The sequence below is a fragment of the Hemiscyllium ocellatum genome, chromosome 6 (genome assembly GCF_020745735.1).
Source record: "Hemiscyllium ocellatum isolate sHemOce1 chromosome 6, sHemOce1.pat.X.cur, whole genome shotgun sequence".
NCBI lineage: Eukaryota > Metazoa > Chordata > Chondrichthyes > Orectolobiformes > Hemiscylliidae > Hemiscyllium > Hemiscyllium ocellatum.
In genome coordinates, this window is record NC_083406.1 from 121,267,076 (window position 1) to 121,821,329 (window position 554,254).

The following is a 554,254-nucleotide window of genomic DNA, read 5'->3' on the forward strand; positions in this document are numbered from 1 at the left end:
TCCACTTTGTCAAATCCCTTTAGTATCTTATCACCATAATTAGAGTTGAGAAGAATGAGAGGGAATCTAGTGAGTATTGGTCTTAAATGTTCAACCTCTGTTTATAAGACAAACCTCTCAATTTTGGTCACACCCTGTAACAAAATTGTAGGTTTAATGAGAACACCTTGCATTCTTTGAAACCTTTGACTCTACACTTCAATGCTGAAGTGTGTTGGGTTAATACTTCAGCTTGTTCATTCGTTTGACCATTTTCATTCGTTCTCTGTGATTAAACTATTGGTGAAACCTGTTCAAGACTCCTTGATGTGATATCTATTATTGTCATTGAGGATTCTTCTTTGGAAGGTAGGGAGGTAAATATTTGAAATGTCCCTTCAAACTTAGCTCAATATCTGATGTGTGACTTGAATTTTTCATAATGGACTCAGTGCACAGTAAATGCAACCCAGCCAACAATGAGCATTGCTGACTGGCCCAATATTTATTGCCAGTCCATAGATACCCTTTGAGACGGTGGGGGTGAGCTGCCTTCTTGAACGGCTGCATGTGTTGTTGGTAGACCCACAGTGCTACAAGAAATCTCAAGAGGTTTGACCCAGTGACACTGAAGGAACTGTGATAGATTTCCAGGTCAGGATGAGGAGTGGCTTGGAGGTGGTCCTCATGTATTTTTGTCCCTCTGGATGGTGGTCATGAGTTTTAAAAGTGCTGTCTAAGGAGCCTTGTGCATTTCAGGGGTGCGTCCTGCGGATCGTACACTCTGCTGACATCAGTGCTGGAGGGATTGGATGCCTATGGATGTGATACCAATCAAATGGGTTACTTTTCACTGGATGGTGTTAAGCTTCTTGAGTATTGTTGGAGTTGCACCCATCCAGGGGCAAATGGGGAGTATTCCATCACACTCCTGACTTGGGCCTTGTAGATGGTGGGACAGGCTTTGGGGAGTCAGGAGGTGAGTTATTTGCTGCAGGATTGCTGGTCTCTGACCTGGTCTTGCGCATAGTATTTATGTGGCAAGTCCAGTTCAGTAGTGATCAATGGTCAGTTACACTTGGCACTAGTGAGATCATGTGGAGTACTACATACATTCTTGGTCATCTTATTGAAGGAAGGGCAAAAATCCATTGGAAGCAGTTCAGGGAAAGTTTACCAGAATAAAACCTGGAATAGACAGGATGTCTTATGAGCAAACATTGGACAGTGAAGGCTTGTATTCACGGGAGTTTAGAGAATGAGAAACAACTTGATTGAAATATATAAAATCCTGAGGGCACTTAACAGAACGGATATGAAAAAGATGCATCCTCTTGTGGGAGAATCTAGCACTTGGGATTGTTGTTTAAAAATTAAGGGGTCACCCATTGAGTCAGGGATGAGGAGCGACCCTTTTCTCAAAGAGTTAAGAGTCTTTAGATTAGACTTAGACTTACAGTGTGGAAACAGGCCCTTCGGCCCAACAAGTCCACACCGACCCGCCGAAGCGCAACCCACCCATACCGCTACATTTACCCCTTACCTAACACTACGGGCAATTTAGCATGGCCAATTCACCTGACCCGCACATCTTTGTGACTGTGGGAGGAAACCGGAGCACCCGGAGGAAACCCACGCAGACACGGGGAGAACATGCAAACTCCACACAGTCAGTCACCTGAGTCGGGAATTGAACCCGGGTCTACAGGCGCTGTGAGGCAGCAGTGCTAACCACTGCCAACTCCCCTCCCCAGCAGGTGGTGGAAATAGTGTCTAAATATTTTGAAAGTAGAGATGGATAGATTCTTGACAAGCAAGGGGATGAAAGCTTACTGGGAGCGGGCAGGAATGTGGAATTGAGGGTGCAATCAGATCAGCCATCATCTCATTAAATTGTGAAGCAGGCTTGAGGGGCCAAATGGCCTACTCCAGCTCCTAACCCGAATGTTCATGTTTACCTAACATGGGAGGTCAACTACCTTGTTGAATTCAATGGAGCCAGTGGGACATAGAATCTCGGAGGTCAACAGTTCAGAAATTTGGTGTGTGCTGGTCAAAAACAACCACCTAACTATTCTAACCTAACTTCCCAACACTTGGTTCATAGCCTTGTCAGATTGAGTCAGTCCAACTGGATTGGATTAGAAAGGAAATTAACACGTCTGGTGTACTGACAAAATGTGTGTGGGGTAGGATTAGCTCAGTTGGCTGGATGGCTGGCTTCTGATGTAGACAAAACCACAAAGGACTTTCCTTTCCAACCTCTCCCCTCGCCAGAGGTGTGGTGACCCTCAGGTTAAACCACCACCAGTCATCTCTCTCTAATAAGAGAGCATGGTCAGATTAAGGCAACTGCACTTTATTTTTACCAATATCTCTCTATTAAATATATCAAGAACGATGGACAAGGGAAGATTGGTTGGACTGGGCAAGTATCCACAGGAAGAAAGTGAGGACTGCAGATGCTGGAGATCAGAGTTGAAAGTGTGGCGCTAGAAAAGCACAGCAGGTTACGAACTCCTGCTGAAGGGCTAATGCCCAAAACATTGACTCTCCTGCTCCTCAGATGCTGCCTGACCGGCTGTGCTTTACCAGCACCACACTTTTCAACATGTATCCACTGGAGTTTAGAAGGACGAGAGGGGTATAATGATTGAAATGTATCAAAGTCCAACATGTTGTGAAACTGGAAACGGTACAGAAAAGATTAACAAGGATGTTGCCAGGGTTAGAGGGTTTGAGCTAAGAGAGAGGCTGAATAAGCTGGGCTTTTTTTCCCTGGAGTGTCAGAGGCTGAGGGGTGACCTTATAAAATCATGAGGGGCATGGAAGGGGTAACTAGGCAAGGTCTTTTCCCTGGGGTTGGGGAATAACCAGAGGGTATAGGTTGAAGGTAAGAGGGGAAAAATTTAAAAGGGACCTAAGTGGTAATTTTTTCATGCACAAGATGGTGTGTGTGAGGAATGAGCTGTCAGAGGAAGAGGTAGAAGCAGGTACAATTATAACATTTAAAAGCCATCTGGATGGGCATATGAATAGGAAGAGTTTAAAGGGATATGGGGCAAGTGCTGGCAAATGGGACTAGATTAATTTAGGATATCAGGTGGGCATGGGTGAGTTGGACTGAAGGTTCTGTTTCCTTGTTGTACATCTAGATATCGGGAGGATGTTCCTGGTGAACAGGGCAGAACCAGAGGACATAGACTAAGAATATGGGGTAGACCTTTTCAGGACTGAGATGAGGAAACAATTTTTCACCCGGAGTCGGCGCACCTGTGAAATATCCAGAAGCTAAAGGCATCAAGGGGTTTGAGGATGGAATGGGAATATGGCAGTGAAGATAGTGGATCAGACATGAACACGTTGAAAGGCAGAGCAGTTTCAATGGCCTGAATGGCTACTCCTGCTCCCATTTCCTATGCTTCTGGTTTGAACCTGGTCAAGACCAGAACAGACTGGAACGAGAACCAAACAAAGCCAGTGAGTTTTGATAAGTGCAGTGGGAGTCTGAGCCAGAGTGTATGGTAGTGGTCAAGATTGGGAGAACTGAAACTCAGGCAAGGGCTTCAGTATCTAGTGAGCCGAGGCAGAGACAAAGTCAGGTGAAGTTACAGAGATGGCTATCCTTGTGAGTGAGACCATGTGGGGGCCTGGCAATCACCTCGGGGTCAAATCTAACGCCTGTTCAGGCTGACACAGGGAGATCAATGGATCAGTCATAAGGGATCATGATTGGGAGCATTATCTGAAAACAATGGCTTTCAGTCTTCTCAATATTTAATTTTGGGAAATCACTGCTCATCTATTCTGGAATGGCAGGTAAGAAATCGGAAAATTTAGCGACAGCAGAGGAGATGGGAGAGGCTGTGATTTATGAAATCCTGGAGCAGAAACACGTGACCCTGAGAGACATCATTCCCAGATTACAGGACAGCCAACAGTGCCCTGTGCAGTCCAATTAGGTCAGGCATTAAAGGGCCTTTTTATGCATTCATGGAATGAAAACATTGCTGGCCAGGCCACTATTACCCATCCCTAGTTGCCCCTTGAAAAGGCGGTGGTGAGCTGCCTTCTTGAACCACTGAAGAAAAAGTGCTGAAGGCAGACCCTCACTGCTGTTTGTAGGATTCCTACAGTGTGGAAACAGGCCCTTTGACCCAACAAGTTCACACCGACCCTCCAAAGAATATCCTACACAGGCCCATTCCCCTACTTTATTACTCTACATTTACCTCTATCGGGCCTAACCTGAACACCATGGGCACAGCCAGTTCACCTGACCTGCACATATTTGGACTGTGGGAAGAAATCAGAGCATCCAGAGGAAACCTACGCTGACACAGGGAGAATGTGCAAACTCCACACAGACAGTCACCCGAGGCTGGGATCGAACCCGGGTCCCTGGAACTATGAAGCAGCAATGCTAACCACTGTGCCACTCACTGTTAGGGAGGGAGTTCCAGGATTTTGACCGAGCAACACTGAAGGAATGGCAATATATTTCCAGTCCAAAGATAGGTAGGTTGGCCATGGGAAATTGCCTTGTAGTGTCCTGCAATGTGGGGTTCAGGGGATAGAGCAGGTGGCTCAGTCTGGGTGAAATGCTCTTTAGAGGGTCAGTACAGACTCAATGGTCCAAAAGGTCTCTACCTGCAGGGATTCAATGATTATATGTAGTCAGGCTGGCGAGTGGTTTGGAGGGGAACTTGCAGGGGCTGGGGTTCCCATGTATCTGCTGCCTTCGATCTTCTAGATGGAAGTGGCTGTGGGTTTGGAATGTGCTAAGGAATCTTGGTGAATTTCTGCAGTGCATCTTGTAGTTGGTCCACACTGCTGCTAGTGGGCACTGGTGATGGAGGGAGTAAATGTTGTAGGTGGGAGAGACAGAATTCCAGAATCCTCAGCAGTAGTATGGAATGGAGATATTGTCCAGTGTCAGACTAATCCAATCATTCATCACAGATATTTAAAGCTGCATTCTTGGGAATTCAAAGCATAGAAATGGGGACAGCCAAGGGGAATAATTCAGCTATTCTGGAAACAGCACAGAATGTCTAAGAGAAATACTGCTACCCTTAACATAGTAGGAGTGAAATCATCAGGAGAGAAAGGGAAGGTTGAAACTTCAAGAGGACCAAAGTTTTGGATTTAAAGGAATGAGTATCTGGATAGTGATCATGAAGAACAGACTGTCTCACCATTGAGAAGTGACACACAATTATTTATTTAATAAAAATACAGAATCTATGACTGTTAATTTTAAAAGTATAACTGAAGTATCTTTGCAAGAATTCTTCACAATCTTTAAAAATGTAAACATTACATTGGTTTAGTAGGTTTTAAGATAAGGAGATACTGCGTGCGATTAAACCTTCACCCTCAGCAAGTCTCCTGCTTTGGAACAGAGCACAAACCATAAGCTGGAGGTGGAAGGTGAGGTTTAAATTAGGTACATTAGCTAGAAGTATGAAGGAATATGGGGCCTCAGTGAGTATATGGAGTTAGGATAGCAGATCAGTGACAATCTCATTGATTTGACAGAGCAAGCATGAGGGGCTGAATGGCCTGCTGCAGTGCTTATGTTTCTCAAATCCCGTTACTTCTGAAGCTTTGTTAAAATCCCCCATTCACCATTCTGCTGCAATATGGACTGGAGCAGAGAACGCTCGGAAGCGAAGGTATCTCTGGATCAATCGAATGCAGTAATGTTGGGGTGGGGAGGCTTTGGAGACCAGGAGGAAGCCTGTAGGGTTTCCCCCCTATCCCAGCAATCAAACAACCCCAGTGCTACAAACACAAATACTTTCTCTACTTGTTTCCTGGCTGCACTAGAACCTGGAGTTGTACTAACTTCGACTTTTGCATGACAGTAGTATTGCTGAAATGCTCGAATCATAGAATCCCTACAGTGGGGAAGCAGGCCATTTGACCCATTGAGTCCACATCGACCCTCCGAAAGACATCCCACCCAGACCTACCCTATACCCATAAACCTGCATTCCCACTCCGGCTAACCCACCGAGCCTGCACATCCCTGAACACTAAGGGCAATTTCCCAAGGCCAATCCACCAAATCTGCACATCTTTGGATTCTGGGAGGAAACCAGAGCACCCAGAAGAAACCTTCGCAGACACTGGGGAGAATGTGCAAACTCCACACAGACAGTCACTCAAGACTGGAATCGAACCCAGATCCCTGGCGCTGTGAGGCAGCAGTGTTAACCACTGAACCACCACGCCTCTGAAAGCTGTTGAAATGTTTAATTTTACACTCATTAACAGGATCGAATCACAAGAATGCCAAAATTCAAAGGGAACAACATCTTGTCTAATATGAGAAAAGGGTGCTTTTGGTTGGCAAGTTGAGACTTTGCCCCTGGGGAATAGTGAGCCACTGGCGATCTTGTTTAATTGAGAAAGATGCAAAGCCAGGGCATGTTTGCTCTCTTAGTAGAGGAGTACAAAGTTAAAAATCACACGACACCAGGTTTAATTGGAAGCACACTAGCTTTTGGAGCGTCGTTCCTTCATCAGGCGATAGTCATGCAGGAGCAGCGCTCCGAAAGCTAGCGTGTTTCCAATTAAACCTGTTGGACTATAACCTGGTGTTGTGTGATTTTTAACTTTGTACACCCCAGTCCAACACTGGCATCTCCAAATATTGGTAGAGGAGGCAACTATGTTCATAAATAAAAGTCAAACGTTGATTTTACTGCTCCTCGGTTGCTGCCTGAACTGCTGTGCTCTTCCAGCACCACTAATCCAGAAATAAATAAAAGTCAGGTCATGCAAACATCAAGTGGGCCCAACTGACAATATTCAATCGAAGCATACACAGTCAATTTTCAAACCAATCACAACCCTTTTCCCCAGCAGTGCAATTTATTCTTCCCCCTTCAAATGTAGTCTGAAGTCACACGATACCAGGTTATAGACCGACAGATTTATTTGAAATCACAAACTTCTGGAGCCCTGCTCCTGGTGAAGTCACTTCACCTGCTGAAGGGGCAGCGCTCAGAAAGCTTATGATTTCAAATAAACCTGGTGAACTATAACCTGGTAATATGTGAATTCTGACTTCATACACTCCAGTCCAACAGCGGCATCTCTACAGAGTTGAAATCAGTATTCTTGTATCTCTCCCGAGTACAAGATGGCTTTTCCACTCCCTGTAATATCTAAATAAATTCTGTACCACCAAGTGACTGTTTATTACAAGAGTCAGTAGAGGCAGGTAATCTTCCATCAATATTTGTATCAATGAGAGTGTGACTGAAACAGACTCCAGGTGAGCACTGATGTGCAAGATAGAAGAGGCATAGTGAGACTTTGAAAGATATATCCACATATTGGCATTCATTTCACAATAGCGGTTCACAATTCAATTCAAAGAAGAACGAAAAACTTTCATTTTTCACAAATACTCAATGTCTCAAAGTGTTTTCCAGTCAAAGCAGCACTTCATGTAGTGTACTCACTGTCATGATAGAGGAAACTGAACTGCCAATTTGTATACAGAAAGATCCCACAACCAGCTGTGTCATAATGTCCATATAATCTTTGTTTTTCGGTGATGTTGATCATGGAATAAATATAAAGCTGGACCTCAAGAATATCTCCTTTGCCTTTCTTTGAAATAAAATCAAGGAATCTTATATATCCACCCAGAAGTCTAATGGGGCTTTGGTTTAACGTTTTCATTGAAAAGACAGCATCTCCAACAGCCTAGCACTCACGCCACACCGCTATGCAATATCAACATTGGGTCCTGGATTGGGGCTTGAAATTTTGAACCAGAGGAAATAGAGCAGAAGTAGACCATTCAGCCCTCTGGCCCCGCTCCTCCTTTCCTTATGGTTGTGGCTGATCAGCCAACTCAGTCCCCTGTTCCTGTTTTCTCCCCAAAACCCTTTGATTACCTTTAGCCCTGAAATCTTTCTTGAAAACATTCAATGTTTTGGTCTCAACCACTTCCTGTGGTAGAGAATTCCCCAGACTCCCCACTCTCTGGGTGAAGACATTTCTCCTCATCCCTGTCCTAAATGGCCGACACCATATCCTTACACTGTGACCCTTGGATCTGAACTCCCTAATCATCAGAAACATCCTTCCTGTGTCGATCCTGTGCAGTCCCATTAGAATTTTATAGGTTTCTATGAGATCTGTCCATTCTTCGAGTGAATATCTTCCTAAACGATTCAGTCTCCCTTTATACGCAAGTCCTGCCACTCTAGGAACCTCGAACCTACAGGTTCAGAGGGAAGGGTGCTGCCTGCTCAGCCATTGCTAACACATCAAGCCTGGACAATGGAGACATAGGAGATGCCAAGATCATTGAGAGAAGGGAACCTTTTCAGGGTTCCCAGTGAATGTGGAGAAGTTGGGTTTGGTCACCTCAGAGAGGAGACATTTAAGTGGAATTTTAATGGAGCTGTTGCAAATCATGAAGGGCAACAGTCTAGTGGTAATGTCACTACACTAGCAATCGAGAATCCCAGGCCATTGTCCTGGAGAGATGGGTTTGATTTTCACTGTGGCAAAGGGTGAAATCTGAACTCAATAAAGAGCTGGGCCATTGATGAACTCCCAGCCATTGTCTATTGTTGCTTAGACAAAGACATCAAAGGCAGGTGGGCCGAATGACAGAACAGAGTCCTAGAATGTTTACAACCTTGCCTTTGACTGAGGGTTCCAATCACTCTCATCCACATCCTTTTTCTCCACAAAACTGTTGCGCCTCAGAATGAGGGCATTCAGTCCGTCCTGTTTCACTGGCTCTCCAACTGAGTGGCTCTCCAAGTGCCATTCACACCCACCTTCCCCCCTGTTATCTTGCACATTGTCCCTTTTGAAGTAACCACCTATTTCCCGTATGAGTGCCTTTCACAGCCTAACCACTCGCTGTGAGAAAAACAAATCTCCTCATATCGCTTTTGCTAATTATTTTAAATCTGTACCCTCTCTCATTCTTAATCCCTTCAGCAGTGGAAAGTGTTACTCCCTGTGTTGACTCTGTCTCCAACCCTCAGGAGTTTTGAAAACCTCGATCAAATCTCTCAGCCCTCTCCTCTCTGAGGGATACAATTCCAAGGTCTACAATCTGTCTTTGGAGTTACGCATCCCTGAAACCATTCTCAAACAAAGTTCTGCAAATTCTTTCATCTCAAGCATTTGACCCGTTCCCTTGAGAAAGTTCCTATTAAATCTGCTTCTACCCCTTTTCAGGCAACGTGTCCAAGATTGCAACAGCTTGCTACTTAAAAACGTTCCACACAAGAACATCAAAAATAGGAACAGGAGTAGGCCATTTGGCCCCTCAGGTCTGCTCTGCTATTCAATATGATCAAAGCTGATCTGATTTGTGGTCTCATCACCACGTTCCCAGTTGCTCTGCAAAACCTTTAACTCCATGGTCGAACATAAAATCTATCCAATTCAGCCCTGAATATATTCAATGGCCCAGTCTCCATTCCTTTCAGAAATGGAGAAATCTGAAGACTATCAACTCTCTTTAAGATGACCTAACCATCAAACCATGATGCTCAATGGCGTTCCCGTCACTGAAAACCCCACAATCGTCATGGAAACACCACTCCCCGCTCATGTTCCCCTCCAAGCCATATACCATCCTGAAATATTTTGTTGTTCCTTCAGTGTCATTGGGTCAAAATCCTGGAATTCCCTCCCTAAGGGAATTGTGGTTCAACGTCCAACACATGGAGTACTCTCAAGTACAGTAACAGTTCAAAAAGGCAGTTCACCCTCACCCTCTCAAGGGGTAACTAGGGACAGGCAAGAAGTGCTGACCCAGGCAGCGACACCCACATCCTGTGAAAGAATTTTTAAAATTCCAATAATTTAAAAGGTATTTCCTTTCCCTAAAAGTTATTTTGTGTCCAATAAACAATGATAAAAATGTGTTTAGTGTCCATGGGACTTTAAATAAAACAAGAAAGTCTATATTCCTAGTTAATCTTAACCATAGCAACTGACTCAATCCCTTCCGACTCAGACAAATGTCTAGTTGTGGGTTGGTCAATCAAAAAAAACACTCTTCTGTTGAGTCCCTTTTCTCCACAGATGCATCCTGACTCGTTGCGTTTCCAGAATGTTCTGTTTGTATTGCACGCCTTTGTCCCTGCAATCTAATGACCTTGTGTCCCTTCCTGTAACTTGCTGCACAGCTGCAGTCAAGATTTGTTGAGAAAAGTATTCCAAGCTGATTCCCTTGTTATCCCACACCCCATCCCACCCCACCGACTTCCAACAGAAACCCTGACATGGGGGGAATGGGTTAGAAGTCAATCTCATCCTGGGGTCCCTGGCATCCTTTGTTGATGTGAATTTCCCTCTCCCTGTGAGGTGAGAGACACTTACAGGAGGTAACTTGGCCTCCTCCTGTTCGCTAAGCCTTTTGTGTAGTATTTATATTCACCAACCACCGCCTTCCAACTCCCGGTTTCTTGAATATTGTGTGTGTGTGTGTTTGTGTGTGTCTTCCTGCCTGCATGGGTGCGAGAGAGAGTATGTGTGTGTATACATGCGTGTGTTTGTGTGTCTTTGTCTGGGTGTGTGTATGCATGGGTGTGAGAGTGTGTGCGTGTTTGTGTCTGTGTGGGAGAGTTGCAGTAAGGATAGAGGTTGGTTATTGGCAGGACCTTCCGCCTGTGTAGGATGTTAAATCTCTATAACCCGTGCTCTTGACACTTTCCCTTCAGATCGAATGGTGGTCATGTGATGATGGAAGTGGTGGCCATTTGGAGTCACCGCTGCGTGGCCGGGTCAGCAGTCAGTCCAGAGACTGGCCAATCTTGATCGATCCACACTCACCACATACTCTCCAGATAAGGACCAGGAAACTGCATTGATGGAGGATCTGGAGAGAGAGAGAAAAACGTTTCATTCCTTAAGAAGTCAAATATGGTTTTGATGCGCTGCAAGGCAGGGAGATGGAGTGCATGTGGGTAATGAGCCATCATTTTGGAATGTTCAATGGACGGAGACGAAGAGAGATTGGTGAACAGAGGCTGGGCCAAGGGTGGGGTGGGGTGGAAGCAGGAAAGTTGCTCATTGTGAAAGTATCCAAGCCAACCTCTATTGACCCTGGGAAAACATCTCTCAAAAATATCAACAGGTTCAGGAAAAGTGATTGCAGAAGCATGTTTCCCACTAACAGGATGCTGCTTTTAGTCCAAAAAGATGCACAACTGAGCAACTTCATGTGCGCCTTTCAAGGCCATGAGTGATCAGCTGATCAAATCCAGCATGTTCCTTCAGTTCTTCACGGGACCAAATTCAACATGCACCCCCATCCCCCCTTACAAAATCCAACACAAAACACCCACCATTAGGTGCAATTCTCCAATTGAGTAACAGTGACTGAACAATCCCGGGTGTGCTCCTAGAGTCACCAAAACCAAGTTATGATAACCAGTTAAGCTGCTAATGTGGCTCAGCTGGGCAGCACAGTGGTTAGCACTGCTCCCTCACAACACCAGAGACTCTCATTCGATTCCAGTCTTGAGTGACTGTCCCTCAACCAAGATAATTGTAACAAAGGGGCACAGTGGTGAGGGGATAACATCACTGGACTAACAATCTAGAGACTAAAGTTCTGGGAAGATAGTCAAAGGAATTCACGTTTAATGAACAAAATCTGGAATCGAAACTTCGTCTGTGTGATGGTAACCATATAATGTTACCAGAGTCTGACCAGATCATAGATCACTCATTTGAGATTTACTTCCATCTACATACATACACGTACGGGTTTTCTTGACTATTGGATAGTGAGACAACATTGAGAGAGACCATTGGTGGTTGTTTAACCTGAGGGTCACCACACTTCAGGTGAGGGAGACATTGGGAAGGTGGGACCTCCAGGGCAACTACAGCCTTAAACTCCTTTCTTTCAGGGTTTCCTGCGTTAAAGACACATATGAATGGCAGTTGTTGTTCTGGAACTCTGCGGAGGAAGGGGGAGCTCACAATTAATTTGACTCTCTGAACTCTCCCAAGTTGTGACTCAGGAGGTTGCAACTCAGAACAACGACACCACAGACTCTTTTCACATACTTGTGTTGTCCAACCAAAGAAGTCTCCAGTTTCCCAGCGAGAGTGTCCCAGATGTAGAGAACTCCATCAGATGATCCCACCACAGCATAGCTCCCATCGGGGCTAAAGGAACAGGAAAAGACAAGTACATTAAAACTACATAGAACAAACAGTGCCCAGGAGATTTAAAATATTTGTTCAAAAACTTTGATTCACATTCGCCTCTCTTTGCAGCCTCCTTCACATTTATGGACACTTAGGATCAATAAATCAAGGAACTAAATTCCAGACCAGAGAACTGAGGCTCATATTCCATACTGCTACTCCCAGCTCCGAGGGAGTGCTGCACTGTCGGAGGATCAGCACCGGGGTAGTGCCGCACTGTCTGCGGGTCAGCGCCGGGGGAGTGCCGCACAGTCCGCGGGTCAGCGCCGGGGGAGTGCTGCACAGTCCGCGGGTCAGCGCCGGGGGAGTGCCGCACAGTCCGCGGGTCAGCGCCGGGGGAGTGCCGCACTGTCCGAGGGTCAGCGCCGGGGGAGTGCCGCACTGTCCGAGGGTCAGCGCCGGGGAAGTGCCGCACTGTCGGAGAGATCGTCTTTCAGGCGAGAAAAACCTGGTACCCAACATAAAAAGCATTTCCTAAAGTCTAGTATTGGAGTTTAAAGAGTAAGTCAGTGGCTAGGAGAGGACAAAGACCCATCAGAGACCTGAAGACTGTTTACACATGGAGGAAGGGGCATGGTCAAGGTATTAAATGGTTTAATTTGTAGTTGCCTTTACAGAAGAGGAATATATTGGTGTGGCCACAGGAACAGAGGAGGAAGCTCAGTCACTAGAAAGGTTTAAAACTGGCGGAGAACTGGCTTTGGGTAGATAATTGGGATGTAACAGTGAAACAACACCAGGACCAGATGAGCTGCATCGAAGGATATTGAAGTGAGGGTGGAAGTTGCAGGTCCCTAACAAGAACCTTCCAGTTTTCTCTCTGGGTGGGGGTGGTGTTAGAAGACATGAGAATTGCAAACACGATTACCTTCATCAGGAAAGGTTGTAAGGACAATTCCAGCAATCACAGACCAATCAGTTTAACTTCAATGATGTGGAGGTTTTGAGAGTCAATTATCCAGGATAGAGTTTGTAATCACATGGAAACATCTGGGTTGATTAGAAAGCAGAAATTGTGTTTAACTAACTTTCTGGGGTTTTTTGAAAAGGTAATATAGAGGGTTGTTGAGGGTAATGTGGTGAACGTGGATTTCCAGAAGATGTTTAAAAAGGTGCCACACGACAGACTTGTGAAGAAAGTTAGAGGTCATGCTATAAAGGGACAGTAACAATGTGATACAAAACCAGGTGAGTGATGGGAAACAGAGAGTCACGGTCGGTGGTTACTTTCCCGATGGAGGAGGGATTGTAGTGGAGGTTCCCAGAGGTCAGTATAGGAACCCTCGTTTCTCCTGATAATATATTCATAACTTGGATCTTGCTGTGCAGGGAACTATTTCAATGTCTGCATATGGTACTGAAGTTGGAAGAATTATAAACTGTGAGAAGGACAGTGTCAGATCCAGAAGGTGACATGGGTGGATTGGTGGCAGATGGGGCTCCATTTCAACACACATACCCCCACCCCCACCCTCACCCTCACCCCTCTGCAAACAAAGGATAGGATTACCTTCTGAACCACCTTATCAATCTATCCCGCTACCCTTAAGGATTCCGTGAACATTCACTCCAGTGTCCCTCAATACCTCTGCACCTCTCAATACTCTCCCATTAATGGCATATTCCTTCACCTCATGTGACTTTCTCAAAAACATCACCTGGTCATTTGTGTGGGTTGAAGTCTATCTGCCACCTATTCACTCAGCTGACCAGTCCTTTTGAAAGGGACCCCTTACCCGGTCTAACATACACCTGACTCCAGATGGAGGCTGGCACTACGTCCCAATGCTACGGTGCAAGTACAAGCATGGATGGGCCAAATGGCCTCCTACCCAACCGCAACACTTCTATGGTTCTGTGAAGACCCATGGCTATGTGGTGCACTCTCAACTGCCTTCTGATCTGACCCGAGACACTCAGATCAATTCGAGGAGAGCAACAAACACTTGCCTTGACATCCAAGGAGGAAAAGTTAAATAAATTTCCAATTTCACTATTTTTAGGACAGGTTTGGAGGGAGTTAGAAAAACTCAGTCAAAGAAGACTTTGCAAAGGAGTAAAGTGTCTCCAAATGGCAGTGGCGGGGGGTTTGGAACAGTGAGAAACAGAGTGGCTCAGAGCTGGGAAATGATAGATCATCAAGTTCATCCATTGTTTCACCTCAGGGAGCAAGAGGATGCACCAAATGGATAGAGTCTGGCTGGTTGCCATTGTTGTAAATGGTGAATTAAACACTAAAACCCAAATCTGATTTCTACTGATCTATTGAGAGGTGGCTTTTAAATAAGAATGGTTACCACGGTAACAGAAACGGCACTTTGCCAAGCTTGTGCATGTGTGAACTGATCACAATTACGATCAGTCATAACTCAGGTTTCAAAAGCCACAAAAAGGTCCCTAAAGCCTGTCCACTATCTACAAGGCACATGTCAGGAGTGTGATGGGCTACTTGCCACTTGCCTGGATGACAGCAGTGCAAAACAAAACTTGAGAAACTCAACACCAGCCAGGACAAAGTAGCCCACCGGACTGGCACCACATTCAGTACCCTAGCTCTGATGCATAGTGGCAGCAATGTGTTCCATCGACAGAAACACTGCAGCTACTCACTAATGCTCCTCTGATGTCATCTCCAGGCTCCCAGATAGGAGATATATTACCGTTCCGTCAGTGTCGCTGGGTCAAAACCCTGGAACTCCCTGCCTAAGGGCATTGTGGGTCTACCTACAGTACATGGACTACAGTGGCTCAAGAAGGCAGCTCACCACCTTCTCAAGGGCAATCTCTTCAACAGTATAAGGGGGGCAGGGGAATTCTCAAGAAGGAAATCAGGAGGTCTAAAAGGAGCTACAAGATAACTTTGACAAATACATTCAGGATAATCCAAGAGGTTCTACAAGTACATGAAGAGCAAAACAGCAACTAGGGAGAGAATAGGGCCCCTTAAAGATCAACGAGTTGTCTACATGTAGAACAACAGGAGATGGGAGAGACACTCAATGAATATTTCACGTCAGTATTTACTGTGGGAGAAAGACATGGAGGCCAGAGAACTCAAGGAAATAATATTGATGCCTTGAAAACACTCCATATTACAGAAGAGGAAGTCTTAGAATACATAAAGACGGATAAATCTCTGGGACCTGATGGTGTATACCAGGATGCTGTGGGAAGGTAAGGAAGAAATGTTGGGCCCACCCAGCAGGGATATTTGTACCATCCATAGCCAGGGGTGAGGTGCCAGAGGCCTGGAGGGTGACTAATGTTGCGCCTTTCTTTAGGAAAGGCCGTAAGGAGAAGCCTGGGAACTACAGATCTCAGAGTCTGATGTCATTAGCGGATAAGTCATTGGAGGGAATTCTGAGAGATAGGATTTAAGAACAAAGAACGTTACAGCACTAGGAATAGGCCCTTCAGCCCTCCAAGCTTGTACTGATCCAGATCCTCTACCTAAACCTGTCTATTTTCGAAGGATCTGCTCCCTGCCCATTCATGAATCTGTCCAGATACATCTTAAAATAACACTGTCGTTCCCGCCCCTACCACCTCCGCTGGCAACACATTCCAGGCCCCAACCACCCTCTGCAAAAAGAACCTTCCACATATATTTCCCCCAAATTTTTCCCCTCTCCCTTTGAACACATGACTCCTAGTAATTGAGTCCCCCGCTCTGGGAAGATGTTTCTTGCTATCCACCCTCTCTACACCTCTCCTGATTTTGTAGGCCTCAATCAGGGCCCCCCCTCAACCTCCATCTTTCCAATGAAAATAATCATAATCTACTCAACCTCTCCTCATAGCTAGCGCCCTCCATACCAGGCAACATCCTGGTGAACCTTCTCTGCACCCTCTCCAAAGCATCCACATCCTTTCGGTAATGTGGTGACCAGAACTTTACACAGTATTCCAAATGCGGCCGAACAAAGGTCTTAGGAGAAAGTGAGGACTGCAGATGCTGGTGATCAGAGCTGAAAATGTGTTGCTGGAAAAGCGCAGCAGGTCAGGCAGCATCCAAGGAACAAGGGAATTGACGTTTCAGGTGTAAGCCCTTCTTCAGGAGGGCTGAAGAAGGGCTTATGCCCAAAACGTCGAATTTCCTGCTCCTTGGATGCTGCCTGACCTGCTGCACTTTTCCAGCAACACATTTTTCAAACCAAGGTCTTATACAACTGGAACATGACATACCAACTCTTGTATTCAAAACCCCGTCCGATGAAGGAAAGCATGCTGTATGCCTTCTTGACCATTCTACTGACCTGCGTTCCCACCTTCAGGAACAATGGACCTGAACATCCAGATCTCTCTGTACATCAATTTTCCCAGGACTTTTCCATTTACCAAGAGGTGCGAGGGAGGAGTGAAGGACTTCTGGGAAGTCATATATTTGTGTGGTTGCGTTACCCGACACACTACTCGGTTAGTGTCTCCCACCCATCCCCCTCCTCTAACCCAAAATAAAGGACCTGTGCGCCAGATTGGTAAGGTAATGAGTTTTTTTTATTCCTTATTTTTCAACAGTCTCTTTTGAGAATTTAGAATAGTGTGAATGGAGGTGAGTGCAGTTGAATGTCCCTCCTGCAGAATGTGGGAGGTAAGGGTCACCACTAGTGTCCCTGCTGACTACATCTGAGATGTACAGGAAAGGATAGCAAAGATGATTCTGGATAGGAGTGAGAGAGACAGGGTAGTTGTTATGGGGGACTTCAACTATCCAAATATTGACTGGGATCACTACAGTACGAGTACTATAAATGGGTCAGTTTTTGTCCAGTGTGTGCAGGAAGGCTTCCTGACACAGTATGTAGACAGGCCAACAAGGGGCAAAGCCACTTTAGATTTGGTACTGGGTAATGAGCCCAGGCAGGTGTTAGACTTGGAAGTAGGTGAGCACTTTCGTGATAGCAATCACAATTCTGTTATGTTTACTTTAGTGATAGAAAGGGATAGGTGTATACCACTGGACAAGAGTTACAGCTGGGGGAAAAGGCAATTACGATGCGACTAGGCAAGATTTAGGAAGCATAGGATGGGGAAGGAAACTGCAGGGGATGGGCACATTAAAAACGTGGAGCTTATTCAAGGAAAAGCTCCAGTGTGTCCTAGATAAGTATGTACCTGTCAGGCAGGGGGGAAGCAGTAGAGCGTGGGAGCCGTGGTTTACAAAAGAAGTGCAATTTCTGGTTAAGAGGAAGAAGGCTTACATTAGGATGAGATGTGAAGGCTCAGTTAGGGCTCTTGAGGGTTACAAGGTAGCCAGGAAAGACCTAAAGAGAGAGCTCAGAAGAGCCAGGAGGAGACATGAGAAGTTGTTGGCAGATAGGATCAGGGTTAACCCTAAGGCTTTCTGTAGGTATTTAAGGAATAAAAGAATTCAAGAGTAAGATTAGGGCCAATCAAGGATAATAGTCGGAAGTTGTGTGTGGAGTCAGAGGAGATAGGGGAAGCACTAAATGAATATTTTTTGACATAATTCACTCTATAAAATGACAATCTTGTTGAGGGGAATACTGAGATACAGGCTACTAGACTAGGTGGGATTGAGGTTCACAAGGAAGAGGTATTAGAAATCATGCAGAGTGTGAAAATAGATAAGTCCCCTGGGCCGGATGGGATTTATCCTAGGATCATCTGGGAAGCCAGGGAGGAGATTGCCAAGCCTTTGACATTGATCTTTAAATCGTCATTGTCTAGAGGAATAGTGCCAGAAGACTGGAGGATAGCAAATGTGGTTCCCCTGTTCAAGAAGGGGAATAGAGACAACCCTGGTAATTATAGACCAGTGAGTCTCACTTCAGTTGTTGGTAAAGTGTTGGAAAAGGTTATAAGAGATAGGATTTATAATCATCTAGAAAAGAATAATTTGATTAGGGATAGTCAGCATGGTTTTATGAAGGGTAGGCCGTGCCTCATAAACCTGATTGAGTTCTTTGAGAAAGTGACCAAACAGGTAGATGAGAGTAAACCGGTTGATGTGGTGTATATGGATTTCAGCAAGGTGTTCGATAAGGTTCCCCACAGTAGGCTATTGTACAAAATGCGGAGGAATGGGATTATGGGAGATATAGCAGTTTGGATCAGAAATTGGCTTGCTGAAAGAAGACAAGAGGGTGGTGGTTGATGGGAAATGTTCATCCTGGAGTCCAGTTACCAGTGGTGTACCGCAAGGGTCGGTGTTGGGTCCACTGCTGTTCGTCATTTTTATAAATGACCTGGATGAGGGTGTAAAGGGTGGGTTAGTAAATTTGCAGACGACCCTAAGGTCAGTGGAGTTGTGGATAGTGACAACGGATGTTGTAGGTTACAGAGGGACATAGATAAGCTGCAGAGCTGGGCTGAGAGGTGGCAAATGGAGTTTAATGCGGACAAGTGTGAGGTGATTCACTTTGGTCGGAGTAACCAGAATGCAAAGTACTGGGCTAATGGTAAGATTCTTGGGAGTGCAGATGAGCAGAGAGATCTCGGTGTCCAGGTACACAGATCCTTGAAAGTTGCCACCCAGGTTGACAGGGTTGTTAAGAAGGCATATGGTGTTTTAGCTTTTATTAATAGAGGGATTGAGTTCCGGAACCATGAGGTCAGGCTGCAGCTGTACAAAACTCTGGTGCGGCCGCACTTGGAGTATTGTGTACAGTTCTGGTCACTGCATTATAAGAAGGATGTGGAAGCTTTGGAAAGGGTGCAGAGGAGATTTACCAGAATGTTGCCTGGTATGGAGGGGAGGTCTTACGAGGAAAGGCTGAGGGACTTGAGGCTGTTTTCATTAGAGAGAAGAAGGTTGAGAGGTGACTTAATAGAGACATATAAGATAATCAGAGGGTTAGATAGGGTGGACAGGGAGAGCCTTTTTCCAAGTATGGGGACGGCGAGCACGAGGGGGCATAGTTTTAAATTGAGGGGTGATAGATATAGAACAGATGTCAGAGGTAGTTTCTTTACTCTGAGAGTAGTAAGGGTATGGAATGCTTTGCCTGCAACGGTAGTAGATTCGCCAACTTTAAGTACATTTAAGTCGTCATTGGACAAGCAAATGGACGTACATGGAATAGTGTAGGTTAGATGGGCTTCAGATTGGTATTGAAAAATGTGGTGCTGGAAAAACACAGCAGGCCAGGCAGCATTCGAGGAGCAGGAGAATCGACGTTTCAGGCATAAGCCCTTCTTCAGGAATGAGGCTGGTGTGCCAAGCGGGCTGAGATAAAGGATGGGGGGAGGGGCGCTGGGAATACGATAGGTGGAAGGAGGTGAGGGTGAGGGTGATAGGCCGGAGAGGGGGTGGGGGCGGAGAGGTCAGGATGAAGATTGCAGGTCAAGGGGGCGGTGCTGAATACAGGGGTTGGGATTAAGATAAGGTGCGGGGAGGGGAAATGAGGAAGCTGGAGAAATCTACATTCATCCCGTGTGGTTGGAAGGTTCCTAGGCGGAAGATGAGGTGCTCTTCCTCCGGGCGTCGTGTGGTCAGGCGATGGAGGAGGCCAAGGACCTGCATGTCCTTGGAAGAGTGGGAGGGGGAGTTAAAGTGTTCAGGCATGGGAGTGGTTGGGTTGTTTGGTTCAGATTGGTATGACTGTTCGGCGCAACGTCAAGGGCCGAAGGGTCTGTACTGCGCTGTAATGTTCGATGTTCGATGTTCTATGTTCTATTTACTGTATAGTTCGCTCTGGTATTGCATCTTCCCAAGTGCATCATCTTGCATTTGTCTGGATTGAAGTCCATCTGCCATTTCTTTGCCCAACTCTCCAATCTACCTATATTCTGCTATATCCCTGGTGAGGTAAGGACTCAGTAGGGATAGTCAGCATGACCTTGTGTGTGGGAAATTGTCTCTCACTAACTTGATTGAGCTTTGTTTTGGGGACATAACCAAAAACAGTGATGAGGGCAAAGCCGTGGATGTAGTCTACACGGACTTTAGTAAAGCCTTTGACAAGACTCCACATGTTAGACTAATTGGTAAAGTTAGATCACATGAGGTTTAGGGAGAGCCTGTCATTTGGATACAAAAGTGGTTTGATGGTCGGAAACAGAGGGTGATGGAGTAGTGTTTGTCAGACCACAGGGATCGCAGCTGGGTCCACGTTTCTTTGTCATTTTCATAAATGATTTGGATGCAAATATAGAAGGTCTGGTTAGTAACTTTGCCGATGAAACCAAAATTGGTGGCATTATAGACAGTGAAGAAGGTTTTCTAAGATTACAAAACGATTAGGCCAATGGGCTGAGGAGTTGCAGATAAGAGTTTAGTTTGGATAAATGCAAGGAACTGCATTGTGTAAAGTGAACAAGGGCAGGATTTACACCGTTAATGCTAAGGCCCTGGGTAGTGTTGTTGAACAGAGAGACCTAGGGGTTCAAGTCCGTAGCTCATTGAAAGTTGCAGCACAGGTAGACGGAGTGGTTAAGAAGATGTTTAGCATGCTTGCCCTCATTGCTCAAACATTTGAGTATAGGAGTTGGGGTGTGATGTTGAGATTGTACAGGACATTGGTGAGGCCTCTTCTGGAATACAGAGTTCAGTTCTATTTGTCCTGCTTTAGGAAGGATCTTGTTAAACTGGAGCGGGTTCAGAAGAGATTTTAGATTCGATTAGATTAGATTCCCTACAGTATGGAAACAGGCCCCGCGGCCCAACAAGTCCACACCGACCCTCCGAACATTAACCCACCCAGACCCATTCTGCTACCCTATATGCACCCCTGACTAATGCACCTAACACGATGGACAATTTAGCATGGCCAAGTCACCTGACCTGCACATCTTTGGACTGTGGGAGGAAACCAGATCACCCAGACACAGGGAGAATGTGCAAACTCCACAGAGACAGTCACCCAAGGTTGGAATCGAACCCGGGTCCCTGGTGCTGTGAGGCAGCAGTGCTAACCACTGAGCCACCGTGCCGTCCCGGGATGTTGCCAGGACTAGATGGTTGAGTTATAATGAGAGATTGTGTCGGCTATAACTTTTTTCACTGGAACGTGGGTGGTTTATAAAATTATGAAGGGTATAGATAGAGTAAATAGCAGGTGTCGTTTCCCTCAGGTAGGGAGTTCAAAACCAGGGGGCATATTTTGAAGGTGACAGAGGAGAAACATTTAAGAGGCACCTGAGGGCAACTTTTTCACACAGAGGGTGGTTCACGTGGAATGAACTGCCAGAGGAAGTGATGGATGCAGGTACAGTTGGGACAAGTACATGAATAGGAAAGGTTTAGAGGGATTCGGGCTGAATGCAGGCAAGTGAGACTAGATTTAGTTTGGTTAGTACAAACAAGTTGGATCAAATGGCCTGCGTCTGTGCTGTTTGACTCTATGACTCTATAATTAGAGGTAGGCAATAAAAGTTTTTGAGGTTCTGTAAAATGATGGATAAAACAGTAGGGTCCATTTGTGAGCAAGAGCCAAACTAAGGAGCTATAATCTGAGAGGAACACAAATGAATCCAATGGAGATTGACTCAGAGCGTGTGCAGAATATGCAATGTAATGGCAGATGGGATTTTTGATAAAAATAGTGGAGGTACATGAAGGGAAGCTAGATGAACACAGGAGGGACAAGGAATATTTTCATGGGCTGAGATAAAGAGGGTCAGAAGGAAGGAGGTTTGAAAAGGAGTGACCTCAAAGGCAAGGGTTGAGCTTAAGTACAAGGCTCCAAGCTGACCCAAGTAGTGAGGTACCCAGGGTGCACTGCACCATTGGAGATGACATCTGTCAGATGAGGCAGCAAACTGAGGCCCCCATTGCCCAGGTTTCACAGACCCCAAATGGCTCTAAAACAGATGAACGAGTCATTATCACATTGCCCTTTGTGGAATCTTGCTGTGTACATGTTTCCTGCAGTACCTCAGTGACTATGCTTCAAAAAAGGTTTTCATGTGGTTGAAAGTGCTTTGAGACACCATGTGGTTATAAATGGTGCGACATAAAGGCAATCCATTCATCATCATCCTTCAAGCCGAGACAGTTCAATTTAGGAGCAAGTTGCTGCAGATGATGGAACCTGTACTGAAAACAAAGGCTGGAGATCACAGTGGGTCAGAGCTCCAATGAAGAGCCATCGAGACTCTAACCGTTAGCTTGCTCTCTCCCCATGTATGCTGCCTGACCTTCTGCGATCTCCAGCATTTGCGGTTTCCAGACAGCTCTATGTTCTCTGCTCTGTGCCCTGACAAAGCTGATAATGGACAGGGAAAACTAACTATTGCTCTAACAAGACCACAGTGGCTAGCACTGCTGCCTCACAGCGCCAGGGAGCCAAGTTTGACTCCGCCCTCGGGCAACTGTCTGTGTGGAGTTTGCACATTCTCCCCGTGTCTGTGTGGCTTTCCTCCCACAGTTCAAAGATGTGCAGGTTAGGGTGGATTGGCCATGGGAAATGCAGCAGTAGTGGGGTGGGTCTGGATGAGATGCTGTTCGCAGGGTCGGTGTAGACTCAATGGGCTGAATGGCCTGCATCCACACTTTAGGGATTTTATGAAGACCAGTCTGATGGCTTTGCAAAAACACCTCCACATGAACTTTCAAAATCATGTTGGAAACACAGCAACAAGACTGACTGACTCACCTGAAAATTGCCTTGGTCCAGTCAGCTCCACACTTAAACCCTTCAGCTCTAGAAAGAAAGGCAAAATGAGGAAAACAATAAGAGACCCCCTCATTATTTTTTTCATGGGACTAAGACGCATGTTTATCACTCAAAAGAAAATAAAATAAAACAGAGCCAGACATGTAGGAGGCAGTGAGAAGGATCTTAACACAATTAGCCAGAGGCTGGGAATCCTGCAGTGAGTAACTCATCTCCTGACTCCCCAAAGACTGTCCACCATCTCCAAGGCACAGGTCAGGAATATTCCCCACTTGCCTGGATGGGTGCAGTTCCAACACCACTCAACAAGCTTGGCCAACATTTATTGTCCATTGCAGTTAAGAGACAACTACATTGCTGTGGGTCTGGAGTCATGTGTAGGCCAGACCAGTGAAGGATAGCAGATTTCCTTTCTTGAAGGAGATTAGTGCACCAGATGGATTTTTCTTGACAATTGTTTCATGGGCTTCAACTAGACTCGTAATTCCAGATTTTATTGAATTCAAATTCCGCCATCTGCCAAAGCCCCAGAACATTACAGATGCTGGAGATTAGAGTCAAGATTAGAGTGGTGCTGGAAAAGCACAGCAGGTCAGGCAGCATCCGAGGAGCAGGAGAATCAATGTTTCATGCAAAAGCCCTTCATCAGGAAGGGCTCCTGACTCAAATTCCAGATGAAGGGCTTTTGCCTGAAACCTTGATTCTCCTGCTCCTCTCTGGGTTTATTGTCTTGCGATAACACAAGTAGGCCATCACTTCCCCATCACTGCAGATCTAATTCCCTCAATGACTTCTAACACAAACACCAACAATAAAGCTGGTTTGAGCCCCATGGCTTGCTGCCTCAGGTGTACCTGAGCTCCTGCCTGGTCTCATTCATCCGCAGATCCACCACCTTCAACAGATCATCGCGTGAACAGCTCAGTAACTGGGTCCGTTCGGCGTTAATGTCTAAAGATGTCACCTTTCCCTGCAGTGGGATCTCATCAGTTTTTGTGCCCGACCTACAGTGAACAATAACAATGACGGTTAGGACTCCAGTTAGTAATAATAATGATTGATAAGGCATATCCAAGAATGAACTCTGGCTGAAGAGGACTCAGGTTTTAAATTTTGCAGTTCATTTCTGTGGTGGTTAGTCACTGCAACATGTTCACAAGAGGATGCAAGTGTTCTTTAGGAACAGAGTATAAGCTTATAAGGCAAACGAAACAAAACAAACATTCAGCAGGCAGTGAGAGAGATCTAAACACAAGAGCAGGTCAGAAGCTGGGAATCCTGCATGAAATAATCCACCTCCTGACTCGCCAAAGACTGTCTACCTTCTACAAGTCAGGAGTGAGATGGAATACTCTCCACTTGCCTGATAGGTACAGATTCAACAACACTCAAGAAATTTAACACTATCCAGGACTAAGCAGTCCACAACATCCACAAGCATCCACTCCCTTCACCACAACGTTCAGTAGCAGCAGTGTGTACTGTCGACAAGATGCACTGCAGAAAGTCACTAAAGCTCTCGAGACAGAACCATCCAAACACATGACCATTTCCCTCTCGAAGGACAAAGGTAGCAGATACATGGGAACACCACCCCTTGCAAGTTCCCCTCCAAACTACTCACCATCCTGACTAAGAATTATATCGCTGTTCCTTCATTTTCACTGGGTCAAAATCCTGGAAGTCCTTCTCTTAGGGTGATTCAAGAAGGCAGCTCACCACCACCTTCTCAAGGGGGCAACTAGGGATGGGCAATAAATGCTGGTCCAGACAGCAATGCTCACATCCCATAAGTAAACATTTTAATAGGGGATTGGGCAAGGAGTCTGCAAGGACAGAATACAAAGAGCAGAACTGACATTGAGCTGTGGCTCACAGAGACAGACAGAAGTGTATTTAAATTTCACTTCAGAACTTTGAGCATCTAATCCAGACTGACACCCTCTGTTAAGTATTGGAAACACCAAAATGTCAGAGGTTGCTATGCCCGGGTCCAAGGGAGCACCGCGCTGTCAGAGGGTCAGTACTGAGGGAGCGCCGCACTGTCGGAGGGTCAGTACTGAGGGAGCACCACACTGTTGCAGGGTCAGTGCTGAGGGAGCGCGGCACTGTCGCAGGGTCAGTGCTGAGGGAGCATCGCACTGTCACAGGGTCAGTGCTGAGGGAGCACCGCACTGTCGGAGGATCAGTGCTGAGGGAGTGCTGCACTGTCGGAGGGTCAGTGCTGAGGGAGTGCCGCACTGTCTCTGAGATGAGACATTAAGGCAAGGTTCCATCTAATCTTTGAAATAGATTTACAAAATTCCCTGGTGGATCCCGATGACCAACTTGAAGAGAAGGATGGCAATTCTCTCCACTTTCCTGCAGCCAATACATAACCTTCAATCAGCATCACTAACAAAGACACATCACACTGCTGTTCATCAGAGCTGGCTCTGCACAAATTGGTTCTCACATATTCAATGCTGCAAGTGAAAAACCTCAAAAAGCACTTAGTGGCACATCCATCCCTATTCTTTAAGGAGATCTGAGTGACACTTGCAAAGCAAATCTATAATTGCCCATGAACTGAGTGTCAAATCCATAATTTATTACAAATCCCAGGTTTCCCATGAACTGCTTGGATTAGAATGGTGCTGGAAAAGCACAGCAGTCCAGGCAGCATCCGAGGACAGTAAAATCGACGTTTCGAGCAAAAGCCCTTCATCAGGGAGACAGGCAGAGAGCCTGAAGGGTGGAGAGATAAATGAAGAGTCATGAACTGCTTGGACCATTTCAGAGGGCAAGTAAGAGTCAACTACATCACCGTTGGTCTGGAGTCACATGTCAGCCAGACCAGGTAAGGACAGCAGATTTCTTGGAAAGGGTGGACGCTAGGAAATTGCTTCCCTCAGACACTAGGGCTCGTGGACACAACCTTAGAATTAGAGGGGGTAAATTCAGAACAGAAATGCGGAGACATTTCTTCAGCCAGAGAGTGGTGGGCCTGTGGAATTCATTGCCGCAGAGTGCAGTGGAGGCCGGGACACTAAATGTCTTCAAGGCAGAGATTGATAAATTCTTGATGTCACGAGGAATTAAGGGCTACGGGGAGAATGCGGGTAAGTTGAGTTGAAATGCCCATCAGCCATGATTGAATGGCGGAGTGGACTCGATGGGCTGAATGGCCTTACTTCCACTCCTATGTCTTATGGTCTTATTTCCTTCCCTGAACAGCATTAGTGTGAGAGTTGCATGGTCACCATTACTGAGACTAGTTTCCAGTTACTGTGGTGGGGTTTGAACCCATCTTCCCAGAATATTAGCCTGGGGTCTGAGGAGTGACAGTACCGCTTTTTCACCAACTCCCCAATGCCTTATTGAAATTTATGTTAACTCTGTTTGCAAAGGGGCTGGATTTTTATGGGATTGAGAGAGTCCCTCACTCACTGAGAGCCCATTGCAAATTGCCTTTACCTTGTGTCCCACAGGCGAACCTTCTCATCAAAGTGACCACTTATGATGAGGTAATCTGAGCAAACGATGTCACTGCAGCGAGACGGGAGAGGGATCGAACTGACACCTGGAACAACAATAGCAGGGAAGAGAAACAGACTGATGAGAAAAACCTACATCTTCAACTCAATCGTTACCTCAAATACACTCAAGTCCTGAAGGGTTTTAATTGCTCCTGAACCGTTGTCAGCTCTGAGACTGAAACCTTCCATCTCGATCCCACGAAATATAAATGGCTTTCCTGGGAATGTCAGGATCTCATTATCACTTCCCCACTTTAGAGTAATGGATGCTGAGATTATGATTAAACTGCAGGCTGCAATCTTATGGGAAATGCTCAGATGATTTATGTATGAGATAATGGATTCCAGACAACTTGCTCCGTGCTTGGATCTATGTGACTGGGAAAAGGTGTTGGATTATTCATTTACAATTTCAATAAAAGTCATGGCCATCTGTGAGTGAGGCGGGGGTGGGGTAGTTGGATGTAGTGCAGAACTAACCCTTGCAAGCTAATGGGTTAGGGGGAACGTGGCCAGTAAGTTCTAGTTATTTTTAACCAACCTGTACAGGGATGTTATAACACACTTTTGGAGCAGGTGGGACTTGAATCCATGGGACTTTCTGGTCCAGAGGTAGGGACAATACGAAAGGCACCACAAGAATCCAAAAAAAAAGTTGGTCAGTGAACCTGTCTAGAAATACACAGCTTTTCAGAGACATTTGTTACATACCTCTGGAGTAAGTAGGTCTTTTTCACCCAGAGAGTGGGTGTGGGAGGGTGGGGGGATGGTGTTAGCTGGAACTCACTGCCTGTAAGGGTGGTTACCTTCATAACAATTGAAGAAGTATTTTGTGTGCACTTGCACTACCAAAGCATGCAAGGCTGTAGGCCAACTGTTGGAAAATGGGATTGGAATAGATAGGGGGTTAGTTTTGACTGACGCAAACTCGATGGGCAGAAAGGACTTTTGTCTGTGCTGTAGATCTCTACGTTTCTATGACTTGACCCCGGCCCCCTGACTGAACATTCGGGACATTACCACTGCACCACAAGATCTCCTCGTTTTCACACTGGTATCTGATTGGTTAACAGTGAACAATGAGTCTCACAAAGAGGAGGTACCAGGCTTAACAATAAGATATTGTTTGATAGCAGCTGGTACAATTTACATTCTCTGTTTTGACACGATGATAAAGACAAGGAGCCAGGAAAGGCACATCCAACCCCTTCAGATAGACTACCCCTTTCTCCACTCGGAATTAGGGATAAAGGACATTAAGGATAAAGTGATAACTGGTCCATTTTTGGTCTGGTCCATAACATAAGGGATGTAGATGAGGGCAATGCTTTTGCTGTAATCTAATTAGACTTCAGCAAGGCTTTTGAGAAAATCCCACATGTGAGATTGGTAGCTAAATTAAAAGAGTCTATAAGATTCAAGGAAATTTTGCAAATTGGATCCAGAAACGGCTGAGTGGGGGAAGCTGGGAGGGATGGTTGAGGAGTGTTTTTCCGATTACAAGTCTGTGTCTGGCGGTGTCCCACAAAGGTCAGCCCTTACTAATTAAATAAATGATTTAGACTTGAATGTAGGAGGGTTGATCAGGAAGTTTGCAAATTATACAAAAATTGGTGCATGGTAAGTTGTGAAGAGGATTGCCTGGGATTACAGAAAGATGTAAATTGGGTTGGTCAGATGGGCAGGATGAACAAGGCAAGGGAATATATGATGAATAGCAGAACCTTGGGCAAGCACTGAAGATCAGAGGTTCCTTGATGTGCATGTAGACCAGCCCCTTAGGTATCAGGACAAGAGGATTTGGTGGTTAAGAAGGAATGTGATATTTGTTTTTATTAGGTGAGGCAGAGATTTTAAAGAACAGGGTTGTTATGCTGGTACTGTACAAAACATTGGTTAGTTCGCAGGTGGAGTATTATGTGCAGCTCTGGAATCCACATTATAGGAGGATGTGGAGAGGGTGCAGAGAAGGGTTTCAGTTATGAAGAGAGTCAGAATCAGAGTCATAGAGATGTACAGCACGGAAACAGACCCTTCAGTCCAACCCGTCCATCCCAACCAGATATCCCAACCCAATCTAGTCCCACCTGCCAGCACCCGGCCCATATCCCTCCAAACCCTTCCTATTCATATACCCATCCAAACGCCTCTTAAATGTTGCAATTGTACCAGCCTCCACCACTTCCTCTGGCAGCTCATTCCATACACGTACCACCCTCTGTGTGAAAAAGTTGACCCTTAGGTCTTTTTACATCTTTCCCCTTTCACCCTAAACCTATGCCCTCTAGTTCTGAATTCCCCACCCCAGGGAATAGACTTTGTCTATTTATCCTATCCATGCCCCTTATGAATCATAAACACACAGATAGACATAAAGGCACACACAGACACAGATGTACACACAGGTATACATACATAGACATACTGTCACACACAGGCACAGACACACACACACATAAACAGGCATACAGACACACACAGACAGAGGCATAAAAAATAGACAGAGACACAAATAGAGTCACACACACACACACACACACACACACACACACACACACACACACACACACACAGTCAAATTAAAATATTGTCATGGGTCAGAGTCATACAGCATGGAAACAGATGCTTCGCTCCATCTCGTCCATGCCGACCAGTTTTCCGAAACTAATCTAGTCCCAGTTGCCAGCACTTGGCCCATATCCCTCTAAACCCTTCCTATTCATATACACATCCAGATGCCTTTAAATGTTGTAATTGTACCAGCCTCCACCACTTCCTCCAGCAGCTCATTCCATACACGTACCACCCTCTGTGTGAAAAAGTTTCCCTTTAGGTTCCTTTTAAATATTCCCCACCTCATCTTAAACCTATGCCCTCCAGTTTTGGACATCCCTGCTCTGGGAAAAAGACCTATCCATGCCCCTCATGATTTTATAAACCTCTATGAGGTCATCCCTCAGCCTACGACGCTCCAGGGAAAATAGCCCCAGCCTGTTCAGCCTCTCCCTGTAGCTCAAATCCCCCAACCCTGGCAACATCCTTGTAAATCTTTTCTAAACCCTTTCAGGTTTCACCAGACGTTGTGGAGGTCTCCGTACACTGCCATTTCTCCTTGGCCAGCCCTTGAACAGCAAAGCAGGCTCGAAGGGCCGAATGGCCTACTCCTGCTCCTATTTGTTTTTCTCTCTGTCTCCTATCCATCTCTTCCTGTTTCCTTCTCTCCTCCCATTCTTCCACTGCTCCTGACCGCCAAAGCACTGGGATCATAAAAATGAAATCAAAGATGTCAGCTTTGGACAGAGGAAAGGGTTTGAGTCAGAAATAAAAAGGAGAGGAAATGGGGATGAGAGAAGGAACAAGATGAGAAGAGACTTGTAGTGATTGAAGCAAAGTTGGCCAGGTGAATCTCATTGAATATGAGATCCCCAACTGGGGATGTTAACTTGGACCAATCATGGAGTCCTGGCTAGCAGATTTAAGCAGAAGTGGGGTTGCGGGGGCATCTAGTGGTACAGAGACAGTGTCCCTATCTCTGGACCAGGTTCAAGTCCTCCAGAGGTGTGTATTAATACCTCTGAAAAAATTGATTACAAAAATAGATTATAAACAGGAGTGTCAGTGGTTCTGTTCATTTGAGGGGCTGTTTGGATAAGCGTCATGTACTATTCTCGTGTAAATAAAGGGTGACTTGGTGATGGGATACTCCATGGAGTTACTTCAGTGGAGAAATGGGAAGAGACCGAGCAAGGAGAAACAGGAAGAGAATAGGTAAGGAGACAGGGAAGGCAGCATTGAAACAGGGGAAGGGGAGTGAATGAGGGACAAAGGAAAAGGTGGAAGAGAAAAAGATAGAGAAGTAGCAGGGGAGAGAGAAGCAAGGAAGGTAGGAGCGAAAGAGGAAGAAACAGGTAAAGGGAAGGAGAGAAGAAAGAGATTAACAAAAAGTGGGGAAGCGATAGAGAGGGAAAGAACTATGAAATGGGAAGACGAGAAGGGTAGAGACAGGGAGAAGATGGGAGAGAGAGGGAGCAGTGGAAGAAGGGGAGGAGAGAAGGAATGAGAAGAGATGGATGGGAGACATAGAAAAAAATTAGGAGGAGTAGGAAATTCTGTCTACCATTCTGTGCCTGCTTTGCTGTTCAATATGATCTTAGCTGGTCATCCAACTACCCAGTTCTGCTCTCTCCCTCATACCCTTCCATCCCTTTAGCTCCAAGAACTACAGCTAAGTCCTCGAGAGAGTAAGAATGAGAGAGTTAACTGTATCAACTCTTGCTCTGTACATCAGATGGAGGGCATCAGCTAGACGGTTACTTGAACACATGTAAAGGGATAATGTGAAGACCAGGAGTGGGATATGTAGTTGAGGGGGAGTGGGGGTCAAAGAGACAGGGTCATACCTCAAGTACGTGAAGAAAGGGCCACAGACAAATCAGAGAGCAGGTGAGTAAAGTGAGACAGTGCTTTGTAAAAGCAGGAATGAAGTGAACTTACTCACAGGCAGCTTTGCTCAAGTCCCAGACTTTGATTGTTCTGTCGTGGCTCCCTGTGACAGCTTCTCGGCAGTAAAACTTGAACTTTGCCGCTGTGACCTTTGCACTGTGACCTGACAAAGTGTGCTGGGGAGAAAATGTGAAGCAGAACAATAAAAAAAGTGTAAAATACCAAAACTTAGAAAGAGACTAAAACTCAGAAAAAAAAAGACACACTAAAAGAAAACTCATTAAAGATTGCATAGATTTAATAAGACCATAAACTGTGGGAGCTGGAGGAGGCCGCTCAGCCCATTGAGTCTGCTCCACCTTTCAATAAGATGGTGGCTGGATCTGATAATCCTCAACTCCACGCTTCCTTCTTTATCTAACAGGAAGTCTGTTTCATGAGGGAAGTGGGTGCATTAGCACAGGCTCAAGTAAATGTCCGAGAGATGCAGATCCAAATCCCACCATGGCTGCTGGTAGAGGAATTTAATTGTACTCATTCAACAAGTACAAACACAATGGGCTGAATGGCCTCCTCATTCTTAGCTCGAACAGTTCAGAGATCAGTTTTCTGTAACTAGTGGACGTTGTTATTACTGCAATGTTAAATTGACTGAAGCATCTCAGATACCTCTCCCTAAAGAGCCCAACACTTGCCCCTGATAGGTCCAGTTATCAGCCCCACCTTTTACTCAGTGATCACATGCCCACCTCTCAAAGGCTAATTCCCAGGATGTAGGTGTTGCTGGCTGAGCCAGCATTGATTGCCCGTCCCTAGTTGCCCCTTGAGAAGGTGGGAGTGGGCTGTCTTCTTGAACAGCTGCAGTCCACGTGCTGCAGGGATACCCACGGGACGCTCAGACTTTGCAGTGAGTCATACAAATGGAGTACCTCACTCAACCATTTCAGAGACACTCATCACGATGAACCTGGACCAGACCAGACCAGGACAGAGGTTTCCTTCCTTAAAGGACATTTCGTCAAGACGACCGTGGTAGGATGGATATCAAACAATGATGAGTCAGAATACGGGAAGGAGATAGAGGGCTTGGTCATGTGGTGCAATGAGAACAATCTCATTCTCAGTGTCAGCAAAACTAAAGAACTGATCGTTGACTTCAGAAAAAAAAAAGGAGGAAGACACACCCCTATCCACGTCAACGGAGTGGAAGTTGACGGGGTGGAGAGGGTCAAGTTCCTCGGAGGGACGATAACTGACAACCTGTCCTGGCCCTCCCATGTAGATGTGGCACAATAACGCCTCTCCTTCCTCAGGCGGTACAGGAAATTCAGCATGTCCATAAGGACCCTCACCAACTTCTACAGATGCATATTTCTAGGTTTAACTGGCTTCCTTCCCTAAAGAACATGGATGGAGAGGATGGCTTTGTGTTTACAACAATTGACACCAGTTTCACAGTCGCCCTTAATCTGGCTCTTAATTCCATTGATCAATGACTGTTGTCATGGTTACCATTACTAAGAATGGCTTTCAATTCCAGAGTTTATGCACTGAATTGATGTTTCACAAGCTGATGGTGTGTCCCCATAACTCTGTCCAGTAACAATGCTGCTACACTACATTACACATTTAATAAGGTAAGGTTCATTCTAAACTTCCTCTATTGAATATAAGTTTGTTCTTAATTTTACAGCAACTTGAAGTAAGCTTTCTACTTTAGTACTGAGTGGGTATTCAGATAAGTCGGGTATGGATGCTAGGGCAGTTGCTTGCTCCTCCTGCAGAATGTGGCAGGTGGAAGACATGGCACACGTCTCCGCTGGCTACATTTGAGGGAAGTGCACCCAACTCCAGCTCCGTGTTAGGGAATTGGGGCTGGAGCTGGATGAACTACGGATCATTCGGGAGGCTGAAGGGTAATTGAGAGGAGTTACCGGGAGTCGGTCACTCCTAAGGCTCAGGACAAGGAGAGATGGGTTACAGTTAGGGGGAGGAAAGGGGACAGACAGACAGTGCAGAGATCCCCTGGGGACATTCCCCTCAGCAATAAGTATACCGTTTTGGATACTGCTGGGGGGGGAATGACCTACCAGAGGAAAGCCATAGCAGTCAGTTCTCTGGCACTGAGCCTGACACTGCGGCAAAGAAGGGAAGGGGGCAGAATAGAAAAGTACTCGTGGTAGGGGACTCGATAGTTAGGGGAAACGACAGGAGATTTTGTGGTCAGGATCGGGATTCCCGGAAGGTATGTTGCCTCCCTGGTGCTAGGGTCCGGGATGTCTCCGATCGGGTGTATAAGGTTCTAAAAGGGGAGGGCGAACAGCCAGAAATCGTGTTACATATTGACACTAATGATCTAGCCAGGAAAAGGATTGAGGATATAAACAGTGATTTCAGGGAGTTAGGGTGGAAGCTGCAAAGCAGGACGAACAGAGTAGTGTTCTCTAGTTTACTACCGGTGCCACGAGATAGAGAGGCGAGGAACAGGGAGCAGGCGCAGCTTAACACGTGGCTGTGCAGCTGGTGTAGGAGGGAGGGCTTCAGATATGTAGATAATTGGGATGCCTTCTGGGGAAGGTGGAACCTGTACATGAAGGACGGGTTGCATCTGAACTGGAAGGGGACCAATGTCCTGGGTGGAAGGTTTGCTCGAGTAGTTCGAGAGGGTTTTAACAAGTATGGCTGGGGTTGGGAGGGGGGGGAACCTGAGCTGTATACCGGAGGTGAGAGTTGATGCAGATGATGCAACAGCAAGATGTCGACCAGCTAGTGGGAAGGATTTTCCTGGAAAGGAACCAAGGGATCAGTTAAAGTGTTTGCTTTAATGCAAGGAGTATCAGGAATAAAAGTGACGAACTTAGAGTATGGATCAGTACCTGGTGCTATGATGTTGTGGCCATAACAGAGACATGGGTTTCTCAGGGGCAGGATTGGTTGCTGGATGTTACAGGGTTTAGAGCATTTAAAAAGAATAGGGAGGGGGGAAAAACGAGGAGGGGGTGTAGCACTACTAATCAGAGAGGGTATCACAGCTACAGAAGCTTCCATTGTCGAGGAAGATCTGCCGACCGAGTCAGTATGGATTGAAATTAGGAACAGCAAGGGGAGCAGTCACCTCGTTAGGGGTTTACTACAGGCCCCCCAATAGCAGCAGGGAGATGGCAGAAAGCATAGGTCAGTAGATTTTGGAAACGTGTGGACATAGTAGGGTTGTTGTAATGGGTGACTTTAACTTTCCAATATTGATTGGAACCTCCTTCGAGCAGAAGATTTGAATGGAGCTGTTTTTGTAAGATGTGTTCAGGAGGGTTTCCTAACTCAGTACATTGACATGCAATGAGGGGAGAGGCCATTCTAGACTTGGGGGCTCGGAAACGAGCCGGGGCAGGTATCAGATCTTGTGGTGGGAGAGCATTTTGGTGATAGTGACCACAACTGCCTCACATTCTACATAGCTATGGAGAAGGAGAGGATTAGGCAAAATGGGAGGATATTTAATTGGGAAGAGGAAACTATGATGCAATTAGACATGAGTTAGGAAGCATGGATTGGGAGAATTGTTTCATGGTAAAGGCACTACAGACATGTGGAGACTGTTTAAGGAACAGGTGTTGCAAGCGATGAATAAATAGGTCCCTCTGAGATAGGTAAGAAGTGGTAAGATAAAGGAACCTTGGATGACGAGAGCGGTGGAGCTTCTCGTCAAAAGGAAGAAGGTAGTTTACATAAGGTGGAGGAAGCTAGGGTCAAGCTCAGCTCTACAGGATTACAGGCAGGCGAGGAAGGAGCTTAAAAATGGTCTGTGGAGAGCCAGGAGGGGGCACGAGAAGGCTTGGCAGAATGGATTAGGGAGAACATAAAGGCATTTTACACTTATGTGAGGAATAAGAGAATGGTCAAAGAGAGAGTAGGGCCGATCAGGGATAGCATAGGGAATTTGTGTGTGGAGTCTGAGGAGGTAGGGGAAGCCCTAAATGAGTTTTTTGCTTCTGTCTTTACGAAAGAAACGAACTTTGTAGTGAATGAAACCTTTGAAGAGCAGGTGTGCATGCTGAAATGGATAGAGATAGAGGAAGCTGATGTGCTGAAAACTTTGCTAAAGATTAGGATTGACAATTCGCCAGGCCCGGACCAGATTTGTCCTCGGTTGCTTTGGGAAACGAAAAATGCAACTGCTTTGTCACTTTCGATATCTTTGCATCCTTGCTCACCACTGGAGTCGTACCTGAGGACTGGAGCGAGGCAAACATAATTCCTCTCTTCAAGAAAGGAAATAGGGAAATCCCCGGCAATTACAGACCAGTAGGTCTCATGTCTATCGTCTGAAAGGTGTTAGAAAGGATTCTGAGGGATAGGATTTATGACCATCTGGAAGAGCATGGCTTGATTAAATGCAGTCAACACGGCTTTGTGAGGGGCAGGTCATGCCTCACAAACCTTATCAAGTTCTTTGAGAATGTGACTAGAAAGGTTGATAAGGGTCGAGCTGTGGATATGGTGTATATGGACTTCAGCAAGGCATTTGATAAGGTTCCCCATGGTAGGCTCATTCAGAAGATCAGGAGGAATGGGATACAGGGGAACTCAGCTGCCTGGATACAGAATTGGCTGGCCAACAGAAGACAGCGAGTGGTAGTAGAAGGAAGTTATTCTGCCTGGAAGTCAGTGGTGAGTGGTGTTCCCCAGGGCTCTGTCCTTGGGCCTCTACTGTTTGTAATTTTTATTAATGACTTGGATGAGGGGATTGAAGGATGGGTCGGCAAGTTTGCAGATGACACAAAGGATGGAGGTGTCGTAGACAATATAGAGGGCTGTTGTAGGCTGCAGCGGGACATTGACAGGATGCAGAGATGGGCTGAGAGGTGGCAGATGGAGTTCAACCTGGATAAATGTGAGGTGATGCATTTTGGAAGATCGAATTTGAAAGCTGAGTACAGGATTAAGGATAAGATCCTTGGCAGTGTGGAGGAACAGAGGGATCTTGGTGTGCAGGTACATAGATCCCTTAAAATGGCCACCCATGTGGACAGGGTTGTTAAGAAAGCATGTGGTGTTTTGGCTTTCATTGACAGGAGCATTGAGTTTAAGAGTCGTGAGATCTTGTTGCAGCTCTATAAAACTTTGGTTAGACCGCACTTGGAATACTGCGTCCAGTTCTGGTCGCCCTATTATAGGAAAGATGTGGATGCTTTGGAGAGGGTTCAGAGGAGGTTTACCAGGATGCTGCCTGGACTGGAGGGCTTATCTTATGAGGAGAGGTTGACTGAGCTCGGACTTTTGTCATTGGAGAAAAGGAGGAGGAGAGGGGACCTAATTGAGGTATACAAGATAATGAAAGGCATTGATAGAGTCGATAGCCAGAGACTATTTCCCAGGGCAGAAATGACTAAGACGAGGGGTCATAGTTTTAAGCTGGTTGGAGGAAAGTATAGAGGGGATGTCAGAGGTGGGTTCTTTACACAGAGAGTTGTGAGAGCATGGAGTGTATTGCCAGCAGCAGTTGTGGAGGCAGGGTCATTGGGGACATTTAAGAGACTGCTGGACATGCATATGGTCACAGACATTTGAGGGTGCATTCATGAGGATCAGTGATCGGCACAACATCGTGGGCTGAAGGGCCTGTTCTGTGCTGTACTGTTCTATGTTCTATTTATAGAGTTTTTAAAAAAAAATCTTGTTTAGGGATGTTACCACACACCTCTGCAGGAGGTGGGACTGCTAGCTGCAAGGTAGGGACACTGAGCCACAGAAGACCTCAGATACATTTATGTACAAACCGAGGACATGATTGAATTGAAACCCATCGGTTTGTGATTTTCACTTTTCATTGATAGGGGATTAATGTTATTCAAGTGATCAACAATGACCGGTGTGTGTTTTAAAATGTTTGTTCATTGGAGATGAGATCAACCCTCATCGTGTTCAATGTTGCAGCAGACTCAAGGGGCTGAAGGGTCTGCTGCTGATCCTAGTCCTTATCTTCATGGACTCCCTACAGTGTGGAAGCAGGCCATTCAATCCACACTGACACTCCAAAAAGCAACCCACCCAGACCTACCCTATAACCCAGCATTTCCCATGGCTAACCCACCTAACCTGCACATCCCTGGACACTATGGACAATTATCCATGGTTAATCCACCCTAAACTGCACATCTTTGGACAGTGTGTGGGAACCGGAGCACCCGGACACCCATGCAGTCACGGGGAGAATGTGCAAACTCCACCCAGACAGTCGCCCAAGGCTGGAATCAAACCCGTGTCCCTGATGCTGAGAGGCAGCAGTGCTAACAACCAAGCCACCATGCCATCCATCTTTTGTGGGCAAGTCTGACTGGGACCTCATCCCTAATTGCCCCAGGTAACTCTCTGCAGTCCTTGTAGCGTAGGGACACAGAGGGCAGTCATTATTCGGGTTGCGATTTTAAAGTGTAGCTCAACAGAACTGGGTTGAGAATTTTATAATTCTGTACCTTTACCAGCATCATCAGTATCCTATTCAAGTCTGACCCCTTGTACAAATTCCCACATCACAGGGGCTCAGAAAACTCTGCAATGAACCACAATTTCAAAAACGTGGAGAGAGTCTGCTCAGACATACCTTCAGTTCACAATCCTTCAGACTCCATAGGCGGGCAGTGTTGTCATATGATCCTGCTAAGAGATGTAGACCCTATTAGGAAGAGGAGAAAATGGTATTAATCAGCCATTTGGACTGAAATCTTATCTCTAGTATGTTAGAAATACTGTGGATACGAGAGCAGATCTGATGCTACGTAGAATGATAGCAAATAGGAGTGGGAGTAGGCCATTCAGCCCATTGTACCTGCTCTACCATTCAAGAGGGTCATGTCTGATCACCCAACTATGCACCACGTTCCCACTTTCTCCCAGTGCCCTTTAATCCATTTAGCCCCAAAGTGCAATATCTAACTCCTGGAAAATAGGGTGTGGGTTTGGGTGGGAAGCTTTTCGGAGGGGGGGGTCAGTTTGGACTCGGTGGGCTGAATGGCCTGCTTCCAAACTATAGGGATTCTATGAATTAAGAACTAGTATCAGCAGCAGACCATTCATCCTCTAGAGTCTGCTGCACCACTCAACCTCTTCCTGTGGCAGAGAATTCCCCAGGCTCCCCACTCTCTGGGTGAAGACATTTCTCCCCATCTCAGTTCCAAATGGCCTACCCCATATCCTGAGACTGTGACCCCTGGTTCTGGATTCCCTGGTCATTAGGAACATCCTTCCTGCAGTTACCGCGTCTGATCCGGTGAGTATTTTACAGGTTTCTATGAGATCCCCCTCACTTTTCTACACTCCAGTGAATATAATCCTAACCAATTCAACCTCTCCTCATGTATCGGTCCTGCCATCCCAAGCATTAGTCTGATAAACCTTTGCTGCACTCCCTCAGTAGCCAGAACAGGCATTAAGGAGACCAAAACTGCTCAAAATGTTCCAGGTGTGGTCTCACCAAGGCCCTGTATAATTGCTGCAAGATATCCCTGCTCCTGAACATGAATCCTCTCGAATGAAGGTCAACATCCCATTTACCTTCTTCACCTCCTGCGGCACCTGCAATGTTCCTGTCAGTAACTGGTCTACAAGGACACCCAGATCTCAGTGCACACCCCAATTCACCTCATTCAGATAAAACGCTGATATCATGTGTTTGCTATCAAAGTGGGTAACAACACATTTATCCCCATTGTACTTCATCTTAACTTAGAAAATAAATTATAAAGAAAATTGATGGGGAGGCATTGATGAGATCATAGGAAGAGGCAGGAAGAAGTGGGGACAGATTTGTTAGCTCTTTCAAACAGGACAAGATGGGGCTGAACGGCCTACTTCTCTGCTGTGTATCTATGAGAAGGGATTAGTTTGGGCAGTGACGAGCAGGGTCGGGGATTGTGGGGGTTGGAATGCCACAGAGAGATTCCCTCACCCCGACCCTCCTGACAAACACCAATCCTTCCAAGGTCCTACGCCCACTCCTGGCATTATGAACCCTCAGTCCTGTCCCCAGATTCGAGGGCTCCCTTCACTCACCGAGGGATCAAACTCAATGCTGGTCACTCCATCGTTACTCCCCTCCAGAATTTTCACCAGCTGGAGCATTCCTGTTGGGCAGAAGTGGGCAGACACAGTTAGCCAAAATCAAAACCTTCCCCCCTCCCCCCAACTCTGCTACTAGAATCAACAAGCCACTGTCCACTCCAACAACAATATAACAACTGGCCATTACATACAGAGTGAAATCAAGCATTGCTGTGGGAGAAAGGAGCCTTTTGACTTCTACCTATCAGGACAACTCACAGAAATATGAAAGTAAATGATCATAAGACATAGGAGCAGCAGTAGGTCATTCACCCCTTCAATAAGATCATATCTGATCAGATAATCCTCAACTTTCCTGACTTTTCACCATAACTCATGATTCTCTGACCGATTAAAAATCTCTCTATCTCAGCCTTGAATATACTTAATGACTCAGCCTCCTGTGGTAAAGAATTTCACAGATTCACTCCCCTCAGGGAGAAGAAATTCCTCCTCATCTTGGTCATAAACGTGGGACCCCGTATTGTGAGATGATGCCCTCTGGTCCTAGACTCTCCCACAGGGGAAGACAACCTTCCCTCATCTACCCTGTCAAGTCCCCTATGTTTCAGTAAGGTCATCTCTCATTCTTCTAAACTCTAATGAGTACAGGCACAATCCACTCAACCTCGCCTCAAATAATCCCTCCGTACCCAGTATCAGCCGAGTGGATTACCTTCAATGTCAGTCTATCCTTCCTTAGGTATGAGCTAAAGTGAAGAGTAAGAAGAGGCAACAACATTTATACTGTATGAGAGTAGAGTGGTGATTGGTTTACAAAAGGACTAAGATAGACATTGCTGTGGAGAATGTACCAGGTTGATGATGATTGACAGTTAATTGCCAGATTTTGCTTAAATGTTGAGCCACTTGGGTTGACTCTGATTGTATTTCCTGGAGGATTGAACCGGAGAACACCTGTCAACAGTTTTGTTGAGTTAAAGAACATGTACGCACACACTGCATTCGTTTCAACAAAACGTAATGCTGAATTGAGCGCAGAGATGTTAGAGCAAGAGGTCAAATATTTGCTCAAAGAGATTTGCTCTTAAAGATCATCGTAAAGGAAGAGAGAGAGAGAGAGGCAGAGGGGTTCAGGTTGTTCAGAGAATGTTTAGGGGAATGCTGGACGTAGCATAAATGAAGGGTGCTTGTGTCTGGGATGTAGACAACACAAAGGTCATACAGAGCGAACTGAATCTGTCAGGCATCTGCTCTGGTTTCTGTGTCGGGATTTCTTAACGTTGAGCCTGTTTGTAAGATAGGAGACTAAATATTTAAGAGTTGAGTTGGGCCGTTAACAAGGTGTCTAACAAGTGATACCAGCCCTGAACTGGTCACTCACTGCTGTCCAATGAGATGAATGCCATTCTGCTCCATAACAAGCAAAACAAAACGGACTGAGATGCTGCCAAAATCGAGGTGGGCCTCAGCAGACTTCATGCATCTTGCTGTAGCGCAAGTCACTCAGATCCTGATAAGATTTCACATGTGCAAAGAAAAATTTGTTTTAACCCCTGACTGCTGTAATGTTCGGGGGCAGATATGTGACAAGTTTCCTTGTGAGGTTTAAAGGAAAGATAAATACTTAGTGCTTAATGTAAACAATTGGACTTCCTTGCACACACAAACATGTACACACACTCACTCACACTTATGCAGACACACACACATCCCCATGCAGACACACACCGATACACACACACCCCCATGCAGACACACATACACTCACTCATTCACACCCATGCAGACACACACATACATACACACTCACACCCATGCAGACACACGCAGAAACACACACTCACACCCATGCAGACACACACACACATGCAGACACACACACACGCAGACACACACACACTCACCCATGCACACACACACACCCATGCAGACACACACACACCCATGCAGACACACACACACACTCAACCATGCACACACACACACTCTAACCCATGCAGACAAACACACACACTCACCCATGCAGACACACACATACACTCACCCATGCAGACACACACACACACTCACCCATGCAGACAAACACACACACTCACCCATGCAGACACACACACATACACACTCACCCATGCAGACACACACACACACTCACCCATGCATGCAGACAAACACACACACTCACCCATGCAGACACATACATACAGACTCATTTATACATATGAACATGCACACACATGCATTCACACACATACTCATACATAGATGCAAGGTAAAAACAATGACTGCAGATGCACCAACCAACCACCCTCCCACTCTGCCGAGGACATGGAGGTCCTGGGCCTCCTTCACCGCCGCTCCCTCACCACCAGACGCCTGGGGGAAGAACGCCTTATCTTCTGCCTCAGAACGCTTCAACCCCAGGGCATCAATGTGGACTTCACCAGTTTCCTCATTTCCCCTTCCCCCAGCACACCGTAGTTCCAAACTTCCAGCTCAGCACTATCCCCATGACTTGTCAGGACTTGTCCTACCTGCCTATCTTCTTTTCCACCTATCCACTCCACCCTCCTCCCTGACCTATCACCTTCATCTCCTCCCCCACTCACCTATTGTACTCTATGCTACTTTCTCCTAATCCCCAGCCTCCTCTCACTTATCTCTCCACCCTTCAGGCTCTCTGCCTGTATTCCTGATGAAGGAATTTTGCCCCAAATATCGATTTTCCTGCTCCTCGGATGCTGCCTGAACTGCTGTGCTTTTCTAGCACCACTCTAATCTAGACTCATACATAGATGCAGACACACCCACACTGGTACACACTCATACAGACACACACACACGCAATCACATACACTCGAGAGTGTGTAATTATAAAGGTAGATTTAAAGTATCATGCACAAGAAGCAAGCATGATGTGAGAATTTATTTTCACACAGTCAGCAGATAGAGTCTGAAACACATTGCCTGGAAATGGGGCAGGGGTGCGTTCAATTGAGACATTCAAGAGGGGCATTTGATGTTAAGAAACACCCGTGCAGGGATATGGGGAAATGCAGGAGTTAGGCAGAAGATGATTGAAAAGATGCATTGGGCCGAATGGCCTCCGCCTGCACTGTGATAACTCTGTGATGCTGGGCTTAGGAGTTCAAGAACTCTGTTGCATTTGTTTTTCCCTGGGGTGTAGACTTGAAACAATTGAGGCCTGTAATTACTTTGTCCAAAGAGAGAAAAGCCCTGGCAGTTTGAGTTATGCAGATTTCCCTTATTCCTGTTCAGTCAGAGTGGAAGAGCGAAACCTCATAGGGAAGCCTTGCTACAGTTCCTTGGGTATAGAGCTTAAAGATGACCTGAGTGACTTGTTCATGGAATATGGGGATCCCTGGTTGGGCCCAGCATTTACTGTCCATCCATAGTTGCCCCTTGAGAAGGTGGGGGTGAGCTGCCTTCTTGAACCGCTGCTGTCCACGTGCTGTGGGTAGACCCACAATGTCCTTAGGGAGGGAATTCCAGGATTTTGACCCAGCGACACTGAAGGAACGGTGATATATTTCCAAGTCAGGATGGTGAGTGGCTTGGAGGGGAACTTGCAGGGGGTGGTGTTCCCACGTGAGCGGCACGGTGGCACAGTGGTTAGCACTGCTGCCTCACAGCGCTGGGGCCCGGGTTCAATTCCTGCCTCAGGCGACTGACTGTGTGGAGTTTGCACATTCTCCCCGTGTCTGTGTGGGTTTCCTCCGGGTGCTCCGGTTTCCTCCCACAGTCACAAAGATGTGCAGGTCACATGTGCACCTCACTCAGGTGAGTTGGTCATGCTAAATTGTCCATAGTGTTAGGTATAGGTGTATGGGTGGGTTGCGCTTCGGAGGGTCGGTGTGGACTTGTTGGGCCGAAGGGCCTGTTTCCACACTGTAAGTAATCTTGTCCTTCTAGATATAGCTGTGGTGGGTTTGGAAGGTGCTGTCTGAGGATCTTTGGTGAATTTCTGCAGTGCATCTTGTAGATAATACACATTGCTGCTACTGAACATTGGTGGTGGAGGGAGTGGATTTTTGTGGATGTGGAGCCAATCAAGTGGGGGCTGCTTCAATCCTGGATGGTGTCGAGCTTCTTGAGTACTGCTGGAGCTGCCCCCATCCAGGGTAAGAGGGGAGTATTCCATTACACTCCTGACTTGTGCCTTTTAGTCAGTACCACCTTCTAACCTGCAATCCTGACCTCTCCGCCCCCACCCCCACTCTGGCCTATCACTCTCACCTTAACCCCCTTCCACCTATCGCATTTCCAATGCCCCTCCCCTAAGTCCCTCCTCCCGACCTTTTATCCTATCCTGCTTGGCACACCTTCCTCATTCCTGAAGATGGGCTCATGCCCGAAACGTCGATTCTCCTGCTCCTTGGATGCTGCCTGACCTGCTGCGCTTTTCCAGCAACACATTTTCACCTTTTAGATGGTGGACAGGCTTTGGGGAGTCAGGAGGTGAGTTACTCACCACAGTGTTCCTCACCGGCAACTGTAACCAAAGTGTTTATGTGGCTGATCGAGCTGAATCAGGTGACTGATCAGTGTTAACCTCCAGGATGTTGACAGGTGTCCACTGATGGTAATGCGATTGAATGTCAAGGGACAATGGTTGGATTCTCTTGTTGGAGATGGTCGTTGGAGATGGTGCAATTGTCCTTGCCACCCGTCAGCCCAAGCCTGGATATTGCCTGGGTCTCTGTGTAATGGTGACTAAAAATAAATAACCGCAGATGCTGGAATTCCGAAACTAAAGCAGACAGTGCAGGGATAACTCGGCACGTCTGACAGCATCTGCAGAGCCAGGAACAGTTTCAAGTTCATGGGGCTTTGTCAAGGGTCACTGATCTTGAAATATTTACTGTATTTCTCTCTCCACAAATGCTGCCAGACCTGCTGAGTTTCTGCAGCACTGTCTGCTTTCGTCCTGTCTAGCAGACATCCTTAGCTGGGGTCCTACCCCTTCATTGGTCAAAAGGTTTCTGACCCTTCCTGATCAGAAGGTATCTCATTGAGAAAAACTCATAAAACATTCCGTTTCGATCATGGGAACACACCAACTCTATCCACTGTGCTCAGGGGTAATTGCTGATGGTCAGGCCATTTGCAGACAACAGTCTGGGTATCACTCATTCACACAATATCTTCATAAAGTAAAGCCACTCTCTGGATTTCATGTTTGGAGACAAAAGGTCTGCAGCAGTGTTGTGCAATCGTTTTTTAAAATTAACCACAGCCAGAACAGGTCATGTACTTTAATTACTTTGTTAAGACTTATCCCAGACAGGGAATTAGCTCAGAGATCTCTGTTGTACACTTTTACAGAAAATGGCACTTAACCCCTTGACTCCATTGTTTCACAGAAGGTGCCTTTGTTTTAATTCATTCACATGATGTGGGTGTCACTGGCTGGGCCAGCATTTACTACCCAAGTCCAATTACCCATAGCGCGGTCAAGAATCACCCATATTACCATGGGTCTGGAGTCACATGTAGGCCAGAACAGGAAAGGATGGCAGTTTCCTTCCCAATAGGACATTGTGAATCAGATGGGTTTTCCAACAATTGACAATAGTTTTCATTATCATGACTGGACCCTTAACTTCAAATTTTATTCAGTTCGTAGAGTCAGATGTACAGCACGGAAACAGACCCTTCAGTGCAACTCATCCATGCCGACCAGATATCCTAATTAACCTAGTCCCACCTGCCATATCCCGGCCCATATCCCTCCAAACTCTTCCTATTCATATACCCATCCAGATGCTTTTTAAATGTTGCAATTGTACCAGCCTCCACCACTTCCTCTGGCAGCTCATTCCATACACGCACCACCCTCTGCGTGAAAGGTCCCTTTTAAATCTTTCCCCTCTCACCCTAAACCTATGCCCTCTAAGTTTGGACTCCCCCACCCTGGCGAAAAGACATTGACTATTTTTTTCTATTCATGCCCCTCATGATTTTATAGATCTCTATAAAGTCTCCCCTCAGCTTCCAAAGCTCCAGGGAAAACAGCCCCAGCCTACTCTGCCTCTCCCTATAGCTCAAACCATCCAACCCTGGCAACATCTTTGTAAATCTTTTTAGAACCCTTTCAAGTTTCACAGCATCCTTCCTGTACCAGGGAGAACAGAATTGTACGCAATATCCCAATAGTGGCCTAATCAATGTTCTGTGCAGCCCCAATATAACCTTCCAACTCCCATAGTCAATGTACGGACCGATAAAGGGAAGCATACCAAATGCCATCTTCACTATCCTATTCAAGTCCCACCATCTGCTCTGGAATGTTACGAAGTGTCCAGAACATTTCCTTGCGCTCTGGATTAATAGTCTGGCGATAATACCACTGTTTTGGAATTATTGGGCCTATTTTGGGTTTATACTTCAAAAGTTCATATTTGTAGCTCATAAGTTCATAGTGCAGAAGGCCATCAAGAGCTGGTTGGTACTGGATTAGGAAAAACCTCAGCTTCCTGCTTCAGTGTTATTGGAGCTGCCCCCATCCAGGCAAGTGGGGAGTATTCCATTACACTCCTGCCCTGTGCCTTGGGCAGGTGTTGAGGAGGAGTCAGGGGGTGAGTTCCTTGCTGCGGCCTCTGACCTGCTGTTGTAGCCACTCTGTTTATGAGGGGAGTCCAGTTGAGTTTATGGTCAGTGGCAACCCCAGGGTGTTGATGGTAATGCCACTAAATATCAAGGGGTTGTTACAACTCTTGCTGAGCTATTGTTTTCAGTGCTGTTTAAGAACAAGCCCCAGATAACCCATGAAAGCATGTAGATCTGTTACTGTGCTGTCAGTACTTTGGCCTGAGGTTCAACGTTGAGTCCAAAGTGAACAGTTTAGAAAACTCACAAATCTGTGAACCCCATTTGGAAGAATTAGCCCATACTGGTGGCATTATGTTTATGAGGAAGGATTTTTTGGGGGGGGGGGGGGTTGGTGCTGTGGATGTTAATTAGGGTCAGGAATTTGTCCTCCAGAGAGTTCAGAGGCAGTCACAGGGTTATCTCAGTGCGGACGGGCTTGGGAAAGGCCAGCCTCGATGATTTGGGACCTTTACCCAGCTGTTTAAAACAAAACAGAAAGCAGCCCCTCCAACACCTCACACCGCCCCCCCCCCCTCACCTTCCTTATGTCTCACACTTGACCCCTCACACCCAGGATCCAGCCCCACCTTGCTCACAGATCCTTTGTGCTAACCTGTGTCCCTCTACACACTCGAGTATCCAGTAACAATTAACAAGGTCGCTGAGAGTGCAATAGGTGGATGGAGGTGGGGTGAAAGTGATAGGTCAAAGAGAGGGTGGAGTAGATAGGTGGGAAGGAAGGTGGACATGAGGATGGTGTAAAGTCAACTCACCCCATGCTCCCACATCACCAATATTGCCCTTCTACCTTCCATTCCATCTGCCCTACTATCCACCATGGCCAGATTCAATATCTGCTACATAAAAAAGTCTCACTGATAAAACCCATTCACTGCATTTACCTCCCTTCAGTTATTTAATCCCTTCTTTAAAAAAAAAGTGTTTATACACCCACTTTAAAAGATTTTATCAGCACTTGCAGCTGTCGATCAAACGGAGGACAGACAGGCACACCACTGTGATAATGTTAGGTTGTAAAATCAGCATAATCGTGGCAAGCAGCACAAATCCTAAAAGATAAGCTTGGCCTTTCCTCGACAGACAATGAGAAAGCAAGTGCCTTTGGTTTTTTTAAAGTTAAGCTCCAGTTTTTCTTCACAAAATTTCAAGGCAAGGAGATTTAAATCCATGACAAAAAGCTCAGGTGGCACAGTGGTTAGCACTGCTGCCTCACAGTGCCAGGGACCCAGGTTCAATTCCTGCCTAGGGTGACTGTGTGGAGTTTGCACATTCTCCCAGTGTCTGCAGTTTCCTCCCACAGTCCAAAGCCCAGTGTGCAGGTCAGGGTGAACTGGCCATACTAAATTATCCATAGTGTCAGAGGGAAATGGGTCTGGGTGGGTTACTCTTTGGAGGGTTGGTTATAGACTTGCTGGGCTAAAGGGCCGGTTTCCACACTGTAGGTGAGCAGCACTGCTGCCTCACAGCGCCAGAGACCCAGGTTCGATTCCAGCCTCAGGGTGACTGTCTGTGTGGAGTTTGCACATTCTCTGCGTGGATTTCCTCTGGATGCTCCAGTTTCCTCCCACAGTCCAGAAACAAATATGCAGGTTAGATGAATTGGCCATGCTAAATTGCCCGTAGTGTTAGGCGAAGGGGTAAATGTAGGGGAATGGGTCTGGGTGGGTTACACTTCAGCAGGTTGGTGTGGACTTGTTGGGCTGAAGGGCCTATTTCCACACTAAGTAAGTAATCTAATCTAAACTTGACAGCTCCAATGGCTTTATCCACTTTTTACATATACTTGGATCTAAAGTTTAGCAATTCCAAAGAGCTTTTGACCTCTAACCGAAAGGTACACCAAAGATGTCGCTGGACATATCCCTCAGATACCAGATCTCTTCAAAGGGGATTGAAAGCGCTCTGGCATTTTAGACATTCTCCTGAAAGGTCTGAAGACTATAAGCCATGTTTTGGACATGCCACTAACAAAACATGGATGTGCTTGAGCTGAAAATGTGTTGCTGGTTAAAGCACAGCAGGTCAGGCAGCATCCAAGGAACAGGAAATTCGATGTTTTGGGCATAAGCCCTTCATCAGGAATGAGGAGAGTGTGCCAAGCAGGCTAAGATAAAAGGTAGGGAGGAGGGACTTGGGGGAGGGGTGATGGAGATGTGATAGGTGGAAGGAGGTCAAGGTGAGGGTGATAGGCCGGAGTGAGCGTGGCTGAAGAGTTTCTGTGCGGAGGAGAGGACCTGGGGGCTGCAGTGAGAGAGAGACTCACTGAAATCCTTGTAGAGGGAGGAAGAGAGCTTCTTCAAGGAAGGCATCCTTGCAAGAGGATTCGCAGTAGGTTAAAATCTTCGGGTAAAAAATGAGGTCTGTAGATGCTGGAGATCAGAGCTGAAAATGTGTTGCTGGTTAAAGCACAGCAGGTTAGGCAGCATCCAAGGAACAGGAGATTCGATGTTTCGGGCATAAGCCCTTCATCAGGAATGAGGAGAGTGTGCCAAACACACTTCAATTATCCTCCTCCCCTCTCCTCCTCCCCCCCACCCCCCCCAACTCCGCCAAGGACAAGCAGGTCCTGGGCCTCCTCCATCGCCACTCCCTAACCATCTGATGCCTGGAGAAAGAATGCCTCATCTTCTGTCTCAGGACCCTCCACCCCCAAGGCATCAATGTGGATTTCACCAGTTTCCTCATTTCCCCTCCCCCCCCACCTTATCCTAGATCTAACCCTCCAGCTCTGCACCACCCTCATGAACTGTCCGACCTGTCCATAAAATGACCTTTAACCCTGCTAAAAGCTGAACTAACCATAATCTGTCTGAACAAAGATTAGCAGACAATGCTTCCTTTACAGCATAGGAATAACTAGACTAGATAAGACATTACTAGCCAGCCTAACTGACCTTGCAAGTACAGAAGCAGAGACTACGTTCGTCAGATAGGAGTACTTGGGTGTTGGAAAACAAGGTTTGTTCCCAGGAAATATCATAGGGCTAAGTTGCTGTCATTAAAATTGATTGGTAATTGTCTGATTGTGCTCTGTGATTCTGGCCTCAAACAAAGTATAAAAATGTCTTTGTCTTAAGCCACGTGTGCAGTTTCTCAGAGAAACATGGAAGTGTTTAGCCTCCGTTACTGGACGAGATTGAATAAAAAGTGTGAAATTTTACAGAAGCAGCCCAAATTGCTAGTGTTTACTAACAGATCGCGGAACCGAGAGACATCCCCCACCCCGTCCCCCGGTCCAGATCTTCATCTGGTGCTGTGAGTCGGATTTGGCATGGACGGACTGGGGGCAGTGATGTAAGAACCTTGAGTCCACTATAGAGTTTAGAGGAATCAGCCGGCCAGATGGGAATATTTTATATCTGTTTGGGTTTCCTCTCATTCAAGGCGGCACGGTGGCACAGTGGTTAGCACTGCTGCCTCACAGCACCAGGGACCTGGGTTCAATTCCCACCTCAGGCGACTGACTGTGTGGAGTTTACACGTTCTCCCCGTGTCTGTGTGGGTTTCCTCTGGGTGCTCCGGTTTCCTCCCACAGTCCAAAGATGTGCGGGTCAGGTGAATTGGCCATGCTAAATTGCCCGTAGTGTTAGGTAAGGGGTATATGTAGGGGTATGGGTGGGTTGCGCTTCGGCGGGTCAATGTGGACTTGTTGGGCCGAAGGGCCTGTTTCCACACTGTGAGTAATCTAATCTAAAAAAAAGTCGTGGTTGATTCAACCCCTCCCTGCTTCTCATCTCAGTCCAGCCCGAGTAAGAACTTACTCTAAAAAGAGAGGGGTTGGGGACGTCAGGGAGTCAGAGACTCCCACTAACAGGTCGGGGACCTGTGGATAGAGTCAGGGACACTGACTCAGTAGGATTGGAGCTGTCTGAAGTGACTCCTAAACTGTTCTGTGAAAGACAAAACAAAGAAGATATTTTAAAGTGAAACTGTCAGAGTTTTAGAATGTCGACAATGTTTTGCAGAAATCATAAGTCTTGTTGTTTGTTGTCAGGTTAGTCATAGAGTCATAGAGATGTACAGCATGGAAACAGACCCTTCGGTCCAACTCGTCCATGCTGACCAGATATCCCAACCCAATCTAGTCCCACCTGCTAGCACCCGGCCCATATCCCTCCAAACCCTTCCTATTCATATACTCATCCAAATGCCTCTTAAATGTTGCATTTGTACCAGCCTCCACCACATGCTCAGGCAGCTCATTCCATACACATACCACCCTCTGCGTGAAAACATTGCCCCGTAGGTCTCTTTTATATCTTTCCCCTCTCACCCTAAAACTATGCCCTCTAGTTCTGGACTCCCCTACTCCAGGGAAAAGACTTTGTCTATTTATCCTATCCATGCCCCTCATGATTTTGTAAAACTCTATAATTCACCCCTCAGCCTCCGATGTTCCAGGGTAAACAACCCCAGCCTGTTCAGCCTCTCCCTGTAGCTCAAATCCTCCAACCCTGGCAACATCCTTGTAAATCTTTTCTGAACCCTTTCAAGTTTCACAACGTCTTTCTGATAGGAAGGAGATAAGAATTGCACACAACATTCCAAGAGTTGTCTAACCAATGTCCTGTGCAGCCGCAACATGACCACCCAACACCTGTACTCAATATTCTGATCAATAAAAGAAAGCATACCACACGCCTTCTTCACTATCCTATCTACCTACGACTCCACTTTCAAAGAGAGAGAGAAGAGAGGAGAGACAGAGAAAGCTCGAGATCCGGGATGGTTTTGAATTTGATTTGCATTTTAGGAATTTCACATGATTTCTTTTAAGGTTAAGGATCCATCAGTGACTATGAAATGAAATATTAACCCCTGTTCTTCTTACAAGCCATGACTGCCCTCCTGTCAGTTTCTAACCAATCAGTTTCATGCTTACATGAAAGCCAATCTTATTTAATTTCAAATCAGTTTAATACGGAGGAAAACGACATTATAATCTATTTTTTAAAAATGTCTTCTCCTTCGATTCTGCACCATTTAACATCAGTATAAACTCGCTCTCAAATTCCTGTGTTGTAGATGTGACTCCAGACCCACAGCAACGTGGCCGACTCTAACATGCTGCTGGCAATGATGCTCTAGTCAGTGACACCCAATTCGCACAAACAAATTAAAACACATCTCAGATGGCGAACCAAGCACAAATTCAGAAATAAACATATAAGAGCTCCATTTTAAGGTCAATATTTTTCAATCAACGTGCTCAGAGATGTCATTATACACCTCGGGGGTAGGTGCGATTTGAACCCAGGCTTCTTGTCTCAAGAGTAGACACACTCTCACTACGTCACACGAGCCCCCATGTACATTTATGTACAAAATAACAACATGATTGAATTGAAACCCATCAGTTTGTAATTGCCACTTTTCATTGATAGGTTGTATACGTTATTCAAGTGTTCAACATCTGTTAGTGTGCTGTTATAAGCTAATATTTGCTTACAGGAGGGGAGATCAGCCATGATCGTCTTGAAGAGTGGAAAGATTTGAGGGGCTGAATAGCCGACTCCCAGTTGTTATGCGACATGGGAGCCTCAACATGTACCTATATTATTCAACTCCACTCCACCACACCTCAAAGAAATACAAGTCCAGCTGTAGGAAAACAACACATACAGACCAAATATTGAACTACAGAAGCAACCATCCCAACATCCACAAACGAAGCTGCATCAGAACATTATTTCAATGAGCCAACACACACTGCAGCACAGAGGAGCTATGAAGAGCAGAGAAAAATCACCCATACAGTGTATTCAAAAAGAACGGGTACCCAATGAACACAGTCCGCAGATTTTTCAGCAACAAACCCAAACAAGCTGACAAAACACGGTCAGAAACCCCAGCCACTCTCCCCTACATCAAAGACATCTCAGAAATGACTGCCAGACTACTCAGGCCCCTTGGTGTCATGGTAGCCCACAAACCCACCAACCCACTGAAACAGCAGCTAATGAACTTGAAAGACCCCACACAGACAATGAGCAAAACTAATGTCATTTATGAAATACTGTGCAAGGACTGGAACAAACACTACATTGGACAAACAGGCAGAAAACTAGCCACCAGGATACATGAACACCAACTAGCCACAAAACGACATGACCCTCTCTCACTAATATCCTCACATACGGATGAGGAAGGACACCACTTCGACTGAAACAACACATCCATCCGAGGACAAGCCAAACAGAAACACGCACGAGAATTCTGAGAAGCATGGCATTCTAATCAGAACTCTATCAACAAACACATTGACTTGGATCCCATTTACCACCCCCTGAGAAAAAGAACAGGAAATGACATCACCAACCCAAGGAAACCTAAACATATAAATAGAAAGCAGGAAACACCAGCAGTGCTTCTTCGTCCGGAGGCCCACTGAAGATGTTACCTAGTATGGTGACGAAATGTCTGGAAATGAACCTTCCCACTCAGCGAGCAAACCTACATCCAGAACCTCAACCTGAGCTACAAATCTTCTCAAAACTTACCATTTACACTTTCCCTCTGTCTTTCTCTTTCTCTCCCATGTTTACCCTCTCCATCTCTCTCTCCCTCTATCTTTCACACATTAACACCTGCCCTCTCTTTCACATTTACAAACATGCCCTTTCCCTCACACACTGAGCCTGTCTCATTCCTAATCCTAAATTATCAGACCGCTGATCTGTGATTCTTCTTGGCTGTAACTAAAGCTAATTTGAGGACAGTTCAGTCTATGCCATATTCGGATCAGAGTGACGTTCAACAACACTCACCTCCAACAATGTCCCATAGCTTCACTTTCCTGTCACTGCCTCCAGTCGCCAGGATCTTGGAGTTTGGAGAGAACTTGACAGCATTGACCTCACCATCGTGGGCTTCCTGCTTAAAAGAGCAAAAATACATACGCACGTACTCAGAGGCGATTTAACATGTTTCATTTTCAACTTGATTTGATTTGACTTCAGGGTGACAGTTCCACTTACTTTCCTGTTAATGATTCTATCCTTTCCTGGATCTGGTTGCAATGAAGCTCAACACAGACTGGAGGAACATCCCATTCTCCAATTAGTGCTTTACAGTCTCGGGGTCTCCAAACGGAATTTCAGAACTCCAGAGCGTGACCTCTTCCTCTGTTTTTCTTATACCATTTCCCCCTGCCCCCACCTCCCCTATCTTGTTTGTGTTTTGTTGACTTTGTTCTTTTGGTAGCGAGCAGACCCTTTGCTCCTTTTTGCACTTTCATTGACACCCATTTTACATCTCAATCGCTCCTTCACCACCATTAGCGCTCACTTTTCCTTTGCTCTGGACACTCTCTGTTCATCTGTTCCACTCGCTCTTCCTCCTCCTCTGTCAACAGCTTCAGATCTCTCTAGGTCAGAGGCTGGGAATTCTGCAGTGAGTAACTCACCTCCTGACTCCCCAAAGCCTGGCCACCAGCTACCAGGCACAAGTCAAGTGTGTGAAGGAATACTTCCCATTTGCCTGGATGGGTGCAGCTCTAACAACACTCAGGTGTGCGCATCATTTCACATTAAACACAGCAGTACTCTCTCCCACTGACTGTCCTCCAGATTACAAACACATAACACCGTGACAGTCACTCACCAAACTGAATCGAACTCTGGCTGGAATTCTTGCAACCGAACAGAAGTTTGTTGGACTACAATCCACGCCGATGAAAGATGTATTCGCCCGCTTTCTGTTCGGGGAAGAAAAAATACACGTTCACAAACATACACACACACAGGGAGGCATGCACACAATATGCACACGAAAACGTGTACAGACATGAGAAACAAACTCATACACAGACACAAACATATAGACACAGAGAGACACAGACAGAGACACACAAACACACAAACATACAGACACAGAGAGACACAGACACAGAGACATACAAACAGACACACAAACATACAGACAAACATACAGACACAGAGACAGACAAAGACACAGACACACAAACATACAGACATAGAGAGACACACAGACAGAGACACAGACATAGAGACACACAGACAGAGACACAAACACAAACATACAGACGCATATAGGCACAGAGACAGACACATACAGGCACAGAGACACACAAATGTACAGACACAGAGACATACAAACATACAGACACAGAGACACAGACATACAGACACAGAGAAACACAAACGTACAGACACAGAGACATACAAACATACAGAGACATACAAACATACAGACACAGACATACAGACACAGAGACAGAGACACACAAACATACAGACACAGACATACAGACACAGAGACAGAGACACACAAACATACAGATACAGAGACACACAAACATACAGACACAGAGACATACAAACAGCGACATAAATATACAGATACAGTAGCACACACAAATAAACAGGGTCACAGGGAGAGACATTCATATATACAGATGTAAGAAAAATTGAATTCAGCTTGTCTCATTTGTGGGTAGAATTATATAAAAGAGACACAGAGTTTAACTAAGACAGGGAAGTGAGGGCATAAGCAACTAGAGCAGATAATACATTAATAAATAAGTAAGATTGACGAATGAGCCCAGTCAGAAACATATAATTTCCTTTGAAATGACAAATAAATTCACTTTCAGTAATATAGAGAGTGACACACAATGTTGTTCAGTCACAGAGTGTGCTGTGAGTGTAAACAATGTCATGTTGAATGAGAAAACACAACAGGAATTGTTGGAATGTTTGTACTTTGAGTCCTCAGCCTTCTCAGAGAATTCCCTTTCTAAACCTCTCCACCTCTCACCTTCAAGACATTTCTTAAGGAGAAAGAGTTGTATTTATATAGCACTTTTCACAACCATTGGACATCTCAATGTGCATTACAGGCAATGGCATTCAGTAAGAAATTATTTGGATTCAGAGAATATTCTAATCAATTGGAAAAACATTAATGTGACACCCCTAAAACCATATGAAATAGAAACAGGAGTAGGCCATTCGGCCCCTTGGACCTGCTCTGACATTCCTCACGTCCACTTTCCTGCCCTTTTCCCGTGTCCCTTGAATCAGTGACTGCTAAAGAATCTCTCTCAGCCTTAAATATCCACACGGACCCTGCCCCCACAGCTCTCTCTGTGACAAGGAGTTCCAAAGACTCACAACCCTCTGAGAGAAGAAATTCCTCCCCATCTCAGTCTGAAAGTGGTGACCCTTTATTCTGAGACTGTGCCCTCTGGTCCTAGACCCTCCCATGAGGGGAAACATCCTCTCAGCATTGACCCTGTCAAACCCCCTTGAAAATCCTGGATGTTTCAAAGAGATCACCTCTCATTCTTCTAGACTCCAGGGAATAGGATCCCACCCTGTTCAGCCTTTGTTCATAAGACAATCCATCCCATCCCAGGGACCATCCTAGTGAACCACCTCCAATAAGGAATGTTCAAGAAGCGAAGGAGATAGAAAGCAGAAAACTGTAAGCCAATTCAGTGTTTTTCTCAGAGTTCATTGTGAAGGAGGAAAAAAGGTGTTTAGAAAAAATAATGTAATTAAACAGAGGCAACAGAGGTTTTGTGAAAATGAAACCATGTTGACTAATTTATTCAAGTTTTTTTGAGGTTAGAAGCAGCACAATTGATAAAGGGGAACCGATAGGCATCATGTGTTTGGATTTCCAGAAGGATATGTAGAAGGTGCCAAATAAAAGGTTATTGTTCAGATGAAGAGCTCACAGTTGTGAGGGTGACATATGAACATAGATTGAGGATTAAGTTAAGACACAGAAGTTAGAGTCAGAATTTTTCAGGTTGAAAATATGCAATAAATGGAGTCCTACAAAGATGAGTTGCAAAACCTCAGACATTTACCATCTCTATGAGCTGAAGGAGGGGACACAGGCAAAATTTGCATCAAATTCTCCAATTATACAAAAATAGGGAGAATATGCTGTGATAAGGACGTAAGGAATCTCTAAAGGGATGTAGATACATTGAGTGAATGGGCAAAATCTTGTCAGATGGAGATTAGTGTAGAAAAATGTGAGTTTTGTTGGGAGAATTAAATGGAAAACTATTGTTTAAATGGAAAGAGACTTTTTAAAAATGCAGCACGGGAGATGTGGGCGATCTCATGCATGAAACATTAATAAGTTAGCATGCAGGTGCAGCAAGTAATTCAGAACACAATTGGAAATGTGGCCTTATGACTAGGGGTTAGAGTTTAAAAATAGAGAAGTCTTGTTACAACTGTACAAGGTGTTAGTGAGACTACACTTGGACTACCACAGATTACAACAGGATCTGGACCAGATGGGCCAATGGGCTGAGAAGTGGCAGATGGAGTTTAATTCAAATAAATGTGAGGTGCTGCATTTTGGGAAAGCAAATCTTAGCAGGACTTATACACTTAATGGTAAGGTCCTGGGGAGTGTTGCTGAACAAAGGGACCTTGGAGTGCAGGTTCATAGCTCCTTGAAAGTGGAGTCACAGGTAGATAGGATAGTGAAGAATGCATTTGGTATGCTTTCCTTTATTGGTCAGAATATTGAGTACAGGAGTTGGGAGGTCATATTGCGGCTGTACAGGACATTGGTTAGGCCACTGTTGGAATATTGCATGCAATTCTGGTCTCCTTCCTATCAGAAAGATCTTGTGAAACTTGAAAGGTGTCAGAAAAGATTTGCAAGGATGTTGCCAGGGTTGGAGGATTTGAGCTACAGGGAGAGGCTGAACAGGCTGGGGCTGTTTTCCCTGGAGCATCGGAGGCTGAGGGGTGACCTTATAGCAGTTTACAAAATTATGAGGGGCATGGATAGGATAAATAGACAAAGTCTTTTCCCTGGAGTCAGGGAGTCCAAAACTAGAGGGCATAGGTTCAGGGTGAGAGGGGTAAGATATAAATGATACTTAAGGGGCAACTTTTTCACACAGAGGGTGATACGTGTATGGAATGAGCTGCCAAAGGATGTGGTGGAGGCTGGTACAATTGCAACATTTAAGAGGCACTTGGATGGGTATATGAATAGGAAGGGTTTGGAGGGATATGGGCCGGGTGCTGGCAGGTGGGACTAGATTGGGTTGGGATATCTGGCCCGCATGGACGGGTTGGACCGAAGGGTCTGTTTCTGTGCTGTACATCTCTATGACTTTATGAGTACTGTGTACAGTCTTGGTACTGATAATTAAGAAAGTCAGAAGTCACATGACACCAGGTTATAGTCCAACAGGTTTATTTGATGGTGAATTGTACTGAAGTCACTTGACAAAAAAGCAGCGCTTCAAAAACTTGTGATTTTAAATAAACTTATTGGGCTATAACCTGGTGTCGTGTGACTCCTGACTTCGTCCACTCCAGTCCAACACTGGTAACTCCACATCATGTTTAAGAAAGAACACGCTGGCATTGGAGGCTGCTCAAAAAATATTCCCTCGGGCTGATCCCTGGGAGGAAGTGAGGACTGCAGATGCTGGAGATCAGAGCTGAAAATGTGTTGCTGGAAAAGCGCAGCAGGTCAGGCAGCATCCAAGGAGCAGGAGAATCAATATTTCGGGCATGAGCCCTTCTTCAGGAATGAGGAGGGTGGGCCAAGCAGGCTAAGATAAAAGGTAGGGAGGAGGGACTTTGAGGAGGGACAATAGGTGGAAGGAGGTCAAGGTGAGGGGGATAGGCCGGAGAGGGGGTGGGGGCGGAGAGGTCAGGAAGAAGATTGCAGGTTAGGAGGGCGGTGCTGAGTTGAGGGAACCGACTGAGACAAGGTGGGGGGAGGGGAAATGAGGAAACTGGAGAAATCTGAGTTCATTCCTTGTGGTTGGAGGGTTCCTAAGCGGAAGATGAGGCGCTCTTGCTCCAACCGTCGTGTTGCTATGGTCTGGAGATGGAGGAGGCCAAGGACCTGCATGTCCTTGGTGGAGTGGGAGGGGGAGTTAAAGTGTTGAGCCACGGGGTGGTTGGGATGGTTGGTCCGGGTGTCCCAGAGGTGTTCTCTGAAATGTTCTGCAAGTAGGCGGCCTGTCTCCCCAACGTAGAGGAGGCCACGTCGGGTGCAGTGGATGCAGTAAATGATGTGTGTGGAGGTGCAGGTGAATTTGTGGCGGATATGGAAGGATCCCTTGGGGCCTTGGAGGGAAGTGAGGGGGAGGTGTGGGCACAAGTTTTGCATTTCTTGCGGTTGCAGGGGAAGGTGCAGGGAGTGGAGATTGGGTTGGTGGGGGGTGTGGACCTGACGAGGGAGTCATGGAGGGAGTGGTCTTTCCGGAATGCTGATAGGGGAGGGGAGGGAAATATATCCCTGGTGGTGGGGTCCGTGGGATGAAAGGATTGATTGAATGACCATTCGACATTTAGATTGGCAAAGGTAACAATGAGTAAGAGTGTATTCTGGACAATCTCCGAGAAAGAACAGTTGTCAGCCCGGTGAGTGGGGATAAGGTATCCTTGTTCAGCTTGGCAATCTGTAATCAGTGGGGTTCCACAAGGATCAGCGTTGGGATCACAATTGCTTACAATAAACATTAATGACTTGGAGGAGCCACATTTATAGACGACACACAAATAAATGGACAAGCAAGTGGTGAGAGGGATGCAAACAATTTACAGACAGACATTAAGTAAATGGGCAAAAAAAAAATCAGCAAACGGAGTATAATATGGGAAAATATGAAGTTGTTGATTTTGGAACAGAGAACAAAAGAACAGTATTATTTAAATGGAGAAAAAAAACTGCAGAAAAATGCAACACAGGGGGACTTGAGGGGATATTTGCATAAACCACAGAAAGCTAGCACACTGGGGCAGGAGGGAAGTGGAAAGGGTAATGGAACATTGCCCCTTACTTTAAGGGGGTCGGAATATAAGAGTGGAGAAGTCTTACTGCATTTGTACAAGCTGCTGGACAGGTCACATCGGGAGCACTGCGAGCAGTTTTGGCCCCCTTATTTATCATTCCATCGGGGGCAGTTCAGAGAAGGTTCACGAGGGTGACGCCTGGAATGGATGATGTGGAGGAGCCAGTGTTGGACTGGGATGGACAAGGTTAAATATGGCACAACACCAGGTTATAGTCCAACAGGTTTGCTTGGAAGTACAGGCTTTCAGAGCACTGCTCCGTCACCAGGTAGCTGTGGAGCAGGATTTATAAGACACAGAATTTATAGCAAAAGATCACAGTGTTATGCAACTGATATATATTGTGCAAACCATAGATTGCGGTTAAGTCTTTCATCTTTGAGAACAGGTTGCATGTTTCGTTTCAGTAATGCATAAATCCCAGAACTTATTTCAAGTCACATTCCTGAGATAACTTAAGATTTTATAAAAAAAAGTGACATCTTAGCTCAGACAATGCAATCAAGGTGTGAGGTTAGAGTCTGTCTGTATTCCAATCTTGAGTCAGATTGAACCATATTAATGAATTGAAACCTGCAACCCATTCTAAAAGATGAAATACTTAACAGCAATCTCGGTTTGTTCAATATCTCATATCAGTTGCATGACACTGTGCTTTAAATTCTGATCCGAAACTCACTAGTGACTTGATGACAGAGCGGTGCTGTGAAAGCTAGTACCTTCAAATAAACCTGTTGGACTATAACCTGGAGTTGTGTGAGTTTTAACCCTGGGATGGGGAGGGATTGTCTTACGAGTAAAGGTTAAACAGGTTGGGATTCTACTCCCTGGAATTTAGAAGAATGAGAGGGGATCTCACCAAAACACACGGGATTCTTAAAATGGCTTTAAGACGGAGATAGGATGGAATTTCTTCTCTCAGAGGGTTAAGTGTCTTTGGAACTCCTTGTCACAGAGAGCTGTGGGGGCAGAGTGCTTGTGGATATTTAAGATTCTTGATCGGTCATGGAATCAAGGGTTATGGGGAAAGGGCAAGAAAGTGGACGTAGGAATATTGGATCATCCATGATCCTATTGAATAACGGACCAGACTTGAGGGGCCGAATGGCCTACACCTGTTCCTATTTCTTATGGATCCAACCAGCGATGAGACTATTTTGAACCTGGTTGTTGTGAAATGAAGCAGGTTTATTAAGTGATTGCAGCAACAGCGATGGCCCAGTGGAATTAAATCGCTGGATGATAAATCCAGTGACTCAGGTAATATTTTGACAACCTGGGTTCAAATCCCACCATGTCAGATGGTGCAATTTGAATTCAACTAAAATCTGGAATTTTGAGTCTAATGATGACTGTGACACCAGTGCCAACTGTGGGGAGAAACATCTCTGGTTGACTAATGTTCTTTAGTGAAGGAAATCAGCTGTCCTTTGTGGGCGGCACGGTGGCACAGTGGTTAGCACTGCTGCCTCACAGCGCCTGTAGACCCGGGTTCAATTCCCGCCTCAGGCGACTGACTGTGTGGAGTTTGCACGTTCTCCCCGTGTCTGTGTGGGTTTCCTCCGGGTGCTCCGGTTTCCTCCCACAGTCACAAAGATGTGCGGGTCAGGTGAATTGGCCAAGCTAAATTGCCCATAGTGTTAGGTAAGGGGTAAATGTGGGGGTATGGGTGGGTTGCGCTTCAGCGGGTCGGTGTGGACTTGTTGGGCCGAAGGGCCTGTTTCCACACTAAGTCTAATCTAATCTAAAAAACAAATCTAATCTTAGCTGGTCTGGCCCACGTGAGACAGCATAACCAAAGAAATGTGACCTCCTTTGGGCAATAAATGCTCACTTATCCAGCAGATCTTTTTAAAAACTACAGAGATAGTGCATGCACTGGTAGATATTTTTAAAACTGCCTTTACTTTAAAAGAGGAGTCATTGGGGACATTTAAGTGACTGCTGAACATGCACATGGATAGCAGTGCGTTAAGAGGTGCGTCGGCTAAGTTATTATATTTTTTAGGATTAAATCTCAGCACTACTTGGTGGGCCAAAGGGCCTGTTCTGTACTGTACTTTTCTATGTTCTGTGTTCTAAAAGGCCAGTTAACGTCGTAACTTGAAAGGGTTCAGAAAAGGTTAACAAGGATGTTGCCAAGGTTGGAGGATTTGAGCTACAGGGAGAGGCTGAACAGGCTGGGGCTGTTTTCCCTGGAGCATCAGAAACTGAGGGGTGACCTTACACAGGTTTAAAAAATCATGAGGGGCACGGATAGAGTGAATTCTTTTTCCCAGGGTAGGGGAGTCCAAAACTAGAAGGCATAGGCTGAAGGTGAGAGGGAAAAGATTTAAAAGGGACCTAAAATATTTTCACACAGAGGGTGGTACGTGTATGGAATGAGCTGCCAGAGGAAGTGGGGGCGGCTGGTATAATTACAATATTTAAAAGGCATCTGGATGGGGACAGGAATAGGAAGGGTTCAGAACCATATGGACCAAGTGCTGACAAATGGGACTAGGTCAGATTAGGATGTCTAATCGACATTGACAAGTGGGACAAAACGATCTGCTTCTGTGCTGTGTGGATTCGACCCTATGTCTGTTAATGGGAAAAAATGTTAAGTTAATCAGTTAAAAAGGTTATAACAGCAGAGCATTTAAATATACATAATACGATCAAGCAGAGGCTTCATGAAAGGGAAATGATGGCTTATCAAACAGTTCCAATAAATTTAGGATTAACAAGCAGGGTAGAGAAAAGGAAACAGCAGTTGGGATTTAGCTGTTGTGTATGAGTCAGTTTCACAGCCGTTATAATTTAAGTTAACCCCCAGGAGCTGGTCAGCACACTTCGAGGCAGGTTCCTGCCTGGACAAGCAACAAAACAAAAACAGGCACTTCCAGGCAGTGAGACATCCCAAGACAATTTTCTCTGGGCGTTTATCAAAGAATAATAATTTGACACTGAGTTACATAAGGAGCTACTAGGGCATTGGGCCAATAGCAAGATTGCAAACCCTGTCTGGGCTACGTGCTGTCTTTGCTGGTCTGAGCAAGTGGCTTTATTGAATGATGACAGCAACAGAAAAAGTCCATTTGGCCCCTCATGCCCATGCTAGCCCATTGAAATGACTTCTGAAATGTTTTCCAATATTTTTCCTTCAAACGTTTTCCTTAAATGTATTCATTCTCCGGCCAGGTGTCCCTGGCTAGCCCATCCATTCTTGCCCATCCTGAATTATCCTGCGGAAAGTGGACCGTAAGCATCACATCTCGAAGGTGGCTTTTGAAACTTGTGATTGAATCTGCTTCCATTGCCCATTCAGGCCTGGAGTTCCAGATCACAATCCACTGCAGAACCCTCTGCTGACCCCCACTTCTTTGGTCAAACACCTGTCTCCTCCTCCACTCCCCCTCCCCTAATCCTGGATTTCCACCACCAAAGCTCTTCATGATTTTAAAAACTGACAATGCCACCTTAACTGTCTTCTTCTACAAGAGCAATCTCCAGTCTATAGATTTATTGTTTTTACATCAGTTCAGAGATGTGATGACAAACCTCTGCAGTAGGTGGGAGTCAAACCCAGGTCTTCCCAGCCAGAGGCTGGGACACTACCCATTGTGCCACAAGAACTCCTCATCCATATCACAGATCCTTTTCCCCTCTCCCCAAAATCATAAATCTCTTCTGCATCTTCTCCAAGTCTTTGGCTGTTAATTATAACATTGCTGGCATTGTTGAGATAGACAATTGAATGGCATCGTTTCATTAATTGTTTGCAAAGATAGAAGGGACACTTGTTGTACGGTGGTAGTCTCCCTATCTGTGAGCTAGGACGATGAGGTTCAAGCCCACCTACTCCAAAGATGTGTCATAAGATCTGCAAACAGAGAGAGAGAGAGAGAGAGAGAGAGAGAGAGAGAGAGACAGAGAGACAGAGAGACAGAGACAGAGGGAGACAGAGAGACTGCTGGATGGCCAGAGAGCAAGGGAAACTGGAAGGAATGGATGTAGTTACACATATTGCTGCATTCTGTCACTAACTATAGTATCAAGAAAAGTGTCAGTATCTAGTTTCAGACTCAAGCAGATCGTAATCAAAATTATATGGTTATCTTTCTTCGAATGTGGTACACAGAATTGGACTCAGTATTCAGATTGGAATTGAACCACTAATACATAAAGTGTTAGAATATGCTACACCTCTACATAGAAAAAAGGAGGAGTAGGCCATTCGGCCCTTTGAGCCTGCTCTGACATTCAATATGGTCATGGCTGATCATCCAACTCAGTCCCCCGTTCCCACATTTGTCCCATACCCTATGATCCTTGTAGCCCTAAAATCTATACCTAACGCCTTCTTGAAAATGGCTCAGTGGTTAATACTGCTGCCTCATTGCACCAAGGACCCGGGTTCGATTCCAGCCTCTGTTGGTGTGGAGTTTGCGCATTCTCCCCGTGTCTGTGAGAGTTTCCTCTGGGTGCTCTGGTTTCCTCCCACAATCCAAAAGATGTGCAGGTCAGGGTGGATTGGCCATGCTAAATTGCCCTTAGTGTCCAGAGATGTGCAGGCCACATTGGTTAGACACAGTAAATGCAGGGTTATAGGATGGGGGGGGGGAAGATGCTCTTCAGAGGGTTGGTGTAGACTCGATGGGTCAAATGGCCTGTTTCCACACTGTCGGGATTCTAGAGAAAACATTCAATGTTTTGGCCTCAACTATTTTCTGTGGTAGAGAATTCCAAAACCTTCCTCCGTGCAGAAATGTCTCCTCAAAATGAAGCCCAGGACACTGTCTGTATTTTTAAACATCCTTCCCCAGGTTGATCTTCCAGCTTTGAGCACATGTACCAGACCTCCACTCTGTCTGTCTGTCTGTTTGTCTCTGTCTCTCTCAATAGTACCATTGTAACTCGGACTGCCTCTACTCCTCCTTGCCACCAAAGTGCATCATTTTATTCCAGAGACAGCAGCGTGAACAGTCTCCTTCAGAGAGAGAGATGGGAATGATGCATTAATTCCACACGGATTTCCATTCCAGACGTTGACCCTTTTGGAAGTTGTGTTTGGGTAGGAATTCGATGCGGGTTGGGTTGGGTTTGTCCATCAGGCCCCTGGCGTCAAATAGCAGAACTGACAGACTGCCCACCGGTCAAGGGAACAGACGTCAGCTGTGGAATTAAAGACCAACGGGGATTTCTAAAGGGGTCACACTCGACCAGTGTTTGTGTTACCTCTTTGAGGAAATCAATGAGCATTGAGAAGGGTGACATAGTAGAAGTAATATACTTAGATTTTCAAAAGGCCATCGATAATGGGACGGTATAACAGATACATGGCAAAGGTAAGAAACGTGGTTGCATGAAACAAGCATCAGAATTGGATAATAAGTTGATTACAAACCAGAAAAGAAAATGTGTTGCTGAAAAAGCACAGCAGGTCAGGCAGCATCCAAGGAACAGAAGAATCAACATTTCGGGCATAAGCCCTTCTTCAGAAATGAGGAAAGTGTGTCCAGCAGGCTAAGATAAAAGGTAGGGAGGAGGGACTTGGGGACACAGCATCAGGGTCACAATTCCAGGCAACAGAACTGCAAAATAGAGAGGCTGAATTTGTACAAAATCTTTGCCAGACAACAGTTGGAGTAACGTGCACAACCTTGTAGTCTTCAAATCACCAAAAAGATATACAGACACTGGAGAAGATACAAAAGTGATTTAGAAATTTGCCAGAACGGAGAGGTTCCAAGCATCAGGAAAGATAGAACAAGAAGTGGTTTTAGTCTCTTCAAAAAGAGATGGATGTCTTCAAGACTGTGAAGGGTTTGATCAGATAGATAGTCAGAGGAGAGTCAGAAACTAGGCGTGCTGAAAATCAGACAGTCACTGATAGATCCAAGAGAAGTTGCTTTGCTCGGAGAGTGGTGACAACGTGGAGCTCACTGTTATAGGGAATGTTTGAGTTGAATAGTGGAGATATATTTGAGGGGAAATTAAATATGTACACAGCAGAGAAAGGAGGAGAAGGAAATGGTAATGGAATGAGATGAAGAAGGTAGAAGGATCATAACCAGCAGAACATCTGGTTCAGACCACTTGGCCAAATGGCCATTTATGAGGTGTAAATGCTGTGTGAATAAAAAGTCAAATCTTTATACAGACACTTGAGGATGACACTTTAGGGTGGCATGGTGCCCAGTTAGCACTCTGCCTAACAGCACCAGGTTTGATTCCAACCTCGGGTGACTGTCTGTGTGGAGTTTGCGCATCCCCCTGTGTCTGTGTGCAGGTTAGGTGGATTGGCCATGGGAAATGCAGGGTTACAGAGATGGGGTTGGGTTTAGGTGGGATACTCTTCAGAGGTTGGTGTGGACTTGATGGGCTGAATGGCCGAATTCCACAATGATTCTAAGGTTTTGTACCTTTATTCCTGAGACGGTACCAGATTGGCTACTTTTCACAGTACTCCTGTACTTGAGTAAACATGACAATAAACCCAGTCCTAATTCTAATGATTCTATGATGGAGAGAGTTTCACAAGTTGCAGTGGAAGATGGTTTAAAACTTGGAGTTAGATGGATTAACATCATGAACAACTTCACAACTGCGCTCACACCCAGTTCCAAGTGTCCCAGTTATCGCAGACACAGTTCAACAACTGCCACCTGCCCTTGTGTTCCACCCTGACCCACAAAGCAGATGGTGCAGTAAGCAGAACAGAGCGACAGATAGATTAGAAAACTAGGAGCCAGCTGCCCAGGAACTTTCAATACGGCAAACACACAACTTACCTGAATAGCTCTTTAAAGGACTGGAAGAGTCTGGGGTGGGGTGGGAGGCTTAAAGAGCTTGACCTAAATAAAAACAAAACAAAAGGAAAGTTTGCAGCCGATGGTTGGCGGTTTTAGTGATGGAGGCTCAAGCTTTGAAGAGGATGAACAGTCAAATTCATCCAGCAAGGAGTTCCACCTGGCAACCAGTCACATGGCTCAATATCAAGGACAGCTTTCCCGCACCAAGGTCACATGACCCAACGTCAAGGACAACGTTCCTGCACCGAGGTCCCATGACCCAATGTCAAGGACAACATTCCTGTTCCGAGGTCACATGATCCAACGTCAAGGACAAAATTCCTGCACCAAGGTCACATGATCCAGTGTCAAGGACAATGTTCCTGCACCAAGGTCACATGATCGAACATCAAGGTCACATTTCCTATACAGAGGTCACATGACCCAACCTCGGACAATGTTCCTGTACTGAGGTCACATGACCCAATGTCAAAGACTACTTTCCCCTACGTGATCACATGACCTAACTCAAGCAATACACGAGTAATGTATTAGGCCAATGCTTCTTGAATTTAACAGCAGGTTCCAGATTCCACTGCAGAGGTCGACACATTTCTTAGGGCTGCTTGTGAATATTAACATCCAGCAACTACCTCCCACAGGGGAAACATTCCCTCCAATTACCATTAACACCCTTTCGGGCATCACTTGTCACAGCATTGACATATTGCTGGAAGCGCACTCTGCAAATGCTGAAAAACAGAAAACTGGAACAGGAGTAGGCCATTCAGCCCATCGAGCCTGCTCCGCCATTCAATATGATCATCCGACCCAGTCTCCCGTTCCACCTGTTTCCTCCCTAAACCCTTTGGTCCCTTTAGTACAAGAGTCAGTTGACCTCAGTTGAAGTTTAGCCACCTCAGAGCTGTTCTCCTCTACTTTCAGACCAGTTTCGTTTCTACCAGTCACTAACGGTGACAAATATATATTGAGTCTCTGAGTAGGTGATCAATCCAAAGCCCTTTGTGCCCATACCAGATCCCTCCAACCAGATTCCAATCCAAATTTACCAACACGTGTCATTGAATCGTACACTGCAGAAAAGGCCATTGGCCCATTGAGTCTACACTGCCATAACTACCACTAATGGTACATTAATCCCAATTTCCTACACTTGTCCCTTGAACGTTATCAAGTTTGAAGTGCTCATCCAAATATTTTTTTTGAAGATTGTAAATTTTACGGCATTCCCGATTCCCACCGTCTGCTGAGTGAAACATTTTTTTTCTCCAAATCCCCTGAATCTCGTGCCCCTTTCCTTGTGATTGACCCCTCAGCCAAAGGGAATAGCCGCTCTCTATTCACAATCATATTCGCACACACCTCCATTAGGTCCCCCCCCCCCTCAGCTTCTCTGTGTCCCCATCATGTCTCTCCCTCAGCCTCTAATGCCTCACCTCAGCTCTACAATCCACAATATGCCTTTAAATCTACACACAAAAAAAATCCACTGAAGTCACTCTGGAAAGCCCTAATCAATCACCAGCTGGTTGGTGGGGAATCTAGTTTCAGATTCCCACCAGCCTTTGACTGAAGGATTGCTTCCTGCCATTACTCCTGAACAGTCTGGCTGCAATTTGGAGGTTTTGACCCCCATTCCCACCCCCACCCCCCATCCTGGATTCCACTACCCCCTCCTCACCCTAAGCCTTGCCTTGAGCAAGCCATTTCTTTCTTTCCTATCCCTTCAAAACCTACAAATCAACTTAAACTCTTTGACCTCGGCACTCTTTGACGTTCTAAACTCAAAGGTGCGTGAAATACCTGTACAGAGGCCTGTAATCTGACACCAGGCCATCCTGTATTTACATGTGCACAGGTACACAGGCTCTGACCAGCCAGCTCAGAGCCAGTCCCTAAAATGGGGAGACTCTCTGAGTCTCCTGTTGATTTTTTTTCTCTCCTGTCACCAAGTCACCCTTTATGTATACGAGCACAGTAAGTGTACTTTGACCAGCTAGCTCAGAGCCAAATGAGGGGAATTCCTGAGACTCCTGTTAATTTCTTTTTGTTAAACCCCCACACTACGGCCTAACTGTGGTAGTGCTTATTATTCCCCAGCACCCATGCTGTGTGTGTGCAGGTGTGAGACACAGTGAGACTCCTTTTTTTTAGTGGATGGATTTATTATATTAAATGTTGTATCTGTTGTAATTCAGTTTGTTCAGTTTATTTATTTCAAGATCAACTCAAAAATCTAGGTATCTTTATTAATCTACATATGTATGTGGACTCCTGTTTATTTTCTGTCTGCCTGGGCTCCCTGATTGGCCCAGGTTAACAACTTCGAGGAGAAAGTGAGGTCTGCAGATGCTGGAGATCAGAGCTGAAAATGTGTTGCTGGAAAAGCGCAGCAGGTCAGGCAGCATCCAAGGAACAGGAGATTCGACGTTTCGGGCATAAGCCCTTCTTCAGGGCTTATGCCCGAAACGTCGAATCTCCTGTTCCTTGGATGCTGCCTGACCTGCTGCGCTTTTCCAGCAACACATTTTCAGCCCAGGTTAACAACCCCAATCAAGGACCTCATAATCAAAGAGGTCCAGTTGACCCTCATTCCAATCACTGCAGTGTGCAAACTAAGCTTCTACCATATGTTTCCTGATAAAGGTGGGAAACAGAAATCCATGGCAACATACCTCCTGCTTGATATTCATCAACTGAGTGCAGCTTTGGCAGCACAGACATGGTGGGCTGGAGGACCACTATATGACTCGATGGTTCTCAATGAGCAGTTAGGAGTATTGCTGGTCCTATCTCGGAGCTAAAGGGATCCATTCAAGGGATGCAGGTGTCACTGGCTGGACTGGCATTTATTGCCCATCACTAATTGCCCCAGAGGGCAGTTAAGAGTCTACCATATTGCTGTGGGTCTGGGGTCAGATCTAGGCCAGACATTTATTGTGAAAATAGCTACTAGGCTCTGCTTCAGGAGCTACACTTGCTAATGTCAGATCACATGGAACTGGGAGTAGAGTAGACAGTCCCAGTGATGAAGGGCTTATGCCTAAATTGTTGATTCCCCTCCTCCTCGGATGCTGCCTGACCTGCTGTGCTTTTCCAGCACCACCCTCTCAACTCTGATCTCCAGCATCTGCAGTCCACATTTTCTCTTAGAGTTCCTGTGATCTTTGTTCTCTCTTTCCCTTTGAAGAGAAGTCTCCATGTTCACTGAAAAGGAAGTGAACTGTCTTCCATCAACAACCTGGACGTGATCTTATCATCTGGCCCACATCTTGGCAAAAGACATAAAAATATCAAGAACCTCACTTAAGAGGTCTCCATCACACCAATCTCCGTCACACCCAGTCAGGATATCATACCCCTAACTTTCACCATACGGACTTCAGGTAAAGATGGACACTCAGAAATGGACGTCAAAAAATGATACCCAGTTGGCCACTGAGAGTGAAGTGTTGCACAGAAACACAACTCACGCATGTCTAAACCTGGACCTGGTCCATCCCAGTCCAACACCAGCACCTCAGAACATAAGCCTGTGGTTCTGGATTACTAATCCAGTACCATTCCACTAACCAGGAAGATGAGAAAGTCAAGGTTTAGGTAGAGGATCCACTTGAGATGCTGAACAGAGCTGCAAGACCAAGTGCCTTTCTCCAGCTCCTCCTCAGCATTTTCTTACATTGGAAGCTAGAAATCAAATCCCCTCCATTTCTCCCCAACCCTCCATCACCAGAACTCAATGAGATCCAGCTGGGATCATCGCCTTAATCAACACCAAGCCAGAGCACTCTCCGGACCCCAGCCTCAGACTGGATTGGATGAAAACCGCAGAGGAAGATCCCGACCTTACCTAGAACTCCGAAACGGTTTGAAGATCTTGATCTCCTGGTGCTTGGCTGTCTCGGGGGGCACTTTCTGCACTGGTTGAAAGACATCTCTGAAATTCAAAGGAGAGTTTGTTACGTGACCTAATCAGGAACAACACACAGCCAATTAATCGTGCATTGTCAACAGGGGCAGTGTTATTGGGAAGAAAATGGCAAATGTATCATGGAAAGATTGTTGAACCAGAGTGATGACATTAGGCACCCATTCAGACCAGGATGTCAAGGTCCAGTGTGTGAATGAGTCAAATCTAGCACATAAAAACATAGTGTGAGCCCCGATGTGTACAGTGGTTTCTAGCGTAGGTGCAAACACAGCACCTGTATCATTGTGAAAGAGACTGCCAAACCGGGTCACATTCCGCTTGGCAACACTCTGACCAATCAGCATCCACTGAGCTCAGGCTTCATGATCAGCCATGATGGCATGAATGGAGGAGCAGGCTTGAGGGGCCGAATCGCCTACTTCTGCTCCTATTTCTTATAGTAGATTATCAAATCCCTATAGTGTGAAAGCGGGCCATTCAGCCCATCGAGTCTGCACTGATCCTCCAAAGAGCATACCATCTAGACCCACCACCTCCCTACCCTATCCCTGCATTTCCCATCGCATTCCCACCCAGCCTGCACATCCCTGAACACTATGGACAATTTAGCATGGCCAATCCACTTAACCTGCACATCCTTCGATGGAGGGGGGAAACCGGAGCACCCGGAGGAAACCCACATAAACATGGGAAGAAGGTGCAAACTTCACACAGACATCACTCATTGCTGGAATTGAACTTGGGTCCCTGGCGCTATGAGGAAGCCGTGCTAACCACTGAGCCACCATGCTAGCCTCAGATGATGAAATTCAAATTCAGAAAAAAATGTGGAATAAATAAAAAATTGACTCATACCAACTATTTGCAATTGTCCAACCCACCTGGCTCACTAATGTCCTTCAGGGAAGGAAATCAGCCATCCCGTACCTGGTCTGGACTACACTTAACTCCGGACCTTGTAGAAATGTGGTTGACTCTTAACTGCTCTCTGGGCAATTAGGGATGGGCAATAAATGCTGGTTTAGCCAGCGATGCCCAATCCCATGAAGAATAATCAGCCATTCCAATCCATCTACAGTGTAATAGGTACGACCTGGTGCCTGCAGTACTTAATGGGGCCTGTTGGTGATGCTGCTGAGCAAGAGTCACACAGTGGGGTTCAGTCCAAACGAGGCTGATCTATCCTTTGTCTGTCCAAGATGAATAATCTCACATTTACTTACAGTTTTACCCTTCACCAGGACTCATAGCATTGAAACAGACCCTTCGGTCCAACCCATCCATGCCAACCAGATATCCCAAATTAATCCAGTTCCATTTTCCAGCACTTGGCCCATATCCCTCCAAACCCTTCCTACTCATATACCCATCCAGATGCCTTTTATATGTTGTAACTGTACCGGCCTCCACCACTTCCTCTGGCAGCTCATTCCATACACGTACCACCCTCTGTGTAAACAAAAAATACCCCTTAGGTTCCTTTTAAATCTTTCAACACTAACCCTAAACCTATGCCCTCTAGTTTTGGACTCCTCAACCCCAGGGAAAAGTACCTTAACTATTCAACTGTCATGATTTTATAGCTGCTGACACCCCAGGGAAAATAGCTACACATCCCTTTATTTTCATAGAATCTCTACAGTGTGAAAACAGGCCCTCCACAGAGTAACCCATCCACATCCATTACCCCTACCCTATATTTAGCCCTGACTAATGTACCTAACCCACACATCCCTGGGCAATTCACCTGACCTGCACATCTTTGGACTGTGAGAGGAAACTGAGAACCCAGAGGAAGCCCACACAGACATGGGGAGAATGTGCAAACTCCACACAGACAGTTGCCCAAGGCTGGAATCGAACCTGGGTCCCTGGTGCTGTGAGGCAGCAGTGCTAACCACTGAGCCACCGTGCCACCCGAAATTTTACAAATTAATGCTATCATCAACACTGTCTACAATACTGTCGAATCTTGTGTCATCAGTAAATTTGGATACATGACTTTCTCTACTTATTAACGATATGGATAATGGCAATGTGAATAACTGTGACCCTAACACATACAAAATAGACTCATACCAATGACTGGCGATTGTCCAACCCACCTGGCTCACTAATGTCCTTCAGGGAAGGAAATCAGCCATCCCTTCCCTTTTTAACACACCCTATCCCTGAGAGATATCACAGATCACAAGGTGCCAATTGGAGGAACCACCTTTCTGAAAGTTATTGGAAAGGGAAATAAAACAAAGTTGGAAGGAAAGAGCAGGGAATCAGAGAACAGTTCAGAATAGCAGTCACAGGTATGATGGGCCGAATGGCCATCTCTGTATTACAGCCTAATCAGAGATGTCGAGCACAATAATAGCCGTGTGGTGGATGGAGGAGCATGCAGTCTTTCTTCAATAAAACAGGCCTCACTCACGTGTCCATCGAGATGGGAACCCGGGAAACAACAGCCAGGTCTTTCTCCAAGTTCTTCGCCTGGACCCTGAGAAAGATAGACAGAACACTCACCAGCCCCAGCACTACACAGTGATCTTTTACAAGGAAACCATACAAACACACTTGATTTTTCAAAAGACACAATATCATGCAGGGGAACAATGTTTGATTTTGGTGGGGGGGGAGCAGTGTAGAAGGGCCCTTACACTGTATCTAACCCCATGCTGTCCCTCTCCTGAGTGGTAGATGGGGACAGTGTAGAGAGAGCTTTACTCTGAATCTAACCCCATTGTGTCCCCATCCTGGGAGTGGTAGATGGGGACAGTGTAGAGGGAGCTTTACTCTGTATCTAACCTCATGCTGTCCCCATCCTGGGAGTGGTAGATGGGGACAGTGTAGAGGGAGCTTTACTCTGTATCTAACCCCGTGCTGTCCCCATTCTGGGAGTGGTAGATGGGGACAGTGTAGAGGGAGCTTTACTCTGTATCTAACCTCGTGCTGTCCCCATTCTGGGAGTGGTAGATGGGGACAGTGTAGAGGGAGCTTTACTCTGTATCTAACCCCGTGCTGTCCCCATTCTGGGAGTGGTAGATGGGGACAGTGTAGAGGGAGCTTTACTCTGTATCTAACCCCGTGCTGTCCCCATTCTGGGAGTGGTAGATGGGGACAGTGTAGAGGGAGCTTTACTCTGTATCTCACCATGTGCCGTGTAGACAGCTGCCAGTGGGTAACAATGGAATGAATGTTATGTTTGCCTGTTTTCTGAGCGAGTCAGTAGTTCAGCTCCGTTACCTCTTTGGCTTCTCGTTCCGATAATTCAGGTCTCTCGCTGCTTGAACCTTGATGTCGATCATGCTCTGGATCAGTTCTGTTCCCTCCACCTCCCGCTTCAGGAGTTGCTCCCACTGCGAACGGTAAAGCTGCTGAAGGTTATCATAATCCTCCTTCACCCTGGCATTGGCTTTCTCCAATTCCTCGAATCGCTGCAGTAATCGCTCCCGCTCTCCCTCCAGCTCAGACAGCTTCACCTCCAACTCCACCAACCTAGACACAGTGTGGACAGTTACCGCAGGGAACATCAGAATGGCACGCCCTACACCCAGGGAGTGAAATATCCCTCTGTAGGAAAGGGAGAAAGAGACAGGAAGGAAAAGAGGGAAAGTGGATAGAGAGGAAGAGAGAAGGCAGGAGATGTGAGAGAAAGAGAGAGAGAGAGAGAGAGAGAGAAAGAGAGAGAAATTATATATTTGGAGAGAGATACAGAGAGAGAGAGAGATCACAGAAGGACAGGGAGAGAGAGAGAGAGAGAGAGATAAGAGAGACAGACAGAGAGAGAGAGAGAGATACACAGAGAGAAAGAGAGAGAGAAATTATATATTTGGAGAGAGATACAGAGAGAGAGAGAGATCACAGAAAGACAGGGAGAGAGAGAGAGAGAGAGAGAGAGATAAGAGAGACAGAGAGAGAGAGAAAGAGAGAGAGAGAGAGAGAGAGAGAGAGATACACAGGGAGAAAGAAAGAGACACAGAGAGAGAGAGGCAGAGGCAGAGAGAGATACAAGGAGCAAGAGAGAGGAAGCGAGAGGTAGAGAGCAAGCAGTAGGGAGAGAGATAGAGAGACTAAAATAAAATGGAGACAGTGAGGTTTGCAGATGCTGGAGATCAGAGTTGAGACTGGTGTTGCTGGAAAAGCACAGCAGGTCAGGCGGCATCCAAAGAGCAGGAGAATCAATGTTTCGGGCAAAAGCATTTCATCAGGAATGCGCTGACTTCCTGATGAAGGGCTCCAGCCCAAAACATAGATTTTCCTGCTCCTCAGATGCTGCCTGACCTGCTGTGCTTTTCCAGCAACACACTCTCAAGACTAAGATAAAAGACAGGGAGTAAAAAGGGACAGGGAGAGAAAGGGAGAGATGGGGAAGTGAGAGACACGAGAGAGAGTAAGAAAGATAAAAGACAGGAAGCAAAATGGGACAGAGGGAGAGAAATATGAAAGAAACAACAAAGGAAGAGAAAATACATTTAGCAATCAGGGAGAAGGGGAGAAAGAGAGAGAGGACTAGAGAGAAAGGGACTGGGACAAAGAATCACTGGGAAAGAGAAACAGAGAAAAAGAGATGGAGACGTCAAATGAGCAAATTGGGGGGAACAAACAGAGATAGAACATAGAAAAGTACAGCACAGAACAGACCCTTTGGCCCACGATGTTGTGCCGTGGTTTAATCCTAACGTAAAATATAGTAACTTAACTTACGCACCCCTCAACTCACTGCTATCTATGCACTTGTCCAGCAGTCGCTTAAATGTCCCCAATGACTCTGCTTCCACCACCACAGCTGGCAATACATTCCATACATTCACAACTCTATGTGTAAACCTTCTTTCAAACCCTCTCCAAAGCCTCTGTATCTTTCCTATAGTAGGGTGACCAGAACTGAACACATTATTCCAAGATGGAGAGAGTAAAAGCAAGAGACAGAGATACAAAGCAGAGAGAGAAAGAGAGAGAGAGAGAGAGAGAGAGAGAGAGATGGAGAGGAAGAGGAGAAACAAAGTGTGGAGGGAAATGGAGAAAGAGAAAGAATAAACAAGAGAGAAAGAATTTGTGTCGCACATTTCACAACAGTGCATTAAAACAAAGATGTCCTTTTCTAACAGGGTATTAATGTAAGGGCGTAGGAGATACAAGAGTTAATATGCACATGAAGCATGTGATCATCTTTGCCATAACGGTGAACAAACGCGAGGTGGAAGGGGGGCTGCTCTGCTCCATGCTGTTGTAAACACAGTGAGACAGGGGCCTGTACTCTCACTGTGAACCAGCTGACTGCACATATGGAGGGACCAACAGGCCTCAACTGGCCAAGTGTCAGACAGCAAACCATTTCCTCATCAAACTAAACCAGTCTCAAGCAGTTAACAAGCTAAACTTTACTGGATGTTTAGCAATCTGTTAAGTAACTCTGAATTAATAAACATCGTTACAGAGACAATGACCAGGACCTGATATCAAGCTAAATCCTTCCAGATACCAAATCTTTTGTTCACATGATACTGTGTGGTGCTTAAGGCACTCTGCGATATTAAGCCTTCCTCTCCAACAGTCCAGTACTCCCTCCGCACTGACCCTCCGACAGTGCGGCACTCCCTCAGCACTGACCCTCCGACAGTGTCGCACTCCCTCCGCACTGACCCTCCGACAGTGCGGCACTCCCTCAGCACTGACTCTGCGACAGTGCGGCACTCCCTCAGCACTGACCCTCCGACAGTGTCGCACTCCCTCAGCACTGACCCTCCGACAGTGCAGCACACCCTCAGCACTGACCCTGTGACAGTGCAGCACACCCTCAGCACTGAACCTGTGACAGTGCGGGACCCCTTCAAGTGCTTCACTGGGAGAGTCAGCCTGGATTGTGTGGACATGGCCTATAAGGGAGATTCGATCCTGTAATGTTCCTTTTCTCTGTGTTAGTGTCCCACGCCCCAGCTGCCCTGTCTGATTGCAGCATGGTTTACAGCATCGTCACACACGTGCAGATATCCCCCACAGAAACGTGGAAACCCAGTGACTGTTCTCACCTGCTGTGACTGACCTGGAGTTCCACTTCTCTGTGTTGGTGCTGTTTGCTCAGACTGAAGACCTCCTGTGCGAGCTGAGGGGGTGGGGTGTTGGGAGGGAGCATAAAAAAATGAAGAGTGAAACAGAAAACTGTGGAGAGGGGGAGTGATCCCCTGTCTTGTCGATCCTACCCTGCTGCCGAAGGAGCAGGAGAACTCCATCCTCAACTGGACTGCTCATCGATGCATGAGGCGTAGGCTATTCAGCCCATCAAGTCTGCTCCCCCATTCAATGACATTGTCACTGATCTGATAATCCTCAACTCCTCTTTCTTGCCTTTTCCCCATAACCCTTGATTCCCTTCCTGATTAACGATCTCTCTCTCTGAGCCTTGAATATCCTCAGTGACCCAGCCTCGACAGCCCTCCGTGGTAAAGGATTCCGCAGATTCACTCCCCTTGGAGAGAGGAAATTCCTCCTCTTTTCTGTCTTTAAAAAGGTGACTCCTTATTCTGAGTTGATGCCCTCTGGTGCTAGACTCTCCCACCAGGACAAACAACCGCTCCACATCTGCCCCTATCAAGTCCCTGGAGAATCTCAGCAGGTCTGGCAGCACGTGTGGGGAGAGTTCAGAGCCCGTTGGCCCTTGATCAGAGGTGATAGCAGCTCTTAAAAAGGTACATGTGCCCAAGACAGGGGCTGTGGAACCAAGGAGTGAGAAGATAAGGAGAGATGGAGCCCCGAGAGAGAGGATGACAAATCAACAGATGATAGTTAGCCAGAGAGAAAAAAAAGCTGATAACAGAGATAATGAGTGAAAACAGACAGGACAGGGCCTGAGGGGTGGGGTGGGTAAAGGACATGGAAGGAGGTGAAGATCTGAAGATTAATGACCTCGATATCCAGTCCTGAAAACTGCAGGGTCCCCAAGCAGAAAATGAAATGCTGTTCTTAACTCTGCTTTCTCTCCACAGATGCTACCAGACCTGCTGAGTTTCTCCAGCGATTTCTGCTTGTGTTTCAGATTTCCGGCATCCGTAATTCTTTGTTTTAGGTACAAAAGTTTTGATGTGTTTAAATAAGGTCGCCTCTCACTCTTCTATATTCCAAAAGGATATACATTCTGGATGTTAAAAAATACACATGCACACACCTGGGGAGTGTGTTCAGAAACTCACTTCCACAATGTAAAATAAAAAGTTCGACTCGAGTGAGCCAAGCTTCTCTCTGCGACTTCGCAGTGTTAACACGAATAGGGGCCACGAATGAGAAGATTGAAACTGAAAAAGGGGGAGGCAGGTTTGAATCCCAACATGGCAGACTGTTGAGTTTGAACTTAATAAGAATCTGGAATTAAAAGTCTAATGATGACCATGAATTCAATGGACAGTACGGTGCTGGCTCAGTGGTTAGCACTGGGTTCAATTCCAGCCTCGGGCGACCGTCTGTGTGGAGTTTGCACATTCTCCCCGTGTCTATGCAGGTTTCCTCCAAGTGCTCCCACAATCTAAAGATGTGCAGGTTAGGGTGGATTGACCGTGCTAAATTGCTTCTAGTACCCAGGGATGTGTAGGCCAGATTGATTGTGTGGGGCAGGTCTCAGGGGGGATGCTCTTCAGAGGGTTGGTGTGAACTCAATGGGCCAAATGGCCTACTCCCACACAGTAGGGATTTGTGTGATCTCATTCACGAATCCCTTTAAGTGAAGGGAATCTGCTATCCTCACCTAATCCGGCCTACACGTGACTCCATACACACAGCAATAAAAACAAATTGCTGGCCTAGCAAGTGACACCAGCATCTCATGAATGAACTAAAACAAGAAAAAAAGGTTGCTAAGTAGAGATAGAGGGTGGCACGGTGGCTCAGTGGTTAGCACTGCTGCCCCACAGCACCAGGGTCCCAGGTTCAATTCCAGCCTCGGGTGACTGTCTGTGTGGAGTTTGCACATCCTCCCTGTGTCTGCGTGGGTTTCCTCTGGGTGCTCCAGTTTCCTCCCACAGTCCAAAGATGTGCAGGTCAGGTGAATTGGCCAGGATAAATCGTCCCATAGTGTGAGGTGCATTAGTCAGAGGGAAATGGGTCTCTTTGGTTACTCTTTGGAGGGTCGGTTTGGACTTGCTGGACCGAAGGGCCTGTTCCCACACTTTAGGGAATCTAATCTAATCATAACACCTGAACAAGGCTCTTCTGAAGACTGTCCCAGGCAGGATGGGCTGAATGTCCTTCCCCTGTGGTGGATATTGTAACAAGCAACACTGAAGAAGCACATCACTGAGCAGTATCGTTGGAGAATGAGGAACTGAGTGGACATTAAAGGACAATTCAGTCCTTAAGTTAAGGAAGTGTAGCTTTGAAAGCTGTCCCACAACTTTGGAAATTGCTTCATAAAACATTCAGATAGCAGAAGTGGAACTGAGATAGACTCTGTTTGTCTTATATGCAACAAACATAACTTCCTATTCTGTCAGAAAACCTACAAGAGCAGCCTTAGAATGTGCCAGAGGGAGATGTCAGTGTGCAAGTTCGTTTGTTAAAGGGAGGTGGGTCATTCAGAGAATAAACTCTTGACTCATCTGTTGACAGATATCTGGTGATGGTGCAGTGGTATTACTAATGGAGCAGCAACACAGAAGCTCAGGCTAATGACCGGGCAACACAAGTTCAAATCCCACCCACGGGAGATGGTGGAATTTAAACTCAATTCATAAAACCTGGAATTGAGATGGTGACCATGAAAGTATCATCGAAACCCATCTGGTTCACTCAGGGAATCTGTTGTCCTTGCCTGGTCAGGCCTGTGCGTAACTCCAGCCCCACAGTCAATTCTGAACTGCCCTCTGAAACGGCTGAGCAAGGCACTCAGATCAGGGGAAGTTAAGGATGGCAATGAGTCCTGCACTTGCCAGCATTGCCCACATCCTGTGATCTTAAAATATAGGAGCAGAATTAGGCCATTCAACCCATCGATTCTGCTCCGTTATTCCATCATGGCTGATATGTTTCTCAACCTCATTCTCCTGCCTTCTCCCTGTGACCCTTGACCCCTTACTAATCAGGAACCTACCTATCTTTGTTTTAAATACACTCAGTGACTTGGCCTCCACAGCCCTCTGTCGTAATGAGTTCCAGTTTTACCACCCTCTGGCTGAAGAAATCCCTCCTCATCTCAGTTCTAAAGGGTGTTAGCTCTGTCTGAATTAGAAAATGGGGGAATATCTATCCAGAAAGAGAACTTTTCCTACAGAAACAACAGGAGGCGAAAGGATGATCTTAATTAGAGGGCTTTACATTATGAAGCTTCTGACAGGGAAAACTTTAGAAAAGGTGTCAGAACCAGAGATCACAAACAGAAGACATTCAGTACCAATGGAAAAGGAAATTCATAAGAAAGGACAAAAGTGTGAGAAGAGAGAGAGAGTATGCTGAAAGTGGGGTGGGGGGGGGAGAAGAGAGAGACAGAGAGAGAGAGAGAGAGAGACAGACAGACAGACAGACAGACAGAAAGAAAGAGAGAGAGAATGTCGAGAGAGAGAGGGGAGGGAGAGAGGGAATGTCAAGAGAGTGTGAATGTTGAGAGAGAGAGACAGGCAGGCAGAGAGAGAGAGAGACAGACATACACAAAGAGAGACAGAGAGAGAGAAAGAGAGACACAGAGAGACAGAGAGTGAGAGACAGAGACAGAGACAGAGAGAGAGAGAGAGAGACAGAGGGAGAGAGAGAGATCAATGGAACCGAAAAGCAGGCCAGTGAGATACAGAAACAAGGGTGGACCGCATGAGAAAGAGCAGGTACATACGAGAGTGAGAGACAGAGAAATTACAAAGAAATTCATAGAGTCTATGTGACAGAGAAAGCAAAGAAGCATAAGGGGGAACAGAGAGTGGAAAAGAATTCAAAAGAGAATCTGCACGAGTGAGCGTTGTCCTGATCCCTGCTGATGGTAACAGTAATTGGAACGCACTGGGTCAATGGATCTCATTGATGATGAGATTCTTGATTCAGGTTATTAACCTGGGCCAGTCAGGCAGCTCTGTCTGACAGACTCCATGGACTGGCTTTGAGCTGGCTGGTCAGAGTTCATGTACCGTGCAAATGAAAATAAAGGATGACTTGGTGACGGAATACCGGCCTGAATCATTTCAAGACAGATTCCACAGTGAGACTTGGTTTGATTGACCTCAAATTTTATTTTTGCTAATTGTTTACCGCCGCAGTCAGTCATTGAGCTGTACAGCACAGAGACGGACCCTTCGGTACAACTCGTCCATGCCGACCAGATATCCCAACCTGATCTAGTCCCATTTGCCAGCACCCAGCCCATATCCCTCTGTCTCCTTCTTATTCATATACCCACTGAGATGCCTCTTAAATGTTGCAATTTTAACAGCCTCCACCACTTCCTCTGGCAGCTCATTCCATACACGCACCACCCTCTGTGCGAAAAAGTTGCCCCTTAGGTCTCTTTTATATCTTTCCCTTCTCACCCTAAACCTGTGTCCTCGAGTTCTGGACTCCCCCACCCCAGGGAAAAGACTTTCTCTATTTATCCTATCCATGCCCCTCTTAATTTTATAAACCTTCACAAAAGGTCACCCCTCAGCCTCTGACACTCCAGGAAAAAAAGCCCCAGCCTATTCAGTCTCTCCTTATAGCTCAAATCCTCCAACAATGGCAACATAGAACATTCCAGTACAGTACAGGCCCTTCGGCCCTCGATGTTGCACCGACCTGTGGAACCAATCTGAAGCCATCTAATCTACACTTCCATTTTCATCCATATGTTTATCCAATGACCATTTAAATGTCCTTAAAATTGGCAAGTCTACCACTGTTGCAGGCAGGGCATTCCATGCCCCTACTACTCTCTGGGTAAAGAACTCATCTCTGACATCTATCCTATATCTATCACCCCTCAATTTATAGCTATGTCCCCTCATGCTAGCCATCATCATCCAAGGAAAAAGGCTCTCCGTATGTTTCTATTAAGTCACCTCTTAACCTTCTTCTCTCTAATGAAAACAGCTTCAAATCCTTCAACCTTTCCTCATAAGACCTTCCTTCCACACCAGGCAACATCCTAGTAAATCACCTCTGCACTCTTTCCAAAGCTCCCACATCCTTCCTATAATGCAGCACAGAAATGTCCACAGTACTCCAACTGCGGCCACAACAGAGTTTTGTCCAGCTGCAGCATGACCTCATGGTTCCGAAACTCAATCCCTCTACCAATAAAAGCTAACACACCGTATGCCTTCTTAACAACCCTATCAACCTGGGTGGCAACTTTCAGGGATCTATGAACATGGACACCGAGATCTCTCTGCTCATCCACACTACCAAGAATCTTACCATCAGCCCAGTACTCTGTGTTCCTTTTGCTCCTTCCAAAGTGAATTACCTCACACTTTTCCACGTTAAACTGCATTTGCCACCTCTCAGCCCAGCTATGCAATTTATCTATGTCCCTCTGTAACCTGCAACATTCTCCCAAACTGTCCACACCTCCACCGATTTTAGTGTCATCTGTAAATTTACTAACCCATCCTTCCATGCCCTCATCCAGATCATTTACAAAAATGACAAACAGCAGTGGCCCCAAAACAGATCCTTGCAGTACACCACTAGTAACTGAACTCCAGGATGAACATTTCCCATCATCCACCACCCTGCACCATCCCAGTAGCCATGTGTTCAACTCCTCTCTCTCTCTCTCTCCCTATTCCTCGCCTCATGAGCACATGACATGGGTAACAAACCAGAGATAACAACTCTGTTTGTTCTAGCTGTCAGCTTCCACCCTAGCTCCCTGAATTTCTGCCTTACATCCCCATCCTGCTTCCTACCTATATCGTTGGTGCCTATGTGCACCACGACTTGGGGCTGCTCCCCCTACCCCTTTAAGATCCCAAAAACACAATCTGAGACATCACGAACCCTGGCACCTGGGAGGCAACACACCAACCGTGAGTCTCTGTCATTCCCACAGAACCTCCTATCTGTCCCAATAACTATGGAGTCCTCAATGACTAAAGCTCTGCTCATCTCCCCCCTTCCCTTCTGAGCAACAGGGACAGACTCTGTGCCAGAGACCTGTACCCCATGGCTTATCCCGGTAAATCACTCTACAAACAGTATCCAAAATGATATACTTGTTATTGAGGGCAACATCCTTTTAAGACTTTTCTGAACCCTTTCAAGCTTCATAACATCCTTTCAATATCAGGGAGACCAGAATTGAATGCAGTATTCCAAAAGTGGCCGAACCAATGTCCTGTACAGCCGTAACATGACCTCCCAACTCCTATACTCAATGCACTGACCAATAAAGGAAAGCATACCAAACTAACTCACCTCTCCATTTGCCTGATACATTTCGATCAGTTCCTTTCGATGTCTGCTCTGTAAGCTTACCACATTCTGGGGTTCGGGAGATAGGCTGAAAAATAAATAACAACAAAAAGAAAATTCCTGAAATCCTGTCATGACTGTTTCAAGAGTCATACTGGACTGAAAACATTAACGCTGTCTCTTTCTCTCCACAGATGCTGCAAGGCCTACTGAGTTTCTCCAGCAATTTCTACATTAATTTCAAGTTTTGCTTTATTTAATGGTATTCCCATTGACTGGCGATGGAGCCTGAATCTTTAATTTAGGACCCATCTTCTTGTCAAAGTTTATCTTAGCCAGCTCTTCTCCACCTCTGTTTGATGCCCCATTTCCCCCAGATTTGGGTAAATGAGATGAAATCTCTCCTCAACCTTCTCTGGTCTAGGAGGAGAATCCCAGTTTCACCAAAGCCCTCACAAGGCCATGAAATCCATCTGGCCTTGTACTTTTCCAGTGAATCTCCTGTGCACCTTCTCTAAGGGCTCAGAGTCATAGAGTCACACGGTACAGAAGAGGCCATTCAGCCCATCTGGTCTGTGCCACCAAACTACCTACAACTAGCCCCACTTTTGGTGACTTGGCCCATCACTTTGAATGTTTTGACATTTCAAGTACCTTTTAAAGATTGTGAGGTTTCCTGCCTCAACTATCCTCCTAGAAGTAGGTTCCAGATTACCAACACCCTCTGATGAAAAAATTAATCAATTCCCTATAAACCTCTTGCCTTTCACTTTAAAAGTAACCCCCCTCCCCATCTTTGTCATTGACCCTTCACCTAAGAGGAACAGCTGCTTCCTACCCCCTGTCCATCACCTCTCACAATCTTATACCCCTCGATCAGATCCCCCTCAGTATTCCCTGCTGAAAAGAAAACATCCCGAGTTTATCCAGTCTCCCTCCATCACTGAAATGCTCCATCCCAGACAGCATCCCGGGCAATCCCCTCTGCAGCCCCTCCAGTACAATCCCATCCTTCCTATAATGCAGGGACCAGAACCACACACAGCTCTCCAGCTTGGGCCTCACCAAAGACCTGCCCAGCTCCAACACAACCTTCCTGCTCTTCGAACCTGGGCCTCAACTGATAAAGATTCCTGAAGAAAGGCTCATGCCCGAAACGTCGATTCTCCTGCTCCTTGGATGCTGCCTGACCTGCTGCGCTTTTCCAGCAACACATGTTCAGCTCTGATCTCCAGCATCTGCAGTCCTCACTTTCTCCTCAACTGATAAAGGCAAGTAACACTTTTTCCTTCTTAACTTGCCGATTGACCCGTCCTATCACCTTCAGGGATCTGTGGACAACTCCCCAAGATCCCTCTGAGCTTCATTGTGCCCTGCCTTTCTCTGAGTACTCCCTCGTCTTGCTAATTCTTCCAAAGTGCCTCACCTCACAATTATCAAGATTAAATCCCGTCCGCCACTGATCTGTCCATCTGACCAACCCTCCTGTAACCTAACACCTTCCTCCAAACAGCCAGCCACCCAGATAATCTTTGTATCAGCCACAAACTTAATTATCATTCCACCAACAAATTTTAGTTGACATCCTTTACGAATATCACAAACAGAAAGGAGCCCTGTGGTACACCACTGCACACATACAGTGTTCTCCCACCACCCTCTGTCTTCTGTCTAGGAAGCTAGTCTCAGTGATGGTGACCATGCAACTATTGTCAATTTTTGTAAAAACTCATTTGATTCATAATGCCCCTTAGGGAAGGAAATCTGCCCTCCTTACCGGGTCTGACCTACATTTGACTCCAGACCCACAGCAATGTGGATGAGCCAGAAATGGGTCCAGCAAGCCTCTCACTTCAAACATGAAAGAATTAACTTTATGAAATGCAATTGGATGGCGGGATGGGGTGAGTTGAGTTCTCCTGTTGCTACATCCTTAAATGCCCAGAACACTGCGCCATTCCGTTTGGGATGAAAGGCAGTAGAGGCTGGGTATGGGGAAGGTATCATTGCGGAGTTACTAACAAGCTCAAAATGTCAGTCTTCAGTCAGAACCTACCCTCATCAGAAATAAAATGGCAATGTTTACCTGGGAGTTGCCGCTAAGTGCTGGTCTCTCCAGAGTTGAACAATGTTGGACTTCATCAGGAGCTGGTTGTCTGCAAGAGCAAATGAAAGCCAATAGCATCAGTTCTGAAATTACATCAATGACACAGAGGTACCGCCTGCCCTCTCCGTCTGCCAAAGATCCCACAACAACCTCTGATGTGAAGAGGAGGATGAGGGGAGGTCTCCCTGACGATCTCTTTCTCACGCCGATGTCAGAGGTTTGGAGATGCCGGTGTTGGACTGGGGTGTACAGAGTTAACAATCACACAACATCAGGTTACAGTCCAACACATTTATTTGGAAGCACTAGCTTTCGGAGCGACACTCCTACTTCAGGTGGTTGTGAAGCAGCGCTCCGAAAGCTAGTGCTTCCAATTAAACCTGTTGAAAATGTGTTGCTGGTCAAAGCACAGCAGGCCAGGCAGCATCTCAGGAATAGGGAATTCGACATTTCGAGCATAAGCCCTTTCCTGATGAAGGGCTTATGCTCGAAACGTCGAATTCCCTATTCCTGAGATGCTGCCTGGCCTGCTGTGCTTTGACCAGCAACACATTTGCAGCTGTGATCTCCAGCATCTGCAGACCTCATTTTTTACTCGAAGAATTAAACCTGTTGGATTATAATCTGGTGTGTGATTTTTAACAATGTCAGAGGAACTGACTACCGTTCATTCTCACATTTCTATGAACCTGCTGTGAACTACGGGCTGCAATAATTCCTACATGGTAACAGTGAACACAAGAAATAGCAATAGCAGCAGGCTATTCAGCCCATCGAGCCTGCTCCATCATTCTGTGTGATCGTGGCCGATTTTGGGTTTCAACTCTACTCTCTCGCCCACTTCTCATATTCCTCAATTCCCTGAGAAACCAAAAACCTAACTCGGCACTCACGTACAATCAATGATGGAGATTCCACAACCCTCTGGGGTACGGAATTCCAAAGATTTACAAACCTGGGAGTGAACAGTGATTACATTAATTAGATTGTTTGGATGGATTTGTCTGTCAGGACAATCTCAGGTTGCAAAAAGCTCAAATTACAAATGCAGAAGTTTCTTTTGTTCTCCACTTTCTCAAAAGCTGTTTGTGCTTGAAAAATGAAACAAAACAAAACATACTGGCACTGGAACGTGTCCAGCGGAGATTCACACGGATGATCCCTGGAATGGTTGGTCTAACATATGAGGAACGGCTGAGGATCCTGGGATTATATTCATTGGAGTTTAGAAGATTAAGGGGAGATCTAATAGAAACTTACAAGATAATACATGGCTTGGAAAGGGTGGACGCTAGGAAATTGTTTCCATTAGGCGAGGAGACTAGGACCCGTGGACACAGCCTTAAAATTAGAGGGGGTCAATTCAGAACAGAAATGCGGAGACATTTCTTCAGCCAGAGGGTGGTGGGCCTGTGCAATTCATTGCCGCAGAGTGCCGTGGAGGCCGGGACGCTAAATGTCTTCAAGGCAGAGATTGATAGATTCTTGTTGTCTTGAGGAATTAAGGGCTACGGGGAGTATACTGGTAAGTGGAGTTGAAATGCCCATCAGCCACGATTGAATGGCGGAGTGGACTCGATGGGCCGAATGGCCTTACTTCCACTCCTATCTCTTATGGTCTTAAAATTACTTTGTTAAATATTCAGAGGACAGAAACAGGTCATTCAGCCCAAAAGCTTCATGCTGGTATATCATAGAATCCATACAGTGCAGCAGTAGGCCATTCAGCCCATCAAGCCTGCACCGACCCTCCAAATTGGAGTTTAATTCAGATAAATGTGAGGTGCTGCATTTTGGGAAAGCAAATCTTAGCAGTACTTATACACTTAATGGTAAGGTCCTAGGGAGTGTTGCTGAACAAAGAGACCTTGGAGTGCAGGTTCATAGCTCCTTGAAAGTGGAGTGGCAGGTAGATAGAATAGTGAGTAAAAAATGAGGTCTGCAGATGCTGGAGATCACAGCTGCAAATGTGTTGCTGGTCAAAGCACAGCAGGCCAGGTAGCATCTCAGGAATAGAGAATTCGACGTTCCTGATGAAGGGCTTATGCTCGAAACGTCGAATTCTCTATTCCTGAGATGCTGCCTGGCCTGCTGTGCTTTGACCAGATAGAATAGTGAAGAAGGCGTTTGGTATGCTTTCCTTTATTGGTCAGAGTATTGAGTACAGGAGTTGGGAGGTCATGTTGCGGCTGTACAGGACATTGGTTAGGCCACTGTTGGAACATTGCTTGCAATTCTGGTCTCCTTCCTATCGGAAAGATGTTGTGAAACTTGAAAGGGTTCAGAGAAGATTTACAAGATGTTGCCAGGGTTGGAGGGTTTGAGCTACAGGGAGAGGTTGAATAGATGGAGGCTGGTACAATTGCAACATTTAAGAGGCATTTGGATGGGTATATGAACAGAAAGGGTTTGAAGGAATATGGGCCGGGTGCTGGCAAGTGGGTCTAATTGGGTTGGGATATCTGGTTGGCGTGGTCAGGTTGGACCGAAGGGTGTATGTCTGTGCTGCACAGCTCTATGACTCTATAAGTAGTATCCCACCCAGACCCAAGCTTTACCTATTAATCTACATTTCTCCTGGCTAACCCACCAAGCCTGCACATCCCTGGACACTATGGGCAATTTAGCATGGTCAGTCCACCCTAACCTGTACGTCTTTGGACTGTGGGAGGAAACCAGAGCACCTAGAGTAGACCCACGTAGACATGTGACCAAGGCTGGAATCAAACCCGGGTCCCTGGCACCGCAAGGTAATAGTGCTAACCACTAAACCATCCAGTATTTATGCTTCACACTTACCTGCTTCCACCCTTGCTGTCAAAACCATATCTGTCCATATCTTTCTCATATTGATTCAGTTCACTGCTCAATGCATCTAATACTGTCCAACACCTCCCGTCCCAAAGCCCATTCCAGGGATCAGCTTAGTGAACTTTCTCTAAACTGCTTCTGGGGCAGTTACATCCTTCGTTACACAAGGAGAGCAAAACCGTACGCAGTGCTCCAGACGTGGTCTCACCAGTGCCCTGTACCACTGTGGCAAAACCGTACGCAGTACTCCAGACGTGGTCTCACCAGTGCCCTGTACCACTGTGGCAAAACCTCTCTGTTATTGTACCCCAGTCCCCTTCTCATAACCAACTTCCCACACACAAGGTTCCCTGTGTGTGAATAACATCCCCATCGATAATCATGTGCCACAAATATTACTTAACAGAGCCCAAGCCAGCAAGCTGTCAAGGTGTTCCTACAGACTGTGAATGGAACTTAAAGTCTTGAGGTTGTAATAGGCACTTTACAAACGTAAATACAAGATGAGGATGTTTTCGGGTATGGAAGGTTTGAGTTATAAAGAAAGGGCTGGATAGGCTGGGACCTTTCTGACTGGAACGGAGGAGGTTGGGAGGCGACCTGATAGAAGGTTATAAAATAATGAGGGCTATAGATAGGAAAAAGATAATTACCATTAGCCTAAGTTGGGGGATTTCAAGACTAGGGGGCACATGTTTAAGGTGAGAGGAGAGAGAGTTAAAAAAGATATGAGGGGCAAATCTTTTACACAGAGGGTGGTTCATGTGTGGAATGAACTGCCAGATGAAATCATGGATGTGCGTATAGTTAGAATGTTTAAAAGACATTTGGATAAGGACATGAATAGGAAAGGTTTGGAGAGGGCACGGTGGCTCAGTGGTTAGCACTGCTGCCTCACAGTGCCAGGGACCAGGGTTCGATTCCAGCCTCGGGTGACTGTCTGTGTGGAGTTTGCACATTCTCCCCATGTCTGTGTGGGTTTCCTCCGGGTGCTCCAGTTTCCTCCCACAGTCCAAAGAAGTGCAAGTTAGGGGAATTGGTCATGCTAAATTGCCTGTAGTGTTAGCTGCATCAGTCAGAGGGAAATGGGTCTCGGTGAGTTACTCTTTGGAGGGTCAGTATGGAAGGGCACACTGTAGGGAATCTAATCTAATCAGATATGGGCCAGGAGCAGGCAGCTGGGACTAGTCTAGTTTGGGATTATGGTCAGCACGGACTGGTTGGGCTGAAGGGTCTGTTTCTGCACTGCCTGAATCGACGAGTACTTATATATTCCATGGAAAAAATCCTGTGCCACGTGACAAGGGAAATAGTGATCATAATAAAACAAAAAATAAAAAGGGCGTATGACATTTGTCACATGAATTCTCCAAGTAAGAAGAAGGCTCACCTACATTGTGTTGGAAAGGAGGTGAAGACAGAAGTGAGACATAAGGAGAGAGAAATAAAGAGTGAGGATGAGACTAGATCACGAACTAACATCAGAAGGAACTCAAACATATACCAACGTGTAAGTAGCAGAGAGATAAACAATCCAGGGACAAAGATATTTTTCTAATCAAGCTGGTCAATGATGGTATTATACAGCTCTGGAGCAAAGGTATGGTAGGGACATTACCACTGCCCCACTAATAGGACATTGTGTGCTTAGAGATCAATGTATTACACAGCAAACCTAAAATACTTACTGAATATCTTATGTCAATGTTTACTAAGGAAGGGGAGTCTGAGAAAATCAGTCGACGTAGAGATGGTGAAGGCAATGGATTTAGTGAAAATAGAAAGGGAGAAGGTACCAGAACGTTTTACTTTGCTCACGTTGCTCTCAGGTATCAGGCCAGAGTCATAGAACAACAGCCCTGTTACAGTGCAGGAGGTGGGCATTTGATCTATCATGTCTGCACCAGCTCTCTGAACATTTTGAATTTGCTCCAATCTCCTGCCTCTTTCCCGGAATTCAGACAGACTCTTTCTATTTACAAAATGCCCCTCTTGAATTCTTCAGCTGTACCTGCCTCCCCCACATTTCCAGGCAGGGCATTCCAGATCCTAACTACTCACTGAGTGAAAAGTCTTTTCCCACACCTTTCTTGCTTCATTGACACTTCATTTTACATCTACACCCGGTTCCTTTTACAGCTGAGAGCAGCTTCTCCCTGTCTACTCCGTCCAGCCTGCTCAAGGTTCAGAAAACCTCTAGCAGACCTCCTCTCAGCCAATCTCTCTCCAAGGAGAACAGTCCCAATATCTTCAATCTCTCCTCATCACTGAGGTTTCTCATCCTTTAACTACTCTGGTAAATTGTTTCTGTGCTCTCTCCCAGTGCATTTCCTGATGGGGATGGATGGGATAGGAATGTAAACCCCACACCTGTATACAATCCTCCAGCTGAGGTCTATAACAAGTGTCTTATTCAAGTTCAACATCTCCGCCTTGGATTCTATGCTCTTGTTAATGACGTTGAGAATACTCTATGCTTTATTAACTGCTCTGTCCACCTATCCTGCTACCTTTAATTACCTCTGTCTTTCTCCTCCACCCCCCCCCTTTGTTTCATACTGTCTCTCTATGTTCATTTCACCAAAACGTATCACCACAAACATTTCTGCACTGAACCCTGTCTGCCCATCTGTCAGTCCACTCCAACCAACTTGGCAACGTCCCTCTGCAGTTCCACACTGTCCTCCTTCAAGTCTTGAATCATCTGCAAGCTTTGAAACTGTCCCCTGCACAAAATCCAGATCATTAATATCGATTAGGAAAAGCAAGACCCAAATACTGAGTCCTAGAGAACTCCACTACAACCCTTCCTCCATCACAACAATGCCCACTGACCGAGACTCTCTGTTTCCTATCATTCAAACAGTTCTGTATCCAGATTCTGGATCAGTGGTGCTGGAAGAGCACAGCAGTTCAGGCAGCATCCAACGAGCAGCGAAATCGACGTTTTGGGCAAAGGCCCTTCATCAGGAATAAAGGCAGAGAGCCTGAAGCCTGGAGAGCTAAGCTAGAGGAGGGTGGGGGTGGGGAGAAAGTAGCACAGAGTACATTGGGTGAGTGGGGGAAGGAGATGAAGGTGATAGGTCAGGGAGGAGAGGGTGGAGTGGATAGGTGGGAAAGGAGATAGGCAGGTCGGACAAGTCCGGACAAGTCACGGGGACAGTGCTGAGCTGGAAGTTTGGAACTAGGGTGAGGTGGGGGAAGGGGAAATGAGGAAACTGTTGAAGTCCACATTGATGCCCTGGGGTTGAAGTTTCCGAGGCGGAAGATGAGGCGTTCTTCCTCCAGGCGTCTGGTGGTAAGGGAGCGGCGGTGAAGGAGGCCCAGGACCTCCATGTCCTCGGCAGAGTGGGAGAGGGAGTTGAAATGTTGGGCCACGGGGCGGTGATTTTACCCAGTTCTGTATCCAGTTTGTTCCTGTCTCTCTTATACCATTAGCTCTAATTTTCCTCAAACAGCTGTGTGGCACTGTATCATACACTTCTCGATAGTCTGTGAGCATTCTCATCAACCCTCTCGGATACCTCTACAAAGAAGCATTTATTTTTGCACTTATGGAATGTGGGCATTAATGGCTGGGCCAGCATTTATTGCCTGTCCCTCGTTGCCCTGGAGAAGGTGGGAGTGAGCTGCTTTTTTGAACAACTCCTGTCCATTTGATGTAGGTACATCTACACAATGTCCTTAGGGAGGGAATTCCAGTTATTCTGACCCAGTTATTGTTGTCTCCATAGTCTCACCAGACCAAAGGGGCTGCTCTCTCATTAGAGAGAGAAGCGACTGGTGATGTTTTAACCCAAGGGCCACCAGGCCTCAGGTTAGGGAAGAGGTTGAGAAGGCTGACCCAGTGACACTGAAGGAACGATGATATATTTCCAAGTCAGGATGGTGAGGGGCTTGGAGGGAAAATTGCAGGGGGTGGTGTTCCCACGCATCTGCTGCCCTTGTCCTTCTAGATGGAAGTGTTTATGGGTTTGGAAGGTTCTGTCTGAGGATCATTGAGGATAATACATACTGTCTGCTACTGAGCATCGGTGGTGGAGGAAGGGGGTGTTTATTGATGCGTTGTCAATCACATTGCTTCATCTTGGATAGTGTCAAACTTCGGGTCATATAACCCCTACAGTGTGGGAACAGTCCATTCGGCAATTTGAGCCCACATAGACCCTCCAAAGAGATTCCCACCCAGACCCACCTCCTTACGTTATTCCCTGTAACATGGCATTTTCCATGGCTAATCCACCTAACCTGCACATCCATGGACACTGAGGGGCAATTTAGCATGGCCAATCCACCCAAACCTGCATATCGTTGAAGCTGTTTGAGTGTTGTTGGAGCTGCACTCATCCAGGCAATTGGAAATATTCCATCACACTGCTGACTTGTGCCTTGTAAATGGTTGAACAGGCTTTGGTGGGCTCACGAGGTGAATTACTTCAGTAAATTAGTCAGAGATGATTTTCCCCTCAACAAATTCCATGCTGGTTCTTCTGAATTAATCCACCTTTATCAATGTGATTCTTAATTGTCCGAAATAATTGCTTCTCACAATTTCTCCAGTACTGAAGTTAAACTGACCAGTCTATAATTGCTTACTCTATCTTTACAACATATTTTTTACAAATTTCCAGCTCTCAGGCTATATGAAAGATTGTGGAAAGTGCCTCTGTAATTTCTACTCTCACTTCCTTCAATATCTTCGATGCATCTCATATACTCCCAGTGCCTTCTCAACTTTTCATTATCCACAGCTTATTCAGTACCTCTTCCTGAAAAAAACCTTCGAGTGACTCAGCTTCCTTCTCTGTCATCATGGTGTAGTGTTAGGCTTAAAAATGACACCTTCAAACTAGACCATTAACGGTTAATTATTGCTCATGGCATTGAGCAATTGAAGCAAAGTGGGAAACAGATACAAAAATAGGTCTGGTGTTAAAATAAGTGCCTATTTTGGGCTGGGAGGGAACGATATCAGCTTGATTGTCCATGGGAACCCATTCTTTTCTGTAGTTAACACGAAGCCACCTGGAAAGGTTTTCAATTCGTTTTCTGAAAAATGGAATGTCTGGAGGAGGTGAAATGTTTGCAAAAACAGTTCCATGGAATTTGAGAGAGATCTCCAAAAGGCACCATCATCAAAGCCCCCAGTGGTTGGAAGGCAGTGTAAGATACACTTGTTTCTATGCATAGCTATGGAATGTAGTTTCAGCTAATAGACTCACTCATTAAGATGAGCACGGTGGCTCAGTGGTTAGCACTGCTGCCTCACCTGGGTTGGATTCCAGCCTCAGGTGACTGTCTGTGTGGAGTTTGCTCATTCTCTCAGTCTCTGCGTAGGTTTCCTCCGGGTGCTCCAGTTTCCTCCCACAATCCAAAGATGTGCAGGTTAGGGTGGATTGGCCATGCTAAATTGCCCGTAGTGTAAAGGGATGTGTAGGTTAGGAGCATTAGTCAGGAACAAATATAGAGTAATGGGTTTGGGAGTGAGACTCTTCGCAGGGTCGGTATGGACTCGTTGGGCCGAAGCGCCTGTTTCCACATTGTAGGGATTCTAAGATTAGTTTGCACATGTCTCTGAGATACGTTAACTGGATGGAGATAATAAATTTGCTTCACATTGAAGTGTACATGTCTTCTTGTATTCATTTGGATCAGACATTCAGCCCAACAGAACACACAACCTTGGCAGCACTTCCCTCACAGGTAAACACAGAAGCAAAGTATTCATTTAACCGCGGTCATGTCTCTTGCCCCGATGCGTTTGGTTCCTAAATTGGCCCCGCTCCACCTTCTACCTTGCCTTTACTACGTCTGAACCAACAGAAAGGATGTTGTTTACGCTAGCTGCCGGTATTTCTCATTATCCCTCTTTGCATTTTGTATAGAGCCATCCGGCACAGAAAGAGAACGCTTCGGCCCAACCAGCCCATGCCAACCATAATCTCAAACCAAACTAGTCCCAGCTGCCTGCCCCTGGCCCAGATCCCTCCAAACCCTTTCCTATTCATGTACTGATCTAAGCGTGTTGTAAACGTTCTAACCGTACCCACACCCACCACTTCCTCAGGAAGTTTCTTCAACACACAAAACATTCTCTGTGTAAAAAAGTTGCCCCTTTTTAAAATCTCTCTCCTCTCACCTTAAAGATATGCTCCCTAGTCTTGAAATCCCCACCCTGGGGAAAAGACACCTTATTTATATACCCCTCATGATTTTATAAACCTCTATATGGCCACCTCTCAACCTCATAGGCTCCAATGAAAAAAATCCCAGCCTCTCCTTATAACTCTAACCCTCCAGTCCCAGCAAGACCCTGGTAAATCTCTTCTGAACCCTCTCTAGCTTAATAATATCCTTCCTATTACAGGGAGACCAGAACTGGACATAGTACTCCAGAAGAGGCCTCACCAGTGTCCTGTACATAACGTCCCAACTGCTATACTCAAAGGTCTGAGTTATGAATGGTTTTCCACCTTTCTGTATTCATCTTGGTTCTCCATTATATTCTCTACCTGACACCTGTCAGAAAAACAGCTTTCTTTTTTAACATAATTTCTACCTCTTTTGTCTTTCATACAGTTTGGGATTATTTGTCCTAACTCTCCTTTTGGAGGAAGTACCCAATTGTACCCTATGAATCTTGTCTTTGAAAGGAGCCCATTGATCAGCAACCATCTCTCCCGCTATTTTTGGTTTCAGTCTATCGGACCCAACTCTCCCACTGAGCTCAGTTCTCTGTCAATTGAATTGACCAATGTCACCCTGCAACATCATCCTAAACCTTACAGTTCATAGGTCACTGTCAACTAAAAATTTCCCCATTGACATTTGACCCACTTGGCCCATTTCATCACCTTAATTGTTTTTATACTTCTAAATAAAAGTAGGGGATTTCAACTTCCCCGGTATTAATTGGGATCTACAAAATGTGAAAGACTTAGAGGAAGTTGAATTCTTGAAAAGTGTCCAGGAGAGTTTTCTAAGCAGCACGTAGAAAGCCCTATAAGAAACAGGCAGAATTGAGAGTGTGGTGCTGGAAAAGCACAGCAGGTCAGGCAGCATCTGCGGAGCAGGAGAATCAACGTTTTGGGCATAAGCTCTTCATCAGGAAGGGATTTTTTTTCTTTCTGTAGTCCTCACTTTCTCCAAGAAACAGGCAGTGCTGGACGTTACAATTTGGAGAAAAAAATCTGGACACCCAAAAGATTGAAGTGTCAGTAGGGGAGCATTGAGGTGATAGTGACCTCAACTTATTGTCGCAGAGAGCTGTGAAGGCCAAGTCACTGAGTGTATTTAAGCCAGCGATAGATTGGTTCTTGATTAGTAAGGGGATACAGGGAGAAGACAGGAGAATGAGGTTAAGAAACAGATCAGTCATGATCAAATGGTGGAGCAGACTCGATGGGCCGAATGGCGTAATTCCACTCCCATATCTTATGCTCCAATTAAGATTTAATGCGGTCGTGGAAATGCTGGACTAGAAATAATTGGCTGATCTATTTGCATCCCCAATTCCTATTCACATCCACCTTGATATCCTTCAATTCCTCTGTCTGACCAGAATCACCTCACCTCCATCTTATAAATATTCAATGACCTCCCTCCCTACCCCATCTGAGGTGGAGATTTCCAAACTCACAAGAGTCTTTGAGAGAAAGGATTCTCATCATCTCTGTCAGTGCCTCATTTCTAAACTGTCTCCCCTCGTTCTAGGATTATAGAATCCCTACAGTGTGGAAACAGGCCCTTCAGCTGAACATGTCCACATCGACCCTCTGAAGCGTAACCTACCCAGACCCATTCTCTTACCCTATTCATCTATATTTACCCCTGACTAATGCACCTAACCGACACATCCCTGAACACTATGGGCAATTTCCCACAGCCAATTCACCTCACCTGCACAACGTTGGATTGTGGGAAGAAACTGGAGCACCCAGAGAAAACCCACACCCACACCCACACAGGGAGACTGTACAAACTCCACCCAGACAGTCATTGATGCTGGAATCGAACCAGTGTCCTTGGCGCTATGAGGCAGCAGTGCTAACCACTGAGCTACCGTGCCGTCCATTCTGGACTCAGTTTTCCAAGTGCTTCCCACATCCCTTCAATTCCTGGAGAGACCAGAATTCTGTCCATGCCAGCAATGGCCATCCACAGCCCTCTGGGGCTGACAATTTCAAAGACTTACAAGTGCCTGAGTGAAGTCACTTTTCCACATCTCATTCTGAAGCGATCGCCCTTCCATTCTGAGAATGTAACCTCCTGTATTTCAGATTCTCCAACCGGGAAAACAATCTTTCAGTATCTGCCCTGTCCAACCCTTTCTAAACTCCACAGAATTTGCCTCAGTTTACTCAGTCTCTCATTGTGGAACAAACCCCTCATCCCAGGGATTAATCCAGTGAAACTTTGCAAGCAGATAAATCCCAGGACCTGATCACATGTACCTTAGAACTCTTTGGGAAGCTAGAGAAGTGATTGCTGGGCTCCTTACTGAGATATTTGTATCATCGATAGTCACAGGTGAGGTGCTGGAAGACTGGACGTTGGCTAATGCGGTGCCACTTTTTAAGAAGGGTGGTAAGGACAAACCAGGGAACGATAGGCCATTGAGCATGACATTGGTGGTGGGTAAGTTGTTGGAAGGGATCCTGAGGGGCAGGATTTACATGTATTTGGAAAGGCAAGGACTGATTAGGGATAGTCAACATGGCTTTGTGCATGGGAAATCATGTCTCACAAACTTGATTGAAGCAGTAACAAAAAGGATTGATGAGGGTAGATCAGTGGGTGTGATCTACATGAACGTTAGTAAGGTGTTAAACAAGGTTCCGCATGATAGACTGGTTAGCAAGGTTAGATCATACGGAATACAGGGAGAACTAGCTATCTAGATACAGAACTGGCTCAGAGATGGAAGACAGAGAGTAGTGGTAGAGGGTTGCTTTTCAGACTGGAGGCCTGTGACCAGTGGAGTGCCACAAGGATCGGTGCTGGGTCCATTGTTTTTTGTAATTTTATATAAATAATTTGGATGCGAGCATAAGAGGTACAGTTAGTAAGTTTGAAGATGACACTAAAATTGGAGGTGTAGTGGACAGTGAAGAGGGTTACCTCAGATTACAACAGGATCTGGACCAGATGGGCCAATGGGCTGAGTAGTGGCAGATGGAGTTTAATTTAGGTAAATGTGAGGTGCTGCATTTTGGACAGGCAAATCACTGCAGGACTCATACACTTAATGGTCAGGTGCTGGGGGGGCTGTTGCTGAACACAGAGACCTTGGAGTGCAGGTTCATAGCTCCTTGAAAGTGGAGTCGCAGGTAGATAGGATAGTGAAGAAGGCGTTTGGTTTGCTTGACTTTATTGATCAGAGCATTGAGTGTTAGAGTTGGGCGGTTATATTGCGGCTGTACAGGACATTGATTCAGCCACTTTTGGAATATTGCGCGCGATTCTGGTCTCCCTCCTGTCGGAAGCATGTTGTGAAACCTCAAATGGTTCAGAAAAGATTTACACAGATGTTAACAGGGTTGGAGGATTTGAGCTACAGGGAGAGGCTGAACAGGTTGGGGCTGTTTTCCCTGGAGCGTCAGAGGCTGAGGGGTGACTTTATAGAGGTTTACAAAATTATGAGGGGCATGGATAGGATAAATAGGCAAAGTCTTTTCCCTGGGGTTGGGGAGTCCAGAACTAGAGGGGCATAGGTTTAGGGTGAGAGGGGAAAGATATAAAACGGACCTAAGGGGCAACTTTTTCACGCAGAGGGTGGTACGTGTATGGAATGAGCTGCCAGAGGAAGTGGTGGAAGCTAGTACAATTACAGCATTTAAAAGGCATCTGGACGGGTATATGAATACAAAAGGTACAGAGGGATATGGACCAAATGCTGGCAAACGGGACTAAACTTATATAGGGTATCTGGTCAGCATGGACAATTGGACCAAAGGGTCTGTTTCTGTGCTGTACATCTCTATGACTCTACATATATCCTTCCTTAAATATAAAAATCAAACTTGCACCCAATACTCCAGATGTGGTCGGGTCAAGACCCTGCGAATTTACAGTTGGACTTGTTTATTCCTATCCTCCAATCCTCTTGCAATCTTACCAACTTTTACAGATGCAGCATAGAAAGCTTCACGGCATTGTATGGCAACTGCCCTGCCCAAGACCACAAGAAATTACAGAGAGTTGTGAATGCAGCCCAGTCCCCCACGCAAACCAGATTCTGGATCAGTGGTGCTGGAGGAGCACAGCAGTTCAGGCAGCATCCAACGAGCAGCGAAATCGACGTTTCGGGCAAAAGCCCTTCATCAGGAATAAAGGCAGTGAGCTGGAAGCATGGAGAGATAAGTGAGAGGGGGGTAGGGGTGGGTAGAGAGTAGCATAGAGTACAATGGGTGAGTGGGGGAGGGGATGAAGGTGATAGGTCAGGGAGGAGAGGGTGGAGTGGATAGGTGGAAAAGGAGCTAGGCAGGTCGGACAAGTCCCGACAAGTCATGGGGACAGTGCTGAGCTGGAAGTTTGAAACTAGGATGAGGTGGGGGAAGGGGAAATTAGGAAGCTGTTGAAGTCCACATTTTGACTCCCCCTCCCACTCTGCTGAGGACATGGAGGTCCTGGGCCTCCTTCACCGCCGCTCCCTCACCACCAGACGCCTGGAGGAAGAATACCTCATCTTCCGCCTCGGAACACTTCAACCCCAGGGCATCAATGTGGACTTCAACAGTTTCCTCATTTCCCCTTCCTCCACCTCATCCTAGTTTCAAACTTCCAGCTCAGCACTGTCCCCATGACTTCTCCGGATTTGCCCTACCTGCCTACCTCCTTTCCCACCTATCCACTCCACCCTCTCCTCCCTGACCTATCACCATCATCCCCTCCCCCACACACCCATTGTACTCTATGCTACTTTCTCCCCACCCCCACCCTCCTCTCACTTATCTCCCCACCCTTCAGGCTCACTGCCTTTATTCCTGATGAAGGGCTTTTGCCCGAAACATCGATTTCGCTGCTCCTCGGATGCTGCCTGAACTGCTGTGCTCTTCCAGCACCACTGATCCAGAATCTGGTTTCCAGCATCTGCAGCCATTGTTTTTACCCCAAGTAAACCAGCCTTCCATCCAGCCACTCTATCTATACTCCCTGCTGCCTTTGGAAAGCACCCGACAAGACCCCTCCCACCCAGTTATACCCTCTTCCACATCCTTCCATCGGGCAGAAGATATAAAAGTTCGAAAACGTGTACAAAAGTTCAAGATCAGCTTCTTCCCTGCTGTTATCAGACTTATGAATGGACCTCTGATATATTAGAGCAGATCTTTCTCTGCACGTTCTCTGGAGCTTTAATACTATATTCTGCATTCTGTTCCATTACCCTGATGTACTGATGTACAATATGATTTGTCTGGTTAGCACATAAACAATACTTTTCACTGTATCTCAGTACATGTGACAATAATAAATCAAATCAAACCAAATATTTGGAATTTAAATATTCTGCAATACTACTTAATGGGAACATTTATACACCACAGCTGTTGTGCTGAAAGCAAGGATTACTGCTTCTGGCTACAGCTCTTTCAAACAATCCTGATGAGGTTGTAAAACTGACAACCTCTAACTCTGTGGAATGGCTCTTGCAAGAAGAATTTGACACAGAGGCTTGGAATGCTTCAGCCAGCTTGATGCTCTCAGAAAAGCACACGCTGTGGTGTGACCGACCTCAGGAGCTGCCTGTAGGGGGTAGGGGGAGGTTTAAATGGGCAGTACAGACCCTTACTCCTTGGGTAGCCTGCTCTTACAACAAACTGTGAGCCTTGAAGCCACTCCCTTTTGCAAGAAGGTTAATCTCAATTAGTCGAAGGACTTGCGTGACATTTTGTGTTGTGCTTAAAGTGGACAGGTGCACCTTACTGTCTGTAAAGAGTTAAATTTCTATAGCGACAATCTCAGGGCATCACTTGACAGCTCATTAGATCAATGAGTTAGGAGCAGGGCAGGCAGTTCAGCCCCTCAAGCCTCCTCCTCCCTCTTTCAGCAAAGTCATGGCTATTCTGATTACAGCTCACTGCCACCTTCCTCGTTATTATATTCATTCATCCCTCTGGCTCGGATTTGTTGCCCATCCCCAAATGCCCCTCAACCACATTGCTGTGGGTCTGGAGTCACGTGTGGGCCAGACCGGGTATGGATGGCAGATTTCCCTTCCCTGAAGGATATGAGTGAACCAAGTGGGTTTTTTAAGACAATGAAAAAAGTCACCATTAGACTAGCTTTTCAAATTCCAGATTTTCAAATCGGAATTCAAATTTCACCATTAGCTGCCGTGGGGTTTGATCCCACAACTCCAGAGCATTCGTGGCCAGACTGGGATTGCTATTCCAGTGACATTGCTACTATAAAATGGTCCCACTTACTGGCAAACTTCTAAACTGTAATCAGAGAACCTTCTAGTCAGAGTAGGCCCTTTAGCCTGCTCCATCATTCAATATGATCTCAGCTGATCCTCTGTCTCAAGGCGATATTCCCACTTTTTCCTCATTCTGCCTTCACTATCAAATAACTTTTCTCTCTCCTCCTTGCATATATTCAGTGACTGGTCTGTGTGACAGCAAATTCCACAGGTCCAGGTCCAGGTCCACCCCCCAAAAGAAGGAATCTGTCCTCATTTCAGTCCTAAATGGTCTACCCCATATCATGAGGCTGTGTCCCAGGACTCTGGACTCACCCAACCAAGGGCAAAGGTGAGGACTGCAGATGCTGGAAATCAGAGCAAAGGCCTGATTCCTGATGAAGGGCTTTTGCCCAAAACGTCGATTTTCCTGCTCCTTGAATGCTGCCTGACCTGCTGTGCTTTTCCAGCACCACTCTAATCTAGACTCACCCAAACACGGGCAACACCCTTCTTGTGTCTCGTCTGTCCAGCCCAGTTAGAATTTTATACATTTCTATCCAATCCCCTCTCATCTCTTTTAAACTCTGGTGAATGCAGACCTAGTCAAACTAATCACAGCCCATGGGAGAGTCCTACCATCCCTGATGTCAGCCCAGTGAACTCCGCCACACTCCCTCTAAGGCAAGCATGTCCTTTCTTAGGGAGGGAGATCAAAAGTGCACAAAAATTGACATGAAGATTAGCCAAGAGAAAGTGAAGACTGCAGATGATCAGAGTCGAAACGTTGACTCTCCTGCTCTTCGGATGCTACATGACCAGTGTGCTTTTCCAGCACCATACTTTTCAATGAAGATCTTTGGTTACAGGAGGATAGACACAGATTGGTCAGGGGGCAAATGGAATTTAACCCTGATAAATGTAAGGTGGTGAAATTTAGAAGTAACAAGACAAGGGAGTACTCAATAATTGGCAGGAAACTCAAAATAAGTACAGGAGTAGGCCATTCAGCCCCTCAGGCCTGTTCCCCCATTCAATGAGATCATGGCTGATCTGTGACCTAGCCTCATATACAGTCAGTTTGTCTATAATGTGACGACTGCGTTCTTGTGTAATCCCACATTACTGAAAAATCGTGCTTTAGAAGCAGCACTTAAAGTGTTAGTGATGTAATCACATTACAGCCAGTCTTTTCCTTGAAAGCTTTGATCAGATCACCCCTTAACCTTCTAAATTCCACAGTATTTTTGTGGATTTGTATAATCTCTCCTCACAACTGAGCTCCTGAAGTCCAAGTATTCTGTTGTAAACCTACTCCGAATCCAATCCATCCTCCCAAAGGTATGGTGCCCAGATTTGCTCACAGTACTCCAAGTGGGCTCTAACCAGGGCTTTGGATAACTGCAGCATAAGTTCTGCATCCTTACACTGCAATCCTCTAGATATATAGCTCAGTGGAGCAGGGGGATTTTGCATTGCTTGTCCATAGATCCCTGACTGCTGCAAGACAGGTGAATAGGGTGGGAGAAAGTGAGGACTGCAGATGTTGGAGAGCAGAGTTGAGAGTGTGGTGCTGGAAAAACACAGCAGGTCAGGAGCAGCATTCGAGGAGCAGGATTTTCCAGCACCGCACTCGAGGTTAATAGTGTAGTTAAGATGACATATTGGACACTTGCCTTGATTAGTCATAGATCAGATTAGGAGAACAGGAATGTGTCCAGGACTTGGGTGAGGCCACTGCTGGTGCATTGTGAGCAGTTCTGGCTACCACACTGTAGAAGGGACATGATTGTACCAGACAGGGTGCAGAGGAGATCCACCAGGATGGTGTCTGGGAGGGAGCATTTCAGTGATGGAGAGAGACTGGATACGCTCAGGGTGTTTTCTTCAGAGCAGAGAGAGGGAACCAGGCAGAGGTACAGAAGGTTGAGGAGTGAATAGAAAGCAGCTGTTCCCCTTAATTCAAGGGTCAATAACAATGGGGACATAAACTTCCTGCCTTTTGCTTCAAAGTTAAGGGGGATCTGAGGAACATTGTCTCACCCAGAGGGAGGTGGGAGTCTGGGAGGGGAGTTGAGACAGGAAACCTCACGACCTTTAAAAAGTACTTGGCTGAGCTCTAGAAGTGTCATAACATTCAAGGGTATGGATCCAGTGCTGGAAAGTGGGAGAACTATCGAGTTAGAGTAATGTTGGAAACACAAACTTGATGGCCAAAGGGTCTCTTCGGTGCTGTGTGATTCTGTGAAATTATGCGCAGCACGCTCTTAGCCAAGGACCCGTGTAACTGCTGGGTGCCATTGCTACTTCTGAACTCAAGTCCTCAAATAGTCACTGTTGTAAAGTAGGAAACTTGGTGCACAGCAAGTTCTCACAATAGCAGATCCACTGGCTCAGAGATGCTGTTTGCATGAATATTGTCCCACGTCACAAAGGAGAGCCAATGTTCTTTGAAATAGTGCCTTGGAATTTGTTTTCTGTCTCCCTGAATTTTAACATCTCATCGGAAAGACCATAAAACTATCAGACACAGGAACAGGATTGGGCCATTCAGCCCATCAAATCTGCTTCGCCATTCAGTGGCATCATGACTGCTCCAATTATACTGAGCTCCACTATCCTGCCTTTACCCTGTAATTCTCACCTTTAACAGCACACTATTTCTTCAGGACTGTCAACCTAGACTTTGAGCCAGATTTTCTGAAATGAGATCTTGAACTCACAGTCATCACATCATTAACAACATCGCCTGAGTTTCAACTGACGAGAGTAGCTAAAGCATGGATCACCGTTACCTCAGTCAAATCAAGGTTCCTGACTTGAAAACATATTGCTGTTCCTTCAGTGTCACTGAGTTAGAATCCAGGAATTCCCTCCATAAGGGCATTGTGGGTCAGCACACAGCACATGGACTGCAGCAGTTCAAGAAGACAGCTCACCATCACCTTCTCAAGGGGCAACTAGGGACGGGGAATAAATGCTGGCCCAGCCCAGCACCATGAATAACTCACCTCCTTACTCTTCACACCTGTCCCAGGCCCAGGTCAGGAGTGTGATGGAACACTCCCCACTTGCCTGGATGGGTACAACTCCAACAACACCCTGCAGGACAAAGCAGCCCCTGCTCGATTGGCACAAATCTTGTCCAAACTTGCTGATTGGCACCATGTCCACAAACATCCACTCCCTCCAATTCTGACGCACAGTAGCAGCAGTGTGTACCATCTACAAGAGGTACTGCAGAAACTCACCAAAGATCCTTAGGCAGCACTTTCAAAACCCACAACCTCTCACTTCCATCTGGAAAGACAAGGGGCAGCAGATACATGGGAACACCACCCCCTGCAAGTTCCCCTCCGAGCCCCTCACCATCCTGACTTGGAAATATAAGGCAGTTCCTGCACTGTCACTGGATCACAATCCTGGAATACCCTCCCTAAGGGTCTACCCACAGCACATGGACTGCAGGGGTTCAAGAAGGCAGCTCACCCCCACCTTCTCAAGGGGGCAACTAGGGACGGGCAATAAACACTGGCCTAAGCCCAGGCTCCAACAAAAATAAACAAAGAAAATAAGGGAGCAGGGGTCCTTCGGGTGACAGAGACAAGCTCAGAATGTGAGGTGTTGTCCAGTAATGCCAGCCCGACCCTGGGACTCTATAAGAATCGGCGAGCAAAGCGGGTGGGCGGGATTCGGAGCACCAGCTCATGGTCTATTTTTTCCACCAGGTATAACAAAGGCGATGGCGAAGATCTTTTTTATATTATAAGAAAAATACAATCAGCGGATGTTGCAACGGTGTGGAGAATCTCTTTTGCTATTTTACTAACCCCCCTCCCCAATTCCAACCCCCAGCGCAACCGGACAAGAGGGGGAAAGGCTCACAGGAGTGGATGAGATCCTCGAAGTGTAGTTTCTGGCGTCGATCTCGGTGTTGGAGCTGCCGGACGATGTGTTTCCTCCAGTCCCTCCCGGAGCTGGGAGTCTCCATGGCTGAAACTGACAGCAGATACAGGCGACAGTGCAATGTAACAAGCGCGGTGACGTCACCGGGCCCAGGGGAATCCCCGGGCCAAGGGCAGATTCTCAGGGGGGAGGGGGCTGGGGCTTCTCATTCCCCCCCCCCCTCGGGGGGGTGACCCACTTTAGGGAACGGACCGTTTCAACCCGCCCACCGAAGGCTCGTCTTCATCCGCTTTGCAAACCGAAAGTTGCTCGGGTTAACCCTTTGGGGGCCGCGATGTGGGAGGGGTCGGTGTCCGACTGGGCTGGACGGTGTTAGAAATCACACAACGCCCCGCTGGTAGTGAAGGAGCAGCGGGCGTCGGAAGCGAGTGGACCATTACCTGGTGCTGTGTGTGTTAACTTTAACCCTTTGGTGCTCATCGTGAACATTACAGAACATAGGACGGCCCACGATGTTGGTCCAGCATTTATCTTAATCTAATCAACCTAACCTACACACCCCTCATTTACTGCTGTCCATCTGCTTGTCCAGCAGTCACTTACATATCCCTCATGTCTCTGAGTCTACTGCCACCGCTGGCAGTGCATTCCACACACCCACCACCCTCTGCATAAAGAAACTTCCTCTGACATCTCACCCACACCTTCCTCCCATCACCTTAAAATTATGACTCCTTGCCACAGCCATTTCTGCCCTGGGAAACTTCCTCTGATATCTCCCCACACCTTCCTCCCATCACCTTAAAATTGTGACCCATTGCGACAGCCATTTCTGCCCTGAGGGAAAAATCTCTGGCTCTCTACTCTATTACTTTCATTACCTTGTACACCTCGATCAAGTCACCTCTCTGCCTCCTTCCCTCCAGTGTGAAAAGCCTGGGCTCACTGAACCTCTCTTCATAAGACAAGCCCTCCAGTCCAGGCAGCATCCTGGTAAATCTCCTCTGCACCCTCTCTAAAGCATCTACATCCTTCCTATAGTGAGGCGACCAGAACTGGACACAATATTCCAAGTGTGGTGTAACCAGGGTTTTATAGAGCTGCAGCAAAACCTCGCGGCTCTTAACATTTCCACACAAAATCTTCCACAAGTTTATCCCTACTCTGCTATCTGCTGAAAAATGTGTTACTGGAAAAGCGCAGCAGGTCAGGCAGCATCCAAGGAGCAGGAGAATCGACGTTTCGGGCATAAAACCGAAACGTCGAGTCCCCTGCTCCTTGGATGCTGCCTGACCTGCTGCGCTTTTCCAGCAACACATTTTTCAGCTCTGATCTCCAGCTTCTGCAGTCCTCACTTTCTCCCTCTGTGCTATCTGCCCCTTAGTTCCAGATCTGACAGGACATCAGAGACAGGGAATGATCTTACACATAATTCATGTCATGGGATTGGGTGTTTACACTTTTCTATCGACCTGTTGGTACCTAGTTATGGATTAGAGTGGTGCTGGAAAAGCACAGCAGTTCAGGCAGCATCCGAGGTGCAGGAAAATCGATGTTTCGGGCAAAAGCCCTTCATGAGGAATACAGGGTGACACAACTCCGGTTAGGTTGGACTCCATCAGCACAGAGCCACTGGACGCTCCAGGATTGAAGGCTAAACCAGTCTGACCCTAGTTACCCCGAGAGAAGGTGTTGGGGATCTGCCTTCTTTTTTTTATAGATGTTTTTATTAAAAATTTAACATATTTTTACAAATTTACAAAATATAAAAAACACCCAAGTATCAACATTGATATACAATTAAATCTTAAATAAATAATAACCAAAATTTAACAAAAGAAAAATACCAAGAAAAAAAACAAAAGATTAGATTACTTACAGTGTGGAAACAGGCCCTTCGGGCCAACAAGTCCACACCGACCCGCCATCCACCCATACGCATACCTCTTACCTAATACTACGGGCAATTTAGCATGGCCAATTCACCTGACCCACACATCTTTGGACTGTGGGAGGAAACCGGAGCACACCCACGCAGACACGGGGAGAACGTGCAAACTCCATACAGTCAGTCGCCTGAGGCGGGAATTGAACCCAGGTCCCTGGCGCTGTGAGGCAGCAGTGCTAACCACTGTGCCACTGTTAACTGACTACTAATCTAACCTACAACTAACCAGAGTGTATAATTAAGTCTCTTATATTATTCAAATAAGATAAAAAAAACTGACGGATAACATAGAAATTGGGTAGTGAGATACATGCTCGGAATGTGTTAACATCAAATCGTAATAAAACCTGGGATTCCTCTCCAAAGGGGCCCCGGACCAGCCAGGTTTGCCATATCAATTAAATAAAAGCCCTTGTTAGGATGGCCGAAATTTCTGTATTTATGTAATTCAAGAAGGGCTGCCATATTTTATAGAATAATTCGGTCTTTTGGTGCACCATATTTGTAAGGAAGTCAAGGGGAATACATTCCATGATTAATCTGTGCCAATTTGAAAGTCCAGGGGGGCCCTCAGCCACCCAGTTTACCAAAATATTTTTCCTTGCACAGAAAGAGAGAATAGAAAATAATCTCTTCCTGTGCATATCCAGGGAGGGTAAGTTCGAAAAGCCCAAAAGGAGAGATACAGGGTCCACTCTAATTTCCGTTCCTAAGATTTCTGTCAAAGCACTTGCTACTTTAGTCCAATATCTATGGATATTATGACAGGTCCATAAGCAATGTACAAGAGTGCCCACCTCTATTTTACATTTGGGACACATTGGAAATGCTCCTGCCTTAAATTTTGCCAATCGATCCGGTGCTATATGGGCCCTATGAAGTATCTTCAGCTGGATAGCCTGGGTTCTGTTACAGATAGTAATTCTTCTAGCGTTTTCCCAAATGTCATTCCACGTTTCTATAGAGATTTTTAGTCCCAAATCCTGATCCCATGTTTTAAGCGGATTGTCCATATCTCCTGATACTTCATCATGTAGTAAATGATAAATAGTACTGACGGAAGATACCCCCATTGATTGTAGCACTCTACATTCTCTATCTGATTTATAAAGACTATCTAATAACGTAGTCTTCTTCTGTATATAATCTCGAATTTGGAAGTATCGAAAGAGGTCTCCATTAGGTAATCCAAATTTCTGACGCAGCTGTTCAAAAGACATCAGGACCCCATCTTTAAACAGATCCCCTAAACATGAGATATCCCTGGATCTCCAGAGTTTGAAAGTGGCATCTGTAAACCCCGGTTGAAATCCCCATGCTCCCACTATCGGAGCATAGGGGGATGTTTTATGTGAGTTGCCCTCATTTTGCCACATTATATTCCAAGCCTTAATTGTGTTTAGTATTGTAGGGTTTTTACAGTGATCCGTAGTGATTTTCCCCTTGTCTGAAAATAAAAGGTTAATAAGTGGGCATTTTACTTGAGAAGCCTCGATGTCCAGCCAGATTGGGTCTTGTCTGACCTGCAATCAATCAGCTATGTAACTTCATAGGGAACTTAACTGATATTTCCTAAAATCTGGGAAGTCCAATCCTCCCCTTGCCTGTGGAAGCTGTAACTTCTTCAGTTTAATGAGGGGCCGTCTATGATTCCAGATAAAGGAACCTAACCAGCCATGTAATTTACGCACTGGCAGCCTTGGCAGCATCACCGGAAGTATTCTCATAGGGTGTAGGAGACAGGGCAGGACATTCATTTTAATTAGTGCTATTCTGCCCAGCCAGGAAATTGGAAGGTCTCCCCATCGCTGGATAACTGACTAAATACTGGGGTAATAAAAATGCCTAAATATAAGAAACCCTCCAGGGACCACCTGGAAAATGGGATCCGTCCACTAAGTGGGATATACTAGCAAGGCCACCCATTGGCAAAGCTTCCGATTTTGAGAAGTTAATTTTGTCGCCTGAAAATGCACTAAATATATTAATAACTTGGATTAAATGAGGCACGGATATCAGGGGATTACTGAGGAATAGGAGAACATCATCTGCATAGAGGGTAATTTTATGTTTACCTGTACCAATCCTCGGGGCTGTTATATTAGGATCAGCCCATATAGCTTCTGCTAGTGGTTCAATTATTAGCATAAATAACAATGGCGAGAGAGGACATCCCTGACGGCAGCCCCTACCCACACTGAAGCTATCTGAACCTAATCCATTGGTAACCACAACTGCTTTGGGATCACTATACAATGTTGAGACCCATTTGGTAAACACCTTTCCAACGCCAAACCTTTCCAATGTGTAAAACAGATATGACCATTCAACCCTATCGAATGCCTTTTCCGCGTCTAATGAGACTACTACTCCTGGTATCTTTCCCTGATGGCAGGCTTGAATCATATTCAAAACCCTTCTAACATTATTGGATGATCTACGGCCCTTAATAAACCCCGTCTGATCCTCCTTTATGATATGTGGCAATACCCTTTCTAGCCTCAATACTAACATTTTAGAGAGGATTTTAAAATCTACATTTAGCAAGGATATTGGTCTGTATGATGTACAATCTTCTGGGTCCTTTCCTTTTTTAAGGATAAAAGAGATATTTGCCTCTTTCAGCGAAGGCGGGAGTCAGCCCTGACTGTATGCATAGTTATACATGTCCATAAGTGGGCCAGCCAATATTCCTGTAAATTTTTTATAGAATTCAGCTTGAAAGCCATCTGGGTCAGGTGCCTTACCACTCTGAAGTTGCCTGATTGTGTCAATTTTTTCTTGGATTGTTAGGGCAATATTCAGGACCGATTACCTGTTCCGGAGTTAGGTTCGGAACGGTCACGTGTTTAAAAAATGACTGCATCCTCCCAGTCCTGTCTTCGCAATCCTGCGATTTATATAAATCAGAATAAAATTTTCTAAAGATTGCATTAATCATTTTATGAGTCAGAATACCCGTACTTTCCGTGACAGGTGTGATAGTTCGAGGGGCCTTCTTTTTCTTTGCGAGAAATGCTAAGTACCTATCAAGTTTATCGCCAAATTCATATAACCTTTGTTTTGCAAGTAATATTTTCCTCTTAGCCATTTGGGTAAGCGTGGTGTTTTGAGTTGTCCTAAGGGCCGTAATCCTTTGTAATTTGATAATAGAAGGTCTATCAGTGTATGCTGTTTCAGCCGCTTTTAAGCGAGCTTCGAGCAGACACTGTTGTTCTCCCTTTAATTTTTCCTGGGTCACTGAGTAAGAGATGATCAAACCTCGCGTGTAAGCTTTGACGATCTCTCACATCATTGATGGGTGCTACCTGTACCTGAATTAATTTCTAAAAAAGTTTTAAATTCTTGACAGAAATACTTTACAAATTTACTATCTTTCATCAGGAAGGGGTCCATACGCCAATACCAGGGGGATATCTCATTGTTCCTCGCCTTGATTTCCATATATACAGCAGCGTAGTCGGAAATTGCTATACTGCCTATTTTACAGGATGATATCGAATTTAAAAAAATCAAGGGGGCAAAAAACATTTCGATTCTGATGTGACATTTATGTGGATTGGAGTAAAAAGAAAAATCTCTACCCTGTGGGTGAAGGCATCTCCACACATCTACTAATCCTAATTCTTTGTTCAAATCCACCAATTGTCTGAATCTGGGGGATACTCCTGCAGTACTCTTGGGAATCCTATCTATTTCCGGATCCATAATACAATTAAAGTCTCCCCCTATAATGTATGACGGGCACCAAGAGCCATCAATTTTGAGAAGGCTTCTGTTATAAATTTAAAGGATGTACCGGGGGGCAATACAAATTTAAAATCCCATATTCCTCTCCATTTATAATGGCTTTACTCAGAATAAATCGTCCAAATTCGTCTTTTACCTGATTTAGGATCTTGAAAGGGAAATTCTTCCGAATAAGAATAACAACTCCCCTACTTTTTGAGCTAAAAAAGGCCTGATAAAATCCACCCTGTCGTAATTTCAAGTGTTCTTTATCCAACAAATGTGTCTCCTGTAGGAGAGCTATATCAACCCTTTCTTTCTTGAGGTTTGATAATATTTTCTTACTTTTGACTGGCAAATTACTCCCCTTGACATTCCAGGTGCACCACTTAACCGACTGATCAACCATAATCGTCCAGGCAAATCCGAGACCCCTCGGGAGGGGAAACCCTATCCAGAACATCCTGAGCAGAGAGCATATAAAATTCACAAAAACAAAGGCTCTCTAATACACTCACAACAGTATAATAAAAAACAATTTTGACATAAAAAAACGTATTTAAATGGAGATTTTCCCCCTTGTTCCCAGGGGTATCACTTCCTTTCCAAAAGTCCATCGTATCCTCTCCCAACCAGTGCCCCACCCTTGACCTACACGCTCATCAATAGGATGAGGAGAATTCAGATATACTACAGAGCTAGAGTTAACAGTGAGCACCCTACCCCACCACCCACACCAACACCTGGATATATTTGGTAATGTTAATACCATGTATAAACATGTATAACTATAAAATTACAGCCTCAACAAGTAATAATTAGATATAATAATACAAAATAGCAAGGGAAAAACAACCCCGCTCCTCGAGACAGAGATAAAACATACGAGGAACGGCTGAGGATCCTGGGATTGTATTCATTGGAGTTTAGAAGATTAAGGGGAGATCTAATAGAAACTTACAAGATAATACATGGCTTGGAAAGGGTGGACACTAGGAAATTGTTTCCGTTAGGCGAGGAAACTTGCACCCATGGACACAGCCTTAGAATTAGAGGGGATCAATTCAGAACAGAAATGCAGAGACATTTCTTCAGCCAGAGAGTGGTGGGCCTGTGGAATTCATTGCCGCAGAGTGCAGTGGAGGCCGGGACGCTAAATGTCTTCAAGGCAGAGATTGATAGATTCTTGATGTCTCAAGGAATTAAGGGCTACGGGGAGAATGCGGGTAAGTGGAGTTAAAATACCCATCAGCCATGATTGATTGGCGGAGGGGACTCGATGGGCCGAATGGCCTTACTTCCACTCTTATGTCTTAAAATAGGATAAGGTAACCACCTCCCCCCACCAACATTTACTAACCCCCCCGGCCTATATGTATATATATGTATAGAATTAAAACAAGGGGAAAAATTGTTAAATAGAGAACAAATAAATAAATCCCTCTCCCCACTCCCCAAGATAATATTAAATAGTAAGGTTAAAAAAAAGGGGATTAATATATTTTTAAAAAAAGGGGATGTACATCTGAGTGGGGGGGGAAAGCAAACCAACATCAACTATCTCTTACAATTTATCTAAGAGAGTCCAAAACTTCCTCAACCTTTTCCGACGATCTGAAGTTATACATGGATCCTTCATGGTTAAAGCATAGCGTCGCTGTGTAGCATAAGGAGTACTAAATATTTAAGTCCCTTAAACACTTCTTCATTTCATCGAATGCCTTCCTCTTTCAGACCAGAGCTGGAGAAAAGTCCTGGAATAACATGATCATGGATCCTTTATAGATCATGGCTTGGGGATCTTTTCCAAAATTTCTGGAGGTTTCTAGGAGTATCTGCCTCTCCTTATAGCTCTGCAGCCGGAACAGTTCCGGGCATGGGCGCTGGTTCAAGCCGGGCCCGCGTACCGCAACCCAGTAGGCCCATCCCACCCTTACCTGGCCTGATCCAGCCTCCAGATTTAACAGCTGTGGAAGCCACTGTTCAAGGAACGTTATAAACTGGCCTTCCTCTTCCCGTTCGGGAAGGCCCAGCAAACCAATGTTTTTTCGACGACCTCGATTCTCGAGGTCATCAATGTGATTCTCTAAGGTCCGGTCTCGCTGTTCGAGCATCCGGACCCGCTCCACGGCCAATTGTGCGGTAGTTTCGGAGGTCGCGGCCTTTAGCTCCGCTCCTCCGACTTGGCGCTCAATTTCCTTGATGTCTCGGTCGTGCTTTTGCAGTGCAGCCGAGAGTGAGTCCCATCGGCTCCGGGACTCTTCGATGAAGGCGTCGATCTTCGCACCGAGTTTGGAGATGATTTCCACGAGGCTTGCCACCGTCGGTAAGTCCCCCGGGGCGGCTGCGGACGCCTCTGCTGCAGCTGAAGAGGGCGGGGGAGGGGTTCCTGCCTGCTGAGAGTTGTGGGCTCCCTTCCCTTTGGTAATTTTTACTGGAGATTAAATTGTTTAAATTCAATACTAAACAACTAATTACATTAAGTAAAAACTATTTTAAATGATTTGGTGAGTGTGGTGGGGGCGGGTGACCCACTTTGCCCAAGTCTTGGGAGGAGCACTGTAGACTCAGACTTGCTGGGTCGCCGCCATCTTGGATCCCCGGTGAGCTGCCTTCTTGAACCACTGCAGTCCATGTGTTGAAGATAGACTCACAATGCTACAAGAAACCTCAAGGTGTTTGACCTAGTGACACTGTAGGAATGGCGATATTTTTCCAAGTCAGGATGGGGAGTGGCTTGGAGGAGAACTTGCAGGGGGTGGCGTTCCCAGGCATCTGCTGCCCTTGTTCTTCTAAATGGAAATGGTTGTGGGATTGGAAGGTGCTTTCTAAGGGTCTTTGGTGAATTTCTGCAGTGTATCTTGTTGATAGTACACACTGCAGCTACTGAGTGTCAGTAGAGGAGGGAGTGGATTTTTTTTTCTTTACAAAGTGCACAAATCATTATCTAATTTCCACCACCAGGAAGATAGGAAAACACCCGAGTGGCCTGTGACAAGCAGTGCCCTTCACATCAAAGGGCAATGCTGTGCGATCAAAACAGTGAAGGGAAGGGCAGGGACTAAATCAAAATAGCGTTGGAGGGGGAAATGATGCACTCCACTCCCTGCGGCACCCACCTCTCCCTGAACAGCTCCAGGGTGTTGGAGGGAGTGGATGTTGAAGGTGGTGGATGGAATGCCATTGGTGCATTGGAAGGAAGGATTTGGGTTATAATTGTTTTTAAAAATGGGGTTTCTAAAATGTTCTTAAATAGAGCAGTGATTTCTCGGGAGGATTTGAGCATCATGGTTGATTTTTGAAAGGTAGTTTCCAGCAGTCAGTGAATGTATACAATCTGACAGAGTACGGGGAGGCCATTCAGCCCATTAGACAGATGTAGGTCCTTTGAAAGCGTAATCCAATCTTCCACAGACCTGCTCTCTTTGTAGCTCTACAAGGTTGCCCCCTCGAGAGGTATAACTCACCTATTTCCCCCTCATTCATGTCTCCTTCTACAGCTTTGTACCTTTTACCCTCTCTAAACATGAGTTTATCCAAAACCCATCTCCAATATCCTAGCCAACACCTAGTCCCATGCTTTAACCCTCTCCCTGCTTTGTGCTTTTCCACACTGGGTCAATTTTTTTCCACATTACTTCCATTTTAATTTTTTTAATCTTGGTTTCAAATTTCTCCCAGTCTTTGTGACCTCCTCCAACCTCACTAATATCTGAGATCTGAGTGCTCCTCTAATTCTGGCTTTCTCAACATCCCTCACAGCAGGGCAGGACGCCAGCTACCTGGGGCTCAAAGCTCTGGCCCTCCCTCGGTAAACCTCACCTCCTTGGTTTTTTCCCACGCCAGTAAGACACTTGCCCAGCATCTGCTTAAGAGGCTTGGTATCGAAAGTTGTCTGAGGGGCTTTTGTAGTGCAGTGGGTTGTGCTCCTACCTCTGATCTGGGAGGCTCAAGTTCAAGTCCCACCTGCTGTGATTGAGTTATTGTTGTCACATGTACCGGGATACAGTGAAAAGTGTGGTTTTGCATGCTAACTAGGCAGGTCCTACCATAAGGGGTGCATCAGGGTAGCAGAACAGAGTGTAGAATACTGTGTTACAGCTGCAGAGAAGGTACTGAGAGAGAGAGAGAGATCAACGCTAACAGTTGAGGGGTCCATTAAAAGTTGCTTACAGCGGGGAAGAAGCCATTCTTGAATCTATCCATCCATGTATTCAAACTTTTATATCTCCTGCCCAATGGCAGAGGGTAGGAGATCATAATCATTGTGGCAGGGGCCTAAAAGTATGTCTGCCTCCCTGAGGGAGAAGCAAGTCCAAATGGAGTCAATGGATGCAAGGTTTGTGTGACGGACTGGGCTATGTTCACAACACTCTGCAGTTTCTTGGGGAGAGCAGTTGCCGTACTGTGCTGTGATACATCGATAGGATGCTTTCTATGGTGCATCTATAAACATTGGTAAGAGTCCGTGTAGACATGCTGAATTTCCTTAGCCTCCCAAGGAAGTGGAGACATTACTGTGCCTTCTTGTTGTTCTCCAGAGGTCTGCAATAACATCTCTGAACTGTTAATTAGGAAAATATTCCAAAGGTTGTCTGATTACACGTTAATGAAGAGCTTTGGGATATTTCCGTATGAACAAGGTGATGAGGGGGGCATTGGTGTGGAGTGTCCGGGGAATATGCATCCTACTGGTCTACGTCCTGGAGCTTTTGGGGGATACGATCTCTGTTGTTCCTCTTTAAAAACTCTCTGAATGGTGACTACAGGAGCTCTCCCTGACAGAAGAAAGTGAGACTGATGCAGAGCTTATGTCCGAAACGTCGACTCTCCTGCTACTCGGATTCTGCCTGACTGGCTGTGCTTTTCCAGAGCCACACGTTTTGACTCAGTTCTCCCTCACGGGCTGTGTCACCCACCTCTCCCCCTTCCTGTGTCACCCACCTCTCCCCCTTCCTGTGTCACCCACCTCTCCCCCTTCCTGTGTCACTCACCTCTCCCCCTTCCTGTGTCACTCACCTCTCCCCTTCCTGTGTCACTCACCTCTCCCCTTCCTGTGTCACTCACCTCTCCCCCTTCCTGTGTTCCCACCTCTCCCCCTTCCTGTGTCACTCACCTCTCCCCCTTCCTGTGTCACCCACCTCTCCCCCTTCCTGTGTCACTCACCTCTCCCCCTTCCTGTGTTACTCACCTCTCCCCCTTCCCCAACTCTGGGTGTGCATGCAGCCACTTTCTTCCTTGGTCTGCTGTCAATTTCTAGCACAATAGGCAGTGATATTGAGTGCTCCTCCAATGGTTCCTCACCTGAGCCTGACAGTGTCACTGAGTCCCTGGAATATCCACATCCCCTTCCCGACTGCCCATGCAGTCTACTCCAACAGGGACCACACTTGCCCAAGATGTGCACCCGATTCCTCTTGCCTACAGCTGCCTCCCCTTTCCACCTGGACCTAGGCTGATGAGATGGACACCCCTTCCCTCATTACACCCTTCCCACCCACACAGTACAGTCTAATCCCCTTCAAAAGCCTGCTTCCCCTCCACCTTCACAATATACCACACTTGGGCCCAGAGCCTGGAGTCCCCAGTCCTGAAGGCAGAGGTTCAGTGTCATGGTTATGTGCTCCCTGACACCCCCCACCCCAACTCCCCACTTAGTTTCTGAGGACCGACCTGATGGGCTAACTGTGGCCCACTCCCTGGGCCACGTGACTTGAGAACTCCAGGTACTGCTGCCTGTATGTCTCCCCGACTGGATTAATCTCTAACACACCAACAGGTTGACCGTAGCCCAGTTCTGGGATGAGAGAGGCACAGACTCCCTCACGCCCTCCCTCCCTGACTGGAGGACCACTCCCTGGATGTGGGACGGGACGTTGTCCTGACGAGCTGGATCGATGGCAGCCTGCTGGCTGGCCGTGCCGATGTGTTTTCCAAGAAGCTGCGGTGAGATTGACGTAACACACACCACCGAACAGCGAATGCATGGCCTCCTGGGCCGAGGATTCCTGCCCAGCTGACCCACTGTGTGAGTTTGCTAATTAGCACAGTATGGCATGACAGGTCAAGTCAAAGCAGGCACAGCTCAGCAGGGATGCTCTAAGCAGTTTGATCTAGACAGTTTGGGAGAGTGGTCCAGGAAATGACTGATGGAATTCAACGTGAGCAAGTGTGAGGTCTTGCACTTTGGCAAAAAGAATAAAAGTATAGACTACTTTCTAAATGGTGAGAAAATTAGTAAAGTCAAAGTACAAAGGGATCTGGGAGTGCTAGTCGAGGATTCTCTAAAGGTAAACATGCAGGTTGAGTCCGTGATTAAGAAAGCGAATGCAATGTTGTCACTTATCTCAAGAGGGTTGGAATATAAAAGCAGCGTTGTGCTACTGAGGCTTTATAAAGCTCTGGTTAGGCCCCATTTGGAGTACTGTGTCCAGTTTTGGTCCCCACACCTCAGGAAGGACATACTGGCACTGGAACGTGTCCAGCGGAGATTCACACGGATGATCCCTGGAATGGTAGGTCTAACATACGAGGAACGGCTGAGGATCCTGGGATTGTATTCATTGGAGTTTAGAAGATTAAGGGGAGACTTAATAGAGACGTACAAGGTAATACATGGCTTGGAAAGGGTGGACGCTAGGAAATTGTTTCCGTTAGGCGAGGAGACTAGGACCCGTGGACACAGCCTTAGGATTAGAGGGGGTCAATTCAGAACCGAAATGCAGAGACATTTCTTCAGCCAGAGAGTGGTGGAATTCATTGCCACGGAGTGCAGTGGAGGCTGGGACGCTAAATGTCTCCGAGGCAGAGATTGATAGATTCTTGTTGTCTCGAGGAATTAAGGACTACGGGGAGAACGCTGGTAAGTGGAGTTGAAATGCCCATCAGCCATGATTGAATGGCGGAGTGGACTCGATGGGCCGAATGGCCTTACTTCCACTCCTATGTCTTATGGTCTTATGGTCTTAAGCAAGCACGTGGGCGTTAAGTGAGTAAACGCTAAGAGAGCAAGAGAGCAGCGCTGAGCTGTAGCTGAGGGTTGGGTGTCTGTGCCTGGGTGCAAAATGTACTCCTTTCAATGCAGCCTGCAGTGCAACTCCCTGCCTCCAGAGGGCACTGCCAGTGAGTAGTAAAAGTGACCGGCTGATCAAAATAGACACACAAACATAGAAACCAGGAGCAGAAGTGGGCCATTCGGCCCTTCAAGCCTACTGTGATATGATCATGGCTGATTCTCTGTGTCAATGCCATGTCCCTATTTCTCTCCATACCCCTTCAAGACTTTAGTATCTAAATACTAAGGCTTGGAGGTGCCGGTGTTGGACTGGGGTGGACAAAGTTAAAAATCACACAACACCAGGTTATAGTTCAACAGGTTTATTTGGAAGAACTAGCTTTCGGAGCAATGATCCTGATCAGCGCTCCGAAAGCTACTGCTTCCAAATAAACCTGTTGGACTATAACCTGATGTTGTGTGATTTTTAACTGACTATTTAGAGTCATAGAGGTCTACAGCATGAAAGCAGACCCTTTGGCCCAACCTGCACATCCCACCCAGTTTTCACAGTTTCAACTAGTCACATTTGCCTGGATTTGGACCATATCCCTCCACATCTATCTCACCCATCTACCTGCTAACTGTTGCTTAAATGACAAAATTGTACTAGTTTCCACCACTCCCACTGGCACCCTGTCCTAGACACTCACCACTCTCTGCGTGGAAAGAATTGCCCCACTGGAACCTTTTGTATCCCTCCCCTCTCACCTTAAACCTATGCCCTGTAGTTAGACATTTAATCAATTTCTTTCTTGAATACAGAACATGGAACAATACAGCGCAGAACAGGCCCTTCGGCCCTCGATGTTGCACCGTCCTGTGAACTATTCTCAGCTCGTTCCCCCTACACTATCCCATCATCATCCATGTGCTTATCTAAGGATTGTTTAAATCTCCCTAATGTGGCTGAGTTAATTACATTAGCAGGCAGGGCATTCCACACCCTTACCACTCTCTGAGTAAAGAACTTGCCTCTAATATGTCTTAAATCTATCACCCCTCAATTTGTAGCTATGCCCCTCGTACACGCTGACATCATCATCCTAGGAAAAAGACTCTCACTGTCCACCCTATCTAATCCTCTGATCAGCTTCTATGTCTCTATGAAATCCCCCCTTAGCCTCCTTTTCTCCAATGAGAACAGACCCAAGTCCCTCAGCCTTTCCTCATAAGACCTTCCCTCCAGACCAGGCAACATCCTCGTCTACACCTTTTCCAATGCTTCCACACCCTTCCCGAAATATGCGGACCAGAACTGTGCACAATATTCCAACTGTGGCCGCACTAGCGTTGTGTATAGTTGCAGCATGATATTGTGGCTCCAGAACTCAATCTCTCTACGAGTGAAACCTAACACACCATATGCCTTCTTCACAGCATTATCAACCTGGGTGGCAACTTTCAGGGATATACAGTAAAGTCCCTGTTATCCCAATCCCAAGCATCCAGAATTCCCGTGCATACGGCATCTGCTTGGGATCCGGAAAACAGGGATGTTCCTGATTTTAGTTATTGGAGGGGAATAATGGGTCCGAGGTTTTATTAAGGCTGGTTCAGGACTGACCCCATTGATAAATCCAGAACGATCTATAGCCTGCCTTGTATACTGGGATTTACGGCTGGCTGCTTGGTTTTAAATCTCATGTTGTGTTAGCAACAAATTAGCGTATCACATGCCACTCGCAGGTTCAGCTGACTGACTCTCCCCTCCCCGCCCCCACCCCCACCCCCGCCCCCATCCAACCCCGCCCCCCACACACATTTCAGAGACAGGAAAGATGACTATATGCACTGACCAACCTCCACAGCCTTCCACAAGCGCAGATTCCACGGGTTCACTATCCTCTGAGTTAAGAAAATCTTTCCTCATCTCAGTCTTAAATGGCCGACCCTGTATCCTGAGACTGTGCCCTGATTCTAGACCCCCCACCCAGGGGAAAACCTCCTCCCTGCTCCTGGTCCATGTTCCCCTTACTGGGGCAGCACACTGAAAATCAAACTCTGCTATCCCCAGAGTTATCAGGAAAATTAAAGATGTTTTTTCATCCACACAATTTGGGTGTCGTCGTCTATTTATTGTCCATCCCTAATCTGGGCAATTAGGGATAGGCAATCAATACTGGGCTGGAAAGAGGCCAATTAAGAGTCAACCACATTGTTGTGGGTCTGCAGTCAGACCAGGGAAGGACAGCAATTTCCTTCCCTAGAGGTCATTAGTGAACCTAATGCATTTATTCCAACAATTGAGATGGTCAACATTAGATTCTTAACCCCTGGTTTTGATTGGATTTGTATTCCACCATCTGCCATGGCAGGATTGAAACCTGGGTCCCCAATACTTTGCAGGGTCCCTGGATTAATACTCTAGTAATAATACCACTAGACCATCGCCTCACCTTCCACACAAAATTCCCCTGGTTACCTGATTTTCAGGCCAAGGTTGGTGTAAAACACGAACCAGGATTCTGTACGGAACAGGAATCACTATTTATTACAATATTTAGGGCGGCACGGTGGCACAGTGGTTAGCACTGCTGCCTCACAGCGCCAGGAGCTGGGTTCAATTCCCGCCTCAGGCGACTGACTGTGTGGAGTTTGCACGTTCTCCCTGTGTCTGTGTGGGTTTCCTCCCGGTGCTCCGGTTTCCTCCCACAGTCACAAATGATGTGCGGGTCAGGTGAATTGGCCATGCTAAATTGCCCGTAGTGTTAAGTAAGGGGTAAATGTAGGGGTAGGGGTATGGGTGGGTTGCGCTTCAGCGGGTTGGTGTGGACTTGTTGGGCCGAAGGGCCTGTTTCCACACTGTAAGTAATCTAATCTAATCTAAAATTAGGCTCTAGCTAGAAATAAACTCATAAAAAAGCATCAGCATAAACACTACAAATTTAAATTCTAACCCCCTTATAAAGTCCCCAGTCACACATGTGTGCGGGCACACACAGGGAAGAAATAGGTTATGGCAGAGGAAGATTTATTGGATTAGTTAAAATGAAATGAGAGAGAAAAGGAAACTGAAGTCTAGTGACAACTCAATGAATTGGAAAGTCACTGGTTTTAATGTGTTTCATGTTTGTCTGAAGGATTGAGGATGTGTGTTTAAGTGTTTTACCTCAGCAGTAACGAATTGAACTATCAGAGAAACTCTGAAAGACTGGATGAAAGTGAGGACTGCAGATCCTGGAGATCAGAGTCAAGATTAGAGTGGTGCTGGAAGAGCACGTGTGTGGAGTTTGTACATTCTCCCCGTGACTGTGTGGGTTTCCTCCGGGTGCTCCAGTTTCCTCCCACAGTCCAATGATGTGCAGGTCAGGTGAATTGGCCATGCTAAGTTGTCCGTAGTGTTAGGTGTATTAGTCAGAGGAAGGTGGGTCTGGGAGTTTGCTCTTTGGAGGGTCGGTGTGGACTGGTTGGGCCGAAGGGCCTGTTTCCACACTGTAGGGAATCTAAAAGAAAATCTAAAAGCAGATCAGGCAGCATCCGAGGAGCAGGAAAATCGATGTTTCGGGCAAAAGCCCGATTCCTGATGAAGGGCTTGTGCCCGAAACGTCGAATTTCCTGTTCCTTGGTTGCTGCCTGACCTGCTGCGCTTTAACCAGCAACACATTTTCAGCTCTGATCTCCAGCATCTGCAGACCTCACTTTTTACTTAATGAGTTAATGGATTAAACCAGCCTTGGAGAATGTGATAGGTTTGTGATGTTTGCCAATTCTCAATCTGATCATTTGCTGGAGACTGAATTGTGTCAAGAGTTTGAATGGTCTGTTTGACACTATGGAAAAAGAGGAGACAGAATGTTTACCTTAGAGCATGGAGAACAAGCCTGGGAGGTTACTGGAGGTTAAGATGGAGTTGGAGCTGCTGATCATCTATTTAAATCTGATCCCCATAACACTTTGGCAAGATAAGTGCAGCAACTGAGTATTATTTACACCAGAAAGAAGATAGAAAGCTGTAGAACAGAGGGATTTGCAACTTGTTGACCCATGAATCACAGCATCCAAGTTCAGTGGGTAATAGGGAAGGCAAGTGGAACGTTAGCCTTTAATTCAATGGGAATGGAGTCTAAACATAGGGAGGTTTTCTAAAGATATACATGACACTTATCAGACTTCAGCAAGAATACTGTGGACAGTTTAGTGACCCTTATCTAAGGAGAGATACAATGCCCTTGGAGACAGCAGCTGAGTGAACCCTCTCTGGACCATGTATGAGGAAAGGCTCTGTAGGTTGGGGAACATACAACATTCTTGACAGGGTAGGTGCTGAAAGGTGGTTTCTGTCAAGTTGTTACCCATTTGCTTACCTGTCTATACTCCTCTGCAGATTCTGTGTGTCGTCCTCACTACTTGTCTTCTGGCTTATTTTTGTGTCATCCACAAACCTGGCGACAGAACTTTTACTTTCCTCATCCAAGTCATTAATTATATTGGAAAGAATTGTGGCCCCAGCACTAATCCCTGTAGCACAAAATTAGTTATAGTTTGTCAGTCTGAAAATGTCCCCCTTATCCCAAGTCTCTGTTTTCTGTTGGTTAGCCAGTCCTCTCTCCATGCTGATACACTACCTCCAACACCATGGGGCTGTTATCTTATTGAGAAGCCCAATGTGTGGTACTTTATCAAATGCCTTTTGCAAAATCCAGATATGTTGAATCCATGACTTCTCCTTGATCTATCTTGCTTGTTTCCTCCTCAACAAATTCTAGTATGTTTGTCAGCCATGACTAGCTAATACAGTCCACTGGGAGCAAGAGTAGGCTATTCAGCCCTTCGAATCTGCTTCACAATAGGATTGTGGCTGATCCACGATCTCAGCACAATACACCTGCTACCTCCCCATAACCCTTGATGTCTTTAAGATCTAAAATTGGATCAATCACTTACTCTGTGTTAAGTAACATCCCATTACAAAACTCACAGAGTATTGAAGAGGATTAGTGCCCCCTTGACTTTTTTCATTCATGTGACCACTTCTGTCTGATTGAAAAATACTGCCAAATAAGGCAAAATGGCTGACAGAAGTGTCAACTCATCCATTTGGGTTAAGGAAGAATAATTGAACTGATTGGACGTTGGAGGGAACCATGAGAATGATTGACCAATTGGGAGAAGTTGCAGAGGGTGGGGAAGTGTCAGAGGTATGACATGTGACAGAGATTCCAGGAATCCCTCCAATCAGAGTGGACAACGAGGGGTTGTGATCCACTTTTGCAAAGAGACGATCCCTCTATTCTCAGTCTTGGAAATGAAACTAAGGATGTACAGAACACAAAAACAGAATTTATTCAGAAACATAAATGTTCGTTTTTCTCTATGTACAATAACCAGACACCTCAGGAGTACTCAAGTAGTTAAGAATGGGTGATATGTAGACAGGTTTTCAACAAATAACATACAGCAAATTGCCCTTGTTAATCAGTTATGAAACATTTTGTACTGATTGACGTAACAACGTCACCTGCATACTGTGTGCTTAAGACCCTCATTCTGTTGTTCATTTCCTGGCCATGACAGGTCAGGGAGAGTGGAGTAACAAGGGGAAATGCAGGATATGGGAGTAAGGTGGTGAATAAATGAAGTGGGCAGGTTGAGAATTCACAACCTGTTGTAGAATTCGGAGAAGAGGGTGTGTGTTATAACCCCTTCTCACTGCTAATATGACAGGAACAGAAATTTACAAATGTCAAATTTGGGAGAAGTTCATAATGACTCAAACCATGTCTCCATCATGAGCTCAAACCATGTTCCACAATGAGTCACTCCGGTCAATATCCAAATTCGTTCACCAGAGGGTATCTACAACACTCTGTGGAATTCACCCGTCGTTTAACAGAACTCTTTCAAAAGTGAGATTTATCCATGGGCAACACTGTCCCCCACCAAACACTCCCAGGACAGGGATAGCCCGGAGTTAGATACAAAGTAAACATTCTTCTACACTGTCACCATGAAACACTCCCGGGACAGGGACAGCACGGGGTTAGATACAGAGCAAAGCTCACTCCACACTGTCCCCCATCAAACACTCCCAGGACAGGGATAGCATGGGGTTCGATACAGAGTAAAGCTCACTCCACACTGTCCCCCATCAAACAGTCCCAGGACAGGGATAGCATGGGGTTCGATACAGAGTAAAGCTCTCTCTACACTGCCCTTATTAAACATTCCCAGGACAGGGACAGTACAGGGTTAGATACAGAGTAAAGCTCTCTCTACACTGCCCTTATTAAACATTCCCAGGACAGGAACAGCACGGGGTTAGATACAGAGTAAAGCTCACTCTACACTGTCCCCATCAAACACTCCCAGGACAGGGATAGCACTGGGTTAGATACAGAGTAAATCTTCCTGTACACATGATTTGGAGATGCCGGTGTTGGACTGGGGTGTACAAAGTTATAAATCACACAACACTAGGTTATAGCCCAACAGGTCTAATTGGAAGCACGAGCTTTCGGAGCGCTGCTCCTCCATCAGGTAGTTGTAGAGTACAATGTATACTCCACAACTACCTGAAGGAGCAACACTCTGAAAGCTATTGCTCCAAATAAACCTGGCAAAAGTGAGGACTGCAGATGCTGGAGATCACAGTCTAGATTAGAGTGGTGCTGGAAAAGCGCAGCAGGTCAGGCAGCATCTGAGGAGCAGGAGAATCGACATTTGTCTCTTACAAATAAACCTGTTGGACTATAACCTGGTGTTATGTGATTTTTAACTTCCTGTACACAGTTCTCATCAAACAGTTCCAGGACAGGTATGGCACAAGGTCTTATACAAATTAAAGCTCCCTCTACACTGTACCCATCAAATATTCCCAGGACAGAGACAGCACAGGTTTAGATACAGAGTAAAGCTCTCTCTACACTGTCCCCATCAAACACTCCCACGACAGGGACAGCATGGGGTCAGATACAGAGTAAACCTCTCTCTGTGCTGTCCTCTATCCACCACTCCTAGGACAGGGTTAGATATAGAGTAAAGCTGCCTCTGCACTGTCCCTATCAAACACTCCCAGGACAGGGACAGCACTGGGTTAGATCTTGAGTGAAGCTTCCTTCTCATCAGTTCCCTCTCTGCGTGTTTCGATTTGTCAGCAGTGTGTTTGATCAAGCTACCTGTACAGTGTGGAGGTAAGTCCCAGTCTCATTGAGACCCTCATTCTATAAGCCAACCTGGACAGAAGTGATGGAGAGGGAGATAAAGCTAGAGGGTGCACAATGGAGTGAACAGGGTATTTCCAACAATGGTCCAAGAATCATTGCCAGCCGTGTAGAGTGATGGTCTGAGCTTCAGAGTAAGTCATATTGATTGCATAAAGGAACAATAAATGACAGTTAGTAGCTGGCCAATTCAACCCCTGGAACATGAACTGAAATCAGTTCTATAAATGATGTAGAATTCTTTACATTCACTCAGGAGCAGTTTTCCTTTCATATATGCCTTAAGGCAAACAAGAGATGGACTGGTCATAGTGATCTCAACTCAAGTTCCAGGTAATCACAGCAAGGAGAAAGTGAGGACTGCAGAAGCTGGGGATCAGAGCTTAAAAATTTGTTGCTGGAAAAGCGCAGCAGGTCAGGCAGCATCAAAGGAGCAGGAGAATCGACATTTCAGGCATAAGCCCTTCTTCAGGAATGACTGAATTCCTGAAGAAGGGCTCATGCCAAAACCTCGATTCTCCTGCTCCTTGGATGCTGCCTGACCTGCTGCGCTTTTCCAGCAACACATTTTTAATCACAGGAAGGTGAAAGAGAGAGCACAAGAGAAACATCTCAAGTGGGAAAGGCCAATTTTATCAAAATGAGGACATCATTTAGCAAACGTGGACTACATGGAGGTGAATTGGTGTCAGACTGAGGGAGCTATTCGAGGGGGTAATGGGACCATTACGTACTCATAAAGAGAAAGGGAGGGACTTCCAAGTCTGGAATGCTGGGTGTGTTCAGAAGTGTGCAGAGAAGGATTACCAAAAAGAAAAGTTTGTGTGGGATAACACAAAATTGGAAAGGAAATTAGGAATGCACATCCACAGACGCACAGGCCAAGTAGGTCAGGTGGTTAAGGAGCTGTGTGTGATTGGCTGAGGCCAAGAGTAAAATAGCAGGGACATTGTGGCAAAAACTTCAGTCAGATCACAGCTGGAGGACTACATACATCTCTGACCAGCACTTTACAGGAAGAATGAGATTGCACGAGAAAGGAAATTTATCAGCATTTTGCCAGGAGCATGGGGAGTTCCAATGATGAGGAAAGACTGCACAGGCGTGGGATGGTTTCCATGGAAACACAGGGGAGGCTGAATGGAGATCTATCTTCAATGTATAAAATTACACAGGGACAAGATTGAGTGATTCGGATGGTCCAGTTCTCTTCAGCAGAGAGGTCAGTAGCACAGATCTACATAAAATAGTTGTTAGAATTAGATGGGGGTGTGTTAAATGGAGGCTGTGTGGGTGTGGAACTCACTGAGAGGGTGACGGGGGGGAGATTAAAAGTATGTGTGAAGGGGGAACACCGTATGAAAAACAGGAACGGGAATTCACCCGGATATTGCCTCTGTGACCAGCACAAAGACGATGGGTTGATTGGCCTCTGTTGCTGCTCTGCATTTGCAACTGTAGATGCTGGTGGTGATTGGGTAATGAGTTTTTTAATGCGTACAATTGTGGGTGTGGCACTGACCACTCTTGCTCTCACTGTCCTTGGTTGGAATGGGACACCAACATTTAATGGAGTGTCCAACTGTAGGTTCTTGGGTGGGACAAGGAACCAACGAGTTCGAATACACTTTCTCCCCCCACCCCATTAAAGTCAACCATGCTGCCCATTTGTGGGGTAGTGCCCAGACCTGATGTGGAACACACACTGTTACCCCCCACTGCTCCCAGACCAACCCTGACTGCATTCCTACATTGGAGCTGAATGATCAGCTGAGACCTCAGGGTGTGACAGAGGGAGGTGGCTACTGGAGTGGTGCTGGGAGGGGGAGGTGATGGGGGTGCAGAGGGGTCAGGGGGTGAGTGTTTGGGCGACCTTCTGACCTGACTGTTTTCCAAATGTTTTCCCGGCCTGTCTCCCAGGAGCTGCCACCTCCTGGCTGAACTAGCACTGCACTCACCCATGGCCATGAGCCTGAGGTTGGATCCTGGTCTGTGTTTTCACATCCATCCATGGCTTCACCTCCCTCCTGCTATCGATTCTCTCCAACACCCTCCAGTGTCTGCGATGCCCCCCACCCAGGCATCACCCCCCCACCCAAACTCCTCTAACTCTGCCCGCTTCCATGTGCCCCATTCCCATCGCTCCATTGCGGGCCTCTCACCCATTCCAAGTTTTGGAATTCCTTCCTCCAACCTCTCCATTTACCTTTTGTCATGAGGTGCACACCAATGCCAACACCTGTCTGATAACACGTCAGTGAACAATCTCGCAAGGCGGTACATACACGATCTTAAGGATGCTATATCAATGCAACTGTTTGATTCTGTCAAGTGCAAACATCAGGAGAAAAAAAAACATGAGTGAGAAAGAAGTGCTGAAAAGTAACCACTCAGTTAATATTCAGACCTATAAAAAATAAATAAATTTAAAAGATGCCAATTTCTGCTGTTGTCAGTCGCTTCCTTGATTTTTTTTTGTTGTATTTTGTTTCTATTCTTTTAAACCGCAATAAAAATAATCATTGTTCAGATGTGGGTTCAGATGTGGGTTCCGGGGTGTTAGGGCTGCTGCTATCAGTCACTGTCGAAGGGGATGATGAGAATACTCCATCTGCCACATCCTCATCTAAAAAGTCCAGGGAGTTGTCACTCGGTAGCCCAGTCATGGTGAATTTTGGAGCAACTTTCACCCAATGGTCTCGGTTTGCCTTCACGATCTGGTACAGAATTGCTGCCTTCGGCATGAGGACTTTCAGGAGCCTTCCAAGAAAGAGAGAGAGAGAGATGAAACAACATAAAAGCCAGGAGGGTCAGTGCTGAGGGAGTGCCACACTGTCACAGGGTCAGTGTTGAGGGAGGGCCGCACTGTCAGAGGGTCAGTGCTGAGGGAGGGCCGCACACTACGAGAGTCAGTGCTGAGGGAGGGCCGCACTGTCGGAGGATCAGTGCTGAGGGAGTGCCGCACCGTCGGAGTGTAAGCGCTGAGGGAGTGCCGCAATGTTGGAGGGTCAGTGCGGAGGGATGCCGCACTGTCAGAGAGTCAGTGGTGAGGGAGAGCCACATTGTCAGAGGGTCAGTGCAGAGGGAGCGCCGCACTGTTGGAGGGTCAGTGCTGAGGGAGCGCCGCACTGTTGGAGGGTCAGTGCTGAGGGGGTGCTGCACTGTTGGAGGGTCAGTGCTGAGGAAGCGATGAGGTGTCAGAGAGTCAGTGCTGAGGGAGTGCTGCACTGTCATAGGGTCAGTGCTAAGAAAGCGTCACACTGTCGGAGGGTCAATTCTGAGGGAGCGCCACACTGTCGGAGGGTCAGTGCTGAGGGAGTGCCGCACTCTCAGAGGGTCAGTGCTGAGAGAGCGCCCCACACTACGAGGGTCACTGCTGAGGGAGTGCTGCACTGTCAGAGGGTCAGCGCTGAGGGAGTAGCGCACTGTCACTCAGAGGGTCCGACAGTGCGGCGGTCCCTCAGCACTGACTCTCCGACAGTGCGGCACTCCCTCAGCACTGACCCTGTGACAGTGCAAAACTCCCTCAGCACTGACCTTCCGACAGTGCGGCACACCCTCAGAAATGTTCCTCTGAGAGTACAGCGCTCCCTCAGCACTGACACTCCGACAGTGTGGCGCTCCCTCACTGTTGGAGGGTCAGTGCTGAGTGGGTGCCACACTGTCAGAGGGCCAGTGCTGAGGGAGTGCCGCACTGTCGGAAGGTCAGTGCTGAGGGATTTCCGCACTGTGAGAGGGTCAATGCTGAGAAAGCGTCGCACTGTCAGAGGGTCAGCGCTGAGGGATTGCCGCACTGTGGGAGGGTCAGTGCTGAGAGAGCGCCGCATTGTCACAGGATCAGTGCTGTGAGAGCGCTGAACACCAGGAGGGTCAGTGCTGAGGGGGGACCGCACTTTTGGAGGGACAGTGCTAAGGGAGTGCCGCACTGTCAGAGAGTCAGTGGTGAGGGAGGGCCACACTGTCAGTCAGTGCTGAGGGAGTGCCGCACTGTCGGAGGGTCAGTGCTGAGGGAGTGCCGCACTGTCGGAGGGTCAGTGCTGAGGGAGTGCCGCACTGTCACAAGGTCACTGCTGAGGGAGTGCCGCACTGTCACAGGGTCAGTGTTCAGGGTACGCCCCACTGTTGGAGGGTCAGTACTGAGGGAGCACTGCATTTGTCAGAGGGTCAATGCTAAGTGCAAGCCTCACTTTCTTTGGGTCCCTTACTGACGGTGTGCTGCACTGTCAGAGGGTCAGTGCTGAGGGAGTGCCGCACTGTCGGAGGGTCAGTGCTGAGGGAGTGCCGCACCGTCGGAGGGTCAGTGCTGAGGGAGTGCCGCACCGTCGGAGGGTCAGTGCTGAGGGAGTGCCGCACCGTCGGAGGGTCAGTGCTGAGGGAGTGCCGCACCGTCAGAGGGTCAGTGCTGAGGGAGTGCCGCACTGTCAGAGGGTCAGTGCTGAGGGAGTGCCGCACTGTCACAGGATCAATGCTGAGGGAGCACTGCACTTGTCAGAGGGTCAATGCTGAAGGAGTGCCGCACAGTCAGGGGGTCAGTGCTGAGAGACCGCTGCACTGTCGTAGGGTCAGTACTGAGAGACCGCCGTACTGTCGGAGGGTCAGTGCTGAGAAAGCATCGCACTGTCGGAGGGTCAGTGCTGAGGGAGTGCCGCACTGTCGGAGGGTCAGTGCTGAGGGAGTGCCGCACTGTCGGAGGGTCAGTGCTGAGGGAGTGCCGCACTGTCGGAGGGTCAGTGCTGAGGTAGTGCCGCACTGTCGGAGGGTCAGTGCTGAGGGAGTACCGCACCGTCAGAGGGTCAGTGCTGAGGGATTGTTGCACTGTGGGAGGATCAGTGCTGAGAGAGTGCCGCATTGTCACAGGTCAGTGCTAAGCGAGCGATGCACTTTCGGAGGGCTAGTGCTGAGGGAGTGCCGCACTGTAACAGGGTCAGTGCTGAGGGACTGCCGCACTGTAACAGGGTCAGTGCTGAGGGACTGCCGCACTGTTGGACAGTCAGTGCTGAGGGAGTGCCGCACTGTCGGAGGGTCAGTGCTGAGGGAGTGCCGCACCGTCAGAGGGTCAGTGCTGAGGGAGTGCCGCACCGTCAGAGGGTCAGTGCTGAGGGAGTGCCGCACTGTCAGAGGGTCAGTGCTGAGGGAGTGCCGCACTGTCACAGGATCAATGCTGAGGGAGCATTGCACTTGTCAGAGGGTCAATGCTGAAGGAGTGCCGCACAGTCAGGGGGTCAGTGCTGAGAGACCACTGCACTGTCGTAGGGTCAGTACTGAGAGACCGCCGTACTGTCGGAGGGTCAGTGCTGAGAAAGCATCGCACTGTCGGAGGGTCAGTGCTGAGGGAGTGCCGCACTGTCGGAGGGTCAGTGCTGAGGGAGTGCCGCACTGTCGGAGGGTCAGTGCTGAGGGAGTGCCGCACTGTCGGAGGGTCAGTGCTGAGGTAGTGCCGCACTGTCGGAGGGTCAGTGCTGCGGGAGTGCCGCACCGTCAGAGGGTCAGTGCTGAGGGAGTGCCGCACTGTCAGAGGGTCAGTGCTGAGAGACCGCTGCACTGTCGTAGGGTCAGTACTGAGAGACCGCCGTACTGTCGGAGGGTCAGTGCTGAGAAAGCATCGCACTGTCGGAGGGTCAGTGCTGAGGGAGTAGCGCACTGTTAGAGGGTCAGCGCTGAGGGATTGTTGCACTGTGAGAGGATCAGTGCTGAGAGAGTGCCGCATTGTCACAGGTCAGTGCTAAGCGAGCGATGCACTTTCGGAGGGCTAGTGCTGAGGGAGTGCCGCACTGTAACAGGGTCAGTGCTGAGGGACTGCCGCACTGTAACAGGGTCAGTGCTGAGGGACTGCCGCACTGTTGGACAGTCAGTGCTGAGGGAGTGCCGCACTGTCAGAGGGTCAGTGCTGAGAGACCGCCGCACTGTCAGGGGGTCAGTGCTGAGGGAGTAGTGCACTGTTAGAGTGTCAGCGCTGAGGGATTGCCGCACTGTCGGAGGGTCAGTGCTGAGAAAGCATCGCACTGTCGGAGGGTCAGTGCTGAGGGAGTGCCGCACTGTCGGAGGGTCAGTGCTGAGGGAGTGCCGCACTGTCGGAGGGTCAGTGCTGAGGGAGTGCCGCACTGTCGGAGGGTCAGTGCTGAGGTAGTGCCGCACTGTCGGAGGGTCAGTGCTGCGGGAGTGCCGCACCGTCAGAGGGTCAGTGCTGAGGGAGTGCCGCACTGTCAGAGGGTCAGTGCTGAGAGACCGCTGCACTGTCGTAGGGTCAGTACTGAGAGACCGCCGTACTGTCGGAGGGTCAGTGCTGAGAAAGCATCGCACTGTCGGAGGGTCAGTGCTGAGGGAGTAGCGCACTGTTAGAGGGTCAGCGCTGAGGGATTGTTGCACTGTGAGAGGATCAGTGCTGAGAGAGTGCCGCATTGTCACAGGTCAGTGCTAAGCGAGCGATGCACTTTCGGAGGGCTAGTGCTGAGGGAGTGCCGCACTGTAACAGGGTCAGTGCTGAGGGACTGCCGCACTGTAACAGGGTCAGTGCTGAGGGACTGCCGCACTGTTGGACAGTCAGTGCTGAGGGAGTGCCGCACTGTCAGAGGGTCAGTGCTGAGAGACCGCCGCACTGTCAGGGGGTCAGTGCTGAGGGAGTAGTGCACTGTTAGAGTGTCAGCGCTGAGGGATTGCCGCACTGTGGGAGGGTCAGTGCTGAGAGAGTGCCGCATTGTCACAGGATCAGTGCTGTGGGAATGCTGAACACTAGGAGGGTCAGTGCTGAGGGAGGGCCGCACTGTCGGAGTGTCAGTGCTGAGGGAGTGCCGCACTGTCGGAGGATCATTGCTGAGGGATAGCCGCACTGTCAGAGGGTCAGTGCTGAGGGACTGCCGCACTGTCCTAAGGTCAGTGTTGAGAGTGTGCTGCACCGTCGCAGGGTCAGTGCTGTGGGAGTGCCGCACTGTCGGAGGGTCAGTGCTGAGGGAATGCCGCACTGTCGGAGGGTCAGTACTGAGGGAGCACTGCACCGTTGGAGGATCATTGCTGAGGGATAGCCGCACTGTCAGAGGGTCAGTGCTGAGGGAGTGCCGCACTGTCACAGGGTCAGTGCTGAGGGAGTGCCGCACTGTCGGAGGGTCAGTGCTGAGGGAGTGCCGCACTGTCGGAGGGTCAGTGCTGAGGGAGTGCCGCACCGTCGGACGGTCAGTGCTGAGGTAGTGCCGCACCGTCGTAGGGTCAGTGCTGAGGGAGTGCCGCACCGTCAGAGGGTCAGTGCTGAGGGAGTGCCGCACTGTCACAGGATCAATGCTGAGGGAGCACTGCACTTGTCAGAGGGTCAATGCTGAAGGAGTGCCGCACAGTCAGGGGGTCAGTGCTGAGAGACCGCTGCACTGTCGTAGGGTCAGTACTGAGAGACCGCCGTACTGTCGGAGGGTCAGTGCTGAGAAAGCATCGCACTGTCGGAGGGTCAGTGCTGAGGGAGTAGCGCACTGTTAGAGGGTCAGCGCTGAGGGATTGTTGCACTGTGGGAGGATCAGTGCTGAGAGAGTGCCGCATTGTCACAGGTCAGTGCTAAGCGAGCGATGCACTTTCGGAGGGCTAGTGCTGAGGGAGTGCCGCACTGTAACAGGGTCAGTGCTGAGGGACTGCCGCACTGTAACAGGGTCAGTGCTGAGGGACTGCCGCACTGTTGGACAGTCAGTGCTGAGGGAGTGCCGCACTGTCAGAGGGTCAGTGCTGAGAGACCGCCGCACTGTCAGGGGGTCAGTGCTGAGGGAGTAGTGCACTGTTAGAGTGTCAGCGCTGAGGGATTGCCGCACTGTGGGAGGGTCAGTGCTGAGAGAGTGCCGCATTGTCACAGGATCAGTGCTGTGGGAGTGCTGAACACTAGGAGGGTCTGTGCTGAGGGAGGGCCGCACTGTCGGAGTGTCAGTGCTGAGGGAGTGCCGCACTGTCGGAGGATCATTGCTGAGGGATAGCCGCACTGTCCTAAGGTCAGTGTTGAGGGTGTGCTGCACCGTCGCAGGGTCAGTGCTGAGGGAGTGCCGCACTGTCAGAGGGTCAGTGCTGAGGGAATGCCGCACTGTCGGAGGGTCAGTACTGAGGGAGCACTGCACCGTTGGAGGATCATTGCTGAGGGATAGCCGCACTGTCAGAGGGTCAGTGCTGAGGGAGTGCCGCACTGTCACAGGGTCAGTGCTGAGGGAGTTGTGCACTGTTGAAGTGTCAGTGCTGAGGGACCGCCGCACTGTCGGACCCTCTGAGTAACAGTGCGCTACTCCCTCAGCACTGACCCTGTGACAGTGAGGTACTCCCTCAGCACTGACCCTCCGACACTGCGGCCCTCCCTCAGCACTGACCCTCTGGCAGTGAGGCCCTCCCTCAGCACTGACCCTAGGACAGTGCTGCACTCCCTCAATGTTGGAGGGTCAGTGCTGAGTGGGTGCTACTCTGTCAGAGGGTCAGTGCTGAGAGAGCTCCGCACACTACGAGGGTCAGTGCTGAGGGATTGCCGCACTGTCGTAGGGTCAGTGCTGAGAGATCGCCACATTGTCGGTGGGTCAGTGCTGACGCAGTGCCCCACTGTCGGAGGGTCAGTCCTGGAGGAGCACTGCACTTGTCACAGGGTCAATGTTGAGTGCGTGCCTCACTGTCGTAGGGTCATAGCTGAGGGAGCACTGCACTGTCAGAGGGTCAGTGCTGAAGGAGTGCCGCACTGTCGGAGGGTCAATGCTAAGGGAGTGCCGCACTGTTGCATGCCTCACTGTCATAGAGTCATAGCTGAGGGAGCACTGCACTGTCAGAGGGTCAGTGCTGAGGGAGTGCCACACTGTTGCAGGGTCAGCGCTGAGGGAGTGCCGCTCTGTCACAGGGTCAGTACTGAGGGAGCACTGCACCGTCAGCGGGTCAGTGCTGAGGGAGCGCAGCATGTCGGAGGGTCGGTGATGAGGGATTACTGCACTGTCAGAGGGTCAGTACAGAGGGAGTGCCGCACTGTCGGAGGGTCAGAACTGAGGGAGGGCCACACTGTCGGAGGGTCAGTGCTGAGGGAGTGCCGCACTGTCGGAGGGTCAGTGCTGAGGGACTGCCGCACTGTCGGAGGGTCAGTGCTGAGGGACTGCCGCACTGTCGGAGGGTCAGTGCTGAGGGACTGCCGCACTGTCGGAGGGTCAGTGCTGAGGGAGTGCCGCACTGTCGGAGGGTCAGTGCTGAGGGAGGACCACACTGTCACAGGATCAGTGCTGAGGGACTGCCGCACTGTCGGAGGGTCAGTGATGAGGGAGTGCCGCACTCTCGGAGGGTCAGTGCTGAGGGATGCCGCACTGTCGGAGGGTCAGTACTGATGGAGTGCCGCACTATCAGAGGGTCAGTGCTGAGGGAGTGCTGTACGGTCGGTGGGTCAGTACTGATGGAGTGCCGCACTGTCAGAGGGTCAGTGCTGAGGGAGTGCCGCACTGTCGGACGGTCAGTGCTGAGGGAGTGCCGCACTATTGGAGGGTCAATGCTGAGGGAGTGCTGCACTGTTGGAGGGTCAGTGCTGAGGGAGTTGTGCACTGTCGAAGTGTCAGTGCTGAGGGAGTGCCGCACTGTCGGAGGGTCAGTGCTGAGGGAGGGCCACACTGTCGGAGGGTCAGTGCTGAGGGAGTGCCGCACTGTCGGAGGGTCAGTGCTGAGGGACTGCCGCACTGTCGGAGGGTCAGTGCTGAGGGACTGCCGCACTGTCGGAGGGTCAGTGCTGAGGGACTGCCGCACTGTCGGAGGGTCAGTGCTGAGGGACTGCCGCACTGTCGGAGGGTCAGTGCTGAGGGAGGACCACACTGTCACAGGATCAGTGCTGAGGGACTGCCGCACTGTCGGAGGGTCAGTGATGAGGGAGTGCCGCACTCTCGGAGGGTCAGTGCTGAGGGATGCCGCACTGTCGGAGGGTCAGTACTGATGGAGTGCCGCACTGTCAGAGGGTCAGTGCTGAGGGAGTGCCGCACTGTCGGACGGTCAGTGCTGAGGGAGTGCCGCACTATTGGAGGGTCAATGCTGAGGGAGTGCTGCACTGTTGGAGGGTCAGTGCTGAGGGAGTTGTGCACTGTCGAAGTGTCAGTGCTGAGGGAGTGCCGCACTGTCGGAGGGTCAGTGCTGAGGGAGTGCCGCACTGTCGGAGGGTCAGTGCTGAGGGAGTGCCGCACTGTCGGTGGGTCAGTGTTAAGGGAATACTGCACTGTCACAATACCTTAAGGAGGGAATTCCAGCATTTGAACCCAAAGACACTGAAGGAACAGTGATATGCATTTCCAAGTCAGGATGGTAAGTGTCTTGGAGGGGAACCTGCAGCGGGGAGGTATGACACAGTCGTGCCTATCATGCATCCTTCAGACCCCTCTTTGGGGAAAAACAGACACCCCCCACTCGCCGACTCACCAATCACTGCCGATTGCTGCTACCCCCTGATTGGCCAGTGTTTGGCAAATTCTCCTGACCTTTCAACTTACTTGTACGTTGGCATGGCAATATGCTCCATGAAGCTGATCTGAAGTTCTGGAATATAGGCCTTTTCTCTGTCCATCATCTCAAGGGGATGGTTCCCCATTGCCTTTTCCTGCAAGAGATTAGGGAAACAAAGTGGAAAGGTCAAAGAGCTGGTTAGGAGGTAACCACTGTGGAATGTGTCACGACCTCCTGGCCTGGAGCCTGTCAAAGATCTCACCACCACATCGGACCCCAAGATGAAGGGCTAACTCCATATTCATTCCAACTGTGTGAATATGGTTATGATCCCCAGCTGATGACATTCCAGGAGAAATCAGATCCGAGAAAAAAATCTGGCTTGATTGATCATATTTTTCTTAAGTTAGTAAACAGGGTGACCAGCCACGGGAACATTGTCACACATTAGCAAAAAAAAACAGAAGTTTATTACACAAAAGGGTAAAACCAAACAAAAAAATAGTTGAGGTATAAAAGAAGGTTAGAAAAAGATCCGAAAACACACAGCAAAAGCTTCAACCTTTTCCCCAACACCATCAGAGAAAGCAGAGACGTTAGTCCCATCTCCCACACCATTAAGTTCGATGAAGCTAAATATCAGCAGGTTTTTCCTGGGAACTGTGAAGTCTAACACAAACACTCAGAAAAATGAGACCTAAAACTTTCTCAGCTTTTAAATAATCAGCAGATTTCTAGCCAGACATCCAGGTCTGTAAGTTGTATCGATTAAACTCGTTGACCAAGGTAACTGCATTCCCTGAAATATACTCCTTTTTTTAAGGAGTGAAACTAAATATAATTCTCACACCAGTTCAGTATCTTCTGAATGACTCTCAGAGCTATCTACCTCCGAATTTATTTTTAAAACAAACACCAATCCTTGATTATCATAAACCAAAAATAAGCCAATAGCCTTCAAAACCTTGTGAAGCAGTACAGGACATCAACATTTCAGGGGTGCATGTTCTCTCTGGGATATGAGAGTGTGGTGCTGGAAAAGCACAGGTCAGGCAGCATCCAAGGAACAGGACAATCGATGTTTCGGGCATAAGCCCTTCATCAGGAATGATTTGTGATGATGGGCTTTTGCCTGAAGCATCGATTTTTCTGCTCCTCAGGTGCTGCCTGACCTGCTGTGTTTTTCCAGCACCTCACTCTCAACTCTAATCTCCAGCATCTGCAGTCCTCACTTTCACCTACATTCTCGATGTATCACTCTTCCAGAACATTGTAGTGAGTCATCCTCTTGAATAAAACAAAATCACTGATGACCCTGCAATTGTTTTAGGATCTAGGTTCTTGATTTTCTTCTCTAAACCTGTCTGCAGTGGCTCAGTGGTTAGCACTGCTGCGTCAGCGCCAGAAACGCGGGTTCGATTCCAGCCTCGGGCGACTGTCTGTGTGGAGTTTGCACGTTCTCCCCCTGTCTGCGTGGGCTTCCCCCGGGTGCTCCGGTTTCCTCCCACAGATGTGCAGATTTAGATGGGTTGGCCATGCTAAATTACCGACAGCGTTCAGGGATGTGCAGGCTAGACGGGTTAGCCATGGAGAATGCAGGAATGTGGTGGGCCTGTGTGGGATGCTGTCTGGAGGGTTGATGTGGACTCACTGGGCCAAATGGCCTGCTTCCACACTGTCAGGATTCTATTCTCCCTCTCTCTCCCTTTCTGTTCTTTAAGACCCCTATTAATACCTTGGCCAAGTTTTTAACAATTGAACCTGATGTCTCCTAATATGGATTCATGCCAAGTCTTGAAAAAGCCTCCAGAAGAGTTACGGCCATTGTAGTGGATTAAAGGTGCTATACAAATGCAAGTTGCTGTTGATTTATAATTAATGTTCCTATTACTTGATAGAACTGTCTTGAGTCCACAGACAGTCAATGACTTTTGGAAGTGAAAGTCTAGATCATTTCCATTTCTCCAAGGTATCGTAGAAAATTTATAACAGTATGGTGTACCCCAAAGGAACAGTTAACACATTCAAGTACTGACTTACCAGATCTCCTTGTGAAAAGAATTCTTTATATATCAGTTCCTGGTGGTGAGAAACAAGAGAGATGTCTGAGTAATGGATTCTCTGCAGAAGACAGCTAGTGAGTGACAATCATATTGACAGTGGGATGGGATGACCAGTCAGACACAGAAACACACAATAATGTAAAAACAAAGAATTGTTGCAACACAAAAGGAGGCCATTCAGCCCATTGAGAGCTTGCACCAGCTTTTCAAATGAGCATCACTCCCCAGTACCAAATTCCTGCCTTTTCCCCATCTCCATTTCGATCCAAATGACCATCCAATGTCCCTCTTGAATGCTTCGATAGAACCTGCCCCCACCACGTTTGCAGATTGTGCATCCCAGACCCGAACTACTCACTGAGTGAGGAAGCTTTCACTCACATCACCCTTCGCTCCTTCTGTATCTCCCTTTAAATCGTCTTGTTCCTTTTCACCAGTGGGAACACGTGACTTGTGTGCAGGCGAAGATCATGCAGCACCTTTGGTCTTTTCCACCATTCAACAAGATCCGTGTGTAGCCTCAAATCCACCTTCCTGCCTGCCCCCAATAACCTTCGACCTCTGGGTCATCATCACAATCTACGCCAACAATAATGCCTTGGCAACTCAGGCAAAGTGTGTCCAGAACACGGAAAACAGGCTGAACTATTGTCTCTGGGTTGGGCTTTAAACACTGTAGACCCCACCCACCCCCAAAATCTCACCTTCCATGGAATACCAGGGTACCACAATTTGTCTCGGAGTCCAGACAACTGGAGGAAAGCCTGGGATAGACAAAATACACACACACACACACACACACACACACACACACACACACACACACACACACACCTCTGAAATAATATCATCTACTCTGAGCCAACATCTCTACAACCAAGGTCCAATCAGGGTTGACCAGATGGAATTCATTCTAGAGAAATGTTAGGGACAAACAAGGCAAGTCACCATAGTCCTATCAGACCCACAGATGCTCTCTCACTAGAGACAGAAAGACAGTGAGAGAAAGAGAGATCGAGATAGATAGAGAGAGAGAGACAGAGACCATAAGACCCCATCTACCACCCCTGAAAAAAAACAGGAAATGACTCCACCACAGGAAATGACATCACCAACCCAAAGAAACCCAAACATATAAATAGAAAGCAGGAATTATCAGTAGTGCTCCACCCGGAGGCCCACTGAAGATGTTACCTAGTATGGTGATGAAACGTCTGGAAATGAACCTTCCAGCTCAGTGAGCAAACCTACAAGAACCTCAACCTGAGCTACAAATCTTCTCAAAACTTGCCATCTTATATGTCTCAATTAAGTCACCTCTCAATCCTCTTCTCTCTAGTGAAAACAGCCTCATGTCCCTCAGCCTTTCCTCATAAGACCTTCCTTCCATACCAGGCAGCATCCTGGTAAATCTCCCTTTCCAAAGCTTCCACATCCTTCCTATAATGCGGTGACTAGAACTGTCCACGATACTCCAAGTGCGGCCACACCAGAGTTTTGTACAGCTGCTGCCTGACCTCATGGCTCCGAAACTCAATCCCTCTCCCAATAAAAGCTAACAGCTGTACACCTTCTTAACAACCCTGTCAGTCTGGGTGGCAACTTTCAGGGATCTATGTACATGGACACCAAGATCTCTCTGTTCTTCTACACTACCAAGAATCTTACATTAGCCAAGTACTTTGTATTCCTTTTCCTCCTTCCAAAGTAATCAACTGACACTTTTCCGCATTAAACTCCATTTGCCATCTCTAGGCCCAGCTCTGCAACTTATCTATGTTCCTCTATAACCTGTAACTTCCTTCAGCGCTGTCCACAACTCACTGACTTTAGTGTCATCTGCAAACTTATTAACCCATCCTTCTACGCCCTCACAAGGTTATGGATAAAAATGACAAACAGCAGTGGCCCCAAAACAGATCCTCGCAGTACGCCACTAGTAACTGAACTCCAGGATGAACATTTCCCATCAGCCACCACCCTCTGACTTCTTTCAGCTAGCCCATTTCTGATCCAAACCACCAAATCACCCTCAATCCCATGCCTCTGTATTTTGTGCAATTGCCTACCGTGGGGAACCTCTCAAATGCCTTCCTGAAATCCATATACACCACATCAACTGCTTTACCCTCATCCACCTGATTGGTCACTACCTCCAAGAACTCAATAAGGTTTGTGAGACATGACCTACCCTTCCTAAGATCGTGCTGACTATCCCTAATCAACTTATTCCTTTCTAGGTGATTATAAATCCTATCTCTTATAACCTTTTCCAACACTTTACCCACAACCGAAGTAAGGCTCACTGGTCTATAATTACCAGGGTTGTCTCTACTCCCCTTCTTGAACCAGAGGACAATATTTTCTACCCTCCAGTCTTCTGACACTACTCCTGTAGACAACGATAGTATAAAGATCAAAGCCAAAGGCTCTGCAATCTCCTCCCTGGCTTCCAATCTGGCCCAGGGACTTATCTATTTTTATACTTTCCAGAATTGCTAACACCTCCTCCCTGTGAATCTCAGTCCTGTCTAGACTAGTAGCCTGTATCTCTGTATTTTCCTCGACAACATTGTCTTTTTCCAGTGAGAATATGACAAAAAGTATTCATGTAGCGCTTCCCCTATCTCCTTGGACTCCACGCACAACTTCCCACTACTATCCTAGATTGGCCCTAATCTTTCCCTTGTCATTCTTTTATTCCCGATATACCTATAGGAAGCTTTCGGGTTTTCCTTGATTCTATCTGCCAATAACTGCTCTTGTCTCCTCCTGACTCTTTAGGTCTTTCCTGGCTAACCTGTAATTCTCAAGCACCCTAACTGAGCCTTTACATCTCATCCCAACACAAGCCTTCTTCTTCCTCTTGACAAGAGATTCAACTTCCTTAGTAAATCATGGCTCCCTCACTTGATCACTTCCACCCTGCCTGACACGCAGCAGCTGTTCCTTGAACAAGCTCCACATTTCAATTTTGCCCATCCCCTGCAGTTTCCTTCCCTAGCCTATACATCCTAATTCTGCTTAATCGCATCCCCCAGCTATAACTCTTGCCTTGCGGTATATACCTATTCCTTTCCATCACTAAAGTAAACATAACTGAATTTTGTGATCACTATCACCGAAGTGCTCACCAACCTCCAAATCTAACCCCTGGCCTGGTACATTACCCAGTACCAAATCTAATGTGATCTTGCCCTTTGTGGGCCTGTCTACATACTGTGTCAGGAAGCCCTCCACACACTGGACAAAAACTGGCTCATCTAAAATACTCGAACTATCGTATTCCCGGTCAATATTTGGAAAGTTGAAGTCCCCCATAATGACTACCTTGTTACACTTGCTCCTATCCATCTTTGGAGCAGAGTAGGTTAACAGGGAGATGATTAAGATGTGTAAAAGTATGAAGGATCCATTAATTCAACTGACATTTGTACTACACCACCGCCTCACCCTTATTATACAAGGCCCTCCTGAAGACCTGAATTAAAGCTGCCTCTCCCACACTCTCAGGCATTGTACTGCAGACCTGAGCCGCGTTCCACCAGCTGTCCAGCTGGTCTGGACCATACTCTCTGGTCTGCCTTTCCCCTGCACTTCCCTATATCTCCTCTTGTTCCTTTGAGGGTCTCCACAAGTCTCAAACTCTGACCAGGCTTTCTGGTCACTACCCTTAAAATCTCCTATCTTTGTTACCTTGGGGCAGTTTTAAATTCAGTAGCAGCCCCCTACCAACGCCCAAGTCTGAACGCACACCCATTCTGATTCTCCCCTCCCTCATTGTATTTAATAAGACCCCTGTTGGTAAAACGACCAATTCTCACTGTGGGATCTCACATGTCACCGAGGCCTCTCCCCATTCGTACTGACGTGACCTCCTGTACCTCTCTGAGCCTTCAGAATCCCAGGTCAAACTAGGGGTTGAGCTGCCTAGCTCTTATGGAGTGTAATGTTACTGTGCTCCAACAAGCCCAGGCTTTTAACTCTAGGGGCACGGGTTCGAATCCCACCAGGACAGCTGGTCCTGGTCAAAGTCAAATTCAATTTAAAAAGTTAGTTTCAGCGATGAGGACGATTAAATGATCATTGGTTGGTGTAGATGCACTTACAAAGAAAGAGCAAGAGTAGGCCATTCAGCCCTGCTGTAGCATTCATTATGGTCATTCAACTCAGTGCCCTGTTCCCTGACTTTTCCCAATTTTTTTTACCTCTAAGATCTATATCTAATTTCTTCTTGAAAACTTTCAATGTTTTTAGCTCAACCTCTTTCTGTGACAGAGAATTCCCCAGGCTCCCCACTCTCTGGGTGAAGACATTTCTCCCCCATCTCAGTCCGAAATGGTCTACTCCATATCCTGAGACTGTGACCCCTGGTTCCCCTGTGACTATGACCCATCCAGTTCACTAATATCTTTTGGGGAAGGAAATCTACTGTCCTTACCCAGTCTGGGCCTGCATGTGACTCCAGACCCACCGGTTGGCTCTTAACTGTTATCTGAAATGGCCAGGTGAGACTGTCCATTGAAGAGGAATCAGGAGATAGGTAGTGAATGTTGGCCTTCCCAGTGATGCCTATGTCCAATGAAAGAACATAAACCACTCCACAATTCTCCTCCATGACCCCACCTCAGTTTCTCTACTTCACCATGATCTACAAAAGTAGCTTCTTGACCATGTTTCTAATCAAGATACCTTCAAACATGGCCCAGTTGTTCTTTGCTATTGCAGTAAGGCCCCTGCAGTCTTTCTCATGGACTGGTGGTCTTCGAGGTGCTACAGAAATTCTGCCTGTCAATGGTATTGAGCTGGGGGAAAGTGAGGACAGCAGATGCTGGAGACACCACCCACGCCCTCCACCTCCTCCAAGACTTCCATTTCCCTGGCTTCCAATGCCTCATCTTCAACCATGGATATCCAATCCCTCTACACCTCCATCCGCCATGACCAGGGCCTCCAAGCCCTCTGTTTTTTCATCTCCCGACGTCCCCACCAGTACCCTTCCACCGACACTCTTATTCGTTTGGCCGAACTGGTCCTCACCATTAACAATTTCTCCTTCGAATCCTCCCACTTCCTCCAGACCAAAGGGGTAGCCATGGGCACACGTATGGGCCCCAGCTATGCCTGTCTCTTTGTTGGCTACGTAGAACAGTCGATCTTCAGTAATTACACCGGCACCACTCCCCACCTCTTCCTCCGCTACATTGATGACTGCATTGGCACCACCTCGTGCTCCCGCGAGGAGGTTGAGTAATTCATCAACTTCACCAACACCTTCCACCCTGACCTTAAATTTATCTGGACCATCTCTGACACCTCCCTCGCCTTCCTGGACCTCTCCATCTCCATTAATGACGACCGACTTGACGCTGACATTTTTTACAAACCCACCGACTCCCACAGCTACCTGGATTACACCTCTTCCCACCCTACCTCCTGCAAAAATGCCATCCTGTATTCCCAATTCCTCCGCCTCTGCCATATCTGCTCCCAGGAGGACCAGTTCCACCATAGAACACACCAGATGGCCTCCTTCTTTAGAGACCGCAATTTCCCTTCCCACGTGGTTAAAGATGCCCTCCAATGCATCTCGTCCACATCCCGCACCTCCGCCCTCAGACCCCACCCCTCCAACTGTAACAAGGACAGAACGCCCCTGGTGCTCACCTTCCACCCTACCAACCTTCGTGTAAACTAAGTCATCCGCCGACATTTCCGCCACCTCCAAAAAGACCCCACTACCAGGGATATATTTCCCTCCCCACCCCTTTCCGCCTTCCGCAAAGACCGTTCCCTCTGTGACTACCTGGTCAGGTCCACGCCCCCCTACAATCCACCCTCCCATCCTGGCACTTTCCCCTGCCACCGCAGGAACTGTAAAACCTGCGCCCACACCTCCTCCCTCACCTCCATCCAAGGTCCTAAAGGAGCCTTCCACATCCATCAAAGTTTTACCTGCACATCCACTAATATCATTTATTGTATCCGTTGCTCCCGATGCGGTCTCCTCTACATTGGGGAGACTGGACGCCTCCGAGCAGAGCGCTTTAGGGAACATCTCTGGGACACCCGCACCAATCAACCACACCGCCCCGTGGCCCAACATTTCAACTCCCCCTCCCACTCTGCCGAGGACGTGGAGGTCCTGGGCCTCCTTCACCGCCGCTCCCTCACCACCAGATGCCTGGAGGAAGAACGCCTCATCTTCCGCCTCGGAACACTTCAACCCCAGGGCATCAATGTGGACTTCAGCAGCTTCCTCATTTCCCCTTCCCCCACCTCAGCCTAGTTCCAAACCTCCAGCTCAGCACTGTCCCCATGTCTTGTCCGGACTTGTCCTACCTGCCTATCGTCTTTTCACCTATCCACTCCACTCTCCCCCCTGACCTATCACCTTCATCCCCTCCCCCATTCACCTTTTGTACTCTATGCTACTTTCTCCCCAGCCCCCACCCCCCCCCCCCCCCCCTCACTTATCTCTCCACCCTTCAGGCACTCTGTCTGTATTCCTAATGAAGGGCTTTTGCCCAAAACGTCGATTTTTCCCGTTCCTCGGATGCTGCCTGACCTGCTGTGCTTTTCCAACACCACTCTGATCCAGAATCTGGAGAATCAGAGTGAAAAACTGTGGCGCTGGAAAGGCACAGCCGGTCAGGCAGCATCCGAGGAGCAGGAGAGTTGGCGTTTCCAGCATCAGGAAGCCATTGCATTTTCCCCAGCACACACCACCACCCCACCCCCCACCCCTCCACACACACACGCACACAACACACCCGCCTCTCACCGCTATCTTTGTTGTTGTCTTCCAGCCTTTGGTTTGGTCATTGAGGTCACAGGCTGTCATCAGCAGGCACAACAACAGCGAGTGGTGCTTGGGGTTGGAATTGTTGTACGCTACGGGAGGAGATAAAGGAGGTTAACAGGAATGTCAGGAAAACACCTCCGGCTGGGGAGTGGGGTTTAGGGGAGCTCGGGAGGAGAGGGATAGTGTGAGGGAGACCCCCTACCATTCGCCAGCCACACCTCACCTCAAACCAAAATCAAAAGACTGAGCTCACTAAAACGAAAATGTTCACCACAAGTTTGCAAGAAGCAAGAAAGAAACAGAAACACCTGCATTTATGTAGCACCTTTCGCAACCTCAGGGATGCCCTGATGGTCTTTTATGACCAATGAAGAGCCTCAACCAATGAAAAGCCTTTGAAGTGTTATCGCTGTTCCAATGTAGGAAATGTCTCCTCATCTCCATTGTAAATGGCCTGCCCTATACCCTTACAAATTCCATATATGGGCAATAGTCCAGGTCCAAACACTGTCCCCTGCAATATCCCACTCACTGTGTTGGAAAAAGGCCCATTCCTACCCACTGTTTGTTTCCTGTCTGCCAACCAGTTCTCTCTCCATATCAGTAAACTACACCCAATCCCATGCACTTTAACTTTCCATGCTAAGTTCACCATTCTTTATTAAATTAAACAAGTCCACAGCCGAACGTCAACAAGCCTGTACCTGCTCTTCAGGAAAGCTCTTCAATTAGTTCCACTTAACCCTGTCCTTACCATTTAACCCTCCCCTTACACCTTAACCCTGCCATTCCCCTTGTTCCTGTTCCTGTTATTAGTGGGAAGTTTGACTCTGTCTAACATACACATGATTTTGAAAACATTTCCCGAATTGTGCCAAGGGGTGTTTATGAGGATTGTTGCAAGTATTTGGAACAGCATCGTTAATTTGGGATGATCTGTTGGGTTTGGGGAGAGGTTAAGGTATTCGGTATTCTGTTCTCTTTTGGTTGTGTTTCATTCGGTAATCTTGGAAACAAATTCTGTTTTGTTTAAAACTAACTGCATCCCTCCTGGAATATCCGCTTAATACCTGCTTAAAACACCGAGCAAAGTTAGGGTTTGGGCTACATTCTTGAAATGTTTTGAGGGGGTCTGGCCTGGTGCATTACACTATAGTGTGGTAACGGGCCCTTTGGTCTATACCAACCCTGTGAAGAGCATCCCACCCTCCTAACCCTATCCCTGTCACCCTGTATTTCCCATGTCCAATCCACCCTAATCTGCACATTTTTGGACTGTGGGAGGAAACCGGAGCACCCGGAGGAAACCCACGCAGACACGGGGAGAATGTGTAAACTCCACACAGACAGTCGCCCGAGGGTGGAATCGAACCCAGGTCCCTGGCACTGTGAGGCAGCAGTGCTAACCACTGTGCCACCGTGCTGCCCGTGTAATTAGTGGAAAACAAGTCACCCTGCATAATTCTCTCACTATGTGAAGGAACAAGATGTGGTACCTTTAACCATTTCTTGCAGCTGTGGGAAAATACGTAGGTGATGGGCCACGTCAGTTGCTAGAATAATGTCACGCATCATGTCCAGCATTCTCTGGTAATCCTGTGGAGAATAATGAATAAAGTGTGAATTTTACATTGAAACCTGTCTATGATAGGGACACTGGCACAAGGCAGTTATCATAAACACTGGAGGCTTGTCGCTTGCGTTCTCCTCTTTGGACTGAAGAAGAGTCGTATTGTACATGAAACATTAATTCTGTCTCTCTCTCCGCAGATGCTGACAGACCTGTTGAGTTTCTCCAGTACTCTTGATGTTTGTTTCAGATTTCCAGTATTTTGGTTTTTATTCTCCTCTAAAGTACCATATCATCGTCCTGAGGGTTATGTTGGTCATACACTCGATAGGACAAACCCACATAAACGCAGTGGCTACAAGAGCAGCTCAGAGACTAGGAACACTGCTGCAAGTAACTCACCTCCTGACTCCCCAAAGCCTGTCCACCATCTACAAAGCACCAGTCAGGAGGGTGATGGAATACTCCCCACTTGCCTCCAACAACATTCAAGAAGCTTGACAATATCCAGCAATATTGATTGATACCACATTCACAAACACCCACTCCCTCTCCCACCAGTGCCCAGGAGCAGCAGTGTGTACCATCTACAAGAGGCACCACAGAAACTCACCAAAAATCCTCAGGCAGCACCTTCCAAACCCACGACCACTTCCATCTAGAATGACAAGGGCAGCAGATACATAGGAACACCGCCCCTTCCAACTTCCAGGTTGCACCTGGACTATTCCAGCCAATTTGAGTTCCTTTACTTCAGGAGGGATGTACTTGCTGTGGATGCAGTTCAGAGGAGGTTTACTAGATTGATTCCAGAGAATTGTCTTATGTGAGAGATTGAGCAGTTTAAGCCTATAGTCTACAGTTTAGAAGAATGAGAGAAGATCTAATTGAGGTCTTTGAGCTTCTAAGGGGATTGACAAAGTAGACACAGATGTTTCATCACGGAGGGCATTGAGAACAAGAGGTCACAGTTTTCAGATAAGAGGCGACAGATTTAAAACAGAGAGATGAGGAGAAATGACTTCTCCCAAAGGATCATGAATCTGTGGAATTCACTCCCCCAAAGTGTGGTAGACGCTGGGACGCTGAGTAAACTTAAGGAGGAATAGACAGGTTTTTTAATAGTACTGGGTTGAAGGGTTATGGGAAATGGGCAGGAGAATTGAATTAAGGACAAGATGAGATTAGCCCTGATTGTATTGAATGGCAGGGCAGGCACGAGGGGCTGAATGGCCTAATCCAGCTTATAGTCTCATTCAAGGAGTCAGTTAATGTTTCAAGAGTGTGTTGCTGGAAAAGCACAGCAGGTCAGGCAGCATCCGAGGAGCAGGAGAATCAACTTCATCAGGAAGGGCTTCTTGCCCGAAACGTCAATTTTCCTGCTCCTCGGATGCTGCCTCATCTGCTGTGCGTGTCCACTCTCTCAACTCTCGCTCCAGAATCTGCAGTCCTCACTTTCTCCTGGTTAGTAAATGTTTGTGTGTGTGTGTGTGTGTGTGTATACAAGTGTGCGAAAGAGAGAGACAGTGAGTATGTGTGTGCGTGTGTGCAAGTGTGCGAGAGAATTTGAATGTGTATGAGAGTTTGTGTGTCTGACAATGTGAGAAATAGAGTGTGTGAGTGTGCATGTGTGAGAGTGTGTGTATGTGTGAGAGAGAAAGTGTATGTGTGAGTGATAGAGAGAGTGTGCACGTGTGTGCTTGTGGATGTGTGTATGTGCGTGAGACTGAGAGAGGGAAAGTGTGTGTGTGCGTGATAGAGTGTGTGTGTGTGTGTGTGTGTGTGTGTGTGTGTGTGTGTGTGTGTGTGTGTGTGTGTGTGTGTGTGTGTGAATGTGAGAGAGAGAGTGTATGTGATTGAGTGAGTGTGTGTGTGGGGGGGTGGAGGGGTGGGGTGGGAGAGAGAATTTGTGTGTATGAGAGTTTGTGTGTGTGTCTGAGAATGTGAGAAAGAGAATGTGAGAGTGTGTGTATGTGTGAGAGAGAGAAAAAGTGTGTGCGCGACAGAGAGTGTATGTGTGTGTGTGTGTGAACGTGTGAGAGAGAGAGAGAGAGAGAGTGTTTGTGTGTGTGTGTGTGTGAGAGAGACACACACACTGAGAAAGAGAGACAGAGAAAGAGACCCTTTACACTATGATTATCTCAATTAACGTTAGCTAATCCTTAATCAATGTCAGTACAGTCCAACCTATCCTATGTGCTTTATTTTTATGAACTAACCTCTTTAGGGGACTTTATCAAAAGACTTCTGAATATCCATTGACAACCCTTCAGCAGTAAGGTGGGGTCGTTGGAAAAGCACAAAGTTACTGTCAGATTGGTATTGCCATGGTTTATGGTATGTATATATGGTATGTATATATGGTATGTTATGTATGGTGTGTATGGTATGTATGCTGTGCACTGTTGGTACGTACGGTATGGTACGTATGGTATGGTATGTATGGTGTGGTATGTATGGTACGGTGTGGTGTGTATGGTACAGTGTGGTGTAGTATGTATGGTATGGTATGGTGTAGTATGTATGGTATAGTGTGGTGTGGTGTGGTGTGGTATGTATGGTGTAGTGTGGTATGTATGGTATGTATGGTATAGTGTGGTGTGGTGTGGTATGTATGGTGTAGTGTGGTATGTATGGTGTGGTGTGGTATGTATGGTATGTATGGTATGGTGTGGTGTGTATGGTACGGTGTGGTGTGGTGTGGTATGTATGATGTGGTACGGTGTGGTATGTATGGTATGGTGTGGTATGTATGGTGTGGTGTGGTATGTATGGTATGGTGTGGTATGTATGGTGTGGTGTGGTATGTATGGTATGGTGTGGTATGTATGGTATGGTGTGGTATGTATGGTGTGGTGTGGTATGTATGGTATGGTGTGGTATGTATGGTGTGGTGTGGTATGTATGGTACGGTGTGGTGTGGTGTGGTATGTATGATGTGGTACGGTGTGGTATGTATGGTGTGGTGTGGTATGTATGGTGTGGTGTGAGCTTCTCCTTGACGATTGTCAGAGTCATACAGCTGGACAGCATGGAAACAATCTTTTGAGAAACTGCAGCCTGTCTCTCCCAAAGAGTGACTGTAACGATATTCTGGCAGGATCCTGTTACAACTCCTTTCATTCACTCGACTACAGAGAGGTAGTCTCTCTCTCTCTCACACAGGCTCCTGTCTCCATCACGTCCAGCACATGATTGCTATTCCACCGTCACATCATCACTACTTTCTTCAATACAACTGCGAGACCAGTGGGATACAGGAACGGTGGGATAGAGGGAGCATTGGGATCAGGGGTGATTGAAATATGCGGGACACTGGGCTCAGGGTCTAGTAGCATGGTGGGATACAGGGAGGACTCAATATGTGGAACATTGCAGCGTGGGGTACACTGTGATCTGTGGGGTACACTGTGATCTGTGGGGTATACTGGGATCTGTGGGGTACACTGTGATCTGTGGGGTATACTGGGATCTGTGGGGTATACTGTGATCTGTGGGGTACACTGGGATCTGTGGGGTATACTGTGATCTGTGGGGTACACTGGGATCTGTGGGGTATACTGTGATCTGTGGGGTACACTGGGATCTGTGGGGTACACTGTGATCTGTGGGGTATACTGTGATTTGTGGGGTACACTGGGATCTGTGGGGTATACTGTGATCTGTGGGGTATACTGGGATCTGTGGGGTACACTGTGATCTGTGGGGTACACTGTGATCTGTGGGGTATACTGGGATCTGTGGGGTACACTGTGATCTGTGGGGTACACTGGGATCTGTGGGGTACACTGTGATCTGTGGGGTACACTGGGATCTGTGGGGTATACTGTGATCTGTGGGGTACACTGTGATCTGTGGGGTACACTGGGATCTGTGGGGTACACTGGGATCTGTGGGGTATACTGGGATCTGTGGGGTGCACTGGGATCTGTGGGGTATACTGTGATCTGTGGGGTACACTGGGATCTGTGGGGTACACTGTGATCTGTGGGGTACACTGGGATCTGTGGGGTACACTGTGATCTGTGGGGTATACTGGGATCTGTGGGGTACACTGGGATCTGTGGGGTATACTGGGATCTGTGGGGTACACTGTGATCTGTGGGGTACACTGTGATCTGTGGGGTATACTGGGATCTGTGGGGTACACTGTGATCTGTGGGGTACACTGGGATCTGTGGGGTACACTGTGATCTGTGGGGTACACTGGGATCTGTGGGGTATACTGTGATCTGTGGGGTACACTGGGATCTGTGGGGTACACTGGGATCTGTGGGGTATACTGGGATCTGTGGGGTGCACTGGGATCTGTGGGGAATACTGTGATCTGTGGGGTACACTGGGATCTGTGGGGTACACTGTGATCTGTGGGGTACACTGGGATCTGTGGGGTACACTGTGATCTGTGGGGTACACTGGGATCTGTGGGGTATACTGTGATCTGTGGGGTATACTGGGATCTGTGGGGTACACTGGAATCTGTGGGGTACACTGTGATCTGTGGGGTATACTGGGATCTGTGGGGTATACTGGGATCTGTGGGGTACACTGGAATCTGTGGGGTACACTGTGATCTGTGGGGTATACTGTGATCTGTGGGGTACACTGTGATCTGTGGGGTACACTGGGATCTGTGGGGTACACTGTGATCTGTGGGGTATACTGGGATCTGTGGGGTACACTGGAATCTGTGGGGTACACTGTGATCTGTGGGGTATACTGGGATCTGTGGGGTACACTGGAATCTGTGGGGTATACTGTGATCTGTGGGGTATACTGGGATCTGTGGGGTACACTGGAATCTGTGGGGTACACTGTGATCTGTGGGGTACGCTGGGATCTGTGGGGTACACTGTGATCTGTGGGGTACACTGTGATCTGTGGGGTACGCTGGGATCTGTGGGGTACACTGGGATCTGTGGGGTACACTGGGATCTGTGGGGTATACTGGGATCTGTGGGGTATACTGGGATCTGTGGGGTACACTGGGATCTGTGGGGTATACTGGGATCTGTGGGGTACACTGGGATCTGTGGGGTATACTGGGATCTGTGGGGTACACTGGGATCTGTGGGGTATACTGGGATCTGTGGGGTACACTGGGATCTGTGGGGTATACTGGGATAAGAGTGGGGTGCGATTCCCAAAATGAAACAGATCGGAGTGAAATTGACACGAGCATGAAGTCCCAAATCCTCCTCCCATTAATGGCTGACAAAGCTATAAAGTCTCCATTTCCCCACCCAACACCCACTCCCCCCCTCCTCCTCTCCCCCCACCTCTCCCGTACCGACACATTCCAGCTGATCCATAATCCATCCCGCCCTGCCCCGAACACTGTGGGCTCAGGCATTTACCTTTCGAGAGAAGTATTCATAGATGTTACACCCCTCGGAATTCAAGATGGCAATGGCTTGTGCAAAGTGATGTCTCTGCGAGAGAGAAGGAGGCAGTTAGAATCTGTTTGCGATATTGGCGTTCAGAGGATTCAACCATCACAATCCCGGTAACCTTGCTTCAACCCAGAACCCAACCAACAGCCCTACCCCATCCCCAACAAAACCCCTGACACCACCCCGTTCACTACCATTCGCCCCCCCCCCAAGCACAGACCCCGACCCACTCCTGCCCCTGGTGCACCCTCCACTGCTGTTTCCCCAGTTACTCAAGGCTCCTTGTCAGCTGCAAGTCTACAGTGTTGCCTCAGAGTCAGAAGGTTTCGGATTCAAGTTCCACTCTGGAGTGTTACCAGGACAACAAATGAGGGAGACCCAGTGGATGGAGTGTATTTTGTAAAGTCCTTGTCTTTATGCTTCTGAGCTTTTTGGAATGTGGACTGTACTGTCTGAAACACACAGGGTAAAAACAATGACTGCAGATGCTGGAAACCAGATTCTGGATCAGTGGTGCTGGAAGAGCACAGCAGTTCAGGCAGCATCCAAAGTGCAGCAAAATCGACATTTCGGGCAAAAGCCCTTCATCAGGAATAAAGGCAGTGAGCCTGAAGCGTGGAGAGATAAGCTAGAGGAGTCTCCACACTTCAGGCTCACTGCCTTTGTTCCTGATGAAGGGCTTTTGCCCGAAACGTTGATTTCGCTGCTCGTTGGATGCTGCCTGAACTGCTGTGCTCTTCCAGCACCACTGATCCAGATGTCTTAAACACAAAGCCCAGCTGTATGTTTCGAAGGAAGGAGTTTGATCCTGTCACTGAACCCTCTGGGTGTGGTTTGGGCTCCAGCAACATGCAGATGAACTGGAGCCGAGGACGGTTTATAAGTGAAGCTGATTGGCTCATCAACTGGGGGCCAATAATTAATGACAGTTTCCCTGCCTGCCAACAACTATGTGATTGGTTGTCAAGGAGAGAAATACGCAGGTCTGCCCCAGCAAAAAAACATAGGAATGTAAGAACTAGGAGCAGGAGGAGGCCATCACACCCCAGCACCACCATTCGGTAAGGTCATGGCTGACCTTCCTGTGGGCTCAGCTCCAGTTACCCACCCACTCACCGTATCCCTCAATTCCTTTAGTGTTCAAAAATCTTTAAAAACATTCCATGAGGAAGCCTCAGCTGTTTCACTGGGCAGGGAATTCCTCAGATTCACAACCCTCTGGGTGAAGAGGTTCCTCCTCAACTCAGTCTGAAATCTGCTCCCCTTTATTTTGAGGCTGTACCCCCTCGTCCTAGTTTCACCTCCCAGTGGGAACAGCCTCCCTGCTTCTATCTTATCTATTCCCTTCATCATTTATATGTTTCTATAAGGTCCCCCCTCATTCTCTAAATCCCAGTCAGTATCATCCCAATCTACTCAGACTCTCTTCATAAACCAACCCCCTCTACTCTGGGATTAACCTGGTGAACCTCCCCTGCACCCCCTCCAGTGCCAGTGGATCCTTTCCCAAGTAAGGAGACCCGCAGTCCTCCCGGTGTGGCCTCACCAGCACCCTATACAGCTGCAACATAACCTCTCTGCTTTTAATCCCTTTATTAACAAAGGGCAAGGTTCTATTTGTCTTTTTAATTACCTGTTGCATTTGCAGACCAACAGGTTGTGATTCCTGGGCAGACACTCTCTCTCTTTCTCTCTCTCTCACTCTCTCTCTATCTCTCTCTCTCTCTCTATTAGTTTTCCACATTGAACCACTTTAACGGAAACCCGTTTATCTTTTCTTCAGTAGATGGTGCACGTTGTGACCGTGAATTGGATGTTCATCAGTAAATCAGCCACCCTCTGCCCCCCATAAACATTTGGAAAAGGAAACTTGAGGAAAAACCTTTGGAAAACCTGCAAGAAACCCTGCCCTTTAGGAATGGACAATAAAATGATGACCAGTCGCTGGTGCACATGTTCCTTTAAAACAAAACCAGCAGGAACTAACCCAACAGATTTGGTGAACAGAATGTGGAACTGTTTCCTCAGGTTTTCCTCCATCCATGTGCTGCTTCTTCCCTGTTTAGGTTGTGTGTGTGTGTGTGTGTGTGTGTGTGTGTGTGTGTTTGTTTCTGTGAGAGTGTGCACATTTCTGTGTTGTATTTTTGTGACCATGTGAGACTGTGTGTGCTCGTGTGTGTTTGTAAGTGTGTGTGGGAGTGCCTGAGTGTGTGAGACTGTGTGTGAGACTGTGTGTGTGTGTGTGTGTGTGTGTGTGTGTGTGTGTGTACGCATGGCATGTGTGTGTGCACATGTGATGTGCGTGTGCATGTGCATGCATGAGAGGAAGTTTATAAGTGGTGTCGAGGTTTAATTTGTAGAGTTTACCTAATTTAATTTAATGTTTTATCTGCAGCCAAGACGCTAATGACCCTGCAGTAAATAGTGATTCCTGTGTATAGAAATATGGTGTGTGCTTTTTCATCACCTCCTGTTTAAACATCATGTAGTTTGGAGATTTTATGCATTTCTTTTAAAAGATTTAACTTTTGTATCAACCTTGGGAACAGTGGGACTTAATTTCCAGCACCCTCTCCCAGCGAGTGATGATGATCTGGATTTTCAGACCTTTTGATAAAGCCTCATAGAAGAAGCTAGTGGGGAAGACTGAAGCACACGGGACTGGTGATCATATCCTGACATGGATTCGGATGTTAGCAGGCAGGAGACAGAGTGTGGGAATAAACGGGTTATTCTGAGAGTCAGTGCTTGGACCCCCAAGTATTCACAATTTGTCTGAGGGAATCGAGTGTAATATTTCCACACTTGCTGACAACAAAAAAACCAAGTGGGGGTGTGAGTGGTGAGGAGGATGTAAAGAGGCTTCTTGGTGATTTAGACAAGTTGAGTGAGTGGGCTAATGTATGGGAGACGCAGTAAGATGTGAATAAATGTGAAAATGTCCACTTTGGTTGCATTAACAGCACGGAAGATTTTTACTTAAATGGCGATGGATTGGGAAACATTGATATAAAAAGGGGTCTGAATGTCCTTGTACCCCAGTCACTCATAGAATCATACAGTAAGCAGGGTGATGGTGGTATAGTGGTGAGCATAGGTGCCTTCCAAGCAGTTGATTTGGGTTCGATTCCCGGCCATCGCAGTGTTGTGGTTTGTAAACAGCCCTTTAAAGGAAAGGCACTGGGATAAATCGAGGAAATAAATTGTGGGCGGCATGGTGGCACAGTGGTTAGCACTGCTGCCTCACAGCGCCTGAGACCCGGGTTCAGTTCCCGCCTCAGGCGACTGACTGTGTGGAGTTTGCACGTTCTCCCCGTGTCTGCGTGGGTGTGCTCCGGTTTCCTCCCACAGTCCAAAGATGTGCAGGTCAGGGTGGATTGGCCATGCTAAATTGCCCGTAGTGTTAGGTAAGGGGTAGATGTAGGGGTAGGGGTAGGGGTGTGGGTGGGTCGCGCTTCGGCGGGTCGGTGTGGACTTGTTGGGCCGAAGGGCCTGTTTCCACACTGTAAGTAATCTAATCTAATCTAATGAAGAGGCCCTTCAGTCCATTAAGTCTGTACTATCATAAATATGCTACTGCCTACATTGGTCCCACTTTCCTGCAGTAAATTGATGGCTTTGACTGATTTAATGTTTCAAATGTTCAACCAAGTGCTCAATTAAACCTGAGTCAAGATTAGAGTGATGCTGGAAAAGCACAGCAGGTCAGGCAGCATCCGAGGAGCAGGAGAATCAACATTTCAGGCAAAAGCACTTCATCAGGGATTTCTGATGAAGGGCTTTTACCCAAAATGTCGATTTTCCTGCTCTTCAGATGCTGCCTGACCTGCTGTGCTTTTCCAGCACCACTCTAATCTTGACTCTGATCTCCACCATCTGCAGTCCTCATGTTCGCTCAATCAAACCTGTCAGGGCAGGAGAGAAATAAACAGCAGCAAAAGATTATTTCTCTCTCTTAGTTCTCTGCAGTCAGCCACTTTAAACCTGAACAAAACCAGCATTATCTGCTCTTCAGCAACTTTTAATAACATTGTGAGGGGTCCAACCTCAACTCCCCTCCCAGGTTGTGCAATCCACATCCCCACCACCCTCTGAGCGAAAAAGGTTTCCCTCAAGTTCCCTCCCTTTCACAACCACCACCCTCCCCATCTGTGAGGGTAGCGTCAGCTGCCTGTCTCGATCACATGTGGCCAGACAAAGCCACAGGATGGAGGGTAATTCTAACTGAGGAGCTGTTGGGTGCCCCGGTCAGGGGCAATTCTTTAACTGGCTCAGTCCAGCGAGAATTCAGTGGGAGCCGTTTGGGACTTGATCAGCAGCTGTTCCTCTGAGTAGACTCAGCTGTGCTCGCGTGAGTCAGAACCAAGTGGCAACAAAATGCCAAGGATGCTGCAAATCTGAAATAGAAACAGAAAGTGCTGGGGGGAGGGTGGTAATGAGGAGGTTTCTGTGAAGACTGGAGCAGAGTTTACACTTCGGGTCAGGTCTGAATCTTGTTCAGAGGTGAAAATGTGTTGCTGGAAAAGCGCAGCAGGTCAGGCAGCATCCAAGGAACAGGAAACTCGACGTTTCGGGCATAAGTCCTTCATCAGAGGTGTAAGGGACAGGAAAACAGTGTTCTTTTTACGCTGTAGATCGATGTGGGGAGGAGCAAGTGGAACAGGGGCCCAGAGCAAAAGGCAGAGGAGGTGATAATATTAGTGGAGGAGAGATACATAAATGAAAAATAGGTGTTAATGGTAGACGTTAATAATGGAAGATAGGTCAACACTGTTCAGAGCACATTCACACGAACAAGGTACTGGGAGGTGGGTGGGATGCATTTGTGCACAGCATGATCCCACAGACAGCAAAGTGATAACAACAGGATAATCTGCTCCATATTCCATGGTGTGTCACTCCAGCTTCCTCTCAAGGTTTTGGGGTCATCCCTAACTCCAGGGCTCGAGACCCAAAACTAAGGGGGGGTTGGGGGGGGGGGGGGGGAGACTGGGGAACTGCTGTTGCGTTGGACAGGCCTGGTTTTCAGAGACTGTGACAGCACCATTCACCATTTGGAGTTTGGAATCTTGTGCAGTGATTGGTCTATTCCTGGGACCAACAAGACCTAGTCGGCCTGACATATTCTGTTAACGTGGGTGTGCCCTTCGTTGTGACCAGAGGTAAAGATGAAATGAAGTCACATACCTCCATGACTGATCCTTCCGAACTATACAGTGCAGCCAACACAGACTTCTGTAAATACAAGACAAGTTTCATGTCATTACAAAGGGTTCGTCTCTTCCATGTAGGAAGGGTTTTCAGGAGCCGAATAACAACCTCATTAACACTTAAGACTAAAAGACACAGGAGGTAGGCCATTCAGCCCATCCAGTCTGCTCAGCAATGAGATCGTGGCTCAACACCACTTCCCTTTCTTTTCCCCATCACCCTCAATTCCCTTAAGAGTCTTGTCTATCTCAGCCTCGAATATACTGAATGACCCAGCCCTCTGTGAAACTTCAGTGAAACATCAAGAAATGCATTTGTATAGCAACTTTCATATCAATGCATTAGAGGTAGTGCGGGGTAAGTTCACCTGGCTGACAGCTGGGAGGAGGGGTTATCCTATGCAGAAAGCTTGGGCTTATAGCCATTGGAAAAATGGAGAGGTCACCATTGTCCTGTCGGACCACAGACTGTTCTCTCTCGGTGAGGGTTTAACCTGAGGGTCACCAAGACTCGGGTGAGGGGTGAGATTGAGAAACCACAGCCAGTGCGGGAAATGAACCCACTCTGTTGGTATCACACTGCATTACAAACCAGCCATCCAGCCCACTGAGCTAACCAAACCCAGAAAAGAACACAAGGTAATCCAACTGAAGCATTTAAGATTCTGAGGAAATGGTGGAGGAGTCCAGAACTAGAGGGCATAGGTTTAGGGTGAGAGGGGAAAGATATAAAAGAGACCTAAGGGGCAACGTTTTCACACAGAGGGTGGTACGTGTATGGAATGAGCTGCCAGAGGATGTGGTGGAGGCTGGTACAATTGCAACATTTAAGAGGCATCTGGATGAGTATATGGATAGGAAGGGTTTGGAGGGATATGGGCCGGGTGCTGGCAGGTGGGACTAGATTGGGTTGGGATATCTGGTCGGCATGGACGGGTTGGACTGAAGGTCTGTTTCCATGCTGTATAACTCTATGACTCTATGTGGCAGGATAAATGCTGATAGGATGTTTCACATTTCAACAAACGGGGGACACAGTTTAAAAACAGGCGACGTCCCTTTGAAGATGGTGATGAGGAGAATTTCCGTCCTCTCCAGCAGGGTCATGTTTCTGAGGAACTCGCTTGCTCAGACAGCAGTGGGGGCAGGGCTGTTAAATATTTTTAAGGTGAAGGGGAATGGATTCTCCTGAGCTGAGGGAGTCGAAGGGTTACTAGGGTTTGACAGGAGTAAGGAGTTGCAGACATATTTGGTTCTGCTGTGATCCTACCGAATGGTGGGGCAGCATAGTGGGGCCGAATGGTCTCCCGATTCCCATGCTCAGGGATCACTGGACACCTCAGAGTGCTTCACAGCCAATGAAGTCCTTTGTTGTAGTGTGTCACTACTGTTGGACTGTGGGATAGGGGACAGCCTATCTGCACATAGCGAGGTCCCACAGCCAGCCATGTGATGGCAAGCAGAGAATCTCCTTCATGCTCCACAGTGCAGACCCTCACCGCATCGCGAGATTCTGAGGCTGAGTCCCAATCCAGGGTCAGAGCCCCAAACCCAAGGCCGGTGCTCCAGTGCAGGACTCAGGGAGTGCTGCTCTGTTGGAGGCACCATCTTTAGTATGGGATCCTTCTCCATTGGACCGTGGCTCAGTTTTGGAGGCCTCCTTAGTGGTCTGGCCAATCGCTATCTCTCAATCGGCCTCACAAAGGAACAGGTGATCCAGTCACTACCCCATTGCTGTTGGTGGGCTCCTGCTGCACATCGATTAGCTCCTCTGCAAGTTGGGACATCGGGTCAGCATGGACATGTTGGACCGAAGGGTCTGTTTCCGTGCTGTATGACCAATCCCTCACCCTGGGTTGGGATTTGAATCCAGGTCCCCAGAGTATTCCCTGGGTGTCAGAATTAATAGCCAGGGATAACACGGCCAGGCCAGCGCCTGTGCTGAGTGCTTAAGGCTTCATTGACCACAAGCTTCTCAGTGACTCCTGGTGTTCAAGGAGGTCTCTACAGAAACCAACTGAGGTATTCACGCTGCTACCAGGCCTGACTGAAGTTGAGGGAGCCGCGTACAGGCTATGGAGCTGTTGGAGTTACGTGCTACTGCCCACCTGTGGCAGTTCAGGTCCATGACAGGAATCCTCCACCCTCTCCCCTGCACAGCCCCCAGAGGTCCCAGCACTCACCGACGCCACCTGAAACGAGTTTGTGGTCCCTCGATGGTCGAGGTCATGGCACATACATGACACAAACAAAGCCAAAATCTCCATGTCCCTGCCAACCCAAACAAGGAAGAAAACCACATGTCAGTCCCATCGTGTGGAATCAGGTCCTCCCCAGAGTGAGCAAGCTGTGGTGTCAGGGAGGGGGGTGTTGTTAGCTCTGTCCACATCTTGCACCATCAGCTTGACAGGTTTCCCAGGAGAAAGCAACCTTTTTCAATCCCGACTTCCAGAATCCCAACAATTAAATCCCATCCCATTCATTCCGACTGAGTATATTCCCAATAAACCCAATACCTTCCCATTTATTTCCATTATAGAGATTGCAAACCCTTTCCTAATCACTCCCGCTGGATCCTAAGGGATTAAACCCTTTCCCAATCCCTCCCATTCAATCCCAATGGAACAAACCCTTTCCCAATCCCTCCCACTCAATCCCAATGGAACAAACCCTTTCCCAATCCCTCCCACTCAATCCCCATTGAACAGACCCTTTTCTAATCATTCCCACTCAATCCCACTGGATCAAATCCTTTCCCAATTCCCCCACTCAATCCCACTGGACCAAGCCTGTTCCCAATCACTCCCACTCAATCCCAACTGAACAAACGCTTCCCAAGTCACTCCAACTGAATCCCACTGGAACGCACCCTTTACCATTCAGAGCTGAAAATGTGTTGCTGGAAGAGCGCAGCAGGTCAGGCAGCATCCAAGGAACAGGAGAATCGACGTTTTGGGCATGAGCCCTTCTTCAGGAATCTCTGATCTCCAGCATCTGCAGTCCTCACTTTCTCCTTTATCATTCATTCCCATTTAATCCAACAGAGGGAACAATTCCTATTCAATAATCCCACTGGGAAAAGCTGAGACTCAATGATCCAATCGTTTGCAATAATTGCTGCATCACGGACCTTACACACTCCAATGTATGAAATCCTAATCTCTTGCTATTGATTCATAATCCACAGAATTTCAGAGACTCTATGCCATCCCCCTTCTTCCTCATTTCTCATTGTGAAATTTCCATGGAACCTTAATTTCTCTCTCTCTCTCTCTCCCTCCTCCACTCTCTCTCTCTCTCTCTCTCTGTCTCTCTCTCTCCATCCAGTTTATTTCTCTCTCTCATCACTCGAATGAAAGGACAGGGAGCTAATGCTTCAGCTGCACCGTGCTCTGTTCAGAACAACTCCAGGAGTCACTGAGTTCACTCCTGGACTCTGTACCTCATGAAGGAGACACTAGTCTTGGAGAGTGAACAGCGCAGATCAGCTGCAATGATCCCAGGAGAACGATGAGTAAATTATAAAGGTCGGAATACACAACTTACAGGGGTCAATGATTTCAAAACATTCAGAGAAAACTGACAGGCTGGAGTAGAGCTGTTCCCTGCTGGGTTAGATTCCGGTATGAGGGGCCATTGGACACAGGGATGGAGAGGTGGTCAGAGAGTGGAAGACTCCTCTGTAAATGGCTAGACCAAATCTTGTCCCATTTTCAAGTTGGGATTGCTACGTTTTTGGAGGAGAAAGTGAGGTCTGCAGATGCTGGAGTATCAGAGCTGAAAATTCCTGATGAGGGGCTTATGCCCGAAACATCGAATCTCCTGCTCCTTGGATGCTGCCTGACCTGCTGCGCTTTTCCAGCAACACATCTTCAGCATTGCTATGTTTTTGTTCATCAGAGATACCCAGTGAAGTTAGATGCTAAATCAGCCATCATCTCACTGAGTGGGGAAATACTTTCAATAGCCACATCCCATGCCCTCACACACCCAGAGCAACTCAGTGGTTGGCACTGCTGCCTCACAGCGCCAGGGTCCCGGGTTCGATTCCAGCCTCGGGTGACTGTCTGTGATGGGTTTGCACATTCTCCCCATGTCCGCCTGGTCTAAAGGTGTGTAGGTTAGAGTGGATTAGCCATGGGAAATGCAGGGATCAGTTATGGGAATGCATCTGGGTAGGATGCTCTTCCGAGGGGTGGTGTGAGTTGGCTGCCCTAATGTCTTCTTCCTGCACTGTTGGGACTCGAGCATACAATTAGGCCATTCAGCCCCTCGATTGTGCCTTGCCATTCTGTAAGGTCACAGCTGATCGGATTACTCCACATCCTTGCTTTCCCCAGCTCAGATCGGGAATGTGAGGACGGACAACGTTTAAACAGGCCACAATGAGGCAAAAAAATCACTCAGTGACAAAGACCTCTCACCAAAACCTGCTGAGATGTTTCTCTCTCCTCTCCCCCTTCACACGGGTCTGTGTTAACACACGGGCTCCTGGTGACTGACTGAGACTGAACCACTGGAGGGAGCCAGAGACCACTCGCTGATCCCTCTCGCCCTCATCCTGCTCCCTCCCTCCCTCCCTCCCTCCCTCCAACACTCACAACGTTTCTCCTTCACTCACTTCCTAACTCTCCTCCGGGTTCCTCCCTCTTTCCTTTTCACCTGCAGCTTGGCACACCCTCGATCTCCTCCTCCCACCCTCGATCTCCTCCTCCCACCCTCGATCTCCCTCCCTCCATCCCCCTCACACTCCCTCCCTCCCCCTCCCCTTCCCTCCATCCTCCTCACCCTTCCCCATCCCCCTCGCCCTCCCTCCATCCCCCTCACACTCCCTCCCTCCCCCTCCCCTTCCCTCCATCCTCCTCACCCTTCCCCATCCCCCTCGCCCTCCCTCCATCCCCCTCACACTCCCTCCCACCCACTCACTCTCCCCCATCTCCCTCGCCTTCCCTCCATCCCTCTCGCCCTCCCTCCATCCACCCTCACCCTCCCTCCCTCCCCCTCGCCTTCCCTCCATCCCCCTCGCCCTCCCTCCATCCACCCTCACCCTCCCTCCCTCCCCCTCGCCTTCCCTCCATCCCCCTCGCCTTCCCTCCCTCTCCCTCACCTTCCCTCCCTCCCCCTCGCCTTCCCTCCATCCCCCTCGCCTTCCCTCCCTCTCCCTCGCCTTCCCTCCCTCCCCATCGCCCTCCCTTCATCTCCCTCGCTTTCCCTCCATTCCCTTGCCTTCCCTCCATCCCGCTCGCTTTCCCTCCCTCCCCTCACCTTCCCTCCCTCCCCCTTGTCTTCCCTCCCACCATCCCCCTTGCCCTCCCTCCCTCCCCCTCGCCCCCATCTCCCTCCCCCTCGCCCCCCTTCATCTCCCTCCCCCTCGCCCTCCCTCCATCCCCCTCGCTTTCCCTCCCTCCTCCTCACCTTCCCTCCATCCCCCTCGCTTTCCCTCCCTCCCCCTCACCTTCCCTCCCTCCCACTCGCCTTCCCTCCATTCCCCACGCCCTCCCTCCATCTCCCTCGCCCTCCCTCTGTACCCCTCGCCCTCCCTCTGTACCCCTCGCCCTCCCTCCCTCTCGCTTTCCCTCCCTCCCGCTCGCCCTCCCTCCATCCCCCTCCCCTTCCCTCCATCCCCCTCACCCTCCCTCCATTGCCCTCACCCTCCCTCACAATCTCTCCCAGCCCCTCTCATTCCAGGCTCCCAGGTCAACTTCCTTCCCTTCCCTAGGTCCCCTGCCTGCCCCTATCCCTGGGACCGGCCCCTCACACACCCCCGTGACTCCTGCCCACCCCGTACTCACTGGAGGTAGTCAGGCAGCGGTAGGTTTTTGAAGAGGAGGTAACAGAAGTGAGTGACTGAGAAGGCGTGCATCCAGTTGTGGTAAGGCAGGTCCCTGTACCCACGCCGAACCATCATACAGAACCTGGGGAGACACAATCAGGCAGCACCCTCCCAGTCACAACCAGCGTTCCAGAACATTCTCTCCCAGCAAGGACCACCCTCCAGCCCACCCCCAACCCCTCGAGTGCCCCCCTCCCCGGTCTGGAGGTGAGGGAGGGTTTTCGGAATGCTGGGTGGGGGAGTAACTGGGACACTGATTGCTTCGCAGGAAGGTGGATGCTAGAAGCAGGCCATTCGGTCTATCGAGCCCGGTCTGTCCGGTGGCTGACCCACTTCCCCTGCCTTCCCCCCAGCTCCTGACACCCTGGACCTACCCCCCACCCCCACACCTACCTCTGTCCTGAAGAATACTCAAAGACCCTCCTTTGCAGGAGGGAAGCGGCAAAGACTCGGAAACTATCTCCAGGTCTCTGTTCCAATTGGGCAACACCTTCTTTCCAAACACAGAAGGGGGCCACTCAGCCCACCAGGTCTGTGCTGGCCCTTTGATAAATATGCAGCATTTAAACCACCCACCCAGCTTCCGCAGCAGAACGGAGGGACTGGGTCCCCATCTGCCCAGGCCCCATTCCCGGTTGGAGGTTGGTGAGGAACCAGAGTCCGACTCCCTCCCTGGTGGGGAGGAGGAGGCAGACCCTCACTCACACGGAGGGAAATTATTGAGGGTCCCCTCGCACCAGACAGTTGAGGTGCTCAGTCAGTGCACACCCACGGGGACACTTCATCAAAGCCGTAATCAGTCAGGGCTCGGCCTCTGTCAGCTCCATCAGCCTCCCAGCAGCAACCTCACCCACCTCACTATCGTCACACAACACACCTCACTATCCCCACACCACACACCTCACTATCCCCACACCACACACCTCACTATCCCCACACCACACACCTCACTAGCCTCACACCACGCACCTCACTATCCCCACACCACACACCTCACTATCCCCACACCACACACCCCACTATCCCCACACCACACACCTCACTAGCCTCACACCACACACCTCACTATCCTCACACCACACACCTCATTATCCTCACACCACACACCTCACTATCCCCACACCACACACCTCATTATCCTCACACCACACACCTCACTATCCCCACACCACACACCTCACTATCCCCACACCACACACCTCACTATCCCCACACCACACACCTCACTATCCCCACACCACACACCCCACTATCCCCACACCACACACCTCACTAGCCTCACACCACACACCTCACTATCCTCACACCACACACCTCACTAGCCTCACACCACACACCTCACTATCCTCACACCACACACCTCATTATCCTCACACCACACACCCCACTATCCCCACACCACACACCTCACTAGCCTCACACCACACACCTCACTATCCCCACACCACACACCTCACTATCCCCACACCACACACCTCACTATCCTCACACCACACACCTCACTATCCCCACACCACACACCTCACTATCGTCACACAACACACCTCACTATCCCCACACCACACACCTCACTATCGTCACACCACACACCTCACTATCCCCACACCACACACCTCACTATCCCCACACCACACACCTCACTATCGTCACACAACACACCTCACTATCCCCACACCACACACCTCACTATCGTCACACAACACACCTCACTATCCCCACACCACACACCTCACTATCGTCACACAACACACCTCACTATCCCCACACCACACACCTCACTATCGTCACACAACACACCTCACTATCCCCACACCACACACCTCACTAGCCTCACACCACACACCTCACTATCCCCACACCACGCACCTCACTATCCCCACACCACACACCTCACTATCCTCACACCACACACCTCATTATCCCCACGCCACACACCTCACTATCCCCACACCACACACAAATCACTATCCTCACACCACACACCTCACTATCCTCACACCACACACCTCACTATCCCCACACCACACACCTCACTATCCCCACACCACACACCTCATTATCCTCACACCACACACCTCACTATCCCCACACCACACACCTCACTGTCCCCACACTACACACCTCATTATCCTCACACCACACACCTCACTATCCCCACACCACACACCTCATTATCCTCACACCACACACCTCACTATCCCCACACACACCTCACAATCCCCACACCACACACCTCACTATCCCCACACCACACACCTCACTATCCCCACACACACCTCACTATCCCCACACCACACACAAATCACTATCCTCACACCACACACCTCACTATCCTCACACCACACACCTCACTATCCCCACACCACACACCTCACTATCCCCACACCACACACCTCATTATCCTCACACCACACACCTCACTATCCCCACACCACACACCTCACTGTCCCCACACTACACACCTCATTATCCTCACACCACACACCTCACTATCCCCACACCACACACCTCATTATCCTCACACCACACACCTCACTATCCCCACACACACCTCACTATCCCCACACCACACACCTCACTATCCCCACACCACACACCTCACTATCCCCACACACACCTCACTATACTCACACCACACACCTCACTATCCTCACACCACACACCTCACTATCCCCACACCACACACCTCACTATCCCCACACCACACACCTCACTATCCTCACACCACACACCTCACTATCCCCACACCACACACCTCACTATCCCCACACCACACACCTCACTATCCCCACACCACACACCTCATTATCCCCACACCACACACCTCACTATACTCACACCACACACCTCACTATCCTCACACCACACACCTCATTATCCCCACGCCACACACCTCACTATCCCCACACCACACACAAATCACTATCCTCACACCACACACCTCACTATCCTCACACCACACACCTCACTATCGTCACACCACACACCTCACTATCACCACACCACACACCTCACTATACTCACACCACACACCTCACTATCCTCATACCACACACCTCACTATCCTCACACCACACACCTCACTGTCCTCACACCACACACCTCACTGTCCTCACACCACACACCTCACTATCCTCACACCACACACCTCACTATCCTCACACCACACACCTCACTATCCCCACACCACACACCTCACTATCCCCACACCACACACCTCACTATCCTCACACCACACACCTCACTATCCTCACACCACACACCTCATTATCCCCACGCCACACACCTCACTATCCCCACACCACACACCTCACTATCCCCACACCACACACCTCACTATCCTCACACCACACACCTCACTATCGTCACACAACACACCTCACTATCCCCACACCACACACCTCACTATCCTCACACCACACACCTCACTGTCCCCACACCACACACCTCACTATCCCCACACCACACACCTCACTATCCTCACACCACACACCTCACTGTCCTCACACCACACACCTCACTATCCCCACACCACACAACTCACTGTCCTCACACCACACACCTCACTATCCTCACACCACACACCTCACTATCCCCACACCACACACCTCACTATCCTCACACCACACACCTCACTGTCCTCACACCACACACCTCACTATCCCCAGACCACACACCTCACTATCCCCACACCACACACCTCACTATCCCCACACCACACACCTCACTATCCCCACACCACACACCCCACTATCCCCACACCTCACACCTCACTATCCTCACACCACACACCTCACTATCCTCACACCACACACCTCACTATCCTCACACCACACACCTCACTATCCTCACACAACACACCTCACTATCCCCACACCACACACCTCACTATCCTCACACCACACACCTCACTGTCCCCACACCACACACCTCACTATCCCCACACCACACACCTCACTATCCCCACACCACACACCTCACTATCCCCACACCACACACCCCACTATCCCCACACCTCACACCTCACTATCCTCACACCACACACCTCACTATCCTCACACCACACACCTCACTATCCTCACACCACACACCTCACTATCGTCACACAACACACCTCACTATCCCCACACCACACACCTCACTATCCTCACACCACACACCTCACTGTCCTCACACCACACACCTCACTATCCCCACACCACACACCTCACTATCCTCACACCACACACCTCACTATCCTCACACCACACACCTCACTGTCCCCACACCACACACCTCACTATCCCCACACCACACACCTCACTATCCCCACACCACACACCTCACTATCCTCACACCACACACCTCACTGTCCCCACACCACACACCTCACTATCCCCACACCACACACCTCACTATCCTCACACCACACACCTCACTATCCTCACACCACACACCTCACTATCCTCACACACACACCTCACTATCCCTACACCACACACCTCACTATCCCTACACCACACACCTCACTATCCTCACACCACACACCTCACTATCCTCACACCACACACCTCACTATCCTCACACCACACACCTCACTATCCCCACACCACACACCTCACTATCCTCACACCACACACCTCACTATCCTCACACCACACACCTCACTATCCTCACACCACACACCTCACTATCCTCACACACACACCTCACTATCCCTACACCACACACCTCACTATCCCCACACCACACACCTCACTATCCTCACACCACACACCTCACTATCCTCACACCACACACCTCACTATCCCCACATCACACACCTCACTATCCTCACACCACACACCTCACTATCCCCACACCACACACCTCACTATCCTCACACCACACACCTCACTATCCTCACACCACACACCTCACTATCCTCACACCACACACCTCACTATCCCCACATCACACACCTCACTATCCTCACACCACACACCTCACTGTCCTCACACCACACACCTCACTATCCCCACATCACACACCTCACTGTCCCCACACCACACACCTCACTGTCCCCACACCACACATCTCACTACCCTCTGCTCTGGCCTTTAATGATTTATGGAGGGAAATGTAAACTGTTTGAGGTGAATTCTCCGTTGACCTTCTCGCACAGTCTGACAGGTAGAAGGTAGAGTATTCAATTCCCTTAACCCATGGTCCACTAACACGGATTGTGTACCTTTTCCTCAGAGGCTGTCAGAAATAGGGTCCATTCGGCCTCTTTGACCTGACACAACCACTTGCCCTTTAGTGGAATTGTCAGTGTCCTCCCCTTCATCGATTCATTGACACCTGGGACAGTTGAGTCCCCAGCTTTCAACGTCCTGGGGCACCTCAACAGTCACGGAGTGTCAACCTAAAAATACGCCCCCGCTCTGCCCTGTCTCTGCCTCCTGGCTGGACCCCCCCTACTGTCCATGGTATTATGTCACTTCCATCTCCACGCACCCCCACAATGAAACAAAGGATTGCTGATTGCTGCAGATCTGAAACAGCAACCAAAGAAATTGCTGGTGAAACTCAGCAGGTCTGGCAGCATTTGTCTGAAGAAAGTTTTGAGACCAGTGACTCTTCATCAGGGACGTTGTTTCTCCAGCAGTTTCTGGTTAGGCTCCATCAGGCCTTAAATTATCTACTGACCCTTTGTGCGACCCCTGGTTGAACATCTTTTGGAAATCCAGGTCTGCTCCATCTACTTGTTCCCCCTCATCTATCTGTCAGGAATAGTCCTGATGAAGGGCTTATGCCCAAAAGGTCGACTCGCCTGCTCCTCGGATGCTGCCTGACCTGCTGCGCTTTTCCAGCAACACACTCTCAACTCCGATCTCCAGCATCTGCCGTCCACACTTTCTCCCCCGTGTCTGAGTCTGGATTGGAATCCTACCTTGTTAAAGTCCTCACGTCGATCTTGTAGGTGGTTGTGAATTTCATATCTTCCGCCATACTCAGTATCGCCTGCAATCAGGAGCAGAAACAATCCCGATTAGTAAACGAGAACATCAGAAAGACAGTTGACCACACGGCACACACTCAGCACCAGCATGAAGACTTCCCGTGGAAGCTGGGATGAGGAATCTGTGAGGAGTGCCATGGATTAGCGAGCGGAGAGAATGTGGGAATCACACTCATGTCAGGGAGTGCAGGTCAGCGCACAGATTTCATACAGTAACCAGTTTTTCAGCCTTAGCTAACGAATGATAGACTGGTGTTGGAAGCAGTCCAGAGAATGCTGGGTTTTATTTCAAAGGCAGGAGAGTATACAGGGCTTGTTAAAACTTTTCAAGGGACTAGTCCAACCACAGAAGGAATACTGGGAACAGTTTTGGCTTCCTCAACCTTTTTTTAAGATTCCCTCCAGTGTGAAAACAGGCCCTTTGGCCCAACCAGTCCACACCGACCCTCCAAAGAGTAACCCACCCAGACCCATTTCCCTCTGACTAATGCACCTCACACTATGGGCAATTTAGTATGGCCAATTCACCTGGCCTGCATATTTATGGACTGTGGGAGGAAACCCACGCAGACACAGGGACAATGTGCAAACTCCACACCGACAGTCACCCAAGGCCGGAATCGAACCTGGGAGCCTGGTGCTGTGAGGCAGCCGTGCTAACCACTGAGCCACCTAGCCACCGTGCCGCCATTCAAAGACAGAGAAACTGGCACTGGGGACAATCCAGAGAAAACTCACACAGGTCAGGTGTGTGTGTGCATGCGCGTGTGAGAGTGAGCCTCTGTGTGTGTGTATGAGAGAGAGAGACACCGTGTGTGTGAGTGAGAGTTACAGTGTGTGTGAGAGAGAGAGTTACAGTATATGTGTGTGTGAAAGAGAGTTACAGTATATGTGTGTGTGAGAGTTACAGTATGTGTGTGAGAGAGTTAGTGTGTGCGTGTGAGAGAGTTACAATATGTGTGTGTGAGAGAGTGTGTGTGTGTGAGTTACAGTACATGCGTGAGAGAGAGATACAGTATATATGTGTGTGAGAATTACAGTGTATGTGAGAGAGAGTGTTACAGTGTGTGTGTGTGAGAGAGAGTTACAGTATGTGTGTGTGAGAGAGTTATTGTGTGTGTGTGAGAGAGAGTTACAGTGTGTGTGAGAGATAGTTACAGTATGTGTGTGTAAGAGAGAGTTACAGTATATGTGTGTGTGTGAGAGAGTTACAATATGTGTATGTGAGAGTTACAGTATATGTGTATGTGAGAGAGAGTTACAGTATGTGTTTGTGTGTGAGAGAGTTACTCTGTGTGTGTGAGAGTGACAGTATAAGTGTGAGAGTTACAGTATGTGTGTGTGTGAGAGAGTGACACTGAGTGTGAGACAGTTACAGTGTGTGTGTGTGAGAGAGAGTTCCAGTGCGTGTGTGAGAGAGATTTACAGTGTGTGTATGTGAGAGAGTCACTGTGTGTGTTAAAGAGAGATTTACAGTATGTGTGTGTGAGAGAGTTACTGTGTGTGTGTGTGAAACAGTTACAGTGCGTGTTAGAGAGAGATTTAGTGTGTGTGTGAGAGAGTGTTACAGTATGTGTGTGTGGGAGAGAGTTACAGTGTGTGTGTGGGAGAGAGTTAGTGTGTGTGTGAGAGAGCTACAGTATGTGTGTGAGAGTTACAGTATGTGTGTGTGTGAGTTACAGTGCGTGTGTGAGAGAGTTACAGTGTGTGTGTGAGTGTTACACTATGTGTGTGTGAGAGTGAGTTACAGTGTGTGAGAGAGTTAGTGTGTGTGAGAGAGAGTTACAGTGTATGTGAGAGAGTTACTGTGTGTGTGTGTGTGAGAGAGATTTACAGTATGTGTGAGTGTGAGAGTTACAGTATGTGTGTGTGTGATATAGAGTTACAGTATGTGTGTGTGAGAGAGTTAGTGTGTGTGTGTGTGTGTGTGTATAAGCTTAGCATCAGTATTAAGTTTACACCAAATGAATGATTTAATTGTTCATTAAAGAAATTGGCAAATTTGCATGTCAGTTAATTTAAACTGATTATTAACCTATAAAATTGGCTTCATCAGGAGCCGGGTCTGAGATTTTTTTAATGTCTGTTGTGGGATGACATCCAGACAGGGATTCCTCCCACCTCCGACATAATGAGCTGTAAGTGGATCATCTCGGATGATGTTGGAAGATTGGCAACGTGAGGGTGAGTTGAAGTTATTTCATTACAGTGAATTTTATTGAGACTTTCCGAAACTTCGAATCGATGCCCATGAGTTGGGAGGTTCTGGGTTGGTGAAAGGTGCAGTTTTTCTCTCCTGAGTGAGGCATGCCTTCAGTTGCCGTGGTCCGAGGCTCTGGAAATGCCTGTCTCAGACCCTCCGTCCACCTCCCTGTCACCCTCACCCTCCCGCTCCCATCAAGCTCTCAATTCCACTGCTCCATGTGAGTCGGTGCCAAACATCATCTCATTCCACTAACAACAACTTATATTTACATAGCACCTTTCCACTGTCCTAAGGTGCCTCAGCTGCAGCTGCAGTGAAACAAGAGATGGGTTGGTCATCAATGAGTCAGTCAAAGAGTTCGCTGTCACATGGACAAATCAGATCCAAATTTAATGCTCGAATCAGTCACAATTTTTCAACACTTGCTTCCACCTTCAAGATGAAGGGCTGATGTTACACTAGCTGCTGGATTTATATCTAGTTTCATGGAATAAAACTCAAGAATGAAAGAAATAGGAGCAGGAGGAGGCCTTTCAGCCCATCTGCCATTAGATAGTATCCAAGGTGTTTTCAATTCCATTTTCGAGTCTGTGTTTCGAAGAGTGAGAGGTGATTTCATTGGAACGTCCCGGATTCTTAAGGGGCTTGACAGGGTCATTGTTGGGAGGATGTTCCCCTCATGGGAGGGTCTAGGACCAGAGGACAGTCTCAGAATAAAGGGGCACCAGTTTCAGACTGAGATGGGGAAGAATTTCCTCCCTCTGAGGGGAGTGAATCTGTGGAATTCTTTACCACAGAGGGCCGTCGAGGCTGGGGCATTGAGTCTGGTCAAGGCTGAGAGAGAGGGATTGTTAATCAGGATCGGGAACCCAGGGTTATGAGGGAAAGGCAGCAAAATGGAGTTGAGGATTGTGATATTGGCCATGATCGCATTGAGTGACAGAACAGACTTGATGGGCTGAATAGCCCACTTTGACTCCCATGTGTTTTGGTCTTACGGTCTTTTGGTCTCCCTCCCTGTGCACACCCCCTATCACCCCTACCCTGCCAAGCCCTCTCAAGGATCGTACACATCCCACTAAGAGCACCTCTGACTGTTCTCAACTCCAGGTACTCCCAACATTCCTCATGAACACAGCAGAGGAACAGACCATTCGGCCCTACCTGTCCAGGCTGGTCTTATGTACCATTCAAGTTTCAGACTGGCCCACAGTTTGATAACTCCTCTATTCCTTTGCCCTGGTGTGCTGATCAAGATTCCCTTCCAATGGGCCTCCCTCCCAAGTACACCTTGGGAGCGGGGTCTACACTCTCACCAGTCTCTGGGGAAGGAATGTGACCTTCTTCTGTTGAGCGATGGGTTTTGGGAGATGCAGTGGTGAACCTACCATGGTTGTGTTTTCCTCAGGAATCGAGCGGGGAGTGAAGGAGAATTTGGAAAAGTCTGGATGGATCTCGTCCGCTGGTTGTATCCCGTACCTCAGCATTTTCACAACCTCATCGTTTGTAACCTGCATGGAAGACATGACCCGTTAGCAGCGGGAGGGAACTCCAAATCGCCCAAAATGGCCGTCGGTCATCTGGAACCTCCTCAGCTTGTGCACTCAATCCATTCCAACCACAAGAAGAGAGCAGTGTCACATCTCCCAGCCTCCATAACCTTCAGCTCAGTCAAAGCTCTGCTCCCATCCTCCTAACTCACACCCAGTCCCACACACGGGGTCAGGCAGTGCCTGGAATTGCAAATTCTTACCCTTGGTTTCAAATTCCCTCCCTATCATTGCAATCTCCTCCAGCACTGCTACGCGCAGACAGATCTATGCCCCTCTGATTCTGGGGCACACATCCCTGTTCCCATCACTGGGCAACTGAAGGGGGCAGGACTGAGGGACACTGCATTTCAATTGAGGCAACCATCGATGGTTCCTCCTCAGTTTACAGCCCTGCATCTAAAAGTGTCAGTGATACCTCAGAGGGATAAACTGCACCATTGGAATCACATCACAGGAAAGATGGGAATGCGTTGGAGAGAGAGAGAGATTGACAACAGTGATTAGAAACGTCCGTGCTGAGGAGAGATGGAAGAAATTGGGATTCGTCTCCCTGGAGAGGAGAAAGCTGGGATAGCGGTTTTCAAAATCAGGAGTGAGAGTTAAGTTGTTCCTGCTGGGAGAAGGATCAAGATCCAGCGGGACACAGATTTAAAAGCATTTTGCAAAAGAAGTAACGTGGGAATTTGTTTTTGCTCATGAGTAGAGTCAAAGGCCATGGCCCTGCTCTCTGGTTAGCGAGAGATGACGAGGAGTGGTTTAATCAAAAGGTCATGAGGGAAGGGGAAGGTTGAGAAGGAGAGACCCTCATGGTGACCTCAGTTGGTGCAGGAATTAAACTCACACCGTTAATGTTATTCACTGGCCATCCAGCCAACTGAGCTAACCTGACCCTGGTCAGAGTGCACTACCTGGAAACGTGTCAGAGGCATGTTGAGCTTATGAGTTCAAAGCGGGGGGGAGGGGCACTGACCCTCTGACAGTGCAGCACTCCCTCAGCACTGACCCTCCGACAGTGCCCATTCGCTAAGCACTGACCCTCTGACAATGTGGCACTCCCTCAGCACTGACCCTCCAACAGTGCGGCACTCCCTCAGCACTGACCCTCCAACAGTGCGGCACTCCCTCAGCACTGACCCTCCAACAGTGCGGCACTCCCTCAGCACTGACCCTCCGACAGTGCGGCACTCCCTCAGTACTGACCCTCCGACAGTGCAGCCCTCCCTCAGCACTGACCCTCCGATAGTGCGGTGCTCCCTCAGCACTGACCCTGTGACAGTGCTGCACTCCCTCAGCACTGACCCTCCAACAGTGCGGCGCTCCCTCAGCACTGACCCTGTGACAGTGCGGCACTCTCTCAGCACTGACCCTCCGACCGTGCTGCACTCCCTCAGCCCTGACCCTATGACAGTGCAGCACTCCCTCAGCACTGACCCTATGACAGTGCAGCACGCCCTCAGCACTGACCCTCCAACAGTGCTGCACTCCCTCAGCACTGACCCTCCGACAGTGCGGCGCTCCCTCAGCACTGACCCTGTGACAGTGCTGCACTCCCTCAGCACTGACTATCCAACAGTGCAGCACTCTCTCAGCACTGACCCTCCGACAGTGCTGCACTCCCTCAGCACTGACCCTCCTACAGTGCCCACTCCCTCGGCACTGACCCTGCGACAGTGCGGCACTCCCTCAGCACTGACCCTCCGACCGTGCGGCACTCCCTCAGCACTGACCCTCTGACCGTGCGGTGCTCCCTCAGGACTGACCCTCCCACAGTACAATACCAGTCTGGGATGACGGTCAGAGTGTAAGTGCGGTGGGACATGCAGAGGTTTCCTTACCTTGAGGTGGTACATCATCATTTCATTCGCCAGGTGACTCCTGTACTGGGCTTCATGAACCTTTTTGTACAATAACGACTGCGGGGAGAGACAGAAATATTTGGAAAATCAGCATCACATTTGTAATGACAAAGGTATATATACAGTTCATCATCTCAGATAGCATGTACCTTTCATCACTAATCTGCTGACTCAAGTCGTTCTCACAGTCCTTCCTTCACCTTTTCAAAACCCAGCTCTCCCAATGGCTGTGCTCAAATGTACAACCTTAGAATCTTAAAGCTCACTCAAAGGCCATTCAGCCTATCGTATCTGTTCTAGCTTTTTGTAAGTGCCAGGGAATTAGTCCCACTTTCCTCTGCTCCCTTCCCCGTTTCGTTTGGTTTCATTTTCAAACACTTCTGCTGTTCCCCCTGGACCCAGGCTGGGGGAGCGCTGACACAGGGGAGGTTGGTTAACCTGGCACGGGCTGGAAACCCAGCCCAATGCACTCCACTTGGTGCCAACGTGCCCGCACATGGGTGTTCCTCTGCCACTGGCGCCCAGTTGGAACTGCCCTATTAACACCCTGTGGGGATGAGAGTTCAATCCAATGCCTCTGTGGTCAAATTATGATATTCCAAGGAGAGTAGGTGCATAGGAACGCCACCCCCTGCAAGGGATCCAGGGAGAAGGCAGCAGAATTGTGCTGAGAAACATATCAGCCACGATTGGGGGATCAGAGTTGATGGGTTGAATGGTCTAATTCGGCTTCTATATTTTATGGTCTTGCAGTCTTATGCAAGTTTCCCTCTGACCCATCCTGACTTGGAAATATATCACCATTCCTTCACCATCGCTGGGTCACAATCCTGGAATTCCCTCCCTAAGGGACATTGTGGGTCTACCCACAGCACATGGACTGCAGCGGTTCAAGAAGGCAGCTCACCCCCACCTTCTCAAGGGGGCAACTAGGGATGGGTAATAAATGCTGGGCCCACATTCCATGAGCAAATAAAACAAAAGTTTCCTCCTCCTCACTTGCTGTTGCTGCGTACTAACCTTATCTGATTCACACACCAGGACACCCAGATCCTGCTGTAGCTCAGAGTCCTGTTGTCTCTCTACACTGAAATAATATAATGCTTTCCCAGCTGATGTGGACGGGTTCACCATTTCCCACGCTACACTCCATGTTATTATCCACATCACTTTGCCGATCCCATGTGACCTTGCAGTCTCCCTATGCCCCCTGTCCAAGTACTTTCCTACTTTCAGGGAATTCAACTACCATTCATTTGGTCTCTTCATCCAAATCATTGCTATCGATCGTAAAAGGTTGACCCCCTCTCACTGATCCGCACCATAACACACCTCTTGTTACATCGCTTCACCCTAACCACCGGATGCCTGGAGGAAGAACGTCTCATATTTAACCTGGGGACCCTCCAACCCCAGGACATCAATGTGGATTTCACCAGTTTCCTCATTTCCCCTCCCCCACACCTTATCTCCAACTCGGCACCACCCTCTTGAGCTGTGCATCGTCCTTCCCACCTATTCACTCCATCCTATCACCTTCTCCCCAACCTCCATCCACCGATCGTACTCTCAGCTACCTTCCCCCAACCCCACCACCCCCCCGCAACCTCCCCAGCTCACAGCTTCATTCCTGATAAGAGCTTATGCCCGCAACATCGATTCTCCTGCTCCTCGGATGCTTCCTGACCTGCTGTGCTTTTCCAGCACCACACTCTCAAGTCTGATCTCCAGCATCTGCTGTCCTCACTTTCTCCTTGTTATGTTTTGCCAACCTGGAAATGATTCATTTAGACCACATCTTTGTCACTGACCAATCCCATATTCACATTAACGTGTTAACCTTCTTCTTATTTTTTGCAGGGCCATTTGATGTGGCAATGTATCCAACACCTTCTGGAAATCTGGCACTGACAGTTCCCTTTTACCCAACTTGCTTGTTACTTACTCAAAGAACTCTGACAGATTGGTCACACACAACCTCCCTTTCACAAAACCATGGCGACTCTGCCTGGTACCACTGAATGGTGAGGTCCTCTCCACCTCTGGCCAGTGTAGACTGACCCTTGCCCAGGACTTGCCAGAGTGGGATAGTCTGTAATTATGGAAGACGCTGGGGAAATCATAGGGGAGAGGAGAGCGAGGGGTCAGCAGTGTTCACAGCCCCCTGCAACACTGGGGAGTGATGGGATTCGGAACCTATCTTAGTGCTGCCTCTGGTGCTGTGATATTATCCCAGCTTCATTATGACACTCACCAGAATAGTGTTGGCAGCATGAGGTAAGGCCAGGGTATCCTGTGCCAGCATCACCTTACCCAGCCAGCATTGAAATTGTGCCCTCTCTGTCTCCAACTCCACCCGTCTAACATTTGACAAGTACAGTCTAATTAATATTCCACTCCCCCCAGTCAGGAATCCTGCTGCTGAGTCTGACATCCCACTCCCCCAGTACACACCCCACTCCCCAAGTTTGACATCCCAAGCCTCTCCTTCAAAGATCCACCTACACTCACAATCTTGTAAGAATCCAGCTTTGCTGATAAATGTTGACAGAGTCAGAGTCACAGAGTCCTACAGCAGGGACACAGGCCACTTGGGGTAAAAAATGAGGTCTGCAGATGCTGGAGATCACAGCTGAAAATGTGTTGCTGGTTAAAGCACAGCAGGTCAGGCAGCATCCATTCCTTGGATGCTGTCTAACCTGCTGTGCTTTAACCAGCAACACATTTTCAGCACACAGGCCACTTGGCCAAAACTGGTCCACACTGACCAAAATGTCCATCCTCTCTAACCCCATTTCCCTGCACATGGCCCATATCCTTCTAATCCTTTCCTATCCGTGTATTTGTCCAAATGCCTTTTAAATGTTGTTAATGTACCCGCCTCAACTACTTCCACTGGCGGCTCATTCCATATGCGTACCACCCTCTGTGTAAAAAAGGTTGCCCCTCAGGTTCCCTTTTATTCTTTCCCCTCTAACCTTAAACTGATGCCCTCTAGTCCCCAACCCTGGGAAAAACACACGGAAAAAGACATGGTCAGCACTGCTGCCTCACAGCGCCAGGGATCCGGGTTTGATTCCACCCTCGGGTAACTGACTGTGTGGAGTTTGCACGTTCTCCCCGTGTCTGCGTGGGTTTCCTCCGGGTGCTCCGGTTTCCTCCCACAGTCCAAAGATGTGCAGGTCAGGTGAATTGGCCATGCTAAATTGCCCGTACTGTTAGTAAGGGGTAAATGTAGGGGTACGTGTGGGTTGCTCTTCGGCGGGTCGGTGTGTACTTGCTGGGCCGAAGGGCCTGTTTCCACACTGTAAGTAATCTTAATTGGCTATGCTGAATTGCCCATACTGTTCAGGGATGTGTAGGTTGGGTGAATTAGTCAGGGGGAAGTGTACAGTAGTAGGGTAGGGGAATGGGTCTGGGTGGGTTACTCTTCAGAGAGTCGGTGTGGACTTGTTGGGCCAAATGGCTTGTTTGCACATTGGAGGGATTCTAATCAATGAAAGACCGAGTGTATTCACCCTATCCATGCCTCTCTTGGTATAAATGCATTCGAAGCAGTTCAGGTCAGGCTCCCTGTACTGGACTCTGGGTTGTGGGATTGTCTTATGAGAAAGAGTTCGAAAGACTGAGCCTACAAGTTTGGAAGAACGTGAGATGATCAAACTGAGACATCAAAGATTTGGAGGGGACTGGGGAAGGTTGGTGACTCCCCTTGTGGGAAAGACTACCACCAGGGGACACAGGTTAAAAATGATGGGTCTCCTGCTTTATTTCAGGGACCAGGAGGGATAGTCTTCTCATGGTGTACCCTGTGTCTTCGGAGCTCTCATCCCCCCGAGACCGATGGAGATAGGGCCATGGAGTGTTTAAGGCAAAGGAGGATGGATTGCTGACTAGAAAGAAAGACAAAGCTTACGGGAAAAGACAGGAAAGTGAACCTGAGGCCACAATCAGATCAACCATTATCACATAGAATGGCAGCGCAGGCTTGAGGGGCTGAATAGCCTCCTCCTGCTCTAAATGCAGCTAGTGTTAATAACCTGGCATGTTTGAAAGCGTTGGGTGTCTCTGTTGGAGATGGCAGTACTCACATGGGCAATGCTGATTCCACAGTAGATAGAGAAGGCCAGAGCTAAATCTTCATCAAACTTGGTAAACCAGGGTCCGTTTATTTTGTTACATAGCTCTGCAACTCCGACAATCTCTGCATAAAGAAAGAGAAAGAGGAGAACAACAGGTGTCAGAACACAAGCCAGACTTGTTGTTGGGAAGATGCCATCTGACATCTCAGCGTTCAGGCCATTCCATGATGTTTACTTCCATATCCGAGCGTTAGGGACTGGGAGAACTCAGGAAGTGTGGCTACCAATTTATACACAGCAAACTCCCACAAAAGTCAAGGGTAAGGTCACCATTATCTCGGGGAACCTTAGGCTCATTAGGGAGAGAGAGAGAGAGATAGAGAGAGAGAGAGAGATAGTGAGAGAGACAGAGAGAGAGAGACAGAGACAGAGAGAGACAGACAGAGAGAGAGAGAGACAGAGAGAGACAGAGACAGAGAGAGACAGAGAGAGACAGAGATAGAGAGAGAGACAGAGAGAGACAGAGACAGAGAGAGACAGAGAGAGACAGAGATAGAGAGAGAGGCAACTGGTGGTGGTTTAACCTGAGGGTTACCACGCCACCGGAGAGGGGAGGTATTGAGCAGGAGAGTCCTGCATGGTAACCCCAGCCAGTACAGGAATTAAACACCATACTGTTGGTGTTACCCTGCATTGCAATCCAGCCAACTGAGCTAACTGCCTCCCTCCTAGACCAGCACAGTGATGAGAATGGGATAATCTGTTTTTGTGATGTTGATCTAAGGACACTGGTGAGATGACCTTCTATCTTTCATGTCAACCGATGCAGCTATGATAGACCAAATGGCCTCCCCTGCACCATTATCATTCTGTAATTCACTGAAATCATGCCGCATCAACGTTACTCTCGAGGACAGAGGAAGCCTCCATTTACATTTTCTGTGAGCAAGTGGTTTATTATGACAACCCACAAATGACAGATATTCATTTCTGTTTGGGAATTTGGGTTCTAAAATGATGGAATGATACATGGCTTTGATTTGTGCTTCTATATTTCATGTGTGTTAAGAAGTGCAGAGGACAAGATTTTTAGTTTCAGTTTAGAATATTCTGTGAGTGGTAAGGGAGATTTTTTTAAAACATACATTTCAATGAGGTCCTTAAAACCCTTGAAGTAAAGAGTTCAGTGCATTAGAGTAAAAAAATCTGATGTTGCCTAGCAACAGGAGTCCGGCATCACAGAACATGAGAATAGTCTAGAATTTAGAGATTTGTTCAGAGAGAAAATGTGTTCAACAAAAAAACCAAGGGCTCTTAGTTTAGTAGTCAGGATTCGGGGGACAAAGTCATGAATTGTTCAGAAGAAAATTCTGAAAGCAGAAGGCTGCAGAAGACATGTGGAAGGAACCCATGTTAAATAATAAGTGAGCTAAGTTAGCAATTTATTTTTAGGATCTCAGGATAAGGCATTAACTAAATAAAATAGCATTGAGTGAATGCAGATATGTTCTGAAAAGATTTACAATCACAGCATCTGAATAAGGAGCGTTAAAGTGGTCCTTCACTGAGGTTTAAGTTTCTATAAGATTGTGCTGAGGGTAAAAGCGATGCAAATGAATATAGGAATAAGATTGTTTTCAAATTTTTTTTAAGCATTATACTTTTTTTTTCTTTTGTACAGTAAACCTTCTTTTGTTAAACATTTGTTGACAGCCTTTTTGGAATATGTTCAATGATTGGCCATCAAAATAAACCAAAAGGAAAAAGAAATAAGAAAAATTATGTTTTTTTTTAGGCAGGTCTCACTTTGCAATCTGATTCATCCAAGATTACCATCAGGTGGATCAGGACGTATGTTAACAAATTTCAAATGATCAGATTTTACTGAGTTAGATGTTGGGGCTCGGTGAGTTAAATACGTGTGGTGGCTACTTAGTCCTCCAACTGGTTCACCATTCACTTAGTTCATGGCCAAATTATAATCAAAGCTCAGTTAGTGGGACTCAAAAATCTTATAAAATTACTGCCATGGTCATCTGAGAATAAATAAAGTGGGGTTCACTTAGTACAAAGCCTGAATATTCTTGAAAAGCCATGTTAGCAAAGCTTTATCCCTGCACTCATCAGGACACGCGCAGGAATGCCAAATGTCAAGCACAGGAATACATGCAGGGTTGTTTTTCACACTGGGAACCTGTGGCTAGCAGTGTTCCTTGGAGATCAGTGCTGTGTCCACTGTTTTTTGTCATTTATATAAACAACTGGCTGGAGAATTTAGGAAGCATGGTTAGTAAGCTTGTGGATGGCACAAAAATTGGTGCTGTACTGGACAGTGAAGAAGTTGAAAAATATGTTGCTGGAAAAGCGCAGCAGGTCAGGCAGCATCCGAGAAGCAGGAGAATCGATGTTTCGGACATGAGCCCTTCTTCAGGAATGGTGTGCCAAGCGGGCTGAGATAAAGGGTAGGGGGGGAGAGAATTTGGGGGGAGGGGCGCTGGGAATACGATAGGTGGAAGGAGGTGAAGGTGAGGGTGATAGGCTGGAGAGGGGGTGGGGGCGGAGAGGTCAGGAAGAAGATTGCAGGTCAAGGGGGCGGTGCTGAATACAGGGGTTGGGACTAAGATAAGGTGGGGGGGGGGGGAAATGAGGAAGCTGGAGAAATCTGAGTTTATCTATTCTATTCTCCTGCTCCTCAGATGCTGCCTGACCTGCTGTGTTTTTCCAGCACCACATTTTTCAACTCTGGTCTCCAGCATCTGCAGTCCTCACTTTCTCCTAGCTGAACAATGAAGAAGGTTATCTATGATTACAAAGGGATCTTGATCAATTGGGTCGATGGAATGTGGAGTGGCAGATGAAGTTTAATTTGGATAAATGTGAGGTGCTACATTTTGGTAAAACAGACAGGGGCAGGATTGATACAGTTAATGGTGGGACCCTGGAGAGACCGAGGGGTCCAATTACATAATTCTTACATAGTTGCATCACAGCTAGACAGGATGGTTAAGAAGCCATTTAGCATGCTTGCTTTCATTGTTCAGAGCTGAAAATGTGTTGCTGGAAAAGCGCAGCAGGTCAGGCAGCATCCAAAGAGCAGAAGAATCGACCTTTCAGGCATAAGCCCTTCCAGCAACACATTTTCAGCTCTGATCTCCAGCATCTGCAGTCCTCACTTTCTCCTCGAAGATTTTTTTCATTGCTCAGACCATAGAGTATGGGAGCTACGACATCATGTTGTGGTGAGGCTTGTTTTGGAATACTGTGTCCAGTTCTGGTTGCCCTGCTGCTATAAGAAGGATATTATTAAATTGGAGAGGGTTCTGAAGAGATTCACGGGATTGTTGCTGGCATTGGAGGGTTTGATTTTTAAGGAGTGCTGGAAAGGCTGGGACTTTTTTTTTCGCTGGAATGTAAGAGGTTGAGAGGTGACTTTATAAAAGTTTATAAAATCATGAGAGGCAGAGATAAGGTGAATGGCAAAGGTCTTTTCCACAGGTGATTGTGATGAAGGAGCGACATTCCGAAAGCTAGCGCTTCCAATTAAACCTGATGGGATTATAACCTGGTGTTGCGGGATTTTTAACTCTGTTAACATTTCGAGTTGACTGATCCTTCATCAGGAGCAGCTGAGGGAAGGTGGCATTTATGCTGATGACAGGGAAAAGGAGTAAATGGATGAGTGGAGATGGAGCAGAGAGACAGAGAAACAACGGACAGGCAGACAAAGGGATGAGGCAAAAGCGAGGACTGCAGATGCTGGAGATCCGAGTCTGGATCAGAGTGTTGCTGGGAAAGCACAGCAGGTCAGGCAGCATCCGAGGAGCAGGAAAATCGACATTTCGGGCAAAAGATGTTTCAGGAATGAAGGCAGGGATTGCTGACCGTAAACCCAGGGAAGATGAGAAACGAGAGAGGTGATAATGGGGTGTAGAAGTGGATGACAATGAGCTGGCTGTACTGAAAACAACCCATTCCATGACAGAATCTGGGACGTGGGGCTACGTTGTAGACAATGAAGGAGGTTTCGTGCTGTAGAATTGTTAAACACTCTTAATTGCCCTTTTTTTTTGGTTTAGTTTTTACACTTTTGTACTTCCCACATCAGGCACTGCTCCGTCCCTCTAGCCTGGGACCTTTTCTCTCTGCGCTTTGGGAAAGATGGCGCAATGCTGGGATCTTGCTGTGTACTCACGGTGGTTGTCATCGATGATGGGGAAGCACAGGATGTTCCGCGTGCGGAAGCCCGTACTGTCGTCCACGCCCCGGTAAAAGAGAGGGTGAGAGTAGGCGTCCTTGATGTTGAGGATTTTGCCTGTTGTGGCGACGTGCCCGGCAATGCCCTGGTCAGCTGGCATCCGGAATTCGGCGGACTGGAACGAGACAGGGAAAAGAACCCCCTTAACACTGACTCAACAGTGGCAACAACAGAGGGAAGGGAGAGTGAGGGAGCAGACAGGAGGGAGGTTGAGAGGAATGAGATGATGGCTCGGGGGATGGTGGGAATATAAGGGAAGGGAGGACCACATGAAATAGAGGCAGAAGTCATGGAGTCGTACACTCATACAGCACAGATGCAGACCCTTCGGTCCAAATCATCCAGGCCCACCAGGTTTCCCGGACTAAACTAGTCCCATTTTCTGCTCCTGGCACATATCTTTTTAAGGAGAAAGTGAGGACTGCAGATGCTGGAGATCAGAGCTCAAAATGTGTTGCTGGAAAAGCGCAGCAGGTCAGGCAGCATCCAAGGAACAGGATGTTCCTTGGATGCTGCCTGACCTGCTGCGCTTTTCCAGCAACACATTTTCAGCACATATCTTTTTAAACCTTTCCTATCCACGTACTTATCCAAGTGCTTTTTAAATGTTGTAATTGTTCCTGCATCTACCAATTCCTCTGGCAGTTTTCTTTTCAATACTTCTGCATGGAAATGGTGCTCCTCAAGTCCCTGCTAAACCTTTCCCCTTCCACCTTAAACCTATGCCCTCCAAGTTTGGACTCCCCTACCCTGGGGAAAAGATCTTGAGTATTCACCCTGTTCGTGCCCCTCATGATTTTATAAAACTCTTTAAGATCAGCCCCCAGTCTCCTATGGTCCAGGGTAAACAGCCCCAGCGTATCCAACCTCTGTTTATAACTCAAACCCTCCAGTCCCAGCAACATCCTGGGAAATCAGTGGCCCATTCAGCCTCCTTACTATCCTGGCTGACCTTACGATTCATATCCACTTCACCCCCACCGTCCCTCGGTTCCCTGAAAGACCAAACATCGATCTGTTACAACCTCCAATATACTCAGCAATGGAGTATCCGCAAGACTCTGGGTAGAGGATTCCAAACTCCCCTGACAGGAGAAATGTCTCCTCATCTCAATCATAAATCTTCCCGAGAGTGTGTCTGTGTTCTCAAAGTATCGGGATTCAATATTAGAACATAGAACAGCGCAGCACAGTACAGGCCCTTCGGCCCTTCATGTTGTCCCAAACTTTTATACTCTAAGATCAAAGGAACCCAGATAATAGGTTTACTAGATGATAGTAAATTGATATCCTTCGATTTACTATCATCCAATACTCTCCTCACATTACACCGGGCAGACCCACACAATAAACGGGGGAGGGGCTGTTTAGGGCACGGAGACAATCTTTTAGATCACAGGGACATTTCTCCTGGCTGTAGGTGGTTAATGTTGGAAACTCTCTGACCCAGACAGCCATGGAAGATCTGATATTGAACACACTCGAGGCTGGAATAGGCAGAGAGATCACTGGTCGACCAGGGTAGCCAGCGTAATGGGGCACAGACTGGAAAATGGATTCAAATCATTGAATCATCCACGTTTGTATTCAGTAGCAGAGCAGATCGAGGAGCTGAATGGTCTATATTCATAACTCTAATGTGTACAATTAACATCAGCCACACGTCCAGGGCTATCCCCACGTCCTTTCATTTTCCCAGAGTCCCTAAATCTATCAATCTGTGGCTGGAACAGAGCAGCCAGTGGTCAGTGGGGCCAGAGTGGAGAGACCAGTGAACAGGAGCCACTGTGGTCAATGAACTGGAGGCTGGTGCAGTCAGTGCTTTCAGTGAACGGGGAGCTGGTCCAGTGTGGTCAGTGTACTGGGGAGCTGGTCCAGTGTGGTCAGTGTACTGTGGGCTGGAGCGGTGTGGTCAGTGTACTAGGGACTGGAGTGGTGTGGTCAGTATACTGGGGACTGGAGTGGTGTGGTCAGTATACTGGGGGCTGGAGAGGTGTGGTCAGTGTACCGGGGACTAGAGTGGTGTGGTCAGTGTACTGGGGACTGGAGAGGTGTGGTCAGTGTACTGGGGGCTGGAGCGGTGTTGTCACTGTACTGGGGACTGGAGCGGTGTGGTCAGTGTACTGGGGACTGGAGAGGTGTGGTCAGTGTACTGGGGGCTGGAGCGGTGTTGTCAGTGTACTGGGGACTGGAGCGGTGTGGTCAGTGTACTGGGGCTGGAGCGGTGTGGTCAGTGTACTGGGGGCTGGTGTGGTGTGGTCAGTGTACTGGGGACTGGAGCGGTGTGGTCAGTGTACCGGGGACTGGAGAGGTGTGGTCAGTGTACTAGGGGACTGGAGCAGTGTGGTCAGTGTACTGGGGGACTGGAGCGGTGTGGTCAGTGTACTGGGGGCTGGAGCGGTGTGGTCAGTGTACTGGGGCTGGAGCGGTGTGGTCAGTGTACTGGGGACTGGAGTGGTGTGGTCAGTGTACTGGGGGACTGGAGCGGTGTGGTCAGTGTACTGGGGGCTGGAGCGGTGTGGGCAGTGTACTGGGGACTGGAGCGGTGTGGTCAGTGTACTGGCGACTGGAGTGGTGTGGTCAGTGTCCTGGGGGACTGGAGCGGTGTGGTCAGTGTACTGGGGGCTGGAGCGGTGTGGGCAGTGTACTGGGGACTGGAGCGGTGTGGTCAGTGTACTGGGAATGGAGCGGTGTGGTCAGTGTACTAGGGACTGGAGTGGTGTGGTCAGTGTACTGGGGGGCTGGAGCGGTGTGGTCAGTGTACTAGGGAACTGGAGCGGTGTGGTCAGTGTACCAGGGACTTGGGCGGTGTGGTCAGTGTACTGGGGACTGGAGCGGTGTGGTCAGTGTACTGGGGGGCTGGACCGGTGTGGTCAGTGTACTGGGGGCTGGAGCGGTGTGGTCAGTGCACCGGAGGCTGGAGCGGTGTGGTCAGTGTACTGGGGGCTGGAGCGGTGTGGTCAGTGCACCGGAGGCTGGAGCGGTGTGGTCAGTGTACTGGGGGGCTGGAGCGGTGTGGTCAGCCTACTGGGGACTGGAGAGGTGTGGTCAGTGTACTGGGGACTGGAGCGGTGTGGTCAGTGTACTGGGGCTGGAGCGGTGTGGTAAGTGTAATGGGGGCTGGAGTGGTGTGGTCAGTGTACTGGGGCTGGAGCGGTGTGGTCAGTGTACTGGGGACTGGAGCGGTGTGCTCATTGTACTGGGGCTGGAGCAGTGTGGTCAGTGTACTGGCGGCTGGAGCGGTGTGGTCAGTGTACTGGGGCTGGAGCGGTGTGGTCAGTGTACTGGGGGCTGGTGTGGTGTGGTCAGTGTACTGGGGACTGGAGCGGTGTGGTCAGTGTACCGGGGACTGGAGAGGTGTGGTCAGTGTACTAGGGGACTGGAGCAGTGTGGTCAGTGTACTGGGGGACTGGAGCGGTGTGGTCAGTGTACTGGGGGCTGGAGCGGTGTGGTCAGTGTACTGGGGCTGGAGCGGTGTGGTCAGTGTACTGGGGACTGGAGTGGTGTGGTCAGTGTACTGGGGGACTGGAGCGGTGTGGTCAGTGTACTGGGGGCTGGAGCGGTGTGGGCAGTGTACTGGGGACTGGAGCGGTGTGGTCAGTGTACTGGCGACTGGAGTGGTGTGGTCAGTGTCCTGGGGGACTGGAGCGGTGTGGTCAGTGTACTGGGGGCTGGAGCGGTGTGGGCAGTGTACTGGGGACTGGAGCGGTGTGGTCAGTGTACTGGGAATGGAGCGGTGTGGTCAGTGTACTAGGGACTGGAGTGGTGTGGTCAGTGTACTGGGGGGCTGGAGCGGTGTGGTCAGTGTACTAGGGGACTGGAGCGGTGTGGTCAGTGTACCAGGGACTTGGGCGGTGTGGTCAGTGTACTGGGGACTGGAGCGGTGTGGTCAGTGTACTGGGGTCTGGACCGGTGTGGTCAGTGTACTGGGGGCTGGAGCGGTGTGGTCAGTGCACCGGAGGCTGGAGCGGTGTGGTCAGTGTACTGGGGGCTGGAGCGGTGTGGTCAGTGCACCGGAGGCTGGAGCGGTGTGGTCAGTGTACTGGGGGGCTGGAGCGGTGTGGTCAGCCTACTGGGGACTGGAGAGGTGTGGTCAGTGTACTGGGGACTGGAGCGGTGTGGTCAGTGTACTGGGGCTGGAGCGGTGTGGTAAGTGTAATGGGGGCTGGAGTGGTGTGGTCAGTGTACTGGGGCTGGAGCGGTGTGGTCAGTGTACTGGGGACTGGAGCGGTGTGGGCAGTGTACTGGGGACTGGAGCGGTGTGCTCATTGTACTGGGGCTGGAGCGGTGTGGTCAGTGTAATGGGGACTGGAGCGGTGTGCTCATTGTACTGGGGCTGGAGCGGTGTGGTCAGTGTAATGGGGACTGGAGCGGTGTGGTCAGTGTACTGGGGCTGGAGCGGTGTGGTCAGTGTACTGAGGGGCTGGAGCGGTGTGGTCAGTGCACCGGAGGCTGGAGCGGTGTGGTCAGTGCACCGGGGGGCTGGAGCGGTGTGGTCAGCCTACTGGGGACTGGAGAGGTGTGGTCAGTGTACTGGGGACTGGAGCGGTGTGGTCAGTGTACTGGGGCTGGAGCGGTGTGGTAAGTGTACTAGGGACTGTAGTGGTGTGGTCAGTGTACTGGGGCTGGAGTGGTGTGGTCAGTGTACTGGGGCTGGAGCGGTGTGGTCAGTGTACTGGGGGGCTGGAGCGGTGTGGTCAGTGTACTGGGAATGGAGCGGTGTGGTCAGTGTACTAGGAACTGGAGCGGTGTGGTCAGTGTACCAGGGACTGGAGTGGTGTGGTCAGTGTACTGGGGACAGGAGCGGTGTGGTCAGTGTACTAGGGACTGGAGTGGTGTGGTCAGTGTACTGGGGACTGGAGAGGTGTGATCAGTGTACCAGGGACTGGAGTGGTGTGGTCAGTGTACTGGGGACTGGAGCGGTGTGGTCAGTGTACTAGGGACTGGAGCGGTGTGGTCAGTGTACTGGGGACTGGAGCGGTGTGGTCAGTGTAATAGGGACTGGAGAGGTGTGGTCAGTGTACTGGGGACTGGAGTGGTGTGGTCAGTGTACTGGGGACTGGAGAGGTGTGGTCAGTATATTGGCGGGCTGGAGCGGTGTGGTCAGTGTACTGGGGACTGGAGCGGTGTGGTCAGTGTACTGGGGACTGGAGAGGAGTGGTCAGTGTACTAGGGGGCTGGAGCGGTGTGGTCAGTGTACTGGGGGCTGGAGCGGTGTGGTCAGTGCACCGGAGGCTGGAGCGGTGGGGTCAGTGTACTGGGGGCTGGAGCGGTGTGGGCAGTGTACTGGCGGGCTGGAGCGGTGTGGTCAGTGTACCAGGGACTGGAGCGGTGTGGTCAGTGTACTGGGGGCTGGAGCGGTGTGGTCAGTGTACTGGGGACTCGATCGGGGTGGTCAGTGTACTGGGGCTGGAATGGTGTGGTCAGTGTACTGGGGGGCTGGAGCGGTGTGGTCAGTGTACTGGCAGGCTGGAGCGGTGTGGTCAGTGTACCGGGGGCTGGAGCGGTGTGGTCAGTGCATCGGAGGCTGGAGCGGTGTGGTCAGTGTACTGGGGACTGGAGCGGTGTGGTCAGTGTACTGGCGGGCTGGAGCGGTGTGGTCAGTGTACTGGGGGCTGGAGCAGTGTGGTCAGTGTACCGGGGGCTGGAGGGGTGTGGTCAGTGTACTGGGGGGCTGGAGCGGTGTGGTCAGTGTACTGGCGGGTTGGAGCGGTGTGGTCAGTGTACCGGGGGTTGAGTGGTGTGGTCAGTATGCCGGGGGCTGGAGTGGTGTGGTCAGTGTACTGGGGACTGGAGCGGTGTGGTCAGTGTACCGGGGACTGGAGAGGTGTGGTCAGTGTACTGGGGGACTGGAGCGGTGTGGTCAGTGTACTGGGGGCTGGAGCGGTGTGGTCAGTGTACTGGGGCTGGAGCGGTGTGGTCAGTGTACTGGGGACTGGAGTGGTGTGGTCAGTGTACTGGGGGACTGGAGCGGTGTGGGCAGTGTACTGGGGACTGGAAAGGTGTGGTCAGTGTACTGGGGACTGGAGCGGTGTGGTCAGTGTACCGGGGGCTGGAGCGGTGTGGTCAGTGTACCGGGGACTGGAGCGGTGTGGTCAGTGTACCGGGGGCTGGAGCGGTGTGGTCAGTGTACTGGGGGCTGGAGTGGTGTGGTCAGTGTACTGGGGACTGGAGCGGTGTGGTCAGTGTACTGGGGGCTGGAGTGGTGTGGTCAGTGTACTAGGGGACTGGAGTGGTGTGGTCAGTGTACTGGGGACTGGAGAGGTGTGGTCAGTGTACTGGGGGCTGGAGCGGTGTGGTCAGTGCACCGGAGGCTGGAGCGGTGTGGTCAGTGTACCGGGGGGCTGGAGCGGTGTGGTCAGAGCACCGGAGGCTGGAGCGGTGTGGTCAGTGTACCGGGGTGCTGGAGCGGTGTGGTCAGCCTACTGGGGACTGGAGCGGTGTGGTCAGTGTACTGGGGACTGGAGCGGTGTGGTCAGTGTACTGGGGCTGGAGCGGTGTTGTAAGTGTAATGGGGGCTGGAGTGGTGTGGTCAGTGTACTGGGGCTGGAGCGGTGTGGTCAGTGTACTGGGGACTGGAGCGGTGTGGTCAGTGTACTGGGGCTGGAGCGTTGTGGTCAGTGTACTGAGGGGCTGGAGCAGTGTGGTCAGTGCACCGGAGGCTGGAGCGGTGTGGTCAGTGTACCGGGGGGCTGGAGCGGTGTGGTCAGCCTACTGGGGACTGGAGAGGTGTGGTCAGTGTACTGGGGACTGGAGCGGTGTGGTCAGTGTACTGGGGCTGGAGCGGTGTGGTAAGTGTAATGGGGGCTGGCGTGGTGTGGTCAGTGTACTGGGGCTGGAGCGGTGTGGTCAGTGTACTGGGGACTGGAGCGGTGTGGTCAGTGTACTGGGGGCTGGAGCGGAATGGTCAGTGTACTAGGGACTGTAGTGGTGTGGTCAGTGTACTGGGGCTGGAGCGGTGTGGTCAGTGTACTGCGGGCTGGAGCGGTGTGGGCAGTGTACTGGGGCTGGAGCGGTGTGGTAAGTGTAATGGGGGCTGGAGTGGTGTGGTCAGTGTACTGGGGGCTGGAGCGGAATGGTCAGTGTACTAGGGACTGTAGTGGTGTGGTCAGTGTACTGGGGCTGGAGCGGTGTGGTCAGTGTACTGCGGGCTGGAGCGGTGTGGGCAGTGTACTGGGGACTGGAGCGGTGTGGTCAGTGTACTGGGGGCTGGAGCGGTGTGGTCAGTGTACCGGGGACTGGAGCGGTGTGGTCAGTGTACTGGGGACTGGAGCGGTGTGGTCAGTGTACTGGGGACTGGAGAGGTGTGGTCAGTGTACTGGGGACTGGAGTGGTGTGGTCAGTGCACTGGCTGGCTGGAGCGGTGTGGTCAGTGTACTGCGGGCTGGAGCGGTGTGGTCAGTGTACTGGGGGCTGGAGCGGTGTGGGCAGTGTACTGGCGGGCTGGAGCGGTGTGGTCAGTGTACCAGGGACTGGAGCGGTGTGGTCAGTGTACCGGGGGGCTGGAGCGGTGTGGTCAGCCTACTGGGGACTGGAGCGGTGTGGTCAGTGTACTGGGGGCTGGAGCGGTGTGGTCAGTGTACTGGGGACTCGATCGGGGTGGTCAGTGTACTGGGGCTGGAACGGTGTGGTCAGTGTACTGGGGGGCTGGAGCGGTGTGGTCAGTGTACTGACGGGCTGGAGCGGTGTGGTCAGTGTACCGGGGACTGGAGCGGTGTGGTCAGTGTACCGGGGGCTGGAGCGGTGTGGTCAGTGTACTGGGGACTGGAGCGGTGTGGTCAGTGTACTGGGGGCTGGAGTGGTGTGGTCAGTGTACTAGGGGACTGGAGCGGTGTGGTCAGTGTACTGGGGACTGGAGAGGTGTGGTCAGTGTACTGGGGGCTGGAGCGGTGTGGTCAGTGCACCGGAGGCTGGAGCGGTGTGGTCAGTGTACCGGGGGGCTGGAGCGGTGTGGTCAGTGCACCGGAGGCTGGAGCGGTGTGGTCAGTGTACCGGGGGGCTGGAGCGGTGTGGTCAGCCTACTGGGGACTGGAGCGGTGTGGTCAGTGTACTGGGGACTGGAGCGGTGTGGTCAGTGTACTGGGGCTGGAGCGGTGTTGTAAGTGTAATGGGGGCTGGAGTGGTGTGGTCAGTGTACTGGGGCTGGAGCGGTGTGGTCAGTGTACTGGGGACTGGAGCGGTGTGGTCAGTGTACTGGGGCTGGAGCGTTGTGGTAAGTGTAATGGGGGCTGGAGTGGTGTGGTCAGTGTACTGGGGCTGGAGCGGTGTGGTCAGTGTACTGAGGGGCTGGAGCAGTGTGGTCAGTGCACCGGAGGCTGGAGCGGTGTGGTCAGTGTACCGGGGGCTGGAGCGGTGTGGTCAGCCTACTGGGGACTGGAGAGGTGTGGTCAGTGTACTGGCGACTGGAGTGGTGTGGTCAGTGTACAGGGGACTGTAGTGGTGTGGTCAGTGTACTGGGGCTGGAGCGGTGTGGTAAGTGTAATGGGGGCTGGCGTGGTGTGGTCAGTGTACTGGGGACTGGAGCGGTGTGGTCAGTGTACTGGGGACTGGAGCGGTGTGGTCAGTGTACTGGGGCTGGAGCGGTGTGGTCAGTGTAATGGGGGATGGCGTGGTGTGGTCAGTGTACTGGGGCTGGAGCGGTGTGGTCAGTGTACTGGGGACTGGAGTGGTGTGGTCAGTGTACTGGGGACTGGAGCGGTGTGGTCAGTGTACTGGGGCTGGAGCGGTGTGGTAAGTGTAATGGGGGCTGGAGTGGTGTGGTCAGTGTACTGGGGCTGGAGTGGTGTGGTCAGTGTACTGGGGGCTGGAGCGGTATGGTCAGTGTACTAGGGACTGTAGTGGTGTGGTCAGTGTACTGGGGCTGGAGCGGTGTGGTCAGTGTACTGCGGGCTGGAGCGTTGTGGGCAGTGTACTGGGGACTGGAGCGGTGTGGTCAGTGTACTGGGAGCTGGAGCGGTGTGGTCAGTGTACCGGGGACTGGAGCGGTGTGGTCAGTGTACTGGGGACTGGAGCGGTGTGGTCAGTGTACTAGGGACTGAAGCGGTGTGGTCAGTGTACTGGGGACTGGAGAGGTGTGGTCAGTGCACTGGCTGGCTGGAGCGGTGTGGTCAGTGTACTGGGGGCTGGAGCGGTGTGGTCAGTGTACTGGGGGCTGGAGCGGTGTGGGCAGTGTACTGGCGGGCTGGAGCGGTGTGGTCAGTGTACCAGGGACTGGAGCGGTGTGGTCAGTGTACTGGGGGCTGGAGCGGTGTGGTCAGTGTACTGGGGACTCGATCGGGGTGGTCAGTGTACTGGGGCTGGAACGGTGTGGTCAGTGTACTGGGGGGCTGGAGCGGTGTGGTCAGTGTACTGACGGGCTGGAGCGGTGTGGTCAGTGTATCGGGGGCTGGAGCGGTGTGGTCAGTGTACCGGGGATTGGAGCGGTGTGGTCAGTGTACTGGGGGGCTGGAGCGGTGTGGGCAGTGTGCTGGGGGCTGGAGTGGTGTGGTCAGTGTACTGGCGGCTGGAGCGGTGTGGTCAGTGTACCGGGGGCCGGAGCGGTGTGGTCAGTGTACTGGGGGGCTGGAGCGCTGTGGTCAGTGTACTGGGGGACTGGAGCGGTGTGGTCAGTGTACTGGGGACTGGAGCGGTGTGGTCAGAGTACTGGCGGGCTGGAGCGGTGTGGTCAGTGTACTGGGGACTGGAGTGGTGTGGTCAGTGTGCTGGGGGGCTGGAGCGGTGTGGTCAGTGTACTAGGGACTGGAGAGGTGTGGTCAGTGTACTGGGGACTCGACCGGTGTGGTCAGTGCACTGGGGGCTGGAGCGGTGTGGTCAGTTTACTGGGGCTGGAGCGGTATGGTCAGTGTACTAGGGACTGTAGTGGTGTGGTCAGTGTACTGGGGCTGGAGTGGTGTGGTCAGTGTACTGGGGGCTGGAGCGGTATGGTCAGTGTACTAGGGACTGTAGTGGTGTGGTCAGTGTACTGGGGCTGGAGCGGTGTGGTCAGTGTACTGCGGGCTGGAGCGGTGTGGGCAGTGTACTGGGGACTGGAGCGGTGTGGTCAGTGTACTGGGGGCTGGAGCGGTGTGGTCAGTGTACCGGGGACTGGAGCGGTGTGGTCAGTGTACTGGGGACTGGAGAGGTGTGGTCAGTGCACTGGCTGGCTGGAGCGGTGTGGTCAGTGTACTGGGGGCTGGAGCGGTGTGGTCAGTGTACTGGGGGCTGGAGCAGTGTGGGCAGTGTACTGGCGGGCTGGAGCGGTGTGGTCAGTGTACCAGGGACTGGAGCGGTGTGGTCAGTGTACTGGGGGCTGGAGCGGTGTGGTCAGTGTACTGGGGACTCGATCGGGGTGGTCAGTGTACTGGGGCTGGAATGGTGTGGTCAGTGTACTGGGGGGCTGGAGCGGTGTGGTCAGTGTACTGACGGGCTGGAGCGGTGTGGTCAGTGTATCGGGGGCTGGAGCGGTGTGGTCAGTGTACTGGGGGGCTGGAGCGGTGTGGGCAGTGTGCTGGGGGCTGGAGCGGTGTGGTCAGTGTACTGGCGGCTGGAGCGGTGTGGTCAGTGTACCGGGGGCCGGAGCGGTGTGGTCAGTGTACTGGGGGGCTGGAGCGCTGTGGTCAGTGTACTGGGGGACTGGAGCGGTGTGGTCAGTGTACTGGGGACTGGAGTGGTGTGGTCAGTGTACTTGCGGGCTGGAGCGGTGTGGTCAGTGTACTGGGGACTGGAGTGGTGTGGTCAGTGTGCTGGGGGGCTGGAGCGGTGTGGTCAGTGTACTAGGGACTGGAGAGGTGTGGTCAGTGTACTGGGGACTCGACCGGTGTGGTCAGTGCACTGGGGACTGGAGTGGTGTGGTCAGTGTACTAGGGGCTGGAGCGGTGTGGTCAGTGTACTGGGGGCTGGAGCGGTGTGGTCAGTGCACCGGAGGCTGGAGCGGTGTGGTCAGTGTACTGGGGGCTGGAGCGGTGTGGGCAGTGTACTGGGGACTGGAGTGGTGTGGTCAGTGTACTGGGGGGCTGGAGTGGTGTGGTCAGTGTACTAGGGACTGGAGAGGTGCGGTCAGTGTACTGGGGACTGGAGCGGGGTGGTCAGTGTACTGGGGCTGGAGCGGTGTGGTCAGTGTACTGGGGGCTGGAGCGGTGTGGTCAGTGCACCGGAGGCTGGAGCGGTGTGGTCAGTGTACTGGGGGCTGGAGCGGTGTGGGCAGTGTACTGGGGACTGGAGTGGTGTGGTCAGTGTACTGGGGGGCTGGAGTGGTGTGGTCAGTGTACTGGGGGACTGGAGAGGTGTGGTCAGTGTACTGGGGACTGGAGCGGGGTGGTCAGTGTACTGGGGACTCGAGCGGGGTGGTCAGTGTACTGGGGCTGGAACGGTGTGGTCAGTGTACTGGGGGGCTGGAGCGGTGTGGTCAGTGTACTGGCGGGCTGGAGCGGTGTGGTCAGTGTACCGGGGGCTGGAGCGCTGTGGTCAGTGTACAGGGGACTGGAGCGGTGTGGTCAGTGTACTGGGGGGCTGGAGCGGTGTGGGCAGTGTGCTGGGGGCTGGAGCGGTGTGGTCAGTGTACTGGGGACTGGAGCGGTGTGGTCAGTGTACTGGCGGCTGGAGCGGTGTGGTCAGTGTACCGGGGGCTGGAGCGGTGTGGTCAGTGTACTGGGGGGCTGGAGCGGTGTGGTCAGTGTACTAGGGGACTGGAGTGGTGTGGTCAGTGTACTGGCGGGCTGGAGCGGTGTGGTCAGTGTACTGGGGACTGGAGTGGTGTGGTCAGTGTACTGGGGGGCTGGAGCGGTGTGGTCAGTGTACTAGGGACTGGAGAGGGGTGGTCAGTGTACTGGGGACTCGACCGGTGTGGTCAGTGCACTGGGGGCTGGAGCGGTGTGGTCAGTGTACTGGCGGCTGGAGCGGTGTGGTCAGTGTACCGGGGGCTGGAGAGGAGTGGTCAGTGTACTAGGGGCTGGAGCGGTGTGGTCAGTGTACTGGGGGCTGGAGCGGTGTGGTCAGTGCACCGGAGGCTGGAGCGGTGTGGTCAGTGTACTGGGGGCTGGGGCGGTGTGGGCAGTGTACTGGGGACTGGAGTGGTGTGGTCAGTGTACTGGGGGGCTGGAGTGGTGTGGTCAGAGTACTAGGGACTGGAGAGGTGTGGTCAGTGTACTGGGGACTGGAGTGGGGTGGTCAGTGTACTGGGGGCTGGAGCGGTGTGGTCAGTGCACCGGAGGCTGGAGCGGTGTGGTCAGTGTACATGGGGCTGGAGCGGTGTGGGCAGTGTACTGGGGGCTGGAGCGGTGTGGTCAGTGTTCTGGGGACTGGGGAGGTGTGGTCAGTGTACCAGGGACTGGAGCGGTGTGGTCAATGTACTGGGGGCTGGAGCGGTGTGGTCAGTGTACTGGGGGCTGGAGCGGTCTGCTCGGTGCACCGGAGGCTGGAGCGGTGTGGTCAGTGTACTGGGGACTGGGGAGGTGTGGTCAGTGTATCAGGGACTGGAGCGGTGTGGTCAGTGTACTGGGGGGCTGGAGCGGTGTGGTCAGCCTACTGGGGACTGGAGAGGTGTGGTCAGTGTACTGGGGGCTGGAGTGGTGTGGTCAGCCTACTGGGGACTGGAGAGGTGTGGTCAGTGTACTGGGGGCTGGAGTGGTGTGGTCAGTGTACTGGGGGACTGGAGCGGTGTGGTCAGTGTAGTGGTGGCTGGAGCGGTGTGGTCAGTGTACTAGCGGGCTTGAGCGGTGTGGTCAGTGTACTGGGGGACTGGAGCGGTGTGGTCAGTGTACTGGGGGACTGGAGCGGTGTGGTCAGTGTACTGGGGGCTGGAGCAGTGTGGTCAGTGTACTGGGGCTGGAGCGGTGTGGTCAGTGTACTGGGGACTGGAGTGGTGTGGTCAGTGTACTGGGAGAGTGGAGCGGTGTGGGCAGTGTACTGAGGGGCTGGAGCAGTGTGGTCAGTGCACCGGAGGCTGGAGCGGTGTGGTCAGTGTACTGGGGGGGCTGGAGCGGTGTGGTCAGCCTACTGGGGACTGGAGAGGTGTGGTCAGTGTACTGGGGACTGGAGCGGTGTGGTCAGTGTACTGGGGCTGGAGCGGTGTGGTAAGTGTAATGGGGGATGGCGTGGTGTGGTCAGTGTACTGGGGCTGGAGCGGTGTGGTCAGTGTACTGGGGACTGGAGCGGTGTGGTCAGTGTACTGGGGCTGGAGCGGTGTGGTAAGTGTAATGGGGGCTGGAGTGGTGTGGTCAGTGTACTGTGGCTGGAGTGGTGTGGTCAGTGTACTGGGGGCTGGAGCGGTATGGTCAGTGTACTATGGACTGTAGTGGTGTGGTCAGTGTACTGGGGCTGGAGCGGTGTGGTCAGTGTACTGCGGGCTGGAGCGGTGTGGGCAGTGTACTGGGGACTGGAGCGGTGTGGTCAGTGTACTGGGGACTGGAGTGGTGTGGTCAGTGTACTGGGGACTGGAGAGGTGTGGTCAGTGCACTGGGGACTGGAGCGGTGTGGTCAGTGCACTGGCGGGCTGGAGCGGTGTGGTCAGTGTACTGGGGGCTGGAGCGGTGTGGTCAGTGCACCGGAGGCTGGAGCGGTGTGGTCAGTGTACTGGGGGCTGGAGCGGTGTGGGCAGTGTACTGGCGGGCTGGAGCGGTGTGGTCAGTGTACCAGGGACTGGAGCGGTGTGGGCAGTGTACTGAGGGGCTGGAGCAGTGTGGTCAGTGCACCGGAGGCTGGAGCGGTGTGGTCAGTGTACCGGGGGGCTGGAGCGGTGTGGTCAGCCTACTGGGGACTGGAGAGGTGTGGTCAGTGTACTGGGGACTGGAGCGGTGTGGTCAGTGTACTGGGGCTGGAGCGGTGTGGTAAGTGTAATGGGGGATGGCGTGGTGTGGTCAGTGTACTGGGGCTGGAGCGGTGTGGTCAGTGTACTGGGGACTGGAGCGGTGTGGTCAGTGTACTGGGGCTGGAGCGGTGTGGTAAGTGTAATGGGGGCTGGAGTGGTGTGGTCAGTGTACTGGGGCTGGAGCGGTGTGGTCAGCGTACTGCGGGCCGGAGCGGTATGGTCAGTGTACTAGGGACTGTAGTGGTGTGGTCAGTGTACTGGGGCTGGAGCGGTGTGGTCAGTGTACTGCGGGCTGGAGCGGTGTGGGCAGTGTACTGGGGACTGGGGCGGTGTGGTCAGTGTACTGGGGGCTGGAACGGTGTGGTCAGTGTACTGGGGGGCTGGAGCGGTGTGGTCAGTGTACTGACGGGCTGGAGCGGTGTGGTCAGTGTATCGGGGGCTGGAGCGGTGTGGTCAGTGTACTGGGGTCTGGAGCGGTGTGGTCAGTGTACTGGGGGCTGGAGCGGTGTGGGCAGTGTGCTGGGGGCTGGAGCGGTGTGGTCAGTGTACTGGGGGCTGGAGCGGTGTGGTCAGTGTACTGGGGGGCTGGAGCGCTGTGGTCAGTGTACTGGGGGACTGGAGCGGTGTGGTCAGTGTACTGGGGACTGGAGTGGTGTGGTCAGTGTACTGGCGGGCTGGAGCGGTGTGGTCAGTGTACTGGGGACTGGAGTGGTGTGGTCAGTGTGCTGGGGGGCTGGAGCGGTGTGGTCAGTGTACTAGGGACTGGAGAGGTGTGGTCAGTGTACTGGGGACTCGACCGGTGTGGTCAGTGCACTGGGGGCTGGAGTGGTGTGGTCAGTGTACTGGCGGCTGGAGCGGTGTGGTCAGTGTACCGGGGGCTGGAGAGGAGTGGTCAGTGTACTAGGGGCTGGAGCGGTGTGGTCAGTGTACTGGGGGCTGGAGCGGTGTGGTCAGTGCACCGGAGGCTGGAGCGGTGTGGTCAGTGTACTGGGGGCTGGAGCGGTGTGGGCAGTGTACTGGGGACTGGAGTGGTGTGGTCAGTGTACTGGGGGGCTGGAGTGGTGTGGTCAGTGTACTAGGGACTGGAGAGGTGCGGTCAGTGTACTGGGGACTGGAGCGGGGTGGTCAGTGTACTGGGGCTGGAGTGGTGTGGTCAGTGTACTGGGGGCTGGAGCGGGGTGGTCAGTGTACTGGGGCTGGAACGGTGTGGTCAGTGTACTGGGGGGCTGGAGCGGTGTGGTCAGTGTACTGGCGGGCTGGAGCGGTGTGGTCAGTGTACCGGGGGCTGGAGCGCTGTGGTCAGTGTACCGGGGACTGGAGCGGTGTGGTCAGTGTACTGGGGGGCTGGAGCGGTGTGGGCAGTGTGCTGGGGGCTGGAGCGGTGTGGTCAGTGTACTGGGGACTGGAGCGGTGTGGTCAGTGTACTGGCGGCTGGAGCGGTGTGGTCAGTGTACCGGGGGCTGGAGCGGTGTGGTCAGTGTACTGGGGGCTGGAGCGGTGTGGTCAGTGTACTAGGGGACTGGAGTGGTGTGGTCAGTGTACTGGCGGGCTGGAGCGGTGTGGTCAGTGTACTGGGGACTGGAGTGGTGTGGTCAGTGTACTGGGGGCTGGAGTGGTGTGGTCAGTGTACTAGGGACTGGAGAGGTGTGGTCAGTGTACTGGGGACTCGACCGGTGTGGTCAGTGCACTGGGGGCTGGAGCGGTGTGGTCAGTGTACTGGCGGCTGGAGCGGTGTGGTCAGTGTACCGGGGGCTGGAGAGGAGTGGTCAGTGTACTAGGGGCTGGAGCGGTGTGGTCAGTGTACTGGGGGCTGGAGCGGTGTGGTCAGTGCACCGGAGGCTGGAGCGGTGTGGTCAGTGTACTGGGGGCTGGGGCGGTGTGGGCAGTGTACTGGGGACTGGAGTGGTGTGGTCAGTGTACTGGGGGGCTGGAGTGGTGTGGTCAGTGTACTAGGGACTGGAGAGGTGTGGTCAGTGTACTGGGGACTGGAGTGGGGTGGTCAGTGTACTGGGGCTGGAGCGGTGTGGTCAGTGTACTGGGGGCTGGAGCGGTGTGGTCAGTGCACCGGAGGCTGGAGCGGTGTGGTCAGTGTACATGGGGCTGGAGCGGTGTGGGCAGTGTACTGGGGGCTGGAGCGGTGTGGTCAGTGTACTGGGGACTGGGGAGGTGTGGTCAGTGTACCAGGGACTGGAGCGGTGTGGTCAATGTACTGGGGGCTGGAGCGGTGTGGTCAGTGTACTGGGGGCTGGAGCGGTCTGCTCGGTGCACCGGAGGCTGGAGCGGTGTGGTCAGTGTACTGGGGACTGGGGAGGTGTGGTCAGTGTATCAGGGACTGGAGCGGTGTGGTCAGTGTACTGGGGGGCTGGAGCGGTGTGGTCAGCCTACTGGGGACTGGAGAGGTGTGGTCAGTGTACTGGGGGCTGGAGTGGTGTGGTCAGCCTACTGGGGACTGGAGAGGTGTGGTCAGTGTACTGGGGGCTGGAGTGGTGTGGTCAGTGTACTGGGGGACTGGAGCGGTGTGGTCAGTGTAGTGGTGGCTGGAGCGGTGTGGTCAGTGTACTAGCGGGCTTGAGCGGTGTGGTCAGTGTACTGGGGACTGGAGAGGTGTGGTCAGTGTACTGGGGACTGGAGCGGTGTGGTCAGTGTACTGGGGGCTGGAGCAGTGTGGTCAGTGTACTGGGGCTGGAGCGGTGTGGTCAGTGTACTGGGGACTGGAGTGGTGTGGTCAGTGTACTGGGAGAGTGGAGCGGTGTGGGCAGTGTACTGAGGGGCTGGAGCAGTGTGGTCAGTGCACCGGAGGCTGGAGCGGTGTGGTCAGTGTACCGGGGGCTGGAGCGGTGTGGTCAGCCTACTGGGGACTGGAGAGGTGTGGTCAGTGTACTGGGGACTGGAGCGGTGTGGTCAGTGTACTGGGGCTGGAGCGGTGTGGTAAGTGTAATGGGGGATGGCGTGGTGTGGTCAGTGTACTGGGGCTGGAGCGGTGTGGTCAGTGTACTGGGGACTGGAGCGGTGTGGTCAGTGTACTGGGGCTGGAGCGGTGTGGTAAGTGTAATGGGGGCTGGAGTGGTGTGGTCAGTGTACTTTGGCTGGAGCGGTGTGGTCAGTGTACTGGGGGCTGGAGCGGTATGGTCAGTGTACTAGGCACTGTAGTGGTGTGGTCAGTGTACTGGGGCTGGAGCGGTGTGGTCAGTGTACTGCGGGCTGGAGCGGTGTGGGCAGTGTACTGGGGACTGGAGCGGTGTGGTCAGTGTACTGGGGACTGGAGTGGTGTGGTCAGTGTACCGGGGACTGGAGCGGTGTGGTCAGTGTACTGGGGACTGGAGAGGTGTGGTCAGTGCACTGGGGAATGGAGCGGTGTGGTCAGTGCACTGGCGGGCTGGAGCGGTGTGGTCAGTGTACTGGGGGCTGGAGCGGTGTGGTCAGTGCACCGGAGGCTGGAGCGGTGTGGTCAGTGTACTGGGGGCTGGAGCGGTGTGGGCAGTGTACTGGCGGGCTGGAGCGGTGTGGTCAGTGTACCAGGGACTGGAGCGGTGTGGTCAGTGTACTGGGGGCTGGAGCGGTGTGGTCAGTGTACTGGGGACTCGAGAGGGGTGGTCAGTGTACTGGGGCTGGAGCGGTGTGGTCAGTGTACCGGGGGCTGGAGCGGTGTGGTCAGCCTACTGGGGACTGGAGAGGTGTGGTCAGTGTACTGGGGACTGGAGCGGTGTGGTCAGTGTACTGGGGCTGGAGCGGTGTGGTAAGTGTACTGGGGCTGGAGCGGTGTGGTCAGTGTACTGGGGCTGGAGCGGTGTGGTCAGCGTACTGCGGGCCGGAGCGGTATGGTCAGTGTACTAGGGACTGTAGTGGTGTGGTCAGTGTACTGGGGCTGGAGCGGTGTGGTCAGTGTACTGCGGGCTGGAGCGGTGTGGGCAGTGTACTGGGGACTGGAGCGGTGTGGTCAGTGTACTGGGGGCTGGAGCGGTGTGGGCAGTGTACCGGGGACTGGAGTGGTGTGGTCAGTGTACTGGGGACTGGAGCAGTGTGGTCAGTGTACTAGGGACTGGAGTGGTGTGGTCAGTGTACTGGGGACTGGAGCGGTATGGTCAGTGTACTGGGGACTGGAGAGGTGTGGTCAGTGTACTGGGGACTGGAGCGGTGTGGTCAGTGCACTGGCGGGCTGGAGCGGTGTGGTCAGTGTACTGGGGGCTGGAGCGGTGTGGTCAGTGCACCGGAGGCTGGAGCGGTGTGGTCAGTGTACAGCGGGCTGGAGCGGTGTGGGCAGTGTACTGGCGGGCTGGAGCAGTGTGGTCAGTGTACCAGGGACTGGAGCGGTGTGGTCAGTGTACTGGGGGCTGGAGCGGTGTGGTCAGTGTACTGGGGCTGGAACGGTGTGGTCAGTGTACTGGGGGCTGGAGCGGTGTGGTCAGTTTACTGACGGGCTGGAGCGGTGTGGTCAGTGTATCGGGGGCTGGAGCGGTGTGGTCAGTGTACTGGGGTCTGGAGCAGTGTGGTCAGTGTACTGGGGGCTGGAGCGGTGTGGGCAGTGTGCTGGGGGCTGGAGCGGTGTGGTCAGTGTACCGGGGGCCGGAGCGGTGTGGTCAGTGTACTGGGGGGCTGGAGCGCTGTGGTCACTGTACTGGGGGACTGGAGAAGTGTGGTCAGTGTACTGGGGACTGGAGTGGTGTGGTCAGTGTACTGGCGGGCTGGAGCGGTGTGGTCAGTGTACTGGGGACTGGAGTGGTGTGGTCAGTGTACTGGGGGGCTGGAGCGGTGTGGTCAGTGTACTAGGGACTGGAGAGGTGTGGTCAGTGTACTGGGGACTCGACCGGTGTGGTCAGTGCACTGGGGGCTGGAGCGGTGTGGTCAGTGTATTGGCGGCTGGAGCGGTGTGGTCAGTGTACTGGGGGCTGGAGCGGTGTGGTCAGTGCACCGGAGGCTGGAGCGGTGTGGTCAGTGTACTGGGGGCTGGAGCGGTGTGGGCAGTGTACTGGGGACTGGAGTGGTGTGGTCAGTGTACTGGGGGGCTGGAGTGGTGTGGTCAGTGTACTAGGGACTGGAGAGGTGTGGTCAGTGTACTGGGGACTGGAGCGGGGTGGTCAGTGTACTGGGGCTGGAGCGGTGTGGTCAGTGTACTGGGGGCTGGAGCGGTGTGGTCAGTGCACCGGAGGCTGGAGCGGTGTGGTCAGTGTACTGGGGGCTGGAGCGGTGTGGGCAGTGTACTGGGGACTGGAGTGGTGTGGTCAGTGTACTGGGGGCTGGAGTGGTGTGGTCAGTGTACTAGGGACTGGAGAGGTGTGGTCAGTGTACTGGGGACTGGAGCGGGGTGGTCAGTGTCCTGGGGACTCGAGCGGGGTGGTCAGTGTACTGAGGCTGGAACGGTGTGGTCAGTGTACTGGGGGGCTGGAGCGGTGTGGTCAGTGTACTGGCGGGCTGGAGCGGTGTGGTCAGTGTACCGGGGGCTGGAGCGCTGTGGTCAGTGTACCGGGGACTGGAGCGGTGTGGTCAGTGTACTGGGGGCTGGAGCGGTGTGGGCAGTGTGCTGGGGGCTGGACCGGTGTGGTCACTGTACTGGGGACTGGAGCGGTGTGGTCAGTGTACTGGCGGCTGGAGCGGTGTGGTCAGTGTACCGGGGGCTGGAGCGGTGTGGTCAGTGTACTGGGGGGCTGGAGCGGTGTGGTCAGTGTACTGGGGACTGGAGTGGTGTGGTCAGTGTACTGGCGGGCTGGAGCGGTGTGGTCAGTGTACTGGGGACAGGAGTGGTGTGGTCAGTGTACTGGGGGGCTGGAGCGGTGTGGTCAGTGTACTAGGGACTGGAGAGGAGTGGTCAGTGTACTAGGGGCTCGAGCGGTGTGGTCAGTGTACTGGGGGCTGGAGCGGTGTGGTCAGTGCACAGGAGGCTGGAGCGGTGTGGTCAGTGTACTGGGGGCTGGGGCGGTGTGGGCAGTGTACTGGGGACTGGAGTGGTGTGGTCAGTGTACTGGGGGGCTGGAGTGGTGTGGTCAGTGTACTAGGGACTGGAGAGGTGTGGTCAGTGTACTGGGGACTGGAGCGGGGTGGTCAGTGTACTGGGGCTGGAGCGGTGTGGTCAGTGTACTGGGGGCTGGAGCGGTGTGGTCAGTGCACCGGAGGCTGGAGCGGTGTGGTCAGTGTACATGGGGCTGAAGCGGTGTGGGCAGTGTACTGGGGGCTGGAGCGGTGTGGTCAGTGTACTGGGGACTGGGGAGGTGTGGTCAGTGTACCAGGGACTGGAGCGGTGTGGTCAATGTACTGGGGGCTGGAGCGGTGTGGTCAGTGTACTGGGGGCTGGAGCGGTCTGCTCGGTGCACCGGAGGCTGGAGCGGTGTGGTCAGTGTACTGGGGACTGGGGAGGTGTGGTCAGTGTATCAGGGACTGGAGCGGTGTGGTCAGTGTACTGGGGGGCTGGAGCGGTGTGGTCAGCCTACTGGGGACTGGAGCGGTGTGGTCAGTGTACTGGGGGCTGGAGTGGTGTGTTCAGCCTACTGGGGACTGGAGAGGTGTGGTCAGTGTACTGGGGGCTGGAGTGGTGTGGTCAGTGTACTGGGGGACTGGAGCGGTGTGGTCAGTGTAGTGGTGGCTGGAGCGGTGTGGTCAGTGTACTAGCGGGCTTGAGCGGTGTGGTCAGTGTACTGGGGACTGGAGCGGTGTGGTCAGTGTACCGGGGACTGGAGCGGTGTGGTCAGTGTACTGGGGACTGGAGTGGTGTGGTCAGTGTACTGGGAGAGTGGAGCGGTGTGGGCAGTGTACTGAGGGGCTGGAGCAGTGTGGTCAGTGCACCGGAGGCTGGAGCGGTGTGGTCAGTGTACCGGGGGGCTGGAGCGTTGTGGTCAGCCTACTGGGGACTGGAGAGGTGTGGTCAGTGTACTGGGGACTGGAGTGGTGTGGTCAGTGTACTGGGGACTGGAGCAGTGTGGTCAGTGTACTGGGGCTGGAGCGGTGTGGTAAGTGTAATGGGGGCTGGCGTGGTGTGGTCAGTGTACTGGGGCTGGAGCGGTGTGGTCAGTGTACTGGGGACTGGAGCGGTGTGGTCAGTGTACTGGGGCTGGAGCGGTGTGGTAAGTGTAATGGGGGCTGGAGTGGTGTGGTCAGTGTACTGGGGCTGGAGCGGTGTGGTCAGTGTACTGGGGGCTGGAGCGGAATGGTCAGTGTACTAGGGACTGTAGTGGTGTGGTCAGTGTACTGGGGCTGGAGCGGTGTGGTCAGTGTACTGCGGGCTGGAGCGGTGTGGGCAGTGTACTGGGGACTGGAGCGGTGTGGTCAGTGTACTGGGGGCTGTAGCGGTGTGGGCAGTGTACCGGGGACTGGAGCGGTGTGGTCAGTGTACTGGGGACTGGAGAGGTGTGGTCAGTGTACTGGGGACTGGAGCGGTGTGGTCAGTGTACTGGCGGCTGGAGCGGTGTGGTCAGTGTACCGGGGGCTGGAGCGGTGTGGTCAGTGTACTGGGGGGCTGGAGCGGTGTGGTCAGTGTCCTAGGGGACTGGAGAGGTGTGGTCAGTGTACTGGGGACTCGACCGGTGTGGTCAGTGCACTGGGGGCTGGAGCGGTGTGGTCAGTGTACTGGCGGCTGGAGCGGTGTGGTCAGTGTACCGGGGGCTGGAGAGGAGTGGTCAGTGTACTAGGGGCTGGAGCGGTGTGGTCAGTGTACTGGGGGCTGGAGCGGTGTGGTCAGTGCACCGGAGGCTGGAGCGGTGTGGTCAGTGTACTGGGGGCTGGGGCGGTGTGGGCAGTGTACTGGGGACTGGAGTGGTGTGGTCAGTGTACTGGGGGGCTGGAGTGGTGTGGTCAGTGTACTAGGGACTGGAGAGGTGTGGTCAGTGTACTGGGGACTGGAGTGGGGTGGTCAGTGTACTGGGGCTGGAGCGGTGTGGTCAGTGTACTGGGGGCTGGAGCGGTGTGGTCAGTGCACCGGAGGCTGGAGCGGTGTGGTCAGTGTACATGGGGCTGGAGCGGTGTGGGCAGTGTACTGGGGGCTGGAGCGGTGTGGTCAGTGTACTGGGGACTGGGGAGGTGTGGTCAGTGTACCAGGGACTGGAGCGGTGTGGTCAATGTACTGGGGGCTGGAGCGGTGTGGTCAGTGTACTGGGGGCTGGAGCGGTCTGCTCGGTGCACCGGAGGCTGGAGCGGTGTGGTCAGTGTACTGGGGACTGGGGAGGTGTGGTCAGTGTATCAGGGACTGGAGCGGTGTGGTCAGTGTACTGGGGGGCTGGAGCGGTGTGGTCAGCCTACTGGGGACTGGAGAGGTGTGGTCAGTGTACTGGGGGCTGGAGTGGTGTGGTCAGCCTACTGGGGACTGGAGAGGTGTGGTCAGTGTACTGGGGGCTGGAGTGGTGTGGTCAGTGTACTGGGGGACTGGAGCGGTGTGGTCAGTGTAGTGGTGGCTGGAGCGGTGTGGTCAGTGTACTAGCGGGCTTGAGCGGTGTGGTCAGTGTACTGGGGACTGGAGAGGTGTGGTCAGTGTACTGGGGGACTGGAGCGGTGTGGTCAGTGTACTGGGGGCTGGAGCAGTGTGGTCAGTGTACTGGGGCTGGAGCGGTGTGGTCAGTGTACTGGGGACTGGAGTGGTGTGGTCAGTGTACTGGGAGAGTGGAGCGGTGTGGGCAGTGTACTGAGGGGCTGGAGCAGTGTGGTCAGTGCACCGGAGGCTGGAGCGGTGTGGTCAGTGTACCGGGGGGCTGGAGCGGTGTGGTCAGCCTACTGGGGACTGGAGCGGTGTGGTCAGTGTACTGGGGACTGGAGAGGTGTGGTCAGTGTACATGGGGCTGGAGCGGTGTGGGCAGTGTACTGGGGGCTGGAGCGGTGTGGTCAGTGTACTGGGGACTGGGGAGGTGTGGTCAGTGTACCAGGGACTGGAGCGGTGTGGTCAATGTACTGGGGGCTGGAGCGGTGTGGTCAGTGTACTGGGGGCTGGAGCGGTCTGCTCGGTGCACCGGAGGCTGGAGCGGTGTGGTCAGTGTACTGGGGACTGGGGAGGTGTGGTCAGTGTATCAGGGACTGGAGCGGTGTGGTCAGTGTACTGGGGGGCTGGAGCGGTGTGGTCAGCCTACTGGGGACTGGAGAGGTGTGGTCAGTGTACTGGGGGCTGGAGTGGTGTGGTCAGCCTACTGGGGACTGGAGAGGTGTGGTCAGTGTACTGGGGGCTGGAGTGGTGTGGTCAGTGTACTGGGGGACTGGAGCGGTGTGGTCAGTGTAGTGGTGGCTGGAGCGGTGTGGTCAGTGTACTAGCGGGCTTGAGCGGTGTGGTCAGTGTACTGGGGACTGGAGAGGTGTGGTCAGTGTACTGGGGGACTGGAGCGGTGTGGTCAGTGTACTGGGGGCTGGAGCAGTGTGATCAGTGTACTGGGGCTGGAGCGGTGTGGTCAGTGTACTGGGGACTGGAGTGGTGTGGTCAGTGTACTGGGAGAGTGGAGCGGTGTGGGCAGTGTACTGAGGGGCTGGAGCAGTGTGGTCAGTGCACCGGAGGCTGGAGCGGTGTGGTCAGTGTACCGGGGGGCTGGAGCGGTGTGGTCAGCCTACTGGGGACTGGAGAGGTGTGGTCAGTGTACTGGGGACTGGAGCGGTGTGGTCAGTGTACTGGGGCTGGAGCGGTGTGGTAAGTGTAATGGGGGATGGCGTGGTGTGGTCAGTGTACTGGGGCTGGAGCGGTGTGGTAAGTGTAATGGGGGCTGGAGTGGTGTGGTCAGTGTACTGTGGCTGGTGCGGTGTGGTCAGTGTACTGGGGGCTGGAGCGGTATGGTCAGTGTACTATGGACTGTAGTGGTGTGGTCAGTGTACTGGGGCTGGAGCGGTGTGGTCAGTGTACTGCGGGCTGGAGCGGTGTGGGCAGTGTACTGGGGACTGGAGCGGTGTGGTCAGTGTACTGGGGACTGGAGTGGTGTGGTCAGTGTACCGGGGACTGGAGCGGTGTGGTCAGTGCACTGGGGACTGGAGCGGTGTGGGCAGTGCACTGGCGGGCTGGAGCGGTGTGGTCAGTGTACTGGGGGCTGGAGCGGTGTGGTCAGTGCACCGGAGGCTGGAGCGGTGTGGTCAGTGTACTGGGGGCTGGAGCGGTGTGGGCAGTGTACTGGCGGGCTGGAGCGGTGTGGTCAGTGTACCAGGGACTGGAGCGGTGTGGTCAGTGTACTGGGGACTCGAGCGGGGTGGTCAGTGTACTGGGGCTGGAGCGGTGTGGTCAGCGTACCGGGGGGCTGGAGCGGTGTGGTCAGCCTACTGGGGACTGGAGAGGTGTGGTCAGTGTACTGGGGACTGGAGCGGTGTGGTCAGTGTACTGGGGCTGGAGCGGTGTGGTAAGTGTCATGGGGGCTGGCGTGGTGTGGTCAGTGTACTGGGGCTGGAGCGGTGTGGTCAGTGTACTGGGGACTGGAGCGGTGTGGTCAGTGTACTGGGGCTGGAGCGGTGTGGTAAGTGTAATGGGGGCTGGAGTGGTGTGGTCAGTGTACTGGGGCTGGAGCGGTGTGGTCAGCGTACTGCGGGCCGGAGCGGTATGGTCAGTGTACTAGGGACTGTAGTGGTGTGGTCAGTGTACTGGGGCTGGAGCGGTGTGGTCAGTGTACTGGGGGCTGGAGCGGTGTGGGCAGTGTCCCGGGGACTGGAGTGGTGTGGTCAGTGTACTGGGGACTGGAGCAGTGTGGTCAGTGTACTAGGGACTGGAGCGGTGTGGTCAGTGTACTGGGGACTGGAGAGGTGTGGTCAGTGTACTGGGGGCTGGAGCGGTGTGGTCAGTGCACTGGCGGGCTGGAGCGGTGTGGTCAGTGTACTGGGGGCTGGAGCGGTGTGGGCAGTGTACTGGCGGGCTGGAGCAGTGTGGTCAGTGTACCAGGGACTGGAGCGGTGTGGTCAGTGTACTGGGGGCTGGAGCGGTGTGGTCAGTGTACTGGGGCTGGAGCGGTGTGGTAAGTGTAATGGGGGCTGGAGTGGTGTGGTCAGTGTACTGGGGCTGGAGCGGTGTGGTCAGCGTACTGCGGGCCGGAGCGGTATGGTCAGTGTACTAGGGACTGTAGTGGTGTGGTCAGTGTACTGGGGCTGGAGCGGTGTGGTCAGTGTACTGGGGGCTGGAGCGGTGTGGGCAGTGTCCCGGGGACTGGAGTGGTGTGGTCAGTGTACTGGGGACTGGAGCGGTGTGGTCAGTGTACTGGGGACTGGAGAGGTGTGGTCAGTGTACTGGGGGCTGGAGCGGTGTGGTCAGTGCACTGGCGGGCTGGAGCGGTGTGGTCAGTGTACTGGGGGCTGGAGCGGTGTGGGCAGTGTACTGGCGGGCTGGAGCAGTGTGGTCAGTGTACCAGGGACTGGAGCGGTGTGGTCAGTGTACTGGGGGCTGGAGCGGTGTGGTCAGTGTACTGGGGACTCGAGCGGGGTGGTCAGTGTACTGGGGCTGGAACGGTGTGGTCAGTGTACTGGGGGGCTGGAGCGGTGTGGTCAGTGTACTGACGGGCTGGAGCGGTGTGGTCAGTGTATCGGGGGCTGGAGCGGTGTGGTCAGTGTACTGGGGTCTGGAGCGGTGTGGTCAGTGTACTGGGGGGCTGGAGCGGTGTGGGCAGTGTGCTGGGGGCTGGAGCGGTGTGGTCAGTGTACTGGCGGCTGGAGCAGTGTGGTCAGTGTACCGGGGGCCGGAGCGGTGTGGTCAGTGTACTGGGGGGCTGGAGCGCTGTGGTCAGTGTACTGGGGGACTGGAGCGGTGTGGTCAGTGTACTGGGGACTGGAGTGGTGTGGTCAGTGTACTGGCGGGCTGGAGCGGTGTGGTCAGTGTACTGGGGACTGGAGTGGTGTGGTCAGTGTGCTGGGGGGCTGGAGCGGTGTGGTCAGTGTACTAGGGACTGGAGAGGTGTGGTCAGTGTACTGGGGACTCGACCGGTGTGGTCAGTGCACTGGGGGCTGGAGTGGTGTGGTCAGTGTACTGACGGCTGGAGCGGTGTGGTCAGTGTACCGGGGGCTGGAGAGGAGTGGTCAGTGTACTAGGGGCTGGAGCGGTGTGGTCAGTGTACTGGGGGCTGGAGCGGTGTGGTCAGTGCACCGGAGGCCGGAGCGGTGTGGTCAGTGTACTGGGGGCTGGAGCGGTGTGGGCAGTGTACTGGGGACTGGAGTGGTGTGGTCAGTGTACTGGGGGGCTGGAGTGGTGTGGTCAGTGTACTAGGGACTGGAGAGGTGCGGTCAGTGTACTGGGGACTGGAGCGGGGTGGTTAGTGTACTGGGGCTGGAGCGGTGTGGTCAGTGTACTGGGGGCTGGAGCGGTGTGGTCAGTGCACCGGAGGCTGGAGCGGTGTGGTCAGTGTACTGGGGGCTGGAGCGGTGTGGGCAGTGTACTGGGGACTGGAGTGGTGTGGTCAGTGTACTGGGGGGCTGGAGTGGTGTGGTCAGTGTACTAGGGACTGGAGAGGTGTGGTCAGTGTACTGGGGACTGGAGCGGGGTGGTCAGTGTCCTGGGGACTCGAGCGGGGTGGTCAGTGTACTGGGGCTGGAACGGTGTGGTCAGTGTACTGGGGGGCTGGAGCGTTGTGGTCAGTGTACTGGCGGGCTGGAGCGGTGTGGTCAGTGTTCCGGGGGCTGGAGTGCTGTGGTCAGTGTACCGGGGACTGGAGCGGTGTGGTCAGTGTACTGGGGGGCTGGAGCGGTGTGGGCAGTGTGCTGGGGGCTGGAGCGGTGTGGTCAGTGTACTGGGGACTGGAGCGGTGTGGTCAGTGTACTGGCGGCTGGAGCGGTGTGGTCAGTGTACCGGGGGCTGGAGCGGTGTGGTCAGTGTACTGGGGGGCTGGAGCGGTGTGGTCAGTGTACTGGCGGGCTGGAGCGGTGTGGTCAGTGTACTGGGGACTGGAGTGGTGTGGTCAGTGTACTGGGGGGCTGGAGCAGTGTGGTCAGTGTACTGGGGGCTGGAGCAGTGTGGTCAGTGCACCGGAGGCTGGAGCGGTGTGGTCAGTGTACTGGGGGCTGGGGCGGTGTGGGCAGTGTACTGGGGACTGGAGTGGTGTGGTCAGTGTACTGGGTGGCTGGAGTGGTGTGGTCAGTGTACTAGGGACTGGAGAGGTGTGGTCAGTGTACTGGGGACTGGAGCGGGGTGGTCAGTGTACTGGGGCTGGAACGGTGTGGTCAGTGTACTGGGGGGCTGGAGCGGTGTGGTCAGTGTACTGGCGGGCTGGAGCGGTGTGGTCAGTGTACCGGGGGCTGGAGCGCTGTGGTCAGTGTACCGGGGACTGGAGCGGTGTGGTCAGTGTACTGGGGGGCTGGAGCGGTGTGGGCAGTGTGCTGGGGGCTGGAGCGGTGTGGTCAGTGTACTGGGGACTGGAGCGGTTTGGTCAGTGTACTGGCGGCTGGAGCGGTGTGGTCAGTGTACCGGGGGCTGGAGCGGTGTGGTCAGTGTACTGGGGGGCTGGAGCGGTGTGGTCAGTGTACTGGCGGGCTGGAGCGGTGTGGTCAGTGTACTGGGGACTGGAGTGGTGTGGTCAGTGTACTGGGGGGCTGGAGCGGTGTGGTCAGTGTACTAGGGACTGGAGAGGTGTGGTCAGTGTACTGGGGACTCGACCGGTGTGGTCAGTGCACTGGGGGCTGGAGCGGTGTGGTCAGTGTACTGGCGGCTGGAGCGGTGTGGTCAGTGTACCGGGGGCTGGAGAGGAGTGGTCAGTGTACTAGGGGCTGGAGCGGTGTGGTCAGTGTACTGGGGGCTGGAGCAGTGTGGTCAGTGCACCGGAGGCTGGAGCGGTGTGGTCAGTGTACTGGGGCTGGGGCGGTGTGGGCAGTGTACTGGGGACTGGAGTGGTGTGGTCAGTGTACTGGGGGGCTGGAGTGGTGTGGTCAGTGTACTAGGGACTGGAGAGGTGTGGTCAGTGTACTGGGGACTGGAGTGGGGTGGTCAGTTTACTGGGGCTGGTGCGGTGTGGTCAGTGTACTGGGGGCTGGAGCGGTGTGGTCAGTGCACCGGAGGCTGGAGCGGTGTGGTCAGTGTACATGGGGCTGGAGCGGTGTGGGCAGTGTACTGGGGGCTGGAGCGGTGTGGTCAGTGTACTGGGGACTGGGGAGGTGTGGTCAGTGTACCAGGGACTGGAGCGGTGTGGTCAATGTACTGGGGGCTGGAGCGGTGTGGTCAGTGTACTGGGGGCTGGAGCGGTCTGCTCGGTGCACCGGAGGCTGGAGCGGTGTGGTCAGTGTACTGGGGACTGGGGAGGTGTGGTCAGTGTATCAGGGACTGGAGCGGTGTGGTCAGTGTACTGGGGGGCTGGAGCGGTGTGGTCAGCCTACTGGGGACTGGAGAGGTGTGGTCAGTGTACTGGGGGCTGGAGTGGTGTGGTCAGACTACTGGGGACTGGAGAGGTGTGGTCAGTGTACTGGGGGCTGGAGTGGTGTGGTCAGTGTACTGGGGGACTGGAGCGGTGTGGTCAGTGTAGTGGTGGCTGGAGCGGTGTGGTCAGTGTACTAGCGGGCTTGAGCGGTGTGGTCAGTGTACTGGGGACTGGAGAGGTGTGGTCAGTGTACTGGGGGACTGGAGCGGTGTGGTCAGTGTACTGGGGGCTGGAGCAGTGTGGTCAGTGTACTGGGGCTGGAGCGGTGTGGTCAGTGTACTGGGGACTGGAGTGGTGTGGTCAGTGTACTGGGAGAGTGGAGCGGTGTGGGCAGTGTACTGAGGGGCTGGAGCAGTGTGGTCAGTGCACCGGAGGCTGGAGCGGTGTGGTCAGTGTACCGGGGGGCTGGAGCGGTGTGGTCAGCCTACTGGGGACTGGAGAGGTGTGGTCAGTGTACTGGGGACTGGAGCGGTGTGGTCAGTGTACTGGGGCTGGAGCGGTGTGGTAAGTGTAATGGGGGATGGCGTGGTGTGGTCAGTGTACTGGGGCTGGAGCGGTGTGGTCAGTGTACTGGGGACTGGAGCGGTGTGGTCAGTGTACTGGGGCTGGAGCGGTGTGGTAAGTGTAATGGGGGCTGGAGTGGTGTGGTCAGTGTACTGGGGCTGGAGCGGTGTGGTAAGTGTAATGGGGGATGGCGTGGTGTGGTCAGTGTACTGGGGCTGGAGCGGTGTGGTCAGTGTACTGGGGACTGGAGCGGTGTGGTCAGTGTACTGGGGCTGGAGCGGTGTGGTAAGTGTAATGGGGGCTGGAGTGGTGTGGTCAGTGTACTTTGGCTGGAGCGGTGTGGGCAGTGTACTTTGGCTGGAGCGGTGTGGTCAGTGTACTGGGGGCTGGAGCGGTATGGTCAGTGTACTAGGCACTGTAGTGGTGTGGTCAGTGTACTGGGGCTGGAGCGGTGTGGTCAGTGTACTGCGGGCTGGAGCGGTGTGGGCAGTGTACTGGGGACTGGAGCGGTGTGGTCAGTGTACTGGGGACTGGAGTGGTGTGGTCAGTGTACCGGGGACTGGAGCGGTGTGGTCAGTGTACCGGGGACTGGAGAGGTGTGGTCAGTGCACTGGGGGCTGGAGCGGTGTGGTCAGTGTACTGGGGGCTGGAGCGGTGTGGTCAGTGCACCGGAGGCTGGAGCGGTGTGGTCAGTGTACTGGGGGCAGGAGCGGTGTGGGCAGTGTACTGGCGGGCTGGAGCGGTGTGGTCAGTGTACCAGGGACTGGAGCGGTGTGGTCAGTGTACTGGGGGCTGGAGCGGTGTGGTCAGTGTACTGGGGACTCGAGCGGGGTGGTCAGTGTACTGGGGCTGGAGCGGTGTGGTCAGTGTACCGAGGGGCTGGAGCGGTGTGGTCAGCCTACTGGAGACTGGAGAGGTGTGGTCAGTGTACTGGGGACTGGAGCGGTGTGGTCAGTGTACTGGGGCTGGAGCGGTGTGGTAAGTGTAATGGGGGCTGGAGTGGTGTGGTCAGTGTACTGGGGCTGGAGCGGTGTGGTCAGCGTACTGCGGGCCGGAGCGGTATGGTCAGTGTACTAGGGACTGTAGTGGTGTGGTCAGTGTACTGGGGCTGGAGCGGTGTGGTCAGTGTACTGCGGGCTGGAGCGGTGTGGGCAGTGTACTGGGGACTGGAGCGGTGTGGTCAGTGTACTGGGGGCTGGAGCGGTGTGGGCAGTGTACCGGGGACTGGAGTGGTGTGGTCAGTGTACTGGGGACTGGAGCGGTGTGGTCAGTGTACTGGGGACTGGAGCGGTGTGGTCAGTGCACTGGCGGGCTGGAGCGGTGTGGTCAGTGTACTGGGGGCTGGAGCGGTGTGGTCAGTGCACCGGAGGCTGGAGCGGTGTGGTCAGTGTACTGGGGGCTGGAGCGGTGTGGGCAGTGTACTGGCGGGCTGGAGCAGTGTGGTCAGTGTCCCAGGGACTGGAGCGGTGTGGTCAGTGTACTGGGGGCTGGAGCGGTGTGGTCAGTGTACTGGGGACTCGATCGGGGTGGTCAGTGTACTGGGGCTGGAACGGTGTGGTCAGTGTACTGGGGGGCTGGAGCGGTGTGGTCAGTTTACTGACGGGCTGGAGCGGTGTGGTCAGTGTATCGGGGGCTGGAGCGGTGTGGTCAGTGTACTGGGGTCTGGAGCGGTGTGGTCAGTGTACTGGGGGACTGGAGCGGTGTGGGCAGTGTGCTGGGGGCTGGAGCGGTGTGGTCAGTGTACTGGCGGCTGGAGCGGTGTGGTCAGTGTACCGGGGGCCGGAGCGGTGTGGTCAGTGTACTGGGGGGCTGGAGCGCTGTGGTCAGTGTACTGGGGGACTGGAGCAGTGTGGTCAGTGTACTGGGGACTGGAGTGGTGTGGTCAGTGTACTGGCGGGCTGGAGCGGTGTGGTCAGTGTACTGGGGACTGGAGTGGTGTGGTCAGTGTACTGGGGGGCTGGAGCGGTGTGGTCAGTGTACTAGGGACTGGAGAGGTGTGGTCAGTGTACTGGGGACTCGACCGGTGTGGTCAGTGCACTGGGGGCTGGAGCGGTGTGGTCAGTGTATTGGCGGCTGGAGCGGTGTGGTCAGTGTACTGGGGGCTGGAGCGGTGTGGTCAGTGCACCGGAGGCTGGAGCGGTGTGGTCAGTGTACTGGGGGCTGGAGCGGTGTGGGCAGTGTACTGGGGACTGGAGTGGTGTGGTCAGTGTACTGGGGGCTGGAGTGGTGTGGTCAGTGTACTAGGGACTGGAGAGGTGTGGTCAGTGTACTGGGGACTGGAGCGGGGTGGTCAGTGTACTGGGGCTGGAGCGGTGTGGTCAGTGTACTGGGGGCTGGAGCGGTGTGGTCAGTGCACCGGAGGCTGGAGCGGTGTGGTCAGTGTACTGGGGGCTGGAGTGGTGTGGTCAGTGTACTAGGGACTGGAGAGGTGTGGTCAGTGTACTGGGGACTGGAGCGGGGTGGTCAGTGTCCTGGGGACTCGAGCGGGGTGGTCAGTGTACTGGGACTGGAACGGTGTGGTCAGTGTACTGGGGGGCTGGAGCGGTGTGGTCAGTGTACTGGCGGGCTGGAGCGGTGTGGTCAGTGTACTGGGGGCTGGAGCGCTGTGGTCAGTGTCCCGGGGACTGGAGCGGTGTGGTCAGTGTACTGGGGGGCTGGAGCGGTGTGGGCAGTGTGCTGGGGGCTGGAGCGGTGTGGTCAGTGTACTGGGGACTGGAGCGGTGTGGTCAGTGTACTGGCGGCTGGAGCGGTGTGGTCAGTGTACCGGGGGCCGGAGCGGTGTGGTCAGTGTACTGGGGGGCTGGAGCGCTGTGGTCAGTGTACTGGGGACTGGAGCGGTGTGGTCAGTGTACTGGGGACTGGAGAGGTGTGGTCAGTGTACTGGGGGGCTGGAGCGGTGTGGTCAGTGTACTAGGGACTGGAGAGGTGTGGTCAGTGTTCTGGGGACTTGACCGGTGTGGTCAGTGCACTGGGGGCTGGAGCGGTGTGGTCAGTGTACTGGCGGCTGGAGCGGTGTGGTCAGTGTACCGGGGGCTGGAGAGGAGTGGTCAGTGTACTAGGGGCTGGAGCGGTGTGGTCAGTGTACTGGGGGCTGGAGCGGTGTGGTCAGTGCACCGGAGGCTGGAGCGGTGTGGTCAGTGTACTGGGGGCTGGAGCGGTGTGGGCAGTGTACTGGGGACTGGAGTGGTGTGGTCAGTGTACTGGGGGGCTGGAGTGGTGTGGTCAGTGTACTAGGGACTGGAGAGGTGTGGTCAGTGTACTGGGGACTGGAGCGGGGTGGTCAGTGTACTGGGGCTGGAGCGGTGTGGTCAGTGTAATGGGGCTGGAGCGGTGTGGTCAGTGCACCGGAGGCTGGAGCGGTGTGGGCAGTGTACTGGGGACTCGAGTGGTGTGGTCAGTGTACTGGGGTCTGGAGTGGTGTGGTCAGTGTACTAGGGACTGGAGAGGTGTGGTCAGTGTACTGGGGACTGGAGCGGGGTGGTCAGTGTACTGGGGACTCGAGCGGTGTGGTCAGTGTACTGGGGCTGGAACGGTGTGGTCAGTGTACTGGGGGGCTGGAGCGGTGTGGTCAGCGTACTGGCGGGCTGGAGCGGTGTGGTCAGTGTACCGGGGGCTGGAGCGCTGTGGTCAGTGTACCGGGGACTGGAGCGGTGTGGTCAGTGTACTGGGGGCTGGAGCGGTGTGGGCAGTGTGCTGGGGGCTGGAGCAGTGTGGTCAGTGTACTGGGGACTGGAGCGGTGTGGTCAGTGTACTGGGGGGCTGGAGCGGTGTGGTCAGTGTACTGGGGACTGGAGCGGTGTGGTCAGTGTACTGGGGACTGGAGAGGTGTGGTCACTGTACTGGCGGCTGGAGCGGTGTGGTCAGTGTACCGGGGGCTGGAGCGGTGTGGTCAGTGTACTGGGGACTGTAGTGTTGTGGTCAGCGTACCGGGGACTGGAGCGGTGTGGTCAGTGTACTAGGGGGCTGGAGCGGTGTGGTCAATGTACTGGGGGCTGGAGCGGTGTGGTCTGTGTAGATTAGATTAGATTACTTACAGTGTGGAAACAGGCCCTTCGGCCCAACAAGTCCACACCGACCCGCCGAAGCGCAACCCACCCATACCCTTACATTTACCCCTTACCTAACACTACGGACAATTTAGCGTGGCCAATTCACCTGACCCGCACATCTTTGGACTGTGGGAGGAAACCGGAGCACCCGGAGGAAACCCACGCAGACACGGGGAGAACGTGCAAACTCCACTGGGGACTGGGGAGGTATGGTCAGTGTACCAGGGACTGGAGCGGTGTGGTCAGTGTACTGGGGGCTGGAGCGGTGTGGTCAGTGTACCGGGGGGCTGGAGCGGTGTGGTCAGTGTATTGGGGACTGGAGAGGTGTGGTCAGTGTACTGGGGGGCTGGAGCAGTGTGGTCAGCCTACTGGGGACTGGAGAGGTGTGGTCAGTGTACTGGGGGCTGGAGTGGTGTGGTCAGCCTACTGGGGACTGGAGAGGTGTGGTCAGTGTACTGGGGGCTGGAGTGGTGTGGTCAGTGTACTGGGGGACTGGAGTGGTGTGGTCAGTGTACTGGGGCTGGAGCGGTGTGGTCAGTGTACTGGGGGCTGGAGCGGTGTGGGCAGTGTACTGGGGACTGGAGCGGTGTGGTCAGTGTACTGGGGGAATGGAGCGGTGTGGTCAGTGTACTGGGGGCTGGAGCGGTGTAGGCAGTGTACTGGGGACTGGAGCGGTGTGGTCAGTGTACTGGGGGACTGGAGCGGTGTGGTCAGTGTACTGGGGCTGGAGCGGTGTGGTCAGTGTACTGGGGACTGGAGCGGTATGGTCAGTGTACGAGGGACTGAAGTGGTGTGGTCAGTGTACTGGGGACTGGAGCAGTGTGGTCAGTGTACTGGGGGACTGGAGCGGTGTGGTCAGTGTACTGGGGCTGGAGCGGTGTGGTCAGTGTACTGGGGACTGGAGCGGTATGGTCAGTGTACGAGGGACTGTAGTGGTGTGGTCAGTGTACCGGGGGCTGGAGAGGTGTGGTCAGTGTACTGGGGGCTGGAGCAGTGTGGGCAGTGTACTGCGGGCTGGAGTGGTGTGGTCAGTGTACTGGGGCTGGAGCGGTGTGGTCAGTGTACCAGGGACTGGAGTGGTGTGGTCAGTGTACTGGGGACTGGAGAGGTGTTGTCAGTGTACTGGGGACTGGAGAGGTGTGGTCAGTGGACTGGGGGGCTGGAGCGGTGTGGTCAGTGTACTTTGGACTTGAGCGGTGTGGTCAGTGTACTGAGGGCTGGAGCGGTGTGGTCAGTGTGCCGGGGACTGGAGAGGTATCGTCAGTGTACCAGGGACTGGAGTGGTGTGGTCAGTGTACTGGGGGGCTGGAGCGGTGTGGTCAGTGTACTGGGGACTGGAGAGGTGTGGTCAGTGTACTGGGGTCTGGAGCGGTGTGGTCAGTGTACTAGGGGGCTGGAGCGGTGTGGTCAGTGTACCAGGGACTGGAGCGGTGTGGTCAGTGTACTGGGGGGCTGGAGTGATGTGGTCAGTGTACTGGCGGTTTGGAGCGGTGTGGTCAGTGTACTGGGGGCTGGAGCGGTGTGGTCAGTGTACCGGGGGCTGGAGAGGTATGGTCAGTGTACCAGGGACTGGAGCGGTGTGGTCAGTGTACTGGGGGGCTGGAGTGATGTGGTCAGTGTACTGGCGGTTTGGAGCGGTGTGGTCAGTGTACCGGGGGCTGGAGCGGTGTGGTCAGTGTACTGGGGGCTGGACCGGTGTGGTCAGTGTACTGGCGGGCTGAAGCGGTGTGGTCAGTGTACTGGGGGCTGGAACGGTGTGGTCAGTGTACAGGGGACTGGAGCAGGGTGGTCAGTGTACCGGAGGCTGGAGTGGTGTGGTCAGTGTACTGGGGGCTGGAGCGGTGTGGTCAGTGTACTGGCGGGCTGGAGCGGTGTGGTCAGTGTACCGGGGGCTGGAGCGGTGTGGTCAGTGTACTGGGGGGCTGGAGTGGTGTGGTCAGTGTACTGGGGCTGGAGCGGTGTGGTCAGTGTACTAGGGGACTGGAGCGGTGTGGTCAGTGGACTGGGGGGCTGGAGCGGTGTGGTCAATGTACTGACGGCTGGAGCGGTGTGGTCAGTGTACCGGGGGCTGGAGCGGTGTGGTCAGTGTACTAGGGTCTGTAGTGGTGTGGTCAGTGTACCGGGGGCTGGAGAGGTGTGGTCAGTGTACTAGGGGGCTGGAGCGGTGTGGTCAGTGTACTGGGGGCTGGAGTGGTGTGGTCAGTGTACTTGGGGCTGGAGCGGTGGGGTCAGCGTACTGGGGGGCTGGAGCGGTGTGGTCAGTGTACTGGGGGCTGGAGTGGTGTGGTCAGTGTACCGACGTCTGGAGCGGTGTGGTCAGTGTACCGGGGCTGGAATGGTGTGGTCAGTGTACTGGGGGCTGGAGCGGTGTGGTCAGTTACCGGGGACTGGAATGGTCAGTCTGTCCTGGATGCAGAGGCTGGTCGTGTGGACATAGCGAGAGCAGGTGCAGAAAGCCCCCAGCTTGGAGAGTTTACAGGCTATAGAAGGATGGTAACCCTTACTATTGAACTTTACCTCTTTATCTTTCTCAGTTACTCTCTGAAGAACAGTAATGGAGAACCATCAGCTTTTCTCCTTATTTCTCTAGTTTTATATGGGATCCATGTTAGTCCGTAAGATTTATATCAAGGTACTTTGTACGAAGAATGGCACCATATGTGGTGACACTGTGCACACTCACCATATTCCTGTACTTCCGTACATGTGACAATAAACCTAATTCTAAATCTGCTTCTAAGTCTGAAAGTAACTTGTAACTGAGCGTTCCTCAGTCATCTGAGGGAGTGAATTGTAAAGATTCACATCTCTCCCAGGGAAGGAATGCCTCCTGATCTCAGGGAGGTAAAAACAAATCCAGCAGATGCTGGAAACTAGATTCTGGATTAGTGGTGCTGGAAGAGCACAGCAGTTCAGGCAGCATCCAACGAGCAGCGAAATCGACGTTTCGGGCAAAAGCCCTTCATCAGGAATAAAGGCAGTGAGCCTGAAGCGTGGAGAGATAAGCTAGAGGAGGGTGGGGGTGGGGAGAAAGTAGCATAGAGTACAATGGATGAGTGGGGGAGGGGATGAAGGTGATAGGTCAGGGAGGAGGGGGTGGAGTGGATAGGTGGAAAAGGAGATAGGCAGGTAGGACAAGTCCGGACAAGTCATGGGGACAGTGCTGAGCTGGAAGTTAGGAACTAGGGTGAGGTGGGGCAAGGGGAAATGAAGAAACTGTTGAAGTCCACATTGATGCCCTGGGGTTGAAGTGTTCCGAGGTGGAAGATGAGGCGTTCTTCCTCCAGGCGTCTGGTGGTGAGGGAGCGGCGGTGGAGGCTGCCCAGGACCTCCATGTCCTCGGCAGAGTGGGAGGGGGAGTTGAAATGTTGGGCCATGGGGCGGTGTGGTTGATTGGTGCGGGTGTCTCGGAGATGTTCCCTAAAGCACTCTGTTAGGAGGTGCCCAGTCTCCCCAATGTAGAGGAGACCACATCGGGAGCAACGGATACAATAAATGATATTAGTGGATGTGCAGGTAAAACTTTGATGGATGTGGAAGGCTCCTTTAGGGCCTTGGATAGAGGTGAGGGAGGAGGTGTGGGCACAGGTTTTACAGTTCCTATGGTGGCAGGGGAAGGTGCCAGGATGGTAGGGTGGGTTGTAGGGGGGCGTGGACCTGACCAGATAGTCACGGAGGGAACGGTCTTTACGGAAGGTGGAAAGGGGTGGGGAGGGAAATATATCCCTGGTGGTGGGATCTTTTTGGAGGTGGCGGAAATGTCGGCGGATGATTTGGTTTATGCGAAGGTTTGTAGGGTGGACATTGGTGCCACCTCGTGCTCCCGCGAGGAGGTTGAGCAATTCATCAACTTCACCAACACATTCCACCCTGACCTTAAATTTACCTGGACCATCTCTGACACCTCCCTCCCCTTCCTGGACCTCTCCATCTCCATTAATGACGACCGACTTGACACTGACATTTTTTACAAACCCACCGACTCCCACAGCTACCTGGATTACACCTCTTCCCACCCTACCTCCTGCAAAAATGCCATCCCGTATTCCCAATTCCTCCGCCTCCGCCGTATCTGCTCCCAGGAGGACCAGTTCCAAATCCCTCTGAAGTTGCGGCTTTCTGCAATATTTCTCCATTTAAATAATACTCAACTCGACCATTCTTCCTGCCAAAGCGCATGACCTCACATTATATTCCATCTGCCAGGTTTTCACCCACTCACTCAACCCGTCCCTATCCCTCAATCATTCTCCTTACCTACCTTCCCATTTATTTTTGTATCGTCCATTAACTTCGTAACCGTACATTATAGCCTTCATCTCGTACACTTAAAGTGGCACTTCTGTTCATTTTTATAATCTGTATTGTTTATCTTTCTGGTTTATTTTCGCTCTCTTTGTTCTGATGATTTGTTAGTTTTTAAAACTTTCCTCAATCCTCCAGCTATCATTGTATGTGTTTTTCTTCAGTTTGATTCTGTCCTTAATTACGTATAGAATCCCCACAGTGTGGAAACAGGCCATTTGGCCCAACAAGTCCACACTGACCCTCCGAAGAACATCCCACCCAGGCCCATTCCCCTACCCTCTCACCTTGCTTTTCCCATGGCCAATCCATCCCAACCTGCACATCTTTGGACTGTGGGAGGAAACTGGAGCACCCGGAGGAAACCCACACAGACACGGGGGAGAACGTGCAAACTCCACACAGACATTTACCCGAGGCTGGAATCGAACCTGGGTCCCTGACGCTGTGAGGCAGCAGTGCTAACCACTGAGCCACCGTGCCGCCCCTTCGCTAGTTAAACATGGCCGGTTTATTCCATTTCAGAAATCCTTCTTTTTCACGGGATTATGTCCTCGATGTGAGTAATGAACTTTTCTCGAACAGTTGCCATCATTTCTCCACTGTCTTTGCTGCTAAACCCCTTTCCCAGCCCACTCTAGCTCGCTCTGCCCTCATTCCTTTGTCATTACCCTGATTTAAGTTTAGCATAGCTTCTCACTGTCAAACTGAATTCGACATTTTACCATGTTATGGTCACTATTTCCTTTTACTGTGACATGTTAAATCCATGGCATATTGTTCCAGAAAACCATTCTGAATATATTGAGAGAATTCTTCATTGTTGCCACTCCTGCCGACCCGACTGTCCCAATCTACACGAAAAGTACAGCTACCCAGAATTAATGTGTTATTGGGAGGGGGATGGGGGGGCTGTGTTGGCCAGGCCAACCCCAATTACCCAGAGGGCAGTGGTTACATGGTCAACATTAAGCCAGTTTTTTTAATTCCAGAATTTTATTGAATTCAAGTTTCCCCATCAGGCACGGTGGGTTTCGAACCCGTGTCACTAGAACACGGGCGGCAGGGTGGCACAGTGGTTAGCACTGCTGTCTCACAGCGCCAGAGACCCGGGTTCAATTCCCGCCTCAGGCGACTGACTGTGTGGAGTTTGCACGTTCTCCCCGTGTCTGCGTGGGTTTCCTCCGGGTGCTCCGGTTTCCTCCCACAGACACAAAGACATGCGGGTCAGGTGAATTGGCCATGCTAAATTGCCCGTAGTGTTAGGTAAGTGGTAAATGTAGGGGTATGGGTGGGTTGCGCTTCGGCGGGTCGGTGTGGACTTGTTGGGCCGAAGGGCCTGTTTCCACGCTGTAAGTATTCTAATCCCTCAACACTGGCCTTGCATTCCAGATTACTTGTCCAGTGATATTAGCATATAATCACGGTGATAAAAACTCAGGTGGTTCACTGATGTCCTTTAGGGAAGGAAATTCTGGTCTGGCCTACATGTGACTCCAGACCCACAGCAATCTGGTTGACCCTTAAATGCCCTCGGGCAATTAGGAACAGGCTATAAATGCCAGCCTGACCACGTCCCATGAGTAAACTAGTCAAACATCATTAAAATCACGACCCCACGTCTGACCTAGATCTTTTGGAGAGGTGACCATTTCCAAACCAGGGACCGCACTCGGGTCATGGTGCGTGGATTCTGAAACCCTCGGCCGCTGCCCAGTTAGAGCACCCAGTCTCACCTCGTCAGCTACAAAGCCGCCATCGAATACCTTCGCAACCAACTCCTTATTGTTCTGTTCCAGGAGAAACACAGAACAGCTAGGGTCAGGGGGAGGGGGAGATAAAAGAGAGAGAAAAGAAATTTATTAAACATTCCAGCTTAAAATATACAAATTATAGAGACAGCAAAGGGTGACTCCCCCTTTAAAACGGGTCCCTAATCCTGAGGGTCCCTTTAACAGACGTCTCTGATAGTGAAGCACCCTCTAGACCATTAGAATGTAAGAACTAGGAGCAGGCGGAGTACATTTGGCCCATCGAACCTGCTCCACCATTCAAGATGATCAAGGCTGACCTTTTCAGCTCTGCTGAGGCCCTCTCTCCATAACCCTGACTCCCTCGACTGTTCAAAAATCTATCCAACTTTGCCTTAAAAACATTTAGCGAGGTAGCCTCAACTGTTTCACTGGGCAGGGAATTCCACAGATTCACAACCCTCTGGGTGAAGACATCCTCCTCAACTCCGTCCGAAATCTGCTCCCCCTTATTTTGAGGCTACGCCCCTAGTTTCATCTTCCAGTGGAAACAGCCGCCTCTTTCTAACTTATCTGTCCCTTTCTTAATTGTACATGTTTCTCTCAGATTCCCCTCATTCTTTTAAATTCCAATGAGTATAATCCCAGCCTACTCCAACCAGAGTCTCTGACAGTGAGAACTTCAACAAAAACACCTTGCATTTAGTTTCATGTAGCAAGACGCCATGAGGATTTTCATCGAAATATTATTTCACAAATTAAGTCGCTGTTAACTCATTGAGGCACTATGAGAATAGATGCCCCAAAACATGGAGAAGGTGAGGACTGCAGATGCTGGAGTCAGAGTTGATAAAGTGTGGCGCTGGAAATGTTCAGCAGGTCAGGGAACATCTGAGGAGTGGGAGAGTCGATGTTTCAGGCACGAGCCCTTCATCAGGAGTGAGTTATGCCCAAAACATTGACTCCTGTTCCTCAGCTGCTACCTGACCTGCTGAGCTCTTCCTAGAGCACTGCCCCAAAACCAAGTCAAAAAGAGAAATTGTTTAAGAATCAGTGATTTAGAATCCTGATTAATAATTGGGAGCACGCCAATTCTGAAGCAACAAACCCAAACAAGAAGACACAACATGCCCAGAGACTCTAGCCACACTACCATACATCAAAGACATCTCTGAGATGATTACCAGACTACTCCGACCCCTTGACATCATGGTAGCCCACAAACCGCTGAAAATGTGTTGCTGGTTAAAGCACAGCAGGTCAGGCAGCATCCAAGGAACAGGAAATTCGACGTTTCGGGCATAAGCCCTTCATCCTGTATGCCCGAAATGTCGAATTTCCTATTCCTTGGATGCTGCCTGACCTGCTGTGCTTTAACCAGCAACACATTTTCAGCTGTGATCTCCAGCATCTGCAGACCTCATTTTTTACCCGTAGCCCACAAACCGGCCAACATACTGAAACAGCTACTGATGAAGCTAAAGGACCCTGTACCAGCAACCAGTGAAACGAATGTCATTTACAAAATACCCTGCAAGGACTGTAACAAACACTACATTGGACAGACACAGGAAAATAGCCACCGGGATAACACCAACTAACCACCAAAAGACATAACCATCTATCACTAGTTTCCTTACACACAAACGAAGGATGACACCACTTTGACTGGGATAACACACCCATCCTAGGACAGGTTAAACAGAGACACGTACAGGAACTCCTCGAGGCCTGGCATTCAAACTGGAATTCCATCAATAAACACATTGATTTGGACCCCATTGATCAACCTCAGAAAAATAACTGGAAATGATCCTGCCCAACTAAACACATAAATAGAAAGTGGGTCACTACCACTAGTGCTTCACCGGAGGCTCACTGATGATGTTACCCAGCATGGTGACGAAACATCTGAGAGCAAACCTACCAGCTCAGCGAGCAAACTTACAACATGAACCTCAACCTGAGCTACAAATCTTCTCAAACACCGTAGGTAGTTAGTTTTTCCAGGATCAACCCAGTTATTGGATTCTTCGTTCCTGAGGATTTCTCAGCCTAGTAACTTGCAATCTTAGAATGGTTTTCCCAGAGAGGGTTTCCTTTCCCAGCAACTCTCAAACTGGGTAACTCTCCCAGGGTTTGGTCTTTTTAATTGCAACATGCGTTATCGCCCATATTACCACAGAGCGAAGACTATTTTTGTCAATAGGCTCTCCCCTCTATCCTATGCCTGGAAAACCTGGAAACAGATTTCATTTCAATGGTTTCCTCTGTATCCTTTCCTATCCCAGTTTGAACCACATGGGCCATTTATCTACGCAGGAAGCAACCCTCAAGGGCCAAATTCTCTTCCATCTTGGAACCAAATAGGAAGGTTAAAGCATTACTCCTAAAAAAAACCAACATTCTGAACACTCTTCTGGGATTTTGGAGACTCCACTGTTAATATACATTCTCAAAGCTGCCGTTATCTTCCAGTAACAACACCCTGGACCTTCTTATCAATGAAGGAGTCTGAAGCTCCAATTAATCTCACGTTTTGTTAGGGGAGATTTCACATAAACGTTTTCATTTTACCTTAAGTTTAAAATTACCCTTAGAGAGTTTTGAGAAGATTTGTAGCTCAGGTTGAGGTTCTGGATGTAGGTTTGCTCGCTGAGCTGAAAGGTTCATTTCCAGACGTTTCGTCACCATACTAGGTAACATCTTCAGTGGGCCTCAGGTGAAGCACTGCTGATGACTCCTGCTTTTTATTGTTATATTTGGGTTTCTTTGGCTTGGTGATGTCTAAGATGACTCTTCCAAGAGCTAACCTCAGCACTGGACCTTCCCCAGAGGAGGAAAGCAACGTGACACAAGGAGAACTTTAGGGCGGGGATTCCAGAGCTTGGGAGCCAGGTAGCTGAAGGCCTGATAGAGTGATTGAAGTGGAGCATGCTTGAGAGTTCATAAGTTCATAAGATACAGGAGCAGAATTAGACCATTCGGCCCATCGAATCTGCTCCACCATTTGATCATGGCTGATATGCTCCTCACCCCCATTTTTCTGTCTTTTCTCCATATCCCGTCAACCCATTACTAATTAAAAATCTGTCTAACTCCTCCTTAAATTTACACTCTGTCCCAGCATCCATTGCACTTTGGGGTAGTGAATTCCACAGATTCACTGGGAGAAGTAATTTCTCATTAACTCTGTTTTAAATTTGCTACCCATTATCCTAAGACAATGACCTCCCGTCCTAGAATGTCCCACAACAGGAAGCACCAGCGCCACATCTATCTTATCCACACCTTTTATCATCCTGAATACCTCAACTTGATCTCCCCTCAATCTAAATTCCAGAGAGTATAGGCCCTAAACTGTTCGATCTCTCTTTATACGACAAACCCCTCAATTCTGGCATCAATCAGGAGAACCTTCTCTGAACGGCCTCCGATGCCACCTTTCCTCAAACAGGGGAGAAGCTAAATGAGACGCTAACTCAGCGGGTGACTAGGCAGGAGTTTCCTCTCTCAGACGATGGTGAATCCGAGGAATTTGTGACCACAGAGACCTGTGGAAGCTCAGTAGGTGAGTATGTTCAAGAGCGGAATGGATTTCTGGAGATTAATGATGTTAATCTTGATTTCACATGTTGGAGCAGAGTTGATGGGCGTAATGGCTGTATTCTTTGTTCCAATGAGACTGGAGGATAATTAGGCCATTTGGCCCATTGAGACTGCTCCGCCATTCAATCATGGCTGATACGCTCCTCAGCTGAAAATGTGTTGCTGGAAAAGCGCAGCAGGTCAGGCAGCATCCAAGGAACAGGAAATTTGACGTTTCGGGCATAAGCCCTTCATCAGGAATGAGGAAACTGTGTCCAGCAGGCTAAGATAAAAGGTAGGGAGGAGGGACTTGGGGGAGGGGCGATGGAGATGTGATAGGTGGAAGGAGGTCAAGGTGAGGGTGATAGGCCGGAGTGGGGGGTGGGGGCGGAGAGGTCAGGAAGAAGATTGCAGGTTAGGAGGGCGGTGCTGAGTTCGAGGGATTCGACTGAGACAAGGTGGGGGGAGGGGAAATGAGGAAACTGGAGAATTCTGAGTTCATCCCTTGCGGTATGCTCCTCACCCCCCATTTCCGGAGATTGGGAAGGAGGGTCTCAGTTGCAAGGTTGGGGCTTTTCAACGGGGGTGGGGTGGGGGGTGTGTGACTGGAGGAAGAATGCGCTGGTCCGTGAGTGCTGAGATGATGGGTGAATGGGGCTTGGTTTAAAGTATGATCCTGAAGCAGAGTTTTGTTTGTTCGGGCAGAGTTTACTCCTGCTCTTGTTTTCCGTCTCTGTCAGCCTGAGATCTCCTGGAGTGGCACTTGGACTCACAACCCCTCAATCCAGAGACCTGCAGGGCTGTTCCCTCGGTCCTGGATGACATTGTGATGAAAAGTGAGACCCACCTCTCTGCGTTGGTAAGGGTCCGTGCTTCCTGTATGATCTCCTGCAGCAGGACTGAAACGTTATCTGCAAAAGACAGAGAGAATATCTCAGAGAAACTTTATCCCAGAATTGTCAGAGGGGAACCAGTTCCCATGGGACAGGGCCATGTTCTGCAGCTCCCTAATGGGCAGAGGAACAGCTCCACAGATACCCAGAGGCCCCCAACACCACTGTGTCATATCACTTCACGTTTGGAGAATAGCCAAATAGAACAATGGCTAACATAAAGCCCAATATCCAACTCGGGATTCAGAGCACTGTAGGAGGGCGCCGACAGCAACCAGCCGACAATAATCATGTACAACCCAAACACTGTACACACACACACGTACACACACACACGTACACACACGTGCACAGACACACACGTACACACACACACGTACACACACACGTATATATACACACACACACGTACACACGCACGTACATACACACACACATACACGTACAGACACACGTATACACACACATGTACACACACACACGTACACACACACAGACACACACGTACACATACACACACACACACACACGTACACACACATATGTACATACACACAGACACACACAGACTCACATGTACACAAACACACACATACATACACACACGTACACACACATACATACATACACACAGACACACATGTACACAGACACACACACACACACACGGCTAGTTGATCCATCCAGTCCAGGAAGACTGAAAGAAAGAAAGATTTCCGGTCCAAACCCATTCCTGATCTGAGGAAGGATGCTCTGACTTTGGATGGAATGCAATAAAGTTTTACCAGATTGAATCCTGGCATGGCAGGAATGACGTGTGGAGAGAGCCTGGATCGGCTAGGACTATACTCACTGGAGGGTAGAAGACTGAGGGGGAGCCTAAAGAAACCTATAACATTCGATCAGGAGTGGACAGAGTAAATACAGGAAGGATGTTCCCACTTGTCAGGGAGTCCGGAACCAGGGCTCACAGTCTCAGGATATGGGGCGGGCCATTTCAGACTGAGATGGGGAGAAAAGTCTTCACCCAGAGAGGGGGGAACCTGGGGAATTCTCTGCCACAGAAAAAGCTGACCTTAAAACAGTGAATATTTTTGAGAAGGAGTTAGACCATAAGACCATATGACATAGGAGCAGAAATTAGGCCATTCAGCCCATCTAGTCCGCTCCACCATTCAGTCATGGCTGATACATTTCTCAACCCCATTCCCCCAATTTCTCCCTGTAACCCTTGGTCCCCTTGATACTCAAGAACCTATCTAACTCCGTCTTAAATATACTCAGTGACCTGGCCTCCACAGCCTTCTGTGGCAGTGAATCCCATAGATTCTCCACTCTCTGCCTGAAGATGTTTCTCCTTACCTCTGTTCTAAAAGGGTCTTCCCTTTACTCTAAGGCTGTCCTGGTCTCTCCTACCAAAGACCTTCCCAGCATCCACTCTGTCCAGGCCACTTAGTATTCTGTAAGTTACAATTAGATCACCCCTCATCCTTCTAAACTCCCTGAGTATAGACCCAACGTCCTCAAACATTCCTCATACATTAAGCATTTCATTGCTGAGACCATTCTCATGAACCTCCTGTGAACACACTCCAGGGCCAGTACACCCTCCCTGAGATATGGGGCCCAAAACTGTACACAATATCCAAACGTGGTCTGACCAGAGTGTTATAGAGCCTCCGCAGTACATCTCTGCTTTTATATTCAAGTCCTCTCAAAATAAATGTCAACTTCGCACTTGCCTTCCTAACCACGACTCAACCTGGAGAGGATCCTGGACTAGAACTCCCAAGGCGCTTTGCACTTTAGACTTCTAAAGTTTCGCCTCATCTAGAAAATAGCCCATGCTTCTCTTCTTCCTAACAAAGTGATGACCTCAGACTTTCCATCTGGCCCCCTCTCCCAACCTGTGCGAATCCTTCGGCAGCCTCCCCACCTCCTCGGTGTATCTGTCTTTGTAAGTTAGATGGAATTTTTCAGGCGAAAGGATCAAAGGGTCTGGGGAGAAAGTGGGAATGGGGACTGAGATGGATGATCGACTGTGATCATGTTGAATGACAGAGCAGACGAGAAGGGGCTGAATGGCCTACACTGCACCTATTTTCCGTTTCTAGCTCTTGATCTATAGCCCTTTCGGTAACACAGTGTCCAAGTGTTTTATAATTGTGGTGCAAAGGAGGGACACATTGTTGAAGGCTCCTGTCCATCAGGACAAACACAAGAATGCCACATTTCGAATGATCAAAATCATTTATCCCCTATGGTATATATGATTTAATTGTACATCAATGTTTGTATTTGAGAGTTTTGTTTATTTTTGTAAATTTGCAAAAATGTTAAATTTCAATAAAAATATCTACACAAAAAAAAATCATTTATCCCACAGGACATAAATGGGTGAAGAAGCTGATTGGCTGACAAGTCAGAGAAAGTGAGGACTGCAGATGCTGGAGATCAGAGCTGAAAGTGTGGTGCTGGAAAAGCGCAGCAGGTCAGGCAGCATCCAAGGAGCAGGAGATTCGACGTTTCGGGCATGAGCCCTTCTTCAGGAATCACCAAGTTCCCTACAGATTAGGGAGTGGCAAATCTAACCGCACTACTGTAAAATAAAGAAAGAAGAGATAACAAGTAAAGAAGGACAGAGCAGTTGTGGGGAAAACGCTTGAGTGTGTTCCTCAAGATGTGATAATACAACAGTTGGAAAAGATTAACGGGATTGGTCAAAACTACCATTGGTTTAAGAAAGGCAAATCATACGCAACAAATCTATTGGGGTTTTTTTTGAGGAGGTAACTAGGAGACTAGGTTAAAGAGAAACAGTGGATTTGGATATTCAAAAGATTTTTGATATAATCTCTCAAAAGGTTATTGGTGCCCCTTTATTCTGAGATGATTTATAGAAGCCCTACAATGTGGAAACAGGCCATTCAGCCCATCAAGTCCACACTTATCCTCCAAAGAGCATCCTACCCAAACCAAACACCTCTCACCCCTTCCCTGTAACCCTGCATTTCCCATGGCTAACCCACCCCAGCCTGCACAGTTCTGGACACTACGGACAATTTCTCATGGTCAATCCGCCTAACTTGGGCATCTTTGGACTGTGGGAGGAAACCGGAGCACCCAGAGGAAACCCACGCAGACACGGGGAGAACGTGTAAACTCCACACAGACAGTCACCCAAAGTTGGGATTGAACCCAGGTCCCTGGCGCGGTAAGGCAGCAGTGCTAACCATTGAGCCACCATGCCACCCTACCAGGCAGTGCATCCCAAACTATTTGTGTGTGTGGAGAAAGGTTTCCTCATCACTTTTTGCTTCTTTTGCCAATTACTTTTAAACCTGAACTATCCCCCCCCCCCAATTCTCAAATGTGCCCACCTAAATCCTTCCTCTATGTGATGAAGGTTTCTGCCTCTCCCACCCTTACAGGCAGCGAGCTCCGGATTCCCACCACCCCCTGGGGAAAACATGTTTCCTCACATTGCCTACTCTGTGACATTTAAACCTCTCTGTGTTTAATTTGCAAATTCATTCCTCTACATTCTCCCTGCTAGCTGATGACTTATTGTCTGGACTAGATAATGTAGTGTCCTTAACCCTAGTCAATCAGATCCCATCCCTGTCCCTTCCCAGGCATCCCATCTTCAGTCCTCCATAATCAACAATCACCCCACTTTCTCATCTCTCCTCAACACTATGTTTTCTGAGAATATTTAGCACCAAATAGGGTCATTGAGCACAGAAATAGACCCCTCGGTCCAACTCTTCCATGCTGACCAAAGATCCTAAATTAATCCAGTCCCATTTGTCAGCACTTGGTCCATGTCCCTCTAAACCCTTCCTATTCATATACCCATCCAGATGCCTTTTAAATGTTGCAATTGTACCAGCCTCCACCACTTCCTCTGGCAGCTCATTCTATACACGCACCACCTTCTGTATGAAAAAGTTGCCCCTTAGGTCTCTTTTAAATCTTTCCCCTCTCACCCTAAACCAATGCTCTTTATTACTCTTGACTATTCATCCTATTCCTGCCTGGCACCTCTCAGCCTCTGACGCTCCAGGGAACACAGCCCCAGCCTGTTCAGCCTCTCCCTGTAGCTCAGATCCTCCAACCCTGGCAACACCCTTGTAAATCTTTTCAAGTTTCACAACATCTCCCTAGATCTTGCCCTGACTTGAAACAGGTATCATTAATAGCCACAATATCATATTTCCATACGGCACCTGTATGTATGGCTCAGCAAACCTATGTTACCCATCCCTCATTGCCCTTGCTCAGCCCTACAGAGGGCATTTAAAAATCACCCAGACTGCTGTGTGCCTGGAGTCACCTGTAGGTCAGACTAGGTTAGGATGGCAGATGTCCTTCTCTAAAGGACATTCGTAAACCTGATGGGGCTTTCCAACAATTGGAAATGGTTACACAGTCATTATTAGACTTTTAATTCAGATTTGCCTTTTTTAAATTGAATTTATAATCCATGGCAAGACACAAACCCGGGCCCCCAGACCATTCTCTGGGTCTTGGGATGACGCGTCTAGCGATAACACCATGAGCCCATCACCTCCCTCTCTACAGCGATAGCTCCATATACATCAATGCCATTGCAACCAATATGCCCCTGATAATGTTATACAACATGAAGGCAAACAGCCCCAGGCAGTTTGAAGAACAGAAAGAGCTTTCAATAACGATCAGGTGAAAATGATGTTATTATTTATCAGAGTGGTAAGGTATTAGCATAACATGAATAATAAATCAAATTTTATCCGCCTCTTGACAGCTACAGTGTAGGGGAACAAAAATAACTCAAATTAAACAATATGTGACTGACAAACGCAATACGACACAAACTAAAAGGCAGCAGTATCTCCCACAATCTCCCAGAGGAGATCTCACCATCAACCAACACCAACCACAGATAACCAACATTCACAACAGCAGTGTGGGCCAGCTACAAGGTGCACCGCAGGAATTCACCAAAGATCCCCTGGCAGCACCTTCCAAACCATAAACCATAAAACTTAGGAGCAGGCCATTCAGCCCATTGAGTCTGTCCTATCATTCAGTGAGATCACGGCGGATCTGATAATCCCCAACTCCACTTTCCTGTCTTCTTCCTTGATTCCCTTCCTGATTAACAATCCCCCTCTCTCAGCCTTGACCAGACTCAATGCCCCAGCCTCGATAGCCCTCTGTAGTAAAGCATTCCCCAGATTCACTTCCCATAGAGGGAAGAAATTCCTCCTCATCTCACGTAAGTCAGACCAGGTGAGAATGGCCAATTTCTTTCTGTAAAGGGCATTAGTGAACACAGATGGGTTTTTCCAACAATTGGAAATGTTACACATTGTTCAACTCTGAATTCAGATTTTGTTTTTTTATTTGAATTCAAACTCCATGGTAAGATTCGAACCCAGGTCCCCAGGGTCTGTCTTAGACTCTACCTTTGTAAGGAGGTGACGGCATCATGGGATTATCACTGGATTGTTAGGCTTTCCCTCCATACCAGGCAACATGCTAGTAAATTTCCTCTGAACCCTTTCCAAAGCTTCCACAGGTAATGTCCTGGGGACCCAGATTCAAATCCTACTGTGGCAGATGGTGGAATTTAACTCCAAAATAAATCTGAGTTTAAGAATCTTAGGATGACCATTGTCAGTGAGAAAATTCTTGGTGTTCAGGGATGTGCAAGTTACATAGGTTAGTCAAGGGAAGTGCAGGGTTAGGATGGGGTGGTGGGTTTATGACACTAAGGTCGGTACAGTGTGGATAGTGCCAAAGGATGTTGCAGGTTACAGAGGGACATGGATAAGATGCAAAGCTGGGCTGAGAGGTGGCAAATGGAGTTTAATGTGGAAAAGTGTGAGGTGGTAGTAACAGGAATACAGAATACTGGGCTAATGGTAAGATTCTTAGTAGTATGGATGAGCAGAGAGATCTCGGTGTCCAGGTACATAGATCCTTGCAAGTTGCCACCCCAGGTTGATAGGGTTGTTAAGAAGGCGTACAGCTGTTAGCTTTTATTGGTCGAGGGAATGAGTTTCGGAGCCATGAGGTCATGCTGCAGCTGGACAAAACTCTGGTGTGGCCGCAGTTGGAGTATTGTGTACAGTTCTGGTCACCGCATTATAAGAAGGATGTGGAAGCTTTGGAAAGGGTGCAGAGGAGATTTACCAGAATGTTGCCTGGTATGGAGGGGAGGTCTTATAGGGAAAGGCTGAGGGACTTGAGGCTGTTTTCATTAGAGAGAAGAAGGTTGAGAGGTGACTTAATTGAGACGTACAAGATAATCAGAGGGTTAGATAGGGTGGACAGGGAGAGCCTTTTTCCTCGGATGGTGTTGGCTAGCACAAGGAGACATAGCGTTAAATTGAGGGGTGATAGATATGGGACAGATGTCAGAGGGAGTGTCTTTACTCAGAGAGTAGTAGGGCGATGGAATGCCCTGCCTGCAACAGTGGTAGATTCGCCAACTTTAAGGGCATTTAAATGGTTATTGGATAAACATATAAGATGACAATGGAATAGTGTAGGATAGATGGGCTTCAGATTGGTTCCACAGCTCGGCACAACATCGAGGGCCGAAGGGCCTGTACTGTGCAGTAATGTTCTATGTCCCGTGTTCTATCTGGGTGGGATGCTCTTCAGAGGGTCAGTGCAAACTCACAAGGCCAAATGGCCTCTTTCCACACTGTAGGGATTCTAACCAGCGTCGTGGTCAATCCTACAGATACTGTCAGAAGTCCCATGACACCAGGTTAGAGCCCAACAGGTTGATTTGAAATCACAAGCTGGTGAAGTCAGATCACCTGACAAAGGAGCAGCGCTCCAAAAGCTTGTGATTTCAAATCAACCTGTCGGGCTCTAACCTGGTGTCATGGGACTTCTGACCTTGCCCACCCTAGTTCAACACCGGAACCTCCACATCATGGCGACAGACACTGGGCATTACTCGCTCACACACACGCCCCCACCTCCAATACCTTGGCTAGCCGTGCATGGCTGTCCTCCCACCGTTGGCCCACCCAAGACTTCCGGAATTTTCCATCTCTGATCAGGATTACCACAAACTGTTAAGTTTTCTTTTTTAAAAATCCCTTTCATAGGAGGGGGTGACAAAACAGGATTGAATTACCCAAATGTGTGAAGAGGTTCCTGGCAACTTGAAGTAAGGCCTGTAGAGAGAGGGGGAGAGAAAGAGAACGGGTTTTAGTAACAGTTCGATGATTAGTATGGTCAATGGGCAAACTGACATCAATCCAGAGTTCACCATGAATGGACCCAGCTAGGTATGAGCTGAAAATGTGTTGCTGGAAAAGCGCAGCAGGTCAGGCAGCATCCAAGGAGCAGGAGATTCGACGTTTCGGGCATAAGCCCTTCTTCAGGAATCCTGAAGAAGGGCTTATGCCCGAAACGTCGAATCTCCTGCTCCTTGGATGCTGCCTGACCTGCTGCGCTTTTCCAGCAACACATTTTCAGCTCTGATCCCCAGCATCTGCAGTCCTCACCTACAGCTAGGTATGAGCAGCTCTTTCATATGATTACTCCAGTGAAGAAGAACTGGAATATTGGACCCTCAATGTGTTAATGCTGCTTTTTCTCCACTAATGCTGCCAAATCTGCTGAATTAGAGTCAGAGAGGTCTACAGACTGGAAACAGGCCCTTCAGCCAGCTTTCGTAATTAAACTAGTCCCATTTGCCTGGTTGGTCCATATCCCTCCGTGCCCCTGTCTAAATGTTTCTCAAATGAAAAAAATCATACTTGCCTCCACCACTCCCTCTGGCAGCCTGTTCCAGACACTCACCACCCTCTGTGTGAAAAAATTGCCCCTCTCACCTTCAACCTATGCCCTCAGTTTTAGACTCCCCTACCCTCGGGAAAAGCTATCCTCTATCCACCCCATCTATGCCTCTCATGCCTCTTGAAGTCATCCCTCAGTCCCCCCGTGTTCCAGGGAAATAATCCCAGCCTGTTCAACTTCTCCTGGAACTCAAATTGTATCCAATTGTTCCAGCAATTTCTATTTTAGTTCCATATTCTTACATTTATTCCTTCTCTTTCATTGTCTCACTGACTCTCCCTCCGGTGTCAGCAATCACAAGATATGAAGAGGAGTCATGAGGCACATTTCCCAGTTTTGACTGTACTCACCCAGAGGGGCAGAACATCAACACTGCTTCTGAACCTCCCTTCAGCAAACACAGGTTCAAATTCACACACAATCACTTACACACTCTCTTGCTCACACTTACCCTCTGTCACTCCCACACACTCTCCTTTAGTTATATACACACACTCGCACACACATATCCATTGACGTTCACACACACTTTCTCTATCTATCACACACACACACACACACACACACACACACACACACACACACACACACACACACACACACACACACAATCCTCATACAGTACCTTCCAAACCCACAATCACTTCCACCTAGAGGGACAAGGGCAGCAGATACATGGGAACACCACCCCATGCAAATTCCCCTCCAAGCCCCTCACCATCCTGACATGGAAATATATCGCCGTTCCTGCACTGTCACTGGGTCACAATCCTGGAATCCCCTCCCTAAGGACATTGTGGGTCTACCCACAGCACATGGACTGCAGCGGTTCAAGAAGGCAGCTCACCCCCACCTTCTGGAGAGCAATATATACTGGCCTACTCAGCGATGCGCACATCCCATAAGTGTTAAAAAGAACACTTTCCTGCCCCTCAAAAAACACACACACACACACACACACACACACACACACATATGCACACGTATATTTTGTGTGGGGCGAATTTGTACTTGCAGAGTTACATTGCACTTTGCTCAAAAGCTGCATACATTCATGTAGAACTCTGAGCTCAAAAACTGCAGGAATTTATGTAAAACACTGTCATCTCACTTTTTAGATTAGAATCAATCTAAACATCAGGTCATAGACAGAGAACACAGGGGGCTAACACCTTCAACATATTGTCTAGCTATCACCATTGTTAACAGCTAACCCGAGAATGCAACTTTAAAAAGAAGGGTTTTGTGATTTACACATGAAAGAATTGAAACTATCACTGTATTCTAACAGATGAAAGGCTTAACAGACAATCAATTTTTCAATGTATAATTTCAGTTACATCACACTGCAAATTTTTGCTATAAAGTCTGTGTTACGATCGAGCCCTCCACTATCACCTGATGAAGGAGCGTCGCTCTGAAAGCTAGTGTGCTTCCAATTAAACCTGTTGGACTATAACCTGGTGTTGTGTGAGTTTTAACTTTGTACACCCCAGTCCAACACCAGCATCTCCAAATTATGGCCTTGAAACATTAGCTTGGTTTCACTCTCCACAAATGCTGCCAAACATGCTGAGTTTCTCCAGCATTCTAGGATAGATATTTCTCCTTGGGGACAACAACAGGTGAGGTCAAGGGATTCAAAATGACAATGGGTGGGACGCAAAAAGAGAGAGAAGATAGGTGGTAATACGGATAGCACTCCCTCAGCACTGACCCTCCGACAGTGCTGCACTCCCTCAGCAATGACCCTCCGACAGTGCGGCACTCCCACAGCACTGACCCTCCGACAGTGCTGCACTCCCTCAGCACTGACCCTCCGACAGTGCTGCACTCCCTCAGCACTGACCCTCCGACAGTGCTGCACTCCCTCAGCACTGACCCTCCGACAGTGCGGCGCTCCCTCAGCATTGACCCTCCAACAGTGCTGCACTCCCTCAGCACTGACCCTCCGACAGTGCGGCGCTCCCTCAGCACTGACCCTCCGGCATTGCGGCGCTCCCTCAGCACTGACCCTCCGACAGTGCTGCACTCCCTCAGCACTGACCCTCCGACAGTGCGGCACTCCCTCAGCACTGACCCTCCGGCAGTGCGGCGCACCCTCAGCACTGACCCTCTGACATTGCTGCGCTCCCTCAGCATTGACCCTCCAACAGTGCTGCACTCCCTCAGCACTGACCCTCCGACAGTGCGGCGCTCCCTCAGCACTGACCCTCCGGCATTGCGGCGCTCCCTCAGCACTGACCCTCCGACAGTGCTGCACTCCCTCAGCACTGACCCTCCGACAGTGCGGCACTCCCTCAGCACTGACCCTCCGGCAGTGCGGCGCTCCCTCAGCACTGACCCTCTGACATTGCGGCGCTCCCTCAGCACTGACCCTCCGACAATGCGGCACTCCCTCAGCACTGACCCTCCGACATTGCGGCGCTCCCTCAGCACTGACCCTCCGACAGTGCGGCAGTCCCTCAGCACTGACCCTCCAACAATGCGGCACTCCCTCAGCACTGACCCTCCGACAGTGCGGCACTCCCTCAGCATTGACCCTCCGACAGTGCGGCACTCCCTCAGCACTGACCCTGTGACAGTGCGGCACTCCCTCAGCACTGACTCTGTGACAGTGCGGCGCTCCCTCAGCACTGACCTTCTGACAGTGCGGCACTCCCTCAGCACTGACCCTCCCACAGTGCGGCACTCCCTCAGCACTGACCCTCCCACAGTGTGGCACTCCCTCAGCACTGACCCTCCCACAGTGCGGCACTCCCTCAGCACTGACCCTGTGACAGTGCGGCACTCCCTCAGCACTGACCCTGTGACAGTGCGGCACTCCCTCAGTGCTGACCCTTCCACAGTGCGGCACTCCCTCAGCACTGACCCTCCCACAGTGCGGCACTCCCTCAGCACTGACCCTCCCACAGTGCGGCACTCCCTCAGCACTGAGCTGAATTTGTGTCTCAGACCTGGTTTTGTTCACCAGCCTCTGGAAGATGCATGGTGCCTCCAACCCTCGAACACCCCGATGTGAGAGTTCCTCATGAGCTGCAGCTAAGCTTCCAGAGTGGAACTGTGTCCATGTGTTGGAGAGGGGCAGTGTTGGATTGGGAGTATGGATCGAGGCAGAGCGGGTGTAAGCTCTGTGCCTGTCCGTCACATTACCTGACATTCGATCTTCAGTTTGCGCTCTTTCTGCACAGACATGGTGCTGGTCAGGACCGTTGCAGTGTACCGAAAGCAATGCCGAATCTTGTGTTCATCCAGTTCCGTGTAACTGCAGGGGAAGATGGGACACTTGGTTGGATTGTTTACACGTATTGTTGCAAATAATTTTCCAACTTTAACAAAGAGACAAACACACCAGAAATCAGAGCATAAGGAGGCCATTCGGCCCATTGAGCCTGCTGTATCACTTCATCCAATCATGGCCAATCTTTGTCTCCAATCTGACTTTGACGCCCACTCCCTTTAGCCCCTGGGCTCCCCAAGAGACCAAAGATTTGTGTACCCCCGTTTTGAATAGTATCTGCAACTCCCTGGGTTAAAAATTCCAAAGATTTACAACATTTTGTCAGATATATATATATAAATATGTGTTCTTAGTCACACAGTACGGAAACAGACCCTTCAGTCCAACTCGTCCAGACCTGTTTATCCTATCCATGTTCCTCATAATTTTGTAAACCTCTATAAGGTCACCCCTCAGCCTCCGTCGCTCCAGGGAAAACAGCCCCAGCCTGTTCAGCCTCTCCCTGTAGTTCCAACCCAGCAAAAATCCTTGTAAATCTTTTCTAAACCCTTTCAAGTTTCACACCATCCTTCCTGTGGAAGGATTTGAATGCAGAATTCTAAAACTGGCCTCAACAATGCCCCATATGGCTGCAACATGACATCCCAGTTCCTATACTCAATGCACTGACCAATGAAGGCAAGCGTACCAATATGATCAGCCCTCTTTCCTGAAAGTCTGACTGCCCCCACCCCGGCACACCCAGCCCAGCCCATGTTCTGGATTCCCTGCACAGAGGATATAATCTCTCAGGATCGACCCTGTCAAGCTCCTTCAGAATCCCGTCTGTCTTAATGAGTTCACCTCTCACTCACTCCAGAGAATATTGGCTGAATTTCCTCATCAGGGGATGACCCTCTCATCCTCAGGACCAACTGATTGATCCTCAGCTATATCACCCGGGTGGTTTTATCACGGATCTATTCATCCAGAGACCCACGTCCTGTCCTGGGACCCCAGGTTTGCAACCACTGTGCAGAGTGTGAACTTTGAATTCAATAAAAAACGTCTGAAGTCTATGAATCGGTTGTTGATTGTCTGGTAGGATAGCCCATCTGGGTCACGAATGTCCTTTCAGAAAGGAAATCTGACACCCTTACCTGATCTGACCTACATGTGACTCCAGACCCACGGCAATATAGTTGACCTCCAATTGCAGTTATCCAATAAATGCTGGTCTAGCCGGTGATGAACCCTCCCACGAATGAAGTTTTCAAAAATTCCTCTCTCCAATCTGGCTTACTAACCCAGACTGGCACATCACATGGGCAGTGGGTTGACCCACAATGCTCTAAGGGAGGGTATTCCAGGAGCCTGACCCAGCAACACTGAAGGAACGGTGATGTTTCCAAGTCAGGATGGTGAGAGGCTTGGAGGGGGACATGAAGGGGCTGGTGTTCCCATGTATCTGCGACCCTTCTCAATGGTCGTTAAACAAAGCTGAGCAGTTAACTGTCAGTCATCATCTATATGGTGCATTGTCTCTGGCTTGCCTCTGCCAATAAGACTCCACTAGCTCACCAACCAGCACGCTGGTCTCAGACACTACAAAGTGTTGCAAATTGTCCTGATGAGAGCAAAGCAAATAATCAGAACAAAATCGGTCTTTGTCAGAGCAGTGCACAAACTTCCAGGATTGAGAGCTCAGGGAAGAAGAGGCCACACAGGATTCCTGATCATTACCTGAAGTTGCTCAGGATGTGGGGGTTGGAGGATGACAGGGTAGAGGCGATACCCCAACTCCCCCTGGAGATTACTGCCTATCACAGCACAGGCAGGCCAGTGTACCATTGAGATATGGCAAGGAAAGTGACAGATGGGAAGCCTCACCCGATCACAGCTCAGTTGCAGATTGAGGGGGAGGGGTGGAATGAAGGGAAAGGGAGGGATGAGGACAAGCCTCCACCACTTCCTCTGACAGCCTCATCCATATGGGCACCACCCTCTGTGGGATAACATTGCCTCAAGCAGAGGGGGTTACACTGTGTCATAACAGTTTGGGGGTCCCTCACTGGGATTTGAACAGTTTGGGGGTCCCTCGCTGGGGTTTGAACAGTTTGGGGGTCTCTCGCTGGGGTTTGAACAGTTTGGGGTCCCTCGCTGGGATTTGAACAGTTTGGGGGTCCCTCGCTGGGATTTGAATGGTTTGGGGTCTCTCACTGGGGTTTGAACAGTTTGGGGTCTCTCGCTGGGGTTTGAACAGTTTGGGGGTCCCTCACTGGGATTTGAACAGTTTGGGGTCCCTCGCTGGGATTTGAACAGTTTGGGGGTCCCTCGCTGGGGTTTGAACAGTTTGGGGTCTCTCGCTGGGGTTTGAACAGTTTGGGGGTCCCTCACTGGGATTTGAACAGTTTGGGGTCCCTCGCTGGGATTTGAACAGTTTGGGGGTCCCTCGCTGGGATTTGAATGGTTTGGGGTCTCTCACTGGGGTTTGAACAGTTTGGGGTCTCTCGCTGGGGTTTGAACAGTTTGGGGGTCCCTCACTGGGATTTGAACAGTTTGGGGTCCCTCGCTGGGATTTGAACAGTTTGGGGGTCCCTCGCTGGGGTTTGAACAGTTTGGGGGCTCCTCACTGGGATTTGAACAGTTTGGGGGTCCCTTGCTGGGGTTTGAACAGTTGGGGGGTCCCTCGCTGGGATTTGAACAGTTTGGGGATCCCTCGCTGGGATTTGAACAGTTTGGGGTCCCTCGCTGGGATTTGAACAGTTGGGGGGTCCCTCGCTGGGATTTGAACAGTTTGGGGTCCCTCGCTGGGGTTTGAACAGTTTGGGGGTCCCTTGCTGGGATTTGAACAGTTTGGGGGTCTCTCGCTGGGGTTTGAACAGTTTGGGGGTCTCTCGCTGGGATTTGAACAGTTTGGGGGTCTCTCGCTGGGGTTTGAACAGTTTGGGGGTCTCTCGCTGGGATTTGAACAGTTTGGGGTCTCTCGTTGGGATTTGAACAGTTTGGGGTCCCTCCCTGGGATTTGAACCGTTCAGGGATCCCTTGCTGGGATTTGAACAGTTTGTGGATCCCTCGCTGAGGTTTGAACAGTTTGGGGTCCCTCGCTGGGATTTGAACAGTTTGGGGGTCTCTCGCTGGGGTTTGAACAGTTTGGGGTCCCTCGTTGGGGGGTCTCTCGCTGGGGTTTGAACAGTTTGGGGTCCCTCACTGGGGTTTGAACAGTTTGAGGGTCCCTCGCTGGGATTTGAACAGTTTGGGGGTCTCTCGCTGGGGTTTGAACAGTTTGGGGTCCCTCGCTGGGGTTTGAACAGTTTGGGGGTCCCTCGCTGGGATTTGAACAGTTTGGGGTCTCTCACTGGGGTTTGAACAGTTTGGGGTCTCTCGCTGGGGTTTGAACAGTTTGGGGGTCCCTCACTGGGATTTGAACAGTTTGGGGTCCCTCGCTGGGATTTGAACAGTTTGGGGGTCCCTCGCTGGGGTTTGAACAGTTTGGGGGCTCCTCACTGGGATTTGAACAGTTTGGGGGTCCCTTGCTGGGGTTTGAACAGTTGGGGGGTCCCTCGCTGGGATTTGAACAGTTGGGGGGGTCCCTCGCTGGGATTTGAACAGTTTGGGGTCCCTCGCTGGGGTTTGAACAGTTTGGGGGTCCCTCGCTGGGATTTGAACAGTTTGGGGGTCTCTCGCTGGTGTTTGAACAGTTTGGGGGTCTCTCGCTGGGATTTGAACAGTTTGGGGGTCTCTCGCTGGGGTGTGAACAGTTTGGGGTCCCTCACTGGGATTTGAACAGTTTGGGGTCTCTCACTGGGGTTTGAACAGTTTGGGGTCTCTCGCTGGGGTTTGAACAGTTTGGGGGTCCCTCACTGGGATTTGAACAGTTTGGGGTCCCTCGCTGGGATTTGAACAGTTTGGGGGTCCCTCGCTGGGGTTTGAACAGTTTGGGGGCTCCTCACTGGGATTTGAACAGTTTGGGGGTCCCTTGCTGGGGTTTGAACAGTTGGGGGGTCCCTCGCTGGGATTTGAACAGTTGGGGGGGTCCCTCGCTGGGATTTGAACAGTTTGGGGTCCCTCGCTGGGGTTTGAACAGTTTGGGGGTCCCTCGCTGGGATTTGAACAGTTTGGGGGTCTCTCGCTGGTGTTTGAACAGTTTGGGGGTCTCTCGCTGGGATTTGAACAGTTTGGGGGTCTCTCGCTGGGGTGTGAACAGTTTGGGGTCCCTCACTGGGATTTGAACAGTTTGGGGGTCTCTCGCTGGGATTTGAACAGTTTGGGGGTCCCTCGCTGGGATTTGAACAGTTTGGGGTCCCTCCCTGGGATTTGAACCGTTCAGGGATCCCTTGCTGGGATTTGAACAGTTTGTGGATCCCTCGCTGAGGTTTGAACAGTTTGGGGTCCCTCGCTGGGGTTTGAACAGTTTGGGGTCCCTCGTTGGGATTTGAACAGTTTGAGGGTCCCTCGCTGGGATTTGAACAGTTTGGGGGTCTCTCGCTGGGATTTGAACAGTTTGGGGTCCCTCGCTGGGGTTTGAACAGTTTGGGGGTCCCTTGCTGGGGTTTGAACTGTTTGGGGGTCCCTCGCTGGGATTTTTTAACAGTTTGGGGGTCTCTTGCTGGGATTTGAACAGTATGGGGGTCTCTCGCTGGGATTTGAACATTTTGGGGTCCCTCGCTGGGGTGTGAACAGTTTGGGGTCCCTCACTGGGATTTGAACAGTTTGGGGTCCTTCGCTGGGATTTGAACAGTTTGGGGGTCTCTTGCTGGGATTTGAACAGTTTGGGGTCTCCCTCGCTGGGATTTGAACAGTTTGGGGTCCCTCACTGGGATTTGAACAGTTTGGGGGTCTCTCGCTGGGGTGTGAACAGTTTGGGGGTCTCTCACTGGGGTGTGAACAGTTTGTGGGCTGCTTGTTGAGGTTCGTACAGTTTTACACAGATCTAGTCTGAGACTTGTACAGATTTGAATAGATCTGGGGTACGATAAAGTCCCAGCAGATTTGAACATTGTAAGTTAGTGTCCAAGATCTTTAAATAAAACATTGGTGAGACAATGTGTTTAATTTCGGTGATTTGCAGTTGATGAAATTAAAAGCGAGAGAAATGGCTCTTAAAATTGTTAAAGTTGTTCTGGCGTTTGAAGATGATTGTCAAATTTGCCAAGGAAGTTCAGGAGGACAATAAAGGCCATATGTTTTGAATTAGCAAAGAGATTAGAGTTGGGTTTAACCAAGGACAGAAGTAAAGCTGAAATTGTAAGAGAGTTACTCAAACACTTGGGCATGTCCGAGAAACAGACAAGTGCAGTAGAGTTAGAAAAACTTAAATTACAATTGAGGAGAATGGAGTTACCAGATAAACAAAGTGGGGAGGGAGAGAGAGAAGGTTCTTAGCTGAGCAAAAAGAGAGAGAAATTGAACTTGAGAAGTTGCAACTTTGTCAGCAAAGCCAAGTGAACAGGATGGAGATTAAAAGAGAAGGGAGTGATATATATAAATATGTCAAAACTTTGCCACATTTTGATGAGAAAGGTGTCGAAGCCTTCTTTATTTCATTTGAAACATTGGCTGGGCAGACGGAGTGGTCCGAGGATTTATGGGAAACGCTAGTTCAGACTAAGCTGGTTGGCAGAGCTAGTGAGGTATTTGTCACGCTGTCAGATGAGGGGTCAAGAGATTATGAAGAGGTTAAACAGGCTATTTTAGGTGCTTATGAATTGGTACCAGAAACATAGACAGCGGCTCAGATACAAACAAGGAACTAGGCCAGACTTAGGTTGTGTTCGAAAGAATTAAACATAGTTATTTTGATCGATGGGTGCGTGCTTTCAAAATAGATAGGACCTTTGAAGCTCTAGGAGAGATTATTCTGCTGAAGGAGTTTAAAAACTCATTCCAGAGATGATAAGAATTCACGTGGAGGAACAGAAAGTTCCGGAAGCGAGAAGGGCAGTGAAATTAGCAGATGAGGACATGTTGGTGCATAAGCCAAGCTTCTGGCCAGAATTTCACCCTGTGGGGGATAGAGGTTGGGAAAAGGGGAGATCCTGCACTATAGTACAAAGAGTAGAGAGTAGGTAAGTGTTTACCACGGGAGAAAAATGAAGCCCAAGAAAATGGAAAGGATGTAAAAAGCCTCAGGTGTTTCCACTGTGGGTAAGGTTACCTTCCTGCGCTGCCAGATTCAGTGATCTGTAACCTACACACCCAGATCCCTCTGCATATCAATACTCCTAAAAATTTCTGCCATTCACTGTTTTGTTCCCACCTGTTCTTGACCTTTCAAAATGCGCCACTTCATGTTTATCTGGATTAAACTCTATCTGCCAGTTTTCTGTCTATGCTGCCAACTGATCTATGCTGTAAACTTCCTCCTCACTATCCGCAACTCCACCAATTTTTGTATTGCCTGCAAACTCACTCAGTAGACCTGCCATGTTCTCCTCCAAATTATTTATATGGATTTACACGTACAGCAGAGTTCCCAAAACTGGTCCCTGTGGAACACCACTTGTCACAACCCTCGGCCGCCATCTGTCTCCAATGACTAAGCCAGTCCTGTATCCATCCTGCCAGCTCACCCCGATACCTTGTGGCTTCACCTTTTGCACTCGTCTGCCATTAGGGACCTTGTCAAATGTTTTAATGAAGTCGATGTAAACAACATTTATTTTTATTTTTTTTTATTACTTACAGTGTGGAAACAGGCCCTTCGGCCCAACAAGTCCACACTGACCCGCCGAAGCGCAACCCACCCATACCCCTACATTTACCCCTTACCTAACACTACAGGCAATTTAGCATGGCCAATTCACCTGACCCGCACATCTTTGGACTGTGGGAGGAAACCGGAGCACCCAGAGGAAACCCACGCAGACACGGGGAGAACGTGCAAACTCCACACAGTCAGTCGCCTGAGGCGGGAATTGAACCCGGGTCTCAGGCACTGTGAGGCAGCAGTGCTAACCACTGTGCCACCATGCGTGGGTTTCCTCCGGGTGCTCCGGTTTCCTCCCACAGTCCAAAGATGTGCGGGTCAGGTGAATTGGCCACGCTAAATTGCTCGTAGTGTTAGGTAAGGGGTAAATGTAGGGGTATGGGTGGGTTGCGCTTCGGCGGGTCGGTGTGGACTTGTTGGGCCGAAGGGCCTGTTTCCACACTGTAAGTAATCTAATCTAATCTAAACATCAACCATATTTCCTTCTTCAATCATATTCATTGCCCCCTTGAAAAACTCAAAATCAAGTTGTCAGTTCCAGCTGTCCACTGCAGTGGTCGGTATATTAGGTCCAGGTCGATGTGTTTGTTGATTGAATCTGTGGATGAGTGCCATGCCTCTAGGAATTCCCTGGCTGTTCTCTGTTTGGCTTGGCCTTTAATAGTAGTGTTGTCCCAGTCGAACTCATGTTGCTTGTCATCTGAGTGCGTGGCTGCTAAGGATAGCTGGTCGTGGCGTTTTGTGGCTAATTCGACTGGGACAGATGTCCACGTGAGATTTGCTGGTACTGTTGGGATGAGTTTAAACTTGATAATCGGGTGATGGAAACTTGAGGAGCAACCAAATTTGGAAGGAAGTAAAATTGGTACAGGATATTGTAAAGATGCCAGGGTCTTGAGAAGGTAAGAGCCACAAAACCAAGCATCAAGTATGCTTCAAAAATGGAATGTTGTCAAAAAGACACGGTTAAGGGTACTCTACTTGAATCCATGCAGCCTTTATAAGCCGATACACTCACTATTGATGGCACATTGGATCACAGAGACCTTCTTGGTGGATAGAGGAGTTCCATTACAGCAATATCTGTTTATCTGTTATTCATGGGTGGCAAATGCTCCCGTCCCCTTTGCATAACAAGAATGATGTGCAGATAATCGAAAAGCACTCCCAGAGATGCAGGAGTATGATCCAATTGTCACTGCAGAATCATGGCTGCGTGGTGGCCAGGAATGGGAATGGAATATTCAAGAATATTTGACATTTAGGAAGGACAGACAAGAGGAAAAAGATGGGGAATTGTGCTGATAAAGAATGGGATCGGTACATTAAAAAGACAGGATTAGGGTCAGAAGAACAATGTGTAGAATCTGTTTGGGAGCTAAGAAACAGCAGGGGAGATTAGACATTGGGTGGAGTTCTAAGGAGTGATAGTGTGGGGCATAATGTTAATCAGGGATGAGAGAAGCATCAAAGGTGACTTCAATCCACACATAGTATGGGTAACCAATTGTGTACTAAATCTGATAAAAACAATGCCTGCAGATGCTGGAAACCAGATTCTGGATCAGTGGTGCTGGAAGAGCACAGCAGTTCAGGCAGCATCCAAAGTGCAGCGAAATCGACGTTTCGGGCAAAAGCCCTTCATCAGGAATGATCTGTTGAGTAGAGTTTCTGGCACTATGTTAGGAATGATTTTCTAGACCAGTATGTTGAGGGTGAGAGGGCAGGCTGTTTTAGATTCAGTGTTATGTAATGAGAAAGAGCTAATTAACAATCTTATTGTAAAAGAACCATGGATAGAGCAGGGTGAGGAATGGATGTTGCAGGTTCCAGGGTTTAGGTCTTTCATTAAAAACAGGCAAGGTGGTAAAAGAGGGGGAGGTGTGGCCTTGTTAGTCAAGGATAGTATAACGGTGGCTGACAGAACTTTTGATGAGGTAGTGTGGGCTGAGATTAGAAACAGGAGAGGAGAGGTCACACTGCTTGGAGGTTTTTATAGGCCTCCGCAGAGTTCTAGGGAGATGGAAGAGAGGATTAGCAAAATTATTCTGGGTAGGAGTGAAAGGGAACAGGGTGGGCATTATGGGGGACTTTAACTTCCCCAATATTGACTGGAAATGCTACAACTCCAGTACTTCGGATGGATCAGTTTTTGTCCCATGTGTACAGGAGGGTTTCCTGACACAGTATGTTGAAGGGCTGACAAGAGGGGAGGCCATGCTGGATCTGGTGCTGGCTAATGAACCAGGCCAGGTGTTTGATTTAGTTGTAGGTGAGCACTTTGGAGAGAGTGACCATAATTCAGTTATGTTTAGTTTAGCGATGGAAAGGGATAGGTACATGCCACAGGGCAAGAGTTACTGATGGGGCAAAGGCAATTATAATGCGGTGACGCTAGAATTAGGATGCACAGAATGGGATAGCAAAATGCAGGGGATGCAGACAATGGAAATGTGGAGTTGAAAAATGTGGTGCTGGAAAAACACAGCAGGTCAGGCAGCATCCGAGGAGCAGGAAAATCGACATTTCGGGCATATGCCCTTCATCAGGAATGAGGCTGGTGTGCCAAGCGGGCTGAGATAAAGGATGGGGGGAGGGAATTTGGGGGAGGGGCATTGGGAATGCGATAGGTGGAAGGAGGTGAGGGTGAGGGTGATAGGCTGGAGAGGAGGTGGGGGCGGAAAGGTCAGGAAGAAGATTGCAGGTCAAGAGGGGCGGTGCTGAATCCGGGGGTTGGGACTGAGATAAGGTGGGGGGAGGGGAAATGAGGAGGCTGGAGAAATCTACATTCATCCCATGTGGTTGGAGGGTTCCTAGGCGGAAGATGAGGTGCTCTTCTTCCAGGCGTCGTGTTGCCATGGTCTGGCGATAGAGGAGTCCAAGAACCTGCATGTCCTCGGTGGAGTGGGAGGGGGAGTTAAAGTGTTCAGCCACGGGGCGGTTGGGTTGGTTGGTCCGGGTGTCCCAGAGGTGTTCTCTGAAACGTTCCGCAAGTAGGCGGCCTGTCTCCCCAATGTAGAGGAAGCCACATCGGATGCAGCGGCTGCAGTAAATGATGTTGTGGAGGTGCAGGTGAATTTGCGATGGAGAAGGAGCCTATCTGGGTTGTTCAGTATTGGAACTGGTCCTCCTGGGAGCAGATGCGGCGGAGGCGAAGGAATTGGGAATATAGGATGGTGTTTTTACAGGGGGCAGGGTGGGAGGAGGTGTAGTCCAGGTAGCTGTGGGAGTCAGTCGGTTTGTAGTAAATGTCTGTTGAGTCGGTCGCCCGAGATAGAAATGGAGAGGTCTAGGAAGGGGAGGGAGGAGTCTGAGACAGTCCAGGTAAATTTGAGGTCGGGGTGGAAGGTGTTAGTAAAGTTGATGAACTGTTCAACCTCCTCGTGGGAGCACGAGTCAGCGCTGATACAGTCATCGATGTAGCGGAGGAAAAGGTGGGGGGTGGTGCCAGTGTAGCTGCGGAAGATGGACTGTTCCACATATCCTACGAAGAGGCAGGCATAGCTGGGGCCCATGCGGGTGCCCATGGCAACTCCTTTAGTTTGGAGGAAGTGGGAGGATTGGAAGGAGAAGTTGTTAAGAGTGAGGACCAGTTCAGTCAGTCGAAGGAGGGTGTCAGTGGAAGGGTACTGGTTGGGTCGGCGGGAGAGGAAAAAGCGGAGGGCTTGGAGGCCTTTGTGATGGGGGATGGAAATGTATATGTGGAAATGTGGAGCTGGTTTAAGGAACAGATATTGTATGTCCTTGACAGGTATGTCCCTGTCAGGCAGGGAGGAAGTGATAAGGTAAGATAACCGTGGTTTACAACAGAAATTGCATCACTTGTTATGAAGCAGGAGGCTTATGTGTTGCTGAAGCAAGATGGTTCAGATGAGGTGATGGAGAGTTACAGATCAGCTAGGAAGGATTTAAAGGTAGAGTTACGAAGAGCAAAGAGAGGACACGAGCAGTCTTTAGCAAATAGAATAAAGGAGAACACTAAAGCTTTCGATTGGTATGTGAGGAATATAAGGATGATTAGGGTAGGAATCTGGCCAATCAAAGACAGAAGTGGGAAATTGAGTGTGGACCCTGTGGAGATCGGAGAGGTGCTAAATGAACATTTCTCATCAGTTTTCACTCCGGAAAAGGAGAATATTGTAGAGGAGAAGAATGAGGTATGAGATATTAGACGAGAAAAGATCGAGGTTAATTACAAACAGGTGTTATCAATTCTAGAAGGAGTGAAAGTTGACAAGTCCCCTGGGCCGGATGGGATTTATCCGAAGATTCTCTGGGAAGCCAGGGAGGAGATAGCAGAGCCTTTGGCCTTGATATTTGAGTCATCATTGTCTACAGGTTTGGTACCAGAGGGCTGGAAGATTGCAAATGTTGTGCCCTTGTTCAAGAAGGGCTGTAGAGATGACCCAGGTAATTATAGACCAGTGAGGCTTACTTCTGTTGTAGGAAAGGTTTTGGAAAGGATTATAAGAGAGAGGATTTATAATCATCTAGTAAGCAACAATTTGATTTCAGATAGTCAACATGGTTTCCTCAAGGGCAGGTCGTGTCTCACAAACCCCATTGAGTTTTTTGAGAAGGTGACCAAGCATGTGGATGAGGGTAGGGCAGCTGACGTGGTACATGGACTTCAGTAAAGCCTTTGATAAGGCTCCACAGGGTAGGCTGTTGGAGAAAATGCAGAGGCATGGGATTGAGGGTGATTTAGCAGTTTGGATTAGAAACTGGCTTTCTGAAAGAAGGCAGCGAGTGGTGGGGGTTGATGGAAAATATTCAGCCTGGAGTCCGGTTACTAGTGGTGTGCCACAAGGATCTGTTTTGGGATCACTATTTTTTGTCATTTTTATAAATGACTTAGATGCAGGCATAGGGGGATGGGTTAGTAAGTTTGCAGATGACACTAAAGTCGGTGGAGTAGTGGACAGTTTGGAAGAATGTTACAGGTTCAAAGGGACTTGGATAAACTGCAGAATTGGGCTGAGAAGTGGCAAATGGAGTTCAATGCAGATAGATGTGAGGTGATGCACTTTGGGAAGAATAACAGGAAGGCAGAGTACTGGGTCAATGGAAAGATTCTTGATCATGTGGATATGCAGAGGGATCTTGGGATCCATGTACATAGATCTCTGAAAGTTGCCACCCAGGTGGATAGTGCTGTTAAGAAGGCATTTGAAGTGTTACGTTTTATTGGTAGAGGGATTGAGTTCCGGAGCCGCAATATCATGCTGCAACTGTACAAAATGCTGGTATGGCCACACTTGGAATATTGTGTACAGTTCTGGTCCCCATATTTCGGGAAGGATGTGGAAGCATTGGAAAAGGTACAGAGGAGATTTCCCAGGATGTTGCCTGGTCTGGGGGAAGGTCTTATGGGGAAAGGCTGAGAGACTTGAACCTGTTTTCATTGGCAAGAAGAAGGCTAAGAGGGGATTTGATAGAGACATACAAGATGATCAGAGGATTAGAGAGGGTGGACAGTGAGAGTCTTTTTCCTCGGATGATGACGTCAGCTTGTACGAGGGGCATAACTACAAACTGAGGGGTGATAGATTTAAGACAGATGTCAGAGGCAGGTTCTTTACTCAGAGAGTGGTAAGGGCGTGGAATGCCCTGCCTGCCAATGTAGTCAACTCAGTCACATTAGGGGGATTTAAACAATCCTTCGATGAGCACATGGATGATGATGGGATAGTGTAGGGGGACGAGCTGAGAATAGTTCACAGGTCAGCACAACATCGAGGGCCGAAGGGCCTGTTCTGCGCTGTATTGTTCTATGTTCTATGTTCTACAAAGTCACAGTTGCTGGTCATTAAAGAAAGGCATTGTGGGAAAAGATGTGGTAAAAGAAGCTAAGTGAGTGTCATGAGTGAAGGTAGTAAAGGAGACCCCAAAAGTTGAAGAGAGTGCACAGCCTGGGCAGGGGTTGGGTATGGAGTTAGTGCTGATCTCTGTAAAGAATTGGCCGCTGTGAGTAAAGTTTACTCAGAAAGAACGGGGGAGAAGGTCAAGATGTTATCATTTTGAGAGATACAGGATCTAACCAGTCGCTGATAGGAAGAGATGAACGTATTGCACTTTTTCTGATCTGTTTCCTGAGAGTGTGGTAATTTGTGGGACAGACTGACAAAAATGTAGCGTTCCCCTATGTAAGATCAGAGTGCCACCTTAAGACTGGGGAAGTAACAGTGGGAGTGATTGACAGAGTGTCAGTTCCAGGAATTCAGTTTGTTCTTGAGAATGATCCAGCAGGGTCCAAGGTGGGAGTAGCTCCCCTTGTTATGGAGAAGCCCAAGGAAGACCAAGGAACTGAGGAGTTAAAACAGAAATATCCTGGTATTTTCCCAGACTGTGTGGTGACCAGATCCCACATCAATAAGTCACAGTATGAAGCAAAAACTAAAGAGGAGTGGGATAGGTTAGTAAGCTATCTGTCTCAGGAGCATAGAGCACAGCTGAATGGTCTGTTACTGCAGAATGAGGACAGATGTAAGAATCAGATGAGGAGGATTAATGCTATTGAACATGAAGTAGATGTAGGGAATACTGCTCCAATAAAACAACACCCCTACCGGCTTAATCCTCTCAAAGCCAAACAGGTCCAGATGGAGGTGGAGGCCATGCTCAACGAGGACATCATCAAACCAAGCCAGAGCGAGTGGAGTTTGCCAATCGTCTTAGTTCCTAAACTGGACGGGACTCAGCGATTCTGCATGGACTATCAGAAGGTCAACGTGATCACAATATCAGATTCATATCCAATGAATAGAGTTGGACAAGCCAGTTACATCACCAAGTTGGACTTACTGTGTGGTTACTGGCGAAAGAAATGTAACCCCAAATGGGCTGTATCAGTTTAAAGTGATGGCCTTTGGAATGAAGAACGCACCCACCACATTCCAAAGACTCATGAACAGAGTTGTGGCTGGGTTAACAAACTGTGCAGTGTATTTGGACGACGTAGTGATCTTTAGTAAGTCCTGGAGAGATCACATGGTACAGTTGGCAGATCCCTTTAAATGACTACGAGAAGCAAAACTGGAAATGAACTTCAACAAAACTGAAATTGCAAAAGCAGAGGTGATGATATTGGGACCAGACATTGGCCATGGAAGGTTAAGGATATTGGGGCCAGACATTGGCCATGGAAGGTTAAGGATATTGGGACCAGACATTGGCCGTGGAAGGTTAAGCCCGTAGAACGCAAAGGTGAAGGTCATCGAGGAATTTTCACAATCAACTTTGAAGAAAGAGACGCTTCAATGTTTGGGACTCAGCTGATTCCAGCAGGAATTTGCTCCGAGCTTCAGCGGTGTAGTGACACCATTAACCGATTTGCTGAAGAAGAACGCAAAGTTTGGGTGCACAGAACAATGCCGTTCCGTGCTAGTGACATAGGAGTTGGGGCTGTATTGCTACAGAAAGATGACGATGGGATTGAACTGCCAGTTGGTTACTTTTCAAAGAAACTCAACATCCAGAAGAAATACTCCACAATCGAAAACGAACGATTGAGTTTGGTACTGGCCTTATGACTTTTTAAAGCAGCATCCGAGGAGCAGGAAAATCGGGCAAAAGCCCTTCATCAGGAATACAGGCAGACAGCCTGAAGGGTGGGGAGATAAATGAGAGGAGGGTGGGGGTGGGGAGAAAGTAGCATAGAGTACAATAGGTGAATGGGGGAGGGAATGAAGGTGATAGGTCGGGGGGAGGAGGTGGAGTGGATACGTGGAAAAGGAGCTAGGCAGGTAGGACAAGTCATGGGGACAGTGCTGAGCTGGACGTTTGGAACTAGGGTGAGGTGGGGGAAGGGGAAATGAGGAAACTGTTGAAGGAAGAGCTTTAGGGCATAGGAAATGACCTGGGAGTTGCAGTGGGAGAGGGACTCCCTGAGATTCTTGTAGAGAGAGGAGGAAAACTTCTTCAAGGCAGACATCCTTGCAAGAGGATTCGCAGTAGGGTTAAAATCAATGAGGTAAAAACAATGACTGCAGATGCTAGAAACCAGATTCGAGATTAGTGGTGCTGGAAGGGCCAGATGCTGCCTGAACCGCTGTGCTCTTTCAGTACCACGAATCCAGAATTACAACATTTTAATGTGTATGCCACAAACACTGTGTCAGAGACAGTTGTGTACACGGATCACAATCCACTTACATTCTCAGAACACTTTAAAGACAAGAATCTGAGACTATTTCATTGGAGTCTTATGTTATAGACATTTAATTTACACACCATACATGTTGTGGGTCTTAAGAATGTAATTGCAGATGCATTATCACGGATTTAACTGATAAAGTATAGATAAGATTGGTATCTATTGTTACAACAAGGGGTAAACCCTCCTGCTTAATTTAAACCAGCAACGCAGAAAAGATTTATCCCATGCAGTAATCTTTGAAAATTCAAGAGGTCAGGAACTAGTTAAAGTATAAACTAACAACTTTATTTCTTAAAATATAACAGAGAATAATTAACGAACAACCAATTTCAAGTCCTTCCTCTAAGCTATCTTTTATTTTTCCTTCTATAATCCTCGTCGGATAAAACCTCTGATTAAGATTTACCGAGAAATGCAAATTTCACAACCAGCTAGCGGTGGAATCTTCTCTTTGTATTTTCCTCTGGGTCAGTGTCGATGCTTTTTCTCTGTGCAAACTCCTTCTCTAGTCTGGTCCCTCTCAGAGAGTTCTCACTAGCAGCCTACATCTGTTGGTCTTTTGGCAGTTCTCCTCCAACTGTTCAATTTTTTCCCCTGTCTTATATCCCAAAGCATCGGATTGTGTCATTGGCATTTAATATTATCAATATACTCAATTCAAACTGGATTGAGTTTGTTTTTTTTCTGGATATCATTTAAACTGAGTGGCCTAATTCAAATTTGTTTTTATCTCCAGGCAACCAGCTACCCAAACTGCTGGACCACATGTTACATTATACTTTATTCAGAACACTTGGTGCTGTCAGGTAGTTCTGCTAGCTTTTAACTTTCTTAAAGATACAGTACACCCATTTCTTCACAACACTATATAATGTTATATATATGTGTGGGAAGAAGATAATATGAACTTAGATTAAAATCATATGTATATCATGATAATATGGTTAAGGAATAGAGAAAGAAAATGAAGCCAAGTTTTCATTATGATGGTTCATTTTTTCTTAAGGGGGAGGTGTTATGAAGGCATAGGTGTGTGCTGTACCTTTAAGAGAGTTGAAAAGCTAGCAAAGACCGACTGAAAACAGAGAGCGTCTGGAACAAAGTAAAAATTCACTCTCTCGGCGGAGCAGGTAACGGCTGTCTGGTGGTGTTTTTTTTAAGTCATGGTATAGTCCAGTTATTGTTTTTTTTAGCGGCTAAAATTTAAAGTTTTTTTAAGCGCCTAGCGGACCCGGAAGCTGGTGTCGCGCTAGCTTACCTGGGAAGGTTTTTTTCTTATAAAAGCGCGCAGGAGTTTTCTATAGGCCTCCTAATAGTTCGAGAGACGTAGAGGAAAGTATTGCAAGGATGATTCAGGAGAAGAGTGAAAGTAGCAGGGTGGTTGTTATGGGGGACTTGAACTTCCCAGATATTGACTGGGAAAGCTATAGCTTGAGTTCGTTAGATGGGTCGGTGTTTGTCCAATGTGTGCAGGAGGGCTTCCTGGCACAATATGTAGACAGTTGAAAATGTGTTGCTAGTTAAAGCACAGCAGGTTAGGCAGCATCCAAGGAATAGGAAATTCGACATTTCGGGCATAAGCCCTTCATCAGGAATGAGGAGAGGGTGGCAGGCAGGCTAAGATAAAAGGTAGGGAGGAGGGACTTGGGGGAGGGGCGATGGAGATGTGATAGGTGGAAGGAGGTCAAGTTGAGGTTGATAGGCCGGAGTGGGGTGGGGGCGGAGAGGTCAGGAAGAAGATTGCAGGTTAGGAGGGCGGTGCTGAGTTGAGGGAACCGACTGAGACAAGGTGGGGGGAGGGGAAATGAGGAAACTGGAGAAATCCGAGTTCATCCCTTGTGGTTGGAGGGTTCCCAGGCGGAAGATGAGGCGCTCTTCCTCCAGCCGTTGTGTTGCCATGGCCTGGCGATGGAGGAGTCCAAGGACCTGCATGTCCTCGGTGGAGTGGGAGGGAGAGTTAAAGTGTTGAGCCACGGGGTGGTTGGGTTGGTTGGTCCGGGCGTCCCAGAGGTGTTCTCTGAAGCGTTCCGCAAGTGGGCGGCCCGTCTGCCTAATGTAGAGGAGGCCACATTGGGTGCAGCGGATGCAATAGTTGATGTGTGTGGAGGTACAGGTGAACTTGTGGCGGATATGGAAGGATCCCTTGGGGCCTTGGAGGGAAGTGAGTGTGGAGGTGTGGGCGCAAGTTTTACATTTCCTGCAGTTGCAGGGGAAGGTGCCGGGAGTGGATGTTGGGTTGGTGGGGGGTGTGGACCTGACGAGGGAGTCACGAAGGGAGTGGTCCTTGCGGAACGCTGATAGGGGAGGGGAGGGAAATATATCCCTGGTGGTGGGGTCCGTTTGGAGTTGGCGGAAATGACGGCGGATGATACGCTGTATACGGAGGTTGGTGGGGTGGTAGGTGAGAACCAGTGGGGTTCTGTCTTGGTGGCGGTTGGAGGAGCAGGGCTCAAGGGCGGAGGAGCGGGAAGTGGAGGAGATGCGGTGGAGGGCATCGTCGATCACGTTTGGGGGGAATCTGCGGTCCTTGAAGAAGGAGGCCATCTGGGCTGTGCGGTGTTGGAACTGGTCCTCCTGGGAGCAGATGCGGCGAAGACGAAGGAATTGGGAATATGGGATGGAGTTTTTACAGGGGGCAGGGTGGGAGGAGGTGTAGTCCAGGTAGCTGTGGGAGTCGGTCGGTTTATAGTAGATGTCTGTGTTGAGTCGGTCGCCCGAGATAGAAATGGAAAGGTCTAGGAAGGGGACGGAGGAGTCTGAGACAGTCCAGGTGAATTTGAGGTCGGGATGGAAGGTGTTAGTAAAGTTGATGAACTGTTCAACCTCCTCGTGGGAGCACGAGGCAGCGCCGATACAGTCATCGATGTAGCGGAGGAAAAGGTGGGGGGTGGTGCCAGTGTAGTTGCGGAAGATGGACTGTTCCACATATCCTACGAAGAGGCAGGCATAGCTGGGGTCAATGCGGGTGCCCATGGCAACTCCTTTAGTTTGGAGGAAGTGGGAGGATTGAAAAGAGAAGTTATTCAGGGTGAGGACCAGTTCAGTCAGTCGAAGGAGGGTGTCAGTGGAAGGGTACTGGTTGGTACGGCGGGAAAGGAAGAAGCGGAGGGCTTTGAGTCCTTCGTGATGGGGGATGGAGGTGTACAGGGACTGGATGTCCATCGTGAAAATAAGGCGTTGGGGACCGGGGAAGCGAACATCCTGGAGGAGGTGGAGGGCGTGGGTGGTGTCCCGAACGTAGGTGGGGAGTTCCTGGACTAAAGGGGACAGGACCGTGTCGAGGTATGCGGAGATGAGTTCGGTGGGGCAGGAGCAGGCTGAGACAATGGGTCGGCCGGGCCAGTCAGGTTTGTGGATTTTGGGCAGGAGGTAGAAACGGGCGGTGCGGGGTTGTGGGACTATGAGGTTGGAGGCGGTGGATGGGAGATCCCCTGAGGTGATGAGGTTATACATGGTCTGGGAGATGATGGTTTGGTGGTGGGAGGTGGGGTCATGGTCGAGGGGGCGATAAGAGGAGGCGTCCGCGAGCTGGCGTTTGGCCTCAGCGGTGTAAAGGTCAGTGCGCCAAACTACTACCGCGCCTCCCTTGTCTGCGGGTTTGATGGTGAGGTTGGGATTGGAGCGGAGGGAGTGGAGGGCTGCACGTTCTGAGGGTGAGAGGTTGGAATGGGTAAGAGGGGTGGACAGGTTGAGTCGGTTAATGTCGCGGCGGCAGTTGGCTATAAATAGATCGAGGGCGGGTAAGAGGCCAGTACGGGGTGTCCAGGTGGATGGGGTGCGTTGGAGGCGGGAGAAGGGGTCGTCAGAGGGTGGACGGGAGTCTTGGTTGTGAAAGTAGGCAGGCTAACAAGAGGTGAGGCCATACTGGATTTGGTTCTAGGTAATGAACTAGACCGGGTGTTAGACTTGGAGGTAGGTGAGCACTTCGGGGACAATGACCACAACTCGGTGACTTTTACGCTAGTGATGGAGAGGGATAAGTGTGCACTGCAGGGCAAGAGCTATAGCTGGGGGCAGGGAAATTATGATGCGGTGAGGCATGACTTAGGATGTGTGGATTGGAAAAATAGGCTTCAAGGGAAGGGCACAAATGATATGTGGAGCTTGTTCAAGGAGCAACTATTGGGTGTCCTTGATAAGTATGTACCAGTCAGGCAGGGAGTAAAGGGTCTTGTGAGGGAGCCATGGTTTAATAAGGAGTTGGAATCCCTTGTAAAAGGGAAGAGGGCGGCCTATGTAAAGATGAGGCGTGAAGGTTCAGTTGGGGCGATTGACAAGGTAGCCAGGAAGGATCTAAAGAGAGAGCTAAGAGCAGCAAGAAGGGGACATGAAAAGTCCTTGGTTGGTAGGATTAGGGAAAACCCAAAGGCTTTCTATAGGTATGTCAGGAATAAAAGGATAACTAGGATAGGTATCGGTCCAGTCAAGGATAGTAGTGGGAAGTTGTGCGTGGAGGCGGAGGAGATTGGAGAGACACTAAATCGATACTTTTCATCAGTATTCACTCAGGAACAGGACATTGTTGCTGATGTGAATATTGAGTCACAAGTGATTAGAATGGATGGCTTTGTGGTATGTAGGGAAGAGGTGTTGGAAATTCTGGAAAGGGTGAAAATAGATAAGTCCTCTGGGCCTGATGGCATTTATCCTAGGATTCTCTGGGAAGCAAGGGAGGAGATAGCAGAGCCATTGGCCTTGATTTTTATGTCCTCGTTGTCTACAGGAATAGAGCCAGATGACTGGAGGATAGCAAGTGTGGTTCCCTTGTTCAAGAAGGGGAGTAGGGATAACCCCAGTAACTATAGGTCGATGAGTCTCACTTCTGTTGTGGGCAAAGTCTTAGAGAGAATTGTAAGGGATAGGATTGATGAACATCTGGATACGAATAATGTGATCAAGGATAGTCAGCATGGTTTTGTGAAGGGCAGGTCGTGCCTCACAAACCTTATTGAGTTCTTTGAGAAGGTGACCAAGGAAGTGGACGAGGGTAAAGCAGTAGATGTGGTGTATATGGATTTTAGTAAGGCGTTCAATAAGGTTCCCCATGGTAGGCTAATGCAAAAAATTCGGAAGTATGGCATTGAGGGTGCATTAGAGGTTTGGATTAGGAATTGGCTGGCTGGAAGGAGACACAGGATAGTAGTTGATGATAAAGGTTCATCTTGGAGTGCAGTTACTAGCGGTGTTCCGCAAGGATCTGTTTTGGGACCATTGCTGTTTGTCATTTTTATAAATGACCTGGAGGCGGGGCTTGAAGGCTGGGTGAGCAAGTTTGTGGATGATACGAAAGTCGGTGGAGTTGTGGACAGCGAAGAAGGATGTGGCAGGTTACAGCGGGATATAGAAAAGTTGCAGAGCTGGGCAGAAAGGTGGCAAATGGAGTTCAATGTAGCTAAATGTGAAGTCATTCACTTTGGTAGGAGTAACAAAAAGATGGATTACTGGGCTAATGGTAGGCTACTTGGTAGTGTGGATGAGCAGAGGGATCTTGGTGTCCATGCACACAGATCTCTGAAAGTTGCCACCCAGGTAAATAGTGCTGTGACAAAGGCATATGGTGTCCTGGGCTTTATTGGTAGAGGAATTGAGTTCCGGAGTCCTGAGGTCATGTTGCAGTTGTATAAGACTCTGGTGCGGCCTCATCTGGAGTATTGTGTGCAGTTTTGGTCACCATACTATAGGAAGGATGTGGAGGCACTGGAACGGGTGCAGAGAAGGTTTACCAGGATGTTGCCTGGCATGGTAGGAAGATCGTATGAGGAAAGGCTGAGGCACTTGGGGCTGTTCTCATTGGAGAAAAGAAGGATTAGGGGAGATTTGATAGAGGTGTACAAGATGATTAGGGGTTTAGATAGGGTTGACAGTGAGAACCTTTTTCCGCTAATGGAGTCAGCTGTTACTAGGGGACACAGCTTTAAATTAAGGGGAGGTTGGTATAGGACAGATGTTAGGGGTAGATTCTTTACTCAGCGTGTTGTGAGTTCATGGAATGCCCTGCCAGTAGCAGTGGTGGACTCTCCCTCTTTATGGGCATTCAAGCGGGCATTGGATAAGCATATGGAGGTTATTGGGCTAGTGTAGGTTAGGTAGGCTTCGGTCGGTGCAACATTGAGGGCCGAAGGGCTGTATTTTTCTATGTTCTATGTTCTAAAATGTAACACTTGGTTGAAACAAATAGCTGTAACAAGAACATTCAAATTCTACCAATCCATTTAAATTATGCCCCAGATCCCAAAATCCCAATCGATTTGGAATGTTACTGTTTGGGATGACATCAAACCAATGAAATGATCCGACATTTTGAGCTATAAAACCAGACATTTTGAACAATTAGAGGGAGAACTGCAAAGGACACCAACAAATAGACTGCTAGCAGAACAGCTCTCTGAAAGGTACCTGTCTATAAGGAGTTTACACAGCAGAACATTGAAGCTGACCAAGAGAAAAATCCACACAGGAACATCCACAAAGGAGAATCGACAAAGCTGACTGGTTTTAAAGGTGATTTTTGTTTTGTAAATCTTAATCAGGGCTTTTTTTAAAAATTGGACTAGTATTGTAGAGTGGGAGGTAAAAGATAGGTTTAAGAGAAAGGAGTTGTAAATAGATTGTGAAACTTTGATTACTTACAGTGTGGAAACAGGCCCTTCGGCCCAACAAGTCCACACCGACCCGCCCTCACCCAGACCCATTCCCCTACATTTACCCCTTCACCTAACACTACGGGCAATTTAGCGTGGCCAATTCACCTAACCTGCACATTTTTAGGAGGAAACCGGACCAAACCCACGCAGACACGGGGAGAATGTGCAAACTCCACACAGACAGTCACCTGAGGTGGAATTGAACCCGGGTCTCTGGTGCTGTGAGGCAGCAGTGCTAACCACTGTGCCACCGTGCCGCCCACTAATTGGTTTTAATATTCTCTGTGAGACTTAAAGAATAATATTGTTAATTTTGACTTTAAGTAGTGACCTCTGGGATAGTTCTTTGCCTCTCAAAATGTAACAGATTACAGCACAAGGTGAGCTCCTCTGTGTGTCAGGTTTAAATGAGCAGAGGGGTTTACCCCATGTCGGAACACTCTTGTGACTAAAGGGATCATGGGATATTGGGGTCAGGGCGGGATGGAAGTAGTGAGCTCAATGGTCAGTGATGGTCACATTGAATGGTGAAGCAGGCTCGAAGGGCCGAATGGCCTACTCCTGCTCCTATCTTTGATGTTTCTCAAGGGCAACTGGGGACAGGGCAATAAAGGGGCCCAGCCTGTGACGCCGATATCTAATGAATGAGTGAGAAAAAGGGGGATACCCATAATGACTGTTGGCGATCCCATGTCCGCAAACCATGCTCCATTGCACCCATCATTGGTTGAGTATAAATCTCACATCCCCCAGCCCTCCCCCAGTCACTGACACTGGTTACCCAGTGTGACCTTCCTCCCAGAACCCCCTATTTCCACTCTGTCCTTGACCAGAGTTGAGGGTGTTTGTTGACCAGTTTGCTAACATGAATCAACACTCACAGGAAATCACACACAACTTTTTTCGAACGAGTTTGGTTTTTCTGAAACACTGAGTCGGCCATTCAGCCCTTCGAGCCTGCTCCACCATTCAAAATAATCATGGCTGGTCATCCAACACAGGCTCCTGTTCCCCAAACCCTTTGAACCCTTTAGCCCTAAGAACCATATCTAACTCCTTCTTGAGAACATTCAATGTTTTGGTCTCAACTGCTTTCGAAGTTGGAGAATCCCCAGGCTCCCCACTCTCTGAGTGAAGACATTTCTTCTCATCTCAGTCCTAATGGGCTACCCCATATCCTTAATCTGTGATCCCCCAGGAAATTGTCTGTACTCTGGAGAGCATTATCTCAAAGTTGGATAGAGAAGTGACGGAGTTTTTGGGAGGGGGTTCTAGAAGTCAGTGCTCCATTCTGGCCGATTGAGTTTCCCTGACTTACATTGCTGCATCCTTTTCCATTGGGTGCTTATATAGAAACATTGAATCATAGAAGTTTACAGTGCAGAAGGCCATTTGACCTATCATATCTGCACTGGCTCCTGAGTTTGACTCTCCAGCCCTATTCTGTAACTCTGTAACTGTGTCCCTTTCTATCTATACCCAGTTTCCTCCAATGGATCCACCTTTCCCAGGCAATGTGTTCCAAATCCTAAGAACTCCCTAAGTGAAGAGATTTCCCCTCATCTTACTCCTAGCAGTCTTGTTGACAATCCTGACATTGTGACCCCTAGTTACTGACATACCACCCAGTGGAAACAATATGTTGTCCTTTACCCTGTCAAACCTATTTATAATGTTGAACACCTCAATAAGGTCACCTCTTAATCTTCTCTGCTCCAAACAGGAATAAGTTCAGTCTCTCTAATCTTTCCTTGTAGCTAACTCATTCATGCGATCATTCTGGTAAATCTCCTTTGATCGCACTGTAACATTCTTCCTTAATTAGATGCCCAGAACAGAGCACAATACTCCAAATGTGGTCTGACCAATGATTTGTGGAGTTGTAGCATCACGTCCTCGCTTTTATACACTATGCCTCAATTTGTAAACTCAATGATCCTATAAACCTTCTTAACTGTTTCAACTTGCCTGGCCACCTTCAGAGAATATCATACCATGAACCCAGAGGTCCCTCTGCTCCTATGCTCCCCTGTGTTATCTCGCTGTGTTTCTTCCACCAAAACGCATCACCTCACATTTCTCGGCATTGAAATCCATCTGCCATGAATTTGCCCATTGGCCGACTTGTCGATGGTCCACAAAAGTTGCTCAGCATCATCCTCACAATTCACTATTCTCCCTAGTTCAGTGTCATCGGCAAATTCAGAGATTTTGCCTTCAATCTCTAACTCATTTATATAAATCAGAAAAAGCAAGGGTCCCAGCACCGGTGTCTGGGAAACACCACTTCCAACTTGTCTCCAATCAGAGAAATGTCCCAGCGATACCTACCCTCCAGCCAACTTCTAACCCAAGCTCCCAAGGACCCATCAATCCCAAAGATTTCTAATTTGCTAATCAACCTGCCTATTGTATCGCGTCAAATATTCTCTGAAAGTCTGAATGTACAACATCCAGTGCCCGTGTCACCTCCTCAAAGAATGCAATTACATTTTTCAGACATGATCTGCCCTTGACAAAGCCACGTTGGCTGCCTTGTATTAATTTACTTTTCTGTAAGAGTATAATTACCTTATCCTACATTATGGCCTCCATCAGTATTCCCACTCCAGGTGTCAGGCTGGCATTAAGTACAATGATTATTTGTAAATATATTGCTGGGGGAGTAGGGAGGGGTGGGGCTGACAGGGAATAAAGGGATTGGCTCAGTAGAGGGGTTGGAGGCAGATTATCCCATGGTAGCCAACTGTGGTGCAGCATAATCCCAATGAGCTGAACTGCCTCCTCCAAACCTGTACCTGCTTCCTGAGGTGGGCCACTCACAATAGGCTGGAAGGAGGGGGCTAGTAGGGACCTTGTGTGACCCTTTCCCCATTGTTTGAATGGAGATCGCACTTAGCCTTCTCCAGTGATCCTTCCTCCTTTCTGTTAATATGGGGGGGTCGTTCCCCAGGGGCCTCTGGCCAAGCTACGTACAATATTGTCATCGACTTCCAGCTTTTCAATTCCACTGCTTGTAAAAAATTAACCCAACTGTTTTGGTTGCATGTGTGTGTTTTTTTAAGGCCTCATTAAACATTTCAATTGCGACGTTGTACTCACTAATGGCCTGATCGCTTGTTAAATGCACAGCCCATGGCGACTACCTGCGCAGTTGCTTTAGAGATGACAGGGACACACAACATGGAGTAAACCTCAAACCCTAGGATGTCGTTGAGCTGACGGTGCTGCTCCTGAAACAAGATTGGAAAGAAACATGAAAGAAAGAAAGACACAGAGAGAAAGAGAGAGAGAAACAGGGGAAAAGGGATAGAAATGAAATAAAAAGAGAAAGAAAGTTAGAAAGAGAGAAAAGACAAGAAAGAGAGAGAGTAAGAAATAAAAAGGAGAGAAATACGGAGAAAAAGAATGAGAGAAAGATGAAAGGAGAAAAAGAATGAGAGAAAGAAAGGGAGAGAGAAAGGGGGAAAAAGGGAAAGAGAGATAAAGAAAAAAGAGAGAAAGAAGAGGGGAAGAAGTAGAGAAAGAAGAGAATGAGAGAGAGAAAGAAGGAAAGAAAAAGAGAGAGAAAGAAAGAACTATAGTGACAGAGGGGGAAAAGAAAGGAGAGAAAGACAGAGAATAAATAAGGAAGGAAGAGAAACAAAAAGCAGAGGAGGGGCGCAAGAAAATGGGAGATGGAAAAGGACGGAAACAGAGAAGGGAAAAGAGATAAAAACAAGGCAGGGACAAAGAAAGGAAAAAAAAAGAAGAGATTGAGCAAGTCAAAGAGAGAAAAGTGAAAGAGAATGAAAGGTAGACTACAAAGGGATTGAGAGGGAGAAAGAAGGTGAGGAAAAGTGGATGAGTACAAAAGAAAAAGAGAGAGATTGAGGAAGAAAGAGAGAACATAGACAGAAAACAGCTCCCATTGCTATCACAGATTTTTTCAAACACAGTAGGTCACAAAGGACGATGCTGTAAGTGAGGCTCTTTTTAAGTGTAGTCACTCTCATAACTAAGGCAACGGTCCGATGGTGGAGTCGGGGACTATCACGGAATTAAATGTCCAGTCAGGTGCAGGCTAATCCTCTCAGAACACAGGTCCAAATACAAGATATTAAAAAATCACTTGGAATTAGAAGCTCATTAGAGTCATAGAGATGTACAGCATGGAAACAGACCCTTCGGTCCAACCCGTCCATGCCGACCAGATATCCCAACCCAATCTAGTCCCACCTGCCAGCACCCTGCCCATATCCCTCCAAACCCTTCCTATTCATATACCCATCCAAATGCCTCTTAAGTGTTGCAGTTGTACCAGTTCTGTGTGAAAAAGTTGCCTCTTGGGCCTCTTTTATATCTTTCCCCTCTCACCCTAAATCTATGCCCTCTAGTTCTGGACTCCCCCACCCCAGGGAAAAGACTTTGTCTATTTACCCTATCCATGTCCCTCATAATTTTCTAAACCTCTATAAGGTCATCCCTCAAGCCTCCGACGCTCCGGGAAAACAGCCCCAGCCTGTTCAGCCTCTCCCTGTAGCTTAGATCCTCCAACCCTGGCAACATTCTTGTAAACCTCTTCTGAACCCTGTCAAGTTTCACAACATCTTTCCAATAGGAAGGAGACCAGAATTGCACACAATATTCCAACAGTGGCCTAACCAATGTCCAGTACAGCCGCAACATGACCTCCCAACTCCTGTACTCAATACTCTAACCAATAAAGGAAAGCATTCCAAACGCCTTCTTCACTATCCTATCTACCTGCGACTCCACTTTCAAGGAGCTATGAATCTGCACTCCAAGGTCTCTTTGTTCAGCAACACTCCCTAGGACCTTACCATTAAGTGTGTTAGCCCTGCTAAGATTTGCTTTCCCAAAATGCAACACCACACATTTATCTAAATTAAACTCCATCTGCCACTTCTCAACCCATTGGCCCATCTGGTCAAGATCCTGTTGTAATCTGAGGTAATCCTCTTTGCTGTCCACTACACCTCCAATTTTGGTGTCATCTGCAAACTTACTCACTGTACCTCATATGCTCGCATCCAAATCATTTATGTAAATGACAAAAAGTAGAGAACCCAGCACCGATCCTTGTGGCACTCCACTGGTCACAGGCCTCCAGTCTGAAAAACAACCCTCCACCACCACCCTCTGTCTTCTATCTTTGAGCCAGTTCTATATCCAAATGGCTAGTTCTCCCTGTATTCTGTGAGATCTAACCTTGCTAATCAGTCTCCTGTGGGGAACCTTGTCGAACGCCTTACTGAAGTCCATATAGATCACATCTACTGCTCTGCCCTTATCAATCCTCTTCGTTACTTCCTCAAAAAACTCAATCGGGTTTGTGAGACATGATTTCCCACACACAAAGCCATGTTGACTATCCATGATCAGTCCTTGCCTTTCCAAATACATGTACATCCTTCCCTCAGGATTCCCTCCAACAACTTGCCCACCACTGAGGTCAGGCTCACTGGTCTATAGTTCCCTGGCTTGTCCTTACCACCCTTCTTAAACAGTGGCACCATGTTAGCCAACCTCCAGTCTTCCAGCACCTCACCTGTGACTATCGATGATACAAATATCTCAGCAAGAGGCCCAGCAATCACTTCTCTAGCTTCCCACAGAGTTCTCGGGTACACCTTACCTAACACTACGGGCAATTTAGCATGGCCAATTCACCTGACCCGCACATCTTTGGACTGTGGGAGGAAACCGGAGCACCCGGAGGAAACCCACGCAGACACGGGGAGAACGTGCAAACTCCACACAGTCAGTCGCCTGAGTCGGGAATTGAACCCAGGTCTCAGGCACTATGAGGCAGCAGTGCTAACCACTGTGCCACCGTGCCACCCGCCTTAACCTGTTTCAAGGCATCCAGCACTTCCTCCTCTGTAATCTGGACATTTCGCAAGATGTCACCATCTATTTCCCTACAGTCTATATCTTCCATATCCTTTTCCACAGTAAATACTGATGCAAAATACTCATTTAGTGTCTCCCCCATTTTCTGCGGCTCCACACAAAGGCCGCCTTGCTGATCTTTGAGGGGCCCTATTCTCTCCCTAGTTACCCTTTTGTCCTTAATATATTTGTAAAAACCCTTTGGATTCTCCTTAATTCTATTTGCCAATGCTATCTCATGTCCCCGTTTTGCCCTCCTGATTTCCCTCTTAAGTATACTCCTACTGCCTTTATACTCTTCTAAGGATTCACTCGATCTATCCTGTCTATACCTGACATATGCTTCCTTCTTTTTCTTAACCAAACCCTCAATTTCTTTAGTCATCCAGCATTCCCTATACCTACCAGCCTTCCCTTTCACCCTGACAGGAATATACTGCCTCTGGATTCTCGTTATCTCATTTCTGAAGGGTTCACATTTTCCAACCGTCCCTTTACCTGCGAACATCTGCTCCCAATCAGCTTTCGAAAGTTCTTGCCTAATACCATCAAAATTGGCCTTTCTCCAATTTAGAACTTCAGCTTTTAGATCGGGTCTATCCTTTTCCATCACTATTTTAAATCCAATAGAATTATGGTCGCTGGTCCCAAAGTGCTCCCCCACTGACACCTCAGTCACCTGCCCTGCCTTATTTCCCAAGAGTAGGTCAAGTTTTGCACCTTCTCTCGTAGGTACATCCACATACTGAATCAGAAAATTGTCTTGTACACACTTAAGAAATTCCTCTCCATCTAAACCTTTAACACTATGGCAGTCCCAGTCAATGTTTGGAAAGTTAAAATCCCCTACCATAACTACCCTATTTTTCTTAGATAGCTGAGATCTCCTTACAAGTTTGTTTCTCAATTTCCCTCTGACTATTGGGGGTCTATAATACAATCCCAATAATGTGATCAACCCTTTCTTATTTCTCAGTTCCACCCAAATAACTTCCCTGGATGTATTTCCGGGAATATCCTCCCTCAGCACAGCTGTAATGCTATCCCTTATCAAAAATGCCACTCCCCCTCCTCTCTTGCCTCCCTTTCTATCCTTCCTGTAGCATTTGTATCCTGGAACATTCAGCTGCCAGTTAAGTGTTAGACATTCCCATCTGCCTCACTAATGCCCTTTCACAAAGAAAATCTGCCATCCCTACCTGGTCTTGCCTACATGTGACTCCAGACCCACAGCAAACAATGTTTGGTTGACTCTTGTCTGAAGTAACCCAGGTCAAGGACCACATCTCATTAACGAATTTTTGAAAACTCAATTTGCCGACAGCCAGCTGCCTAACACAGCACAGCAGTATTGCTCAGGTAATCAATTTCCAATGACATTGGTTGAGGATGGCCATTGATTGAGGGCATCTGCATCTCTTCTTTAGTTTTGGGAACATGAGTGTACCTGGAGGCCATTCAACCCATCAAATTTGTTCCATCCTTCATCTATATTGGGAGATCTCAACTCCATCCACCTGCCTTGACTCCATTGTCTTGTCATGGTCACACCAAGATCCAAAGCACCTTCCAAACGTGCAAGCTTCATCATCTTGAAGATACAAGGGAACACCACCCTTTGCAAGTTCCCCTCCAAGCCACTCCCCATCCTGACTTGAAAGAATATTGATGTTCCTTCACTGTCACTGGGTCAAAATCCTGGAATTCCCTCCCTAAGGGCATTGTGGGTGTACCCACAGCACAGGGGCTGCAGCCCCAACTTCTCAAGGGGAGTTAAAGTAAGAATTAGGAAGTAGATGCCGGCCCAGCTAGAGATGCCCCCCTGTCCCACATGTAAACAAATCCATGAGAAAATATGCCAAGACAAACACGGAAGATCAGGCGACACTCACCGCTGTGATGTCATTCAATGTCATCGATTTACTATCTTTCTCCGACTGGTCAAAATCAGAAAACGACAGCTGAAAAACAGAAAGCAGAATAAGTACGAGGAGATTCAGAGCAACTGCGTTGGGAGCAGTTTCCCATGCCAGTCTGGCTCACTGTCAGTGCACCAGCTATAAGAATTCCAACAGTAGTGTGGATCCCTCTGCATTCATTGACGCAGAACAGAATCCCCTGGTCAAACATCCACACAGAAACATAAAAGACAGGGGCAGGAGTAGGCCATTTGACCCCTCGAGCGTGCTGCACCACTCAATATGGTTACAGCTGATCATTGAGCTGAGTACCCTCATCTTACCCTCCCCCCATCCCATCCTTCCCCAATATCCCTTCATCCCTTTAGCCACAAGAACTATATCTAACTCCTTCTTGAAAACACAACATTTTGACCTCAACAACGTTGGGCAGAGAATTCCACAGACTCTCCACTCACTTCTCCTCAGCTCAGTCCTAAAAGGTTCACCCCTTTTCCTTAAACTATGACCCCTGGGTCTGGACTGTCCCCCAACCACTGGGAACATCCTTGCGGCAGCCAACCTGCCTAACCCTGTTAGAATGTTATAGGCTTCGGTGAGAATACCCCCTCATTCTTCCGAACCCCCAGTGAACACGATCCTAACCGACGACACAAAAACCAAACAGGTGTGGATGCTCAGATTGGAAACAAAAACCAAAGTCGCTGGAGAAACTCAGCAGGTCTGGCAGCATCTGTGGACAGAAAGCAGACTTAACGTTTCGGGTCCAAAGAAAGCTCACTGGACTTGAAACATTAACTCTGTTTCTCTCTCCACAGGTGCTGCCAGACCTGCTGAGCTTCTCCAGCAATTTCTGCTTTTGTCCCTAACCAACTCAATCTCCCCACAGGCATCGATTCTACCAACCCAGCCTTCAACAGGGCACTCCTTCTATAGCCAAGACACAGTTTCTGTTAATCCCTTTTAAAAGTGAGTACAAACAGTAAATTGAGCACTTTGGCACAGTGGTAGTGTCCCCATCTCTGGGTGAGGAAGCTTGGGCTCAAGTCACACCTGTTCCCAATGTGTGCAAACACAGTGGCTACAAGAACAGGTCAAAGACTAGGAATCCTGTGGTGAGTAACTCACCTCCTGACTCCCCGAACCCAGTCCCACCATCTACAAGGCACAAGTCAGGAGTGTGATGGAATACTCCCCACTTGCCTGGATGGGGGCAGCTCCAACAACACTCAAGAAGCTCAACACCATCCAGGACAAAGCAGCCGCTTGATTGGCACCACATCCACAAACACCCACTCCCTCCACCATCAGTGCCCAGTAGCAGCAGTGTGTACCATCCACAAGATGCCCTGCAGAGATTCACCAAAGATCCTCAGACAGCACCTTCCAAACCCACGACCACTTCCATCTAGAAGGACAAGGGCAAAAGGTACATGGGAACACCACCCCCTGCACGTTCCCCTCCGAGCCACTCCCCACTTGGAAATATATCGCCGTTCCTTCACTGTCATTGGGTCACAATCCTGGAAATCCGTCCCCAAGGGACATTGTGGGTCAAGCCACAGCACATGGACTGCAGCGATTCAAGAAGGCAGCTCACCCCCACCCGTCTCAAGGGGGTAACTAGGGATGGGCTATCAATGGTGATCAGCCAGTGATGCCCAATTCCATCAAATAAATTTTTAAAATCCCTAAACAGGTTGATGAAAAATATGTACAGTGTTTTTTTTTTCACTTTAAGGCCATCAAATCTGATTTGGCATCTCGCTGGAGATTCAATTCTATCCCAGAATCACAGAATTATCACAATGCAAAAGAAGGCTATTCAGCCCATCATGCCTGCACTGCTTCTATTATCTTGTGCCAATCTCCAGCCTTTCCCAATGTCCCTGTACACCATTTCTGTTGAAATAACCATCCAATACCCCTCTTGAAAGCCTCAATTAAAACTGCCTCCCCCACATTTCCAGGCAGTGTATTCCAAACCCTAACTTCCTCAGAGTGAAGAACATTTTTCTCACATCATCCTTGCTTCAGTTGAACATCACTTTAATTCTCCGCTCCTGTCATTCTTATTCCTTTTACAGCTCGTGATTTTGAAAACTTCTATCAAAGGTCCTCTCTGCCGTCTCCCCTCCCAGGGGGATCAGTCCCCACTTTCGTCAATCTATCCTCATCTTGGAGGTTTCTCACCCCTGGAATCATTCCTGTGAACCGCGCTCTCCAACGCGTTCCCATCTTTCCTATAACATGGCGCCCACCCAACCCTCCAGCTGAGGCCCAACAAGTGTCTTGTACAAATTCAGCATTACGTCTACCTGGCCATGCCTTACTCACAAACGAATGAAAGGGCTCACAGAGATTCAAGATGAAAGCATCAGCTTTGATTTGTGAAAGAAACACCAACATTGCTGGAGAAACCCAGCAGGTCTGGCAGCATCCGTGGAGAGGGAAGCAGAGTTAATGTTTTGAGGGCGATATCCTCACAGATGCTGCCAGATCTGCTGAGTTTCTCCAGCAATTTTGGTGTCTGTTTCCCAATTCCGACCTCAGGAGGATTTTGCCTTTAGTTACAGGTTCTGTGGACCCTCTGATTTAACTCCTGGGTGTTTTGCTTTTCTAGCTTGTCCTGCATACTGATCAGGGGCGCACCAGGGCAATCCTGGGGCCATAGGTTACTCCATCCTGCTCCTACGTTCTTTGTTTTAAAAGTTCTTCCACACTCCATATATCCTCAAACCCCACAATCATCTGAGATCTCTCAGTTCATATGATGCTGACTTTTTGAATATTTATGACTTTTATCAGCCTGCACTTTCAGCGACCTGGGTTCGAAGTGTAGTGATAATGTCAGCATGGTTTCATGAAAGGGAAATCATGTTGAACTTATTCATTCAAGTTTTTCGAAGAATTCTCAACCAGTGTATAGAGAGGGAACCTGTACGTGCATGGAATGAGTTGCCAAAGGAAGTGGTGGAGGCTGGTACAATTACAACATTTAAAAGACATCTGGATGGGTATATGAATAGGAAGGGTTTACAGGAATATGAAGTGCTGGCAAATGGGATTAGATTAGGTTAGGATATCTGATTGGGATGGACAAGTTGGACTGAAAGATCTGTTTCTGTGCTGTACATCTCTATGACTTTACGACTCTCTCTGTGTTATGTTTAGACGACCAGAAGTTGTTTGACAATGTGCCTACAAAGGGTTCAGTCGCAAGATAAGAATTGCAGGCAGAATATTGGCGTTGTTGGAGAATTGGCTGCTGAGTAGGAAACAGCCGGATTGGGAATAAGGGATTCTTTTTCAGGGTAGTGACCTGTAACCAGTGGGGTTCCACAGGGATGAATCCTGGGATTGCAAGTGTTTGATGACTGCGAAGAAGGAAGTAAATGTACTCACTTTTCCAACACTTGTGCTGTTCCTTACACCAAAACCTGCAGATGGAAGGATGCAGTCTGGCCTGTTCAAATGTGGCTAATTATGAGTGTGGCAAATCAACAATTTCAATTAGCATTCGTGTTACGCAGTACAAATGTCAGATCTACATGATGTCACAGCCTCTGCTAAATACAATTAATATAATATACCGTGTAAACTGACTGCTCCTGGTGCTCCAATATCAGCTGATTAATCCTGACTTGTTATATAAACACAGTGGCTACAACAGCAGGTCAGAGGCGAGGAAGCCTGCATCTAGTAACTCAGCTCCAGTCTCCTCAAGGCCTGTCCACCATCTGTTTGAAATTGATATTATAACAGAACCAGACAGGGGTAAATGCAGGAGGGATGTTCCCAATGACTGGGGAGGTCAGAACCAGGGGTCACAGTCTAAGGATACAGAGTAAGTCATGTTGGACTGAGATGAGGAGAAATATCTCGCTGAGTGTTTTCATAGAATCCACTGAAAGTGTAGAAGCTGGTCTTTGGCCTTTTGGGTCTACACCGAGGATCCGAATAGCATCCCACCCAGAGCCATCCTGTACCTGTGGCTAGAGTTACAGAGGGTGGGGAGCACATGGAATTCTCTGCCACAGAAAACTGAAGCTAAAACATTGAATGGTTTCAGGAAGGAGATAGATGTAGCAACGCTCCATTACCCTTCCAGATTTCCCCTTCAGTCAGTCTGTGATGTATACACAATGAAGTGACATCAGTTAGCACAGAACACCCCAAGATTAGATGTGTAATTCCGTGATATTGTACCTGCATAAATTGTGCCGGTTATAAACTTCAAAATAGCTACTTCAACATGAACCTTACACCCTGTGAATTATGGAATGCATGCTCAGTGGTTAGCACTGCTGCCTCACATTGCTTGGGACCCAGGTTCAATTCCAGCCTTTGATAATAACTGTGCGGAGTTTGCACATTCTCCCCGAGTCTGCCTGGGCTACCTCTGGGTGCTCCAGTTTCCTCCCACAGTCCAAAGATGTGCAGGTTTAAGTGGGCTGGCCAGGCTAAATTGCCCGGTAGTGTCCAGGGATGTGCAGGCTAGGTGGGTTAACCAAGGGAAATGAGGGTTACAGGGATAAGTTAGGGAAGGGGTAGGTTGCTCTTTGGAGGGTCAATGTGAACTCGATGGGCCAAATGACCTGCTTCCACACTGTAGGAATTCTAAAGGTTGACATAGAGAGAACTGTTGACTCCAACACCCACTGAACTGCAAGCAATGCACTTATTCAGCACAAATTCACTTGGAACTGATGCATGTTTTGCATGTGACAACAATGTTTATTAATAAAGCAGCTTTAGAGTTAATATCCAAAAATGCTTTACTTGAATATTATTCTGCTGTTAAAAAAAATCTGCTCACATGACAGACAGCCTGATCAGAGAAGATTTGGAGAGAGAGGTGTACAGAGGCAGAGAGGGTTAGAAAGTGTAATCTTTTGATTTTGTGCTTTTCAAAACTGGGGACTGAAATGAGAAAAAGCTGTTTGAAAACCAGAGTTCATAAGGGTGGCTGAACACACTGAATCTCTGTTCACACATCAGCCTGTGCTTCTCTCTCTGGGCTCAGGAGATAAAGTTGTTATAGAGTCATACAGCACAGAAACAGGCCCTTTGGTCCATCCAGTTCATGCTGACCATAATCCCAAACTCAGTTAGTCCCATCCTGACTGTCCTACCTTTATATTATATCTCACTAACGTTGTACATCCAGGTACATCTCCACAGATTATCTCCAACTTCCTCAGTAATCTTACAGCAGCGTCTCATCATCCTCTCTCTCTCAGTGTGAAAACACAGGAAGGAATTCCAGAACTTGGAGCCCAGGCAACACAGATACCGATGAAAGAGGGATGATGATTGGGAAAGTGCATATTGAAGAAATGCAGCTATTTTGGAAGGTTGTGGGACTGGAGGAGATACAGAAATTGGGAAGGATGCAGAGAGGCTATGGAGGAATTGGAAAACAAGGGTGTGAATTTTAAAGTCAATAACTGAGAGGTATTGTAGCTGAGGATGTACAAGGGATGATGAAGGAATTTGATCTAATGCAAGTCAAACTACACCAGGTTATACTCCAGCTGGTTTATTTAAAATCACAGGTTTTCAGAGCACGACTCCTTCATCAGTGCCTGAGTGCTTCCCTCCACTTCATCTGACAAAGGTTATAATTTAAAATAAACCTGTTGGATATCACCTGGTGTTGCGTGACTTCTGACATTGTCCACTGAATCCAAGACCAGCACCTCTGCATCACATCAAAACACAGGCAGCAGAGGTTCGGGTGAGTGAATGAACGTTTATCGAAGGGAGGATTGAGGAGGCCATGCAGTCGGGTGCTAGAAATGTCAGGTGTGGGAGTAACAAAGGGATGGTCTTCAACAGTGGAGGACCCGAGACAGCAGTGAGTTCAAGTGTCGCTCAGGTGCAATAGTACTCACCGGAAAAATAATCTCTTCCTCAAGGACTTTGTCTCCAACAACCTGTCAGAAAGACAATCAGAAGGAACAAGTTAAAATCTTTATCCAGAAAGTGATATGGTCACCGTGTTACAGGAAGGAGCTGATCGATTAACCCACAGGTTACTAAGATTGGAGAATTTTATCAATGGAAAGGTAGGGGAGGAGGTTATGAACAAAGAACACTACAGCACAGAAGCAGGCCCTTCAGCCCTCCAAGCCTGTGCTGATCCAGATCGTCTATCTAAACCTGTCTATTTTCTAAGGATCTGAATCCCTCTGCTCCCTGCCCATTCATGAATCTGTCCAGATACATCTTAAATGACACTATCGTTCCCGCCCCTACCACCTCTGCTGGCAACACATTCCTGGCCCCCACCACCCTCTGCGTAAAGAACTTTCCCCGCATATCTCCCCTAAACTTTCCCCTCTCACCTTGAACTTGTGACCACTAGTAATTGAGTCCCCGCTCTGGGAAGATGTTTCTTGCTATCCATCCTGTCTACACCTCTCCTGATTTTGTAGGCCTCAATCAGGGCCCCCCCTCAACCTCCATCTTTCCAATGAAAATAATCCTAATCTACTCAACCTCTCCTCATAGCTAGCACCCTCCATACCAGGCAACATCCTGGTGAACCTCCTCTGCACCCTCTCCAAAGCATCCACATCCTTTGGGTAATGTGGTGACCAGAACTGTATGCAGTATTCCAAATGTGGGGCCGAACCAGAGTCCTATACAACTGGAACATGACCTGCCAACTCTAGTACTCAATACCCTGTATGATGAAGGAAAGCATGCTGTATGCCTTCTTGACCACCCTACTGACCTGTGTTGTCACCTTCAGGGAACAATGGACCTGAACACCCAGATCTCTCTGTACATCAATTTTCCCCAGAACTTTTCCATTTACTGAACTGGATCTTCCAAAGTGGATCACCTCACATTTGCCCAGATTAAACTCCACCTGCCGTTTCTCTTTCCAACTCTCAATCTATCGATATTCTGCTGTATCCTCTGGTAACCCCCTTCACCATCTGCTACTCCACCAATCTTAGTGTCATCTGCAAACTTGCGAATCAGACAACCTATACCTTCCTCCAAATCATTGATGTATATCACAAATTCCATTTGTGGTCCTATCACGGATCCCTGTGGGTCACCACTGGTCACAGTTCTCCATTTTGAGAAACTCCCATCCCTGACTACTCTCTGTCTCCTGTTGCCCAGCCAGTTCTCTATCCATCTAGACCTGGACCCCATGCGACTTCACCTTCTCCATCAGCCTACCGTGGGGAACCTTATCAAACGCCTTACTGAAGTCCATGTATATGACATCTACAGCCCTTCCCTCTTCAATCAACTTTGTCACTTCCTCAAAGAATTCTATTAAGTTGGTAAAACATGACCTTCTTTGCACAAAACCATGCTGCTGAGAAGCCAATTTTCTTCCAAATGGGTATATGTTGTATCCCTTAGTATCTTCTTAGTAGCTTCCCTACCACTCACAGGTCTGCAATTACCTGGATTATCCCTGCTTTTCTTAAATAAGGGGACAACATCAGTAATTCTCCAGTCCTCTGGGACCTCCCCGTGTACAAGGATGCTGCAAAGATATCTGTTAAGGCCCCAGCTATTTCGTCTCTCGCTTCCCTCAGTAACCTGGGATAGATCCCATCTGTACCTGGGGACTTGTCCACCTTAATGCCTTTCAGGGCACACAACACTTCCTCCCTCTTTATGCCAACTTGACCTGGAGTAATCAAGCATCTATCCCTAACCTTAAATCCATCACATCCCTCTCCTCGGTGAACACCGATGCAAAGCATTCATTAAGAATCTCACCCATTTTCTCGGACTCCATGCATAACTTCCCTCCTTTGTCCTTGAGTGGGCCAACCCTTTCTCTAGTTACCCTCTTGGTTCTTATATATGAATAAAAGGCTTTGGGGTTTTCAGTTTGCTAAAGGTATCTCATGTCCCAGTTTAGCCCTCTTAATTCCTTGTTTCAGATTGGTCCTACTTTCCCAATATTCTTCCAAAGCTTCATCTGTCTTCAGTCACCTAGACCTTATGTATGCTTCCTTTTCCTCGTAGCTAGTCTCACAATTTCACCTGTCACCCCCGGTTCTCTAATCTTGCCATCTCTATCCCTCATTTTCACAGGCACATTTCTGTCCCGCACTCTCTTTAAAAGCCTCCCACATATCAAATGTGGATTTCCCTTCCAACAGCTGCTCCCAACCCACATTCCCCAGCTACTGCTGAATTTTGGTAGAGTTGGCCTTTCCCCCAGTTGAACACTTTTCCTTTAGGACTACTCTCGTCTTTGTCCATGAGTATTCTAAAACTTACGGAATTGTGATCACTATTCCCAAAGTAATCCCGGACTGAAACTTCACTCCTCTGGCCGGGCTCACTCCCCAACACCAGGTCCAGTATGGTCCTTCCCAAGTTGGACTATTTACTGTCTGCTCTAGAAACCCCTCCTGGATGCTCCTTACAAATTCTGCTCCATCCAATCCTCTACCACTAAATGAATCCCAGTCAAAGTTGGGAAAATTAAAATCTCCGATCACCACCACCCTGTTGCTCCTATATCCTTCCATAATCTGTTCACATATTTGTACCTCTATCTCACACTCGCTGTTGGGAGGCCTGTAGTATAGCCCCAACATTGTTACCGCTCCCTTCCTATTTCTGAGCTCTGCCCATATCGCCTCACTGCTCAGGAGACTCCATACTTCTGTTTTGAGAGAAGTAATCCCTCCTGTATTGTTACAGAAGAGGAGGAATTAGTTCCCTCAAAAGGTGGTAAATCTATCAAATTCACTGCCCCAGAGTTCAGTGGTTGCAGCGACATTGAGTAAATTTGAGGAGGAGATAAACAGATTTTCAATTAGTAATGGATTGAAGAGTTATGGAGAGCAGAAAGGAAAGTGGAATTAGAGTCATTGTCATAAACATGTACAGCACGGAATCAAACCCTTCGGTCCAACTCGTCCATGCCGACCAGATATCTTAAACTAGTCCCATTTGCCAGCACCCGGCCCATATCCCTCCAAACCCTTCCTATTCATATACCCATCCAGCTGCCTTTTAAATGTTGCAATTGTACCAGCCTCCACCACTTCCTCTGGCAGCTCATTCCATACATGTACCCCCTCTCTGTGAAAACGATGCCCCTCAGGTCCCTTTCATATCTTTCCCCTCTCACCCTCAACCTATGCCCTCTAGTTCTGGACTCCCCGACCCCAAGACTTTGCCTATTTGCCCTATCCATGCCTCTCATAACTTTGTAAACCTCTATAAGGTCACCCCTCAGCCTCCGACACTCCAGGGAAAACACCCCCAGCCTGTTCAGCCTCCCCCTGTAACTCAAATCCTCCAACCCTGGCAACATCCTTGTAAAGGTTATGGGGAAAAGGTAGAAGAGCGCAGTTGTGGCCACTACCATATCAGCCATGATCTCATTGAATGGCAGCAGAGGCCTGAGGGGCTGAATGGCCTACTCGGAGGCGTATAAAAGAATAATGTAGACAGAAAGAATTTTTATTTCTGAGCAGAGAAGCCAATCCATTGATTTAAGGAAATTATTTTCAGGTCTGGATGGGATTTGAGGGGAATGTTTCTGACCCAGCTGATGGGGTTCTGAAACTTCATGTTCAATCAATTCTAAGACAGTCGGTGATGTGTAAAACCAAACACAAATAGCTTTCCTCTTGGTGGGTTAAAGCACAGCATGTGGCGTCGCTGGCATGTCCAGTATTTGTTGCCCGTCCCTAATTGCCCCTTGACAGGGCGGCTTGCTCAGGCATTTCAGAGGGTGGTTGAGTTAACCCCATTGCTGTGGGTCTGGAGTCACATGCAGGCCAGACTGGGTTCGGACGGCGGATTTCCTCCCCGAAAGGAGATCAGTGAGTCAGGTTTGCTGCTTATCCCTGTGCCTCTTTAAACAGAGAGTGGGAATTAACAGATTTGTTTCCAAATGGCAGAGATCAGTGCTAGGATCCCAGCTATTCATTCCCACAGCTCACCAAAATGTTTCCCTTCAAGGTAATTATCCATTTGCCTTTTCAGAGCCACTGTGTTGAATCTTCCAAGACAGTGTACCCCTCATAGCGAGCTATAAATACCACCTTACAAGAACAGAATGGCACCAGGATCATGAATAGGCAGGAAGCTGGAAGATCTGCATGTGCTGAACTGTGGGGCTTTATTGAAATGTTGGCCTTCAGTCGAATATTCTATCACATTGAATAAGGAGCACTTTATCAGAAGAATGTTAATGACTCTATTCATTGTAAGAGCACTACACTGATTGGAGTGTGCCTTCCGCTAAAGGAACTAATAAAGTACCTCGCTCAGAACTGATTAAAGCATTTCCAATTCAACTTCACAGCTCCTTCAGTCAGACAGCAAGGACTCATTATAAATTAACCTTGCAACATGGAAAGAATTGTCATAGCAACAGTTCTTGATGATGAAGGTTGCTACTGGGGAATTGTACATTGCGCTGACATCCAAGTCAGTGATCGACTCCCAGGCCAGGGACAGCACAGGGTTAGATACAGAATAAAGCTCCCTCTACACTGTCCCCAACAAACACTCCCAGGACAGGGACAGCACAGAGTTAGATACAGAGTAAAGCTCCCTCTACACTGTCCCCACCAAACACTCCCAGGACAGGGACAGCACAGGGTTAGATACAGTGTAAAGCTCCCTCTACACTGTCCCCACCAAACACTCCCAGGATGGGGACAGGACAGGATTAGACACAGAGTAATGCTCCCTCTACACCGTCCCCAACAAACACTCCCAGGATGGGGACAGCACTGTATTGCCAAATGATTCCTCTGAAGTGGGTTTGGTGGTTGCGTTGTTCCTGATGGCAGATGTGATCAGATTCTCTGGAAATATTGTATTTCAAAAGCGCTTTTTAAAATATCAGATCAATTTGAGATGCTCCACACCCTGTCGCAGTCACTGTTGGGATGCTGAAGCTGTGACAGTTAATTTGTATTTTGACTGGCTCCCCACAACAGCTCCTTGCCAATGCCCAGGGACTGTGTCTTCAGTGATCTGATATAGTGATAGAGACTGGCTCCAGGTGAGCCGTCCGAATGAACTCTCCCGTAATCCATCAATCCAATTGTGACTAATTCCACACAATGAAGAGGAAAAATAAGTGAATCTTTATAGTTATAGTAAAGAAGATGGCCTTTTGGCCCATCATGCTCATGCTGACCTACAATGAGCTATGCATCTAATCTCACTATCTAGCTTTGAGTGTGTAGCCAATCATGACCTTGCCCTTTAACCATGTGTTCAAACATTTTTAAAAGGTTGTGATGTTTTCTGCCCTAATGCCACCCTCCAGATCCTCAGTGAATGAAATAAATTCCCCTCGATTACCAATAAACCATTTCTCTCCTACAAAAACTCCATGCCTTTGATTGGTATCCCTCCACAAAGCAGAATTGAACCTTACTACTCACTCTCTCCAAATCCACCATCAATTTATTCTCTACAATCAGCTCTCCCTTCAACCCACTGTGATCCCAACGGAAATTACTCCAGTCTTTCCAATCTTTCCTCATCACCAACATCCTGAAGTCCAGGTAACTTCCTTTCATGGGGCCAGTTCAGCAAGGCTCCTCAGACAGCATCTTCCAAACCCACCTTCCATCCAGAAGGACAAGGGCAGCAGATACATGGGAACACCAACCCCTGCAAGTTCGCCTCCAAGCCACTCCCCATCCTGACTTGGAAATATATCACCGTTCCTTCACTGTCACTGGGTCAAAATCCTGGAATTCCCTGCCTAAGGGCGTTGTCGGTCTACCTACAGCACATGGACTGCAGCGGTTCAAGAAGGCAGCTCACCCCCACCTTCTCAAGGGGGCAACTAGGGACAGGAAATACCTGCTGGCCCAGCCAGTGACACCAGTGGTTACAGTGTAAGGACACGGGCTAGGGTATTTCAAACTGAGATGAGGTGAAATGTCTTCACCCAGAGAGTGGGGAGCCTGAGGAATTCTCTGCCCCAGAAATCAATCGAGACCAAAACATTGAATGTTTTCAAGACATTAGGCCTTAGGGCTGAAGAAGTCAAAGGGAATGGGAGAGAAAGTGGGAACAGGGGACTCTTTTGGATGGTCAGCCATGATCATGTTGAATGGTGGAGCAGGCTTGAAGGGCCGAATGGCCTACTGCTGCTGCTAATTTCTACATTTCTATGCTATCCACATACTGTCAACAAAGAAAACAATCCTCTCCTGTATTGCCTCCCGTGTGGTCCCATCAGTTTGAAGCTGCAGTGACCAGTAAGGTACATGGCAATCAATGGTGGACTCACTGCCATTTCACACAATGGCAACACACACTTCAGCATCAAAGACCATTGGGGGGCTCACTGGCAGTGCCCCTACCTCTGAACCAGGAACACCCAGGTCCAAGTCCCAGCTGTGCCAGTGTGTAGGTGGGACATCCCCGAACAGTTTGATTGGAATATACAATAAAGACCTGCAGGAACAGGGTTCAATATCGTAAGAGATGGCAGTGGGCAGCACTTGATCAGCCCTATAGAGGGAGATAGAAGATAGGTCAACAAACCTGGAATTGCCCCTTCCAATCCAAGACTTCTCTGAGTCAGTGGGAGGGAGACCCATGGCTGGCACTGACGTCAATGATGACCTCATGTTTGACTCTGTCAAACAATGTCCCTGATTGTGAAGCCCCCTTCCCTCACCGACCACAGCACACCCCAGCACTGACCCGACAGAAGAGTTGACCATTGTCTTCTGATGACACCAACATGCAGCAACATGCCGACTGCGTCTCCTCCTGTAACTGGAAGCAAAGCAGAGCAAAGATGAGTTAGTCACTTACTCTCATCGGTTAGCAGCCAGTCATAGAGTCATAGAGATGTACAGCACGGAAACAGACCCTTCGGTCCAACCCGTCCATGCCGACCAGATATCCCAAACCAATCTAGTCCCACCTGTCAGCACCCGGCCCATATCCCTCCAAACCCTTCCTATTCATATACCCATCCAAATGCCTCTTAAATATTGCAATTGTACCAGCCTCCACCACTTCCTCTGGCAGCTCATTCCACACACGTACCACCCTCTGTGTGAAAACATATGCCCCTTAGGTATCTTTTATATCTTTCCCCTCTCACCCTAAACCTATGCCCTCTAGCTCTGGACTCCCCCACTCCAGTCAATGTGACATTTGAAAAATTCCAGTCTGGCTCCAGGTTGGGATACAGACCTTTGTCAGAACGAAGGTGTCAGCATTTTTTAATACTGATTAAACCTTAAGTTATCTTGGGGCTGTGGCGTGAAATTCTGGGATTTACATATTAATCAATTGGAACCTGCATCCCCATTCAAAGTGATTAAAGACTTAATAGCAATCTAGGTTTATCGAAAACACCGCATCAGTTACTTGACACTTTGACCTTTCACTATAACTTCTGTGTCCTATGATCCTGCCCCCACAAGCTACCTGACAATGGAGCAGAGCTCCAAAAGCTAGTGCTTCTAAATAAACCTGTTGGACTATAGCCTGGTGTTGGGCAATTTTAAATTTTGTCCACCCCAGTCCAACACCAGCACCTCCACATCATGACTCTCAGCATGGATAGCACTAAGGCAATACACAATGTGACTATTATCTATTCACCTTCCTTGGCCAGATAATCAACTTCCAATCAGAAGGATGTTTCATTGTCTAGGGAGTCCTGAATGAAGGGTCATAGTCTAGCGATATGGAGGAGACCATTTTGGATTGAGATGGGGAGAAATGTCTTCACCCAGAGAGTGGGGAGCCTGGGGAATTCTCTGCCACAGGAAGTGGTTGAGAACAAAACATTGAATGTTTTCAAGAAGGAGATAGATATAGTTCTTCGGAATAAAGGGATCACAGGGTATGGGGAGAAATGGGGCACTGAGTTCGATGATCAGCCATAATCATATTGAATGAATCTGGTAAGTTTCAACAAGGTCACCTCTCATTCTTCTGTATTCCAATGAGTGCAGGCCCAACCTACTCAACCTCTCCTGATAACACAGTCCCTCCATTCCTGGGATCAGCCAATCTCTGGATTGCCTCCGATGCCAGTCTATCTCTCCTTAGATAAGGGACCCTAAACTGTCCACAGTATTCCAGCTGGACTCTCACTAGAAAACAAACTACAGATGCTGGAATCCAAGGTCGACCAGCAGGAGGCTGGAAGAACACAGCAAGGCAGGCAGCATCAGGAGGTAGAGAAGTCAACGTTTCGGGTAAAACCCTCCCTCAGGATTGGGGGTGGGAGTAGGAGGAGCTGCAGATAAAGGGGAGGGGGAGAGGGGCAGAATGGTCAGATAGTGATAAGTGAACACAAGGTAGGTGTGACCTTCACCTAACACTATGGGCAATTTACCATGGCCAATTCACCTGACCTGCACATCTTTGGACTGTGAGGAAACCAGAGCACCCGGAGGAAACCCACGCAGACACGAGGAGAACGTGCAAACTCCACACAGTCAGTCGCCTGAGGCAGGAATTGAACCCGGGTCTCTGCCGCTGTGAGGCAGCAGTGCTAGCCACTGTGCCACCGTGCCGCCCACTATAGGTTTAGTGAAACCTCCCCACTTCACTTCTACAACAAAACCTCCCCACTTCTATACCCCCCTTTGAAATAAAGGCCATTCCACAGATTCACTCCCCTTCCAGAGAAGAAATTTCTCCTCATCTCTGTCTCAAACGACCCGTGATCTGCCCTTTGGAAACTGCTACAAGTTAATTCTGATTCTGAGCAATACGCATCGAGTGAAAGAGGGGGGAAAAATTACATCATTGCCCAACTGAGCAGGAATCACAAACAATAAGGTGAGAGAAGATCACTGCTCCAGTATGTTACGGTCTCACAGCTGAGAGATTTCTATTAGCACAGTCGCTGCATTATTATCTCCCAGACAAGGAATACACCAATTCTGAATTCTAAGCAAACAGTCTCTCTCTATCTTCTCTTGCTAGTGCCACAAAATGTTTCAGATGTGGACAGCGTTAAGTTGAGCAACACTCTTTAAAGATTTCATTCTACGGTCTTGTTGCAAACCCTGCCTGGAGTTTATTTTTAATTCATCCAGGGGATGTCAGTGTCACCCACCAGGCCAGTACTGATTGCTCAGAGTGCAGTTAAGAGGCAGCCACATTGCTGTGGGTCTTGAGTCAGGTTAGGAAGACAGTTTCCTTCCCTAAAGTGACCCAGATGGGGTTTTCCCAACAATCGACAATAGATTCATGGTTATCATTATACTTCCAGATTTTTATCACATTCAAATTCCACCATCTGACATGAAGGGATTTGAACTCACCTCCCCAGAACATTGGCTGGGTCTCTCGATTAACAGCCCAGTGATAAAACCACAATGCCATCACGTCCCCACCTAGTTTTAGCCTGTGTATCCCACTGGTTTTATGCTGGGGTTGGTACGCTATACAGGACAAGACAATGTAAAGGATGCCCCTTTCAGAATGACAAAGCTCATGTTCTGTCGGTGATATTGAGTAGTTGATACTCCTTGGAGCATGTATTTAAAAGCTGGTTTTAAAGGCATTGACAGGGTGGTGGGCACTGCAGGGGGCGGGGTGTATTATCCTCAATATCAACAACATTTTGATTTAACCGCTCCCTTTCTGCCTCGCCATTGATGACCTGCATAACGTAATGTGGAAATACAGGTGATTTCCTGGAGGTGCTTAGTAGGTGGAAAAAACCACAGGGACTTCATGAGAGGATTTTGTGTTACTGGCTGTGTGTGGTAACACTTCCAGATATTCAAAAATACAAAAAAAAGCAAACAGAAATGATAAAGGATGGCTTCAGAGGCATTTAGAGAGAGAGGTGGGCAATGCGGGGATTGGAATACATTATATTCCCTCCTCCAAATCCACCCTAATTTCATCACCACCCTCTCTCCCTCAGATTTATTGTCATTGTATTGTCTCTGACAGAATGTGTAAGTAATGGATACAGCAACACGAGAGCTGAGGACGCTGTGAAACTTGAAAAGGTTCAGAAAAGATTTACAAGGATGTTGCCAGGGTTGGAGGGGTTGAGCTATAGGGAGAGGCTGAACAGGCTGGGGCTGTTTTCCCTGCAGCGTCGGAGGCTGAGGGGTGACCTTATAGAGGTTTATAATCATGAGGGGCATGGATAGGGTAAATAGGCAAAGTCTTTTCCCTGGGGTGGAGGGGTCCAGAACTAGAGGGCATAGGTTTAGGGTGAGAGGGAAAGATATAAAAGGGACCTAAAAGGGCAACGATTTCAAGCAGTGTATGGAATGAGCTGCCAGAGGATGTGGAGGAGGCTGGTACAACTGAGGCATTTGGATGGGTATATAAATAGGAAGGGTTTGGAGGGATATGGGCCGGGTGCTGGCAGGTGGGACTAGATTGGGTTGGTATATCTGGTCAGCATGGACGGGTTGGACTGAAGGGTCTGTTTCCGTGCTGTACATCTCTATGACTCGATGGGTGATAAATGGAAAAAAAATAGCCAGTGAGTTGGTGGCAGAAGAGAAAGATTCAGAGGTGCATAATAGCACCTTCGGGTATATAAGGAAGGAACAAAACTTGTTTTGAGAGGTATTTAGGGAGAGGTGGGCACGGGATGCCCTAATAACCTCGCCAAACTCCATTTTACTTTAATTCTTCCATCTTTCCGTACCCTTTTGTTATACATTAATGATCAGGACGGAGGGACTGAGGGCACTGCTGCTCAGTTTACAGATGACACAAGGATAGGTGGAGGGACGGATAGTGGGGAGGAAGTGGGGAGGCTGCAGAAGGACTTGGACAGGCCGGGAGAGTGGGAAAGGAAGTGGCAGATGGAATACAATGTGGGAAAGGGAGGGGTTACGCCGTTTGGTAGGAAGAATAGAGGCACAGACTATTTTCTAAACACTGAAAGGCTTCAGAAATCAGAAGCACAAAGGGACTTGGGAGTCCCAGTTCCGGATTCTCTGAAGGTGAACATGCAGGTTTAGGTGGCAGCTCGGAGGGCAGATGCAATGTAAGCATTCATTTCAAGAGGGATGGAATACAAGAGCAGAGCTGTACTGCTGAGGCTGGATAAGGCTCTGGTCAGACCACATTCAGAACCTTGTGAACAGTTTTGGGCCCCGTATCTAGGGAAGGATGGGCTGGTCTTGGAGGGGGTCCACAGGAGGTCTACAACAATGATCCAGGGATGAAGGGATTGCCATGTGAGGAACGGGTGAGGACCCTGGGTCTGTACTCGATGGAGTTTAGAAGGATGAGGGGGGATCTCACGGAAATTTCCGGAATACTGAGAGGCCTGGATAGAGAGGATGTGGAGAAGATGTTTCCACCAGGAGGAGAGACTAGGACCCGAGGGCACAGCCTCAGGGTGAAGGGATGACCCTTTGTAACTGAGATGAGGAGGGGTTTCTTCAGCCAGAGGGTGGGGAATCTGTGGGACTCATTACCACAGGGGACTGTGGGGACCAAGTCATTGAGTGTGTTTAAGACAGGGGTAGATAGGTTCCTGATTAGTAAGGGGGTCAAGGGTCACAGGGAGAAGGCAGGAGAATGGGGTCGGAAAACGTATCAGCCATGATCAAATGGTGGACCCAATGGGCTGAATGGCCTAATTCTGCTCCTATATCTTATGGTATTAGCTATACTTCTCTATGTGTTTAATTTGTTCATTGAAATGAAGGCACGGGGTATTTGATGACAAATAAAAAAAGCTTTTTTTTAAAAGAGGCATTTAGAGAATAGTGGGCATTATGTGCTTTACCTCCCCCCTCCAGTTCACCTTGATCTCGGCCCCTCCCTCAGCCCCTAACCTGCTTTTTCGTTATTGCTACACTGTGTTGTTGTGTTGGTGAGTCCACACCCCGGAGCACTGTGTCCTGTGCTGGTCACCGTACTTACAGAAGAACGTTAACGTGTTGAAACCAGTTCACAGCAGGTTGACTAGATTATGGGGTGGCACAGTGGCTCGGTGGTTAGCCCTGCTGCCTCACAGCGCCAGGGACCCGGGTTCGATTCCAAACTCGAGCAACTGTCTGTGTGGAGTTTGCACATTCTCCCCGTGTCTGTGTGGGTTTCCTCTGGATGCTCTGGTGCCCTCCCACAATCCAAAGATGTGCAGGTCAGGGTGAATTGGCCATGCTAAATTGCCCATAATGTTCTGGGATGTGTAGGTTAGGTGCATTAGTCAGGGATAAATGTAGAGTAATAGGATAGGGGAAGGAGTCTGAGTGGGTTACTCTTCAATGGGTCAGTGTGGACTTGTTGGGCCAAATGGCCTGTTTCCACACTGTGGCGATTCTATGATTCTCCCTGTGTCTGCATGGATTTCCTCCCCCAGTCCAAAGATGGGCAGGATCGGTGGACTGACCATGGGAAATTACCCATAGTGTTCAGGGAGGTGCAGGCTAGATGGGTGAGCTGCAGGGTTACAGGGATGGAGTGCGTCAGGGTAGGATGCTGTTCAGAGGGTCCATGTGGACTCAATGTGGAATGGCCTGCTGCTCTACTGTTGAGATTCCATGATTGCCTTATGAGGAAAGGCTAGACAGGGATGGGCCTGTTTCTAAGAGTCAAACGCAACTTAATTAAAACATATAAGATCCTGAGAGGACTGGACTGGGTGGATGTGGAAAGGATGTTTCCTCTGGCTAGAACTAGTGGGTCAGGGTTTAAAAATAAGAATTTAACCATTTAACACAGGCATAAGAACATGTTTCTCCCCTCAGAAGGTTATGAGATTTAGAATCTTTAAACATTTCTAAGGCAGAGGGAGATAGATTCTTGATGACCGAGAGCGGAGATGTAGAGTTGGAGTTAAAATGAGACCAGCCGCATTCTTATTGAATGGGGCAGCAGGATCGAAGGGCTGAGTGGCCTACCCTTGTTCCTTGTTTGTAACAGTGAAGCAAGCTGTTGTGTCCTCGATTTCAAGAATGTCCCTCGGGAGTAAATCGACAAGTGGGTAACTTTTCCAATGATCTGTGTGGCACAGAGTCACCCTCGGTGGGGGGGAGAGGTGTGAGCGAGGTGGGTTGAGAATTCTCAGTCACTCCCATTACCATTGAGAAAGAGACAGAAACAACTTCCCAACAACAAAACCATGAGAGACAAACAATGAACTGATCGAAACCTTTAAGTGTATAGAGGGTTTAATGGGGAAGATCTTTCCACTTAGCAAGTAAGGCCGGAACTGAGACAGACCATCATTAATAAAACCTTAAAACATAGCTCCTGCAATGGGATTTGAACCTTTGCCTCTGCGATTATTAGTCCGGGTCTCTGGATTAGTCATCCAGCGACATCAGGAATACACCGCTGTGCTTTTGAAAAAGGACCCTGATAGTGAACTTTACTGAGAAACCACCAGCAAATAACACAGTATGTCAGGGAAGGGTACTGACGTAAACAGTGATGGAGCTGGATAAACATCAACAAATGCTGCATCCTGCTCCAGAGTGTGCAGGTAGGTCAAAGGCAGGCCGCTTCAGATAAATATTTACTGTTAGACGTTGAGAAAGCCTGGCAGCTGCCTGCCACTCTGACAGGAATGGGAGCTGGGCTGAGGAAGGACAGAGAGGGAGAGACTGCCTTGATGTTCCGCTTTGATTCTCTGGAGCTGACGCAGCCAGTGTTCCCGGCTGGAATTAGCAGTCACAAACTCACTGCTGACATCAGGAACCCCAGGGAGCAGCACTCTCTCAAGGACATGTGCAAAAATAAAACAACTCGAGTGCCAGGATTCTCCTCTTGATTTTACACTTGTCTCCGGGTTTCTGGGAGGTGGGCTGGTGGTGGTAATATTCCTCCTGACTCAAGTTTATTCTTCAGCGCACACCGCAGACTCTCAGCAAAATGTAGCAGCAGATGTAGCCCATTCGGCCCACCGAGTCCAGGCTGCCCATTCAATCAGCTGATCCTCAACTCCACTTTCCTGCCTTTCCCCCCCTGACCCCAGATCCCCTGACTGAGTAACAATCTGCCTGTCTCAGCCTTAGTGAGACTGCCGTGACAGCTCTCTGTGCTCCAGAATTCCACAGGTTCACCACCCACCGAGAGAACAAATTCCTCCTCATCTCTGTCTCAGTGGAGACCCTGGCCCCTTTTCAAAGGGGAGACTTTGGAGCACCACAGGCAGTGCAGAGCATGTGCCCTGGGCTATTTCCAGGGCTGAGGTGAGTTGGTTTTACAGGGAAAGGCGTTTACAGGAACGAGAGTAAGAACCGAGGCCAGCAGGACTGGGACTTCAAGACATTGGTAACCAGAGCAGTAGTGACAGAGCAGCTCTCCATGGAGGGTGTGGTCAGGGTTGGGATTACAACACCCAAGGGTGTAAGGGAGGCACATTCAACCCAAGGCTGTCCAAAACAGAACTGGACTGCAGTATGAAACCTGCAACATGTCAAGGTTATTGGAAAAAGGCAGGAGTGTGGCACTAAACCAACTCACTTGGGGAGCTAGTACCAGGTCGATGGGAAGAATGGTCTCATTCTGCACTGTGTCTCCGCGATGTTTGTCCATCCTGGAGGGGAGAGGGTCTGGAACTAGGGGTTATGGATTCAGAATAAGGGGGGTCTCAAATTTATGGAGGAATTTCTCCACTCAGAGGGTCATGCATCAATGGAATTCTCTCCTCACAACCCAAGTTGAGGCTGGAACACCCTCAAGACGGAGTTAGATTTCTGATTGACAAGGGTGTCGTGAGTCTTTTTTTTTGTTTTCCGTGGCGGGTGAGCGGCAGTGGGGGTCAGGCAAATGGGGCCAAGCCCAAATCAGATGAACCGACATCGTATTGAATGCTGGGGCAGGTTTGAGGGGCTGAAGGGCCTCCATTGCTCCTATTTATTAAGTTCTAGCCGGAGGGAGAGAAGAGGCTGCTCCCCAATTCGATGGAGGTGTCTCAGTGCGGGGGAGCGGCTCTGGGAGAAGACACCTTGAATATTTTACACCTTCCCCCTGCCCACTGGCCAAGCTCAACTGTCCTCTGCCCATCCCACCCCCCACTGCCCTGCCGGATATATCCCACTTCCTCCTGGATTGTCCTGGTGACTCTGGGATTTGGAGATTAATCTCTCAGATTAATCTGTGACCAGCAGGAAATATTTGTCAAGGAAACCGTTCTCACACACACACTCCTTCAATCTACCACTGATTAAAAAAAACAAACAGATTATATCGAACAATGGTCCAGTGTTATTGTAACTGGACTACTAGCACAGACCAGCTAAAGTCTTGGGAACAGAAGGTCAAATCCCACCAGGGCAGTGAGTGGAATTAGAATTCAATAAAAATCTGGAATTAAAAACTGGTCTAATGATGATAAAAGTGTAGATACAGGTACAGTTACAACATTTAAAACACATTTGGACAGGTCCATGATTTGCGAAGGTTTGGAGGGGTGTGGGCCAAATGCAGGCAAATGAGATTGGGAAACTTGGACAAATTGGACCGAACGGTCTGTTTCAGTGCTATAACTCTACAACTGGTTCGCTAATGTCATTTAGAGAAGGAAATCTACCATTTTTACCCAGTCTGGCCTATATGTGACTCCAGACCCATAGCAATATAGGTCCTGGGCAATAAATGTTGGTTGAACCAGCAATACTCACATCCCATGAATGAATGGAAAATACCCAAGGTATTGTGATGTGAAGCAGGATTGCTTGAGACAATACACAGGAACCTCCAGGTAGGTACAGTCATTGAAAGGACGCACAATCTCTGGACAGCACTCCACTCAGTTCTATCCCCCTGCTCTATCTCAGTCACCCAGACGTGCTATTCCAGCTTCATTTCATCATCATTCATTGGCCTCTCTTCCAGCAGGCCCTCGGACCTCCAGACCACTCTGTCATATACACAGCCCTCCTGTATCTCTTACTTGTATCAGCTAGTCCTTGTACAGTCACCAAATGGGAACGGTGTTTCTTTGTTGACCTTATCTTAACTTGGCCTAATCTTGTGCTCGATCTTGTGACATAATCTTATGACCATACCGCATTGCCAAAGCCTACGTACAGATACAGGTGCAGGCTCGGAGCTGTTCCCACTCAATCACTGTAGCAACGCAACAGGAAACATCAACGGCACCTTCCCCAGCCATCAAGGTCCTCAAGACACAGTGGGCAATATCGCCCATTGCTGTCCGACCCTCTCAGCACCCAGTCTCCCCATTGACACCTCCAGCAGAATTGTACTCCAGCACAATCTCCAACCTCATGGTCCGACATATCCCCCACCCAACCATTAGTATTGGATTTCAGTCAGGCTTTAGGGCATGGGCCACCATGGCAGGCTCATCCAGAAGATTAAGGTGCATGGGATCCACCATGACGTGGCCACATAGATCCAGAATTGGCTTGCCCATAGAAGACAGAGGGCAGTGGTGGATGAGTGCTTTTCAGGCCAGAGGTCTGTGATTAGTGGTGTTCCGTAGGGATCCATACTGGGACCTCTGCTGCTTGTGATAATATAAACAACTTAGATGAAAATGTAAATGGATGGGTTAGCAAGTTTGCACGATGGGTGGAGTTTGAACAGTGCAGAAAGTTGTCAAAGGATACAGTGTGATGTAGATCAATTGTAGATATGGACGGAGAAATGGTAGATGGAGGTTACTCTGGGTAAGTGTGAGGTGCTGCACTTTGGGAGATCATATGTTAAGGAAAAGTATACAGTTAATGGCAGGACCCTGAACAGCATTGATGTGCAGAGGGATCTTGGTGTTCAAGTCCATAGTTCCCTGAAAGTGGCCATGTCAGTAGGTGGGTGGGAAAGAAGGCATGTGGCATACTTGCCTTTATTGGTCAGGGAATTGAGTACAAGAGTCAGGATGCAGCTCTGTAAGACTTTGATTAGGCCACACTTAGAGTACTGCATTCAATTCTGGTCACCACACTATAGAGAAGGGTGTGGAGGTTCTGTGACAGAGGCTGAGGGGAAACTTGAGAAAAGTCCAAGAAATTATGAAATGCATAGATCGGGATGATGGTCAGAATCTTTCTCCCTGAGATGAAATGTGTAAAACTAGGGGGCATGCATTTAAGGTGAGGGGGGATGTCCAAAGGAGATGTGAGGGGCAAGGATTACACAGAGGATTACACAGAGGATTACACAGAGGGTGGTAGGTGTCTGGAGCACTGCCAGGGGTGGAGGCAGATACGATAGGGGCATTTCAGAGACTTTTAGATAAAAACATGAGTATACAAGGAATGAAGAGATACGGCAGGCAGAAGGGGCTGGTTTAATTTGGCATCATGTTGGACACAACATAGTGGGTCGAAGGGCCTGTTCCTGTGCTGTACTGTTCCAGGTTCTATGATCGAATACCATCAAGGCAGGATCAATGGAGTGTGCAGGGGGGCATGTCAGGAGCAGCACCAGGCAGACCTGAAGATGAGGTGTCTACCTGGTGAAACAATCAAACAGGCCTACCGGCCAATTAGCATAAGCACTCAAAACGTCGTCTTTGCCACCCCCTGATGCTGCCTCCAGCCTCCTGCCTGCAAACAGCATAAACAGCAAGTGATAGGCAGAGCTCAGTGATCCCACAGACAATGGATCAGACCCAAGCTCTGCAGTCCTGCCACATCCAGTCGTCAATGGTGGTGGACAATTAAACAACTCACTGGAAGAGGAGGCTCCACCAATCTCCCCATCCTCGATGGCGGAGAAGCCCAGCACATCACGGCAAAAGATAAGGCTGAAACTTTCACAGCAATCTCCAGCCAGAAATGCCGAGTGGATGATCCATCTCAGCCTCCCCCAGTGGTCCCCAGTGTCACAGAGACCAGTCTCCAGCCAATTCGATTCACTCCACGGGATATCAATAAATGGTTGGAGGTACTGGATACTGCAAAGACTACGGGCCCTGATAACATTCCAGCAATAGGACTGAAGACTTGTGCTCCAGAACCTGCTGCTCCCCTAGCCAAGCTGTTCCAGTACAGTTACAACACTGGCATCTACCCGACAATGTGGGAAATGTACCCAACCGTGTCTTGTTCATAAAAAGCAGGACAAATCCATCCCTAGCCAATTTCCCCATCAGTTTACTCTTGACCATCAGTAAGGTGTTATCGAGCAGCATCTGCTCAGCAATAACCTGCTCAGTGAGGCCCAGTTCAGGCTCCACCAGGGCCACTCAGTGCACCACCCCCTCACCTCCATCCAGGACCCCATGCAGTCGTTCCTAGTGAGACAGAGGCTCACCTGTCTCACTCTTCCAACCTGGTTTACCTTATCCAGTGCTCCAGGTGTGGTCTTCTCTGCATCGGGGAGACCGAATGTAAATTCAGAGCACATTTCACCAAGCGTCTCAGTCTGGCCTTTAGGGGCCGACCTGACCTCCCAGTCACCGCCCATTTCAATTCCCTCTCCCATTCCAACGTGACCATCCTCGGCCTCCTCCATTACCACAGCGAATCAGACTACAAATCGGACGAACATCACCTCATCTTCCGCCTGGGCAGCCTACAGCCAGGAGGACTCAACACTGAGTTCCCCAGTTTCAAATAACCTTCCTCCCCATCCCCCGACTCCCTTCCCAGCCCCTCCCCCTCCATTCCATTCCTCTCATTGACCCTTCCTTCCAGGCAACAACTGGATTCATTCCTCCCATCGACCAATCAGGTCATATCCTCTACCTGTGTTCGCTTTTCCCCACCTCACCAACCCACCCACCCCTCTCCCCACCCCAAGACCCCCCCCCCACCCATTCCCTTTATCTGCAGCTCCCCCCACGTCCACCCCCAGTCCTGAAGAAGGGTTACACCCAAAACATCGACTTCTACACCTCCTGATGTTGCCTGGCTTGCTGTGTTCTTCCAGCTTCCTGCCTGTTTACCCAGCCCCCATCAGCCTTGGTTCAAACACGGACAACAGAGCTGAATTCCAGAGGGGAGGGGAGAGGGACAGCCCTTGACATCAAGGCTGTATTCAACTGAGCGTGGCAGACCTGGCAACACTGGAATCGCTGGGCATCAGGGGGGCAAACTCCCCAGTGGTCAGAGTCATACCTGGCACATAGGAAGATGGTTGTGGTTTTTGGAGGTTAGTCATCTCAGCTCCAGGACATCTCTACAGGAGTTCCTCAGGATAGTGATCTAGGCCCAACCATCTTCAGCTGCTTCAATGACCTTCCCTCCATCATAAGGTCAGGAGTGGGGATGGTCACCAATGATTGCACAGTGTTCAGCAGCATTCACAACTCCTCAGATACTGAAGCAGTCCGTGCTCAAATGTAACAAGGTCTGGACTATACCTAGGCTTGGGCTGACAAGTGACAAGTCACACAAATGCCAGACAATGGCCATCTCCAATAAGAGACAATCTAACTACTGCCCCTTGTTATTCAATGGTGTTACTATCATTGAATCCCCCCACTATCAACATCCTTAAGTAGACTCACCAAATAACCACCTTGTGTTTACAAGTGGCTACAAGAGCAGGTCAGAGGCTGGGAATCCTGTGGTGAGTAACTCCCCTCCTGACTCCCCAAACCCAGTCCCACCATCTACAAGGCCCAAGTCAGGAGTATAATGGAATACTCCCCACTTGCCTGGATGGGGGCAGCTCCAACAAACACTCATAAAGCTCAACACCATCCAGGACAAAGCAGTCCCCACTTGATTGGCCCAAATCCACAAGCATCCACTCCCTCCACTTCTGACACTCAGTAGAAATATGTACAATCTACAAGATGCCCTGCAGAAATTCACCAAAGATCCTCAGGCAGCATCTTCCAAACCCACAACCACTTCCATCTAGAAGGACAAGGGCAGCAGATACATAGGAACACCACCCCCTGCAGGTTCCCCTCCAAGCTATTCAGTGCTTTGGAAATATATCGTCATTCCTTCACTGTCACTGGGTCAAAATCCTGGAACCCCTCCATAAGGACATTGTGTGGGTCGAGCTACAGCACATGGACTGCAGAGGTTCAGGAAGGAAGCTCATTCCCACCTTCTCAAGGGGGCAACTAAGGATGGGGCAAGAAATGTTGGCTCAGCCAGCGACACCCACATCCCACAACTGAATAAAAAACATGTGACTCAAGACAATTGGGGCAGCACGGTGGCTCAGTGGTTAGCACTGCTGCCTCAAAGCACCAGGGTCCCAGGTTCAATTCCAACCTCGGGCATCTGTCTGTGTGGAGTTTGCACATTCTCCCCGTGTCTGTGTGGGTTTCCTCCCACAGTCCAAAGATGTGCAGGTCAGGGTGAATTGGCCATACTAAATTGCCCATAGTGTTAGGTGCATCAGTCAGAGGGAAATAGGTCTGGGTGGGTTACACTTCGGACGGTCAGTGTGGACTTGTTGGGCCGAAGGGCCTGTTTCCACACTGTAGGGAATCTAATCTAATTGAAGGCACTACATAGACAAAGAGGAATTTTCTGAGGTTATGTTCATTTTTGACTATTCATAACAACTAGGACCAAGAATATGGAATTCAGTGCCTCATGCATTATTTATTCATTCACAGGGAGCGGGACGTCACTGGCTCGGCCAGCATTTATTGCCCATCCCGGGTTTTTAAAGAGTGAACCACATTGTTGTGGATCTGGAGTCACATGTAGGCTAGGCCAATAAAGGATGCCCTTTACTAAAAGGGCATTAGTGAACACAATGGGTATTTCCCTACAATCAAGGTTAGTTTCATGGTCACCATTAAACTCTTAATGGTTTTCTTTTATTGAATTCTAATTCCATTGTCTGCTGTGGTGAGATTCACACCTGGGTCCCAAAACCTTACCTGGCTCTCTGGATTTAGTAGTCTGGCAATAAGACCACAACGCCATCAAACTCCGCCATTTAATGTCATCACCGTTGACCTCATCACAGTCTCAAATCCACCCGCCATCACTTTTAAACATATTGTTAATTAAAAGCCTGTCGATCTACTCTTTAAATTTACTCAATGTCGCAGCATCCACCGCACTCTGTGGGAGTGAATTACACAGATTGTTGACTCTTTCAGAGTAGTAATCCCACCCTCTGCTTCCTGTTTGAAAACTACCACCCCTTATCCTAAAACTACCACCTCTTATTCTAGACAACCTCACAACAGCAAACATCCCCTCCACACCTATTTTGTCAATCCCCTTTAACATTTTATAGACCTCAATCAGATCTCCTCTCATTCTTCTAAATTCCAGTGAACACAGACCCAATATGCTCAATTAGTGGGCGACACGGTGGCACAGTGGTTAGCACTGCTGCCTCACAGCGCCAGAGACCCGGGTTCAATTCCCACCACAGGTGACTGTCTGTGTGGAGTTTGTACATTCTCCCCGTGTCTGCGTGGGTTTCCTCCGGGTGCTCCGGTTTCCTCCCACAGTCCAAAGATGTGCAGGCCAGGTGAATTGGCCATGGGAAATTGTCCCATAGTGTTAGGTGCAGGGGTAAGCATAGGGGAATGGATCTGGGTGGCTGCACTTCGGCGGGTCAGTGTGGACTTGTTGGGCCGAAGGGCCTGTTTTCACACTGTAAGATATTTAATCTCTCTTCAGAAGACAAGCCTTTTATCTCTGGAACTGATTTGTGAACCGTCTCTGAGCTGTGTTCGATGAAATTATATCTTTCCTCAAGTAAGGGGATCAAATCTGCATGTAGTACTCCAGATGGAGTTGGGAGGCCATGTTGCAGCTGTACAGGACATTGGTTAGGCCACTGTTGGAATATTGCGTGCAATTCTGGTCTCCTTCCTATCGGAAAGATGTTGTGAAACTCGAAAGGGTTCAGAAAAGATTTACAAGGATGTTGCCAGGGTTGGAGGCTTTGAGCTACAGGGAGAGGCTGAACAGGCTCTTTTCCCTGGAGCGTCGGAGGCTGAGGGGTGACCTTATAGAGGTTTGTATAATCATGAAGGGTAAGGATAAGGTAAATAGATAAAGTCTTTTCCCTGGGGTAGGCAAATCCAGAACTAGAGGGCGTAGGTTTAGGGTGAGAGGGGAAAGATATAAAAGGGACCAGAGGAGCAACTTTTTCACACAGAGGGTTTCATCTGAATTACTCTTTGATATGGAAATTACCATTTTTTTATTGTCACTAGCTCATTCTTTCAGTGATGCAGTCATGGAATAGCAACATCTCCTCACACTGAAACACGATGTGAATTGTACAACTCGGGAAGGGGCCATCCTAAATCTGGGGTTCGGGAACGAACCCAACCGGGAGATCAATGCTTCAATGGGGCAGCATTTTGAGAACACTGACCAGCATTCAGTAAGTTTTAAGCTACTTCTGGATAAAGTCGTCCTCAGGTGACAGTATTAAAATGGGAGAAAGCCAACTCTCACAAAACTGGGCAGGAGCTGGGGAATGGAGACTGGAGACAGCTGTAAGAATTCATCAAAATCCTCAGAGTAACCCCTGATGGGTCTTCCAGTAAACCACATACACCACATCCACCAGCTCCCCTTTACCTATTCCACTTGTTTCATTTCATAGAACGCTAACAAATCCGACAAACACTGTTTCTCTTTGACAAAGGCATGCTGTCTTTGCCTGATATCACTAAGATGTTTTAAGTCCCCTACTGTAATATTCCCACTGCCAGATTTCAGCCTAATCAGCTCATATACTCCTGTTTCCTGTCTCCATCCGTTTGGGCTATCTCCCATCAGATGGGAACTTTCCAGAGTGGACAACATTTTGGAAAATGCCTGCACAATGTCAGTGACAGCAAAAGGAGAGATCAGGAATTTGGCAGCATTGACACGGATAGAGTTCGGAGACTGTCTGACTCCCTCCCTCCTGATTGTAATTGTTTTGCACAAATACCCACAAGAGCTTTGATAACACGGTCGCTTGAAGACTTACGTAGTGAATAACCTTCAGCTGAAGAGAAGCAGCATCTTGATCGTACAGCTCACCTGAAAGGAAGTGAAACGGCCAAGTCTTAGCAACCACCTGAACCAACGCCCCAACACAAACACTTACACACCCAGACCCAGAGCCCCAAACACAGAGCCAGCCCACTCTCACAGCCCAGAGCCAAAACCCAACTCACACCGCGCCCCCAACTCACACCCATCCCAACTCAGACCACGTCCCCAACTCACACTGCGTCCATAACGCACACCGCGCCCCCAACTCACACCCATCCCAACTCAGACCACGTCCCCAACTCACACCTCACCCCTAACTCACACCGCGCCCCCAACTCACACCACGCCCCCAACTCACACCGCATCCCAAACCCACACCGCGCCCCCAACTCACACCGCGCCCCCAACTCACACCACGTCCCAACTCACACCGCGCCCCCAACTCACATCGCGTCCCCAACTCACACCGCGTCCCCAACTCACACCGCGTTCCCAACTCACACCTAGTCCCAACTCACACCGCGCCCCCAACTCACACCGCGTCCCCAACTCACACCACGTCCCAACTCACACCGCGTCCCAACTCACACCGCGTCCCAACTCACACCGCGTCCCCAACTCACACCACGTCCCAACTCACACCGCGTCCCCAACTCACACCGCGTCCCCAACTCACACCGCGTCCCCAACTCACACCGCGCCCCCAACTCACACCGTGCCCCAACTCACACCGCGTCCCCAACTCACACCGCGCCCCAACTCACACCGCGTCCCCAACTCACATCGCGTCCCCAACTCACACCGCGTCCCCAACTCACACCGCGTCCCAACTCACACCGCGCCCCAACTCACACCGCGTCCCCAACTCACACCGCGTCCCCAACTCACACCGCGCCCCCAACTCACACCCATCCCAACTCACACCGCGTCCCCAACTCACACCGCGTCCCAACTCACACCGCGTCCCAACTCACACCGCGCCCCCAACTCACACCGCGTCCCCAACTCACACCGCGTCCCCAACTCACACCGCGCCCCCAACTCACTCCGCGTCCCCAACTCACACCGCGCCCCCAACTCACACCCATCCCAACTCACACCGCGTCCCCAACTCACACCGCGTCCCAACTCACACCGCGTCCCAACTCACACCGCGCCCCCAACTCACACCGCGCCCCCAACTCACACCGCGCCCCCAACTCACACCGCGCCCCCAACTCACATCGCGTCCCCAACTCACATCGCGTCCCCAACTCACACCGCGTCCCCAACTCACACCGCGCCCCAACTCACACCCATCCCAACTCACACCGCGTCCCCAACTCACACCACGTCCCAACTCACACCGCGTCCCAACTCACACCGCGCCCCCAACTCACACCGCGCCCCCAACTCACACCGCGCCCCCAACTCACATCGCGTCCCCAACTCACATCGCGTCCCAACTCACACCGCGCCCCCAACTCACACCGCGTCCCCAACTCACATCGCGTCCCAACTCACACCGCGCCCCCAACTCACAGCAAGTCCCCAACTCACACCGCGTCCCCAACTCACACCGCGCCCCCAACTCACACCGCGTCCCCAACTCACACCACGCCCACAAACACACACCCCGTCCCCAACTCACACCGCATCCCAAATCACAACACATCCCCAAATCACACCAGTCCCCCCAAATCAGAAACTTCCCCCAAATCACACCCTTTATCCCCCTACATTTCATGCCATATCCCCCAAATCACTTCCATATCCTCCCAAATTGCATCCCCATTGCCCTAAATTAAATCTCTAAAACCCACACCACCCCCAATAATCACACTCCGAGGACAGAGACAGCACGGGGTTAGATACAGAGTAGAGGCCCTTCGACACTCTCCCCCTCCCTCCCTTGCCCCCCCCCGGTGTATGGTCCAGGTACGTACCGCACAGTTGCAGAATCTTGTGGTCGAGCTCATCGAAGGCTCCGGGTAGTTCCGCCGCTGCCGTGTAGCTCTGGTGTAATCCGATGTGGCTCCAGCTGAGCGGGTTCAGGAGCGCCTGCACTCGCTTACAAGTCGCACAGATCTGGGACAGAAACCGGACAAAACAGGTCATCAGCTGGCAGCAGACCCCAGGGCACATCACTGGAGGCTGCCCTGGTGCCAGTCAGACCCAGGTGGTGGGTGGTGTCAGACCTGGAGCTGGGGGTGGGGGGGGATTCAATCTACTTTACTCATCATGTGAATCCCTCCTCAGGGAGTCGGATGATTATTTGGATAGAAATGGTGTGCAGGGATTTGTAGAGAATGCAGGAGATTGGCACTGGGTAACGATGCTCATGTGAAGAGACAGTAGAGGCACAATGGGCTGATTGGCCTCGTACCAGACTGATTCAGCGGATGGCAGGACTGATGTATGATGGGAGATTGACTAGGTTAGGATCGTTTTCACTGGAATTCAGACAAATGGAGGGGGGATCTCTGAGAGACTTACACAGTTGGGCAGCACGGTGGCACAGTGGTTAGCACTGCTGCCTCACAGCGCCGGAGACCCGGGTTCAATTCCCATCTCAAGCGACTGACTGTGTGGAGTTTGCACGTTCTCCCCGTGTCTGCGTGGGTTTCCTCTGGGTGCTCCGGTTTCCTCCCACAGTCCAAAGATGTGCGGGTCAGGTGAATTGGCCATGCTAAATTGCCCATGGTGTTAGGTGTAGGGGTATGGGTCTGGGTGGGTTGCTCTTTGGTGGGTCGGAGTGGACTTGTAGGGCCAAAGGGCCTGTTTCCACACTGTAAGTAATCTAAATTGTAACGGGAGTAGACGGGATGCAGGGAGGATGGTGGGTTTGTCCAGGGTTCACAGTCTGGGGATTTGAGATGGACCAAATAGAGATGAGGAGACATTCCTTCACCCAAAGCCTGTGGAATCCATTAGCTCAGGAAGTAGTTGATGCCAAAACATTGACTGTATTCAAGAGGCGGCTAGGTATAGCACTCGGGGGGAATGGGATGAAAGATTATGGGGAGAAAGCAGGATTAGGCTACTGAGTCGGAGGATCAGCCATGGTGGTGATGAGAGCTGAATGGCCTCCTCCTGCTCCTATCTTCCATGTTTCTATGTTTTGCATCCCAACCCTGAGATCCTGCAAAGCTGTCAGTGAGAATGCTGTGACTCCAGACTCCCATCTGGGCCGGGCTGTGCCGTACTGATGGAATACCGCACTGCTGGAGGTACAGTCTGTCAGCTGGGTGACAGCGCAGTCTGCCCTCTCATGTACGATCAAGAGGTCAAGCTCCTGAAATGGTCGGCCTAACATATGATGATAGGCTGAGGATCCTGGGATTGTATTGGTTAGAGTCTAGAAGGTTGAGGGGAGATCTAACAGAAACTTACAAGAAAATGCACGGCTTAGGAAGGGTGGATACTGGGAAGTTGTTTCCGTCAGGCGGGGAGACTAGGACCCATGGGCACAGCCTTACAATTAGAGGGGGGTCAATTTAGAAAGGAAATGAGGAGACATTTCTTCAGCCAGAGAGTGGTGGGCCTGTGGAATTCACTGCCAGGGAGCGCAGTGGTGGCCGGGCAGTTCGGGGTCTTCAAGGCAGAGATTGATAAATTTTTGATCTGGCAATGAATTAAGGGCTACGGGGAGAGTGCGGGTGAGCAGAATTGAAATGCCCATCAGCCATGATTAAATAGCAGAGTGGTCTCAATGGGCCGAATGGCCTTGTATCCACTCCTATTTCTTATGGTGTTCTGGTCCTTGGAAGTTTTATAGGGCGGCCACCCTCCAGAACATTGGGTTAGTTTCTATTCCTCTGCCCAGATTCCTGACACTTTTACAGGGACACTCGACGAGCAGTTGATTTCACTGGGAAAAGCTGGTGAAGACTCAATAACTACCAACAGGGACTCACTCTACACCCAAACCTCAGCTCACTCCACGGTCTGACACACTTTGAAAGCAACTGAGAACATTAAGAGGGTCAGTGCTGGAACATTGGGAAGATAGAAGCCAATTTACACACAGCAGGCTGCCGCATCTCCCCCAGCGAGGTGAGAATGATCGAATCACCTCCCTCTGGGATACTGATGCAGGGACAAATATTGATATCGCAGGAGGATGGTGCCTCCTTCAGTCCTGGGTCAGTCATCTCAGCTCCAAGACATCCATGCAGGAGTTCTACAGGGTATCCTCAATCATTGTACCAGTCAGGCAGGGAGTAAAGGGTCTTGTGAGGCAGCCGTGGTTTAATAAGGAATTGGAATCCCTTGTGAAAGGGAAGAGGGCGGCCTATGTAAAGATGAGGCGTGAAGGTTCAGTTGGGGCGATTGAGAGTTATAAGGTAGCCAGGAAGGATCTAAAGAGAGAGCTAAGAGCATCGAGAAGGGGACATGAAAAGTCCTTAGTTGGTAGGATTAGGGAAAACCCAAAGGCTTTCTATAGGTATGTCAGGAATAAAAGGATGACTAGGGTAGGTATCGGTCCAGTCAAGGATAGTAGTGGGAAGTTGTGCGTGGAGGCGGAGGAGATTGGAGAGACACTAAATCAATACTTTTCGTCAGTATTCACTCAGGAACAGGACATTGTTGCTGATGTGAATATTGAGTCACAAGTGATTAGAATGGATGACCTTGAGGTATGTAGGGAAGAAGTCTGGGGAATACTGGAAAGGATGAAAATAGATAAGTCCCCTGGGCCTGATGGCATTTACCCTAGGATCCTCTGGGAAGCTAGGGAGGAGATAGCGGAGCCATTGGCCTTGATTTTTATGTCATCATTGTCTACGGGAATAGTGCCAGAAGACTGGAGGATAGTGAATGTGGTCCCCTTGTTCAAGAAGGGGAGTAGGGACAGCCCTAGTAACTATAGGCCAGTGAGTCTCACTTCTGTTGTGGGCAAAGTCTTAGAGAGAACTGTAAGGGATAGGATTTATGAACATCTGGATAGGAATAATGTGATCAAGGATAGTCAGCATGGTTTTGTGAAGGCTAGGTCGTGCCTCACAAACTTTATTGAGTTCTTTGAGAAGGTGACTAAGGAGGTGGACGAGGGTAAAGCAGTAGATGTGGTGTATATGGATTTTAGCAAGGCGTTCGATAAGGTACCCCATGGTAGGCTAATGCAAAAACTACGGAGGTATGGCATTGAGGGTGCATTAGAGGTTTGGATTAGGAATTGGCTGGCTGGAAGGAGACAGAGGGTAGTAGTTGATGGAATAGGTTCATCTTGGAGTGCAGTTACCAGCGGTGTACCACAAGGATCTGTTTTGGGACCATTGCTGTTTGCAATCTTTATAAATGATCTAGAGGAGGGGCTTGAAAGCTGGGTGAGCAAGTTTGCGGATGACACGAAAGTCGGTGGAGTTGTGGACAGCGAAGAAGGATGTGGCAGGTTACAGCGGGATATAGACAAGTTGCAGAGCTGGGCAGAAAGGTGGCAAATGGAGTTCAATGTAGCTAAGTGTGAAGTCATTCACTTTGGTTGGAGTAACAAGAAGATGGATTACTGGGCTAATGGTAGGCTACTTGGTAGTGTGGATGAGCAGAGGGATCTTGGTGTCCATGTACACAGATCTCTGAAAGTTGCCACCCAGGTAAATAGTGCTGTGAAGAAGGCATATGGTGTACTGGGCTTTATCGGCAGAGGAATTGAGTTCCGGAGTCCTGAGGTCATGTTGCAGTTGTATAAGACTCTGGTGCGGCCTCATCTGGAGTATCGTGTGCAGTTTTGGTCGCCATACTATAGGAAGGATGTGGAGGCATTGGAACGGGTGCAGAGGAGGTTTACCAGGATGTTGCCTGGCATGGTAGGAAGATCGTATGAGGAAAGGCTGAGGCACTTGGGGCTGTTCTCATTGGAGAAAAGAAGGTTTAGGGGAGATTTGATAGAGGTGTACAAGATGATTAGGGGTTTAGATAGGGTGGACACTGAGAACCTTTTTCAGTTAATGGAGTCAGCTGTTACTAGGGGACACAGCTTTAAATTAAGGGGTGGTAGGTATAGAACAGATGGTAGGGGTAGATTCTTTACTCAGCGGGTTGTGAGTTCATGGAATGCCCTGCCAGTAGCAGTGGTGAACTCTCCCTCTTTATGGGCATTTAAGCGGGCATTGGATAAGCATATGGAGGTTATTAGGCTAGTGTAGGTTAGGTAGACTTTGGTTGGCGCAACATCGAGGGCCGAAGGGCCTGTACTGTGCTGTATTTTCTATTACACCCCACTATGCCATCATTACCTCCCTCGTTATTACAGCCAAACTTATTGGGTGTTTTGACACATGGGCAGGTGGAACCTGGTTTACCTAGCCCAGAGGTTGGAACACTACCACCACACTACAAGATCCTAGTTCCTCAGGGTAGATATTTTTCGAAACAACCTGTTCAGAGAATCCATCACATGCTTCTGGGACAGGTGGGACCTGAACCTGGGCCTCTAGACTCAGAGATAGGGTCATTACCATTGCACCACAAAATCACTAGTTCCTCAGGGGAGTGTCCTTGTCCCAACCATCTTCAGCTGCTTCATCAATGACCCTCCCTCCACCATAAGGGCAGGAGTGGGGATGGTCACTGATGGTTACACAGTGTTCAGCACCATTTATAGCTCCTCAGACACTGAAGCAGTCCATGTTAAAATGCAACAAGATCTGGACAATATCCAGGCTTGGGCTGACAAGTGGCAGGTAACACTCGTGCCACACAAATACCAGACAGTTATTCTCACCAATAAGAGACAAACTAATCACTGTCTTTGACATTTACTGATGTTGACATCACTGAATCCCCCACTATCAACTTCCTGGGGGTTAACATGAACCAGAAACTCAACTGGACTCACCACATAAACACAGAGGAATCCTGTAGTGAGTAACTCACCTCCTGACTCCCCAAGGCTTGTCCACCATCTAAAAGGCACGAGGAGTTGGATTGATGTCACACTACGTATGACCTCACCACACTGTTCTGTATTTGTTAAATCTTCCTCACTGTCCTGTCTTGAAACCATCACCTTGATAAGTTGTTATGGTCCCTCTACCATCATTATGATTTGGAGATGCCGGTGTTGGACTGGGGTGTACAAAATTAAATTGGAAGCACACCAGCTTTTTGACGCTCTGAAAGCTAGTGCTTCCAATTAAACCTGTTGGACTATAACCTGGTGTTGTGTGATTTTTAACTTTCTACCATCATTAGTTTGTGTAGTTTTGGATTATTTGTTACTTTGGTTAGATCCTCAGCATGTGACTCTTACATCTATCATGTTATTCCAGCCATTTGGTTTGTCTCCAGCACCACCTTATATTTAATTTTTTGCAATTATCTCTGCGCCTCAATGAATCGGTCATCCCTTCACTAGTTATTCAGCTGTTGACACTTTACTCACACAGTCTGACACTTTTGATCACCTGCAGGGACTTATTATTCAGTCTGTTGACACCCCACTCACACCATTTGTACGATCTTTTGGTCTCCCTGTCGATACATTTTGTGTCTGTGTGTTTGTCCCCACTTCCCCTGCTAAAGGGGCAGTTCTCCAAAAGCTTGTGATTTCAAATAAACCTGTTGGACTATAATCTGGTGCCGTGTGACTTCGGACTTTGTCCACCCCAGTCCAACACCGGCACCTTCACATCAAGTCTGGAGTGTGAGGGAATACTCCCCACTTGCCTGGACGGGGGCAGCTCCAACAACACTCAAAAAGCTTAACATCACCCAGGACAAAGCAGCCCGCTCTATTGGCACCACACCCACAAACACCCACTCCCTCCATCACTGACACTCAGTAGCTGCAGTGTGTACCATCCAGATGCACTCCAGAAATTCACCACGACTTCTCAGACAGCATTTTCCGAACCCATGATTACTACAAACAAAGGGGAACAGCACCACCTCCCAAACCCGGAAATATATCCCTGGTCCTTCAGTGTCACTGGGTCAAAATCCTAGAATTCCCCCATAACCCCATGATGGGTCTACCTAGAGCACATGGACTGCAGTGCTTTAACAAGGCAGCTCACCCCCACCTTCTCACATCCCAGGAACAGATAAGAAAATACTGCACTTGGGAGGTCGACAAGTCAGGAGAAGGTGGACACCGCAGATGCTGGAGGTCAGAGTCAAGAGTGTGGTGCTGGAAAAGCACAGCAGGTCAGGCAGCATCCGAGGGGCAGGAGAGTCGATGTTTCAGGCCCTTCCTGATGAAGGGCTTATGCCAGAAACGTCGACTCTCCTGCTCCTGGGATGCTGCCTGACCTGCTGTGCTTTTCCAGCACCACACTCTTCGTAGTCAACCTGAATCACAGGATCCAATGGGTAAAAACATTCCTGGAAACACTGCAATACCAGGCTGATACATGGAGAGGACAGAGCAAGCCCTTAAGCCATCTCCCTGCCCCAAAAATCCATTTAATACAAACACTCCCACCTTCGGGAGATATCAGCGATTAAACTGATAAGAACAGAAACTACACATAGTCCAAGCCAAAAGGCCGAGAAGCGATACGCTTCAGAGAACACCTCAGGGCCGCCCGGACCAACCAACCCAACCACCCCGTGGCTCAACACTTTAACTCTCCCTCCCACTCCACCGAGGACATGCAGATCCTTGGACTCCTCCACCGGCAAAACATAACAACACGACGGTTGGAGGAAGAACGCCTCATCTTCCGCCTGGGAACCCTCCAACCACAAGGGATGAACTCAGATTTCTCCAGTTTCCTCATTTCCCCTCCCCCCACCTTGTCTCAGTCGGTTCCCTCAACTCAGCACCGCCCTCCTAACCTGCAATCTTCTTCCTAACCTCTCCGCCCCCACCCCACTCCGGCCTATCACCCTCACCTTGACCTCCTTCCACCTATCACATCTCCATCGCCCCTCCCCCAAGTCCCTCCTCCCTACCTTTTATCTTAACCTGCCTGCCACCCTCTCCTCATTCCTGATGAAGGGCTTATGCCCGAAACGTCGAATTTCCTATTCCTTGGATGCTGCCTGACCTGCTGTGCTTTAACCAGCAACACATTTTCACAGGATCCAATGTCTGGAACGGGGGTGTAGTTGTCAGACTGAGTTAGGTAGATTCCTGACGGTCAGGGCGGTGAAGGGATTGTCAGGCAACATGTAGGAATGTGGAGTTGAGGTTAAAATCAGATCAGCCACGATATTATTGAATGGTAGTCCAGACTCAAAGGGCTGAATGGCCTCTTCCTGCTCTTTGTTGTTATGTTCACAGATTTGTCTGTACCCAACAATGCCCAGGCTGAGATTCTCTCTGAGATAAGATGGTATTATATCAGAGTGGACGGGCAGTGTCCGGACGGTTTCACTGACTGAAGTCAGGATGAGGGTGTACCAACAAACCCATACTCACGTGTTTTTCTAGGAGGTTCAGCGACAGTTCATCAACATTCTCCAGGATACCACAATAAATCTGCAAAAGGATAAATATCAAGGAAAAGATCAACACAAAAGGATGCATCAACAAAGGGTACAGAGTTAGGGAGTGTCACAGGCTCGGACATTACAATCGCAAGGTTTCCAGATGGAATTACAAAGTCAGTCCCAAGGCAGGGCTGCTATTGGTGGAGTGATTAAAGTGGGAGATTTCAGTAGGGACTGAGGGTAATAAGGAAAACCGTGGATTTCGAGACAATGATAAGAATTTGGAATCAGAAAGGCTGGCGATTAGAAGCAATGGAGAAGGTAGAGTTGCCTTGTCTTATCTGACTAATGGGGAAGTGATGGCCCAGCAACATCATCGCTGGACTATTAATCCAAAGACCAAGGGAATGTTCTGGGGACACGGGTTCAAATCCCACCGATGTGGAGTTTGAATTCAATAAAAGAACATTTGGAATGAGAACTCTAATGATGACCATGAATCCATTATTGGGAAACCCCATCTGGTTCACTCATGAAGGAAACTACTATCCAGATCTGGTCAGGCCTACTCATGACTCCACACTCACAGAGGTGGGGGTAAGTCTCAATTGCCCTCTGGGTAATTAGCGGTGGGTAATAAATGCTGACCTGGCCAGCGATGCCCTCATCCCATCAACAAATAAAAAGCAAAGCACAGGACTGCTCTGTTAATTAGAGATGGAGAGACACACACAACTGGTGGGGGCTTTAACCTGAGGGTCACCACGCCTCAGGCAAGGAGAGGCTGAGACGGAGAATTCTTTATGGTCTTCAGCCGGTGTGGAAATTGAACCCGCACTGTTGTCATCACTCTGCATCACGAACCAGCCATACAGCCAACTGAGCTAACCTTAGCTCAGCCAACCTTAGAAATGACCAACTTTGGTACGCATTGACAACATTAGCCTAGGATTACACAGCCAGGGAAATTACCGAGACACCATCATCATTGGAGCAGAGGAGACGGAGAGGGCAGACAACTGAGATGTATAAAAATAATCAGGGGCACATTTTTAGGGTAAACAGGAAGAACCTACTCCAGGACATGGAGAGGTCAATGGCCAAGGAGCATGGAGAAGTCAATGGCCAGGGAGCATGGAGAGGTCAATGGCCAAGGAGCATGGATTGAAGGAAAATAGAACATAGAACATAGAAGGATACAGCGCAGTACAGGCCCTTCGGCCCTCGATGTTGCGCCGACCGAATCCTACCTAACCTATACTAGCCCAATAACTTCCAAATGCCTATCCAATGCCCGCTTAAATGACCATAAAGAAGGAGAGTTCACCACTGATACGGGCAGGGCATTCCATGAACTCACAACCCGCTGTGTGAAGAATCTACCCCTAACATCTGTCCTATACCTACCACCCCTTAATTTAAAGCTATGTCCCCTAGTAACACCTGACTCCATTAGCGGTAAAAAAAAAAGGGCCAGGAAGTTGAAGCAGGATGTGAGGGAAAAACATTTGCACCCAGAGGGTGGTGGGAATCCGGAACTCGCTGCCTGTCAGGGTGGGAGAAGTAGAAACCCTCATCACATTGACGGAGGATTGAGATGTGTACTCGGAATACAAGGCAATGGGCCAAGTGGAGGGAAATAGAATCAGAATAGTTAGGGGGTTGTTTTTGATCAGCACGGATATGATGGGCTGAAGGACCTTCGCCTGTGCTGTAGACCTCTGCTCATGGTGACTAGGCAACTCCGATGGCGTTGGTGAAGTATTCGTGATTGTGTGTGATACTGGACAGCACCAAGCGTGGGGTTACTGCGCGGGACAGAGAGTGGCACTGGGTACAGGCACTGAGTCACACACACACACACACACACACACTCACTCAGACACACAGACACTCAGAAAGACACAGACTGTCACTCAGACACACACACACACACACACACACACACACACAGATGAAGCGTCCTTACCACAATCACAGAGATCACTCTCCCCACATCCTCGTCTACCACAGGGATAATGATCACTGTATGGGGAAAGACAAACAGTCAAAGAGATTTAGGGTCTTTGACCAGGTGAGTAACAAGATAAATCAAATGGCTATGGAGGGAGGGAGGGAGGGAGGGAGAAGGGGAGTGGTGAAGGCAGGCAGGGATGGTGAGCAGGGGTGGAGTGCTGGGGATGGGGAATGAGGAGATGGAAGGGTAGAACGAGGGGATTGGGGCTGAAGGGGCAGGAAGGTGTGGAGGTGAGATGGTGGAAGGAGGCGAGGGAGTCAATGGAGGGGGGGTTGGGGGGAGTGCTTTGTGCAGATTTAAGCCACAGGAAGGGAATGGTGGACGGTTTGACGGAGAATGGAAGGGGCTATCAGGAGGGTGGGAGTGAGAGGATAGAGAGACACGGCTGGGGGTGGGTGGGAGGGGGGATGGGAGGGGGTTGTGTTGGGGAATAGGAGACGGTTTGGGGGGAAAGGGGTTTGGAAGAGGACTGGAAGGGCTTGGGTAGGGGAGTAGGGAGTGGAGTGGGAGGGGAGAGCCGGATGCTTTTGGGAAATGGGACAGGGGTGGGAGGGAGGAGAGGTGGGGGGGGCTGATTCAGATGAAGTAGCTCCACCCACCTTGTTTGTCGCTTGGCAACGGAGCCACCATGTGGTTCATCTTGGTGACCTGGATATCAGTCTTGTGCAGCCCGTTACACTCAATTCTCAACTTTGTGATCACTGCTTCTCTGCGAGAGAGAGAGAGACAGAGAGAGAGAAAGAGAGAGACAGAGAGAGAGAGAGAGACAGAGAGACAGAGACAGAGACAGAGAAAGGCAGAGAGAGAGAGAGACAGAGAGAGAGAAAGAGAGAGACAGACAGAGAGAGAGAGACAGAGAGACAGAGACAGAGACAGAGAAAGGCAGAGAGAGAGAGAGACAGAGAGAGAGAAAGAGAGAGACAGAGAGAGAGAGAGAGACAGAGAGACAGAGACAGAGACAGAGAAAGGCAGAGAGAGAGAGAGACAGAGAGAGAGAAAGAGAGAGACAGAGAGAGAGAAAGAGAGAGAGAGCAAGCACATCCAGTGAAGACCACTGACCAACCAGACCAACGCTCCCTCCCTGTGCAATACCGACAGAGTGCTACACTGTCTGCGGTGCCTGTAATCCCAGGAGATAGCAAACCAGCACTCTCCCCCTTGCCCCACATGGACAAATCACAGGGACTGCATTTGAAGGAACAGTGGGGGTGTTTGTCCCCACCTCCTGCCCCAGTTCAGTGAAGAAACGACAGGGACAACCCTATATTCGATGTCGTATTTGATAATGAACTAGGCTAAACTCAAAATCTCTCAATAAAATATTCTCTGGGAAAACATCACCTGGGAAGTATTGCTGAACAAAAGACCTTGGAGTGCAGGTTCATAGCTCCTTGAAAGTGGAGTCACAGGTAGATAGGATAGTGAAGAAGGTGTTTGGTATGCTTTCCTTTATTGGTCAGAGTATTGAGTACAGGAGTTGGGTGGTCATGTTGCGGCTGTACAGAACATTGGTTAGGCCACTGTTGGAATATTGTGTGCAATTCTGGTCTCCTTTCTATGGGAAAGATGTTGTGAAACTTGAAAGGGTTCAGAAAAGATTTACAAGGATGTTGCCAGGGTTGGAGGATCTGAGCTACAGGGAGAGGCTGAATTTTTGAATTGAATTGAATTTGTTGTCACATGTACCAAGGCACAGTGAAAAGCTTTATCTTGCAGGCAGATCACAGAGTTAAGTAGCGTAGATAAGTAAATAATAGGTAAACAGCAGCAAAAATAAAAACACAGGTACAGGCGAATGTTAAGAGTTTGTGAGTCCATTCAGTTTTCTAACAACAGTAGGGTGGAAACTGTTTCAAAACCGGCTGGTGTGTGTGTGTGTGTGTGTGTGTGTGTGTTCAGGTTTCTGTACCTTCTCCCCGATGGTAGAGGTTGTAGAAAAACATTGCCAGGGTGGGATGGATCTTTGAGAATGCTGGCGGCCTTTCCTTGACAGCGGGCCTGGTAGATGGATTCTATAGATGGGAGGTTGGCCTGTGTGATTGTCTGGGCTGAGTTCCCCACTCTCTGTAACTGTCTCCGATCCTGAATGGTACAGTTGCCGTACCAGGTAGTGATACATCCAGACAGAATGCTCTCGATGGCACACCTATAAAAGTTGGCAAGGGTATTCGCCGTCATGCCAAATTTCCTCAGAAGAAGAGATGTTGTTGGGCCTTTGTAACCAGTGCGTCCGCATGGAGAGTCCAAGAAAGTTTGTTGTGGATGACCACTCCCAGGGGCTTGACACTCTCCACTCGTTCCACCTCTGTGCTGTTAATGTGTAGGGAGGCATGGGTAACATCCAATCGAATGTTAATAATGAGTTCCTTGGTTTTGCCAGCATTCAGAGCTAGGTTGTTCTCAGTGCATCACTTTTCCAGGTTTTCCACCTCCTGTCTGTATTCTGTTGTGTCACCATCCGAGATACAACTGAGTATGGTGGTGTCATCAATGAACTTGTAAATGGCATTAGTCTGGTACTTGGTGATGCAGTCATGAGTATACAGTGAGTACAGTTGGGAGCAGAGTATGCACCCCTTGGGGTTGGGGGTGGGGGGGGGAGGGGGAGGGCAGTGTTGAGTGGCAGTGAGGATGAAATATTGTCCCCAGTCTTCACTGATTGTGGCCTGTGGGTCAGGAAACTGAGGATTCAGTTGCAGAGAGTGGGGCTTAATCAGAGATCACTAACTTTAGTAACAGGCTGGGGCTGTTTTCCCTGGAACATTGGAGGCTGAGAGGTAACTTTATACAGGTTTATAAAATCATGAGGGGCATGGGTAGGGTAATAGACAAGGTCTTTTTCCTGGGGTGGGGGAGTCCAGAACTAGAGGGCAACTTTTTCACACAGAGGGTGGAGCGTGTATGGAATGAGTTGCCAGAGGAACTGGTGGAGACTGGTACAGTTTCAATATTTCAAAGGTTTCTAGATGGGTTTATGAATAGGAAGGTTTAGAGGGACATGGTACAATGGCTGGCAAATGGGACTAGATTAATTTAGGATATCTGGTCGGCATGGACAGTTTGGACCAAAGGGTTGGTTTCCATGCTATACATCTGTATGACTCAATGACACTATCATACTGTGCCTCCAAACCACTCCCCACCCTGACTTGGAAATATATCACCGTTCTTTCACTGTTGTTGGGTCAAGATCCTGGGATTCCCTCCCAAAGAGCATTGTGGGTCAACCTACAGCACATAGACTGCAGCAGTTCATTAAGGCAGCTCACCCCCACCTTCTCAAGGGGGGGCAACTAGGGACGGGGAATGTTACACCTCACTGGGGTAGTGCACTGGAAATCAAGCTCAACTATTCCTTGAGTCATAGAGATGTACAAAATAGACACAGACTTTTCGGCCCAACTCATCCGTGCTGACCAGATATTCTAAATTAATCTAGACCCATCTGCTGTGTTTGGCCTGATCCACAATCAGTCCACAAAGATTTTACAAAGTACCATATACACTCGTGTTAAAGTTGACCTCAGGTCAAACTCAACCCCCTTTTTTTGACCAATAAACCCTGGAATTTTCCACCCAACCCGTGTAAAAGCCGACCCAATTTTATTACGGCTGGGGTCTTGTTTCATGGCAAAGCAACATTTTTATTCCTTCCTTCCTTCACGTAGGATTCGATTGGAGCTGATGGTGATTCCTCACAGCTACAATGAACAGTGAGACTGGACGAGAATCAAATGTCTGATAACGTTTTTATCAGAAATAAAAGCTTAAAATGAAAAACTAAGATAACAGTCGATGAGAGAAAACAGAGAGAAATTGAAGAATTTGGCAGGAAAGTGTAAGAAGCACCAAGTCAGAGTCAGGTGACAATGTGTACCTCAACTTACTGCAATTCGTGGTGCTTTGTCTCTTTATGGGTTCACAGTTCAATTGGGTTTCTGCTAATGATATGGTATTGGGTCATAGAGTCATAGAGATGTACAGCACGGAAACAGACCCTTCAGTCCAACCTGTCCATGCCGACCAGATATCCCAACCCAATCTAGTCCCACCTGCCAGCACCTGGCCCATATCCCTCCAAACCCTTCCTATTCATATCCCCATCCAGATGCCTTTTAAATGTTGTAATTGTACCAGCCTCCACCACATCCTCTGGCAGCTCATTCCATACACGTACCACCCTCTGTGTGAAATAGTTGCCCCTTAGGTCTCTTTTATATCTTTCCCCTTTCACCCTAAACCTATGCCCTCTAGTTCTGGACACCCCGACCCCAGAGAAAAGACTTTGCCTATTTACCCTATCCATGCTCCTCATAATTTTGTCAACATCTATAAGGTCACCCCTCAGCCTCCGACGCTCCAGGGAAAACAGCCCTGGCCTGTTCAGCCTCTCCCTAAATTTTGGACTGAAGCATGAATTTGAGCCCATTCCGAAGTAGTATCCATGTAATAGTCGACCCAATAAATTTAACGTTAAAAAATAGTCTAAACAATTTGACTTTTACATGGTATGTAGAATTCCAAATGGATCTCATTTTCAGATGCAGGTTAACAGATCTGTAACACAGATGACAATTATGCGACTAATGCAGTAAATGTGGAGAGATGTGAGGGAGCAGGAAGAGGAAGGTAAATAATTATCTGAATGGCACTAAAGTGGGAAAGGGGGAGGTGCATTGAAAGCTGGGTATTTCTTTTCCTTCAGTTTTTACAAGGATGATGGGGGTCGAGAGTGTGGTGCTGGAAAAGCACAGCAGGTCAGGCAGCATCCGAGCAGCAGGAGAATCAACGTTTCCAGCATAAGCTCTTCATCAGGAATGGGGGCTTATGCCCAAAACTTTGATTCTCCTGCTCCTCAGATGCTGCCTGACCTGCTGTGCTTTTCCAGCACCACATCTTGACTCTGATCTCCAGCATCTGCAGTCCCCACTCTTGCCTCCTTTACAAGGATGTTGCCAGGGTTGGAGGATTTGAGCTATAGAGAGAGAGGCTGAACAGGCTGGGTCTGTTTTCCCTGGAGTGTCAGAGGCTGAGGGCTGACCTTATAGAGGTTTATAAAATCATGTGGGGCATGGATAGGGTAAATAGACAAAGTCTGTTCCCTGGGATGGGAGAATCCAGAACTAGAGGGCATAGGTTTAAGGTGAGAGGGGAAAGATATAAAAGGGATCATAGGAGCAATGTTTTCACACAGAGGGTGGTACGTGTATGGAATGAGCTGCCAGAGGAAGTGGTGGAGGCTGGTACAATTACAACATTTAAAAGGCATCTGGATGGGGATATGAATAGGAAGGGTTTGGAAGGATATGGGCTGATGGTATATTGACCTTCAGAGTGAGAGGATTCAAGTATTAGAGCAGAGATGTCTTGCTGCAATTCTGCAGGGCCCAGGTGTGATGGGTCTTCTGCCGATCAGAACGGTCCTCCTTGATCTTTATCTCAGTTGTTTGTAGGATGCACAGGGTGACTCATTCCCACTTACACAGGCTCTTTGCCTTCTCAATTAACGATCAAAACGTACACCAACGAGGCCGGTGAAACCGACTGGCTAACTTCAGGCTTGAGACAAACTTTACTGCTCAGCAAAACAGCTCCTCCTCCTCCAGAGGCCCAGTGCCTTCTGTCAAAACATTCACACCCTCAAGCTCTTTGGCAGTTTGGCAACCAATCACATAGTGCTGTCAGGCAGAAGGCCTTTGTCATAGATAATTAGTCATTCGATCGCAGATCAATCAGCTCCTTGTAGACAGTCAAAGCTTCATCCGGACACACCCCTTGACTCCAGTTCATCTGCAAACTCACCTTCCACTATTATTTGAATAAGCAGCTGTGCAACTAGTACTTGCAATGAGGGCTAGTTTACCTGCTTTCAAAACCTGCAGCAGTCCTTCAACAACTTTTATGCCATCCCTGTCCAATATCAGTCCCCAATTAAAAATGTTGAATAAAAACAGAGTCACTGCAGTGGGCTGAATGGCCTCCTGTGCTGTAAAATTCTAGAATTCTCTGATTCCATCTGGGTAAAGTCAGTTGGATAATTTATGTAACTGATATGGCTATAAATAAATAGCGGGAAACAGTCAAAGGAATAATACAAAGTGCTCAACAAAAATATAACCCACTAAAAAGCACAAAATCAGCAAAAAAGGAAAAGTGTTCAATTCCTCCAAAGTCGAGCAGACCGCCAGATTGAAATAAATCTTTTAAAATTGCAAAATAAAGCTGAGCACTGGGATTGATTTAGAAACCAGTAAAGGGCCATTAATAAATTGGGTAACAACAGAAAAACAATGCAGTATGAAAAGCGAGGAAAATAGACATGCTCACAGCGTTTGGAAGAATATAAAAGAGAGAGAGTAGCTAAAGTCAATGTTGGTCTCTTCGAGACAGGGTGGTGGGGAATGGGGAATGGGGACATGGCAGAGACTTTAGACAAATATTTCACAACTGTCTTCACAATAGAAAGCAGAAAGTACATACCAGAGATAGGAATGAACCGAAAAGTGAAGTTTAAAGCAATAAATATCTGCAAAGGTATGTTCAGGAAATGGAACAAACTACAATCAGTAAGTTTCCAGAATCTGATGGCTTACATCCTGGGATCCTATGGAACATGGGATAGTGTGTAAGGTGAGATAGCAGAGGAGCCTCGTCATTGGTGCATTCAGCCCGGCAGACTGAACAGCCTTCAGCCGTTCCAGTACCGTATCTTTTTATTCATCTGACAGAATCTGCTGTTATATTCTGCATCAACAATTCTGAGGTGTTTAGCAGAGTGCATATAGGTCAAACTCTTCAAAGTCAGGATCATTGAATCAGTTAGTAACAACAATAAAAAGTCATGTCTGCACTTGGACTGTTTCAGTTCAAATCAAAAAGGCTCATTCTTACAAACATCTCTCCTGCTCATCAGTGTCACTTATACACAAGGAAAAAGTGTTACATTTTTTGTTTGTTTTCCTTCACTGAATTCAGGTTAAACGCTTGGCGCTGACATACCAGGGCAGCTCAGTCATGGAGCTCAGCTTACAATTGTTCCCTTGACAGCAATAATTGTTCGCATTATTCGGGTTAGCACTGTGAAATGCAACTAGTTATCATCACACTATCAGAGCTTCACACACTCCCACGACAGGGACAACACAGGTTTAGATACAGAGCAAAGCTTCCTCTACACTGTCCATATCAACATTCCCAGGATGAGGACAGTACAGGGTTAGATCCAGAGTAAAGCTCCCTCTACACTGTCCTTATCAACACTCCCAGGATGAGGACAGTACAGGGTTAGATCCAGAGTAAAGCTCCCTCTACACTGTCCTTATCAACACTCCCAGGATGAGGACAGTACAGGGTTAGAGCCAGAGTAAAGCTCCCTCTACACTGTCCCTATCAACACTCCCAGGATGAGGACAGTACAGGGTTAGATACAGAGCAAAGCTCCCTCTACACTGTCCCTATCAACACTCCCAGGATGAGGACAGTACAGGGTTAGATCCAGAGTAAAACTCCCTCTACACTGTCCTTATCAACACTCCCAGGATGAGGACAGTACAGGGTTAGATTACAGAGCAAAGCTCTCTCTACACTGTCCCTATCAAACACGTCCAAGGCGTGGACAGTATGGGGTCAGATACAGAGCAAAGGTCCCTCTACACTGTCCCCATTAAACACGCCCAAAATAGAGACAGCATAGGGTTAGCTACAGAGCAAAGCTCCCTCTACACTGTTGCCATCAAACACTCCTAGGATGGGAATAGCACAGGGGTAGATAAGGGGTAAAGCTCACCCTACACTGCCCCCATCGCATACTCCTACGAAGGAGACAGCATGGGGTTAGTTATAGAACAAAGCTCCCTCTCCACTGTGTTCATCAAACACTCCCAGGAGAGGGCCAGAATGGGGTTAGATGTTGATAAAGCTCCCTCTCCATAATCAGTCGCAGACGTGCTGAAAACAGATTCAGGTTGAGAGTAAAGTCACACGCTCTCAACTTCTTTTAGAAAAGGGAAACCCTATTATATAATATTAATCTGAGATTTGAGGATTTAGCGAGAGGATTGATAAAGGCACCTCCATTGATGTAGTATACCTGGCCCTCCAAAAGGCAGCCCCTGAGTTGTCACCCATTAAATCACAAGGACAGGGTCATTCCATTGGGTTAAGTGACTGGAAGGATAGTTTCAGTGGAACATTTCCCAGTTTGTAGCCAACGAATAGAAGCGTGCCGTAAGAATGATTTCTGGGGCCTGAACTGTTTTCAATCTATTTAATGTCTTAGATGAGGAGATACAGAGTAGATTTTGAAATGTTTTGACAATAGATAGGGGCACACAGGGAGGTGTAAACAGAGAGAGATGGGCGAGGTAAGTGTGTGACAAGTTTAATTTTGAGAGGTGAGGGATTATTCACTTTGTGAGAAGAATAGTATAGCAGAATAAACTTAAAATGCCATGTAATAATTACACACTCCACTTCATTTCAACTTGAAATAAAGTTAGCGACAGCCTTTTCTATTTCATCACTCTGGGTGACAACTTCAGCAATCCGCATCCACCTGTCTAGTTTAAAGTTTGGCAGTTAACTGGCAGTCATCATTCGGCTGGTGCATTCTCTCTGGCTTCACTTCTACCAGAATCTACTCGCCAAACAAACAGCCCTCTTGTTTTATACAGTATAAAATGTTGTTTTCCCTTTAAACTGGTATTCTTGTGAATTATCCTGATGAGAACAAGACAAAACAAAACCTTTATAAAATGTGCCTTTTTTTCCAAGCAATACTCAAGTTCTGTAACATCAAACACAGAGGTCAGAAGTCATTTGTGGGCGACACGGTGGCACAGTGGTTAGCACTGCTGCCTCACAGCGCCAGAGACCCAGGTTCAATTCCCGCCTCAGGTGACTGACTGTGTGGAGTTTGCACGTTCTCCCCGTGTCTGCGTGGGTTTCCTCCGGGTGCTCCGGTTTCCTCCCACAGTCCAAAGATGTGCGGGCCAGGTGAATTGGCCATGCTAAATTGCCCATAGTGTTAGGTAAAGGGGTAAATGTAGGGGTCTGGGTGGGTTGTGCTTCAGCGGGTCGGTGTGGACTTGTTGGGCCGAAGGGCCTGTTTCCACACTGTAAGTAATCTAATCTATATGACACCTGGTTATAATCCAATCGGTTTATTTGAAACCACAAGCTTTCAGAAGCACTGATGAACTGATTTGACGTGGATGAAAAGGCAGCGCTGTGAAAGCTAGTGCTTCCAAATCCACCTGCTGGATGATAACCAGGTGTCTTATGACTTCTGACCTCTGTGTTTGATGGTACAGAACTTGAGTATTGCTTGGAAAAAAGACGCCTTTTATAAAGATTTTGTTTTGTGTGTTACCTGGCATTGTGTGATTTCTGACCCAGTCCAACACTGACACCTCCACATCAAACCCAGGATTGAGGAAAGTACAGATGCTTTGCAAACTTGCAAATACTAACAATCAAAGACACTGATGTACGCGGAATACAAAAGACAAACAACAAGTAATGATAAAAGCTTTTGTCCTTATTTGCTTATGGTATATGGGCATCACTGACAAGACCAGTATGTGTTGTTCCTAATTACTCAGAAGGCAGTTAAGAGTCTAGAATAATATACAGGCTAAACCAGACAAGGACAGCAGATTTCCTTCCCTCATGGACACTAGCAAACCAAATGGGCTTTTACAACATTCGACGACATTTCCATGATTGTAATGGGGTTAGCGTTCCATCCCAGGTCTTTAGTGAATTACAAATGTCCCCAGCTGTGGTGATAGGATTTGAACCCTAAAGTACGAGCTGGGTGACCAGGCCAGTGACATTACTGATGAAGGGTTTTTGCCCGAAACGTCGATTTCGCTGCACTTTGGATGCTGCCTGAACTGCTGTGCTCTTCCAGCACCACTGATCCAGAATCCAGTGACATTACTGACATGCTGCAGCTCTGTGCCAGACTGATTTTCAGTTTTCTGCTTTAGAATACTATTCATTTAGAATAGGGCAGTCCCACTGCAGTTCCGAGACGCTTGGTTGAGAACCACACCCGGAATATTGTGTGCAAATTTAAGGAAAGGTATAAATGACTCGGAGGTTCATGAGATCGATCCCTGGAATGGGGGTCTGTTGTCGGATGGGACACTGCACAGAGTGGATTGATATTGCAAGGAGTTGAGAAGAAAGAAAAACACAGATACAAAGGGGCTTGACAGCGTCAACATGAAGGGATTGTTTTCCATATAATATGCACAAACATGTATGTACAACGTACACACACACACACACACACACACACACACACACACGTGTGCACATATACACACATACATGTACCTTCACATACATGGACATACACACCTACATGTACCTTCACATACTCACTCACACACAATCAGCACATGCATATGCCCACCTACACATGTACATGCTTTCACACACATACACACTTAGACAGTTAAAAATCACACAACACCAGGTTATAGTCCAACAGGTTTAATTGGAAGCACACTAGCTTTCGGAGCGTTGCTCCTTCATCAAGTCATCACCTGATGAAGGAACGTTGCTCTGAAAGCTAGTGTGCTTCCAATTAAACCTGTTGGACTATAACCTGGTGTTGTGTGATTTTTAACTTTGTCCACCCCAGTCCAACACCGGCATCTCCAAATCACTGTACACCCAAGCACAGTCAAATATAAGAACCAGGAGCAGGAGGAGGCCATTTGGCCCCTCGAGCCTGCCCTGATCATGACTGACCTTCTTGTGGGCTCAGCTCCAGTTACCCACCCACTCACCATAACCCTTAATTCCTTTACTATTCAAAAATCCATCTATCTTTGCTTTAAAAACATTCCATGAGGAAGCCTCAATTGTTTTACTGGGCAGGGGATTCCTCAGATTCACAACCCTCTGGGTGAAGAGGTTCCTCCTCAACTCAGTCTGAAATCTGCTCCCCTTTATTTTGAGGCTGTACCCCCTCGTCCTAGTTTCACCTCCCAGTGGGAACAGTCTCCCTGCTTCTATCTTATCTATTCCCTTCATCATTTATATGTTTCTATAAGGTCCCCCCTCACTCTCTAAATCCCAGTCAGTATCATTCCAATCTACTCAGACTCTCCTCATAAACCAACCCCCTCTACTCTGGGATTAACCTGGTGAACCTCCCCTGCACCCCCTCCAGTGCCAGTGCATCCTTTCCCAAGTAAGGAGACCAAATCTGCCCATAGTACAGACCTACAAACACACACATACAAAGGCAAGCATGCAAATACACACACACACACACACACACACACCCGCACACACACACCCCCCCACACACACACCCCCACACACACACACCCCCACACACACACACACACACACACACACACTTATACACACTCACACAAAAATACACAAGTACATTTACTCGCATACATATACCAAGCATATACTGACACACACATACATAACACACCCAGCACACATATACACACATGCACACACACTTAATACCATTAAACATACATTAATTCACATGCATGAACACACATACACAAATACGAATGCATACTCATACATATGGAGACACAAACACACAGACATACTCTCATAGTCATATGCACAGAATCCCATATACACACACACACAGATACACACCCCCACACACACATACACACACACACACCCACTCACACAGACACACACATACACACACACACACACATTCACACACACACAGACACATACACACCCCCACACATACATACACACACACACAGATACACACCCCCACACACACATACACACACACACACACCCACTCACACAGACACACACATACACACACACACACACATTCACACACACACAGACACATACACACCCCCACACATACATACACACACACAGACACACACCCACACACACAAAGACACATAAACACACACACACAGATACATACACACACACAGATACATACACACACACAGACACATACACACACACACACCCACACATACACACACTCAGACACATACACACCCACACACCCATTCTCACTGTCACTCTAGACAGCCCTTCAATCTGAAAAGCACATCAGGTCAGATGGTTTCTGAGAGCCCTTTTGCGAGAAGTGATTTAATTCACAGGCAGCGCACAGAAAATGATACTGAACAGGCAGTGACGCCTCCACTTTATTCTCTAGTATTAACATTTCAAAATAAAAGATTGATTTGAATCACAGTAACGTCACTGAAGGGGTAGGAGAGACAGGCTAATTGCAGTCACAGGAAGAATTGATTGTGTGAACTGACCCCTGTAATTTCACTAATTAAACAGTGAAAACGCTATACAAAGGTGGGAATGAAATACAGTAAGTCTTCCTTAACTGTTGATGGATATATATAAAGGAACTTCAAGTTACCAAGCTACAAGGATCAGAGACATTTGCTCTGATCAACTGAATCCACATTTATTCTTTACATTTCTTCGTAATAAACTTGAAATCATTTTCAAAGGTGTCTGTCAGTTTTGTGAATAACCAAAAGGAACCTTTTCACCAACTGTTAGAACAAAGGAGGAAGTGCATTTGTCTAGCGCTGGCTATGACCTCGGCACTTTCCCAAAGTGATTTACAGCCAATCGTGTGCTTTCGACTGCAATCCCAGCTACAATGCTGGAAAACACAGCAAGCTCCCATCAACAGCAGTGAAACCATTTGTGTTGTGAGATGTCAGTTGAGGAACTAACCTGGATACACCAGACAGGAAATTCACTGTCTCCTTCTCAGCAGGAGTACAGCAGGGAAGGTGTACTCTCGGTGAAATACCTCCACTGAGAGCCAGCACCTCCAGCAGTACAGCACTCCCTCAGAGTGCCACAGGAACATAAATGCCTGGCAATGACCATTTCCAACAAGACACCACCCTTTGACATTCAATGACATTGCCAAATCTGAATTCCCTTTGTGTGCGGAGAAGTGTTCCTAACATCTCTAGGTCTGGCTCTAACTCTCAGATTATGGTCCTAGTTCCAAAATCAACTAGTGGAAATAGTTTACCTTCGTCTACTCTGTCTTTTCCTGTTAATATCTTGAAGACTTTGTTCAGATCACTCCTTAAACTTTTAATCCTAGGGGCTGCCATTGATCAGAAACTCAACTGGACACAGTGGCGACAAGAGCCAGCTTACTGGCCAGGAATACTGCAGCGAGTAACTCACCTCCTGACTGTCTACCATCTACAAGTCAGGAGGGTGATGGAATATTCCCCACTTACCCCTGGATGGGGGCAGCTCCAACAACAGTAAAGCATCTTGACACCATCCAGGACAAAGCAGCCCCCACTTGATTGGCACCACACCACGCCTTCCACCACCACCAATGCTCAGTCACAGCAGTGTGTACTTTCTACAAGATGCACTGCAGAACAAAGTACACCTACAGTGTGGGAACAGGCCATTTGGCCCAGCAAATCCACACTGACCCCCCAAAGAGTATCTCTCCCAGACCCAACTCCGAAACCTACATTTCCTACAGCTAATGCACCAAACCTATACATTCCTGAACACAAAGGACAACTTAGCATGGCCAATCCACCCTAACCTGCACATCCCATGTGGGAGGAAATCAGAGCACCCAGAGCAAACTCCACCCAGACAGTTGCCCGAGGGTGGAATCGAACCTGGGACCCTGGCGCTGTTACAAAGACAAAGACAGCAAAGCTCCTCAGACAGCACCTTCCAAACCCATGACCCAGGAAGGGCTAATGCCTGAAAGTCAAATCTCCTGCTCCTCGGATGCTGCCTGACCTGCTGTGCTTTTCCAGCACCACACTTTTCGACTCTGATCTCCAGCATCTGCAATCCTCACTTTGTCCTCGGAAAAATATCGCCGTTCCTCCACTGTCACTGGGTCACAATCCCGGAATTCCCTCCCTAAGGGCATTGTGGGTCTACCCACAGCACATGGACTGTAGCGGTTCAAGAAGGCAGCTCACCCCCACCTTCTCAAGGGGCAACTAGGGATGGGTAATAAATGCTGGGCCCAGGCAGTGATGCCCACATCCCTTGAATAAATAATTTTTTTAACAACCCTGGAGTAGGAATTGAGCAATAACCTTCTGAGATGCAGGAGCAGGGATGTCTTGTTGCAATTATACAGGGCGTTGGTGGGACCATACCTGGAGTTGTGTGTCTGGTTTTGGTCTCCTTACCTTATCTGGTGATGAAGGGAATGCAGCGAAAGGTTTCCCAGACTGATTCCCGAGATGGCAGGGATGATTAGATTACTTACAGTGTGGAAACAGGCCCTTCAGCCCAACAAGTCCACACCGACCAGCCGAAGCACAACCCACCCATACCCCTACACCTAACACTACGGACAATTTAGCATGGCCAATTCACCTGACCCACACATCTTTGGACTGTGGGAGGAAACCAGAGCACCCGGAGGAAACCCACGCAGACACGGGGAGAACATGCAAACTCCACACAGTCAGTTGCCCGAGGCCGGAATTGAACCCGGGTCCCTGGCGCTGTGAGGCAGCAGTGCTGACCACTGTGCCACCGTGCCGCCCTAAAGATCAGATTCCCTACAATGTGGAAACAGACTGTTCGGCCCACCAAGTCCACACCGACCCTCTGAAGATGTATGAGGAAAGTATGAATTTGTTTGGATCACATTCACTGGAGTTTGGAAGCATGACCAGAATCTCATAGAAACCTAGTAAATGTCAACAGGACTGGACAGGGTGAACATAGGAAGGATATTCCCAATAGTGGGAGAGTCCAGAAGCACGGGCACAGTCTAAGGAGATGGTGTAGGTCTTTCAGGACTGAGCTGAGGATAAATGTCTTCATCCAGAGAGTGGAGAACCTGTGGAATTCTCTGCCACAGAAAGCAGTTGAGATTAAAACATGGAATGTTTTTAAGAAGGAGATCGATCCCATTCTGAGTGCTGAAGGATCAGAGGATAAGGGGAGGAAGCAGGAATAGGGGACTGAGTTAGATGATCATATGGAATAGTGGAGCAGGCTCGAAGGGCCAAATGGCCTCCTCCTACACCTCATTTTGATGTTTCAGTGTTTCTGTGACTCAGAGGTAAGGGAGCGCTATCCACTGACTCACCAACAGCTGGCACATTGGCTTGGACAATGGTTATTCACAATGATCTTGGAGGGAAAGATATTTATGACAAACAGCACAGAAAAGGTGACACCAAGGACACACGTCCCATCTTAAAACACATCGCTGGGGGATACGTGGAAGAAATGCTGAATATCTGAGGCACAATTTAATTGCATCCTGCTACAGAAAGGGCAGTGTACTGCCAGGGGAGAGATGCTAATGTTCTTGAGACACTGGTGGGGAACGATGGATCAGATAGAAAGGGGGAAGGGCCGCTGGAACAATAACAATGACATTTACCCCAGGATATGGTGCAGGAGGGGGAGGGGGGTTGGGGAGGAAGGTGAACAGCGACACTGTATTGAGTCACATCTCAGATGGTGCTAAGCAGACTGTGACAGACCAAGGTTAAATATTGCCAACGTACCAGCCTCCTATATAAAGTGGTGTCATTTTTATTAATTTTATGACATCCTGCTCTCTGGCAGACAGCAGGGGAGATATATATCACAAGAGCAGGACGCTGTTTAATTAAAAGTAAAAATTTAATCTCCTCCAGTCATCAAATCATTCCTTATTGCACTGAACTCTGTTCCAGGGTCCAGATAAGTGCAGGCTGGTTGTAAACAGTTACTGAGTCAGGTCACATCAGAGTAGCGCAGCTTTCATCTCCTGCTTCACATAACCCACCTGAAACCAGCTCAGTCCCTTATTATTCAAACTGAGAACATCTTTCATTTTTATACTGTATCAGTGTACGGTGTGGCACGGTGGCACAGTGGTTAGCACTGCTGTCTCACAGCGCCTGAGACCCGGGTTCAATTCCCGCCTCAGGCGACTGACTGTTGGAGTTTGCACATTCTCCCCGTGTCTGCGTGGGTTTCCTCCGGGTGCTCCGGTTTCCTCCCACAGTCCAAAGATGTGCGGGTCAGGTGAATTGGCCATGCTAAATTGTCTATAGTGTTAGGTAAGGGGTAAATGTAGGGGTATGGGTGGGTTGCACTTTGGCGGGTCGGTGTGGACTTGTTGGGCCGAAGGGCCTGTTTCCACACTGTAAGTAATCTAATCTAATCACGTGTTTTACATGTGCTTAAAAACACCATATATAAAGTGGGGACCTTTATGCTGAGTCAACAATGATGCTAGTGTATGATTTTGTATATGGGTACACGTGTGTGCAACGTGTGTACACATGCATTCATGGATGAGGGCATGCCTGGCTAAGCCAGCATTTATTACCCATCCCTAATTGCCCAGAAGACAGTTAAGAGTCAACCACATTACTGTGGGTCTGGAGTCCCATGTAGGCCAGACCAGGTAAGGATGGTAGATTTCCTTCCCTAAAGGACAGTAGTGAACCAAATGGGTTTTTCTGTCAATCACAGAGGAAGTGGTGGATATGGGTATAGTTCAATGTTTAAAAGACATTTGGATAAGGACATGAATGAGAAATGTTTAGAAGGGTAGGCAGGTGGGACTAGTTTCGTTTGGGATTATGATCAGCATGGACTGGTTGGGCCGAAGGGTCTGTTCCAGTGCTGGATGACCATATGATTCATGGTTACCCTTAGACTATCAATTCTATTTCTTATTTAATTCAAATTCCACCATCTACCATGACAGGGTTCGAACTCAGGTGCCCAGAGTACTGCTGGTGTCTCTTGATTCACAGTCTCGTGATAATGCCACCAGGCCATCACTTCCCCTTTTTGTCTGCCGATGTGCATGTGTGAGGCTACATGTTAATACACATGCTTGTATATACACGTGTGTGAGCGTGTGTATGTTATGCGTGAGTGAGTGTGTGAGTGATTGTTCACATGAGTGTGTGTGTCTGTGATGTGTGCAGTGAGTGGGTGGACAGGTGAGTGAGTATGGACTTTGTGAGAATAACAGTTTTAGGAAGTGAATTTTATGCTTTGGATCAAATTAAATGGGGAAAAAGCCCCCTGGCCTTCAGTAACTGGGCAAATACCCACAAGACAATTACAGTTCAATGCATCGTCAACTGCTGTTTGAAGATTTTGTGACAGGAAAGTGAGAGATTTCTTAAAGGAATCGCTGAGTGTGGTTGAGATAATATTTATCCCCATCCAGATAATAAACTCTTCATGAGAACCCCTGATTCAAAAGGATGTTTTGAGGGCAAAGTGAATTAATTTACATTTCCATCTGGGTAGTTGAACATTCCCACATGGGGTTAATTGCGGGGTGCAATCCCGAGAGAGGCAGTTGAGGATGAAGTCAGCTAGCAAGCAGCTCTGGGATTGTCAGCTAACTTGTTCCAGGAGTTGGGAAGTAGCTAGGAGCTGAAAGCAGAGGCCCACTAGGGAACCAGGCTACTTTCTGATTTGATGGCCACAGTGAATCCAACATTAACCGGGGTGTCCATATTCATGACGTGTCTGAGGAACGTCGGATGGTCACCGAGCCAGATGCTAGTGGAAGGGACCCAGGAAATCGCATATCTCTGAGACATGCAGAGGATGGTGGGAATCTGGAACTCTCTGCCTGTCACGGTGGGAGAGGCTGAAACCCTCAGAAGGAAGGATTTAGATATGCACTTGAGAAACCAGGCATAAAAGATTATGTGCTGGATAATTAGATCAGATTAGTGAGGCGATTGTTTTAGACTGGCGAAGACTCGATGTGCTGAAGCCCTTTTATTTCTGCTATAGATCTCTGTGAGTCTCTAGAACTCTAATAGTGGGAAGATAGAGGAAAAGCAAGAGTGAATGCCTGAGTGCTGTGGCACACAGATCTAGCCCCCAGGAGAAGGGAAGAAATGCCCGCAATCAGAGTCAAAGCGTCATAAACAAATGCAGTATGTTCCCTCAGTATCAATAATACTTCCCTTTCTTTCCACTCCCCCCCGGTAAATCCCCCGCACCCTCTCCAGAGTGGTCACATCTACAATAAGTGGCTGTCCTGAAACTGTACAGCAGGTGAAGCCCAGGGAACCTCCTCAACGAGTCGCTGAGTCAGACAGCCACACAGCACAGACGCAGACCCTACATTCCAGCCAGTCCATGCCGAACATAATCCCAAACTAAACCAGAACCACCTGCCTGCTCCTGGCCCATATTCCTCCAAATTTTTCCTATTCGTAGATCCATCCACATGTCTTTTAAATGTTGTAATTGGACCCACATCCAGCACTTCCTCAGGAAGTTCATTCCATGTTTTGTGGCCATCCTGTCTGTCATACCTTTCAGAATTCTGTCGACACACATTCCAAGATGAAACCATAAGAAATAGGAACAGGAGGAGGCCATTCAACCCTTTGAGCCTGCTCTCCCATTCCATAGGATTATGGCTGATCTCGACATTCCTTACATCCATTTCCTGCCCTTTCCCTGTATCCCTTGATTCCCTGACTGATCTCTCTCAGCCTTAAATATCCACATGGACTCTGCCCCCACAGCTCTCTGTGATGAGGAGTTCCAAAGACTCACAACCCTCTGAGAGAAGAAATTCCTCCCCATCTCAGTCTGAAATTGGTGCCCCTTTATTCTGAGACTGTGCCCTCTGGTCCTAGACCCTCCCATGAGGGGAAACATCCTCTCAGCATTGACCCACTCAAGCCCCTCAGGAATCCTGGATGTTTCAGTGGGATCCCCTCTCATTCTTCTAGACTCCGGGGAGTAGAGTCCCAACCTGTTTCACCTTTGTTCAGAAAACAATCCCTCCCCATCCCAGGGACCATCCTAGTGAACCTTCTCCCAACTGCCCCCAACAAAATGAGATCTTTCCTTAAATAAGGGATGGGAACAGCTCACAGTGCTCCATCAGTGACCTCCCCAACACCTTGTACAGCTGCAGTAAGACCTCCCTACTCTTATACTCCAACCCCCTTGAAATAAGGGCCAACATCCCATGACCCTTCCTGATTCCCTGCTAAGGGTTAAAATGCAAGAGGATTCCTGAAGATGGACTCATGCCCGAAACGTCGACTCTCCTGCTCCTTGGATGCTGCCTGACCTGCTGCGCTTTTCCAGCAACACATTTTCAGCTCTGATTCCCTGCTAACCCAATGTGCTAGCTTTCTGTGGTTCATGTACAAGTCCCCCTTGTCCCCACACCCCTATCAAATTCCCTTTGTGTTGCAGCTTTCTGCAGTTACCCTCCATTTAAATACTACTCTGCTCGTTTATCCTCCCTTCCAAATGAACAGCCTCTCCACTCTCTGGGATTTTCCCTTGCATGATCTTGTAAATCTCCTCCTTTGTCTTTCCCCAATGCGTCTGCTCCCACATCTCGGCGCTGACCTCCTGCTGCCACCTTTGCTCCCATGTCCCCCACCCACGACCCCATTCCTGCGGTTATCCATCAGGGCCTCTCGATGTACCTTAGTCTCCCTTCCTTGGACATCTCGTGTGGGGGGTTGTCACACAACATCTTGTTTGAGCTCACGTCCAGCAGGTAGATGAAGATGTTCTCCTGTGGGTAACAGAAGGGTCAGCAACAGGTCAACAACCTTATATCAAAATTAGGAGCAAGTCTTTCCGTCACAGAACAGGACAGAGAGCACTCTGGGAAAAAAACTGCACAATTAGGCCCACTGTCCTGTTTCTCCTAAACCGTATGTAAATAATAGCTTCTCAATTATTTATCCTATCTGGCAGGATTTTTTTAAAATCTGATTTTCATCAACGTTGAAGCATTTTTTCTGGGGTTGGAAATTGGTCAAAGCACTTCCTAGAGTTTTGTCAGGGGGAGAAATATCAAGTGAAGCTCCCTCTACACTGTCCCCCCAACAAACACTCCTACAAAAAGGTCAGTACAGGGTTAGATACAGAATAAAGCTTCCTCTACACTGTCCCCATCAAACATTCCCAGGACAGGGACAGCACGGGGTTAGATACAGAATAAAGCTTCCTCTACACGGTCCCCATCAAACACTCCCAGGACAGAGACAGCACAGGTTTAGGTACAGAGTAAAGCTTCCTCTACACTGTCCCCATCAAACATTCCCAGGACAGAGACAGCACAGGTTTAGATACAGAGTAAAGCTTCCTCTACACTGTCCCCATCAAACATTCCCAGGACAGGACAGCACAGGTTTAGATACAGAGTAAAGCTTCCTCTACACTGTTCCCATCAAACATTCCCAGGACAGGGACAGCACGGGGTTAGATACAGAGTAAAGCTCCCTGTACACTGTCCCCATCAAACATTCCCAGGACAGGGGCAGCACGGGGTTAGATACAGAGTAAAGCTCCCTCGACACTGTTCCCATCAAACACTCCTAGGACAGAGACAGCACAGGTTTAGATACAGAGTAAAGCTTCCTCTACACTGTCCCCATCAAACATTCCCTGAAGAGGGACAGCACGGGGTTAGATACAGAATAAAGCTCCCTCTACACTGTCCGCATCAAACATTCCCAGGACAGGGACAGCTCAGGGTCAGTTCTAGGGCAGCAGATATATCAGAACACCATATATCACCATGTCCTTCGCAAGGGGCAATTAGGGACAGACAGTAAATATTGACCCAGACAGTGACACCTATATTCTGTAAGCATAAAGCTAAACACCGTGGGGCACCACAGTAGCTCAGTGGTTGGCACTGCTGTCTCACAGCGCCAGGGACCCGGGTTCAATCCCAGCCTTGGGCAACTGTCTGTGTGGAGTTTGCACGTTCTCCCTGTATCTACATGGGTTTCCACCGGGTGCTCCGGTTTCCTCCCACAGTCCAATGATGTGCAGCTTAGGGTGAATTGGCCATGCTAAATTACCTGTAGTGTTCAGCGATGTGTAGGTTATGTGCATTAGTAGGGGAATGTGTCTGGGGGGTTACTTTTCGGAGGGTCGGTATGGACTTTTGGGTCAGAGCCTGTTCCATACCGTAAGGATTCTGTTAAAAATAAGTGTACAGACTGTGAGGTTCCAGGCATAAGTGAGAGAGTTTGTCAGGACAGCTGAGGGGAAGATTTACCCATTGTCCAACCTCAAAGAGACTACTATGATACACAGACCATAGAAACAGCAGGCACAGTGCCTCAGTGGTTAGCACTGCTGCCTCATAGCGCCAGGATTCAATTCCAGCCTCTGGTGACTGTCTGTGTGGAGTTTGCACATCCTCCCACAGCCCAAATCTGTGCAGGTTAGGTGGGTTGGCTGTGCTAAATTACCCATAGTATCCAGGCTAGGTGGGATAGCCATGAGAAATACAGGATTACAGGTGGGTTGGGTCCAGGTGGGATGCTCTTTGGAGGGTCAGTGCAGACTCAATGGGCTGAATGGCCTCTTTCCGCACTGTAGGTCCTGGATGCCTCCAGGCTGCATGTTGCAGAGTGGAAGGTATAACTTTCACAAGGATTCAGCCTGGAGCTACATCTCTCAGGCTACAGGATTGAGATGGATCAGCACAAATCCAGGTGGATGTGTGAGGGCAGCTGAGATCCAGGAGCTCAATGCTATGTTTCAGATTTAATTTACATGTGCCTTTTAACAACAGCTGAAGGAGCAACGAATCAGGACAAAGCAAGGCATGAGGTCGGATGTTTCCTGATGACCTACCACGTTGGGGATGACGGTCGAGAGGACATCGCTGATAACAGCCCGTAACGACAGGGTGTCAATAACTGAAGCAAGATCCAACAGGGCATTCTGCAAAGAGACAAACACAGAGCGACAGTTTATTAACAGCATCGCGATCAGACACTGGCCATTCATCACAGACTGGGCTAGAACCCCGACACCACCATCAGATAGTGTACAGCCTGCCCTGCACCAGCCCCATCAAACACTCCCAGGACAGGGACAGCACGGGGTTAGATACAGAGTAAAGCTCCCACTACACTGTCCCCATCAAACACTCCCAGGACAGGGATAGCATGGAGTTAGATACAGAGTAAAGCTCCCTCTACACTGTCCCTATCAAACACTCCCAGGACAGGGATAGCACCGGGTTAGATACAGAGTAAAGCTCTCTCTACACTGTCCCCATCAAACACTCCCAGGGACCGGGACAGCACAGGGTTAGATACAGAGTAAAGCTCACTCTACACTGTCCCCCATCACACACTCCCATGACAGGGATAGCACGGGGTTAGGTGCAGGGTAAGGCCGGACCATACGCCATGAGTTTTGCACCTTGTTCTCCTCCCCTCCAGGATAAATAATAACTCCGAATGTTGATTGGTGTCAGAAAAGCGCCCAATTTCTCCTGAATGTAAACACTCTCAATCCATTTTCTGTGAGCTAACTGCATCAACTAGTTAACCAGACAATTGTTAAACATCCCCCTCCTGCATTTCCTGTTAGTGTTTGTGGGAATTAATTTAGAAATACCACCACCTGTGTTTAAATTCCATCAATACCGGGAAATCTAACTGGAGCTACATTATCCAAACATTGAAGAACATCATTTCTCAGGCATACTATTACCACAAAGGGCAGTGTTCCCCATCAAACACTCCCAGGACAGGGACAGCACAGCGTTAGATACAGGGTAAAGCTCCCTCTACACCCACCCATCAAACACTCCCAGGACAGGGACAGCACAGCGTTAGATACAGGGTAAAGCTCCCTCTACACCCACCCATCAAACACTCCCAGGACAGGGACAACACAGGATTAGAGACAGAGTAAAGCTTCCTCTACACTGTCCCCATCAAACACTCCCAGGACAGGGACAGCATGGGGTTAGATACAGAGTAAAGCTCCCTCTACACGGTCCCCATCAAATACTCCCATGACAGAGACAGCACCAGTTTAGAGACAGAGTAAAGCTCCCTCTACACTGTCCCCATCAAAAACTCCCTAGAGAGGGACAGCACGGAGTTAGATACAGAGTAAAGCTCCCTCTACATTGTCCCTATCAAACACTCCCAGGACAGGGACAGCAGGGGGTTAGATACAGAATAAAGCTCCCTCTACATTGTCCCCATCAAAAACTCCCAGGACAGGGATAGCACCGTGTTAGATAAAGAGAAAAGCTCCCTCTACACTGTCCCCATCAAACACTCCCAGGACAGGGATAGCACGGGGTTAGATACAGAGTAAAGCTCTCTCTACACCGTCCCCATCAAACACTCCCAGGACAGAGACAGCACAAGTTTAGATACAAAGTAAAGCTCTCTCTACACCGTCCTCATCAAACACTCCCAGGACAGAGACAGCACAAGTTTAGATACAAAGTAAAGCTCTCTCTACACTGTCCCCATCAAACACTCCCAGGACAGAGACAGCACAAGTTTAGATACAAAGTAAAGCTCTCTCTACACTGTCCCCATCAAACACTCCCACGACAGGGATAGCACGGGGTTAGATACAGAGTAAAGCTCTCTCTACACTGTCCCCATCAAACACTCCCAGAACAAGCAGGTCTCTGTGTGGTGCTAGGAATTGTTGGGTGGTCTGTCTGACTGTGACTGACATCTTATCACAGCTCACTTCACCCAGAGCCCAGTGAGACTCCACCACATGATCTTCTCTGAGTCCGGAGTGAGCCCTGCAGCATGTGAGTGATGGACAAAGCCAATAGGAAACTGCTTTCCTAATGTCTGTGAACTTACTGTTCTCCAAAACAGACTGTTCAAACACTCACTAAAAGCCCCATTCAGCCCTCACCCCTGTGCTGACCCCGACCCTTGCTCCAGTAACTGCAGTATCTGCATGTTCAAACCCTCTTATCACTCACTATCGCTGTAACCTCCTCCAATCCCATCTCACTCCCAGACCACTGCACTCATAGAGTCATAGAGATGTACAGCACGGAAACAGACCCTTCAGTCCAACCCGTCCATGCTGACCAGATATCCCAACCCAATCTAGTCCCACCCGGCTCATATCCCTCCAAACCCTTCCTATTCATATACCCATCCAAATGCCTCTTAAATGTTGTAATTGTACCAGCCTCCACCACTTCCTCTGGCAGCTCATTCCATACACGCACCACCCTCTGTGTGAAAAAGTTACCCCTTAGGTCTCTTTTATATCTTTCCCCTCTCACCCTAAACCTATGCCCTGATGATGTTCCCTAGCCAGGGAACGAAACGTTTGCAGCAAAAACTTCCAGCTCGGCGAACAGAACCACAACAACGGACACCCGAGCTACAAATCTTCAACCAGACTCTATGCCCCTCTAGTTCCGGACTGGTCTGCATCACTGCTGTTAGGAATCAGGGGAAGTGATGGCTTAGTGGTATTATCCCATGCTGGACTGTGAACCCAGAGACCCAGGGAACATTCCAGGGACCCAAGTTCAATTCCCACTACAACTGAACTTGAAACCAATAAAAAGTAATCTGGAATTAAGAGTGGAAGGATGACCATGACTCCATCGTTGATTGTGGGGGAAACACCCATCTGGGTCACTCCTGGGAAGGAAATCCGCCATCCTCACCTGGTCTGGCCTACATGTGACTCCTAACCTACAGCAATGTGGATGACATTTAAATGCCCTCTGGGCAATTAGGGATGGGCAATAAATGCTGGTGTAGCCAGTGACACCCTCATTTGTGAATATTAATTGCTGCACTGTTGTTGGCTGGAGCCCCTGATCTGGAAATCCCCCCCTTCCCCACCCCCCCCCTCCATCTGTCCCTGTTTCTCTCTCTTTTCTCCTTTGAAAGATTAATTAAACCCTGCTTCTTTGACCAAGCGCTCACTTTTTACAACTGATACCTCCATCCTGCCATGTTGGATCAAAGTGTTTTGCATTGAAGACGGTGCTACACAAATGCAGGTTGTTGTGCCCATGAAGGAGCCGGGCCAGCAGAATGCCGAAGGGACACTGGAACATGCTTTGACTACAGGATGTGTCCTGATCTGACCTTTCGTAACCTCCCCATTGATTCATGTCAATGGGTTACATTGCCAATGGAGCTGGAGTCTGCTGAATGCTGTCACAGCCCATCACTGCAGTCAGAGGAATCAAACCCAACTAATTACCAACCTCAGAAACTAAATTAGCAAGATGCCGGAACTGAGGCTGGGCAACAGCAGCATCAATGTCAGGAGGGCTTCAACAGAGAGACAGAGAGAGACAGACAGACAGAGAGACAGAGAGAGACAGAGAGAGACAGACAGACAGAGAGACAGAGAGAGACAGAGAGAGAGCGTGGGAGAGAGAGAGCGACACAGAGAGAGACAGAGATAGAGGCAGAGACAGACAGACAGAGGGAGAGAGACAGAGGAAGAGAGACAGACAGACAGAGACAGAGAGAGAGAGCTCGGGAGAGAGAGAGAGAGAGAGAGAGAGCAAAAAAAACATTTCTGATTCAGGGAAACAGCTTTCAAACTAGGAGCCTCACCGTCCGAGACCCCCTTTAAAGAGAAAGTCTCACTACCAGGGACCCCTGTGACAAAGGGAGACTCTCCCTCAGGGACCCCTGTTAAAGGGGGAGTCTCTCTGTCAAGAACCCCTATTAAAGGGGGAGTGTCTCCTTCAGGGATCCCTGTTAAAGGGGGGGTCTCTCTGACTGGGGCCCCTGCTAAAGGGGGAGTCTCTCCATCAGGGACCCCTGCATCAGATTCATGATTGCTCTCTGACATGAGCAAACACAAAAAAATGAAGACAATCTTTTAAGGGAATCAATGTTTCTTTTGTTCTAGTCGAAGGAGCTGCGGGGGAGATGTGATTGGCTGTGGTCATGGCACAGGGTGAATGGAGACAGAACTTCCCCAATAGAACTTCCCTAAGGAGCTTAGAACGGACAGGCACAGATCCAGGAGAAACCGTTTCAGACAGAGCTCTGCTGTACGTTTGAATTCATGTTGCAAGTAACTGCTCATTAATAACGTTAACATTGATCAAGAGTTCAGGAGGGGATTGAGGACCGAACAACAAAGAGTTAATGTGGACAAGACAAGTACATGGAACTCAGACTCAATCTCATTGCAGCATAGCAATAACAGAAGGCCATTCGGCCCCTCGAGTCTTCGATATTTAATAAGATCGGGGGTAAACCGTACCACAAGGCTAAGGATTTGTAAACCTTAATACCCTCACCAACCAAGGTATAACAGACAAGATGTAAATAAAGTCAAAATACTGCAGATGCTGGAAATCTGACACACACTAAAAACACCGAGACACTGGGGTAGGAGGTGGCCGAGTGGGATTACCACTGGACTGTAAATCCCAGAGATCCCTGGGGACCTGGGTTAGAATCTCACGACAGCAGAAGGTGGCATGTGAACTCAATCAGGGACAAATGATTCCTGTAAAACCGTTGCCAATTGTCAGAAAAATCTCATCTGGTTCATTAATATCCTTAGGGAAGGAAATCAGCCTTCCTCCCAACTGTTATTAGACTGATGAATGGACCCTCTAGCCTCAAATCATGCTGATCTTGCTAATGCTGCTCTAGCCTAGCACACACCCTGTAGAATGTAACCCGGATGCCTCTGTCTAAGTCTTTTTGATCTGTACATCCTTACTTATTGCGGTCTGTCTGTACTGCTTGTAAACAAAGCTTTTCATTGTACCTCAGCACACGAGATAATAAATAACAATAGCTGCAAATGTGTTGCTGGTCAAAGCACAGCAGGCCAGGCAGCATCTCAGGAATAGAGAATTCGACGTTTCGAGCATAAGCCCTTCATCAATTCCTGATGAAGGGCTTATGCTCGAAACGTCGAATTCTCTATTCCTGAGATGCTGCCTGGCCTGCTGTGCTTTGACCAGCAACACATTTGCAGCTGTGATCTCCAGCATCTGCAGACCTCACTTTTTACTCAAATAAATAACAATAATCAATATTCCATTCCTCTCACAACAAGGGCCAACATTCCCTCTGCCTTCCTAATCACTTGCTGCACCTGCACGCTAACTTTATGTGATTCATGTACCAGGACACCCAGATCCCTCTGCACCAGGCGTTCTGTAGGCAGACACCTTCGAAAAAATTTGCTGCTTTACAATTATACATGCCAGAATGGACAACCTCCAGGTCTAACACACAATTCCCACCGGACTGGATGCAGAGGAGATTTACCAGGATGCTGCCTGGGCTGGAGAGTTTCAGAGATCAGACAGGCAGGGATTGTATTCCTCCCAGGATGATGGGAAACTGGAATTCCTGATGAAGAGCTTATGCCCAAATCATCGACTCTCCAGCTCCTCGGATGCTGCCTGACCTGCTGTGCTTTTCCAGCAACACACTATCGACTCTGATCTGCAGCGTCTGCAATCCTCACTTTCTCCGGGGATACTGGAAGGCACTGCCTGGGGGTGGGCGATAGTATTGAGGCAGGAACCATCACAACCTTTAAAAAGTACTTGGATGAAAATTTGAAATGCCATAACATTCAAGGCTGTAGGCCAAGTGTGGGAAGGTGGGACTAATGTTGATTCAAAGTGTGTTTTATCAGGGCAGTCTTGATTGGCTAACAGGCCTTTTCTGTCTTTTATGAATTAATGAATGAGAGGTGATCCCATTGAAACACACAACATTATGAGGAGAAAGTGAGGAGAAATCTCATTCCTGATGAAGGGCTTATGCGCGGAACGTCGATTCTCCTGCTCCTCAGATGCTGCCTGACCTGCTGCGCTTTCCCAGCAACACACTCTCGATACAAGATTCTGAGGGGATTTGACACGGGGAGATGTGGAAAGGTTGTTTCCCCCTGTGGGGACCAGAGGGCATCATCTAGAATAAAGGTGTCACCCATATTTAGGATAGAGTTGGGGAGGAATTTCTTCTCTCTGTGCGGAGTGAATCTGGAAAATTCTTTACCGCAGAGGGCCGTTGAGACTGGGTCATTAAGTCTGTTCAAGGCTGAGAGAGAGAGATTTTTAATCAGGAAGGGAATCAAGGGCTATGGGGAAAAGGGGAGTTGGGGATTAGCCATGAACTCATTGAATGGGGGAGCAGACCCGATGGGCTGAATGGCCTACTTCTGTTTTGATGGTCCTTTGGTGTTATCCGCGTTAGTTCACCTGGGGCTGCAACATTTATCCATGTGCTTCCTTGCCTCCAAATTCCATTATTGGGACCATTGTGCTCCGGGTTCCTAGATTACCGCTGGGTGCTTTTGCTAACGTGGTGGGGAAGGGTTTAAACTAGGGTGGCAGGGGGATAGGGGATGGGCACCAAGTGAGGAGGTGACTAAGTATCAGAGTAGGCAGGGATCAGATGATGAACACAAAGAGACTGGTGGTCTGAGGTGCATTTGTTTTAATGCAAGAAGTGTAGTAGGCAGATGAACGTAAGGCTTGGATTAGTACCTGGATGCATGACGCTATTGCTATCACTGAAACTTGGTTGAGGGAAGGGTATGATTAACAACTAGATACCCCAGGATATTGATGCTTCAGGCAGGATAGAGAGGGAGGTAAAAGGGGTGGAGGAGTTGCATTACTGGTCAGAGAGGGTATCACAGCTGTGCTGAAGGAGGGCACTTGGAGAACTCAAGCAGTGAGGCGATATGGGCAGAGCTCAGAAATAGGAAGGGAGCGGTAACAATGTTGGGGCTATACTACAGGCCTCCCAACAGCGAGTGTGAGATAGAGGTACAAATATGTGAACAGATTATGGAAGGATATAGGAGCAACAGGGTGGTGGTGATCGGAGATTTTAATTTACCCAACATTGACTGGGATTCATTTAGTGATAGAGGATTGGATGGAGCAGAATTTGTAAGGAGCATCCAGGAAGGTTTTCTAGAGCAGACAGTAAATAGTCCAACTTGGGAAGGACCACACTGGACCTGGTGTTGGGGAGTGAGCCCGGCCAGGGGAGTGAAGTTTCAGTCCGGGATTACTTTGGGAATAGTGATCACAATTCCGTAGGTTTTAGAATACTCATGGACAAAGACGAGAGTGGTCCTAAAGGAAAAGTGTTCAACTGGGGGAAAGGCCAACTCTACCAAAATTGAGCAGGAGCTGGGGAATGTGGGTTGGGAGCAGCTGTTGGAAGGGAAATCCACATTTGATATGTGGGAGGCTTTTAAAGAGAGTGCGTGACAGAAATGTGCCTGTGAAAATGAGGGATAGAGATGGCAAGATTAGAGAACCGGGGGTGACAGGTGAAATTGTGAGACTAGCTACGAGGAAAAGGAAGCGTACATAAGGTCTAGGTGACTGAAGACAGATGAAGCTTTGGAAGAATATTGGGAAAGTAGGACCCATCTGAAACAAGGAATTAAGAGGGCTAAACTGGGACATGAGATACCTTTAGCAAACAGAAAACCCCAAAGCCTTTTATTCATATATAAGAACCAAGAGGGTAACTAGAGAAAGGGTTGGCCCACTCAAGGACAAAGGAGGGAAGTTATGCATGGAGTCCGAGAAAATGGGGGAGATTCTTAATGAATGTTTTGCATCGGTGTTCACCGAGGAGAGGGATGTGATGGATTTTAAGGTTAGGGATAGATGCTTGATTACTCCATGTCCAGTTGGCATGAGGAGGGAGGAAGTGTTGTGTGCCCTGAAAGGCATTAAGGTGGACAAGTCCCCAGGTACAGATGGGATCTATCCCAGGTTTCTGAGGGAAGTGAGAGAGGAAATAGTTGGGGCCTTAACAGATATCTTTGCAGCATCCTTGAACACAGGGAGGTCCCAGAGGACTGGAGAATTACTGATGTTGTCCCCTTGTTTAAGAAAAGCAGGGATAATCCAGGTAATTGCAGACCTGTGAGTGGTAGGGAAGCTACTAAGAAGATACTGAGGGATACGACATATACCCATTTGGAAGAAAATGGGCTTCTCAGTGACAGGCAGCGTGGTTTTGTGCAGGGAAGGTCATGTTTTACAAACCTAATAGAATGTTTTGAAGAGGTGAGAAAGTTGATTGATGAGGGAAGGGATGTAGGTGTCATATACATGTAAGGCATTTGATAAGGTTCCCCACGGGAGGCTGATGGAGAAGGTGAAGTCGCATGGGGTCCAGGTCTAGATGGATAGAGAACTGGCTGGGCAACAGGAGACAGAGAGTAGTCGGGGAAGGGAGTTTCTCAAAATGGAGAACTGTGACCAGTGGTGACCCACAGGGATCCGTGATAGGACCACAAATGGAATTTGTGATATACATCAATGATTTGGAGGAAGGTATAGGTTGTCTGATTAGCAAGTTTGCAGATGGCACTGAGATTGGTGGAGTAGCAGATGGTGAAGGGGACTGTCGGAGAATACAGCAGAATATCGATAGACTGGAGAGAAATGGAACACGCAGTTCAATCCGGACAAATGCGAGGTGATGCATTTTGGAAGATGCAATTCCAGAGTGAACTATACAGTAAATGGAAAAGTTCTGGGGAAAATTGATGTACAGAGAGATCTGGGTGTTCAGGTCCATTGTTCCCTGAAGGTGACAACACAGGTCAGTAGAGTGGTCAAGAAGGCATACAGCATGCTTTCCTTCATCATACAGGGTATTGAGTACAAGAGTTGGCAGGTCATGTTCCAGTTGTATAGGACTCTGGTTCGGCCCCACATTTGGAATACTGCGTACATTTCTGGTCACCACATTACCCAAAGGATGTGGATGCTTTGGAGACGGAGAGATTCACCAGGATGTTGCCTGGTATGGAGGGTGCTAGCTATGAGGAGAGGTTGAGTAGATTAGGATTATTTTCATTGGAAAGATGGAGGTTGAGGGGGGGCCCTGATTGCGGCCTACAAAATCATGAGAGGTGTAGACAGGGTGGATAGCAAGAAACATCTTCCCAGAGCGGGGACTCAATTACTAGGGGTCACGAGTTCAAGGTGAGAGGGGAAAAGTTTAGGGGAGATATACAGGGAAAGTTCTTTACACAGAGGGTGGCGGGTGCCTGGAGTGTGTTGCCAGTGGAGATGGTAGGGGTGGGAACGATAGTGTCATTTAAGACTGACACATGAATGGGGAGGGAGCAAAGGGATACAGATCCTTAGAAAATAGGCAACAGGTTTAGACAGAGGATCTGAATCAGCGCAGGCTCGGAGGGCCGAAGGGCCTGTTCCTGTGCTGTAATGTTCTTTGAAATTCTGCTCATCCAAAACCCTCCTGCACTTGTCTTTCTCCCACTCATGCCAAGTCCCACTGCCACATCCCCCCACTGCCCTCACCAGCCTGCGAGCTACCTCTCCCAATCTGACTTTGACTTGATCTGTAAATTCCCGTATTTGCCTTCAAACCCCGCTGTGGCCTTGCCCCCTTCCTCCTGTCTACAGCCTGCTCCCACAATCCTGTGAGATCTCAGCACTCCTCCCAGATCAGGCCTCTTTGATACCCCGACTCACACACCCCACCTCCAATTCTCGATGTACACAACCTCATTCCTGATGAAGGTCTCTTACCCAAAACGTCGATTCTCCTGCTCCTCAGATGCTGCCTGACCTGCTGTACTGTTCCAGCACCACACTCGAATTTTGACCCCACCTTTGGAGACCGTGCCTTCAATGTCTGAGCCCTGTGCTCAGGAGTTCCCTTGTTAACTGGTTCCCCTAGGAGAGAGTGAGGACTGCAGATGTTGGAGAACAGAGTCGAGAGTGGTGCTGGAAAAGCACAGCAGGTCAGGCAGTATCCAAGGAGCAGGAGAATCGACGTTTCGGGCAAAAGCCCTTCATCAGGAATGAGGCTTGTGAGCCGGGAGGCTGAAAGATAAATGGGCGGGGGGTGGGGTTAGTGGGTAGGTAGCTGGGAAAGTGATAGGTAGATGAAGGTGGGGGAGAAGGTGATAGGTCAGAGAGGAGGGTGGAGCGGATAGATGGGAAAAGTGATGGACAGGTCAGGAGGGCGGTGCCGAGTTGGAGGCTTGGGACTGGGATAATGTGGGGGGAGGGGGAAATGAGGAAACTGGTGAAATCCACATTGAATCCGTGTGGTCGCAGGGTCCCAAGATGGAAGATGAGGCGTTCTTCCTCCAGGTGTCGGGTGGTAAGGGTTTGGCGATGGAGGAGGCCCAGGACCTGCATGCCCTCGGTGGAGTGGGAGGGGGAGTTGAAGTGTTCAGCCATGGGGGCGGTGGGGTTGGTGGGTGTGGGTGTTCCGGAGATGATAAACTATTCTCCCTTCTCCATTTTGCTTCCTCCACCTTGCCCTTGAAGATGCCCCTGGAAACTGTGCCCGCTGCCATTCTTTGAATAGGCGTCCGGCCTTCTCATTACGTGACCCCTCCCCCTCCCCCCCGTGCCAAATTCTGTTTGATGGCCAATCCTATGAGGCACCTTATTCAACTTAATTACACAAATGGTGCTACACAAGTGCAGGTTGTTATTGGAGTGAACATGCAGCCCCGCCCCCCCCCCCCCCATTGCTTAACTTCAAACACAAACCTACGTGCCAAAGATTTCGGGAGTTGCTAAACGACTGAACAGTCAACAATTATCACATCAAAATCCCACACAGCCTCTCTCTGAGGCGACTGGAATCACTGGTTTTGCAGTTGGAGAATGGAGTTACCTGAGCCAAGCCTGATAGCTTTTCACTGTCGGATTCTTATTGGGAGAACAATCTCTGAGGTGTTTAATCTGCTGGGACAGCACCTAACTCAGCAAAGGTCCCATTTCACTGACTCGGGGCTGAAGTTTCTCATTTCCTCCTCACACTGGAAATCAAGCCCCACTACCCCCAGAGCCATCACTAAAATTAAAAATGTTATTAAATGCATAGAATTTCCCAATTTACCCGTCCTTCAGATTGAAAGCACAGACCACGTTTCTGTACTTATCAAGAATTGCAAGTGATTAGTAATTCGACTCCAGCTAAAGATAAATAATAATGAAACGAATCATCAGCATAGAATTTAAAAACTCTAACCTCCTTATAAACTCCCCTATTTTACACACAGACACAAACACAGACACATAGACAAAGACACAGACACAGAGACGCACAGACACACATACATACAGAGTCGAAAAGGATAACGCTGGAAAAGCGCAGCAAGTCAGGCAATATCTGAGGAGCAGGAGAGTCAACGCATTGGGCAGAAGCTCTTCATCAGAATGTGGGTCCAGTGAAGGGTTTATGCCCGAAATGTCGACTCTCCTGCTCCTCGGATGCTGCCTGACCAGCTGTGTTTTTCCAGCACCACAATTTTCAATTCGGACTCTCCAGCATCTTCAGTCCTCATTTCTCCTCCGCACATGCATGCACACAAAGGCACACACACACGTACAAAGACACAGACAGATAAACACACAGACACACACACAAAGACACAGACACACAGATAAAAACACAGACATACACATTCATACACATAGACACACACAAAGACACTGACACATGCGCTCATACATATAGACACATACACAAAGACAATCACACACACACACACACACACTCACACGGGAAAAAAATGGTGTTATGGACAGAGGGAAAACTGGTGAAGCAGTTGGGTGGTTTCTGTTCTCATGGTCTGAGGAGATGTCCTTCAGACTGCTCCTTCTCAGTCATCCTTCTCTAAATGCTTCCACTGGTTTGCAAGAGTCACAGGGTGGTCGGTTTACTTCTGAACATTGCCTGACCTTATTAGTTGAAAGTCACAGCACTTGCTGAAGGGAAACTAAACTGGTTTCCTTTCAGGTGAAAGTGGCTTTTACAGCAGAGAACAGGGAGAGTTTCTTGTCCACTGCCCCTTGCTATTCAGCTGTGGGAGAATCATGATTGTCGGAGAGGGATGTGGTGGTGGGTGATTTGGTAAAATGACATCTCTTCTGGAGTTCCTCAGGGGAGTGTTCTCTGCCCAACTGCTTCATCCTTGATCTTCCCTCCATCATAAGGTCAGAAGTGGGAATGCTCACTGATGTGGGTGGCACGGTGGCACAGTGGTTAGCACTGCTGCCTCACAGCACCAGAGACCCAGGTTCAATTCCCGCCTCAGGCGACTGACTGTGTGGTGTTTGCACGTTCTCCCCGTGTGTGCGTGGGTTTCCTCCGGGTGCTCTGGTTTCCTCCCACAGTCCAAAGATGTGCGGGTCTGGTGAATTGGCCATGCTAAATTGCCCGTAGTGTTAGGTGAAGCGGTAAGTGTAGGGGCATTGGTGGGTTGCGCATCGGCGGGTCGGTGTGGACTTGTTGGGCTGAAGGGCCTGTTTCCACACTGGAGGTAATCTAATCTAATCTAATGATTGGACAGGGTTCAGTACCATTTGCGACTCCTTGGATGCTGAAGCAGTCCATGTCCAAAAGCTTGGGCTGACAATTGGCATTCATGCCTCACAAACACCAGGCTATGGTCATCCCCAATAACAGAGACTCTGACAATCGCTGAATCCCTCGATATCAACATCTGTTTTCATGCCCTATGACCCCACCCTTGACCAGAATCTGAACTGAACCAACCACATCAATACTGTGGCCACTGGAACTCCTTTGGTGAGTAACTGATTTCCTATCTCCCTAATGTTTGGTTCAATAGTTACTTTCAAAAAGGGAATTTGGTAAATACTTGAAAAGGAAAATAAACACACACAGGGGATACTGAGGAGATAGCGAAGTCTGCAGATGCTGGAGATCGGAGCTGAAAATGTGTTGCTGGAAAAGCGCAGCAGGTCAGGCAGCATCCAAGGAACAGGAGATTCCTGAAGAAGGGCTTATGCCTGAAACGTCGAATTTCCTGTTCCTTGGATGCTGCCTGACCTGCTGCGCTTTTCCAGCAACACATTTTCAGCACAGGGGATACTGAGTCTCAGTCACAGCTCCCTGACTCTTCCATCATTGCATTGTCTTTCATGCCACTAATTAGTTGATGCTAATCATTATGACTTTTTTTTTTACACACACACAGAGGATGCTGGAGAAACTCAGCAAGTCTGGCAGCTTCGCTGGAGAGAGAAACAGAGTTAAGGCTTTGAGTCTGATACAGCCTCTTCAGAACATCACATTCCAGATTAGGTTCTGAAGGCAAGTGGGGAGCATTCCATCACATTCCTGACTGCAGCCTTGGAGATTCCTTCAGACATGGGAAAGACCTGCATTTATTGCCCATCCCTAACTGCCCATGAATGGAGCGGTTTGCTTGGCCATTTCAGAGGGCAATTTACTATCAACCCCATCGCCACGGGTCTGGAGTCACGTGTAGGCCAGACCGAGTAAGGACAACAGATTTCCTTCCCTGAAGGACTTTCACAACAATCAGTGAGCTGTCATAGTCACCATCATTGAGATTAGTTTTCAATTATTAAGAGAATTTAAATTCCATCAGTGGTGGGGTTTAAACCGAGGTCCCCAGGCAGTAACCTCTGGATTCCAGGCCCAGTGACATTGTTCCGAAGAAAGGGAGCGTGGATTTGGGAGAATTCCTCATGGCAGACTTCCAACGTTCCACATTAAGTGTCCTTTCTGCCCTTTTCGCCATTTCCTGAGTCCTGCTCCTACCATAACACAGACTTCCCCCTCTCCCATCTTTCTCAGATTGTATACTTGCTTCGGTCCAATTACGTTTTTGACTGGTTCCAGTTTCTAATGTAAGGTTATTCATCTGAAACAATGCTCTGTTTCGCTCCCCTGTAGCTGCTATCCAGCCTTCTGAGTATTTCCACCACATTATTGTTTTATTTCTTCATTCCAGGAGCCATTCGAGCTAATCACATGTGAAACGTTAAGAACGCTCTCTGCACGTTCCCCTCCAAGCCCCTCCCCATCCTGACTTAGAAATATATCACCGTTCCTTCATTGTCACTGCATCAAAATCCTGGAATCCCCTCCCTAAGGGCATTGTGGGTCTACCCACAGCACATGGACTGCAGCGGTTCAAGAAGGCAGCTCACCCCCACAATCAACAAGAGGTGGCTCAGTGGTTAGCACTGCTGCCTCACAGCGCCAGAGACCCGGGTTCAATTCCTGCCTCAGGTGACTGACTGTGTGGAGTTTGCACGTTCTCCCCGTGTCTGCGTGGGTTTCCTCCGGGTGCTCCGGTTTCCTCCCACAGTCCAAAGATGTGACGGTCAGGTGGATTGGCCATGCTAAATGTTAGGTGCAAAAGTCAGGGGTGAATTTGGTGGAATGGGGTCTGGGTGGGTTACTCTTCGGAGGGTCAGTGTGGACTTGTTGGGCCGAAGGGCCTGTTTCCACACTGTCGGGAATCTAATCTAATCTTCTCAAGGGGCAAAGGAAAATAATCCACACAACACTGGGGTACAGTCCAAGAGGTTTACTCAAAGCTGCAAACTTCCAGAGCCCCCCGCTCCTTCCTGGGGCAGCTCACTCTGAAAGCTTGTGATTTCAAACAAACCGCTTGGACAATAACCCGGTGTCGAGTGATCTCTGACACTGTCCACTCCAGTCCAACAGTGGCACCTTCTCAAGAGGCAACTAGGGATGAGCAATAAATGCTGGCTCAGCTAGTGACGCCCACATCTCATGAATGTTTAAAATGAAAATCTCTGAGTACAGGAGTTGGGAGGTCATGTTGTGGCTGTACAGGACATTGGTTAGGCCACTGTTGGAATATTGCGTGCAATTCTGGTCTCCTTCCTATCGGAAAGATGTTGTGAAACTTGAGAGGGTTCAGAAAAGATTTACAAGGATGATGCCAGGGTTGGAGGATTTGAGCTACAGGGAGAGGCTGAACAGGCTGGGGCTGTTTTCCCTAGAGTGTCGGGGGCTGAAGGGGTGATCTTATAGATGTTTACAAAATCATGAGGGGCATGGATAGGGTAAATAGACAAAGTATTTTCCCTGGGGTCGGGGAGTCCAGAACTAGAGGGCATAGGTTTAGGGTGAGAGGGGAAAGATATAAATAAGACCTAAGGGGCAACTTTTTCACACAGAGGGTGGTACGTGTATGGAATGAGCTGCCAGAGGAAGTGGTGGAGGCTGGTACAATTACAACATTTAAGAGCCATTTGGATGGGTATATGAATAGGAAGGGTTTGGAGGGATATGGGCCGGGTGGGACTAGATTGGGTTGGGATATCTGGTCAGCATGGACGGATTGGACCGAAGGGTCTGTTTCCGTGCTGTACATCTCTATGACTTCTCTCCTCTAAGATGATCTGGGAAAGGAGGATTGGAGACAATCAGCCATTGGCTCAGCCCAGTAGCAAAGCGGCCTGTTCAACACTGGGAGGGCACTGATGCCCCTTGTAGACAAACAGCTCATGGGCACTGAGAGCTGGGTGTGTCATCAACAAAGGCCGAGGTGTTTAAAACAACGAGGGTGGATAGAACGCAGCTGTTCCCCTTAAATGAAAGGTCAATAACAATTTTAAGATGAAAAAGAAAAAAAAGTCAGAAAAAATAAACAAACAGAAGGGTCAGGCATCCTCTGGACTCTAAGGAGAAAAAGGACAATTTTAAGATGAAAGGCAGGAGGTTTTGAGGGGATTTCAGGAAAACTTGTTTCAGTCAGAGGGTGGTGGGCTCTGCAATGTGCTGCCTGAGAGGGAATTTGAGGCGGGAAACCCTTAAAAAGTTCTTGGATGAGCCCCTGAAATGTCCCAACATTCAAGGCCATGGGTCAAGTGCAGGAATATGGAATTAGTGTAGGTTTAGAGGAGTTTTTGACAGCATTGACCCCATGGGCTCTTCAGCACAGTGTGATTGTATGAATGAGAGCTGACCTGATTGGGATTAATGGAGATGGGTTGGACATCGACCTGAGAGGCCAAACGGCATCTTCTTTGCTGTATAACTCTACAACAATATTTTATTATTGTCTCACGGGACAGAGGCATCACTGACAGGGACAGCATGTACTGTCCATCTCTTGTCACCCCTTGAGAAGGTGGGGGTGAGCTGCCTTCTTGAACCGCTGCAGTCCATGTGCTGTGGGTAGACCCACAATGCCCTTAGGGAGGGAATTCCAGGACTTTGACCCAGTGACAGTGAAGGAACGGTGATATATTTCCGAGTCAGGATGGTGAGGGGCTTGGAGGGGAACGTGCAGGGGGTGGTGTTCCCATGTATCTGCTGCCCTTGTCCTTCTAGATGGAAGGGGTCGTGGGTTTGGAAGGTGCTGTCTGAGGATCTTTGGTGAATTTCTGCAGTTCATCTTGTAGGTGGTACACCCTGCTGCTCCTGAGTGTCAGTGATGGAGGGAGTGGATGGTTGTGGATGTCCTGCTGCGTCCTGGACAGTGTCAAGCTCCTTGCATGTTTTTGCAGCTGCCCCCATCCAGGGCAAGTGGGGAGTATTCCATCACCCTCCTGACTTGTGCCATGTAGATGGTGAACAGGATTTAAGGAGTTACTTGCTGCAGGATTTCCAGCCTCTGAGCTGCTCTTGTAGTTTTCAATTCCCGTGGGAGTCCAGTACCTAAACCAAATAGTGGTGGATACTGTGTGAGTGGGGCTGAGGGGAGATGGAGTGGGTGTGGAGTGTAGGTGGATGCTGTTAAACCAAAAACTCAGAGGAGGAACATAGCCAGTGAAAAGTGGATTCCGATAGATTGAGAACAACAAGTCACCTGTAATTTTCATTTGAAGTATAAGAACATTTCATTACAGAGATACAGAGATAAAGTGGTCAGAAAGTGGTACCCATTATCACAGGCAATTCAGGGAGAGATGAAGAGAGTTGATGCACTGAGAGGGAAGTCACATCGACACAATGAGGGGAAAGACAATGAGAGGCATTACTGAATTGACCTCGTCTGCGGAGATGTTAATATATTGCAAGGTATGAGCAGCTATGAGCAGCTCTGAGGTCGTAGCCATGACAATGCTACCTTATTAAAATTCTCCAATGATTCCACACAAAAATCAGGCCATAACAACTTGCATTTATATACCGCCTTCAGGTGCTTCACAGGACACAAACAAAACTAAACACTTCGAGCCTCGGAAATGAACTTGAGGGAAGGTCATCACGGGTACAGTCAAAGGGTTAGTGTGAAGCAGCAGCTGACTGGAGGACAGATAGAGGTCAAGGGGTATAGGGACCCCAGGTCAGTGAAAGTACAGCCACCGAGAGCAGAGTGATTGGAGCTGTGTGCAATTCAGGCAATGAAGGTGCAATCAAAGTCATGTAGAGGTGATACTGTGGAAGAGTTTGTGCTCAAGGGTGAGAATTTGAAAATGGAAATGTTGCTGACCAGAACCTGAGTGAGGTCACACTCACTGAGTCCATCCCTCTGTCACACTCTCACACCCCATATCCCTCGCCATTCTCTGCCAGGTACCTGCGTTAAGATTACAGTGGTGCTGGAAAAGCGCAGCAGGTCAGGCAGCATCCGAGGAGCAGGAAAATCAATGTTTCGGGCATAAGCCCTTCTTCAGGAATCAGATTCCTGATGAAGGGCTTATGCCCGAAACGTCAATTCTCCTGCTCCTTGGATGCTGCCTGACCTGCTGCGCTTTTCCAGCAACACATTTTTAAGCTCTGATCTCCAGCGTCTGCAGACCTCACTTTCTCCTTTTGGGCAAAAGCTCTTCATCAGGAATGCTCCGGGAATGCTGCCAGACCTGCTGTGCTTTTCCAGCAACACACTCATTTTAACTCTGATCTCCAGCACCTGCAGTACCCACTTCTACTCTGTAAGGTACCTGTCTAACTTGCTGGTTAATTCATCGATTCAACTCAACCAATCCCTTTGGGAGCAGGTTCAAAATTCTTTGCCAAATGCCTACCATCCTGATTCCTGGGGTGGCAGGGCTGACATATGATTGGTCTATGTTGGACCATATTCCCTGGCGTTTAGAAAAAAAGAGTGAGGATCTCATAGAAACAGATAAAATTCTAACAGGTTGAGATGGGGTAGACACAGGAAGGATGCTGCTGATAACCCAGGAAGTTCAAAACCAGGGGTCACAGTCCAAGGATACAGGGTGGGTCAGCTGGGACTGAGATGGAGAGGAATGTAGGATTCTCTACTACAGGAAGGGGTTGAGTCATGGAGATGTACAGCACAGAAACAGACCCTTCGGTCCAACTCATCCATACCGACCAGATATCCCAACCCAATCTAGTCCCACCTGCCAGCACCCGGCCCATATCCCTCCAAACCCTTCCTATTCATATACCCATCCAAATGCCTCTTAAATGTTGCAATTGTACCAGCCTCCACCACATCCTCTGGCAGCTCATTCCATACACATACCACCCTCTGTGTGAAAATGTTGCCCCCTGGGTCTCTTTTACATCTTTCCCCTCTCACCTTAATCCAATGCCCTCTAGTTCTGGACTCCCCTACACAGGGGAAAGGACCTTGTCTATTTAGAGTCAAAATTAGTGTGGTGCTGGAAAAGCACCGCAGGTCAGGCAGCATCCGAGGAGCAGGAGAATCGATGTTTCTGGCAAAAGCCCTTCATCAGGATTCCTTGGATGCTGCCTGACCTGCTGTCCTTTTCCAGCACTACTCTAATCTCGACTCTAACCTCCAGCATCTGCAGTTCTCACTTTCGCCACCTTGCCTATTTATCCTATCCATGTCCCTCATGATTTTATAAACCTCTATAAACTCACCCCTCAGCCTCTGATGCTCCAAAGAAAATAGTCCCAGTCTATTCAGCTTCTCCCTCTAGTTCAAATCCTCCCTCCAATATATGAAACAGCAAACTGCCCAAGAGTAATGAAAGGTGACACCAAGAAAAATCATAAACATGACTAGGGGAGAGAGCAGATGGGATTGGTGCTGTGAGACATCCCTGACAATAACCTGCAACAATCAGGACGGCATTGAGAGGAGAGGAGGGGAGGAAGTCAGCAACGTTGGAGCAGAGAGCATTCACGGGCGACCTAACAAAGATGTGTCAGGAAATGAGGGGCTTGGACAGTGGGCTGTGGATGCAGCTGTCCCCTGTAGCTGAAGGCTTAGTATCGAGATGGCACAATATCATGATGAAGGGTGGGAGGTTTGGGGAGAGGGGATTCGAGGAACCCAGAGGGTGGTGGGGTCTGGGATGTGATGCCTGGGAGGGTAGGGGAGACAGGGAACCTCACAGCCTTTAAAATGCACTTGAATGAGCACCTGAAGTGATATACATCCAAGGCTATGGGGCAAGCGCTGGCAAGAGGGACTGGTGTAGATTCCCTGTAACTTTGGTGACAGACATGATGAGCCAAAGGGCTTTATCTGTACTATATGGCTCTCTGAGTGGACATCTATATGGCTCCCTGAGTGGATGTCTATATGGCTCTCGGAGCGAACGTCTGTATGGCTCTCAGAGTGGATATCTATACGGCTCTCAGTGAACATCTATATGGCTCTCTGAGTGGACGTCTATATTGTTCTCGGAGTGGACATCTTTATGGTTCTCAGAGTGGAGGTCGATAGTTCTGTGATGGTGGCTGGACTGGTAGATAAGGCAGTAAAGAAGGTAGATTTGATGGTTTTCTCCTCATGTTATAGTTCCACACCTGACAAAGGAGCAGCACTCTGAAAGCTTGTGGTTTCAAATAAACCTGTTGACTATACTGTGGTATCGTGGGCCCTCTGACCTTGTCCACCCCAGTCCAACACTGGCACCTCCACATCATATACAAGATAGGGGATAGGCCACAGGTGTATGCTCAATTCTGGTAACAACATCAGAAGGACATTGAGAGAGAGAGAGAGAGACAGAGAGAGAGATAGATAGATAGAGGTAGAGAGATACAGAGCAAGAGCAAGAGATAGAGAGAATGTGACATCAAGAGATCTCGAGAGAGATAGAGAGAGAGAAATAGAGAGAGAGAGAGGTAGAGAGTGAGTGAGACAGAGAGCGAGACAGAGAGAGAGAGAGAGAGACATAGGGACAGAGAGAGAGCAAGACAGATAGTGAGATAGAGATATAGAGTTAGAGAGAGTGAGAGAGGGAGAGAGAGAGAGACACAGAGAGAGGGGTGTGCAGAGGAAATTTACAAGTATGCTGTCAGAGATTGAAAATTGTAGTTATGAGGAAAGATTGGACGGGGCGGGGTTGTTTTAAATAGAACCATGGAGGCTGAAAGACTATCGAGGTTTGCAAAATGATGGAAGGTTTGGATGGAGTGGGTGGGGAGGACTTGTGTCCTCCAGGGGAGAGATCAGAGAGCAGGGACATGGAGTTAATGCGGTTGGTGAAGGGTTAGAGGGGCCATGGGGAAATACCTTTTCACCCAGAGGGTAGTGGGTGTCTGAAATTCTCTGTCCGGTTTGGGGACTGATGGGGAAACTCATTGAAAAGGAACCCGGATGTGTCTCCGAAGTTGTGGAACCTGCAAAGATACTGTCCAGGGGCTGGGAAGTGGGATGAGAATGGGCTGAATGGCCTTTTCAAGGCAGCTTGATTCAATGGTAAGGCACAACCTAAATGGGAGTGCTCCATTGCTTTCCTGTTGAACAAAACTCTCGGGAATATATTTTCCCACTGAGGTAATGAACTATTGGTTACCATGGCTGCCATATGCTCCAACAAACACCACAGCCCCCCATCACCAGGAGTGCTTTCAAGGATGCACAGCAGGAGAGTGATGTTTAACAGAGAAGGGCGCTAAATTGCAACACTCCCGAGCACTCACTGATCCTTCACAATCACTGATACCCTGACATGCTACCTCAACTCTCAACAGACTGCAGCTATTTATTCCCCGTCATCAAGCCTCATTAGATATCACAGCTTTGAAACAGAACTGGGTAATTCACAGCAACCACCTACTCTCCCAGCTGACAGGAGCCAGGGCAAGGCAAACAAAGCAGGGTCCCACCCTCTCACTAGATTTCTCCCTCTCTCTGAAAGGAGTCTCGCAGGAACCTGATTGTAATCAACACTGACACACCCAGTCCCAGCACAGTCAGAGGGTCAGCACCGAGGGAGCGCCGCACCGTCACAGGGTCAGTGCTGAGGGAGTGCCGCACTGTCAGAGGGGCAGCACTGAGGTAGTGCCGTACTGTCAGAGGGTCAGCACTGAGGGAGTGCTGCACTGTCGGAGGGTCAGTGCTGAGGGAGTGCTGCACTGTCGGAGGGCCACACAGTCGGAGGGCCAGTGCTGAGGGAGGGTCAGTGCTGAGGGAGTGCCGCACTGTCGGAGGGTCAGTGCTGTGGGAGGGTAAGTGCTGAGGGAGCGCCGCACTGTCGGAGGGTCAGCACTGAGGGAGTGCCGTACTGTCAGAGGGTCAGTGCTGAGGGAGTGCTGCACTGTTGGAGGGTCAGCACTGAGGGAGTGCTGCACTGTCGGAGGGTCAGTGCTGAGGGAGTGCCACACAGTTGGAGGGTCAGTGCTGAGGGAGGGTCAGTGCTGAGGGAGTGCCGCACTGTCGGAGGGTCAGTGCTGTGGGAGGGTAAGTGCTGAGGGAATGCCGCACTGTTGGAGGGTCGGTGCTGAGGGAGTGTTGCACTGTGGGAGGGTCAGCACCAAGGGAATGCTGCACTGTTGGAGGATCAGTGCTGTGGGAGGGTCAGTGCTGAGGGAGTGCCACACATTCGGAGGGTCAGTGCTGAGGGAGTGCCGCACTGTTGGAGGGTCAGTGCTGAGGGAGTGCCGCACTGCCGAAGGATCAGTGCTGTGGGAGTGCCGCACTGTCGGAGAGTTAGTGCTGAGGAAGTGCCGCGCTGTCTGAGGGTCAGCACTGAGGGAGCGCCGCACTGTCAGAGAGTCAGTGCTGAGGGAGTGCTGCACCGTCACAGGGTCAGCACTGAGGGAGTGCCGCACTGTCGGAGGGTCAGTGCTGAGGGAGTGCCGCACTGTCTGAGGGTCAGCACTGAGGGAGCGCCGCACTGTCAGAGAGTCAGTGCTGAGGGAGTGCTGCACCGTCACAGGGTCAGCACTGAGGGAGTGCCGCACTGTCGGAGGGTCAGTGCTGAGGGAGTGCCGCGCTGTCTGAGGGTCAGCACTGAGGGAGCGCCGCACTGTCAGAGAGTCAGTGCTGAGGGAGTGCTGCACCGTCACAGGGTCAGCACTGAGGGAGTGCCGCACTGTCGGAGGGTCAGCACTGAGGGAGTGCCGCACTGTCGGAGGGTCAGTGCTGAGGGAGTGCCGCACTGTCAGAGAGTCAGTGCTGAGGGAGTGCTGCACTGTCAGAGAGTCAGTGCTGAGGGAGTGATGCACTGTCTGTTACATCTCTCAAATGGAAAATGTAACTGATTAGCTCCCTAACTCTCCTCATTCCTTTTCCCTCTCAGTAGATATGAAGCTTGCCAGTCCAATTTCCAAAGAAAGGCTTGGGATTTATCTTGGGTGAACTGGGAAATATTTTCCCTAAAACTCTGGGTGAAGATATTTCTCCTCCTGTCAGTCTAAATGGCCTACCCTGCATCGTTGTACTTTGACACCAGGGTTCTGGGCTTCCCTGGGCCATTGGGAACATCTTCCTACATCTACCCATTCTGCTCCCCTCATCTCAGTCACTGGTGCAAATTGTCTACAGTCTCATTCAAGAGAGATACGTACACATGGACGCGCGCGCGCACACACACACACACACACACATGCGTGCAGACCCACAGAAACACACACACATACATTCACACCCCACACACAGACACTCCATCTGACTGCCAGCACACCTTAGGTGAGACCTCCATCATGACCTCAGCCAAAATGGGAATTGAACCCATGCTGTTGGCTCCATTGCAAACCAAATTGCCAACCAGCTGAGCTCACGTGTAGCAAGGATCTTTCTCAGCGTGATATATTTCAGAACATCTCGAAGTTCATAAAACAAGATGCTAATATTGCTTTAAACATTTCTCCCTGGCATCACCGGACAGCAGCCTGAACTCTGAAGCCCCTTGCGTATTGAGACCGGGGTGTTGCAGAGAATCCGAGAGAGGATGAGGCGTTGCCTGTGTTCCTGGTTGTTATTCCCACAGGGCTGTATCCCCAGTTGTTCAGCTAACACTGGAGACACATGCACTGTAGAATACAGCCAAGACAGTCCGTCCAGGAACAGAGATCTTCCTGCATTGTCAGCAGACACTCACGCATGGTTAACTAAGCAGCTGCTCCCCATCTTGCACACAACCAAGAACAACACAAAACAGAAAGGCAGCTTGGCTCCACAAGCAAACAAACCTGTGGTGGCCATTCGACTGTTCGAGGTAAAAACAATGACTGCAGATGCTGGAAACCAGATTCTGGATCAGTGGTGCTGGAAGAACACAGCAGTTCAGGCAGCATCCAAGGAGCAGCGAAATCGACGTTTCGGGCAAAAGCCCTTCATCAGGAATGACTTTTGCCCGAAACGTTGATTTCGCTGCACTTTGGATGCTGCCTGAACTGCTGTGCTCTTCCAGCACCCACTGATCCAGAATTCGACTGTTTGAGCCTGCTGCCCCGTTCAACATGATCGCAGCTGATCTGATTTTACCCTCAACTCCACATTCTTGCCTATCCACGGGGTAATCTTCCATTCCCTCAGCCATCGAGACTCTCCCTCCCTCTGCCTTAAAAATATTTAAAGGTTTTACATCCAGTGCCTTTTGAGGAAGGGAATTCCAAAGATTCACAACCCTCTGAGAGAAACGTATTCCCTCATCTTTGTCCTAAATGACTAACCCTTTAAGTTTCAACTCTGACCCCCTCGTTCTAGATTCTCCCACAGGAGGGAACATCCTTTCCCCATTCACCCAGACAAGTCCTCTCAGGGTCTGCTATATTTCAATTCCGTCGCCTCTGACAATTTAGATTGATAAAATCTTAATCTCACAAGGAATTAAGGGATACAGGGAGAGTGTGGGTAAGTGGCGCTGAAATGCCCATCAGCCATGATTGAATGCTGGAGGGGGGACTCGATGGACCGAATGGACTCTGAAACTCCAGAGGATGCAGGTCCAGCCTGTAGGGTCTTTTCTCTGAAAGCAATCCGCTCATTCCAGGGTTTAATCTCTGAACTGCCCCCAACACACGAACCTACTTCTGTAACTATGGTGACCAGTAATAAATTCTGTGCTCCAAAGTTGGTCTTAACTTAAGCCTAACCTCCCTACTCTTGCAGTCAATTTCCCTGGCAATTACTGAGAACATCCAATTAGCTTTCCTGGTTACTAGGAACAGGAGGAGGCCATTCAGCCCCTTGAACCTGCACTGCCATTCAATGAGATCATGGTTGATCTATGGCCTAACTCTATATGCCTGTTTTGGGACCAGATCCCTTTGCTTCACAAAAGATTACCAATCTCAGATTTAAAATGAACAATGGATCCAGCATTCCCTGTCGTTTGTGGAAGAGTTCCCAACCTCTCCCACCCTTTGTGTGTGGACGTGTTTCCGAACATCTCCCCTGAACAGCCTGGCCCTATTTCTCAGACGGTGCCCCCTAGTTTTTGAATCCACAACCAGTGGGAATAGTTTATCTTTATCGACCCTGTCTTTCACAGTTAACAGTCTGAAGATCTTGATTAAATTGCCACTTAACCTTCTAAATTCAAGAGAATAAAGACACAGTTTGTCTAATCTTTCCTCACAGCGCCTGGAGTCCATGTATCATGCTTGTCCTCCATCCCTCACCAGCAGCACTGCACTGATCCCACACTGGGATGCACCAGGTCATTGTAACACGACTTCCATTGCACAGAAGTTGTCTATAAGTTGCGTGTAGGACAGCCTTTGCTGTCCCATAATTGGCCAGCAGAGAGTTGGTCATATTATTTTGGGTATCAGAGGTTCTAAAAGGCCCTCCTGAAGCAACAGGTATTGCACCAACACCTGCATTTACATAGCACCTTGCATGCCATAAGACACCGGCAATGCTACCTATTATGGAGTCAGAGAGTGGTACAGCATGGAAACGGACCATAATCCCAAACTAATCTAGTCCTGCCTGCCTGCTCCGGGCCCATATCCCTCAAATCCTTCCTATTCATGTCCTTATCCAAGTCCCTTTCAAATGCTGTAACTGCACCTGCATCCACCACTTCCTCTGGCAGCTCATTCCACACCATGAACCATCCTCTGTGTAAAAACGTTGCCCCTCATGTCCTTTATAAATATTTCGCCTCTCACCTTAAAAACATGCCCTCTAGCGCTCGACTCCCCCAGCCCGGAGAAATGATCTTGACTATTGACCTTATCCACACCCCTCATGATTTTATAAACCTCTGCAAGGTCACCCCTCAATCTCCAATGCCCAACTGAAAGAAGTCCCAGCCTATCCAGCCTCTCCTTATAACTGAAGCCTTCCATTCCTGGCAACATCCTGGTAAATCTTTTCTCAACCCTCTCCAGCTGAATAATATCCTTCCTATACCTGGGAGGCCAGAACTAGATACTGTTCTCCAGAAGAGGTCTAACCAACACATAACCTCAACATGGCGTCCCAACTCCTGGACTCAAAGGTCTGAGCAGTGAAGGTAAGTGAGATTCCTGCCTTCTTCACCTGTCTAACTGTTCGGGAGGGGCACCAAAGCTGCAGGCCTTTGATTGGTCAGAAGCCCAAAAGGCGGAGCTTGCTCCAGGAGGCGGGCAGAGGTCTTGCCTCACACAACCATTGCCTGGAAAAAATAACAGGTGGGTTGCTGTGGCGCAGGGAGACAGGGCTCATCCCGGTCCAGAGAGTCCAGACTCACCCGTCAGATTGAGACCTTGGATTCAAAATAGCAAACGGCAAGAAATTTCAAAGAAACATGTTTTTCAATTCATTGGGTTCAGTTCTGCATTTTTAAAAGTCACTCATGGGATGCAGACATGTGGGCCAGTATTTATTGCCCATCCCCACTGCTGTGGATCTAGAGTCATATGTAGGCCAGGCCAGGTAAGATTGGTAGATTCAAGATTAGAGCGGTGCTGGAAAAGCACAGCAGGTCAGGCAGCATCCGAGGTGCAGGAAAATTGATGTTTCAGGTCCAGAATCAAAAACATCGATTTTCCTGCTCCTCGGATGCTGCCTGACCTGCTGTGCTTTTCCAGCACCACTCTAATCTCGACTCTGATCTCCAGCATCTGCAGTATCCATTTTTGCCTAAGGATGGTAGATTTCCTTCCCTGAAGGACATTAGATTCCTACAACAATTGACAATGGTTACATGTTCATTGTCAAGTCTCTTAACTTTTGTTCCAGTTGAATTTCCACCATCGATCACGATGAGATTGAAACCCAGAGCTGCAGAACATTACATGGGTCCCTGGATTAAAGTTCTAAAGACAAGGTCACTCAGACATCACCTCCCCCACCACACCCCCCCACACACTATTGGGGGGGGGATGATTGAATGATTCACTGTCTCCTATTAGTACGGCCCTAGTTCTAGGCCAACGTCCATCGATATCAGCCATGTCAACTTTTCTCTTGGGTGTTGCTGGCAAGGATATGTTTTTGTCAAAGCTTTAGGTCTTGCAGTCATCAGGACAATTTGCAACAAACATTAATGGAAAGTCAAATAATATTATACCAAATAAGATGTGGGGATGTTGGTGTTGGACAGGGGTGGAGAAGGTTATAATCCAGCAGGTTTATTTGAAATCATAAGCTTTCATTGGTGAAGGAGCAGCGTTCCAAAAGCTTGTGATTTCATATAAAGCTGCTGGATTATAACCTGGTGCCGTGTGACCTCCGGTGTCATACCCCATAAGCAGCAGGATCCTGTGTAGCTTTCAGGTTGGGCATGTGTACGACTTTCCATAATCTGCATAATCTGCCATCTTCCCACATTATATTCCACCTGCCAGTTGCGGCCTGCTTGCTGAAGCTGCCTGCATCTCTCTGCAAACCCTTTGTGTCATCCTTATCAACTACCTTTCCATCGATTTTTTGTGTGATCGGTAAATACGGCTATTGTACATTCACTTTCCTCACCAATTGGCAATATCTGTGGTCCCGGCACTGATCCCTGCGGTACTCCACGAGCTACAGATCGCCATCCTGAAAATGCATGCTTTAACTCAACTCTCTGTCTGCTATTGGTCAGCCAATCCTCTATCAATTCTAATATAACTACCTCCAACACCATGGGCTCTTATCTCCTTGAGTACTCTAATGTGTGGCCCCATATCAAATGCTTTCTGAAAATCCAAATATATTACAACTACTGGGTCCCTTTTATCTCTCCTGATTGTTACCCTCTCAAAGAATTCTAGCAAATTTGCGAGGCATTTCTCTGTGTATTGTCCAGGTCTTGCTGCATTTGAACATATACTACCTTAGTATTGAGGAGTCATGAATGGTACTGAACATTGTGCATTCCAATGAGAAGGTGAGGACTGCAGATGCTGGAGATCAGAGTTGAGAGTGCGGTGCTGGAAAAGCACAGCAGGTCAGGCAGTATCCGAGAAGCAGGAGAGTCAATGTTTCGGGCATAAGCCCTTCATCAGGAATTCCTGATGAGGGCTTATGCCCGAAACGTCGATGCTCCTGCTCCTCGGATACTGCCTGACCTGCTGTGCTTTTCCAGCACCGCGCTCCCGCATTCCATTGAAAGCATCCCACTACTGGCCTTATGATTGAGGGAAGGTTATTGATGATGTTTGGGCCGAGGACACCCCACTGAGGAACACTTGCAGAGATGTCCTGGAGCTGAGAGGACTGACTTCTAACAACCACAACCATCTTCCTATGTGCCAGGTAGGACTCCAAGCAGCAGAGAGTTTCCTCCCCCGACACCCACTGATTCCAGTTTTGTGAGGGCTCCGTGATGCCCCACTCGGTCAAATGCAGTCTTGATGTCTAGGGCGGTCCCTCTCCCCTCCCCTCTGGAATTCAGCTCTTTTGTCAGTGTTTGACCCAAGGCTGGAATGAGGTCAGGAGCTGAGTGACCCTGGGGGATCCCAAACTGGGCCTCACTGAGCAGGTTATTGCTGAGCTGAAAATGTGTTGCTGGAAAAGCGCAGCAGGTCAGGCAGCATCCAAGGAACAGGAGATTCGACGTTTCGGGCATAAGCCCTTCTTCAGGAATGTGTACTTCCTCAGGCTATTGCAGAGCAGGTCCAGCTTGATAACACTGTTGGTGGCACCTTCAATCACTTCACTGATGGTTGAGAGTAGACTGATGGGGTGGTAATTGGCCGGAATAGATTTGTCCTGCTTTTTATGTACAGGACATACCTGGGCAATTTCCCACATTTGAGTGTGAGGTGCTGGAAAAGCACAGCAGGTCAGACAGCATCCGAGGAGCAGGAGAATCGACAAGGAATCCACATTGTTGAGTAATGCTCGAAACTGTACTGGAACAGTTTGGCTGGAGAGTTACAGATCAGGATTGAAGGTAAAAATCACAGAGTCAGAGAATTTAAACAACACAGGAAGAGACCCTGCAGCCCATCATGTCCATGACAACCAAACATTCATCAGTTCTACTCTTACTTTCTGGTATTGAACTGACAGCCTTGTGTGCAATGGCATTTCAAGGTATCAAAATACTTCTTCAACATTTCGATAGTTCCCACCTCTCCCACTAATTCAGGCAGTGAGTTCTAAATACCCACAATCATCTGGGTGAAAAAATATTGTCTCAAATCCCTCCTAAACCTCCTGCTCCTAACCTTAAGACTGCATCCTCTGGTTATTGACCCTCTCCTAAGGGCAATGGCTTATCTCTCACCACCATGGTCCGACCCTTCAGAACATGGTACACATCAAACACTTTCCCCCCTCAGACCAGAAGGCTCTGTCTGGGGTACTGTGTACAGGGCGTTGGGGAGTCTGTGTCTGGGGTACTGTGTACAGGGCGTTGGGGAGGCTGTGTCTGGGTTACTGTGTACAGGGTATTGGGGAGGCTGTGTATTGGGTACTGTGTACAGGGTGTTGGTGAGGCTGTGTCTGGGGTACTGTGTACAGGGTGTTGGGGAGGCTGTGTCTGGGGTACTGTGTACAGGGTATTGGGGAGGCTGTGTCTGGGGTACAGTGTACAGGGTGGCGGGGAGGCTGTGTCTGGGGTACTGTGTACAGGGTATTGGGGAGGCTGTGTCTGGGGTACAGTGTACAGGGTGTTGGGGAGGCTGTGTCTGGGGTACTGTGTACAGGGTGTTGGGAATGCTGTGTCTGGGGTACAGTGTACAGGGTGGCGGGGAGGCTGTGTCTGGGGTACTGTGTACAGGGTGTTGGTGAGGCTTTGATTGGGATATTGTGTAGAGGGTGTTGGGAAGGCTGTTTCTGGGGCACTATGTACAGGGATTTGGGGAGCCTTTGTCTGGGGTACAGTGTACAGGGTGTTGGGGAGTCTGTGTCTGGGGTACAGTGTACAGGGTGTTGGGGAGTCTGTGTCTGGGGTACAGTGTACAGGGTGTTGGGGAGTCTGTGTCTGGGTATAGGGTGTTGGGGAGGCTGTGTGTGGGGTACTGTGTACAGGATGTTGGGGTGGCTGTGTCTGGGGGACTGTGTACAGGGTGTTGGGGAGTCTGTTTCTGGGGGACTGTGTAGAGGGTGTTGGGGAGGCTGTGTCTGGGATACTGTGTACTGGGTGTTGGGGAGGCTATGTCTGGGGGACTGTGTAGAGGGTGTTGGGGAGGCTGTGTCTGGGATACTGTGTACTGGGTGTTGGGGAGGCTATGTCTGGGTACTGTGCACATGGTGTTGGGGAGGCTGTGTCTGGGGTACTGCGTACAGGGTGTTGGGGAGGCTGTGTGTGGGGTACTGTGTACAGGGAGTTGGGGAGGCTGTGTCTGGGGTACTGCGTACAGGGTGTTGGGGAGGCTGTGTCTGGGGTACAGTGTACAGTGTATTGTGGAGGCTGTGTCTGGGGTACAGTGTACAGGGTGTTGGGGAGGCTGTGTCTGGGGTTCTGTGTACAGGGTGTTGGGGAGGCTGTGTCTGGGGTACTGTGTACAGGGTGTTGGGGAGGCTGTGTCTGGGGTACAGTGTACAGGGTGTAGGGGAGGCTGTTTCTGGGGCACTATGTACAGGGATTTGGGGAGTCTTTGTCTGGGGTACAGAGTACAGGGTGTTGGGGAGGCTGTGTCTGAAATACAGTGTACAGCGTGTTGGGGAGTCTGTGTCTGGGGTACAGTGTACAGGGTGTTGGGGAGTCTGTGTCTGGGGTACTGTGTATAGGGTGTTGGGGAGGCTGTGTGCGGGGTACAGTGTACAGCGTGTTGGGGAGGCTATGTTTGGGTTACAGTGTACAGGGTGTTGGGGTAGCTGTGTCTGGGGTACTGTGTACAGGGTGGCGGGGAGGCTGTGTATTGGGTACTGTGTACAGGGTGTTGGGGAGGCTGTGTCTGGTGTACTGTGTACAGGGTGTTGGGAAGGCTGTGTCTGGGGTACAGTATACACAGTGTTTTGGGGAGTCTATGTCTGGGGTACAGTGTACAGGGTGTTGGGGTGTCTGTGTCTGGGGTACTGTGTACACTGTTTTGGGGAGTCTGTGTCTGGGGTACAATGTACAGGGTGTTGGGGAGGCTATGATTGGGGTATTGTGTGGAGGGTGTTGGGAGGTTGTGTCTGGGGTACTGCATACAGGGTGTTGGGGAGGCTGTGTGTGGGGTACTGTGTACAGGGAGTTAGGGTGGCTGTGTGTGGGGTACAGTGTACAGGGCATTGGGGAGGCTGTGTCTGGGGTACTGCGTACAGGGTGTTGGGGAGGCTGTGTCTGGGGTACTGTGTACAGGGTTTTGGGGAGGCTGTGTATTGGGTACTGTGTACAGTGTATTGTGGAGGCTGTGTCTGGGGTACAGTGTACAGGGTGTTGGGGAGGCTGTGTCTGGGGTACTGCGTACAGGGTGTTGGGGAGGCTGTGTCTTGGGTGCGGTGTAGAGGGTGTTGGGGAGGCTGTGTCTGGGGTACAGTATACAGGGTGTTGGGGAGGCTGTGTCTGGGATACTGCGTACAGGGTGTTGGGGAGGCTGTGTCTGGGGTACGGTGTACAGGGTGTTGGGGAGGCTGTGTCTGGGGTACGGTGTACAGGGTGTTGGGGAGGCTGTGTCTGGGGTACTGTGTACAGGGTGTCTGAGAGGATGTGCCTGAGATACAGTGTACAGGGTGTTGGGGAGGCTGTGTCTGGGGTACTGTGTACAGGGTGTTGGGGAGGCTGTGTCTGGGGTACTGTGTACAGGGTGTCTGAGAGGATGTGCCTGAGATACAGTGTACAGGGTGTTGGGGAGGCTGTGTCTGGGGTACTGTGTACAGGGTGTTGGGGAGGCTGTGTCTGGGGTACTGTGTACAGGGTGTTGGGGAGGCTGTGTCTGGGGTACGGTGTAGAGGGTGTTGGGGAGGCTGTGTCTGGGGTACAGTGTACAGGGTGTTGGGGAGGCTGTGTCTGGGGTACTGTGTACAGGGTGTTGGGGAGACTGTGTCTGGGGTACTGTGTACAGGGTGTTGGGGAGGCTGTGTCTGGGGTACTGTGTAGAGGGTGTTGGTGAGGCTGTGTCTGGGGTACAGTGTACAGGGTGTTGGTGAGGCTGTGTCTGGGGTACTGTGTACAGGGTGTTGGGGAGGCTGTGTCTGGGGTACTGTGTACAGGGTGTTGGGGAGGCTGTGTCTGGGGTACTGTGTACAGTGTTTGTTCCTTACATTTTAATAGAGATAATATTAACATTGGAGAAAGCTCATAAGCTCACTCAGGTGATTCCTGAGATGACGGAGTTGACTTATCACGAACAGCCATCATGATGTGGCCTTTATTTCTCAGCGTTTAAAAGAATCAAGGGGTGTTTTATTGAACCATTGCAGTTTCTGACGGTTCCTGAATGACTGGATGGAAGAGCCTTTATCAAATAGAATAGAACAGCTTCGAAAATCACGTAGACTGGGACGGGTGCAGTGAAAATTTTGTCATGCTGTGGATCTGAGTTTGCTCGCTGATTTGCAACGTTTGTTTTCAGATGTTTCGTCACCATATGAGGGAGAGTCTCCAGTGAAGCTTCACCAGATGTTCACTGACGATGTTACCCAGTATGGTGACGAAACATCTGAAAATGAACCTTCCAGCTCAGTGAGCAAACCTACATCCAGAACCTCAAGCTGAGCTACAAATCTTCTCAAAACTTGCTAGTTTGTATTGTCTTTCGGCACCATCTACCTCGGTACAGAAACTTTAAGTGTTTCACAGAGTTGAAATCGTTTAAAACTCAGCATTCCCACAACAATCTATTTTTAAAAGTCCAGAATGAGAATACAAAGTGCCTATAAAGTACTCAAGTTACAGCCTTTATAGTCCTTTTCCAACATGAGTCTGCACCCATTAGGCTTCATAACCCAAGGCCACACTGCCTCCTCCATGCTCCCGCGTCCCCCTGTCCAGACGTTGAGAAGATGTTTCCACTAATTTCAAACAAGAGGAACATAGTTACAGAAGACGGCAATGTCCATGAAAAACTGAGACATGAGGCAGTGGAGGGTTCTGGAATACTCTACCCCAGAGAGTTGTGAAGGTTAGATTACGGGACGTTTTTACATAAGAAAATTACAACTAGGCGGCCATTCAGCCCCTCCTACCTGCTCCACCATTTAATAGGATCATGGCTGATCTCACCTCAACTCCATTTTCCTGCCTGCCCTCCATAACTCTTGCATTCGGTACGAATTAAAAATGCATCTACTTCTCCTTAAATGCCCTCAGTGTCCCAGCATGCACCAAACACCGAGGGTGTCAACTGCACAGACCCCTGACCCTTGCAGAGAAGCCTTTCGCCCTCATCTCAGTTTTAGGATAAGGGGTGGCAGGTTCTAAACAATCACCTCTCATTCTCGATTGCCCCACTGGGGGAAACGAACCCTTTACAGTGGGTGGGAGGTGGAGTTCTGTCGTATATCGGTGAGCTGAGGGTTATGAGGAACTGGCTTGGAAGAGGAGTTGAGGTCTGAGGGAGTAGTTCCAATTAAGTACCCCTCGTTATTCTTGATGGAGCATTTGGCCTCAGATCAGTTATGCTTGGGCTGCCTTGTTGCCGAGCAACAGTCATCTCTCCAATGTGATTTATCGTCTCGGCTGTCTTCCATCAGGCTGATGGAATCGATCCACACCCGATCCTCCCAGGCGCTTCTGACATGAATTCACGGTGTTTATTTGTGGACACACACTGCCTCAAGCATGCTATTAGTCAGGCTCTGACCTGTCCAATGTCACACCGATACACTGGCGGTAAACTTTCTCAGTGCAGGGACCCCAGTCGGAGCATTCAAAGCAGGCTTGCCCCCTCAAACACTTACTGACCCACACCAAAAAGCATTGAGGGAGGCAACGGCCTAGTGGTATTATCGCTCGGCAAACTCAACCCATGTCCTGGTCTCAGGTTCAAATCCCATCACTGCAGACAATGAGGTTTGAATTCAAGTAAAAATATCGAAGTAAATTGTCAGGAAAAACACATGTGGTTCAATAACATCCTTTGAAGTCCAATATTGACCAGATTTCTTCCTGTCAGACTCGAAATCGCCCTCTGAAAAGGCCAGGCCAGCCCCTCAGCAGCATCAGGCACCTTCAAGTCTCAAGAAAGAAATAAAACAGAGCACACAACCCGACATTGACTGAGGCATCAGAGAAAACACCAGAAACAGCCCTGCCCACCTGCACGGTCCCCCCCCCGCCTCACTAATATCTGGGAGGTCAGGCCAACACTGGGAGAGCTGTCTCTCAGACTAGTCAAGCAACAGCCCGGCACCATCATACTCACGGAATCAGACCTTACAGACAATGTCCCTGACTCCACCATGACCATCCCGGGATATGTCCCATCCCAGCGGCACGACAGACCCAGCAGAGCGGGCAGCACAGTGGGATACCGTTGGGAGGGAGTTGCCCTGGGAGCCCTCAACATTGACAGCAGACCCCCATGTCTTCAGGTTAAACATGGATAAGGAAACCTCCTGCTGATGACCATGTTTCAGCATGGTGGGCCATCACCAGCAGCAGAACTGTACTCCAGCACAATCTGTAACCCCATGGCCTGGCATATCCCCCACTCAACCATTACCATCAGGCCAGGGGATCAACCCTGGTTCAGTGGGGGGTACAGGAGGGCATGGCAGGGGCAGCGCCAGGTACACCTGAAAATGAGGTATCAACCTGGTGAAGCCACCAAACAGGACAACTTGCCAAACAACATAAAGCAGCCAGGGATCGACAGAGCTGAACCAATGGTGGTGAACGATTGGTGAACAACTCACTGGAGGAGGAGTCTCCACCAATCTCCCCATCCTCGATGGCGGAGGAGCCCAGCACAGCAGGGCAGCAGATAAGGCTGAAACTTTCACAGCAATCTCCAGCCAGAAATGCCGAGTGGATGATCCATCTCAGCCTCCCCCAGTGGTCTCCAGCGTCACAGAGACCAGGCTCCAGCCAATTCGATTCACTCCACGGGATATCAATAAACGGATGAACACACCGAATACCATAAAGGCTACGGGCCCTGACAACATTCCGGCAACAAGACTGAAGACTTGTGCTCCAGAACCTGCCTCTCCCCTAGCCAAGCTGTTCCAGTACAGTTACAACATCGGCATAATTAGATTAGATTACTTACAGTGTGGAAACAGGCCCTTCATCCCAACAAGTCCACCCCGACCCTCCGAAGCGCAACCCACCCAGACCCCTACATATACCCCTTACCTAACACTATGGGCAATTTAGCATGGCCAATTCACCTGACCCGCACATCTTTGGACTGTGGGAGGAAACCGGAGCACCCGGAGGAAACCCACGCAGACACGGGGAGAATGTGCAAACTCCTCACAGTCCGTCGCCTGAGTCCGGAATTGAACCCGGGTCTCAGGCCCTGTGAGGCAGCAGTGCTAACCACTGTGCCACCGTGCCGCCCACATCTACCTGCCGTCAGGCATCTACCTGACAATGTGGGAAATTGCCCAGGTATGTCCTGTACACAAAAAGCAGGACAGATCCAACCCGGCCAGTTACTGCCTGTGACAATCCTGCCCCTTTAACAGGGTTATTCTGTTCTTGATGTTTTTGCAAGAGGGGGTCATCATGGCAGAGGTTCTGATATGTCCAGAAACATCTCCTTGGAAAAGCTTTTTAGCACATTGATACAAAGAAAGGGGAATGGCCAGTTCTCCCAATTCAAGGGTTTTCCTTGTGTTGGCTTTTTGAAGTCTGTTTGAGGCTGCTGGTCACAGAGACAGCTCCATGCTGATCCTCTCTCTTTGTCTCTCTGTGTGTGTGTCTCTCTCTCTCTCTGTCTCTTTGTCTCTCTCTCACACACACACACTTCTCTCCTATAAGAACCTGAGTTTGATTTGACCTATTTCTTTTGCCAAGGATGTGTTTATGGGGATGTTGCAAGTATTTGGAACAGCATCATTAATTGAGATAGAGTCAACTATTTGAAAACCCAGTCATGTTATTCTAAATTTGGTTTTCCTTGTTTGTGTATAAATAAATTCTGTTTTGTTTAAAACTCAGTGGTTTAACCAGCTGCATCACTCCGGGAATATCCACTATACACCTGCAATAAACAATTAGCAAATTGGAGGTCGGGGCTACATTATTCCAATGAACTAACACACACTGCAGCACATAGGAGCTATGAAGAGCAGAGGAAAATCCCCTATACTGTGTATTCAAAAAGAATGGGTACTCAATGAACACAGTCCGCTGATTTCTCAGCAACAAACCCAAACAAGCAGACAAAACACGGCCAGAAACCCTCGCCACTCTCCCCTACATCAAAGACATCTCTGAAATGACTGCCAGACTACTCAGGCCCCTTGGTGTCATGGTAGCCAACAAACCCACCAACTCACTAAAACAGCAGCTAATGAACTTGAAAGACCCTTCACAGATGAGCAAAACTAATGTCATTTACAAAATACTGTGCAAGGACTGTAACAAACACTACATTGGACAAACAGGCAGAAAACTAGCCACCAGGATACATGAACACCAACTAGCCACAAAAAGACATGACCCTGTCTCACTAGTATCCTCACATACGGATGAGGAAGGACACCACTTCGAGTGGGACAACACATCCATCCTAGGACAAGCCAAACAGAGACACACACGAGAATTCTGAGAAGTGTGGGATTCCAACAGGAACACTATCAACAAACACATCAAGGTAGACCCCATCTGAGAAAAGGAACAGGAAGTGACTTAACCACCGGAAATAACATCACCACAGGAAATGACACTATCAACCCAAAGAAACCCAAACATATAAATAGAAAGCAGGGATTTTCAGCAGTGCTTTGCCTGGAGGCCCACTGAAGATGTTACCTCGTAGGGTGACGAAACGTCTGGAAATGAACCTTTCAGGTCAGCAAGCAAACCTACATCCAGTGACAAACAATATTTGTGCCATACAAAGGCCAGGCTATGATCATCACCATTAAAAGACAATCCAACAACCACTCCTTCATTCACTGGTGTTACCATCACTGAATCCCCCACCGTCAACATCCTGGGGTTTACCATTGGCCAGAAACTCAACTGGACTCACCATATAAACGCAGCAGCTACAAGGGCAGGCCAGAGGCTGGGAATCCTGCAGCAAGTAACTCACCTTCTGACTCCCCAAAGTCTGTCCACCATCTACAAGGCCCAAGTCAGGAGTGTGATGGAATACTCCCCTCTTGCCCTGGATGGGGGCAGCTCCAACTACACTCATGAAGCTTAACACCATCCAGGACGAAGCAGCCCCCTGCTTTGTCATCGCATCCACAAACATCCCCTCCCTCTCTCACCGACACTCAGTAGCAGTAGGGTGTATCATCTACAAAATGCACTACAGAAACTCAACAAAGACTCTCAGGCAGCACCTTCCAAACCCTTGACCACTTCCATCGAGGAGGACAAGGGGCAGCAGATACATGGGAACACCACCCCCTGCAAGTTCCCCTCCAAGCCCCTCACCATCCTGACTTGGAAAAATATCGCCGTCCCTTCACTGTCACTGGGTCACAATCATGGACTCCCCTCCCTGAGGGCATTGTGGGTCTACCCACAGCACATGGACTGCAGCGGTTCAAGGAGGCAGCTCACCCCCACCTTCTCAAGGGGCAACTAGGGATGGGTAATAAATGTTCGCCCCAGCTAGTGACCCCCACACCCCACAAAATTAATAAAATCATATTGATACATCGCTCTGTCCAACCATCGCCTTCCCCACTTGGAGGACCATGCCTCATCACTGTTCTTGTTTGATGTGGGCAAATCACAGATGAGCAAATTGCATTTGAAGAACATACATACGAAATATAACACTGATATGATCGTACTGAATGGTGGAGCAAGCTCGAGGGGCTGAATGGCCTCATTGTGTACCCATGTTGGATGAAGCCATCCCAAAGGACACACAGGAGTTTGCTGGACTATCTGCACTAAATGGACTGAAACGGTGTCAAGGGCAGCTCACCCTCTCTTGGGGATTGGCAGTAATGCAGAATAACTCGCTACTGGCTTTGCTGTTTGAAATGGGGAATGTGGTTTTCTCCCACTTTCCCCATTTCCCCAGAGTCAGGGAGGGAATACTGACATTTAGACCACTGCAGGAATACCGTGAACTGTTATGGGCCCCTTATCTCGGGACAGAAATCCTGGAATTGGAGGCAGACCAGAGAAGGTTCACTCAGCGGATCCTGGGTTTGGATTGGCTGCCTGATGGGGAGAGCTTGGACCAATACTCGCTGGAATTTAGAGAGGGGATCTCACTGAAACATGCACGGTTCTTAAGGGGCGTGACAGGGTCAACGCTGAGAGAATGTTTCCCCTCTAGGACCAGAGGGCACAGTCTCAGAATAAAGGGGCACCAGTTTCAGACTGAGATGGGGAGGAATTTCTCCTCTCAGAGGGTTGAGAGTCTTTGGAACTCCTCGTCACAGAGAGAGCTGTGGGGGCAGAGTCCGTGTGGATATTTAAGGCTGAGAGGGATTCTTTAGCAGTCACTGATTCAAGGGGGAAAGGGCAGGAAAGTGGACGTGAGGAATGTTGGGATCAGCCGCGATCCTGTTGAATGGAGAAGGTGAGGACTGCAGATGCTGGAGATCAGAGACAAAGAGTGTGGTGCTGGAAAAGCACAGCAGGTCAGGGAGCATCTGAGGAGCAGGAGAGTCAACATTTGGGCAGAAGCCCTTCATCAGAAATTCCTGATGCTGCCTGATTTCTGTGCTTTTCCAGTGCCACACTTCTTGACAATGACCCTACTAAGGGGTGGAGTAGGCTTGATGGGCTGAACGGCCTCCTCCTGTTCCTATTTCTTATCATTTTCAGGTCTTAATACTCCCATAGACACAGTTACCAGTGCTAGCTTTCTATTTCTGATTGTACATTAACTCACTCGACAGAACTAACACAAATTTAAGAAATGGAAATTTTGTTTGACAAGTCAAATTGAAATTTTCAAAGATGGAACTCGTAGAGTTGATAAGGGGAAAACCAGTGGATGGGGTTTACCTGGACTTTCAGAAGGAATTTGGTAAGGTTACACACTGGAGCTTAGAATGTAAAATTAAAGCACGTAGGACTGGGGTTAGTGCATTAAGATGGATTGAAAACTGATTGGCAGACAGGAATCAAAGGGTAGGGATGGCAGCGACCACTGGGCTATCACAGAGATAGCACAGGACTTCAGCTATTCACAATATATATTAATGAGTTTGATGAGGGAATTAAAGGTAATGTTTCCATAATATTCGCAGATGACACACAGCTGGGTGGGAGGGTGAGCTGTGGGGAGGATGCTGAGCGTGATGTGGACAGGCTGTGTGAGTGGGTAAATACACGGCCGATGAAGTATAATGAGGATAAATGTGAGGTTATCCACCTTGGTAACAAAACCAGGAAGGCTCCCCACTCTCTGGGCGAATCTATTTCTCCTCATCTCAGTCCTAAGTGGCTTGCCCTGCATCATGAGAATGTAACCCCTGGTTCTAGACTCCCCCAACAGTGTAAACATCCATCCTGCCTTCACCCTGTCTAATCCTGTCAGAATATTACAGGTTTCCAGGAGATTCCCCGTTTCTTCTAAACTTGGTGAACAGAATCCTAACCAATCCGGTCTCTCCTCATACATCAGCCCCGCCATCCCAGTCTGGGAAACCCTTTGCTGCCCTCCCTCCATCACCAGAACATCCTTCCTCAGGTAAGGAGACCAAAACTACCCACAATACCCCAGCTGTGGTCTCACCAAGACCCTGTACCATTGCAGCAAGACCTCCCTGCTCTGGTACTCGGATCCTCTCACTGTAAGGGTCAACATTTACCTTCCTCACTGCCCACTGTCCCTACAATACTTACTGTCATTGGCTGGTGTACAAGGACACCCAGGTCTCATTGCACATTCCCCTCACTCAACTGCAGCCATTCCGATAACAATCCATTTTCCTGAGCTTGCTCCCAAAGAGGAAAATATCACAGTTATCCACATTATACTGCATCTGCCATGTGTTTACCCACTCTCTTAACCCATCCAAATCACGCTGAAACATCTCAGCATCCCCCTCACAGCTCAGCCTCCCACCCAGCTGTGTGTCATCTGCAAATATTATGGAGATATTACATTTTGTTCCTTCATCTAAATCTTGAACATACATTGCAATAGCTGAGGTCCTATCACTAATCGCTGTGGCACCTCTCTAGTTAATGCCTACGTTTCTGAAAATGGTCTATTTATTCTCCTCAGTGTTTCCTGTCTGTCACCCAGTTCTCTACCCATCTCAATACACTGCTCTATAATCCCAGGCACCTTTAATGTTAGACATTAATCCCTTATGTGGGACATTGCCAAAAACCTCCTGAAGGTCCAGATAAACCACATCCATCTGCTCCCCCTCATTATCCCCAGCAGACTTTTCAAATACAGTGTGATTTCCCTTTCATAATTCCATGTTGCCTCTGTGTCAGCCTTTATATGAAGGAGTTAGACACAGGGATCACAGGGAAACTGGAGAAAGCAAGAACAGGAAACTGAGTTGGATGATCAGATTGAACGTAGGAGCAAGCTCATGGGGCCAAATGGCCTCCTCCTGTTTCCTCCGTCTCTTTGTTACATTGGGAGTGGTCAGGGGGAAGTGGGATTTGAACTCATGCCTCTGAATCAATTGTTTAGAGCTTAGACCACACGCCCGGTGACATAACCACACTGTGGGCAGAGTGATTCCCAGCCGAAGAAACTCAATCACTCGTCAGCAAAAGAGAAAAGGGGCGGGGGTGGGGGTGGGGGAGAGAGAGAGACAGAGACAGACAGAGAGAGACAGAGAGACACCCCTCTCATGCTTAGACCCTCGTCCAAAATCCTGATAAATTAAAGGGTTACAGCTCATTGATTGCATTGTTTGTGGGAGTGATTACTGTCCGATCACACTCATTAATCACACCGAATCTTACTAGAGGGGCTTCTGGTGCAGTGGGGTTGTTCCTATCTTTGAGCAAGAAATCTTGGGTTCAATTCCAGCTGTGCCTGAGTTATGTTATGCCGCCTCCGAACAGGTTGGTCAGAAAATATCAATGAGACCTTGTTTAATACAATAATGGGATGTATCCCTGATGTTCAATGACGAGACAAACATTTATTGCCCGTCCCCAACTTCCCAGAGGGCAGTTAAGATCCAATCATCATCTGGAGTTACATGTAGGTCAGACTGGGTAATGACAGCAGATTTCCGTCCCTAAACAGGATTGGTGAACCAGATGGGCTTTCCTGGACAATTGATAGCAGCAAATCAGATGGGTTCTAAAGGAGATAGCTGAGGGGATTGTGGAGGCATTCACTGTCAACAATCACTGAAGGTGGGGAGAGTCCCAGAGAACTGGAAGGTGGTTAATGTAACCCCCCCCCCCGTGTGAGAAGGGAGGGAGGTAGAAGACAGGAGACTATCGGCTGGTTAGTCTGACCTCAGTCATTGGTAAGGTTTTAGCATCCATTATTACGTATGAGATTGCAGAGTACGTGGAAGTGCAGGGTAACATAGGGCTGAGTCAGCACAGCTTCATCAAGGAGAGGGTCATGCCTGACCGATCTGTTAGAATTCTTTGAGGAGGCAATGAGCAAGTTAGACAAAGGAGAGCCAGTGGATGTGATCTATTTGGATTTCCAGAAGGCCTTTGACAAGGTGCCACACAGGAGGCTGCAAAATAAGGAAGAGCCCAATGTGTTAGGGGTAAGGTACTGGCATGTATACAGGATTGGCCGACTGGCAGAAGGCAGACAGTGAGGATAAAGGGGTCTGTTTCAGAATGGCAGCCAGTGACTGGTGGAGTTCTGCAGGGGTCTGTGTTGGGACCATAGCTATTCACATTATACAGTAACAGTCTGGACGGAGGAACTGAGGGCACTGCTGCTCAGTTTACAGATGACACAAGGATAGGTGGAGGGACGGATAGTGCGGAGGAAGTGGGGAGGCTGCAGAAGGACTTGGACAGGCCGGGAGAGTGGGAAAGGAAGTGGCAGATGGAATACAATGTGGGAAAGGGAGGGGTTACGCCGTTTGGTAGGAAGAATAGAGGCACAGACTATTTTCTAAACACTGAAAGGCTTCAGAAATCGGAAGCACAAAGGGACTTGGGAGTCCCAGTTCCGGATTCTCTGAAGGTGAACATGCAGGTTTAGGTGGCAGCTCGGAGGGCAGATGCAATGTAAGCATTCATTTCAAGAGGGATGGAATACAAGAGCAGAGCTGTACTGCTGAGGCTGGATAAGGCTCTGGTCAGACCACATTCAGAATCTTGTGAACTGTTTTGGGCCCCGTATCTAGGGAAGGATGTGCTGGTCTTGGAGGGGGTCCAGAGGAGGTTTACAAGAATGATCCCAGGGATGAAGGGATCGTCATGTGAGGAACGGTTGGGGACTCTGGGTCTGTACTCGATGGAGTTTAGAAGGATGAGGGGTGACCTCACAGAAACTATAAATACAGGCTACTAGACGAGCAGCACGGTAGCACAGTGGTTAGCACTGCTGCCTCACAGCGCCAGAGACCCGGGTTCAATTCCCGCCTCGGGGCAACTGTCTGTGTGGAGTTTGCACATTCTCTCCATGGTCTGCGTGGGTTTCTGCAGGTTAAGTGAATTGGCCATGCTAAATTGCCCGTAGTGTTAGATGAAGGGGTAAATGTAGGGGAATGGGTGGGTTGCGCTTCGGTGGGTCTATGTGGACTTGTTGGGCTGAAGGGCCTGTTTCCACACTGTAAGTAATCTAATCTAGACTAGGTGGGATTGAGGTTCACAAGGAAGAGGTATTAGAAATCCTGCAGAGTGTGAAAATAGATAAGTCCCCTGGGCCGGATGGGATTTATCCTAAGATCCTCTGGGAAGCCAGGGAGGAGATTGCTGAGCCTTTGGCATTGATCTTTAAATCATTATTGTCTACAGGAATAGTGCCAGAAGACTGGAGGATAGCAAATGTGGTTCCCCTGTTCAAGAAGGGGAGTAGAGACAACCCTGGTAATTATAGACCAGTGAGTCTCACTTCAGTTGTTGGTAAAGTGTTGGAAAAGGTTATAAGAAATAGGATTTATAATCATCTAGAAAAGAATAATTTGATTAGAGATAGTCAGCATGGTTTTGTGAAGGGTAGGCCGTGCCTCACAAACCTTAATGAGTTCTTTGACAAAGTGACCAAACAGGTAGATGAGAGTAAACCGGTTGATGTGGTGTATATGGATTTCAGCAAGGTGTTCGATAAGGTTCCCCACAGTAGGCTATTGTACAAGATGCGGAGGAATGGGATTGTGGGAGATATAGCAGTTTGGATCAGAAATTGGCTTGCTGAAAGAAAACAGAGGGTTGTAGATGATGGAACATGTTCATCTTGGAGTCCAGTTACTAGCGGCGTCCCACAAGGGTCGGTGTTGGGTCCACTGCTGTTTGTCATTTTTATACATGACCTGGATGAGGGTGCAAAGGGTGGGTTAGTAAATTTGTGGATGACACTAAGGTCAGTGGAGTTGTGGATAGTGACAAAGGATGTAGTATGTTACAGAGGGACATAGATAAGCTGCAGAGCTGGGCTGAGAGGTGGCAAATGGAGTTTAATGCGGACAAGTGTGAGGTGATTCACTTTGGACGGAGTAATCGGAATGCAAAGTACTGGGCTAATGGTAAGGTTCTTGGGAGTGCAGATGAGCAGAGAGATCTCGATATCTATGTACACAGATCCCTGAAAGTTGCCACCCAGGTTGACAGGGTTGTTAGGAAGGCATACAGTGGCTTGGCCTTTACTAATAGAGGGATCGAGTTCCGGAACCATGAGGTTATGCTGCAGCTGTACAAAGCTCTGGTGCGGCCACACTTGGAGTATTGTGTACAGTTCTGGTCACTACATTATAAGAAGGATGTGGAAGCTTTGGAAAGGGTGCAGAGGAGATTTACCAGGATGTTGCCTGTTTTGGAGGGTAGGTGTCACAAGGAAAGGCTGAGGGACTTCAGGCTGTTCTCGTTAGAGAGAAGAAGGTTGAGAGGTGACTTAATAGAGACATACAAGATAATCAGAGGGTTAGATAGGGTGGACAGGGAGAGCCTTTTTCCAAGTATGGGGATGGCAAACACGAGGGGGCAAACTGAGGGGTGATAGATGTCAGAGGTAGTTTCTTTACTCAGAGAGTAGTAAGGGTGTGGAATGATTTGCCTGCAACGGTAGTAGATTCACCAACTTTAAGTACATTTAAGTTGTCATTGGACAAGCAAATGGACGTACGTGGAATAGTGTAGGTTAGATGGGCTTCAGATGGTATGACAGGTCGGCGCAACATTAAGCGCTGAAGTCTAAAAAAAAACTTCCAGAATACTGAGAGGCCTGGATAGAGTGGACCTGGGGAAGATGTCTCAAGGTGAAGGGATGACCCTTGGGAGGAGGTATTTCTTCAGCCAGAGGGTGGGGAATCTGTGGGACTCATTACCACAGGGGGCTGTGGAGGCCAAGTCACTGAGTGTATTTAAGACAGAGATAGATAAGTTTCTGATTAGTAAGGGGGTCAAGAGTCACAGGAAGAAGGTAGGGGAATGGGGTTGAGAAATGTATCAGCCATGATCAAATGTCAGAGCAGACCCGATGGGCCGAATGCCTAATTCTGTTCTTATGCCTTACGGCCATGATAAACTAGTGTTTTCACGAATTCAGATTTCACCATCTGGCGCAGTGGGCTTCAAACCCCTGTCCCTCAGGACATTAGCCCAGAGTGCATGCCCAGTGACGCCACCATTGCACCCGCAGCTCCCCTTTTGCGAGAGAATGAGAGTGAAGGGCAAGTAATTCTCAGTTCAGGACAACACATCCTACTCCAACCTGCCCACCACCTCCACCCCCATGCCCACCCCTTACCCCCAGGATGCGACTAAAGCCCTTCAGACCTCACCTCATGGACCGAGAAAGGAGTCAAAGCAGAACTTTTGCGCACTTCACTCCTCCGTTTGCTGGAACGGCCCCTGTCTAATGGTCTGCTCAATTGATCCACCTCACTGATTCCTGCTGCTGTAGCACCACAGCTACACTTGTAGCAGCGTGCACTGTTCCTGTAACACCCGTAGTCCATCGAACATTTCTTCTTTCGGGCCTGGCAGGAAGTCAGGCAAATCCTCCTGCCACTGAGCTTCCTGGCTTCATTTTCCTCACTGGGTTGATTTTTCTCATCATCTACCCCCATGCTTGAAGTTGGACTGTTCTAGAATATTGAGAAACCGTATCAGAAATCAGAAAAGCTCCCAACATGGAAACAAAGTCAACATGAGCCTCAGGCATGTACTATTAAACCCAACATTCCCAATGCTCAAAGGACAAACACTTTTGCTTTCTTTGCCCCAGTGAGGGAATGAAAGTATCCCCAGGTCTGAGGAGTAAAAGGGTTTGGAGGGATATGAGCCGGGTGCTGGCAGGTGGGACTAGATTGGGTTGGGATATCTGGTCGGCATGGACGGGTTGGACCAAAGGGTCTGTTTCCGTGCTGTACATCTCTACGACTCTATGACTATGAATTCATGGCTGAATGATAATTTCATCAGGACAGTCAGACAGACACTCTCAGGAGGATTCACGTCATATCCAGTCCGGAACTAGTTACTGACAGACTCCTGTCCACTGTCCATCTCCCCACACATTTATTCACCAGGTCAATGTCAGCATTGAGGGAGTGCCGCACTGTCAGAGGGTCAGTGCTGAGGGAGTGCTGTACTGTCAGAGGGTCAGTGCTGAGGGAGCACCGCACTGTCGGAGGGTCAGTGCTGAGGGAGTGCCGCACTGTCACAGGGTCAGTGCTGAGGGAGCACCGCACTGTCGGAGGGTCAGTGCTGAGGGAGTGCCGCACTGTCACAGGGTCAGTGCTGAGGGAGTGCCGCACTGGCGGAGGGTCAGTGCTGAGGGAACGGACACCTTCCCCCACCTTCCCACCACAATCACCACTTCCTGTACTGCCTCCCTCCTACTGGGCCAACATTTGGTTTCTGATTGGCCTGCTCCTCTGGAACAGGTCCAGCTGTTTGAACATTTCCCTGCAGTATTCTGTAATGTGAGGGATGTGCAAGAATTATTTCAGCTTCAATTTGTTATTATAGCTTGAAGAACATGGAAATAAGATGTTTATTTGTGGCATTCAATGCTTTTTGATGGGTTTCCATGACAACAACCTTGCTATTAATCACGTCACTGCTGTGTTTAACTCGACCATGAATCAGGCTGCGATATCATCCTCTCTCTCTCCCTCTCCCTCTCTCTCTATGTCTGTCTGTCTCTCTCTCTCTCTCCTGTGTGACAGGGACTTGCTGAGATTCTCACTCAGTCCCGATGAGACATTCTAATACCTGGGGGGGTGACGTCCTCAGAAGGTCAATGATGAACACGATAATAATGTGGTGGAGATTCGAAAATCTTTGCAAAAATAGCCCTGACATTGCTCAAAGGAAGCTCAGTAAATCATAAACTCAGTCCATTTAATCCCCCTCCCACTGCCCTGTGTACACTCTCCCCCACATCACTGACCCTACGCCCCCATTTAATCCCCCTCCCACTGCCCTGTGTACACTCTCCCCCATCACTGACCCTACGCCCCCATTTAATCCCCCTCCCACTGCCCTGTGTACACTCTCCCCCCATCACTGACCCTACGCCCCCATTTAATCCCCCTCCCACTGCCCTGTGTACACTCTCCCCCCATCACCGACCCTACACCCCCATTTAATCCCCCTCCCACTGCCCTGTGTACACTCTCCCTCTATCACTGACCCTACGCCCCCATTTAATCCCCCTCCCACTGCCCTCTGTACACTCTCCCCCTATCACTGACCCTACGCCCCCATTTAATCCCCCTCCCACTGCCCTGTGTACACTCTCCCCCTATCACTGACCCTACGCCCCCATTTAATCCCCCTCCCACTGCCCTGTGTACACTCTCCCCCATCACTGACCCTACGCCCCCATTTCATTCCCCCTCCCACTGCCCTGTGTACACTCTCCCCCCATCACTGACCCTACGCCCCCATTTAATCCCCCTCCCACTGCCCTGTGTACACTCTCCCCCCATCACTGACCCTACGCCCCCATTTAATCCCCCTCCCACTGCCCTGTGTACACTCTCCCCCCATCACTGACCCTACGCCCCCATTTAATCCCCCTCCCACTGCCCTGTGTACACTCTCCCCCCATCACTGACCCTACGCCCCCATTTAATCCCCCTCCCACTGCCCTGTGTACACTCTCCCCCTATCACTGACCCTACGCCCCCATTTAATCCCCCTCCCACTGCCCTGTGTACACTCTCCCCCATCACTGACCCTACGCCCCCATTTCATTCCCCCTCCCACTGCCCTGTGTACAGTCTCCCCCCATCACTGACCCTACGCCCCCATTTCATTCCCCCTCCCACTGCCCTGTGTACACTCTCCCCCCATCACTGACCCTATGCCCCCATTTAATCCCCCTCCCACTGCCCTGTGTACACTCTCCCCCCATCACTGACCCTACGCCCCCATTTAATCCCCCTCCCACTGCCCTGTGTACACTCTCCCCCATCACTGACCCTACGCCCCCATTTAATCCCCCTCCCACTGCCCTGTGTACACTCTCCCCCCATCACTGACCCTACGCCCCCATTTAATCCCCCTCCCACTGCCCCACTTTCACTTCCTCCCATTTAAACTTACCATTCCCACCGCACCCTCAAGAACACTCTGCAGTGTGACCTGGGCATTACAAAACAGAAGAGGCCATTCTGCCCAATTTTTCCATACCAGCCCTGTGTGGAGTAATTCAGTCAGTCCTATTCACCCACACCTCCCCCCCCCCCCAGCTCGATCACCCTGATTCCAGCAGGTTTATTTCCACAGTTGTATTGCAAATTTTAAATCCGAGATAGATACTTTTTTTATTAAGCAAAGTTATTAAGGGATTATGGGCCAAAGGCAGAGATGTGGAGTTAGACCACAGATCAGCCATGATCCCATTGAGGGGCTGAATGGCCTCTTGCTGTTCCTACATTCCCTCAATTCCTCATCCTTTTGATATCATTCATCGTCTGCTTTGAACTCTCTCCGAAGTTGCATGAACCGGGTCATCACTGCTTTTAAAATCTCTCTCACATCAGCCCCAGGGGACCTTCCCATCTAAACTCCGTGTCGCCTCGTCCCTGTCTAGTCAGCCACTGAGATTGTACGGTTCTATCCCATCTCCCCACCATCTCCTGCTTCCTGCAGGCCACCCAGTCCCAGCCTCCCCAACCCAACTTTGTCACTTCAGTCGCTCATCCCCAGCGGCCATTCTGACCAATCTCTTCCGCACTCGTTCAAGGATCATTCCCAGAGGGTGGCCGAGGCTGAAGAGTTGCTGCTTTCTCACCACCCCACCCCAGCGGACAAGTGATGAAGTACCAGACACCTCCTTCCTTTCCCCTGGGAGAGTACAGCGCAGTAATGGGCCCTTCCACCCACCATGCTGTACCCAACCTGATGCCAAATTAAACTCATCCCATCTACCTCCCTTTGGTCCATATCCCTGCCTTCCTTCCATCTTCACATGCTTCTCAAAAAATCCCTTAAACCCCCCTCCCACCATCGTATCTGCCTTCACCACTGCCCCTGGCAACGTATTCCAGATTCCTACCTGGTCTCCAGGAGATGGGATAGAACCGTACAATCTCAGTGGCTGACTAGTCAGGGACGAGGCGACACGGAGTTTAGATGGGAAGGTCCCCTGGGGCTGATGTGAGAGAGATTTTAAAAGCAGTGATGACCCGGTTCATGCAACTTCGGAGAGAGTTCAAAGCAGACGATGAATGATATCAAAAGGATGAGGAATTGAGGGAACGTAGGAACAGCAAGAGGCCATTCAGCCCCTCAAGGGGATCATGGCTGATCTGTGGCCTAACTCCACATCCCTGCCTTTGGCCCATACCCCTTAATATCTGCGTGAAAATCTCCTTTGAACTTTCCCCTCTCACCTGAAATGCATTTCCCCCTAGCTTTAGACATTTCAACTCTGGGAAAAAGATCCTGAATGTCAACTCTATCTCATAATGGTACAGACTTTTATCAAGTCTCCCCTCAGCCTCCACCGGTCCAGAGAGCAAACCTGCATTTTTCTAGCCTGTCCTTATAGCTCACATCCTCTAATCCAGGCAGCATCCTGGGAAACTCTCTCCAAAGCTTCCACATCCCTCCTGCAATGTGGTGACCAGAACCAAATGCGATAAATCTGACCAGTTCAGTCCCCAGCACTGCGGTTTGATTTGACGACACGTGTTAGTCAAATGTCAATTCACGGAAGCTGATTTGTCTTGGTCTTGTTGTATGACTGAGTGAGAGAGAGACGTAGGAGCATATACTCTGCCCTCTGAGTCCCAGTGTACGAGTCCTACTTCAGATCGCAGGCTGACCCTTCCGCGCAGCGCACTGAGGGAAAGCTGCACTGTCACAGACACAGGAGACACTGAGGACTGAGGATGCTATAAGCCAGAATCAATCCCTGGAAAAGCACAGCAGGCCCAGGCAGCATCCGAGCAGCAAGAAAGACAACGTTTCTGGGTGAAACTCTTTGTCACAGACACCATCGGACCAGGCCCGAGTCCTCTGTCTGGCAGGACTCTCTGCCCTCCCAGATGTCTGTGAGACTTCCCTTGGATATTACTTGGAAGCAGGGGATCCTCCCCAGACTCCAGGACAAAGTTAATCTTTAATCAAAACCTCATAAGAACTAGAAGCAGGAGTAGGCCATTCGGCCCCTCGAGCCTGCCCCACCATACAGTAAGATCATGGCTGATCTTTTCATGGACCCAGCTCCAGTTACCCACCCTCTCACCATAACCCTTAATCCCTTTACTGTTCAAAAATCTCTCCATCTTTGCCTTAAAAACATTCCATGAGGAAGCCTCAACCACTTCACTGGGCAGGGAATTCCACAGATTCACAACCCTCTGGGTGAAGAGGTTCCTCCTCAACTCAGTCTGAAATCTGCTCCCCTCCCTTCACTTTGAGACTGTGCCCCCTCATTCTAGTTTCACCTCCCAGTGGGAACAGCCTCCCTGCTTCTATCTTATCTATTCCCTTCATCATTTATATGTTTCTATAAGGTCCCCCCTCATTCTCTAAATCCCAGTTAGTATCATCCCAATCTACTCAGACTCTCTTTATAAACCAACCCCCTCAACTCTGGGATTAACCTGGTGAACCTCCCCTGCACCCCCTCCAGTGCCAGTGCATCCTTTCCCAAGTAAGGAGACCAAATCTGCACACAGTCCTCCCGGTGTGGCCTCACCAGCACCTTATACAGCTGCAACATAACCTCTCTGCTTTTAAACTCAATCTCTTTCACAATGGAAGACAATGTTCCATTTGTTTCTTAATTACTTGCAACACCAACAAACCAACCCTCTGTGATTGTATCTTCCTCTCTATCTGCAAAGGGCATGACACACCAACAATAAATGCTGACCACCGGCCTAGTACATTAGAGAAACTGTTCCACAATACTTCAGGACTATCGGGGGTGAGGGAAGATGCTGTCAAACATGGCTACTGTTCCAAGTGCTGGGAGTTTCATGAATAAATTCCAGAGCGTTTCGGACTGTAGTGGTTCACAACCAATTCTGTTTCTCAGTCAAAGTTCTTTTCTCAATTTTTTGGGGAAATCAAGGAATACAGGGAAAGGGCACCTTCTAAACCCACAACCACTTCCATCTAGAAGGACAGGAGCAGCAGATACATGGGAACACCACCCCCTGCAAGTTCCCCTCAAGCCCCTCACCATCCTGACTTGGAAATATATCACTGTTCCTTCACTGACGCCTGATCAAAATCCTGGAATTCCCTCCCTAAGGGCATTGGGGATCTACCCACAGCACATGGACTGCAGCGGTTCAAGAAAGCAGCTCACCCCCACCTTCTCAAGGGGGTAACTAGGGACAGGCAACAAATGCTGGGCCCAGCCAGTGACACCCACATCCCCCAAAATGAATAATGAAACCCAAAGTGGATGTGGGGAATGTTGGATCAGCCATGATCCTCCTGCATGGTATAGCAGGCTTAAGGGGCCGAATGGCCTACTCCTGTTCCTATTTCTTCCGGTCTTCTGCAAGTTGGCAGCACAGAGCAGCAGGCCAGTCACATGACAGCTATGGTGCAGATACTTCTTCAACACCTCAGCTTCCTGAGAGACTCCAGATGCGGTATTGCGGAGTTTAATATTTCTACTTTCACGGTGCAGGTGTCGCTGGAGGGATTTGCTGTCCATCTTGAATGAACTTTGAACTGAACGGCTCTCTATTTCATTTCAGAGGGCAGTTCAGAGTCAGCCACATTGCTGTGGGGCTGGAGTCACATCTCAGCCATAACGTGGAGGTGCTGGCGTTGGAGTGGGGTGGACATGGTCAGAGGGCCCACGACACCAGGGTATACTGGGACAGGTTTATTTGAAATCACAAGCTTCTAGAGCCCTGCTCCTGGTGAAGTCACTTCACCTGCTGAAGGGGCAGCGCTGAAAAATTTCAAGTGATTTCAAATGAACCTTTTGGACTATAAGCTGATGACATGTGACTTCGGACATGTAGGCCAGATCGGGGGAGGACGGTAGATGTCCTTCCCAAAAGGACAGGAGTGACCCAGATGGGCTTTTACAACAATTGACAACGGTCACCATCATTGAGGCTCGCTTTCATTCCCACGTTTGTGAAATGGATTGACCCCCCACAAGAAGCCATGATGGGATTTGACACCTACCTGCACAGTATTAGCCTGACCTCTGGAATACTGAAAGCGTTACAGTTTACCAACACTGCGCCCTGAAAGGGAACATGCTAGAGAAATGGGTGGCTTCTCTTCCCAATAACATACTGGCTCCGAGATCGTTGTGTTGCTATCACAGTTTCAATGAGATGCAGCTCTCTCTCTCTCTCTCTCCCCCCTTGATGGCTTACGTGCAGCGATTAAATAATGGGAGACAGATTGTGTCTGAGCTATTGGCTAAGTCTATGGCTCATGGGCAAATTGGAATGCGGCAACAAATTAAGATGTCAAAGCCCATTAGACACAGTCAGAGTGAAGAGCTGTCGGCCTGTACTGGGAGGGAGAAGGGAATGGAACAGGTTTTATGTAAATCCAAACTCATTAACAGGCTCGATATTTGGCAACATCAGCCTGGTGTCTAATTGTCGAGGGTAATAACCCCTCTCTCACCAGCGGTTACTCCACTTACTTCGGTGATCATCTCACTCATTAGGGGAAACCTCTGGACACAAAATGGACAGACATTCCTGTAGAATCCTTCACCCCCCCAACCCCTCCCCTGCAAACCCCACAGCCAGACTGCTTCCCCAAGTGGACCTCCGCTGTGAGAACTCAAGGAAAGGCCTGCATTTCTGTAGCCCCTTTCATGACCACCAGTTACCTCAGAGCCGTTTGCAGTCAATGAGACTCTTCTGAAGTCGCTGTGGTTATGTCAGAAACCAGGCACCCAGTATGTGCACAGCAAGGTCCCAAAACAGCAACATGACTGTGGCCAGCGAATGTTTGCCTTGTGATGTTGAATAAGGTGTTTCCAGTGGCCAGTCCAGCCAGGGATAACTCTCCAGCTCTCCTCGGAGATTACACCCGACACTCCCTGACAGGACAGAGGTGGCTGGGATTTAATGGCTGGTCTGAAGGGCGGTTCCCCTGGCAGGACTGCACTCCCTCAGCACTGCCCTGCCAGTGTCAGCCTGAGATACATGCCCTCACCCCAAGGCTTCCTGACCGAGCGGTGCCCAGCATGGTGCCCATGAGTGTGCCCTCCTGACATCAGCGTCTTGCCTGATGCACACCTCCCCATGCACCAGGTTAGCTGCACTGGAGCATTGTAACTGCAGGGGCTGGAAATGCGACCCCCGGGGTGGGGGCAGGGCTGTGTCCTGGTCCTATTAGCGTCTGTGAAATCTGTTTGAAATGGAAGCAGCCGCAAACCAGCCCCGGGGGCAAGGAGCAAGAGTCTGATGGGACACTGCTCCCCTCCCCCCCCCCCACTCCTTCCCTAGGTGAGTTTTGTATTTGCTGCATTCACAGGATGTGGGGGTGCCAGCATTTATGACCCATCCCTAATTACCCAGAGGACAGTTAGGAATGAGCTGCATTGGTGTGGGTCTGGAGTCATGTGTAGGCCAGACATTAGCCAACCAGATGGGTTGGTCAGCTTTGAGCTGCATGAATTCAAGTTCTCCTTCAGCCTAGGGCATTAACCTGGGATTCTGGGATCGCTCGCCATTGAATCATAGAAGGGCACAGTACAGAAGAGGCCTTTCAGCCCATCAAATCTGTGGTAAACTCATACTCCCTACCTACACTTTTCTGCACTCAGTCCGCAGTATGAACACTGTGACATGTCAAGTGTCCAGCCGTGAAAGGTTTCCTGTCTGACCTCATCCCCCACCCGACCCACAACAGCCAGACATTCCAGACCCCCGACATTCTCTGGGATGAGAAAAATTTTTTCCTCAAATCCCCGGCTTTTCACTTTAAAATGATGCTCGTTCGCTATTCCCCTTCGACGGGAAGAAACAGCTGCTCTCTATCGCCCCGGTCCATGCGCCTCGTAATCTTATACCCCTCAGTATTCCCTGCTCCAAAGAAAACATCCCGAGCTTATCCAGCCTCTCTCCGTCACTGAAATGCTCCATCCCAGACAGCATCCCGGACAATCCTGTCTGTAGCCCCTCCAGTACAATCCCATCCTTCCTATAATGCAGGGACCAGAACCACCCACAGTTCCCCAGCTGGGGCCTCACCAAAGTCCTGCCCAGCTGTGAAACATTCACTCCACAGATGCTGCCGAGCTTTTCCAGCAATTGCTGTTTCTCTTTCTGACTTGCAGCATCCACATTTCCTTTGTTTTTTTTTAATCCAACATAATCTCACTGCGCTTGGAGCCTAGGCCAGTGGGATGAGCGCTACACTATCGCTTCCCAGCTCCAACAGCACTCAAGGAGCTCGACACCATCCTAGACAAAGCTGCTGCCCACGCTGACACTGTATCGCCTGGCGATGTTGGACGTGATGGTTCTTCAGGGAGCAACCAAACATTCAGAAGTTAGAGGTCGAGAATTGTAAGCTGAAATTCCCAGCAGCCTGAGAGGACATGAAGCTGCTGATTTTTGGGAAGACTCACGTCAGCCCTTATGCTGGGCTTTCTCAGTTCCCACGAGTAGGGAATATCAGGTAGGCGCAAGCGAGATCTGCAGATGCTGGAGATCAGAGTCGAGAGTGTGGTGCTGGAAAAGCACAGCAGGTCAGGCAGCATCCGAGGAGCAGGAGAATCAACGTTTCGGGCATAAGCTCTTCATCGGGAATACTAAGTATATGTGGAATTCAATTTATCCGATGTCTTGGATAAAATGTTACATGAAAGGGGCTGCTCTGGGAACATGTTGATAGAGCGATGTAACAGTTTGGGATGGTGTGCGTTCTATGAAATGGGTCAATGGGAAAAACCCGAGGATAGATCAAGCCAAACAAAGAGAACGGAAAGATCCACAGATGCTAGAGAGAGCGTCAGGGGCTGAGGGACAATGGGAGACATGGATAGAGTGGATAGGGCAGACATGGATAAGAGTCCCTTTCCCAGAGTGGAAATGCCAAACACTGGAGGACATAGGTTTACGGTGGGAGGGGGAGAGTTTAAAGGAGATATACGAGGCGAGTATTTTACACGGAGGGTGGTAGGTGCCAGGGGAGGTGGGAGAAGCAGATACAATAGCAACGTTTTAGAGGCATTTAGACAGACACATGGACAGGAAGGGAAGAGAGGGATATGGAGCATGTACAAGCAGATGGGTTTAGTACAGAATGGCATCGTGGTTGGCACAGACTTGGTGGGCTGAAGGGCCTGTTGCTACGCTGTACTGTTCTATGTTCTACTGATTAGGTCCCTGTCTGTGGCTCAGTGTCAAATTCCACTCTGATAATCATGTCTGCAAAGTAATTTGTGTTTTGCTGTAATGAGGGGTCGTGGTTCAGTGAGGAAGATACAGGCAATGACAGAGTGGAGTTATGATGGCATTAGCCCTTCTTCCTGCTCACTCCCTGTTTCACAACCACTGTCACTGGTGACTGCTGTTGTATCAAAGGACCAACAGCACAGAAACAGACCCTTCAGCCCAAACCAACCCTCCAAAGAGTAACCCACCCAGACACACTCCCCTACCCAATATTTACCCTGGACTAAGGGCACCTAGCACTTATTAGTATTGCCCTGACCTGCACAACTTTGGACTGTGGGAGGAAACCCACACAGACACGGGGAGAATGTGCAAACTCCACACAGTTACCTGGGACCCTGATGCTGTGAGGCAGCAGTGCTAACCACTGAGCCACCGTGCCGCCCTTATTGTGTGTAGTTTTGGTCTCCTTACCTTAGTAAGGATGTTCTGGTGATGGAGGGAGGGCAGCGAAGGGTTTCCCAGACCGATTCCTGGGATAGCGGGGCTGACGTGTGAGGAGAGACCGGATCGCTTAGGATTCTGTTCACCGGAGTTGAGAAGAATGCGGGGAATCTTCTGGAAAACTATAAATATCTAACAGGTCTAGACAGGAAGGATGTTCCCAATGACCCTAGGACCAAAACCTGGGGTCACGGTGTAAGGACACGGGGGTGGTCATTTCAGACAATAGTTCACAGGTCGACGCAACATCGAGGGCCGAAGGGCCTGTTCTGCGCTGTATTGTTCTATGAGGAGAAATGTCTTCACACAGAGAGTGGGGAGCCTGGGGAATTCTCCACCATAGAAAGCAGGGGAGGCCAAAACATTGCCTCCAACAAGGAGGTAAATACAGCTCTGAGGGCTAAAGGGATCAAAGGCTGTGGGGGAGAAAGTGGGAACAAGGGAGTGAGTTGGATGATCAGCCACGATCATACGGGATGGAAGAGCATGCTCAAAGGGCCAAATGGCCTACTCCTGCTCCTTGTTCATATTTCCCTTGAGCAGGCCCTTGATGGGCTAAATGGCCAGCTGTCTGTTCTGGGAGATGGGGGTACAGCCCTGGCCGATATCGCTCAGGGTGAACCTTTCTTTCCCACCTCAGGAGAAAGGTGCTCCATCATCCCCACCCCACCCCCTCCCCCACCCCTCCCCCAGCTCCTCGTTGCTGAGCTCTGGGTATGCCCCATCCTGAGGACCATCATTTAAACAGAGCTGCTCGGAGAGTGGAAAGGACAGACTGCGTGCTTTTCAAAATTGTCAGCAAATCACTTCTGATAGCTGGCTGCGCAGATACCGGGAGGTCTATCGGGAGAGTAAGTGCTGCTTTCCTGAACAAAAAGCAGTAATTGGGGGTCTAATGGAATTTCAATTTCAGTCAGGCATCAAAGGAGACAGACAATAGAGAGACAGCAGCAACGATGAGGACTGAGAGTGGACTGTAGGAACAATAAGATTGGCATTAAGAGAGGCCATTAACAGCTCTTTGCTGCAGAGAAAATAACATGGAAATTAGCAGCAGGAGCAGGCCATTCAGCCCATCGAGCCTGCTCCATCATTCAGTATGATCACCCAACTCAGTCCTCTGTCCCCACTTTCTCCTGACCTCTGATCCCTTTAGCCCTAAGAATTGTATCTAACTGCTTCCTGGAACCAATTTTTTGCCTCAGCCCCTTCCTGTGACAGAGAATTCCCCAGGCTCCCCACTCTCTGAGTGAAGGCATTTCTCCCCCCATCTCAGTCCCAAATGGCCTACCCCCCTATCCTTCGATTGTGACTCCTGGGGAGGGCAGGACTCTGTGATGGCGGGGGAAGGGAATGAGGTGGGTAGTGCAAAGCAAATGGGAATGGCCAGACAGCAGAGTGGTGTAAAGGAGCAGGAGTAAGCCATTCAGCCCATCGAGTCTGTCCCACCATTCAACATAGAGTCACAGAGATGCACAGCACCGAAACAGATCCTTCAGTCCAACTCATCCATGCTGACCTAACCTAGTCCCATTTGCCAGCACCCGGCCCATATCCCTCTAAACCCTTCCTATTCATATACCCATCCAGATGCCTTTTAAATGTTGTAATTGTACCAGCCTCCACCACTTCCTCTGGCAGCTCATTCCATACACGTACCACCCTCTGCATGAAAAAGTTGCTCCTTAGGTCTCTTTTATAGCTTTCCCCTCTCACCCTAAACCTATGCCCTCTTGTTATAGATTCCCCCACCCCAGGGAAAAGACTTTGTCTATTTATCCTACCCACACCCCTCATAATTTCATAAACCTCTACAAGGTCACCCCTTAGCCTCCACGCTCCAGGGAAAACAGCCCCAGCCTGTTCAGCCTCTCTCTATAGCTCAAATCCTCCAACCCTGGCAACATCCTTGTAAATCTTTTCTGAACCCTTTCAAGTTTCACAACATCTTTCCAATAGGAAGGAGACCAGAATTGTACGCAATATTCCAAAAGGGGCCTAACCAAGGTACCGTACAGCTACCACGTGACCTCCCAACTCCTGTACTCAATACTTTGACCAATAAAGGAAAGCATACCAAACGCCTATTTCACATGTTCATGGCTGAACCATCTCTTCAATAGCTGTTTTTTACCTGCACTGTTCCTATTGCCCTGCATACTGCTGTTAAACCAGAAATCTCTCAGCCGCTTTAGTATCTGAGGAGTTGTGAATGGTGCTGAGTATTGTGCAATCATAAATGAACATCCCCTGACCTTCTGATGGAGGGAAGGTCATTGATGAAGCAGCTGAAGATGGTTGCGTCATGGGTTGATTTCCGATAAAAACAAAATACTGTGGATGCCAGAAAACCGAGTGTGCAGTAGAAACCCTCTGAGGCTGCTCCCCCATTCAATAGGATTATGGCTGATCCTGACATTCTCACATCCACTTTCCGGACCCTTTCCCTGTATCCCTTGATTCCCCGACTGATCTGGAAGCCTTCTCCCGGAGGCCCACTGAAGATGTTACCTAGTATGGTGACAAAACGTCTGGAAACGAACCTTCTAGCTCAGCGAGCAAGTCTACATCCAGAACCTCAACCTGAGCTACAAATCTTCTCAAACCTCACTACGATCGAGAATCTCTCTCAGCCTTAAACAAGGATCTGCCCCCACAGCTCTTTGTGACGAGGGGTTCCAAAGACTCTCAACCATCTGGAGAAATTCCTCCCCATCTCAGTCTGAAACTGGTGCCCCTTTATTCTGAGACTGTGCCCTCTGGTCCTAGACCCTCCCATGAGGGAACCATCCTCTCAGCATTGACCCACTCAAGCCCCTTAAGAATCCTGGATGTTTCAGTGGGATCCCCTCTCATTCTTCTAGACTCCAGGGAGTAGAGTCCCAACCTGTTTCACCTTTGTTCAGAAAACAATCCCTCCCCATCCCAGGGACCATCCTAGTGAACCGTCTCTCAACTGCCCCCAATGAAATGATATCTTTCCTTAAATAAGGGATGGGAACAGCTCACAGTGCTCCATCAGTGACCTCCCCAGCACCTTGTACAGTTGCAGTAACACCTCCCTAATCTTATACTCCAATCCCCTTGAAACCAGTCCTGATGAAAGGTCCTGTCCCCCGAATCATCGACTCTCCTGCTCCTCTGATGCTGCTTGACCTGTTGTGCTTTTTCCAGCCCCACACTTTATCGACTCCAATGTTCCACGACCATTCCTGATTCCCTGCTGCCCCAGTGAGCTAGCTTTCTGTGTTTTGTGTTCACGCTCCCCTCCCCGCGCCCTCAGGGCCTTTTGTGTCGCAGCTTCCTGCAGTTTGTCTCCGTTCCTCATCGTGTTTCTCCTTCTTGGACGTTCATTTGGACCTTCTGCAGTTGGCTGTTTCTCTCCATTCCTGCTCCCATGGGAATAGGTTAAGGAGGATGGACCTTTGGAAAGGTGGGCCGGACGGGTTCAGCAGCCATCAGTTGGAGCTAATGTTTTGTCTTCGATATTGTATCATTCCCCTCGGTGTTGGTTCAGGGATGAATCCTTGCCCTGCCCTCCTGGGCTGAGCTGAGGGCATGGTAAAGTCGCTCAGCTCTCTATTTGCATTTGTTGGAGTGTAAGTGCCCACCATCTCAGGGGCTAGAGACCAGGACACAGCCCTCCCCCCACCCCGGGGGTCGCATTTCCAGCCCCTGCAGTTACAATGCTCCAGTGCAGCTAACCTGGTGCATGGGGAGGTGTGCATCAGGCAAGACGCTGATGTCAGGAGGGCACACTCATGGGCACCATGCTGGGCACCGCTCGGTCAGGAAGCCTTGGGGTGAGGGCATGTACCTCAGGCTGACACTGGCAGGGCAGTGCTGAGGGAGTGCAGTCCTGCCAGGGGAACCGCCCTTCAGACCAGCCATTAAATCCCAGCCACCTCTGTCCTGTCAGGGAGTGTCGGGTGTAATCTCCGAGGAGAGCTGGAGAGTTATCCCTGGCTGGACTGGCCACTGGAAACACCTTATTCAACATCACAAGGCAAACATTCGCTGGCCACGGTCATGTTGCTGTTTTGGGACCTTGCTGTGCACATACTGGGTGCCTGGTTTCTGACATGACCACAGCGACTTCAGAAGAGTCTCATTGACTGCAAACAGCTCCGAGATAACTGGTGGTCATGAAAGGCGCTACAGAAATGCAGGCCTTTCCTTGAGTTCTCACAGCGGAGGTCCACTTGGGGAAGCAGTCTGGCTGTGGGGTTTGCAGGGGAGGGGTTGGGGGGGTGGGGTGGGGTGAAGGATTCTACAGGAATGTCTGTCCATTTTGTGTCCAGAGGTTTCCCCTAATGAGTGAGATGATCACCGAAGTGAGTAAGTGGAGTAACCGCTGGTGAGAGAGGGGTCATTACCCTCGACAATTAGACACCAGGCTGATGTTGCCAAATATCGAGCCTGTTAATGAGTTTGGATTTACATAAAACCTGTTCCATTCCCTTCTCCCTCCCAGTACAGGCCGACAGCTCCTCGCTCTGACTGTGTCTAATGGGCTTTGACATCTTAATTTACGCTGGGGATAGTCCCAGGGGCTGGCATTGCACTGTCCTGATAGTGTTCTCCCTTGTCCCGGTTTGCAGCTCCCCCCAGTACCCCCTCCTCACTGAACACACACATTTAGAGCAGGTGGGACTTGAATCCATTCCTCCTGCTTCAGAGGAAGGGACAATACCACCGCATTGCAAAGTCCCTTCAGGGAGAAACTGGAAGGTGTAATAATTAACCTGGTTCAGAGATGTTAAGACACACCTCTGGGGCAGAGGGGTTTATGGGTAAGTTGAAGGACCATCTCCTGATTCTGGCCGTAATGGCCATCAACGGGTCTTTAGATTAGATTAGATTACTTACAGTGTGGAAACATGCCCTTCGGCCCAACAAGTCCACACCGACCCGCCGAAGCGCAACCCACCCATACCCCTACATATACCCCTTACCTAACACTATGGGCAATTTAGCATGGCCAATTCACCTGACCCGCACATCTTTGGACTGTGGGAGGAAACCGGAGCACCCGGAGGAAACCCAAGCAGACACGGGGAGAATGTGCAAACTCCACACAGTCAGTTGCCTGTGGCGGGAATTGAACCCAGGTCCCTGGCGCTGTGAGGCAGCAGTGCTAACCACTGTGCCATCGTGCCGCCCAACACAAGGGTCCAAGCAGCTGCTCATCATTCCAACTGTCTGCCCCTATTCCACAGCTACCTGTATGTCCGGGGATCCTTAGAGAGGGAGCACGTGGTGTCCCACAATATCCTCGAGGCATTGAGACAGAGGGTCCCTCATCAGCGCTCTGTAATGACTCCAACACAATATCCTCACATTATCATCAATCCCTCTTCTGTGGAGAGCAGCCTCCCATGAGCCTCCCTGATGGTGAGCTATAATTATGCACTTGCGTCACTAGCTGCCTTAGAATCCAGTCCTCAGCTCCCAACAGCAACACAAGGAGCTGACTGTGCCAATGAAAACAAACCAGGCTTTGAAATGGGATCCCAGGTGGACGTTGTACAATTAAACTGGGCAATCCTGGTACTCGGTGACAAACAAAAGACCATGGAACTGCCCTTTCTCTCCAACGAGACGACAAAAACATCAATGCTGCCACTCCAGCTGTAGCGTGAGATCATCAGGCAGGTACTGGCAAGCAGTCCAACTCCAGGAGAACAGGTTTCAGGAACTGTCAGAACTGGCCCTGCACCATCACATGATCCTCCTCCCACGATGCCTCAGTCACCATGGAGATCTCGCCTTTGGAGAGGTTCCCCATCGCAGTCAGAGGTTCCAAATTGCTCAGACCTCTGGAGAGGCTGCCACCAAACACCCACATTGACTGGGCACTGGATTTATTCTTCATTCACAGGATCAGACCAGCATTTATTGCCCATCCTGAGTTACCCAGAGGGCAATTAAGAGTCAACCACATAGTCATAGAGATGTACAGCATGGAAACAGATCCTTCAGTCCAACCCGTCCATGCCGACCAGATATCCCAACCCAATCTAGTCCCACCTGCCAGCACCCGGCCCATATCCCTCCAAACCCTTCCTATTCATATACCCATCCAAATGGCTCTAAAATGTTGCAGTTGTACCAGCCTCCACCACTTCCTCTGGCAGCTCATTCCATACATGTACCACCCTCTGTGTGAAAAAGTTGCCCCTTAGGTCTTATTTATATCTTTCCCCTCTCACCCTAAACCTATGCCCTCTAGTTCTGGACTCCCCCAGCCCAGGGAAAAGACTTTGTCTATTTACCCGATCTATGCCCCTCATAATTTTGTAAACCTCAATAAGGTCACCCCTCAGCCTCCAAACTCCAGGGAAAACAGCCCCAGCCTGTTCAGCCTCTCCCTGTAGCTCAGATCCTCCAACCCTGGCAACATCCTTGTAAATCTTTTCTGAACCCTTTCAAGTTTCACAACATCTTTCCAATAGGAAGGAGACCAGAATTGCACGCAATATTCCAACAGTGGCCTAATCAATGTCCTGTACAGCCGCAACATGACCTCCCAACTCCTGTACTCAATACTCTGACCAATGAAGGAAAGCATACCAAACGCCTCCTTCACGCTGTGGGTCTGGAGTCACATGTAGGCCAGACCAGGTAAGGATGGCAGTTTTCTTCCCTAAGAGGCATTAATGAACCAGGTGGTGTTTCTGACAATCTACAATGGGTTCATGATCATCATGAAACTCTTAATTCAAGATTTCTTTTAAAACTGAACTGGCCACAGTAGGATTCGAACCTGGGTCCCCAGAACATTACCTGGGTCTCTGGATTAACAGTCCTGTGATAATATCACTGGGCCATTGCCTTCCTGGGGTGGGGTTGGGGAAGGGGTGCACAGCACACAAGGAGGCAGAGAGTGGCAACGTTTCCACCATCCCAGACAGGGAGCTGCTGGGGTAGTGACAGTGTCTCTGGGCCAGTAAACCCGAACTGTAGGCCTCACTTTCACCTCACACCCCTAACCACTTCCCCTGACCCCGGGGGTCACTTTCCTCCTTGCCTTTAACAAGGTTCGACCTCCCTTCCCCCTCCCCCACTTCACCAATGCCGCTGCGACTCCCTGCCCCACACCAGGCTTACCCGGCTCCCTCCCCCACCATGCCAAGGTAGGTCAGGAACCAGGTGGTGCTGCCTGCGCCAAAGCTCTCCGTCGAACCACAGAGAGTGACGTCAGCTCCCGTGGGTGGTACCTCTCCAGCCCATTTTCCCCACCCCCATCAGTTGGAAGCTCAGAAAAGCCTAGTCCCAGCAGCAGCAGCAGCAGGAGACAGAGCTGTTGGAGAGATTGTAGACCAAGGCCTAGCAGATGGCACAGAGCAGTGGGACACCATCATTGTGCTGAGGCCTAGGTAGGGAGGGTCCAGTCTGCCCCAGCCTCTGCTCCCCCATTGCTGGAAGCCACCTCCATCCCTCCTTGACTATTCCCCGGGCGGCTCCCTGTTTCACTCCATCTGGAAACGAGAGGCTCATCGAAAACACTACCACCCACGTCCATTCTGACACCCGATCCCCTGTGCTCACTGACCCTACACCGACTGTAGGAATGGTCATACGATCAAAACCATACTGTTTCCAAATCACTCCGTGATCTCCCCCCTCCCTATCTGTGCTATCTCCTCCAGTCTCGCAAACCTCCCCCCCCGCGCCTCAATGGGATCTCTGACTCACCTCGAGGGCTCATTAAGTTCCCCGGGTGGGTCCACCAATGGCTGCTGTGCATTCAACCCTCAGGACCACGACCTCTGCAGATCTCGTCAGAAACCTGAACCTGTGTGTCTACCTCCCCATCTCTGCCTGTCTCTATCCCTCTGTCTCTCTCCTCCCCAACCCCATGTCTCTATCTATTTCTCTCTCTCACTCTCTCTCTCTCTCCCCTCTACCCCGTGTCTCTATCTCTCTATTTCTCTCTCTCGTCCACCCCCCAGCCCCCTGGTGTCTCTCTCTCTTTCTTTCTCTCTCTCCCTCTCTCTATGTCTCTCTGTCTCTCTCTCTCTCCCCCTCCACCCTGTCCCTCTCTCTGTACCTCCCCCCTTACCTTGTATCTCTCTCTCTCTCTCTGTCTCTCCCTCTCTTCCCTCACCCTCTCTCCCTCTCCCTCTCTCATGCCTCCTTGGAGAGTTTCTTTGAAGCTGACCTCTTTGACAAAGCTGCTTCTCACTGGTCTTCTCATCTCCGGATGGTCATCATCTCCAAGTGAAGATTCTTTGGACTGTATTAAAAGGTGCCACATAAATGCAACTATTACTGATCAGAGCGTATAACCACAATGTTCAGGAATTATGTGAAAACATTGTTTTCCCAAAATGGGCAATAAGACAATCACACGCTATCTTTAAGCAAAGAAATTCATGACATTTGTCAGAAATAGGTCGAATTGTTCCCATCTCAAATTATTGGCAAGGTGTGTGTTTGTTCTTCCCAGGAAACTGCAGCAGAACAAGCGATCCTGACAGGAGCAGAATAAACCAACAACCAGAATGCACAACTCGTCAGCCTGTCACACCGGAGACACTGAGGCATGTTGACTGTTCGAATAGAGCCTGCTGAACTGCAGACCAATTCAAATTGTAGGATCACATTCCTGTACTAGTGGCTACACATTCCCAGCTGAAGAAAGGGATGTTATTGAGAGTGTACACTGTCTGACACATCCATGTAACTGCAGATACAAACAATACCATCGTCTCCCTTCACATGACAATCACAGAGAGGGTTCAGAAAAGATTTACAAGGATGTTGCCAGGGTTGGAGGATTTGAGCTGCAGGGAGAGGCTGTACAGGCTGGGGCTGTTTTCCCTGGAGTGTTGGAGGCTGAGGGGTGACCTTATAGAGGCTTATAAAATTATGAGGGGCATGGATAGGGTAAATATGCAGTCTTTTCCCTGGGGTGGGGGAGTCCAGAACTAGAGGGCATAGGTTTAGGGTGAGAGGGGAAAGATATAAAAGAGACCTAAGGGGCAACTTTTTCACACAGAGGGTGGTACGTGTATGGAATGAGCTGCCAGAGGATGTGGTGGAGGCTGGTACAATTACAATATTTAAGGGGCATTTGGATGGGTATATGAGTAGGAAGGGTCTGGAAGGATATGGGCTGGGTGCTGGCAGGTGGGACTAGATTGGGTTGGGATATCTGGTCTTAATGGACGGGTTAGACTGAAGGGTCTGTTTCCGTGCTGTACATCTCTATGACTCTATGATTCTATGAGCTAGCTTTCTGTACCCCCACCCCCCCCACCCCCGTCCCTTCCTGCAGCATTTCTCTATTTAAATAATACTCTGATCCTTTATTTTTGCGTCACTGGATTAGCGCCAGGGAATTGGTCAACCAGCTTTCTTCAGTCACCAAAGAATAATTAGTGGAATACAAACTTATTGTCCTCAAGCGAACAGGCAAAGATTATTAACAATTAAAGGTTTAAACTGAGCAAAGATAGATTTAACTTATATTCTAATATCCCCAATTTAACATGAGGCAAATATAGAACACCCCACAATACACATCAAACTCCAAGGAGATCAGAGCAATTTCCCTTCTCCCACCATCCACTGAGACACTCGTGACACGGATTCTGGATTAGAGTGGTGCTGGAAAAGCACAGCAGTTCAGGCAGCATCCGAGGAGCAGGGAAATCAACTTTTCGGTCAAAAGCCCTTCATCATCCTCGGATGCTGCCTGAACTGCTGTGCTTTTCCAGCACCACTAATCTAGAATCTGGTTTCCAGTATCTGCAGTCATTGTTTTTACTCCTGACACGGAGTCATACAACATAGAAGGCCCTTCAGCCCTTCATGGCTGTGCTAACCAACAAACACCAAACTGCATTAATCCTATTCACTTGTTCTTGGCCCATAGATAACAATGCTGAAAATGTGCTGCTGGAAAAGCGCAGCAGGTCAGGCAGCATCCAAAGAGCAGGAGAATCGAAGTTTCGGGTATGAGCTCTTCTTCAGGAATGCCCAAAACGTCGATTCTCCTGCTCCTTGGATGCTGCCTGACCTGCTGTGCTTTTCCAGCAACACATTTTCAGCTCTGGTCTCCAGCATTTGCAGTCCTCACTTTCTCCCCATAGATAACAATGCCTTGGGATTTTACAAACCCATCCCATTGTGTTAAATATCTGATGGTCCAAACCTTCACAAGCAATGACAATTGTGGCTTGAAACTCCTTCAAGCCATTCCTCTACCCCAACAGCTGTATTTGACTTCCTTTCCCTGGGCCTATGCTCCCCTAGATTCTGTAAACTGCATGCCAGCATTTACTCACAGCCTTTCACAGGCTAGGAGCTTCACCAAGCTATTACTGCCCTGGATTTGATTCCTCAGCGTGAATCTGGCTCCGGTGGTCAATGCAAACACTGCTGTTGGATGCTCAAACCCATTTCTGCTGCTGTGATCAAGCATTTCTCTCAGCCTTAAATATCCACAAGGACTCTGCCCCCACAGCTCTCTGTGACGAGGAGTTCCAAAGACTCACAACCCTCAGAAAGAAGGAATTCCTCCCCATCTCAGTCTGAAACTGGTGCCCCTTTATTCTGGTCCTAGACTCTCCCATGAGGCAAATTACCTTCTCAGCATTGACCCTGTCTGAACATTGGGGCACAGACAGCCTCACACAGGGCAGCTCACACCTTCAATGCATTATCTGGGCCGACATGGCACCTATTGTTAAAGTTCACTTGAGAATGTAACTTTAAGGAAGAACTGAAACCAACCTGGTCATTCTAAAAGATGAGAGACTTAACAAACAATCCAGGTTTTATTCAATATATAATTTCAGTTACACCACACTGTAGACCTTTGCTATAAATTCTGTGTCTTACAATCTTAGACTCCACAACCACCTGATGAAGGAGTGTCACTCTGAAAGCTAGCGCTTCCAAATAAACCTGTTGGAGTATAACCTAGTGTTGTGTGATTTTTAACTTTCTCTGATGTTTAACTGAGAGAAAGTGTTGCCCCTGGCGACAGCACTGACAGCCCATCCCCCTCTCTGATCTGGAGGTGTGACTGTAGATACTCAATTCTGTAACACAGAGGGTGGGGCAGATGCACGGAGGATGGTAGAGGCATTAGCAAGGGGGCAGCAACAGGCACAGAAGGGAGGATTCACACTGGACCCTGAGACCTGTGACAAGAGAGGCCAGATTCAGGAATAACACACAGTCTGAAATAAATGGGAGAGAGCTGGAGACAATGCATACATACACACACACACACACAGAGACAGAGAGAGAGACACAGAGAGAGAGAGAGAGACAGACAGAGAGCTGGAGACAAGGTATACACACATACATACAGAGGGAGAGACAGAGAGAGAGAGAGACAGAGACACAGAGAGAGACACACACAGAGACAGAGCTGGAGACAAGACATACATACCTACATAGAGAGAGAGAGAGAGACAGAGACAGAAACACAAAGAGACAGAGACAGACACAGAGGGTGGGGGGGAGAGGGAGAGAGAGAGAGAGAGAGAGAGAGAGAGAAAGAGAAAGAGAGACATGAAAGCTGAATGATCTATTCTTGCTTCAATTTCTGGTGTTCTCATATCTCCCAGAGACTGGTGAATGTCTGTACCTCTCTATCCCAGAGCGTTGTGGAGGCTGGATCACTGAAAGTATTTAAAGAGGGAGTGAGATGGAGCCTTGAGCGATCAGAGAGTTGAGGGCTATGAGGAACTAGGATCTGAGGTCTGGGTCAGATCAGCCATGATCTTGTTGAATGGTAGGACAGATGTGAGGGGCCCAATGGCCTACTCCTATTGTTTATGTTCTGAAGAAGCAGAAAGAGATTGAAGCAGACAAACAGAGCAAGTCACAGGGAGTGACAGAGTGAGACAGAGAGCTCACACTCCCCCCACTTCCCTTGAAGCAGTGACAGAGTGGCAGAAAGATGCAGTAATTGGCCAAAGTGTCCATGGGGCTAAGAGGAGTTTTCCAACAGATGGACTTTAGGACCCAGAACCTGATTGGCCAGCAGTTTCCAGCAGCCGAAGACACCAGTGTTCAACGCTGCAATAGACCGAGGTAAAGTCACCATAGCCTCACTGAACCATAGAGCTGCACTCTCACCAGAGAGAGAGGACTGGTGATGGTTTACCCTGAGGGTCACAGTGCCTCAGGCGAGGGGAGAGGTTGGGAAGGAGGGGCCTTCCTGATAACCTCAGCCAGTGCAGGAATGGAGCCGGTGAGGACTGAGATAAAGAGGAATTTCTTCTTTCAGAGGTTGGTGAATCGTTGAAAGGTCTCTACCCGAGTCTTTGAGTATGTTCAAGCTCAGTCTTTGAGTATGTTCTAGACAAAGATCAACAGATTTCTAGATAAGAAAGACTTCAGAAGATGTCTTTAGACAGCACTTCCAAATCCACGGCCACTTCCATCTAGAAGGACAAGGGCTGCAGATACATGGGAACACCACCCCCTGCACGTTTCCCTCTGAGCCCTGATCTTCTCAAGGGGAATTTAGGTTCCGGTAATAAATGCTAGGCCCAGCAAGTGACGTCCACATCCTTTGAGTGAATGAGGAAAAGCTAGGAGGCTAGTGCAGTGAAACGGTGCAGAGACACAAGGTCAGAGACGATCTGAGTGAATGGTGGAGCAGGCCTCAGGATCTGTGTACCATAATCCAATTCTCATCTCCCATCTTAGGAGAGATGGTGGCCTAGTGATAATGTCACTGGGTTAGTAATCCAGTACAGCCCAACTAATGCTCTGGGGAAGTGAGTTTGACCCTATTCCGGAATTGAAGGTGGAGTTTAAATGCCATTAATAAAAGCTGGAATCGAAAGGCAGTCTGTGGAATTGTGACCATGACAACTATCGTCAGTTGTTGTAAAACCCCATCTGGCTCACTACTGAAGGACGTCTGCCGTCCTCACCTGGTCAGGTCTCCATGTGACTCCAGACCCAAGGCAATGTGATTGACCCTTAACTGCCCTCTGCGATGACTGAGTGAAATCCTCAGCTCAAAGGGCAATTGAGGACTGGGAACCGCAGTGATTCCCACACTCAGAAATGAATGAAATTATTAAATTGCAAGGTTTTTTTTAAGTAACTTGGATTCCATTGTCACCGTTGTCTCTCTGGATTCCTGCCTCTCCTTCCTCTCCCACCGACGCAGTTTAATTCAGCTTCAGTGGGTTTTCATTTTGAATAACTCTTTCTTTTAAAGGTGTATTTGTTCCTTTATTGTTAGTGCCAGCTTAATTCTTACGCACAATGCAAATGAGAATCACAATGGTGTTAGAACAGTTTCTGAGAGACTTTAGGGCTCGTTAACTTTAAGGAGGGGCTAGGTCATTCAGAAAAGCTGGCGGTCAGATTAAACATTCGGAACCTGAGATCAGTACAAACTCTGGCCAAGCGCACAAAAGGACAATGAAGCCAATTGTGGATACTTGCCCATCATCGCCCATGGCCTACAGTTCCCAAGAGTCTCTGCTGTTTTCAGTCACTTCCTGATGTCCAAGCTTATCCTTCCAGCTCATGAGCCCAAGAGTTTTCCAGAAGTGAATCTGATTCACAAACCCCCAAAAACAGCCCTGACCAGATTAGCTTTCATTCCCATCGCATTTATCGAGGGATCTCATGTTAGCTGCGTGAGGGCCAGGACAATCCAACCCCTTCAACACCCACTCTCTCCCCCACCGACTCTCAGTAGCAGCAGTGTGTACTATCGACAAGACGCACTGCAGAAATTCACCAAAGTTCTTCAGACAGAACTTTCCAAACTCATGACCACTTCCATCTCAAGGATAAGGACAGCAGATACATGGGAACACCACCCCCTGCAAGTTCCCCTCCAAGCCCCTCATCATCCTGACATGGAAATATATCACCGTTCCTTCACTGTCACTGGGTCAAAATCCTGGAATTCCCTCCCCAGGGGCATTGTAGGTCTGACTTCATGTGGAGGTGTTGGACTGGGGTGGCAGTCTCTTGACACCAGGTTATAATCCAACAGGCTTATTTGAAATCACAAGCTTTCAGAGCACAGTGTGACTTCTGACTTCACCCTGACTGACTTGGAAATATATCGCCGTTCCTTCACTGTCCCTGGGTCACAATCCTGGGATACCCTCCCTAAGGGCATTGTGGGTCTACCCACAGCAGATGGACTGCAGCGGTTCAGGAATGCAGCTCACCCCCACCTTCTCAAGGGGGTAACTAGGGACAGGCAATAAATGCTGGTATGAAGGAACTGGGTTATATATAGATGCAGGAAGGAGAAAGCCATGGATAAAATCAAAGCAAAACAGAAAGTCAGGGGGTGATTGGGAGACAAAGTCCTTTCTCTGGGGTGGGGGGGTCCAGAACTAGAGGGGCGTAGGTTTAGGGTGAGAGGGGAAAGATATAAAAGAGACCGAAGGGACAATGTTTTCACACAGAGGGTGGTACGTGTATGGAATGAGCTGCCAGAGGAAGTGGTGGAGGCTGGTACAATTACAACATTTAAGAGGCATTTGGATGGGTATATGAATAGGAAGGGTTTGGAGGGATATGGCCCGGGTGCTGGCAGGTGGGACTAGATTGGGTTGGGATATCTGGTCGGCGTGGACGGGTTGGACCGAAGGGTCTGTTTCCGTGCTGTACATCTCTACGACTCTATGACTGCAGGTTTGGATTTGACTGTAATTGAGGATGAGTTCAGATTCCCAGATGGTAGAATACAGGAGAACAGCAGGGACGTGTGTAGGAATAGCCAAGGGAACAGAGGCTTAAAGAGGTTTGAATAACAGATGAGCTGGGACACAGGCAGAAATAGTGACGTTATGGGGTTGGAAACTGGTGATCTTACTGACAGAGCAGCTCTACCCCTGAAAGGTCACCTTGGGGTCAAATGAAACACAACTAGGAGATGGACAGATGGAGGCTGACCACAATGGGATTAACCTTCTCAATATCCATTTGGAACAACTTTATTCACTGAACGAAACATCAGGAAACTTTGCAGCAGGAGCCAGGAGGTGGGGCTGGGTGCCAGTGACACACAGGAGAAGCCATGCTCCTTCAGATGACATTTGTGGGTGTGGGCTCCAGTGTTAGTTGAGAAATAGGAGGAGCCCAGGATTTATCTTTGGGGAACATCCAAGTTAATGGTGTAGGAGGCAAGAGAGAGGTCATTGCAAGTCACTGAACAGGGGAAAGAGGAGCCAGGTGAATGAAGTCCTCCAATGTTGGGCATGGAAACATTGGCCATCGGCCCTTTGAGCCTGTTCTCATGTCCAACTTGATCATGGATGATCTTCTGTAATCAAAGTCATTTTTCACACTGTTCCTGGATTCCTTTAAATGACCTAAAGTTCAGTGATTTTGATCTTGAACTTTCTCAGTGACTGAGTCCTCACAGCACCCTCTGGGGTAGAGAATTCCAGAGATCCTCCTCACCTCTGTCCTCAATGGCCTACTCTTTAGCCTGAGTCCTTTCCAGTTGTACCTGCCCCTCCCCAGAGGAGGAATCCCTGTTGTATCTATCCCGCAAGATTCCCTACGCTTCAACGGGATCACCCCTCATCCTTCCAAACTAGGAAACCCAGGGGAGGAAATCTGCCGTCCAGCCCACAGATGGACTCTGGTTATGGGGTGGACTCTTCACTGCCCTCTGGGGAATTAACCTCCCTTTTGGGATTGGTAATAAATGCTGGTTTCTCCAGCGATACCCACACGCTGTGAATGAATTGCTAAATAAAACTCCCCCTGCGCTGTGCCTGTCTGCAGTCTTTCTCCATCTGAATAATATTCAACTACCCTATGCTTCCTGCCAAGTGCAAGCGGACATTACCCTGTGTTATATTTCAAGTGTTTGCCCACACACCTAGCTGTCCAAATCCCTCTGCAGACTCGGGGTTATCCTCACCACTTGCCTTCCCAACTATTTGTACGCCACCCACAAACCTGACGACGGTATGTTCACGTTCCTCGTTACTAATCATTAGGTGAATCTTCACTTTCCTGCTGGGCCACACAGCGAGGTCTTGATCAGCTCAATTCACAGCCACAATGGTGGCTGAGGGACCTCTGCGCCCCCCCCGCCCTCCCCTCCCCCACCCCCCAGGCGGGCTCCAATTAGCTCAGCTCCGGGACGAACGACAAAGAGCCAGCCCCACAAAATGTCCAAGCAGTGCAGCCCAGACAACACTGACCTGCGTACAATCGAGACCCCGCTCATCGCCAACCCCTGCTCTTGTCTCCAACCCCCAATGACTCCCCTTCCTCACCCCCAGCAAAACCACTCCCTAGTCCCAGGATGGGCCTCCGCCATCTTGGGAGCCTATTCAGGGAAGGAGTGGCGAGGGGTTCCCACCAACATTAGCCAGGGGTCTCCCCTCAGGCGGTGCCCAGAGGCTGAGCAACCAGGGCAGAGGGGCAGGACGCCCCAGATGAACGCTGATCGGAAACCAGTAGGGGCGCTATTTGTGGGATCTTGCTGTGTACAAATTCGTCACCCTGTGACCCACATTCTACATAAAGAGGGTCAAGGTAACGGTGGAGTGGCAATATTCCAGATCAATACCAACCCCAGCCTAACGTTCTGGGCAACACAGTGACAAATCTCAGTGTGGTAACTGGCTGAATTTCAGTTCAGTTAATAAAACCTGGAGTTGGAAGCTCACTCATGACAACTGAGAAACTATTATTCTGCAATGTTGGATATTTTATTTCTTTATTTTTCCAACTTTCTCCCTAAGAATTTGTCCTGAAGAATCTGTACCCAGCTATCTTTGTAACCAAGATGACACTGTCAGTGGAGACTTGTAAACTTTTCGCAGTACTCATGGGACACGAAAACTAATTCTAAATTTTACTTCTACTAGTAATTGTTGCAAAAACCCAACTGGGTTTCTTCAATCCCCTCAGATCCACTGAAGCCTCAGGTCAATTTCATCGATCGCCTCAAGGGAATGGAAAAGGTAAAAACAATGACTGCTGATGCTGGAAACCAGATTCTGGATCAGTGGTGCTGGAAGAGCACAGCAGTTCAGGCAGAATCCAACGAGCAGCGAAATCGACGTTTCGGGCCAAAGTCCTGATGAAGCACCACTGATCCAGAATCAAGGGAATGGAATTCTGCCTCCTTACCTGGTCCAGCCTGTGTGTGACCCCAGACTCACAGCAAAGTGGGTCACTCTCAAACACACCCTAAAATGGCCTGAACACGTCCCGCAAGCTGTGTCAAGCTGCTACAGAGCAGTCAACCCACCAACATCCCAAGGGGACATTTAGGGTGGAGCAATAAACGCTGGGCCTAGCCAGCGACATTCCTATTGCCAGGAACATTTCGCCATCTGTATCACGCCCTGCACCACCTACACGTGAGAGCAGCGCTACATAAAACATCATCCTTTCCTTCTTCCTCAGCCAACTCCTCCAGCTATTGGACGTCTCCATGGCGAAATTCTAATGACATGGTTAGACTCATACTGGCACGAGTTCGCCTTGAAAATCTTCCCCCCTTTCTGACGCTGTAGACAGTATTTAATAAACATTTTGTCTTCCAACCTCCGGTCTACAGTCAGCTCTCGCGATTGAGGTTCTGTTTTTGACTGTAGCTGGGGGAAGGGTTGGGCTGGGTTGGCAGGGGGTACAATGGACTGGGCTTCCTGCCATCCACTTGCTGGCTGCCACACCTCCACTTTAAAAAGGGTGCTATATCAATGTAACTTCTTCTCGCTGTTGTTGTACACTGCAGCTGACACACACACACACACACACACACACACACACACACACCCTGAGGAGCATGCCATAAAGTAAAGGCAGCGTTGATAAGATCGAGCGAAAAGATAAAGATATGCAGTTAATTAGCAGTTTTATTGCCAGGCCAGGCAGTGCAGCTGTGCAGAGGTGCTCTCTGTAACTAACGAAGCCCTTTTTGAAGAGCATGCCTGTGTTATAACTGAAGGAATGATGGCGGATTACAGAGGCTGAACTTTAATGGTGGCATGGTCCAGTGGAAGCTGATGAAAGTCAGGAACTTGCATTTCTAAAGCACCCGTCACATCCTCACTTCCAAAAACCACTGAACTGTTTGTGTGAGAGTCCTGCCTGTTGGAAGAAATGCAGCAAGCTCTTTCTGCAAAGCTAGAGTCCACAAACAGCGTGGAACAGTGAATCGGGTTTCAATAACATGGGTGGAGACAAATTAGAAACGAGAGTAGGTCACTCAGCGTTCCAATCCTACTCCACTCATCATAGGACCATCGTAACTGATTGTAATTTGTAGAAGCAGGAGTAGGCCATTCAGCCCATTGAGTCTGCTCCCATTTAATGAGATCATGGTTTATTTGATAAACCTCAGGTCTATTTTGCTGCCTTTTCCCAAAACTCTTCCCGTTTAAAAATCTGTCTCTCTCAGCCTTATACTGAATATCCTCAGTGACCCAGCCTCGACAGCCCTCCGTGGTAAAGGATTCCGCAGATTCATTCCCCTTGGAGACAGGAAATTCCTCCTCATCTCTGTCTTAAACAGGTGACTCCTTATTCTGAGTTGATGCCCTTTGGTGCTAGACTCTCCCACCAGGAGAAACAACCGCTCCACATCTCCCCCCTGTCAAGTCCCCGAGAATCTGACACGTTTCAACAAGGTCACCTCTCATTTTTCTAAATTCCAACGAGTACAGGCCCAACCTGCTCACCCTCTCCCCATCAGACAGTCCCTCCATCCCCAGGATGGGCTGAGTGAACCGTCTCTGGACTGTCTCCAATACCAGGATGTCTCTCCTTAAATACAGGGCCCAAAACCATTCACAGTACCCCAGCCGTGATCTGACTAGCGCTTTGGATAGTTTGAACAAAGCCTCTCTACCGTTATAGTCCATCCCTTTGAAATGAACACCAACATCCCATTGGGCTTCTCAATTCCCCTCTGCCCTTGGGACCCGAGCTTTCTTGTTATTGTCAATCAAGAAAGCTTAAAGTTGACCCAAACACGGAGGAGAATGCTCCCAGCTCCTTACGATAACCGGGAATTTTTCCAGGAGGTCTGATCCCATTGGAATCCCGCCTCTTTCCCGTTAACCTTGACGCATCCTCAGCTTCCGCACCATGGAGAACATTGACAACAGAACTCAAAAAGGGGCTGTGAGATTATTGGGGGTCTAGAATGCAGAATGGAGGTTAAAATCAGATCAGCCATGGTGGTGGAACAGGTCGAAGATCGAATGGCCTGCTGTTTGTCTTTGTTTGTATGTTTCAACAATAACAAGGAACATCCGTCCCATGAGCTGGTGGATTTGGGATGCACTGGCCAGTGAGATGCTGGATAAAGATTGAATGGGTGTCTTCAGATGGGAATTCAATACGTACTTAGTGTATTAGAGTCATAGAGGTGAGATCTTGGCTTATCTACAATCTATGAAAGGGATTGACATAATAGAGAGGTAAAAAATGAGGTCTGCAGATGCTGGAGATCACAGCTGAAAATGTGTTGCTGGTTAAAGCACAGCAGGTCAGGCAGCATCCAAAGAATAGGAAATTCGACGTTTCGGGCATAAGCCCTTCATCAGGCATTTTCAGCTGACATAATAGAGAGGCAGGCAAGTTGTTTCCTTTGGTAAGTGAGACTAGGACTACAAGACCTGGCCTCAAGATTAGGGGAAGTAGATTTAGGACAGAGATGACGAGGAACTACTTTCCCCATAGAGGAGGGAATCTACGGAATTCTCATCCCTAGGATGCAACAGAGGCAACTTCATTAAATATATTCAGGACCCAGTTGGATGGGTTTCTGTGTGGTTGGGGAATGAAGGGTTATGGGGATAATGCAGGCAGGAGGAGCTGTGACGATGGATAGATCAGCCATGGCCTTAATGAATGGCGGAACAGGCTTGATGGGCCAAATGGCCTACTCCTGCTTCTATTCCGATGAAACACAGGAAACGGCCATTTGGCCCATCGCGTCTACCGCCCAGCACCGCGATGAGGGGAAATACTTTTACTCAGAAGGTGGTGAACATTTGGAATTCTCGATCCCAGGGGCTCAGTCTTTCAGAGCGTTGAGGTCGAGGTTGATACATTTTTGATGATCGATGGGGTAACGGGTTAGATTCACAGAACACAGTTAAAGGCCCTTCGGCCCACTGAGTCTGTACTGGTCAAAACCAACCCCTAACTATTCTAATCCCATTTCTCAGCATGAGACTCATAGCCTTGTGTACCTTGGTATCACGAGTTCACATCTAAATCCTGCGTCAATGTGAGGAGGATTTCTGCCTCTCCCACCCTGACAGGCAGCGAGTTCCAGGTCCCCACCACCCTCTGGGTGAACACTGATTTTCCTCTCACATCCTGCTCTAAACCTCCTGCCCCTCTACCTTAAATCCATCCCCCCCAGACACTGATCCCTCCAACAAGGGGAAATGTTTCTTTCTGTATACCCTCTGTATGTCTTTATAAACTCAATGGAGCAAAAGGTTTAGGGATGTGAGGATAAACTGGATTGCTTGTAGAATGAGACTCAATGGGCTGAAAGGCCTCCCATTGTGCTTCGCTATCCTGTGATGCTAAAACCCTTCCAGTCCCAGCATCCCACTGCAGCCTGACATTCCTCCAATTAACCTCAGCATGCACTAGGACCTGGGACAGGACCTTCAGCAGCACAGGGAGGGCAGTGTAACTCAGACAAGCCTAGAGGGATGGGGGGAAGTGGGGGGGGGGAAGGGTGGAGGTTGTGTGTATGTGTCTATGTCTGTGTGTGCACATCTGTCTGTGTGTGTGCGTGTGTGTTTGTATCTGCGTGCATGTATCAGTGTGTGTAGTTGTGTGTATGTGTCTGTGGGTGTATATGTATCTGTGTGCACAGGTGTGCATATGTGTACCTGTATGTATCTGTGTGTGTGTATGCACCTGTGTGTGTGTGCGCGCGCGTGTATATGTATCCGTGTGTGTATCTGTGTGTGTGTATATACCTGTATGTGTGTGTCTGTGTGCACATGTGTATGTATCTGTGTGTATCTGGACCTGTGTGTGCGTATGTATGTGCCTGTGTGTGCGTATGTATGTGCCTGTGTGTGCGTGCGTATCTGTGTGTGCATGCAGGAAGTGGTAGTTCACGCCAGTCTGGACAGTAGGTCAATGCAGCATCGCAGCTCCCTCAAACAGAAAGACTGCGTTCCGCAGTATGACTCAGATTCAGTGACACAATTACCAGGAATATTTGAACATCGACAGCAGAAGGGAGGGCCACACTGTCACCGTCTTACTCTCCTCTGGAGGAATAGGATTGTTGGCAAGTCTCATCTGTTTCCCACTGTTGGAATTTCCAGGCGAAGCAAGCCCAGCTTGGGGAACTGTCTCCTCCCCCACACACCCCCCCTAAATCCAGTCCACAATTCCAGGCATGGATCTGGTAAACCTATTCTGAACCTACTTTAGGGACCGGCAATAAATGCTGGGCCCAGCCAGTGACACCCACATCCCACAAAATGGATAAATAAAAAAACAAAAATTCTCCCAATACGTTTCTATCCTTCCTTAAATCAGGAGACCAACACTGTACACAGTACTCCTGTTCCAGAGGTGGTCTCACCAGTGCCCTGTATAACTGAAGTATGAACTCTCTACGTTTCTATTCAAATGCCCTGACGATAAACACAGCGCAGGAACAGGCCCTTCAGTCCACCATGGCTGTGCCAACCATGATGCTGTTCCCATTTGCCTGAACATGGTCCATATCCCTCTCTTCCCTTTCCTGTCCATGTGTCTATCTAAGTGCCTTTTAAATGTTGCTCTTTTATCTGCTTCTCCCACCTACCCTAGCAGCGTGTTCCAGGCACCTGCCACCCTCTGGGTAAAATAAAAAACCTTGCCTCGTACATCTCCTTTAAACTTTCCCCCTCTCACTTAAACCTATGCCCCCGGAAAAAAATTCCAATCTGGGAAGAAAGATTCCGATTTTCCGTCCTATTCCTAATTCTCTTAATTTTATCAACATCCCTCAGCCCTTGACACTCTCGCGAAAACAATCCAAGTTTGTCCCACCTCTCCTTAGAGCTAATACACTCCAATTCAGGCAACATCCTGGTAAACTTGATTTACTAGGTCTCCACCTCTTTGCTATAGTGTGGCAACCAAAACTGCACACAATGCTCCCAATGTGACCCCTGACTAAATGTTTATGCAGATACAACATAACTTACCAGATTTTATACTGAATGCCCTGAGCGATGATAGCACACATGCCACACACCTTCTTTATCATCTTCTCGACTTGTGTTTCCACTTTCAGAGAGCTATGGACTTGCACTCCGGGATCCCTGTGTCTATCAGTACTCCTAAGGCTCCTGCTATTTCCTGTATACTTTTCTCTTGTATTTGACTTTCCAAAATGTATCACCTCACACTTTTCCAGATTAAACTCCATCTGCCATTTTTCCATCCTGCTTTCTGGCTGATCTACATCTTGGTGTATCTTTTGGCAGCCTGTTTCACTGTCCATAACTCCACCAATTTATAAGCCTTCTACAGATTTACTAATCGGGCTCCTGACATTTTCATTCAAATCATTTATATATATATTACAAACACCACCGGTCCCAACTCTGGCTCTTGTGGAGCACCACTGGTCACAGATCTCCAGTCAGAAAAACACCCCTCCACAACTGTTTGCTATGTTTCCTCTGACCAAAACAATTTTGTATCCAACCTACCAACTCCCTGTGAATCCCCTGTGATTTTTAGACCAACTTACCATGAGGGATCTTGCTAAAAGTTTTAGTAAAGTCCATGCAGACAACATCCACTGCCCTACCCTCATCAGTCACCTTTGTGACTTCCTCAGAAAACTCAATCACGTTTGTGAGCTCAGGTCTCCCTGCACAAAGCCATGCTGGCTATCCCTAATAATGATGTGGAGAAACCGGTGTTGGACAGGGGTGGACAAAGTTAAACTCACCCAACACCAGGTGATAGTCCAACAGGTTTATTCAGAAGCGCTAGCTTTTGGAACACTGCTCCTTCACAACCACCCGATGAAGGGGCAGAGCTCTGGAAGCTAGTGTTTCCAAATTAACCTGTTGGATTATCACCTTGTATTATCACATTGTGTTGTGTTGCATGATTTTTAACTTTATTCCTAATAAGTCATTGTTTTCCAAATGTGAGTAAATCCTGTTCCCAAGACTCTCCTCCAATTGTTGCCCTACCACTGACTCACCGCCCCATAATGGCCTGAATTACTCTTGTTAAACAAAGCAACAACATTGGCTATTCTCCAGCCTCCTGGGACCTCTGTGGCTAAAGAGGATGCAAAGATCTCTGTCAAGTCCCCAGCAATCTCCTCCCTTACCTCCCTCGGTATCCTGGGATGGATCCCATCAGGCCCTGGGGACTTATCCACCGTAATATTTTTTCAGGACGCTCAAAACCTCTTCCTTCCTAATAACATGCCCTATGATATCAACACATTAACAGTAACATTCTGTTGGCTGCCCTGATTACTTGCTTTCTGGGAAAATGAGGACTGCAGATGTTAGAGATCAGATTCAAGAGTGGTGCTGGAAAAGCACAGCAGGTCAGGCAGCATCCGAGGAGCAGGAGAGTCAATGTTTTGGGCATAAGCCCTTCATCAGGAATGAGGATGTGAGTCAGTGACTGAGAGATAAATGGGAGTGGGGTTTGGGGGGAAGGTAGCTGGGAGTGTGATAGGTGGATGGAGGTGGGGGGGGGTAAAGGTCGGAGAGGAGGGTGAAGCAGATAGATGGGAAAGGAGATGATCAGATGGGACAGGTCATGAGGGCGGTGCTGAGCTGGAAGGTTGGATCTGAGATAAGGTGGGGGGAGGGGAAATGAGGAAACTGGTGAGATCCACATTAATCCCATGTGGTGGCAGGGTCCTGAGGCGGAAGGTGAGGTGTTCTTCCTCCAGGCGTCAGGTGGTGAGGGAGCAGCGATGGAGGTGGCCCAGGACCTGCATGTCCTTGGTGGAGTGGGAGGGAGAGTTCAGCCAGGCCCCAATGTAAAGGAGACCACATCGGGTACAACAGACACAGTCAATGATGTGTGTGGAAGTGCAGGTAAATCTCTGTCTGAAGTGGAAGGTTCCTTTGGGACCTTAGATCGAGGTGAGGGGGGAGGTTTTGCAATTCCTGCGGTGGCAGGGGAAGGTGCCAGGAGGGGAGGAGGGGGCGAGGGAGTCATGGAGGGAATGGTCCCTCTGGAACGCAGATAGGGTGGGGAGGAGAATATCTCTCTGGTGGTGGGGACTGTTTGTAGGTAGCAGAAATGTCAGAAGATGATGCAACGTATCCGGAGGTTGGTGGGGTGAAAGGTGAGGGAGGAGTGGGGTTCGAGGGCGGAGGGGCGGGATGTGGATGAGATGCGCTGGAGGGCATCATCAACCACATAGGAGGGGAAATTGCGATCTTTGAAGAAGGGAGGCCATCTGCTGTGTTCTGTGGTGAAAGTGGTCCTCCTGGGAGCAGATACGGTGGAGGCGGAGGAATTGGGAATACGGGATGGGATTTTTGCAGGAGGCAGGATGGGAGGAGGTGTAATCCAGGTAGCTGTGGGAGTTGGTGGGTTTGTAGAAGATTTCAGTGGTTAGTTGGTCACCAAAGATGGAAATGGAGAGGTCTAGGAAGGGGAGGGAAGTATTTGAGATGGTCCAGGTGAACTTGAAGTGGGGGCAGTTTGTGAAGTTGATGAACTGTTTGTGGGAGCACGAGGTGGCGCTGATGCAGTCATCAGTGTAGCGGAGGAAGCAGTGTGGAGCGGTGCTGGTGTAACTCTGGAAGATGGACAGTTCCACGTACCCAAGGAAGAGACAGGCATAGCTGGGTGCCATGCAGGGACCTGTGACTACCCCTTTGGTCTGGAGGAAATGGGAGGGTTGGAAGGAGAAGTTGTTGAGTGTGCAGACCAGCTCAGCCAGGGGGAGGAGGGGGTGGGTGGGAGGGTACTGGTTGGGACGGCGTGAAGGTTTGGAGTCCTTCATCGAAGTGAATATTGTAACCTTTCGTGATTCCCACATGAGGACACCCTGTTCCCTCTACAAACTCTCACCTATTTGATCATGTGCTTCTTTTTAAACTCTTCCTCTCAAAATGGACAATCTCAAATTTTCACACATTCTACTCGACTTGCCAGATGCTTGTCCACTCAAACACATCGAGATCTCTTCTCAACCTCTTTAAGACCTTTTCACAATTTATTTGAATGAGAATTTGTATTTATCTCCCTAAAGCCCAGTTGGAACAACTTTATTTCCCAAAACAAACTGTCCTCATTCTTAATGAGATGAAAATAACTCACTCTGATGTGAAGGGAGACGTGTTGCCTGTTGAAAATCAGCAAATGATAGCTTTGGAAAGGACTCCAACATCCTATGCTAGAGTGCACAAACCTTGACCACGTTAACCTTGTGGGTCTGCCCCTACACCTCCTTCCTTTCCAAACAGAAACATTGAATCTTCGGGATCAGATGGAGGCCTTTCGGCCCATTGAGCCAGGGTCAGCTCTTTGAAATAGTGCAATGTAGCTGGGTGCAGTAACGTTGATCACACACTCCTACCTCAGAGATAGAAATTAAGACCAGAAGACATCAAGTAAGAGTAGGCCATTCAGCCCCTCAAGCCTGCTCCCCCATTCAATAGAATTCTGACATTCCTCATACCCACCTTCCTGCCCTTTCCCCTATAACCCTTAATTCCCCGACTGATCGAGAATAAATCTCAGCCTGAAATATCCACACGGACTCTGCCCCCACAGCTCTCTCTGTGACAAGGAATTCCAAAGACTCTCAAACCTCAGGAGAAATTCCTCCCCATCTCAGTCTGAAATTGGTGCCCCTTTATTCTGAGACTGTGCCCTCTGGTCCTAGACCCTCCCATGAGGGGAAACATCCTCTCAGCATTGACCCACTCAAGCCCCTCAGGAATCCTGGATGTTTCAATGGGATCCCCTCTCATTTTTCTAGACTCCAGGGAGTAGTCCCAACCTGTTTCACCTTTGTATAGAAAACAATCCCTCCCCATCCCAGGGACCATCCCAGTGAACCTTCTCTCAACTGCCTCCAACGAAATGATATCTTTCCTTAAATAAGGGATGGGAACAGCTCACAGTGCTCCATCAGTGACCTCCCCAGCACCTTGTACAGCTGCAGTAACACCTCCCTACTCTTATACTCCAACCCCCTTGAAATAAGGGCCAACATTCCATTAGCCTTCCTAATTCCCTGCTAACCCAGTGTGCTAGTTTCTGTGGTTCATGTACAAGTCCCCACCCCACCCTAAGTGCCTTTCTGCATACATTGCCTGGTGGCCTCCCCTATCTAACAACACAGCGATATGGTGAAGGGCAGTGCCTGTTACAGTGTACAGACCCATTCAGATTCTACTCCTTGGTTAACTTGAAATGACATAGTTAAATATTGACATTATTCAATCGAGCCGTGTAAGGAGGTGGATGCTGTTCCAGCTGGAGTACTGACCCTCCAGGCACAAAAACAAAGTTTAACCAAAGAGTCAAAGTTTTACGATAAGAGGCGGTCAATTTAAAACAGGGAAGAGGAGGCGAATTTACTTCTCCCAGTGGATCACGAATCCGTGGAATTCACTCCCCCAGAGTGTGTTGGGACACTGAGTAAATTTAAGGAGGAGATAGACAGATTTTTAATGAGTAATAGGTTTAAGGGTGATGGAGAGTGGGCAGGAAAGGGGGGGTTGAGGCGGAGATGAGATCAGACACGATCGTATTAAATGGTGGAACAGGCACAAGGGGCTGAATGGCCTCCTCCAGCTCCAAGATCTTATAAAGAAACAAGTCCATCTTAGATGAGACGACAGAGGCTGGGAGATTTGGAGAGGGAAATCCAGACACGAGGATCCTGGTAGCTGAAGGCTCCTTCACCAATACTGGGACAATTAAAATCAGCACATCCAAACATCGCTCGACTGGGGCCAGTGTAGGGCAGTGAGCACAGGATTCATTCAGACTTAGGACATGGGCTGCAGGGTTTACAGACATGACAATGTGGAATCATAGATTCCCTATAGTGTGGAAGCAGGCCATTCAGCCCATCTAGCCCACACAGACTCTCCAAAGATCATCTCAACCAGACCCACCTCCCCGACCTTATCCCAGTATCCCTGCAATTCCCACGGCTAACCCTGCACACTACGGGTAATTTCGCATGGCCAATCCACCTGACCTGCTCATTTCTGAACTGTGGGAGGAAACCGGAGCACCCAGAGGACACGGTGGGAATGTGCAAACTCCACACGGACAGTTGCTGCAGGGTGAAATCGAACCCGGGTCCCTGGCTCTGTGAGGCAGCAGTGCTAACCAATGGGCCACTGTGCTACCCTAAGTGGGAGACCAGAGTTACATTGGAGTGCCTGTATTAGTGATAAATATAATTTTGTCTCTTGTTAAGTATGATTTTAACCCCTATCCTACTTGGTGTATTTTCAAATACCAGCTCCGCCAACCTAGAAAACGATCAACATTGAATGGTGGAGCAGAGTTGATGGGCCGAATAGCCTACTCCCAGTCCTATCTCTTCGGGTCATGGATGCCAGAACTATCTGAGATTTCTTGGGCACATTCATGGCCATGAATCCCTCTTATTGTATCGGTTTCAGCTCCTGACACCAAGTAGGGAAGGGTATGGGTGGCACGGTGGCTCAGTGGTTAGCACTGCTGCCTCACAGAGCCAGGGTTCAATCCCACCCTCAGGCAACTGACTGTGTGGAGTTTGCACACTCTCCCAGTGTCTGCGTGGGTTTCCTCCGGGTGCTCCGGTTTCCTCCCACAGTCCAAAAATGAGCAGGTAAATGGAGTTAGGCTGTAGAGACTCACTGAATGGTGGAACAGGCCTGAGGGGCTGAATGGCCTAATTGTGTGTGTGTGTTGCTATGTGGTCAAGCTGTAACACTGTGATTTCCAGCAACTGCAGTATTCCACTTTAGTTTGTCGATTTATTACAGAGAGATAGGTGACATTACAACGAAGAGACTAACATTCCTTGGAAGGATCTCACACCAGACCTCGCTCTAAGTGGACATTACTGTCACTACATGACACTTTAACAAGGAGTGGGACCTGATTAGCACCTTCCTGTAGCGCTGCCTTCAAATCCTGAGCTTATCACGTGAAGTCAGCTAGCCCTTTCAGGTCCTAACTGTTTCATGCGACACTGCTGATACCAGAGCAGACAGAGACCATTCATCCTATCATCTCCACGCTAGCTCTTTAGGAGAAGTATCCAGCTGGCCCCAGTACCGCCTCTCCCTCCAGCCCGACTGATCAACAACACAGCTTTCCAGCACAGTTTGTATTCACAGCCATTGGATTGAATTACAAAAGAGTGGTTTGCTCCGAGCCACGGATTATCTGATCTGTATTCACTCCAACCAGTATCTGGGAGAGCGGCCTGTTAATCACTGAGCAACATTGACAATACTGGAGAAAGGGACAACAGAGCCTGAGAGATACAGAGAAGCCCACAATAACTTCACAAGGCACACTGCAGAACGCCAAGACAGTGAGCAAGCTTTCACATCAAACACTCACAGAATCCGATAACACAAGAGGAGGCTGTTCAGCCCATCCTACATGCACTGTCTCTGTGACAGTGCAAGGCAAAAGTGAGGACTGCAGATGCTGGAGATCAGAGTCGGGAGGGTGTGGTGCTGGAAAAGCGCAGCAGGTCAGGCAGCATCCGAGGAGCAGGAGAGTGGACATTTCGGGCAAAGGCCCTTCATCAGGAATCGGGCTGGGAGCCTCAGGGGTGGAGAGATAAATGGGAGGGGGGGTGGGGCTGTGGGGAGTGGGGGAAGGAAGCTGAGAGTGCAATAGGTGGTCGGAGAGGAGGGTGGAGTGGATAGGTGGGAAGGGAGATTGTCAGGTAGGACAGGTCATGGGGACAGTGCTGAACTGGAAGGTTGGAACTGGGGTGAGGTGGGGGGAGGGGAAGTGAGGAAACTGGTCAAGTCCACATTGATGCCCTGGCGTTGAAGGGTGTTCTTCCTCAGGTGGTGAGGGAGCGGCGATGGAGGAAGCCCAGGACCTGCATGTTCTCGGCAGAGTGGGAGGGGGAGTTGAAGCGTTCAGCCAGGGGGTGGTGAGGTTGGTTGGCGTGGGTGTCCTGGAGATGTTCTCTGAAGCGCTCTGTGAGTAGGCAGCTCTGTGACAGTTCTGCCTAATTAGTCCCACACCCACTCACACCCTCACCACGTGATCAAACAACAGGAGCAGGCCCTTCGAGGCTGCATCACCAATCAGCGAGTTCACGGCTGATCCCATGAGAACCTCATCTCTGTGTTCCTGCATATTGGTCAGCTGAAGGACAATTAGCAATGGGCAGCAGATCCGAGTGATGCCCATGAAGGAACAGACTAACACTGTCCTCTGTCATCGTTTACAAACAGAGAGTTAACAACCACCACAACGGACAGCCTGCTCGGTTTCGAGGAGCGGTCACATGATCCTTCACACCATCTCAAAGGTGGGCCCTCTGACAGTGCAGCACCCCCTCAGTCCTGCCCTGGGAGCGCCCACCAGGAATGGAACTTGAACCCCAACACGATGTGGATGAGATGGGAGGCTGTTGCCAACTCAGCCACGACAAACCGTCAAGGTGAGAACCTCAAAACTTGTTATGGTACAGAAGAGGCCACTCAGCCCCCTGTGCCAGCACTGGTTCTATCCCCTAATGCCAATCTCCTGCTGTTACCCCATATCACTGCACACCATTCCCAACCAAATAACCATCCAATGTCCCTCTCAGGTGCTTTTGTTGAACCTGCCCACATCACATTTCCACCCCCTAACTAATCATGGGGTGAAAAAGAAAATCTCACATCATCCTTACTTCATTTGTATATCATTTTAAACCTAGGCCCTCCGATTTTCCAAGTGGAAACAGTTCCTCCCAGTGTATTCTGTGCAGATTCCTCATCGTCTCAATCTCTCCTCATCATGGACATTTCTCATCCCTGGAACCATCCTTGTAAATCATTCCTGCTCTCCCTAAAGATGCATTCCTGTAACGTGGCGCCCACAGCTGTACCCAACCCTCCAGCTGAGGTCCAGTAAGTGTCTTGTACAAGTCCCGATTCCCCTCCTCACTCCTGTACCCTATACCCGTATTAATAACGCTGAGGACACGCTGCTTTATAAACTGTGGTCTCTATACACACACTCCACCAACCGGTCAATATCCTTCTGGACTCCCACACTGTCCTCCTCATGGTTTATAATTCTTCCAAGTTTAGTGTCATCTGGAAATCTTGAAAATGCCCCCTGCACAAGATCCAGATCGTTAATATTAGTTAGAAATCGCACAACAATTGCAGCTTTCGGAGCCCTGCTCCTTCGCCAGGTGGTTACGGAGTGGCACTCTGAAAATAACTGCTTCCAAATAAACTTCGTATTGTGTGATTTTTAACTAAGGAGCGACGCTCTGAAAGCTCTTACTTCCAATTAAATCTGTTGGACTCTAACCTGGCGTTGTGTGATTTTTTTTTAAATTTTGTACACCCCAGCCCAACACTGACGTCTCCAAATCATCATTAATATAGATCAGGAAAAGCAGGATCCTAACACCAACCCCTGAGGAACACCACTCCAATCCTTCTACCAGCCAGAAAAATGCCCATTGAACCATGACTCTCTGTTTCCCATCACTCAGCCAGCTTCCACGTTGCTCCTGCCTGGAAGGTTTGGATTGGATGTTTTCCGGGAGGTGGAGTGAGGGTAGGATGGTGAAGTGATGTTGTCAGTAGCTGCTAATCCTGAGGAACACCTGCCCAGTGCTGTTGACAGCGCTTCACTGCTTCACCTCCTTATCTCAAGTTGTTTGAAGAGACACTTTACTTAAGCCTTCACTGTTTGTTCTCAAGCTCCAATCGTGTGGTTCGCTTCCTGTCTTACTCAATTAGAAAAGTAAATATTACGCTTGCAGCCTGCCGTGATCAGCAGGGATGGTGTCAAAAGGACAATATTCCCACACCCCAGGGCCTCCTACTACACAGGCAGAGGGTAGCGTCAAACCCACATTTAACACTGTCCCAGAACAAACAGCTTTCACCGAAAATCTCTCTGACCACATGCACCACTCATCACCTCCCACCTTCAGTTCAGGCACACAGTCACAAAATACATCTCCAACAAACACTCCCAGGACAGGGATAGCATGGGGTTAGATACAGAGTAAAGCTCCCTCTACACTGTCCTCTCCATCAAACAATCCCAGGGCAGGGACAGCACTGGGTTAGATACAGAGTAAAGCTCCCTCTACACTGTCCTCTCCATCAAACAATCCCAGGGCAGGGACAGCACTGGGTTAGATACAGAGTAAAGCTCCCTCTACGCTATCCCACACAGACATGTTACTATCGCAGACATGTTGCTCACACCCAATGAAGAATGTTTTTCCAGTTTAATGCTGCACAGGAGGAGCCAGTTTGTACACAGCACGATCCCAAAACCAGCTGTGCAAGCACCATCTGTTTCACATGATGCTGGGTGAGGTGTGTTATTGGCCAGAACTTGGAAGGAATTAATCCACACTCTCAGAACGGTATGTGTGGAATGTTTTTACATCAGAGAGAGAGCAGGGAGAGGGAGAGGGAGAGAGAGAGAGAGGCTGCACTGACTGAGGGAACGGGGCGTGGTCCCTCCTTACAGGCTGTGTGTGAAAGGCTGACAGGGTGAATGAACCAAACTGAAGCTTTCAGGGCAATGAACACTCCCTTTAAACTAGAACACAGGAGTCTCTGCTCAAAACATGGATTTAGTAAGGGGAGGTCATGCCTGCCAACCTGTTGGAATTCTTTGAAGAGGTGACAAGTAGGTTAGACCAGGGAAACCCAGTGGATGTGGTCTATCTAGACTTCCAAAAGGCCTTTGATAAGGTGCCACACGGGAGGCTGCTGAGCAAGGTGAGGGCCCATGGTGTTCGAGGTGAGCTGCTGGGATGGATTGAGGATTGGCTGTCTGACAGAAGGCAGAGAGTTGGGATAAAAGGCTCTTTTTCGGAATGGCAGCCGGTGACGAGCAGTGTCCTGCAGGGTTCAGTGTTGGGGCCGTAGCTGTTCACATTATATATTAATGTTCTGGATGAAGGGACTGGGGGCATTCTAGCTAAGTTTGCAGATGATACGAAGTTAGGTGGACAGGCAGGTAGTACTGAGGAAGTGGGGAGGCTACAGAAGGATCTAGACAGTTTGGGAGAGTGGTCCAGGAAATGGCTGATGGAATTCAACGTGAGCAAATGAGAGGTCTTGCACTTTGAAAAAAAGAATACAAGCATGGACTACTTTCTAAACGGTGAGAAAATTCATAAAGCCAAAGTACAAAGGGATCTGGGAGTGCTAGTCGAGGATTCTCTAAAGGTAAACATGCAGGTGGTGTCCGTGATTAAGAAAGCGAATGCAATGTTGTCATTTATCTCAAGAGGGTTGGAATATAAAAGCACCATTGTGCTACCGAGACTTTATAAAGCTCTGGTTAGGCCCCATTGGAGTACTGTGTCCAGTTTTGGGCCCCACACCTCAGGAAGGACATACTGGCACTGGAACGTGTCCAGCGGAGATTCACACGGATGATCCCTGAAATGGTAGGTCTAACATACGAGGAACGGCTGAGGATCCTGGGATTGTACTCATTAGAGTTTAGAAGGTTAAGGGGAGATCTAATAGAAACTTACAAGATAATACATGGCTTGGAAAGGGTGGACGCTAGGAAGTTGTTTCCATTAGGCGAGGAGACTAGGACCCGTGGGCACAGACTTAAAATTAGAGGGGGTCAATTCAGGACAGAAATGCGGAGACATTTCTTCAGCCAGAGAGTGGTGGGCCTGTGGAATTCATTGCTGCAGAGTGCAGTGGAGGCCAGGACGCTTAGTGTCTTCAAGGCAGAGATTGATAATTCCTTGTGACATCAAGAATCTAAGGGCTATGGGGAGAATGCGGGTAAGTGGAGTTGAAATGCCCATCAGCCATGATTGAATGGCGGAGTGGACCCGATGGGCCGAATGGCCTTACTTCCACTCCTATGTCTTATGGTCTTAAAACCAACGTATGCTTCGTGTGAACACTGCACTGGGTACATCACCCTCCAGGAAGGGAGTTCATATTCACTGGCCCCGGGGCACTGTGACTGATCCCAGTCCCAGCCACTCGGACACAGACAGCCCCACGGTTACTCCCTCTCCAGAGAGACTGCACCCACTGAGAGAGCAGGGCACACACCCGGGGGCGGAAAGGGGGTGGGTACACACAGGGTTGGGGGTTTACAGGGTCGGGAGGGACTTTGGGTAGACAGGATGAGAGAGAGCAGCGTGATGCTATAGGAGGATGGGGAGAGTTGGGGTGGGGGGGGGGAAGAGGGGTGTGGGGGGTCCGGGGTGGGAGAGGGGTGTGGGGGGTCCGGGGTGGGAGAGGGGTGTGTGGGGTACGGGTTGGGGGGGGGGAAGAGGGGTGTGTGGGGTACGAGGGGGGAGAGGGGTGTGTGGGGTACGAGGGGGGGAGAGGGGTGTGTGGGATACGGGTTTGGGGGGAAAGAGGGGTGTGTGGGGTACGGGTGGGGGGGGGAAAGAGGGGTGTGTGGGGTACGAGGAGGAGGGAGAGGGGTGTGGGGGGTCCAGGGTGGGAGAGGGGTGTGTGGGGTACGGGGGGGAGGGCGGAGAGGGGTGTGTGGGGTACGAGGAGGGGGAGAGGGGTGTGGGGGGTCCAGGGTGGGAGAGGGGTGTGGGGGGTACGGGGGTGGGGGGCGGAGAGGGGTGTGGGGGGTCCGGGGTGGGAGAGGGGTGTGTGGGGTACGGGGGGGGGGGGAAAGAGTGGGGTCTGTGGGGTACAGGGGGAGAGTGTGTGGGGTACAGGGGGAGTGGGGAGAGTGTGGGGGGTACAGGGGGAGTGGGGGTGGGAAGGATGTGGGAGCTGAGGGAGAATGAAGACGAGTATCAGTGAAACCACAGCAATTCACAAACCCCCCAGGAGCGAGTAAACGGAGTAAACCTGGGGACAATAACATCACCTCCAACACAAGCACAGGGGGTTCTTAAACCCACTCACTACTTGCTCACAACCAAACAATTCCCCAACAAACTGATCTCAGTATATCGTTTCTGAGCAGGAGGAGCAACAAACTTATTATAAACCTCCCACTGTTGAGTTAACCCTTAGCGTGCTGGATTACCCAGGGCTCTGTCCAGGACTGGGTACGGTGTTGTCCTCGATTCGAAAGGATATCCCTGTTACGAGGGAGGACAGCAGCGAGACACCTGGCTGTTACCAGGGACTGTGCTATAGGGGGAAGAGGTTGGTCTGACTGGGTTTATATTCACTGGGGATTACCAGGATGAGAGGGGGATCTCATTGAAATGTATAACACTCTCATAGGGGCTGGACAGACTCGATCCAGGGACCCACTGTCACGTTACAGGGTAGACCACTTTGGAATGAGAGGAGGAAAGATTTCTTCACTCTGACAGGAATGAACCTGTGCAATTCTCTCCCACAGGACGCTGTGGAGAACACGCCACTGACTATATTCAGAAGAGATATCATTCTTGGTAATTTTAAAAGACATGGGACAAAGCAAGAATGTAGCATTGAGAGAAAGGACGTTCTCAGACCACATTAAACAGCACAGCAGGCCTTGAAGGGCTGAATGGTCTACTCCAGCTACTAGTTTCTACCTTTCTATGAATGAACACTGATTCTGTACAGTTACACAGTGAGTGACCCTTACCCTGCTGTATAAACACTGACTCTGTACAGTTACACAGTGAGTGACCCTTACCCTGCTGAATGAACACTGACTCTGTACAGTTACACAGTGAGTGACCCTTACCCTGCTGAATGAACACTGACTCTGTACAGTTACACAGTGAGTGACCCTTACCCTGCTGTATAAACACTGACTCTGTACGGTTACACAGTGAGTGACCCTTACCCTGCTGAATGAACACTGACTCTGTATAGTTACACAGTGAGTGACCCTTACCCTGCTGAATAAACACTGACTCTGTACAGTTACACAGTGAGTGACCCTTACCCTGCTGTATAAACACTGACTCTGTACGGTTACACAGTGAGTGACCCTTACCCTGCTGAATGAACACTGACGCTGTATAGTTACACAGTGAGTGACCCTTACCCTGCTGAATAAACACTGACTCTGTACAGTTACACAGTGAGTGACCCTTACCCTGCTGAATAAACACTGACTCTGTACAGTTACACAGTGAGTGACCCTTACCCTGCTGAATGAACACTGACTCTGTACAGTTACACAGTGAGTGACCCTTACCCTGCTGTATAAGCACTGACTCTGTACGGTTACACAGTGAGTGACCCTTACCCTGCTGTATAAACTCTGACTCTGTACAGTTACACAGTGAGTGACCCTTACCCTGCTGAATAAACACTGACTCTGTACGGTTACACAGTGAGTGACCCTTACCCTGCTGTATAAACCCTGACTCTGTACGGTTACACAGTGAGTGACCCTTACCCTGCTGAATAAACACTGACTCTGTACGGTTACACAGTGAGTGACCCTTACCCTGCTGTATAAACACTAACTCTGTACAGTTACACAGTGAGTGACCCTTACCCTGCTGAATAAACACTGACTCTGTACAGTTACACAGTGAGTGACCCTTACCCTGCTGAAATAAACTCTGACTCTGTACGGTTACACAGTGAGTGACCCTTACCCTGCTGTATAAACCCTGACTCTGTACGGTTACACAGTGAGTGACCCTTACCCTGCTGTATAAACACTGACTCTGTACGGTTACACAGTGAGTGACCCTTACCCTGCTGTATAAACTCTGACTCTGTACAGTTACACAGTGAGTGACCCTTACCCTGCTGAATAAACACTGACTCTGTACGGTTACACAGTGAGTGACCCTTACCCTGCTGAATAAACACTGACTCTGTACAGTTACACAGTGAGTGACCCTTACCCTGCTGAAATAAACTCTGACTCTGTACGGTTACACAGTGAGTGACCCTTACCCTGCTGTATAAACCCTGACTCTGTACGGTTACACAGTGAGTGACCCTTACCCTGCTGAATAAACACTGACTCTGTACGGTTACACAGTGAGTGACCCTTACCCTGCTGTATAAACACTAACTCTGTACAGTTACACAGTGAGTGACCCTTACCCTGCTGAATAAACACTGACTCTGTACAGTTACACAGTGAGTGACCCTTACCCTGCTGTATAAACACTGACTCTGTACAGTTACACAGTGAGTGACCCTTACCCTGCTGTATAAACACTGACTCTGTACAGTTACACAGTGAGTGACCCTTACCCTGCTGTATAAGCACTGACTCTGTACGGTTACACAGTGAGTGACCCTTACCCTGCTGTATAAACACTGACTCTGTACGGTTACACAGTGAGTGACCCTTACCCTGCTGTATAAACACTGACTCTGTACAGTTACACAGTGAGTGACCCTTACCCTGCTGTATAAACACTGACTCTGTACAGTTACACAGTGAGTGACCCTTACCCTGCTGTATAAACACTGACTCTGTACAGTTACACAGTGAGTGTCCCTTACCCTGCTGTATAAACACTGACTCTGTACTGTTACACAGTGAGTGACCCTTACCCTGCTGTATAAACACTGACTCTGTACAGTTACACAGTGAGTGACCCTTACCCTGCTGTATAAACACTGACTCTGTACAGTTACACAGTGAGTGACCCTTACCCTGCTGTATAAACACTGACTCTGTACAGTTACACAGTGAGTGACCCTTACCCTGCTGAATAAACACTGACTCTGTACAGTTACACAGTGAGTGACCCTTACCCTGCTGTATAAACACTGACTCTGTACAGTTACACAGTGAGTGACCCTTACCCTGCTGTATAAACACTGACTCTGTACGGTTACACTGTGAGTGACCCTTACCATGCTGTATAAACACTGACTCTGTACAGTTACAATGGTTACAGCCGCTGTTCCCACTGGCAGTGATGACAGCCTGAAGCAGCGTCAGGGTGAGGTGTTCCCATTTGTAGTCCACTCCCAGCTGTGTCAATCATTCAGCTGGCTTATGTTCCTGACCAATCAGTAATTGGTTGTGATTCATGTCTCTCACACTTGTCTATCCTTGTCATTAGTCTGAATCTCCCGCTGGTGATTCCTATCTTGAGCATATATTATTCGCTTTCTTCATTCTCTTTCCTGGCCCATAAGACACACAGAGCACATGCTCACGCCTGCTTCGATCATTGGTTCCTGCCGTAACATATCGCCAGACTGTTGCCTCAGGCAGTATGATCACAGGCCTCACTGTAGATCAAGCAAGAATCGTTCCTGCCCTTACCACCTCTCATTGGCTGATTATGGTTTGATACCCGACTTGTTCAGCCACATTATTAACACACCTTCCTTGGCCAGCAATTGTTGGTTGTGGGATTCATAGAACCTAGAACAGTACAGCACAGGAATAGGCCCCTTGGCCCACAACGTTGTGCTGAACATTACACCAAATTAAACTAATCTCTTCTGCCAGCCCTTGGTCCAATCCCTTCATTCCTTGTATACTCATGTTTTTTATCTAAAAGCCCCTTGAACCCCCTCTATCATATCTACCTCCACCCACACCCCTGGCAGTACGTCCCAGACTCTTACCACCCTCTGTGTAAAAAACTACCCCTTACGTCTCCTTTGAACTTTCCCCTCTCACCTTAAAATGCATGCTCCCTAGTTTTAGGCATTTCAACTCTGGGAAAACGATTCTGGCCGTCAACCCTATTTCCACCTCCCATAATTGTACAGACTTCTATCAAAGTCTCCCCTCAGCCTCTGCCACTCGGAGTTTTTCTAGTCTCTCCTAGTTTTTGGTTCAGGGTTGCTACTGTCTGTGCCACAGGGTGGAGGGAGATGCCCAGTGGTATTATCACTATGCTATTAATGTCGAGATGAGAAGGGTGGTGCTGGAAAAGCGCAGCAGGTCAGGCAGCATCCGAGGAGCAGGAGAGTCGATGTTTTGGGCATAAGCCCTTCTTCAGGAATGATTAACCCAGACAGCCAGGATAGCGAACTGGGGGCTTAGCCTCAAATCCGACCCCACCCTATGGCGAAACTGGAATTCAATTACCAAAAGGAATCTGGAATCAAGGGTCTAATAATGACCACGAACCCATTGTCAACTGTTGTAAAAACCCATCTGGTTCACTCATTCCCTTTAGGGAAGAAATCTGCCATCCTTACCTGGTCTGGCCTACATGTGACTCCAGACCCACAGCAATGTGGTTGGATAGTAAATGCTGCACTAGCCAGTGACATCCTCATCCCTTCATGAATTGAAAAAACACAACCTCATAAAAGACTCAAGAGATTAAGCTGCAACATAGTTTCCCACTTTGCAAAAAGGTTTAAAGCTAGTTATCCTTATTTTAGTCCAAACAGATTCCAGAAAATATCCCATTTGTGACATCTTTCCAAGTAAGATGGTGTCACTCCCACATCTCCTATTTGTAATACAAAGCATAGGAGCAGAACTGTGCCGTGATAAAGACCCAGATTCTGGATCAGTGGTGCTGGAAGAGCACAGCAGTTCAGGCAGCATCCAACGAGCAGCGAAATCGACGTTTCGGGCAAAAGTCCTTCATCAGGATAAACACCATACTGCCCAGCATCCTCTCTTTCGTTAACACCACAATGCATCAATTTATCCTTCAATTCCATCTTCCCTCGCATGATTAGCCAATGTTCCCAAAAATAAACACTGTTCACCCACTGACCTTCCTCTGGGACCAAGTTTCACAGAGTCATATAGCATGGAAACAGACCTCTCAGCCCAATTCGTCCAAACACCTTCTTGACCACCCTATCTACGTGTAACTCCACTTTTATGGAACTATGCCCCTGCACCCCGAGGTCCCTTTGTTCAGCAATATCCCCCAGGGCCCTACCGTTAAGTGTATAAGTCTTGCCCTGGTTAGCTTTTCCAAAATGCAGCACCTCACATGGATCTAAATTAAATCCATCTGCCAATCCTCAGCCCCTTGGCCCACCTGATCAAGGCCTCATTGCACTCTGAGATCATCTTCTTCACTACCCACTACAACACCTATTTTGGTGTCATCTGCAATCTTTCAGATTACATCCCCTGTATTCACATCCAAATCATTTATGTAAATGACAGATAATCGTGGACCCAGCACCGATCCTTGTGGCACTCCAATGATCACAGGCCTCCATTCTGAAAAACAACCCTCTACCATGACCCTCTCTCCCCTGCCTTCAAGACAATTTCACATCCAAATGACTAGCTCTCCCTCAATTCAATCTGATCTAACATTACTAACCAGTTTACCATAAGGAACCTTAGTTGAATGTCTTGCTGAAGTCCTTATAGACAACATCCACTGCTATTCATTCATTCAATCATCTTTGTCACCTCTTCGAAAACTAGTTAGTGAGACACAATTTCCCACACACAAAGCCATGCTGACAATCCCCTCTTATTTCCAAATACATGTAAATCCTGTTCCTCAGAATCCCTCCAACAACGTACCCACCACTGACGTCAGACTCATAGCTCCCTGGTTTTTCCTTACAGCTCTTCTTAAATAATGGCGCTACGTTAACCACCTCCCAGTCCTCCAACACCTCACCCATGGCTATTGATGATACAAAGAGGGCAGCATGGTGGCTCAGTGGTTAGCACTGCTGCCTCACAGCACCAGGGACCCAGGTTCGATTCCAGCCTTCAGCGACTGTCTGTGTGGAGTTTGCACATTCTCCCCGTGTCTGTGTGGGTTTCCTCCGGGTGCTCCAGTTTCCTCCCACAATCCAAAGATGTGCAGGATCAGGGTGAATTGGCCATGCTAAATTGCCCGTAGTGTTCGGTGCATTAGTCAGAGGGAAATGGGTCTGGCAGGGTTACTCTTTGGAGGGTTGGTGTGGACTGGTTGGGCCGAAGGGCCTGTTTCCACACTGGAGGGTATCTAATCTACAAATATCTCAGCAAGGGGCCGAGCAATCTCTTCCCTAGCTCCCCACAATATTCTGGAGATACACCTGATCAGGTTTTGGGGATTTATCTACCTTAATGCATTTTACGACCTCCAGCACCTCCTCTTCTGTAACATGGACACTTTTCAATACATCTCTATTTTTTTCCCCAAGTTCTCTAGCTTCCATGTCTTTCTCCGCAGTAAATACGGACACAAAATATTCAGTTAAAAAAGTCACACAACACCAGGTTATAGTCCAACAGGTTTATTTGGAAGAATATACTCCCCACCCACCTGATGGAGGAGCAGCGCTCCGAAAGTTAGTGCTTTCCAAATAAACCTGTTGGACTATAACCTGGTGTTGTGTGATTTTTAACTTTGTACATCCCAGTCCAACACCAGTGCCTCCAAATCATGACAAAATATTAATTTAGTGTCTCACCAATCTCCAGCAGTTCCACACATAGATGGCCATGTTGATGATTCAGTTACTTGTTTCTCTTAATAAACTTACAGAATCTCTTTGGATTCTCCTTAACCCTATTTGCCAAAGCTATTTCGCGTCCCCTTTTTGCTCCTGATTTCCCCCATAAGTATACTCCTACTGCCCTTATCCTCCTCCAGAGATTCACTCGATCCCAAGTGTTTATACCTGGCATATGCCACCTTTTTCTTAAGCACAGCCCAATTTCTCGAGTCATCCAGCATTCCCTACACCTCCCAGCCTTGTCCATTCCCCCTAACAGCAGCACACTGTCTCTGAACTCTCGTTGGCTCATTTTTAAAAGCCTCCCACTTCCCAACTGTCCCTTTAATGGCAAATACACTCCTCCAATCTACTTTTGAAAGTTCCTGTCTAGTACCGTCAAAATTGACCTAATCTCTGATTTAGAACTTTAACTTTTTGATCGGTTCTATCCTTTTCCATCACTATTTTAAAACAAATGGAAGTATGGTCACTGGCCCCAAAGTGCTCCCTCACTGACACCTCAGTCACCCACATCTCGCTCTGGATTTCCCCTGAATCTCACTGATACGAGACACGTCAATGAAATTTCTCATCTTGGACAACATCATCCGTCCTCACATGGGGATGGGAAAGCAGGCACGGTATGTCCAACTCACACAGTCGCAGAGTGATCACCGCACAGCCCATTCAGCTCAGAGTTACCTGGGTTAGTCCTCTGAATGAGTACCACATCTCACGCCTCCTCCACTTTCTCCCCACAGCGGTGGACTTACCATCAGCCAATTAAAAAGAGGCTAGTCCAGGCTGGAGGGACCGAGTGGCCTCTTTGTGCAGTTTATTCCTAACACCATCCAAGACAGGACCTTAATTAACTCCTCTGCCACATTCAACATTTACACAAAAGGAATAATAAAGTCAGCAGCTGTGGAAGAGACTGGAAGATTCCGGAAGGCTTTTATTTGCAATAATTACCAGAGGGAACACATTAACCAGCGCAGCCAATGGTGGGGGGGTCCATGGGGGTTACATTAGGAATCGAATCTTGCTGACTAATGGGGTTCAGCCTGGAAGGTCAGCTCTTATCCCTAGCCAAGCATGGCAGCCAGCACACACACACACACACACACACACACACACACAGCCAGCCTGTGCGATGCCTCCCACAGTCAAATTGCCTGCTGATTGGCTCAGGAGAAAGTGAGGACTGCAGATGCTGGAGATCAGAGCTGAAAATGTATTGCTGGAAAAGCGCAGCAGGTCAGGCAGCATCCAAGGAGCAGGAGAATCGACGTTTTGGGCATAAACCCTTCTTCAGGCTCATGCCCGAAACGTCGATTCTCCTGTTCCTTGGATGCTGCCTGACCTGCTGCGCTTTTCCAGCAACACATTTTCAGTTGCTGATTGGCTCAGTCAACCTTTGAGGTGACTGCTCCTTGAAATTCTCCAGTGCAGGAATCCAGGCAGCTCTGCCCGCTGAGCCAGGATAGTCGGGGTGGGGGGTCGGGGGGTCGGGAGGTGGTGCCCATTGTGTTTGGGCAGGTGGAGGGTTTTGGGGTTTCATTTGTCTCATCCTCTTTTGGGCCGGCAGTGAGGATCTTCATGTCGGACAGCAGGATTGGCCATTCCCCGGGCTCCCATACCCAGCTGGTACCTGCCAGTGCACCTTGGACAGGAAAAGGGGCAGAGGAAGGGCTGTGTTACAGCAACCACAAAACCTACACACAGGGGGAGACAGAGAGAGAGACACAGACAGACAGAGACACACACACACACACACACACACACAGACCTACACACAGGGGGAGACAGAGAGAGAGACACAGACAGACAGAGACAGAGACAGAGACAGAGACACACACACACACACACAGACCTACACACAGGGGGAGACAGAGAGAGAGACACAGACCCAGAGAGAGAGACAGAGACAGAGACACACACACACACAGAGAGGAAGAAAAACATACAAACAGAGAGAGAGAGAGAGAGAGGGAGACACACACACAGATAGATGGAGACAGAGACAGACCGACACACACACACACACACACACACACAGACCTACACACAGTGACAGAGAGACAGAGAGAGAGACACAGACAGACAGACCCAGAGAGAGAGACAGAGACAGAGACACACACACACACAGAGAGGAAGAAAAACATACAAACAGAGAGAGAGAGAGAGAGAGGGAGACACACACACAGATAGATGGAGACAGAGACAGACCGACACACACACACACACACAGTGACAGAGACGGAAAGACACACATACACATACACAGAGACAGAGGCATTGAGGAGAGAGAGATATTGAGAAAAAGAGAGGGAGACAGAGAGCGAGAGAAAAACAGAACAAAGAGAGAAACAGACAGTGCAAGTGAGAGAGAACGACAGTGAGAAAGACAGAGGGAGAGAAAAACAGAGACAGGGACAGAGTGACTGAGGAAAAGACAGAGAAAGAAAGAGAATGGCTGAAAGAGAGGCAGAGAGAAGGACAGACAGAGTGAGAGAGGTAGAGAAACAGAGACAGATAGAGAGTGACAGATGCATTGAGACAGAGAGATAGTGAGAGAGAACAACATTCAGAGAGAAAGACAGAGAGAGAGAGAGAGACAGAGTGAGGCAAAGACAAACAGAGTGAATGAGAATAAGACAGAAAGAGAGAGAGAAGGGGAGAGGAATTGGTTAAAACAGTGAGGGGTGGAAGGTGGGAGGTGTGGTGCCTGGGATGGGGGGAGAGAAGGGCAGAGAGAGGTTATAGGTGCCTCAGGAGAATAAGGCAGGAAAATAAAGCCAGCAGTTTGAAACCTAGCAGTGTCTCCTCTCTGGGCTGGGTATGGGACAGGGGTGGGGTTGGTGAGGGGTTACACAAACCACACAAGGAGACACAGCAAGTGGGGGGGGGGGGGGGGGACTGGGTTCCTCCTCTCCCCCAGACCCACCCCCACACACACTTCCCCCCCCCCCCCCCCCTCCTGCAGTGGGTCTGGGCTGGGGGAGAGAGGGGGCAATTGTCAGGCTGGGTTGTGATGTGTCCATTCCATCCCCATCAATACTGTCTCGGACTCCTGACACACACACATACACACACACACAAAGCAATTCTGCAGCCCTTCAAATAAACCCCAGAGAGAGAGGAAATAAGCAACAGAACAGCGTCAATCCTACCTGGACAGCCACGGAACTGGACGGGTCGATGTCTGCTTTTGTATGAAGCTGCTGTCCTCGCCTGAAAGATCGAAACAGGGCGATGAGTATGTGGTGCAGGATCAAAATCATCGCTCCTCCAGTATTCCCAGTGAGTGTGAGTGTGTCTGCTCCTGTCTCTCTCTCTCTCACACACTCACAGAGAGGGAGAGAGAGCTCCCCTGCTCACACTCTCTCACACACACAGAGAGAGACACACACACAGACAGACAGAGAGAGAGAGCTCCCCTGCTCACACTCACACACACACACACACAGAGACACAGACACAGACAGGAACACAGCAGCCCTGGCTCTGGGTTAAAATGCAGGAACAGGAGCCAGGGGGGAGGATCCATCAGAGATTTCACCTGCACCCCCTCCCTGAGGGTGAGCTAGCAGCCAGAGAGGGGCCGAGTGGAACAGCAGTCCCCCCACCTGTAGGGGGATGTCCCAGGGAAAACAGACCCAAACACACACTCTCAGAGAAACAACAACAAGGAATTTCAAACACACAAAACATTGCCAAAGGCAGGGGAGGCCGCCGGGTCCTAGTGCGAGCTCAGTTCCTGTTCGAGACTCTGTGGGGCAAGACTTCAACTCGTTCTCCATCCCCTCCCCATTCCCATTCCTACATCCCTATCCCCATATCTCCAATCCCCTCCCCACCAACCCAAATCCCCCTTCCCATTCCTACATCCCGATATCTCCCATCCCCTCCCCATTCCAATTCCCACATCCCTATCCCCATATCTCCCATCCCCTCCCCACCAACCCAAATCCCCTCCCCATTCCCATTCCTACATCCCCATATCTCTCATCCCCTTCCCCTTCCCATTCCTACATCCCTATCCCCATATCCCCATCCCCTCCCCACCAGCCCAAATCCCACTCCCCATTCCCATTCCTACATCCCCATCCCCATATCCCCTATCCACTCCCCACCAACCCGAATTCCCCTCTCCATTCCCAAGTCCCAACTCTCCTTCCCTCCACCACCCCATACCCACTCACTCTTCCCATTTCCCCATCCCCCATTCGCATATTCCCAACCCATCTCCACCACACCCACCCCCTCCCCAGAACTCACCAATCACATCCCCATATCCCCAATCCCCTCCACAACTCCACCCAATCCCACTCCCTATTTCCATATCCCCCTTCCCAATACCATATCTCCAGCCCCCTCCCCAGCACCCCAAATCCCTCTCCCCATTCCCATAATGTCACCCCCTCCCCATTACGCATTATTCCCATTTCCATAGTCCCATTACCTTCCCTTTCCTCCCATTCCCTATATCACTATTCCCTCTCCACATTCCCCTATATTCCCATAACCCCCATGCCCCTCCCCATTACCACTATTCCCAATCCCATATCCCATCCCCATTCCCCACATTTCTATTCTGGAGACTGTGCCTGATCCCAACACCAGCCCCCCATCTCTTCCTCCTCTCCCTACCACCCCCCACAACCAGCCTTGCCATCTCACCGACCCGACCCACTCCTCCACCCTGTCAACTACCCTTCCTATCTTGCCTCCTAATCTTCCATTCCACTTCGCCACCACCCCCGCTTCACAACCCCCTGCACTGCACATCTCCTCCCCCATTCCCCACCAAACCACCTCCCAGAACCTCTTCCAGCCTCCTCCTCCCCATCCCATACACCACAAACCTCCACAAACCCCTCCTCCGCAATCCACGACCACTTCCATCTAGAAGGACAGGGGCAGCAGGTACATGGGAACACCATCCCTTGCAGATTCCCCTCCAAGCCCCTCACCATCCTGACTTGGAAATATATCACTGTCCCTTCACTGTCCCTGGGTCACAATCCTGGAATCCCCTCCCCAGGGGCATTGTGGGTCAACCCACAGCACATGGACTGCAGTGGTTCAAGAAGGCAGCTCACCCCCACCTTCTCAAGGGGGCAACTAGGGACAAGCCAAGTTACTGGTCTCTCTTAAACTCCACTCACCACATGTCATCCCTCAGGAACACTGGAAATGGACCAGGAGGAAGCCATTCAGCCCCTTGAGTGTGTTCTGCTAATCAAGAAAATCCTGGCAGATCCCTGACTGATGAGGAGCAGGTTGGGCCTGTACTCATTAGAGTTTAGAAGATTGAGCAGTGACCTCATTGAAACACCCAAGATTCTTAGGGGACTTGACAGGGGGAGATGTGGAGAGGTTGTTTCCCCTGTGGGAGAGTCTAGGACCAGGGGGCATCATCTTGGAATAAGGGGTCACCTGTTTAAGGCGAGATTAGATTAGATTCCCTACAGTGTGGAAACAGGCCCTTTGGCCCAACAAGTCCACACTGACCCTCCGAAGAGTAACCCACCCAGACCCATGTTCCTCTAAATGATGCACCTAACACTATGGATAATTTAGCATGACCAATTCACCCTGACCTGCACATCTTTGGACTGTGGGAGGAAACCCACGCAGACACGGGGAGAATGTGCAAACTCCACACAGACAGTCACCCAAGGCTGGAATCGAACCCGGGACCTTGGTGCTGTGAGGCAGCAGTGCTAACCACTGAGCCACCATGCCATCCTTTGAGAACATGACTGATTGAGTCAATCGGGGGGGCCAGTGTTTGTAGATTTTCAGGAAGTTTTTGACAAACTCCCAAAGAAGAGATTAAAATGTAAAATTAAAGCAGATGGGTTGGGGGTAGTGTATTGAGATGGATAGAGAACTGATTGGCAGACAGGAAACAACAAGTTGGAATAAAGGGCTGGCTATTCACAATATATATTAATGATTTAGATAAGAGAACGAAAGGTAATATCGCCAGGTTTGCTGCTGACACACAGCTGGGTGTGGGGAGGATGCAGAGATGTGTCAGTGTGATTCGCACTGGCTGAGTGAGTAAGCAAACACATGGCAGATAGAGTCAGAGATTCATACAGATGTACAGCATGGAAACAGACCCTTCGGTCCAACCCATCCATGCTGACCAGATATCCCAACCCAATCTAGTCCCACCTGCCAGCACCCGGCCCATATCCCTCCAAACCCTTCCTATTCATATACCCATCCAGATGCCTCTTAAATGTTGCAGTTGTACCAGCCTCCACCACTTCCTTTGGCAGCTCATTCCATACACACACCACCCTCTGTGAAAACGTTGCCCCTTAAGTCTCTTTTATATCTTTCCCCTCTCACCCTAAACCTATGCCCTCTAGTTCTGGACTCCCCGACCCCAGGGAAAAAACTTTGCCTATTTGCCCTATCCATGCCCCTCATAATTTTGTAAACCTCTATGAGGTCACCCCTCAGCCTCTGACGTTCCAGGGAAAACAGCCCCAGCCTGTTGAGCCTCTCCCTATAGCTCAGATCCTCCAACCCTGGCAACATCCTTGTAAATCTTTTCTGAACCCTTTCAGGTTTCACAACATCTTTCCGATAGGAAGGAGACCAGAATTGCATGCAATATTCCAACAGTGGTCTAACCAATGTCCTGTACAGCCACAACATGACCTCCCAACTCCTGTACTCAATACTCTGACCAATAAAGGAAAGCATACCAAACACTGCCTTCACTATCCTATCTACCTGCGACTCCACTTTCAAGGAGCTATGAACCTGCACTCCAAGGTCTCTTTATTTACATCATAAAATGGATCAAGGCGAGGTTACCCACTTTAGGAACTAAGATAAGAAGGAGGGTTATGATCTGAATGGCGATAAGTTGAGAGAGGAGAAGATGCGATGAGACCTGGGTATCTTTGTACGTGAGGAGAAAGTGAGGACTGCAAATATTGGAGGGTCCAAGTCAAAAAGGGTGGTGCTGGAAAAGCACAGCCGGTCTTTCTACACCAGCCAATGACAGTAAGCATTGTAGGGGCAGTGGGCAGTGAGGAAGGTAAATGTTGACCCTCACAGTGAGAGGATCGGAGTACCGGAGCAGGGAGGTCTTGCTGCAATGGTACAGGGCCTTGGTGAGACCACAGCTGGGGTATTGTGGGTAATTTTGGTCTCCTTACCTGAGGAAGGATGTTCTGGTGATGGAGGGAGGGTGTTTCCCAGACTGGGATGGCGGGGCTGATGTATGAGGAGAGATCGGATTGGTTAGGATTCTGTTCACCAAGTTTAGAAGAAACGGGGAATCTCCTGGAAACAGTACCAGACAGGGTAAATGTAGGAAGGGTGTTCCTGATGACCCAGGGAGTCCAGAGCCAGGGGTTACAGTCTCAGGATACAGAGTAGGCTATTTCAGACTGAGCTGGGGAGAAAGCCAGAGAGTGGGGAGCCTGGGAAATTCTCTCACATAGAAAGCAGTTGAGGCCACAACATTGAATGCTTTCAAGAAGGAGTTAGATATAGTCCTTGGAGCTGAAAGGATCAAAGGCTATGGGGAGCAAATGAGAACAGATTGGATGATCATGACCATACTGAATGGTGGAGCAGGCTTGAAGGGCCGAATGGCCTACTCCTGGACCTAGTTTCTAAGTTTAATCGGGACCCAGGGTTAATCTTTGAGGAGTGGATATGAAATGCAGAAAGGAATTTGCATTTCTCTGGTGGTTTTCACTGTCTCAGCTCAGGACATGACAACTTTGATTTTTTTTGGAATGTAGTCTTTGTTGTAATGTAGAAAGCCCAACTGCCAATGTCCATACGGCCATCTGCCTCAGACAGCAACCTGGGATAACGGCCAAGTTTGAGGGACTGAGTTTTAGGGGCAGCAGGATTGTCCAGTCCACGACTGAACTCACTCAGCGCAGGAAGCCCTCAGAGCTGAAGGAGGAAGTCCCATCTCTAGGAGCTCATAACCAATCAGATGACTGACAGCTCCCTCATCTCAGCCGTGTCACCAGGTCTGGAGGTCTCTAGTGGGACTGCACCCATTCTTGGGTATCAAGCAATCAATGTCAAGTGGGGATTGGGAGGGTTGTCTGTGGGAATCCCCAACACGGGAGGGACAGCCAGAAGGTGGGTCTGAGGGGGTGGGTACGAAGGCCAGGTACAAGGCAGCAACACAGGGTAGGGGGCAGAAATGAGGGGACAAATTCCTGCCCAATTGCTGAAGGGACAGGAGGTAAAGCCCACCCATTTTCCAGTGGAGCTCTAAGGCTAATGTGAGCTACGTCTGGTTACATTAACAAAGAGGGAAAGGGATAGTCCGAATTTGGGAAAACTAAAGGTGGTGGATTGGGTTGGGGCTTAGCATTAGGGTTAGAGATAGGGATAGGTTTAGGGATCAGGATAGGGTTAGGGATTGGCATAGGGATAGGGATAGGGTTAGGGAAAGGGATAGGCATAAGGATAAGGTTAGGGATAGGGATATGATTAGGGATAGGGTTAGGGATAGGGATAGGCATAGAGATAGGGATAGGCTTAGGGATAAGGTTAGGGATAGGCATAGAGATAGGGTTAAGGATAGGCATAGGGATAGGGTTAGGGCTGAGTTAGGTATAGGCATAAGGATAGGGATAGGCATAGGGGTAGGGTTAGGGATAGGGATAGGGATAAGGTTAGGGATAAGGTTAGGGATAGGGTTAGGGATAGGCATAGGGATAGGGGTAGAGATAGGAATAGGCATAGACATAGGGTTAGGGATAGGGTTAGGGATAGGGATAGGGATAAGGTTAGGGATAGGGCTAGGGATAGAGATAGGGTTGGGGCTGGGTTAGGAATTGGCGTAGGGATAGGGTTTGGGTTAGGGATAAGGTTAAGGATAGGGTTAGGGATAGGTTTTTGGGTAGGGTTAGAGTTCGGGATAGGGATAGGGAAAGGGATGGGTTTGGAAACAGGGATATCAAGGGATCGGGTTACTACTGTTGAATGATGATTGTTAGGGTGAAAGGATGCAGTTTGGTGTGCGATGAAGTTTCAGGTTCAGAGTCTAGATAGTTCCGAACGTGGTGAGCCTTACGCCCAAGGTTGGACATCAGGGTTCGTGTTGGTCTCATGTTAGGTTTTGTGATTAGAACATGGGCTTGGATTGCAGTGAGACCCAGGGTCAGGTTTGGATTTTGAGGCTCGGCTTCAGACTGTCATTAGAGTGGTTTAGGTACAGGAAGGATGTTCCTGGTGGTGAGGGATTCCAGAACCAGGGATCATAGTTCAAGGATAATGGGTAGGCCATTTCGGACTGAGCTGAGGAGAAATGCCTTCAGCCAGAGAGTGGGAGCCTGGGGAATTCTCTGCCACAGGAAGTGTATGCAGACAAATCTTTATGTCTTCATGGATGGGGTAGACAGAAATCTTGTGGCTGAAGGGATCAAGGGATGTGGGGGTAGGGCAGGATTAGGGTATTGAGCTCAATGATCAACCAATGATCACAGCAGGCTTGGTGGGCCGAATAGCCTTCTCTTGCTCCTGTCTTCTATATTTCCATGGTTCAGGTGAAGGTTGGGTTTACATTTAGAGTTAGAGGTAGGGTTAGGGTTAAGATTAGATTTAGATTGATGATAGGACATAGAACATAGAACATTACAGCACAGTACAGGCCCTTCGGCCCTCAATGTTGCACCATCCTGTCATACCAATCTGAAGCCCATCCCTCCTACTCTATTCCATGTACGTCCATTTGCTTGTCCAATGACGACTTAAATGTACTTAAAGTTGGTGAATCTACTACCATAGCAGGCAAAGCATTCCATACCCTTACTACTCTCTGAGTAAAGAAACTACCTCTGACATCTGTCCTATATCTATCACCCCTCACTTTAAAGTTGTGTCTCCTGTGTTCGCCGTCCCCATACTTGGAAAAAGGCTCTCCCTGCCCACCCTATCTAACCCTCTGATTATCTTATATGTCTCTATTGAGTCACCTCTCAACCTTCCTCTCTCTAACGAGAACAGCCTCAAGTCCCTCAGCCTTTCCTCGTAAGACCTTCCCCCCATATCAGGCAACATCCTGGTAAATCTCCTCTGCACCCTTTCCAAAGCTTCCACATCCTTCTTATAATGTGGTGACCAGAACTGTACACAATACTCCAAGTGTGACCATACCAGAGCCCTGTACAGCCGCAGCATAACCTCCTGGTTTCAGAATTCAATCCCTCTATTAATAAAATCTAAAACACTGTATCCCTTCTTAACAACCCTGTCAGTCTGGGTGGCAACTTTCAGGGATCTGTGTACATGGACACCGAGATCTCTCTGCTCATCTGCACTCCCAAGAATCTTATCATTAGCCCAGTACTTTGCATTCTGATTACTCCATCCAAAGTGTATCACCTCACACTTGTCCACATTAAACTCCATTTGCCGCCTCTCAGCCCAGCTCTGCATCCTATCTATGTCTCTCTGCAACCTACTACATCCTTCATCACTATCCACAACTCCACCAACCTTTGTGTCATCCGCAAATTTACTAACCCACCCTTCTAAGCCCTCGTCCAGGTCATTTATAAAAATGACGAACAGCAGTGGACCCAACACTGACCCTTGTGGTACACCACTGGTAACTGGACACCAAGATGAACATGTTCCATCAACTACAACCCTCTGTTTTCTTTCAGCAAGCCAATTACTGATCCAAACTGCTATATCTCCCACAATCCCATTCCTCCGCATCTTGTACAATAGCCTACTGTGGGGAACCTTATCGAACACCTTGCTGAAATCCATATACACCACATCAACCGGTTTACTCTCATCTACCTGTTTGGTCACTTTCTCAAAAAACTCAATAAAGTTCATTAGGCACGACCTACCCTTCACAAAACCGTGCTGACTGTCCCTGATCAGATAATTCTTTTCTAGATGGTTATAAATCCTATCTCATAACCTTTTCCAACATTTTACCAACAACTGAAGTGAGACTCACTGGTCTGTAATTACCAGGGTTGTCTCTACTCCCCTTTTTGAACAAGGGAACCACATTTGCTATCCTCCCGTCCTCAGGCACTATTCCTGTAGATAATGATGATTTGAAGCTCAATGCCAAAGACTCGGCAATCTCTTCCCTTGCTTCCCAGATGATCCTAGGATAGATCCCATCCAGCCCAGGGGACTTGTCTATTTTCACACTCTGCAGGATTTCTAATACCTCTTCCTTGTGAACCTCAATCTCTTCTAGTCTCGATGCAAGTATCTCTGTATCTTCCTCACCAACATTTTCATTTTCTATAGTGAACACTGTTGAAAAATATTTACTTAGTGCTTCCCCTCCCTCCTCTGACTCCACACACAACTTCCCACTATTATCCTTGATTGGCCCTAATTTAACTCTCGTCATTCTTTTATTCCTGACATACCTATGGAAAGCCTTAGGGTTAACCCTGATCCTATCCGCCAACACCTTCTCATGTCCCCTCCTGGCTCTTCTGAGCTCTCTCTTTAAGTCTTTCCTGACTTTCTTGTAACCCTCAAGCGCCCTAACTGAGTTTTCACATTTTGCCCTAACATAAGCCTTCTTCTTCTTCTTGACCAGGGATTCCACTTCCTTAGTAAACCACGGCTCACGCATTCTATATCTTCCTCCCTGCCTGACAGGTACATACTTATCTAGGACACACAGAGCCTTTCCTTGAATAAGCTCCACATTTTTAATGTGCTCATCCCCTGCAGTTTCCTTCCCCATTCTACGCTTCCTAAATCTTTCCTAATTGCATCGTAATTTCCCTTCCCCCAGCTGTAACTCTTGCTCGATAGAGTACACCTATCCCTTTCCATCACTAAAGTAAACCTGACAGAATTGTGATCGCTGTCTCCAAAGTGCTCACCTACTTCCAAATCTAACACCTGGCCAGGCTCGTTACCCAGTATTAAATCTAAAGTAGCTTCGCCCCTTGTAGGCCTGTCTACATACTGTGTCAGGAAGCCCTCCTGCACACACTGGACAAAAACTGACCCATCTATAGTACTCGTACTGTAGTGATCCCAGTCAATATTTGGTAAGTTGAAGTCCCCCATGACAACTACCCTGTCTCTCTCACTCCTATCCAGAATCATCTTTGCTATCCTTTCCTCTACATCTCTGGGACTATTCGGAGGCCTATAGAAAACTCCCAGCATGGTGACTTCTCCTTTCTGGTTTCTAACCTCAGCCCATACTACCTCAGTTAACGAGTCCCCAAACATTCTTTCTACAGCTGTAATATTGTCCCTGATCAACAATGCCACACCTCCCCCTCTTTTACCATCTTCTCTGTTCTTACTGAAACATCTGAATCCCGGAACCTGCAACAGCCATTCCTGTCCCTGCTCTATCCATGTCTCTGTAATGGCCACAACATCGAAGTCCCAGCTACCAACCCATGCTGCCAGTGCACCCACCTTATTTCGGATGCTCCTTGCGTTGAAGTACGCACACTTCAATCCAGGTTCTCACTTGCCAGTGTCAGATACTTGATTTTGGAACTCCCTACTCTCATCCTCTTCTGTAGCTGTCCTACAATTTTGGTTCCCATCCCCCTGCTGTATTAGTTTAAATCCACCTTAATAGCTTTAGCGAATTTCCCACCCCAGGATATTGGTCCCCCTCTGGTTTAGATGAAGACCATCCTGCTTGTAGAGGTCCCACCTACCCCAGAAAGAGCTCCAATTATCCAAAAACCCGGAACCCTCCCTCCTGCACCATCCCTGCAGCCACGTGTTCAATTCCTCTCTCTCCCTATTCCTCACCTCACTGGCACGTGGCACGGGCAGCAAACCAGGGACAACAACTCTGTTTGTCCTAGCTCTAAGCTTCCATCCTAGCTCCATGAATTTCTGCCTCAAGTCCCCATCTCTCTTCCGACCTATGTCGTTGGTGCCAACGTGGACCATGACTTGGGGCTACTGTCCCTCCCCCGAAGGATCCCAAAAACACGATCAGCGACATCACGGACCCTGGCACCTGAGAGGCAACACACCAACCGTGAGTCTCTCTCATCCCCACAGAACCTCCTATCTGTCCCCCTAACTATCGAGTCCCCAATGACTAAAGCTCTGCTCCTCTTCCCCCTTCCCTTCTGAGCAGCAGGTGCCCCACTGCTTTCCCCTAGTGAGTCATCCCCCCAACTGTATCCAGAACAGTATACTTATTGTTGAGGGGAACGGCCACAGGGGATTCCTGCACTGCCTGCTGGTTCCCTTTCTGTCCCTTAACTGTCACCCATCTGTCTTTCTCTTTTATCTGGGGAGTGACTACCTCTCTGTAAGTCCTGTCAATAACCCCCTCTGCCTCCCGAATGATCCGAAGTTCATCCAACTCCGGCTCCAGTTCCCGAACGCGGTTTTCGAGGAGCTGGAGTTGGGGGCACTTCCCGCAGATGTAGCCAGCGGGGACACTCGTGGTGACCCTTCCCTCCCACATTCTGCAGGAGCATCATCCCCAGCAAGTTCCCTTCCATGCCACTCCCCATCCTGATTTGGAAATATATCGCCATTCCTTGTTGCTGGGTCACAATCCTGGAATTCCTTCCCTCAGGGCATGGTGGGTCTACCCACAGCACATGGACTGCAGTGGATCAAGAAGGCAGCTCACCCCCACCTTCTCGAGGGGCAACTAGATGGGAGGTAAATACTGGCCCAGCCAGTGACACCCACATCCCATGAATATAAAAAGTACATTTGATCCCAGTGCCCTCTCAATCCCTAGGGCCCTGAAATGGTTCTCTTCTCAGGTATTTGTTCCGTGGAATGTTCCTGTTGAATTGAGCTCCTGAGCTCAACAATCCCTGTCTAGAAACATTTGCTCATGTTGCTTTTGATTATTTTGTCAACTACAGTCAGCCCTAATGTAACGGGATAGTTCTGTTCCGATGCTATCTCCCATTATAGGAAAATGGCGCAATAGCCCACCATTTAAACAACAGAGCCAGAATCACGTTTGTAGCCAATACAGGTAAGGGGAGTTCACATTCTCCAAATAACAGGCTAAACTCTTCAAACGCATTAAAGCCAATTTGCGCCGAAGGAACACGTGTTATAGCAGAACGGACTGTTTTCTGTTACGTGTCTCAATGCTGTCCCACCAATGGAAATGGTTTCTCTTTGGGAACACCGTTAACTACCTGTCTTATTTTACACACTACTACAAAACACAGTGGTTAGCACTGCTGCCTCACAGCGCCTGTAGACCCGGGTTCAATTCCCGACTCAGGCGACTGACTGTGTGGAGTTTGCACGTTCTCCCCGTGTCTGCGTGGGTTTCCTCCGGGTGCTCCGGTTTCCTCCCACAGTCACAAAGATGTGCGGGTCAGGTGAATTGGCTGTGCTAAATTGTCCCTAGTGTTAGGGTAGGGGTATGGGTGGGTTGTGCTTCGGCGGGTCGGTGTGGACTTGTTGGGCCGAAGGGCCTGTTTCCACACTGTAAATCAAAAAAAAACCACGGCTTTCTGTGCTCACAGGAGAACCCTCCCAGCCCTTCCCACCACATCGCAGATCAAACAATGTTTCGGGAAATGCCAACGGGACCAGAGTCTAATCCTACACGAGCCCACACATGAAATCAAACACTCACATCGATGGCCATCGAACATGTCACCCTCAGCGAGACCATCCTGAGATTTACCAGCACCAACAGCGGCAGGTGCGAAAGGTCCCAAAGCCGCAGTGTTTGTCCATCTATGGGATGTGGGCTGTCACTGCCAGTTGTATCCCATCCCTTGTTTCCCCCCGAAACAGTTAGGGGGAAGTGCCTTCCTGAACTCCTGCCACCTACAGCTCATTGACATGACTTCAGAAAGTGTTCTGCTGGCTCAGATCACCTTCCCTTCCATAGAGGAGAGACCAGACACACAGAATGGTTTTGCACAGCCTGACAGGTTCATACACACCATTGATGGGATTGATAATATTATTAAACTTCCAGAATTATTAAAGAACTGAGTTTGAAATCCTCCAGTCGCTAGACTTGGGGGAAAACAAACCAAGTAATGACAAACTGCGGGAGATTATCACCACAGGTCCAACAGGATCAGACAGAGGACACCGAGAAACACCAGGTGGAGAACAGATACCTTCCCTGAGAGAGAGAGAGACACCAGTCAGTGTACAGATATCTCTCTGAGAGAGAGAGGGGTGGGGAACTGTGAGACACCAGTCAATGTACAGGTATCTCCCTGAGAGAGAGAGAGAGAGGAGGGACTGAGAGACACCAGTCAGTGTACAGATATCTCTCTGAGAGAGAGAAAGGGAACTGAGAGACATTAGTCAGTGTACAGATATCTCCCTGAGAGACAGAGAGGGGGGACTGAGAGACACCAGTCAGTGTACAGATATCTCTCTGAGAGAGAGAAAGGGAACTGAGAAACATTAGTCAGTGTACAGATATCTCCCTGAGAGACAGAGAGGGGGGACTGAGAGACACCAGTCAATGTACAGTTATCTCCCTGAGAGAGAGAGAGAGAGGAGGGACTGAGAGACACCAGTCAGTGTACAGATATCTCTCTGAGAGAGAGAAAGGGAACTGAGACATTAGTCAGTGTACAGATATCTCCCTGAGAGACAGAGAGGGGGGACTGAGAGACACCAGTCAGTGTACAGATATCTCCCTGAGAGAGAGAGAGAGAGGGGGGGGACTGAGAGACACCAGTCAGTGTACAGATATCTCCATGAGGGAGAGAGAGAGGGGGGGGACTGAGAGACACCAGTCAATGTACAGATATCTGCCTGAGAGAGAGAGGGGGGACTGAGAGACACCAGTCAGTGTACAGATATTTCCCTGGGAGAGAGAGGTGGGGGACTGAGAGACTCCAGTCAGTGTACAGATATCTCCGTGAGAGAGAGAGGGGGGACTGAGACACACCAGTCAGTGTACAGATATTTCCCTGGGAGAGAGAGAAGGGGGACTGAGAGACACCAGTCAGTTTACAGATATCTCCATGAGAGCGAGGGGGGGGGGGGAACTGAGAGACACAAGTCAGTGTACAGATATCTCCCTGGGAGAGAGGGGGTGGGGGGAAACTGAGAGACACCAGTCAGTGTACAGATATCTCCCTGGGAGAGAGAGAGGGGACTGATAGACACCAGTCAGTGTACAGATATCTCCATGAGAGAGAGAGAGAGAGAGTGAAAGTGGACAGATAGACACCTGTCAGTGTACTGATATCTCCCTGAGAGAGAGAGGGGGGGGGGGACTGAGAGACATATGTCAGTGTACAGATATCTCCCTGTGAGAGAGAGAGAGAGAGGAGACTGATGGACACTAGTCAGTGTACAGATATCTCTCTGAGAGAGAGGGGACTGAGAGACACCAGTCAGTGTACAGATATCTCCCTGAGAGAGAGGGGGTGGGGGGAAACTGAGAGACACCAGTCAGTGTACAGATATCTCCCTGGGAGAGAGAGAGGGGACTGATAGACATCAGTCAGTGTACAGATATCTCCCTGAGAGAGAGAGGAGACTGATAGACACCAGTAAGTGTACAGATATCTCCCTGAGAGAGAGGGGACTGAGTGACCCAGTCAGTGTACAGATATCTCCCAGACAGAGAGAGACAGAGAGAGAGATAGAGAGTGAGAGAGGGAACTGAGAGACCCAGTCAGTGTACAGATATCTCCCAGACAGACAGAGAGATAGAGAGAGAGAGAGGGGGGGGGGGGGAACTGAGAGATACCAGTCAATGTGCAGATATCTCCCTGAGAGAGAGAGAGACAAAGAGACAGAGAGAGAGAGAGAGAGACAGAGAGGGGGGGGGGGGGGGGGGAACTGAGAGATACCAGTCAGTGTACAGATACCTACCTTTTCCACATTTTGATTAGTCAGTGAACACAGTTTCCCTTTAAGAATCTACTGCGGTCTAATTTTAAAACCGTTGGTCACAAGGAGCAGTGACGGAGCAGCAGCTGAGATCCAGCTGCCTGACAGCCTGGGTTTCCCCATCTCACCCAAGAGCTGTTGAGAAATATGTTCAATCCTTGCAGTATCTGCTCCCAGCCCCCTTCCTCTTTTGGTTCAATGTTTCTTTAGCATGCCCCTCGCTGTGGGACATCCGTGTCTCTGTAACTATGGAGCATTTGTGTCCATCCGGACCCACAACATCAAAACTGGCTAATCGGCCCATCTCCTCTGTGCTGGTCTCTACGCTGCACCGGACTCTCGACCCACAACCTCTCCATCTCAGCCAATCAGCATGTCTTCCTGTTTTGTTCTCCATCGCATATTTACCCAACTTCCCCTTTCCCAGTGGCTCTCTGTTCATCACCTCCTCCCACTCTCATTCTTGTGTGGGGGAAGAAATCCCTTCAGCTTTTCCAATTGTGATACTCATGACTTTTTAATGTCGATAGCCCTTTGACTCTGGCCCTCCACAGAAACCTCAAAACAGCTCCAGTCCATCTCACCTTTCCAAAAATACTGGGAGGTCATGTTACTGCATTGGTGAGGCTGTTTTTGGAATACTGCAGGCAGTTCTGGTCTCCCTCCTGAAGGAAAGATGTTCATAGAATTCCTACAGTGTGGAAACAGGCCATTCGGCCCAATAAGTGCATACCAACCCTCCAAAGTGTAGCCCACCGAGACTCATTCCCCTACATTTCCCTCTGACTAATGCACCAAACCCACACATCGCTGGACACTATGGGCAATTTAGCATCATCTATTCACCCTAATCTGCACATCTTTGGACTATGAAACTTGAAAGGGTTCAGAAAATATTTACAAGGATGTTGCCAGGGTTGGAGGGTTTGAGCTACAGGAGAAGGCTGCATAGGCTGGGGCTGTTTTCCCTGCAGCGTCGGAGGCTGAGGGGGTGACCTTATAGAGGTTTACAAAATTATGAGGGGTGTGGAATGGGTAACTAGGCAAGGTCTTTTCTCTGGGACGAGGGAGTCCAGAACTAGAGAGAATAGGTTTAGGGTGAGAGGGGAAAGATATAAAAGGGACCCAAGGGGTAACTTTTTCACACAGAGGGTGGTACGTGTATGGAATGAGCTGCCAGAGGATGTGGTGGAGGCTGGTACAATTGTAACATTTCAAAGGCATTTGGATGGGTATATGAATAGGAAGGGTTTGGAGGGATATGGGCCGGGTGCTGGCAAATGGGGCGAGATTAATTTAGGTTATCTGGTCGAGTTAGACCAGAAGGATTGTTTCCAAGCTGGATATCTCCATGACTCTATGAGTCTGTAAATACCGAGTAAGCTATGGACCAGGTGTAGGCAAATAGGATTGGTGTACTTTGGTGTTTGTTGGTTGGCAGAGACATGCTGGGCTGAAGGGCCTGTTTCTGTGCTGCATGATTCTGTGATGAAGAATTATTTGGGGGGTTAATAGCCAGATGTTGGCCTAACCACATAAGGACAGTGCAAAAGGTAAGGTTACCATGGTCTTACCAGACCAGTAGGCTGCTCTCTCTCTCTCTCTCTCTCTCTCTCACTCATTCCAGAGATGGAGATGACTGGTGGGTTTAACCTGAGGGTCACCAGGCCTCTGACAAAGGGAAGAGGTTGAGAAGGAGACTCCTTCCTGGTAACTTCAGCCAGTGCGGGGATTGGACCCACACTGTTAGCATCACACTGCCTCACAAACCAGCCATCCAACACCCAGAGGAGGATGTGTATCTTTCTCATATCCTGAACAAAAACAGGGTCCCCCCCAGATTTCATTGACTTCAAACTTCACCGTCTGCTGCAGTGGGTTCAACCCGTGTCTCCAGAACAATAGCCTGGGGTTATGGACCTACTGACATTACAACTCAGACTGCAAAGTATGGGAGCTGAATTAGGCCATTCAGCCCATTGAATGTGCTCTGCCATTTGACTATGGCTGGCCTGTTTCTCAACCCCATTCTCCTGCCTTCTCCCTGTAACCTTCGATCTCTTTTCCAATCCAAAACCTATCTACCCTGTCTAAAATACACTCAGTGACTTGGTCCCCACAGCCCCCTGTGGTAATGAGTCCCACAGGTTCCCCACCCTCTGGCTGAAGAAACCCCTCCTCATCTCAGTTCTAAAGGGTCGTCCCTTCACCCTGAGGCTGGGTCCTCGTGTCCTAGTCTCTCCTCCTGGTGGAAACATCTTCTCCACATCCTCTCTATCCAGGCCTCTCAGTATTCTGTACATTTCCGTAAGATTCCACCTCATCCTTCTAAACTCCATCAAGGCAGCACGGTGGCTCAGTGGTTAGCACTGCTGCCTCACAGCACCAGGGACCCGGGTTCAATTCCGGCCTCAAGCAACTAGCATAAAACATAGAACATTCCAGTACAGTACAGGCCCTTTGGCCCTCGATGTTGCGCCGACCTATCATTCCAATCTGAAGCCCATCCCACCTACACTGTTCCATCTACATCCAGATGTTTGTCCAATGTGTGGAGTTTGCACATTCTCCCTGTGTGTCTCTGCGGGTTTCCCCTCACAGTCCAAAAGATGTGCGGTTCAGGTGATTAGGACATGCTAAATTGCCCATAGTGTTAGGTGCATTAGTCAGGGGTAAATGTAGGGGAATGGGCCTGGGTGGGTTACTCTTTGGAGGGTCAGTGTGGACTTGTTGGGCTGAAGGGCCTGTTTCCATACTGTAGGGAACCTAATCAGTAGAGACCCGTTCCTCACATGACAATCCCTTCATCCCTGGGATCATTCTTGTAGACCTCCTCTGGACCCCCTCCAAGACCAGCCCATCCTTCCCTAGATACGGGGCCCAAAACTGTTCACAAGATTCTGAATGTGGTCTGGCCAGAGCCTTATCCAGCCTCAGCAGTACAGCTCTGCTCTTGTATTCCATCCCTCTTGAAATGAATGCTTACATTGCATCTGCCCTCCGAGCTGCCACCTAAACCTGCATGTTCACCTTCAGAGAATCCGGAACTGGGACTCCCATGATTGTAACGGGATCAGTCAGGTGGACCTCACCAAATCAGAGTCCCCTGGTTGGGGCTGTTGACCTGGTCTGGTCAGGGAGCCCTGGTTGACAGGTACAAACAGCAATGTTTGGCCACTTGGCTGTTTCTTTTCTTCCTGGTGGTGGAAACTGAATAAAGATTCGTACAGTTTGTGGCTCTCACTGTGTCTCACACACACACACACACACACAACATGGGTGCTAAAATAAAAAGAAAAATAGAAAAAAAAATAAACAAGAGTGTTAGGGGTTCTGCTCACTCTGAGAGCTGGCTCTGAGGGAGCCGGGTCAGTGTCGCGGTCCCTCCACGTGTAAATGACTTGGTGACAGGGTACTGGCCCCTGTGGAGTTATTTCGTTAACCTAAAGAGAATCCTGAACTAGGACTCTCAAGTCCCTTTGAGCTTCAGATTTCCGCAGCCTTTTCCCATTTAGAACACAGTCCACGTCTCTACCTTGCAACCAAAGTGCATCGCCTCACACTTCCCATATTGTAGACCACTTCCTTGCCCATTCTCCCAGCCTGTCCACGTCCTTCTGCAGCCTTCCTCTTTCCTCATCACTAACACCCCCCACCCCTGTCCCCTCCACCTGTCCCCCCCACCTTTTCGTTAGCCAGAAGTTTGGCAACACACCCTCAGTTCCCTCGTCCATATCGTTCGTGTCGCACGGCTGCCATTTTGTCATTTTGCTTTTTAATAACAACAGTCTGTACACCCACTTCAGGTCCAATTTCCAGGTAAATCACTTATTGTTGATAAGTGAGAGAAAAAAGCGTTGAATTGAGTGTAAGATCAAAGAGGAGACATGATCCTGCCAGGGACATGATGGTTTACACAGGTACCACCTGGACCAGGAGGGAAAAGCCAGTCTGGACCAGATCACTGGCAGCAACTCAAGCAAAGGTCAGGGACACATTCTAATGTAGAGTTCTTAAAGAACAAAGAAAAGATTGGTCCACTAAAGGTTAAGGAAGGAAGGCTGTGTCTCAATCCTGAGTGAATGGGTGAGATTCTGAATGATTACTTTGCATCAGTGTTCACTGAGGAGAGGAACATGATGAATGTTGAGGTTAGAGACAGAGATCCAAACCAGAGCTGATCCAAATCTCCTGTCTAAACCTGTCCCTCAATTCCTAAGCATCTGTATCCTCCTGCTCCCCACCGACTCACGCATCTGTCCAGACGCGTCTTAAATGAATCTATCGTGCCTGCCTCTACCACCTGTGCTGGCAACGCGTTCCAAATGCCCACCGACCTCTGTGGGAAGTACTTGCTGCATGTATCCCCCTTAAACTTTCACGTCTCACCTTGAAAGCATGACCTCTCGTTATTGAATCCCTCACTCTGGGAAAAAGCTTGTCTTTATCCACCCTGTCTATACCCTTCATGATTTTGTAAACCTCAATTAGGTCCCCTCTCAATCTCCTTTTTTATAATGAAAATAAACCTAACCTACTCAACCTCTCTTCATAGCTAGCACCTTCCATACCAGGCAACATCCTCGTAGAACTTCTCTGCACTGTCTCCAAAGCGCCCACATCCTTTTGGTAATGTGGCGCCCAGAACTATACACAGTATTCTAAATGCGGCCGAATCAATGTCTTGTACAATTTTAACATGACTGGCCAGCTCTTATACTCAATTCCCTGTCCAATGAAGGCAAGCATACTGTATGCCTTCTTGACCACTCTATCCACCTGTGCAGCAACTTTCAGGGTACAATGGACCTGCACTCCCAGATCTCTCTGCTCATCAACTTTTCCCAAGCCTCTTCCGTTCATTGTATAATTCGCTCTAGAATTAGTCTTGCCTAAATGCAGCACCTCACATTTGTCTGGATTGAAAACCATCTGCCACTTTTCCCCCCAACTCTCCAGTCTATCTATATCCTCCTGTATTCTCTGACAGTCCCTTACGCTTTCTGCTACTCCACCAATCTTCGCGCCATCTGCAAACTTGCTGATCATACCACCAGTGCCCTCTTCCAGATCATCTATGTATATTACGAACAACAGTGGCCCCAGCACTGACCCCTGTGGAACACCACTGGGCACCTTCTCCATTTTGAGAAACTCCCTTCAACTACTACTCTCTGTCTCCTGTTGCTCAACCAGTTCTTTATCCACCTACTAGAACACCCTGCACACCATGTGACTTCACTGTCTCCATTAGTCTACCATGGGGAACCTTATCAAACGCTTTACTAAAGTCCATGTGTATGACATCAACAGCCCTTCCTTCATCTGTCAACTTGGTCACTTCCTCAAAGAACTCTATTAAGTTGGTATGGCATGATCTCCCCCTACACAAAACCTATCACTGATAAGGCCATTCTTTTCTAAATATAAATAGATCCTATCTCTCAGTACCCTCTCCAGCAACTTCCCCACCACCGACGTCAGGCTCACTGCTCTGTAGTTATCCGAAATATCCCAACTACCCTTCTTGTACAGAGGGACAACATGAGCAACCTTCCAGTTCTCCGGCACCTCACCTGTATTTAAGGATGCCACAAAGATATCAGTCAGGGCCTTAGCTATTTTCTCTCTCGCCTCCCTCAGCAACTTGGGATAGATCCCATCCAGTCCTGGGGATTTGTCCACCTTAATAACCTCTAGCCTACCCAACACATCTTCCCTACTTATGCCAATGTGATCCAGACTAATCAAACTTCTATCTCTAATCTCAACATTCATCATGTTCCTCTCCTCAGTGAACACTGATGCAAAGTAATCATTCAGAATCTGACCCATTCTCTCAGGTTCAGCGCACAGCCTTCCTTCATTATCTTTTAGTGGACCAATCCTTTCTCTAGTTACTTGCTTGCTCCTTATATAAGAATAAAATGCTTTGGGATTCTCCTTAATTCTCCTCAAATAGTTGTGTCCAATCCACATTTCCCAGCTCCTGCCTAATTTGGATATAACTGGCCTTGACCCAGTTTTACACTCTTCCCTGAGGACCATCCCTTCTTTATCTATGAGGATTATTAAGAAAAACATCACGTTGATTAAATGTCTGAGTCAGGAGAAAACATCTAACCAGCAGTTTCAGAGGGTCCCCAATCTCACCAAGGACCCCAGGACAGCACTGTCCTAACCCACTCCCACCTCAAATCATCGAATCATACAGTCCAGAGGAGGCCCTTCGGCCCATCAAGTCTGCACTGACAAAAGCTCCTGTAAAGCTACACCAGTCCCACTTGCCTGCACTTGACCCATCGCCTTGAATATTGGGACATTTCAGGGGCTCATCCAAGAACATTTTAAAGATTGTGAGAGTTCCCACCTCAACGCCTCCCCCCCCCACCTCCCCCCCCCGCCTCCCCCCCACCCCCCACACCCCCACCCCCAAAAAGGCAGCACACTCCAGACCTGCATCACCCTCTGGGTGAAAAAATACATTTCCTGAAATCCCTCTAAACTTCCCACTCTTTGCCTTAAAGTGTGTTCATTTGTGACTGATCCTTCGACTAGAGGGAACAGCTGCTCTCTATCGCCACTCTTATACCCCTCGATCAGATCCCCTTCAGTATTCCCTGCTCCAAAGAAAACATCCCGAGCTTATCCAGCCTCTCTCCATCACTGAAATGCTCCATCCCAGACAGCATCCCGGACAATCCTGTCTGTAGCCCCTCCAGTACAATCCCATCCTTCCTATAATGCAGGGACCAGAACCACACACAGTTCTCCAGCTGGGGCCTCACCAAAGTCCTGTCCAGCTCCAATACACCCTTCCTGCTCTTCAACTGATAAAGGCAAGTAACCCTTTTTCCTTCTTAAATTGCCGATCGACCCATCCTATCACCTTCAGGGATCTGTGGACAACTCCCCAAGATCTAACATCAGAGGAACAGCTGAGGATCCTGGGATTGTATTCATTGGAGTTTAGAAGATTAAGGGGAGATCTAATAGAAACTTACAAGATAATACATGGCTTGGAAAGGGTGGACGCTAGGAAGTTGTTTCCGTTAGGCGAGGAGACTAGGACCCGTGGACACAGCCTTAAAATTAGAGGGGGTCAATTCAGAACAGAAATGCGGAGACATTTCTTCAGCCAGAGAGTGGTGGGCCTGTGGAATTCATTGCCGCAGAGTGCAGTGGAGGCTGGGACGCTAAATGTCTTCAAGGCAGAGATTGATAAACTCTTGATGTCACAAGGAATTAAGGGCTACGGGGAGAATGCGGGTAAGTGGAGTTGAAATGCCCATCAGAGCTGAAAATGTGTTGCTGGAAAAGCGCAGCAGGTCAGGCAGCATCTGAGGAGCAGGAGAGTCGGCGTATTGGGCTGGAGCCCTTCACTGACTCTCCTTGATTAAACCCTGCTTCTCCAAGTGAAGAGGAGTTCTATCCCTCAGATCTTTCCCCAGTAGTTTCCCGACAACTGACTTGGGATTCACTGGTCTGTGATTCCCTGCTTTCTGTTTAACATCCTTCTGGTAAAGTGGAACCGTATTAAAAATAGAAGGACAAGGGGCAGCAGATACTTGGGAACACCACCCCCTGCAAGTTCCCCTCCCAGCCCCTCACCATCCTGACTTGGAAATATAAGGCAGTTCCTGCACTGTCACTGGGTCACAATCCTGGAATACCCTCCCTAAGGGTCTACCCACAGCACATGGACTGCAGGGGTTCAAGAAGGCAGCTCACCCCCACCTTCTAGACACTGAGAACCTTTTACCGCTAATGGAGTCAGGTGTTACTAGGGGACACAGCTTTAAATTAAGGGGTGGTAGGTATAGGACAGATGTTAGGGGTAGATTCTTTACACAGCGGGTTGTGAGTTCATGGAATGCCCTGCCAGTAGCAGTGGTGAACTCTCCCTCTTTATGGTCATTTAAGCGGGCATTGGATAGGCATTTGGAAGTTATTGGGCTAGTGTAGGTTAAGTAGGATTCGGTCGGTGCAACATCGAGGGCCGAAGGGCCTGTACTGCGCTGTATCTTTCTATGTTCTATGTTCTATGTTCTCAAGGGGGTAACTAGGGACAGGTAATAAATACTCAGTCACTTCCTTCAGAGGGGCAGCTGAGGGGCAGATTGAGAGGCCGTGTCTCTGATGTATAAAGTCATTAGGAAATGATGCAGAGCAGTTATTGAGAAGCAGCACCTAATGACCATAATGCCTCAGAAGAACACAACAAAACAGCAGGAGAGCTCTCCCACAGAGAAACACGGTCATCAGGAAACATTCATTTCATTGGCGTCATTTTCAAACTGAAGGTATTCAGGGGGTTGGGAGCAGAGTTTGTTGGAGGTTTGTGTGTGGATGGGGTGTCCCTCTTGTGGTCTTCCACAGAATTACATGGAAACTCAGACACCACCACAGGCCCATTGACAGAAACAGAGAGAACAGGAACAGGAGGAGGCCATTCAACCCTTCCAGCCTGACCCACCATTCCATATGATCATCCAACTCAGTCCCCTGTTCCTGCTTCCTCCCCATACCCTTTGATCCCTTTATCCTCAAGAACTCCAACTTGAAAACATTCAATGTTTTGGGGTTAACCCCTTCCTGTGGCAGGGAATGCCCCTGTCTTCCCACTCTCTGGGTGAAGGCATTACGCCTCATCTCAGTCAAATATGGCCCGTCCTGCAATCTTAGACTGTTCTTAGACTGGTTCAGGACTCCCTGGTTATCTGGAATGTCACTCCTGGAATTCCCAGGTCTGGTCCTGTTGTATAATCAGAGGATCAGATTCTTTCATTCTTTAAAACTCCAGTGAATAAGATCCAACGCTTCGATCGGTCAGTCCCGTCTTCAGGCAAAATGTTACAGCACTCTCTCCCTCACCAGAGGACACAACGTAAAGGGAGGTTCACATAAAGGGGCAGCACTGAGGGAGTGCAGCACTGTCGGAGGGTCAGTGCTGAGGGAGTGCTGCACTGTCACAGGGTCAGTGCTGAGGGAGTGCCGCACTGTCGGAGGGTCAGTACTGAGGGAGCGCCAGACTGTCGGAGGGTCAGTGCTGAGGTAGTACCGCACTGTCAGAGGGTCAGTGCTGAGGGAGCGCCAGACTGTCGGAGGGTCAGTGCTGAGGGAGTGGGCACTGTCGGAGGGTCAGTGCTGAGGGAGTGCTGCACTGTCAGAGGGTCAGTGATGAGGGAGCGACACACTGTCGGAGGGTCAGTGCTGAGGGAGTGCTGCACGGTCACATGGTCAGTGCTGAGGTAGTACCGCACTGTCGGAGGGTCAGTGCTGAGGGAGTGCTGCACTGTCAGAGGGTCAGTGATGAGGGAGCGACACACTGTCGGACGGTCAGTGCTGAGGGAGTGGGCACTTTCACAGAGTCCGTGCTGAGGGAGTGCTACACTGTCAGAGGGTGAGTGCTGAGGGAGTGCCACGCTGTCGGAGGGTCAGTGCTGAGGGAGTGCTGCACTGTCGGAGGGTCAGCGCTGAGGGAGAGCCGCACTGTCGGAGGGTCAGTACTGAGGGAGCGCCAGACTGTCGGAGGGTCAGTGCTGAGGGAGTGGGCACTGTCGGAGGGTCAGTGCTGAGGGAGTGCCACACTGTCGGAGGGTCAGTGCTGAGGGAGAGCCGCACTGTCGGAGGGTCAGTACTGAGGGAGCGCCAGACTGTCGGAGGGTCAGTGCTGAGGGAGTGGGCACTGTCGGAGGGTCAGTGCTGAGGTAGTACCGCACTGTCAGAGGGTCAGTGCTGAGGGAGTGCTGCACTGTCAGAGGGTCAGTGATGAGGGAGCGACACACTGTCGGAGGGTCAGTGCTGAGGGAGTGCTGCACGGTCAGAGGGTCAGTGCTGAAGGAGTGCCGCACTGTCACATGGTCAGGGCTGAGCGAGTGCCATCCTGTCACAGGGTCAGTGCTGAGGGAGTGCCGCTCTGTCAGAGGGTGAGTGCTAAGGGAGCGCCACACTGTCGGAGGGTCAATACTGAGGGAGCGACACACTGTCGAAGGGCCAGTGCTGAGGGAATGCCGCACTGTCGGAGGGTCAGTGCTGAGGGAGTGGTGCACTGTCAGGGGGTCAGTGCTGAGGGTGTGCCGCACTGTCGGAGGGTCAGTGCTGAGGGAGTGCTTCACTGTCAGAGGGTCAGTGCTGAGGGAGTGCCGCACTGTCTGAGGGTCAGTGCTGAGGTAACTCACTGTTGAGTATTCGAAATGTGACCTTTGCCCTGATGTGAATTTTGTCCCTTTTCAGTCAGAGATTTTGCGAAGCTGGTCGCGAGTTCCTTTGAAAGTTGCTTTTCATTTGAGACAGAGATTGAGAAAAGTTGGGTGTGTCTGGCTAAAAGAGAGTTTTAATTTGTTGAATGCTTTTAAGTTATTTTTCTGAAAAATCATTGTTTTCATTCATTTTTGGGAGGAGGGCATCACTTACTGGGCAGTTAAGAGTCAGCCATGTTGCTGTGGGCCTGGAGTTACGTGTAGGCCTGACTGGGTAAAGACGGGAGATTTCCTTCCCGACAGGATATTATTGAAGCTGATGGGGTTTTCCCCAACAATTGATTCCAGGTTTTTATTGAATACAAGTCCTGCCAAACCCAGATCCCAGGAAAAGGGAAAAAAAAACAATATAATGAGAGGGAATAACGCAGCTCGAGGAGTCTGTGAGGGATCTCCCTGTGCGAGCTCCTTAGGGCAGTGTCCAATGCCCAACCCTCCTAAACTGTGGGCCAGGTGCTGGACAATTGGATTTGAATCATGAGGTGGTTGTCTTGGCTGGTGTAGCCTCAATGGGCCCAAGGGTGTGTTTTTGTGTGGACCTCCATGTCTCTATTCTCAGCTGCTTCATCAATGACCTTCCCTCCATCCGAAGGTCAGAAGTGGGAATGCTCGCTGATGATTGTACAATGTTCAGCACCATTCAGGATTCCTCAGATACTGAAGCAGATCGTGTCCAAGTGCAAAAAGGTAGATGACATCAGAGATGTATGTTGACATCCAAGGCGACAGAACAATGCAGTAAAGCAATGTCCACACAAGCTTCCTATCCTCGAACAGTTAGATCCCAAACTCTCCAACACTGAGTAATATTCCAAGCTCCACGCCAAGGTCAGACCTTGTTCCCGACTGCTTTCCCCAGAGTCCAAGGAAGTGACAACTTTTCAAATCCCGTTTGTTGGAGCCTGTTTCCTCGGATGACCACATGACCATCCTCCAGCCCGGACACAATCCAACACCGTGTGGCTCATTCCAGCAAGAACCAAGCCAGTTCCCTCCAGAACCGCAGATGGCACCACAGCACTTGGGAAAACTGAACAAACTAAACACAAACCTCCATCAGCTCGGGAGAGCAGCGAGGGAATCTCCAACAGGGCAACCACATCACACCGACTCCAGCCAAATCCACTCACAACGATCCAGGCTACTTATCCATTCAAATTAAATCTGATCCCACCAAGATCCACCTGATCCCACCAAGATGGAAGACAGACAGGAGATGCCTACACTACAAGATTAAGAACATTCACAGAAGAATCCCAGCTTTTGCCAACTTTCAGATCCCGGTATGTCCCTAATTTTGTGACAAATGTATCTCCTCTTTAAGATCCTGTTCAGGGAAACACTCTGTACAAATCAGTGTTTACCTCAGTCTCATCATTCCAGCCAGTGTGTGTGTGTGTTTCAACATTAGGATTCCACGCAGCTCTCTGCATTGGAAGCTAATGCATCCCAGAAGGTCCTCGGGCCACATTGACCTGTCCTCGACGAGTCTATTAGTGTTCGGTCCTGGAGCACTGTGTGCGGTTTTGGTTTCTTTACTTCAGGGGGGATTGTATTGCATTGGGGGATGGGGGGGGAGGTGGGGGAGCAGGGGGGAGGGGGTGGGGGAGGGGTTGGGGATGGGGGGGGGTGATATAGGTGCACCAGACATACCTGGGATGACAGGACTGTCTATAAAGAGGGATTGGCCAAACTGGGGCGTTCTCACTAGAGTTTCCAAAAATCAGAGGCAATTTTATTGAAACCTACAGAATATGTCAGGCGATAGGCAGGGGAGTAATCTAAACTCTGGTTGCCAGCATCTGCAGTCATTGTTTTTACCCAGATGGAGGTAAGGCTGGGCAGTCTGGAAACAGGTGGCGTCATTCAAAACCAACAGAGGTACTGAGATTTTACTCAGAGGGTGGTGTACCTTTGGGATTTTTGATTCCAGGAGGGTTCAGTCTTTGAGTACGTTGAAGTGGAGGTTGCTACATTTTTGATTATTGATGGTGTAAAGGGTTAGATTCACAGAGTTCTCGAGCACTGTAAAAGGCCCTTCAGCCCATCTTGTTGGACTGCTCAAACACAGCCACCTCACTATTCTAATCCCATTTCCCAGCACATGGCCCATGATTTCACAGGTTCACATCTAAATCCTGTGTCAATGTGATGAGGGTTTCTGCCTCTCCCACCCTGACATACATAGAACATAGAACATAGAATGATACAGCGCAGTACAGGCCCTTCGGCCCTCGATGTTGCGCCGACCGAATCCTACCTAACCTATACTAGCCCAATAACTTCCAAATGCCTATCCAATGCCCGCTTAAATGACCATAAAGAAGGAGAGTTCACCACTGATACGGGCAGCGCATTCCATGAACTCACAACCCGCTGTGTGAAGAATCTACCCCTAACATCTGTCCTATACCTACCACCCCTTAATTTAAAGCTATGTCCCCTAGTAACACCTGACTCCATTAGCGGTAAAAGGTTCTTAGTATCTACCCTATCTAAACCCCTAATCATCTTATACACTTCTATCAGATCTCCCCTAAACCTTCTCTTCTCCAATGAGAACAGCCCCAAGTGCCTCAGCCTTTCCTCATAAGATTTTCCTACCATTCCAGGCAACATCCTGGTAAACCTCCTCTGCACTCGTTCTAAAGCTTCCACATCCTTCCTATAGTATGGCGACCAAAACTGCACACAATACTCCAGATGAGGCCGCACTAGAGTCTTATACAACTGCAACATGACCTCAGGACTCCGGAACTCAATTCCTCTGCCAATAAAGCCCAGTACACCATATGCCTTCCTCACAGCACTATTTACCTGGGTGGCAACTTTCAGAGATCTGTGTACATGGACACCAAGATCCCTCTGCTCATCCACACTACCAAGTAGCCTACCATTAGCCCAGTAATCCATCATCTTGTTATTCCTACCAAAGTGAACGACTTCGCACTTAGCTACATTGAATTCCATTTGCCACATTTCCGCCCAGCTCTGCAACTTATCTATATCCCGCTGTAACCTACCACTTCCTTCCTCACTATCCACAACTCCACCGACTTTTGTGTCATCCGCAAACTTGCTTACCCAGCTTTCAAGTCCTTCCTCTAGATCATTTATAAAGATAACAAAAAGCAATGGTCCCAAAACAGATCCTTGTGGTACACCGCTAGTAACTGCGCTCCAAGATGAACATAATCCATCAACTACTACCCTCTGTCTCCTTCCAGCCAGCCAATTCCTAATCCAAACCTCTAATGTATCCTCAATGCCATACCTCCGAAGTTTTAGCATTAGCCTACCATGGGGAACCTTATCGAACGCCTTACTAAAATCCATATACACAACATCTACTGCTTTACCCTCATCCACTTCCTTGGTCACCTTCTCAAAGAACTCAATAAGGTTTGTGAGGCACGACCTGCCCTTCACAAAACCATGCTGGCTATCCCTGATCACGTTATTCCTACCCAGATGTTCATAAATCTTATCCCTTACCATTCTCTCTAAGACTTTGCCCACCACTGAAGTCAGACTCACTGGCCTATAGTTACTAGGGCTATCCCTACTCCCTTTCTTGAACAATGGGACCACATTCGCTATCCTCCAGTCCTCTGGTACTATTCCCGTTGACAACGACGACATAAAAATCCAGGCCAATGGCTCTGCTATCTCCTCCCTAGCTTCCCATAGGATCCTGGGGTAAATGCCATCAGGCCCAGGAGACTTATCTATATTCATCCTTTCCAATATTCCCAAAACCTCTTCCCTGCATATTTCCAGGGCATCCATTCTAATTATTTGTGATTCCATATTCACATCAGCAACAGTGTCCTGTTCCTGAGTGAATACTGATGAAAAGTACTGATTTAATGTCTCTCCAATCTCCTCCGCCTCCACACACAACTTCCCACTACTATCCTTGACTGGACCGATACCTACCCTAGTCATCCTTTTATTCTTGACATACCTATAGACAGGCAGCGAGTTCCAGATTCCCACCACCCGCTGGGTGAATAATGCTTTCCTCACCATGTTCTCCTCTGTATTCCCTGGCTATGACCTTAAAACACTCCCCCTATCCATTGATCCCTCCCTCAAGGGGAACAGTTCCTTCCTGGTTATGTCCCTCATTATCTTCTACATCTCAATCATGTCCTCTCTCAATCTCCTCTGCTGTAATGAAAGCAACTGCAGCCTGTCCAATCTCTATTCATCGTGAAGAAGGGTCACTGGACCTGAAACGTTAACTCCGCTTTCTCTCCATGGATGCTGCCAGACCTGCTGAATGTTTCCGGCAACTTTTGGTTTTGTTCCTGATTTCCAGCATCGGCCATGCTCTGAGTTTTTTGTTTCAATCTTTCTCGATAACCGAAATTCTCCAATCCAGGCAACCACCTGGTAATTTCCCTCTGCATCCTGTCTCGTGTTAAGGTCCCTTCTTCTGGAGGTCGAGACCATCAAGTTCCTCAGAGCGACAAGAACCAACAAGCTGGACCAGAATTCCCACATGGATACCACGGTCACGAAAGCACAGCAACTCAGGGAAGTCAGCATCTCCATCAGGACTCTCACTAACCTCGACAGCTACATTACAGAACGCATTCCGTCTGGCTGGGTCACAGCTTGTTCCAGCAACTGCTCTGCCCTGGACCCTAAGAAACTGCAGAAAGTGGTGTGCACAGCCCAGACCATCATGAAACCCACCAGGGCCTGACCATACTGAGAGAGAGAGAGAGAGGAGAGGGAGCTTGCTGAGATAGCTTGGGAAATTAATCTGGAAGGTCTATTCACGATAGACCAAAATGACCTGGATGAGGGGTCCTAACCTAACATTCCCACGTTTACAGATGATATAAAACTGAGCAGGATTGATACCCAGAGGCTTCAAGGTGATTTAAACAAGTTCCAGTTAGTGGGTAAACACACGGTGCAGCACGGTGGCACAGTGGTTAGCACTGCTGCCTCACAGCGCCTGAGACCCGGGTTCAATTCCCGACTCAGGCGACCGACTGTGTGGAGTTTGCACATTCTCCCCGTGTCTGCGTGGGTTTCCTCCGGGTGCTCCGGTTTCCTCCCACAGTCCAAAGATGTGCGGGGTCGGGTGAATTGGCGATGCTAAATTGCCGTAGTGTTAGGTAAGGGGTAAATGTAGGGGTATGGGTGGGTTGCGCTTCGGCGGGTCGGTGTGGACTTGTTGGGCCGAAGGGCCTGTTTCCACACTGTAAGTAATCTAATCTAATCTAACACGGCACATGGAACACAACACGGCTAAATGTGAATGATACACTTTGGTGTGAAAACCAGAAAGGAAGGGTGTTATTTAAATGGTAATATATTGGATAGTGTGGACATACAAAGGAATCATTGTAGCCAGTAAATGAAGGTACTGAGGGGCAGCAAGCAATTAGGAAGCAAATCATACACTGACATTCAACTACAACAGGATTGGAGTTGAGAGTAGGAATGTTATACAGTGAAATTATACAGGGCCTTTGGTGAGACCACCCCTGGAGTACTGCCCACGGTCTTGGTCTCCATCCCTGAGAAAGGATATACTTACCAGAGGGAGGGCAGAAAAGGTTCACTAGGCTGTTACCAGGTGTGGTAGGACTGTCCCACGAGGTGAGATTGGTTTGACCAGGTCTGTATTCAACGAGGAGAAAGTGAGAACTCCAGATGCTGGAGATCAGAGCGGACAGCGCGGTGCTGGAAAAGCGCAGCAGGTCAGGCAGCATCCAAGGAACAGGAGGGTCAACATTCCACACAAAAGCCCTTCATCAGGAATGAGGCTGTGAGCTGAGGGGTGGAAAGATAAATGGGAGGGGGTGGGGCTGAGGCGGAGAGTGCAATAGGTGGATGGAGGTGGGGGTAAAGGTGATAGGTCAGAGAGGAGGGTGGAGAGGTGATAGGTGGGACGGAAGATAGGCAGGTAGCACAAGTCCGGACAAGTCATGGGGACAGTGCTGAGCTGGAAGTTTGGAACTAGGGTGAGGTGGGGGATGGGGAAATGAGGAAACTGTTGAAGTCCACATTGATGCCCTGGGGTTGAAGTGTTCCGAGGTGGAAGATGAAGCGTTCTTCCTCCAGGTGTTGGGTGGTGAGGGAGCGGCGGTGAAGGAGGCCCAGGACATTTATGTCCTCGGCAGAGTGGGAGGGGTAGCTGAAATGTTGGGCCACGGGGCGGTGTGGTTGATTGATGTGGGTGTCCCGGAGATGTTCCCTAAAGCACTCTGCTAGGAGGCGCCCAGTCTCCCCAGTGTAGAGGAGACCGCATCGGGAGCAACGGATACAATAAATGATATTAGTGGATGTGCAGGTAAAACTTGATGGATGTTATTCACCAGACCTTTTGTTATTCACCTTATCTACGTCCCTCATGATTTTATAAACCTCTCTAAGGTCACCCCTCAACCTCCTACGCTCGAGGGAAAAAATTCCCAGCCTATCCCAGTCTCTCCTGAAAACACACAGCCTCCATTCCCAACAACATCCTGGTTAATCTCTTCCGAACCCTCTCCAATTTAATAATATCTTTCCTGTAACAGGGTGACCAGAACTGGACACAGTGTTCCAAAGAGGCCTCACCAATGTCCTGTACAACCTCAACATGATGTTCCTACACTCTAAGATCTGAGCAATAAAGGCAAGTGTGTGAAGTGCATTCTTAACCACCCTGCCTACAATAGACAATAGACAATAGGTGCAGGAGTAGGCCATTCTGCCCTTCGAGCGTGTGCCGCCATTCAATATGATCATGGCTGATCATTCCTAATCAGTATTCTCTTCTTGCCTCATCTCCATAACCCTTGATTCCACTATCTTTGAGAGCTCTATCCAACTTTCTTAAATGAATCCAGAGACTGGGCCTCCACTGCCCTCTGAGGCAGAGCATGCCACACAGCCACCACTCTCTGGGTGAAGAAGTTTCTCCTCATCTCTGTCCTAAATGGTCTACCCCGTATTTTTAAGCTGTGTCCTCTGGTTCGGCACTCACCCATCAGCGGAAACATGTTTCCTGCCCCCAGAGTGTCCAATCCTTTCATAATCTTATATGTCTCAATCAGATCCCCTCTTGGTCTTCTACCTGTGATGCAACTTTCAAAGAACTATGTACCTGAACTCCCTCGGTCTCTCTGTTTGACAACACTCCCCAGGGATTTACCTTAACTGTACAAGTCCTGCCCTCGTTTGTTTTAACAAAATGCAGCACCTCACGTTTATCCAAATTAAACTCCATCTGCCACTCCTCAGCCCATTGGCCCAACTGATCAAGATCTGCAAACGTGCTCACCATGGTTTCTATATCCTCATTCAAATCATTTACAAAAGTGAGAAACAGCGTTGGACCCAGCACCGATCCCTGCGGAACACCACTGGTCACAGATCTCCAATCTGAAAACCAACCTCCCACCATCACCCTCTGACTTCTGCTCCCAAGTCAATTGTGTATCCAATTGGCAAACTCACCCGGAATCCCATGTGATCCAACTTTACTAATTAGTCTACCTTGTGGAACATTGTCAAAGGTTTTACTAAAGTCCATGTGAACAACATCTACTGTTCTGCCATTATCAATCTGTCGAGTTACATGCTGAAAAGCTCAATCACGTTAGTGAGACATGATTTCCCGCGCACAAAGCCATGTTGACTATCCCTAATCAGTCCTTGCCTTTCCAAATACATGTACATCCTGTCCCTCAGGATTCCCCCTAACAATGTACCCACCGTTGATGTCAGACTCACCGGTTTTTAGTTCCCTTGCTTCCTCTTACAGGTCACTGACCATATTCAAGAAGGAAATAGACATATTTTTGAGACTTTAAGGATGTCAAGGGTATGGGGAGAGATAGGGAATATGGCTCTGAGACAGAGGATCAGCCATGACGACATGAATGGGAGAGCAGGCTCAAAGGGCCGAGTGGCCCACTCCTGCTTCTATTTTCTATTTATCTAATGGCCCTTGCCTCCGTGTGTTTTGGTGTGCTCTTTGCAGAAGGTAAATACTCCCTTTCACTCTTATGCCTCCCACCTCAACCTTTGACCCAGATATTGGATGTTTCATACGTTTTCCTGTTGTGATTTAATACAATCTAATACAATCTACAGCACGGGAACAGACCCTTTAACCCACCAAGCCTGAGCTGATTTCTAATCCTTATTTAGACCCGTGACAATGATGTGCAGGTCAGGGTGAATTGGCCATGCTAAATTTTCCATAGTTGTTGGGAGCATTAGTCAGAGGGAAATGGGTCTGGGTGGGTTACTCTTCGGAGGGTCAGAATGGACATGTTGGGCCAAAGGGCCTGTTTCCACACTGTAGGGAATCTAATCTAATTTACTTATTGCTAGACACGGTTTCTATCCCTCTGTTCGTCTCCCATTCATGTGTCTGTCAAGATACACCTAGATAGAAATTGTCCCATTAGGCAGACGCAGCATGGGCTCATGAAGGGCAGGTCATGCTTCACAAATGTACTGGAATTCTATGAAGACAATATGAACACAGTGGACGAGGGGACCCACTGGATGTGGTGTATTTAGATTTCCAAAAAGCATTCTAAAATGTGCCACACAAAAGGCTGCTGTGTAAGATAAAGATGCATGGCATTCCGGCTAATCTATCAGCATGGTTAGAGGATTGGTTGACTGACAGGATTCAAAGATTAGAGATAAATGAGTGCTATTCTGGTTGGCAATCAGTGACGAGTGGTGTGCCTCAGGGATCAGCATTGGGACTTTAATTACTCCCAATTTACATCGATGATTTGGAGTTGGGGACCACGTGGAGTGTATCAAAGTTTGCAGATGAGACTAAGATGAGGGGCAGAGCAAAGTGTGCAGAGGACTGTGAAACTTTGCAAAGGGACATAGTTTAAGTGAGTGAACAAAGGTCTGGCAGATCGAATACAATGTTAATAAGTGTGAAGTAATTCATGTTGGTAGGAGTAACGGTAAAAAGAATTCTCATTTGAATGGTGAGAAATTGCAGCAGGCTGCTGTGCAGAGGGATCTGAGTGGTTTTGTGCATGAATCACAGAAGTTGGTCTGCAGGTGCAACAGGTAATTAAAAAGGCAAATGGAATTTTGTCTTCCATTGCGAAAGAGATTGAGTTTAAAAGCAGAGAGGTTATGTTGCAGCTGTATAGGGTGCTGGTGAGGCCACACCGGGAGGACTGTGCAGTTTTTGATCTCCTTACTTGAGAAAGGAAGTACTGGCACTGGAGGGGGTGCAGGGGAGGTACACCAGGTTGATTCTGAGTTGAGGGGATTGGCTTCTGAGGAGAGGCTGAGTAGATTGGGATTATATTCTTTGAAATTTAGTAGAATGAGGGAGGACGTTATCGAGACATATAAACTCAGGAAGGGAATAGATAGAAGTAGAGAGGATGTTTCCACTGGCAGGGGAAACTAGGACAAGACGGCATCGCCTCAAAATTAGGGGGAGCAGATTTAGGACCGAATTGTGAAGGAACTTCTTCACCCAGAGGGTTGTGAATCTGTTGAATTTCCTGCCCAAGGAAGTGGTTGAGGATTCCTGAGTAAATGTTTTTAAAGCTAAAGTTGATACTTTTTTGAACAATAAAGGAATTAATGGTTATGGTGAGAGGGCGGGTGAGTGGAGCTGAGTCCAGGAAAAGATCAGCCATGATCTTGGTGAATGGTGGAACAGGCTCGAAGGGCCGAATGGCCTACTCCTGCTCCTGGTTCTTCTGGAGTCATAGAGCCCGACAGAAGGGAGACAGGCCATTCAGCCCAAACTGGTCCATGCTGACCAAAATGTCCATCCTCTCTAACCCCATTTTCCTGCACGTGGTCCATATCCTTCTCATCCTTTCCCATCCATGTATTTGTCCAAATGCCATTTAAATGTTGCTAATGTACCAACCTCAACCACTTCTGGCAGCTCATTCCATGTGCAACCCACCCTCTGAGTAAAAAAAAAAGTTGCCTCTTAGGTTCCCTTTTATTCTTTTCTGTCTAACCTTAAACTGATGCCCTCTCGTCCTTGATTCTCCAACCCTGGGAAAAGGACTGAGAGCATTCACCTTATCCATGCCTCTCATGATCATACACACCTCTATAATATTTCCCCCTCTCAGTCTACTATGCTGTAAAGAAAAAAAAGTCCTAGCTTGTCCAGCCTCTCCCTATAACTCAGACCGTTGAGTCCTGGCAATATCCTTGTAAATTTCTTGTGCAGTCTTTCCAGTTTAAAAACATCCTTCCTGTAACGAGGTGACCAAAATAGAACACAGTACTCCCAAGTGCGACCTCACCACCGTCCTGCACATAACTTCCCAATTTCTATACTCTATGCCCTGACTGGTGAAGGCCAGTGTGCCAAAAGCTGCCTTCATTGCCCTGTCTACCTGTGACAACTTTCAGAGAACCGTGCACCTGAACCCCAAGGTTCCTCTGTTCCACTTTACTCGTTAAAGCCTTACCATCCACCATGAACCTCCTATCTTAATTTGACTTTCCAAGGTGCATGAGCTCACACTTATCTATATTAACCTCCATTTGCCGTTTCTCAGCCCACTTCCCCAGCCGATCAAGGCCCTGCTGAAATTTCTGATACCATCCTGACTGATCCCACCTAGTTTAGCGTCATCTGCAAACTTACTAATCATGCCTTGTACATTCTCATATGCTGTTATGTTTCCACCCTGGAAAAGTCCCTGACTATCCATCCTATCTATGTCTCTCATAATTCTGTAGACCTTTACCAGGTTGATGAAGGGCTTATGCCCGAAACGTCGAATTTCCTATTCCTTGGATGCTGCCTGACCTGCTGTGCTTTAACCAGCAACACATTTTCAACTGTCTCTTGGCCTCTGTCTTTCCAGTGAAAATAACCCGAGTTTATCCAAACTGTCCTAATGACTAAGGTCCCTGCAGACCAGGCAACATCCCGGTAAACCTTCTCAGCAACTCTGCAAAACATCCACATCTTTCTGGCAGTGATGACCAGAACTGCACTTAAATATTCTGAATGTGGTCTTACTAAAGTTTTGTACAGCTGTGACATAACTTGCCATAACTTACATTCGATGTCCTGGCCAGTGAAGACAAGTGTGTGGTGAGCCTTCATGTAACTTTACTCACAGCAATCTGTCCGGAGGACATGAGGACAGCAGGTGCTGGACAGCCAGAGTCGAGAGTGTGTTGCGGAAAGCGGAGCCGGTCAGACAGCATCCGAGGAGCAGGAGAGTCGACACTTCTCCGGCAAACAACTAATCACAGACATCTTCTACAAACCCACCGATTCCCACAGCTCCCTAGATTACACCTCCTCCCACCCTACCTCCTGTAAAAACACCATCCCTTATTCCCAAATCCTCCGTCTCTGCCGCACCTGTTTCCAGAATGACCAATTCCACCTCAGAAAGTCCCAGATGGCCTCCTTTTTCAAAGATCGCAATTTCCCCTCCCACCTGGTAGATGATGCCCTCCAGCACATCTCCTCCACTCCCCACACCTCCACCCTCAAACCCCACCCCTCCAACCACAACAGGGACAGAACCCCCCTGGTCCTCACCTTCCACCCCACCAACCTTTGTATACATCGCATCATCCTCCACCACTTCCACCTACAAACAGACATCACCACGAGGGATATATTTCCCTCCTCACCCCTATCCACATTTCAGAGAGACCATTCCCTCCATGATTCCCTTGTCAGATCCATGCCTCCCACCAGCCCTCACCCCATTCCCGGCCACCACAGGAAGTGTAAAGCCTGTGCCCACACCTCCCCCCTCACCTCTGTCTAAGGCCCCAAAGGGTCCTTCCACATCCGACAGAAATTTACCTGTACCTCCACCAATGTCATCGACTGTCTCCTCTACACCGGGGAGACAGGACGCCAACTTGTGGATTGTTTCAAAGAACATCTCCGGAACACCCACACCCACCAACCCCACCGCCCTGTGGCTGAACACTTCAACTCCCCCTCCCACTCCACCAAGGACATGCAGGTCCTGGGCCTCCTCCATCGCCAAACCCTTACCACCTGACACCTGGAGGAAGAACGCCTCATCTTCCGCCTTGGAACCCTGCAAACACACGGGATCAATATGGATTTCACCAGTTTCCTCATTTCCCCTACCCCCACATTATCCCAGTCCCAAGCCTCCAACTCAGCACCACCCTCCTGACCTGTCCATTACCTTTCACATCTACCCACTCCACCTCCTCCCCCTCCCCACGCTGACCTATCACCTTCATCCACCTATCGCTGTCTCAGCTACCTTCACCCCCTCCCAGTTACCTCTCAGCACCCCCGGCCCACAAGCCTCATTCCTGATGAAGGGCTTTTGCTCGAAACGTCGATTCTCCTGCTCCTCGGATGCTGCCTGACCTGCTGTGCTTTTCCAGCACCACTCTCTCGACTCACAGCAGTCTGCTCCCACGTTTCCTTTATCTCTGTAAACTCTCTCCTTGTGACTGGCTTTTAACTCTCTCCCCTGGTCCACTTCTGCCAGCTGGAAGGTGAAGTGTTTATCTTCACAACAGGGCTTTGAGACATGGCAGGGGCTGGCAGTATTTCCACTGACACACTTTGCCTCTGCTGACTGACTCACTGCGTGTTCTTCAAACAATGATGCCCTTTAAGCAGGAAATTCACTTTCCTTTGAAAGCTTCTGCCTCCGGAGTTGAAGGGATTGTTTGCCACTGTGAGGTATGTAAGCTCAGCTGCTGCTGCCCACTCCGCTGCATGTTATGTACCTCATTACAGGAAGGATGGGGAAGCTTCCGAGAGGGTGCAGTGGGGATTTACCAGGATGCTGCTTAGTCTTCAGGACATGTCTTATGACGAGAGGTTGAGGGAGCTCAGGCATTTCTCATTGGACTGATGGAGTGCAAGAGGCAACTTGTTTGAGTTGTACAAGATGATGAGAGGAATAGATAGAGAGGATAGTCAGAGACTTTTTCTTAAGGTAGAAATGTCTATCACGAGGGGGCATAATTTTAAAGTGATTGGAGGAAGGTTTAGGGGAGATATCAGAGATGGGTTCTTTATACAGACGGTGGTGGGTGCGTGGAATGCATTGCTAGCGATGGTAGAAGAGTCAGAGACATTAGGGATATTTAAGCGACTCTTGGACAGCACATGGGTGATAGTAAAATGAAGGGGATGTAGATCAGTCTGACCTTAGAGTAGGATAAAAGGTCAGCATAACATTGAGGGCCGAAGGGCCTGGACTGTGCTGTGCTGTTCTATGTTGCCCTCCCACCCACTGCTGCCTTGTGTTCTGGGCAGAATGCAGCTACTGAGCTGCTGTTATGAAATGTACTGAATGCAATTTTCATCATGGAGTGAACAAAGAATGTGTGATGCACAGCGTAACTACGCGGTTCTTTCTCTCGGCTAAGCTGATCATTTTATTCATTTTTCCCAATAACTACAGAGTCCAGAACCAGGGTCACAGTCTAAGGACACAGGGTGGGTCATTTCGGACCGAGAGTGGGGAGCCTGGGGAATTCTCTGCCACAGGAGGTGGTTGAGACCAAAACACCGAATGTTTTCAAGAAGGAATTCATAGGCCATAGAACCCCTACAGTGCGGAAACAGACCCTTCAGCCCAACAAGGCCACACCAACCCTGCCAAGAGTAACCCACCCAAACCCTGTCCCCTAACCTACACACCCCTGAACACTATGGGCAATTTAGCTAACCTGCACATCTTTGGACTGTGGGAGGAAACCCACACACACAGTCACCCGAGATGGGAATCAAAGGCAGGTCCCTGGCGCTGTGAGGCAGTAGTGCTAACCACTGAGCCACCGTGCCACCCATAGGAGCCAGACATAGTTCTTCAGGCTAAAGGGGGAGATCAGGATAGTCTCAGAATAAAGGGACACCAGGTTAAGACAGATGGGGAGGGGTTTCTTCTCTCAGAGAGTTGTGAGTCTTTGGGACTCCTTGTCACAGAGAGAGCTATGGGGGCAGAGTCCTTGTGGATACTTACGTCTGAGAGAGAGAGAGATTCTTAATTAGTCTGGGATTCAAGGGGGAAAGGGCAGGAAAGTGGGCGTGAGGAATGTGGGATCAGCCATAATCCTATTGGATGGCGGAGCAGACTCGAGGGGCCGAATGGCCTATTCCTATTTTCTACGTGTTGGTATATTTTGGCCATTTGGTCAGAGCTGATGGGCTATGGAGGTCTCATTCAGAGGGCAAGGTGTGGGGGGAGAGAGGGGTAAGAGGGGTCTATCAAGGGGTAACTCGGCTCCGGAGGGTGGTTGGAGAGGGGTAACGGTGGATGGACCGGGGGGGCAGGACAGGGCAGACAAACATGGCAGATCACTGCACTCACTGGCACCCCCTACAGGGGCAGCAGCAACAAGGTCAGTTGGAGTGAGTTGGGGGGGCGAGTGGGGACAGCAGAGCAAGGTGACATTTGGATGCTGGGATGCAGGAGGATCTGGACTCAAAGGAATCCATCATTCACTGAAAGGGGAGCCATGGCTCATTCATTATACAAGAGCAACCTTTGCAGGGCTGAGCAGGTGAGAGCAGGTTGCAAAGCCAGCAGTTCCTGCTTCGTGTAAGCTCGCGGCAGGGGGACGAGAGCTCCCCAGGAAGCCAAACAACGCAGCTTTGATGGTGCCAGGGCCCTGCGACCGATAATTGCACTTCCCGGGATTTGACTTCCCAGCTCAGCTGAGTATTTTGATAAACAAACGCAGCCGGGGGGCAGAGCTGAGAGTCAGTGCTCTATCCGCACGGCCACAGATGGTGAAACCATCCGATACAGCTATCACTGACTTTCCCCTTCCCCAACTCTGCCCCTCGAGTAACCAGCAATACATGTTACACATAGATATACTGAAACCACCCAGGGCAGCAGGAAGGTGCAGGTCTACGTCTCACTCCACACACCTCAGCAGAAAGGATCACTGCAAATATTGAAAGAGTGCCGCACTGTCATTGGGTCAGTGCTGAGGGGGTGCCGCACTGTCGGAGGGTCAGTGCTGAGGGAGTGCCGCACTGTCAGAGGGTCAGTGCTGAGGGAGTGCCGCACTGTCACAGGGTCAATGCTGAGGGAGTGCCACACTGTCGGAGGGTCAGTGTTGAGGGAGCGCCGCACTGTCAGAGGGTCAGTGCTGAGGGAGTGGCACTGTCGGAGGGTCAGTGCTGAGGGAGTGCCACACTGTCGGTGTGTCTGTGCTGAGGGAGTGCCGCACTGTCGGAGGGTCAGTGCTGAGGGGGTGCCGCACTGTCAGAGGGTCAGTGCTGAGGGAGTGCCGCACTGTCAGAGGGTCAGTGCTGAGGGAGCGCCGCACTGTCGGAGGGTCAGTGCTGAGGGAGTGCCGCACTGTCGGAGGGACAGTGCTGAGGGAGCGCCGCACTGTCGGAGGGTCAGTGCTGAGGGAGTGCCGCATTGTCGGAGGGTCAGTGCTGAGGGGGTGCCGCACTGTCGGAGGGTCAGTGCTGAGGGAGCGCCGCATTGAGGGAGCGCCGCACTGTCGGACGGTCAGTACTGAGGGAGTGGGCACTGTAGGAGGGTCAGTGCAGAGGGACCGCCGCATTGAGGGAACGCCACACTGTCGGAGGGTCAGTGCTGAGGGAGCACCGCACTGTCAGAGGGTCAGTGCTGAGGGAGCGCCGCACTGTCGGAGGGTCAGTGTTGAGGGAGTGCCGCACTGTCGGAGGGTCAGTGCTGAGGGAGTGCCGCACTGTCAGAGGGTCAGTGCTGAGGGAGTGGCACTGTCGGAGGGTCAGTGCTGAGGGAGTGCCGCACTGTCGGTGTGTCTGTGCTGAGGGAGACGCCGCACTGTCGGAGGGTCAGTGCTGAGGGAGCGCCGCACTGTCGGAGGGTCAGTGCTGAGGGAGTATTCTGAATGATCGAGGCTGAGAATTATTAGCTCCTAATGAATAATCCTAAGTGCTCATCATTGCAGTAGCAACGAATTAAGCTGATCGATCAATCCCATAATGTGCCTCGCTCCTGCTTTATTTCAAGGCCATACATTCCCACACTGGGGCCTAATCTGTGCAGACTAAAGGGAAATGTTTCAGCTTTATACCTATTTGATTTATTTGGGAACTTGAGGGAGCCTGTAACTCTGAAATAATTTAGTGTGGGCACACAATAGGCATACAGAGCCCGCCTGCCAACCAATCAGGAGGCTTATCCCCTGCAGTATAAATTGTGGTGCATTGGTCCTGAGATGTGCAAGGTGAAAGGTCACAGCAGCATGTCTCTTTCTCGTGAGATTAGCAGGACTGGCCAGAACTGGGGAGGAAGAGAGGACCGAGGGCGAGGATCGACTTAACTCCCACCCAATCCCTGGAGGTCTAGCTGGTGAAAAGCAGCATGGTGAAAGCTGTGTGGAGGTATCACAGCGTTCCACACAGACCTAGTGCAAACTGCGTTTCATCGCCACAATCATTCACAATTCAACATCACGTATTTCAACTGGGACACTAATTTTTCAAAATGTACACCATTTAAATTAATGTTCCAGCGCTCATCGCACTTTGCATTGCTCAGGGGGGAGATGTCAAATCCATAAATCACACTGGAAACACGGGTCAGCTAGGAGCCCCATTACAAGAACGTAAGGATATCAGAACCAGGAGCAGGAGTAGGCCATTCGGCCCTTCGAGCCTGTTCTTTTCCTGGACTCAGCTCCACTCACCCGCCCTCTCACCATAACCCTTAATTCCTTTATTGTTCAAAAAAGTATCAACTTTAGCTTTAAAAACATTTACTCAGGAATCCTCAACCACTTCCTTGGGCAGGAAATTCAACAGATTCACAACCCTCTGGGTGAAGAAGTTCCTTCACAATTCGGTCCTAAATCTGCTCCCCCTAATTTTGAGGCTATGCCGTCTTGTCCTAGTTTCCCCTGCCAGTGGAAACATCCTCTCTACTTCTATCTATTCCCTTCCTGAGTTTATATGTCTCGATAACGTCCTCCCTCATTCTACTAAATTTCAAAGAATATAATCCCAATCTACTCAGCCTCTCCTCAGAAGCCAATCCCCTCAACTCAGAATCAACCTGGTGTACCTCCCCTGCACCCCCTCCAGTGCCAGTACTTCCTTTCTCAAGTAAGGAGATCAAAAACTGCACACAGTCCTCCCGGTGTGGCCTCACCAGCACCCCATACAGCTGCAACATAACCTCTCTGCTTTTAAACTCAATCTCTTTCGCAATGGAAGACAAAATTCCATTTGCCTTTTTAATTACCTGTTGCACCTGCAGACCAACTTCTGTGATTCATGCACAAAACCACTCAGATCCCTCTGCACAGCAGCCTGCTGCAATTTCTCACCATTCAAATGAGAATTCTTTTTACCGTTACTCCTACCAACATGAATTACTTCACACTTATTAACATTGTATTCGATCTGCCAGACCTTTGTTCACTCACTTAAACTATGTCCCTTTGCAAAGTTTCACAGTCCTCTGCACACTTTGCTCTGCCCCTCATCTTAGTCTCATCTGCAAACTTTGATACACTCCACGTGGTCCCCAACTCCAAATCATCGATGTAAATGATGAATAATTGCGGTCCCAACACCATTCCCTGAGGCACACCACTAGTCACTGATTGCCAGCCAGAGTAGCACTCATTTATCCCCACTCTCTGCTGTCTGTCAGTCAACCAATCCTCTATCCACATTAATACTCTACCCCTAACGCCATGCATCCTTATCTTACGCAGCAGCCTCATGTGCAGCTCCTTGTCAAAGGCCTTTTGGAAATCTAGGAACACCACATCCACTGGGTCCCCATTGTCCCCCTTGCTAGCAATGTCTTCATAGAATTCCAAACAATTTGTAAAGCATGACCTACCCTTCATGAACCCTTGCTGTGTCTGCCCAATGGGACAATTTCTATTGGGATGCCTTGTTATTTCTTCCCTGATAATAGTCTCCAGGAACTTCCCCGGTAGAGGTTAAGCTAACTGGTCTATAATTCCCCATCTTTTGTCTACCTCCCTTTTTGAACATTGATGTCACATCTGCTGTCTTCCAATCTACTGGAACTACCCCAGAGTCCAGGAAATTATGGAAAATTACCACCAGGGCACTTGCTATTTCTCCCGCCCTCTCTTTTAGTACCCTGGGATGCATTCCATCAGGGCCAGGACACTTTTCTGTCCTTAGCTCCATTAGTTTACCCAACACTGACTCTTCCGTAATAATGATTCCCTCCAGGTCCTCACCTACCGTCATCTCTTTGTCAGTTACTGGCGTGTTATTAGTGTCCTCCACTGTGAAAACTGATGAAAAATACCTGTTCAATGCCTCAGGCATTTCATCATATTCCCATAACCACCTGTCTCTTCTCATCCTCTAAAGGGCCAACATTTATTTTAGCCATCCTCTTCATTTTATATATTTACTGAAACCTTTGCTGTCTGTCTTTATATTCTGTGCTAGTTGTTTCTCATACTCGATCTTACTTTTCTTTATAACTGGTTTTGTGGATTTCTGTTGACATTTAAAGTTTTCCCAATCTTCTAGATTTCTGCAGTTTTTGGCCACTTTGTATGCCCTCTCTTTCACTTCGACAGCCTGCCTTATTTCCTTTGACACCCATGACAGATTACCCCCACCCCACCCCCCAACCCCCCCCCCTTACAGTCCTTCCTTCTCACCACAATATACTTTTGCTGAACACTTGGAAAAATTGCTTTGAAGGTCTTCCACTGCTCATCAACTGTCGCACCATTACGTCTCTGTTTCCAGTCTACTTTAGCCAGGCCCTTCCTCATTCTATCACCTTCCCCCTTATTCAAGCACAGAACCCTGGGATTGGATTTTATCTTCACACTCTCCAGCTGTATTTTAAACTCCACCATGCCGTGATCACTCCTTCCAAGAGGATGCCTGACTACAGCCTCATTAATTATTCCGGTCTCATTACACCAGACCAGGTCTAGGATGGCTGGCTCCCTCATTGGTTCCATTACATACTGTTCAAGAAAACTATCCCAGATGCACTCAACAAATCCCTCCTTCAAGGAGGTAAAAGCAATCGCTGCAGATGCTGGAAACCAGATTCTGGATCAGTGGTGCTGGAAGAGCACAGCAGTTCAGGCAGCATCCAAAGTGCAGCGAAATCGACGTTTCGGGCAAAAGCCCTTCATCAGGAATCAGAGGAAATGACCTGGGAGTTGCAGTGGGAGAGGGACTCCCTGAGATTCTTGTAGAGAGAGGAGGAAAACTTTGCTGTGCTCTTCCAGCACCACTGATCCAGAATCTGGTTTCCAGCATCTGCAGTCATTGTTTTTACCTCATTGATTTTAACCCTACTGCGAATCCTCCTGCAAGGATGCTTGACTTGAAGAAGTTTTCCTCCTCACTCCAGAAGAATCTCAGGGAGTCCCTCTCCCACTGCAACTCCCAGGTCATTTCCTCTGATTCCTGATGAAGGGCTTTTGCCTGAAACGTCGATTTCGCTGCACGTTGGATGCTGCCTGAACTGCTGTGCTCTTCCAGCACCACTAATCCAGAATCCCTCCTTCAAGGTTACCCTGACTGAGCTGCTTCGACCAATCAACATGCAGATTAAAATCTCCCATGATAATGGCCGTACCATTTTAACAGGCATGAGCTATTTCCGTGTTTATTGCCCATCCCGATGTGATGTTATTACTTGGTGGCTGATAGACTACACCTATCAGTGACATTTTCTACTTGGAATTCCTAATTTCCACCCAAATGGATTCAACCTCATGCTCCATAGAACCTATATCATCTCTCAGCACCACCATGATGTCGTCCTTGAATGTCAGAACTACACCACCTCCCTTTCATTCCTGTCTGTCCTTCCAAACACTCTGGCACCCCCTAGATATTGAATTCCCAGTCCTGACCATTCTGTAACCATGTCTCTGTAATGGCTACCAAATCATATTCGTCCATGATGATTTGTGCTGTTAACTCATTGATCTTGTTTCCGAATGGTACGAGCATTCAGCTGAAGTGCCTTTCTGCCAGCTTTCTTACCCTCATGATTCACAATATCTCCAATAGCTCCTGAGTTATCCTTCATTTTTGCATCTTTCATAGTCTGCCTTGACTTAAACCCTCCTATACACATGCTAACCTGCTGCTTTCCCTTTCCCTTCCCACCAACTCGCAAGTTTAAAGTCCGAGTGACCACCCTATCTATCCTTTATACAAAAAGGATATGGAAGTAACAGAGAAAATGCAAAGATGAAACTAAAATAATATCAGCATGAATTAAACTCAGATTGGCTTGGGCTCATCTATCTCCAGGAAAAATATTGTTCCATGAATTCACACAAAACCGAGAGCTTAGATTTTCTCTGCTTTTTAATAAGCAGCCGATTGCTAACCAAACACTCCTGGTCTGGAAACTGCACAAATTAAACTTTTCTACCGAGGTAGCTGCATTTCCTCTCAACCATTACATACACCTTTCCCAGGGCAAAGATTATATTTGTTTCTTTCTCCAAATTGCCAGCTAAAATTTAATCTTTAGGTTTCTGAAGTTAAAATGAATCCTTGGTCATCCTGAACCAAAAATAAATCAACGCCACTCAGTGTTGATGTCACACATTGTACACCATCACAGTAAAAACATTCTTCCATTAACACTCTGGGTGCTCCCTACATTCTTACACAGATTGGATTGAGTCACTGTCTCAGACATAATTACTTTTGTACAAAGCCTTCAAGAAGGTAAACAACTACATATGCCACTATTTTAAAATCCAAACTCTATAAGTGACGTTGATATTTACAGGAAGGAGCAGGCTGAGGGGGGGGGAAGTCAATGGACTTCCTCCAAATCCATCTTCCTTTATCTTTCATCCAAGTGTTTCAATGGGTGCCCCTTCATCTCCCCCCGTCACCACCTTGAATGGGAGACCAATCCAGACCATGTGACAGTCAGGCACCCTCACCATGTGATCACCCTCCGGACATTCCACCTGGATCGCTACCTATCCCACTGAAAGCTGCCAGCCAATCAGAGACCCCAGTGACTGTGAGATACGGCACCCCCCTCAGGCCACATGTGGCCTTTGGTCTGGGGAGGGGTGGGGTGGGGGTGGGGTGCGGGGAGGCAGCCATGGTCTATAATGTCCAGGAGAGGGAGTATTCCCTGGGAGGAGGGTGGAGGGTTGAAGGTGGGCAGAAGGGGGAGAAGAACCCAATCACCCCACCACCTTCCCAACAGACTGAGACAGATCGAGGCTTCATTTCCTCACCCAAACAGGTAGGCCGCTCTGTTTACCAATCAGGAAGGTACCAGGTTTCTCACCTGCCAGGGTGTGGAGGAGGGCCTCAGTGTGGGGCAGTGGTAGATCAGTCAGGGTCAGGGTGTGGGGGGAGGGGGGGATCAATCTGGTCAGGGTGTGATGGAAGGGTTCAATCAGGGCCAGGGTGTGGGGGAGGGGAGGATCAGTCTGGGTCAGGGTGTGGGGGAAGGGCTCAATCAGGGCCAGGGTGTGGGGGAGGGGAGGATCAGTCTGGGTCAGGGTGTGGGGGAGGGGAGGAGAGGGTCAGTCTGGGCAGGGTGTGGGGGAGGTGTGGTTAAAGTGACCCTCCCGCATTCGCTGAGTGATCACTCAGGAGGTCCTGAAGGGAGGGTGGGGGGTGAGGCAGTGGGGATGAGTGGGGGGATGGGTGTGGGGGTGTGGGGGATGGGGGTGATGGGAGGGTGGGGGTTGGAGGAGTGAGGGGTGGGGCGTATGGAGATGGGGTTAGCACGTAATCCTGTCCCACGTGATGCTTCAGCCAGGGTAAGGTGCTGCCTCATGCAGGAGAAACCCCCACCAAGGGGTCACGGAGATCGGCACAAACAGCCCGGCCAAGAGTTTGGGATGTACGGCTCTGTCCAGAGAGGGACGAGAATGTGGAAATCATCCAGGGCAGGGTGTGAGAGGGTGGGGGAAGGAGGGACAGTGGGAGGACTCTCAGCACAGGCATGGACCAGATGGGCTGAACGGCCTGTCACTGTGCTGTCAGTACCATATCATCTCATTGCTGTTCATTCCATTGCCCTCAGACCGTTAACCCAAGTGGGGAGGAGACGGTTTCGAAAAACCCACTCCCTCTCCACGCAACCACACACCACCCAAACCCAGAGAATAATCCAACACTCAACACAAGACAAGAAAGTCAAGGTTTAAGAACTTACTTGGCCATAGCAGACAGAGCTGTTTTCCCCCAATTGACTAGCTTCTAGTCAGAGTAACAGATGACTAGGACTGACATGGCGTGACATCATAAATAGGAACATTACATCCAGGCCCAAGGTAATGACTCATTAATTCACCCTCCTTTACGTATTGCCAGACACTGCCCAGGCGGCAGGTTTGCTTTCCCTATTCCAATTCCCGGGTTCTCGGGATCTTGCGGGGATTTCCTCAGGACCTATTCCCGAATCCTCGGCTGAAAGGGAACGTATTATGCCCAAGGTTTGGCCGGACGATCTTAGCAGAGAAAGGAAGCCATCTCACCTCTTCATCTCCAGGACAGGACTGTGCTGTGCTCCCTTGTCAGAGAGAGGCGGCACTGACATGAGAAGACAGCGGGAGACCCTTCTGGTAGAGAAAGGACAACATCGACAGAGGGCTGGAAGAGGGGGCCCACCGAATTCTCTCTGAAGATCTACCAGAGATTAAAGTAGTTGAGCTCATCCTCTACTTTCCTGCTTATATTTCACCCAGTCCAATGCCTACAGTCACACTCAAACCAGGAATTGACTGATCGCCTTCTTCCCACAGCGGAGAGATGGGAATCTCCTTCGGAATCATGAGCAGACTGCAGAGACCCAATAGGGAGAAGCTGTCACTTCTTGTTAAAAGGAAGGAGAACGTAAAGTTTTAACAGGTGACGTGAGAAAGAACCCTTTTCACTCAGCGAGCAGTCAGGGTGGGGGAATGCACTGCCTGGAAACATGGTGGGAAACAATCGGGGCATAAAGAGGGGCATTGGACGGGCTGTTTTTGTAGAAATGGCGAGCAGGGCCATGGGGAAAAGGCAGAAGATTGGCACGAGGGGATAGATTACTTACAGTGTGGAAACAGGCCCTTTGGCCCAACAAGTCCACACCGACCCGCCGAAGCGCAACCCACCCATACGTATACCCCTTACCTAACACTACGGGCAATTTAGCATGGCCAATTCACCTGACCCGCACATCTTTGGACTGTGGGAGGAAACCGGAGCACCCGGAGGAAACCCACGCAGACACGGGGAGAATGTGCAAACTCCACACAGTCAGTCGCCTGAGGCGGGAATTGAACCCAGGTCCCTGGCGCTGTGAGGCAGCAGTGCTAACCACTGTGCCACCGTGCCGCTAATAACGGCAGATAGAACGGGTTGCAGATATGATAGGCCAAATGGCCTCTTTCTATACTGTAACAAATCTGTGACTTTCTCTCTGATGTGCAGATTGGACGGGTCTGGATCTGCTCCGCATCCTGCACCATCCCCATTCTCCCTTCCCGTTCTCCAGGGTGGTCTGGGAATGTGGGCAGGAGATGGGCTTGGCAGAGTTGTCCTAATGTGCTTCCGAACACCATCTGGTGACAGGAAGCCCACCCCAAGAGGTGAAAGCTCTTAAGCTGCAGCACGTCCCCATTTGTTCTCCCACCATTGGTGCTTGCAAGGGTCAAAGGTTTTACACAGAGGGTGGTTTGTGTGTGGAATGATCTTCCTGAGGAGGTGGGGGATGTGGGTACAGTTACAATATTTGAAAGACATTTGGATGGATACATGAAGAGGAAAGGGTTTGGAGGGATATGGGCCAGGAGCAGGCAGGTGGGACTGGATCAGTTTGGGATTATGGTTGGCATGGACTGGTTGGGCCGAAGGGTCTGTTTCTGCGCTGTATGACTCTCAGACTCTGCCCCAGATGAATCTGGCCCTGATAGATTATTATTTTCTTATATTTTAGCAAACAAGTTGGTCAGTCAGTGAAAATAATCACACTAGGTGGCAGGGTTTCTCCAACTGTAGAGGAATATACAACAGAAAAAAACAAAGATAAACAAAACAAACTCTAAATAGAACACAGTTAGAACAAAATTGTAAAACACTCAGCACAGCAAGGTTTCACTCTAACATTAAACAACTGTGGTGAAGATCCGAAACTGAAATGGCTGGAGAAACTCAGCAGGTCTGGCAGCATCTGTGGAGAGAGAAACAATTCAGGTCCAGTGACTCACCGTTTCACGGTGAACTTTGCAAGCAGGTACCTCAGGTAAGACGGAGGCAAGTGGGATTTTGTTGCTGAGGGATTAGGGTATAAACATTGCTGCAACTGTATAAGCATTGCTGAGACCGTACCTGGAGTATTACACACAGTTTGGGTCTCCTTACTTGCTGTGGAGTGTCGCTGTATTGGAAGCAGTTCAGGGGACACTCACGAGATTAATTCCAGAGGTGAGGGGCTTAGAACATAAGAACCAGGGGCAGGAGTAGGCCATTCAGCCCTTCGAGCCTGCTCAACCATTCAATAAGACCATGGCTGTTCTTTTCATGGCCCCACCCTTTCACCATAACCCTTAATTAATTTACTGTTCGAACATCTATCTATCATTGTTTTAAGAACATTCAAAGAGGTAGCTTCAACTGGGCAAAACAAGCGCACTGGCAACTAAAATCAACCACGCAGGAATGAGAGGGGGCCTCACTGAAACATCCAGGATTCTTAAGGGACTTGACGGGGTCAATGTTTCCCCTCATGGGAGGGTCTAGGACCAGAGGGCACAGTCTCAGAATAAAGGGGCACCAATTTCAGACTGAGATGGGGAGGAATTTCTTCTCTCAGAGAGGTGTGAGTCTTTGGAACTCCTCGTCACAGAGAGCTGTGGGGGCAGAGTCCGTGTGGATATTTAAGGCTGAGAGAAATTCTCGATCAGTCAGGAAATTAAGGGTTCTTAGAATCCTAGAATCCCAACCAGTGTGGAAGCAGGCCATTCGGCCCATCGGGTCCACACCAACCCTCTGAAGAGCAGCCCACCCAGACCTGTCCCTGTAACCCTGCATTTCCCATGGCTAACCCATATAGCCTACCCAACCCTGAACACTATGGTGTAATTTAGCATGGCCAAGCCACCCTAACCTGCGCATCTTTGAACTGTGGGAGGAAACCAGAGCACCCGGAGGAATGTGCAAACTCCACACAGACAATCGCCTGAGGCAGGAATTGAACCCAGGTCCCTGGCGTTGTGAGGCAGCAGTGCTAACCACTGAGCCACCCACAGATAAAGGGCCAGAAAGTGGGCATGAGGAATGTCAGTGCAGGTTTGAGGGGCTGAATAGCCTATATCTGTTCCTATTTCTTCTGGTGATGTCAGCCTGATCTCGTACCAAGCTATTATTAATAGCTGATGAAGGGCTGATGGCTGAGTGTGTAGGAGAGGGGGGAATACAAGCACCAGGAAACAGGTAAATGAATAGATGCAGCTCTGTAAAATGTGCATACCTGTCAGGTAGGCAGAAGTGAGGACTGCAGATGTTGGAGATCAGAGTCAAGAGAGTGCTGCTGGAAAAGCACAGCAGGTCAGGCAACATCCAAGGAGCAAGAAAATCAATGTTTTGGGCAAAAGCCCTTCATCAGGATCCCTGATGTCGTCGATATGTCTGTCAGGTGTTAGGTAAACCTAAACACGTTGTTAAACCAGCCCCTTTGACAACCTGCAGACCGGTTTCTGAAGAAACATTTAGTCAAGTGTTAGCAGATTGTGACAGACCCTGATGAAAGGCTCCTGCCCGAAACGTCGATTTTCCTGCTCCTGGGATGCTGCCTGACCTGCTGCGCTTTTCCAGCACCACTCTAATCTAGACTCTGATTTCCAGCATCTGCTGTCCTCACTTTTGCTCGGTGTCAGACCCATGCCCATCCATGAGAAGCAGGTTACTGATGTGTCCTTACAACGATGGATACCCCCTCCCTGGTTCTCAGATACTTCTCCTTCAAGGTCAATTGCAGCTGAGGCACTAGTGGGAACTTAACTCAGTCCTTTTGTAATCTGATGTTTAAAATGTTCCAGGATGCAGTCTGGGCGTGAAACCATTGATGTTATCTGCGTATAATCAGCAGACACACAGAACTTTGGAGAGATACCATCAGGAACTCAGGGCCATGTTTAAGGCACATGGGTCACAGATACCCACAGGACTGAGGTAAAGGAGGCGATGTCTCTGTATCACCGACCAGAAATTCCCTAGAGAAATCTACCTGCTTCACTCCATTCAAACATATTGATAACAATGAGCCTGCTGTTGTCACACTGCTGCGGGTTGGTCAGGGAGTGAACCTTCCCACCAGCTGACCCGTCAAATTCTCCCATTGCTGCTGGGAACCTTTCAACTTTATATTCACAGGATGTGGGTGTCACCAACTGCGCCAGTGTTTATTACCCATCCCTAGTTGCCCCTTGAGAAGGTGGGGGTGAGCTGCCTTCTTGAATCGCTGCAGTCCGTGTGCTGTGGGTAGACCCACAATGCCCCTGGGGAGGGAATTCCAGGATTGTGACCCAGTGACAGTGAAGGAACGGTGATATATTTCCAAGTCAGAATGGGGAGGGGCTCGGAGGGGAACGTGCAGGGGGTGGTGTTCCCATGTATCTGCTGTCCCTTGTCCTTCTAGATGGAAGTGGTTGTGAGTTTGGAAGATTTTATTGTCCTGATTGCAGTGACAAAATTGATTTTGTCACATGAACATTTCATGGCAATATCACCACAGGGAACATGGTGAGATAATTGGACTGCCGAAGTTCAAGAAGACTCTGGTGCGGCCGCATCTGGAGTATTGTGTGCAGTTTTGGTCACCATACTATAGGAAGGATGTGGAGGCACTGGAACGGGTGCAGAGGAGGTTTACCAGGATGTTGCCTGGCATGGTAGGAAGATTGTATGAGGAAAGGCTGAGGCACTTGGGGCTGTTTTCATTGGAGAAAAGAAGGTTTAGGGGAGATTTGATAGAGGTGTACAAGATGATTAGGGGTTCAGATAGGGTTGACCATGAGAACCTTTTTCCAAGTATGGAGTCAGCTATTACGAGGGGGCATAGCTTTAAATTAAGGGGTGGTAGGTATAGGACAGATGTTAGGGGTAGACTCTTTACTCAGCGAGTCGTGAGTTCATGGAATGCCCTGCCAGTAGCAGTGGTGGACTCTCCCTCATTATGGGCATTTAAACGGGCATTGGATAGGCATATGGAGGATAGTGGGCTAGTGTAGGTTAGGTGGGCTTGGATCGACGCAACATCGAGGGCTGAAGGGCCTGTACTGCGCTGTGTTTTTCTATGTTCGATGTTCTAAGGCAGCTCACCCACACCATCTCAAGGGGCAACTAGGGATGGGCAATACCTGCTGGCCCAGCCAATGATGAGTGGAAACAGGCTGGAGGGAAAATTACAGAGAATGACAGAGTGAGAAAGAGGTCGAAGGAGAGAGAGAGAGAGAGAGAGATGTCTCTGAATGCAAATCTCCTCCAAATCAATTAAACATTACCAGGGGTCCCAGATTTATGAATATCAATGTAATCTCGTACAGGGGAGTAATTTTAAATATCTGACATCTGAACAGTTCCTGTAGCTGCAAACAGCTGCTTTCCATTGACCAGCTTGTGGACAGAAGGGAACCAGTTCACAACCTGGTGGCTGTTCTGGGAGGCCGTGCTGGACACGGTGTTCCGATACCTCGCCGAAAGATAATGGAAGAATCAGGAAAGGTTCGTAAATGAATACAGGCAGTCCCCACCTTACAAACAGGTTCCATTCCTGAGAATGTTTGTCAGTCAAGTTGTATGCAACAGGGAACACACGCGATATTACACGCAGTATGTAACATTAAAACAGGGCTTAGAAGCTGCTGGTAAAAACAATGAAACCAGATTCTGGATCAGTGGTGCTGGAAGAGCACAGCAGTTCAGGCAGCATCCAAAGTGCAGCGAAATCAACGTTTCGGGCAAAAGCCCTTCATCAAGCTGCTGTCCAATACTGGCTACATATACATCTCCAAAAATATGATGTGGAGGTGCCTGGGGTGGTTAAGGTCAGAAGTCACATGACACCTGTCCAACAGACGTCACCTAACAAAGGGACTGCGCTTAAAAAGCTTGTGATTCCAATTAAACTTGTTACACTGTACCCTGGTGTTGTGTGATGACTGATTTTGCCCACTACAGTCCAATACAGGCAACCAGAAACCCACACAGACACGGGGAGAATGTGCAAACTCCACCCAGACAGTTACCCAAGGCTGGAATCGAACCCGGGTCTCTGGCGCTGTGAGGCAGCAGTGCTAACCACTGAGTCACTGTGCCAGTGTCCAGCACAGAAACAGACCCTTCGGTCCAACCCGTCCATGCTGACCAGATATCCCAACCCAATCTAGTCCCACCTGCCAGCACCCAGCCCATATCCCTCCAAACCCTTCCTATTCATATACCCATCCAAATGCCTCTTAAATGTTGTAATTGTACCAGCCTCCACCACATCCTCTGGCAGCTCATTCCATACACGTACCACCCTCTGTGTGAAAAAGTTGCCCCTTAGGTCTCTTTTATATCTTTCCCCCCTCACCCTAAATCTATGCCCTCTAGTTCTGGACTCCCCCACCCCAGGGAAAAGACTTTGCCTGTTTGTCCTATCCATGTCCCTCATAATTTTGTAAACCTCTATAAGGTCACCCCTCAGCCTCCAACGCTCCAGGGAAAACAGCCCCAGCCTGTTCAGCCTCTCCCTGTAGCTCAGATCCTCCAACCCTGGCAACATCCTTGTAAATCTTTTCTGAACCCTTTCAAGTTTCACAACATCTTTCCGATTGGATAGATAAAGAAATTGGTTTCATTTACACAAGAGGTCAGGCAGCATCCAAGGAGCAGGAGAATCGACGTTTTGGGCATAAGCCCTTCTTCAGGAATGAGGAAAGTGTGTCCAGCAGGCTGAGATAAAAGGTAGGGAGGAGGGACTTGGGGGAGGGGCTTAGGAAATGCGAGAGTTCGAAGGAGGTCAAGGTAAGGGTGATCGGCCGGAGTGGGGGGTAAGGGCGGAGAGGTCAGGAAGAAGATTGCAGGGTTAGGAAGGTGGTGCTGAGTTCGAGGGTTGAGACTGAGACAAGGTGGGGGGAGGGGAAATGAGGAAACTGGAGAAATCTACATTTATCCCTTGTGATTGGAGGGTTCCTAGGCGGAAGATGAGGCGCTCTTCCTCCAGGTGTCGTGTTGCCAGGGACTGGTGATGGAGGAGGCCCACACCTCCCTTCTCACTTCCCTCCAAGGCCCCAAGGGATCGTTCCATATCCGTCAGAAATTCACCTGCACCTCCACACACATCATTTACTGCATCCGCTGCACCCGATGTGGCCTCCTCTACGTTGGGGAGACAGGCCGCCTACTTGCGGAACATTTCAGAGAACACCTCTGGGACACCCGGACCAACCAACCCAACCGCCCTATGGCCGAACACTTTAACTCCCCCTCCCACTCCACCAAGGACATGCAGGTCCTTGGCCTCCTCTATCGCCAGACCATAGCAACACGATGGTTGGAGGAGGAGCGCCTCATCTTCTGCCTAGGAACCCTCCAACCACAAGGGATGAATGTAGATTTCTCCAGTTTCCTCATTTCCCCTCCCCCCACCTTGTCTCAGTCCCAACCCTCGAACTCAGCATCACTTTCCTAACCTGCAATCTTCTTCCGGACCTCTCCGCCCCCAACCCCTCTCCGGCCTATCACCCTCACCTTGACCTCCTTCCACCTATCGCATTCCCAACGCCCCTCCCCCAAGTCCCTCCTCCCTACCTTTTATCTTAGCCTGCTTGGCACACTCTCCTCATTCCTGAAGAAGGGCTTATGCCCGAAACGTCGATTCTCCTGCTCCTTGGATGCTGCCTGACCTGCTGCGCTTTTCCAGCAACACATTTTCCAGCTCTGATCTCCAGCATCTGCAGTCCTCACTTTTTCCGACTTCATTTACACAGGCACTAGCTTCCCTATTGGAAGGATCATTTCTCAGAGCAGAGAGGGATGTTATTCAGAAAAGACGGGGATGAGGGAGATGCTGATGAAGAACTTAGAATCCCTTCGGCCCATCGAGAACATCCCGACCCTCTGAAGAGTATTGTTGAAGACGATGGAATTGGCTCTGGCTTCTTTTGAGCTTGTTGAACGTTATTTCAAGGGATGGTTGGACTGAGGCCTCACACTTTTCTTCATGTTTCTCCTTCTAACACTGCAACCCCTCACCAACAGCTCTTTGGACCTTGGTGTATCTGGGAATTAGATTACTTACAGTGTGGAAACAGGCCCTTCGGCCCAACAAGTCCACACCGACCCCCGAAGCGCAACCCACCCATACCCCTACATCTACCCCTTACCTAACACTACGGGCAATTTAGCATGGCCAATTCACCTGACCCGCACATCTTTGGACTGTGGGAGGAAACCGGAGCACCCGGAGGAAACCCACGCAGACACGGGGAGAATGTGCAAACTCCACACAGTCAGTCGCCTGAGGCAGGAATTGAACCCGGGTCTCTGGTGCTGTGATGCAGAAGTGCTAACCACTGTGCCACCGTGCCGCCCACAAATGTTTGGGTCTTGTCCTTCGTTCCTTCTCCAATAAAAGCCTAAGCGGGTTCTGCCAGTTCCTTGGCCACGAATCGCTTCGAGTCGCTGATTCTGTTTTGTCTTCTTCCTCTCGTGCTTCAGTCCCGGCGGGGCCTTACTCATTGGCTCTTGGGATTGGAGCAACTCCTGACCATCTCCAAGTTGGAGTTGATGATCAAAGTCCATTGCTTTCTTCATCACTGCCTCAATAATTTCTTCAAAACCAAGGAAGCCTTTAATAAATTGAGGGAAAGGTCTTTTCCAGATTACATTCCTGTTGGCTTGCTTGACCTCCTCCCTTCAATGTTCTTTACTGTTTGGTAGGTTTTATTGGGCGTACAAAATTCCTTTAAGTTCTTGACTCCTGTCTGTCGTGGGGAGCGTGTCCTATTTTTCTAATCAACTTGTTCAGTGACATTACAGCGCCCCTCTGGAGCAGGTGGGACTTGAACCCAGGTATCCTGGTTCACAGGCAGGGACACTACCACTGGAGGCTGCGGCAGGCTTTAAAGAAAGCAATGTCACCCTGACCCCTAGGGCAGAGGTGGTGTTGGGTGGCATGCCCAGCCTTAATGTCAGGATGAAAATTATCCCGGAAAGCCGGATTTCCAGGAGCGTTATCTAGGATTAATAAGATCCTGAAGGACACATTCACTGGTGCAGTGTCTCTCCAGCTCAGCACGAACCGATGCCAGGACCAGCCCTTCAAGAAGCTCAATCTCACCCAGGCCTTTTTCATGGGACTGCCACGTGACTGGAAGTGAACACCTTCCAGATTCCGATCAAATCCCTCAGGTCTTCAGCACCTTACATCAACATAGGCCGACGCTGGTAAACACCACCAAGCGGGCACTGCCACCAAGAAATAGGCAGGTACACGCCCTATCATTTTAATAACAAAGGCCAACACTCTGGACAACATCCTGCCCAATCGCAGTAACCCTGCATTTCCTGTGGCCAACCCTACCCTAACCTGCAAAGCTTTGGCCTGTGGGACGAAACTGGAGCAAACCCACACAGACACGGGGAGAACGTGCAAACTCTACCCGAGGCTAGAATTGAACCCGGGTCCCTGGCGCTGTGAGGCAGCAGTGCTAACCACTGAGCCACCGTGCCACCCACTTTCCCCACCGCACTTCGCCTTTAGGTCTGCATACAGACAGATTGGTTCCTTCGTGAGTAAAGTCCCAGCCAACCAACAAACCACACTGAGACTGATCCTTAAACCAAACAATTAACTGGGTTTCTGGAATGAATCCACTCCATGGTTTAATAATGACCATGGGCACCAGGGGCGTTGAGCCCCTCACATGTTCCAGAAGGTGCACTTCCATCTTTGAGAATTGCTCCAACTGTAGCCTGACTCTTTTCTGATGTTTGTCGAGAGTGTGGTGCTGGAAAAATCACAGCTGGTCAGGCAGCATCTGAGGAGCAGCGAATAAGCCCTTTATCAGGAATGATCAAGAAGAACGTATGCTCAAAACATTGACTCTCCTGCCCCTCGGATACTGCCTGACCTGCTGTGCTTTTCCAGCAACACACTCTTGATTCTGATCTCCAGCATCTGCAGTCCTCACTTTCCCCTCTTTTCTGCAGTTGCTTGGCCTTTTGCCTTTTCTGAGATTGCTCGATTATGTCAACTTTCAGCTCCATTGTTTTATGTTTCATCAATGCTCTCTGACATTGGGTGTGTGTCTCTGCAGCTTGATAGCTGTTGTATATAACAGCAACGTGAAACCATCTGTATATATAAAACACCACCATATAGTTCACAAGCATCATTCATCGCCTCTCCGTTCCTCCAATCCTAAGTATGGACACAGTCACATGTCACGTCCTGTATCTAATGGGATTTTATTCATACATCCCAACATTCTTAAAGCCTGTACATATGTTTGTAAGTATCAACATTCATTAGCTGGATGTCCATAAATCAGGGAGCACATGTATAAGAAATCTGTTGTGAAGTTTACAAAATCATGAGGGGCATGGATAGGGTAAATAGACAAAGTCTTTTCCCTGGGGTGGGGGAGTCCAGAACTAGAGGGCATAGGTTTAGGGTGAGAGGGGAAAGATATAAAAGAGACCTAAGGGGCAACTTTTTCATGCAGAGGGTGGTACGTGTATGGAATGAGCTGCCAGAGGAAGTGGTGGAGGCTGGTACAATTACAACATTTGAAAGGCATTTGGATGGGTATATGAATAGGAAGGGTTTGGAGGGATCTGAGCCAGGTGCTGGAACTAGAATAGGTTGGGATATCTGGTTGGCATGGATGGGTTGGACCGAAGGGTCTGTTTCTGTGCTGTACATCTCTATGACTCTATGCACGTGTCGTGATGGCACCTCAGAGCTTTATGTTAGCTGGATATGATGTAGATGTAGGAAACTTGAATGATAGAGGATATTAGAGAAACACATAAACTTACACAGGGAATACATCAGATAGAAGCAAGGAGGATGTTTCCACTGGTGGGTGAAACTAGAACTAGTGGCACAGTCTCAAACTAAGGGGGAACAGGTTTCAGACTGAGTTCAGAAGGAATTAAGGCAGGGCTGAGGAACGGAATGATTACTTTGAGTCAGTCTTTAAAGACACAAGAAATACCCCAAACATTCAAGTGAGTCGGGAGGCAGAGCCCAGTATGGAGGCCATCACCGAGGTGGAGGTGCCATAAAACGGCGGCACGGTGGCACAGTGGTTAGCACTGCTGCCTCACAGCGCCTGAAGACCCGGGTTCAATTCCCGACTCAGGCGACTGACTGTGTGGAGTTTGCACGTTCTCCCCGTGTCTGCGTGGGTTTCCTCCGGGTGCTCCGGTTTCCTCCCACAGTCCAAAGATGTGCGGGTCAGGTGAATTGGCCATGCTAAATTGCCCGTAGTGTTAGGTAAGGGGTAATGTAGGGGTATGGGTGGGTTTCGCTTCGGCGGGTCGGTGTGGACTTGTTGGGCCGAAGGGCCTGTTTCCACACTGTAAGTCTAATCTAATCTAAAACTGTCAGGTCTGAAGGTGGATAAACCACCAGGGCCGGGTGGGATACACCGCAGAGTTCAGAAGGAGATAGCTGAGGAGATAGTGAAGGCTTCAGTAGTGATCTTTCAGGTTCTCACTGGAGTCAGAGAGGATCCCAGAGGATTGGAAACTCACTGATGTAGCCTCCCCCTCAACCCGTCTAACAAGGGAGCAAGGCAAAGAACAGGAAACTACAGGCCGCTTAGCCTGACCTCGGTCCTAGGTCAGATTCTGGAGTCCATCGTGAATGGTAGCAAAACAGAGCAAAGTCAACATGGTTTCATCAAGGGTGGTCACCAAGGGTGGTCACCAAGGGTGGTCATGCCTGACAAAACCTTCTTGTATTCTTTCAGGAGATAGTGAGGAGGTTAGTCTAAGGAGAGCCAGTGGGCATTATCTACCCAGACTTCAAGGAGGACTTTGATAAGGTGCTGCTCAGGAGGCTGCTGGGTAAGATAAGTGGGCAGCACAGTGGTTAGCACTGCTGCCTCACAGCGCCAGACACCCGGGCCCAATTCCCGTCTCAGGCGACTGACTGTGTGGAGTTTGCACGTTCTCCCCGTGTCTGCGTGGGTTTCCTCCGGGTGCTCCGGTTTCCTCCCACAGCCCAAAGATGTGCGGGTCAGGTGAATTGGCCATGCTAAATTGCCCGTAGTGTTAGGTAAGGGGTAAATGTAGGGGTATGGGTGGGTTGCACTTCGGAGGGTCGGTGTGGACTTGTTGGGCCGAAGGGCCTGTTTCCACACTGTAAGTAATCTAATCTAATAAGGGCCCATGTTGTTAGAGACAAGGTGCCAAAGGGTCTGGTCCTGTGCTGTATGACTCTATGACTCACATCCAAGACTGAAATCCAGCTTGATGGACCATATCTTTGTTGGAGAAGCTAGTGAAACACAGTCACATGAGTTGCAGTTTCCTTTCACGACAGGACAGAGGTTTAGTTCACAAAAGATGAAAACAAAATAAAACAAAAATGAACAATATGAATATAAAATACCGTTAGACAAAAATCTTAAAACACCCAGCAAAACAGAGTTTCAATCCAATTCCCAAAGTCATCACTTTACAGTGATTGCAATCCAGAGAAATTGCAACAATCTATTCAAAACCATTCAGCTCAATGAAGCCACATATCCCCTGATCTTTCCTGTCAACTGTGAAGTCTTCTTACACAATGCTCTTAAAACGGAGAGCTTAGACTTTCTCTGCTTTTTGATAACCAGCAGATTACTAACCAGATGTTTCTGATCTGGAAGTTGCACAACATGTTTCTTGTTGTGAAACTTGAAAGGGTTCAGAAAAGATTTACAAGGATGTTGCCAGGGTTGGAGGGTTTGAGCTACAGGGAGAGGCTGAACAGGCTGGGGCTGTTTTCCCTGGAGCATCGGAGGCTGAGGGGTGACCTTATAGAGGTTTACAAAATTATGAGGGGCATGGATAGGGTAAATAGACAAAGTCTTTTCCCTGGAGTCGGGGAGTCCGGAACTAGAGGGCATAGGTTTAGGGTGAGAGGAGAAAGATATAAAAGAGACCTAAGGGGCAACTTTTTTCACCAGAGGGTGGTACGTGTATGGAATGAGCTGCCAGAGGAAGTGGTGGAGGCTGGTACAATTGCAATATTTAAAAGGCATTTGGATGGGTATATGAATAGGAAGGGTTTGGAGGGATATGGGCCGGGTGCTGGCAGGTGGGACTAGATTGGGTTGGGATATCTGGTTGGCATGGACAGGTTGGACTGAAGAGTTTGTTTCTGTGCTGTACATCTCTATGACTCTATGATACTGAGATAACTGTGCTGTTGCTGAACTGTTGTATCCATGTTTTCCAGGATAAGAGACTATATTAACTTTTGTACCTAACCCCCGGCTGTCCCTGCTCTGTGAGAGTTTGATGGGGACAGTGTAGAGAGAGTGTTTTACTCTGTATCCAACGCTGTGCTGTCACTGTTCTGGGAGTGTTTGATGGGGACAGTGTATAGGGAGCATTACTCTGTTTCTAACGCTGTGCTGTCGCTGTCCTGGGAGTGTTTGATGGGGACAGTGTAGAGAGAGCTTTACTCTGTATCTAACGCTGTGCTGTCACTGTCCTGGGAATGTTTGATGGGGACGGTGTAGAGGGAGCTTTACTCTGTACCTAACCCTGTTCTGTCGCTGTTCTGGGAGTGTTTGGAACATAGAACATAGAACAGTACAGCACAGAAAAGGCCCTTCAGCCCACGATGTTGTGCCGACCACTGATCCTCATATGAGGTAAACCTAATGTACGAACCCTCAAATTTCTGTGACCATATGCATGTCCAGCAGTCTCTTAAATATCCCCAATGATCTCGCTTCCACAACTGCTGCTGGCAACGCATTCCATACTCTCACAACTCTCTGTGTAAAGAACCCACCTCTGACATCCCCTCTATACTCTCCTCCAACCAGCTTATAACTATGACCCCTCATGTTAACAATTTCTGCCCTGGCTATCGACTCTATCTATGCCTCTCATTATCTTGTACACCTCAATGAGGTCCCCTCTCTTCCTTCTTTTTTCCAATGAAAAAAGTCCAAGCTCAGTCAACCTCTCTTTGTAAGATAAGCCCTCCATTCCAGGCAGCATCCTGGACAATGGGGACAGTGTAGAGAGAGAGTTTTACTCTGTATCTAATGCTGTGCTGTCCCTGTCCTGGGAGTGTTTGATGGGGACAGTGTAGAGTGAGCTTTACTCTGTATTTGACCCTGTGTGCTGTCCGTGTCCTGGGAGTGTTTGATGGGGACAGTGTAGAGGGAGCTTTACTCTGTATCTAACTGTGTGCTGTCTCTGTCCTGGGAGTGTTTGGTTGGGACCGTGTAGTGAGAGCTTTACCCTGCTGTCTCTGTCCTGGGTGTGTTCAGTTGGGACCGTGCAGTGAGAGCTTTACCCTGCTGTCTCTGTCCTGGGAGTGTTCAGTTGGGACAGTGTAGTGTGAGCTTTACCCTGCTGTCCCTGTTCTGGGAGTGTTCAGTTGGGACCGTGTAGTGAGAGCTTTACCCTGCTGTCCCTGTTCTGGGAGTGTTCAGTTGGGACCGTGTAGTGAGAGCTTTACCCTGCTGTCCCTGTTCTGGGAGTGTTCAGTTGGGACCGTGTAGTGAGAGCTTTACCCTGCTGTCCCTGTTCTGGGAGTGTTCAGTTGGGACCGTGCAGTGAGAGCTTTACCCTGCTGTCTCTGTGCTGGGAGTGTTCAGTTGGGACCGTGCAGTGAGAGCTTTACCCTGCTGTCTCTGTGCTGGGAGTGTTCAGTTGGGACCGTGCAGTGAGAGCTTTACCCTGCTGTCTCTGTGCTGGGAGTGCCTGGTCTTTGAAATTACAAACCTTGCCATTCTCAATCCGGACTCCCCTCTGACACATGGACATATCAATTCCCTGGCAATGGAAAGTCAGCATTTTAAACATAACGGAGCTCTGAGCAGCTGCCAACAGCCCATCAGTGGAGACTGAACTGCAAAGTCATTGTGGAAAAATCAATATGGATCTATCTAAAGCTGCATTATTAAGCAGTTACCGTAGATATGGAAGGGACGAGAGGATTACTTTACAACGCAGTCATCACTTGAGAAGTTGAATGTCATTTCCAGCAATCTCACTCAGTCATGAGCTTGGAACAGACTCAGTACAGGAATCTCAGCACCAGACAGAAACAAGGGACTGGAACAGGATATGTTAGTTAACATGTACTAGGGTACAATACCACTCAAATGATTTCCCAGCCCCTTGGCTAGGTGCTGGCTACACAGCGGGGATCTGCCAGTACAGGAACCCTTTAATTAGATGAAAATGCAGAGTGGGCAGTGGGACATTAATTTCTGAATTAGTGGTGCTGGAAGAGCACAGCAGTTTCCATTGATTTCGCTGCTCGTTGGATGCTGCCTGAACTGCTGTGCTCTTCCAGCACCACTAATCCAGAATCTGGTTTCCAGCATCTGCAGGCATTGTTTTTACCCTGTGGGACGTTAATCCCAATTGTCACAACCTGCTACATTAGCCTCTTGCTCGCTGATACAGTCACTGAGCTGCATTGAGAAACCGCCTGGAAATCTGAACCGAAACACTTACATGTTCTTGGCCGGGTTGGAGTCAGACTGCCGACAGAGCAAGGAGCGTCGGAGAGCTTGTCCCATCCTCCGGGGCCAGGGCTCATCCTTCCTTCCAATAACGGGCTTTGGAATTCAGAACAGGAGCATCTCTTCCTCCCTCTCCCACTCTCTCACTCTCGTTCCGTCTCTGCCTTGATTCCCTGGACAGGCCCAGCAGCACAGACAGTGAAAGGAGGACGTCAAAACCGTCGATCAATCTCCCTCCAACAGAACCCTGAGGACAGAGATACAAACTCCCAATCAATCCTCATCTCACCCAGAGGAATTACTCAGAAAGCCCAAGATTGGCAGAATTGACAACACATTTTACACAGGCACAGTCTTTGACAGATATTACTTTGTAAATTTAAACATTCCCAGCTAATTATATAGCTCATTGATCGTGATTCCATAATGGGAATTAATTCTATTATTGTATTCATCACCGACGTTTATAAATAAAACACCCTGATGGTTGGCAGGCAGCAACAAATGTTTATTTAACTTCACCCTCCAGGAATTTCAGGACTACAATCTGTCCTCATTCCCTCAGAGGCAGTGCTGAGGGAGCGCCGCACTGTCAGAGGGTCAGTGCTGAGGGAGCGCCGCACTGTCGGAGGGTCAGTGCTGAGGGAGCGCCGCACTGTCGGAGGGTCAGTGCTGAGGGAGCGCCGCACTGTCGGAGGGTCAGTGCTGAGGGAGTGCTGCACTGTCGGAGGGTCAGTGCTGAGGGAGTGCTGCACTGTCGGAGGGTCAGTGCTGAGGGAGTGCTGCACTGTCGGAGGGTCAGTGCTGAGGGAGTGGGCACTGTCGGAGGGTCATTGCTGAGGGAGTGCCGCACTGTCACAGGGTCAGTGCTGAGGGAGTGCCGCACTGTCAGAGGGTCAGTGCTGAGGGAGTGCCGCACTGTCGGAGGGTCAATGCTGAGGGAGTGCCGCACTGTCGGAGGGTCAGTGCTGAGGGATTGTTCCTGACAAAGTTTTTGATGAAATCCATTGGAAGGAAAAAAAATCATCCCTAAGACAATCAAAAATAGGAACAGGAGGAGGCCATTCAGCCCCTCGAGCCTGCTCCCCCATTCAATGGGATCATGGCTGATCCCACATTCCTCACATCCACTTTCTTGCCCTTTGCCTGTATCCCTTGATCAAGAATCTCTCTCAGCCTTAAATATCCACACGGACTCTGCCCCCACAGCTCTCTCTGTGACGGGGAGTTCCAAAGACTCTCAACCCTCTGAGAGGAGAAATTCCTCCCCATCTCAGTCTGAAACTGGTGCCCCTTTATTCTGAGACTGTGCCCTCTGGTCCTAGACCCTCCCATGAGGGGAACATCCTCTCAGCATTGACCCTTAAGAAGCCTGTCGCCATTGTTTACCTGTGGCTAAAATCTATTAATTCCCACATAAATACTAACTCCTGTTCGGTTTAGAAAGTGTGTGTGTGTGTGTGTGTGTGTGTGTGTGTGTGTGTGTGTGTGTGTGTGTGTGTGTGTGTGTGTGTGTGTGTGTGTGTGTCTGCTTTCTGTGAATCCGAGTCTAATGGACAGCAAACCCCGGGAATTATCCCGGCTCTGATAAAACCGTTAACCTGTTGTGGTGACTTTGGGACGAGTGGGGACTGATTTTCAGCGTGTTCCCCCCGGTGGGTGTTGACACTGGGCTCTGATTCCAGTTGATGATAAGGTTAGAGATGTCATCGTGAAGGTTGCAAACTGAAAACCAAAGAACTGCAAATGTTGTCAATCAAAAGCAAAAGCAGAAATCGCTGGAAAAGCTCAGCGGGTCTGACAGTATCTGTGGAGAGAAAGCAAAGTTAACGTTTTGGGTTCTGAGGGTTTTAACTTTCTGGGGTCAGGTCACTGGACCTGAAACCAATTTCTCTCCACAGATGCTGCCAGACTCACTGAGCTTTTCCAGCAACACACTCTCAACTTGCTCAGATGGTTACAAACAGACGTCGGCCAGTATCGCAGCGTGCAAACACCACAAGGGATTGGCAGCACCACCTGAAATAAAACGTGGATCAGCAAGGGGAAAGGGGCCTCAGTAATTTACCTGTCACAGGTAGGTCTGTCCGAGAGAGTGACCACCTCACACCTGCAGACAGCAAACTGACTACAGTGCCTCAGCCCCACCCTCTCAAGGACAAGTGCAGATGGACATTATTCACTGATACAGCTGGTAGTGTCCACACCTCAGGAAGAAATAGCAAAGGAAATGGTCAAGAAGATTCCCACATAAAGACACACAAGAAAGGGCAATAATCTTCTAGCAGGATTGTTATTGGATAAGGAATATTCAGGGTTATGGTGTAAGTGGAGTCACAGGTAGATAGGATAGTGTGGAAGGTTTAGATTAGATCAGATGAGATTACTTACAGTGTGGAAACAGGCCCTTCGGCCCAACAAGTCCACACCGACCCGCCGAAGTGCAACCCACCCATACCCCTACATTTACCCCTTACCTAACACTACGGGCAATTTAGCATGGCCAATTCACCTGACCTGCTTTTGGTATGCTTTCCTTTATTGGTCAGAGTATTGAGTACAGGAGTTGGGTGGTCATGTTGCAGCTGTACAGGACATTGGTTAGGCCACTGTTGGAATATTGCGTGCAATTCTGGTCTCCTTCCTATTGGAAAGATGTTGTGAAACTTGAAAGGGTTAAGAAAAGATTTACAAGGATGTTGCCAGGGTTGGAGGATTTGAGCTACAGGGAGAGGCTGAACAGGCTGGGGCTGTTTTCCCTGGACCGTCGGAGGCTGAGGGGTGACCTTATAGAGGTTTACAAAATTATGAGGGGCATGGATAGGGCAAATAGACAAAGTCTTTTCCCTGGGGTGGGGGAGTCCAGAACTAGAGGGCATAGGTTTAGGGTGAGAGGGGAAAGATATAAAAGAGACCTAAGGGGCAACTTTTTCACGCAGAGGGTGGTACGTGTATGGAATGAGCTGCCAGAGGATGTGGTGGAGGCTGGTACAATTACAACATTTAAGAGGCATTTGGATGGGTATATGAATAGGAAGGGTTTGGAGGGATATGGGCCGGGTGCTGGCAGGTGGGACTAGATTGGGTTGGGATATCTGGTCAGCATGGACGGGTTGGACCGAAGGGTCTGTTTCCGTGCTGGACATCTCTATGACTCTATGACATTCAAATGGACACCAGCATCAAAGCAAACAAGAACATTTGAGTTCAGGAGGAGCTTGGATGTTTACTTGAGAAACATAAACCTGCAGGGATAGAGCTGGGCATTGCTCTACAGAGAGCTAGCATGGATTGATGGGACAAATGGCCTCTCTCTGGACCATGTGGATGAAGAGTTAGATGGGGGGGCACGATCAGGCTATTGTGATTGATGAGCCCACCGTTTTTCCACACTGTCTCCCATCTCTCCGGACCCATGGCAGGGGGCTCACACAGGACTTACAGACAGTGAGGCCAGCAGATGCAGGAAACCGGAGTCAATCAACGTGGGGCTGGAAAAGCTCAGCAGGTCAGGCAGCATCCGAGGAGCAGGAGAGTCAACGTTTCGGGGCCAAAACCCTTCCGCTGACTATCCTGTTCCTCAGATGGTGCCGTGGCTGCTGTATTTAACTCACGGTTCATCCAGAATGCTGGATATCTGAAACAAAAATAAACACTGACTCCTGTGCACTGGCTACGGAGGAACTCAGGGGGTCTGGCGTCGTCCGTGGAGAGAGAAACAAAGTTAGCATCAGAACCCCACGGGCATTTCTCCCAGGTTCTGCACATCCAGCTATTTCCTGCACAGCTTCCAGGGAGGCGAGGGGGAAGGTCATTCCTGGGAAAGGTTAGTGCATTGACTCCCATGTTTCAGGCAGATTGGAACCCGAGACCCGCGGGGAACATTACTGCCTCAGCGGGAAACTAACCCTGCAAGGTCTGGCATCCTAAACAGGCAGGCAGGAGGCTGGGGGAACACAGCAAGGCAGGCAGCATCAGGAGGGACAGGCAGGAGGCTGGGGGAACACAGCAAGGCAGGCAGCGTCAGGAGGGACAGGCAGGAGGCTGGAGGAACACAGCAAGGCAGGCAGCGTCAGGAGGGACAGGCAGGAGGCTGGGGGAACACAGCAAGGCAGGCAGCGTCAGGAGGGACAGGCAGGAGGCTGGGGGAACACAGCAAGGCAGGCAGCGTCAGGAGGGACAGGCAGGAGGCCGGGGGAACACAGCAATGCAGGCAGCGTCAGGAGGGACAGGCAGGAGGCTGGAGGAACACAGCAAGGCAGGCAGCATCAGGAGGGACAGGCAGGAGGCTGGAGGAACACAGCAAGGCAGGCAGCATCAGGAGGGACAGGCAGGAGGCTGGAGGAACACAGCAAGGCAGGCAGCATCAGGAGGGACAGGCAGGAGGCTGGGGAACACAGCAAGGCAGGCAGCATCAGGAGGGACAGGCAGGAGGCTGGGGGAACACAGCAAGGCAGGCAGCGTCAGGAGGGACAGGCAGGAGGCTGGGGGAACACAGCAAGGCAGGCAGCGTCAGGAGGGACAGGCAGGAGGCCGGGGGAACACAGCAAGGCAGGCAGCGTCAGGAGGGACAGGCAGGAGGCCGGGGGAACACAGCAATGCAGGCAGCGTCAGGAGGGACAGGCAGGAGGCTGGAGGAACACAGCAAGGCAGGCAGCATCAGGAGGGACAGGCAGGAGGCTGGAGGAACACAGCAAGGCAGGCAGCATCAGGAGGGACAGGCAGGAGGCTGGAGGAACACAGCAAGGCAGGCAGCATCAGGAGGGACAGGCAGGAGGCTGGGGGAACACAGCAAGGCAGGCAGCATCAGGAGGGACAGGCAGGAGGCTGGGGGAACACAGCAAGGCAGGCAGCGTCAGGAGGGACAGGCAGGAGGCTGGGGGAACACAGCAAGGCAGGCAGCATCAGGAGGGACAGGCAGGAGGCTGGGGGAACACAGCAAGGCAGGCAGCATCAGGAGGGACAGGCAGGAGGCTGGGGGAACACAGCAAGGCAGGCAGCATCAGGAGGGAGAGAAGTCGACATTTTGGGTATAACCCCTCTCCAGGAATCATTCCTGTGTTGGCAGGTGTGAAGGTGCTGCTCCATCAGGATCTGTTACATGTTGCAGCCATGAACCATTTGTTTAAGAAATGGCTCGAGGAGACATTGATGTGATGAGATCACGTGAGTTTCCATTGGCTCCTGCGGCCATGGAGATTCCTTCCCATCGCTCCCACGGACCCTCTCCGAATGGTCAGCTTCTGGGATTGATAACGCTGGCTTCCTTACCCCTCTCACTCAGGTGGTTTCAGTTTCAGTAAACCCCCCTCTCCCGCCCCAACAAACCTCCCAGATTAAACAGTTAAAGGTGAATTCATTATAGAAGAGGGTGGTGCTGGAAAAGCACAGCAGGTCAGTCAGCATCCGACAGGCAGGAGTGTCGACGTTTCGGGCAAAAGCCCTTCATCAGGAATGAGGGTCAGGTGAATTCTCTGCAAATTACCCCCTGACAGTATCTTGGGGATAAGGAGATAAAGTTATGAACAAGACATTCCAAAACAAATTGAGATGAGAAGGAAGGAAATGTATTAAAATGTTAGGGGTGGTGGTGACGTTGTGTTCCCTTCTCTGGTTAATCAGTAAAGCCATGGAATGTTCTGGCAACCTGTTCCCAAACCTTGCACGGTCGATGGTGGAATTTGGACTTAATAAAAATCCTGAGATTAAGAAACTAATGGTGAGCGTGGAACTATTCTCAATAAAAACTCATCTTCTTCAGTTATACCCTTCAGGAAAGGGGAGAGTTCTGCAGATGCTGGGGATCAGCGAGGAGGGTGTGGTGCTGGGGAAACACGGGAGGGCAGGCAGCCTCCCAGGGGCAGGAGAGGCAATGTTTTGAGTATGAACCTTCCTGACCTTCCTTCCCATCTATCCACTCCACCCTATCACCATCACCCTCTACCTGCATCCACCTGTCCCAGCAACCTTAACTCCCCACCCCCACCCTCCCATTTATCTCTCAGCCCCTTTCCCTCCTCCCTCCACGTTCCTGATGAAGGGCTTTTGCGCGAAACGTTGATTCTCCCGCTGCTCGGACGCTGCCTTCCCGGCTGCGCTTTCCCAGTGCCACAGGGTTTGACGGGGAACTGCATTAATCAGGTAAATATTCCACCACCCACTGGCCAAGCCTCACGTTCCAGCACTCTCTCTGCTTCCTGCAGTACCTACCCTCACCCACTCTCACCCACCCCAACCCCTGACATCATTAACCCTCTGTGCCCTCTGCAATGTCTACTGTCCGCTCAGGGCACCTCACAGCTTATATCTCCCACAATACCAGCCCCTCTCTCTCTCTCTCTCTCTCTCTCACACTCTCACATCAGCTCTCTGTCTCTCACTCACTCCACGCGACAAAATGCCCTCGATAAACGCAGGGAGGAGCAAAAGAGCTGCCAAATGACCAACTTGTCACCTCGGGAGGAGGGACCAATCCCAACTCTGACGGACTGTTTCCGGGCACTGGGTCTAGGATTGGAGGGTGCCCTTGGTTTGCTGCTCAGGGGGTCCTGAGGGAAGACAACCCTCCCTCACTCGGACAGTTCTGTTGAACAAGACACCAACAGCACGGGGCTAGTATCAGATTGGTGACGCAAGGGGGAGAGGGAACAGCATCAGCTCAGATTGACAGAGCACCGTGAGGGTGAGCGCTGTCAGAGTGAGGGCTGTCAGAGTGAGCGCTGTGAGAGTGAGCACTGTGAGAGTGAGCGCTGTGAGAGTGAGCGAAGTGAGAGTGAGCGCTGTGAGAGTGAGCGCTGTGAGAGTGAGCGTGTGAGAGTGAGCGTGTGAGAGTGAGCGTGTGAGAGTGAGCGCTGTGAAAGTGAGGGCGGGGAGAGTGAGCGCGGTGAGAGTGAGCGCGGTGAGAGTGAGCGCTGTGAGAGTGAGCGCTGTGAGAGTGAGCGCGGTGAGAGTGAGCGCGTGAGAGTGAGCGCGGTGAGAGTGAGCGCTGTGAGAGTGAGCGTGGTGAGAGTGAGCGCGGTGACAGTGGGCACTGTGAGAGTGAGCGCGCTGAGAGTGAGCGCGGTGAGAGTGAGCGTGGTGAGAGTGAGCACTGTGAGAGTGAGCACTGTGAGAGTGAGCGCGGTGAGAGTGAGCGCTGTGAGAGTGAGCGCTGTGAGAGTGAGCGCGTGAGAGTGAGCGTGTGAGAGTGAGCGCGGTGAGAGTGAGCGCGGTGAGAGTGAGCGCGGTGAGAGTGAGCGCGTGAGAGTGAGCGTGTGAGAGTGAGTGCGGTGAGAGTGAGCGCTGTGAGAGTGAGCGCTGTGAGAGTGAGCGGTGTGAGAGTGAGTGCGGTGAGAGTGAGCGCGGTGAGAGTGAGCGCGGTGAGACTGAGCGGTGTGAGAGTGAGTGCGGTGAGAATGAGCGCGGTGACAGTGAGCGCGGTGACAGTGAGCGCGGTGACAGTGAGCGCGGTGACAGTGAGCGCGGTGACAGTGAGCGCGGTGACAGTGAGCGTGGTGAGTGTGAGCGTGGTGAGTGTGAGCGTGGTGACAGTGAGCGTGGTGACAGTGAGTGCAGTGACAGTGAGCGCGGTGAGTGTGACCGCGGTGAGTGTGAGCGTGGTGAGAGTGAGCGCGGTGACTGTGAGCGCGGTGATAGTGAGCGCGGTGAGAGTGAGCGCTGTGAGAGTGAGTGCGGTGAGAGTGAGCGCTGTGAGAGTGAGCGCTGTGAGAGTGAGCGGTGTGAGAGTGAGTGCGGTGAGAGTGAGCGCGGTGAGAGTGAGCGCGGTGAGACTGAGCGGTGTGAGAGTGAGTGCGGTGAGAATGAGCGCGGTGACAGTGAGCGCGGTGACAGTGAGCGCGGTGACAGTGAGCGCGGTGACAGTGAGCGCGGTGACAGTGAGCGTGGTGAGTGTGAGCGTGGTGAGTGTGAGCGTGGTGACAGTGAGCGTGGTGACAGTGAGTGCAGTGACAGTGAGCGCGGTGAGTGTGACCGCGGTGAGTGTGAGCGTGGTGAGAGTGAGCGCGGTGACTGTGAGCGCGGTGATAGTGAGCGCGGTGAGAGTGAGCGCGGTGAGTGTTAGCGTGGTGAGAGTGAGCGCGGTGACAGTGAGCGCAGTGAGAGTGAGCGCTGTGAGAGTGACCGCTGTGAGAGTGAGCGCAGTAAGAGTGAGCACTGTGAGACGGAGCGCGGTGAGAGTGAGCACGGTGAGTGTTAGCGCGGTGACAGTGAGCGCGGTGACAGTGAGCGCTGTGAGAGTGAGCGCTGTGAGAGTGAGCGCGGTGAGTGTGGTCGCGGTGAGTGTGGGCGCGGTGAGAGTGAGCGCGGTGACAGTGAGCGCGGTGACAGTGAGCGCGGTGACAGCGCGGTGACAGTGAGCGCGGTGACAGCGCGGTGACAGTGAGTGCTGTGAGAGTGAGCGCGGTGAGAGTGAGCGCGGTGAGAGTGAGTGCTGTGAGAGTGAGCGCGGTGACAGCACTGTGAGAGTGAGTGCGGTGAGAGTGAGCACTGTGAGAGTGAGCGCGGTGAGAGTGAGCGCGGTGACAGTGAGCACTGTGAGAGTGAGCGCTGTGAGAGTGAGCGCTGTGAGAGTGAGCACGGTGAGTGTGGGCGCGGTGAGTGTGGGCGCGGTGAGAGTGAGCGTGTGAGAGTGAGCGCTGTGAGAGTGAGCGCGGTGACAGTGAGCGCGGTGACAGTGAGTGCGGTGAGAGTGAGCGTGTGAGAGTGAGCGCTGTGAGAGTGAGCGCGGTGACAGTGAGCACTGTGAGAGTGAGCGCGCTGAGAGTGAGCGCGGTGAGAGTGAGCACGGTGAGAGTGAGCGCGGTGACAGTGAGCGCAGTGACAGTGAGCGCTGTGAGAGTGAGCGCTGTGAGAGTGAGTGCGGTGAGAGTGAGCGCGGTGAGTGTGGGCGCGGTGAGAGTGAGCGCGGTGAGAGTGAGCGCGGTGAGAGTGAGCGCGGTGAGAGTGAGCGTGTGAGAGTGAGCGTGGTGAGAGTGAGCGCGGTGAGAGTGAGCGTGTGAGAGTGAGCGCGGTGAGTGTGAGCGCGGTGAGTGTGAGCGCGGTGAGTGTGAGCGCGGTGAGAGTGAGTGCTGTGAGAGTGAGCGCGGTGACAGTGAGCGCGGTGAGAGTGAGCACGGTGAGTGTGGGCGCGGTGAGTGTGGGCGCGGTGAGAGTGAGCGTGTGAGAGTGAGCGCTGTGAGAGTGAGCGCGGTGACAGTGAGCGCGGTGACAGTGAGTGCGGTGAGAGTGAGCGTGTGAGAGTGAGCGCTGTGAGAGTGAGCGCGGTGACAGTGAGCACTGTGAGAGTGAGCGCACTGAGAGTGAGCGCGGTGAGAGTGAGCACGGTGAGAGTGAGCGCGGTGACAGTGAGCGCAGTGACAGTGAGCGCTGTGAGAGTGAGTGCGGTGAGAGTGAGCGCGGTGAGTGTGGGCGCGGTGAGAGTGAGCGCGGTGAGAGTGAGCGCGGTGAGAGTGAGCGTGTGAGAGTGAGCGTGGTGAGAGTGAGCGCAGTGAGAGTGAGCGTGTGAGAGTGAGCGCGGTGAGTGTGAACGCGGTGAGTGTGAGCGCGGTGAGAGTGAGCGCTGTGAGAGTGAGCGCGGTGACAGTGAGCGCGGTGACAGTGAGCGTGAGCGCGGTGAGAGTGAGCGCTGTGAGAGTGAGCGCGGTGACAGGGAGCGCGGTGACAGTGAGCGTGAGCGCGGTGAGAGTGAGCGCTGTGAGAGTGAGCGCGGTGACAGTGAGCGCGGTGAGAGTGAGCGCGGTGAGAGTGAGCGCGGTGAGAGTGAGCGCGGTGAGTGTGGGCGCGGTTAGAGTGAGCGCGGTGAGAGTGAGCGCGGTGACAGTGAGCGCGGTGACAGTGAGCACTGTGAGAGTGAGCGCGGTGAGAGTGAGCACTGTGAGAGTGAGCGCGGTGAGAGTGAGCGCGGTGAGAGTGAGCGCGGTGAGAGTGAGCACGGTGAGAGTGAGTGCGGCGAGATTGAGCGCTGTGAGAGTGAGCGCTGTGAGAGTGAGCGCGGTGAGAGTGAGCGCTGTGAGAGTGTGCGCGGTGAGAGTGAGCGCGGTGAGAGTGAGCGCGGTGAGAGTGAGCGCGGTGAGAGTGAACGCGGTGAGAGTGAGCGTGGTGAGAGTGAGCGTGGTGAGAGTGAGCGCGGTGACAGTGAGCACTGTGAGAGTGAGCGCGGTGAGATTGAGCGCGGTGAGAGTGAGCGCGGTGACAGTGAGCGCTGTGAGAGTGAGCGTGGTGAGAGTCAGCGCTGTGAGAGTGAGCATGGTGAGAGTGAGCACGGTGAGATTGAGCGCGGTGAGAGTGAGGGCTGTGAGAGTGAGCGCGGTGAGAGTGAGCGCGGTGAGAGTGAGCGCGGTGAGAGTGAGCGCGGTGAGAGTGAGCGTGGTGAGAGTGAGCGCGGTGAGAGTGAGCGTGGTGAGAGTCAGCGCGGTGAGAGTGAGCGCAGTGACAGTGAGCGCAGTGAGAGTGAGCGCTGTGAGAGTGAGCGCGGTGACAGTGAGCGCGGTGACAGTGAGCGCGGTGAGAGTGAGCGCGGTGAGAGTCAGCGCGGTGAGAGTGAACGCGGTGAGAGTGAGCACTGTGAGAGTGAGCGCGGTGAGAGGGAGCGTGGTGAGAGTCAGCGCGGTGAGAGTGAGCGCAGTGAGAGTGAGCGCGGTGAGAGTGAGCGCTGTGAGAGTGAGCGCGGTGACAGTGAGCGCGGTGACAGTGAGCGTGGTGAGAGTCAGCGCGGTGAGAGTGAACGCGGTGAGAGTGAGCGCGGTGAGAGTGAGCGCGGTGAGAGTGAGCGCGGTGAGAGTGAGCACGGTGAGAGTGAGTGCGGCGAGATTGAGCGTGGTGAGAGTCAGCGCTGTGAGAGTGAGCATGGTGAGAGTGAGCACGGTGAGATTGAGCGCGGTGAGAGTGAGCGCTGTGAGAGTGAGCGCGGTGAGAGTGAGCGCGGTGAGAGTGAGCGCGGTGAGAGTGAGCGCGGTGAGAGTGAGCGTGGTGAGAGTGAGCGCGGTGAGAGTGAGCGCGGTGAGAGTCAGCGCGGTGAGAGTCAGCGCGGTGAGAGTCAGCGCGGTGAGAGTGAGCGCTGTGAGAGTGAGCGCTGTGAGAGTGAGCGTGGTGAGAGTGAGCGCGGTGAGAGGGAGCGTGGTGAGAGTCAGCGCGGTGAGAGTGAGCGCAGTGAGAGTGAGCGCGGTGAGAGTGAGCGCTGTGAGAGTGAGCGCGGTGACAGTGAGCGCGGTGAGAGTGAGCGTGGTGAGAGTCAGCGCGGTGAGAGTGAACGCGGTGAGAGTGAGTCACTGTGAGAGTGAGCGCGGTGAGAGTCAGCGCGGTGAGAGTCAGCGCTGTGAGAGTGAGCGCGGTGACAGTGAGCGCGGTGACAGTGAGCGCGGTGAGAGTGAGCACTGTGAGACGGAGCGCTGTGAGAGTGAGCGTGTTGAGAGTGAGCGTGGTGAGATTGAGCGCGGTGAGAGTGGGCACGGTGAGAGTGGGCGTGTGAGAGTGAGCGTGTGAGAGTGAGCGTGTGAGAGTGAGCGCGGTGACAGTGGGCACTGTGAGAGTGAGCGCGGTGAGAGTGAGCGCTGTGAGAGTGAGCGCTGTGAGAGTGAGCGCGGTGAGAGTGAGCGCGGTGAGAGTGAGCGCGTGAGAGTGAGCGCGGTGAGAGTGAGCGCTGTGAGAGTGAGCGTGGTGAGAGTGAGCGCGGTGACAGTGGGCACTGTGAGAGTGAGCGCGCTGAGAGTGAGCGCGGTGAGAGTGAGCGTGGTGAGAGTGAGCACTGTGAGAGTGAGCACTGTGAGAGTGAGCGCGGTGAGAGTGAGCGCGGTGAGAGTGAGCGCGGTGAGAGTGAGCGCGTGAGAGTGAGCGCGGTGAGAGTGAGCGCTGTGAGAGTGAGCGTGGTGAGAGTGAGCGCGGTGACAGTGGGCACTGTGAGAGTGAGCACTGTGAGAGTGAGCACTGTGAGAGTGAGCGCGGTGAGAGTGAGCGCTGTGAGAGTGAGCGCTGTGAGAGTGAGCGCTGTGAGAGTGAGCGCGTGAGAGTGAGCGCGGTGAGAGTGAGCGCGGTGAGAGTGAGCGCGGTGAGAGTGGGAGTGGTGAGAGTGAGCGTGTGAGAGTGAGTGCGGTGAGAGTGAGCGCTGTGAGAGTGAGCGCTGTGAGAGTGAGCGGTGTGAGAGTGAGTGCGGTGAGAGTGAGCGCGGTGAGAGTGAGCGCGGTGAGAGTGAGCGCGGTGAGAGTGAGCGGTGTGAGAGTGAGCGCGGTGACAGTGAGCGCGGTGACAGTGAGCGCGGTGACAGTGAGCGGTGTGACAGTGAGCGCGGTGAGTGTGAGCGTGGTGACAGTGAGCGCGGTGACAGTGAGCGCGGTGACAGTGAGCGTGGTGAGTGTGAGCGTGGTGAGTGTGAGCGTGGTGACAGTGAGCGCGGTGACAGTGAGCGCGGTGAGTGTGAGCGCGGTGAGTGTGAGCGTGGTGAGAGTGAGCGCGGTGACTGTGAGCGCGGTGATAGTGAGCGCGGTGAGAGTGAGCGCGGTGAGTGTTAGCGTGGTGAGAGTGAGCGCGGTGACAGTGAGCGCGGTGAGAGTGAGCGCTGTGAGAGTGACCGCTGTGAGAGTGACCGCTGTGAGAGTGAGCGCAGTAAGAGTGAGCACTGTGAGACGGAGCGCGGTGAGAGTGAGCACGGTGAGTGTTAGCGCGGTGACAGTGAGCGCGGTGACAGTGAGCGCTGTGAGAGTGAGCGCTGTGAGAGTGAGCGCGGTGAGTGTGGTCGCGGTGAGTGTGGGCGCGGTGAGAGTGAGCGCGGTGAGAGTGAGCGCGGTGACAGTGAGCGCGGTGACAGCGCGGTGACAGTGAGCACGGTGACAGCGCTGTGACAGTGAGCGCGGTGACAGTGAGCGCGGTGACAGTGAGCGCGGTGACAGCGCGGTGACAGTGAGTGCTGTGAGAGTGAGCGCGGTGAGAGTGAGCGCGGTGAGAGTGAGTGCTGTGAGAGTGAGCGCGGTGACAGCACTGTGAGAGTGAGTGCGGTGAGAGTGAGCACTGTGAGAGTGAGCGCGGTGAGAGTGAGCGCGGTGACAGTGAGCACTGTGAGAGTGAGCGCTGTGAGAGTGAGCGCTGTGAGAGTGAGCACGGTGAGTGTGGGCGCGGTGAGTGTGGGCGCGGTGAGAGTGAGCGTGTGAGAGTGAGCGCTGTGAGAGTGAGCGCGGTGACAGTGAGCGCGGTGACAGTGAGTGCGGTGAGAGTGAGCGTGTGAGAGTGAGCGCTGTGAGAGTGAGCGCGGTGACAGTGAGCACTGTGAGAGTGAGCGCGCTGAGAGTGAGCGCGGTGAGAGTGAGCACGGTGAGAGTTAGCGCGGTGAGAGTGAGCGTGTGAGAGTGAGCGCGGTGAGTGTGAGCGCGGTGAGTGTGAGCGCGGTGAGAGTGAGCGCTGTGAGAGTGAGCGCGGTGACAGTGAGCGCGGTGACAGTGAGCGTGAGCGCGGTGAGAGTGAGCGCTGTGAGAGTGAGCGCGGTGACAGTGAGCGCGGTGAGAGTGAGCGCGGTGAGAGTGAGCGCGGTGAGAGTGAGCGCGGTGAGTGTGGGCGCGGTGACAGTGAGCGCGGTGAGAGTGAGCGCGGTGACAGTGAGCGCGGTGACAGTGAGCACTGTGAGAGTGAGCGCGGTGAGAGTGAGCACTGTGAGAGTGAGCGCGGTGAGAGTGAGCACTGTGAGAGTGAGCGCGGTGAGAGTGAGCGCGGTGAGAGTGAGCGCGGTGAGAGTGAGTGCGGCGAGATTGAGCGCTGTGAGAGTGAGCGCTGTGAGAGTGAGCGCGGTGAGAGTGAGCGCTGTGAGAGTGAGCGCGGTGAGAGTGAGCGCGGTGAGAGTGAGCGCGGTGAGAGTGAACGCAGTGAGAGTGAGCGTGGTGAGAGTGAGCGTGGTGAGAGTGAGCGCGGTGACAGTGAGCACTGTGAGAGTGAGCGCGGTGAGATTGAGCGCGGTGAGAGTGAGCGCGGTGACAGTGAGCGCTGTGAGAGTGAGCGCGGTGACAGTGAGCACTGTGAGAGTGAGCGCGGTGAGATTGAGCGCGGTGAGAGTGAGCGCGGTGACAGTGAGCGCTGTGAGAGTGAGCGTGGTGAGAGTCAGCGCTGTGAGAGTGAGCATGGTGAGAGTGAGCACGGTGAGATTGAGCGCGGTGAGAGTGAGCGCTGTGAGAGTGAGCGCGGTGAGAGTGAGCGCGTTGAGAGTGAGCGCGGTGAGAGTGAGCGCTGTGAGAGTGAGCGCGGTGAGAGTGAGCGCGGTGAGAGTGAGCGTGGTGAGAGTGAGCGCGGTGAGATTGAGCGTGGTGAGAGTGAGCGCGGTGAGAGGGAGCGTGGTGAGAGTCAGCGCGGTGAGAGTGAGCGCAGTGAGAGTGAGCGCGGTGAGAGTGAGCGCTGTGAGAGTGAGCGCGGTGACAGTGAGCGCGGTGAGAGTGAGCGTGGTGAGAGTCATCGCGGTGAGAGTGAACGCGGTGAGAGTGAGCACTGTGAGAGTGAGCGCGGTGAGAGTGAGCGCGGTGAGAGTCAGCGCGGTGAGAGTCAGCGCTGTGAGAGTGAGCGCGGTGAGAGTGAGCGCGGTGAGAGTGAGCACGGTGACAGTGAGCGCGGTGACAGTGAGCGCGGTGAGAGTGAGCGTGGTGAGAGTGAGCGTGGTGAGAGTCAGCACGGTGAGAGTGAGCGCTGTGAGAGTGAGCGCGGTGAGAGTGAGCGCGGTGAGAGTGAGCGCTGTGAGAGTGAGCGCGGTGAGTGTGAGCGCGGTGAGAGTGAGCGCGGTGAGAGTGAGCGCGGTGACAGTGAGCGCGGTGACAGTGAGCGTGGTGAGTGTGAGCGCGGTGAGTGTGAGCGCGGTGAGAGTGAGCGCGGTGAGTGTGAGTGCGGTGACAGTGAGCGTGAGCGCGGTGAGCGTGACTGCGGTGAGAGTGAGCGCTGTGAGAGTGAGCGTGGTGACAGTGAGCGCGGTGACAGTGAGCGCGGTGACAGTGAGCGCGGTGACAGTGAGCGCGAGCGCGGTGAGCGTGACCGTGGTGAGAGTGAGCGCTGTGAGAGTGAGCGCGGTGACAGTGAGCGCGGTGAGAGTGAGCGCGGTGACAGTGAGCGCGGTGAGAGTGAGCGCGGTGAGAGTGAGCACGGTGAGAGTGAGCGCGGTGAGTGTGGGCGCGGTGAGAGTGAGCGCGGTGAGAGTCAGTGCTGTGAGAGTGAGCGCGGTGACAGTGAGCGCGGTGACAGTGAGCGCGGTGACAGTGAGCGCGGTGAGAGTAAGCGCGGTGAGTGTGAGCGCGGTGAGAGTGAGTGCGGTGACAGTGAGCGCGGTGAGAGTGAGCGGTGTGAGAGTGAGCGCAGTGAAAGTGAGCGCAGTGAGAGTGAGCGCGGTGAGAGTGAGCGCGGTGAGAGTCAGCGCGGTGAGAGTCAGCACGGTGAGAGTGAGCGCTGTGAGAGTGAGCGTGGTGAGAGTGAGCGTGGTGAGAGTGAGCGCGGTGAGATTCAGCGCGGTGAGAGTGAGCGCAGTGAGAGTGAGCGCGGTGAGAGTGAGCGCGGTGAGTGTGAGCGCGGTGAGAGTGAACGCGGTGAGTGTGAGCGCAGTGAGAGTGAGCGCGGTGAAAGTGAGCGCGGTGAGAGTGAGCGTGGTGAGAGTCAGAGCTGTGAGAGTGAGCGCGGTGAGAGTGAGCGCGGTGAGAGTGAGCGCGGTGAGATTGAGCGCGGTGAGAGTGGGCACTGTGAGAGTGAGCGCGGTGAGAGTGAGCGCGGTGAGAGTGAGCGTGTGAGAGTGAGCGTGTGAGAGTGAGCGCGGTGACAGTGGGCACTGTGAGAGTGAGCGCTGTGAGAGTGAGCGCGGTGAGAGTGAGCGCGGTGAGAGTGAGCGTGTGAGAGTGAGCATGGTGAGAGTGAGCATGGTGAGAGTGAGCATGGTGAGAGTGAGCGCGGTGACAGTGGGCACTGTGAGAGTGAGCGCGGTGAGAGTGAGCGTGGGGAGAGTCAGCGCTGTGAGAGTGAGCGCGGTGAGAGTGAGCGCGGTGAGTGTGAGCGCGGTGAGAGTGAACGCGGTGAGTGTGAGCGCAGTGAGAGTGAGCGCAGTGAAAGTGAGCGCGGTGAGAGTGAGCGTGGTGAGAGTCAGAGCTGTGAGAGTGAGCGCGGTGAGAGCGAGCGTGTGAGAGTGATTGCGGTGAGAGTGAGCGGTGTGAGAGTGAGCGCTGTGAGAGTGAGCATGGTGAGATTGAGCGCGGTGAGAGTGGGCACTGTGAGAGTGAGCGCGGTGAGAGTGAGCGTGTGAGAGTGAGCGTGTGAGAGTGAGCGTGTGAGAGTGAGCGTGTGAGAGTGAGCGCGGTGACAGTGGGCACTGTGAGAGTGAGCGCGGTGAGAGTGAGCGCTGTGAGAGTGAGCGCTGTGAGAGTGAGCGCGGTGAGAGTGAGCGTGTGATAGTGAGCATGGTGAGAGTGAGCGCGGTGAGAGTGAGCACAGTGAGAGTGAGCACAGTGAGAGTGAGCGTGTGAGAGTGAGTGCGGTGAGAGTGAGCGGTGTGAGAGTGAGCGTGGTGAGAGTGAGCGCGGTGAGAGTGAGCACAGTGAGAGTGAGCACAGTGAGAGTGAGCACAGTGAGAGTGAGCGTGTGAGAGTGAGTGCGGTGAGAGTGAGCGGTGTGAGAGTGGGCACTGTGAGAGTGAGCGCTGTGAGAGTGGACGCGGTGAGAGTGGACGCGGTGAGAGTGAGCGCAGTGAGAGTGAGCGCGGTGAGAGTGAGCAGTGTGAGAGTGAGCGGTGTGAGAGTGAGCACTGTGAGACGGAGTGCGGTGAGAGTGAGCGCGGTGAGAGTGAGCGCGGTGAGTGTGAGCGCGGTGACAGCGAGCACGATGAGAGTTAGCGCGGTGAGAGTGAGCGCAGTGAGAGTGAGCGCGGTGAGAGTGAGCAGTGTGAGAGTGAGCGGTGTGAGAGTGAGCACTGTGAGACGGAGTGCGGTGAGAGTGAGCGCGGTGAGAGTGAGCGCGGTGAGAGTGAGCGCGGTGAGTGTGAGCGCGGTGACAGCGAGCACGATGAGAGTTAGCGCGGTGAGAGTGAGCGCGGTGACAGTGAGCGCGGTGAGAGTGAGCGCGGTGACAGTGAGCGCTGTGAGAGTGAGCGCTGTGAGAGTGAGCGCGGTGAGAGTGAGCGCGGTGAGAGTGAGCGCGGTGAGTGTGGGCGCGGTGAGTGTGGGCACTGTGAGAGTGAGCGCTATGACAGTGAGCGCGGTGACAGTGAGCGCGGTGACAGTGAGCACTGTGAGAGTGAGCACTGTGAGAGTGAGTGCGGTGAGAGTGAGCGCGGTGAGAGTGAGCACTGTGAGAGTGAGCGCGGTGAGAGTGAGCGTGTGAGAGTGAGCGCTGTGAGAGTGAGCGCGGTGAGTGTGAGCGCGGTGAGAGTGAGCGCTCTGAGAGTGAGCGCGGTGAGAGTGAGCGCGGTGAGAGTGAGCACTGTGAGACGGAGCGCGGTGAGAGTGAGCGCGGTGAGAGTGAGCGCAATGAGAGTTAGCGCGGTGAGAGTGAGCGCGGTGAGAGTGAGCGCGGTGACAGTGAGCGCGGTGACAGTGAGCGCTGTGACAGTGAGCGCTGTGAGAGTGAGCGCTGTGAGAGTGAGCGCTGTGAGAGTGAGCGCGGTGAGAGTGAGCGCGGTGAGTGTGGGCGCGGTGAGAGTGAGCGCTGTGAGAGTGAGCGCTGTGAGAGTAAGCGCGGTGAAAGTGAGTGCGGTGATGGTGAGCGCGGTGACGGTGAGCGCGGTGACAGTGAGCACTGTGAGAGTGATCGCGGTGAGAGTGAGCGCGGTGAGAGTGAGCGCGGTGACAGTGAGCGCGGTGAGAGTTAGCGCGGTGACAGTGAGCGCGGTGACAGTGAGCGCGGTGACAGTGAGCGCGGTGACAGCGCGGTGACAGTGAGCGCGGTGAGTGTGAGCGCGGTGACAGTGAGCGCGGTGACATTGAGCGCGGTGACAGTGAGCACTGTGAGAGTGATCGCGGTGAGAGTGAGCGCGGTGAGAGTGAGCACGGTGACAGTGAGCGCGGTGAGAGTTAGCGCGGTGAGAGTGAGCGCGGTGACAGTGAGCGCGGTGACAGTGAGCGCGGTGACAGCGCGGTGACAGTGAGCGCGGTGAGTGTGAGCGCGGTGACAGTGAGCGCGGTGACATTGAGCGCGGTGACAGTGAGCGCTGTGAGAGTGAGCGCTGTGAGAGTGAGCGCTGTGAGAGTGGGCGCTGTGAGAGTGAGCGCGGTGAGTGTGGGCGCGGTGAGAGTGAGCACGGTGACAGTGAGCGCGGTGACAGTGAGCGCTGTGAGAGTGAGCACGGTGAGAGTGAGCGCGGTGACAGCGCGGTGACAGTGAGCGCGGTGAGTGTGAGCGCGGTGAGTGTGAGCGCGGTGACAGTGAGCGCGGTGACAGTGAGCGCGGTGACATTGAGCGCGGTGACAGTGAGCGCTGTGAGAGTGAGCGCGGTGAGAGTGAGCGCTGTGAGAGTGAGCGCTGTGAGAGTGAGCGCTGTGAGAGTGAGCGCGGTGAGTTTGGGCGCGGTGAGAGTGAGCGCGGTGACAGTGAGCGCGGTGACAGTGAGCGCGGTGAGAGTGAGCGCGGTGAGAGTGAGCGCGGTGACAGTGAGTGCGGTGATAGTGAGCACGGTGACAGTGAGCGCGGTGAGTGTGAGCGCGGTGACAGTGAGCGCGGTGACAGTGAGCGCGGTGACATTGAACGCGGTGACAGTGAGCGCTGTGAGAGTGAGCGCGGTGACAGTGAGCGCAGTGAGAGTGAGCACTGTGAGAGTGAGCGTGGTGAGAGTGAGTGCGGTGATAGTGAGCACGGTGAGAGTGAGCGCGGTGAGTGTGGGCGCGGTGAGGGTGAGCGCGGAGAAAGTGAGCGCGGTGAGAGTGAGCGCGGTGACTGTGAGCGTGTGAGAGTGAGCGCGGTGAGAGTGAGCGGTGTGAGAGTGAGCGGTGTGAGAGTGAGCTCTGTGAGACGGAGTGCGGTGAGAGTGAGCGCGGTGAGTGTGAGCGCGGTGACAGCGAGCGCGATGAGAGTGAGCGCGGTGAGAGTGAGCGCTGTGAGAGTGAGCGCTGTGAGAGTGAGCGCTGTGAGAGTGAGCGCGGTGAGTGTGGGCGCGGTGAGTGTGGGCGCGGTGACAGTGAGCGCGGTGACAGTGAGCACTGTGAGAGTGAGTGCGGTGAGAGTGAGCGCGGTGAGAGTGAGCGCTGTGAGAGTGAGCGCGGCGAGAGTGAGCGTGTGAGAGTGAGCGCGGTGAGAGTGAGCGGTGTGAGAGTGAGCAGTGTGACAGTGAGCACTGTGAGAGTGAGCGCGGTGAGTGTGAGCGCGGTGACAGAGAGCGCGATGAGAGTGAGCGCGGTGAGAGTGAGCGCGGTGAGAGTGAGCGCTGTGAGAGTGAGCGCTGTGAGAGTGAGCGATGTGAGAGTGAGCGATGTGAGAGTGAGCGCGGTGAGTGTGGGCGCGGTGAGTGTGGGCGCGGTGACAGTGAGCGCGGTGACAGTGAGCGCGGTGACAGTGAGCACTGTGAGAGTGAGTGCGGTGAGAGTGAGCGCGGTGAGAGTGAGCGCTGTGAGAGTGAGCGCGGTGAGAGTGAGCATGTGAGAGTGAGCGCAGTGAGAGTGAGCGCAGTGAGAGTGAGCGCGGTGAGAGTGGGAGTGGTGAGAGTGAGCGCAGTGACTGTTAGCACTGTGAGAGTGAGCGCGGTGAGTGTGAGCGCGGTGAGAGTGAGCGCTCTGAGAGTGAGCGCGGTGAGAGTGAGCACTGTGAGACGGAGCGCGGTGAGTGTGAGCACAGTGAGAGTGAGCGTGTTGAGAGTGAGCGTGTTGAGAGTGAGCGCGGTGAGATTGAGCGCGGTGAGAGTGGGCACTGTGAGAGTGAGCGCGGTGAGAGTGAGCGTGTGAGAGTGAGCGTGTGAGAGTGAGCGCGGTGACAGTGGGCACTGTGAGAGTGAGCACGGTGAGAGTGAGCACAGTGAGAGTGAGCGTGTGAGAGTGAGTGCGGTGAGAGTGAGCGGTGTGAGAGTGAGCGTGGTGAGAGTGAGCGCAGTGAGAGTGAGCGCGGTGAGAGTGAGCAGTGTGAGAGTGAGCGGTGTGAGAGTGAGCGGTGTGAGAGTGAGCACTGTGAGACGGAGTGCGGTGAGAGTGAGCGCGGTGAGAGTGAGCGCGGTGAGTGTGAGCGCGGTGACAGCGAACGCGATGAGAGTTAGCGCGGTGAGAGTGAGCGCGGTGACAGTGAGTGCGTTGACAGTGAGCGCTGTGACAGCGAGCGCGATGAGAGTGAGCGCGGTGAGAGTGAGCGCTGTGAGAGTGAGCGCGGTGAGAGTGAGCGCTGTGAGAGTGAGCGCGGTGAGAGTGAGCGCGGTGAGAGTGAGCGCGGTGAGATTGAGCGTGGTGAGAGTGGGCACTGTGAGAGTGAGCGCGGTGAGATTGAGCGTGGTGAGAGTGAGCGCGGTGAGAGTGAGCGCTGTGAGAGTGAGCGCGGTGAGAGTGAGCGCGGTGAGAGTGAGCGTGTGAGAGTGAGCGTGTGAGAGTGAGCGTGTAAGAGTGAGCGCAGTGACTGTTAGCACTGTGAGAGTGAGCGCGGTGAGTGTGAGCGCGGTGAGTGTGAGCGCGGTGAGAGTGAGCGCTGTGAGAGTGAGCGTGGGGACAGTGAGCGCAGTGAGAGTGAGCGCGGTGAGTGTGAGCGCGGTGAGTGTGAGCGTGGTGACAGTGAGCGCGGTGACAGTTAGCGCGGTGACAGTTAGCGCGGTGAGTGTGAGCGCGGTGAGAGTGAGCGCGGTGAGAGTGAGCGCGGTGACAGTGAGCACGGTGAGAGTGAGCGCGGTGAGAGTGAGCGTGTGAGAGTGAGCGCTGTGAGAGTGAGCGTGGTGACAGTGAGCACTGTGAGAGTGAGAGTGGTGAGAGTGAGCGCAGTGACTGTTAGCACTGTGAGATTGAGCGCTGTGAGAGTGAGCACGGTGAGAGTGAGCGCTGTGAGAGTGAGCGTGGCGAGAGTGAGCGCGGCGAGAGTGAGCGCGGTGAGAGTGAGCGCGGTGAGAGTGAGCGTGTGAGAGTGAGCGCTGTGAGAGTGAACGCGGTGAGAGTGAGCGTCGTGAGAGTGAACGTGGTGAGAGTGAGCGCGGTGACAGTGAGCACTGTGAGAGTGAGCGCGGTGAGAGTGAGCACGGCGAGAGTGAGCGCGGCGAGAGTGAGCGCGGTGAGAGTGAGCGCGGTGAGAGTGAGCGTGTGAGAGTGAGCGCTGTGAGAGTGAACGCGGTGAGAGTGAGCGTCGTGAGAGTGAACGTGGTGAGAGTGAGCGCGGTGACAGTGAGCACTGTGAGAGTGAGCGCGGTGAGAGTGAGCACGGCGAGAGTGAGCACGGTGAGATTGAGTGCGGTGAGAGTGAGCGCGGTGAGAGTGAGCACGGTGAGAGTGAGCGCGGTGAGAGTAAGCGCTGTGAGAGTGAGCGCTGTGAGAGTAATCGCAGTGAGAGTGAGCGCTGTGAGAGTGAGCGCGATGAGAGTGAGCGCAGTGAGAGTGAGCGCAGTGAGAGTGAGCGCAGTGAGAGTGAGCGCAGTGACAGTGAGCGCTGTGAGAGTGAGCGTGGTGACAGTGAGCGCGGTGAGAGTGAGCGCGGTGAGCGTGAGCGCGGTGAGCGTGAGCGCGGTGAGCGTGAGCGCGATGAGAGTGAGCGCGGTGAGAGAGAGCGCAGTGAGAGTGAGCGCTGTGAGAGTGAGCGTGGTGACAGTGAGCGCAGTGAGAGTGAGCGCGGTGAAAGTGAGCACAGTGAGTGTGAGCGCGGTGAGAGTGAGCACGGTGAGAGTGAGCGCTGTGAGAGTGAGTGCTGTGAGTGTGAGCGCGGTGAGAGTGAGCGCGGTGACAGTGAGCGCGGTGAGAGTGAGTGCTGTGAGTGTGAGCGCGGTGAGAGTGAGCGCGGTGACAGTGAGCGCGGTGAGAGTGAGCGCTGTGAGAGTGAGCGCGGTGAGAGTGAGCACGGTGACAGTGAGCGCGATGAGAGTGAGCGCGATGAGAGTGAGCGCGGTGAGAGTGAGCGCTGTGAGAGTGAGCGCTGTGAGAGTGAGCGTGGGGACAGTGAGCGCAGTGAGAGTGAGCGCGGTGACAGTGAGCACAGTGAGTGTGAGCGCGGTGAGAGTGAGCACGGTGAGAGTGAGCGCTGTGAGAGTGAGTGCTGTGAGTGTGAGCGCGGTGACAGTGAGCGCGGTGAGAGTGAGCGTGATGAGAGTGAGCGCTGTGAGAGTGAGCGCGGTGACAGTGAGCGCGATGAGAGTGAGCGCTGTGAGAGTGAGCGCGGTGACAGTGAGCGCGATGAGAGTGAGCGCTGTGAGAGTGAGCGCGGCGAGAGTGAGCGCGGCGAGAGTGAGCGCGGCGAGAGTGAGCGCGGTGAGAGTAAGCGCAGTGAGAGTGAGTGCTGTGAGTGTGAGCGCGGTGACAGTGAGCGTGATGAGAGTGAGCGCTGTGAGAGTGAGCGCGGTGAGAGTGAGCGCGGTGAGAGTGAGCGCTGTGAGAGTGAGCGCGGTGACAGTGAGCGCGATGAGAGTGAGCGCGATGAGAGTGAGCGTAGTGAGAGTGAGCGCAGTGAGAGTGAGCGCAGTGAGAGTGAGCGCGGTGACAGTGAGCGTGGTGACAGTGAGCGCGGTGACAGTGAGCGTGGTGACAGTGAGCGCTGTGAGAGTGAGCGCGGTGAGAGTGAGCGCGGTGAGAGTGAGCGTGGTGAGAGTGAGCGCGGTGACAGTGAGCACTGTGAGAGTGAGCGCGGCGAGAGTGAGCGCGGCGAGAGTGAGCGCGGCGAGAGTGAGCGCGGTGAGAGTGAGCGCGGTGAGAGTAAGCGCAGTGAGAGTGAACGCGGTGAGAGTGAGCGCATTGAGAGTGAGCGCGGTTAGAGTGAGCGCTGAGAGTGTGAGCGCGGTGAGAGTGAGCGCTGTGAGAGTGAGCGCGGTGACAGTGAGCGCGGTGAGAGTGAGCGTGGTGAGAGTCAGCGCTGTGAGAGTGAGCACGGTGAGAGTGAGCGTGGTGAGAGTCAGCGCTGTGAGAGTGAGCGCGGTGAGTGTGAGCGCGGTGAGAGTCAGCGCCGTGAGAGTGAGCGCGGTGAGAGTGAGCGTGGTGAGAGTCAGCGCTGTGAGAGTGAGCGCGGTGAGTGTGAGCGCGGTGAGTGTGAGCGCGGTGAGAGTGAGCGCGGTGAGAGTGAACGCTGTGAGAGTGAGCGCGGTGACAGTGAGCGCGGTGAGTGTGAGCGCGGTGAGTGTGAGCGCGGTGAGAGTGAGCACGGTGAGAGTGAGCGCTGTGAGTGTGAGCGCGGTGAGAGTGAGCGCTGTGAGAGTGAGCGCAGTGAGAGTGAGCGCAGTGAGAGTGAGCGCGGTGAGAGTGAGCGCGGTGAGAGTGAGCGCGGTGAGTGTGAGCGCTGTGAGAGTGAGCGTGGTGAGAGTGAGCGCGGTGAGTGTGAGCGCGGTGAGAGTGAGCGCTGTGACAGTGAGCGTGGTGAGAGAGAGCGCAGTGAGAGTGAGCGCGGTGAGAGTGAGCGCGGCGAGAGTGAGCGCGGTGACAGTGAGCGCAGTGAGAGTGAGCGCGGTGAGAGTGAGCGCTGTGAGAGAGTGAGCGTGGTGACAGTGAGCGCAGTGAGAGTGAGCGCGGTGACAGTGAGCACAATGAGTGTGAGCGCGGTGAGAGTGAGCACGGTGAGAGTGAGCGCTGTGAGAGTGAGTGCTGTGAGTGTGAGCGCGGTGACAGTGAGCGCGGTGAGAGTGAGCGTGATGAGCGTGAGTGAAGAGCCTGGAGCTGGGAGAGTGAACGCTGTGAGAGTGAGCGCTGTGAGTGTGAGCGTGGTGAGAGTGAGCGCGGTGAGAGTGAGCGCGGTGAGAGTGAGCGCGGTGAGTGTGAGCGCTGTGAGAGTGAGCGTGGTGAGAGTGAGTGCGGTGAGTGTCAGCGCGGTGAGAGTGAGCGCTGTGACAGTGAGCGTGGTGAGAGTGAGCGCGGCGAGAGTGAGCGCGGCGAGAGTGAGCGCGGTGAGTGTGAGCGCGGTGAGAGTGAGCGCTGCGAGAGTGAGCGCGGTGAGAGTGAGCGCGGCGAGAGTGAGCGCGGCGAGAGTGAGCGCGGTGAAAGTGAGCGCGGTGACAGTGAGCGCGGTGAGAGTGAGCGCGGTGACAGTGAGCGCGGTGACAGTGAGCGCGGTGACAGTGAGCGCGGTGAGAGTGAGAGTGGTGAGAGTGAGCGCGGTGACTGTTAGCACTGTGAGAGTGAGCGCGGTGAGAGTGAGCGCGGTGAGAGTGAGCGTGGCGAGAGTGAGCGCGGTGAGAGTGAGCGCGGAGAGATTGAGCGCGGTGAGAGTGAGCGTGGTGAGAGTGAGCGCGGTGACAGTGAGCACTGTGGGAGTGAGCGCTGTGAGAGTGAGCGTGGCGAGAGTGAGTGCGGCGAGAGTGAGCGCGGTGAGAGTGAGCGCGGTGAGAGTGAGCGCGGTTAAAGTGAGCGCTGAGAGTGTGAGCGCTGTGAGAGTGAGCGCGGTGACAGTGAGCGCGGTGACAGTGAGCGCGGTGAGAGTGAGCGTGGTGAGAGTCAGCGCTGTGAGAGTGAGCACGGTGAGAGTGAGCGTGGTGAGAGTCAGCGCTGTGAGAGTGAGCGCGGTGAGTGTGAGCGCGGTGAGAGTCAGCGCCGTGAGAGTGAGCGCGGTGAGAGTGAGCGTGGTGAGAGTCAGCGCTGTGAGAGTGAGCGCGGTGAGTGTGAGCGCGGTGAGAGTGAGCGCTGTGAGAGTGAGCGCTGTGAGAGTGAGCGCGGTGACAGTGAGCGCGGTGAGAGTGAGCGCTGTGAGAGTGAGCGCGGTGACAGTGAGCGCGGTGAGAGTGAGCGTGGTGAGAGTCAGCGCTGTGAGAGTGAGCACGGTGAGAGTGAGCGTGGTGAGAGTCAGCGCTGTGAGAGTGAGCGCGGTGAGTGTGAGCGCGGTGAGAGTCAGCGCCGTGAGAGTGAGCGCGGTGAGAGTGAGCGTGGTGAGAGTCACCGCTGTGAGAGTGAGCGCGGTGAGTGTGAGCGCGGTGAGAGTGAGCGCAGTGAGAGTGAGCGCGGTGACAGTGAGCGCAGTGAGAGTGAGCGCAGTGAGAGTGAGCGCAGTGAGAGTGAGCGCAGTGACAGTGAGTGCGGTGAGCGTGAGCGCGGTGAGAGTGAGCGCTGTGAGAGTGAGCGCGGTGACAGTCAGCGCGGTGAGTGTGGGCGCAGTGAGAGTGAGCGCGGTGAGAGTGAGCACGGTGAGAGTGAGCGCTGTGAGAGTGAGCACGGTGAGAGTGAGCGCGGTGAGAGTGAGCGCGGTGAGAGTGGGCGCGGTGAGAGTGGGCGCGGTGAGTATGAGCGCGGTGAGAGTAAGCGCGGTGAGAGTGAGCGCGGTGACAGTGAGCGCTGAGAGAGAGTGAGCACTGTGAGAGTGAGCGCTGTGAGAGTGAGCGCTGTGAGAGTGAGCGCGGTGAGAGTGAGCGCGGTGAGAGTGAGCGCGGCGAGAGTGAGCGCGGCGAGAGTGAGCGTGGCGAGAGTGAGCGCGGTGACAGTGAGCGCGGTGACAGTGAGCACTGTGAGAGTGAGCGCTGTGAGAGTGAGCGCGGCGAGAGTGAGCGCGGTGAGAGTGAGCGCGGTGAGAGTGAGCGCAGTGAGAGTGAGTGCTGTGAGTGTGAGCGCGGTGACAGTGAGCGCGGAGAGAGTGAGCGTGATGAGAGTGAGCGCTGTGAGAGTGAGCGCGGTGAGAGTGAGCGCGGTGAGAGTGAGCGCTGTGAGAGTGAGCGCGGTGACAGTGAGCGCGATGAGAGTGAGCGCGATGAGAGTGAGCGTAGTGAGAGTGAGCGCAGTGAGAGTGAGCGCGGTGACAGTGAGCGTGGTGACAGTGAGCGTAGTGACAGTGAGCGTGGTGACAGTGAGCGCGGTGAGAGTGAGCGCGGTGACAGTGAGCGCGGTGAGAGTGAGCGCGGTGAGTGTGAGCGCGGTGACAGTGAGCGCGGTGACAGTGAGCGCTGTGAGCGTGAGCGCAGTGAGCATGAGCGCGGTGAGCGTGAGCGCGGTGAGAGTGAGCGCGGTGAGAGTGAGCGCGGTGAGAGTGAGCGCTGTGAGAGTGAGCGCGGTGAGTGTGGGCGCAGTGAGAGTGAGCGCGGTGACAGTCAGCGCGGTGAGTGTGGGCGCAGTGAGAGTGAGCGCGGTGAGAGTGAGCGCGGTGAGAGTGAGCACGGTGAGAGTGAGCGCTGTGAGAGTGAGCGCGGTGAGAGTGAACGCTGTGAGAGTGGGCGCGGTGAGTGTGGGCGCAGTGAGAGTGAGCGCTGTGAGAGTGAGCGCGGTGACAGTGAGCGCGGTGACAGTGAGCGTGGTGAGAGTGAGCACTGTGAGAGTGAGAGTGGTGAGAGTGAGCGCAGTGACTGTTAGCACTGTGAGAGTGAGCGCTGTGAGAGTGAGCGCGGTGAGAGTGAGCGCGGTGAGAGTGAGCGTGGCGAGAGTGAGCGCGGTGAGAGTGAGCGCGGTGAGAGTGAGCGTGGTGAGAGTGAACGCGGTGACAGTGAGCACTGTGAAAGTGAGCGCGGCGAGAGTGAGCGCGGTGAGAGTGAGCGCGGTGAGAGTGAGCGCGGTGAGAGTGAGCGCAGTGAGAGTGAGCGCGGTGAGAGTGAGCGCATTGAGAGTGAGCGCGGTTAGAGTGAGCGCTGAGAGTGTGAGCGCGGTGAGAGTGAGCGCTGAGAGTGTGAGCGCGGTGAGAGTGAGCGCTGTGAGAGTGAGCGCGGTGACAGTGAGCGCGGTGAGAGTGAGCGTGGTGAGAGTCAGCGCTGTGAGAGTGAGCACGGTGAGAGTGAGCGTGGTGAGAGTCAGCGCTGTGAGAGTGAGCGCGGTGAGTGTGAGCGCGGTGAGGGTCAGCGCCGTGAGAGTGAGCGCGGTGAGAGTGAGCGTGGTGAGAGTCAGCGCTGTGAGAGTGAGCGCGGTGAGTGTGAGCGCGGTGAGAGTGAGCGCGGTGAGAGTGAACGCTGTGAGAGTGAGCGCGGTGACAGTGAGCGCGGTGACAGTGAGCGCGGTGAGTGTGAGCGCGGTGAGAGTGAGCACGGTGAGAGTGAGCGCTGTGAGTGTGAGCGCGGTGAGAGTGAGCGCTGTGAGAGTGAGCGCGGTGAGAGTGAGCGCGGTGAGAGTGAGCGCTGTGAGAGTGAGCGCGGTGACAGTGAGCGCGGTGACAGTGAGCGCGGTGAGTGTGAGCGCGGTGAGAGTGAGCACAGTGAGAGTGAGCGCTGTGAGTGTGAGCGCGGTGAGAGTGAGCGCGGTGAGAGTGAGCGTGGTGAGAGTGAACGCGGTGAGAGTGAGCGCGGTGAGAGTGAGCGCGGTGAGAGTGAGCACTGTGAGAGTGAGAGTGAGCGCAGTGACTGTTAGCACTGTGAGAGTGAGCGCGGTGAGTGTGAGCGCGGTGAGTGTGAGCGCGGTGAGAGTGAGCGCTGTGAGAGTGAGCGTGGGGACAGTGAGCGCAGTGAGAGTGACCGCGGTGAGTGTGAGCGCGGTGAGTGTGAGCGTGGTGACAGTGAGCGCGGTGACAGTTAGCGCGGTGAGTGTGAGCGCGGTGAGTGTGAGTTCGGTGAGAGTGAGCGCGGTGAGAGTGAGCGCGGTGAGAGTGAGCGCGGTGACAGTGAGCACGGTGACAGTGAGCGCTGTGAGAGTGAGCGTGGTGAGTGTGGGCGCAGTGAGAGTGAGCGCGGTGAGAGTGAGCGCGGTGAGAGTGAGCGCGGTGAGAGTGAGCGCGGTGACAGTGAGCACTGTGAGAGTGAGCGCGGTGAGAGTGAGCGTGTGAGAGTGAGCGCTGTGAGAGTGAGCATGGTGAGAGTGAGCACTGTGAGAGTGAGAGTGGTGAGAGTGAGCGCAGTGACTGTTAGCACTGTGAGAGTGAGCGCTGTGAGAGTGAGCGCGGTGAGAGTGAGCGCGGTGAGAGTGAGCGCGGTGAGAGTGAGCGCGGTGAGAGTGAGCGTGTGAGAGTGAGCGCTGTGAGAGTGAACGCGGTGAGAGTGAGCGTCGTGAGAGTGAACGTGGTGAGAGTGAGCGCGGTGACAGTGAGCACTGTGAGAGTGAGCGCGGTGAGAGTGAGCGCGGCAAGAGTGAGCACGGTGAGATTGAGTGCGGTGAGAGTGAGCGCGGTGAGAGTGAGCGCGGTGAGAGTGAGCGCGGTGAGAGTAAGCGCTGTGAGAGTAAGCGCAGTGAGAGTGAGCGCGGTGAGAGAGAGCGCGGTGAGTGTCAGCGCGGTGAGAGTGAGCGCTGTGACAGTGAGCGAGGTGAGAGAGAGCGCAGTGAGAGTAAGCGCAGTGAGAGTGAGCGCGGTGAGAGTGAGCGCGGTGAGAGTGAGCGCTGTGAGAGTGAGCGCTGTGAGAGTGAGCGTGGGGACAGTGAGCGCAGTGAGAGTGAGCGCGGTGACAGTGAGCACAGTGAGTGTGAGCGCGGTGAGAGTGAGCACGGTGAGAGTGAGCGCTGTGAGAGTGAGTGCTGTGAGTGTGAGCGCGGTGACAGTGAGCGCGGTGAGAGTGAGCGTGATGAGAGTGAGCGCTGTGAGAGTGAGCGCGGTGACAGTGAGCGCGATGAGAGTGAGCGCTGTGAGAGTGAGCGCGGTGACAGTGAGCGCGATGAGAGTGAGCGCTGTGAGAGTGAGCGCGGCGAGAGTGAGCGCGGCGAGAGTGAGCGCGGCGAGAGTGAGCGCGGTGAGAGTAAGCGCAGTGAGAGTGAGTGCTGTGAGTGTGAGCGCGGTGACAGTGAGCGTGATGAGAGTGAGCGCTGTGAGAGTGAGCGCGGTGAGAGTGAGCGCGGTGAGAGTGAGCGCTGTGAGAGTGAGCGCGGTGACAGTGAGCGCGATGAGAGTGAGCGCGATGAGAGTGAGCGTAGTGAGAGTGAGCGCAGTGAGAGTGAGCGCAGTGAGAGTGAGCGCGGTGACAGTGAGCGTGGTGACAGTGAGCGCGGTGACAGTGAGCGTGGTGACAGTGAGCGCTGTGAGAGTGAGCGCGGTGAGAGTGAGCGCGGTGAGAGTGAGCGTGGTGAGAGTGAGCGCGGTGACAGTGAGCACTGTGAGAGTGAGCGCGGCGAGAGTGAGCGCGGCGAGAGTGAGCGCGGCGAGAGTGAGCGCGGTGAGAGTGAGCGCGGTGAGAGTAAGCGCAGTGAGAGTGAACGCGGTGAGAGTGAGCGCATTGAGAGTGAGCGCGGTTAGAGTGAGCGCTGAGAGTGTGAGCGCGGTGAGAGTGAGCGCTGTGAGAGTGAGCGCGGTGACAGTGAGCGCGGTGAGAGTGAGCGTGGTGAGAGTCAGCGCTGTGAGAGTGAGCACGGTGAGAGTGAGCGTGGTGAGAGTCAGCGCTGTGAGAGTGAGCGCGGTGAGTGTGAGCGCGGTGAGAGTCAGCGCCGTGAGAGTGAGCGCGGTGAGAGTGAGCGTGGTGAGAGTCAGCGCTGTGAGAGTGAGCGCGGTGAGTGTGAGCGCGGTGAGTGTGAGCGCGGTGAGAGTGAGCGCGGTGAGAGTGAACGCTGTGAGAGTGAGCGCGGTGACAGTGAGCGCGGTGAGTGTGAGCGCGGTGAGTGTGAGCGCGGTGAGAGTGAGCACGGTGAGAGTGAGCGCTGTGAGTGTGAGCGCGGTGAGAGTGAGCGCTGTGAGAGTGAGCGCGGTGAGAGTGAGCGCAGTGAGAGTGAGCGCGGTGAGAGTGAGCGCGGTGAGCGTGAGCGCGGTGAGTGTGAGCGCTGTGAGAGTGAGCGTGGTGAGAGTGAGCGCGGTGAGTGTGAGCGCGGTGAGAGTGAGCGCTGTGACAGTGAGCGTGGTGAGAGAGAGCGCAGTGAGAGTGAGCGCGGTGAGAGTGAGCGCGGCGAGAGTGAGCGCGGTGACAGTGAGCGCAGTGAGAGTGAGCGCGGTGAGAGTGAGCGCTGTGAGAGAGTGAGCGTGGTGACAGTGAGCGCAGTGAGAGTGAGCGCGGTGACAGTGAGCACAATGAGTGTGAGCGCGGTGAGAGTGAGCACGGTGAGAGTGAGCGCTGTGAGAGTGAGTGCTGTGAGTGTGAGCGCGGTGACAGTGAGCGCGGTGAGAGTGAGCGTGATGAGCGTGAGTGAAGAGCCTGGAGCTGGGAGAGTGAACGCTGTGAGAGTGAGCGCTGTGAGTGTGAGCGTGGTGAGAGTGAGCGCGGTGAGAGTGAGCGCGGTGAGAGTGAGCGCGGTGAGTGTGAGCGCTGTGAGAGTGAGCGTGGTGAGAGTGAGTGCGGTGAGTGTCAGCGCGGTGAGAGTGAGCGCTGTGACAGTGAGCGTGGTGAGAGTGAGCGCGGCGAGAGTGAGCGCGGCGAGAGTGAGCGCGGTGAGTGTGAGCGCGGTGAGAGTGAGCGCTGCGAGAGTGAGCGCGGTGAGAGTGAGCGCGGCGAGAGTGAGCGCGGCGAGAGTGAGCGCGGTGAAAGTGAGCGCGGTGACAGTGAGCGCGGTGAGAGTGAGCGCGGTGACAGTGAGCGCGGTGACAGTGAGCGCGGTGACAGTGAGCGCGGTGAGAGTGAGAGTGGTGAGAGTGAGCGCGGTGACTGTTAGCACTGTGAGAGTGAGCGCGGTGAGAGTGAGCGCGGTGAGAGTGAGCGTGGCGAGAGTGAGCGCGGTGAGAGTGAGCGCGGAGAGATTGAGCGCGGTGAGAGTGAGCGTGGTGAGAGTGAGCGCGGTGACAGTGAGCACTGTGGGAGTAAGCGCTGTGAGAGTGAGCGTGGCGAGAGTGAGTGCGGCGAGAGTGAGCGCGGTGAGAGTGAGCGCGGTGAGAGTGAGCGCGGTTAAAGTGAGCGCTGAGAGTGTGAGCGCAGTGAGAGTGAGCGCTGTGAGAGTGAGCGCGGTGACAGTGAGCGCGGTGAGAGTGAGCGTGGTGAGAGTCAGCGCTGTGAGAGTGAGCACGGTGAGAGTGAGCGTGGTGAGAGTCAGCGCTGTGAGAGTGAGCGCGGTGAGTGTGAGCGCGGTGAGAGTCAGCGCCGTGAGAGTGAGCGCGGTGAGAGTGAGCGTGGTGAGAGTCAGCGCTGTGAGAGTGAGCGCGGTGAGTGTGAGCGCGGTGAGAGTGAGCGCAGTGAGAGTGAGCGCTGTGAGAGTGAGCGCGGTGACAGTGAGCGCGGTGAGAGTGAGCGCTGTGAGAGTGAGCGCGGTGACAGTGAGCGCGGTGAGAGTGAGCGTGGTGAGAGTCAGCGCTGTGAGAGTGAGCACGGTGAGAGTGAGCGTGGTGAGAGTCAGCGCTGTGAGAGTGAGCGCGGTGAGTGTGAGCGCGGTGAGAGTCAGCGCCGTGAGAGTGAGCGCGGTGAGAGTGAGCGTGGTGAGAGTCACCGCTGTGAGAGTGAGCGCGGTGAGTGTGAGCGCGGTGAGAGTGAGCGCGGTGAGAGTGAGCGCTGTGAGAGTGAGCGCGGTGACAGTGAGCGCGGTGAGAGTGAGCGCGGTGAGAGTGAGCGCGGTGAGAGTGAGCACGGTGAGAGTGAGCGCTGTGAGTGTGAGCGCGATGAGAGTGAGCGCTGTGAGAGTGAGCGCGGTGAGAGTGAGCGTGGTGAGAGTGAGCGCGGTGAGAGAGAGCGCGGTGAGAGTGAGCGCTTTGAGAGTGAGCGCGGTGAGAGTGAGCGCGGTGAGAGTGAGCGCGGTGAGAGTGAACGCGGTGAGAGTGAACGCGGTGAGAGTGAGCGCTGTGAGAGTGAGCGTGGTGAGAGTGAGCGCGGTGAGAGTGAGCGCGGTGAGTGTCAGCGCGGTGAGTGTCAGCGCGGTGAGTGTCAGCGCGGTGAGAGTGAGCGCGGTGACAGTGAGCGTGGTGAGAGAGAGCGCGGTGAGAGTGAGCGCGGTGAGAGTGAGTGCGGCGAGAGTGAGCGCGGTGAGTGTGAGCGCGGTGAGAGTGAGCGCTGTGAGAGTGAGCGCGGCGAGAGTGAGCGCGGCGAGAGTGAGCGCGGTGAAAGTGAGCGCGGTGAGAGAGAGCGCAGTGAGAGTGAGCGCGGTGAGACTGAGCGCTGTGAGAGAGTTAGCGTGGTGACAGTGAGCGCAGCGAGAGTGAGCGCGGTGACAGTGAGCACAGTGAGTGTGAGCGCGGTGAGAGTGAGCACGGTGAGAGTGAGCGCTGTGAGAGTGAGTGAAGAGCCTGGAGCTGGGAGAGTGAACGCTGTGAGAGTGAGCGCTGTGAGTGTGAGCGCGGTGAGAGTGAGCGCGGTGAGAGTGAGCGCGGTGAGAGTGAGCGCGGTGACAGTGAGCGCTATGAGTGTGAGCGCGGTGAGAGTGAGCGCGGTGAGAGTGAGTGCTGTGACAGTGAGCGTGGTGAGAGTGAGCGTGGTGAGAGTGAGCGTGGTGATGGTGAACGCGGTGAGTGTGAGCGCGGTGAGAGTGAGCGCTGTGAGAGTGAGCGCGGTGATAGTGAGCGCGGTGACAGTGAGCGCGGTGAGAGAGAGCGCAGTGAGAGTGAGCGCAGTGAGAGTGAGCGCGGTGAGAGTGAGCGCTGTGAGAGTGAGCGTGGTGACAGTGAGCGCAGTGAGAGTGAGCGCGGTGACAGTGAGCACAGTGAGTGTGAGCGCGGTGAGAGTGAGCACGGTGAGAGTGAGCGCTGTGAGAGCGAGCACGGTGAGAGTGAGCGCTGTGAGAGTGAGTGCTGTGAGTGTGAGCGCGGTGACAGTGAGCGCGGTGAGAGTGAGCGTGGTGAGAGTGAGCACGGTGAGAGTGAGCGCTGTGAGAGTGAGTGCTGTGAGTGTGAGCGCGGTGACAGTGAGTGCGGTGAGAGTGAGCGTGGTGAGAGTGAGCGCTGTGAGAGTGAGCACGGTGAGAGTGAGCGCGGTGAGAGTGAGCGCGGTGAGAGTGAGCGTGTGAGAGTGAGCGCTGTGAGAGTGAACGCGGTGAGAGTGAGCGTCGTGAGAGTGAACGTGGTGAGAGTGAGCGCGGTGACAGTGAGCACTGTGAGAGTGAGCGCGGTGAGAGTGAGCACGGCGAGAGTGAGCACGGTGAGATTGAGTGCGGTGAGAGTGAGCGCGGTGAGAGTGAGCACGGTGAGAGTGAGCGCGGTGAGAGTAAGCGCTGTGAGAGTGAGCGCTGTGAGAGTAATCGCAGTGAGAGTGAGCGCTGTGAGAGTGAGCGCGATGAGAGTGAGCGCAGTGAGAGTGAGCGCAGTGAGAGTGAGCGCAGTGAGAGTGAGCGCAGTGACAGTGAGCGCTGTGAGAGTGAGCGTGGTGACAGTGAGCGCGGTGAGAGTGAGCGCGGTGAGAGTGAGCGCGGTGAGCGTGAGCGCGGTGAGCGTGAGCGCGGTGAGCGTGAGCGCGATGAGAGTGAGCGCGGTGAGAGAGAGCGCAGTGAGAGTGAGCGCTGTGAGAGTGAGCGTGGTGACAGTGAGCGCAGTGAGAGTGAGCGCGGTGAAAGTGAGCACAGTGAGTGTGAGCGCGGTGAGAGTGAGCACGGTGAGAGTGAGCGCTGTGAGAGTGAGTGCTGTGAGTGTGAGCGCGGTGAGAGTGAGCGCGGTGACAGTGAGCGCGGTGAGAGTGAGTGCTGTGAGTGTGAGCGCGGTGAGAGTGAGCGCGGTGACAGTGAGCGCGGTGAGAGTGAGCGCTGTGAGAGTGAGCGCGGTGAGAGTGAGCACGGTGACAGTGAGCGCGATGAGAGTGAGCGCGATGAGAGTGAGCGCAGTGAGAGTGAGCGCAGTGAGAGTGAGCGCAGTGAGAGTGAGCGCAGTGACAGTGAGCGCAGTGACAGTGAGCGCGATGAGAGTGAGCGCAGTGAGAGTGAGCGCAGTGAGAGTGAGCGCGGTGACAGTGAGCGCGGTGAGAGTGAGCGCGGTGAGAGTGAGCGCGGTGAGAGTGAGCGCGGTGAGAGTGAGCGCGGTGACAGTGAGCGCGGTGACAGTGAGCGTGGTGAGAGTGAGCACTGTGAGAGTGAGAGTGGTGAGAGTGAGCGCAGTGACTGTTAGCACTGTGAGAGTGAGCGCTGTGAGAGTGAGCGCGGTGAGAGTGAGCGCGGTGAGAGTGAGCGTGGCGAGAGTGAGCGCGGTGAGAGTGAGCGCGGTGAGAGTGAGCGTGGTGAGAGTGAGCGCGGTGACAGTGAGCACTGTGAGAGTGAGCGAGGCGAGAGTGAGCGCGGCGAGAGTGAGCGCGGCGAGAGTGAGCGCGGTGAGAGTGAGCGCAGTGAGAGTGAGCGCAGTGAGAGTGAGCGCAGTGACAGTGAGCGCGATGAGAGTGAGCGCAGTGAGAGTGAGCGCAATGAGAGTGAGCGCGGCGAGAGTGAGCGCGGTGAGTGTGAGCGCAGTGAGTGTGAGCGCGGTGAGTGTGAACGCGGTGACAGTGAGCGCGGTGAGAGTGAGCACGGTGAGAGTGAGCGCTGTGAGTGTGAGCGCGGCGAGAGTGAGCGCAGTGAAAGTGAGCGCGGTGAGAGTGAGCGCAGTGACAGTGAGCGCGGTGACAGTGAGCGCGGTGACAGTGAGCGCAGTGAGAGTGAGCGCAGTGAGAGTGAGCGCAGTGAGAGTGAGCGCAGTGACAGTGAGCGCGATGAGAGTGAGCGCGATGAGAGTGAGCGCGATGAGAGTGAGCGCAGTGAGAGTGAGCGCAATGAGAGTGAGCGCGGTGACAGTGAGAGCGGTGAGAGTGAGCGCTGTGAGTGTGAGCGCGGTGAGAGTGAGCGCGGTGAGAGTGAGCGCGGCGAGAGTGAGCGCGGTGAAAGTGAGCGCGGTGAGAGTGAGCGCAGTGACAGTGAGCGCGGTGACAGTGAGCGCGGTGACAGTGAGCGCAGTGAGAGTGAGCGCAGTGAGAGTGAGCGCAGTGAGAGTGAGCGCAGTGACAGTGAGCGCGGTGAGAGTGAGCGCAGTGAGAGTGAGCGCAATGAGAGTGAGCGCGGTGACAGTGAGAGCGGTGAGAGTGAGCGCTGTGAGTGTGAGCGCGGTGAGAGTGAGCGCGGTGAGAGTGAGCGCGGCGAGAGTGAGCGCGGCGAAAGTGAGCGCGGTGAGAGTGAGCGCAGTGAGAGTGAGCGCAGTGACAGTGAGCGCGGTGACAGTGAGCGCGGTGACAGTGAGCGCGGTGACAGTGAGCGCGGTGAGAGTGAGCGCGGTGAGTGTGAGCGCGGTGAGTGTGAACGCGGTGACAGTGAGCGCGGTGAGAGTGAGCACGGTGAGAGTGAGCGCTGTGAGAGTGAGCACGGTGAGAGTGAGCGCGGTGAGAGTGAGCGCGGTGAGAGTGGGCGCGGTGAGAGTGGGCGCGGTGAGTATGAGCGCGGTGAGAGTAAGCGCGGTGAGAGTGAGCGCGGTGACAGTGAGCGCTGAGAGAGAGTGAGCACTGTGAGAGTGAGCGGTGTGAGAGTGAGCGCTGTGAGAGTGAGCGCGGTGAGAGTGAGCGCGGTGAGAGTGAGCGCGGCGAGAGTGAGCGTGGCGAGAGTGAGCGCGGTGACAGTGAGCGCGGTGACAGTGAGCACTGTGAGAGTGAGCGCTGTGAGAGTGAGCGCGGCGAGAGTGAGCGCGGTGAGAGTGAGCGCGGTGAGAGTGAGCGCAGTGAGAGTGAGTGCTGTGAGTGTGAGCGCGGTGACAGTGAGCGCGGAGAGAGTGAGCGTGATGAGAGTGAGCGCTGTGAGAGTGAGCGCGGTGAGAGTGAGCGCGGTGAGAGTGAGCGCTGTGAGAGTGAGCGCGGTGACAGTGAGCGCGATGAGAGTGAGCGCGATGAGAGTGAGCGTAGTGAGAGTGAGCGCAGTGAGAGTGAGCGCGGTGACAGTGAGCGTGGTGACAGTGAGCGCAGTGACAGTGAGCGTGGTGACAGTGAGCGCGGTGAGAGTGAGCGCGGTGACAGTGAGCGCGGTGAGAGTGAGCGCGGTGAGTGTGAGCGCGGTGACAGTGAGCGCGGTGACAGTGAGCGCTGTGAGCGTGAGCGCAGTGAGCATGAGCGCGGTGAGCGTGAGCGCGGTGAGAGTGAGCGCGGTGAGAGTGAGCGCTGTGAGAGTGAGCGCGGTGAGTGTGGGCGCAGTGAGAGTGAGCGCGGTGACAGTCAGCGCGGTGAGTGTGGGCGCAGTGAGAGTGAGCGCGGTGAGAGTGAGCGCGGTGAGAGTGAGCACGGTGAGAGTGAGCGCTGTGAGAGTGAGCGCGGTGAGAGTGAACGCTGTGAGAGTGGGCGCGGTGAGTATGGGCGCAGTGAGAGTGAGCGCTGTGAGAGTGAGCGCGGTGACAGTGAGCGCGGTGACAGTGAGCGTGGTGAGAGTGAGCACTGTGAGAGTGAGAGTGGTGAGAGTGAGCGCAGTGACTGTTAGCACTGTGAGAGTGAGCGCTGTGAGAGTGAGCGCGGTGAGAGTGAGCGCGGTGAGAGTGAGCGTGGCGAGAGTGAGCGCGGTGAGAGTGAGCGCGGTGAGAGTGAGCGTGGTGAGAGTGAACGCGGTGACAGTGAGCACTGTGAAAGTGAGCGCGGCGAGAGTGAGCGCGGTGAGAGTGAGCGCGGTGAGAGTGAGCGCGGTGAGAGTGAGCGCAGTGAGAGTGAGCGCGGTGAGAGTGAGCGCAGTGAGAGTGAGCGCGGTGAGAGTGAGCGCATTGAGAGTGAGCGCGGTTAGAGTGAGCGCTGAGAGTGTGAGCGCGGTGAGAGTGAGCGCTGAGAGTGTGAGCGCGGTGAGAGTGAGCGCTGTGAGAGTGAGCGCGGTGACAGTGAGCGCGGTGAGAGTGAGCGTGGTGAGAGTCAGCGCTGTGAGAGTGAGCACGGTGAGAGTGAGCGTGGTGAGAGTCAGCGCTGTGAGAGTGAGCGCGGTGAGTGTGAGCGCGGTGAGGGTCAGCGCCGTGAGAGTGAGCGCGGTGAGAGTGAGCGTGGTGAGAGTCAGCGCTGTGAGAGTGAGCGCGGTGAGTGTGAGCGCGGTGAGAGTGAGCGCGGTGAGAGTGAACGCTGTGAGAGTGAGCGCGGTGACAGTGAGCGCGGTGACAGTGAGCGCGGTGAGTGTGAGCGCGGTGAGAGTGAGCGCGGTGAGAGTGAGCGCTGTGAGTGTGAGCGCGGTGAGAGTGAGCGCTGTGAGAGTGAGCGCGGTGAGAGTGAGCGCGGTGAGAGTGAGCGCTGTGAGAGTGAGCGCGGTGACAGTGAGCGCGGTGACAGTGAGCGCGGTGAGTGTGAGCGCGGTGAGAGTGAGCACAGTGAGAGTGAGCGCTGTGAGTGTGAGCGCGGTGAGAGTGAGCGCGGTGAGAGTGAGCGTGGTGAGAGTGAACGCGGTGAGAGTGAGCGCGGTGAGAGTGAGCGCGGTGAGAGTGAGCACTGTGAGAGTGAGAGTGAGCGCAGTGACTGTTAGCACTGTGAGAGTGAGCGCGGTGAGTGTGAGCGCGGTGAGTGTGAGCGCGGTGAGAGTGAGCGCTGTGAGAGTGAGCGTGGGGACAGTGAGCGCAGTGAGAGTGACCGCGGTGAGTGTGAGCGCGGTGAGTGTGAGCGTGGTGACAGTGAGCGCGGTGACAGTTAGCGCGGTGAGTGTGAGCGCGGTGAGTGTGAGTTCGGTGAGAGTGAGCGCGGTGAGAGTGAGCGCGGTGAGAGTGAGCGCGGTGACAGTGAGCACGGTGACAGTGAGCGCTGTGAGAGTGAGCGTGGTGAGTGTGGGCGCAGTGAGAGTGAGCGCGGTGAGAGTGAGCGCGGTGAGAGTGAGCGCGGTGAGAGTGAGCGCGGTGACAGTGAGCACTGTGAGAGTGAGCGCGGTGAGAGTGAGCGTGTGAGAGTGAGCGCTGTGAGAGTGAGCGTGGTGAGAGTGAGCACTGTGAGAGTGAGAGTGGTGAGAGTGAGCGCAGTGACTGTTAGCACTGTGAGAGTGAGCGCTGTGAGAGTGAGCGCGGTGAGAGTGAGCGCGGTGAGAGTGAGCGCGGTGAGAGTGAGCGCGGTGAGAGTGAGCGTGTGAGAGTGAGCGCTGTGAGAGTGAACGCGGTGAGAGTGAGCGTCGTGAGAGTGAACGTGGTGAGAGTGAGCGCGGTGACAGTGAGCACTGTGAGAGTGAGCGCGGTGAGAGTGAGCGCGGCGAGAGTGAGCACGGTGAGATTGAGTGCGGTGAGAGTGAGCGCGGTGAGAGTGAGCGCGGTGAGAGTGAGCGCGGTGAGAGTAAGCGCTGTGAGAGTGAGCGCTGTGAGAGTAAGCGCAGTGAGAGTGAGCGCGGTGAGAGAGAGCGCGGTGAGTGTCAGCGCGGTGAGAGTGAGCGCTGTGACAGTGAGCGTGGTGAGAGAGAGCGCAGTGAGAGTAAGCGCAGTGAGAGTGAGCGCGGTGAGAGTGAGCGCAGTGAGAGTGAGCGCGGTGAGAGTGAGCGCTGTGAGAGTGAGCGCTGTGAGAGTGAGCGTGGGGACAGTGAGCGCAGTGAGAGTGAGCGCGGTGACAGTGAGCACAGTGAGTGTGAGCGCGGTGAGAGTGAGCACGGTGAGAGTGAGCGCTGTGAGAGTGAGTGCTGTGAGTGTGAGCGCGGTGACAGTGAGCGCGGTGAGAGTGAGCGTGATGAGAGTGAGCGCTGTGAGAGTGAGCGCGGTGACAGTGAGCGCGATGAGAGTGAGCGCTGTGAGAGTGAGCGCGGTGACAGTGAGCGCGATGAGAGTGAGCGCTGTGAGAGTGAGCGCGGCGAGAGTGAGCGCGGCGAGAGTGAGCGCGGCGAGAGTGAGCGCGGTGAGAGTAAGCGCAGTGAGAGTGAGTGCTGTGAGTGTGAGCGCGGTGACAGTGAGCGTGATGAGAGTGAGCGCTGTGAGAGTGAGCGCGGTGAGAGTGAGCGCGGTGAGAGTGAGCGCTGTGAGAGTGAGCGCGGTGACAGTGAGCGCGATGAGAGTGAGCGCGATGAGAGTGAGCGTAGTGAGAGTGAGCGCTGTGAGAGTGAGCGCGGTGAGAGTGAGCGCGGTGAGAGTGAGCGCTGTGAGAGTGAGCGCGGTGACAGTGAGCGCGATGAGAGTGAGCGCGATGAGAGTGAGCGTAGTGAGAGTGAGCGCAGTGAGAGTGAGCGCAGTGAGAGTGAGCGCGGTGACAGTGAGCGTGGTGACAGTGAGCGCGGTGACAGTGAGCGTGGTGACAGTGAGCGCTGTGAGAGTGAGCGCGGTGAGAGTGAGCGCGGTGAGAGTGAGCGTGGTGAGAGTGAGCGCGGTGACAGTGAGCACTGTGAGAGTGAGCGCGGCGAGAGTGAGCGCGGCGAGAGTGAGCGCGGCGAGAGTGAGCGCGGCGAGAGTGAGCGCGGTGAGAGTGAGCGCGGTGAGAGTAAGCGCAGTGAGAGTGAACGCGGTGAGAGTGAGCGCATTGAGAGTGAGCGCGGTTAGAGTGAGCGCTGAGAGTGTGAGCGCGGTGAGAGTGAGCGCTGTGAGAGTGAGCGCGGTGACAGTGAGCGCGGTGAGAGTGAGCGTGGTGAGAGTCAGCGCTGTGAGAGTGAGCACGGTGAGAGTGAGCGTGGTGAGAGTCAGCGCTGTGAGAGTGAGCGCGGTGAGTGTGAGCGCGGTGAGAGTCAGCGCCGTGAGAGTGAGCGCGGTGAGAGTGAGCGTGGTGAGAGTCAGCGCTGTGAGAGTGAGCGCGGTGAGTGTGAGCGCGGTGAGTGTGAGCGCGGTGAGAGTGAGCGCGGTGAGAGTGAACGCTGTGAGAGTGAGCGCGGTGACAGTGAGCGCGGTGAGTGTGAGCGCGGTGAGTGTGAGCGCGGTGAGAGTGAGCACGGTGAGAGTGAGCGCTGTGAGTGTGAGCGCGGTGAGAGTGAGCGCTGTGAGAGTGAGCGCGGTGAGAGTGAGCGCAGTGAGAGTGAGCGCGGTGAGAGTGAGCGCGGTGAGAGTGAGCGCGGTGAGTGTGAGCGCTGTGAGAGTGAGCGTGGTGAGAGTGAGCGCGGTGAGTGTCAGCGCGGTGAGAGTGAGCGCTGTGACAGTGAGCGTGGTGAGAGAGAGCGCAGTGAGAGTGAGCGCGGTGAGAGTGAGCGCGGCGAGAGTGAGCACGGTGACAGTGAGCGCAGTGAGAGTGAGCGCGGTGAGAGTGAGCGCTGTGAGAGAGTGAGCGTGGTGACAGTGAGCGCAGTGAGAGTGAGCGCGGTGACAGTGAGCACAATGAGTGTGAGCGCGGTGAGAGTGAGCACGGTGAGAGTGAGCGCTGTGAGAGTGAGTGCTGTGAGTGTGAGCGCGGTGACAGTGAGCGCGGTGAGAGTGAGCGTGATGAGCGTGAGTGAAGAGCCTGGAGCTGGGAGAGTGAACGCTGTGAGAGTGAGCGCTGTGAGTGTGAGCGTGGTGAGAGTGAGCGCGGTGAGAGTGAGCGCGGTGAGAGTGAGCGCGGTGAGTGTGAGCGCTGAGAGAGTGAGCGTGGTGAGAGTGAGTGCGGTGAGTGTCAGCGCGGTGAGAGTGAGCGCTGTGACAGTGAGCGTGGTGAGAGTGAGCGCGGCGAGAGTGAGCGCGGCGAGAGTGAGCGCGGTGAGTGTGAGCGCGGTGAGAGTGAGCGCTGCGAGAGTGAGCGCGGTGAGAGTGAGCGCGGCGAGAGTGAGCGCGGCGAGAGTGAGCGCGGTGAAAGTGAGCGCGGTGAGAGTGAGCGCGGTGACAGTGAGCGCGGTGACAGTGAGCGCGGTGACAGTGAGCGCGGTGAGAGTGAGCGTGGTGAGAGTGAGCGCGGTGACTGTTAGCACTGTGAGAGTGAGCGCGGTGAGAGTGAGCGTGGCGAGAGTGAGCGCGGTGAGAGTGAGCGCGGAGAGATTGAGCGCGGTGAGAGTGAGCGTGGTGAGAGTGAGCGCGGTGACAGTGAGCACTGTGGGAGTGAGCGCTGTGAGAGTGAGCGTGGCGAGAGTGAGTGCGGCGAGAGTGAGCGCGGCGAGAGTGAGCGCGGTGAGAGTGAGCGCGGTTAAAGTGAGCGCTGAGAGTGTGAGCGCAGTGAGAGTGAGCGCTGTGAGAGTGAGCGCGGTGACAGTGAGCGCGGTGAGAGTGAGCGTGGTGAGAGTCAGCGCTGTGAGAGTGAGCACGGTGAGAGTGAGCGTGGTGAGAGTCAGCGCTGTGAGAGTGAGCGCGGTGAGTGTGAGCGCGGTGAGAGTCAGCGCCGTGAGAGTGAGCGCGGTGAGAGTGAGCGTGGTGAGAGTCAGCGCTGTGAGAGTGAGCGCGGTGAGTGTGAGCGCGGTGAGAGTGAGCGCGGTGAGAGTGAGCGCTGTGAGAGTGAGCGCGGTGACAGTGAGCGCGGTGAGAGTGAGCGCTGTGAGAGTGAGCGCGGTGACAGTGAGCGCGGTGAGAGTGAGCGTGGTGAGAGTCAGCGCTGTGAGAGTGAGCACGGTGAGAGTGAGCGTGGTGAGAGTCAGCGCTGTGAGAGTGAGCGCGGTGAGTGTGAGCGCGGTGAGAGTCAGCGCCGTGAGAGTGAGCGCGGTGAGAGTGAGCGTGGTGAGAGTCACCGCTGTGAGAGTGAGCGCGGTGAGTGTGAGCGCGGTGAGAGTGAGCGCGGTGAGAGTGAGCGCTGTGAGAGTGAGCGCGGTGACAGTGAGCGCGGTGAGAGTGAGCGCGGTGAGAGTGAGCGCGGTGAGAGTGAGCACGGTGAGAGTGAGCGCTGTGAGTGTGAGCGCGATGAGAGTGAGCGCTGTGAGAGTGAGCGCGGTGAGAGTGAGCGTGGTGAGAGTGAGCGCGGTGAGAGAGAGCGCGGTGAGAGTGAGCGCTTTGAGAGTGAGCGCGGTGAGAGTGAGCGCGGTGAGAGTGAGCGCGGTGAGAGTGAACGCGGTGAGAGTGAACGCGGTGAGAGTGAGCGCTGTGAGAGTGAGCGTGGTGAGAGTGAGCGCGGTGAGAGTGAGCGCGGTGAGTGTCAGCGCGGTGAGTGTCAGCGCGGTGAGAGTGAGCGCGGTGACAGTGAGCGTGGTGAGAGAGAGCGCGGTGAGAGTGAGCGCGGTGAGAGTGAGTGCGGCGAGAGTGAGCGCGGTGAGTGTGAGCGTGGTGAGAGTGAGCGCTGTGAGAGTGAGCGCTGTGAGAGTGAGCGCGGCGAGAGTGAGCGCGGCGAGAGTGAGCGCGGTGAAAGTGAGCGCGGTGAGAGAGAGCGCAGTGAGAGTGAGCGCGGTGAGACTGAGCGCTGTGAGAGAGTTAGCGTGGTGACAGTGAGCGCAGCGAGAGTGAGCGCGGTGACAGTGAGCACAGTGAGTGTGAGCGCGGTGAGAGTGAGCACGGTGAGAGTGAGCGCTGTGAGAGTGAGTGAAGAGCCTGGAGCTGGGAGAGTGAACGCTGTGAGAGTGAGCGCTGTGAGTGTGAGCGCGGTGAGAGTGAGCGCGGTGAGAGTGAGCGCGGTGAGAGTGAGCGCGGTGACAGTGAGCGCTATGAGTGTGAGCGCGGTGAGAGTGAGCGCGGTGAGAGTGAGTGCTGTGACAGTGAGCGTGGTGAGAGTGAGCGTGGTGAGAGTGAGCGTGGTGATGGTGAACGCGGTGAGTGTGAGCGCGGTGAGAGTGAGCGCTGTGAGAGTGAGCGCGGTGATAGTGAGCGCGGTGAGAGTGAGCGTGGTGAGAGTCAGCGCTGTGAGAGTGAGCGCGGTGAGTGTGAGCGCTGTGAGAGTGAGCGCTGTGAGAGTGAGCGCGGTGAGTGTCAGCGCGGTGAGAGTGAGCGCTGTGACAGTGAGCGCGGTGAGAGAGAGCGCAGTGAGAGTGAGCGCAGTGAGAGTGAGCGCGGTGAGAGTGAGCGCTGTGAGAGTGAGCGTGGTGACAGTGAGCGCAGTGAGAGTGAGCGCGGTGACAGTGAGCACAGTGAGTGTGAGCGCGGTGAGAGTGAGCACGGTGAGAGTGAGCGCTGTGAGAGCGAGCACGGTGAGAGTGAGCGCTGTGAGAGTGAGTGCTGTGAGTGTGAGCGCGGTGACAGTGAGCGCGGTGAGAGTGAGCGTGGTGAGAGTGAGCACGGTGAGAGTGAGCGCTGTGAGAGTGAGTGCTGTGAGTGTGAGCGCGGTGACAGTGAGTGCGGTGAGAGTGAGCGTGGTGAGAGTCAGCGCTGTGAGAGTGAGCACGGTGAGAGTGAGCGCGGTGAGTGTGAGCGCGGCGAGAGTGAGCGCAGTGAAAGTGAGCGCGGCGAGAGTGAGCGTGGTGAGTGTGAGCGCTGTGAGAGTGAGCGCGGTGAGAGTGAGCGCGGTGAGAGTGAGCGTGGTGAGAGTGAGCGCTGTGAGAGTGAGCACGGTGAGAGTGAGCACGGTGAGTGTGAGCGCGGTGAGAGTGAGCGCTGTGAGAGTGAGCGCGGTGAGAGTGAGCGTGGTGAGAGTGAGCGTGGTGAGAGTCAGCGCGGTGAGAGTGAGCGTGGTGAGAGTGAGCACTGTGAGAGTGAGCGCGGTGAGAGTGAGCGTGGTGAGAGTGAGCGCTGTGAGAGTGAGCGCTGTGAGAGTGAGCGCTGTGAGAGTGAGCGCGGTGAGTGTCAGCGCGGTGAGTGTCAGCGCGGTGAGAGTGAGCGCTGTGACAGTGAGCGTGGTGAGAGTGAGCGCGGTGAGAGTGAGCGCGGTGAGAGTGAGCGCTGTGAGAGTGAGCGTGGTGACAGTGAGCGCAGTGAGAGTGAGCGCGGTGACAGTGAGCACGGTGAGAGTGAGCGCTGTGAGAGTGAGTGCTGTGAGTGTGAGCGCGGTGACAGTGAGCGCGGTGACAGTGAGCGCGGTGACAGTGAGCGCGGTGAGAGTGAGCGCAGTGAGAGTGAGCACGGTGAGAGTGAGTGAGGAGCCTGGAGCTGGGAGAGTGAGCACGGTGAGAGTGAGCGTGGTGAGAGTGAGCGCGGTGAGAGTGAGAGCGGTGAGAGTGAGCGCTGTGAGAGTGAGCGCGGTGAGAGTGAGCGCGGTGAGAGTGAGCGCGGTGAGAGTGAGTGCTGTGAGAGTGACCGCTGTGAGAGTGAGAGCGGTGAGAGTGAGTGCTGTGAGAGTGACCGCTGTGAGAGTGAGCGCGGTGAGAGTGAGCGCAGTGACAGTGAGCACGGTGAGAGGGAGAGCGGTGAGAGTGAGCGCGGTGAGAGTGAGCGCGGTGTGAGTGAGCGCGGTGAGAGTGAGCGCGGTGAGAGTGAGCGCAGTGAGAGTGAGCGCGGTGTGAGTGAGCGCGGTGTGAGTGAGCGCGGTGTGAGTGAGCGCGGTGAGAGTGAGCGTGGTGAGAGTGAGCGCGGTGAGAGTGAGCGTGGTGAGAGTCAGCGCGGTGAGAGTCAGCGCGGTGAGAGTGAGCGTGGTGAGAGTGAGCGCGGTGAGAGTGAACGCGGTGAGAGTGAGCGTGGTGAGAGTCAGCGCGGTGAGAGTGAGCGCGGTGTGAGTGAGCGCGGTGAGAGTGAGCGCGGTGAGAGTGAGCGCGGTGTGAGTGAGCGCGGTGAGAGTGAGCGCGGTGAGAGTGAGCGCGGTGAGAGTGAGCGCGGTGAGAGTGAGCGCGGTGAGAGTGAGCGTGGTGAGAGTCAGCGCGGTGAGAGTGAGCGCGGTGTGAGTGAGCGCGGTGAGAGTGAGCGCGGTGAGAGTGAGGGTCTCCTGTGGCAGGCCGTGTCCTTGCTGCAGCTTTCCAGTCGGGTTCCTGGGGACGAGCTGATGTGCAGAAACATCCTGACGCCTGGCGAGGTGCCTGGTGGGCTCCAGGGAAATGGCTGTATTTGCCATTGTCTGAGGACAGAGGGCCATTTGGCCATCTCCCACGGAGCGTGCCCGGTGATGTTGGTGCCCAGTGTCTAACAGGGAGGCCGTCTGGCTCAGAGGGTGAGACAAATTGTCCAAGTGCCCAGGCTAGCTTCCACGGTGATCTGTGACCCTTTCAGCCTTTTCTGCCAAGTTTGGAAGCTGAATATTAATGCAACCATTTTGGTTATTAACCAATGAGGCATTTCACAGACAATAGAGTCATACAGCACGGAAACAGACCATTCGGCCCAACCTGTCTATGCTGACCATAATTCCCAAACTAAAGTAGTCCCACCTGCCTGCTCCTGGCCCATATCCCTCCAAATCCTTTCCTAATCATGTCCTTATCCAAATGTCTTTTACACATTTGTAATTGTACCAATATCTCCCACTTCCTCTGGACGGTCATTCCACACACAAACCACCGTGTGGGGGTAAACAATTTGTCCCTCATGTCTTTTTCAAATCTCTCTCCTCTCACCTTGAAAATAGCTCCCCCGTCTCGAAATCCCCCATCCTAGAGAAAGGGCAACCACTCACAATTTATCCCCCTCATGATTTTATAAACCTCCATCAGATCAACTCTTGACCTGCTACACTCCGGTGATGGAAGTCCCGTGTCCAACCCTTCTTTTTCACTCCAACCTTCCACACCCCCGCACCATCCTGGGAAATCCATTCCAAACCCTCCCCAGCTTCAGAATTTCCTTCCGATAACAGGGTGACCAGAACGGGACACAGTATTCCAGAAGAGACCTCACCAATGTCCGGTACAACCTCAACATGACTTCCCAACTCCTCCACTCAAAGGCAAGTGAGCTAAACACCTACTTAACCACTCTGTCTACATATAAAGCAACTTTAAAGACTATCATGCCCCTGAAACTCTTGGTCTCTGTCCTACAACACTTCCCAAAGCCCTGCAACGAACTGGGTATGTTCTGCCCATGTTTGCTTTCCCAAAATGCATAGTCCCCTTTAATTGGCAGCGTGATGGTGCCAAGCGAGAACCTCAGTGTCCCAATTGTCAAAATAACACAGAATGAGGCAAAGTCTTTCTCGAACAGAGATGGGTCTCCATGTCCACTTGTGCGCCAATATCTCTCAAACCCCTTGAAGATCCCGCCGAGAGTGTCAGGCGTTCCGAACAAGTCAGAGTGGACCCTTAACGTTGACCTGCTTTCTCTCTCTGCACAGATACTGCCCGAGCTGCTGAGTTTCTCCAGCGCAATTATATCTCACACATTCCCGGCCGCCTCTCCTCCCTTCCCCCAGCCCCAGGCCAAACGTGGGGCTGCAGAGACAGAGTGACATGGCCGGCTGTTACACGGCCCTCTGGGCAAAGGGGGGCAGTCAACCTCACAAACTTTCAGCTGGATCCCAGTGGCAAAGTTACCTCACCTCTTCAGGCAGTCACTTGCTACCAGGGTAACTAGCTCCAGTTCCTGGGTAAACCAGTCCATTTCCTTGTTGCCATCCCCATCGCCCTCAGCGGTCAGCTCTGCACACTGCGATTCATTCCCTTGTCCCTGAAAATCCAGGAAGGGAGCCTTCCAAAAACAATCCCTCCTTCAGCCCCCACCCTGTCCCATCTTTCACAATTATTCTCAGCAACTTTGAACTGATGAGTTGTAACGAGAAGTATATATTAATTTGATACCCACCCCCACCTCGAAAGTCCCAAGACGTTCAGGAGCGAGGTCAAATTTCCACTATTTTTGTATTTTCAGTCACATTCTTTACCTTGTGGGTTTTTTTTTGCTCAGCATTGGTCCCCATAGCAACACCAGCTGGTAGTTATGGTAACGGCCTGCATTGGTCAAATCAAGGAGTTCACAACTTCATCACGCACTGAAGGGACCACATCACGAAAAGATCACCGTAGCAACACTACCCAGGTAGTTATTTCTGTTTTTCCCCTCCTTCACCAACTGCCCTCACCCACTAAACCTCTCAATCGTTAACCAGACTCCCAGCGTTAGACCAAGTAACAGGAGTAGGCCATTCAGTCCATCGAGTCTGCGTCCCCCCATTCAATGAGATCCTGGCTAATTTGATAATCCTCACTGCTTTATCCCCATAACCCTCGATTCCCTTCCTGATTAACGATCTCTCTCCCTCAGCCTCGAATATCCTCAGTGACCCAGCCTCGACAGCCCTCCGTGGTAGAGGATTCCACAGATTCACTCCCCTCGGAGAGAGGAAATTCCTCCTCATCCCTATCGTCACTTACCTCATGCTGAGGCGATTCCCTCTGGGACTCAGAAAAGGGGAAATGACCTTTCTGCATTCCCACCCCAAAGTCCCTTAAGAATCTCGTCTGTTTCAATTCGGTGGCGTCTGATTTTTCTAAACCCCAACGAGTACAGGCCCGACCACCACACCCTCTCCTCATCAGACAGTCCCCTCCGACCTGGGATGGGTCGAGAGAAGCTTCTCTGCTGCCAGTCCATCTCCCTTAAATAAAGGGCCCAAAACTGTTCCCAGTATTCCAGCTGGGCTCTGAGTAGGGTCCTGTCTCATTATAACAATGCTCTTTATTGTTAACTCCATTCCCTTTGAAGTTTAAGCCAATGTCCCACCAACCTTCCCCGCTGAGCTAGCTCACTAATGTCCTGGGATGTATGTGAAGCCCTCCCTTATAGCTGCACCATTTCCCCATTTAAACTATATTTTTCTCTAGTCTCGCTGCCAACTGCACATTCACCACCACGTGGCGGTGTTAGAATGGGGTGGACAAAGGCAGGGTCAAGCTGAGAGTGTGGTGCTGGAAAAGCACAGCAGGTCAAGCAGCATCCGAGGAGCAGGAGAATCGACATGGGTTTCCTTCAGGTGCTCCGATTTCCTCCCACAGTCCGAACTTGTGCAGGTTAGGGTGGATTGGCCATGGGAAATTGTCTCATAGTGCCCAGGGATGTGCAGAAAGTCTCTGCGTGGGTTTCCTCCGGGTGCTCCGATTTCCTCCCACAGTCCAAAGATGTGCGGGTTAGGATGAGCTGGCCACGTTAAAGTTGCACATGGATTAGGTGGATTAGCCACGGGAAATGCAGGGCTATTGGGATTGGGAGGGTTACTCTTGGGAGGGTCAGTGTGGACCTGGTGGGCCGAAGGGCCTGTTCCCACACCGTGGGGATTCGATGATCAAACAGGAGTAAGCTGGGCCCATTTGACACTATCAGTGGCCAATGCGGCTCCCTCCCCATGCCCCTTTAAACATCCACAGGACAGCAGAATCAGGACAAAGATCTGATCCATTTTTCTCTCTCAGCCCTCACCCTCCCTCTCTGCAGCATCTACTCACATTCGGCCGAGTGTGGTACACACTAGACACAGGAAGCAGATTGGAAGATGAGGAAATCAGGGTTAAATTAAATAAACATTTTCTCAGCTGGTGGAGGGGCTTGGGAAAGGGAGTACAGGTTGTAAAATATGTACAAGCTTTCATTGGACAATCTCTATGCTACAACAGGTTTACACCGATGTAGGAAAAGTCTTTAAAACAGCAGGTGATCCTCGGCACCGTCCTCCACTCCCACACCGACGACTGGCTCAGGTGGATTGTGACTGTCAGTTCTTCAGCTCGACAAGAACCAGGAGGAGTGACGCTCAGAGGAAGGGGCTGCTCCTGCCCCTTCTCCTCCACCTCCCTCCCTCCTCCCTCGGCTGAACACACCCTCCTATCGGTTTCTCTGCTCTGCAGCTTCCAGCTCCTGAGCGTCCTGTCACAGAAGGAGAGCGGATCAGTTAGGATGCGGGCCGCAGTTCTCGACGTGACTCGCCCGTCCCCAGGTGGAACAGTCGTGTCTGCGTGGGTTTCCTCCGGGCGCTCCGGTTTCCTCCCACAGTCCGAAATTGTGCAGTTTAGGGTGGATTGGCCATGGGAAATTGTCCCATAGTATTCAGGGATGTATAGGTTAGGGTGGATTGGCCATGGGAAATTGTCTCATATTGTCCAGGGATGTGTAGGTTAGGGTGGATTGGCCATGGGAAATTGTCCCATAGTGCCCAGGGATGTGCAGGTTAGGGTGGATTGGCCATGGGAAATTGTCCCATAGTATTCAGGGATGTATAGGTTAGGGTGGATTGGCCATGGGAAATTGTCCCATAGTGCCCAGGGATGTGCAGGTTAGGGTGGATTGGCCATGGGAAATTGTCCCATACTGTCCAGGGATGTGTAGGTTAGGGTGGATTGGCCATGGGAAATTGTCCCATAGTGCCCAGGGATGTGCAGGTTAGGGTGGATTGGCCATGGGAAATTGTCCCATAGTGTCCAGGGATGTGCAGGTTAGGGTGGATTGGCCATGGGAAATTGTCCCATAGTGTCCAGGGATGTGCAGGTTAGAGTGGATTGGCCATGCTAAATTGTCCCATAGTGTCCGGGGATGTGCAGGTTAGGGTGGGTTTGCCATGGGGAATTCAGAGTTACAGGGATAGAGTGAGGAGGGTGGCTGGGTCTGGGTTGGTTGCCCTTCGGAGGCTCAGTGTGGACTCGATGGGCTGAATAGTCTGCTCCACACAGTAAAGATTCTATGATTCTGTCTGAGCCAAACTTGGGGTCAGTAACTTGGACATGGATCAGAGAGTCCTGGGCACACAGTGGGGGGTCAGGGGTCAGGGATCCAGGTCAGTCTGGGTCTGGGTCAGGGTCAGGGTCAGGGTCAGGGTCAGGGTAGGACATGTCCCACTTTCTCTGCTCACCTTGACTGGAGTCCAGGCTTTCAGTGCTGCTTAAAGATCTAGAAAACAGCAAATTAGAATTAGACACAAAATCACGAGTGAAGATTTATTGCCTCACTTGCTGCTGTCTTCACTAACGCGACATGTTGTAGAGTCACTGCACTCCTCTGCAATAACCTTCGACAAGGAATAGACAAAACAAACACCAGCCTCTCACAGGCCCCCACTCACCCCCCCCCCCCCCCAACCTGAGCAGACACCCCACTGCCCCAGGGGAGAGGAAGGGGGTAGGAGAGGCTGGGGGACACCACCTCCTGCAAGTTCCCCTCCCAGCCATTCCCCACTCCCCATCCTGACTTGGAAATATATCACCGTTCCTTCACTGTCACTGGATCAAAATCCTGGAATTCCCTCCCCAGGGGCATTGTGGGTCCACCCACAGCACACGGACTGCAGCGGGTCAAGAAGGCTCAAGAAGGCAGCTCACCCCCACCTTCTCAAGGGGCAACTAGCAACAGGCGATAAATACTGGGCCCAGTCAGCAACACCCATATCACATGATGAAAAAGCAAAAGCCCACTCAATAATCTGGGCAGCACGGTGGCTCAGTGGTTAGCACTGCTGCCTCACCACGCCAGGGACCAGGGTTCGATACCAGCCTCGGGTGACTGTCTGTGTGGGTTTCCTCCGGGTGCTCCGGTTTCCTCCCACAGTCCAAAGATGTGCAGGTCAGGTGAATTGGCCATGCTAAATTGCCCAGAGTGTCCAGGGATGTGTAGGGTAGATGCATTATTCAGGGGTAAATCTAGAGCAGTAGGGGAATAAGTCTGGGTGGGTTACTCTTCAGAGGGACAGTGTGGACTTGTTGGGCTGAAGGGCCTGTTTCCACACTGGGGATTCTATGATGTAGTTCGGGTGTTTGGGTGAGAGATCCAGGGCCCCAGGTCAATTCTGTCTCGGGGGGTGGTTTCCAACCCCATTGTGGCTGAGAGTGAAATGCAAACTCAATAAAAATCTGGAATTAAAAGTCAGTCAAATGGTTACCATTGGCAACTGGTGCAAAAACCCACCCAGCACGCTAACACAGGAACAGGAAGAGGCCATTCAGCCCATCGAGCCTGCCCTGCCATTCAACACGATCATGGCTAATCAAAAGTTTCCATTCTGTCTGCTACCCCAGCCCCAGCACAGTGTGGACCACGGAAGGAAATCTGGCCTACACGTGACTCCAGTCTGAGATTAATCTCTTACTGATCTCGGAGATTGCTGAGAGAGCCACCATGGAGCAATTAGAGATGGAGAAAACATGCTGGATTTACCAGCAACACCCACATGGGCAAATAACCCAAAAAAACCCACAGGAGGTGCCAGCGACTGTTGACATGGGAGCTCATTGGCGACATTGAATTAGATTTAGATTAGATTCCCGACAGTGTGGAAACAGGCCCTTCGGCCCAACCAGTCCACACCGACTCTCCAAAGAGTAACCCACCCAGACCCATTTCCCTCTGACTAATGCACCTAACACTACGGTCAATTTAGCGTGGCCAATTCACCTGACCTGCACAGCTTTGGACTGTGGGAGGAAACCGGAGCACCCGGAGGAAACCCACGCAGACACGGGGAGAACGTGCAAACTCCACACAGTCACCCGAGGCTGGAATTGAACCTGGGACCCTGGCGCTGTGAGGCAGCAGTGCTAACCACTGAGCCACCGTGCCGCCCTAAAGACAATTCGGCCCATCAAGGCTGCTCCACCATTCAATATGATGATGGTGGACCATCCAACTCAATCCCCTGCTCCTGGTTTCTCCCCATATCTATTGATCCCTAAGAACTATATCATAGTGTGGAAGCAGGCCATTCAGCCCATTGAGTCCTCTGAAGAGTATCCCATCCCCTCAGCCTATCTCTGTAACCTTCCATTCCCATGACCAATACAGTTAACCTGCACATCTTTAGACTGGAGCACCCAGAGGGAACCCATGCAGATTGTGTAAACTCCACACCAACAGTTGCCTCAGGCTGGAATCGAACCCGAGTCCCTGACGCTATGAAGCAGCAGCGCTAACCACTGAGCCACCATGCCGCCCCATACACCGGTGGGAGACTGTGAAGTCATCCAGCAATCACAAACATCACTTCCCCACTTGGACATCCTTCAATCAGCACTGGGTGGGGATCTGAAGGTGGGTATCTGAATGTGGGGATCTGAAGTGTCATCAATTCAAGGTTATGGGCCAAGTGTGTGAAAGTGGAATGAATGCAGGACACTACTACAGTTTGACAATACAGACTCAATGGGCTGAAGGGTCTCGTCTGTACTGTATTACTGTATGATGCTTCAGCACTGTTACAACTCAGTAATTTATCTTTAGCTCAACAGGTGAAGCCTGTTAAACAGTGCGGGACCCATCTTAATGTCTTCATCTCAGACCCCATCCCACATTTGGCCAACTGATTCACATCACCAACTTTGTTCCAAAGTTAGAAATTCCTTTGGTAAATGTACAGACCACTCCTTGCTATACATGCAACATCTGCATTCATGTAGCACCTTTAGTTGTGAAAGACATTCCCAGGTACTTGGCGTGAACAATTATCAAAACATATTTACTAACAAGAGGGGTTATTTACACAGTGACTGACTGCTTTATCAAGGAGGAGGAAGTGAGGACTGCAGATGCTGGAGATCAGAGTCCAGAGTGCGGTGCTGGAAAAGCGCAGTAGGTCAGGCAACGTCCGAGGAGCAGGAGAATCGACGTTTCAGGCATAAGCCCGTCACCTCCTGCTCCTCTGATGCACCACACTGAGACAGGTTTTACAAAGTGTGTTAGGGGAGGAAGAGAGGTCACAATAGATCTTAAGAGAGTGGAGCAAAATTAGGCCATTCAGCCCATTGAATCTGCTCTGCCATTCAATCATGGCTGATATGTTTCTTAATCCCATTCTCTCACCTTCTCCCTGTAACCCTTGACCCCCTTAGTAATCAGGAACCTATCTATCTCTGTCCCAAATACACTCAGTGATGACCTTCACAGCCCTCTATGGCTGAAGACATTCCTCCTCATCTCAGTTCTAAAGGGTCATCCCTTCACCCTGAGGCTGGGCCCTCAGGCCCTGGTCTCTCCTCATGGTGGAAACATCTTCTCCATGTCCACTCTATCCAGGCCTCTCAGGATTCTGGAAGTTTCCATGAGATTTCCCCTCAATCTTCTAAACTCCATCAATTAGAATCATAGAGATGTACAGCACGGAAACAGACCCTTCGGTCCAATCCGTCCATGCCGACCCATGCAGATATCCCAACCCAATCTAGTCCCACCTGCCAGCACCCGGCCCATATCCCTCCAAACCCTTCCTATTCATATACCCATCCAAATGCCTTTTAAATGTTGTAATTGTACCAGCCTCCACCACTTCCTCTGGCAGCTCATTCCTTACACGTACCACCCTCTGTGTGAAAACATTGCCCCTTAGGTATGTTTTATATCTTTCCCCTCTCACCCTAAACCTATGCCCTCTAGTTCTGGATTTCCCACCCCAGGGAAGAGACTTTTCCTACTTACCCTATCCATGTCCCTCATGATTTTATAAACCTCTATAAGGGTCACCCCTCAGCCTCCAACGCTCCAGGGAAAACAGCTCCAGCCTGTTCAGCCTCTCCCTGTAGCTCAGATCCTCCAACCCCGGCAACATCCTTGTAAATCTTTTCTGACACCTTTCAAGTTTCACATCTTTCCAATAGGAAGGAGACCAGAATTGTACGCAATATTCCAACAGTGGCCCAACCAATGTCCTGTACAGCCGCAACATGACCTCCCAACCCCTGTACTCAATACTCTGACCAATAAAGGAAAGCATACCACACGCCGCCTTCAATGTCCTGTACAGTTGCAACATGACCTCCCAACTCAGTCTGAAACAGTCCGCCTCAAACCTGTTCCCACTATGACCCGATTTCAAGGCTTGAAAATGACGGCCATTCCTCAGTGAGAGAGCAGGGAGCGGGTACTGAGAGACTCAGGGAGCGGGATACTGTTCTGCTGGGAAGCCACCTGTTTCCCTTCAGAGCTCCATCAGATACCACCACCCAACAGAGTTCAGAGCCCCACTTCAGGATTAAGGCAACCAGTCAATGCCAAAACCCCTCCCTTTGTGAGCAGTGCTCCATATTCAGACGCAAGGATCCATCCTCTGAAAACAAAAGGAATCGGTTCAAGCCTCTCATCCTTTTCTTGAAGGACCTTGGAGCGCCTATTGCTACCCATTGTTTTCTCAGCCTGGCCAATCAGAGTTGAGTTGTCAACCAATCAGCACCCTTCCCCTTTGAGATGGAGATGCCGGTGACGGTTTGAGATGTGGCATTCTTGCGTTGATCCTGACGAGAGTGAGACATGAGGCTTTGCTCGAGGGTCTCTCCTTTTTCAGTGAGATTGACCCCAGCTGGGTGTGGGATGAGGGATGGGAAGTTTGGGGTAAACGAAAATTGACGGTGTCTGGGACCTGTGTACATGAGCTGCCCATTCTCTGCCAACCACATCTGCCCAGTGCCTTCAGCGGATGCCAAATGGCTGGGATGACCTTTAGGGTCCCCCCTGGAGGGACCCTCAGTTTAACCACACATCCTCAAGATAGTGGAGGGAGAGCTTCACTTCACACTGACCCTCGGTCAGTTCCAACACAGTGAGCGGGGCAGGAGTGACTGACACAATGTCCAATCCAGCAAAACTAACATGGGGAACCAGGGTCAGAGGCATCACAGCTCAATCCTATCACCTGTGCCCTCACCAACCCCCTCAGTAACCACCCCCCTGCTCCCACCCATGCCCGGGTGTGTGCTAGTGATGGACATGTGTTTGACGAGCACTCACTGAGAGGGGGTCAGCAGTAAAGGCAGCCACACTGTTCCTCATTTCACTGGCACTGCCTCGCAGCGGGATCAGGGAGACGTTATTAAACCTGGAGTCTGGAGGAGACCGCGAGGTCCGTGAGCTGGAAGGGCTCATTGGCCACACATTCCCGTCGTGCTGAGGAAAACAAACACAGGGGGGTGGGGAGAGAGAGAGAGACAGACAGGGGGGAGAGAGAGAGGGGGGGGGGGAGGGAGAGAGAGAGAGAGAGAGAGGGAGAGAGAGGGAGAGAGGGAGGGAGGGAGAGAGGGAGAGAGGGAGAGAGGGAGAGAGAGAGAGAGAGAAAGAAAGAAAGAGAGAGAGAGAGAAGAAGAGAGAGAGAGAAAAAGAGAGAGAGAAAAAGAGAGAGAGAGAGAGAGAGAGAGAAAGGCACACGCAGACAGGGGGGGGAGAGAGAGGGGGGGGGGGGGGGGAGAGAGAGAGAGAGAGACAGACAGGGGGAGAGAGATGGGGGGGTGGAGAGAGAGAGAGACAGACAGACAGACAGACGGGAGGGATATAGAGAGAGAGAGAGAGAGAGAGACACACACAGACAGGGGGAGGGGGGAGAGAGAGAAAGAGAGACAGAGAGTGAGAAACCCCATCGCACACACCTGGAAACAAGAGCACATGCCCATCTCCCCCACCCCACACCCCTCACCCTGATAACCCCAGAATCCCTCACTGTGTCCATCAGACGATGAGATATAGAAGCTGAGTTAGGCCATTCAGCCCATTGAGTCTAGTGTGCTATTCCATCATGGTTGATATGTTTCTCAACCCCTTTCACCCTGTGACCCTTGACCCCCTTACTAATCAGGAACCTATCTATCTCTGTCTTAAACACACTCAGTGACTTGGTCCCCACAGCCCCCTGTGGTAATGAGTCCCACAGATTCCCCACCCTCTGGCTGAAGAAACCCCTCCTCATCTCAGTTCTAAAGGGTCATCCCTTCACCCTGAGACTGTGCCCTCGGGTCTACTCTCTCCTCCTGGTGGAAACATCTTCTCCACATCCTCTCTATCCAGGCCTCTCAGTATTCTGGAAGTTTCCGTGAGATCCCCCCCATCATCCTTCTAAACTCCATTGAGTACAGACCCAGGGTCCTCACCCGTTCCTCACATGGCAATCCCTTCATCCCTGGGATCATTCTTGTAGACCTCCTCTAGACCCCCTCTAAGACCAGCCCATCCTTCCCTAGATACGGGGCCCAAAACTGTTCACAAGATTCTGAATGTGGTCTGACCAGAGCCTTATCCAGCCTCAGCAGTACAGCTCTGCTCTTGTATTCCATCCCTCTTGAAATGAATGCTTACATTGCATCTGCCCTCCGAGCTGCCACCTAAACCTGCATGTTCACCTTCAGAGAATCCGGAACTGGGACTCCCAAGTCCCTTTGTGCTTCTGATTTCTGAAGCCTTTCAGTGTTTAGAAAATAGTCTGTGCCTCTATTCTTCCTACCAAAGGGCGTAACCCCTCCCTTTCCCACATTGTATTCCATCTGCCACTTCCTTTCCCACTCTCCCGGCCTGTCCAAGCCCTTCTGCAGCCTCCCCACTATCCGTCCCTCCACCTATCCTTGTGTCATCTGTAAACTGAGCAGCAGTGCCCTCAGTCCCTCCGTCCAGACTGTTACTGTATAATGTGAATAGCTATGGTCCCAACACAGACCCCTGTAGAACTCCACCAGTCACTGGCTGCCATTCTGAAACAGACCCCTTTATCCTCACTGTCTGCCTTCTGCCAGTCGGCCAATCCTGTATACATGCCAGTACCTTACCCCTAACACATTGGGCTCTTCCTTATTTTGCAGCCTCCTGTGTGGCACCTTGTCAAAGGCCTTCTGGAAATCCAAATCGATCACATCCACTGGCTCTCCTTTGTCTAATTTGCTCATTGCCTCCTCAAAGAATTCTAACAGATCGGTCAGGCATGACCCTCTCCTTGATGAAGCTGTGCTGACTCAGCCCTATGTTACCCTGCATTTCCACATACTCTGCAATCTCATACGTAATAATGGATGCTAAAACCTTCCCAGTGACTGAGGTCAGGCTAACCAGCCGATAGTCTTCTACCTCCCTCCCTTCTCACACAGTGGGGGGGGTTACATTAACCACCTTCCAATTCTCTGGGACTCTCCCCACCTTCAGTGATTGTTGACAGATCACCACCTATGCCTCTGTTACCTTTGTTTCAAATCTTCGATATTACAACCAAGATTACTCGCATATTCCATCCCCTCCCCAATGACAGCATTTATCACGACCCTCTGCTGGTTTTTGAAGGTATCCCAATCCGTTGCCTTCCCATTAATCTTCACCACATTGTCCGCTTTTCCTTTGGCTTTAAGCTGTCCCTGGATTCCCCGGCCAGCCAGGGTCAGCTCCTCCTCCCTCGAGTGTGTTTCTTCCTCCTTGGGATGGGTTCCAGCTGTGCCTCCCAAGGATGCGGCGTGAAGGCTCAGTGAGGATAAGCTAGCCAGAAACGATCTAAAGAGAGGGCTAAGAGGAGCCAGGAGGGGACATGAGAAGTTGTTGGCGGATAGGATCAGGGTAAACCCTAAAGCCTTCTGAAGGTAGATCAGGAATAAAAGGATGACTAGAGTAGGATCAATCAAAGACAGTAGTGGAATTGTGTGTGGAACCTGAGGACATGGGGAAGTGTTTAATGAATACTTTTCATCAGTATTCACATTGGAAAAGGGCAATGTTAGAATACGGAGATACAGGCTACAAGATTAGATGGAATTGTGGTTGACAAAGAGGAAGTTTTAGCAATTTTGGAAGCTCTGAAATAGGTAAGACCCCTGGGCCAGATGGGATTTATCCTCGGATTCTCTGGGAAACCAGGGAGCTTGCAGAGCCTTTGATCTTTATGTCATTGTTGTCAACAGGAGTCATGCCCGAAGACTGGAGGATAGCAAATGTTGTTCCCTTGTTTAAGGAGGGGAGTCTGGACAATGCTGGTAATTATAGGCCAGTGAGCCTTACTCTGGTTATGGGTAAGGTGTTGGAAGAGATCATAAGAGATAGGATTTATAATCATCAGGAAAGGAATAATTGGATTAGAGATAGTCAACATGGTTTTGTGAAGGGTAGGTCGTGCCTCACAAATCTTATTGAGTTCTTCGGGAAGGTGACAAACAGGTAGATGAAGGTAAAGCACTTGATGTGGTGGATATGGACTTTAGTAAGATGTTTGATAAGATTCCACACAATAGACTATTGCAGAAAATATGAAGCTTGGGGATTGAAGGTGATTTAGCTGTTTGGATCAGGAATTGGCTAGCTGAGAGAAGACAGAGGGTGGTGGCTGATGGGAAATGTTCATCCTGAAGTTCAGTTACTAGTGGTGTGTTGTAAGGATCTATTCTGGGGCCACTGCTGTTTGTCATTTTTATAAATGATCATAAATGATGTGGACATAGACAGATGGGTTAATAAATTTGGGATTGACACTAATGTAGGCAGAGTTATGGATAATGCCGAAGATGTTATGGGTTACAGAGGGACATAGATTAGATGCAGAGCTGGGCTGAGAAGTGGCAAATGGAGTTTAATGCAGAAAACTGTGAGGTAGCTCACTTCAGAAGAAGTAACAGGAATGCAGCATACTGGGCTCATGGTAAAATTCTGTGCAGTGTAGATGAACACTGGTGTCCTGGTGCATAAATCCCTTAAAGTTGCCACCCAGGTTGATGGAATTGTTAAGACGACATATGGTGTATTGGCATTTATTGGTAGAGGGATTGAGTTTCGGAGCCACGAGATCATGCTGTAGCTGTACAAGACACTGGTGTGCACACTTGGAATATTACGTACAGTTCTGGTCACCGCATTATAGGAAGGATGTGGAAGTTTTGGAAAGGGTACAGAGGAGATTTACCAGGATATTGCCTGGTTTGGAGGGAAGGTCTTATGGGGAAAGGCTGAGGGAACTGAGGCTGTTTTCATTAGGGAGAAGAAGGTTGAGAGGTGACTTAATAGAGACGTACAAGATAATCAGAGGGTTAGATAGGGTGGACAGGGAGAGCCTTTTTCTTCGGATGGTGAGGGGACATTGCTTTAAATTGAGGGGTGACAGAAATAGGACAGATATTAGAGTTAGTTTATTTACTCAGAGAGTAGGAGGGGTCTGGAACTCACTGCCTGCAACAGTAGTAGACTCACCAACTTTAAAAGCATTTAAATGGACAGTGGACATACTTCTGGATAATAATGGAATGGTGTAGGTTAGATGGGCATCAGATTAATTTCTCAGGTCGGTGCTACATCACAGGCTGAAGGGCCTGTACTGCACTGTAACATTCTATAGTCTATGGTCAAAACTCCTGCCATTGCTGTTCCACCACCTCCCCCTTGCTGGGCTCCCCTTCCAATCAACTCTGGCCACTACCTCCCTCATGTCGTTCCCTTCACCCAATTGTAATTCCATTCCCTCTGATTCCAGCTTCTCCCTCTCAAACTGCAGGGTGAATTTGGTCATATTATGGTCACTGCCCCCTTGGAGAGGGGGGGCTCCTTCACCTTAAGCTCCCTAATCAGGTCCGTCTCATTACACGTCACCAAATCCAGACCTGCCTGTTCTTTCAGGAACCAACCACAAGCTGCTCCAAAAAAATCCATCTCAGACATTCCACAAATTCCTTTCCTTATGTCCTGCTCCCACCCTGATTTTCCGGGCCCCCTGCATATTGAAGTCCCTCAGGATTATTGTAATAGTATTTCTGACCTGCCTTTTCTAACTGCGGGTTTATTATCGACCCCACACCCTGACCACAGCTCGGGGCGGGGGGTGGGGGTGGGGGGAGGAGTTGGTGACTTGTGTATAACTCCCATCCCACAACTCGACCCACACAGATACGACACCTTCCCACGCGGTCACTTTGTGCTATTGATCTACCTTCACGTCTTACTCACAAGGGAACCCCTCCCCTCTGCCCATCCCCCTGACCTTCCGAGGACATGGATCCCTTGGGATATTTAATTCCCAGCCCTCATCCCCAATTTGACCCTGATTCTGTGAGACCCCACAACATTGTACCCACCAATTCCAATCTGTGCTAGAAGCCCTTTCGCCTGGTTTCATACACACCCCCACAGTGACCCCCTGAGCTGCTGTGCCTGATGTTACAATCCTGACCCCCCCCCCGGCAGATTCTGAGCGATGGCAGCTTCCAGAAACTTTAATAACCTCAGAGAGCCCCACCCCCCCAACACCACTCCCATCCTCCAGCCCTGTCCATACCCCTCCAAGTAAGGGACCCTACCTCCCTCTACCCCCACATTCACTCCCCCTACCCCCCGCACTCACTCCCCCTACCCCCCACACTCACTCCCCCTACCCTCACTCCCCCTACCCCGCACACTCACTCCCCCTACCCTCACTCCCTCTATGCCCTACACTCACTCTCCCTACCCCCCGCACTCACTCCTTCTACCCCCCGCACTCACTCCTTCTACCCCCCGCACACTCACTCCCTCAACCCCCTACACTCACTCCCCTACCCCGCACACTCACTCGCACCACCCCCCGCACTCACTCCCTCTACCCACTACACTCACTCCCTCTACCCCGCACACTCACTCACTCCACCCCCTGCACTCACTCCCTCTACCCCCACACTCACTGCCACAAACACTGACATGATATTCACCAGATAATCCAATTCAAGTGATTCAGATTCAGGGGAAATAATAACACCTACAATAATCCCCTCAGCACTGACCCTGTAACAGTGCAGCGTTCCCTCAGCACTGACCCTCCGACAGTGCGGCGCTCCCTCAGCGCTGACCCTCCGACAGTGCGGCGCTCCCTCAGCGCTGACCCTCCGACAGTGCGGCGCTCCCTCAGCGCTGACCCTCCGACAGTGCGGCACTCCCTCAGCACTGCCTCTGTGACAGTGCAGCGCTCCATAAGTTCAATAATGTCCTTCAGTCTGATCTACATGTGACTCCAGACCCACACAGTGGGACTAACCCTTCACTGCCCTGTGAAATGCCCCATTAAATGCTTCAATAATGTGGGTCATGACCAGGTTGTTCGAGGTCTCCCACTGCCACCCAACCTCCAGGGCAGCACAATGTCAATGCATCAAAACTGGGGCAGGTTGGGGAACGAGACGAAGAGGTGGAGGACACACAACTGGCATTGTCTTCCTTCACTTTACAACTGAATGTAAATTTAAAGAAATTACCTGGATATACAGGAAAGTCGCAAACCACTCTCGCTGCTCCATCTGAGTATCACAGCACACATACCTAAACAAAAACCAACACACAACACCTGTACATGGGATCCAAACTCACCAGGCCGTAACCAGCACCAGCACAGGGTTAGTTACAGAGTAAAGCTCCCTCTACACTGTCACCATCAAACACTCCCAGGACAGGGGCAGCACAGGGTTAGTTACAGAGTAAAGCTTCCTCTACACTGTCACCATCAAACACTCCCAGGACAGGGGCAGCACAGGGTTAGATACAGAGTAAAGCTCCCTCTACACTGTCACCATCAAACACTCCCAGGACAGGGGCAGCACAGGGTTAGTTACAGAGTAAAGCTCCCTCTACACTGTCCCCATCAAATACTCCCAGGACAGGGATAACACGGGGTTGGACACAGAGTAAAGCTCTCTCTACCTTTTTGAATTGAAAGTATACTGAAAGTAAAGTTCATTCCCCACTGTCCCCACCATATACTCCAGAATTGTTTGACTGACTGGAATCTAATCAGTAGGTTTCAGATGGCTTTAAACATATACTATGAATATTGAGTCACAATTAATTAGAATGGATGGCTTTGAGGTATGTAGGGAAGAGGTGTTGGAAATTCTGGAAAGGGTAAAAATAGATAAGTCCCCTGGGCCTGATGGCATTTATCCTAGGATTCTCTGGGAAGCAAGGGAGGAGATAGCAGAGCCATTGGCCTTGATTTTTATGTCCTCGTTGTCTACAGGAATAGTGCCAGAAGACTGGAGGATGGCAAATGTGGTTCCCTTGTTCAAGAAGGGCAGTAGGGATAACCCTAGTAACTATAGGCCGGTGAGTCTTACCTCTGTTGTGGGCAAAGTCTTAGAAAGAATTGTAAGGGATAGGATTTATGACCATCTGGATAGGAATAATGTGATCAAGGATAGTCAGCATGGTTTTGTGAAGGCTAGGTCGTGCCTCACAAACTTTATTGAGTTCTTTGAGAAGGTGACTAAGGAGGTGGACGAGGGTAAAGCAGTAGATGTGGTGTATATGGATTTTAGTAAGGCGTTCGATAAGGTACCCCATGGTAGGCTAATGCAAAAACTACGGAGGTATGGCATTGAGGGTGCATTAGAGGTTTGGATTAGGAATTGGCTGGCTGGAAGGAGACAGAGGGTAGTAGTTGATGGAATAGGTTCATCTTGGAGTGCAGTTACTAGCGGTGTTCCACAAGGATCTGTTTTGGGACCATTGCTGTTTGCAATCTTTATAAATGATCTAGAGGAGGGGCTTGAAAGCTGGGTGAGCAAGTTTGCAGATGATACGAAAGTCGGTGGAGTTGTTGACAGTGAGGAAGGATGTGGCAGGTTACAGCGGGATATAGATAAGTTGCAGAGCTGGGCAGAAAGGTGGCAAATGGAGTTCAATGTAGCTAAATGTGAAGTCATTCACTTTGGTAGGAGTAACAAGAAGATGGATTACTGGGCTAATGGTAGGCTACTTGGTAGTGTGGATGAGCAGAGGGATCTTGGTGTCCATGTACACAGATCTCTGAAAGTTGCCACCCAGGTAAATAGTGCTGTGACGAAGGCATATGGCATCCTGGGCTTTATTGGTAGAGGAATTGAGTTCCGGAGTCCTGAGGTCATGTTGCAGTTGTATAAGACTCTGGTGCGACCTCATCTGGAGTATTGTGTGCAGTTTTGGTCGCCATACTATAGGAAGGATGTGGAGGCATTGGAACGGGTGCAGAGGAGGTTTACCAGGATGTTGCCTGGCATGGTAGGAAGATCGTATGAGGAAAGGCTGAGGCACTTGGGGCTGTTTTCATTGGAGAAAAGAAGGTTTAGGGTGACTTGATAGAGGTGTACAAGATGAGAGTTATAAGGTAGCCAGGAAGGATCTAAAGAGAGAGCTAAGAGCAGCAAGAAGGGGACATGAAAAGTCCTTAGTTGGTAGGATTAGGGAAAACCCAAAGGCTTTCTATAGGTATGTCAGGAATAAAAGGATGACTAGGGTAGGTATCGGTCCAGTCAAGGATAGAAGTAGGAAGTTGTGCGTGGCGGCGGAGGAGATTGGAGAGACACTAAATCAATACTTTTCGTCAGTATTCACTCAGGAACAGGACATTGTTGCTGATGTGAATATTGAGTCACAAGTGATTAGAATGGATGGCCTTGAGGTATGTAGGGAAGAGGTCTGGGGAATACTGGAAAGGATGAAAATAGATAAGTCCCCTGGGCCTGATGGCATTTATCCTAGGATCCTCTGGGAAGCTAGGGAGGAGATAGCGGAGCCATTGGCCTTGATTTTTATGTCGTCATTGTCTACAGGAATAGTACCAGAAGACTGGAGGATAGCGAATGTGGTCCCCTTGTTCAAAAAGGGGAGTAGGGATAGCCCGAGTGACTATAGGCCAGTGAGTCTCACTTCTGTTGTGGGCAAAGTCTTAGAGAGAATTGTAAGGGATAGGATTTATGACCATCTGGACAGGAATAATGTGATCAAGGATAGTCAGCATGGTTTTGTGAAGGGCAGGTCGTGCCTCACAAACCTTATTGAGTTCTTTGAGAAGGTGACCAAGGAAGTGGATGAGGGTAAAGCAGTAGATGTGGTGTATATGGATTTTAGCAAGGCGTTCGATAAGGTACCCCATGGTAGGCTAATGCAAAAACTACGGAGGTATGGCATTGAGGGTGCATTAGAGGTTTGGATTAGGAATTGGCTGGCTGGAAGGAGACAGACGGTAGTAGTTGATGGAATAGGTTCATCTTGGAGTGCAGTTACTAGCGGTGTTCCACAAGGATCTGTTTTGGGACCATTGCTGTTTGTCATTTTTATAAATGACCTAGAGGAGGGGCTTGAAAGCTGGGTGAGCAAGTTTGCGGATGATACAAAAGTCGGAGGAGTTGTGGACAGTGGGGAAGGATGTGGCCGGTTACAGCGGGATATAGATAAGTTGCAGAGCTGGGCAGAAAGGTGGCAAATGGAGTTCAATGTAGCTAAGTGTGAAGTCATTCACTTTGGTTGGAGTAACAAGAAGATGGAGTACTGGGCTAATGGTCGGTTACTTGGTAGTGTGGATGAGCAGAGGGATCTTGGTGTCCATGTACACAGATCTCTGAAAGTTGCCACCCAGATAGATAGTGCTGTGAAGAAGGCATATGGTGTACTGGGCTTTATTGGCAGAGGAATTGAGTTCCGAAGTCCTGAGATAATGTTGCAGTTGTATAAGACTCTGGTGCGGCCGCATCTGGAGTATTGTGTGCAGTTTTGGTCGCCATACTATAGGAAGGATGTGGAGGCATTGGAACGGGTGCAGAGGAGGTTTACCAGGATGTTGCCTGGCATGGTAGGAAGATCATATGAGGAAAGGCTGAGGCACTTTGGGCTGTTCTCATTGGAGAAAAGAAGGTTTAGGGGAGATTTGATAGAGGTGTACAAGATGATTAGGGGTTTAGATAGGGTTGACAGTGAGAACCTTTTTCCGCTAATGGAGTCAGCTGTTACTAGGGGACATAGCTTTAAATTAAGGGGTGGTAGGTATAGGACAGATGTTAGGGGTAGATTCTTTACTCAGCGAGTCGTGAGTTCATGGAATGCCCTGCCAGTATCAGTGGTGGACTCTCCCTCTTTATGGGCATTTAAACGGGCATTGGATAGGCATATGGAGGATAGTGGGCTAGTGGAGGTTAGGTGGGCTTGGGTCGGCGCAACATCGAGGGCCGAAGGGCCTGTACTGCGCTGTATTTTTCTATGTTCTATGTATACTGACAGACTCCCAGGATTGAGTTACAGTCTCAAATCTAATCGAGGAGCACAGCTGTGCCTGGAGACTAACGCAGACATGGAGAAATCCTGGAATCCCAGCTATTACCCCCCGGGAATCCCAGCAATAACCTCCCCCCACCCAGACTCCCAGCTATTACCCCCCAGACTCCCAGCTATTACCCCCCAGACTCCCAGCTATTACCCCCCGGGAATCCCAGCAATTACCCCCCCCACCCAGACTCCCAGCTATTACCCCCCAGACTCCCAGCTATTACCCCCCGGGAATCCCAGCAATTACCCCCCCCACCCAGACTCCCAGCTATTACCCCCCAGAATCCTAGCAATTACCCCCCCCCCCCCCCCCCAGAATCCCCCGGAGTACGCACCAATGCTGCCTCTCGTGCTTTTCCTTGTTTTCATAAACGATGGTGAAGCCCCAACTGGAACAGAGAACACAGTTTATTGTCAGATATTGTCTACCACAACCGGTTGTCATGGCAACATGTGGCTCTATCAATCAAGGTATTCTCCCTGGGAGATCAGGCTCACATCATCTACATCAATATATAGGAACACCACCCCCTGCACGTTCCCCTCCGAGCCCCTCACCATCCTGACTTGGGAATATATCACCGTTCCTTCACTGTCTCTGGGTCACAATCCTGGAATTCCCTCCCCAGGGGCATTGTGGGTCTACCCACAGCACATGGACTGCAGCGGTTCAAGAAGGCAGCTCACCCCCACCTTCTCAAGGGGCAACTAGGGACGGACAATAAATGCTGGGCCCAGGCAGTGACACCCACATCCCATTAAGTGAATAAAGATCCTGGCTGATCTGATAATCCTCAACTCCTCTTTCTTGCCTTTTCCCCATAGCCCTCCATTCCCTATCCAATTAACAATCTCTCTCTCTTGGCCTAGAATATCCTCAATGGCCCAGCCTCGACAGCCCTCCGTGGTAAAGGATTCCCCAGATTCACTCCCCGCTGAGAGAGGAAATTCCTCCCTGTCTTTGTTGTAAACGACCCCTTATTCTGAGATGATGCCCTCTGGTGCTAGGCTCTCCCACCAGGAGAAACAACCGCTCCACATCTCCCCCCTGTCAAGTCCCCAAGAATCTGACACGTTTCAACAAGGTCACCTCTCATTTTTCTAAATTCCAACGAGTACAGGCCCAACCTGCTCACCCTCTCCCCATCAGACAGTCCCTCCATCCCCAGGATGGGCTGAGTGAACCGTCTCTGGACTGGCTCCAATACCAGGATGTCTCTCCTTAAATACAGGGCCCAAAACCATTCACAGTACCCCAGCTGGTGTCTGACCCGTGCCTTAATAATTTTAGTAAAACCTTCCTTCTTTTATCTTCCATTCCCTTGGTACTAAAGGCCAACAGTCCCTATGCCTTCCCTACTACCCACTGAGCTTGGATGCTAGCTGTATTTAACACGAGGATTCCCATATCACCCAATAATACAGTCTTCCAGGAGAAAGTGAGGTCTGCAGATGCTGGAGATCAGAGCTGAAAATGTGTTGCTGGAAAAGCGCAGCAGGTCAGGCAGCATCCAAGGAGCAGGAGAATCGACGTTTCGGGCATGAACCCTTCTTCAGGAATGAGGAGAGTATGTCGATTCTCCTGCTTCTTGGATGCTGCCTGACCTGCTGCGCTTTTCCAGCAACACATTTTCAGCTCATGCAGTCTTCCGCCATTTTAATAATATTGTTTTTCATAATCTTAATATTCCATAGTCTTAATAACATTATTACATCATCATTTCCCCACATTATATTCCATCTTATTTTAGCCAAATCACTTAATCTATCGATCTCCCTCTGCAGACTCCATCAGTCTCCTTACTGGCCTTCCCACCAACGTGCCTGTAATATATTCACTTGCCCCATCCCAGTCATTAATATACAGTATATTGTTCAGAATTGCAGCCCCAGCACTGATCCCTGTGGCACACAAGATACAGGGTTCCCTCCTTTCAATGCTCCCCACCCTCGAATCCCAACTTTGTCTTGTTCACCAATCCTCTTTCCACACTAACACACCATCTCCAACACCATGACCCCGTCTTTATTAAGGAGTCTCGTGTGTGATATGATTAAGCTGCAGAAGGTTCAGAAGAGAATTATTATGATGTTCCTGGGTACAGAGGGTTTGATGTATAAAAAAAAGGCTGGCTGGGCTGGGACCTTTCTCACCGGAGCGTGGGGCATTGACAGGTAACCTGATAGAGATTTATAAAATTATGAGGCATATAGACAGAGTTAATGGTAGGTGTCTTTTCCCGAGGGTGGGGGATTTCAAGGCTGGGCGCACATTTTTAAGGTGAGAGTAGAGAGTTTTAAAAAGACATGAGGGGCAAATGTTTTATACACAGGGTGGTTCGTGTGTGGACACTGTAGAGGGAGCTTGTTCTGTACCTAACCCCGTGCTATCCCTGTCCTGGGAGTGTGTGATGGGGACAGTGTAGAGGGAGCTTTGCTCTGGATCTAATCCCGTGCTATCCCTGTCCTGGGAGTGTGTAGAGGGAGCTTTACTCTGTATCTAACCCCGTGCTATCCCTGTCCTGGGAGTGTGTGATGGGGACAGTGTAGAGGGAGCTTTGCTCTGGATCAGACACAGGTGAACTGAGCAGTACGTCTCCTGATAATGCTGAGCTGTCCCAGCACTGACCCCCGGAGTTGGTCTGGAGTCTGTCCCTGACCCAAGCTGAACTTCCTGAGGAGGTGAGGGATGTTGGTACAATTACAACATTTTAAAAGACATTTGGATGGATACATGAGTAGGAAAGATTTGGAGGGATACGGGCCAGGAGCAGGCAGGTGGGACTGGATTAGTTTGGGATTATGGTCAGCATGGGCTGGTTGGGCCGAAGGGTCAGCTTCCATACTGTATGACTCTATGTGGTACCATATTTAAGGGCAGCACGGTGGCTCAGCGGTTAGCACTGCTGCCTCACCGCACCAGAGATCTGGGTTCGATTCTGGCCTTGGGCGACTGTGTGGAGTTTGCACGTTCTCCCCGTGTCTGAGTGGGTTTCCTCCGGGTGCTCCGGTTTCCTCCCACAATCCAAAGATGTGCGGGTCAGGGTGGATTGGCCATGCTAAATTGCCCGTAGTGTTCAGGGATGTGTAGGTTGGGTGGGTTAGCCTTGGGAAATGCAGCGTGATAGGGTAGGGGAAGGAGTATGGTTGGGATACTCTTTGGACGGGTCAAATGTAGAGACTCTATATGAAACACCTTTTGAAAACCCATACTTTCCCTTTCATCTAACCCATTTGTTCCTTTCTCAGCGAGTTCTAGTCAAAATGTCAGCCATCATTTCCCCTTTATGAAGCCTCAGGGACTCTGCTTGGTTATGTTCTGTTAAAAATCACACGACACCAGGTTATAGTCCAACAGGTTTATTTGGAAGCACTAGCTTTCGGAGCGACGCTCCTTCATCAGGTGGTTGGGGGAAAAGGAGCGTCGCTCCGAAAGCTAGTGCTTCCAATAAACCTGTTGGACTATAACCTGGTGTTGTGTGATTTTTAACTTTGTCCATCCCAGTCCAACACCAGCACCTCCACTTTGTGATTATGTTACACATTTCTAAATGTCCCTGTTATTGCGTCCTTTATGATAGATCCAAATATTTCCCCAGTGACAGATCAGCAGATGGTGAAATCGGAATTCTGTAGAAATCCGGCATAAGAAGCTAACGTAAGGACATCATTTCAGGTTGGAACTCAGACACATACGTGACTCCAAACCAACAGGAAAGCGTTTGACTATGACCGGCCCCTGAAGCAGCTGGGCGAGACGCAGAGACCGGCAGGGGGCAGGTAAGGACGGTCAGGTACCAGCTTGAGAGTGATGCCCACACCCCATGAAAGGGTTAACAGCCACTTCTCACTCACCATGTTGGTGGCTTCAGTTTCTTCTTAACTCCAAGATAGACTTTCAAACTCTTCACTGGCCACTCCTTCTCAGGTTTATTGCTCTGTTACAAAAACAAACTTCTCCCAGTTAGAGCACAGCGAGGACAAACTAACACGGCAGCTCGCGCCCACTGCAGAGGGAGCTTTACGCTGTATCTAACCCCGTGCTATCCCTGTCCTGGGAGCGTTTGATGGGGGACAGTGTAGAGGAAGCTTTACTCTGTATCTAACCCTGTGCTGTCCCTGCCCTGGGAGTGTTCGATGGGGGACAGTGTGGAGGGAGCTTTACTCTGTATCTCACCCCGTGCTGTCTCTGTCCTGGGAGTGTTTGATGGGGACAGTGTAGAGGGAGCTTTACTCTGTATCTAACCCCGTGCTATCCCTGTCCTGGGAGTGTGTAGAGGGAGCTTTACTCTGTATCTAACCCGTGCTGTCCCTGTCCTGGGAGGGTGTGATGGGGACAGTGTAGAGGGAGCTTTACTCTGTATCAGACACAGTTGAACAGAGCAGGGCGTCCCTGATAATGCTGAGCTGTCCCAGCACTGACTCCCGGAGTTGGTCTGGAGTCTGTCCCTGACTCAGGAAAAGGATCTCACTCTGATAATGATTGGCTGCAAAGCAGAGAGATATCTTGGACTGAATGGGCCAAAGGGCCTGTGTCAATGCTGAGGATGTCTACACCGGAGTGACCACGTCCTGGGAGACAGCTCCTGATGAGGGGGGGTCCCTGGGGCTTGGTGCAGGACCAAACCACCCCCAGGGGCCTGGCCACTGACCGGTCCCTCCCCACTCCCAGGGGCCTGGCCACTGACCGGTCACTCCCCACTCCCCACCCCCAGGGGCCTGGACACTGACCGGTCCCTCCCCACCCCCAGGGGCCTGGACACTGACTGCTCCTTCCCCACTCCCACACCACCCCGGGGCCTGGACACTGACCGATCCCTCCCCATCCCACACCCCAGGAGCCTGGACACTGACCGGTCCCTCCCCACACCCACCCACCACCCCCAGGGCCTGGACACTGACTGGGTACCAGGCGGGTGGGTTTGAGCTGTACATCAGGATTGGGTGAGGGGTGACTGAGTCAGGGGCAAGCAGGAACCGTTGGGACGAATGGCCTGGCTGTGTCTGGGACGGAGTGCCCACTTACCCGCACTTCCTTATAGAGCCGCAGGGTGTAGCCGGTCAACATGAAGTAACGGTCACTGAAACTGCCCACTCCCAATCCCAGCTTCCTCTCCTCCCGGAATTTCACCATGCCGTGTTTCTGATCCGCCACCTTACTGGCTGTGGGGGGGGGTCAGGGGGTGAGGGGGCATAGGGAACACACC

At 50.2% G+C, this 554,254-nt stretch overlaps 3 protein-coding genes and 1 non-coding gene across 15 annotated transcripts in view; all 4 read right to left on the minus strand.

The window, feature by feature from the left end:
• Positions 1-5,179: 5,179 nt before the first annotated feature.
• On the minus strand, positions 5,180-102,827 carry LOC132816570 (autophagy-related protein 16-like). Of its 4 annotated transcripts, none has more exons than XM_060826340.1 (18): positions 102,534-102,827; positions 83,414-83,483; positions 81,331-81,415; positions 74,997-75,070; positions 72,211-72,462; positions 71,399-71,464; positions 68,893-68,979; positions 65,022-65,084; positions 53,033-53,126; positions 52,198-52,303; positions 38,789-38,859; positions 37,341-37,412; positions 30,795-30,915; positions 26,235-26,340; positions 23,633-23,782; positions 22,758-22,805; positions 12,055-12,156; positions 5,180-10,855 (listed from the first exon to the last, which is right to left on the minus strand). In XM_060826340.1, exons 1-18 carry the CDS (start codon positions 102,637-102,639, stop codon positions 10,762-10,764), a joined length of 1,767 nt encoding a protein of 588 aa, XP_060682323.1. In that variant the 5' UTR covers positions 102,640-102,827; the 3' UTR covers positions 5,180-10,761. The 4 variants fall into 4 exon arrangements, with proteins under 4 accessions (XP_060682323.1, XP_060682322.1, XP_060682324.1 ...); XM_060826339.1 differs by having other exon boundaries at positions 52,198-52,306; XM_060826341.1 differs by lacking the exon at positions 102,534-102,827 and adding an exon at positions 91,515-91,578 and having other exon boundaries at positions 52,198-52,306.
• A 21,730-nt stretch (positions 102,828-124,557) lies between these two features.
• LOC132816569 (cGMP-dependent 3',5'-cyclic phosphodiesterase) lies at positions 124,558-437,153 on the minus strand. 3 transcript variants are annotated; one of them, XM_060826337.1, is made up of 31 exons: positions 437,137-437,153; positions 423,483-423,543; positions 324,968-325,057; positions 322,792-322,883; positions 303,925-304,034; positions 303,278-303,333; positions 301,298-301,357; positions 293,874-294,015; positions 291,941-291,993; positions 275,840-275,914; positions 269,047-269,088; positions 263,123-263,191; positions 258,438-258,568; positions 233,758-233,869; positions 229,937-229,976; positions 222,747-222,810; positions 218,297-218,375; positions 179,596-179,773; positions 175,413-175,525; positions 171,301-171,378; positions 169,301-169,423; positions 165,638-165,708; positions 159,683-159,805; positions 156,074-156,161; positions 153,868-153,915; positions 148,645-148,719; positions 143,214-143,313; positions 141,697-141,806; positions 134,890-134,928; positions 132,897-133,003; positions 124,558-125,208 (listed from the first exon to the last, which is right to left on the minus strand). In XM_060826337.1, exons 1-31 carry the CDS (start codon positions 437,145-437,147, stop codon positions 124,968-124,970), a joined length of 2,781 nt encoding a protein of 926 aa, XP_060682320.1. In that variant the 5' UTR covers positions 437,148-437,153; the 3' UTR covers positions 124,558-124,967. The 3 variants fall into 3 exon arrangements, with proteins under 3 accessions (XP_060682320.1, XP_060682319.1, XP_060682321.1); XM_060826336.1 differs by lacking the exon at positions 437,137-437,153 and having other exon boundaries at positions 423,483-423,952; XM_060826338.1 differs by lacking the exons at positions 324,968-325,057; positions 423,483-423,543; positions 437,137-437,153 and having other exon boundaries at positions 303,925-304,029; positions 322,792-322,826.
• LOC132816987 (U2 spliceosomal RNA) lies at positions 300,240-300,431 on the minus strand. The gene has a single exon (XR_009644832.1). It is a non-coding gene; the product is annotated as a U2 spliceosomal RNA (small nuclear RNA).
• A 95,731-nt stretch (positions 437,154-532,884) lies between the features above and the next one.
• The window catches only part of LOC132816571 (arf-GAP with Rho-GAP domain, ANK repeat and PH domain-containing protein 1), a 165,886-nt gene continuing 144,516 nt past the window's right edge, over positions 532,885-554,254 (minus strand). For all 7 annotated transcript variants that reach the window (XM_060826344.1, XM_060826348.1, XM_060826346.1 and 4 more), the window contains 7 exons: positions 554,074-554,210; positions 552,903-552,985; positions 549,383-549,436; positions 545,231-545,294; positions 539,016-539,171; positions 534,163-534,200; positions 532,885-533,183 (listed from right to left, as the gene is read on the minus strand). In XM_060826344.1, the coding sequence (XP_060682327.1) occupies positions 534,183-534,200; positions 539,016-539,171; positions 545,231-545,294; positions 549,383-549,436; positions 552,903-552,985; positions 554,074-554,210 (512 nt within the window). In that variant the 3' untranslated portion in view covers positions 532,885-533,183; positions 534,163-534,182. The remainder of the gene's footprint in view (positions 533,184-534,162; positions 534,201-539,015; positions 539,172-545,230; positions 545,295-549,382; positions 549,437-552,902; positions 552,986-554,073; positions 554,211-554,254) is intronic.

Coding starts and splice junctions, on each gene's coding strand:
- LOC132816570 (XM_060826339.1), bottom strand. CDS start 102,639: ATGGAGACTCCCAGCTCCGGGAGGGACTGGAGGAAACACATCGTCCGG. Junction 12,157..22,757: donor TGGACCAAGGCAATTTTCAG/GTGAGTCAGTCA, acceptor CTGTTCCTTTAG/CCCCGATGGGAGCTATGCTG. Junction 10,856..12,054: donor TCTTTGGTTGGACAACACAA/GTATGTGAAAAG, acceptor CTCTCTCTCCAG/ATCCTCCATCAATGCAGTTT.
- LOC132816569 (XM_060826336.1), bottom strand. CDS start 423,593: ATGATTTTGATCCTGCACCACATACTCATCGCCCTGTTTCGATCTTTC. Junction 294,016..301,297: donor TGAACCTCCTAGAAAAACAC/GTGAGTATGGGT, acceptor TTTCTGTCCCAG/ATCTGTGCGACTTGTAAGCG. Junction 233,870..258,437: donor AACAAGCGATCAGGCCATTA/GTGAGTACAACG, acceptor CTTCCCCTGCAG/TTACACGGAACTGGATGAAC.